Source organism: Lithobates pipiens, unplaced genomic scaffold (genome assembly GCF_037356315.1).
Source record: "Lithobates pipiens isolate NorthernLeopardFrog02 unplaced genomic scaffold, aLitPip1_a1.2 Scaffold_8, whole genome shotgun sequence".
NCBI classification, from domain to species: Eukaryota; Metazoa; Chordata; class Amphibia; order Anura; family Ranidae; genus Lithobates; species Lithobates pipiens.
Window position 1 is genome coordinate 215,395,450 of NW_027507903.1, and position 576,716 is coordinate 215,972,165.

The 576,716-nt window shown below is 43.8% G+C and overlaps 4 protein-coding genes across 6 annotated transcripts in view; 2 read left to right on the forward strand and 2 right to left on the reverse strand.

Annotated features, from left to right (window-relative positions):
* Positions 1-90,600: 90,600 nt before the first annotated feature.
* On the reverse strand, positions 90,601-130,727 carry IFRD1 (interferon related developmental regulator 1). Of its 2 annotated transcripts, none has more exons than XM_077474117.1 (12): positions 130,407-130,727; positions 109,282-109,386; positions 108,663-108,744; positions 107,871-107,995; positions 104,425-104,582; positions 100,555-100,605; positions 100,314-100,477; positions 97,848-97,956; positions 96,546-96,680; positions 96,328-96,456; positions 93,888-93,983; positions 90,601-91,336 (listed from the first exon to the last, which is right to left on the reverse strand). In XM_077474117.1, exons 1-12 carry the CDS (start codon positions 130,441-130,443, stop codon positions 91,247-91,249), a joined length of 1,281 nt encoding a protein of 426 aa, XP_077330243.1. In that variant the 5' UTR covers positions 130,444-130,727; the 3' UTR covers positions 90,601-91,246. The 2 variants fall into 2 exon arrangements, with proteins under 2 accessions (XP_077330243.1, XP_077330244.1); XM_077474118.1 differs by lacking the exon at positions 130,407-130,727 and adding an exon at positions 111,026-111,141.
* Positions 130,728-147,099: 16,372 nt separating this feature from the next.
* LOC143960094 (uncharacterized) lies at positions 147,100-290,665 on the forward strand. Its single transcript, XM_077468373.1, has 14 exons — positions 147,100-147,284; positions 174,544-174,826; positions 179,800-179,934; positions 180,069-180,131; positions 204,295-204,417; positions 213,904-214,017; positions 214,102-214,265; positions 216,146-216,767; positions 233,338-233,480; positions 243,666-243,726; positions 254,579-254,787; positions 277,645-277,831; positions 284,814-284,909; positions 284,991-290,665. The coding sequence occupies exons 2-14, from the start codon at positions 174,608-174,610 to the stop codon at positions 285,129-285,131; spliced, it is 2,277 nt and encodes a 758-aa protein (XP_077324499.1). The 5' UTR covers positions 147,100-147,284; positions 174,544-174,607; the 3' UTR covers positions 285,132-290,665.
* On the reverse strand, positions 286,066-406,749 carry ZNF277 (zinc finger protein 277). Its single transcript, XM_077468374.1, has 12 exons — positions 406,583-406,749; positions 371,418-371,619; positions 360,538-360,626; positions 354,212-354,294; positions 327,230-327,321; positions 321,250-321,360; positions 311,432-311,564; positions 309,509-309,576; positions 309,237-309,333; positions 293,152-293,194; positions 291,662-291,836; positions 286,066-286,558 (listed from the first exon to the last, which is right to left on the reverse strand). The coding sequence occupies exons 1-12, from the start codon at positions 406,608-406,610 to the stop codon at positions 286,378-286,380; spliced, it is 1,302 nt and encodes a 433-aa protein (XP_077324500.1). The 5' UTR covers positions 406,611-406,749; the 3' UTR covers positions 286,066-286,377.
* Positions 406,750-448,250: 41,501 nt separating this feature from the next.
* Positions 448,251-576,716, forward strand: part of DOCK4 (dedicator of cytokinesis 4) — a 490,280-nt gene continuing 361,814 nt past the window's right edge. For both annotated transcript variants that reach the window (XM_077469314.1, XM_077469315.1), the window contains exon 1: positions 448,251-448,744. In XM_077469314.1, the coding sequence (XP_077325440.1) occupies positions 448,708-448,744 (37 nt within the window). In that variant the 5' untranslated portion in view covers positions 448,251-448,707. The remainder of the gene's footprint in view (positions 448,745-576,716) is intronic.

The following is a 576,716-nucleotide window of genomic DNA, read 5'->3' on the forward strand; positions in this document are numbered from 1 at the left end:
CCAGGGTTGTTGGGAAGAGGCCCTTGTCCTCATCAACATGTGGACAAGTTGCTTTGGGGTGGGGGGGTGCGTGGCCTCCCTTCCCCAAGGCACCCCCCATGTTGAGGGCACGCAGCCTGGTACGGCTCAGGAGGGGGGGTGCTCGCTCGTCCCCCCTTTCCTGGTCGGCCGGGTAGCGTGCTCGGATAAGGGTCTGATATGGACCTAGGGGGAACCCCCCACGCCGTTTTTTCGGCGTAGGGATTCCCTTTTAAGTTCATACCAGGTGACGGGGCCAGCGACGCCTCCTTCGCTGGTCCCGGCTACCTGGAGCCGCGCTAAAAATGAGCGGACTTTCCTCCGTGTGTGTGTGGGCGAGACCGTTCATTTCAAAAGTACGGCGGATAGTCCGGTGGACTTAATCCGCCGGACCTAGTCTGCCGAAAAAGTGCCGTGTGTGGGCAGGTAGCTCGTTCGGAAAGTCCGGCTGACAGTCCGGCGGTTTGTCCGCCAGACTAAGTCCGCCGGATAGTCTGATACGTGTGTACGCGGCATTAGAAATCCTGAAGGCAGTGCTTGGTTTTCGGGGTCCTGTATGTGGCTAGGCTCACAAAAAGTCTCACACATGTGGTATCCCCATACTCAGGAGAAGCAGCAGAATGTATTTCGGGGTGTAATTCCAAATATGCCCATGGCATGTGTAAGCAATATATCATTTAGTGACAACTTTTGTGTAATTTTTATTTTTTTGTCATTTTTCAATCACTTGTGACAAAAAAAAAATATTCAATGGGCTCAACAAGCCTCTCAGCAATTTCCTTGGGGTGTCTAGTTTCCAAAATGGGGTCATTTTGGGGGGTTTGTACTGCCCTGCCATTTTAGCACCTCAAGAAATGAGATAGGCAGTCATAAACTAAAAGCTGCATAAATTCCAGAAAATGTACCATAGTTTGTAGACGCTATAACTTTTGTGTAAACCAATAAATATACCTTTTATTGACATTTTTTACCAAAGACATGTGGATGAATACATTTAGGCCTAAATGTATGACTAAAATTTAGTTTATTGGATTTTTCTTATAACAAAAAGTAGACAATATATATTTTTTTCAAAATGTTTGGTCTTTTTCTGTTTAGATCGCAAAAAATAAAAATCGCAGAGGCAATCAAATACCATCAAAAGAAAGCTCTATTTGTGGGAAAAAAAAGGACGCAAATCTTGTTTGGGTACAACATTGCATGACTGCACAATTACCAGTTAAAACAGCACAGTGGCAAATTGGAAAAAGTGCTCTGGTCATTGAGCAGCTTATTCTTCTGGAGCTGAAGTGGCTAAGAGGAGCTATAGTTTTTTTTTTTTTTTTTTAGATGTACACATGAATAGGTCAGCTTAACCACTTCAATACAGGGCACTTTCGCCCTCTTCCTGCCCAGACCATTTTTCAGCTTTCAGCGCTCTCGCAATTTCAATGACAATTGCGCGGTCATGCTATGCTGTACCCAAATGAATTTTTTATCATTTTGCTCGAACAAATAGAGCTTTCTTTTGGTGGTATTTATTCACGACTCCGTTTTTAATTTTTTGCGATATAAGCGAAAGAAGAGCGGAAATTTGAAAAAAAAAACAATATTTTCTTCTTTCTATTTTAAAAGAAATCCAATAAAATCAAATTTTTTCATAAATTTAAGCCAAAATGTATTCTGCTACATGTTTTTGGTAAAATAATTTCAGTTAAGTGTATAATAATTGGTTTGTGTGATCACGGACATATGTACGCAAATGATCATGTACAGATGTGCGCAGGTGATCACGGACATATGTGTGCAGATAATCATTGGGACATGTGATTTTAGTGGGACATATGTGGGGGACAAGTGTTTTTATTATTTCAGGACATGTGTTTTGGGGACATTGTGTGGGAACATGTGTGTTTACACTGTGTGGTGACATGTGTTTTTACACTAGGTTGGTGATCAGTGAGTAAAAAGCTGTAAAAAACAGCACATACTCACTGATCACCAGCCGGCTGCAGCGATCTGCTATCTTCCCCTCAGCGACAACTTCCACGTGAGGAGAGGAGAGTCAATTGCCCAGAAACTGGCTCTGTGTTTATATCACATGACAGCTGTGATTGGACACAGTCGTCATGTGATCAGGAGGGCCAGTCACAGAGCCCTCCTGCTGATCGGAGATGCCCCGTGTCCGGGTGACACGAGCGCATCGGCATCGCGCCCCTGCTCGGGCACGCAAGTGCACGATCCCCCTCCTTCTGAGGAATGTTCCTGAAGGAGAGAGAGCGTCCACCCAGCCATTTATATACATTGGCCGGGTGGGAAGTGGTTAATGTAAAAGACTGTATGTAGTATATTAAACAAAAATCTGCGAGGTGAATGGATCAATCAATTCACCCGTAGAAAAAACAGCGCATAATACTTCATAAAACAAAGAAAAAATTATATGTGATTTGTGCTAATACGAACTATGGAGAAAACATTTATATCTTCCCAAATGCAGTCATACACACTAAGTATTGTCCATGAACACTGTCCATATATCCAAATTAGGCTGAGTAATTGGGATAGTTTCAGCAAAAAAGTTACAGCAAAAAAGTTAAAACGAGATATCTATTTCAGTCCATCAACAGACAATAGAATTAAAGATCAAAACTGAAACAAAGTGTCCTGGTACAAATCACAGGCAGTGTACGCTGCAATCCTTCCTTAACATGATTATACTTCCACTAGTATGATGCAGTAATCCCGAATTTACTGGGGTGCAGTCTCAAGGATGAGGTGACCCCCCTTAGTAATATTCTTACCAGATATGCCTGGTTACATAGGCTCTCAGAAATTACTCCTCATCGGTTCGATCTCATCAGCTTCATAAGCGCAGGTAATACACGATCGGATGTGCTTGTTTACACGGGATCTCAGATGTTACTCATCGGCTGGATCTCATCCACTGCATAAGTGTCGGATAATTCAAGATCTCCGAAAGAAGCAATTACGGGAAAACAAACATAGCGTGATACTGTCTTATAAAACCACGATTTATTTAAGTAAAAAATATTGCACTCACACAAAATTAATTCTTTAAGGCATTGATTCATTCAGCGTGCATAGTTCTTAACCACAGTCTCGGGGGAAGTAATAGCATCAACCGCTAATGGCCGTCACCACTTAGTAGCTCACGGTTAAAGCTGTGCGTCTCTTCCTCCCTCCTGTCAGTTCCTCTATGCTGCAAACATGTGCTACCACCCTGACGCGTTTCGTCGTATTGACATCATCTGAGGGTGTCAATACGACGAAACGCGTCAGGGTGGTAGCACATGTTTGCAGCATAGAGGAACTGACAGGAGGGAGGAAGAGACGCACAGCTTTAACCGTGAGCTACTAAGTGGTGACGGCCATTAGCGGTTGATGCTATTACTTCCCCCGAGACTGTGGTTAAGAACTATGCACGCTGAATGAATCAATGCCTTAAAGAATTAATTTTGTGTGAGTGCAATATTTTTTACTTAAATAAATCGTGGTTTTATAAGACAGTATCACGCTATGTTTGTTTTCCCGTAATTGCTTCTTTCAGAGATCTTGAATTACCCGACACTTATGCAGTGGATGAGATCCAGCCGATGAGTAACATCTGAGATCCCGTGTAAACAAGCACATCCGATCGTGTATTACCTGCGCTTATGAAGCTGATGAGATCGAACCGATGAGGAGTAATTTCTGAGAGCCTATGTAACCAGGCATATCTGGTAAGAATATTACTAAGGGGGGTCACCTCATCCTTGAGACTGCACCCCAGTAAATTCGGGATTACTGCATCATACTAGTGGAAGTATAATCATGTTAAGGAAGGATTGCAGCGTACACTGCCTGTGATTTGTACCAGGACACTTTGTTTCAGTTTTGATCTTTAATTCTATTGTCTGTTGATGGACTGAAATAGATATCTCGTTTTAACTTTTTTGCTGTAACTTTTTTGCTGAAACTATCCCAATTACTCAGCCTAATTTGGATATATGGACAGTGTTCATGGACAATACTTAGTGTGTATGACTGCATTTGGGAAGATATAAATGTTTTCTCCATAGTTCGTATTAGCACAAATCACATATAATTTTTTCTTTGTTTTATGAAGTATTATGCGCTGTTTTTTCTACGGGTGAATTGATTGATCCATTCACCTCGCAGATTTTTGTTTAATATTTTCTAGTGGTTTTATTGATTTAATACCTTTTAGAACAGCTGCTCAAATTCCACAGTTCCCAGGTAGAAAGCATATTCTTTGATGCTAGGCGCCTTTCATTTGCATGGTTAACGGGCGGAGGTTATCCTAAGCAAAGGTGCACAGTTGTATGTAGTATATGTTTAAAATCCTTTTTTTGTACATACATTTCATAATTGTATATAAAAAAAAAGTTCACAACGGATTAACCTGATTTACATTGAACCCTGTGGGAAAATTTGCCTCAGTTCCCAACCAATTCAGTTTGCAACCAGAGTCATTTCACTAATTAAGTTTGTGAACCAAGGTATCACTGTATATCCTTCCACAGCATGCAGAACTGGCAATAAACCTCCAAGCAGTTAGTAAGAAAGACATAAATATTCATAAATCAGACTTATTGTATCATCGCACACTAATGCGAACAGCATTCCAGCAGCACAAAATCTAGGCTAGGGACACTACTGTACTAGTGCTTGATACATAAACGGTTTTGGTTGTTTAACAACATAAAACAAGATGTAGAAGATGAAAGAGCTTACCAATAAGACTGTCCTAGTAAAATTGAAATGGAATCACCCTTTTGTATACATATACTTACTTTGTCACCAATCATGTTAAATATTTAATGCAAAAAACAAAAAACAAACTAAAGACGTTCTTGTCATATACAGAGGTATAAAAAATAAAGTAATGGTAATTTGCACTTTCCTTCTGGAATGCAGCCAGCAGATACAATATGCCAATTATTACTTACAATCAGAAAATCAAAAGAAAAGCCAGCACTTCCCAAACTGCCAGAGTACCAGGGCTTTTTTTTTCTGGTGGAACATGCCAGAACGGCATCCGGCACCTCCAACAGAGAAAGTGGGGGAGGCACTTGGAGCAATGCGCTCTGATTCACTGTGTACACTCTATAGCAAACCAAGGCGGCCGCTGAGTGATAGCACGGCAACACTGCTCAACTCCGACTGCAGCCTGAGAGAGCGGAAAGTGGATTGATCTGCATTCCACTCTGCCTCTCCCTGTAGACCGAAAGCTTGTTTTGGTGGCAGTCAACTCACCTGTGTGTCTGAGGTGCAGATCAATCATGTGGGTAGCTGGCCTGTCATAACTGACTGCCTACTGTGCTTACTATAGTACTAGTGTTCACTGTCGTCTGTGAAACAAGTTTTTAGACATTTTCAGGTAAATGCATTGACAATGCTGCTGATTGGGGCTGTACTGTGCCTGTTACTGTCTTTTTGCTAGATGAAGCTGTCTTTGATAGATGGGTCTGTCTTTTTGCTGCATGGGGATTTCTATTTGCTGGACTGAACTGTCTCTTTGATTGAAGGGGCTGTCTTTTTGCTGGATTGCTCTGTCTCTTTGCTGGATGGGGCTGTTTCTTTGCTCGACAGCACTGTCCCTTTGCTGGACGGAGCAGTCCCTTTGCTGGATGAGGTTGTTTTTTTCTGTATTGTGCTGTCTCTTTGCTGATTGGGATGCCTCTTTGTTGGATTGTGCTTTCTCTTTGCTATATGGGAATGTCTCTTTGCTGGTCTGGACTGTCTCTTGGCTTGATGGGGATGTCTCTTTGCTAGATTTAGTCATCTCTTTGCTGAATATTTGGTGACATGTTATTATTGGATTGGACAGTCTCTTTGCTAAATATATGGGGATGTCTATTTGCTGGATTGGACCATCTCTTTACTGGATTGGGCTATCTCTTTGCTGAATATCTGGGGCTGTCTCTTTGCTGGATTGGGTCATCTCTTTACTGGATTGGACTGTCTCTTTGCTGAATATATGACAATGACTCTTTGCTGAATTGGGTTTTCTCTTTGCTGAATATATGGGGATATCTCTTTGCTGGATTGGGCTGTCTCCTCCCAAATTATGCTTGGTTCCCTGTTCTCTAAAGAGGGCGGTCCTAGGGTTGTAGACAAGCGTGACCTAGGGGAGGGAGGTGAGTTCCTGCACCTTTTCTCTGAGAAAAAAAGCCCTGCAGAGTACTGTGTAATGTAATAATTAAAAACTACCGTATATACTCGAGTATAAGCCGAGATTTTCAGCCTCTTTTTTGAGGCTGAAAGTGCCCCCCTCGGCTTATACTCGAGTCATCGCTGTCTGCCCGCTCGATCAGCGTGTCGAGCAGACAGACAGCGGCCATTCTATAGTTCAAAAGCCACGCCTCCGGCTCCGCCTTCGCCTGTGATAGGCGGAACACTGAATTTCCCAGCAGCCTGTGTTCCGCCTATCACGGACATCGTATCATCCTCGTACTACGGACGAGGATGATACGATGTACGTGATAGGCGGAACACAGGCTGCTGGGAAATTCAGTGTTCCGCCTATCACAGGCGAAGGCGGCGGCGCAGCTTTTGAATTTTACAATGGCCGCCGAGGCGCCGACGAACGAAGAGGGCACGGGACGGAGGCAAGGCAAGGCACGGCACGGGACGGGACGGGACGGAGGCAAGGCACGGCGGCGAGGCACGGAGGCAAGGAGGCTCGGCACGGGACAGAGGCTCGGGACAAAGGCTCGGGACACAGGTAGGCTGGACACACACACACACACACACACACACACACACACACACACACACACACACACGGATGGATACACACACACACAGGGATGGATGGATGGATGGAGACACACACACACAGGGATGGATGGATGGATGGATGGAGACACACACACACAGGGATGGATGGATGGATGGACACACACACACACAGGGATGGATGGACGGACACACAGGGATGGACGGACACACAGGGATGGACGGACACACAGGGATGGACGGACACACACACAGGGATGGACAGGCATGTCTTACCCTCGGCTTATACACGAGTCAATAAGTTTGCCAGTTTTTTTGGGGGTAAATTGGGGGCCTCGGCTTATATTCGGGTCGGCCTATACTCGAGTATATACGGTAATCAGGAGATTAATAAAAGCAATAAAAATGGATAAAATGATAATTAAATTGTAAAGAATATGAAGATATTTAAAACGTAAATGGGTGGGGACCAAAGGCTTGAGCCCAGTCAAGCCCAATGGTAAGTCCGGCTCTGAGTGCAGCCTATCAGTGCCCATCAGTGCCACCGATCAGCGCAGCCTCATCAGTGCCGCCTCATTAGTGCCCATCAATGCCCATCAATGTTGCCTCATTAGTGCAGCCTCATCAGCGCACATCAGTAAAAGAGTAAAATTACCTGTTTACAAAAGTTCATTTGTTTATTTAGCAAAACATAAAAAAAAGTGGGGACCAAATACCTTCAAAAGAAAGTTTAATTTGTGTGAAAAAAATGATAAAAATGTTGTTTGGGTAAAGTATTGCATGACCGCGCAATTGTCATTTAAAGTTTGACAGTGCTGAAAGCTGAAAATTGACCTGGGCAGGAAGGGGGTAAAAGTATCTAGTAGGCAAGTGGTTAAGGGCCGTACACATGCGGGCTGAATATCGGACAGCATCAGCTGGTTCAGGGGCATAACTATAGGGGGCGCAGCACAGTCGCAAGCGTGATTGGGCCCTGTGCTGCAGGGGGCCCCTTCTACATATATCTGGCGGCTAGGAGTACCAGTGCACCGCTTCCCTCGTAGACACAGCCAATCACGTCACTCTTCCCTTAGAGGACGCTGTATCTTTCAAGGACAGGTTCGAAAGGAGGATAGACCAAGACCTCAAGAGAATATACAGGCTAGCCGATATGGCTTGCAAACCTGCCTTGGCGGTCAAGGCTATGGAAGCATAGACAGAGAATGTGGACTCTGTTCTCAGGGGAGCTTCAGAAGAGCTAGTCAGGGACTGGGCAGTCCAGGAATTAAAGCTGGCAGCGGCCTTTCTGGGGCAGCCTTCTATCGACCTTACCTGTTGGGCTGGACTATGCTATCCTCGGTCACAGCTAAGTGGGTCTTATGGTTACGCCCTTGGCTCACCAATCCAGCATCCAAACAAGCCTGGTGTAGGATCCTTTTGAGGGGTCCTCATTGTTCGGCAACAGGTTGGATAGTGCCATAGCCTAGGCCATGCGTGGGAAGTCGGGCTTCGTGCCCCAGGATAGGCATCTGTTCGGTCAGAAGAGGCCCCAGCGTAGAAGATGCAGTACTGACTGTTCAAGGGAAGCACGCTCTTACAGGCCCAGCCAAGATTTCTGAAGGAATTGGAGCAGAGGTCAGACATGTCCAGCGGGTGTGAGCCGGCTAAATCGTTTTGCTATTGGGCCCGCCCAGGTGGGTCGAATAAGGGCACGTATGCTTCTCTTCCGGCATGTCTGGGTGGCCTCAATCTCAGACTACTGGACCATCGGGATGGTCACCACAGGCCACACATGGTCCTTCACCAGTACTCCACCCCCCAGATTTATTTCCACTCTGCTACCACGATCTGAGATCCTCACACCTAAAGGCCTCACAGTGCCTAAGAATTATTGGCACAATAGTCTCTACAACCCCCATGGTCAAATGGTCTCTCTGGAGATTACACCCTTTTCAGATAGGGTTTCTTCAGGAATCAAACTCAGGGGACAACAATCAGTCCATTCACATAACTTCAGTGATGAGGAACAGCCTCTTCTGGTGGCTCCAGCGCAGAAATCTGCAGGTCAGAACTTGCACAAGGCTCAAATGTTCTGGAACTATGGGCAGCCTGGACTATAGTGCCCTTCAATCCTTCACTCATCTCCTGAAAGGAGAATCAATTATATTGAGAATGAACAACAACACAGCGGCCCTCGTCCCTGGAGTCCAGAATGTCAGCTTCAACAGGGCATATACTTTCCACCTGCTTCCAATCATCCTCAGATTTTTATGGAGACTCCAAGTGGAAGCGGTCGAGGTGGTGGTGATAACGCCTTACTGGCCAAATAACCCATGGATTCCCCTCCTGACCTAGCTCAGCTTCCAGGATCCGGTTTCTCTTCCCCTCAGGCCGGACCTCCTTTCTTAGGATGCCTGTGGCCAATCATAGATCAGGCTGTGTAGTACACGCCCCACACTACCTTCAACACAGTATACACCGTTCATTATCGGACGATTTTGCGTTCTTGCTCTTCTGTAATTGAGCTGTTAACAATCTGCAGGAGTTTGTGCCTGTTGTCTGCGTGCCCTGACTGCAGTATACACCATTATATCCACCTATATAGCTAGCTATATTGCTCTTTTGTAATAGAGCTTGCAGTCAGTTGTAGGAGATTGTGCGTGCTGTCTGCGTGCCCTGACCGCAGTATACACTGTTATATCCACCTATATAGCTAGCTATATTGCTCTTTTGTAATAGAGCTTGCAGTCAGTTGTAGGAGATTGTGCGTGCTGTCTGCGTGCCCTGACCGCAGTATACACTGTTATATCCACCTATATAGCTAGCTATATTGCTCTTTTGTAATAGAGCTTGCAGTCAGTGTTAGGAGATTGTGCGTGCTGGCTGCGTCCTCTGATCTCTGAGGACTTCCAGAGTGGTGGAGGAGGAAAGGGAGCTGATGACGTCGGTCAGCCCAGGCCAGGGGCCTGTTTCTCAGCCTAATGAAGGACGTGGAGCCCCTAAGCTCCTGGAGCTCGTCAAGGAGGAGAGGTTGTTCTTGGAGAACCAACTGGATCTTGCAGATTGGTCTCTGAGACAGCCAGGAGAGGATGCGGAGAAATCTGCAGACAGAAGAAAGAAAGCTAAAAGCTTAATTGTGAAGGCTTCCCGCAGCTACTGCGAGAAAATGAAGGTCCTGGCGGAGCTAAGGAACCGGAGAGACAGATCGGGCGTTGTAAAGAGACAGGAGTATAAGACGGTGATAGACGGATTGAAGAAGCAGTGCAGCATGATGGGTGAGCTGTTATCTAACCTGATTGACAGTGCTTCTGGTGAGAAAGACTTTCTATCTAACGTGGACAAAGCGATGAGAATTGCGTGTGACGAGGGGACCCAGGCAGGGAGACGCCGTAGACTGTATCCAGCCCCGAACACAACGCAAGAGGAGGAAATGGCGGGTCCCTCTGAGGTGGCCACCCGTGAAGAGGTGGTGGAGAAAAAGCCAATGGCTTGTAAAGAGACAGCACCGGTGAGAAAGAGTGCAGAGAAGGCTGCAAGTGTGAAGAGTGCTCCCAGTGACAAGACTGCTAACTCCGTTAGTACTGCAGAGGGGTCGGGTAAGCCTAGGGGTTGTCAGCCTATGAGCGAGGCTGTATCCCCAGAAGGCAGGTTAGACTCCGGTGAAGCAGGAAGGAGACAGCAGAAGGACAATAAAGAAAAATGTGTCATGAAAGAAAAGAAGATACCTGTGGTTCAGCTTGCTAGACTAGTAAGCAAAGAAAAATCGGACTTACCTGTACAATCCCCAGTGATCCCGATCGGTGGTTGCAAGCAGGGCATACCGTCAGTTGCGTTGTCGGCTGCCGCTGCCGCAAGCCGGGCTCAGGGTAAGGGGACCGGGAAATGTGAGAGTCAAGCCAGCTTGGCTGCCGCTGTGGGGAGCGGTGCAGCGTTGGCCGGCAGCATGGCGTCTGATAGTTTGGGAATGGCGGCCGTGAATGAGAAAACGCCGTCTTCCCGCGGGAGGAGGGGTGGTGCTTCTGACCGCAAGGCCAATAGTAGCGTGTTGGGTGGTGATGACGCACTTCCGGTGGGCGGGCAGGTTCCTGGCGGGATTGGCCCGCGGCCGGAAGTGACGGTGGCGAGGCCGGAAGTAGACCACGGAGGTTGTTTTCAAGGAACTTCCGGTCTTCGTTCCGGTCAGGAAAGTGTAAACAAAAGTGGTAATGTTGAAACATCTAACAGTATGATACCTGAGCAAGTTGCAGCCTGGGGTGACTGCCCAATGGGAGAGCTTGATGATGAGAACCCTGCAATGGCGTTCATTCGGGACTTGGAGGGTTCTCAATCAATGCAGAGTCAGGTGTCAGTAGATTCCTGCGGCGCCTATATGGAGGTGGAATGGCAGGAATCTTGGAATGCTCTGTTTTACAGTTCTGAGGAGGAAACCCACTCTAAGGTTCAGCCCGGTGTAAAAGTGAATCCTCATGTTGGGGGAGTGGGGGTCTCTTCTCATGTGGTGCCCCCGGTGTCTGTGGCGGAGACTCCTCCTCCGGAGCCCAGGTTGAGGGGTACACCGGAGGTAAGGTTGTTGACAGCCCTTGGTGAGAAACGTTCCTACGCCAATGTGGCTGGGTCCAGTGTGCCTTTGGACCACCTGTACCACCAGTTTGGGGCCAGCAATTTTAGGGCTCCCCCGGCTGGTCAGACCCCAGGGGCCAGTTCTTGGTCTAGGGGGACAGGTGGTCCGGAGCGTAGGCGTAGGAACGTAGTTCAGCTGAGATGGGAGGGTGAGGGTCAGTGTCCCACAAGGGGCAAAGTGGTTGACATGATCTTGGCGTTGGGGTTCAGGGTGGCTGAGCTTTTCGCTGTAATCCATCCAGCAGGCTCCCCGGACTTTGACATCAGTTTCACCAACGCGGTGACCATGGAGCGTTTTATAACCGCTTTTGGGCTGGTCAGGGGTACTGATCCCTGGAAGGGGTTTCGTTTGATCCCCTTGAGTAGGCAGGAGGAGATTAAAAATCTTACGGTATTAGTGAGAAACGAGAGCCTGCCTCCAGAGGACATAGCAACTTGGCTGGGAAGGCATGGCCAGTTGCAGTGTCCTCTGAATAAATGTCTAGACGAGCGGGGGGTATGGACTGGAGCGTGGAACACCAGGATTCGCTTAAAAAGATCTGGCAACGCGGTTGCGCATATCCCAGGGAGTGCTTTCCTGGGAAGGGACAGAATCCTGGTGTTCTACCCAGGTCAGCCTCGTAGGTGTTTCAGGTGCGGGTGTCCAACCCACCTGAGTGCAGATTGCACAATCGTGCGCTTCACTAAGTGCAATAAGTTCGGGCACTCCGGTGACACTTGCGGCTTAATCTGCTGCAACCTATGTGGTCAAATGGGGCATCCCTTTAGCAGATGCCCCAGGGCCTACAGGGGTGAAGCTGCAGCAAGTGATGGATTAGGAGGGGACAATGTACCGCCCCCTGCTGGGCAAAGTTCTGGAGGGGAAAGGCAGGAAAGTTCTCCTGTGGTGGAACCACAAGGTACACCTCAAGTTCAGAAAGCAAACAAGGTCCCTCAAAGAGAGAAAGGGGTGCGACCTGTAGAGGTTGCCCAGGCCCCTGTTACTGAAAGTCAAGTATCTGGTCAGGTGGGGGTGGTCGGGACTCCCCTTCCAGGTGGGGGGGCACAGGGTTCCAACCCCCAGGGTGCTGTTCCCACTCCTCTTCCTCGAAGGTGTAGGCCGGGCAGGCGTCTGGTCGCTGTCTCTTCATCCGACTCTTCGGCTGGAGATGATAGGTCTGGGGAGGAGGAGATGGAGGTCTCTGTAAAAGGAGCTCAGAAGCGTCCAAAAGAGGTGTCAGATGAGGAGGGTGAAGTGGCTTGGGTCACGATAAGGAAAAAGCAGGGGAAGAAGAAGAAAAAGAGGGCTCCACCACCTGAGGTGGATCCTGGGCCTCCGCCAGGGCCTAGCAGTAGAAGTAAAGACATTCTCATAGATTTTTCTTCCGGGGATGAGGAGGGGGAGAATGACATGTAAAAATTGTTCTCTTTGATGGTATAGTTTGTTTATTGTAAAGTGTATGTAAACTGATTTTTGTTTTGTAATGTTATGATTGTAAGATGGTAGCAGTATTCTTGGAATAAGAATATCCACCTACATAGCTAGCTATATTGCTCTTTTGTAATAGAGCTTGCAGTCAGTTGTAGGAGATTGTGCGTGCTGTCTGCGTGCCCTGACCGCAGTATACACCGTTATATCCACCTACATAGCTAGCTATATTGCTCTTTTGTAATAGAGCTTGCAGTCAGTTGTAGGAGATTGTGCGTGCTGTCTGCATGCCCTGACCGCAGTATACACCGTTATATCCACCTACATAGCTAGCTACATTGCTCTTTTGTAATAGAGCTTGCAGTCAGTTGTAGGAGATTGTGCGTGCTGTCTGCATGCCCTGACCGCAGTATACACCGTTATATCCACCTACATAGCTAGCTATATTGCTCTTTTGTAATAGAGCTTGCAGTCAGTTGTAGGAGATTGTGCGTGCTGTCTGCGTGCCCTGACCACAGTATACACCGTTATATCCACCTACATAGCTAGCTACATTGCTCTTTTGTAATAGAGCTTGCAGTCAGTTGTAGGAGATTGTGCGTGCTGTCTGCATGCCCTGACCGCAGTATACACCGTTATATCCACCTACATAGCTAGCTATATTGCTCTTTTGTAATAGAGCTTGCAGTCAGTTGTAGGAGATTGTGCGTGCTGTCTGCATGCCCTGACCGCAGTATACACCGTTATATCCACCTACATAGCTAGCTATATTGCTCTTTTGTAATAGAGCTTGCAGTCAGTTGTAGGAGATTGTGCGTGCTGTCTGCGTGCCCTGACCACAGTATACACCGTTATATCCACCTACATAGCTAGCTATATTGCTCTTTTGTAATAGAGCTTGCAGTCAGTTGTAGGAGATTGTGCGTGCTGTCTGCGTGCCCTGACCACAGTATACACCATTATATCCACCTACATAGCTAGCTATATTGCTCTTTTGTAATAGAGCTTGCAGTCAGTGTTAGGAGCTTGTGCGTGCTGGCTGCGTGCTCTGATCTCTGAGGACTTCCAGAGAGGTGGAGGAGGACAGGGAGCTGATGGCGTCGGTCAGCCCAGGCCAGGAGCCTGTTTCTCGGCCTGAGGAAAAGCGTGGAGCCCTGAAGCTCCTGGAGTTCGTTGAGGAGGAGAGGCTGTACTTAGAAAACCAGCTTGACTTGGTTGACTGGTCCCTGAGACAGCCAGGAGAAGACGTGGAGAAATCTGCGGAGAGGAAAAGAAAAGCCCAGAGCTTAATGGTAAAGGCTTCTCGCTGTTACTGCGAAAAAATGAAAGTTTTGGCCGAGCTGAGGAATAGACGCGACAGATCAGGTATCAAGAAGAGAACAGAATTCAAGCCTGTCATAGATGGACTGAAAGAGCAGTGTAACATGCTTGGTGAGCTTTTATCAAATCTAATTGAAAGTGCCTCAAGCGAAAAGGACTTTCTGTTGAGAATAGAAAAAGTTATGAGAGTGGCGTGCGATGAGGGCTCTCAAGCGGTAAGACGCCGCAACCAGCGTCTATCACAGGCGGCGGAGCCCATGAGAGAGGCGGAGGAACCCACAAGTGAGAGTGCACAGACAGATGGAGGAGAAAAGCAGAAGGTTGTGTCCCCGGAAAAGATAAGGACCAAGGCAAAGACAGAAGGTGACATGAGAGACTCTATCCCAGTGACTAAGGGCTTAGGTAGCGCTACAGTGGGTCCCGGCAAGCCTAGTGGTTCTCAGCCTGTTGCCAGGGCTGCAGACCCGGTGGTAGCTGTGGACGCCAGTGGTGCAGTGCCAAGCCAAGGTCAGAGAGGAAAGCAGAGTTTAGTGGTACAGCTGGAAAGACTGATGGAGACTAAAAAAGCCACGGACTTACCTTGTAAATCCCCAGTGAACCCAGCCGTGTTTGCGGGCAGGGCATGCCGTCAGCTGAGTTGTCGGCTGCCACTGCTGCAACCCGGTCACAGGGTAAGGGGAAGGAGCTCCAGGGTAAAGGTGGACAAAAGACTCAGGTCAGCCTGGCTACCTCTGTAGTAAACACAGCGGTGTCCAGTAGTGAAGCAATGGCGGGACAGCATGGAGGGACGCCGTCTTCCCATGCTGACACTAACAATCGTTTGGCGGGAGAATTTGGCGGGGTTTCTGTAAGGAGGAAAGCTGCGGTCGCGCCGGAAGTGACGCCAGGGCCGGAAGCGGAAGTTGGCCGCGTGAAGAACGTCCGGTCGGCAGCTTCCGGTATAGCATCCGAACGGGAGAACGTTCGTTCGAACGGGAGGAAGTTCGGTAGCATCCGAACGGGAGGAAGTGAAAGTTGGCCGTGTGAAGAACGTTCGGTCGGCAGCTTTTGTAGTATCCGAACGGGAGGAAAATGAGTGTATGGAAATCTCGGACAATCTACCCCCTAGACAAGTGTCAGCATGGGGTGATTGTCCCATGGGGGATGTAGATGAGGCTGACGATCCAGCATTGGTGTTTATTAAAGGCTTGGAAGGGTCACAAAATGTACAAGTGGACTCATGTGGGGCTCATGAGACTGCAGAGGAGTCGGATGGCCTGGATGCCCTTCTCCGTGACCAATCGCTAAGTGGTCTGGTGGAGGGTCTCCCGGAGGTCCAGCAAGGAGGTATGGAGTTGGAGGAAGGTATTCGGGGCTTGGAAGCTGGGGTGGCTCATCCGGATCCTAAAGAAGGGGTTTCTGCCCCAGGATCTGTTTTGAGGGGTTCACCGGAGGCCAGGCTCCTGAATGCCTTGGGAGAAAGGCGTTCTTACGCAAATGTCGCAGGGGCGAATGTGTCTCTGGGCCACCTGTATGACCAGTTTGGGGCTGGTAATTTCCGTGCTCCCCCGGCTGGTCAACCTTCTGGGGCCAATTCGTGGTCTCGGGGTGCGGGTGGCCCGGAGCGCAAGCGCCGTAATGTAGTACAGTTAAGGTGGGAGGGGGAAGGTCAGTGCCCTAGTAGGGGCCAGGTGGTTGACATGATTTTATCACTGGCAATTAAAGTTTGTGAAATTTTTGCGGTCATCCACCCTGCAGGGTCTCATGATTTTGATTTGAGTTTCACAAACCTAGTGGTGATGGAGATTTTTATCACCTCTTTTGGGTTGATCAAGGGGACTGATCCCTGGAAGGGTTTCAGGATCATCCCCTTGAGTCGGCAAGAAGATGTGAAAACCCTCACTATTCTGGTGAGGAATGAAAGCCTGCCCCCGGAGGACATCTCAACTTGGCTGAGTAGGCACGGCCAATTGCAGTGTCCCCTAAATAAGTGCCTGGATGAGCGGGGAGTTTGGACCGGGGCTTGGAACACCCGGATTCGGTTACGGAGAGCCGGTAATACGGTGGCGCATGTTCCCGGTAGTGCATTTATCGGGATGGACCGAATCCTGGTGTTCTATCCAGGACAACCCCGGAGATGTTTTAAGTGTGGGTGTCCAACCCACCTAAGCGCAGATTGCACAGTTGTTAGGTGCATAAAGTGCAACAAATTTGGCCACTCAAGCGATGCATGTGGCCTTATCTGTTGTAATCTGTGTGGCCAAATGGGTCACCCATTTAGCAGGTGCCCTAAGGCCTACAGAGGTGATGTTCCACCTGGTGGTCAACCCAGGGGGGAGGGACCTCCCCCTGGGCCCACAGGGGGAAATGCTCAGGGTAATCAAAATGTGGTGGGGAAAACCAAGGAAGCACCCCCTAGGGGAACTGATGCTGAGGTGACCCCCGATGCTAGCAAAGTACCCAGGGGTCAAGGCCCGTCTGTTAACGAAGCCCCAATGGAAGGTGTAGTCGGTCCCACTAATGAAGGTCCCTTAGGGAAGAGTCTTCCTGCTACTTCTCCTCGTGCTGGGGGTGCTCCATGTAGCAGAGCGTCTCGTCGTGGGCTAAGCCCGGCGGAGGAGAAAAGAGGGAGAGTGGTGAGGAGGAGGTCAGCAAGGAGGAAACCGGCATGGGTAAGCTCCTCGCGGAGTAGGAGTCCTCTCAGATCCCCCAGTCCGGTTCCTTCCTCTCCATGTCGCCTTTCGGGTAAGGGAGTTGAGTCTTCGGCCTCCTCGGTGTCTGGAGACGAACATGGGTACAGTAAAGTAGTGAGTAGGTCTGTTGAAACGGCTCAAGGGGAAGTGGCGCAAGAAGTCCCGGGGGATGATGGTGGTCCTGATCCTAATAGTGGTGGTAAAGTTCTTGTTAGGAAGAAAAAGAAAAAGAAAGAACGTTATGAGTGGGACAAGGTTCTTGACAGGATGTCAGATGACCAAGTACATGATTTGGTTATGTCCCCCCTGTGTAGGCAAAGTGTTGCTAAATAATTAAGTTGTAGTATTGTTTGGTTTGTTTGTAAAGTGATTTGTAAAGTTTGTTTGTAATATGTTATATTGGTAGCAGTCATTATCAATAAAAAATATCCACCTACATAGCTAGCTATGTTGCTCTTTTGTAATAGAGCTTGCAGTCAGTTGTAGGAGATTGTGCGTGCTGTCTGCATGCCCTAACCGCAGTATGCACCATTATATCCACCTACATAGCTAGCTATATTGCTCTTTTGTAATAGAGCTTGCAGTCAGTTGTAGGAGATTGTGTGTGCTGTCTGCGTGCCCTGACCGCAGTATACACCGTTATATCCACCTACATAGCTAGCTATATTGCTCTTTTGTAATAGAGCTTGCAGTCAGTTGTAGGAGATTGTGTGTGCTGTCTGCGTGCCCTGACCGCAGTATACACCTTTATATCCACCTACATAGCTAGCTATATTGCTCTTTTGTAATAGAGCTTGCAGTCAGTTGTAGGAGATCGTGCGTGCTGTCTGCGTGCCCTGACCGCAGTATACACCGTTATATCCACCTACATAGCTAGCTATATTGCTCTTTTGCAATAGAGCTTGCAGTCAATTGTAGGAGATTGAGCGTGTTGTCTGCGTGCCCTGACCGCAGTATACACCATTATATCCACCTATATAGCTCTTCTCTAATTGAGCCATCTGCCATCTGCAGGAGTTAGTTGGTGTTGTGTGCCTCCAGCACAATATACACTACCCAATTGCTGGTTTTTCCATCTCCCTTCAGGCCATTACCATGTCTGGAAGGCCAACAAGGAGAGGCATATAGGCGCAAGCCGATAAAAGAGGGCAAGCAGGCTCTGTGTCTCTGCTCTTTGCAACATATGTGTCAAGCGTATCTCGCGTGGCCAAAACATCAGCCGCAACTATTGGTCGTGACACACATCTCTCCTCCACCCCCTCCTCTTCTTCTTCCTCCATGGCCTCTTCCAGTGATCTGTCCTCAGAACCAGCAGTTTCAGGGGCTACGCAAGTACGCAGGCAAAACTATGCCATGCCGTGCTTGCGCTGGTTTGTTTGGGGGACACTAGCCACACTGCGGCAGATATTTTGTCAGCTCTGCAGGGGCAGGCCGAGAGGTGGTTGACGCCACGCCAGCTTAAGCCAGGAATGGTGGTTTGCGACAATGGCACCAACTTCCTCTCCGTCCTCCGACAGGGACAACTGAGCCATGTGCCCTGTGTGGCTCACGTCCTTAACCTGGTGGTGCAGCGGTTCTTGGGCAGGTACCTGGGCTTACAGGATGTCCTGAAGCAGGCCAGGAAAGTCTGTGTGCATTTCCACCGATCATTTAATGCCTGTGCTCGGCTGACTGAGCTCCAAAAGGAGTTGAACCTGCCCAAGAACTGCCTTATATGTGACATGCCCACCAGGTGGAACTCAACATTGGCCATGCTGCAGCGGCTGCACACGCAGCAGAGGGCCATCAATGAGTACCTGTGCGACTACGGCACCAGGACAGGGTCAGGGGAGCTCGGTTTTTTCTCACCACGCCAGTGGTGCATGATCAAGGATGCATGCACTGTCCTGTCACCATTTGAGGAGGCCACAAGGATGGTGAGCAGTGACAGTGCATGCATCAGTGACACTGTACCTCTTGTCCACCTGTTGGAGCATACGCTGCATGGAATAAGGGACAGGGCACTTGAGGCAGAACAGAGGCAGGAAGAGGAGGACTTCCGTGCCTCTCAAGGCCCCCTTTATCCAGACAGTGTTCCTGCTGTCCCACCCATCACACAGGAAGAGGACAAGGAGGAGGAGGAGGAGGAGGAGGAGGAGGATGATTGTGTCAGCATGGAGGTGGAGGCTGGCACTCAGCATCAGCATCAGCAGCAGTCTTGTAGGGATGATTTACAGTCCCAAGAAACACGTGGACTTGTACGTGGCTGGAAGGAGGTAGCTGCGGATCATGTTGGGCCTTAGTGACCCAGAGGACTCCGGACCAAATGCCTCAGCTAACCTACGCTGCATGGCCTCCCTGATCCTGCAAAGCCTGCGGAAGGATCCTCGTATTCTTCGGATCAAGGAGAGGGACAATTACTGGCTGGCCACTCTCCTTGATCCACGGTACAAGAGTAAGGTTGTCGACCTTATCTTGCCGTCGCAGAGGGAGCAGAGGATGAGACATCTCCGGGAGGCCTTGCAGAAAGGTCTGTGCAACGCGTTCCCAGAGACTGGGGGGTTACAAACTCCTGGTCCTGGACAACGTGTTGCTGAGGCATCAGTCAGAAGGAGCGGTGGAGAAGGTGGCCGTCTGACTGATGCGTTCAGACAATTTTTTAGTCCGCAGCCCCAAGGTATGATCAGTTCCAGCAACCATCGCCAGCGTCTGATTTACATGGTGCAGGAATACCTAGGGGCAAGGTCAGACTTGGACACCTTTCCCACCGAAAATCCTCTGGCTTACTGGGTCTTGAGGATGGATCACTGGCCAGAGCTTGCACAGTATGCAATTGAGCTACTGGCCTGTCCTGCATCCAGCGTTCTTTTGGAACGCACCTTCAGTGCTGCTGGTGGCTTTGTTACCGATCACAGGGTGCGCCTGTCCACCCACTCAGTTGATCGACTGACCTTCATCAAGATGAATCAGTCTTGGATCACCCACATCTACCAAGCACCTGAAGCTGATGTAACCGAATAATTTTTTTTAAAATATCACATCCCTTCAAGACTGCCTATGCCGATGCTGAGTGACTGTCATGTTATGTTGATTGTCTATCCTCTTCCTCCTCCGCTGATATGTTGGAAGAACATTTTTGGTTCTGGGTGATGCCACCAGCCCAATTTTTCAGCTCCTGTTGAACAGGGGCGTTTAATTACAATTTGTGATGCAATGCTTTGCAGCAGGGCTCATTCCTGCACCACAACTAGAGTATATGGGAGAGGTTGCAGTGTCGTGGCACCAGCACCAGTGCCTAAGGCCCAATTTTTCAGCCCCTGTTTAACAGGGGCGTTTAATTACAATTTTTAATGCAATGCTTTGCAGCAAGGCTCATTCCTGCACCACAACTAGAGTATATGGGAGAGGTTGCAGTGTCGTGGCACCAGCACCAGTTCCTAAGGCCCAATTTTTCTGCCCCTGTTTAACAGGGACGTTTAATTACAATTTTTGATGCAAAGCTTTGCAGCAGGGCTCATTCCTGCACCACAACTAAAGAATATGGGAGAGGTTGCAGTGTCGTGGCACCAGCACCAGTGCCTAAGGCCCAATTTTTCAGCCCCTGTTTAACAGGGGCATGTAATTCCAATTCTTGATATAATATTTCATGGCAGGGCCCATTCCTGTGCTCACCCAGAGTAACTGTGAGGACTTATAGTGTTGTGGCACCAGCACCAGCACCACAACCACCAAAGGTAAATTTTTCTACCACTGTTCAACAATGGCATGTAATTACAATTCTTGATATAATCGTTCACAGCAGGGCGCTCCAGCGCCCACCAAGAGTCACTTTGGGGGCTTACAATGTTGTGGCAACACCAACAAATTGTTCCGCCATTTCTGCAGAGCATATAGGGCAGGCCCCTACTTTCAAACATCCAACTTACAAACGTCTCCTACTTGCAAACGGAAGGAGACAACAGCAAGTGAGATGAAAAAAGACGGACATCAAAACAAATTATACAGGGGTGATAACCCTTCCCTATGTTTTCCAAAAAGCTTAAAAATTGTTTTTTTGACTGGAGCTACACTTTAAAAATGTACCAGTTCAAAATTACACATAGATTCTACTTAACACAACAAATCTATACAGTCCCTGTCTTGTTTGCACCGCCTGTATGCTGCTGTTCTGAGTATATAAGGCCTGGGGGCCCCACATCTTTCCTTTTTTTTAATATGGGTACGGGGTTCCCCTTAATATCCGTGCAAGACCCAAAGGGGCTGGTAATGGGCAGGGGGGGCTACCCATGCCATTTTTCTCAATGATTTTCATCCATATTGCCGGAACCAGATATTACATTAAAAACGCAAGCAGTTTTAAATGATGTTATTTCCGTTTAATGTCATTTTGTGCAGGGACTGTTCTAAACACAGGAAACACATGGCACTTCACAGGCATACTATAGACACCCCCAGGCACGATATTTAAAGGAATATTTTATTTTATTTTTTCACTTTAATCGTCATTAAAATCAGTGCTCCCGCCAAAACGGTCATTTTTAAAAACATTTTAGGCATTGACCCATGTCCCCTGGGGCAGGAGCCAGGTCCCCAAACCTTTTTTAGGACAGTATCTTGCATATTAGCCATTAAAATTAGCACTTTTTATTTCGAACGTTCGAGTCCCATAGACTTCAATGAGGTTCTAACGTTCGTACGAATTTGCGGTCCGTTCGAAAGTTCTGGTGCGAACCGAACCGGGGGGTGTTCGGCTCATCCCTACTCATGAGCTTGAGAAAGGCAAGCATGAATAAGGTCTATGGGAGAATATGGGCCAAGTTTGTCAAATTCTCATCCACTACGGACAGATCATTCAGAGTTCCAGGAACCCAGGATATCCTTGGCTTCCTCCAATCCGGTCTAGATCTGTCTCTATCCATTGGCTCTCTCAGGGTCCAAGTCTCAGCCTTGTCAGGCTTCTCCAGAACATCATGAGCTTTTCACCCTCTAATTCAGCAGTTCTTCTGTGGGGCGACAAGACTCAGGCCCCAAAGAAGGCCAAGATTCCCCAAATGGGATCTCCCCTTTGTTCTCGACTCACTGGCTAGTCTCAGTACCACAGGTTCCACTCCATTTTCTAACAAAGACCTTTCCTCAAAAGTGGCCATCCTAGTTGCCATCACTTCGACCAAAAGAGTTTCTGAGATCGGGTCCTTGGGTCACGAAGAACCATTCTTGACTTTCTTCCCAGACCAGGTGGTCTTTATCCCTATGCTCGGCTCAAACCCGAAAGTTACTTCAGTGTTTCATGAGTATAAAAAAATTGTCCTACCTACATTCAGGGCCCCTGGGTCCACTGAAGCTCACCCTCTGAATGTAGGGGGAAATACTGAAGGAATACCTGCAAGTTACTTCCTCCTTTAGACGTTCGGACTATCTATTTATCCTGCACTCCGGGAGTAACAAGGGGAAGTGAGCCTCGACCAGAACGATTGCAGCCTGGATCGTCCAATCCATTCAGCAGGCTTATAGGGCTAAGGGCTTGGCTCCTCCAGAGGCGGTGTCAGCACATTCCGGGTATGGCGCTTCATTGACAGCAGCCCGGCATGCGGCTCCAGCCATCATCTGCAAAGCGGCCTTATGGGCCTCCATTAACCACTTTGCATCCAGGCCAATTCTGACATTTCTCTCCTACATGTAAAATTCATAATTTTTTTGCTAGAAAAATACATAGAACCCCCAAACATTATATATGTTTTTTTAGCAAAGACCCTAGAGAATACAATGGCAGTTGTTGCAACTTTTTATCTTGCACGGTATTTGCGCAGCAATTTTTCTAACAGGTTTTTTCTGAAAAAAAACAGTTTCATGCTTTAAAAAAAACAAAACAGTAAAGTTAATTTTTTTGCATAATGTGAATGAGGAAGATACGCCGAGTAAATAGATACCCAACGTGTCACGCTTCAAAATTGCACGCGCTCGTGGAATGGCGGAAAACGTTGGTATTTAAAAATCCCCATAGGCGACGCTTTAACATTTTTTACTGGTTACATGTTTTGGGTTACAGAGGAGGTCTAGGGCTAGAATTATTGCTCTCGCTCTAACGTTCGCGGCGATACCTCACATGTGTGGTTTGAACACCGTTTTCATATGTGGGCGGGACTTATGTATGCGTTCGCTTCTGTGTACGAGCTCACGGGGACAGGGGCACTTTAAAAAAAAAAATGTTATTGTTAATTTTATTTTTTTAGTTTGATACTTTAAAAAAATAAAATAAATTTTGATTACTTTTATTCCTATTACAAGGAATGTAAACATCCCTTCTAATAGGAATATGGCATGATCGGACCTATTTACAGTGACATATGAGGTCAATAAGACCCCATATCTCACCTCTAGGCTGGGAAGCCTAAAAGAAAAAAAGTAAAAAAAAAAAAACCATCCTGGCTTCCCAGCCAAAAGGCGCCGTTAATTTGAATGCAGAGGCTGGGCGTGACGTCATAACATCGCGCCTGGCCTCTGAACGATAATAGAGACTCCGGGGACCATCTGGTCCGCTGGAAATCTCTATGGTATCATCCGGGGGCCGGCGGATCCTGTGACCAACTCACCGATGGAAGCGATGAGTCGGTACAAGCACCGGAGGGCGGCGGGAGGGGGGGTCCCCTCCCGCCGCCCGTAAGAACGATCAAGTGGCGGAACAGCCGCTATGACCATTCTTATGGTGCAGGGAATCGCCGGCTCAAAATGCCAATATCTGAATGATGTCTGTGGCCTCAGGCATCATTCAGATATACCACCACAAATCCCACAACGTCATATGACGTAGCTTGGGCGCCAAGTGGTTAATACCTTTGTCACACTATTGCATAGAACCTGCTTCTCTATCTTCTGTGAACTTTGGTTTAGGAATCCTGTCAGTTGACGGGTAGACATGTGCAGACTAGAATATTTCGTTTCGTTTTTTCGTTTTCGTCCGTAAATTTTATTTATTTAGTTACTCCCGAAATTCGTTTTTATTTATTTCGTTTTTCGTGCAAAAATTGCATTCGTCCGAAAATCCACATGAATTACGGTCGAATCTGTCTTGGAAGGCTTATGGTATCTGTCGAATGGATAAAGAAGATTCGATGGAGCTGCTAAACTATATAGCCTATAGGCGGAGCATTCGATTGCCGAAATGTACGATTGCAGTGTCGTATAGTTGCGACGATCCCGTCGAATATTATTATAAACGTGCAACGATCCCGTCGAATATTATTATAAACGTGCAACGATCCCGTCTAATATTATTATAAACGTGCAACGATCCCGTCGAATATTATCATTATTTTTTTTTAATTTACTTCCCCCACCCAATTCCAGTATCGTTTCTCTCTGTCGATTCTGTTCTCTCTATGTCGAATATTTACTCTCTGTCGAAGCTTTTCTATATAATAGGACTAATAGAGGTAAACGAAACTTAGGCACATTCGACCACAGGTTCAATAGACATATGGAGTCACGTCGAATCTCCTATTCTATATCGAACGGTCACTTCGAATCTCCTATTCTATATCGAACTGTTGTAACAACGAAAACGAAAAAAAGCATTTATTTATGTCGGATCTTTCGTTTTTCGGAATCTGCACTTTCGTTATCGTTTGTCAAAACGAAAACGAAAATACCTGAAATTCGGACAAAAATGCATTCGGACGAAAACGAATGCACATGTCTATTGACGGGGCAAATTACATTTCTTTTTGATCAGCATACCCACCCGTGTGGTCTGGCTAGTTATTTGCCACATGTAGCCTGCCATGGAGTCTGTCAGGAAAATGGAAAATGTATTATCAAATACTTACCGTAATTTTCCTTTCCTGGTGGACTCCATGGCAGACGGAGTTCCCACCCATCGGTCAAGAGTTGGCTTGTTACGGAATGCAGTCTCTAGTGGTGAGCATTTATGAGAATGGAGTCCTATAGCATTGGAGAGGAGGTGGGGTTAACCCACACGTAGACTGTCATGGAGTCCATCAGGAAAGGAAAATTACAGTATTTGATAATACATTTTCAGTTTTCTTGGAGTACAGGATAGAGGCATATTCTTAGCTGGCTGAATTATACTGTATGTGGCTACCTTCAGGTGATAGAACACAAATATAACCCCTCCCACTGACAGTTATCCTCAGTTTTTAATAAGCAGTAAGGATAAAAACAGAGACAGAAGGGAAGGTGCTATGTCCTGAAATGTACTCCAAAAAGCGGATTTTAAAATTTTCTCTTGAACGTACGGTACAGGACACAGGCATGGGTGGGCAATGCAGCAAACAAACTGCCAACAAGCCTACAAGCAAGACTATAAGAACTTAAAGACAGCTGCTTGTAGCACCTTATGGCCGCAAATGGCACCAGCAGAGGCTTGAACATTAACACTATATTATCATCTACGGAATAGGGCTGAACAATAACCCAACTAATCCACTTAGCAATTGTGGAACAAGAAGCAAGATGTCACCTACAAGAGCCTTCAGAAAGAATAAAAACAGATTCTGAAAGTCTAAGGGAGGCTGTAGCCGACAGATTTACTCGTACAGCACGAACCACAGTGGTGGTGAAGAGAGACCTCTGCAGGGTGCTTAAGGGCGAGACAGAAGGATTGCAGAATGACTGGTTAAGGAGAAAGGAGGAGATCAGCTTGGGAAATAAGAAGAGAACAACCTATACCTCATGCAACAGCAGAAAACATTGCTTTAAAGGCAATGCCACCAACTCCGATACTCTCTTAGTGAAAGTGATGGCAACAAGAAAAAAAAAATATGGATAGGTTTGAAGGGAGAATTTGAAGAGTTGAAGAGAATTTGCGAGAAGTAGACTTCTGGAGAAGTGTCGGGATAACTAAATCTGATAAGCTTCTGTTCCTGGGAACCTGGACTTTAAAAGCCAAAGCCAGTGGATCAACTTCAATACAACCAGCTTGCCCATAGATGGATTACATTTTGGCCAGTCCCTGTAGGACCAGCCAAGATTTGATCCTTCTGTGGCTGGATTTACTCTAGTTTTGCTTACACCTTTTTCATTTCACCACTTTTGTGTAGCCCCAGAAATACACACCTCAGACATGAAATATGAACAAAGCATATCCTCTCTCAATTGTGTACTTGTCTAAATTAAGAGCACTAAGTGTAATTTCTGTCTGCCATCTCCTTCCTCAATCAGCATGAGTTAATTCTGAAAAGCTTTCCTGACTCCAAGAGGAAAAAGGTGACAGTCTATGGATAGTGTAGGACTCACTACCCATGGGGTACTTTGTCGCAGTAAGTGGGCTTAAGCACCATATAGCAATATGGTGTGACCAAATCCCCATATTTTTTGATGTTTTTTGAAAATGTCTATGTGTTTTAAATAGCCTTGCAGGAGATAAATGTCTTTTTTGCATGTGTGTGCTGTAATATTTAGTTCTAGGGAGGGATCTCAGCACACAGCCTGTGATTGATAGCATCAGCTCTGTTCCTGTGTGAAGGGAGGTGTCCCTTCCCTCCAAACAGCTCTCAGAGCTCTCCTCACTGAGCTCTGCAGAGTGTAACTTCATCTCTCCACCCCCTTTTTCTGACAGCACAGACATGCGTTATAACTTGTGGACTTTGAATGGATGTAGAGAAGAGAAGGCTGCAGATAAACAGGTACAATGAGAAGGATTTGTTTCATCTCTGTGAATCACCTGAGGCCAGTCACTTCACTGGGTCTATGTAAGGGTTTACGACCATAATATATATACTAATATATAAAGATTTCTTAAAACACATTGCTGATTATATATTGCAAACTTTTATCTTAAATCACCACAGGATGCTGCATACCCAATTATACAATACATATTAAGCTAATGCATGTTTTAAATGCTGGTTCTCATGGTTACCAAAAGTCATTATTGTTAAAAATATAAAACGAATAAATGTGCCCTTGTTCTTTGAATGGAAACTATTTCCAGTCTTTTACTTCCTGCAAAGATGGATTGAAGAGGAGAGAAAAAAAACACTCTACATAGTGTAGCCAGTAACACTCTTAGCCCTGATACAGCAAAGCCTTCACAAAGAAAACCTCCAGCTGGCTTATCTTGCTGCACATGTTCAATGTTACCCCATTCATTCCTGTTACATGGCTGTACTCATGGTGGCTTCCAGCATTCCTGTGGACTACATACTTAATGTGATTGTAGCCGTATTAGTGCAATTGTGACAGAGAAAATTGAGTACTGTCCGTGATACTTTTTTTATTTGCACTAACATACAATTTTTCAGGACAAGCTTTCGGGTAGGTCCCCTTCTTCAAGGTCCAAGCAGTACTCGAGTACTGCTTGGACCTTGAAGAAGGGGACCTACCCGAAAGCTTGTCCTGAAAAATTGTATGTTAGTGCAAATAAAAAAAGTATCACGGACAGTACTCAATTTTCTCTGTGGACTACAGAAATTCCATAGGAAGAAATACGGCCATGGTTCACATGTGCAGGAAAAAAGAGAAGCTAGCTGGTTATTTTTTATTTTTTTTTATTTTATTTTTTTTGCGAAGGTCCAGGCAGAGCCACACAGTAAATATCACTGGGTCAGTGCTGAAGACTAGCATGTTACCGGGTGGGCTTCACAAACGGGGGTGGAAATAAAGAACTAATTATAAAGAGTTGTTCTATTTTATATATCCAAATCAATAGATGGTGCTGTGCTCTAAGTGATACCAAAACAATGTGAAAAATTAAAGTGATGAGTGCTACAAGAAAAAGAAATAATAAATATGTAACGTGCCACGTGCTTGAAGACAGTGGAAACCTCAATTGATTCATTCATATAAAGATCACAAAATACTAAAAGGAAATACCAAAAGAACAGTAATAAAAAATATTGAATAATAGTCCCAAAAAAGATAAAATGTCCTTATTTGATAATAAAAACAGCAAATACACGAGTGTTGAAATTCCTCTGATATTCTGTGCAAATAGCAATGTAAACAGTGACTTTTCTTCCGTGCAACTATCCCAAACTAAACAGTGAAAAATCTTCAGTGCATATATAGCAATTAAGACGGGGACTTTTCTTCCGTGCAAGTGTAGCAAACTAGACGGTGGATAATCTTCAGTGCAAATATAGCAATGTAAACAGTGACTTTTCTTCCGTGTAATAAAACCTCAATGAGAGATGGCCCCTTACCTTACCACTGTAAGGTAACAGTGTTTATAAGCATCAAATGCAGATCCCCGATCCCACAGTGGCCCCCCTTGGCCGGCTTCCTATCAATGGCGTAACGTGGGGCCCATCTACAAAACATTGTGTCCTGGTCTGTGGTTTAGGATGATGTACATATGTCTCTCAAGGGGTGAGGATATATGACGTGGAAAATTCTCCCAGATATGTACATAAAGGGGGTCCCAGATAGTGTAATATTTACAATATAAGCTTTTTATAGATCCAATTGCAGTTCTCACATTTAAAAACAAGATAAAATGCAAAACGCCATGAGCAGCGAGCTCACACACTGCCGTCACTTCCGGCGCCTGTCTGTTTCCGACACGTAACTGTCACAATCACATGACTTCATTAGGAAATAGAGACAGGCAGTGAAACTGTCTTTAAATAGCCTTAGTAAATGATTCCACCAGTGGCCATTTTCTAGTAGTCCAATGCTAATTCATATGGTGGCCATTTTCCTATAGATATTTACATATCGGACATTTTCTTGTGGTTCAATGTTAAATGGATGGAGACGTATATTGCTTAGTACCAGGTCATATCGCCGAACTTATGCAGTCTACCATTCCTAACATATTATGCCGCGTACACACGATCAAACAATCCAGTGGATAAGCATCCTCTGGGACTGTGACATCATACTGAGCCGGGACATCATCCGGTAATGTCCCTATATAAGCCGCCGCGCACCGCGTCGCCGTCGTTGTGAGCAGAGAGAGCGACGAGGCAACATCTAAAGAGAAGAAGAGAAGAACAGAAGACGTCGACAGTGGCGACGGCGGTGACAGAAGACCGGGCCACTGCCTGTAAAAGAGCTAGAAGAAGGTGCGGTGGCCCGGCAAGAAGAACCGAAGAGGGGGACAAGACCCCTGAAGTCGGAAGAAGAGGGCGGCGGCAAAGAAGAAAGCCGGGCTCCTCCGCTAGCAAAAGAGCTAGAAGAAGATAGTGGAGGAGTCCGGCGAGAAGACCCCCGAAGACGGAAGACCCCCGGAGCTGTGCAATAAACTATTTTAACCCTTGTGTGTTGTTTTTTTTTGCTTTTTTTTTACAGGTGAATGGGTAGGGGTACATTGTACCCCATACTCATTCACATAGGGTGGGGGGCTGGTATCCGGGGGCCCCCTTATTAAAGGGGGCTCCCGGATTCCGATAAGCCCCATGCCCGCAGACCCTGACAACCAACGGCCAGGGTTGTCAGGAAGAGGCCTTTGTCCTCATCAACATGGAGAAAAGGTGCTTTGGGGTGGGGGGCCGCGTGGCCCCCCTTCCCCAAGGCACCCCCCCATGTTGAGGGCACACGGCCTGGTACGGCTCAGGAGGGGGGGGGCGCTCGCTTGTCCCCCCCTTTCCTGGCTGGCCGGGTAGCGTGCTCGGACAAGGGTCTGATGTGCACCTGGGGGGGACCCCCATGCCGATTTTTTCAGTGTTGGGATTCCCCTTTAAGTCCATACCAGGTGACGGGGCCAGCGACGCCTCCTTCGCTGGCCCCGGCTACCTGGAGACGCAGACTTTCCTCCGCGTGTGTGGGCGAGTCCGTTCATTTCAAAGGTACGGCGGATAGTCCGGCGGACTTAGTACGCCGTATTAGTCCGCTGAAAAGGTGCCATGTGTGGGCAAGTAGCCCATTCGGAAAGTCCGGTGGACAGTCCGGCGGGAAGTCCGCCAGACTAAGTCCGCAGGATAGTTGGCTACGTGTGTACGTGGCATTAGTGGACATGAGATAAAAAATCCAAGGTAAAAACTAGCTAAGGGTAAATGATCTTAAAGCTAAATGCATTAAAAATAAATATATATCAGAGCGATCTGGAAAAAGGAAGACCGCTAAAGGTATAAATTCCATAAAGAAATGTATGTAAAACGCTCAAGATCATGTTAAATGCCCAAGACTTGACTTTTTATCTTAACATCATCGTGGGTTATCCCCTAAACAGTTTATGCATGTATATTTGTTTATATACACATTTCTGATCTGGGATAAGCATTGCATATACTGCTGCTATTTACACATTGTCAATGTCTGAGCACATTGACACCTCATTATTATTTTCTTTGCAGTATTCACCATTTTATCATATCACTGTTTGAGTACTTTGATATATTGTTTGCAGTAATTAGCGCTACACTTTTTTTTGCTCTTGAATTTTTTAACTTTGTTTGAGTGTGTGCTGCTTTTTTCTGATATATTTCTTTGGGTTTAGCGCAGTTTTTTCTATTTTTTCCAATATAAAACTTTTATTGAGCAAACGTCACGTTACATCAACAAAAACCACTGTGTATCTGAATACTTAACAGACAGGTTTGTAAAGTAAGCAATAAAGCCACACGTAAGCTCAACCTGAACGTCTTACGTAGTTGCATAGACATTTGAAACAGTACATTGTAATGACAAACCAGACTAAGTCATACAACAATAGAATTGTTTGAATTGTTTGAATTGCACCCAGAGGGACCAAGTTTTATTTAATTTATTTGCCGTTTCATTCGCGATAGCGAGCGTTTCTTCCAGTGCGAAAATATGATTGACTGATTGGACCCATTCCCCAATTGTTGGGGTTGTTTGTAGCTTCCAATATCTAGCGATCAGAGATTTTGTGGCTACAAGCAGGAACTTCGTCAAAGAACATTTATATCTCCCCAGTGGGAAGTCAGAGACATGTATTAAAAAGCAGGGTGGTGAAAGTTTCAGCTTTGTATTTGTAATTTGCTAAATTAACCTAGAGATCTGTCCCCAGAAGCTAGCTATCCGGGGGCAGCTCCACCAGATATGCAGCATGTCTCCCTTAGCTTCACCGCATCTCCAGCACAGGTCCGAGGACTTTGGGTACCACCTCTTCACTTTATCTGGTGTAGCATACCATTGTGAAAGTAGCTTATATTAATTCTCTTGGAGCCTTGTGCTAATAGAGCACTTGTGCGCTAAAATGCATGCATTTTGCCACTGTTTGTCAGTGAAATGAGTATGAAGGGCTGCCTCTCATTGGCCCCTGAACCTGGCTGAATCGGATTTATGAAGCTGTTGGAGACACGCGTACAAAAATGAAATCGTTTTTTCAACGGGTTCTCTTTTAAGACATAGGGATTCAAAGGGGGTAAGGTCCCTTAGCATCTCCTTTTTTCTTACGAGAGCAAGCAGGTAATGGCATGTTTGTCTATTCCTCCAGGACAGCGTCCTTGGTGCGAGGCCACTCAGCACTCCATCATACGAGAGAACCTGTCCGGCTGATGTGAAATGTAAGGCTAAAAGGGGTGAGTTATCGTTCAGCGCAAAGGCCCTCGATCCCACACCCGGGGGGAAGTAAGGATTCTGCATGAGGGGAGTTAAAGGCCCAGGGGAAGTAGCTATCTGACAACTAGTAGCTAGCTTGTGGAAACCCCCCAACGTGGCTTTAATGAGAGGATGCTGTGACCAATCCGATGGGCATTTTGTCCACGGTATCCAGGGAGTGAATTTTAAAGGTGTCTTAGAAAAGCTCTCTTCTAATGAAACCCAATCCTTACTTCCTGCATGGCAGTGCCAATCAATAATTCTTGCCAGATGTGTGGCATGGTAGTAAAATTTGAAGTTTGGGAAACCCAGCCCCCCGTCTATCTTCGGTCGCATCAGAATGCGAAGGCTAATACGTGGTTTCTTATTGGCCCACAGAAACTTCCAGAGAATAGACTGTAATTGCTTAAAGAAAGAGGCCGGGATTTCGATTGGCAATGTATGAAAAAGAAAAAGTAACCTAGGTAAGGTTATCATTTTAATTATAGCGGCTCTTCTGAACCAAGAAAAGGATTTAAGGGACCATTTAGTTAAATCTGCATCTATCTGGCGTAACACGGGTTTAAAGTTTTGTGCGAAAATATTGCTAAGCTGGGGCGTGAGTCGAATTCCTAAGTATTTAAGGGAGCCTGTAACCCATTTAAAAGAGTTGTTTGCTCAAGCTTGTGCCAATATGTCAGTTGGGAGTGTTAGATTCATCACCTCCGATTTGTTTCAAATCCATTCTTTATTATTTTTATAATAAACATTAACCAAACATATCCATTTACAACAACAACATACAACATTATTCCCAAAACACAAGACACTTTATTCATCATTTATCACAAAAAACAACAACAACAAAAAAAAAAAAAAAACAACAAAAAAAAAAAAAAAAAAAAAACAAGAAAACAGTGTTCCTCCCTTTCTCCTTCCTATCCCCCCTCCTCTTCCTCCTTCCCTTTTTCTTTTAATTATAAATATTCTACCATTCCTTTTGAGGACCGAAATTCTTCCCATTTCTTCCACACTATTGGTATCTGGTTTTTTACATAGCCTTCTTCTCTTGTTTGTTTTTCCATAAAACATATCTCGTTCATTTCGCATATCCATTCTGATATTGTTGGACTAGTTGTTTCTTTCCATTTACGTGCTATTATTGTTCTGGCTGCTGTTGTCATATGTTGAATTAATCCATTTTTCATACTATCCAGTGTATCTATCGTAAGAGAAAACAATGCTACCTTTACGTCTGGGATTAATTCTTTTCCCGTCACTTTTTGGTATATCTCAAAAATTTTTAACCAAAAATTTCTCACTTTCTTACATCTATACCAGATGTGTTCCAGTGTTCCTTTTTCTATCCCACACCTCCAGCACTTATCTGTATTTCCTTTATTTACTATTTTTAGTGCAACTGGGCTCCAATACCATCTCAATGGCACTTTATAATTTCTTTCTTGATGTTTTAATGCCGTTGAGGTTTTATGTATTATCCCTAAAAAAAATTTCCATTCTTTTTCTGTAATTGTCTCTCCCAATTCTTCCTCCCATTTTCTAATTTCTATTAGGTCTTTAATGTCCCCCATGGGTAGCAATAGTTCATATATTTTAGATAGTTTGTTCTTATGGTTTTGGTCCTTTAATATTATTTGTTCAAATTTAGTTAATGGTCTAATTATTAAATTTTTATTTAGCTCCATAAATTTTTCTAATTGATAATGTTGCAACCAATCATTTTTAATTTCCAATCCGAGATCAATTAAACTTGGCATTTTTCCATCCACCAGAATCTGTACTAGTCTTACATTCTCCATCTTATTCCAAATTAAATATCTTACCCCTTCCAAAGCTGGCTTAAATTCTGGGTTGGACATCAATGGAGTCAATGGTCCAGTTCTGGAGGATAGCTTTCCCTTCTTTAGCATTGCGTCCCAAATTTTTAGAGTAGCTCTCACGAAAATTGGCATTTCCTTTTTGTTTGTTCTTAATTCAGGTTTTATCCAAGGTAAAAATCTAAGTTGTATTCCCGTAATTGTCTCTTCCAACGTTACCCATTGTTTTTTTTCTTTATCATGTTGCCAATTTATAATTCTAACCAATGATGCAGCTTGCATATATTTTACAAAATCGGGCAGTGCGAGCCCTCCGTTTTCTTTTGTTCTGGTTAGTGTTTCTCTTTTTATTCGGCAGTTTTTTTTTGCCCATACAAAGCTACTTATAGCTTTCCTTAAATCTATCATGATTTTCCTAGCTGGAACAATAGGTAATGTTTGGAATATGTATAATATCTTTGGCAGTATCTCCATTTTTACTATATTTATTCTACCCAACCATGAATATGTTATTTTTTCGTATTTTTGCATTTGTTTTATTATTTTACGTATAATCATATTATGATTTAATTCTTGTATTTGTTTCAAATCCTTCGGAATCATAACTCCTAAATACTTGATTGCCTCTTTTTGCCATCTAAACGGAAAATCCTCCTGTAAGAGTATCTGTAATTCTTCATTTATTGTGATATTCATCATTTCTGATTTCTCATAATTTACCTTAAAATTGCTTAGTTCCCCAAATCGATCTAATTCTTTTATTATATTAGGAATTGTTATGATTGGATTTGTTATATATAATAGCAAATCGTCCGCATATACGGCCAATTTATAATCTTTATCCTTAATTTTAATCCCTTGTATATCTTTGTTTTTCCGAATTGCATTGATTAGATGTTCCATCACTATTATATATAATAAAGGGGATAAGGGGCAACCTTGGCGGGTACCATTCGATATCTTTATGTAATCTGATAGTATTCCGTTTATTCTTACCTTGGCTCTTGAATTGGCATATAATGCCATAATCCAGCCTAACATTTTTGGGCCTAGTCCTAACTGTATTAGTGCCTTCTCTAAGAACCGCCATCCCACCCTATCGAAAGCTTTCTCAGCGTCTATGGTTAATAAGCAGGCCGGGATGGCGGCTCTCTGGGCATATTCCAACAGAGTACAGGTCTTCATTATATTATCCCTAGTTTCCCGCCCCTTTGTAAAACCCGTTTGGTCCAGCTTTATATATTCTGGCAAAATAGGGGTTAATCTATTAGAAATAATTTTTGAGTATAATCTAATATCTATGTTTGTTAATGAAATAGGGCGGTAATTTTTACTTAATGTATGATCTTTTTCTGGTTTGGGGATTAATACAATGTGAGCTTCTGTACTCTGTGGTACAAAGGTCTGTATTTTCGTTATAGAGTTATATGTTTTTTTAAGTATGGGTATAATTAGTTCTTGAAACCGTTTATAGAACCTTGTTGTATAACCGTCTGGTCCTGGGCTCTTTCCCAGGGCCAGTTCGGCAATTGCCTGTTGGATCTCTTCTGTTGTAATTTCTTCTTCCATTTTCTCAGTTATTTCTTTAGGAAATCTTGGTAACGCTGTTTCGTTAATATATTTTCTAATTTTTTCTGCCCTTTCCTCTTTTTTATTTTCCTGTTGTATTTCTATATTATATAGTTTATCATAGTATTCTTGAAATGTTTTTACAATTTCAGTTGGGTCATATGTTATTTCCCCGTTTATCTTTAGGATTTTTACTATAGATGTCGTGGATTGTTGTCCTCTTAATGTTCTTGCAAGTAGTTTTCCCGTTTTATTACCATAATAGTACCATTGTGTTCTATTCTTATCTCTTGAACGAAGGGACTCCTCATCAAGCACGGCCTGTAGTTCAATTCTTTTGTCTTTTAAAAGTATGTTATCTTCTGGTTTTAAACTCTGTTTATGTTTTCCTTCCAATATCCTAATTTCCACCAATAGTTGGTCTTTTTTTTGTTCTTTTTCCCTTTTTATCCTACATCCGTGTTTGATGAACAGTCCCCTCAGTACACATTTTAGAGTTTCCCATTGTATAGGAATTGAGGTGTTATCTCTATCATGGATTAACTGGAATTCCTTTATCGCTCGCTGTATGTCGTCTTCACATTTTCTATCTTTAAGTAAATTATCGTTAAGGCACCATCTCCCCCTTGTTTTTTTATTTTCCATTATTTTTAATTCCATATATATTGGTGCATGATCTGACCATAAAAATCCTCCTATTTCTGTTGTTGGGGACATCAATAATCCAGATTGGCTCAGGAAAAAATAATCTATTCTATGATAGGAATCATGAATATTAGAATGATACGTGAAGTTCTTTTCTTTTAGGTGTTGTACTCTCCATATATCAATCAATTGATATTCATCTAATAATTCTTTAAATTCTTTTAGATGTTTATTTCTCCTCTGGGGATGAGTATTAGTAGTATCTATTTTCATATCCATTATAAAATTTAAGTCTCCGCCAATTATTGTTATTCCTTCTACACTATCCATTACATTTCTTAAGATTCTTATCCCTGACTCAATTTGTTCATAATTTGGTAAATAGAGATTAATGATTGTAAACATCTTGCCAAATATTTTTAACTTTACAACCAAAGATCTTCCATCTTTCCCTTTATGCTCCTGAATTATTTGATATAACGTATCTCTATGAAATGCTATTGATACCCCTCTTGACTTGGAATATGGAAATGTATCATGGATCCAATTAACATAATACTTATTATTTAATTTCGGAATATGCTCTGAACGAAAATGTGTTTCCTGGAAAAGGATTATATTTACTTTTTGTTTATGGAAGAAGTTTAGAATTTGACTTCTAGGGGAGTTAAAGGCCCAGGGGAAGTAGCTATCTGACAACTAGTAGCTAGCTTGTGGAAACCCCCCAACGTGGCTTTAATGAGAGGATGCTGTGACCAATCCGATGGGCATTTTGTCCACGGTATCCAGGGAGTGAATTTTAAAGGTGTCTTAGAAAAGCTCTCTTCTAATGAAACCCAATCCTTACTTCCTGCATGGCAGTGCCAATCAATAATTCTTGCCAGATGTGTGGCATGGTAGTAAAATTTGAAGTTTGGGAAACCCAGCCCCCCGTCTATCTTCGGTCGCATCAGAATGCGAAGGCTAATACGCGGTTTCTTATTGGCCCACAGAAACTTCCAGAGAATAGACTGTAATTGCTTAAAGAAAGAGGCCGGGATTTCGATTGGCAATGTATGAAAAAGAAAAAGTAACCTAGGTAAGGTTATCATTTTAATTATAGCGGCTCTTCTGAACCAAGAAAAGGATTTAAGGGACCATTTAGTTAAATCTGCATCTATCTGGCGTAACACGGGTTTAAAGTTTTGTGCGAAAATATTGCTAAGCTGGGGCGTGAGTCGAATTCCTAAGTATTTAAGGGAGCCTGTAACCCATTTAAAAGAGTTGTTTGCTCAAGCTTGTGCCAATATGTCAGTTGGGAGTGTTAGATTCATCACCTCCGATTTGGTGTAATTAATCTTGAGGTACATAGCTGTAGAGAGAAAAGGCATGTAACAGGTTTGGGATTGAAGTATGAGGATGTACTAAGAAAAATAGCAGGTCATCTGCATAAGCGGCTAATTTATAAACTTTTGGGCCAACTTGAAACCCTTTGATGGATGGGGATCTATTAATAGTGCGAATGAAGGGTTCCAGAGATAATATAAATAAAAGGGGGGATAGAGGGCATCCCTGTCTTGTGCCATTCTTAATAAGCACCGGCTCGGACAGGGTCCCATTAATTTTCCATTGTGCAGTTGGAGATTGATATAGGGATGAGATCCAGGAGAACATATGGGGTCTCAGGTCAATGTGTTTGCAAGTAGCTAATAGGTGGTCCCAGGCGACCCTACCGAAGGCCTTCTTCGTTAAGTTAAGCGTTCTCAAAAGTGGAGCTTCTAACAGATTTGAAAAAACATTAAAAAAAACTGAAGCCCATCTGGGCCGGGGCTTTTCCCGGGTTTGAGACTCTTAATTGTAGCCGACAGTTCCTCTGAAGAGATCGGACTGTCCAGAGACTCTGCGTCTTCCGGAGAGAGTGCTGGCATACCACTTTGTTCTGTGTAATCTCTGATAATTTGGTTCCTATCCCCCTGCAATTCCCCTGGTGTGTGTTGGTGGGGGACGTCATAGAGTTTAGAATAATACCGGTGAAAGCTTTCCGCTATTTTGTCTGTTCGGTTCATTAAGGTGCCTTCTATGGATTTAATCGTAGGATGTTGTTGGTTAAGGAGGCATCTTTTAAAGCTCTGGCCAAAAGTTTACCCCCCTTATCTCCTTGCTCATAATAAATTTTCTTTTTGAGGAAAAGGGTGCGCTTGCTCTTTGCCTCCAGAATACCCTGAAGCTCTTGCCTTGCTTGCAATAATTCCTGCGCTTTTAGAGTGTCCAGAGACATTTTGTGTTGGGCTTCTAGGGACGCTATTTTGTTTGTTAATGCCTTAAGTTGCTGTTCTGCCTCCCGCTTGCGGAATGCCCCTGCTCTAATAAATTCCCCCCTCATTACGCACTATTGTGCTTCCCAAATTGTCAAAGGCGAAAGATCCTCTGAAAAATTTTCATGGAAATAGTTACATAAAGTGTCAGTCAATTTAGGGAGAAGTTCGTTGTCAGTCAACAGGGCAGAATTCAGTTTCCACATGCAGGGTTTGGGTCGTTTGTCCAGACGGTCAATTGAGAGCGAGATGGGCACGTGATCAGAGAGGGTTTGTAAACCTATGTGTGCCTCCCGTACATCCAGTAAATCTCTTTGTGTGACAAATATGTAGTCAATACGCGTGTATTTGTCGTGGGGTGCTGAATAACAAGTGAAATCCCTACCCGTTGGATTCAGTGTTCGCCATGAGTTTATTAAGGTCAAGGAATGCAGGAGATTCTTGACATATTTCAAGGTGCTATAGGCCAAGCTCGATTCACCTGTGGAGGTATCCTGTGATGGGTTGAGAGATATATTAAAATCCCCTCCAAGGAGGATACAATCAGTGACAAAACTTTTTAACTCATCGACAAAGTATTTACAGAAAGATTTGTGCGCATTGTTAGGAAAATAGACGTTGGCTAATGTTAGTGGGGTAGTTCCCCAGGACCATTTCAAAAATAGATATCTGCCTTCGGGATCTAATAGTTGCTGAATGACCTCAAAACCCGCTGCCCTATGGAGTAAAATCTAGACCCCCTGGTTTTGGACAGGGGGTTCATTGCATGAAACACCTGTGGGAAGTTTTTATGCCAAAGTTTTGTGATTTTATTACTTTGGAAATGTGTTTCCTGTAAATAGACAAACATGGGTTTTATCTTACTCAGTTCCCTGAGTATCGAAGTACGCTTCTCCGGGATATTCAGACCTCGTATGTTATGCGAGACCAGGGTCGGTCTGCATCCCAGCGAGTAGTATGCCATAGTAGGTTAGTTTTTACTCCAAACGATCTCCGACTCTGTGGAAGAGAAAAAAGAAAAGAAAAACAAAGAAAAGAGGAGGGAACTAGAAGAAAAGAAAGACCAGATGAAATTAAGGGTGTGGAAGGTATAAGGAACTTCCCAGGTTATAGGGTATGTTGGGGAATATCAGAGATCAGCCTGCAGATGACAAAGCTGCAAGAGATGGGACTATCTGTGGACAGTATGTGGGTTGTGATTTGCAACCCCGCTCTGTCCACTTGTGGGGTAAGTGGGAGGAATTCCACGGAAGGGTTAGGTAATCGAGACGATACCGTGGGTGAGTCTCTGAAAACACTTACGTTGATAAAACAAAGAATAACTGAGCTATCATAAAGGAGACCCATCACCCTATGTTCACTTCTGACAAAGTGTTAGCCCTAATTTTCCCTTGGGTTCCTTTAAAGTGATATTAAAGGAGATTTTTTCTTTTTATTTTACAAAACAGGCTATGTATTAAATAAAAAAAATGAAAAAAAATAAAAACGCCATCCTGACCTGCTCTGTGCATTGGTTTCGCACAGAACAGCCCTGTTCCTCCTCTTTTTGGGTCCCCCACCAATGCTCCTGGTCCCTCCCTCCTGTGGAGTGCTCATAGTCTTGCTATGGGGGCACCTAAGCAGGCTGGCTCCCAAGCTGCTGCTCTGTCTGTCTATTCAGTAATAGGAAAGAATGAAAAAACATGAATAATTGATCCATCAGCCATCAGCAGATTCAAGCAACAGAACCATAATTTCAAGTGGGTAAAATCATTAATAAAAATAATTTTAAAAATTTAAAAATTAATTCTAATGAAGAAAAACAAAAAGTTTTTGCAGTTTGTAGTTTAGCAATCTGATTTCATGCTCCTTCTGGTTGCTGTTAGGGCCCTCTTGTTACCCATAACAGGATATTAGAGTGGCAGCTCTGATGGTATAAAACCAAGCAGTGTATCTGTCCCACAAATCTGCTACAAACCAAACATGCAGCTATCTACAAAACAAATATAAACTGACCAGCTGACATGTCTAGATAAGAGAAAAGAAAATGTAATTTTTAGACTTGTGCATTTCGTTTCGAATCGAAATTCGGATGAATTTTCATTATTCGGACATTCGGATGCATCCGAATTACCGAATTGCAATGTTAACGAATTTAAACGAAAATCGAATCAAATTCGAAAAATGACATTTTGCGACCCGAATTGGGGACCATATATCTCGGGGCCACTTATAGCTAGGAACCCCGAATTTGGGGTATGCAAACACAGTAGAACTAGCACTACAACTTATCCAAATTTTGGGTTGCTAGCTATAAGTGGCCCCTGAGATACGGGGCCCCAAAGTCGGGTCGCAAAATGTCATTCTCTTCTGCAGAAAAGTAATATAAATGAAATAAGATGTGTGTGTTTTTTTGCACTGGTACACTGCAAGTATGAGAAGTTGATGTGACAGATGTATATAAGTAACTAACCATCTTCCAAAATGTATAATTCAAATAGAAAAGATTAGAAAAAAAATATAATTTAATAGAATAAAATAGAAAGAATATGCAACCATCTTCTGAAATTCAAATTTCAAATAGAATAAATTTGAATTTCGAATAGTAGTAGCATCTATATCTAAAGGAAATGGCTGTTCTAATGCAAAAAAAATTAAAAATAAAAATGAAATAGATGCTAATAGTCTGCAGGAGATCTGCAAAAAATGAAATAGATGTTAATATACTGCAGGAGATCTGATGGAAATAAATCGTAATCTGCAAAAAAAAAAAAACAGTCTGCAGGAGATCTGCAAAAAAGAAGTGAAATGGCTGTTAATAGTCTACATGAGATCTGCTAAAAAAGAATAAATGCTAATAGTCTGCAGTAGTTCTGCAAAAAAATGAAATAGATCCTAATAATCTGCAGGAGATCTTATTAAAACAAATGGTAATCTGCAAAAAAATTTAAAATGAAATAGATAGTATCTATATTCTATTCTGTTCTATTGTTCTAGTCCAGTGATGGCGAACCTTGGCACCCCAGATGTTTTGGAACTACATTTCCCATGATGCTCCACTATACTGCAGAGTCCATGAGCATCATGGGAAATGTAGTTCCAAAACATCTGGGGTGCCAAGGTTTGCCATCACTGTTCTAGTCTATTCTCTATTTCTATTCTAATCTTTTCTATTCAAATTCGAATTCATTCTATACGAAATTCAAATGTCGGAAATATATATATAATATATATATATATATATATATATATATATATATATATATATAATTATTTCTAATCTTATTTTTAATAGAATATAAAAGAATAGACTAGAAAAACAATAGAACAGAACAGAATAAAATATAATATATTCTATTCTGTTCTGTCCTGTCCTATCGTTTTTCTAGTCTATTTTCTATTTTATTATAATCTTTTCTATCCAAATTTAAAATTAATTCATTTAAAAATTTGAATTCATACTATTCAAAATTCAAATTTATTCTATTCAAATTTGAATTTCAGAAGATGGTTGTATATTCTTTCTATTTTATTCTATTAAATTATTTTTTTTCTATTCTGTTCTAGACTTTTCGATTTGAATTCGAAATTTTGGAAGATGGTTAGTTACTTATACTTACTTATATACATCTGTCACATCAACTTTTCATACTTGCAGTGTACCAGTGCAAAAAATAAACACACACATCTTATTTCATTTATATTTATGGTATCAATGAAGTTGTCAGCATGGCTGATTGAAGAAGTCACGGATGTCGATCGCAAGGCAAGTGCATATGCTGTATGTCATTGTCCACTTGCCAAAAGTTGTGTATTGTATTTTATCCACTTGCCATGTCACCTGGCACAAGTTGTGTATTGTCCACTTGCCACGTCACCTGCCACAAGTTGTGTATTGTCCACTTGCCACGACACCTGCCATGAGTGCCACATGACCGGCCACGAGTGCCACGTGGCTGGCCACGAGTGCCAAGTGACCTGACACGAGTGCCACGTGACCGGCCACGAGTGCCACGTGGCCTGACACGAGTGCCACGTGACCTGACACGAGTGCCACGTGACCTGACACGAGTGCCATGTGACCGGCCACGAGTGCCATGTGACCAAGTTGTGGATTGTCCACTTGCCACGTTACCTGCCACCAAGCGACCCCAGATATGGGCAATATGAAAGTACTTTTCTGCAGCAGAAAATGACATTTTGCGACCCAAATTTGGGGCCACATATCTCGGGGTCACTTATAACTAGAAACACTAAATTTGGTATGCAAACACAATAGACCTAGCACTACAACATATACAAATTTGGGGTTTCTAGCACCAAGTGACCCCGAGATACGTGGCCCCAAATTCGGGTCACAAAATGTCAAGCACTTTTGTGCAGCAGAGAATTACATTTTGCGACCCGAATTTGGGGCCACATATCTCGGGGACACTTATAGCTAGAAACACCAAATTTGGTATGCAAACACAATATAACTAGCACTACAACAATTTGGGGTTTCTAGCACCAAGTGACCCCGAGATACATGGCCCTAAAGTCGGGTCGCAAAATATTTTCGAATCCAGTTGAAATAGTTTCGAATGCGGTTGAAATAATTTAGAATCATGTTGAAATCATTTCAAATTCGGCAGAAATATTTTCGAATTTGGTTAAAATATTTTCGAATGTGACCGATTTTTCGAATTCGGCAGAAAACTAAATGAAATACGAAAACGAAATGAAAGAATTTAACGAATATAACTAAACAAAATTAATTAATTAACGAATTAAAACGAAACAAAACAATTTTTTTCCTTTTGCACGTGTCTAGTATTTTTATTTGTACAAGCTAAGAAACAGGCAAACTTCCACATGCATTCATAACATACACAGTTTTGAACTTCTATTAATATAGTGAAAGGTCTGCAATGTACATAAAATATACTATGAGAAAATAAATAAAGCATAGACATTGCCTGTTTTTTGCTTTGTGCGCATTCTATAGATGTCCCCAAAATGTATTGTCATAACAGGAAACTACTCCTTTAAGTGAACTTGTTCTTCTCCCATGCAGGACAAACCAACAGATACATTTAGGTGCTGCTTCTCCTAGTTGCACATAATTAAAATGTGAACACTGTCACAGGAGATCAAGATGAGGGTCTTCAATTCTGGTGTGGTTCATGTCACCTCTTGGGGCTTACAGAAAACTTCCTCTTTGCTTCTGGTGGCTGAATAGAGAAGCAGGAAGTCGAATGGATGGTAGGTATGTTCACCTGAGGAAGGTAGCATTACAATGAACTGCTTTGCCCAGTTCTAGCACATGACAGGTTCACTGTAAGAGGTCTACTATAACTTTCCTATCTTCTGGCCAAAATGTAGATAGGAAATGTAATATTTCACATTTATATAATAAAAAAATATATTTTTTTTAATTAATTTTTAGCTCTGAATATTTCAAAGTACAATTCATTCCTTTCATTTATAATTTAAAAATTACTAGATGGGTCAAGAAGAGCCTAAGCCTGAAGGTTTGTACATATTTGAAAGCTATGGCTTCAAAAGACAGATCAGATTGAAAAAGGTTAGCTGGCGCCGCTATGAGTTTTTCCATAACACAATGTACAGTTCTATCCCACATGTGCGTGTGTTATTGGTGTGTTATTTTTCCTTAGTGGCCATAAAAAGCTCTTTATAAAAAAACATGGGTGAAGGTAAAACTTTAAGGTCCTCCCCTCAAAATTTGCAAGACAGCAGCTGATGCATATCTGTTCATATCTAAAATGCCTAAGTATAAATTTTACAAAAGAGCATGCCACTAATGCCGCGTACACATGATCAAACAAGCGGGTGGAAAAGTCCGGCAAACTCAAGTCCGCCGGACAATCCCCCCGTGTGTAGCCTCCGGCATACTTTTTTGACCCGAAAATACGGTGGACTTAGAAAGTAGTTTTGCACTCCAATCTTCCTGCCGGACTCGCATTTCGGCGGACAATCCGGCCGTGTGTGTGCCAGTCCGCTGTACTTTTTGAAATAAGCGGACTTTTCCCGCCCGGAGAAAAGTCCGCTCATTTCGAGCGCGTCTCCAGGTAGGCGGGGCCCGCGAAGGAGACGTCGCTGGCCCCGCCGCCTGGAATGGACTTAAAGGGGAACCCCAACGCCGAAAAAAATCGGTGTGGGGGTGCCCCCCAAGTCCACAACAGACCCTCGTCCGAGCACGCTGCCCGGCCAGCCAGGAAAGGGGGGCGAGCGAGCGCCCCCCCCCCTCCTGAGCCATACCAGGCCGCGTGCCCTCAACATGGGGGGTGCCTTGGGGAAGGGGGGGCCGCGCGGCCCCCCCACCCCAAAGCACCTTGTCCCCATGTTGATGAGGACAAGGGCCTCTTCCCGACAACCCTGGCCGTTGGTTGTCGGGGTCTGTGGGCGGGGGGCTTATCGGAATCCGGGAGCCCCCTTTAATAAGGGGGCCCCCGGATACCGGCCCCCCACCCTATGTGAATGAGTATGGGGTACAATGTACCCCTACCCATTCACCTGTAAAATAAAGTACAAAAAAAAACACAACACACAAGATAAAATAGTTTATTGCACAGCTCCGTGGGTCTTCCGTCTTCGGGGGTCTTCTCGCCGGACTCTTTCGCTATCTTCTTGTAGCTCTTTTGCTAGCGGAGGAGCCCGGCATTCTTCTTCGTCGCCGCGGCCTCTTCTTCCGACTTCGGGGATCTTGTCCCCCTCGTCGGTTCTTCTGCCAGGCCACGCGCCTTCTTATAGCTCTTTTACAGGCTGTGGCCTGGTCTTCTGTCGCCGCCGTCGCCTTCCGTTCTTCTTCTCCTTCTTCTCCTGGAGATGTTGACTCGACGCTCTCTGCGGCCGCAATGCCAGGGACGCGCTGCGTGGCGACTTTTATAGGGACAAGGGGCGGGGTCATCGGTTGATGTCACATGGGTTGATGTCACATGGCGACAGTCCCAGCATCCTCTGGGACTGTGACATCGTAAGGAGCGGGGTCACAATGTGACATCAACCTATGTGACATCAACCGATGACCCCGCCCCTTGTGCCTATATAAGTGGCCGCGCAGCGCATCCCTGGCATTGTGGCCGGAGAGTGCGTCGAATCAACATCTCCAGGAGTAGAAGAAAAAGAAGAACGGAAGGCGGCGGCGACAGAAGACCGGGGCCACCGCCTGTAAAAGAGCTATAAGAAGGCGCGGTGGCCCGGCAGAAGAACCGAAGAGGGGGACAAGACCCCTGAAGTCGGAAGAAGAGGCCGCGGTGACGAAGAAGAATGCCGGGCTCCTCCGCTAGCAAAAGAGCTACAAGAAGATAGCGGAGGAGTCTGGCGAGAAGACCCCCGAAGACGGAAGACCCCCGAGCTGTGCAATAAACTATTTTATCTTGTGTGTTGTGTTTTTTTTTGTACTTTATTTTACAGGTGAATGGGTAGGGGTACATTGTACCCCATACTCATTCACATAGGGTGGGGGGCCGGTATCCGGGGGCCCCCTTATTAAAGGGGGCTCCCGGATTCCGATAAGCCCCCCGCCCGCAGACCCCGACAACCAACGGCCAGGGTTGTCGGGAAGAGGCCCTTGTCCTCATCAACATGGGGACAAGGTGCTTTGGGGTGGGGGGGGCCGTGCGCCCCCCCCCTCCCCAAGGCACCCCCCATGTTGAGGGCACGCGGCCTGGTACGGCTCAGGAGGGGAGGGGCGCTCGCTCGCCCCCTTTCCTGGCCAGCCGGGTAGCATGCTCGGACAAGGGTCTGATGTGGACCTGGGGGTAACCCCCACGCCGCTTTTTTTCGGCGTTGGGGTTCCCCTTTAAGACCATACCAGGTGGCGTGGCCAGCGACGTCTCCTTCGCGGGCCCCGCCTAACTGGAGACGCGCTCAAAATGAGCGAACTTTCCTCCGCGTGTATGGGTGAGTCCGTTCAGTAGGGCGGATAGTACGGCGGACTTAGTACGCCGTATTAGTCCGCTGAAAAAGTGCAGTGTGTGGGCAAGTAGCCCGTTCGGAAAGTCCGGCGGACAGTCTGGCGGGAAGTCCGCCAGACTAAGTCCGTCGGATAGACGGCTACGTGTGTAGACAGACTACTATTTGCACAGTAAAAAATGACACCTACTTCCACTCATTAGTAGACAGCGTTGGTCCATTATAATGCTACAGTGGTAACCCTTGTCACTGGGTAGAAAATATTTCAAACCCACAGATTGGTATGGCTCCATTGAAAGCGTCCCCTTTGGTGATACAAGGGAGAGGAGTTTTCACCAACTTTGATGAAGAAAAAAAAAACTTGGAGATACCCTTCAAAATTATTTAAAAATAAAAAAACATTTTGACTGGAGTTTTATTTGAAATGCATTAAAGCAGAACTCTCCTCCTCTAAATTTTGGCACTGGATACCTTGTTTTGACAGGTACCAGCTCCCACTTCCGTGTGGATTGCTACAGCGACCTGAAGGGAAGTTCCACCCCCCCTTTTCCCCGCAGCCTTCTCGGACACGTCATAGATCCCAGAATTCTGCGAAACCATTTACAAAGCGCAGCGTGGCTCGCACACATGTAGTTGGAAGCCTGCTATGAAGTCACAAGCAGTCACAGCCAGCTTCCAAAAGAAAACATGCTGGTACCTGGACCTGAACACAGCCAAAAAACTGGCTCATGTGAGAGCAGCACTAGATCCCTGGACAGGCAAGTGTCCTAGTATTAAAAGTTAGCAGCTACAGTATTTTTAGCTGTTGATTTAAAAAAAAATTGTTTTCAGGGTGAAGAACCACTTGAAGGACTTGTGTTGATGGGCTTTGATTTGCTTCAAGCGCTTTAAGTTTGCATTCACAGATTTAGCCCTCGCTCACACTGAGGGCAGGTTTGAAATCAGCTGAACTTGCACAATTTCAAACCCACATTTCAGTGTGAGTTTTGAAAGACATTGGTGCGGGTTCATGCACAGATGTCTATTGAAATCGCCCCTAAAGTCACCAAAAGTGCTGCAGGAACTGCAAAAAGTACTATAGTTGGCATCATACCAATTTTGACGGTTCCGTTGCTGGCAATAGGCTCAGATTTGCCATGCGATTTGACATGTCAAATCAGCCCGATGCGAATGGGGGCTAAAAGAAATGCAAGAGTCACTTGGGTCAAATTCAGGTCAGAAGTAGGTCAGCTAAAGGCCTAATGCACCTGTCAATAAATCCTGAATGATCATAGAAGGGTCTCATCGACAAAAGTACAGAGCACTTCAACACAGGCCCTAATATATAGATATTTTGGTTTTGTACACAGAGACATTATTAACATTAAATGACCTTAACGGCTGCCTATTTTGCTAAAAGGCTGTTTGTTTTGCCAAGTAATTATAAAACGTAATGGAAAGTTAAACTTGTATAAGAACTTTTATCTCTGAGACATTTAGACAGCTTGGGCACACAATGCTTTTTCCACCATGACTTGTAGAACTAGAATAGAGCCAGTGGGAGGAGACTGAGTATGTTTGTTGCTCTCACCAGCAAGCTCTACTTTGCTATGTCTTTGCTATCTCTTATCCTTTCCTAGCCATTTAGTGATTATATTTAGCTGAAATATTCATACATGCCACCTTGTGCAGCAGTTTTACTTTGTGCTGTAACCCTTTTTCTATTCAAAATATTCTTATCACAGAAAGTTATTTGGTTGGAGATTTAAATATATGGAATTTGTCCTGCATTTTATTTGGATTTTTAGGGTTGAAAATGTTTTTATTAACCACTTCCATACCGGGCCATAGTAATATGACGCTGGCAGGAACATCTCCTCCCTCCGGGTGTACGTCATATGACGTCCGCCTGTTCTCCGCGCTCCTGCATGCCCTCAGGGGGGGCGCAGCATGGTGATCGGGGATGTGGCATGTCCCTCAGGACACAGCCCATCCCAGATGAGGGTAAAGAGCCAAAAAAATTACTCTTTACCATTTGACCGGATGTGTCCAATCATGTGTTTGCCCATTCTCGCTGCTTGTGCGCACACCCCGGGGGCACGCAGCGTGGCGTTCTGGGATGAGGAGTGTCCCTCGGACACAGCCCACCCCCGATTAGGGCAAATTTACCATGTGACTGGCTGTGTCCTATCACAGCAAGTCACATATGTCAACAAACTGCTGTACTTCTCCAGTTCTCCGACTCAGTGTGTAAGGAGGAGATCTGGATGAAAAATATAAAGTACCCGAGTACCTGTCACCAGCCCATCAGAGTACCTGAGTACCTGTCACCAGCCCATCAGAGTACCTGGGTACCTGTCACCAGCACATCAGAATACCCAAGTACCTGTCACCAGCTCATCAGAGTACCCGAGTACTTGTCCCGAACCCATCAGAGTACCCAAATAGCTATCTCCAGCTCATCAGAGTACCCCAAGTACCTGTCAGCAGCCCATCAAAGTACCCGAGTATCTGTCACCAGCTCATCAGAGTACCCGAGTACTTGTCACCAACCCATCAGAGTACCCAAGTACCTGTCACCAGCCCAGAGTACCTGAGTACCAATCTGCAACCCTTTAGAATTCCCGAATACCTATATGCAGCCCATAGAATATACATTGGGGTGTTTGCTTTTTAAAATTGGGTAATTTTGTGGGTAATTCCACTGTCCTTGTGAAATTATATGTGTAATTTATGCTCCTAGAACACCTGATGGTGCTCCCTGCATGTTGGGCCTCTCTATGTGGCCAGGCTGTGGAAAAGTCTCACACATGTGATATCGCCATACTCAAGAGGAGTAGCAGAAAATGTTTTGGGATGTAAATGGAAGTATGCTTATGCTGTGTGTGAGAAATAACGTGTGTGAGTAGGGATGAGCCGAACACCCCCCGGTTCGGTTCGCACCAGAACTTGCGAACGGCCCCCCACGTTCGTTACGAACGTTAGAACCCCATTAAAGTCTATGGGACTCGAACGTTCGAAATGGAAAGTGCTAATTTTAACGGCTAATATGCAAGATACTGTCCTAAAAAGGGTTTGGGGACCTGACTCCTGCCTCAGGGGACATGGGTCAATGCAAAAAAAAGTTTTAAAAACGGCCGTTTTGGCGGGAGCACTGATTTTAATGACGATTAAAGTGTAAAAAAAAAGTGAAATATTACTTTAAATATGGTGCCTGGGGGGTGTCTGTAGTATGTCTGTGAAGTGCCACGTGTTTCCCGTGTTTAGAACAGTCCCTGCACAAAATGACATTTAACGGAAATAACACCATTTAAAACTGCTTGCGGTTTTAATGTTATATCTGGTTCCTGCAATATGGTTGAAAATCATTCAGAAAAATGGCATGGGTAGCCTTCCCTGCCCATTACCAGCCTATTTGGGTCTTGTACGCATATTAAGGGGAACCCTGTACCCATATTAAAAAAAGGAAATGCGTGTGGCCCCCAGGCCCTATATACTCAGAACAGCAGTATACAGGCGGTGCAAACAAGACAGGGACTGTGTAGGTTTGTTGTGTTAAGTTGAATCTGTTTGTAATTTTCAACTGGTACATTTTTAAAGTGTAGCTCCAGTCAAAAAAACTATTTTTAAGCTTTTTGGAAAACATAGGGAAGGGTTATCACCCCTGTATAATTTGTTTTGCCATCCGTCTTTTTTCATCTCACTTGCTGCTGTCTCCTTGCGTTTGCAAGTAGGAGATGTTTGTAAGTTGGATGTTTGAAAGTAGGGGCCTGCCCTATATTATAGCGGTATGCAGTGGCGAAACTACCAGGGTCGCAACAGACGCACTTGCGACTGGGCCCACGTGTTCTGCCACTGTGGGGGGGCCCCCAGACAAGCATGAAAGACTTCCGGTCTGGCGCCTGATGTACTGACCGCAAGGATGGTGAGCTCTAACACCGCTGGTAATGACTTCTGGTAGTTGCTCCAGTGACTGGCTCCCGGCTTGTGTGAGAAGTTTCAGGTCTCCAATGCTACGATTACCCTGTATAGCAGCATCTCTCCCTCGTCCTGCCTCACATACAGACTAAAACTCCCTTCCCTCTCCGCCTCGGCTTGGCTGTCACAGACAGAAGGAGGGGGGGGAGAAAGGACACAGCACTCAACGGGATGGGACATGCTGATTAAGGTTCGTACTGACTCTGAATGCTCGGCACTTGCAGGGAAGGAGGGGCAGGGAAGGGAGCTAGTTGTCAAAGGAGGATGCTTGCTGGGTGCATTGTGAAGTTTGCACTAGATGGTTACAGTGCAATGTGCAGTATGCAATGGATGGGTACAGTGCAGTATGCAATGGATGGGTACTGCTGTGCAACAAGCAGCATGCACTGGATGTGTGCCGTGTGACAGGCAGTGCACTTTGGATCAGGGCAGTGTGCACAAGAGTGGTATATTGCAGTATGTAGTGAGCACTGAATGTGCGATGTGCACTCGATGGGTGCCATGTAATGTGCAGTGCGCACTGGATTTGTGCAGTGGATATGCCATGTGCACTGAATGGGTGCACTGCGCACTAGTGGGGCAATGTGCAGTGTGCTTGGATTTGTTCAAGTTGTGAGGGAAGCATACTTGCAGTGATTTGGGGGGATAAGAGAATGCTGTATGTGCAAGGGGGCACTTTGGGAGCAGACAGAACTTGTGCTAGAAGGGGGGTTAAATAAAAAATATGACCCCCCCCCCCCCAGCACCAGTTCTCTCTGCTCCTAAAATGCCCCCTTGCACATACAGCATTCTCTTATCCCCCCAAATCACTGCAAGTATCCTTTTCTGACAACTTTCTCCCTCCCCCCTTCAAAGAGAGGCTGTCTGCTATTGAGGAGATGATCATGGTTTCTGGGATTCCGGGCACCTTGCTAGAGATTTGGGGTAATCACTGCAGGACTCAAGGCCAGTTCACACCACGAATCACAAAGGAACGCACTCTGCATTTTTAAGCGATACACATGCCTTCCAGGTGCTGTGCGATTTCAACCCTTTCATTTGAATAGGCTAAAATTGTGTTGGTCTGCACCAAGAGCTGTCCATGTGCTACTTTACAAAACGCACTGCAACTGGATTGCATGGTACTGCTGGCCATACAATATGGTGCAGGCATTTGCAACCGGCATTTGGGGAGTCATTAAGTTGACAACCTCTGCAGATCGCTTTGGCAGTGCATTTTGAATGCAGTGTGGGAAACGCAGGTTTCCCTCAAGGCATTCTGGTGTGAACAGACCCTTAGTCCAGACACACAGGATTTCATTTGTATCTCAGGAAGGTCCCGACAAAACCGGGACAGTTTAGAAGTATGGATTTGTATTAGAAGTAGAGAGGATTTGTGTTTTGGGGGGTTTGTACTGGGAAGGGGGATTTGAGTAGTATGATTTGTGACAGAACTGAGGAGAATACTTATGCTGGCATGGAGGGAAAGAATTTAATGCTGGGGGAGTTTGACCCAGGATGGTGGGAAAGGGTTGTACTGGAAGGGAGGACCTGGGGGACAGGATCTGTGCTAGAAATTTGCGAGAGGATTTTTGCAGAGAGGGTGATTGGTTGGGGGTGGATTTGTACACGTTGCACCCCATCACAAATACAGGCGTAATGTCAAAGAGGTTAGAATGTGAAGTGAGGGTGGGGGGTTGCATTGTGGAGGGAAGAGGGGTGGCAGGGCTTCAAAAATCAAAATTCACCTTCGCCTTTGTAGCCAAAAAGTCTTGCATTGGCTCAGCTGTTACTGATAACCGCTGCCCAACCTGCCCCCCGCCACTCCCCATTGCTGCTAGCCCAATGCTGCCAGTCTGACCTTCCATCCTCCATCAGTGCCCTTAGTGTGAGCCACTTGCTGTCAGAGCTCTCCTCCTGCACCACTGTGGGTCATGTTCCTGGGGTCAGCAATGGATATGCTGGTTCTCCTGTCATGGGTGATCTGCTGAGGGTCCGCTCACTGAGCCTGTCAGTAACATCCTTTTTAAAAGCCTTTCAAATGCTGGCAGTGCAGGTCTTACATACCAGTAAAATCAATAACATTTTATGGCACTACCTAAATACAGGTGGTACACAATGGCAGATCTACCAGGGTCACAAAGGTTGCACTTGCGACCCTGGTGTTCTGCCACGGTGGGGGTGGGCCCAAGATGGCAGAAAGGGGGCAAATGTGGGACCGTAATAAAGGGCCCCGGGACGAGAGGTGGGGGGGCCCTTCACGATTTCTTGCATCGGGGCCCTGAAGGTTGTAGTTACGCCTCTGGCGGTATGTACTGGGTACAGAGCACGCAGACAGCACGCACTATCACCTAACACTACTGACTGCAAGCTCTATTATTAACCACTTGACCACTGGGCACTTAAACACCCTTAATAACCAGACCAATTTTCAGCTTTTGGTGCTCTCACATTTTGAATGACAATTACTCAGTCATGCAACACTGGACCTATATGAAATGTTTGTCCTTTTTTTCACACAAATAGAGCTTTCTTTTGGTGGTATTTAATCACCTCTCAGTTTTTTTTATTTTTTGTGCTATAAAAGAAAAAAGACCGGAAATTCTGCGAAAAAATGAATTTTTCTTTGTTTCTGTTATAAAATGTATTAGTAATTTTTTCTTCATACATTTTTTTTACTGGTTACATGTTTTGAGTTGCAGAGGAGGTCTAGGACTAGAATTATTGCTCTCGCTCTAACGTTCTCGGCGATACCTCACATGTGTGGTTTGAACACCGTTTTCATATGTGGGCGGGGCTTACGCATGCGTTCGCTTCTGCATGCGAGCACATGGGGACATGGGCGCTTTAATTTTTATTTTTTATTTTTATTGTTCATTTTACTTTATTTATTTTAGTTTGACATTTTTTTCCCCAAAAATATATTTTTGATCACTTTTATTCCTATTACAAGGAATGTAAACATCCCTTGTAATAGGAATATGGGGTGACAGGTCCTCTTTACAGTGAAATCTGGGGGTCAATATGACCCCACATCTCACCTCTAGGCTGGGAAGCCTGAAATAAAAAATAAAAAAAAGATTCTGGCTTTGATCGTACTGGCGAGTTGGTAGAAGCATCGGAGGGCGGTGAGGGGTGGGGGGCGTCTATGGCTGGGTATTTCAGGGTATCACCGAGTATGGCTGGGTATCTCAGAGTATGGCTGGGTATGGCAATTTATGGCAGGGTATTGCAGAGTATTGGCGGGGTACTACAGAGTAATAGCAGGGTACTGCAGAGTATTGGGGAGTACTACAGAGTAATGGCAGGGTACTGCAGAGTAAAGGCAGGGTACTGCAGAGTAATGGGGGGTACTGCAGAGTAATGGCAGGGTACTGCAGAGTATGCACTGGTATTGCAGAGTATTGGCGGGGTATTGGCGGGGTACTACAGAGTAATAGCAGGGTACTGCAGAGTATTGGGGAGTACTACAGAGTAATGGCAGGGTACTGCAGAGTAAAGACAGGGTACTGCAGAGTAATGGCAGGGTACTGCAGAGTAATGGCAGGGTACTGCACTGCAGAGTAATGGCGGGGTACTGCACTGCAGAGTAATGGCGGGGTACTGCAGAGTAATGGCAGGGTACTGCACTGCAGAGTAATGGCGGGGTACTGCAGAGTAATGGCGGGTACTGCAGAGTAATGGCGGGTACTGCAGAGTAATGGCAGGGTACTGCAGAGTAATGGCAGGGTACTGCAGAGTATGCACTGGTATTGCAGAGTATTGGCAGGGAATTGAGGGGTTAAATTCGGTGAGCAGCGATGTGGGCACTGCAGATGCAGCCCACATCGCTGCTGACACCGATCTCTTTCCCCTCCGCTGTACCGATCGGTACAGAGAGGGGAGGGAGGAACCGGCGTCATAATATGACGCCGGTTTGTTTACAAGTGATCACTCCGTCATTTGACGGAGCGATCACGTGGTAAACGGCCGCGACGAGCGGCCGTTTACCGTGATCCGTGATGCGCCGGGTCCTGTGGACCCGGCGGTCACGGATGCTCTCGAGTGCGCGCCCCTGGGGGGCGCGCGAGAGCAGAATTCTGGGAGGCCGTTAATTAACGGCCTCTCAGAGTTAAACAACAGCCCTGAAGCCGTTAATCGGCAATGGGCGGTTGTTAAGTGGTTAAAGATCACTAGCTAGCTATATAGGTGAGGTGAATATAGTGTAGTGGTGTATACTGCGGTCAGGGCACAGACAATAACCACTACACAAGAGCAAGATAGGAAATCAGCCAAAAACGATTGGTGTGTAACTGTGTTGAAGGTACACAGAACACCCACTGCTTCAGATGCCAACACACTACACGAGGCCACCTCAAAGGCGGCCTTATATAGTGTGGGGCGTGCACTACACAGCCTGAGCTATGATTGGCCACAGGCAGGATGCCTGTGGCCAATCATGGCTCTCCTCGCTGCTGGCGCTGCGATTGGCCAAGCATGCGGGGTCACAGTGCATGCTTGGCCAATCATGAGCCAGCAATGCACTGCGCCATCGCAGTGCATTGTGGTCCGCGCGCGCCATACGAATTTTGACGCGAACGGACCAAGAGTTCGGATTTCGCCGAACGCCCGAACAGCCAATGTTCGAGTCGAACGTACGTTCGACTCGAACACGAAGCTCATCCCTATGTGTGAGAAATAAATTAATTTCTTCATTTTTCCAAGAACATTTTCAAAAAACTCACCATGCCTCTTACTAAATACCTTGAACTGTCTACTTTCCAAAAAGGGCAATTTGGGGGATATTTGTACTGTGCTGACATTTCTGGGCCTCAATAAATTAGTCAGGCCATCAGTACATCAGGAGTGATCATTTTTTATTGATTTGCACCATAGCTTGTAGACTCTACAACTTTCACATAGACCAAATAATGTACTTATTTGTGTTAATTTTACCAAAGATATGTAGCAATATAAATTGTGGCCCAAATTTATGAACAAGAATTACTTATTTGCTAAATATTTTAATAGAAACAAAAAAAAAAAGTGGTTTTATTTAAAAATGTTCACTTATTTTTTTACATATATCGCAAAAAAATGAAAAAAAAACCATTGGTGATTAAATACCACCAAAAGAAAGCTTTATTTGTGTGAAAAAAATAATAAACATTTTGTTTGGGTACAGTGTTGCATGACTGAGTAATTGGCATTCAAGGTGTGAGAGCAATTGAAAGCTGAAAATTAGTCTGGGCAGGAAGCATAAGTGCCCCATATTGAAGTGGTTAAAGAACAACAGACAAAATACAAAATACAAAAGTATGACACTATCATAACGAGATAAAGCAGTGAGTCTTCTCAATGGCTATTGCCCATAGCATGACTAGTACTAATAAACATTACAGTATAAAAACTGTGATAAGTGTCTCTGTAAAGCATCAGAAAAATGTGCTCCGTTGTTCAAATAAAAATAAAAGAAAAATGGAAAAATTAGGAATAATGGAAAACAAAAGAGAAGGTAAGAAAAGGGAGGGGAGAGGGAAGGAGGAGAATAAGAAGGAAAAAATTGATGGGAAAATATTCTAAAAACAGCGAAGTGTCAGCATGGATAATAGAGGCAGTACCTATATAGAAAAAAGGGAACGATACAGCGAGAAAATAACAGCTCTTGAAGCCCTGCATTTAAGTTAAAGTCGAGGATGGCCTTGTCGGGGGTTGAGAGCATCGTTCCGAGGGTATCAGACAGGGCCAGACTGGGAATAAAAACCAGCCCTGGAAAAAATTTTATACCAGCCCCACAGCATTATTATACCAGCCCAACAGCATAATGTCATTATTTTCTTGTTCATGAAAAGGAAAACCATACATTTTAAAGCACATTTGATGAAGAGTGTATTATTTATAGATATGAAATCACATAGGGGTATATATATATATATATATATATATATATATATATATATATATATATATATATATATATATATATATGCAAATTCAAGTTAAAAGTTGTAAGTGGACAATCATCAAGGGGGACCCCAGGAACTCAGAACGTGAGGGGTGAGACCACCTTCCACAGAAAGAATACATAAGGTAAGGAGGTGGGTGCCCACCAAATGCAGCTTTACTCTGCCCGTGAATGCAGTCTCACTGTGCCCACAAATGCGGCCTCACTGTGCCCACCATTGCAGCCTCACTGTGCCCATCAAATGCAGCTTTACTGTGCCATGAATGCAGTCTCACTGTGCCAATGAATGTAGCCTCACTGTGCCCATGAATACAGCCCCTCCTGTGCCCCATGTCCCAGTCTGCAGTCCCTGTCTGTGGGAAGGTGTGTTGTTGATGCTTGGTACGATACCTTGCATGCCAGCAGGATATCCATGATGGGCAGAAGCAGGCAGGGTCTGTTCTCGTTTTGGATGGGGATGGTGCTCCTTCCAGAGGATCTGTTTGCTGTGAGATGAAGTGGTCCCTGGCCACCTGCACCTTCAGCCGTCCTCATTTTCCGGCCCCAGTCAGCCTGTCCTCTGGTCCTGGGCAAGTGGAGAGCACTGGGTGGGAGCTGGAGAGAAGGGGGAGCAAAGAGTACTTGCGGGGTTGGAGAACACATGGGTGGGGGCAAAGAGCAGGGGGTAGTGGAGATCACAGGGGTGGGCAGCGGAGAGCACTGGGGGGGAAACTTGAGAGTACTGGGGGGGGCAAAAAGAACAGGGGTGGAGAGCATGGTAGGCTGAGAGCACTGAGGGGGCTAAGAGTGTGGGGTGGTGAAGAGCACTGGGGAGCAGAAAAACAGGGGTGGAGAGCACGGGGGACTGGAGAGCATTATGGGAGGTGGAGAGCATTGGCAGAGTTGGAGAGCACATGGGTTGGGGCAAAATGCAGGGGGGAGTGGAGAGTACAGGGGTGGGGAGTGGAGAATGCTGGGGGGAGCCAAAAAGAACAGGAGTGGAGAGCATGGGGGTAGAAAGCACTGGGTGGAGCTATGAGAGCACCAGGGGGCCAGAAAGAACAGGGGTGGGGAGAATGGAGGGCTGGAGAGCACTGGGGTGGGGGCTAGAGAGTGATGGGGAGAGCTGGAGAGCACTGGGGGGGTGAGAAAGAACAGGGGGGAGAGCACTGGGGGGAAAAGAACATGGGGAGAGCACTGGGGGGAGTGTAGAGCACTGGGGGGAGAGCACTGGGGGGGGAGAACAGGGGGGAGAGCAGAGCACTGGGGTGGAGAACAGGGGGGAGAGCACTGGGGGGAGTGGAGAGCACTGGGGGGAACAGGGGGGCAGCACTTGGGGGAGTGGAGAGCACTGGGGGGAGTGAAGAGCACGGGGGGGAGGAGCGCACTGGGGGAGTGGAGAGCACTGGGGGGGACAGGGGGGGAGAACTGGGGGGGAGTGGAGAGCACTAGGGGGAGAGCACTGGGGGAGGAGCGCACTGGGGGGGGGAGAACAGGGGAGAGAGCACTGGGGGAAGTCAAGAGCACTGGGGGGGGGAACAGGGGGAGAGCACTGGGGGGGAAAATGGGGGAGAACACTGGGGGGAGTGGAGAGCACTGGGGGAAGTGAAGAGCACTGGGGGGGAGAACGGGGGGGAGAACGGGGGGAGAACACGGGGGGAACAACAGGGGGGGAGTGCACTGGGGGCGAGTGAAGAGCACTGGGGGGAGTGGAGAACAGGGGGGAGGAGCACACTCGGGGGAAAGAACAGGGGGGAGAGCACTGGGAGGAAGTTTAGAGCACTGCGGGGGGGGGGGGGGAACAGGGAGGAGAGCACTGGGGGAAGTGAAGAGCACTGGGGGGAGTGGAGAGCACTGGGGGGGGGGAAGAAGAGCACTGGGAGAGAGGGAGAGCACTGGGGGGGTGAAGAGCACTGGGGAGGAGAGCACGGGGGGTAGCACTGGGGGGGAGTGGGGGGTGAAGAGCACTGGAGGGGGTGAAGAGCACTGGGGGGGAGGTGAAGAGCACTGGGATGGTGGCTATAGAAGGATGGGGAGAACTGGAGAGCAGGTTGGAGGGGGCAGAAAGAACAGGGGTGGAGAGAACTGTGGGGGGGCTGGAGAGTGTGGTGGGGAGGAGAGCACTGGGGGGGGCAGGGAGCCCAAGGTGAACTGGGGGGGCAGTAAAAGAAGTTGGATAGGAGGATCAGCAGGGGGGCTGCATATAGAGGAAATGATCTTTCTATATTCCTCCATGCAGCCGCTGAATGCTTGATTCTCCTCCTCTCCCTCCTGCAAGCATTCAGCGGCTGCATGGAGGAATATAGAAAGCTCATTTCCTCTATATGCAGCCCCCCTGCTGATCCTCCTATCCATGCACACAGAGCGGGCTGTACGGGCAGCATCTAAACCTCTTGATCACAGCGCTGGCTGGCAGTGGCTCTGTGTTCGGCGACCGCTCTGTAACATGACCCCGCCCCCTCAGACCGGCTCATGTGATAGATGGAAGGTTGATTCTCTCTACCATCACACGAGCTGGTCTGGGGGGCGGGGCCATGTTACAGAGCGGCCGCTGAACACAGAGCCACTGCCAGCCAGCGCTGTGATCAGATGCGCAGTAGAGAGAGGGGGATGTTGCAGCCGCAACTAAAAGCGGCCCCAGGGCAAGCGGCCTACTGGGAAATCTCCCGGTATCCCGGTAGGCCAGTCCGGCCCTGGTCCCATAGCAATGGCAACTGAAGGGAGGGAGACACAACAAAAAAGGTAGGGCATTAAGAGGCTAGAGGGGACTTATACTAAAGCCTGCAAGACATTACGCCCAAAGACATTAACCTCATGACCTTTAACATCGATTTGATAGAATCTGGTAAATGTATGGACTGAAGACCAAGTTTCGGCCTTGCAGATCTGAGCCATAGAGGCCTGGTGATGCACCGCCCAAGAGGCACTAAAAGCCCTGATGGAATGCGCTTTAACATGAAAGGAGGAATTTTCTTCTTTAGACCATAAGCTTGAACAATCACTTGACAAATCCATTTGAAAACAGATTTTGATGCTGCTTGTCCTCTTTTATCACCTTCTGGCAGTACAAACAAAACATCTGTTTTGCGAACCTGAGTGGTCTCCTTTAAATAGACTTTGATCGCTCTTACTACATCAAGGGAATGTAGTGCCTTCTCTTCCCTAAATCGAGGCTCTGGGAAGAAAGAAGGCAGAATAATATCCTGGTTCAAATGAAAACCTACCATCACCTTCGGTAGGAATTCAGGATGAGGCCGCAATACCACCTTATCCTTATGCATGATCAAATATGGCTCTTTACAAGACAGAGCCGCCAATTCCGATACTCTTCTGGCAGAGGATATGGCAACCAAAAAGACAATTTTTATTGCCAAAAGAACCAAGGGGATTTCCCATATAGGCTCAAAAGGCTGATTCTGTATAGCCAACAAGACTAAATTCAAATCCTAAAGAATTAGAGGTTCCCTTACAGGGGGATTAAACCGTGTTACCCCCTGAATAAAACTATGTACCAGAGTGTGAGAAGCAAGAGGCCATTGGAAAAATACTGATAAGGCCAAGACCTGGCCTTTGATAGTACTCAAGGCCAACTTCATTTACAATCCCATTTGCAGGAATTCAAGGATCCTACCTATGACATAATTCCTGGAGTGCCACCCACTGGATCCACAGCAGGAAACTGTCAGGGCTGGCTTAGCCCTTCCTCCTCTGGGCTAGCCGCTCAGCTGTCGGCTAATTGCCAGCTCTCTTCTCTTTCCACAGTTACCAGCTGTTCCCGATGATGCTCGTCTGACCTGCCTATTTAAAGCCTTCCAGCTCACTCTTTCCTTTGCCTTCGTGTTGGTCACATCACAAGGAACCATCTCCTGCTGTTTGTTTCAAGACTGGCTTTCTGACATCCCTCCTGGCTTCTTATCCTGCTTGCAGTTGCTCTCGGTCCCACGGTCTTTTAGAATGTGGGTTTCAGGCGAAACCATTAAATTTAGCGTTTGTAAGGTATGATGGAATATTGAACCTTGAGCAAAAAGGTCTGTCCACAATGGCAGGGTCCAAGGGACTCCTACCGCCATCTTTCTGATCTCGGCAAACCAAGATCTTCTGGGCCACGCTGGGGCCATCAGAATCACCTTCTTCCATTCCTGCTTGATCCTGCGGAGAAGGTGTGGAAGTAGCAGAACCGGAGGAAACGCATAGATCAGTAAAAAGGTGTCTGTTCCGCGCGCTAGCGGATCCCTCGTCCTTGACACAAAGTTGAGGACTTTGTTGTTGAATTTGGACGCGAACAGATCCATGCCTGGAATGCCCCATCTAAGAATTAGGTCTCCAGCTGCTGATCAAGGCTCCCATACATGGGTCAGGACATACTCTGGACCTCATCTTCAAACAAAATATGGACATCATCATATTCGACAAAATCCCGATACCATGGACGGACCACCACACTATCAAATTCAAAATCACCATTAACACCACCCTCCAAAAACGGAAACACTCAACATCAACACACTGGACCAGATTGGAGAAGAAACTACACTCCTAACTCTTCAAAACCACACTATTAAACAAAATAGCAATGCTAAATTTAAACCTCTCATCAGAACAAACACTCAACTCCCTAAACAAGGCATTACTACAAACAGCAGACTCAGTGGCAGAACACTCATCCGGAAAAAAAAACTCGGGATGGTTTACTGTCACGCTCACTCAACCAAGAACGCAGAAGAGTTGAAAGAGTATGGAGAAGAAATCCTACCAAGGAAAACCACACAAACTACAAAGCACTCAAGGAGAAATACCAAAAGCAATCTTCAAAGCAAAAAAAGAACATTTCTTTTCTTACATCAGGGGACACAGAGCCATAGTTATAACTATATGGGTTATATTGGTGTATTAGGTGCTGGACACTGGCACGCCCCTTAAGGCATGTACTTCCCCCATATAACCCCTCCCATTACTGGGAGTCCACAGTTTTTTCGCCAGTGTCTAAGGTGTTGGGCACGAGTAAGGATGTGTGTACTGAGCTCCATGGGCAGTAATCCTTGATGAGAGCCAGCCATCCTGACAGGATCCATTCTGATGTCTCCGTAATGGACAAAATGAATGGTACCCGGGCTGAATCCGAAGACACAAGGTTTTGCTTGCGAATGCTTTGAGAGCCTGCTCCTGGAATCCAGTACTTTATGGTAGTAAGGCCAATAAAAGTTTACTGGCAGGGTCTTGTCGCAGGTCCAGGATTGTGGGTCAACCTGAGTGTTCCCCGGTTCCTGGAGGTTTCCTTTTAAGGTCTCAGAGCCTACTGTGAAGGGCGAAGATTGTTTTTTTTATCTCTGATAAAACCCTGTTGCGAGGATAAGGTAGGGGAGATTTCATGTCTATCTGTCAACGCTGGGGGCTGTATTGAGCATTCTGACGCTGGAAACAGCAGAAGCTCCACTCTCCTCTCCGCCTAAGCCAGCTCAGACCCTCAGGTAAGAGAAAGGGGGGTCTGATTACTTTCTGGGCCCACAGATTGGCGTTTTTTTGTCTGATTTAATGTCAGTCAGCTGCCTTTTTTCTTTTATGGAAAAATAAAAGTTTTTTTTGGCAGATCGCAGCCGCTTACTGGATCAGAGGATTTACCCCCCTCCCCGCCATGATGCCGGCGCTCGCGCGGGAGACTCAGCTTCCTTGTTTGAAAGAGGAAGGGGGGGCGTATTCCATGCGGGGGCGTGGCTTAACAGCGTCAGACACTGGCCACACGTGTAGGAAGTAGTTTAAAGCCCTGTAAGAGAAGCTGCTGCCTGGCTGTGAAGGGACAGAGCAGAGTGGTTGCTGGTCAGGTTGGTGACACAGGCATTTCCCATTTGACAACATTGTACTATAGAGCTAGGATTAATAGCAGTTATTGTACTGTACTATAGCCTAGCAAGTGAAACGTTATTTTGCTGGTACTGCCTCTGCTTTGTACTGCAAGCTATGAGTGAAAAAGGGACCAGGAACTCCTCTAAGGATTCTAAGGGATTAATGGTATACAACAAACTAAAAACCCTGCCAAAAGAATGGCATTCTTCCTAAGAGGTATACGGCCAGTCAGATGAGCTGTCAAGGCTAGAACATTTCTGTCTCTGTGTATTTTATACAAACATGTTTTTTCTTCTACCATTTAAAATATAATTGCTATGATGTCTCTCCATAGTAGGACTAAACATAGTAGATTCCCATCTAGTCCTCTGGGCCCTTTTTTTGTGGTGCAGGAGGCTGGGGATCAGGTAGATCCTAACAGGGAGGGAGTAGCCACACAAGTCAGGTGTTTGTCTATTCCCTTCCTTAACCCTTTTGTTGCCTGCAGCACAGGCTCTTGAGGTAGCTACCTCTAATAAGGTTTGTTTGAACCTCCCCCACCTGGAGATCTTTTTTTCCTATTCATGCATAGCTATGTATTCTGAATGGGAATATTTCTATGAAGAAATGGGGGGTCCCAGCTATTAATGCTGCAATCACCTCAGTGAGCAGAGTCTCACATGTCCAGTGGATAATGCACTGATGTTAAAGGATCCAGCAAGTTAAGGTTGGATTTTCCTTTTAAAGACAGGATGTCTTTTGCAGTTCATTAAACCTTTAATGTTTGCTCCACCATTTTGGTGGAGCACATTTTGAGTCACGCCAATGCATTGGAAAATGTGGACTCCAAGGGGTTAAGGAACAAGTGTGAGATACCTGAAAATCCTGCCTGATCAGCAGGCCCGGCCAGGGGCTGGTGTATTTGATGCACTGTGTCTCACAGTTGCTATGAAGGACTCGATCGTTTAAGCCTTATGGACTATGACTAGTTCATTCTCGCAGGGGTATTTGGCTGAAATATTGATCAGCCGAAGCACCCTGTGAAACCCTTAGCCAGTCAGGCTATTTAGAGTGGATATGTACATCCAAAAGGATAAAGCTCTCTTTACCAGTAAAAGGAGGTTAAACATGTCTCCTTTAATCGTGCAGCCTTTCCTATGCCTGGGGCATTGGCCTTTAGGCAGTCTCGACGGTCTCAATCGTCAGGTTCAGGAGAAAGTTCCCAAGGGCAGCATCAGGATCTTGGGGGCAGCGAGCCCATAAAGCCGAATGCTAAAGCCTTCTCGTGAAGGAGCCCCCCCACTTGTTTGGGTGAAGGGAAAGGTCCTGCGATTCTCAAGGTCTGGCAGGAACAATGTCAAGATCAGAGGGATTTCTGCAATTTTTTTTCTCTAGGTTACAACTAGAGTTCCAAGAGCCCGGATGGCTCAGACGGCTTTCGATCTGGGGGTCCAGGGTTGGGGTCCCTGTTTGGGTGTTGCCTGTGGGGTCCTTGGGGCTGTGGATGCGGCCGTCTTTATGCAAGAGCTGTCTCCTCAGAGAATGTTCCTATGGTTCCAGAGAAGAAAAAAAAAGAGAAAAAGTAAAGAGAAGTTTCTCTTTCTGGCCTCTGGATCAGCTGTTATCCCAGTCGGTGATATCAGAGATTCCCTTAGCAGAAAAGTTTTTTTTTGGCTCAAACCTTTTAGGGTTCCAGAGCCAAACATAGAGGTAAGACCCATTCTAGATCTCGGAGATCTGAATCGGCACTTAAACATCCGATCCTTTCATAATTCAATCGGCTGTGTCCATCCTGCAAGGAGGGGAGTTGCATAGCTCCATGTGCCAAAGTTTCCCACTTACCAGAAATTTCTGCGGTTTGTAATATAAAATAATTTTTCTTACCCCAGACAAGAATCAGTTCCATTGTAGGACTAATTCAACTTATCAGGATAAAAGGAAAATTCCTTCATTCGGCTGCAGGAGATTTTTAGGGGAAATGGTGGCCTCCTTCAAGGCCGTCCCTTACGCGCAGTTTTACTCAAGGATTGCTTCAAGACACTGTCCTGTAGGTCTGGAATAAAGAAGATTCAGGCCTTGTTTGTTTCCAATACGCTTGGCTCCCGACGTAGGTCTGAGGCTAAATTGGTAGTTGTTATCCAGCAAGAGGGAAAATCTTTATCCTGGAAGGTGTTAACAACAGATGCCAGCCTTCTAGGCTGGGGAGCAGCCCTGGAAGAAGATTCTGTCCAGTGGAGATGGTGCAGGTTAGAGGACCTTGCCTTGCAACTTTTTTGGAAGTTTCAGGCAGTACATCTGGCCCTAGAATTTTGGCAGTCAGACTACAGGACTGTCCTGACAGGATTCAGTCTGACAGAGCCACGCGATGGCTTACATCGATCACCAGGGAAAGCATGAGAAGCCGTGCAGCCCAAAAAGAGGTGAATAATGTTCTAGCTTTGGAGGAAAACACAACACTCCTTGCCTATCAGCAATTCAAATTTTTCAGGCGTACTACTTGAGACGCCAAAAATTATTTCCGGGAGAACGATCTCTTCACCCCGACCTTCCTAGCAATATGTCAGATGGGGTACTCCAGACATGGACCTATTCGCATCCAGATTCATTAATAAGGTCGAAAACTTTATGTCGAACAATGGGTCCGCTAGCAGGCGGAACAGACTCATTAGTCTTCCCAGGGGATCAGTTTTCACTGATCTATGCATTTCCTCCAGTTCTGCTACTTCCGCGCCTTCTCCGCAGGATTAAGCAGGAACAAAAGGAGGCGATTCTGGTGGCCCCAGCGGGTCCCAGAAGATCTTAAAGGGGTTGTAAAGGTAAATGTTTTTTCACCTTAATGCATTCTATGCATTAAGGTGAAAAAACATCGGACAGTGTCTGCGCCCCCAGCCCCCCCCCCCCATTTTACTTACCTCACCCCTCGAAAATCCCGCGCTCGTCCTCCGACGTCCTTTCCACCGTTCAGCCTGGCCGCTGATTGGCTGGAGTGGATAGATGAAAAGCAGTGCAGCCATTGGCTCGCGTTGCTGTCAATCACATCCACTGACGCGGATTGCCGGGGGCGGGGCCGTGTGATACAGCGAGCAGCTATAGCCACCGGCTGTATCACGGGAGCGCGCCTGCAGATGCTTCTCATCATGCGAGGGAGCTCGCATGAACGTGAGAAGCACCTGCGGGAGGAAGCCGAGACAGCCGCCGAGGGACCCCAGAAGAGCAGGTTCAGGGCCACTCTGTGCAAAACGAGCTGCACAGTGGAGGTAAGTATAACATGTTTGTTATTTTAAAAAAAAAAAATTCACTTTAAAATCCCTTTAATATAATCGAGATCATAAAGATGGCAGTAGGAGTCCTTTGGACTCTGCCATTATAGCCAGACCTTCTTGCACAAGGTCCGGTATTTCATCCTATCCGGACAAAGAGTTTAACAGGTCTGACTGTTAAATCCCACTCTATAAAATGTGGGTGATCTCCTTTGGCAGTGTCTACTTTGTCTAATGCCAGGAATCTGGCTTCCAGAATCACTTACTTTAGTGTCTGGAAGGCATTGGTTTCTTGGTGTGAATCCGGGGGTTGGCACCCCAGGAAGTATGTCAAATAGGCAGGATGTCCTGCATATGGGATCTGAAATGGCCTTGACTTTTATCAAGAGCCAGATCCAGGCCGTGTCGATGTCTTTTCCTATGGCCTCTTGCTTCTCACTCTTGGTGCGTAGCTTATTCAGGGGGTAACACGGTTTATGCCCCCTATCAAGGCACCTTTAAATCCTTAGGATTTAAGATTGGTCTTATCGGCTTTGTTAAATCAGTTGTTTGAACCTTACGAGAAGTTCCCTTGGTTCTTTTACCATTTCTTCTGCTAGAAGAGTATCGGAACTAGCGGCTCTGTTTTGTAAGAGCCATATTTCATCATGCACAAGGATGAGGTGGTTTTATGTCCTCATCCTGAATTCTTACCAAAAGTGGTAACAGGTTCATTTAAACCAAGATATTATTCTTCCTTCTTTTTCCCCAGAGCCTTAATCTGGGGAAGAGAAAGCACTACATTCTCTTGATGTAGTAAGAGCGATCAGAGTCTATTTAAAGGCAACTGCTCAGGTTCGCAAAACACGGGTTTTGTTTGTACTGCCAGAGGGTCCAGGCAGCATCAAGATCCACTATTTTCCAAATGGATTTGTTAAGTGATTGTTCAAGCTGCAGCTTAAAAAGAAAATTCTTCCTTTTCATATTAAGAGCACACTCATCCAGGGCGATTAGTTCCTCTTGGACGGTGCATCATCGGGCCTCTGTGGCTCGGATCTGTAAGGCCGCGAATTGGGTCTTCGGTTCATACGTTTATCCAATTTTATCAAATCAATATTAAAGGTCATGAGGATATTGCCTTTGGGCACAGCATACACTGCAAGCTGCAGTATGAGTCCTCTGGCCTCCTGTTTTTTGTTCTGTCCCCTCCCTTCAGTTGCCATTGCTAAGGGCCATCCCATATAGTTACAACTGATGTACATCAAAGAAAAGGATTTTACAGGCTGTTATAAAAATCCTATTTTTTCGAACATTGTCTCATCTGCCTTAAACCGCCCTCTGGAATTTTTCAAAATAGTCGCTCAGTCAATGAACCCTACCTGCTTAGGGCCCCCAGCAAACGAAACTCAAGAATTCTTCAATGGGTTATCATACTTTTTCATCAACAAAATCGACAACCTCAGGAAGAAAATTCACCAGAAAAAAAACAACCAACCTCATTCAACCAAAGCAAAAAGAAGATATTGATACGAACATCACAAAATCACCAAATTTTTCTCTGACCCCAATCACCACTAAAAACATCATCAAAAGCCTCCGAGAAAGCACATCACCGATCGACATCATTCCCACAAAACTCCTGAAAGAATGTTCCGAAAGCTTGGCTCCTACCATAACACACCTCATAAATCAGTCATTCAAAGAAGGGATTGTTCCGACCACCCTCAAGCAAGGCATCATCAAACCCCTGCTAAAGAAACCCAACCTCGACCCTCAAGACCCTAACTACCGCAGACCGATAACAAGCCTCAACACCATCTCCAAGATTATGGAGAAAGCAGTAGTACAACAGCTACAACACCACCTGTACACACACAAACTCTTGGACCCTCTGCAATCCGGCTTCCGCCCAGGCCATCAGGCCATGGCACAGAAAGGCACTTCTCAAAATATGGGACGACGCCCTTGAAGCAGCAGATGATGGAGAATCATGTCTCCTAGTACTGTTGGACCTCAGTGCAGCGTTTGATACAGTGGACCACAATACTTTACTCATCCGCCTCACAGAAGTAGCAGGAGTCTCAGATTCAGATCTACAATGGTTTGCATCCTTCTTAGGAAATTGTTCTCAAACAGAGAAACTAGGAGCCCCACTGGAGTCCCTCAAGGTTCACCCCTGTCACCAGTGCTCTTCAACATCTACATCCGTCCACTCCTCAAAATCCTCAGAATGTCTGACTTCTACTTCCACTCATATGCTGATGACATCTACTTTCACATCACCGGACAAAAAGACCATCATCAGCAACTAGAAAAATGCCTCACTTTGATGGACGATTGGATGACCATTAGCTCCCTCAAACTCAATTAATCAAAAACAGAGCTTCTTCTCCTATACGCAAACCAAAATTCCAAAACTAAGACCCCATGGACACCTCCCACCATCTTTGGACAGACCATTTCCCCAAGCACCAAAGCCAAGAGTCTCGGAGTCATCTTTGAATCAGAAATGTCAATGGATGCACAAATAGGATCAGTAGTCAGCGGATCTCACATCTCCTCCGCCTGCTACGTAGACTCATCCCCTTCATTCCAACAGAGGACAAAGCAGCAGTAGTTGGAACAATCATTAATTCCCGACTCGACTGCGCAAACTCCCTCTACATAGGACTACCCCAATATCAACTCATCCAAAACACAGCGGCAAGACTGATAACAGGAAAAAAAACCTGGGAATCCATCTCCCCGCCTTGAGGAGACTACATTGGCTAACCGTATAGAATCGGATTACATTCAAGACCCTCTGTCTCACCCACAAATGCATACAAGGAAACACTCCTCAATACCTACGCGAGAAGTTAACACACTACCCAATCGCAGTCTTCGATCATCTAACCAAAACCTCCTCCTCATTCCCAATCCCGCTACAAATCAAAGGGAGAACGAAGATTCGCAGTCCAAGGACCACGGCTACGGACTCACAGCTACGGACTCACGGCTACGGACTCACATCTGCATGGAAGAAAACCATCAGGCCTTCAGGAAAAAACTCAAGATCTACCTCTTCTAAGAAGCTAGACAACACAGAACATATCCAGCGCCTTGGGGGGATTCAGTTCGCATTTGCAGCGCTATACAAATCATTCATTTATTCACATACCGATAGAAAGATGTCGGGGTGAAGGGACCATTCTCCCGGGGAAACAATTACTGGAAACTCAAGTAGTCCGCCTGCCAATTTTCTATCCCTGGAATGAAAATCGCTGATAAGCAAGGAATGTTGCTTTCTGCCCAAGCTAGGACATGATTCACCTCTTTTTGGGCTGCACGACTTCTCGTGCCCCCCTGCTGATGGATGTAAGCGACAGCCGTGGCATTGTCGGATTGACAGGACAGTTACGTAGCCTGAGCGTCCATGATTCTAGGGCCGGACGTACTGCCCGAATCACTAGAATGTTGAAGGACAAGGTGCTTTCTGACTTTGACCATTTCCCCTGGACAGAAGCTTCTTTCTGGACTGCTCCCCGGCCTAGAAGGCTGGCATCCGTTGTTACCATTTTCAGGTATACTGGTAAAAAGGATTTCCCCTTTTTGGAGTTTGCTGGATAACAACCACCAATTGAGGCACTGATGGACCTCGGGGGGATAAGCGCATTGGAAAGTCCAAAGCCTGAACCTTCTTGTTCCAGGCCACCATGTTCCCTAACAATTTCATGCACAGCCGAATGGAAGGACTTCTCTTTGCTTTGACAAGTTGAATCAGTTCTTTTATGGAGCCGATTATTGCCTGGGGTAGGAATACCTTCTTTTGTATAGTATCTATGACCAGCCCCAAGTACTGTAATCTCCTTGATGTTTTTAAGGAGGATTTTTCTAGGTTGAGTATCCAACCTAGGAATTCCAGGTAGCTGAGATTAAACTTTGGCTTGGACCAGAGACTGATTGATCTACTAAAAACAGATTGTCTAAATAGGCTAGGACAGTTATGCCCTGAGCCCTTAACCTGACTAAAGGAGGCGCCAGAATCTTTGTGAACACACACACGGTGCGGTGGCTAGACCGAATGGCAGACACCAACTGAAAATGATGATCTTCTACCTCGAATCGAAGAAATTTCTGATGAGCGTGAAATATCGGCACGTGGAAATATGCATCCTTGATATCGATCGATGCCAAAAACTCCCCTCTTTGCAAAATGGAAACAACCGATCAGATTGACTCCATGCGAAAGGATCGGATATTTAATTGCCGGTTCAGATCTTTGAGATCTAGAATGGGTTTTACCTCCCTGTTTGGTTTTGGAAAAGGTTTGAATAAAACCCTGATATCACCTCCTGGGATAAGAGGTGATCCAGAGCTAGAAAAAGACTTCCTTTTCTCTGGATCTCTGGGAACATTTGATTTTAGAAAACAAGGAGATGGGAATTCTCGGGACTCTAGTTTGTAACCTAAAGAAACTGAGGAAGCCACCCATCTGTCTTGACATTGTTCCTGGCAGATCTTTGAAAATTTCAGAAGCCTTCCCCCCCACCCGAGCGAGTGGGGGCACCCCTTTATAGAGAGGCTTTAGCATTTTGTTTTGCGGGCTTTCTGCCCCAAGTCCTTTTTTGGCCCTGGGACTGCCCTTGAGGTCTTCCTCTTGAACCTGACGACGGAGGCCGTCGAGACTGCCTAGAGGCAGATGCTCCTGGTACTGCAGAGGAAGCATTCTTAACCAGACCGGACCATTTTGCTGGTCAAAGACCAGACCACTTTTTGCTATTTAGCACTGCGTCGCTTTAACTGACTATTGCGCGGTCGTGCGACGTGGCTCCCAAACAAAATTGACGTCCTTTTTTTCCCACAAATAGAGCTTTCTTTTGGTGGTATTTGATCACCCCTGCGGTTTTTATTTTTTGCGCTATAAACAAAAATAGAGCGACAATTTTGAAAAAAACGCATTATTTTTTACTTTTTGTTATAATAAATATCCCCCAAAAATATATAAAAAAAACATTTTTTTCCCTCAGTTTAGGCCGATACGTATTCTTCTACATATTTTTGGTAAAAAAAAAAAATAAATCGCAATAAGCAATTATTGATTGGTTTGCGCAAAAGTTATAGCGTTTACAAAATAGGGATAGTTTTATGGCATTTTTATTGATAATTTTTTTTTTTTTTTTTTTACTAGTAATGGCGGCGATCAGCGATTTTTATTGTGACTGCGACATTATGGCGGACACATTGGACATTTTTGACACATTTTTGGGACCATTGTCAGTTATACAGCAATCATTGCTATATAAATGCAGTGATTCCTGTGTAAATGACACTGGCAGTGAAGGGGTTAACCAGTGGGTGGCAGTGTAGGGGTTAAGTGTTCCTAGGGGTGTGTTACTAACTGTGGGGGGTTGGGCTTTCATTTAGTGAACACTGATCTCTGCTCCAATCACATGGAGCAGAGATCAGCGTCACTAGTTGCTAGGCAGAATGGAGAAATGCTGTTTACAACGGCACTTCTCCATTCAGCCGTCCCGTGAGACGATCGCGGGTATGCCCGCGGCGATCGGGTCCGCAGGACCTGCGACCGGACTCACAGGGGCCCCGACTGGCACGCGAGTGTGCCGCTGGCGGCGCGCTCGTGATGGCAGGGCGGCATTGAAGATTGGACGTACCTGTACACCAATATGCCTGCCCATTCTGCTGACGTACATCGGCGTGCGCTGGTCGGGAACCGGTTAAAGGAGAAATATTTAAACCCCTTCTTTACTGGTAAAAGAGAACTTTTCCCATTAGAGATCCTTTGGATATATTTATCTAGATCGCCTCCAAATAACCATTCACCATGAAATGGGAAACTGGCCAAGAGCATCTTACATGGTGCTTCTGCTGACCAATTCTTCAACCACGGGACTCTGCGTGTATGCACCAGTCCTAGCATAAGCCATGAGGCTTGAATGATAGAATCTTTCATAGCATCCACCGCACAACATAGTGCATCTGATACGCCAGCCCATTGCTGGGCCTGCTGATCAGGAAGAATCTTAAGTATCTCTACAAACTGATCCTTTATGGACTGAGATACACCAGTTGCCGCAAGAACCGGCTGTGCTACTGAACTTGCCAGAGAGATGTTATTCTTAAAAAGAAATTCCAACTTTTTATCTGTTGGATCCTTTAACATCTTTGCATTGTCTACCGGACAAGAGATTTTTATTCACTGAGGCGATTGCAGCATACATTTCTGGAACCTCCCATTTTTTTCATAGAATTCCTCCTCCATAGGATACAGTGTAGAAAACTTTTTTGGAGGAAAAAAACTGCTTATCCGAGTGTTCCCATTCCGAATATATCAGCTTTTTTTAGCCATGAATGGATAGGAAAAGCATCCACAGATGGGGGAGGCTTTAGTGATCCCAAACCAGAGATGGGCTCATCAATAGACTGCGCTACAGGCAGCAAAAAGGTTGAACAAACCATTTAGTAAGGGAGTGTACAAGAAAACTGTCTTGTGAGACTACCCCCTCTATATTAGGATCCTTAGAAGAGGATATATTAGTATCTTCATAACAAAACAGTGTTGCGCTTCCTAAATAACTCCCAATAAATCATTAAATAAGAATATGTGATTAACTTGCAATATAGCAAGATACTGAGTGCACAATCAAATATTCACATTCCAGATCTTTTGGAAGACCTTCCTGATCCCCTGCCCCTTGTACCTCAGTATGAGGGTCCTGAGCACTGGATGGGGATCTGCTACGTTTGGACCCACTATGAAGAGTGATCATAGCATCAATCTTCTTTTCCAAAGTAGAAATGGTAGAAGAAGAAAAAACCTCCAGTGTGATATATATATAGGGGCTGGAGTGTCTAGTGCTGCTGCAACACCAGTCTCCCCTGACCGGCCGCATCTCAAGCTCTCTCGTCTCCTCCTCCCACACTCGTCTCCAGTATTTCTCCAGAGCCTCTCCAATCCTCTGGAACTTGCTACCTCCACTGGTCTGGCTATCCCCTACTCTTGCTACCTTCAGGCGATCCCTGAGAACTCATCTATTCAGGGAAGCCTATCACGTCTCAAACAAATCTCCTACCACTTCCATCAGCTCATTCCCGACAGTTATAACCTTTTGTACCACCTGCCCCACCCTATTAGATTGTAAGCTCTTCTGAGCAAGGCCCTCTTAATCCTCTTGTATTTTATTGTATTGTAACTGTATTGTCTCCTTTTTATATTGTAAAGCGCTGCGTAAATTGCTGGCGCTATATAAATCCTGAATAATAATAATAATAATAATAATCTCTCTCAAAGGATGACATTCTTTTGGACATGGATTTGGGTTGTTGTAAAACAATCAAACCCCTAGAACCTTTGAGGAGTTCCTGGTCCCTCTTCCACTCATAGCCTGATGCACAAAGCAGAGGCACTACCAGAAGAATGCATACACTGCTAGGCTATAGTCCAACAATATAATGCTGCTATTAATGCCCAGCCGGAAGCAGTAATAATGTGTCAAGGGAAATGCCTGCGTCACCAAACCTGAAGTAATGCCACCTCTTTGCTCTTGTGTCCCTCCACAGCCAGCAGCAGCACACTGATCGGCTCCTGACACATAAACATTATTATACTTAAAGGAGACATTCATAAGAAAATGCAAAGATATTTCTTAGAAAATTCCACTTACTTTCCCGTCGCAGGGTTTTCTCTGGTAAACCAACAGACCCAATCTTCACCCTTCACGGTGGGCTCCGTAAACCTTCAGGGGCAGGGGAACCTAGAGGTAACCCACAATCCTGGACCTGCAACAGCACCCTGCGAGTAAAACTTTATGGCCTTCTACCAAAAAGTACTGGATCCCAGGGTCCAGCTCTCTAAAAAGAGAAGCATTCGCAGGCAAAACCTTGTTTCTTTGGATACGAGGCCCAGGTACCATTCCATTTGGCCCAAACAAGGACACTTTGAATGGATCCGGTCAGCATGGCTACCCCCAGCAAGGATTGTTCCAGTGGAGCTGAGCACATCTTTACTCGTGACCAACACCTTAGACACTGGCGAAAAAACTGACATACTCCCAGTAGTGGGAGGGGTTATATAGGGAGTGCACTTCTTGTCTTAAGGCATGCCAGTATCCATCACCTAAAGGTGGCCTATAACCCACATAGTAACTACTATGGCTCTGTGTCCCCTGATGTATGAAAAGAAAATGCTCATCTGGGTGATCCTCTCAGATATAAAAAAGAATTTCCAGCAATGAATGGATAGGAAAAGGCATGCACAGCTTGAGGAGGCTTTAGTGAACCCACTCAGTTAAGGGTACATAAATGTGGAGTGATTATTCAGCAAGAAATTGCACTATCAATCTTAAGATTGGAACAGCTGGTTCTCCCACATTCCACACCTCAGAAGAGTCATCATCAGCCTCACCACAGCCCCCTGAGAGAATTTTCCTCCTGTCCCTAGTTCCTCACTTTGAGGGTCGTGGGTTATGGAAGAGAACCTGTCGCAATTTGACCCACACTGGGATGCGATTAAAGGCGCTACATTTTTTATTTTATTTTTAATTATCATAAAATAAACAGGGTCTGCAGTGTTGAAAACGGTTGCAGACATTTCATGGCCCTGATGCTCACTCTGACAAGCCACCCCGTCTCAGGGGAGGACGCCATCTGTAGAAATTAGGCTTACCGTTAGGAAGACCGTTTTATCTCTTTTTTGGGGGCATTTCAACCCCCCTTCTGACCATAGTCCAATGCACAAAACAGAGGTAATACCAGAAGAAATCTCATTCACTGCTTGAGCAATAGTCCAGCTACTGCCACTGCTATTAATGCTCAGCCTGATGCAAATAGTAAATGCCTGTATCACCAAAACCCCTTTCATGCTCCTCTTTGCTCTTATGTCTCTGACAATTTTGCAGCCAGCATAAATAGAGTTTGTTGAAAAGAAACACTCCTGCGTTGGAGGACGCCAATGCAGTGTTAAGCCCTGCTCCCACCATTGCATCGCACCCATCAACATCGGCCTGGATCTGGCTCTTGATAAAAGTCAAGGCCAGCTTCATTTCAGACCCCATATGCAGGAATCCTGCCTATTGACCTACCTCCTGGGGTGCCAACCCCTGGATCCATACCAAGAATCCTATGCGTTTTCAGATTCTATAGTAAGTGACTCTGGAAGCTGGCTTCCTGGCATTAGTCAAAGCAGACACTACTGAAGGAGATCACCCACAATCTTTTACAGAGTGGGATTCAACAGTCAAACCTGTTAAACTCCTTGTCCGTAAAGTAGGATGAAATACCAGACCCTGTGCAAGAAGGTCTGGCTATAATGGCAGAGTCCAAGGACTTCAACTGCCCTCCTTATGATGTCAATAAATTCAGATCTTCTAGGACCCGCTGGGGCCACCAGAATCACCTCCTTCTGTTCCTGCTTAATCCGCTTTATTCCAGACCAACAGGATGGTGTTTTGAAGCAGTCTTTGAATAAAACTGCGCGTAAGGGACGGCCTTGAAGGAGGCCACCATTTCCCCTAAAAAATCTCCTGCAGCCAAAATTAGGGAATTTTCCTTTCCTGAGTTCCTAAGTTGAATTAGTCCTACAATGGAACTGATTCACGACTGGGGTAAGAATTCCTTCTTCTGTATGGTATCTATAACCAGCCCCCAAGTAACCTCTTTGATGGTTTTAAGGAGAATCTTCCTAGGCTGAGAATCCAACCTAGAGATTTCAGATTTCATCAACAGCTGAGATCAGACTCTGGTTTTAGACCTGAGACTGAATGATCTATTCAAAGTAGATCTTCTAATAGGCTAGGACCGCTATGCCTTGAGCCTTTAACCTGGCTAAAGGAGCTGTCAGAATCTTTCAGAACACTCTTAGTGCTGTGGCTAAGCCAGATGGCAGTGCCACGATTGAAAAATCATTTTATATTTCAAACCGCAGAGATTTCTGGTAAGCGGGAAACTTCGGCACATGGAGATATGCAACTCCCCTCCTTGCAGGATGGACACAGCCGATCGAATTATGAAAGGATCGGATGTTTAAGTGCCGATTCAGATCTCCAAGATCTAGAGTGGGTCTTACCTCTCTGCTTGGCTCTGGGACCTTAAAAGGTTTGAGCCAAAAAACCCTGTTCCACTAAGGGAATCTCTGATATCACCGACTGGGATAACAGCTGATCCAGAGACCAGAAAGAGGCACTTCTCCTTTCTCTTTTCTTTTTTCTCTGGAACCTTAGGAGCATTCTTTGAGGAGACAGACACTCTTGCATAAGACTGCCGCATCAGCAGCCCCAAGGACCCCACAGGCAGCACCCAAACAGGACCCGAACCCTTGGATCGAAAGCCGACTAGGCCATCCAGGCTCTTGAAACTCTAGCTATAACCTAGAGAAGAAAAATCGCAGAAATCACTCTGCTCTTAACATTGTTCCTGCCAGACCTTGAGAATCACAGGACCTTTCCCCTTACTCAAACAAGTGGGGGTGTGCCTTCATGAGAAGGTCTTAGCATTCTGCTTCATGAGCTTTCTGCCCCCAAGATCCTGGTGCTGCTCCTGGGAACTTTCTCCTGAACCTGACGATTGAGACCGTCGAGACTGCCTAAAGGCAGATACACCAGGCATAGGAGAGGCTGCATGATTAAAGGAGAGCTGTTTGAACCTCCTTTTACTGCCTTCTGGATGTACTTATCCACTCTAAATAGTCATACCCCAGGAAGGGACACAGACTGGCTAAGGGTTTTCACCTGGTGCTTCAGCTGACCAATATCTCAGCCATGGACCTCTGCAAAAAATGCACTAGTCCAAGCTTAACCCATAGGGCTTAAATGATTGAGTCCTTCATAGCATCTGTGAGACACAGTGCGTCAAATACACCAGCCCCCTGCCGGGTCTGATGATCAGGCAGAACTTTCAGGTATCTCACACCTGTTCCTTAACCCCTCGGAGTCCACATTCCAATGCATTGGCTTGACTCAAAATGTGCTCCACCACAATAGTGGAGCAGACGCTAAGGGGTTAATGGACTGAGCTACTTCAATTGCAGCCAGAACTGCAAAAGACATCTTGTCTTTAAAAGGAAAATCCAACCTTAACGTGCTGGATCCTTTAACATCAGTGCATTATCCACTGGACATGTGAGACTCTGCTCACTGAGGTGATTGCAGTATTAACAGCTGGAACTCCCTATTTCTTTCATAAAAATGTTCCCATTCAGAATACATAGCTGTGCACTTTTAGTGCTTTTTGCATCTTGCCCCATAGGACACCATGTTGAATGGACTCCCAGGTGGGGAGGATTCAAATGAACCCTATTAGAGGTAGATACCTCAAGAGCCTGTGGCAGGCAACAAAAGGGTTAAGTAAGGGAGTAGACTAACACCTGACTTGTGCGGCTACTCCCTCCCTGTTAGGATACTCTGAAGAGGAAAATAAGTATCTTCCAATATTAAAGAAGATCTGATCCCTAACCTCCTGCACCTCAACAAAAGGGCCCAGAGGACTAGATGGGAATCTGCTATATTTAGTCCTACTATGGAGAGACATCATAGCAATAATCTTTTAAATGGTAGAAGAAAAACCTGTTTGTATGAAATACAGGGACAGAAGTGTTCTACCCTTGACGGCTTCATCTGACTGACCGTATCTTTCTTTTTACCTCCCAGGGAGGAAGACAGACATTCTTTTGGAAGGGTTTTTAGTTTGTTGTATACCATTAACCCCTTAGAACCCTTAGAGGGGTTCCTGGTCCCTTTGTCTCTGATAGCTTACAGTACAAAGCAGAGGCAGTTCCAGAAAAGAATGTTACACTTGCTAGGCTATAGTACAGTACAATAACTGCTATTAATCCTAGCTATACAGTACAATGTTGTCAACAAAAGAGAGATGCCTGTGTCACCAACCTGACCAGCAACCACTCTGCTCTGTCCCTCCACCGCCAGACTTCAGCTTTTCCTAGCTTAAAATACTTCTTCCATGTGTGGCCGGTGTCTGATGCCATTTAGCCATGCCCCCCGTGCGAAAGCGCGTGCCGCCCCCCCCCCCCTTCCCACTAGGGAAGTGTATGTGTGCTGGCAACATGGCGGCCGGCGGTGAGGGGGTAAAACGGCCGTGAATTGCCCCACAAACAAAACTTTTTTTTCTTTTTTAAGAAAAAAAAAAGAGGCAGCAGGCTGGCATCCAAAGGAACAAAACGCCACTCTGGGGCCCAGGAGGTGATCAGAACCCCCCTTCATACCTGAGGGCCTGAGTTGGCTTGAACGAGGAGGAGAGTGAAAGCTTCTGCTGTTACCAGCGTCAGAATAGTGAGTGCGCAATATAGCCTCCAGTGGTGACACATAGACATGACACGACAACAAAAAATACATGGAAGGAGAGATTCCTTGCAGAAAATCTCCCCTACCTTTCCTCGCTGCAGGGCTTATCAGAGATAAAAAAACAATCTTCGCCCTTCATGGTAGGCTCTGAGACATTGAAAGGAAACCTTCAGGAACAGGGGTACACTCAGGTAATCCCGCAATCCTGGCCCTGCGAGAAGACCCTGCCAGTTAACTTTTATTGGCCTTACTACCAAAAAGTACTGGATCCCAGGGCCCAGCTTAAAAGCATTCGCAAGCAAAACCTTGTGTCTTCGGATGACGAGGCCTAGGTACCGTTCATTTAGTCCATTACGGAGACATCAGAATGGATCCGGTCAGGGTGGCTGGCTCGCATCAAAGGATTACTGCCCGTGGAGCTCAGTACACACATCCTTACATATGCCCAACACCTTAGACACTGGCGAAAAAACTGAGGACTCCCAGTAGTGGGAGGGGTTATATGGGGGAAGTTCACGCCTTAAGGGGCGTGCCAGTGTCTAGCACCTGATAGTCCAATATATAACCATCATAGTTATTACTATGGTGCTGTGTGCCCTGATGTAAGAAAAGAAAACGTTTTCCTGCATGTATCGGTGACACTTTGGACAAAGTGTCATTCATGTGTAAATTAATTTTTTTACCTCAGAACGGTAATGGGGTTTTGAGGGTTAATTATGTAGGTTAACTTTGACATCAGTTTGGCTGGGCTGTGTTAGAGTTCTGCCTAGTCATGTGTACAGTGAGGTGCACATGACAGGCCAGATCCAGGCCTGGTTGGACGTTTTGGGTATCAGCTTCCTCGGAGACAATCAGTGGGTGTGCCGGGCGGGGGAGGGGTACTTAAGATGTTGAGGTCATGTGTTACGGGTGGTTTGTTTGTGATTCTGGACCGGGGTAGCCCCGTGAGGGGTCCTGCTCACGGGAGTGTTCGTCGCTCTGCAACATGCTTCGGTTGGTTAACCCCAATAGACCCACCTGGTCTGGGGTAGGGATCCGTCTGTTCCTGAGTCTCAGAACTGGCTGGTCCGAGGTGAGGTAATTGAGGGAGGATTCAAGGCGTCCGGGTGTGCTCTCGGCTTGGAGGGGCACCGCAGCTCATGCAAGTGACCGGGGGAGGACTCTTCGGAGGAGGGCCAACAAGCTGGCATCCTGAGAAGTGCCTGGTTACTGAATTGTGAAGGACATCATTTTTTCCAGTACTGTCAAGGAGACAGAGAACGTTCCAGGTACCGAGGAAAAAGGTTCCTGCTTACTCTCAGTTACAACTTGTTCAAGGTCAGAGATTTCACAAGTTCCAAGTCAAAGTGCCGATTGCCATAATCTCTAGCTAGAGATTTGTTCAGCTTTGAAGCGCCCAGTTGCGAGTGGCTACTCTCTGGGTGGTACTAGAGACTTTATTATATCTGAAGTTCAAGGTGCCTGAGTTTCTTCACCCTTGCCCTCTGTTCCCATACGAACATGTTGTTGGATGTTACCCCTGCAAATAAAAACCTTTCAAAAGGACTTTATTGGTGTCAGCGTCCAAAGTTGTTAGGTATCAACCCTGGGAACCCCTAGACGTGGAAGAACAAGCCAAGCGGAGGTAACCAGTAAGCCCAAATAGTTAAGGCCGCCCTGCCAAGGGTTATGGCCACTACATGCGCAAGCACGGGCCTCCGATCCAACAAGATCAACTGAGTGAGGGAGGGATGGCGTGGAGGAGACCTGGAAGTCGCCGCCGTGTAGGGGCTGTGAAAGAAAATAGCATTGCTGATCATTTTTAGTCCTCCCTTATACTCAGCCTCTTGAAGAAGGGAAGAGTTCAGCTCAGGTGGGAGTTTCTGGAGGAAGCAAAACCCCCCAAACTTACCTGATGTCTGCCTGCTAGCCGGAGGAAAAAATAGTATTTTTTGTACTCCCCGTAAAATCCTTTTCTCTGACTGACACAGCTCCTCTCTTAGTCATTGGGTTGTTACGCCACCTTTAGGAGACTAGGCATTACATGTTATGTAAAACACAGAACTTTCCCGTTCCGCCCAAGGGGCGGTCCCTTAGGTAACAACCCCCCAGCCTGCCATGGAGCCATCAGTACGTCAACAAGCAGTATAACGTAAAGAAAAACAGGAGGGGCGGGTGCTATGTCAGTCTGTGAATTACAGAGAAAAGGATTTTACAGTGAGTACAAAAAATTCTATTTTCTCTTATATTCACCGACTGACACAGCTCCTCTCTTAGCCATTGGGACGTCCCCAAGCAGTGCCAAAACAAGGGGTGGGAAAACAGCATAAAAACTTCAGCCACCATGGCCAGTAGGAACTAGTATAAACTTTACTCAAAAAAATGACAGTGTGTAGAAAAATCACCACCAAAAATCAAGGTGCACCTCAACAGAGGGACACCACTTTCAGATTGCACCAAAACTGCAGTAACTAAAGCAACGGTGCATTAACATAAAGGAACTGCATTATTACCCCCAAAAAAACTGAAAAAAATGAAAAATTGCATACACAATTGCAACTATACAGCCGCCTGCAAAACTTTGCGGCCAAAACAGGCATCAGCTGATGCACTGACATCTGCCTTGTAGAACTTTGTAAACGTGTGGACAGACGACCAGGTCGCCGCTTTACACACTTGAGCGACAGGCGCTTGATGTCGGAAGGCCCAAGATATTCTGATTGCCCCTGCGGAGTGGGCCGTGACCGGAAAGGGGGGCACCTGTCCCTTCAAGGTGTAGGCCTCTACTACAATCTGTCTGATACACCTAGAAATGGTGGCCGACAAGATCGCCATGCCTTTCTTTGGACCAGCCACTGAAACACACAGCGAGTCTGACTTCCGGAAGGGAGCCATGACGGACAAATACACCTTCAGAGCTCGAACCACGTCCAGAGCATGAAGACCCACTTCCTTAGGATGTGTCGGCTTAGGACAGAGATGGTAACACAATGTCCTCATTGATGTGAAACGCCGAGACCACCTTCAGCATAAAAGACGGTTGCAGGCACAACACCACCTTATCCTTGTGGATAACCAGATAGGGCGACTTGCAGGACAAGGCCGCCAGCTCCGAAACCCTCCTGGCCGATGTGATGGCCACTAGAAAGACCACCTTCAGGGAAAGGGTCAACAGAGGGATCTCGCTGATATTTTCAAATGGAGGCTTTTGCAGCGCAGACAACACCAGATTCAGATCTCACGGAGGTAACGGTGGACGCACTGGAGGAACAACATGCTGGACCCCTTGGACAAAAGTACTCACTAGAGAGTGAGATGCCAGGGGTCGCTGAAAAAAGACAGCCAAAGCTGATATTTGTCCTTTAATGGTGCTTAAGGCCAATTTCTGGTCTACTCCTTGCTGTAGAAACAGCAGGATCCTGGATATAGAAAAGGAGGTCATCCTTTCTCCTCACACATGCAGATGTAGGCCTTCCAGGTACGATGATATATCTTCAGAGAAGAAGTTTTCCATGCTCTCAACATAGTTGGAATCACAGAGTCCGACAGACCCCGGTTCCTCAACACCTGGCTCTCAATAGCCATGCCGTTAAAGCTAGCGATGGTAAAGCAAGATGGAGAATCGGACCTTGAGACAGAAGGTCCTCTCGCAACGGCAGTCGCCAGGGAGAGTCTGCCACTAGGCACACTAGATATGCATACCAGGGGTGCTGGGGCCAATCTGGGGCAATCAGCACTCTGCAAAGCAGAAGTGGTAACAGTTTTAGTGGAGGAAAGGCATAGATCAGCTGCTACTGATCCCACAGAGCCACCAGCGCATCTGACGCGTCTGCCCACGGATCTCTCGTCCTGGACACGAATCTTGGCACCTTCCGATTGAGACGGGAGGCCAGAAGATCCACATCTGGTGTGCCCCACCGCAGGCACAGTAGCCTGAACACTTCCGGATGCAACGCCCATTCTCCTGGGTCCAGCATCTGGCGACTTAGATAGTCCGCCTGCCAGTTCTCCACTCCCGGGATGTAAATGGCCGACAGGGCCAGTACATGTCGCTCTGCCCACCGAAGTATGTGAGCGACCTCCCGTGCAGCGGCTGAGCTTCTTGTTCCTCCTTGGTGATTGACGTATGCCACTGCAGTGGCGTTGTTTGACTGGATCCTGATCGGACGACCCTCGCAGTCTTATCAACCATGTGGAGAGGCATAGCCTGATCGCTCTCAGTTCAAGCAGATTGATTGGCAACTTGGATTCCTCAGTCGACTGAACTCCCATTACTCCACCCCAGCCTGATAGGCTGGCGTCCGTTGTGATCACCATCCATTTTATAGGTAGGGGCGACTTCCCGGACTGAAGCAGGGAATCCCTAACTGGCTCACCTGGATCTGTCGATCCAGGGACAAAGGAGATTTGTCCCACTTTGTCAAAATCTCCTTCTGCAGAACTCTGGTGTGGAACTGGGCATATGGTACTGCCACCATGAGTTTCAGGACTCGCATGCAGAACCGAAGCGACGACCACTTGCGGTTCATCAGCAGTTTTACTGCGGCTCTGAGAGTCTGCAGCTTGTCTGAAGGGAGAAACACTCTCGGTCCCCTGGAGTCCAGCATCAAGCCTAGGTACTCCAAATGCTGAGTCGTACTACCACCGACTTTTAGGTTCAACAGCCACCCAAATTGTCGCAGGGTCTGCATGGTGATCGCCACGTCCTCTTCTAATTCTGAGGAGGAAGAAGCTCTCAGGAGGAGACCGTCTAGGTAACCCATGATCGCGATCCCGCATTGCTGTAGCAACGCCAACACAGGAGTCAATACCTTGGTAAAGACTCGGGGGGCTGATGCCAAACCAAAGGGGAGAGCCACAAACTGATAGTGGGCTTCCTCGACTGCAAATCGCAGAAACGTTTGATGCCAGAGGCATATGGGTATGTGCAGGTACACATCCTGGATGTCTAAGGACGCCAGGGAGTCCCCTTGATGGAGTGCAGCGACTACTGAGCGAACTGATTCCATTCTGAACCTCTGCACTTTCACAAAGTGATTGAGGGCCTTTAGATCCAAAATTGGACGTACCCCTTCTTTCTTGGGAACTACAAACAGGTTTGAGTAGAACCCCTGGAAACATTCCATTTCCGGAAGAGGTACTAACACCCCACGACTCAGCAGGTCCCTTACCTCCCCCAATAGGGCCTCCCGGAGAGCCGGGAGTACAGGTATGCTGGAGGGGAGGAATCTGTTTTGCGGCCAAGAGAGGAACTCTATCTTGTAGCCGTAGGAAATCAGATCGCAGACCCATTGGTCGGACAATCGAGAGGACCACCAGGCTGCAAACTCCCAAAGGTGACCCCCCACCCGAGTCATGGGTGGGGGCAAACCTTCACACGGTAGCACTTTTGTTCGCAGGCTTGCGGTTCCAGGGCCGTTTTTGTCCTTCCGTGGTCGTCCTGTCGGACTGGGGACATTTAGCCGAAGCTCCAGGTAGACAAAAAAGCCATTTGTGAGCGGAAAAAAGAGGGCCCTTGCCTATGGCATGGCTCCTTAGCCTTCCTGGCCTGTGGGAGTAGTGTACTCTTAACACCTGTGGCATTTTTGTCATCCAAAGAGCCGGTCGCCAAGGAAGGGAAGATCTGTCAGGGCTTTTTTGGATGCCTGGTCAGCAGACCAGCATTTCAACCAAATCAGGCGCCTCGGCACCACTGCTGACACTGAAGCCCTGGATAACAGGGGAAGAGTATCCAGGGCCGCGTCACAAACGTACTTAAGGCCTTCCACTAGTTGGTCTGCTAGTTCCATGCTGTTCTCCCAATTCGCGGTGCAACAGTTTTGCCCACTCAGTGTCTGCGACACAAGTGTGGATGCCAGTACTGGACGCATGGTTGACCCCACAACCGTAAACAAGGAATGAGCCACTGCCTCGGCCTTCCTGTCCATGGGATCCTTAAATGCAGGAGTCCCCTCTACCGGGATCGTGGTTACATTGTTTAACCTGGATACTGGGGGGTCCACGACCGGAGGAGCTGACCACTTTTTGAGAAGGCTCTCCTCAAAGGGTTAACGCAACACCATGTATTTGGGGACCGAAAAGGTCAGTTGCGGTCGACCCCATTCCTTGTAAATTAACTTGTCAAAATAAGTCAGATACAGGAACACCTTGGGTGAACGGGCTGGCTTACAGGACCCAAAAGGGACTGCTACATCAGAGGGATCTGCTGGCTCCTGTATCTTCAGGGTATCACGCACAGCTGTGATAAGTGCTCCAACAAGCGCTTTGTCGTGAACGGAGCCGGACGGGGACTTATCCTCACGGTCCTGGTCAGCGTCATCTGAAACCACAGAGCAGGGGTCACCAGCCTCAGCAGGGCCCGAGTCTGCGTCAGTGCTCTCCCCAGAAGACGGGGGGGGGGGGGGGGGGGACAGGTTCTGCTTTTTTTTAGCACCTTTGCGCCCACGCACCACCTCCATCTTCGCAACGAACGAATTGAGGACTGCTTACAAAGTATCCAAAGGCACTGCGCATTCTGCAGGTGAACCGGTTGTAATTGCCTGGATTTCGGGGGAAGAAACCAGTTTCTGAAGCCATGCTGACCCTACCCCGTCTGCCACCTGAAGGGGATTTAGGACAGTGATGGTCCCACCCTCCTTATTGCTGCTGGCTGAGGGGCTCTTTCCCGCACCCCACCCTGAAAGGTACTGCGCTGTCCAGCAAGTAGCGCCTGTGGTCTCTGTTGGCTCCCAGGTGCAGAGGAATCTGCTCTGTCAGTTAAAGCTGCTGCTAATGGTGCTGAAACCGTTCTGCAATTCGCTCAGGCTCAAAAGAAATGGCCACACAGCGTCCAGCATAAGAACACTGGGAAAATGGCCACCAGGTTACAGGGACACATGCTATCTCTAGAGAAACTGAAAAACGTGCTCAGGCTTCTAGAAAATGGATGCCGGCGTCCAGTATAAGGACAAATCACAGGGAAAATGGCCGCCGAGACACAGCAGAGCATGCTTTCCCTTGCTCATACCCAAGATGGCCACTGACACTGACAAACCATGAGGGACAGAGCTAAAAGATGGCGGTGATCAGCGCTGCAAAGACAACAGGCACAGCCTCACAGGCACCCCCAGGGACATGAAAAACCAGCACTCAGGACACAGCCAGCCAGCGCAGCCCCTCAGAGAGCCCCTGCACATGACCCACACACTGCTAGGCAGCCACACGCAGCATCCCCCACGGGGGGTGGGGGAGAGAAGAAAGGGACAAGGAGAAAAGGGAGGCGGGGGACCCCCGAATCAACCTCCCAGGGATTTCCCAGCTGCTCAGCCTCACCGAGGCAGGGAGAGCTGTACTTACCAGTCCTGAAGAGCTGAGAGACATTCCATTACAGACCCACTCTGATCAGTACAGGGTGGCTGCTGGCCTCGGCACACTGACGCAGACATCAGTAGCCCGTTCATATGTGTGCCCCGGAGCATAAAAGGTTACCGACCACCTCTGGAGCCGAGGTATGCCGTGGCCGACCCAGCACGGAGCTCTGATCTGCACACACTCACTGGCCAGGCTGGGGAGACTTCAAGGATAAGAGTATCCAGCCTGTCCCCCAGCCAGCTGTTGGTAGCAGATTACAGATCTTTCATCTTGTGCAAAAAGCAAAGCTTCTGCAGAAAAAAAAAATATATAGATGGACCGATGGGCCCATCAGTGTTCCTAGGTCTTTCTTCACCATGCAAAATAAAACTGATGGCTGCATGGCAGGCTGGGGGGTTGTTAGTTCCACCCAAGGGGCACTGCCCCTTGGGTGGAACTGGAAAGTTCTGTGTTTTACATAACATGTAATGCCTAGTATTCTCCTAAAGGTGGCGTAACAACCCAATGGCTAAGAGGAGCTGTGTCAGTCGGTGAATACAAGAGAAAAGTCTGCTGCTTCTGTGATACAGTGTGACTAAGCAAAACATGAGACGGTACGTTCTCCATACAGCCCCCAGTGGTGACAACATTTACGTTAGAGACATTTCATAAGAAAATATAAAAATTCCTTTAGAAAAAAACTCCTTTTCTGTAGTAAAACCAACAGACCCAATCTGCACCCTTCACGGTAGGTTCTGTTAAACCTTCAGGAACCCACAATCCTGGGCCTGTAAAAAGCATCCCGCCAGTAAAACTTTATGGCCTTAATACCAAAAGTACTGAATCCCAGGGTACAGCTCTCTGAGAAGCGTTACAGGCAAAACCTTGTTTCTTCAAATGCAAGGCCAAGGTACCATTCAATTCGGCCTAAAAGACACTTTGAATGGATACGGCTGCATAGCTAGCCCCAGTAAAGGATCGCTCCAGTGGAGCACAGCACATCTTCACTTGTGACCAGTAGGGATGAGCTCCAGCGTGTTTGCATACTCCACGTGCAGAGCCCGCCAGGAAGACGGCGCTGCGCTAATCACAGGCCGCGAGACATTTCCTGATCTCTGTAGCCACACATCGGGGCAATGTCTCACTGCCTGTGATTAGCGCACTACTGACTTCCTGGCGGGCTCTGCACGCGGAGTATGTGAACACGCCAGAGCTCATCCTTAGTGAACAACACCTTAGACACTGACGAAAAAATTGAGATAATCCCAGTAGAGGGAGGGGTTATATATAGGGAGGCAATTTCCAGTTTAGGGTGTGCCAGTGTCCAGCACCTGAAGGTGGACTATAACCGACATAGTAAGTAAGCAGCAGAAAAGTAAAAGGAAAACTGGGACTTTGAGTGAGGCAGGTCACTTGAATGGATACCTCAAATTTTTTAATAAAGTTTTATATTAACAATCAAACTATAGAGGGTGTCAATCTAAAAAGGACACCATTTAATATAATACACTTGTAAAAATAAATTTATTAAAACACAGAGTAAGGTAAAACATAATCAGCATGACAATTACATGAAAACACTCCTCCATTCATATAAATACAATGAATATAAAGCAATTGCTTATGGTGAGCCAAACTTGTCAAAGCATCACTTCGATGTAACTCATAACTCAACGCATGTTTCATGGCTCATGCCAATCAGGAATAAATGCTCTGAAATCAAAAATATTTATGAATATATAGGATATCCTTTAGATGGAGAAAAATCTCTCAAAATAAAGGTGTGTAACTTACATGTGGCCCAATGGTGGCGCCTAACCTTAAAGCCAAGGGAAGACAGGGGACAATGATGATCATCTCCCCCAAGGTGCAGGTGAGGAGTCCAATCCAAACCATAGACAGAAAAAAGGGAAAGACCAGGTGACCACGTGAATCTATAATTGAGCAGTCCACATTGCTTCTGCAAAAATATGAATAAAATCATATGCAATAAACCATATAGCTGTGAATGAGTGAAGTGATGAGTGGTGGTGATTGATGTGATGGTATGAGATGTGTCGGCTGAAAAACTACAGCCAGGAAAGGTATGTATGTAAATGTACCAACATAAAATAAAGCCAAAAAAACCCCCCGAACCACCAAATAATGGTGGACTGTTATATGTAACTGAAGTGAAGCCAAAGAAATGTTGTGATGAATATAAATAGACCTCAATTACCTGGTGTATGGTTCTATGACAATAGGCATGCCTGTAATCCTACTTGTGTGAATGGTCCAAATGAAATGGCCAGCCTGAACAGCTTCTATCCCCAGCAAAGGGCAGGTCCCCACCAACACCATGAGCTTCAATTAAGTGGAAAGACGGGATCTGCTCAATGCTCAGGCAGATTAACCACTTCCCAACCGGCGCACGACGATGTACGTCGACAGACTGGCACGGGCAGGCATATTGGCGTACAGGTACGTCCAATATTCAATGCTGCCCTGCCATCGGAAGCGTGGCGCCGGCGGCACGCTCCCGCGCTGGTCAGGACCCCCGTGAGTCCGGTCGCGGGACCCGCGGACTCGATCGCCCCGGGCATCCCCGCGATCGTCTCACGGAGCGGCCGAATGGAGGAAATGCCGAGTAAACAGCATTTTTCGATTCTGCCTAGCAACTAGTGACGCTGATCTCTGCTCCATGTGATTGGAGCAGAGATCAGTGTTCACTAAATGAAAGCCCAACCCCCCCACAGTTAGTAACACACCTAGGAACACTTAACCCCTACACTGCCACCCACTGGTTAACCCCTTCACTGCCAGTGTCATTTACACAGGAATCACTGCATTTATATAGCAGTGATTACTGTATAAATGACAATGGTCCCAAAGATGTGTCAAAAATGTCCGATGAGTCCCCCACAATGTCACAGTCACAATAAAAAAAAAGGCTGATCGCCGCCATTACTAGTAAAAATAAAATAAAAAAATTAATAAAAATGCTATAAAACTATCCCTATTTTGTAAACGCTATAACTTTTGCGCAAACCAATCAATAATCGATTATTGCGATTTTTACCAAAAATATGTAGAAGAATACGTATCGGCCTAAACTGAGGGAAAAAAAATGTTTATATATTTTTGGGGGATATTTATTATAACAAAAAGTAAAAATAATGTGTTTTTTTCAAAAATTGTCACTCCATTTTTGTTTATAGCGCAAAAAATAAAAACCGCAGGGGTGATCAAATACCACCAAAAGAAAGCTCTATTTGTGGGAAAAAAAAAGTACGTCAATTTTGTTTGGGAGCCACGTCGCACGACCGCGCAATTGTCAGTTAAAGCGACGCAGTGCCGAATTGCAAAAAGTGGTCTGGTTTTTGACCAGCAAAATGGTCCGGTCTGCAAGTGGTTAATGCACTGAGCAGGACATCCAATCATGCTGATGCATGGGAGGAAAAACCCCATCCCCCAACCTTTATAGTGGAAGGGGAGAGTGCCAGGCATCACAGCCCCATGTCAGAAGGGGGCCCCATCACCCCTACCTCCCCTGAGTAAGGGCACCCATCCATGGCCAAAGAAAGAAGTACACTACTATATCCCATATAATGCATCCATTGTCTATTCCAGCAATAAAAAAAATAAAATAAAAAAAAAACCACAGTATATGGCTATAATTATAAGCAAAGTAGTTTAAAGATTTCAATGACAGATGGCTCAATTAGAAAAAAAGATCTGAATATGGATGAGTGGGTTAAATAATCCAAACCATAGACAGAAAAAAGGGAAAGACCAGGTGACCACGTGAATCTATAATTGAGCAGTCCACATTGCTTCTGCAAAAATATGAATAAAATCATATGCAATAAACCATATAGCTGTGAATGAGTGAAGTGATGAGTGGTGGTGATTGATGTGATGGTATGAGATGTGTCGGCTGAAAAACTACAGCCAGGAAAGGTATGTATGTAAATGTACCAACATAAAATAAAGCCAAAAAAACCCCCCGAACCACCAAATAATGGTGGACTGTTATATGTAACTGAAGTGAAGCCAAAGAAATGTTGTGATGAATATAAATAGACCTCAATTACCTGGTGTATGGTTCTATGACAATAGGCATGCCTGTAATCCTACTTGTGTGAATGGTCCAAATGAAATGGCCAGCCTGAACAGCTTCTATCCCCAGCAAAGGGCAGGTCCCCACCAACACCATGAGCTTCAATTAAGTGGAAAGACGGGATCTGCTCAATGCTCAGGCAGATTAACCACTTCCCAACCGGCGCACGACGATGTACGTCGACAGACTGGCACGGGCAGGCATATTGGCGTACAGGTACGTCCAATATTCAATGCTGCCCTGCCATCGGAAGCGTGGCGCCGGCGGCACGCTCCCGCGCTGGTCAGGACCCCCGTGAGTCCGGTCGCGGGACCCGCGGACTCGATCGCCCCGGGCATCCCCGCGATCGTCTCACGGAGCGGCCGAATGGAGGAAATGCCGAGTAAACAGCATTTTTCGATTCTGCCTAGCAACTAGTGACGCTGATCTCTGCTCCATGTGATTGGAGCAGAGATCAGTGTTCACTAAATGAAAGCCCAACCCCCCCACAGTTAGTAACACACCTAGGAACACTTAACCCCTACACTGCCACCCACTGGTTAACCCCTTCACTGCCAGTGTCATTTACACAGGAATCACTGCATTTATATAGCAGTGATTACTGTATAAATGACAATGGTCCCAAAGATGTGTCAAAAATGTCCGATGAGTCCCCCACAATGTCACAGTCACAATAAAAAAAAAGGCTGATCGCCGCCATTACTAGTAAAAATAAAATAAAAAAATTAATAAAAATGCTATAAAACTATCCCTATTTTGTAAACGCTATAACTTTTGCGCAAACCAATCAATAATCGATTATTGCGATTTTTACCAAAAATATGTAGAAGAATACGTATCGGCCTAAACTGAGGGAAAAAAAATGTTTATATATTTTTGGGGGATATTTATTATAACAAAAAGTAAAAATAATGTGTTTTTTTCAAAAATTGTCACTCCATTTTTGTTTATAGCGCAAAAAATAAAAACCGCAGGGGTGATCAAATACCACCAAAAGAAAGCTCTATTTGTGGGAAAAAAAAAGTACGTCAATTTTGTTTGGGAGCCACGTCGCACGACCGCGCAATTGTCAGTTAAAGCGACGCAGTGCCGAATTGCAAAAAGTGGTCTGGTTTTTGACCAGCAAAATGGTCCGGTCTGCAAGTGGTTAATGCACTGAGCAGGACATCCAATCATGCTGATGCATGGGAGGAAAAACCCCATCCCCCAACCTTTATAGTGGAAGGGGAGAGTGCCAGGCATCACAGCCCCATGTCAGAAGGGGGCCCCATCACCCCTACCTCCCCTGAGTAAGGGCACCCATCCATGGCCAAAGAAAGAAGTACACTACTATATCCCATATAATGCATCCATTGTCTATTCCAGCAATAAAAAAAATAAAATAAAAAAAAAACCACAGTATATGGCTATAATTATAAGCAAAGTAGTTTAAAGATTTCAATGACAGATGGCTCAATTAGAAAAAAAGATCTGAATATGGATGAGTGGGTTAAATATTTGTTGTTAAGGTGCATCAGGTCACTGGGAAAATGGGCATCTTCTACCCCAATTATATTGCCACATAGTAATTACTATGGCTCTGTGTCCCGTGATGTACGATTAAATACTCCCCCCGCCCCCCCCTCACTGTACATGTGACTGTCAGGTGTGTATAAACTGTAGCATTAGTTTCAATGTGTCAAAGGCAGGCATAGTGGTGTTCATTAGAGCAGACATCCACTCTACAACTGCCCAATTACATTAACGTGGCTGGCATTTATAGGGCAAAACAGTCACGCTGACAATCCCATGGTCAGCTGCAGACAAAGCTACTAGCATTTTTTAGACCGATAACTCAAGTTTTCATGATTAGTTTGTAACAAAGGGCATTTTCTTCACCAAAACATGCAACTGCATGTAGCCTCAGCTACAGCAGGCAGTGTGTTCTGGCCCAGACCAAATTCAAGATGAGCTGAGCTCTGCTCAGCTAGTCACATGAAGCTTTGTATTTTCTGAATGTGGAAAAGTGGACTAAAAATGAATGATGCACAACATGTAGTGCAGAAGCAGATTCTCTCTTTACTGCACTTATGTGCAGCCAAGGAAAAAATTGATTGCTACAAGCAGAATGGGATTCTGGTTGGCTGGGACTGAGGGAGAAACTGGAGCATGTCTTACTCCAAAACTGATGGCCATTTGTATGGCAGTGTCTGTTTGGCATTCTGAAATTGTGCAGCACTAAGATCTTTCTCCAAACTTGGGCTATGGCCTAATGTGAATACCAAGACATTGAGGCTGGGTTCACACTGTTGCGAATTGGATGTGGAATTCTTTGCATCCAATTCGCATAGCAGGGGATTGTGAGCAGCTCTCTATGGGGCTGTTTTACACATCTCTGCAGGAGCTCCGGTGTGAACTGCACAGTAGTCCTGCGCATCCAAGGTCTGTTTTAGGTCCAAATTCAGCCAGTCAGGCTAAAACAGAATGGGGGGGGGGGCACTCCTGCTGTGAGCTGGAGTATGCTGCTGTGTGAACCCAGCTTAAACTATTAAGGTATGCAGGATAATAATAAATAATAATACTTTTTTTTCAATAAGTATATGTTTTATTAATGGTAAATTTTTAAAACCATGATACAATTACACAATTGTTTGGAAAGAGGATATTTACACAAATTTCATGTATAACTAAAAATAAAAATGTGCACACGGGCAAACCAATGCAAATTGACCTTAAATCAAGTTATAGCAAATAGAGTAGATCAGTGATCATTTATAAATCTCACTTCTATTTCACAACACCAAAAATATCACAAGGATAATTTAGCAGGAATCATGAAAAATGTATAATACACAAACCCAAAATGGAACTTGCGGCTGATCATGCAGTAACTTGTAATATGCATATAGGAGATGAAGCATGACGCAAAACACAGAAGATAAATCATAAACTGCAGCAGGCAATGTGTGTATACACGACCGATGAAAACTAGTTCAGCAGGAATACTATATAGGGCAAAGTTATACAAGACATAATTATGGAGAAACGCTACATAGCTGGACCTAATACATAATGAATATATATTTCTATGTAATTACAAACCCACATGTACATCTCTTCCCATCCCAACCGAAACACTGCTAAAGCCATTTATCCACTTGTGAGGTCAGCCTTAGCCAACTCTTAAATTGTTCTTTTCATTTGCAGGTTGGATCCCATCCTGAATATTTAGAAGAATTCTCCGACATCTGCTCTCTTGTCACGCAGTTTGCTTCTAGCTTTTGTGCGAGCTTTGAATGCAGCAGAGTTGTTCATGTGCTTTAGTGGTGGAAAAAAAAAAAAATTTTTGTTAATGCATCTTAAATAGCCTAGAATGTACAAGAAATTACAATCACAGATGATTCAGAATTTAAACACCAAGTATTGGTACCTAATGCAAGTCTAGCTTTTAATTTTAAACATAAGGCACATGCACATCAACTTAACATGTCCTATTGAACCACCATATTAAAAAGACATATAATCAGACTGGTAAATTATGGCTGTTGCATATAAAATTGAAGGCAGCATGGTGTATTACACATTGAAGGCAGCAACTGTGCCAAAACAGACTAGTGTAAAATTTGGGTTAGGCTTAGATTGACTTATAATTTAGTGTTATGAATTAAAACTTACCTCTCCAATATACAGTGGGTATAGAAAAGAATCACCCCCTTCAAAATAAATCATTTTTGTTGCTTTGCAGCCTGAAATTAAGAAATTACTTTATCCAGTGGGTGATCTTTTCAATTCAGATTCCGTTTTTGAATAAAAACACTGCTTTCATTTCAAAGCAACAAGCTGCAAAGCAACAAAAAGTGATTTTAACCACTTCCAGCCCAAACCTATTCTGGCACTCAAAAAAAAAAACTCTACACTAAAAGGTAGCACAATTTTGTATGTAAAAGGTTACGCCATGTACTGTATTTATTGGCGTATAACACTCATTTTACCATGAAAATCGGGTGCAAATATCGTGTGCGTATTATACACCAATACTTCCATTTTAGCTGCCTTGGAGGGGACAGGGAGGGGCGGCGGAATGAGTGCTGACAGATTACATACAGTGAGAATCTCCTGTTTACTTGGCAGCCTCTAATAGGAAGTCCCATCTCCTGGGCCGCCATTGGACTACTGTTCTGTCTGTCATAGGAGATTCTCACTGTATGTAATCAGTCGACGCTAATTGATGGCAATGGCGAGGCTGCCGCATTGCTGTGGACTGATGAGGATGCATTGATGGCACTTGTGAGGCTGCAGATGGGCACTGACCATTATTTTGCTTCAAAGTTCCTTATTTAAAATATTTTTTTTCTAAAAGGTTTTCCTTAATCTTCCCTCTTAAAATGAATGCGCGTGTTATGTGCCGATAAATACGGTAAATAGATATGTCGCCATTTAAAATTGCACACTCATGGAATGGAGCCAAACTTTAATACTTAAACTCCATAGGCTACACTTGGAAACATTTTACAGGTTGCCAGTTCATAGTTAGAGGTCTTGTGCTAAAATTCTTGCTCCATCGTTCACTGTGATGCCTTATGTGCGATTTGAGCACAATTTACATATGCAGGTGTGCCTTGGATATGCGTTCAGTTCTGCATGCGAGTATTTTAAACTATTTGTTTATTTTACTTTTTTTGATCACTTTTTTCCCCCATTACAAAGAATAAGCATCCCTTGTAATAGGAATAGGGCCTGACAGGTCCTCTATGAAAAGATCTGGGGTCTATAACTCCCCAGATATCTCCTCTGTGCTGGAAAGCCCAAGCTATGAAAAAAAAAAAAAAAAAAAAAAAAAAAGTGTTAACATCTGCCAGCACCGGAAGTGACGTCAGCCTCCGAGGGTCATAGAGATGGCAGGTAACCATCTGGTCTGCGGTCAGCTTTATGGTAAACTTCCGCTGCAGGCCAATTCAGTCTCAGATTCCCAATTGCACCGTAGGAGAAGGAAAAAATAAAATTAAAAAAATAAAAAAAAAAATTATATTTTTTTATATATATTTTTTGCTGTTTATTTCCCTCTCCTACAGAGCTTCTCCAAGCTGTTTGTCTATTGCATAACAAATACATCAGTTTATTTAAGTGGTTGTAAACTCCAGTCATGGAAACTGAGAAAAGCACATATCTGCAGTGTTTACTTCTCTCTCTCTCCAAAGCTTTAAGGCTCCATGCACACTAGGCATAAAAACTCCAGTTTCCTTGGCAGGAGAAAAAAAAAAAAAAAAAAAAAAAAGCTTATATAGAGCATTTTTTGTACAAAGTTTAGGAGAGTTTTGCGTTTTTTCTGCCAGAAAGCACCAACCAGGAATGTAAAACCAGAAGGGTTTTTTCCTGCCTCTAAATCATCCCAATGTGCATGCACACATAGGGTAACATTGAGCTGCTTCTACAGGCAGAACACATTGGTTGGACTTGATGAACTTGTGTCTTTTCAACTTCACCTACTATGCAACTATATGCAACACAAAACTCCTGTAGAAGCAGCGATTTTTAAGCCAGTGCTCATGGGGTTTAAGTGGGATTCTCCGATGCTTCATTCATCTCTTATCAGCCTAAGTCACTTCTGAAAAGTTTTCCAACAATAAGCTCAGTTACTGCAGACTCTACCACCATTTCCTCTGTGCTCCTGACAGATAAAGAGTAACCCTTTTAAAGGGGTAAAGGGGTGCTGGGAAGACGAGACTGCAGATAAAGTAAAACTCATGGAGGAGATGTTTCATTGGAGGCTGTTCACTTCACTGGGGATATGTGAGGGCTCACAACCACTTTAAGCGCCAACAGCAAAACAGTACTACACAGTTGTTAGATATGCAAGTTCACTGCTCACCCTTTCAACACGGGAGGTTTTCATTGCTGCAATATCAGCTGCACTCAAGCACAAAGGTGGTCCAAGCTCAAATATACTACGCAGAAAGCCATTTGTCTAAAGAAGAAAAAAAAAAAAAAAAAAAGTTTTATATACATACACAGTGGGAAAAAATAAATAAAGCCACCCCCACATTACAGATATATTTCCTTAATGCAGCGTTCACCTCATGTAAAATACAAGCTAGGATAATTAGTGCATGCCTCAAACTAGTTAAACATCTGTAGGGCATCAACTCACTGCTATGCGGTTCTTAAACAAAAATGGAGACCATCACAATTACTAGCCTTGAGCCCTGGTTTACATTGCAATGATCTGACATGTCAAATTGCATGCCAAAATCGTCAGCTATTGCCAGCAAGGACACAGTCGAAATTGTTGCAATGCCACATTTGCAGCACCGCAACGATTCCCAAAAGTCGTTTCTGTACTACTTTTGGTGACTTCAGGGTGCCATTTCATTAGACATCTGCAGAAATCCACAGAGATGTCTCTGAAATCCCCCCCCCCCCCCCCGAAGTCAGGACTGACATACGGGAATGAAATGGGAGTTCAGCTGAACTCGCACCATTTCATTCCTGCGGTCAGTGTGACCCTAGGCTTAAAGGGGTTGTAAAGATTTGTTTTTATTTTCTTAATAGGTTCCTTTAAGCTAGTGCATTGTTGGTTCGCTTAAGTTTTCCTTCGATTTCCCTTCAAAATTTTTTTTTGTCTGAATTTTTCACTTCAGTAAACTTCACACCATCATCCAAGCAATGTTTTGTCTGCCAGAACAGCTTACTTAAAGTGGTTGTAAACCCTTACAAACCACTTTGACCTACAGTTAAGCCTAGATTAAGGCTTACCTGTAGGTCCAAGAAATATCTCCTAAACCTACACGGTTCAGGAGATATTTACAAAAAGACAGCAGCGATATGCCGCGAGTGTCGGCTCCCATGCGCAGGAGTGACGTCATCACTGCTCCGGCGAATCAGTGCCAGAGCAGCCAGACCCGGAAGTCACTCTGGGATCCATGGCAGCGGCAGACAGACATGAAGACGGAGGACCGCTTCGGGGGCTTCGTTCTCAGGTAAGTTATTCATAATGAGCTAGTATGCATAGCATACTAGCTCATTATGCCTGTGCCTTGCAGGTTGCTTTTTTTTCTTTGCAGATGGGTTTGCAACCACTTGAACAGCTTACTGAGGAGGAACAGGAAGTGAGAAATTCAGACAAAGAAAAAAAAACATTTAAAAAAGGGAAATCGAAGGAAAAGGTAAGTGAACCAACAATGCACTAGCTTAAAGGAACCCATTTAGAAAAAAAAAAACGAACCTTTACAACCCCTTTAAAGCTAGGTTCACATTGAAGGGCCATACACACAATCATGGTCACTGTGCTTGGCTTCCAGGGTGTCCCTGTGTTTTTGAGGTGGAAACGAACTCCAAGTATACCTGTCCTTCATTTATCCATTGCCATGTACAGCAGGCTCAGAAAAAAAAGTAGCGATTTAGTTAGATTAGAGTTAGTATTGCGATGTACAGATAAGTCTGACAAGGCAAGTGGGGTTGTTGCATATGTTGTGCGGGTTTAATGCAAATGGTTAAGTGGAGTTCCATCCGTTTATTAAAAGTCAGCAGCTACAAAAAGTGTAGTTGCTGATTTGACACTTACCTCTCCCAAGGTCCAGCGATGTGGGCGCCTGGAGCCTCGCTCCTCTGATGCCACCATAGCAGCTGTGGGCACCTGGCCGTGACAGCTTTCAGCTTCACAGCCGGGCACGCATGAGTCATGCAGTGCTCTGCTAGTGGCCAGGCAATCTTCTGGGACCTGCAACGTGTCCCAGAAGTTCACTGGCAGGGAAGGGCTGTCTAGGTGGCTAAGAGGAGGCGCCCCCCCCCCCCCCAAAAAAAAAAAAAACTACATGCGGCATGTCAGGGGGCGAGGAGTGCTTGAAGCGGAAGTTCCACTTTTGACTGGAACTCCGCTTTATTGTAACTGGTTTTATGGCTAGCTGTAAGGGTGCTGGGAAACACTTTTACATGACCCTGAAACCACTGGGTCATTTTTACTGCTAGCACCAATTGTAAAGTTTGCAAAGAGGCAGTGTTTTTTTAAATGCGCAAGATACCAGAAAGGCAAGTATATTACTTTTCCAGGTGATGCTATACATAAAAGCAATCATGTGGTGACATGTATAAGCATGGCAATCTGGTGTTTAGAAAGGGCTAGTATACAATAGTGCAACAGGCAGCAGCTGTGATGAAGTACCTGCTTTATGTAGCAGTCATTGAAGTTTGAACATGTAGGTGTACATCAAGCTACTTAAATGATAGAAAATTTATACATCCAGAAATAGGACAGCCATCCATTTCCCTTTACAAAGCCAAGATGAAAATTTTTATACAAAATGCCTCCTTACCAGAAGATGAAGCTGCATTCCAGAGCCAAATAGCTCCTTGAACACATCATACGTGAGCCTTTTCACCCAGCAGTCAATGTGCATGCGCTCTCTGCCAAACCGGATCATTTCAGCCTGAAAGTCTCCATCCTGCACAAACAGATTACGATTGTCTTAAGATGGCATCATTTTAATTTGCTTCAATCAGAAGCAAGCAAAACTGAAGACTATTAGTATACCTCAACTGCTCTGAGTACATCCCGGAAAACGGAGCGTTGCTTTCGTCTGTCTACTTTGGCTCTGTATTTATTGCAGTCAGTAGCCAAAGCTTTCAGTGTTTGAGTCAAAGGTTCAAGGTCTTCATAATAAAAATCCTAAGACGGGAAGAAAAAAAATAAATAAAAATTAGTAAGATTACAAACGCTTACTTTTAAGACAGTAAAAAGTGAAGTCAATCTTGTGCATGAAACTAAATGTATTCCCATGCTGTAGGGGTCAAGGCTCTGAGCACAGCCAATGAGATGGGGGGGGGAATCAACCCTAGCCAACAGACTACAACTGTTTGCTTAATGTAAAATTTGACTACCACTGTTGAAACCATTCTAAAAAGGCTTGCTGCATGCCTGTTGTGCGGAAGCACTGTTTTTAATACATGAGTCACTGAGCAACAGGTATGCAGACATAAATAAGCAGAGGTTCTTAACAGCATGCTTGCTAAAACAAGAACGTATGCAACAGCCAAGCAGCTAGCATTTTATGAGGTAGGTTTATTTACATAAAACCTTAATACATAGGCTGCCACTGATGAAACTGCATTTTGAGAAATCTACATAACATCCCAACATTTAAAGTCTGACATGAATCAAGCATGTGATTAGGAGTTATTTCACTAGCTGCATGCTGGTTTCAGGGTCAGGGACTTTAGCTAGACAGCCAGGTATCTAGTCCTTTTAGGATATGATCAGCAGTGGCAACCCCCAGTATTTCCCATAAGTTCAAACTGCTTAATGTCAAGTATAAATATTAAACCCCCCCCCCAATAAATTTAACAAATTATACTTTTTGCCAACCATATTTAAAGAAAAAAAACTACACTGAAGGCCTTTCCCATTGGTTGACACCCATCTAAGCCAATACTGATGCGCTCTGGCATTCCAGGGATGGGACATGGTATTAAGCAAAAAGCTGGTCAGGACCCTATAGTACATTTGCTTGTTCAAAAACGTGAACAAAAAAACCCCCACATACACAAACACACTTTACTTGCAAGCACCAACATGCATTATGAACAGAGAAAAAAATAAAAATAAATAAAAACGCATGACTTATTTTGCCATGGCAGGTTCTTTACAGGTCTACACAATTTACCTAAACAGGTAATGCAAGAGCAATTGGGTTCATAAAACTTTACAGTCACTCAATAAAGCCCATGTGGTTTTTCGATACCAATTTCATGCAATATCCATTTTGTGGGTGTAAACACTCAAACCCTGAAAACCTCTCCATAACTACATTCTATATGTGCATAAAAGTGCACTTACTGCATCCGCTTCTCGTGCAATTTCAAACAGAACAGCCATTGTTTCCCCAGCTGTAATTCTCATGTTGACATCCTCACAGGAAAGCAGTCGTGGAAGTTTGGGTAGATGTCTGTAGGAGCCCCAAACAAAGGTAGAAAGTAACAAATTTGCATTTCAAAACATCATAAGTAAAGATTTTCAGCAAGGCATCTCTAAAAAGTGATTCCAAGCAGCAAAATTAAACCATTTGTTCAAAGTGATAAATCCTTGGTAATTTGTGAAAAGGACAACAGCAATGACCATTAAAGGTTAAATGTCCACATGTAGGAGTCCACAGTCTGGCCTGATGGGCAGGAAGTAGCGTGAAGGCACGATGGCTCCCACTCGACTAGACTATGCCTTGTTGGACTGGAGCGACAAACATCACTTCCGCCCAGCGGCCTTGAAGGGACAATTTATTTTATTGCTTTTAGCGTAAATGTGAGATCTGAAGTCTTTTAGATCCCCCAGATCTCACATTAAAGAGGACCGGTCATGCTTTTTTCTAGAGGTTGACCGATATATCGGCCGGCCGATATTTGCCGTTTTTTAAATAATCGGCATCGGCCGATTGTGCTGATAAAAAGACGATTTAGAACTACAGGGGACTTTGAAATGACTTCCGTAAGAGAAGTCAGTGTAAGTTGCCATAGAAATGTCTTCCTCCTCTCTGGGCAGGCTGCCAAGAAAAGAACAGAAAGATACAATGTTTACACTTGAATGAATGAACTCATCTCTGTGTGTAGAAGTTCTCAGTTTAACCATTTAAAGACTAAATCTTTTCTGACACTTGTTGCTTACAAGTAAAAATCCTGTATTTTCTGCCAGAAAATCACTTAGACCCCCCAAAAATTATATATATTTTTTTAGCAGAGATCCTAGGGAATAAAATAGCAGTTGTTGCAATATTTTATGTCACACGGCATTTGCACAGAGGTCTTTCAAATGCATTTTTTTGGGGAAAAAAATACACTATTTAAAAAATAAAAATAAAATAAAAACAGTAAAGTTAGCCCATTTTTTTTCTTCGTCCAAAAGTTTTGACTACCTGTTTTTATTTAATATATATAGTTTTTTTTTAAATCTAAATCATACATACAAGTAAACTGATTGGAGGTTTGTTTTGTTTAATAAATGTTTAAATGTAAGAAATTTTCTGTATCACTTATGAAGACTGCTTTCACACTGGAGCGGGCAGGCGTTGATGGTAAAACGCAAGTTTTAGCGGCTCTTTATCATTTTAGCGGTGCTATTTGGCTGCTAGTGGGGCACATATAACCCAGCTAGCGGCCAAGGAAGAGGTTAAATGCGCCCATGAAGCACTGCTGCCAAATCGCATTGCATGCGCTTCGGCAGTGGTGCCCATTCATATCAATGGGCAGGAGTGGTGGAGGAGCGGTATACACCACTCCAAACGTGCTGCTTGCAGGACTTTTTTGTAAGATCCTGCCAGCGCATCGCCTCAGTGTGAAAGCACTCTGTCTTTCACACTGACTGCAGGGGAGCCATTTTGCAGGCACTTTACAGGTGCTATTTTTAGCCCAAAAGCGCCTGAAAAACGCCCCAGTGGGAAAGGTGTGTTAGATCAAGGGGGATTAAAAAAAAATAATAATAAATAAAAAAGGAAATAAATAAATAAAATCGGCCCAAAAAAATCTGCATCATATATCGGCTATCGGCCGCCATGATTTCTAAATATCGGCATCGGCCAGAGAAAAACCCATATCGGCCGACCTCTACTTTTTTCTATTACACTGGATGTTTACATTCCTTGTAATAGGAATAAACGTGATCCAAACATTATTAGTTTTTATTTTTTAAAGGGACAGTTTAAAAATACATTTTTTTAACAGGCTCTCAGTTCTCATGCACAGAAGCAAACGCATACGCAATCGTGCCCCCATATATAAACTATTCAAACCACACATGTGAGGCATCGCCATGATCATCAGAGCAATAATTGGAGCAAAAGACCTCCAACTCAAAACTGGTAACCTGTAGAAATTTTTAAAAGTCACCTTAAGGGTCAAAGTTAGCTGCCATTCCAAGCGGGGGCGCAATTTTGAAGCATGACATGTTGGGTATCAATTTACTCAGTGTAACATTACCTTTTACAATATCGAGAAAAAAAAAAAAAAAAAAAAAAGTGGGCCAACTTTACTGAAACTTTTGTTTAATTAAAAATAAGTGTATTTTCCCAAAAATTTGGAAGGCCGCTGCGCAAACACGGCGCGACAAAGTATTGCAACGACCACCATTTTATGCTCTGGAGCAGGCAACCACAGCCCTCCAGCTGTTTGAAACTACAAGTCCCATGAGAAATTGCAAGACCCTGACAATCTCCCAGTAAAAAAAACGATTTTAACTTGTAAACACAAAGCATAAAAAATAGGATTGGTCCTAAAGTGATTAAATTCAAAATTCACATTTCCAACCAGGGTAGCTTACACATCTATTTTCTTCTTTGCTTCACTTGTATGACAAATGGTTAGCAGAAGGGTCCATGATTGGAGAGCTTGGATATGAAGTGCTGAACAGCCATCAGCCCCACCTTCAGATCGATACTGCTTAGAGAAGATGTTTTCCAAACACTCCATTGTTCCATACAAGTCCTAGTCAATAAAAATACTTTAAGCATGGAACATTTTTAAACACACACACACAATTTTTAGTCAGCTTAAAAAATTACCTCAATGTCATCAGCAGCAATAAAGCAGCAGAGGCCCAAGTATGTAGCACACTGTTGAGAAACAAAAAAAATAAAAAAATAACTGAACCAATGGTAACAAAAATAGCAGAATCCTAAAGTGAGGAAGGAGTTAAAGTGATTGTAAAGTATTTTTATAGTCAACATCAAGGTTTTGCACCGATCAGCCTGGATCCTCTCTAGTTGAGTGCCCCCACAGCAAGCAGCTTACAATGGGGGCATAAAAGCCACATCTCCCCATGTCCATTCAGACACTGAGCCGCAGCCCAGCCCCCTTTCACTCATTGACTGACAGTTGTGGGAGCCAAAGGCACAAGCTGCTGTCTCAGCCAATGAGGGGGAGTGCTGGGCAGCTGAGACACTCCTGCAAAGTTGCTGGATTTAGAGGGACCTCAGATAAGTATTGGGGGGGCTGCTGCACACAGAAGGCTTTATCTTGATGCATAGAATGCATTAAGACAAAAAGCCTTCTGCCTTTACAATCACTTTAAAGTCAACTAAGGGGTGATCAAAGGTAAAATAGAAATGCATGTTAAACAATGGATGTCATAGGAAGATCAAAATGTCACACCTTCAGTTTTTTTATTTTTGTGTTTTGCAGTGTACACCCAGAGCTGAGAAGTGATTAAAAATCATGGGCCGTGGCCTTTCTGAAGCAGGGCATGCTTCATGGGAGCTGGAGAGGAGTGTTCTTTCATGATAAAATGTTTGAGTGCACAGTAACCTTCACAAACCCTACATAGGCATTACATTGCACAAATTAGTTAAAGCACTAGTCTGTACAGTGCAAACAAACTGATGCTAAGTAAGGCTACTGAAAAATATGTTGGCTTGTATGCTCATCCTTATCTTTATGGATGAACCACCATTTGAGGTTCAACGAGCGGCACAAAAAAAAAAAAAAAAAAAAAAACAGTACTTGAAAAACACAGAAATCAGGAGAATACATTCTAAAACAGTGGTTTCTCAACTCCTGTCCTCAGGACCCACCAACAGGCCAGATTTTAAGTATTACCTTGGGGAGATGCAGACTAGAATACTGCAATCACTGAACAGAAAATGATATCACCTGTGATGGATTTCTGTTATCTTGCAAACCTGGCCTGTTAGTGGGCTAATGCAGGAGGTGTTACCGGCCAAATCAGTGGAAATAAAAAAAAATAAAAAATGCAGCCACTACATCCGATTAGGAAGGTGCAATATAGGGCTGCAACTAGCGATTTTCATAATCGATTTGATGGCCGATTGTTTCGATTAATAACCTTAAAGTGGTGTATTTTGGGTTAAGGTATCCCCGCGCTGTCGTCAAGGGCCTAAACTATTTAAAAGGATAGGTTGCAGCAAACTACCGACAGGGGTATGAACCCTAACCCCCAGATAATAAAAATGAAAATCAAACAGATGGTGTTGCGCTACCTGAACTAGATATAAATATAAAGAGCCTAATACTGGAAGAAATAAAATCTAGCTATAAATCAACTAGCCTATCTTAAATAGAAATTAAGGTGCCTTGTGCTATAGAGGAACCAGTGTATTATAAAACTTAAATTCCAGGAATCATGTGTTTATATATCAACATAAGTAACTAAGTAAAAGGGAAAAATATTCCATAAAGTGCAAATGTCTTATGTTAAAACGTGCAATTCATAGTGCATGATTACAAAAAATTGGTAAAATACAGTCTTTAGTGAAATTAAATAAAGTGACAGTGATAATTAGTTCCGTAATCTTCTTAATAAAATAATTTTTTTTATTTTTTTTTTTTTTTTTTTATTAAATATGTATATAAGACAGTCTATATATAAGCTGAAATAGGTGCTCAGTGACTTGTTCAGTGCTTCTCAAAAAGAAAAACAGGTGCCAGCAATCGTGTTGTAATTTCTGTGTCTCCAGTATACACGGCACTAGGTAAAATGGCCCCTTACCTTACTGCTGTAAGGTAAACAGCAAATCAAGCAGCAAAAACAAGGGTCCAGGGATTCTATCCCAATTCCTAGCAGGTGGATATTGGTCCCCTCAGGTAGGTATTTTTCCTCTCAGATAGTTTCCATATAGATCTTTGGCTTCAGTATAACTCCCAGAGGTCTCATAGGAAAGATAGAGGTACACTCGGATGGTGAAGTACGTTCGTAAATTTTATTATAACGATATATAAAAAGAGGTACTCACAAACATACGATAAAATACAGCTTTAAAAACGGACGAGCATTCCGCTCGTGTATGCGAACGTCACTTCCGGTATCCTCGTTCCGACGCGTATCGTCACTAGTCACGTGACTTCATCAGGGAAGTCACGTGACTAGTGACGATACGCGTCGGAACGAGGATACCGGAAGTGACGTTCGCATACACGAGCGGAATGCTCGTCCGTTTTTAAAGCTGTATTTTATCGTATGTTTGTGAGTACCTCTTTTTATATATCGTTATAATAAAATTTACGAACGTACTTCACCATCCGAGTGTACCTCTATCTTTCCTATGAGACCTCTGGGAGTTATACTGAAGCCAAAGATCTATATGGAAACTATCTGAGAGGAAAAATACCTACCTGAGGGGACCAATATCCACCTGCTAGGAATTGGGATAGAATCCCTGGACCCTTGTTTTTGCTGCTTGATTTGCTGTTTACCTTACAGCAGTAAGGTAAGGGGCCATTTTACCTAGTGCCGTGTATACTGGAGACACAGAAATTACAACACGATTGCTGGCACCTGTTTTTCTTTTTGAGAAGCACTGAACAAGTCACTGAGCACCTATTTCAGCTTATATATAGACTGTCTTATATACATATTTAATAAAAAAAAAAAAAAAATTATTTTATTAAGAAGATTACAGAACTAATTATCACTGTCACTTTAATTTCACTAAAGACTGTATTTTACCAACTTAAAGTGGTGTATAATTCAGTTAAATAAATATGCAAAGTAAAAAAAAAAAAAAGCCAATTTATTCTTAAATATCTATGCAGTGGTAAATATAAATATCTATATGGTTAGAGCAAAATCTCTAAACCTCTGAGGACAGAAGAGATATACTGTATATACTATTAGAGGTTGAATCTGGTAAATATCAGACTCAGATTAAAAAAGTTAGACTGTTTGCAGGTTTTCAAACAGAACTATAATATATTATATGCTGGCCATACAAAAACAATGTCTTTCAAAAAAAAAAAAAAAAAAGAAAAAAAAAAAAGGAATTAAGAACGTTCGTTAGATTTTCAAATTGTTAGTGGGGTCAAATCGACATTCATTTCCAACCAGTGACAGGAAAAAGAAATTGAAAACCACATACACGGTCTGAAAATTCCTTTTGACCAAGCAGTTCTTTCAGAAATTACATTCATTTTAAAACAGAATGTTAGAAGCAAGTGAAAATTTCAAACATTCTTTCAGAGAATGTACAAAGATTTCATATGAATATTCTCATCTGAAAATTGATCCATGTGGCCAGCATAAGGCTCGGTACACACCTATGCAATTTGCTTTTGATCGGTTTCTACACTGCGTTTTGCTGTGTGTTAAATACAGTATAAAGTGCCCAAATAGCAAGGTAAAGAAAACTTCTACCTTTAGAACCACTCACTTCCTGCCCAGGACTACATGTTCCATAAGACATTGCTCCTCACACATTCACAAGTTCAGGCACTTACTGACATATGGATGATGTACTGAGCTATGTGTGCTGCACTGCATTTCCTGATATGTTAATGCATCTGTATGCAGACCAACTAATCGATTACGAACACAGTAATAGTTTAGTGATCGATTAGTTGTTTCAGCCCCAGTGCAATACATTACATATTTGGTTACTACCAGTTATTACCACTTTAAATGTGTATAAATCTGTACTTACAGCTTGACGTGCCTGGATACTTGCACCTCTGTCACAAATAATAGTCTTTAGAATTGGAGACAAGGTTTTGAACACCTCTTCACTTTCATTGCCAGAGCCAAGCTGGCAGCAAAGAAGGCAGGCTAGAGCTGCTGCTATACGTTGCTCTTCACCTTTTCCTAAAAAAAAAAAAAAAAAAAGTCAGGATCAGCACATCACAATGCAGAGAAAATAAACACCATTCAAATCACACATTGCACTGCATCAGCAAGGTCCAACTCTCCTACAGCCCCCATCCCCATTATCAGAGGGGTGTTTAAAAAAAACCTCTATACTCTGATGGAATCAGTCTGCGCCATAGATTTGGGCTACTCCACATTCCTCAACTTGCTGAAAGGCATAAGCCGGGAAGGGCACTTTAATGTAAGCAAGCACTCTATTTTGGAGCATAGGAGGATGCCCACATCCCCAATACAAGTTACAGGGAAGAAAAAAAATAAAAAATAAAAAATGCAAACACACACACTTTGGACTTTTAAAGGGCACATGAACTCCAAAAAGGTGAGGTACTGGTAATGTAATATATAAAAATCAATTTATTGGAGAAAGTTAAACACCGAAAGTTAAAAAATGGTGACTAATAGTACAGATGTGGTTGCAGTGAATATACACAGATAACATAGCAAATAACCAATGCTCTGTTGGTGGAACACATACAGAGTGATACCAGAGTGGCATATTCTGTTATATTTTGTTACATTTTATTAAATAATTTTAATACACCATTTGGTTCAGAATTTACAGCACTGACAATACAAGTTTTCTTTGCATTTAAAATACATGCACAACTGTCCAGCATTTACTGGTATAAATGGGTGCAGTAGTAAAATACAGTCTCACAAGTGTGTGTACACTAGAGCTGCAACTAACGATTAATTTGGCTGTCGACTAATCTATCGATTATTTCTTTGATTAGTCAACGACTATCCGATTATTTTTTTTATTTTTATTTTTTAATGAATCTAGTGGTTTTTTTTTTGATTAGCTAATTAATCCTTTGGATAACCTTGAGAGTATTGCATGGCAGAGTATTGGCGGGCATGGCAGGGCAGAGTATTGGCGGGCATGGCAGGGCAGAGTATTGGCGGGCATGGCAGGGCAGAGTATTGGCGGGCATGGCAGGGCAGAGTATTGGCGGGCATGGCAGGGCAGAGTATTGGCGGGCATGGCAGGGCAGAGTATTGGCGGGCATGGCAGGGCATTGGCAGGCTTTGCAGGGGAGGGCAGGGCATTGCAGGGCAGAGCAGAGTATAGTATAGTATTGCAGGGCAGAGTATTGCATTGGCAGGGTATGGAGGGATGGCTGCATCCATCCGACCTCTCCCCTCCGCTGCACAGGTCAGTACAGAGAGGGGAGAGAGAAACCGGCGTCATGTCATGACGCCGGTTTACAAGTGATCGCTCCATCGGAGCGATCACATTGTAAACGCCTGGGTGTAGAAAGATGGCCGCCGCTTCGGAGCTAGGCCGAAGCCGCGGCCTCTCCTAAGGCCGAGACCGCGGATCGCAGCATTTGCGCACGGATCGGTGACAATCCGTTGCACCCCTAGGGACGGCGGCACGGAGGGGGAGAAGAGAGGGGGACGGCGGCACGGAGGGGGAGAAGAGAGGGGGACGGCGGCACGGAGGGGAGCAGTAAATGCTAAGCACTGCCCCCACTGACGCATCGACGCCCTGCACGCACGTCGACGTATTTTCTTAGTCGACGTAGTCGATTGCGTCGTGGCAGCTCTAGTGTACACCCCTCACATTTTTGTAAATATTTTGTTATATCTTTACATTTGACAAGTGAAGAAATTGCACTTTGCTACAATGTAATGTAGTGAGTGTACACAGCTTTTATAACAGTAAATCTGCTGTCCCCTCAAAACACAGCCATTAATGTCTAAACCGCTGGCAACAAAAGGGAGTACACCCCTAAGTGAAAATGTCCAAATTGGGCCCAATTAGCCATTTTCCCTCCCTGGTGTCATGTAACTTGTTAGCGTTACAAGCTTTCGGGTGTAAATGGGGAGAAGGTGTTTTAAATGTGGTGTCACTCATATTGGTCACTGGAAGATCATGGTACCTCAAACTGGACAAAAAAAAAAAAAAATTGTTGCTCTACATAAAGATGGCCTAGGCTATAAGATTGCCAAGACCCTGAAACTGAGCTGCATGGTGGCCAAGACCATACGGGAGTTTAACCAGCAGGTGGAGAAGCGCAAGGTCTCCAATGTTCACCAGCTCCGTAATGTCATGGAGGAGTGGAAGAGGACTCCAGTGGCAACCTATGAAGCTCTGGTGAACTCCATGCCCAAGAGGGTTAAGGCAGTGCTGCAAAATGGTGGCCACACAAAATAGACACTTTGGGCCCAATTTGGACATTTTTACTTAGAGGTGTACTCATTGCCAGCAGTTTAGACATTAATGGCTGCAGGTAGAGTTATTTTGAGGGGACAGCAAATTTACAGTTATACAAGCTGTACACTCACTACTTTACATTGCAGCAGTGTCATTTCTTCAGTGTTGTCACATGAAACGATACAATAAAAGATTTACAAAAACGTGAGGGATGTACTCACTTGTGAGATACTGCAAGTGCCGCATTACTAGTACCGCTTATACCAATTAGCAAGAAGTGCTATAACATACAGTGCAAACAAATGCCATGGTGTAACCCAAATACACATGCATATGTGCAATTTACATACACACATTTATTTAATATATATATTATTATATATATATATATATATATATATATATATATATATATATATATATATATATATATATATATATTCCACCAATGTTAACTAAATTCTCCTCAGTGATCGCTGCATACCATTCATGTGCAATATATGCCCTCACATCTGGTAATTTACCCATGTATTACACATCAATTAGCAGCATGTGCCCTTTAAGGGAATGAATTCTCCAGTTTTCCTTCAAATTATTTGTAGTCATCCAATAGTGAGGCAGTGCAGCAAGACCATCACCTCAGTGGTTACCATTTGAAATCGTACACTAAAATAAAAAATACACATTTATAGCTGCACAGCACAAATTTACTTATGACCATCATCCCCTTGGTCCTGCCTGTAATTGGACCTGCTCTGGCTAGTGCATTCAATCACTTCATGGTTAACACATCTAACTGGCTTTGTCCTACACTTGGGGTTACAATTCCACCACTTCCTCAGGGGTGTAGTTATTAGGTTACATCACTGCATTTGCACTGTATAGGCGATTACATGTTCATTATAGCACTCACAAATTTGTGTAAGTAAGCTGTAGAAAGTAAAACTGCAGAATTTACCAATGACCATGTGGAGGATTACTTGTATTATTTATTTATTACTTATATACACCAAAAAACCCCAAGAATTACCACTAAGGCTGCATTTATAAAAAATACTACATACCTTTTTTTAGGCAGCGTTCAATACTATCTGTGATTGTTAACCTTCTTTCCAAGATAAAGTCGCATAATATTTTGGATGCCAAAGCATTCTTTAAGCCTTCCAGAGCAGCTTGCCTTGTTTTTGCACTGAAAAATGCAATATTTTGCAGGTAAAAAAAATGTAATTACATACAAGTGAAATTCCTATACAAGTGTATAACACCCTTTTATAGTGTGAACAGTAATATGCCTTTATGTTGAAAGCCAGTTACTTCCCTTCCTCAAAGATATTAAGGCATAATAATCTCAATAATCAAAAAAAAAAAAACAAAAAAAAAAAAACAAATACATCCAATAAAATGGGGGCAGTCAACCTACAGCCAAATGTCCGGCCTGTCAGTGTACATGATAAATTCACATGCATCCAGGTCCAGACATTTTATCCACGGAAAGGCTTGCTTTGGATAAAAAAAAACAATGCGGCTAAGAAGCCGCTCAGCTGTCATTCCAAGCAGTGGGAGGCGATGTCCCCTCAACCTCTCCCACTGGGAGACCCGAGCGAAGCCGGAATCTGCTTCAATCGGATCTAGTAACCCAAAAGCGATCTTAGGACATCACTTCCATTTTATGGAAGACTTTAAGGTGCCAAATTTAAAATTAAAGCATTCAGAACAGCCAAACTCGGTGTATTGAATGCTTTTAAGTGCAAAGTAGGGATTTGGGGTCTAATCGAGAGATTTTAGAGAAGACCATGCTTTTAAATGCCTAAAATCTATTCACTACCAATCAAAACATTAACAAAAATGGTAGATACCTTTTGTCCATTGTAAGTTCAATAAGACCCTTTAATTTGAACTCAAAGTCTTCCTGAGCTGCCATTTCATCAACTTCCGCACCTGTTTGAGATAAATTGTTAAAGTGAACATTCACAGAAGCTTTACAAGATCAAATATGTATATATTAAATATCCCCAGATTAACGTATTCAGCATTTAGCAAATTAACACATTGGAATGCATTTGCAGATTTGTTTAGAATTAGAAAGCCATGAAAAGAAAACCAAGGTGTGTTTCACTTTAAGTTCTTACAAAAGAAATGCAGAACAGTCCGATGCAGTAAGTTTTAAATACTAGTATAAACTAGTCTCTGCATTTCCTTTCTATGCACCCCCTGGACAGCAATATTCCTAATCAGATGCGGTCAAGTCAACCACACTTAGCACTGAATGTATGTGCAGCACAGAAAATATGCCAGAGCACAAAGTGACACCACTATTGTTCAACTATAACAGTAAGTATGGTCATCCTCTCAGCTTTGTATTACAGCAGGGTATGTGGATCATAGCAAAATATAGCAGGTTTAAACTTTTTAGCTTTATGTAAACGCCAGCCAGAGTTAAACACTGAAGACTTGACAATTATTATTACAACTTACCATCCTCTTGATAGCTGGCAGCATCACTAAAACTACTGCACTGGCTCATGGTTTCGAGGGAGGAATCATCGTCACTAAATGGACAAAGATTTTTCTGCCGACCACCTACAATCAAGAATTTCATAAAATTAACCAGATTACCAATGGAAATTGCTCATCCTAATATTTCAGTGAAATTCAAAGACTATTCCACTTGAGAGTCAGAAACAAAGCAATGATGACCAAGTGTGAATAACTCTGGAAAATTCCACATTTTCAGTTTTCCCCCACAACTTGTTCATACAGTGGTGAAGTGGTTAACACTTCAGCCTAGCAGCACTAGGGTTGCCAGTTTGAATCCCAACCACATTATAAATACAGGATTTATATAGCGCTTTGACCTGCTGAGTTAACATTACACCCTGTGCGGGTTTCCTCCAGGCGCTCCGGTTTTCTCCCACACTCCATAGACATGTTGGTGGGCTTCTGTCTAAATTGGTCCCAGTATGGATGTAGGAATGTACAATATACATGTATAGTGCTGTCAATTTATGCATCACTTTACAAGTACCCATTTGTGCTCCTTCCCTGAACCAAGTTCATGTATAGACTTAATGGTGAAGAGCTATTAAAACTGGGGCAGCTGTGCATATAACCAATCAGCTTCCAGGCGGTCGAAGCTTCATTGAACAAGCTGAATTTAGAAGCCGATTGGTTACTATGCACAGATTCACCAAATTCTGTACACCAGGTTTAGTAAATCTTCCCCAGTGTGCAAAGCCTTGTACACACGATCAGATTGTTGGCCAAACAAGTGATTTTTTGGGGATGTGTGCCAGGAACTTGTCTTTGATACTAATGGTACAATTCTCAGCCAACAACGAACGTAGTGACGTACTACTAGGAATTCCAGCTCTTGAGCACCACCCTTTGGGCCTCTTCTGCTAATTTAGTGTTTGGTGAGCAGTGATTCCGAGCATGCACGTTTATACTTTTGACTTTATGGACTTGTGTACCGACCATCAGAAAATCTGGCAGACCGTTGTCCGCCGAAAATTTACTAGCATGCCATCCAACATTTGTTGGCAGAAAGTTGAATTGTCAAAAGGAGCGTACCAACAGTCAGATTTTAGGCCAACAGTCTGTCAGACAATTCCCTGCAAACAATCTGATCGTGTGTACGAGGCTTTAGTCTTCATGAAAGCCTTAATTCTCCTGCAAGCTGAATTCTGTTGCTCAAAATCCCAACAAGTGGAAGTCTTCCCAAAATGTGCACATTTCCAGCACTTCTAGCGCACAAAGACCACCCCTGAAAAACAAAACAAATTTAAGCTGCCAGTTTCACCATATTAAGCAGTTTCAGGTCTCAAAAACCCCAAGATCATCAAGTATGCACTAGAGCTGCATGATTCGGGCCAAAAAGAAAAATCACATTTTTTTTTGCTTGGTATAAAAAGATCACTATTCCCTCACAAAAAAAATAAAAATAAAATAATAGATATATATAGAATGTTTGGGGGTTATATTTTTTTGCTAAAAAAAGTGATTTTAACTTGAAACCACACAGATGTCAGAAAAAGGTTCAGTGTTTAAACTTTTCACTTACACACAAAAAGTCTATTCCATTGACAAATTGTTAAAAAAAAAAAACACACACACACACACACACACACACACACACACACACACATTTACAACTAAATGTAAATAAAAATTTGGTACAATGCAAGATAACCCACATATTGGAACAAATAAAAAAAATTACCATTGATCTTTCCAACGTTCCATTTCTGCCTTCACTTACAGCTTTCCTCCCAACGTCCCTTTATCTACTGCTGCACACCATCAGCTGATTTCTGCATATATGACATCAGCTGTCTGCATCATATCTTTATCATGACAGCAAAAAGGATGAATAAGCACACAGCGATGATTTGCAGAAATGAGGCTATAGCATACAAGGCTTGACAAAATTGCTTTGAATATAGGAGCCAGCTAAAGTCAGCTTTTTTTGTTTGTTTTTTTAAAACCAAAGATCGGACCTGTGCACACAGTTTGTAAACAGGACTGTGCTCTGATTGGCTACAGCCAATCAGCCGGCCATAAATCAATGTCTGGGACCTGCTAGCAAAATCCTGCTGTAGCCAGTGTCATCGTGGATCAGCAGAGAGCACACATGCGCGCCCCTAACCCAGAACAGGCTGGATGATGTACATGTTCATTATCCAGCCTGTTCATGATACCTGCTTGCAGTAAAATGTACTGTAGGTGGACAGGAAGCAGATTATAGGAGGGAGGTTGCGAGAACATACCCTATAAAAGCAAACCCCCAGGAAGACCATCCCTCCCCACCACTGGCAATGACGAGAGGTCAGTCAACAGGGTGGATTCAATTGAAATCACTAGTAAAAAAGGATTGATTTAAATCAACTCAATTAAAATCATAATTTTAAAGAGCAACTTTCATCTGACCCGCTGTTGACTCACCGGCAGTCCTATTCACTTTAATGGGACAGCTGGTGATGCAGCAGTGACAAGGTGAGGGACGTGGCAGCAGGCACTGCCATGATGGTTCTGAAATAACAGGTGCTCTTTAAATGTAAAGACTTAAAATCGTATTCTTGCTGGTAGTTAGAATCCTTGATATTTTTTATATCTTTAACAAAACATTTTTTACAAATGTAAACATTCACCAAATAGGAATTACCTTCTACTGTCCTTGTCATTTCATTAATCTATACCTCATTTATCTATTTAAATCTAAATCCATATATTTTCATTCCTCCATTCTACCCCATCCATTCCAAAAGGGTGGGAATAGAAAAACTTCCCTTCTTTCTTTCATACTGATTTTCTTAGTCTAGGAGCTGTAGGGTGGTAAATTCTGTCCACATCCACCACGTTGTCTTTTTATTCCTTTCAACCTCTATCCTCTCCTCCAGGGCACACATTTCACCCATCTCTATCTCCCATTCTTTTAAGTTAAGGTTTACCCTACTTTTCCACTTCCTAGCTATAATGGTACGTGCCGCCGTTAGAAAGTATTTTAGGATACCCTTTATCTTTTTAACAGATCCTGGGGTCATTGATAAGACCGATGTTAATATGTCGGGTTGTAGTTGTATAGCCGTCATTGCCGTATAAATTTTATATATTTTTTCCCAAAAATTATGGACCCCGGGACAATAGTACCAAATGTGTGACATTTTACCTCTTGCCCCTCTGCAGCTCCAACATAAGTCTTCATTTTCTGGACATCTACACCATCTAGCTAGTATTTTATAGTTCCTCTTGGCATCTACTAGATATCAATAATTTATGCACTACTTCAAATGCTTTATCCCATTTTTCTTTGGGGATATCAATCCCTAGTTCCTCACATTTTTTTTTTTATATAGGTTATCTGCTGTCTGTTATTCTCAGATTTGCTCTTTTAAAAATTTGTTTGAGATCAGTCAAAACGTCTGTTAATTATGTCTCTCATTAAAGAACATTTTTGAAGCTGCCAATATTGTATCCACTTAACCTTATATTCCACACCTAGAGAATCGAGTGGGACTAGTCTATCACATTCTATTGTCTATCAGCCTAGTATCTCCTCTTTGCCATTTTAGAAAAGTCCCTACCTCCATTACTGGTGGAAATTCTGGGTTACAAAAGAGGGGGGGGGGGGGGTGTCATTGGGCCCACACGTTGATCTTTTTCCCTGTCTCAAACCATCCCATACCTTCAATGTCGATGCCACTAAAAAGGGCATCGCAAAATCCGTGACCTCAAGTTTTACCCACTGTTCACAATCTGCATTTTGAAACCAATCCACAATCCTTGTTACAAACACCACTTTTAGATACACCGATATATCTGGGAGGGCCATGCCCCCATCTTTTTTTGGGCGAGTTAGCGTGGCTCCGCTTATTCTGGCAGGCTTTCCAACCCAAACAAAGCTCCCTATTGCTTTTGTAATTGATTCAAATTATTTGCGGGAAATATTGGTATAGTTTGGAATATGTATAAAATCTTAGGCAATATATCCATTTTTATAATATTTATCCTACCCATCCATGAGAAAATCCCCATCATATCGTTGAAGTGTCTATGTTACACGTTATTGGGAGATGATTAAATTCATAAAGTTTATCCAGCTCTCTAGGGATGGATGTTCCCAGATATTTTATTGCATTAACCTGCCATTTAAAGGGAGCAGTTGTTCACAAGTTCTACCATATCATTAGGTAGTGTAATATTCAGTGCCTCCGATTTATTATAGTTTACTTTGAAATTACTCACTTTAGCGAAACAGTTAAATTCGGTAGCGTTACTAATGGATTTGTAATGTATACCAATAGATCGTCAATATATATGGATAATTTATACTCCTTCTCCCCTGCTTTTATTCCCTGTATATCTTTGTTCCGAATTGTTATTGCTAGATGTTCCATAACAAGCACATAATGGAGACAGGGGACATCCTTGCCGAGCTCCATTGGATATAATTATTGGCTCAGATATTTCACCGTTTTCTCGTATTTTGGCTATAGGCTTTTGATATAAAACCATCATTTTTTCCAGAAGCATTGGGCCCACTCCCCATTGTTCCAATGCCTCTTTAAGAAAAAAACATCCCACCCTGTCAAACGCTTTCTCGGCATCTACAGCCAAGAGACAGGATGGGATGGTGTGATTCTGGACATACTCCATAAGTGTCAACATCTTAAGAGTATTATCTCTAGCCCCTCTTCCCTTTACAAATCCCACTTGATCTAAATGTATACAAGCTGGAATTATCGGAGCAAGCCTATTGGCTATGACCTTTGAATAAATTTGAAGATCAATATTTGGCAAAGAAATTGGTCGATAATTTCCAGTTGGTATGGTCCTTTTCAGGTTTTAGTATAAGAAATATATGCCTGCATTCCTTGTGGAACAAAAGGTTGAGAGGCGGATACTGCATTAAACATTTGTTTCATAAATGGAATAGATCTTTAAATTTTTTTTATAAAACCAAGGAGTAAAGCCGCCCAGGCCCAGACCTTTTCCCTCAACACTAATGATTCAATTATCATTTGTATTTCGGTCCTTTATGTATTGACGTACATTTTGTTGAAATGCTTCAGGATCTCTCTGCTAACCTATTTGGTATGTTATACAACCTAGAATAAAAAAGGAAGAAAGGTTTTCAAAATCCCTTTTGGGTCATGTACAGTTTTTACCTTAGCAATCGGTGTTCGATTTATTCATTGGCGTAATGTTTTGGCCAATAATCTACTGGGTTTATTTCCTTGTTGGTAATATAGGGAAAGGGTTTCATCTCTGATCCGTAAAGTTTGCTCATTTAACAGGGTTCTCAGTTCTGTTTTTTTTTGTTATTTCCACCAGTTTCTACTGAGATGGATTTTTTTGTGTTGCTTTTCCAGTTTACTTATATCATTCAAGAGCTGCGTTATTTTATTCCCCTTTATCTTTTTTAATCTCGCCCCATGTTTTATAAACAAGCCCCGTACAATACATTTCAGGGTTTCCCATTGAATAGGAAGAGAGGTAGTATCCTCCGAATGATCTTTCATAAAATTTGTTATTGCTAACCCAATCTCTGTTGTACATACCTCATCAAATAAGTTATTTAACTTCCAAGAACCTCTTACCCTATTCTCGTTAGTAACGGCCATCGTCAAATATATCGGTGCACGATCGGACCATATCGCACTTCCAATTTCAGGAGGAAGAAACCGTAATCATTCCCAATTGGTTTATCAGAAAAGAATCAATTCTATGATATGTTCCATGAACCTTTGCGTGAACGTATAGTCCCTTTCAAGCGTGTGGGCAACCCTCCATATATCAACTAATTGGTATCTAGTCATTTCCTTAAACTTCCTCTTCTCATTATTTCTACATTTTATTGGGGGTGCTGTAGTGTATTTCCTGATCAGGAACAAAATTAAAGTTGCCACCAATTGTTACCCCTTCTGCTTTTTCCATTAGATCCATTAAGAATTGCGTTCTGACTTTAATCTGCTCCTGATTGGGCAATTTTAAGTATATTTTTTACCATAGATGATTACTTTCAGTAAGAGTGCTCTGCCGTCCCTCTTTCTATAAATTTCCATTACTTGATGGGGTATTGCTATAGAGACTCCCCTGGATTTTAAATAGGCAAAGGAATCATGATACCAGGTTGGATAATATCCATTCTGTATATAGGGTATATGGTATAAATGAAAATGAGTCCTGAAAAAAGGACAATACCAACATTTTGTCTATGAAGAGAATACAGAACCTGTGATCTTTGAGGCTGCATTTAGTCCTAATATTACAAGAACATATTTTTACCATATTGGCAGGACTTCAGAAGAGGGGAAGAAAAAATTTAATAAAATAAAAAAGGGAAGTAATATAAAACTTTGAATCAAATACTAACACCCCAACTCTCACTCACCCACTTTTAATCACATTCAAAACACCCTCCCACATCAACCCCTCTCTACCTACTTGACGTTAAGTCTACCCTTACAAGTAAGGTCCCTCACCTGGGGGATTTGAAGGTAACCTCCCTCAGAGAGAGCATGTCCAGGCATCTTTATTATAACATTTCCCCTTAATAGAGCATATACAGGTAAAGAAAGGAAAACACTATAGGGAGGCGAGAAAAAAAAAAATCCCACACAAACACACACACACACACACACCAGTCATGGGGGGGAGAAAGGGAAAGAGGAAAAAGAAAACAAAAAAAAAAAAAAAGCGGAGTTACCAATTTACCTCCTACTTCCCTCCCAGCCTCTGCCATTTAATTCCCAAAACCAGGATGTTTAAAAATCTCCATGGCATATTATATCAAACCAGCCACCCCAAGTGATTTATTGTGAATTAGTGCATTATCTATCATATTAACCAAACGAGTGTTTCCATTTTAATTTATGTGTAGATTAAAGTTTCTTGCATCTACATTTGTAGACATAACCAACATGTGTAATAATCCATTCTAGGGCTGAAACAACTAATAGATTACCATTTTCATAATCGATCGGCCAGTAACATAATGGGGTAAAAAAAATAAAAATAAACTAAAATTAGCCCAAAAGTACCAAAAGAGCAAATAATCACTACTGTAAATATTACAGAAAAAAAAAAATGAACCCCTTAACCACTTCAATACAGGGCACTTATACACCTTCCTGCCCAGACCAATTTTGAGCTTTCAGCACTCTCGCATTTTTAATGACAATTGCGTGGTCATGCTACACTGTACCCAAACTAAATTTTTATCATTTTGTTCCCACAAATAGAGCTTTCTTTTGGTGGTATTTGATAGCCTCTGGGATTTTTATTTTCTGCTAAACAAAAAAAAAATACAGAAAATCTTGAAAAAAAAAACCTCATGTTTTTTGTTTGGTTCAAAACTTTGTAAATAAGTAAGTTTTCTCCTTCACTGATGGGGCTGCAGTGACGGGCACCAATGAAGTGGCATGGATAGGCAGCATGTATGGGCACTGATAGGTGGCATTGTAATTTAAAGTTTTGTATGGATGGATGCCAGTGCCAAACAATGCCCATTGTGGGCACTGATTGGCATCCCTGGTGGTCTAGGGGGCATAACTGGTGCTGGGCATCTCCTGGTGGTCTAGTGTGGGCATCCTCGGGGGGGGGGGGGGGGGGGCTGTGCTGATAATTGATCAGCACAGACCCCCCGTCAGAGGAGCAGCCAATCGGCTCTCCTCTACTCACGTCTGACAGATGCGAGTGAGGAAAAGCCGATCACCGGCTCTTATTTACACTGATCAGCCGTGATTGGACACGGCTGATCACGTGGTAAAGAGTCTCCGTTGGAGACTCTTTACCGAGATCGTAGTTGCAGGGTGTCAGACTGACACCCAGCAACAACGATCGCCGCGATGCGCGCAGCGGCTTAATATCCTGATCACGTCATATGACATCTGGTCAGGATATTACAACCACTTTGCCACCGTCATTTTGCTATATGGCGGGTGGCAAGTGGTTAAAGTAGTGATTATCTGTTTTTTTACTATAAAGGGCTCATTTTAGTCTTTTTAACCCAATTATGTTACTAAAGGTCTTAGACCTGGTTCACACCTATGTGTTTATTGGTTCTTTTTGCAGAACTGCACTACAGTTCATTTACATGGTTTCCTATGGGACACGTTCATATCTGCTTTTTTTCATGCGCTGCGTATTTGTAAAGGGTCAGGGACTTTATGCCAAACAGTGCTTCTTTGGTTCAATATACTTCAATGGAGAAGCTGCATGAAAGCATGTTATGCGTTTTTGAAGCAATTTGTGTTTTTTAATCTGCCCAAAAAAATGCAAATTGCAGTAAAATCACGTGCAGAAATCAAAAACGCACAGCAAAAAGCACTGCAGAAACAGATCAAAAGCAAACTGCATAGGCGTGTACCGAGCCTTATGCTGGCTACACGGATCAATTTTCAGAGGAGAATATTCAGACAAAAAATCGTTTGTACATTCGCTGAATGAAAGAATTGTTTGTTTAATATAATTTCTGAATGAAAACCACATACATGGTCTGAAAATTCCCTTGACCAAGCATTTTTCAAAAAAATCAAAAAAAAAAAAAATCAATGGAGTACCTTCAAACTCAATTTCTTTGTTGCCATGCGGCTACCATAATACTTTGCTTTACATGGAAAAAGTGTATCCTACAGATCACATCTGTTTCATTGGTCTATCTTTAAATCCCTGTGCTCTATGTGCATCTATTTCGGTTATACCGGGTCGCTTTAATACCATATTAAATATTTCCTTTAATACGCTTTTCAACCCTTCTGGTCCTTTTGCTTCTGGCAAATCTCTAATATATTTGGTCTGCTTCTATTTTCCAAATTGTCAGCGATATTCATCAGGTGGTTTATGTAGCCATCAGATTCTTGATTTTTTTTTTTCCTCCAGCAACGAGAGCTTTTGATTTATGTCCGCCAGCTTAGAATCTATACCATCAACCTTATTTTGCGTATCCGCTTCCGACGTTTTCAATGTCTGAATTTCCACTTTATAAGAGGTTTCCAGTCTATATCTATCCTCTTGTTGGTAATTTTATATACACAATTGCATATCCCAATTAGACCCTCCTTTTGCGCCTTCCATATCGGTTATACTGTTGCATATTGCCCATTGGGCTACCATTTATTCTGGGTTCCATAAATTTAGGTGTCCCAAAATCCAGCTCAATTGTTATAGAATTTTCTGAGTCTGCAGATTTGAGTGCTTAAAAACCCCTATATCCGTTATTTGAGCAGAACTGGGCTTTTGGGGGAGGGGGGGGGGGGGGTTTGCAGGATTTTTCAAAGTGATTTGTTTCAACAAGCCTCCTGTTCACCTGCTTAAAGTATAGCGTTCTCCCTTTATAATTAATCTAGGTCTATATCAGTCAGTGCGTATAGATTAGGGCCACGACTAACGATTATTTTCATAATCGATTAGTTGGCCGATTGTTTCGATTAATAACCTTACAAAAATAAAAATAAAAAAAGTGTGGTGTATAATTAAGAGAATATGTAAAGTTTTAAAAGGCAATTTATTCTTAAATCTCTATTCAGTGGTAAATATAAATAACTAACTATATGGTTAGGGAGCAAAATATCTAATCCACCCTGAGAATAACAAACAGAAGAGAGATACTGTATATACTAGAGGGGAGCTATACTATATATACCGGTACTATTAGAAAAGATATACTATATGTATTATTAGAGGAGATATAGTGTATATACTATTAAAGGGTCAATCTAGTAATCATCATCAGACTCATTAACTTTAACCCCATTTTGTTACTGGCCGATTAATCGATTATGAAAATGGTAATCGATTAATTTCATAATCAATTAGTTGTTTCAGCCCTAGTATAAAGTGAAAAAAAAAAAAACCCAGACCTGTGTCCTTAGAGATGTCCTTCTCCGTTGGGCACCAGTCCCCTGTGACCAATGGGGCAACCTAGGAAAGCCCATGTTCAATACCCCCCTGTCCAGCCAACTGGCTATTGCTCTTGGTAGGTCTTAGCAGAACTCCTGATCTCTGCTGACTTGTCCGCTGTTCCTCTTGGCTTTCTCCGCCAGGATCAGAGTTTTCCGGCGCTACTCACAGCGCTCAGCAGAGGTCGAGTCTGTAGTTAGCTTGTCAGCAAGGTTCAAACAGTTTGAAGGCAGGGCTCGAGAGGCTCCGGCTGAGCTCGGAGAGAGCTTGCACGCACCGCCCTAACCTTCCCAAATCACCGCCCTCGCCTCTCGTTCATCACCGGACCACCAGGGAGCCACAGACACCGCAGGTACAACTTCAACAAATTGTATCTCTAGGGGGGCGTAAGTGATAGATTAAGCTGGAAGTATAGGATCACTGGAGACACCGAGGTACGAGCCTTAAGGATCAGGTATATCCCATCTCATCTGGGGATTACCACAGCTGATTGCCTGGGCCGGGAGGAGCAGCTCTCACCGCACGTCTGTCCTGTCAGCTCCTCCTCCCCATCTCACTTTTTTTTCGAATCCTTAATATTTTTAAACAAAATGAAGGTTTCCCCATTTAGAATAAGCTGTCAAATTAAAATGGCGATAGCAGAACTGATTATACAGTTTGTAGTGCACAGATTTGCAAAACAATGGGATAAATAAAGATGCCTGAACTATGTTTTATCTCATGGTTACTGAGAAATTGTGTGAATGCATCAATGCGTGTTCTCAGCTTGCAGAGCTTGGATTCATTGAAGGGGTTTACCAAAAATGTAACTATTGCAGAACATACAGCCTCATGCTACATAACCAAGCTTCACTTCATGCTGAATAAACTAAATGAATGTATCTCAAATAGAAAACCATCATTCTATCTTTCGATAGATTTTTACGTGAAAAGCCTTTTATTCGAAGAAAATATAAGATTTTTATCCAACCCGTCAATCCCGACAGGGTTCCAAGGTGCCGCCACCACTGCCCAGTTACTGCCTGCCAAGCCAAAAGCAAGGATGCCCATCCACCTGACACCTTTTGCCCGATTGACAGCAGCCAAGGGCAATTGCAGGCTATAAACCCATGGCCCATCCAATCAGTGTTTGTAATATAGGGGCGGGCCGGGTCAAAAGAGGGGGAACTTGATGGGAGATTCCCAGAGAGTGTTGCTATGCTTACATCTGGTTTCTAGTCACATTGGCAACCTGGCAATTTTTCGAGCCCTGGATTACAATTCAAAATAATAAAAGATGACGTACATGTTTTAAGCAGAGCCCATTTGTATCAGGGTAAAGGCAATGCCAATGATGGGACCCATTATGGATCTTAGAGTGAGAACACCAAAGCAGAGGCCAACATGTCAGACAAAGGAAAGGCACTAAATGCATAGCGGAAATATAGGAGTTTTAGCTGCCAAATAACCTGGGGGTCCAAATAACTAAACAAAATAAAATTTTGTTATAAACTATATAATGGCTGCTCCGTTTTAGATAAAACAGAAAACCAGCACACTTCAGGAAGCATATTTAGGCCCCTTGTACCTGGGAGTCAAAACTTACCGATGTTTACACAAGAACTTGTAATGGCCACGTGCAAGGGGCCCAAAAGCTGTATAAAGACCTAAGTAATGTTGAGTAAAGGTTTGCAAGCGTACAGCCAAGTACCACTCTTCACTGTTAGTATTGTTATATACTCATACATTAAAACGAGTAAATTACTGCACTGAAATTTAACATTTTCGATTTTTATTTTACTGCTCTGTACTCAACACTATTATTGATCTTTACTCAGCTGTGTGCAATGTCCCATAAACAATAAATCTCATTTCAGAAAAAAAGGATGCAGCATTTTGTACTCCTGCGTGAAACAGGCCTTATAAATGAGCTTTACTTGCTTGTACACGAGAACTACACTGACCACTGTTTCTATTGGACACAGCAGATAACAGTACAGAGCCAAAGAAAATGGCTTTGTAACACAAGATGACTGACATCAGAGCATGTAAAAAGGCTGTAGTTTGCAGCCTTAAGTTGCCATAGTAATCACAAAAAAAAAAAAAAAAAAAAAGCGCAAGATTACAGCAGGGAGAAACAAAGGGCAGAAGCCCAAAGCGCCATGTCACAGAAGACAGTACTCAATATGGCACAACTTCAGAGGAAAACAAATTACACACTGCACCAAATAAAAAACATCACAAGGGGTCACCAACTGGCCAGAATGTACAAGAAAGCTTGACCATACTGGCTGCATGATAAGGGGGCAGCGATTATTAACGCTTGAAGGGTCTTCTAGGATTTTCAGGCCATCTATGCCTCTTAAACTGTTTTCCTATGCAAGGTTTTATCTTTCACTTTATCTCCAAATTCACTGCTATATGGGAAGCCTGGACAATCTTCAAAATATCCAAACTATACCAAGACCTTATGAATCCTGCAAACCAATTCTCAACTGGGGCAATATTACCCCTGATTTTCAAGGCAGAATCGGGATCACACGCTAATGGTGTGACACTTTAGTGTTCTACCCTCTTTAGCTTGCCATGGTCAGTCGACTCCCTTACCACCCCACCCCCCCCCCCCCTCCTTGTTACGCCTTTGTCCTCTGCCTCCCTCCCATTTTTTTTGTTACATTACCTGCTACTGAGGGACAGTCAGTCAAAGGAAATGGGAAGATTTGGAGCCATATGCTAAACAAGGTTTATTAACATTAGATCTGTGGCCTCATCCATGCAATTCCACTTTAACACATTAAGTTATGGAGAGATTGAGAAAGTTGTTCCTCTATAGACCAGGACTAAACCTCACTCTTCCTTCTCCCCCAATCCCCCCCTTTTCCTCTCCCTCTCCTAGGATATGTACACCTAAACATTGTTACACCATCTAAAAATAAGCTGTTAAGAGAGTCATGTATATGACTATTGAAATGTTTTCAACATCATGGTCTGGCCATTCAATTGGCCAAAGATGGAAGCACCTGGGTGGGATATGTCGGATCAATCACAGCGCAGTGCTGGAGGGCCTCTGACAGGTAAGCAGGCCAAAATGTGCTCATCGTGCTGTGAATTCTAGTATGTTATGGTATAGAGCTGCACGATTCAAGAATCAAAATCGTGATTTTTTTCCCTTCCCGATCTTCAAAACAGTATGTCACGATCTAACAAGTGCAGAGAGTTCTCAGCTTGGAAAACAAATCCGGGCAGCCTGCCAAGTATCTTTTCATTATTTTATCAAAGGAAAGAACTCCTGCGTGTAAATGAGGAAAGGTTAACCATTTAAAAACCAAACCTTTTCTGACATTTGTTGCTTACAAGTAAAAATTATTTTCTGCTAGAAAAATTACTTGGAGCACCCAAACATGATTTTTTTCTTAGCAGAGAGCCTACGGAATAAAATGGTGGTTGTTGCAACATTTTATGTCACGCCATATTAACGCAGCAGTTTTTCAAACACTTTTATTTAAAAAATACACTTAAAAAAGTAACATTAGCCCAATTTTGTATAATGTGAAAGATGCTACACTGCGAGAATCGTGAGAGAATTGTGATCTTTATTCCAAGAAAAAATAAATAATCGTGATGCTTATTTTAGGCAGCTCTATTATGGTATATGCATGGAGGACCCCCCCCCCCGCCCAAAATAAAAAACCACACCAGACTTTACTACCGCTTTAATACCAAAAGCTCCTGTCACACACACGCGTGTGAATGCCACTTGCTCAGCAGGGGAGTGCTCTGTTGATCCCCGCTGAGCATGCGCATGACAGGTCCTGTCCACTCCACTATGAAGAGTGTATACAGAAAAATAAAGAAAACACTGCGCTATCCAAACATAAAAACAGCTGCCAACACACCCAAATGGATATTTTTTGATAAAAAGCGTACAATCTATACAAAAGTGTAGCGCTAAACAAAGTACAAGAGAATAGAGAAAAGTGCAAAAAATAGAAAAAACTTATATGGTGTGCAACCACCTAAGGCTATACTAATGTTCCTTATGATGAGAACATTAATCTAAACACCAAAATTGTGTTAATAAAACAATTTGCCACAAATAAAAAATGTGCATTAGATATGTCTATAGGACATTTGCCACATAATGTTATATTACTTTGTGTTCATAAACCTTAATCAATAACCCAAACAAAACAGTTTGTTGATGTAAATAAAGTCTTTGATCACACACGTGGGATTTGATTATTCTTAACAAAGACTTTATTTTTACATCAACAAACTTTTGTTTGGGTTGATTATTTTGGTTTATGAACACAAAGTAATATAACCTAATGTGGCAAATGTCCTATAGACATATCTAATGCACATTTTTTTCTGGCAAATTGTTTTATTAACACAATTTTGGTGTTTTAGATTAATGTTCTCATAATAAGGAACATTGGTATAGCCTTAGGTGGTTGCGCACGGGGTTACCATACAAGTTTTTGGACTTTTCTTTATTCTCTTGTACTTTGTTTAGTGCTACACTCCACTATGAAGAGTGGACAGTCCCGCTCTTCTCTCTGGGGAAATTGGGCGGAAACAGACCTGTGCATTTTCATCCATTCCGCCAGACTGATGGAAAATAGGACCCCCATCCATCTGAATTTTGCAGGCAGGATCGGATAGCAGTGGACATGTGTGTGCTGACATCCACTGAACCATAAGGGAGACTGGAGGGTCTGATCAGGTCGACCTGAACTACTGACAGGTGGACCTGATCGGAAAACCAGTGTGAAAGGACCCTTAGGGTGTCTACTTTCCAAATACTCACATTGGAGGCATTTGTACTGTTGTCAGAATGAAATAACCTGACAGGAGAGCTCCTGATTATGCCAATCTGCCTTGTTTGTATAGATGGAGGAATTGCTCATTCATGGCTAGTTGGACACTGCCCAAGAGAATACTCTGAATGAAGATGCATGAAAAACCCTGCAAAATATTCCTAAAGTTCCTTCATTCATAGAACGATATCTGGCACAGAGTTAAAAATTGTCATTCCTGAGCCAGCACCATTACATTGCAGGTAGGGGTGCAACGGATCGTCACCGATCTGTGATCCAAACGGGTCAGCCTGTTCGGATCGGCACACCACGCGATCCGCTGATCGCGTGGCTTTGGAAAGGCCGCGGCTTCGGCCTAGCTCTGGAGTGTTGTCCATCTTGGTACACCCGGAGGCCAATGTCTCATCAGGAAGTGATGTTTCACCGCCACGATCTTGCTACATCCCACGCTCCTGCACAGCAATGATAGAGAGATGTTACATTTTAAAAGCAGCAAACCTGCTGACCTTACATGGTTGCTAATGTGACAGAACACCCGATTTTCACATTATTTTTTAGTTAAATGTGAAAATCAGAGGCGTTCTGTCACATTAGCAACCGTGTAAGGTCAGCAGGTTTGCTGCCGCTTTTAAAATTTAGAATCTACACAGTCCGTCGGATTTACAAATACTGTACTTGGCATATAAGCTCCATTTTGTGTTGAAAATAACTCAAATCTAAAACTCTGGTGGGTGAAAGATTTGTATTTTTTGCTGATGCGAAAAATGATCTAATCCGTGACTCTGATCCAAGTAACGATTCGATTGTTTTTTGATCCGTTGCACCCCTAATTGCAGGTCACATCACGCAGCTCCAACAAGAACAATCTCCCGATGAACAGCTTTACATTTTATAAATGATAATTCATGCACAGTCTCAACACGGCATTCCTTTTGTCATTTTTACATTCCTAAAATATAAAGTGCTTATGCCATGAGATAAAATTGTGAATTGACAGTTTTCACAATTCGCACGTGTTTATCACAAAATACCACGCTCAAGCTGAAATTCAAATACAATAACTGGCTTTTAGACTAGCATTTACCATTTTCAGCAAAGTGGTCAAATGACACTAAACGCATGCAATAAAGGTCAGCAATTTGACCCCACAGCTTGAAAATATTTTCAGCCAACTTGTCACTAGACACTTGTCACAGCCAAAAGAAACATCCAGCTCCTAGTTACTGTACAACTCTGATAAGGTGGAATTGCTGCTTGAAACCAGAATCTGTATGACCAGGCAGTGTGATCTATGTGCAAAAAAATTTGATCAGAATTAAATATCCTTTGAGAGGTAAATATTTCAGTTTTAGTTCTTTACCAGAGCAATGATATTTCACAGATCTTGAACCATGTGTATAGCTGTCTTCACTGAATATAAATTTAAAAAATTTGTGAACACAAACCAGAGCAATTCACCAATTTGTTCCAAGCAATATCCTAGTAATGGTTATATACTATGTGCTATGGAGTATGGGATTTAGAGAGTGCATAACTAGAACTGGCCATAGCGTGATCCTTCCTGCAGCCACAGGTTGGAGGAAAGAAATTTGCTTGATTCTCTCCCCCCTCAACACAATCTGTGTTGATGGGGAAACATTCCCACAGAGTTGTGTTCTCCTGTGGGGCTGTCAATCACAGGCTGTCTGGAGATCGTTCCCGCCACCTTTTTCCTCTGTGTCAGAAGAACTTGTCAGAATTTAGTTAGGTTAATGGAGGAACTAAAACAGAGACAAGCAATCGCATGAAAACCAAAACAGGCTAGTTGTACCAAAGTTGATCGACCCATACACAGTTTGAATCTCAGCTGGTCCCCTGCTGAACCGGCAGAGAAGTGAACGGTCCATGGTTGGCTTTACGTATGTAAAGTGTATACTGCTTATTCCAAACAGTAGTGAGGGGAGAAAGGGGGATTCAGGAGATCAGGAAAGGTTACAAGGAGGCAGAAAAAAAAAATTGATTACAGGGCCATAAAATAGTGTGTGCATTAGAGCTGCACGATTCTGGCCAAAATGAGAATCGCAATTTTTTTTTCTTAGAATAAAGGAGCTCACAATTCCCGTGATGTAAAATCTTTCACATTATATAACTTTACTGGTTAGTTTTTTGTTTTATTCATTAAAGTATTTTTTTCCCCAAAAAATGCATTTGAAAGGCCGCTGCTCAAATAGTGTGACATAAAATATTGCAACAACCACGATTTTATTCTCTATTCTTTATATATTATGTTTGGGGGTTCCAAGTAATTTTCTAGTAGTTTTTGAACAAGAACGCTGTACCACACAGCTATTACTTTTTGTATCACTTGAGCCTCCCTCTTAGATTCTAAGCTCCAATGAGGCGGGGCCTCTGATTCCTCCTCCCGTATTGTATCCACTGTCTGCCCACGTGTTGTAAAGCCCTGTGCAAACTGTTGGCGCTCTACAAATCCTGTATAATATAATATTTTTTAGTGTCCGGCTCATGGTACTGCTAGCAAGTAAACATTTTTCTGTTTTTAGGCTTAATGTAAACGGGACATTTAAGGCTGCATTCACACCCGGTTTTATAGTTTTCAGTTGGAAATTTGTGCGTTTTGCCACTTTTTTTTAAGCGACTTAACACAGGTCAAAACGTCACCAATGTAAAAAGCAGAAACACCTAAATCTGCCCGAATCGAGCTACAAAAATGCTCCAAAACAAACTTTTGAGCTTCAGGCGACATGGAGTGATGTGAACCATCTCCATTAGCAAATTGTTTCCTCCAGTGTTAGAGGCTCAGGCTTCTAAACACTGAGCTGTGAATGGGGCCTTACAACCTCCCCTGGACAATTTAACTTGACAGACTGTAAACGACATTTAAAAACGTCCATTTTGCTACATTTGCATTTAGATAGAATTTTTTTTCAGATAGTCAAAAATGAAAAGACACAGCTAAATGAGTTACTGTATTTACAAGCTGTTAGAGGCATTTGGAGTTTCAAATGCCTCTGAACATCCACCCTGCAGGCTTTTTTTGCTTTCCTAAAAATGCTTCTAAACTCAACTGCCTAGAAAACGACCCGGTGTACATGTACACCCAACTACTCCTAAACGTCCATTTACTAACAGCAGTGTACGTGAAGCCTTACTCCTGGCTTTCTAGTAAAAAGATTCAGGCAGCTGTAACCCTGCCCGATCACTTCTACCTGTAGTGTGCCCTCCCCCAATATGTGTCCCAAACTCAACTGTCCTCATGGAGGTCCCAGAACCTCCATTGGGCCAATGTCAATGGGCGAAGCAGGACTAGGGAGCATGCCCGCACGAGTGCCCCATGGAAAGCAGCTGTCCGTAGGGGCACTCGAAGAGGAGGTACCAAGAGCACTGTGGGGGGACCCCAGAAAAGGAGGAGGAGCTGGGCAAATGTGCAAAAAAACAAGTATAAAAAATAAAAACAAACCAAAGCTTTACAATCACTTTAATAACCCTTTTACAGGCGCTTTTGGACATTTAACCATTTGCTGACCACTGCACGCTGATGTACGTCCCTACTTTTGGGATGAATATCGTTACGGCAGCAGCTAGCTGCCATAACCCCAGTATCCCCGTGTTCAGCTGGCTACAAGATAAAAGTGGTCTCTGTGGCAGATTCGCTACAAGATCACTTTCAATGGTGGCAGGAGAGGGGGCCCCCCCCCTGTGCCATCTGCCGCTTACCAGAGGAGTCTGCAGTGGCGGAGGCGATTGAGTTTGTCTCCTTGCTAGGTACAGAGACGAGTGAGGGGAAGATGGCCCCCACCTGTCTCCATACTATAGCAGGACGGAAGAGACATCAAAACGTCACTTCTGCCCATACTTCTTAAAGGCACTTTTTATACGTAATTTTTTCAAAATGACAATTTTTTTTGCATTTAAGTGCAAATATGAGATCTGAGGTCTTTTTGACCCCAGATCTCATATTTAAGAGGTACTGTCATGTTACAAGGGAGGTTTACATTCCTTGTAATAGGAATAAAAGTCCAACGGAGCTCGCTTGCAGAAGCGAAAACACATACGCGAGTAGCACCTGCATATGAAAAGGGTGTTCAAACCACACATGCGGCATCACCAAGATTGGTAGACCGAGAGCAATAATTCTAGCCCTAGACCTCGAACGCAAAACATGCACATTAATTTTTTAAATGTCGCCTATGGAGATTTAAGGATAAAAGTTTGTTGCCATGCCATGAGCAGGCACAATTTTGAAGCGTGACATGTTGGGCATCAATTTAATCGGCGTAACATTATCTTTCACAATCTAAATAAAAAAAAAAAAAAAAAAAAAAAATCGGGCTAACTTTACCGTTGTCTTTTTTAATTCAAAAAGTGTGTATTTTTTTCAAAAAGTACGCTTGTTAGACCGTTGCGCAAATACGGTGGAACAGAAAGTATTGCAACGGCCGCCATTTTATTCTCTAGGGTGTTAGAAAAAAAATTATAATGTTTGGGGGTTCTAAGTAATTTTCTAGCAAAAAGAAACTTGTTTTTAACTTGTAAACACGGAATATGAAAAAAAGGCCTGGTCTTTAAGTGGACAGCGCCTGAAAAATGCTTCCCCTGCACTCAGGCTTTCACACTGGGGCGGTGCACTTGCAGGACGTTAGAAAAAGTCCTGCAAGCAGCATCTTTTGGGCAGTGGACCTGCCCATTGAAATGAATGGGTACCGCAGCCAAAGCGTCTGCAAAGCCCTACACGGGTGCATTTAAACCTTTATTAGGCTGCTGGCGGGGGTTAAAAGCGCCCGAATAGCATGCTAAAACTAGTGACGTTTCAACGTCCACCTGTGAAAGCAGCCTTAGGCTCCATTTACACCTAGGCAGTGCAGAATCACAGCAAAACACGACACGTTTTGGATGCCACTACTTAAAAAGGAAGCAAACCAATGGGTTTACTTCATGTTTGTCTCCCTGCAAAGGTAAAGCATAATGGGCTACTATGCATCACATAGTAGCCCATTATGTGTCACTTACCTGACACAGGAGCCAGCGATGTCACCGCTGTCCCCTGTAGTACAGAGCGTCCATCTTCCAGATATCGCTGCTCCGGCCACTCACAGCGCCGGAGCAGCGATGACGTCACTCCCACGCATGTGCGCGGGAGCTGCCACTAACGGCATATCGCATTAGCAGCGGCATGCTGCCAACAGCGACAGCGCGCCTCCTGTCTTTAGTAAATATGATAACCGTGTAGGTTTAGGAGATATTTCTTAGACCTACAGGTAAGCCTTAATCTAGGCTTGCCTGTAGGTCAAAGTGGTTTGTAAGGGTTTACAGCCACTTTAAAGAGGAAGTAAACTCTGATGAGTTTACTTCCTCTTTCATTCCCTGCAAAGGCAAAGCATAATGGACTACTATGCATCGCATAGTAGTACATTATGTGTCACTTACCTGACACAGGAGCCAGCGATGTCACCGCTGTCCCCTGTAGTCCGACACATCCATCTTCTCGGTGGGGTCTTGCAGCTCCGCCGCTGTCATTCCGCGAAGCCGCAATGACGTCACTCCCACGCATGCGCACGGGAGCCAACGCGCGGCAACTTCTTCATTGACAATGCCGCGCTCAGTGCGTATGCGCCATAGACAGCGGTGCCTGACTTCGGGCAAATAACTCCTAAACCGCTTATTTTGGGCGACAGCTTCGCGATTCATCAGGAGACAAACGCGGCAAAATTGGGGTGCCATTAATAATCACATCCCAAGTATTGCCACAATTCTGGAATCGCAGGCGGGATCGTCCGATTTAGCCAGCGAGCCTGGAATGGAGCCAAACTCTGACCTGTAACGGTGCAAGTACGGTAGCGATCACCATTTTATGGCCATGCAAAAATTTTAAATCTGGACACATTCGGTATCCATTTACTTGGCACATCATCTTTTATATATTTCTACCAAAACATTGCATTTTAGTGGGGTTTTTTTGACCCAAAAATTGCACTTAGCTGCACAAATATCATGGGACACTACAAATTGCAAACATTTTATTCTGCAGAGCCAAAACGCAAAAGGGATATAAAGTGGGGGGATTCCAATTTGTGGCAAAAACAAAAAAAAAAAAAAAGCTGTTTTTGACATGGAAAAGATATCACAACTGTCATTTAATTAGAAGGTATATTTGCATGAATTGTTCAGTAAAGAGGGCCGATATCCAATGCAGAAACCAGCGCGTGTATTCCCGCACACCGCCACCTCACAGCCTGGAAAGCAGACAAATACCGGCTTAATCAGGCCGCTGCTTGTGGGAATTGTAGTTTGGGCCCAACCCGCCTCCCACGTGATCGAATCCTGAGCGAGAGCGGGAGAACTACCATTCCCGGCATTCCATGCGCCACATACAGGCCTGATCTACACCCGATATCCTCAACTCACCCGCGGCTCTGGCGCTCCTTTTCTTAGGCTTAGGCATGTCTACCACCCCACAGTAGCCGCTTCTCTCCGCTCTGGTACCCGGTGTCCGGCGAAGCCGGTGGTTTCCTTGTGTATGGCCGCGGTGTAGTAGGAATCAGCCGATAGATGAGCACTTTTTACTAAAGCGTCTCTCAGGAATACTGCTAAAATGGGCTATCGGTAAAGGTTCGAGGTGTCTGATGGTGGGATCGGCGACTGTAACTCCGGTGAATAACTGTAGATGAAGACGACACATTTTATCTCTCAACACCTCAGGATTAAACACTGGGCGCCGCCGCTCGGCTTTTTATAGGGTGCCACTTGACGTCACCTCGTGAGGATGAATGGATTATCCAATCGGGGTGCGGGAATCGTTCTCATGGCGCACACGGCTGTTGTGTGACGCTGAGGGAACGGCCTGAGCGAGTCCTCTTCTGTGTGACTGAAATAATGTGGAAGGAATGTGTTGTTCCCTCCATAGCTATGTACAGCACGGGCCCCAACCTCTCCAGTATGTGTCTACTAAGCTGTATTAGCAGCACATTAGTGGGAGACATGGCCAGTATTATACATAGGGCCTGCTGGGCGAGGTGTGAGGAGAAATGTGGCTTCATTCAGTCACAGAAAATGGAGACCTTCCTAGTACATTGGTATTATGGTGAATACTGGTTTGTTTTTACACTGGCTTCATACCAGTGCATAGTACTAAAGCACCTGTTACCACTTGCTTACTAGAACAATTCTGACCCTTCTCTCGTATATGTAAAAATAAGAGTTTTTTTGCTGGGAAATTACCTAGATGCCCAAACATTACATATTTTTTTGTTAGCAGAGGCCCCGGAGAATAAAATATCAGTAATGGGAATTTTTAACCACTTAAGCCCTGGACCATTTGGCTGGCAAAAGACCAGAGTGTTTTTTTTTTTGCGATTTGACACTGTGTCGCTTTAACTGACAATTGTGCGGTCGTGCTGTATGGCTCCCAAACAAAATTGACTTCCTTTTTTCCCACAAATAGAGCCTTTTTTGGTGGTATTTGATCACCCCTGCGGTTGTTATTTTTTGCACTATAAACAAAAAAATAGCAACAATTTTGGGGAAAAAAAATCATTATTTTTTACTTTTTGCTATAATATATATCCCCCAAAAATATATATATATTAAAAAAAAAAATGTCCCTCAGTTTACAACTGTGACATTATGGCGGACACTTTTGGCACTATTTTGGGACCATTCACATTTATACAGTGATCAGTGTGATTAAAAATGCATTGATTACTGTGTAAATGTGACTGGCAGTGAAGGGGTTAACCTCTAGGTGGCGCTGTAGGGGTTAAGTGTGTCCTAGGGAGTGATTTCCCCGTTCATCCTCTCTGTGAGACAATCGCGGCGGGCGCACCCAGTATCAGCATCCTGTTTAGGAATTGCTGTCAACTGGGGTGCAGCATTTGTTCCCAAAGTGACATCCGTGTGGATACAGGTGCATGGCCCCGAATGCATCCAGGATGCGTCTGCGCAACAGCACCCGCATGGATGTCCTTTTTGTGGTAAACGCAGCCCCCACACAGGGTACGCCTCGTGTGACTGAGGCTTTAGACTTCTCCATGAAGGACCTCACTGTTGGAAAGAGTTCTCACATAGGGTACAGATTCATACGCCACATGTGACTGAGGCCTTAGACTTCTCCATGAAGGACCTCACTGGCGGGAAGAGTTTTCATTTCCCCAGCAGAGAAAGCCTAAAAGGAATCTGGAAAGACTCCTTCTGCCTCTAAAGCCAAGAAGAGTTCCTTTCTAAATGGAAGGACACATATATGGAAATCAACAATGTTGCACACCCAAAATGGAAGAGTTCCCCCAGGTTTTTTTTTTTTTAGCAGCAGTATATTAATAAAGAGATAATTAGTTAAAGATCTTTTATTAAGTCAAAAAATAAATTCAAATGTACAACGAGTTTAAAATATAGGCTCTTGTTAGCGACACAAACAACAACGTCAACCATCACTCATGGCAAACAATACATCAAGGAGACCTTGGTTTGCAAATTACATTACAACACTGCTATCCACATGAATACTGCAATGCATTTCGACCCTTTCATTTGTGGTCTTCTTCAGGGGGATTTATTATTCTAGGGAAATATATCAAGAAAGATTTCTTATTTAGACATTGACATTTTGCAGTATACAAAGCATTTCTGGACATTTCATATTGTGGAAAAATACATCTCCATATGTGTGGTGATATAGTTACCATTCACATGATGGAAAGGTAAGAATGTATCGCACAACCAGAATTGCTAAAAACGGTTGCGTTAATTGATCCAGAGATTTCCGCATGTCCCCTCCGCAACCTCCAGGTCAGTCCATAGTCCACAGGGCTTACAAGGGGCCACGCTTTTGGACCTTGAGAGGAAAAGGGAAGACGAGGCACCTGCAATTTGCTATTCAAAAATCTCAATGAGTAAACAGCAGATATTCTGTGACGGTTCAGTTTGTGACAGTTCAGTACTGCTTTGTGACACCAGACTAGTAGATAGTCAAGTACCAAAATTATATAGATTGGTATTATTAATTTATTTTATAGTTTGTTCATTTATTTATTGCTGCTTTATTCATAAAATAAATTGTATTGCCATTAGTGTGATGAGGTGAAAAATAAGTGTGCTGTGTGTTGTGACCTAATTAGTGAAATTATTATGGTGAATATGCTATAAAATGAGGTGGTGTGTGTGTGTGAGAATGAAAAAAGTATTAAAATATGGGACTGTAATCTGATGTGATACTTGACACTGAGGAGCTGGTGTGTGAAAATCGATAATACTGAAGGTGCAAAAACATGTACAAAAGCATAACAGTTAAACACTTGTTACCTTTGCTGGTGAAAAGAACCCCATATTGGGTGACCAAAGGTGAGATATGAAGTGCCAGACAAACAAGGATGTATGACACTAAAACGGATGTTCAAAGTGCTGTAGATGAAGCCATATCTATATTAAATTGAAATATCAATACATTAATTGATTTATAAAAAGCCTAATTGATAAAAAATGTAAGTGAATAAAATATTCAGTATAGTACAAATATCGGCCAGTCTGGTAAGTCCAACAGCAGCACTTACTTGTTACTCCAATCCTTCCTGTATATGTTGACAGCATTCCAGTGATCATCTCAAGATCCACTGGAAGCTGCAAGTTTAAATCGTATCCAATTTTTGTGTCGATTAGTTGCAGGTATTCACCTCCTCCCCACCGCTCCCCATGCAGTCCCTGCGACCATGATTGCGGCATCCACGTGGCCCCCTTGGCATTTGCCGTCACCTCTGACGTAATTACTTCAAGGCTTCAACCTCCAGGGCCAGACCTGAGACGGGCCAGGTTCAGTCACAAGCCTTCGACCCTTAAATCTCCCAAACCTTCAAATAGGTACCTCTTTTGCCGCGTAAACACGACCGGACTTTCCGGCAGACCAAGTCTGTGGTCTTCCCAAGGGACTTTTAGTGGAATTCTGATGGACTTTCCGAACGAACGCACTAGGCCACACACGAACAGACTAAGTCCGTTCGTTTTGAACGTGATGATGTAAGATGGGACTAAAAAAGGAAGTTCAATAGCCAGTAGCTTCCCTTGCGTCATTTTTGGTCCGTCGAAACAAGCATACAGACAAACGGTTTTCCCGATAGGAATTGAGTCCATCGTACAGATTTGAAACATGTTCTATTTCTAGGTTTGTCAGATTTTTTTAATGAAACATGATCGGATTAGCCCAGACACGACCGGATTGTCCAACGGACTAATTCCGTCGGACCTAATCTGCCGGAAAGTCTGGACGTGTGTACGCGGCATTAAACATCCTAAAAGGAGTTCCCCATTTTCCAAAGTGGGGAAGACGGCTGTTGGACCAGTCACCTGGTCAGCAGGCATCTCAGAAGTTTGGGTAAGAGACGTGGTGTCCAGGGGCTGTGAGCTAGAGTCCCACTCTCCCCTCCCACCCCCACTATGCTTCATGCTGTCCAACCTTACTGTGTAACTAGCCAGACAACACAAAGCAGGGTGGGGGCAGAGAGCAAGACTCTAGCTTGCAGCCCCAGAGTACTACTTCTCTTCCCTGTGCATCCGAGATGCTTCTAGACCAGGTGTCCCCAATGGCCAACAGACATTTCCTCCACTTAGAAAAGTAGGGGCGTCCCTTCAGGATGTTTATGGGGACTTGTCTGCAGGATTGGGGGCCCAAGGTTTATGACTGAACTAGGCCCCTGGCTTACAGTGCCTTGAAAAATTATTTATACCCCTTGAAATTTCCCACATTTTGTCATGTTACAACCAAAAACGTAAATGTATTTTATTGGGATTTTATGTGATAGACCAACACAAATTAGCACATAATTGTGAAGTGGAAGCAAAATTATAAATGATATAAATAAATATGTGAAAAGTGTGGGGGGCATTTGTATTCAGCCCCTCTGAGGCAATACGTTGTAGAACCGCCTTTCTCTGCAATTACAGCTGCAAGTCTTTTTGGGGATGTCTCTACCAGCTTTGCACATCAAGAGAGTGACATTTTTGCCCATTCTTCTTTGCAAAATAGCTCAAGCTCTGTCTGATTGGATGGAGAGCATCTGTGAACAGTAATTTTCAAGTCTTGCCACAGATTCTTAAAGTGGAGGGCCACCCTAAAAAAAAAATAAAAAATAAAAAAAAAGATCATTAATATTCTTAAAAAAATGTAAAAAAAAAAAACATTTGAAAAAAAAAATGTTTTTTTACCTTGTCAGAAATCCCTGTTGCTAGGCAGTCTTCCTAATCTGCCTTCTTCCTGTTCCTCGGTGATCTTCGTCTTCTCTCCTCATCGCGTTGTCTTCTGGGTAATGGGGTGCGCTGTGGTCTGGGAACTATGTGTTCCTTAACACAGCACGTCCCATTCACAAAGCACCGCGCGACTCGCGCATGCGCAGTAGGGAACGGGCAGTGAAGCCGCAAGGCTCCACTGCCTGTTACCCTTAGTGAGGATGGTGGCGCTGGGACCCGAGAACCGAGGGACATGTCGGCCTCAACGGCCAACATCGCAAGTGCCCTGTAAAGGTAAGTCTCCTTATTAAAAGTCAGTAGCTACTTTTTTTTTTTTAGCTGCTGACTTTAAAAAAAAAAAAATTTCAGCTAAAACACCGCTTTAATTGGATTTAGGTCTGGACTTTGGGCCATTCTAACACATGGATATGCTTTGATCTAAACCAGTTCATTGTAGCTCTGGCTGTATGTTTAGGGTCATTGTCCTGCTGGAAAGTGAATCTCCGCCCCAGTAAGTCTTTTGCAGGCTCTAATGCCCTGTATACATGAACGGTTTTCCCGTTGGAATAAACTCTGAAGGTTTTTCCGACAGAGTTCTGACGGAATTCCGCTGAAACTGTCTTGCGTACACACGATCACACCAAAGTCCGATCGTCAAGAACACGGTGGCGTACAGCAGGTACGACGGGACTAGAAAAAGAAAGTTCAATACCCAGTAGCCAATAGCTTCCGTCTAGTACTTGCTTCAGAGCATGCGTCGTTTTTGGTCCGTCGGAATAGCATACAGACGATCGGTTTTCCCGATAGGAATTGGTCCCGTCGGAAATATTTAGAACATGTTCTATTTCTAGGTCAGTCAGAATTTTCAACGTAAAAAGTCTGATGGGGCATACACATGATTGGAAAATATACGATGAAAAGCTCCCGTCTGACCTTTTCTGTCAGACATTCCACTCCTGTGTACACGGCATAACATGTTTTGTTCTAAGATTGCCCTGTGTTTGGCTCCATCCATCTTCCCATCAACTCTGACCAGTTTCCCTGTCCCTGCTGAAAAAAAGCATCCCCACAACATGATGTTGCCACCATGTTTCGGGGTAATGTGCAGCGACTTATATAGGGACATCGCCGGGTGATGTCCCCGCCCATTATGATGTCACAGTCCCAGCATCCTCTGGGACTGTGACATCATAAGGGGCGGGGACATTACCCGGCGATGTCCCTATATAAGCCGCCACACACTGCGTCCCTGTCATTGCGGCCAGAGAGAGCGACGAGTCAACATCTCGAAGAAGAAGAAGAGAAGGTGGCGGCGGTGATAGAAGACCGGGCCACCACTTGTAAAAGAGCTGGAAGAAGGCGCGGAGGCCTGGCAAGAAGAACCGAAGAGGGGGACAAGACCCCTGAAATCGGAAGAAGACCCCCGGGCGGCGACGAAGAAGAAAGCCGGGCTCCTCCGCTAGTAAAAGAGCTAGCAGAAGATAGCGGAGGAGTCCGGCAGGAAGACCCCCAAGACGGAAGAAGACCCCTGGAGCTGTGCAATAAATTATTTTGAAACCTTGTGTTGTGTTTTATTTACATTTTTTTTTTTCACCAGGTGAATGGGTAGGGGTATATTGTACCCCAATACTCTTTCACATAGGGTGGGGGGGCAGGTATCTGGGGCCCCCTTATTAAAGGGGGCTCCCAGATTCCGATGAGCCCCCCGCCCGCAGACCCCTACAACCAACGGCCAGGGTTGTCGGGAAGAGGCCCTTGTCCTCATCAACATGGGGACAAGGTGCTTTGGGGTGGGGGGGCCACACGGCCCCCCTTCCCCAAAGCACCCCCCCATCATGAGGGCACGTGGCCTGATACGGCTCAGGAGGCGGGGCGCTCACTCGTCCCCACTCCCTTTCCTGACCGCCCGGGTAGCGTGCTCGGATAAGGGTCTGATATGGACCTTGGAGGGGGGGACCCCCACGCCGTTTTTTCGGCATAGGGCTTCCCCTTTGAATCCATACCAGGTGACAGGGCTAGCGACGTGTCAATGTCGCCGCCGAAGGTGACGACATTGACTTCCTTTGCTAGTCCTGGCTACCTGGAGCTGCGTTCAAAATGAACGGACTTTCCTACTTGTGTGGGCAAGTCCGTTCATTCTAAAAGGACCTAGTCCAGTCGTGTGTGGGCAGGTCCGCTCATTCGGAAAGTCCGGCGGACTTTCCAGCGGTTTTTCCACCAGACTAAGTCCGCCGGATAATCTGATCGTGTGTACGCGGCATTACAAACCTCTGAGGGCTTCACAGAACAGCTTTATTTATACTGAGATTAGATTACACACAGGTGGACTCTATTTACTAAGTAGGTGACTAATGAAGGTAATTAGTTCCACTAGATTTTAGTTAGGGGTATCAGAGTAAAGGGAAGTGAATACAAATGCATGCCACATTTTTTCACATATTTATGTGTAAAATTTTTGGAAAACCATTTATCATTTTCCTTTCACTTTACAATTATGTGACAATTTGTGTTGGTCTATCACATAAAATCCCAATAAAATTAATTTATGTTTTTGCTTGCAACATGAGAATATGTGGAAAATTGTATGGGGTATGAATACTTTCAATGCAATGTTTTGAGCTTATGATCTACCAAAACCTCCAGATCCTTCTCCACTATGGATTCCCCCCTCGGCCACATAGTCAGAAAAGGATCACATGGCCCCTATGATAGGTTCATAGAGATCTCTGACCAGGACATAGACAGGAAGGGATCACATGGCCCCTATGATAGGTTCATAGTGATCTCCGACCAGGACATAGCAATGCAGGGATCATAGTGTTCTTTGACCAGAACATAGACAGGAAAGGATCACATGGCCCCTATGGTAGGTTCACAGTGATCTCCAACCAGGACATAGTCATGCAGGGATCAAATCGCCCCTATAGTAGGTTCAAGGTAATCTACAACCAGGACATAGCCGGGAAGGGATCACATGGCCCCTATGATAGGTTCATTGTGATCTCCGACCAGGACATAGCCAGGAAGGGATCACCTGGCCCCTATATTAGGTTCATAGTGATCTCCGACCAGGACATAGACAGGAAGGAATGACCTGGCCCCTATATTAGGTTCATAGTGATCTCTGACCAGGACATAGACAGGAAGGAATAACCTGGCCCCTATATTAGGTTCATAGTGATCTCCGACCAGGACATAGACAGGAAGGAATGACCTGGCCCCTATATTAGGTTCATAGTGATCTTCAACCAGAGCATAGCCAAGAAGGGATTACATGGCCCCATGTATGATAGGTTCATAGTGATCTCCAACCAGTACAAAGACAGGAAGGGATTGCATGGCTCCTATGAGAGGTTCATAGTGAACTTCAACCAGGGCATAGACCGAAAGGGATCACATGCCCCCTATGGTAGGTTCACAGTGATCTCTGATCAAGACATAGCACCAGAAAAGTGCACATAAATGTGTGTGTTTTTTTGGGGGTGGATTTCATTCATCTGACATTAATGCCAAAATTCAGGTTAAGGAATGCAAAATGTAGTACACAGGACTTTTATGCAATGCATGTATTTGAACAGGTCCTGTAACCATGTATTTATCTTGTTCATGCATTTGAAAATGCAGCAAAATTTGAAGCATTGTGTCCAATGTTAACAAACCCTTAGGCCGCGTACACACGCGGGGACTGTTCGCTCAACTTTGTCCGTCAAACAGTTTCGGCAAACAGTCCGCTCAAAATTAGCATGGACGGACATGGCCACACACGACGGACGAACAGTTTGCTGAAACCGTGCGCGATGACGTGAACGGCACGTACGACGGGACGAAAAATACGACGTCCTATACACTGCATTATAACTTTCGGCGTGAAAATCCTTTCTGAGCATGCGCGCAACTTTGTTTGACGAACAAGCCTACACACGCGGGGACTGTCCGCTGAAACAAGGTTTCAGCGGACAGTTTTTCGGAATTTCCGAAAAACCTTGTTCAGCGGACTGTTCGCTGAAACTGTCCGCTGAAAGCCCACACACGAGCGGACTGTCCGCTGAAACTTGGTTTCAGCGGACAGTTTCAGCGAACAGTCCCCGCGTGTGTACGCGGCCTTAGACATTCAGTCCCAAAGGCTAAGCCCTGGTTCACACCAGTGTGGCTTTGAAATCGCGCTACTTTAGCACAGTTTCCAGACTGCAGATCAGTGCAATTTGCATCGGTGGTTTAATTGCAACTTGCTACTTTGTTTAACCACTTCCCACCCGGCCAATGCATATATACGGCCGGGTGGGAGCCGTCTACTCCTGATAGGACGTTCAGGAACGTCCTTCAGGAGTAGCGGGATCGCGCGCGCGCGTGCCCGCGCAGCGGCGCGATCCCGATGTGCTCGTGTCACCCGGACACGGCACATCTCAGATCGGCAGGAGGGCTCTGTGATTGGCCCTCCTGATCACATGACGGCCGTGTCCAATCACGGCTGTCATGTGATGTAAACAAACAGCCGGTTGCTAGGCAATCGGCTCTCCTCTCCTCACACGGAAGTCACCGCTGAGGAGAGGAGAGCAGAACGCTGCAGCCGGCTGATGATCAGTGAGTATGGGCTGCTTTTTACAGCTTTTTACTCACTGATCATCAGTGTAGTGTAAACACACAACACACCACACAGTACAAACACAGTCCCCACATATGTCCCCAAAACACACATGTCCCCAAAACATACATGTCCCCAAATAATAAAAACACATGTCCCTAATAATAAAAACATGTCCCCCACATATGTCCCACTAAAATCACATGTCCCAATGATTATCTGCACACATATGTACGTGATCACCTGCACACATATGTACATGATCATTTGCGTACATATGTCCGTGATCACACAAACCAATTATTATACACTTAACGGAATTTTTTTTACCAAAAACATGTAGCAGAATACATTTTGGCTTAAATTTATGACAAAATTTGATTTTATTGGATTTCTTTTCAAATAGAAAAAAGAAAATATTGTTTTTTTTCCAAATTTCCGCAATTTTTGCGCTTATATCGCAAAAAAAAAAAAACGGAGTCGTGAATAAATAACACCAAAATAAAGCTCTATTTGTGCGAACAAAATGATAACAATTTCATTTGGGTACAGTGTAGCATGACCGCGCAATTGCCACTGAAAGCGCTAGAGCGCTGAAAGCTGAAAATTGGGCTGGGAAGGAAGGGGGTGAAAGTGCCCTGTATTGTAGTGGTTAAAAGAAGTCAATGCAAGTCAAAATGAAATCGTAAAAAGGTAGTACAGGGACCTACTTCAAAGTCGCTGTGACTTGAGTGCCAATGATTTTAATGTTTCAATGGCTGAAAATAAGGTGCAACTCGTTATGCCATTTTGAACTGTCAAATTGCATTGGTGTGAACTAAGGCCAAAAAAATAGTTCTAATATTGTTTTATTTTTTTAAAACAGATTTGGTGTGTTAAAGTTTGTCAGCAAGAAATACATTACTTTTTTTTGGTTACCTTAGGCTTAGGTCAGGGGTGTCCAAACTTTTTTCAAAGAGGGCCAGATTCGATGAAGTGAACATGTGTGAGGGCCGACCATTTTGCCTGACATTCTTTGAACCATTAAAATTCGGTCATTCGAGCACTCATACCTGGCCCAACAAAAATTCTCGTGCCTTTGTCGCGCTCGTTTGCCTGACACACAGACGAATGCTCTGTTCTTTAGGGGTACCGTTAAGTCTTAATGGTACCCCACACATTGGAAACATGGGGTGCTTTTGGTGCAGCGCAATTAAAAAAAAAAAAAAAGCTCTGGGACTTCTTTCCCTGCATTTTTGTGGGTATGGAAGCCCATTGAAATGCATGGGCTGCCCTACACACAGCATGCAGCCATGCAGATGTCAACCAAGGGCTTATTGGAGGGGCAGTAAAACTACATGGTTAAGCTGTTTTTACCACCCCCAACTTCTCCCCCTTTAGCTGCAGAGGGAGCAGCTGGGGGTGTACACATGCTGTGGCTGCAGCTGGAGGTATGCTCAGGGTGAATGGGCCTGCACTGCAACTACCCCGCAACTGTGTAGACTGCACAGTTGCGGTATAGTGATGCTACATTTACGGGCTTAAAACAGGTGGTGAGGAGGCAACATAATGCCTCTTTACCACCTTTCAAATGCCTCTGAAAAGCGATCTGTATATGGATTGCTTTTCAGAGGAGCAGCAGTCCTGGCTGCTATCACACACACAAGCACCACAAAAGCAGTTCTGATGGTACAAGAATGGGGGGGGGGGGTCTGGATTAAAAGTAACACACATGCATACACATACACACAGACATACACACATACAGACACATGCATACACATACAGACACATGCATATACTTACATACGTACAGACACATGCACACACACACATACAGACACATGCACACACATACATACATACATACAGACATACACGCACATACATACACGCACATACAGACATACATACACACACACACACACACACACACATACATGCACACAGATACATACAGACACACATGCTGCACACACATGCTGCACACACATACAAACACACATACAAACACACATACATGCACACACATACAGACAGACATACACGCACATACATACAGACACACATGCACATACGCATACATACAGACATACATGGACACACACACACATGCAATCATACATGCACAGACACACACACACATGCACACACACACATGCACATACAGACACACACACACACACACATACATACAGACAGACATGCACACACACACACATATAGACACACATGCACACACATACATACAGACATGCACACACATGCACAGACACACATACACACACATACACACATCCACACATACATACATACATACAGACACACATGCACACACATGCATACAGACAGACATGCACACACATACATACAGACACACATGCACATACATACAGACACACATGCACATACATACAGACACACATGCACATACATACAGACAGACATGCACACATATACATACAGACACACATGCACACATACAGACACACATGCATACAGACAGACATGCACACACATACATACAGACATGCACACACACACATACAGACACACATGCACATACATACAGACACACATGCACATACATACAGACAGACATGCACATACATACAGACAGACATGCAGACACACATGCACACACACACACATACACATAAATAAAGCCTTTTTAAAACGAATCTAGCTTGTAGTACAGTACCTTTCCATTCCATTTCCTCATTCAGCCGGGTACTGCACTGTAGGGGGAAGCAGAGAGCACAGCACACTCCTCTGCACTTTACTTTCACTTTTGAAGCCGACGGAGCTTCACACAGTGCCGGGGATCGGTTGATCTGACAGCCCTGATCCCGCAGCACACCAGGCGGGCCGTTCAAAACCGGACTGCGGGCCGGACTTTGGACATGCCTGGCTTAGGTGATCTGTGGCTCATCTGTGAAGTGTTTCAGTCTAGCAAACTTGTCAAACAATTGAGCTTGACAAACAACAACAGTTTTGTCTCTGCAACATTGTATCAATTGTTTGTAGAAGTTCATTCTTTGCAGCATTTGATTCATTATACAGTCATTGGTGAGCACAGGACTCTTCATACACTTTGTACACATTGCAGAGGTCTCCCTCATATTATTTCCTCTTCTGGTCAAAGGTTTTTTTTTTTTTCTGTGTTAGGTGAAATGTTCTTAAAGGATAAGTTCACCTTTACAAATAAAAAAAAAAAACACACAACATTAAATGCACATCTTTTTGTGGGGAATAAAATGTGTGTTTATACATTTTTTACACTGGAGCCTGTAAAGCATTGCGCTCAGGATCCTGTAGACTCTCAGTACACTGTCTGCCCACATCTCTGATGCAGACAGGCAGTTACTGAATTGCAGGAAGATTCAATGAACTATGAGAGGAGGAGTTCCCCTGTCTGCTGTCACAGGGAGGGGGGATTGGGGCAGAGGATACAGGAGCTCAAACATGTTATATGTTCTACCCTAACTACAGGTGCAAAATGTAACATGTTCCAAAGGTGAACTAAGCCTTTAGGTTTTTTTTCTCTTGGGCTCATTCACACTAAAATGTGGCATGGGAAACCGGCATTCAGAGCGTGCTTCCCTGTTAAAAATGCATTGGGTGTGTGATCTGCTGCAGGTGTCTTATTCCAATGACGCCCTAAGCGCAGATCATAAATGCAGTGTGTTTGCCTGCACCAGGTCGCATGGTACCACAGTACCATGCAATTTGGTGCAATGTGTTTTTGAAAAGTAGTGCATGCACTAATTTTGTGCAAAGCAGTGTGATGTAGTGCTGAAAAAACTGAAAATTGTGACATACTTACCGTCATTTTCCTTTTCTGGTGCCAATCCATGGCAGCATACATGTGATAGTGCTCCGCCTCTACTCCACCTTCAGGACTAGTGAATAGCATAAATTAGAGGACATTGTCACTCCCCCAACATTCTTTCTTAATATAGAATACTGAGGGTTGGAGCGTATGCTGCCGTATGCTGCCGTGGAAGAAAATCACCTGGCTTTTAGGAAAAAACTCAAGACCTTCCTCTTCTAGCTGATGATCAAAGCTCGCCACAGCACCTTGAGGCGATTCAGTTCGCATTGTGCGCTATACAAGTATTTCATTCTTTCATTCATACAATTTTTCATTTTCCTGGTGCCTCCATAGCAGCATACATGTGATAAATAACTAGCTCACACGGGTGGGTTTAATGCTTTAATGAAAAAATCTTTTAATCAGATACAGACATAGCAGCACAAAGTGCTCTACTCCCGAACTCTACAGTCGTAAGAGCTCCGGGATCAACACGATAATGTTTAAGGAACGTGTGTCGAGAAGACCAAGTGGCGGCCCTGCATATTGTTTCCAAAGAAACGTTGGCCCTCGCTGCCCAAGAAGCTGATACCGCTCTTGTTGAGTGAGCATTCACCTGAGCCGGAGGTTCCAAGTTCTTCACCCTGTATGCCTTCTGAACCCAGGATGCCAAGGTTCTAGTAGAAGCTTCCTTCCCTCTATTTTTGCCCCCTGGGATGATGAGTAATCTTTCAGAATTCCTGAAACTTGCTGTGGCTTCCAAGTAGGCCCTGAGGACTTTGGATGTTCAACTTGGACAGGGGTTTGATTCTGAGTCCATAAAAACTGGCATTGCCCATTGCTCTGACAGGTTTGCCATTGAGGTGACCTTAGGCGTAAACCCTCTGAGAGTTCTACCCTATCTGGAAAAAATTATATATGTTCATCCCCGATGCCCAGGGAGTGGAGCTTCAAAATCCTCCTGCCAGATGCAATGGCCAATAGAAAAGTTGTTTTTAAAATTAAATTCCAAATTGAAACTTCTTCAACCGGCACAAATGGATGAGTAGATAGAACTTCCAGTACTAAAGGAAGATCCCACTTTGGGAAGGAACGCCTGGATGGAGGACGCATCTTCAATACTCCCCTGAGGAATGTAACCACTAGAGGGTCTTCTGCCCACTTGGTATTGGTTGCTGCAGAAATTGTGGACACTTGTACCTTGAGGGAACTCTGGCTGAGCCCCAAATCGAGACCAGTTTGCAGGAAACTATATCATTTAACCTGTGTACAACAAGCATGTTGGAAACATTTCTCCCAATCAGCACTCATAAATGTGCAGATGCATGTATTCTGATGGCAGGGAAATCTCTCCACTATCAGAATACAATAGGCCAGAGTGATCAAATGTGTGGATGGGAAAATCGAGTGATTTTCTTTTGTTAAACCCGCTGGTTGAATGAAAGAAAATGAATCATGTATGGTCTGCCTTACGTCCCTTTCACACGGACGATCCGTTCAGGGCCGCCTGTCATAGAGGTCTATGGAGCGTCGGATGTCAGCGGTGACAAGTCCGCTGACATCCGACCCGCTCCGATCCGAAAAAGTGTGGCGGAGGAAAAAGCTATTTTTCCATCCGTCATCGGATCGGATCGGGTGATGACGGACACTGTGGTCCATCGTCACCCGATCTCCCATAGGGGAGAGCGGCGCTGTGACAGGTCTGTCCCTGCGCAGTGTGCAGAGACGGACCTGTCATCTTCCTGCTCAACGGAGATCGCTCTGGCGATCCCCACTGAGCAAGCGGATATCCACGGGGCGGATCAGCACTGATCCGCCCCGTGTGAAAGGAGCCTTAGTCAACTCACTCTATTATGAGCTAAAACAATACTTGTCATTTTCTTGTGCTTTTCATTGTTCCCTTTGTTTACCTGCAAGTGGCTTACATATAATGCAGTCTGATTTAAATGTCTGGAGCCACCTGTAGCAGAAAAGATCCTTTGACACCCACGGTATTGAAATTTAGAACATTTCTTCTAATCAGTTAAATCAACATTGATTTACTGAAACTGGAGTGGGAAAAATGTGGTGCAGCTCTGCATAGAAAGCAATCACCGTCCAGGTTTTATTTTCAAAGCTTAACCACTTCAGCTCCGGAAGGTTTACCCCCCTTCATGATAGGCCAATTTTTTCCGATACGGCACAATGTTAATTTAACTGACAAATGCGCAATCGTGAGGCACTGTACCCAAATAGATTTTGTCCTTTTTTCCCACAAATCAAGCTTTCTTTTTGGGGTATCTGATCACCTCTGCGTTTTTTTAATGTTTTGTGCTATATAGAAAAAAAGGCCGACAATTTTGAAAAAAACAATATTTTTTACTATGTGCTATAAAACTTTCCCAATAAAAAAAAAATTTAAAAATCGAATTTCCTCATTCATTTAGGCTGATTTGTATTCTGCTACATATATATATATATATATATATATATATATATATATATATATATATATATATATATATATATTTTTTTTTTTTTTTTTTTTTCCCAATACATTTATACTGATGGGTTTGGGCAAAAGTTATGGCGGCTACAAACTATGGGATATTTTTATTTATTTTCTTTTTTCTTTTTTACAAGTAATGGTGGCGATCAGCGACATATAGTGGGACTGTGATATTGCCACAGACAAATCGGATACCTAATTGACACTTTTGACAATTTTTCTGGACCAGTTACACCAATAAAGTGATCAGTGCCAAAAATATGCACTGTTACTGTACTAATGGCACTGGCAGGGAAGGGGTTAACATTAGGGGCGATCAAAGGGTTAAATCTGTTCCCTGGGTGTGCTTACTAACTGTGGGGGAGGTGTTTTGACTGGGAGGATGTAACGATCCGTGTCCCTGCTCAGCAGGAACACAGAATGAGCACATTCTACTCTCACAGAACGGCGGTCTGCCCTGTTTACATCGGACATACAGACTGCCGTTCTGCCTTTCTCCTGAACAATCGGCGGGTCCCGGCGAATATCGATTGGCTCCCATCACAGTGTCCAATGGGGAGCTGCAGACCCAGAAGTGTCAGATCACGTACTTAGTATGTGATCTGGTACAGGGTGGTTGCCCTGCCACAGTAAATGTACGTCGGGCAGCCCCAAAGCACTTAAGAAGCTGATTGGGCTACCATGCACAGCTGCACCAGATTTTGCACTCTCCAGTTTTAGTAAAGTGTTTAGATTTCTGCTTTATAAATTATTAATTCTTTACATTATGTTATGTATTTTCATCATTTATATATAAGCAACTTATGCAATTTATTTTAGTACAACTATTCAGTCACATAGGAACAGTTTTTTTTTTCATATTTTAGTATATAGCTACAATAATAATATTTTAAGATTACATATATTGTCTTCAAAATATAATAACATAGAGCAAACAGTTCAGACCGTGCCTGTGTGTTTTATGTCGCTGTGATGCAGTTTCTGGGTGGAGAAGAAGCTCTACGGTAACCAGAGAGCCCCAGAGACTGTATTCATTTATAGTTGCTAGTCTCAAGAACAACAAGGGAACAACTTGTACATACCTGTGGTTCCAGTGATTTCTTTTACTATGTTCTGGAGTATAATTCCAGTTTTCTTTACCGTCTTGTCAAATATATGTCTTCGTATTCCAAGCCAACAGTTGAAAGACATTTCATGAGATAAGAAGGCAAGGTAAACCTTTTCACAGACATACGTCTATAGCTGCATTCTATTTAGCTTTGTCTACAGTTAGAATGCTAAACTTCTACTTTTTCATTCTGAGTTTTGTTGCTAAGTCTGAAGTATGGCTATGTGTATGTAATGGGGATTCATGCCAGGTTATGAGCTTTTATTTTAGTTATTTTAGTAGGCATCCACAAACAAGGTTCTATTTTGTAATTAGATGATCATTTAGGAAGAGCAGAATGTGTATTGAACTGCAGAATATGTGTAGAAAAAATCCACAGCCAGATATAATTCAGATTTTAGCAGCATGGGTAGCACGGTGGCTCAGTGGTTAGCACTTCTGCCTTGAAGCACCAGGGCTAAATCAGAAAACTACTTGCAATGAGTTTGCATTTTTTTTGAGCTTGTGTAGGTTTCCTCCGGGTACTCTGTTATGCACTCACACTACAAAGACAGGCTGGTAGGGTAATTGGCTTCTTTGTAAATTGGTATTGGTATGTGTATGTATGCTGATGTGATAAGAACCTTGTTCGGCAAGCTCCAGGCTATAGTAAATGACAGCCTCTGTTGGAAGTGGAATACTGAGGTTGTATCTGCAGTAATATGTCATAACCCCAATATGTTTTTTTTTTTCAGACTGCGATTTTCTAACCGCTAAAAGTGATCCAAGCAGCTGATTAGCTGATGGATCACTTTTTTGAAACAGTGGGAGGGGTTGACCCTCTTGCCATTTTCGGGTGGTTCTCAAGCTTACCTGGATGATCGGTAGCCCCAGGAACTGATCTGGTGGTTGCGGTGGCTGACCACAGAGATTAGCTGAGGAAAGATGGCCTCAGCTATAATCTGTGGCCTAGGAGGTTTCGGTCCAATGTAATAATGCAATTTTTTTTTTAAAGCATTAGAACAATTTTTTTTTTTTTTTTAACCAAATGCTTTCTGTTGTAGGGACGAGGGCCTGTCATGCTGTATTTATATTGCAAGGGATGTTCACATTTCTTGCTATAGCAATAAAAGTGCTAAAAAAATATAAAAATATAAAAAAGTCATAAAAAATAATAATTTAAATACTTTTTTTAAAACGTCCCCATCCCCTTGTGCTTGTGCGCAACGGCAAATGCAAATATAGGTCACGCCCACATGTGTAAACTGTGTTTGCACCACACTTGTAAGGTATTGCCGCAAACTTTATAACGAGAGCAATAATTCTAGCACTAGACCTCCTCTGTAACTGTAAAACGGTAACCTGTAAAAAATGTAAAACATCGCTTATGGAAATTTTTAAGTACCGTAGTTTGGCACCATTCCACGAGTATGCACAATTTTAAAGCAAGACATGTTATCTATTTACTCGGCGTAACATCATATCACATCAACAACATATTGGGGGTTATTTAATAAAGGAAAATTCACTGTGGACTTGGAAGTGCAGTCTGAGGGGGACATGCAAGGAAAATAAAAAAACAGCATTTTTGCTTGCACATCATTGGACTATAAAATCAGCTGAGATTCCCCTCAGATCTACTGCAACTGCACTTCCAGTGCGCTTATAGTGCAGAGTGGATTTGCATTTAGTAAATCAACTCCATGTCGGTGCTTGTGTTTTTTTTTTTTATTCATTAACTGCTTCCGGATCAGCCGCCGCAGTTATACTGCTGCAGGTTGGCTCCCATGCGCAAGCCGTCGTAGCTGTATGGCAGCTCTTTAAGACTCCTCCGGCATCTTAAACACACAAATCCCGAGTAGAGACAGATCGCGCGTTCATACTAAGTATGAACACCGATCTCTGTCTTCCCCTAGTCAGTCCCATCCCCCCTACAGTTAGAACACACTTAGGGAACACAGTTAACCCCTTGATCGCTCCCCTAATGTTAACCTCTTCCCTGCCAGTGCCATTTATTCAGTAATCAGTGCATTTTTATAGCACTGATTGCTGTATAAATGTCACTGGTTTCAAAAATGTGTCCGATTTGTCCGCTGCAATATCACAGTTCTGATAAAAATAGCTGATCGCTGCCATTATTAATAAAAAAATAAAAATAAAAATGCCATTAATCTATCCCCTATTTTGTAGACGCTATAACTTTTTGCGCAAACCAATCAATATACACTTATTGCAATTTATTTTATCAAAAATATGTAGAAGAATACATATCGGCCTAAACTGAGGAAATTTTTTTTTATTTTTTTAAATTGGGATATTTATTATAACAAACGATTTGTTCTTATAGTAAAAAATTTGTTTTTATAGTAAAAGATTTGTTTTTTAAAAAAATTGTCGCTCTTCTTTTGTTTATAGCACAAAAAATAAAAACCGCAGAGGTGATCAAATACCACCAAAATAAAGCTTTATTTGTGGTGAAAAAAAGGACGTAAATTTTGTTTGGGTACAGCATTGCACAATCATGAAATTGTCGGTTAAAATGACGCAGTGCCATATCGCAAAAAATGGCCTGGTCATTGAGCAACCAAATCTTCCGGGGCTGAAGTGGTTCTGTTTTGAGATTTTGGTGTTTACATGTTTAAAACTGTTTTTTTTTTGTGCTAGAAAATTACTTAGAACCCCCAAACATTATATATTGTTTTTTTCTAACAGCCTAGAGAATAAAATGGCAGTCATTGCAATACTTTTTTTCACACCGTATTTGCACAGCGGTCTTACAAGAGCACTTTTTTGAATAAAAAAATAAGATAACAGTAAAATTAGCCAACTTTTTTTTTATATTGGGAAAGATAATGTTACCCCGCGTAAATTGATACCCAACATGTCATGCTTCAAAATTGTGCCCGCTCGTGGAATGGCAACAAACGTTTACTCTTAAAAATCTCCATAGGCGACGTTTAAAAAATTCTACAGGTTGCATGCTTTGCATTACAGAGGAGGTCTAGAGCTAGGATTATTGCTCTCTCTCTACCGATCTCGGTGATACCTCACATGTGTGGTTCGAACACCGTTTTCATATGCAGGCCCTACTCATGTATGTAAAAGGGGTAGATAGGTTGCGCTATGGGGCCTATAATCCAAAAGGATACTAAAAATATATATAAGTACAAAGTAGTTATGTGTCAAGATAGGTAAGAGCAGCCTCTATTGATATCCACCTGGTGGGGTGGAGAATGTTAAGGGGGGGTTGCAGTGAATAGATCTGGCGCTATACCTATTTATTGCCAGAAAATGTGTCACTAGGGACTCATTTATCTGAAGTATTCAGCATAATGGCAGGTAGTAATTAAAAATGGGATTGGCTATATCAATGTACCAATAAAATGAAAAGTGTTAAACCAGCTCAATTATATAAGATATACACCATCCTAACAATTAGTGAAATAAAAATTAAAAGTTAGTAAACAGTGAATAATTTCCAGCGTGCTGGCTATTTAAGTGAAAAAACTAAAGATAATAAAAACTAATGGTCCCAAGAGGGTTGTGACAACGAATAAAGTGCTGGTGCTATTACATTTGCTGATAAATTAGTAACAATTAGGTATAAAACTGAGACAGACTGTGCTGTCTTCAAAACTGTTAGTGCACTAACGTGACGGTGAAGTTTATACAAAATTCATGCAACAAGTAAAATGACACAATAAATAGGTGGTAAATATCAATACTTCAAGTGAAAACGTGCACAATAAAAATGGAAAAAAATGAAAAAATGAATAAAAAATGAATAAAAAATATATATGTGAAGAAATATAAATAGATAGTCTCTGATGAATAATAGGATTGATGGGGTTGCCCCGTGAGTGGGGGGAGGGGGTGTGATAAATTCAGATCTTATTCTCCATGCACTGTGGTCACTTCTAGGTTGTACTCTCACCGGAAAAAAGACCCCATCCGGGGTGGATCAGCCTTCACAATATTAGCTATTGTGTCGCTCTCTGGCTTGCTTCTGGTAAGGTGCTGGGGATCCCTCGTTTTTTCACAGGTGGAGTGTGCCACGATATGTATGTTAAAAAAGAGGACCATCCATAGTGTGATAACGTATGAGAAACAGATTTATTGAAAAAGATTAAAACTACTTACAAATGTGAGTAAGAATGGTAGCGGTTTTGTTAAATTACTGCTATAGCTTTAAAGCAGCTTGCGAGCGTCCCGTTCGGCTTCCCCGCCGTCTATGCTAAAGGTGTACGTCATTTGGCCACACCCTACGCGTTTCGTCACTCGGACGTCATCTGGAGCCAGATGACGTCCGAGTGACGAAACGCGTAGGGCGTGGCCAAACGACGTACACCTTTAGCATAGACGGCGGGGAAGCCGAACGGGATGCTCGCAAGCTGCTTTAAAGCTATAGCAGTAATTTAACAAAACCGCTACCATTCTTACTCACATTTGTAAGTAGTTTTAATCTTTTTCAATAAATCTGTTTCTCATACGTTATCACACTATGGATGGTCCTCTTTTTTAACATACATATCGTGGCACACTCCACCTGTGAAAAAACGAGGGATCCCCAGCACCTTACCAGAAGCAAGCCAGAGAGCGACACAATAGCTAATATTGTGAAGGCTGATCCACCCCGGATGGGGTCTTTTTTCCGGTGAGAGTACAACCTAGAAGTGACCACAGTGCATGGAGAATAAGATCTGAATTTATCACACCCCCTCCCCCCACTCACGGGGCAACCCCATCAATCCTATTATTCATCAGAGACTATCTATTTATATTTCTTCACATATATATTTTTTATTCATTTTTTATTCATTTTTTCATTTTTCATTTTTTTCCATTTTTATGGTGCACGTTTTCACTTGAAGTATTGATATTTACCACCTATTTATTGTGTCATTTTACTTGTTGCATGAATTTTGTATAAACTTCACCGTCACGTTAGTGCACTAACAGTTTTGAAGACAGCACAGTCTGTCTCAGTTTTATACCTAATTGTTACTAATTTATCAGCAAATGTAATAGCACCAGCACTTTAGTCAGCACTCAGCAGCTGTAGTATTTATAGCTGCTGGCTTTTAATATTTTTTTTTTTGGTGGAATCCCTCTTTAAGTCTCTCAGTCACCCTTCTGAATGAGAAGCTAGATTTCAAAGCAGGAAATCTAGCTCTTTGACTTGTAAGATTCATCACCTCAGATTTAGCAAAATAAATTTTACAGTTTGATAATTGTGAGTAGTAATCTAATGCCCTGTACACATGGCCGGACTTTCCGATGGAAAATGTGCGATCGGAGCTGGTTGTCGGAATTTCCGACCATGCGTAGGCTCCATCTGACTTTTTCCATCGGAATTTCTGACACACAAAGTTTGAGATCTGGATATAAAATTTTCCGACAACAAAATCCGATCGCGTAAATTCCGATTGTGTGTAGACAATTCCAACGCACAAAGTGCCACACGTGCTCAGAATAAATTCCGAGACGGAAGCTATTGGCTACTGGCTATTGAACTTCCTCTTTATAGTCTTTATAGTCCCGTGGTACGTGTTGGTACGTGTTGTACGTCACCGCGTTCTTGACGATCGGAATTTCTGAAACTTTGTGCAATAGACAGACAGTGGGGATGACCACGTGTCCGTGTCAGCGCAGGGAAAGGTGCTTGTAGGAGCACTTATTGCAACTTGGTGCGGGATACTCTAAAAATGGAGGATACGGCGGGGGCATCTACAGAGGTGTTGGCCCACACGTCTAAGGTGTTTCCTTACCTAACTTATTTTGATAAGTTTATTTACAAGGAGTGGGGAAAAGCCTTTTCAGTCCCAAAACGCATGGCGGTGCATTACTCCTTTAAGGAGAGTCTCCTGAAAAATGTTACATCTCCTCCGATTGTTGAACCCCTATTTCCAGGTTAAATAAGGTACCTGCGATTCCGGTGGAAAGGACTCCTGCTTTCAAGGACCCTGCCGAGACAGTTGCCTGGTCCATGTTTACAGTGGTGGGGTCAGCATTGCGGCCAGTGTTAGCCATGGCCCTGGTGTCACAGACGCTTACTGAATGGGCTAAATTGTTGCACCGTGAATTGGAGAAGCAACAGGCTTCCCCGGTCTGCGTGGAGCTGGCGGACCAGTTGGTACAGGACCTTAAGTATGTCTGTGATGCGGCCTTAGATACGGCCCACTTGCTCTCTAGAGCCTCAGTATCAGCAGTAGTTCTAAGTTGCCTGATTTGGCTGAAATGCTGGTCTGCGGACCAGGCATCTAAGAAAGCACTGGCGGACTTGCCCTTCCAGGGTGAGAGGCTATTTGGAGCCTCGCTGGATGACATTATTAAGAATGGGGGTAAAAGTACGTTACTCCCACAGTCCAGAAAAGGGAAGGAGCCACTCCATAGGCAAGGGCCCCCCTTTTCTGCTCAGAAGAGGATTTTTCGTCCGCCCGGGTCAGCAGGTTCCCAGTCCGACAAGGTGCCTGCTGAGGGACAAAAAGCGTCTCTAGTTTCGCAAGCCAAACAAGCCTGCGAGCAAATCTGTTACCGCATGAAGGTTTTCTTGTCCGCTAAACAGATTTTTTCCCTCCAACCTTCATCTTCTTACGGCTCGTCGGGAGGCCCTGTTTGGGGCAGTACAGGACCTGCTGCAGCACGGGGTGATAGTACCTGTACCGACGCCAGAAAGGTTTCAGGGATTCTACTCCAATCTGTTTGTAATCCCAAAGAAGGAAGAGGTCAAGGCCCTTAACAGCTTTGTGAAAGTACAAAGGTTCAGGATGGAATAAGTTCGCTCAGTGATCGCTGCACTCCATCAGGGGGATTTTCTGGCATCTCTGGACATCAAGGATGAATACTTGCATGTTCCCATATGCATCAAGCATCAGAAGTTTCTGAGATTTGCAGTTGGGAACAAACACTATCAATTTGTAGCTCTCCCTTTTGGCCTGGCGTCGGCGCCGAGGGTCTTCACCAAGGTGCTAGCCCCAATTTTGGCTTTGCTAAGGCAGAGAGGGATCACAATCGTGGGTTACCTGACCTCCTTCAGAGGGCAAATTCTGCCTCAGAATTAATGGAGGATGTAGCAATCACTATGCAAACTCTACAGAAGTCGATGTTGGTGCCGACTCAATGCCTGGAGTACCCGGGCCTGCTTTTGGACTCCTCGGAGGTGAGAGTCTTTCTTCCTTTGGACAAGCTGCAGACTCTTCAAGCTGCGGTGAAGTTATTGGTGTCCCGCAGGTGGTTGTCGCTGCGTTTTTGTATGCGAGTCCTGGGTCTCATGGTAGCCACTTTTGAGGCAGTACCGTATGCTCAATTCCACACTCGAGTCTTGCAAAACGAATAATCCTGTCAAGATGGGAAAAATCTCCATTATCCCTGGATTGTCAAATGAGGACATTGTGCTTCCGTCCTTATGTCCTCGGCCGTCGGACTCCAAAGAGGTGGCTTTGCATTTCTTGGATGTGGTCCGGGCTCTGCGGGTGTATCTGTCTGCTACGGCTCTTTTCCGGAGGTCGGACTCGCGGTTTGTATAGGTGGCTGGTCCGAAGAAGGGACTGGCGGTCTCATCGGCCACCATCTCTCGGTGGATCAGACAGATTGTAGTTCAGGCTTATGCCATAAGGGGACGGGCACCCCCCTTTCGTGTCACGGCACATTCTACCAGGGCAATTAGTGCCTCTTGGGCTTTCCGACATCAAGCGTCCGTTTCTCAGGTGTGTAAGGTGGCGACCTGGTCTTCCATTCACACTTTCACAAAATTTTACAAGGTTGATGTGAGCGCATCTTCGGATGCTTGCTTTAACCGCTAGGTTTTGCAGGCGGCTGTTTAAGGTTGCAACTCCTCCGTTGAGGAGTTGTGATTGTTATGGGTGGAGTTATTGTTTGCTGTTCCCACCCCTTGTTTCTTTGACACTGCTTGGGGATGTCCCTAAGGTCAAGAAGAGCTGCTGTGTCCGTCAATGAACAATATAGAAAATAGGATTTTTGTACTCACCGTAAAATCCCTTTCTCTAAAGTTCATTAACGGACACAGCACCCACCCCTCCTATTTATGTTTGTATTGCTTTTGACGAACTAAGCTGCTGGATGCAGTGTGAAGGGTTATAACCAGTAAGACCGCCACCTGGGCGGTACTGTGCATGTGTTGTTGTTTTTAACACTTTCTGCCTAGTCCTCTCCTAAAGGGGCGATATAACCCTAAGGTCAAGAAGAGCTGCTGTGTCCGTCAAAGAACTTCAGAGAAAATTATTTTACAGTGAGTACAAAAATCCTATTTTTTTTTCTAATTGAGTTCCGCCGAAACAGACTTGCGTACACACGATCACAACAAAGTCCGATCATTTAGAACGCGGTGACGTACAACCCATATGACGGGACTAGAAAAAGAAAGTTAAATTGCCCGTAGCCAATAGCTGCCCCTGCGTCATTTTAGGTCTGTCGGAATAGTATACAGACGAACGGTTTTCCCGATAGGAATTGATTCCATCGGAAAGATTTAAAACATGTCCTATTTCTAGGTCCGTCAGAATTAAAGAAAAAAAGTCAGCTGAAGCCCACATACGATCGGAATATCCGCTGGAATGGTTCCTTCTGACCTTTTCTACCGGAAAGTCCGACCATGTGTACTAGTACTAGTTGTCCTGTGGACAGATTCTCCAACCTGAGCTGTGGATCTCTGCAGCTTCTCCAGAGTTACCACAGGCCTCTTGGGTGCTTCTCTGATTAATGCTCTCCTTGCTAGTTTTATGTGGATGGCCATGTCTTGGTATGTTTGCAGTTGTGCTATACTCTTTCCATTTTCGAACGATGGATTGAACAGTGCTTCGTGAGATGTTCAAAGCTTGGGATATTATTTTATAACCTAACCCTGCTTTAAACTTCTCCACAACTTTATCCTTGACCTATCTAGTGTGTTTCTTGGTCTTCATAAAGCTGTTTGTTCACTAAGGTTCTCTAACAAGCCTCTGAGGATTTCACAGAACAGCTGTATTTATACTGAGAGTAAATTACACACAGGTCGACTCTATTTACTAATAAGTTAGGGGTATCAGAGTAAGCGGGCTGAATACAAATACAAGCCACACTTTTCACATATTTATTTTTAAAAAGCTTGGAAAAACAGTTATCATTTTCCTACCTACCACTTCACAATTATGTGCCACTTTGTGTTGGTCTATCACATAAAATCCCAATAAAATCCATTTATGTTTTTGGTTGTAACATGATAAAATGTGGAAAATGTAAAGGGGTATGAATACTTTTTGAAGGCACTGTATTATGTCACAGCAACGGCTCTAGGGTAAGTATAAAAATAAGTGGTGAAAGAGGGCAGCCCTTTTGCAGTGAAAATGAGTAGACAGCACACCAGTGGCCTTAACCGCTGCCGTTAGGTAGTCCATATAATGCTTCCATCCACTTCATTACTTTTTTCCCCAATCTCTATATGCAGGGCTTTTTCTCCCCCTCAGAGAATAGGTGCAGGAACCCACCCTCCCCAGTCAACTCCTCCCCCTTCTGACCTCAACCCCGCCCCAAACTCCATCCTCTCCTGCCCCCAATCTTGCTATTCCTCGGGGAAGAGAAGTAAAGTCATGCCAAATAAAGGGTGTGGTCAAGGTTCAGAACTGAGTTTCGCACACAATCCAAGGTTCAGGAAGATGTTACACACAGAGTACTGGACTCAGGAGTACATATTGTGCAGTGCTGAGGAGTGTGTATCACACATTGTGCAGAAAAAAATTATCATTCCCATCCACAACTCACCTTCTCTCCTCCCCTTCCATAGCTAGCTCACTGTCAGGGCTGGCTTAGCCCTTCCTCCTCTTGGCTGGCCGCTCAGCTATCAGCTAATTGCCAGCTCTCTTCTCTTTCCACAGTTACCAGCTGTTCCCAATGATGCTCGTCTGACCTGCCTATTTAAAGCCTTCCTGCTAACTTTTTCATTTGCCTTCGCGTTGGTCACATCACAGGGAACCATCTCCTGCTGTTTGTTTCAAGACTGGCTTGCTGACATCCCACCTGGCTTCTTATCCTGCTTGTGGTTGCGCTCCTTGGATCCCTGACTTCCGGCCTGGCTGATTACCTGATCTGGTTAATGATCTTTGGACTGGCTGACTACCCGATCTGGCTACAGGACTCAGGCTATGCTTGACTACGCTTTTTTCTATTTACCTTTTTATTTTTATTAATAAACAAGTGTGATTTGATTGTACATCTGTCTCAGTCTGTTTCATGGTTTCTGTCAGTACACGAAGGCCATGAATTCAGAAGATACAGTCAATCCACTTGTTGGTAATATTTTTTCCAGATTGAATGAGCAAGATCACCGCATGGATCAGTTTGCCTTGGCATTACAAACGCTCCTGAATCGCACGGCTCATCTGGAATCCCCCACGGTGGCTGCTCCGGTACAGTCGTAGGCCGTCCCTGCTGCTACGCCAGTCTCTGTGCAAGCACCCGCCTCAAGTATTACCTCTATGTGTTATGTCTGGTTCTGCTCCACTTCCCCAGCGATTTGGGGGCGATCCAGTTCAATGCAGAGGGTTTCTCAATCAGGTTGAGATATACTTCGAAATGCTGCCCCAGGCGTTTCCCACGGACAGAAGCAAAGTAGGTTTCGTGATATCTTTGCTTTCTGAGAGAGCCTTGGCTTGGGCTAACCCTCTATGGGAGACGCAAAAACCTGTTGTCTTGTGTTACACTCAGTGTGTGGCCTCCTTTAAAATGTTTTTTGACGTTCCCGCACGCTCCGCTTCTGCTGCCAAGTGCCTCATGTCTATCAAACAGAGTACAAGAACTGTTGCCGACTACACCATTGAATTCCGTACTCTGGCAGCAGAGGTTGCTTAGAACAATGAGGCCCTCGTGGCTGCTTTTTCTCATGGTCTCTCAGATTCCTTCAAGGATGAGATAGCAGCCCGAGATATTCCCACTGAGCTGGAGAGCTTGATCTCGTTTGCCATTCTCATTGACTCCAGACTCAGAGAAAGACTTAAGGAGCGCTTGTGGAAGCCTCCTGTATGTTTGCCTCCCACCCATGCCTCCTGGTACCGAGTTGGTCAGTGAAGATGAACCCATGCACCTGGGCTTCACGCGTCTCTCTGCGGATGAGAGAGCCTTTAGGAGGAGGGAGAGATTGTGCCTTTATTGTGGCCAGGCAGGTCACTTTTTGAAGTCTAGTCCTACCCGTCCAGGGAACGCCCGAACCTTGAGGTCCTGTCATGGACAGACCTTAGGTGGTGTCTTTTCGTCCCCGGTTATCCAGAAGGATAAGCCCCTGGTTTTGGTCACCCTTTCTTGCGCTGAGTCGTCCATCAAGATACAGGCTCTAATCGACTCTGGGGCTGCAGGCCTGTTCTTTGATGCAGCATTTGTTTCGCAGCACTCGATTTCACTGCAGCTGCGTGACACTCCACTTGCCATTGAGGCTCTTGACGGGAGACCTTTACAGCCTGCCCATGTGACTCATGAGATGGTTCTGTTGTCCATGGCTGTAGGGGCTCTTCACCATGAGATAATCCAATTCCAAGTTATTTCCTCACCCAGATTTCCGCTGGTTATTGGTTGAATGAATGAATGACTTGTATAGCGCTACCTATGCGAACTGAATCGCCTCAGGGCGCTTTCTTGCCAATGGTGTCCATCTGCAGCTTTTTTATGCGGTCCTTTAACCTGTAGGGTGCCAACACACTTACAACATTGACATACACATACACATATTATGGCCAATTTTTTATTTTTTTTGGACAGGGTCTAATTAACCTACCAGCATGTCTTTGGAGTGTGGGAGTAAACCGGAGTACCCGGAGGAAACCCACGCAAGCACAGGGAGAACATGCAAACTCCAGGCAGATAGTGTCGTGGTTGGGATTTGAACCATCAACCCTATTGCTGCTAGGTGAAAGTGCTAACCACTACATCACTGTGCTGCCCTTGGTTACCCTTGGTTATCCTTGGTTACAGAGGCACAACCCCTCTTTTGATTGGCTCCGTGCTGAGGTTCTCTCCTGGTCACCACAATGCAGTGAGACATGCTTCCGGAAGGTATCCAAGGTCCTGTGCACCGCTTCACTCCCCTCCTTGCCGGAGGAGTACCGTGATTTTGGCGATGTCTTTGATAAAGGTCAAGCTGGTAGTTTGCCGCCACACCAGCCTTATGATTGCGCAATTGACCTTCAACCTGGTGCCATACCTCCTCGTGGCCGGGTTTACCCTTTGTCGGTCCTGGAGGATAAGGCCATGGAGGAGTATGTTGCTGAGGCACTTTCTCGAGGTTTCATCCGCAAGTCCTCGTCTCCTGCTGGTGCTGGTTTCTTCTTTGTGAAAAAGAAGAGCGGTGAACCGAGACCTTGTATAGATTATAGGGGTCTCAATCGTGTCACGATTAAGAATGCCTACCCGATTCCATTGATTACGGAGTAATACGTTTAATACCAGAACAGGCCATTATGAATATCTGGTAATGCCTTTTGGCCTTTGTAACACCCCGGCAGTTTTCCAGGAATTTATTAACGATGTCCTCCGAGATTTGTTGCAATTGTGTGTGGTGGTTTATCTCGATGATATCCTCATATTTTCCAAGTCCCTAGAGAGCCACCACACAGATGTCTGTCATGTACTTAACAAACTAGGAGAGAACAATCTCTATTGTAAACTGAAGAAGTGCGAGTTCCATCGTGAACAGGTTACATTCCTGGGCTATGTCATTTCCACTGCTGGTTTTTCGATGGACCCAGAGAAACTGTCGGCAGTCCTACAGTGGCCTCAACCCGTGGGTTAACATCCTCTGCAGCGTTTCCTGGGCTTTGCCAACTACTATCGGAAGTTTATTCGTAACTTCTCGTCTCTGGTCAAGCCTCTGACTGATATGACCAGAAAGGACGGTAACCCACAGAGTTGGTCTCCGGAGTCCATTAAGGCCTTTGAGACTCTTAAGGCTGCCTTTGTTTCTGCTCCTGTGTTCGCACATCCTGATCCTACGTTGCCTTTTATCCTAGAAGTTGATGCTTCTAAAACGGGAGTTGGCGCCCTTCTGTCTCAACGTCCTAACTCTGAGAGCGCTATGCATCCGTGTGGCTACTTTTCCAAGAAATTGTCACCTGCTGAGTGCAATTATGAGATTGGTGACAGAGAGCTGTTGGACATCATGTTAGCCCTGAAAGAATGGAGATATCTCCTTGAAGGTACAACTGTGCCCGTTCTTATTCTTACTGACCATAAGAATCTTACATTCTTGTCTGAGGCTAAGCGACTCTCTCCCAGAAGGGCGCGATGGGCTCCTTTCTTATCGAGCTTTAATTACATTGTCTCATTCTTACCCGGTACTAAGAATGTAAGGGCTGATGCCTTGTCACGACAATTTTCCTCCACTTCTAAGTCGGAGTCGGTTCCAGTTCCTATGATTCCTCCTGATCGTATCTTGGCTACGGTTCGCACCAGTCTTACTTCTCCTTTGGGTGACAAAATTCTTGCTGCTCAGGTCCATGCGCCTCCTGATAAACCTTGTGACTGCTGCTTTGTCCCAGAGAGTCTCCGTACTGCAGTGCTCCAGACTTACCATTCTCCCAAGGCAGCTGGCCATCCTGGGAAGAATCAACTCATTTGGGCAATCTCCCAACAATTCTGGTGGCCTAGTCTATGGGCTGATGTTACTGCCTTCGTATGCTGCCTGTCCCGTGTGTGCTCAGAGTAAGACTCCACGACACCTTCCAGTGGGCCTCCTACAACCCATACCCAATGGAGAGAGGCCCTGGACTCACCTGTCTATGGATTTCATTGTGGAATTGCCCAACTCCCAAGGCAACACTGTTATCCTTATGGTGGTTGACCGGTTCTCAAAGATGTGTGATTGTATTCCACTTAAGAAGTTGCCCACCTCTAAGGAACTTGCTTCCATTTTTGCTCGGGAGATCTTTCGCTTACATGGGCTACCCAAGGTGATTGTCTCAGATAGGGGCAGCCAGCTTGTCTCCCGGTTCTGGCGAGCCTTTTGTGCACAGTTGGGAATCCAGCTTGCGTTCTCTTCTGCATATCAGAAGTCTAAGTCTAATGGGGCCGCAGAACGAGCCAATCAGTCCTTGGAGCAATTCCTACATTGCTATATTTCTGATCATCATAACAACTGGTCTGACCTATTACCTTGGGCAGAGTTTGCTCACAACAGTGCCTTGAATTCTACCTCCCAATTGTCTCCATTTATGGCGAATTATGGTTTCCAACCTTCCATTTTACCTGACTCATTTGTTCCGCAGAGTATTCCTGCATTAGAGGAGCATCTCCGTGGTCTTCGTTCCACTTGGGTACAAGTCCAGGAGGCTTTGCGTCATGCTAATGATAGTTACAGACTCCATGCTGACCGCAGACGCTTGCCTGCGCCTTCCTACCAGGTTGGGGACAGGGTCTGGCTGTCATCTCACAACCTCCGGCTTCATGTTCCCTCACTGAAGTTTGCACCTCGGTTTATTGGGCCGTTTTTTCCTCAGTTTAGGCTGATATGTATTCTTCTACATATTTTTGGTAATAAAAATCACAAGTGTATATTGATTGGTTTGCGTAAAAAAAATTATAGTGTCTACAAAATAGTATTTTTTACTAGTAATGGCGGCGATTTGCAATTTTGTATGGGGACTTCGACATTATGGCAGACAGATCGGACACTTTTGATAAATTTTGGGGACCTTTGACAATTATACAGCGATCAGTGCTATAAAAATAAACTGATTACTGTGTACTGTATTACTGTGTAATATCACTGGCAGGGAAGGGGTTAACACTATGGGGTGATCAAGGGCTTAACTGTGTTTTGTAGTGTGTGTTCTAACTGTAGGGGGATGGGACTGAGTAGCGGAGATGACAGATCATTGTTCCTAGCTAGTAGGAACTCACGATCTGCCTCTCCTCTCCTCACAGAACAGGGATTTATGTGTTTACACATACACATGTTCCTGTTCTGGCTCTCATGCATCGTGCATCGGCAACCCCCCGCAGTGCGCCTGCTATCCCGCTTAAAGGAGCCAGCAAACAGCTACAAAGGCTCGTGGGATCGTGCCGACCATCAGTAGTATAGTGACGCAGCTTCTGGGCAAGTGGTTAAGGAATAATCGATCCTAGAATAGAACTGTACGTATAGTCATGTGCATTATGGTGTTGGAGATGCCACATACCCACGAATTGGGCCTCATACAGGCATTATTTAAATTTCCTCAAATACCGATATGATAAGTGAGTTCAGCCACGGGATGTATCTGTTAAGGCGTCCCTTGCTATAATAAAATCTCCACCCATGATGATTCTCCCTATAGCATACCAAATTGGGTCCAATTAGCCATTTTCCCTCTCTGGTGTCATGTGACTCATTAGTGTTACAAGGTCTCAGGTGTGAATGGGGAGCAGTTGTGTTAAATTTGGTGTTATCGCTTTCTCACTCTCTCATACTGATTGATCACTGGAAGTTCAACATGACACCTCATGGCAAAGAACTCTCTGAGGATCTGAAAAAAAAATGTTGCTTTACATAATGGCCCAGGCTATAAAAAGATTGCCAAGACCATGAAACTGAGCTGCATCACAGTGGCCAAGACCATACAGCGGTTTAACAGGACAGGTTCAACTCAAAACAGGCCTCGTCATTGTCGACCAAGGAAGTTGCCTGCACATGCTCAGCATCATATGCAGAGTTTGTCTTTGGGAAATAGATGTATGAGTGCTGCCAGCATTGCTGCAGAGGTTGAAGGGGTGGGGGGGTCAGCTTGTCAGTGCTCAGACCATACGCCGCACACTGCATCAAATTGGTTTGCATGGCTGTTGTCCCAGAAGGAAGCCTCTTCTAAAGAGGATGTACAAGAAAGCCTGCAAACAGTTTGATGAAGACAAGCAGACTAATGCTGCGCACACACGATCGGATTATACTCTGGTCCGCTGGATAATCCTCCCGTGTGTGGGCTCCGGCTGACTTTTTCTTCCCAAAAGTCCGGCGGACTTAGAAGTTTTGACTCAAAATTGTCCGCCCGTCTGTGTGCTAGTCTGCCGGACTTTTGAAATGAACAGACTTGCCCACACACGGAGTAAAGTCTGTTCATTTTGAACGTGGCTCCAGGTAGACAAAACTAGCGAAGGAAGAGAGAGCCACCGCTCTAGGCCAATCCACTAGGATAATAGCTTGATTTCCAGGTAAGGAGTCCCCGGTGCTGGCTAATGCACAAGCAGGTAGATAGGAAGGGAAGAAACTCTGGACAGCCGCACTCCGGATGGAATCTGTAGTAACTTGTACCTTTATTTTTCAAGTATAAATTACATCACACGAACCACAGCAAAAGAGAACATAGAACAAAAAATGCTGACGAGTTTCACACTGAAATCAGTGCTTACTCATAGCTGAAACTCGTCAGCATTTTTTGTTCTATCAACTAGCGAAGGAAGTCAATTCCGCCGCCTACATTGGCTAGATTAACACCTCGCGAGCCTCGTCACCTGGTATGGATTTAAAGGGGAACCCCTACGCCAAAAAAACAGTGTGGGGGTCTCCCCAAAGTCCATAGCAGACCCTTATCCAAACGCGCAGCCTGGCCGGTCAGGAAAGATGGTGGGGACAAGCGAGCGCCCCCCCTCCTGAGCTGTACCAGGCCGCGTGCCCTCAACATGGGGGGGTGCCTCCGGGACTGTAACATCATAAGGGGCGGGGTCACCATGTGACATCACCCGGTGACCCCCCCCTTGTCCCTATATAAGTCGCCGCACAATGCGCCCCTGCCATTGCGGCCAGAGAGAGTGTTGTGTCAACATCAGAAGAAGGAAGAAGAAGTGACAGAGACAGAAGACCGAGCCAATGCTAGTTAAAGAGCTGGAAGAAGAAAGCGGAGGCCTGGCAAGAAGAACCGATGAGCGGGACAAGACCCCCGAAGAGCGGGACAAGACCCCAAAGTCAGAAGAAGACCCCCGGACGGCGGCGGCGACGAAGGAGAAAGCCGGGCTCCTCCGCTAGTAAAAGAGCTAGCAAAAGAGCAGAAGATAGGAGTCCGGCGAGAAGACCCCTGGAGCTGTCTATTAAAGTATTTTAAAAACCTGTGTTGTGTTTTTTTTTATGTACACTTTTTTCCCCAGGTGAATGGGTAGGGGTACCATGTACCCCATACTCATTCACATAGGGTGGGGGGCCGAGATCTGGGGGCCCCCTTATTAAAGGGGGCTCCTGGATTCTGATAAGCCCCCTACCCGCAGACCCCGACAACCAACAGCCAGGGTTGTCGGGAAGAGGCCGTTGTCCTCATCAACACAGGGACAAGGTGCTTTGGGGTGGGGGGCCGCAGGCCCCCCTTCCCCAAAGCACCCCCCATGTTGAGGGCATGCGGCCTGGTATGGCTCAGGAGGGGGGCGCTCGCTCGTCCCCACCCCCTTTTCTGACCGGCTGGGCTGCATGCACGGATAAGGGTCTGCTATGGACTTTGGGGGACCCAGTGCCGTTTTTTCGGCGTAGGGCTTCCCCTTTAAATCCATACCAGGTGACGGGGCTAGCGAGGTTTCAATCTCGCCGATGGAGGCAGAGGCATTGACTTTCTTTGCTAGTTCTGTGTACCTGGAGCCACGTTCAAAATGAACTGACTTTTCTCCATGTGTGGGCAAGTCCGTTCATTTCAAAAGTCCGGCGGACTCCCGCCATAGTCCGGCGGATTGTCCACCAGACCTAGTCCACTGGAAAAGTCCCGTCGTGTGTGGGCAGGTCTGCTCGTTCGGAAAGCAGACCTACGCTGCAAAGTCCGGTGGGTTGTGTGTGACGGCAACCAGTTGAGGAGTATAAAGACAATTGTGTCTTGCCTACAGTCAAGCATGGTGATGGGAGTGTCATGGTCTGGGGCTGTATGAGTGCTGCCGACACTGGGGAGCTACAGTTCATTGCGGGAACCATGAATGCCAACATGTACTGTGACATACTGAAGCCGAACATGATCCCCTCCCTTTGGAGACTGGGCCCCAGGCAGTATTCCAACATGATAATGACCCCAAACAAGACGACCACTGCCTTGCTAAAGAAGCTGAGGGTAAAGGTGGCCAAGCATGTCTACAGACCTAAACTCTATTGGGCATCTGTGGGGCATCCTCAAAAGGAAGATAGAGGAGCGCAAGGTCTCTAACATCCACCATCTTTGTGTTGTCGTCATGGAGGAGTGGAAGAGGACTCTAGTGGCAACCTGTGAAGCTCTGGTGAACTCCATGCCCAAGAGAGTTAAGGCAGTGCTGGAAAATAATGGTGGCCACACAAAATATTGACACTTTGGGCCCAATTTGGACATACTCACTTTTGATGCCAGCGGTTTAGACATTAATGGCTGTGTTGAGTTATTTTGAGGGGACAAAAAATGTATATTGTTATACAAGCTGTATACTCACTACTTTAAATTGTAGCAAAGTGTAATTTATTCAGTGTTCTCGCATGAAAAGATATAATAAAATATTTACAAAAATGTGAGGGGTGTACTCACTTTTTTGAGATACTGTATTTGGTAAGTATATGTTAGCTAGTGTTACAGCCTGGTCTCTGATCTTACCACATACAAAAAAAGATACCTGCCCTGAAGGTCAGATAACTGGTCTTCTAGTGACCATGGCTGGGTTCTGCCCAGCACAAACGAACCCCCACAGGATTTAGGATTTATCCGAGCAGCTATAACATTTTTCAGTGAGTGACACTTTATACAGGTAAAATGTGTTTCTTGAAGGAAAACAATGTCTGCCCGCATCTGCTAACTTGCGCCCACTTCTCTGGAACTTTCAATCCTTTAACATTGAAACAAACTTAACCATAATTTTAGTTGAGCAGTACTGGGGAGAGAAAGAGGAGTAGCAAGGAAGAGGAGAAAGAAGAAGAGAGAGAGAGACACTTTTCCTTTGATAATGAAAACCATCAGGATATACCCCTTACCATTTACGATCAAAAGGAAGCCCAATTTGTCCTGGGAAAAAAACAAAACAAGGTATAATCCACCTGGATTCACTAAGTAGTTGTGACAATATGTACAGTTTTACTAGCACATGTGACAGTTTGTAAAATTGTGCTTAGGCATTTAGATTTGTTTTACCCTTAGGCCGTGTACACACGGGCGGACTGTTCGCCCAACTTTGTTCGTCAAACAATCCGACAAACAGTCCGCTCAAAATTTGCATGAACGGACTTGACCACACACGATGAACGAACAGTCCGCTGAAAGCGTGCGCGATGACGTGAACGGCACGTACAACGGGACGAGAAATTCGACGTCCAATACACTGCAATGCAACCTTCGCCGTGTAAATCCTTTCTGAGCATGCGCTTGTCGAACAAGCATACACACGAGCGGACTGTCCGCTGAAACCAAGTTTCAGCGGACTGTCTTACGGAAATTCCGAAAAACTTTGTTCGTCAGACTGTCCGCTGAAACTGTCCGCTGAAGCCCACACACGAGCGGACTGTCCGCTGAAACACTGTTCAGCGGACTAAGTTGGGCGAACAGTCCGCCCGTGTGTACGCGGCCTTAGGCATGAAGGGGTTAAACTGAGCAAAGATACAAGAAGGTGAAGCTATATGCAAAGCCTAGATCTGATCTCTGTCTATTTCAAAACCTATCTATTAGCTAGTAAGATTGTTGATTATATTAAAGAAACAATAGGTACACCAAACCAAAGTTAACATTTGCATATAATTTAGCTACCTTTGTGTCTGGAGTTATTGTTTTGGCATGTGGTTTTCACTAAAAGTAACTGCTGATTGTGTATTCCTAAAGGACAATTTATCAGGATTAGGCACAATTGTTCTATTCTCCAAGACTTTGATAGGGAGGTATGTTCAATGCAGGATCAATTCGTAGAGAGAGGTTATAATAAATCATCCAGAGAGCGTGATTGAAGGTTAAAAACATGTCTAGAAGTCATCTGCTGGTAACCCCCCCCCCCCCCCCATAATAACCATCACCACAAGAGTATATCCCCATCATTGTACCAAGGGAGAGGCCCACCCTGTGGTCTTTTCAGTTCCTTACAACATTGAATTTCAGGAAATTAGATTCATTGTGAAGGATTACTTACCTATTTTCCACAAATATTGAGTTGTGGGACAAGATTTGTGGCTAGGAAGGCTCCCACGTTAGGCCATATGCTTCCGCCTAGTTTATTCACCTTTGTTCCCCATACTGGGACTTGGCTCCAAACCACTGGTGTCTATAAGTGTAATTCCCCCAGATGCGCAATCTACAAGTATACTTGTGTGGTTACTTCATGCACTAATGGAAGTTCTTTTTCTATCAGTTAGTCATTTATCACACTAGGCATGTGGTATATACTGTATTATCACGCTTTGTCAGGTACAATATGTGGTTCAGACAACTAGCTGTCTGTGTGATCGGATGCGGAATCATATTTTATAATATAAACATGCACAAAAATATGAATGTTGCCAATCACTTCATTAATTTCTTCACTTCAGATCTATATTCTGTTAATCAGTGAGAGGGCAGATAAACCCAAAAGGGGAGGGGATCAGTGTTCAGCCCTCAATAAAAGGGAGGTGTACTGTGTGTCCTTAAACAAGATACCAAGCGGTTTGAATCATGAGTGAGCTAGCACTCATTTTTTACAAGTAGCTTTATGTTGCTTTCCTTATTATCTACACTTTTGTCTCTCCCTCCTTCCCCCCTTCCCCTTTAATTTCATTAACCCACATTCATATGTACTGTATCACTCTTATGCCCCTTGTCTTGTGGTTTTACCCGCACCAATAATAGTAACATATGGAACCATTCACATGCTTACAAACATACCCCTAGTTTTGATATGGATATTGCAGTCACTACACTACTGCTTAAAAATCATCTAAAAATGGGATTTTTATATACAGCTTACCTGTAAAATCCTTTTCTTGAGAGTACATCACGGGACACAGGAGCTTCATTACATAGTGGGTTATATAGGCACCTCTGGTGATTGGACACTGGTTGACCCCAATTGAGGAGAATTCCTCCCCTATATAACCCCTCCCATCTGGGAGGCACCTCAGTTTTGTAGCAAAGCAATAAGAAACCACGTAAAACCCAAGAGGGGCGGGAGCCTTGTGTCCCGTGATGTACTCGCAAGAAAAGGATTTTACAGGTAAGCTGTATATAAAAATCCCATTTTCTTGATCATACATCACGGGACACAGGAGCTTCATTACATAGTGGGATGTCCCATAGCAATGCTCAGATTGAGGGGAGGGAGACACAGATCATAATTATAGACCGCCAGGGACCGGAGGACCTAAACTGCAGCCTGCAGTACGCTGCGCCCGAAGGTGATATCCTCTTGCCCTCTGACATCCACCTGATAGAATCTTGTGAATGTGTGGACTGATGACCAAGTTGCAGCCTTACAGATCTGAGCCAGGGAGGCCTGGTGATGCATTGCCCAAGAAGCACTAACAGCTCTAGTAGAGTGCGCTTTCACTTGAAAAGGAGGAATCTTCCCCTTTACACTATAGGCCTGAGAAATAACCTGTTTAATCCATGTTGAGAGAGTGGATTTTGACGCCGCCTGGCACTTCCTAGGGCCTTCCGGCAAAATAAATAAGCAATCAGTTTTCCTTATCTGAGCAGTTGCTTGAAGATAAATACTGATTGCTCTAACCACATCCAAAGTGTGCAAAGATTCTTCTTCTGCGGACTGTGGGTCCGGAAAAAAGGATGGTAGGATTACATCTTGATTCAAATGGAATCCCGAAACCACCTTAGGCAGAAAGGACCTGTTGGGACGCATGACCACCCGGTCCTTATGAATAATTAGATACGGCTCCTTGCTGCTAGCTCTGATACTCTTCTAGCCGAGGATATGGCTACCAAGAAGACCAATTTTTTAGTCAGGAGAACTAATGAAGCCAGATGCAAAGGTTCAAATGGTTGCCCCTGCAAAGCCGAGAGAACCAAATTCAGATCTCAAGGGCATACCGGAGGTTTGACTGGCGGTCTTATCCGCATGGCCCCCCGGATAAAAGCCCGTACCAGGGAATGCGATGCAAGTGGCTTTTGAAAAAACACTGACAGGGCCGAAATCTGCACCTTGATAGTGCTTATGGCCAAATTCATTTCTAGGCCTGACTGGAGAAAGGCCAAGATCCTGCTAATGACATACTTCCTAGGATGCCATTCCCTGAGTTCACACCAGGAAACATATGCCCTCCAGATTTTGTAATAAATAAGCCTGGAGGCCGGCTTTCTGGCATTGACCAGAGTAGAAAGGACTGGCCCCGAAAGGCCACGGTCTCTCAGAATGTGGGTCTCAGCAGCCAAACCGTCAAATTCAGACTGCGTAAAGCAGGATGGCAGATTGGACCCTGTGAGAGCAGGTCTGGCCGGAGAGGGAGGATCCATGGCCTGCCTACTGCCAACTTCATGATCTCTGCGTACCATGGTCGCCTGGGCCAAGCCGGGGCCACCAAAAGGACCGACTTTGTCTCCCTCTTGACTCTTCCCAGGAACCGCGACAGAAGTGGGCTCGGGGGGAAGGCATAGATCAGATTGTACTGATCCCAGGGAACTGTCAGAGCATCTGACCACTGAGCAAGTGTATCTTTTGTCCTTGACACAAAATTGTCCAGTTTCCTGTTGAACCTGGATGCAAACAGATCTACGTCTGGAGTACCCCACCTGTGACATATGTTCCGAAACACGTCGGGGTGCAGAGCCCATTCTCCTGGGCACAACTGCTGGTGGCTCAGAAAATCCGCCTGCCAATTTTCCACTCCTGGAATGAAGACTGCAGAAAGACACGGAACATGCTTTTCTGCCCAGACAAGTATGCGATTCACTTCTTTTTGGGCCACCAGACTCCTGGTACTGCCCTGGTGATTGATATAAGCCACTGCTGTGGCATTGTCGGACTGAACCCGAACCGGGAGACCTCGTAGTCTGTAAGACCACTTTATGAGAGCCATATAAACTGCCCAGATCTCCAAGATATTTATGGGCAATAGCTTCTCGATCGCAGACCATTTCCCCTGTGAGCACGTCTCCTCCAATACTGCTCCCCAGACTGTCAGGCTTGCATCTGTTGTGATAATCTTCCATGGAAGAGGAAGAAAAGTTTTGCCCTTCAGCAAATTCTTTGTTTGTAACCACCAGACGAGACTCTTGCGTGTCACTGGGGATAGACGCATAGGAAGATCCAAGGCTTGGGGCTTCCTGTTCCAAGCCGCAAGCATGCATCTTTGCAGAGGCCTTGAGTGGAACTGGGCGAATGGGACGGCCTCGAAGGAGGCGACCATTTTCCCTAACAGTCTCATACACAACCGAATGGGGGAAGATCTTCTGCCCAGAATTAGGCGAACCAGATCCCCAATGGCCAAGGCCTTTGGCCTTGGAAGAAACAGCTTGCCCTGAGCGGTGTCGATGATCATGCCCAGGTATTCCAAACTGGTGGCAGGCTGTAGGGACGACTTTTCTAGGTTTATGATCCAACCTGGGCGTTCCAGGTGTTCTAGTGTTCTGGTGACGCTGTGGTTCAGGAACGCTGCTGTTTTCTCCATGAGAAGCAAATCGTCTAGATAAGCCATGACGGCTATACCCTGAGCTCTTAGGTTTGCCAAGAGAGGGTCCAGAATCTTTGTGAAGACTTGAGGGGCCGTAGCAAGCCCGAACGGCAAGGCCACAAATTGAAAATGGTGCCGCTCTACCGCGAACCTTAGAAATTTTTGGTGTGCGGGAAAAATTAGCACATGGAGATATGCATCTTTGATATCTATTGATGCCATAAATTCTCCCCCTTGCAGGGAGGAGACCACAGTGCGAATTGACTGCATTCGGAAGGACCGGATGCGTAAAAACCGGTTCAGATCCTTCAGATCTAGGATAGGTCTGACACTTCCATTTGGCTTTGGAACGGTGAAGAGATTTGAGTAAAATCCTGAACCCTGTTCTTTTGTGTCCACTTCTACTATCACCCCCTGGGATAGTAAGTGATCTAAGGCCAGAAATAGCGGTTTTTGCTTTACTGGATCCCTGGGGATCCTTGACCTTAGGAAACGAGAAGGTAGAATCTCCTGAAACTCTAGCCTGTAGCCCAGAGATACCGAAGAGATCACCCACTTGTCCCGGATCTCTTCCCGCCAGGCTCCTGCAAACTGCAGGAGCCTTCCCCCCACTCGGCCGAGCGGGGGCGCCCCTTCACAAGGAAGCTTTTGGGCTCTGCTTGGCAGGCTTTCGCCCCCAAGTCTTTTTCTGACCCTGGGCTCGGCCCTGAGCCTTTCCTGTAGAGAAGGGCTGAGAAGGCCGTCACCACTGCTTAGAGCTTGATGCTCTGGGAGAGAGAGTGCTAGCCATGGAAAAGGAGGTTTTTAATAAGGTTTCCAGCTTTTTATCAGTTGGATCTTTAAATACCTGCGCATTATCCAAGGGACAAGTCAGGTTTTTATTCAAGCAAGAAACAGCCGCATCGACAGATGGGACCCCCCACTTCTTGGTGAAACTTTCCTCCAGAGGATAATGCACAGAAAACCTTTTAGGAGGAGCAAACAGTTTATCGGGATGTCCCCAATCCTCATACATCAATTTATCTATTAAGGGATGAATTGCGAAGGAATAGGCAGTCTGTGGGGCTTTCCTGACTCCCAGGGAAGAAACAGAGGATGTAGCGACTTCAGCAGCAGGCATTCTGAATGTGGTACGCACCAATTCAGTATAATACTGCACCTGCTTTCTGAGCGCCTGGGAGGAGGGGACTCTCTCCTCTTCCTCTGACTCATCCGACTGCTCATGATCCCTATCCTAAGATAGGGATCTCTCCTCATTTTCAGAAGAATCATCTGAGAGAGGGATTTCAGCAGAGGGAGGGGATCTACCCCTTTTCCTGCTATCTTTCAGGGAAGCCGAAATAAAATTCATGATTCTCCCTTCAAAACCCTCCAATGTAGCCTTAAGGGAGTCCTCAGTGACATAAACCGGGGCTGACACATTAGGAGAGGCTGCAAAACCTGACAGGGGCACTGACTCGTCTTGAGAGGCTGGCTCCAGTCTTGCAGGGGGGGATGGTAACTTACAGGCACTTTTAGAACCCCTGGACCTAGGCAGTGATTTACCAGTGTCTTTGCTACCTCCCCCTGAGACCCTCTTACGAGGAGACATAGTCCTAAGCTACAAAGCAGAGGTACTAGTACAAGTGCAATCACTGTTGTGCTTAAAGTCTCACAATAAATATAAATGCTTAAACTGCACAACCTGATGCCGAGTAGGTGTCTAAGGTTTGCCTGGATCCAATCCCCATGGATGCTTACTGCCCACAGCTCCTGTGTCTCCAATTACAGCCCCCTGACGCTCTGGGCTTTTTAAATCTGCCGCCTGGCGCCTGGGCAGTACAGCGCCGTGCACACTAACGTGCACGGCTCACAACCACACTCCTACCTCCTCCATTAGGCCGGGAGCGCGCCCGGCGCGCGCGCACGCGCGTGCGTGCACGAGGACCGTGGGATCCAGGGGGGGAAAGGAGAACTCCACCGGAGCTACGTGGGACCCCCAGACTACGTGGGACTCCTGTGTTTACCTTGATGTGGCAGGGACTGCAATGGAGACGTGAATCAGCTGGAGAACCAGGCTTCACTGAGTGTGTGTACTGAAAGGCATGTAAGTATGCATCAGGCTGCTCTTACTCCCTCTAGTGGTGGAAACCAGGTAAGACATACAACTACTCACAATGAAGAAATCCATCATATAATTGTATATATATATAGGATTAACTTCCCTTACCTGTCCTCGCCGCAGGAATTGCTGAACCAGACAAATTCCAGCCTTCACCCATCACGGCAGGTATTGTTAGCCAACCTTCAGGTTTATCTGGGGCTCTTTCTCGGAAGAGCCTCCTACCTGGACCATGTAAAAAGCTCTGCCAGAAACTTCCCAGTCTTCCAATAGGAGAGGACTTACAGGCCAAACCTCGCTTCTTCGGCTGAGGAGGCCCGGGTACCATACCATCTTGGGAGTCAAATATCGGCCCGAGGTATGGATCCGGTTTTGTTGTAGCCCTTAGGCCCTCGCAGGGACCTGCATAGAGCTAATGTTTTACGTGACCAAACACCATAGACACTGGCGAAAAAACTGAGGTGCCTCCCAGATGGGAGGGGTTATATAGGGGAGGAATTCTACTTAATTGGGGTCAACCAGTGTCCAATCACCAGAGGTGCCTATGTAACCCACTATGTAATGAAGCTCCTGTGTCCCATGATGTATGATCAAGAAAATAGTTTTCTCATATTCATTTTTTATTTTTATTTTTGTTTCAACCATGTTTTTACCATTTAAGTGATAATAAAATGATGTTTATAGGCAGGGCCGGAATAAGGGATGCCGCAAGTTCCTAATTCTATAAGGCCGACAGGAGTAGAGACAGCTGTGCTCTCTCTCCCCTTCTTCCTCATAAGCTTGCACATAAAGAAGAGGGGGGGTGCAATTTGGCATTTTTTCCCTGGGCACTGGATGATGTTGTCTTGGCACTGTTTATAGTTCTTGGTGCATTCGGTTGTGGTTAAAACTCTTTTTCTTTTTGTCATTGTGATTCCGGTCTCAAGCATTGGGTTCCCATGTGGTTTGAATGATTTCTCATCTATTTGGGGTGTATACATTTTTTTCATTAGGGAATGTATCGTGTGTATGGCTGTTTTTGGCTGTATGGCACCATGTACAATAGTTTAGCTTGCCCAGGGTGCACTATCTTGCATATCACAAATTGTTGTCCTGCAGGCTGGTCATCCCATTGCTAGATGGCGCTGCAGTTCTTATCATCCTTCTGGCTGGATAACATTTCTTTATGGCTGATGATGCTATGTAACCACGGGTTACATAGAGTTCTCCCACATACTGCCTCAACGATTAAGCCCACAAGGGTGTCAACTGTGACTGAGGGACCTCTGCTGCAGGTGGAGAGCAGAGCTGAAGCCATCTCACACTACTTGGTTCATTTTTGGTCACAGTGAGTCGGTGTCCTTAGTGTGATCGGCAGACATTTTTATTTGCTGATTGTGTATTGTTTCATTCATTCATATGTGCGAAAAACCTTGCCAAGTTTATTTAATTTCTTATTTACCACAAATTACATTTTTACTTGTATGCATTAGGATAACATTAATCTGATAATATACTATATATATATATATATATATATATATATATATATATATATATTTAGTATACTTTTTTTTTGTGAAGTTTTATATTGTTGATGTTTATAGTGGCAGTGCAATTTTAGGTTTTTCAGAAAACAAGCCAAGAACCTTGTCAATGCTACCCCAGTATTGACACTGCCTAAAAATGAATTCACATATCATCTAATGGGAAGGACAGTATTGGAGTATATAGAAACGAAATATTTAATATCACAAATGTATTTAAGTGTATTTTTTTATTTCAACAGTTATCAGAATATCTCTTCAGATTTTGAATACATTGTCCCTTTTGTTTGAGGAAATAACTCCAAAATGGGGACTGGGGCTTCTAAGAACCACTCAGTAGAGGAACAAAGTATGAGAGACAATATGGATAGATCCACTGGGGTACAAAATGATTCAGTATCCACCTTTGCTGATACTACTGCAATTAGACCACAGATTGAACAGCTGAAAACGGAGGATGAAGAAGTTTCAGAAGACATTGAGCAAATGCTGCAACCTTTTCAAACACAAAATGATGTTGAACAGGTACACATTATAAACTTTTTTACACTGCAGTAACAATGATAAATATTTGAATAAAACAAATAATTTGTAATAAAAAAAATGTAAACACTCATAGAGTAATCACAGTAAAATATTAATTACAATAGTGGCCCTTTAACCACTTCAAAACCTGACACTTTTACCCCTTCCTGCCCAGGCCAATTTTCAGCTTTCAGCACTGTCGCATTTTGAATGACAATTACGCGGTCATGTAACACTGTACCCAAAATAAATTTTTTGTATTTTTGTTCACACAACTAGAGATGTCTTTTGGTGATATTTAATCATCACTAGGTTTTTTTACTTTTTGCTAATTAAACAAAAAAAGACTTAACAATTAAAAAAAAAAAAAATCTTAATCTCTGTTTTTGCAAATAAATAATCGTTCTTCATAAATGTAGGTCAAAGTGTATTCTGCTACATTTCTTTGGTCAAAATAACTAAAATCAGTGTATATTATTAAGTCGGTATTAAAGTTGAAGATTCCACAAACTATGGTATATATCTATAATTTGATCAATCCTGATGTGCTGACGGCCTATCTCATTTCTTGAGACCCACAAATGCCAGGACAGTATAAATATCCCCCAAATGACCTCTTTTTGAAAAATAGACAGTCCAGGGTATTTGATAAGAGCCATGATGAGTTTTTTAAAGTTGTATATTTAAATTTTTTGTCATATTTTTGGGGAAAATAAAGAAATTAAAAAAAATATTTTCACAATTTCCTTTTTTTACATACTGTCACCAGTGCAGTGTGGCGGTGTTCAGGGACACTGACTGGTGACAGCATGAAAACTTTTTTATTAAAAAAAAAATGTTTTTTTTTTATTTATTTTTTATTATTTTTTTTAACACACTGTGACCAGAGCAATATAATGTTACCTTAGTAACATTGTACTACTCTGAGGAAGTGATCAGGATTATTTTTTTTTGCACATTATGTGTAAATATAGTAGTACATTACATTGCTATAAGCAAGCATTTTACAAAATGAAACAGATTTACTCAGTTAGTTTTGTTTTGAGTAGCTGTGATTGATCAAAGTTAATCACATGGTACAGTTGGGATGTGATTGGCTCTGTCTGCACTAGAGCTGCACGATTTTGGATAAAATGAGAATCACAAATTTTATGCTTAGCATATCACGATTCTCTCACTGTTCTTGCGGCATAACATCATCTTTCACATTATACAAAAAAATGGGGCTAACTTTACTGTTTTTTTTTTTTTTATATATAATTAATTGAAGTGTACTTTTTCCCTGAAAATTGCGCTTGAAACACCGCTGCACAAATACAGTGTGACATAAAATATTGCAACGATCGCTATTTTATTCTCTAGGGTCTCTGCTAAAAAATATATATAATGTTTGGAGGTTCTAATTTATTTTTTAGCAAAAAAATACTGATTTTAACTTGTAAGCAACAAGTGTCAAAAAAGTTTAGTCTTTAAAGTATTTTTTTGTCTTTTTGCTTAAAAAAATTATTAAAAGTCAGCTGCTACAAATACTGCAGCTGCTGACTTTTAATAATTGGACACTTACCTATCCAGGGAGTCCACGATGTGGGGAAATGAAGCCCTGCTCGTCTCCCTCACCTCTCTGCGACACCGGTGAGGAAGTGGGAACTGGGACCCTCTAAAAAGAGGACATCCACTCCTCCCCCAAAAAAATGACATGCCAAAATGTGGCATGTCAAGGGGTCACCTCCCTTAAAGCAGAAGTTCAATTTTTGTGTGGAACTCTGCTTTAAGTGGATAAACTGACCTAATTTACAGACCAAAGTTCTTCCCTTTTGATCTGTAAAAGAACTAAAAGATACCTTTTATCTCTTTTCCTATCTATCTTTCAGCACTGTGAAATCTTAATAAACATTTGTCTGCTTTTTTTTTTTGACAGCTCGGGTCTGCACTGTTTACATAAAATCGCGGAAATGCCCGATTAGGATCAGGAGGCGGGTTGAATCGAGATGACGATTTTGTAACGGTTAATCATGCAGCTCTTGTGTAAAAGACAATTAGCGCCACCTCCCTAAAGTGTTATGTGCTATAAATAAACTATAAAGTTTACTAATTAGTACTCCACAGCTGCCTTACACTTCCAGTGAATTCACCTCACCATACAACATATAAAATAACATGAAAAATATAAGTGCAGCGCTATTAATCTATCTTGTGAAATATCCAATTATATAAAATTATATTCAAATAACTAAGTCAATCAATCAATCTATATAATAATGTGTTCAATTAAAGTTTATATGCTGAAACTTTTCTGCATTGAATTATTGTGACTTCTCAATTATTGTGACGTCTTAATTCATATATCATCCACCACTGTACAGGTTCAAATTAATACAATGTTCTGTAGCATAAGATAGTTTGTCTATATAAAACAATCACCAATATATAAATGAAGGTCACATTGTAAGTAGAAGTGGTATTTTTGTGTTATACTGTAATATATTTTTGTTTATATTGTGACCGGGAGGTTACCGTGGCAGTCTGAATTAGGGTGGGAAATACACTGCATAATAACGAATATAAATGATAGTAAGAGCATAGGTAGTAATACCATGGCTCGTTTTGGATAAATGACACTTCCGTGGTCCACAGGAAGTGGGAGTGTCTGCACACACTCCAAACTGCCTGGGTGAAGCTCGGGAGGTTGCTATAGTAACGCTAGGCTATTTAAGGGCTTGGGACAGGCGACCTGTCAGAGGGTGATACACGTGAAGAGGGGAGGAGCTGAAGCCCATGATGTCACACAGCCACAGTGGTGAGCAGGCGGACGCATTTGTATTCTACAGAGCTGGTTTAACTGAATATCTTTTAAGTGTTTTTTAATTGGGGCATTTTAATAAATGTTGCAAACAGGGAGCACTATGTATCCTCTATTTATTGTTGCATGAATGTGGAGCCACATCCTATCAGGAATACCGAATTACAACGCTGGTGTGGAGGAAGGAAGGAAGCAAGCAGTGGGGCAGTATATATGTGAGCTCTTTCTTGTGATCCCCCTGGGAGGATACTGATTGGAAAGTGGATACAGAGTAGCTGGTCGGTTGTGGAAGAGTTGAGACAGTAGCCAAAAGAAAGAAAGGCATTGTTTTGTCTTTCTGACTCATGTATGAGGTGAGCCGGTATAATGGCTGGTGAAGGTTTGCGCATAATCTGCTGAAGACACGATCTGCACAGTGGTGGATGATATATAAATTGAAAAGTCACAATAATTCAATGCAGCAAAGTTTCAGCATATAAACTTTAATTGAACACATTATTATATAGATTGATTTATTGACTTATTTATTTGAATATAATTTGATATCACTGGATATTTCAGAAGATAGATTAATAGCGTGGCACTTATATTTTAACTTTTATTTTATAATCATGCAGCTCTAGTCTGTACCGACCTGGGGGTGTCATTAACTTTTTATTGACACCCCCAGTGGTTTGCATAGGGCAGTGTGAACTGCCTGCGAGTGACATGCAATGCGGGAACCCGCACTGGAATCCTGCTGGTTCCCCTATCGCATATGTATGAGCCCAACCTTACTCAACATAGACAACACAAGATCACAAAAATTAACAGCATAAGACACAATGACGCAACAAAATTATCAATAACAGCAATTAGCACCCATAAAACAAATAAAAAGTATACTCTAATAAGCCATCCATACAATTACAACATAGAATAAATGGTGTAAATAAATGCAACGCTCAAATAATTAAAATTATCCCATATGTTTCAAAAAGTATGAATAAAGAATCCAGTGAATAATAATAATGTAGTCAAAAACTGTAATGAGTGTGAGGTAGTGTTACACCATATACATAGTGCAAGAAAAAAATGTCCTTTAAAAACAACAGATAATAAAGTTCATTGGAAAACAAAGGTGATCAGCAGTGTGGAAACCTCCACCTTGGTGTTCTTGCCTCCACCAAACATAAATAGTGCAAACTCAACAGAACCAATTGCTGTCTAACATATAGAACAGCAAAATGAGTTCATTGCTCTCTGTTCCTCCTCTCTAAGGGGCATATGCAGCATTCTTTGGATATAAATATTCTTCCAACTTTAGACATGGACTTCAGAGGGAAAACACATTGGCATCCATCCAGACAGTGAATCCAATAACAGAGAGAAAAGGCTTATAGTGTAGTATTTATTTTCAACAAGAGATTAAAAGTAATATAAAACCATAAACAACAAGCAGTAGTCCACAAAATTAAAATGCTATGACATATGCTGCTGAGTCACACCAACGTACATCTGATCCTGCCAAAAAAAAAAAAAAAAAGAATGGCGGCTGGACCTCAGGCGTATCACAGTAGTTCATAACATCCACATATGTATAGTCTGACTATATGAGTCAGACTGACAATCTTCATAGCCCAACAGAGAGAAGAGTGGGGACATCAGGGAGCAGCACAGGACCTGCACATAACACAAGTAGCATGGTAGCTCAACAAGCATCGTAATAAAATATTCAATCACTGGCAGCCAATAAAGAGCAGAGGGGAATACACACTTCACAGACTGCCTTGCCAACAATTGCCATAAATACAGTGCAGTGCGTTTGTCAAAGAAAGAAAGAAATATAGTTGTGCACATACAGTATACAGTAAGCAAAGTCAGTGAGGACTGAAATTCTGGAGGAGTAATTCTCATGTAAATGGGTAGCCACACATCTCCCAATTTTTTGTATGGTGTGTTTATTCTTATAGGAGGAGAAAAAAGAAATCACTATATAATGTGTATGCTGGATTTACAAAAAATAAAGAAAATCTTACACTTTATAATCTATAGTTTGTATTACTACTCCCAAATAATGTTGGTTCATGCTATCAAATGTACTCATGTATACATTTATAAACAGTAATACAACTACTGCAAAAAATTGTATATGTTCTGATTATATATTTACATATTTCCCCTCCATAAAAAGGGCAAGTATGGCATACAGGATGCTTTGGAAACAGAAGACGTATCACTGACCTTTGAAAGCTTTCAGCACAACAATGGAACTCTCTATACCTGCTTCATTCAGAATGGCATCAGAATGTACTTTGATGATGAACAGGTGATTATTCTTTAGGCATTGTCAGATTCTTTTATGTGTATAGATTTTATATATATATATATATATATATATACATATATATGTATATGTATGTAGAGTGCAGCAAATGTAACTGTTATAATCTTAAAATTTAGGGGATGGTTCCATTTCCTGAAGAACTTTACAGCCAAGGGAATTTCATTCACGCCCAAAGTGAGGTAATGTTACTAGATTATCATTATTATTATTATTATTATTATTTAAAACAATACCTTAATGCCTTGCATTTTCATAATTTTTTTATATTGCTGTATTTGTTAGGCATGTGTTACTAGTATGTTCAAGCACAACTCCAAAACTTTTGTTTAGTTTTTTGCTCTTGGGGAAGGATTAGACTGTCTTTAAGTTTTTTTTTTTTTTTTTTTGTTACCTGTGACTACACGAGGACAAGAAAATGGAAAATTGTTACCAATACTTACTGTAATTTTCCTTTCCTGGCCTGCCCTCACGTCAGCACACAGTGGGTTAACCCCTTCCTCCAGTCTCTCAGTACCACCTTCTCTTAGCTGATAAAAGGGAGCTCCTCGTCCCCTGTCCTTGTTCCATTACTAGCGGACGACAGGCTTGTAGGGAGGGGAAAAAGATTGTGCTGACGTGAGGGCAGGCCAGGAAAGGAAAATTACAGTAAGTATTGGTAACAATTTTCCATTTTCCTGGCCAGCCTCACGTCAGCACACAATGGGATTTGATTTAGCTGATATAGGGTGGGATAACAAAAAGTTGAAAAACAACTGGCAATACTGCTTTAGTGAATATTTTATTTTGCTTGGAAGGGGGCTGACACCACTGCGTTTCCAAAATTTGATGCACTAGCCACTAGCCATGTCTTCAACCGATATTTTAGCAGAAGCTGCCTATGAGGCTGCCACCCCTCTTGTAGAATGAGCTCTAATAACTTGCGGAGGCGTCAGCCCCTGTTTCTCATATGTGAGGCTTATCCCCTTGGTGATCCAGGTAGCTATGGTTCTAGCTGATGCCGCTTCTCCTCTTTTAGGTCCTGATGGCAGGACGAACAAGGTATCCATTTTGCGCATCTGTAGAGAGCCGTTTAAGTAGGTTGAAAATAGGTTGACCATGTCCAACGGTCTGAGATCTAGTTCCTCTGCTTCTCTCGGCGGTTGGGTGAAGCTGGGTAGGACCGCCTCCCAATTTACATGGCACTTGGAAACCACCTTAGGGGTTAAGGCTGGCAAGGGCCTTACGATCACTCTGTCTGAGAGAATGGTGCCAAAGGAATCTTTGCAAGATAGAGCTGCCAGCTCTGAAACTCCTGTCAGGACCCATGGGCATGTCTCCGCAGGCATGAATGGATGTTGGAGCAAAGCTTTTAGCACTGTGCCCAAGTCCCAAGCTGGGAACAGGGACTTCCTTGGTGGTCTTATTCTTATGGCCGCTCTAAGAAATTGCTTTATTAGTGGCTTGTATGCCCATTTGTGGCCTGTGAAGCAAGACAAGGCTGACACCTGCACCTTTATGGTGTTGTATGCTAAGCCCATACTTAAAGCTGACTGTAAAAACTCCAGCATCTGCACAATGTTTGCAGACAATGGGGAGAAATTTTGTTGTAAAGCGAATTCTGTACATTTTCTCCAAATCCTGGTGTATGTGGCATTAGTTGTGGCCCTTCTTGACTTCAATAGTGTCGAGAGTACCTCCTCTGAGATGCCCTGAGACTGCAGTCTGGCTGATTCAACAGCCATGCTGTCAGTTGCAATCTGCCTGGGTTGGGGTGACACCATTGGTCCTGCTGTAGAAGGTCCCTCTTCAGCAGCAGCCCTATTGGGGGAACTGCCGCCATCTGCAGGAGCAGTGGGAACCATGGCCTTTGTGGCCAGAAGGGTAGGATTGCAATTGCATGGACGTTCTCCCTCACAATTTTTAATAGGCTTTTCATTATCAGTGGTACCGGTGAGAAAACCTAGACTAGGGGAAATTCCCATGGGATTGAGAAGGCATCTTGAGCTAGTGCTTCGTTGCAGTGGAATCTTGACACAAACTGGGGGTACCTGTGCATTCTCTGGGGTCGCCATCAGATCTACCGAGGGTGTACCCCACCTGAAAAAGATTGTTTTCAGATAGTCCTTATTGAGTGCCCACTCGTTTTTGTTGGGAAAATCCCGACTCCCGATGGTCTGCTATGTAAATGTAGGCTGCCGTCAAGGCTTCCATATGTGCCTTGGCCCAGGCGACTATCTCGGTTGCCAACTGCAGCAGCGGCAGGCTCTTGGTTTCTCCCTGATTGGTTATATAAGCGACCGCCGTCCAGTTGTCCAACATAAGCTTGACCCGAGCTCCCTGAATCAAATTCTCGAATGCCAGTGAGGCTAAGTATCTTGCTTGTAATTCCAAAAGGTTGGAGTGTCTGGTCTCCATCCTGCTCCATTTGCCTTGAACCCGTCTGCCAAGGCAGTGAGCACCCCAGCCCGGAGACCGGCATCCAAGGTTATTTGGATCCAATCTCCGGGGCCGAGAGGCATGCCCCACGACAGAGTTCCTGGCACTATCCACCACGACAAGCCCTGACGGATCCGTCTTGATATGAATATTTTTTGGTGGAGTGATACTCCATCCCACTGGTTCAGAAATGACGTTTGGAATGCCCTTGTATGAAATCTTGCCCAGGGAACAGCTGGGGTTGCTCCGGTAAACATTCCAAGAAGCGTCATACAGTCCCTCACCGACAGCGACGAGGACTCCGTCACGTTTTTCACACAGGCTACTAGCTCAGCTATCTTGAAATGTGGTAGCAAGACCTGCCCCTTGCTTGTGTTGAAAACAAGCTCTAGGTACTCCATCACTTGGGAGGGAATCAACTGGCTCTTCTGCTTGTTGATAATCCAGCGAATTCGGATAGAATTTTCAACACCACTTCGCCTTGTGCTGTTAACTCTTCGATTGCACGGGCCACTACCAAGATGTCATCTAAGTAGTGGAAAATTTTTATGCCCCTCAAACGTATAACAGTGAGGGTAGCTAGCAAGATCTTGGAAAAGACTCGAGGTGCTGTGCCGATTCCTAAGGGAAGACATTTGAACTGGAAATGATCTTCCCCTACCATGAAACTCAGGTATCTCTGGTGATGCCTGTTGATTGGGACATGAAGGTAGGCATCTGCTAAATCGACTGATATTAGCCAGTCCCCTGGTTGCAGAATTGATATAATTGTAAATATTGATTCCATCCTAAATGTCTTGGGATCGATGTAGTGGTTTAGAGATCTTAAGTCTAAGACCGGTCTGAGACCTCCGGAGGCTTTGGGCACCAGAAAAATTGGGGAGTAAACCCCTGTTCCCTGCTGCTTTGCAGGAACTGACGAGATTTCCTCTTTCTGAAGTAATTTGGTCACATATTCTTGCAAGCACCTTCGTTTCTTCTGATCTTGTGGCCATTCTGTCTGGACAAAGATGCCCGGGGGTTTTTTCTCTAAACATTATCTTGTACCCTCGCTTGACTTTTTTCTGGACCCATTGGTCCTTGACCTTCTCCGCCCATACCTTCCAAAAGGATGCCAACCTGGCACCCACCTGGGGGTGATGGGCGGTCAACCCGTCAAGGACTTCTCTGGTTTCTTAGCGGCCTTAGCCTTCACATTCCGAAGAAAGGAGCTTTGTGAGCCTCTCCATTGGGGTCTTGTATATTCTCGGTCTGGTCTATATGACCTGGCCTCTTGCGACCTTCTGAACTCTGATTGGCCTGACCAAGCGGTTTGCCGTCTCCTTTTGGGTCTCTGTGGTAGCAGACCCGACTTCCCTCCAGTAGCTCGTTTAATAGCTTCCTCCAGGGTGTCCCCAAAAAGCATCTTGCCCTTGTATGGAATGTTACAAAGTGCCTGTTTCGAGGTACTGTCTGCCACCCAATGGCATAACCATAGGGCCCTTTTTGCCGTTACTGAAAACATCATAATTCTTGCAAGCAGTTTTACTAGGTCTATAGAGGCTTCTGCCAAAAAGGCGGCTGAGAGATAAAGTTCCTCCATTGCTGAAGTGATTCTGGCCATCTCTACGTCAGACTTCAGGGCCGTCTCCACATTTGTGACCTAGCCCTTCAGTGCCCTGGAGATTGAAGTTAGGGCTATGGCCGGGCGACAAGCTGCTCCAGCAGTTAAATAGATCTTCTTTAGATCTGTGTCTGTGCGTCTGTCCATTGGGTCTCTGAAGGTTGTAGAATTCTGCAATGGCAGGGGCACCTGCCTTGCTAGGCGCTGCAAGGCCACATCTACCCCTGGAGGTGACTCCCAAAAGGCAGCATCTGGGGTGTTAAATGGGTATAATCTTAAAAAGCGATTTTGTACGTTCGCCTTCCCTTCTGGCTTTCCCCATTCCTCATCGCATAATTTGCGGATCTCCGTCATGAACGGGAAGGTTGCCCCTTGCCTTTTCAAGTTAGGGAAATATCTTTTAATTTTTTCCAGAGGCTGAGTGTCTTGATCCCAGTCTATGGCCTCCTTCACTGCTACAATGTAAGGGTCTATGAGTTGGAAGTCAAACAAATATTCCAACGGTTCATCAGAGTCTGAAGAATCTCCTGAAGATATTTCAAGCCCTGGTGATGCGTCTTGCTTCTGCTTAGATGCGTTCTTGGCTCTAGGCTTAGTCCCGGAGGCACTGCGACCACCTGCATACTCTCTGTCACTGCCTCCTGAATATAGTCTTTTGTCCTACGTGCCTCTGTTTCTCTATCAATGGCTACATCTCTTATGCATTCTGCGCACGAGAGCTTTTCAGGGGCGGCTGGCGCTGAACAAGCCCAGCAGAGGCCTTCGGTGGGACGGCCTCTTGTCGCACTTGGTTCTGCCGCCCTAGCTGTCTGAGCATTTTTGCGGCTTGGACTGACCATTGCTTGGGGTCTATGTCCTGTGCGTGACCCAGATGCATGCAGAGATGCAACGGTGGCGGGACTTTATCTTCCGCCTTCCGTTTTTTTTTTTAGGACTTCTGCTCCTATAAAGACAAAACACCTTATTAGGCTGGTGTTGCACTCTTTTGTTTTGTGGCCCCCGTAGACCCCTCCTACCTTTCCGACGATCTTCGTGCACTTTGGGGCTGTGGTGAGCTCATACTACAGCAACAAAAGACAGGATATAGAAAAAAGAAAAAAGACGTTTCTATTCTATCGCTTTTTTTTAAAAAAAATTTTAATTTTTTTTACTGGCTCTTTAAAGGAAAAAACGTAATAAACCTTAATACTGGATATGGAGTCACTCAGGGTGGCAGCAGATTTTAGGGTATCTGAAAAGCTGTAAACACATGGTGCAATGCATTTTGTGATCATGGCTCAGTAAACACTGACACAGCCCAGCCACCCCTCCCCCACTGTGAAGGAAAACTCACCAGTATACTTCTCTCACTAGCTGTGGAAAACAGCACTGGAGCTTCTGGCTCTCCAGGCTTTATAGCCCCACAGCCCCGACCCCCTGTGAGGTCATCACCGACTGACAGAAAACACAGGGGAGATGGCCGGCGCAGCTCCTAGAAAGCAGGAAAGGAAAGCACAATACTACAGCAACACCACAGCCTAAAAATTGTAAGCTCTTTAAGCCTTAGTATGCCCGCATGGCTCCTGCATATTGCCTCTATTACAACAGCCTCGGGTGCGGTTACTCAGAACCCAGAGGAAATCTTAGGGGCTTTTCAAGATTATATATATATATATTGCCAGACGGTGCTAACTAAACAAATAGTCTCCTCTCTATACAGTGCGGGGCTGGTCCCCGTCACCCACAAAAACATGCAGAAAAGCAAATCTTATAGTCCAACACCCAGAGCTCCTCTCACTCAGGTTCCTTCCTGAGTCTCAAAACCAGAGCGACCTGCTGTGCTCTCTTCCTGGATATTTAAAGTCCAGCTGACTGTGGACTCCAGTGGACCCGAACATCTGGACCGGAAACCCAGCCTGCCACAGAGGCTGGATAAAACCAGGCTGGTTTCTGGATTCCGGTTCAGTCCCTTACAATGGAACGAATGCGAGGTGAAATGTACCTATTATCGTGTATCTCACCTCGCATACCGTCACAATATATATATATATATATATATATATATATATATATAAAATGGAGTTTGAGGCATGCATATATAGGCAGAGCCAAAACATTGGCAGATATGTCTGGATCATGAAAGACATAGATGTCCAACTTATAACTATTCTGCTTGTAGTAGGCTTGATTTTAGTTTAGGAATGTTTAGTGGCATTGTTTTGGGGGGTACATTTATTTCTTTGCACAATATACCTTGTTCTTAACAGTAAGCTTACTCTGTACTATACAAATGTTGTGTATAGGACTCATACCTGATGAACATAGATATGTATATTAATATGGATCTTGCTGTTCCACTCACCTGAGTATGCATATAGTTCTGTGCAAGTTGTGATAAATGTCATATTATTCTTGGAAATTGTGCCCTTTTGTTTTTACAGTGCCAAATGTTTTGTTTGGTTGTTTGAATGTTTGTAAAAAAAAAAAAAATACAAAACTTTCTAATAAAAATATTTGGAAAAAAACAAAACAAAAGAGGTTCTAACAATTCTACTCTACACAGAACTAAAGTATCTTTTTTAAATGCAAACACTCTGAAACTGCATATTCAAATGTTGCTAGTGTTGTATTCATATGCCCTCTTATAAAGTCTGTTTCTTAGCAATAATGGGTGGTGTTACTACTGTCTGAGTAAAAAAATATATTAATTCCCTCACAGGAAGTTCTCTGTAGAAAATATTTTTATTTGTTATCAGGAAATGAAATAATGTAATAGGCCAGTTTTATCCTCACCCTAATCCTTGCTGTCTTCTGCTCTTTTATCAGCCATCTAATTTGTTGTGATCAATCAAAGAAGGCATCACACATGGGAGAGAACTGTGGGGAGCCACATTGTTCTGCACAGTGGTGTGCTCTGCACCCTATGAACTTGTAAGGGAATAATGACATACTGGGGCTCTTGAACATGGCTGTATATTAGGGAGTATGGATGTACAGGGTAAAATATGGCTGTATTTGTGGTGCCCAGGTGCCAGAGCTGCTGCATAAGTTTGCTCACTGACATGCATTACAGAATAGGCTGCATGTGTCTATACACATATAAACACCAGTACTTGTGTTTCCAATCAAATGTGTCCATGGAAATTCATCCATACATATGTAAGCGCAAGCACTGACATTTACTCACATATAGCCACATACAGAATATTCTGTAGTGCATCTCTATAGGCAAAAGTATAAAAAAGCTGTAATTCCTGGGTGCCACGGGCATATTTTACACTGTACAGCCATAGGTCTTAATCAACAGCCATGAGCAAGAGCACTAAGAGAAACTTTTGACCTCCTGGGCTGTCCAGCCATCAGAGCTCCATCCTAGGGGTCATTGAGGATACTTCTGGGACTGCACAACAGACTTTTGGAAATATATTTTTCACATAGTTTTGCAACTGTGCAAGTATGCACTATTTTTACGTTGCAAGTGTAGTTTTTGCATTTAAAAAATAAATAAATAAAAATGTTTAGCTGGTTTTACCGTCTGGTTATAATAAAGGGCAACTTTATTGTTATGTGATTTATTGTAAGTATGAGTTTCTTAAAATTTCCAACTAAATTTAAAGGATAACCTAACTATCAAAATAAAAAAGTAATATACTGCATTACTTAGATGTGGTCCCTGCATTTATTTTCTTTTTTCAGGCTAAGAATAATTTCAGCACATACAGGAAAATACATTTTTATCTAGGTAGAAATGTGTATTTATGTAGTATATTTGCCACTTCCTGTCTGAACTAAAAACAAAAGCAATATTATCTTTCTTCTGTAAACTACTGAAATGGATATTTTGATGATAGGCAACTCCTATCCTCATATTGATTAGTGGTTCCAAATTAATAACTACTGCAGTAGGGAACAGACACAAAAGATACGCTCAGCATCTTTCCAAATAACCGTTCTCCTTTATTATGACGCATGTGAAGGTTTTTATACACATGATTACGTAGGTATCACATTAATATTACAATTGTACGTTTATGGTAACAAGGGGCGTTACATAGGCAGGCTTATTCTAATCAGAACTCGAAAGAATGCAAAACATGTACTGAAAACATTATTAGTGCCGTGTGCACAGTGAGGGCATTGTGCAATACATATAAAATGGAATACAATTATATACAGAACCTACAAATTTCCATTACAGTCTCCTCTCTTTTGATCAATATTTTGATCACTAACCATACCTGCTCTCACCTTTAACCTGGAACCTCCACACGCTTAGGTGGAGGTAGTCCTGGCCAAAGAAGCAAAAACTCCATTGTGGAGAAAATAATAGCCGAGCAGCTTTTTTCATTACAAAATGACTTTTCACTGTGAAAAACAAATGATTGATAAGACATATTTACAGAGTACTGGCTGTACACTCCTGTGGCCAGAATGGCCTTCTAGCGTAATTGCTGGTATGCTGACTTATCAGCATATGTAAATACAGACGATTCTACATAAAATGGAGGTACAAAAGACAAATATGACTTCAACATGGCTAAACTACTTTTCAAATATATGTATCCCTTACAATTAAAGTAATTGAATCAAAAAGTACCCTAGACTGTTATCGCAAGAGGGAAACAAATCAAACACAGAGATTTCTTTCATTTAGTCATTTTTGCAATGTCTGGTGTGGATCCAGGTGACTTTTCTTTCAAGTTTTGCAAAACTGTACATGAAATAGATGCTGTATTGAGTCTCCAAACATTTCCTTATATATATATATATATATATATATATATATATATATATATATATATATATATATATATATACGTCTCTTAACAATCCACAAGTCAACTGGCTTTAGTTTTAGATCCTTCCAAACTTTTAGGATCTGGAATTGGGGAGAAAACATATAAATGAGTTTGTCAAAAACCTTAAAAAATCAGCAACATTCTCTGTGAGATCCGAAAGGAGGACTTCAGCTGCTGAGACCAAATATAAGCAAGGGAGTAACACACTCCCAAAGCAAATCCCATAGGGAAAGAGTCCAACATCCCCCTACGGGCTTGATAAAATATAATAAAGCATTCAGGCAAAAGTTTTCTAGTTTCTTACTCTACTTTGTCCGCTACATTGTAGACAGTAGGGGGTGTAAAAAATAAAACCTCAAAACTTCTAATAAGGACTCTCCTATAAAAAATGATTTCCTCTGTTACTCTCTGTAGATTCTGCACTCTGTACTTACAAACTACTTCTGATAACACTGTGGCCTTTGCAGTAGCATTTGCCACTGGACATCCAGAAAACATGTCCATACAAACAAAATACATACTCGTAACATCCTGACTTGGGCATCTGGATATATCTTTTTGCTATCTCTGGAAGGGATGTTCAGCTTTTGGTAACACCTTTGGTAACAGGTAAAACAAGAAGTGGTATGTTATAAAAACAACTGTGTTGAACCCTGGCTCTATCCCACGCTCATTTACTAAGGCAGCCATAACTACTTGTGACTGATGACACGGTCCATGTGTCAAGCTGAAGGGAAAAGAGTGTCTGGCAGACATAAATGATCACCTTTTCCAAAGTCTTGTTTCGTAAGAAGTTGCCCTCTGTGGACCACTTGTGCTTCTCGTTCTGGGGTCCTTAAAGTTCAATTATTAATCCCAGCTATACTGGGCCAGAACTAGGGTGGAATCTGTGAGTTGCACAGACCCAGCAAGTGTCCGGGGCTGTAAATGCAGCATCCTTAGAGTCGCCTGGTCTGCTTCCATGTGTGAGTTTTACTGTTAGTATGGCTACCTCAGCAAGAACCTGGAAGGCTGAAAACAGCCGATCAAATTAACTTGGCATGCTTGATTGCTTTACCTGCCGAAGTAAAAACAAACTTCTGGCCCTTCAAATGGAACCAAAAGCTCTCTATCTTGACTATCTATATAAATATATACTCTTTTTATAGCTCACGGGCTTTTCTAAAACATGGAGCTCTGCTTCTTGAGCTGGGGAAAAAGGATCCAATGACTCTGAATACAGGGAATACTTCTGGGTGATAAACTTCATCCTCGGTATAAAACCAGGAATAACACTACAAAAAAGTAAATACTCGGGACTTCAGGGAGTGTGTCCTGCACTGGGCTCACAGCAGCTGATTCCCACGTCATCAATTTAACACATGTGCTTTTTTTTTGTCTCCAGCCTCCTCCAATAGAGGCAATAAGGTGGCTGGATTCAAATGTACACATTTTTCATTGTTAGATTTGTACATAAACACACAAAACAAATTCATATTTTGAACCTTTCATTAGACAAACACTTAGCTATATATTTGCTGTGCAGAATGTCGGACCATTAAAAATTAAATATTCAACCAAAATAATATCTGTAACTTTGTCTAATAGCACCTTTGCATAAAGCTACAGCTCTGACATATCAGAGTGAACCCTTCATTACTGGGTCCAGCTTGCATAAACAATGGCTTGTTTTCTATCATGCTGTTTGTGTAAGAACTCCAGTTTCATGTTTCAAAAAGACAACTTTTTCCTGGCAATATTATAATAAATGATAAGAATACCCTGCAGTCATGCAGAGATGTCCATAAATCCAAAATATTCTTCTACTTATACCCACTGCACTTACAAGGAAAAGGGGCACATCATTTCACAATCCACACATTCTGCTTTGGATTTCAAAAATAAAAATACATAAAAACAAAAGGACCAACAATATGTATGATGGACCAGAAAGCACTTGGCCATCAAAAACTATAAACCAACTGGCTGCAGGCAGCAGCTATCCTAACAGGGTGTGTGGACTTGATGTGATGGGTCTGTTATATTTAAATTTTATTATTACTCTCACATCATGGACCGCACATTAATTTATTATCAGACTTTAAGATTTAATTTCTGTAGAAAAACTTCCTTATGTATCCCATCCATCTTGGCTTTGTTAAACATTATTGCAGCTGTATTCAAATTAACAACCTCATCTTAATTTTTTCTCTTTCCACTCAATAAATATAAAATCTTAATCTTAATCTAAACTAATTCCATTTTTACCAATTTCCCCATTAACCTTGATTTCATTTCCAACCAAAGTTTGTCTAAACCAGTTTCAATATATCTATATTTATTAATAAAATTGTTAAACTCATATTAGAAATTAATACTCATATGATAATTTCAATATCACACACTAAAATATATGCACAGATAAATGTCCTTAAAGGGGGACATATTACTTAATTTTAAATTTCTCTCTCTTTTTTTTTTTTTTTAATGCACTGTTTCCACTATCACAGGATATTACATTTGTGTAAGACACGGTTAATTTGTAACCTTCAATTTACCATGTTTGGAAAACAGATTAAAAAATAATTGTGATCACATTGTTTATCATTAGATTCGTTAACCCGGCACATTTTGTTATAAATGTTTTGTCTAAAAAACTGAAATTGGCATGGTGTCCTCCAGCTTATCACTAAACTCTCATCTCAGCTACATTCTTTCAGGAGAGCACAAAGGAGGGGGCCACATCTGCGTACATGAAACAAGCGATAGAACTAAAAGTTCCAGCATTCACAAACATACACAAGTATCGCTCTAAAATCGCTTACATTATTCCCATTTGTACACAACAAATGCATTTCATTCTCTCTTTATTTTAACGCTTTTTAAATACTTCCTTGCTTAAATTTCTGCTTTCTTTATTTTGTTCTGATATCCTTTGCATCCAATGTATTGTAATTCCATACTTCACATACTGTACCTTCTATGATCAGACGGGCAGCTATAGTGCTCATCCCATCTTCCCTCTCTGACAACATATAAAGCATTCTGTTTTAACTCTCATTTGTTTCTTGACTTTACTAGTTGTAGTGCCTGACCCCAAATTCAGCCCACAACTTAACATCAAAAAGTCCCTTTCTGTCTAGTGTTAATGTCACTCTTGATCCATCCTGCTCACATAAATAGCTGTTTCTCTAGCTGTATAATCTGCATGATTCTTTGTCCCTGCGGACTTTGGTGGTAACCCAGTTACCCATTGTGGATCCCTGTCCACTTTAACCATTAATCTAGGGGCTCAGTATAGGCGGAACCACATCTTCGGTTCATATATAGCGCTCCTCTTGCGCTGGGCATTTTTGAGGGTCTCTTACCCTTCATTCCCTTACTTAATTTAATGCCCATAATGACTGGCCAGTCTCCTCTACGTGTGCCTATACCCTCTTGCCTCTAAACTACTTTATCTAGCAGATGTACTACATATACCTGTGAACAGCACTATTCTTCCCTTTCTCTATAACACTCTGATGGACAGTAGACAGTGACAACATAACATATAACCACCAATCAATACAGTTCGATTAAGGGGAGTAAAATAGGTACCCTTTGTCCCGAAAATGCCTTACCGATCAAGGAAGTCTGATAACTCAAATGTAAGCAAAAGGCTTACCTCAGCCGGCTGATTATCAGAAATTCCCGGATCGTCTCAAGCTCCTCGTTTCGGATACTCAGGGTCACCTGATAACCCCTGCTGGGCTGGCTTCGCCACCTGAAATTGATATTTTGATGATAGGTAACTCCTATCCTCATATTGATTAGTGGTTCCAAATTAATAACTACTGCAGTAGGGAACAGACACAAAAGATACGCTCAGCATCTTTCCAAATAACCGTTCTCCTTTATTATGACGCATGTGAAGGTTTTTATACACATGATTACGTAGGTATCACATTAATATTACAATTGTACGTTTATGGTAACAAGGGGCGTTACATAGGCAGGCTTATTCTAATCAGAACTCGAAAGAATGCAAAACATGTACTGAGGGCATTGTGCAATACATATAAAATAGAATACAATTATATACAGAACCTACAAATTTCCATTACACTACTAATCTCCCCCAGCTAATGGAGATGGACAAAGGCAGACATATCTGTAGTCTAGCTTAGCCTGGATGGCAACTATGTCTCCCACCAGAGATACAGTGGAGGAGTGAGTGTAGGACAAGATGTATGTTATTCTCAGGCAAAGGGGTGCAGCGAACTCATCTATGGACTGATAAGCTGCAATAGCCTATTTTTTGAGCAATAACAGAATAGGGAAAAGCCTGCATACATCCCTTATATATTTTTTCTGTGTTCCACTTTTAACCAGTTATTCATATTTTGTAATGGATCTTTGGGCTTGGTTTACTAAAGAAGTAGACACGGACTGAGTTGGCTTGGTAGTCTGGGAGAAGAAATTTACATATCCAAAGAGGCACTGGGGTGCAGAGGAGAGGTGATTTTCCTGTTGTTTTTCCTAGACTGAGGAGGAGAAATTTGGAGATTGCTGGAATACACATCAAGCTGCTAGCAGACCACTCACCACTGGACCTGAAAGGAAGAGACTAGCACTGAGGCTGGGTTCACACTATCGCAAATTGAATGCGGGTTCCCTCACATCCAATTCCCAATAGCTGGAGATTTTGACTGACGCTCTATGGAGCCGGTTCACATATCTCCACTGAGGCTCTGGTGAGAATTTGCAGAGGAGCCCTGTGTGTCTTTTGGTCCATTTGAAGTCTGAATTCAGCCAAAAATTTGGGCTGAAATCGGACCTGAAACGGTGAACCTGGACGCACCGAACCCCTGCTGTGAGCCCCATGCAAAGATAGTGTAAGATCGGATCAGATATTCTTGGACATCGGAGATTATTACAGATGCTAATAGTGCCCGCTGCTTGATTGAGGTGAAGGACACTGTGGATAATGACCAGCAGTGCTGCCAACAGCAGACAGAGGGAGACCATCTGCTAACACAAAAGTTGGTGAGGGACCACTGGCCAAAACCTTACTACATTTTGACAAGAGGGACAGTGCTGACTGCAAGTATCACAGAGCTAGTGCCATTTTCAGTGCTTAAAGGGATCAGAGCCAGTGCCATTATCAGTACTAGTGCCATTATTTTGAGCACTACACCATAGCAGGTGGGCCACAATGAGCTGGCCAGCAGAAGAAAGCGAGTATATTACTCTTAGGCCGCGTACACACGCGCGGACTGTTCGCCCAACTTTGTCCGTCCAACAGTTTCGGCAAACAGTCCGCTCAAACTTAGCATGGACGGACATGGCCACACACGACGGACGAACAGTTTGCTGAAACCGTGCGCGATGACGTGAACGGCACGTACGACGGGACGAAAAATACGACGTCCTATACACTGCATTATAGCTTTCGGCGTGAAAATCCTTTCTGAGCATGCGCGCAACTTTGTTTGACGAACAAGCCTACACACGAGCGGGCTGTTCGCTGAAACAAGGTTTCAGCGGACAGTTTTTCGGAAATTCCGAAAAACCTTGTCCGTCCAACTGTCCGCTGAAACTGTCCGCTGAAAGCCCACACACGAGCGGACTGTCCGCCCAAACACTGTTCAGCGGACAAAGTTGGGCGAACAGTCCGCCCGTGTGAATGCGGCCTTAGGGTGGCATAACTATCCTTAATTAAGATTACCCCAATATAAGGTTTAGGATGATTGTCTTTCTACACCCATTGATTGTTATTTACAGTATATTTCTTTTTACTGTACACCTATTTGCAATGTATATTTCTTGCATAGTTTAACTGCTCGCTGTGTCTTTGCTGCTGTTTTATATCTCTTTACCATTGGGGCACTGCACATACATCTGCAATAAATATTCCACATACCAGCCAGGTGTCCCAGAGTGTGTGGTGTTGTTTTCGGTATCACAGTCACAGGAACAGGGTACCCAATACGTCCAGTGGCTTCTTTCGGGATAAGGGCTACATAATTAAGATGAGGGTGTGTTTTCTTTGAGTACCCTGTCATGTCTTACACATGATTAGATCCAATGTGAATCATTCTCTATTCCTTTTGTAATTTAAAGTGGTTTTAAAGGCTCAAGGTTTTTTTTACTTTCATACTTGATAACCTTCTGTGTGCAATGGCCCCACCAGTCTTCCTGCCCCCCCCCCCCCCCCAATACTCACTTGAGCTCCCTTTCAATCCAGCATTGTGAACAAGAGCTGGGCTACTCCTGAATCTCCCATTCCTCATTGACTGAGAAAGCAGCAGGAACCATTGGCTTCTGCTACAGTCAATTACCGCCAGTGAGCCAATGAAGAGAGAGCGGAGGTCAGGCTGAGCCATGGCTCTGTGTGTCTTATGGATGCATAGAGTGGGGATTAGCAGCGAGCATGCACCATTGCTATTGGTTTGCTATTGAGGGCACTGGCTGAAGAGGAGGAGCCAGGAGTGCTGTCAGGGCACCCAAAAAAAGGACAATTAGTGCTGCTCCGTGCAAAACCACTGCACAGAGCAGGTACCCTATCTATCAGCGTATAACACACACTTTTTCCCCCCTTAAAATCAGAGGAAAATCGTGAGTGTGTGTTATACGCCGATCCCCCACTGATCTGCGCCGTCTGTGGAGCGCCGACATTTGCCGAGCCAAGTGTACTGTGTACGCAGCTCTGCTCCCAGTCATGCCCAGTCCCGCCTCCTAGCCTTTACGTCCCGCCATTGGACCGGTGTTGTGTTCATCATAGAAGCCGGGCTAAGGGGCGGGACGGGGGCATTACTGCGAGCGGAGCCGTGCACATGTGTACACTCGGCTCAGCTTGGTCTATGCTGGCGGCGGCGCTAAATTTAAAACTGCAATAAAAGGCTGCAGATGGACAGTGTGCAAGGCTGCAGATGGACAGTGTGCAAGGCTGCAGATGGATAGTGTGCAGGGCTGCATTGATGGGCATTTAAAATTTAAGGTTTTTTTTCCTTAAACTTGCCTCCTACAAGTTTTTTTCCTTAAACTTCCCTCCTAAATTTGGGGTGCGTGTTATATGCCGGCGTGTGTTATACTTATATTTTTTTTAACCTTTAAATGTCACTTTAACTCTATAGCCCACTCACCTCCATATGCATAATATTTGAACGGTCTTCTCAAGCTTTCATGTGGAAAAGCAGGTCCAGTGTGGTCTCATTCATACAGGAAGGTGTCTAGGATGATAATATCATTACTGTGATGATACATCCTTAGCCTTCTAGGAAGAAAAAACATTAGCATCAATTCACAAAGCCATTTATTGTTCTAAAATATTGGACACGCTCATTTCTACATACAGAGTTGTACATCTTTTTTCTCCTGCCTTCAAACTTTCTAGCTCATACTTTTTGCCATTTTTACCATTCACTCCATGTTTTGTGTGTGTGTGTTTTTTTATTTTTTTTATTTATATCAATATTTTAATATTTAGCACTTGTTGGGTTTTTTTTCTCAATATTTTGCATTATGTGATTCTCCTCCTTTTAAATATTTATATGGTTGGGTTGCTTTACATATTTATTTAAAATAGTGTAACAAGGTGTTCTACATATTTATTTTACATTCATATTAAACATTGAGGAATTCTTTACTGATATTTTTGACCTGGGTCTAAATTTCTAGGAGTAGCACGGTGCCCTTTGCAAGGGTGGCTGTTTGTTATTACTTTACATTCATATTGTTTTTCATCAAAGTGAATTTTTAACTTGTTGGTGACCGCCGGCTGTCAAATGACGGCCAGGCGGCGCAGCTCTTGTGTTTAAACAGGGTATGCGCGCGATCGTGCGCGCGCATCCCCGTTCCCTCAGTGGCGGCGTGTCACGGAGACACCGCTCACCACCGAGGGTGGTAAACAGCCATTGGTCATGGCTGTTTACCACGTGATCGGCCGTGATGAAGTCACGGCCGATCACAGCTAGAGCTCGTCGCCTGTAAACGGCGCATGCGCGGGATCGGGAGCGCGCTGCTCGTTCACATCGGTGGCGGCGTGTTCCCCGGGAACACTGCTCGTCACCGATGCCGGTAAACAGTCATTGGCTGGCTGTTTACCCATGTGATCGGCTGTGAACCTTTCACAGCTGATCACTAAATGTAAACACAGAGCGATAACTGACTGTTACCAGCTCTTCTCTCCTCACACACAGTTTCCAGTGTGAGGAGAGAAGAGCCTGGAGCAGTGAGCTATCGATCTGTGTTCTGTAGTGTCTACACCAACACCACACTTGTCAGATCGCCCCCCCCCCCACTGTCATCTGTCACCCAACAGTCACTACAGTCACCCAATAAAGTGAACCTGTCACATAGGAGACTGCCATCAGTGACCGTCAGCGGTGCACCTGTCACCCATCACCCGTCACCCATCAGTGACCGCCAGCTGTCGCCCGTCACCCACCAGTGACTGCCAGCTGTCACCCGTCACCCACCAGTGACCGCCAACTGTCACCCGTCACCCATCAGCCACCGCCTGCAGTCAGCCATCAGTGACCGCCAGACATCACCCGTCACCCATCAGTGACCACCAGACATCATCCGTCACCCGTCATCCATCAGTGACCACCAGACGTCACCCGTCACCCATCAGCCACCGCCAGGCGTCACCCATCAGTGACCGCCAGACATCAACCGTCACCCATCAGTGACCGCCAGACTTCACCCGCCATCCATCAGCCACCACCAGCCGTCACACATCAGCCATCGCCTGTCACCCATCAGTGACCGCCATCTATCGCCTGTCACCCATCAGTGACCGCCAGCCATCGCCTTTCACCCATCAGTGACCACCAGCCATTGCCCGTCACCCATCAGTGACCGCCAACCATCACCCTCCACCCATCAGTCACCGCCAGCCATCAGTGACCGCTAGCCGTCACCCATCACCTGTCACCCATCAGTGACCGCCAGCCATCACTCATCACCTGTCACCCATCAGTGACCGCCAGCCATCAACCGCCACCCATCGTGACTGCCAGCCATCAGTGACCATCACCCATCAGTGACCATCACCCATCAGTGACTGCCAGCCATCAGTGACCATCACCCGTCACAATCCGTGGCCTGTCACACCGTCATCACCTGCCACCCATCGCACAGCCCATCAGTGAACGTCACCTGTCACACAGCCATCAGCGCCATGGCCAGAAGAGTATACACCAGCGAGGAGGCGTTCCAGATCCTCTCCATGACCGATGAGAGCAACGGGGAATTCTCATCAGATTCCAATTTCGATTCTGATTCTGATTCCGAATCAAATTCGGCATTTAACCCGAATAGTGAATCGGAAATTGATTCGGAGGAAGAATGGGTCCCTCCTAAAAGGGCAAGGCCCTCTGAAAACCAGGATTATATTCCCAGGCCCGGTATCAGAGCTCCTGCCAGCAATAGGCCCCAAGAACAAATTCCCAGGCCCAGTACCAGCGCTGCTGTCAGCGTTAGGCCCCGGGATCAAATGCCTAGTACCAGCTTTGCCGCCGGCGATGGGCCTCACCAACAATTGCCCAGACCCAGTACCAGTGCTGGCACATCACGCCTGAGTACCAGCATAGGAAATTCCAATCCGACTACTAGAGTGTCACATCCCCCAAGAGCCAGGGCCTCTACATTTATGCCAGATGGTCTTGCCAACCCAACATGGCTGCCTTCCAACTCGGCATCACCAATTATTCCCCCTTTCACAGCACAGCCAGGTGTGCAGACCAACACCCAAAATTTTTCAGAGATCGATTTTGTTCATCTGTTTTTGCCCGACACATTTCTGCAATTAGTTGTGGACCAGACAAATTTATATGCCCAGCAGTATATTGCCAATAACCCCCACTCATCATATGCCCGTCCCTTTGAGTGGCGAGATCTCAATTTGGAGGAGTTCAAAATTTTTATGGGCCTCACCCTGAACATGGGGATAACAAAAAAAAATGAAGGACATGCCTATTGGTCCACCCAACCCATCCACCACATGGCTATTTATTCTGCCGAAATGTCCAGGTCCCGATACAAGAAGATAATGCGCTTTCTTCACTTTAGCGACAACACCGAGTGCCTTCCCCACATTCATCCAAATTATGACAAGTTATGTAAACTTCGCCCACTGATAAATTTCTTTTCCCAACAATTTGCAGAACTCTATGTCCCTGATCAAAATATATGTGTCGATGAGTCCCTGGTACCCTTTTCAGGCCGGCTAGGAATAAAGCAATATATACCTAGCAAAAGGGCCAGATAAGGAATAAAATTATACAAACTGTGTGAGAGAGCCACGGGATATCTGTATGCGTTCCGCATATATGAAGGAAGAGATTCCCAGCTCCAGCCCCCTGAGTGCCCGGCCTACATGGGCACAACTGGAAAGATTGTATGGGACCTGGCATACCCACTTCTGAACAAAGGATATCACATATACCTTGACAACTTTTACACCAGCCTGCCCCTTTTCAGACACTTATACATTGCAAAAACCCTGGCCTGCGGAACCTGCAGAAAAAATCGAAAGGGCTTCCCACAATCACTGGCAAACAAAAAGCTGCGAAGGGGGGAAAGAGCATCACTGAGATGCAACGAAGTGCTGGCCTTGAGGTGGAAGGATAAAAGGGACGTGTACATGATGTCCACCATCCATGAGGACACTACAATTGATGTTCAAAGAAGACGAGGTCCCACTGAAAAGCCAACGTGTGTCCAAGATTATAATCTCTACATGGGGGGAGTGGATTTCAACGATCAAATGATTCAGCCCTATTTGTCAATAAGGAGGTCCCAATTCTGGTACAAGAAAGTAGCAATCTATCTAATCCATTTGGCCATTTATAATTCCTACATAGTCTACACCAAATCCATGGAAAGCCCTGCCCCCTTCCTAAAATTCATTGAAGAAGTTGTCATGTCCCTCATCTATCACCAAAGACCCCCCCTAGTTGACCTTCGCTCTGAGGCTGTTTGCCGACTTCGTGAGTGCCACTTCCCCTTCAGAATTCCAGCATCTGAAACAGGCCGAAGACGGCAAAAAAAATGTCGCGTGTGCACCAAAAAAGGGTTTCGAAAAGATACCAGCTACCATTGTCCCGATTGTCCCTCCCAACCTGGCCTTTGCATTGATGAATGCTTCAAACTTTATCATACATCCCTAAAATATTAGCCCATATTTTTAACCATTTCCCCATTTTCATTATCTGTGCTGACCATTTTTCATGCTCCCCCAAATAACCATGCCACTGCCTTCCACGTGAACTGACCCTGGCCTGTTTTTTGACTATGCCTCTGCCTACTGTTTGGACTGCTTCTACGTGAACTGACCCTGGCCTGTTTTGTGACTATGCCTTTGCCTACCATTTAGATTGCTTCCACGTGAACTGACCCTGGCCTGTTTTACCAACTACGCTTATGCCTACCGCTTGGACTGCTTTTACGTCATCTGACCCTGGCCTGTTTTATGGACTATGTTTTTGCCTACCGCTTGGACTGATCTGTTGCCCTGCTACTCTAGGACACAGGGGTCTCCCATGTGAGGGGCTCCAGAAATGTTTTTCCGGATGGAGGAAACAATTTTTATTGTTTCTTCCGGTTTTCGGAATAGGGTCTGGAGTCCGGAGGCTTCTTAGAGATTTGGGTGGGTCGAAGCCTCTACCCCTGTGCCCCCGTGCACAGGTCTTACGTGATTGCGGCCCTCAGCCTGCCGCTGACTTACTGCCACCATGCCTCTGCCTGCCGCATGAACGGACCACACCGCTACCTGGACTATGCAAATAATTAGCTGTAGCAAGAGGCAGTATGTTTATGAAGGGCTGGAGAGCGGTGCGATAATGAGTGTCTGCAGGTAACGGTGTACCAGGACCAATATTATGGCTGTGCTGGCTGTCTCTGTCTGGACAATTTCTATGGACTGCCATGCTGACAATATCCTTGTGCTGACTATAGACAATATTCCTGCCGGCTGCCTTGATAACTACCATTGCTGTCGCTAAGCACATCCCTGCCTGCTGCCTGGACCAGCGCTCTGGTGGATACTACACAGGTAATGCTTTTTTTTTACCCTTTCCACAATAGAATTTATTTTGGATTGTAATTCTTGGTATGTACATGCTATGTGTTAGAAATATGAAGGTCCTTCAAAAATGATAGGTTGCCAGGAAACTATATGTCATTTATGCTCCTAGAACGTCTGATGGTGCTACTTGAATGTTGGGCCTTTGTATGTGGCCAGGCAGTGTAAAAGTTTCACACATGTGGTATCGCCATACTCAGGAGGAGTAGCAGAATGTATTTTGGGGTGTAATCTTTGCTATGTACATGCTATGTGTTGGAAATATCTGATAAATGGACAACTTTGTGTAAAAAAAAATGCGTTTTCATTTTTTTCCACATTTTCCAAAAACTTCTGCAAAAAAAATGAACCATTCAAAAGACTCATTATGCCTCATAGATTATACGTTGGGGTGTCTTCTTTCCAAAATGGGGTCATTTTGGGGGCAATTCCATTGTCCTGGTGCTCCAGGGCCTTCAAAAGTGTAATAGGTGGTTGAGAAATGAAATGTGTAATTTATGCTCGTAGAATGCCTGAAGATGCTATTTCAGTGTTGGGCCTTTGTATGTGGTCAGGCTGTGTAAAAGTCTCACACATATGGTATCACCATACTCAGGAGGAGTAGCAGAATGTATTTTGGGGTGTCATCTTTGCTATGTACATGCTATGTGTTGGAAATATCTGATAAATGGGCAACTTTGTGTAAAAAAAAATGCGTTTTCATTTTTTCCCACATTTTTCAAAAACTTCTGGAAAAAAATGAACCATTCAAAAGACTCATTATGCCTCATAGATTATACGTTGGGGTGTCTGCTTTCCAAAATGGGGTCATTTTGGGGGCAATTCCATTGTCCTGGTGCTCCAGGGCCTTCAAAAATGTAATATGTGGTTGAGAAATGAGATGTGTCATTTATGCTCGTAAAACGCCTGAAGATGCTTCTTCAATGTTGGACCTTCGTATGTTGCCAGGCTGTGTAAAAGTCCTACACATGTGGTATCGCTGTACTCGGGAAGAGTAGCAGAATGTATTTTGGGATGTAATTTGTTGTATGCATATGCTGTGTGTGAGAAATAACCTGATAATATGACAATTTTGTAAAAAAAAAAAAAAAAATTTTCATTTTGCAAAGAATTGTGGGAAAAAAATTACAACAAAAAAAAAATCATGCTACTTAATACCTTGGAATGTCTACTTTCTAAAAAGGGGTCATTTGGGGGGTATTTGTACTTTCCTGACTTGTTAGTGTCTCAAGAAATGAGATACACCTGATGTACTGAAGGCCTGATCAGATGTGATCAATTTTCAGTGATTGGTACCATAGTTTGTAGACTCTATAACTTTAAAAAAGACCAAATAATTTACACTAATTTAGGTTATTTTTACCAAAGATATGTAGCAGTATAAATTTTGGCCAAAATTTATGAAGAAAAATTACTAATTTGCAAAAAATTTTGATGGAAAAAAGAAAAAGGCATTTTTTTCACAAAATTTACGGCATTTTTTATTTATAGCACAAAAAAAAAAACCCACCCAGTGATTAAATACCACCAAAAGAAAGCTCTATTTGTGTGAAAAAAAGGACGCAAGTTTCATATGGCTACAGTGTTGCATGACTGAGTAATTGTCATTCAAAGTGTGAGAGCGCTGAAAGCTGAAAATTGGTCTGGTCAGGAAGGGGGTGTAAGTGCACTGTACTGAGGTGGTTAAAGATTTAATTTTTTTTTGGTAAACGTTAATGTGGGTTTTACTATACTGCATATTGTAAAAAAGGAGGAGGATTAGCAGTGGAGTTTTTCGTAGTACAGAAAGAGGTTTTATCTTTGTTGGTGCAGTTCACTAAAATTAACATTTAACTGGTGTGGAATTTGTCATTTTGCTATATAAAATGAATACTTAAGAGAGAAGTATGTTTTTTTTTTTTTTTTTTTAGATTCATACTTACCTAGGTGGATGCAGCATCAGACTGATGCTGTAGCTGTCCCCCAGCGTCTCCACATTGAGAACTGAGCCACCGAACATTGCCGATGGCTCAGCTCTCTCACCTCCCTGAGCAGAGAGCTGCTGACTGTCAGTCAGCATCTCTAATCTGTGCTCCTCCACGCTTATTGGAGCGCTGAGCTGTGGAGGGGAGGGGAACAGTCAGCTCAGCGGCTCACTGAGCCGCTGAGACTGCCATCAGTCAAGGTAGCTGGCGCAATCCAGACTTCGGAAGTCGGGATGACACGCTGCCTCGTCTAATGTAGTGACATCAGCGGAGAGCTGACTTCAGACTGCTCACTGAAAATGGGTCACAGGATTGCAAAACAAATTGTACTCCTTTGACCCACAGGAGAAGCCCAGCCTAAAAAGCTCAGGCTGGACTTCTCCTAAACAACAACAACTCCTAAGTTATATCACCAGCTCAAGCAGCTTTTTTATTATGCTTCCCTCTATAAACACCACAAAGAAACTCACTGTTAAAGCTGGACATAGATGGTTCGAATTTTGGCCTGTTCAGCAGGGACCAGCCAAAATTCGAACCATATATGTGCAGGCTGAATGTACCCAAGTTGATCAATCAGTCTACTTCGATACAACCAAACTGCCGGATTTTACATGCGATTATTGCCAAGGGCTATTATAGCTGCTAGCAGTAATCACTGTGTTCTCTCTGCAGGGGTAGCTTCTCCCACTAGCAGAACACCATGATTTCATGGGAGAGATGCCCCCATTAATACTGACTGTGTTGATGGGGGAATCAGGCGATTTCATAGTTGCAAGAAAGAAAATCGCTCTGGCTATGGCCATCTTAAGTCCAGCAACAAGCTAGCAATATTTTAGGAGTAAACATCAATGTGATAATCTGTATTACAAACTTTGCTGATAAGTTAGCAAATATCTGTGTAAGCCATTGTGAATTGATGCTACTCTCATAAGAGGAACAGGTACTACTTACCACCACTTTACAGAGAACATAAATAGGGGTGTATTTATATAAAAACTTTCATAGAAATTCACCAAGTGAAAGTGCATGTGCATTTGTTATGTGGGAATGGGTATTAGGCCAAATTTTTATGCTGTTTGAATGTTGTTAATTGATTTAAGATGAAAATATGCCTGTACATGCACTATCACTGTGAGTGAATTGCTATGCAAATGTTTTTAATAAATACACCCTTAAGGCTTCCCATAACACCATAGTACCAGCTACAGTGCAATTTTGGTGTAGAATGTTCCACTTCAGCATTGCCTGGACAAAAAGCATGAACAAGAGTAGTAAGGTAAGTTTTTCCTCCTAACTCTGGCCATGATGTTGTATAATAAAATTTGCCTATACTGTAAGTGTAAAGCATTAAAATCTGGGACTGCTTTTAAGCAGTGTGTTGCACACAAAATTATACTAAGGGAAATAGTGTTGTATAACATTTAATTGAGTTACCGTGTAAAGACAAACCATATAAATAGATTTACAAGATTTTTGGTATACTTAAAAGGATGAGAAAATGATAATCTTGCATGTATCATCTACGTTTTCCAGCCAAACAAGATGTGCGATAATATTAAAGATGAAAGTAATGGCACTGCAATGCACCAGAAAAATGATCGGACTAGTTCTTTTTATATACCTGGGAAAGGAATGGTCATGACTTATATATTTGAGGTAATATGTTCTCTTGAAATGTATAATCATCAACAATCTTTGGCCTTTTCTTGTGTCGGTTACAATAGAAAATAAAAATAATGTTATTAAACTATTTGGAAATTCCATATCAATTTAGATAATCTTTACAACCCAATTCCCAAAAAAGTTAGGACTCTATGTAAAATCTACATAACAACAGAATGCAATGATTTCTAAATCTCACAAACCCATATTTTATTCACACTTAAAAATAAAGAACATATCAGATGTTTAAAATTTGAAAATGTACCCTTTTAAGGAAAAAAAAAGGTATTTTCAAATTGATGGCTACAACACTTCTCAAAAAAGTTGGGTTGGGGCAACAAAGAGCTGGCAAATTAAGTGATACTAACAAGGAAGAGCTGCAAGAACATTTTGAAACTAGGTTAATTCTCAACAAGTCAGTAACATGATCGGGTATCAAAAGAGCATCTTAGAGAGTTAGAGAGTCTCAGAAGTAAAGATTGGCAGAGGTTCACCAATCTGTGAAAAGCTATGTCAATTATATTGGATATATATATTGGATGCCTGTGATCTTCTGGCTCCCAGACAGCACCAGGCATGTACTGGCCATTGGGACTACAGGGAGTTTCCCGGTGGGCCGATGGCTCAGTGGGCCACTCTGATGCAAGGGGGCTGGTGATGGGACACTCTGATGTAAGGGGGCTGGTGATGGGACACTCTGATGTAAGGGGGCTGCTAATGAGACACTCTGATGTAAGGGGGCTGCTAATGAGACACTCTGATGTAAGGGGGTGCTGATGGGACACTCTGATGTAAGGGGGTGCTGATGGGACACTCTGATGTAAGGGCGCTGATGGGACACTCTGATGTAAGGGCGCTGATGGGACACTCTGATGTAAGGGGGTGCTGATGAGACACTCTGATGTAAGGGGTGCTGATGAGACACTCTGATGTAAGGGGGCTGCTCAGGGGACACTCTGATGTAAGGGGGTGCCGATGAGACACTCTGATGTAAGGGGGCGCCGATGAGACACTCTGATGTAAGGGGGCGCCGATGAGACACTCTGATGTAAGGGGGCGCCGATGAGACACTCTGATGTAAGGGGGCGCCGATGAGACACTCTGATGTAAGGGGGCGCCGATGAGACACTCTGATGTAAGGGGGCGCCGATGAGACACTCTGATGTAAGGGGGCGCCGATGAGACACTCTGATGTAAGGGGGCGCCGATGAGACACTCTGATGTAAGGGGGCGCTGATGAGACACTCTGATGCAAGGGGCTGCTGATGGGACACTCTGATGTAAGGGGTGCTGATGGGACACTCTGATGTAAGGGGGCTGCTCAGGGGACACTCTGATGTAACGGGGTGCTGTTGAGACACTCTGATGTAAGGGGGTGCCGATGAGACACTCTGATGTAAGGGGGTCCTGTTGAGACACTCTGATGTAAGGGGCTGCTGATGGGACACTCTGATGTAAGGGGTGCTGATGGGACACTCTGATGTAAGGGGGTGCCGATGAGACACTCTGATGTAAGGGGGTGCTGTTGAGACACTCTGATGTAAGGGGGTGCTGTTGAGACACTCTGATGTAAGGGGTGCTGATGGGACACTCTGATGTAAGGGGCGCTGATGAGACACTCTGATGTAAGGGGGCGCTGTTGAGACACTCTGATGTAAGGGGGCGCTGTTGAGACACTCTGATGTAAGGGGGTGCTGTTGAGACACTCTGATGTAAGGGGCTACTGATGGGACACTCTGATGTAAGGGGTGCTGATGGGACACTCTGATGTAAGGGGTGCTGATGGGACACTCTGATGTAAGGGGGCGCTGATGAGACACTCTGATGTAAGGGGGCGCTGTTGAGACATTCTGATGTAAGGGGCTGCTGATAGGACACTCAAAATGTAAGTGGGCCGGTCTAAGGATGAAGTCCAGGGCCAAATTTCTTTCCCAGTCCAGCCCTGGACAGCACTGCATTAAAAACAGGCATGATTCAGTGAGAGACATCATTGCATGGGCTCATGAATACTTCTAAAATCCATGTCTGTGAACGCAGTTTGCCGTGCCATCTATAAATGCAAGTTAAAGTTCTATCATACAAAGAAGAAATCATATCTGAACATGATCCAAAAAATTCCGCTTTCTTCTCTTGGCCAAAACTCATTTAAAATGATCTGTTGTAAAGTGGAAAAATGTTCTGTGGTCAGATGAAAGGAAATGTGATATTCTTTTTTCTAACCATGGGTGCCATGTCCTCCAGACTAAAGAAGTGAGGGATCTTCTGACTTGTTATAAGCACTCAGTTCAAAAGCTTGCAACTCTTTTTTTCTTTTTACAAACAGAATTGCTCTTTATTGAAAATGTATGACATATAGGATCAACAGGTATACATGGTTACATATAACAATTAAAAGATAGAGTCATCCCAACAAATAAGACAGCAATATATTGTGTAATAATCAGAAGAACTCATAGGTAGCAACGTTCACCCTGAAGGGAAAACGATGAAAAGCCGTTCCCTAGGGACAAGGTTATGTACAATTCACCCATGACTGCCATATTTATCATATTTTTGGGGACAATTTCTATTAATATATGTCAGTTTGTACATTGGCAGAACCCCATTGATAAGCCTGCATCTCTGTCAGGGAAATAGGCGTTACCTCGGAACATACGATCGTGTTAACGCGCGTCAGCGCTCACGAAGACGCAATGTGATTCCCAGACGAACGCCTGATGTAGCTTCTGTTCAAGTGCGAGTACGCGGGGTAGGACAAACGCATAGCGTTACACGTCGTAGGCGTACGAACGCGATGGCGCGCTCACGACGTAATCCCAGCGCCATGCCTATTTAAACGTTCACCTGACAGTGCCGCATTGCTGGTTTATCGTCAGCTTCTCCTGAGTACCTGTGCCTGTTATCCCTGCTGTCTGATCTCCTGTTTACCGACCCGGCTTGTTTGACCTGCTTCTGCTACTCTCCTGGCTCCGACTTCTGGCTTGTCCCTGATACTCCTTGTCTGTTCCTGGCAACCGACCTCGGCTTGGCTTGGCTCCCACTTCCTGGTCTCCAGCTCAGGATCCATCGCTCTCACCTCCGGATTGATCTCCCGTGTTTGACCTTCGGCTTGACCCTGACCCTGCCTTGGACTTCCTAGCACAGTGGCCTCCAGAGACTGCCTACTCAGCTTTCCACCTGCTGCTACCCGGCAACCTGTGCTACTGTGGGCACTGCATCCCTGTGCCACCTTCAGGGTTGTACTGCACTCGGCCGCAAGGGGAGCCCTCTCAGCATCTCGGCCTCCTTACCTCGATATTGACAGTATAAACCAGCCATATGTCAGAGGCCGACAGAGGTAACTCCCCGATAGAGGCCATCCTACGGGAAGTCATGGCCCTTATCCCAGCGATTCAGGGACTCCAAGAGAAATATCTCCGGCTGGAGGAACGTCTGCAGCACCCTCCTGAGTCACCTATCCTCTCTGGCCAAGATTCTACCACTATAATCTCAACCTCTCCAGAGCCACGAGTCCTTCAGGAACTCATGCTATTTGTACTTCTCCCTGCAGCCTCAGACTTTTTCTTCTGAAGTGACCAAGGTGGGTTTTACCATCTCACTACTAAGGGACGATCCCCAGACATGGGCTCACGGCCTACTGGAGCAACGCAGCTCCTTCATTAGTACTCTGGATCAGTTTTTTCAAGCCATGGCTCGCTTATATGATGATCCCTTTCGGACAGCTACAGCCGAAGCAACCTTGTACTCCCTTCGCCAGGGTGAGCGGCCTGCAGAGGACTATACAGTGGAGTTCCGTACTTGGTCTACAGATGCTGGCTGGAATGAGGCAGCTCTAAAATATCAATACCGGATGGGGCTGTCCAAAGCCCTCAAGGATGAACTAGCCAGATTGGAGGTTCCCTCAACACTTGAGGAACTTATCCAACTTACCATTCAGCTTGATAGGCGCCTACGTGAACGCCAGTCTGAACGCACTTGGACTCTTAATCCTATCCAGGCTCCACCCCCGGTCTGCCCGGTGGCAACCTCTGTTCCGAATGGCCTGTTCCGCTCCCCCTTGACCATTGAGGAAAAGCTTCACCGCCGTCAGGCACACCTCTGCTTCTATTGTGGGGAGTCAGGACATCGTATTAACAACTGTCCCACAAGACCAAGCAAATCGACCCACTGTGCTCCATTTCACCTCCAAGTAACGAAGCCCGCTTCAGCCCACATCACCCTTCCTGTCACACTGATGGTGGCAGGTCAGGAGGTCCACTTACAGGCAATACTTGACTCTGGGGCCTGCAGCTGCTTTTTGGATTTATCCTTGGCTGAAAGTCTTGCTCTCCCGCTTCTCTTAAAGAAACAAAGACTGACTGTCCGTCTGGCCGATGGCTCCCTACCTAGCTCTGGCCATGTCACCAGGGAAACAAGACCCATTCTAACCACCACAGGTTCAGGGCATCGGGAGTTTCTTAAATTTGACGTCCTGTGTTCTCCCATGTTTCCTGTCATCCTAGGAATCCCGTGGCTTCAGGCACACAACCCTCGGATTGATTGGTTCAAGAAAGAAATAACCTTCACTTCTGCCTACTGCCAACAATACTGCCTGGATCCCGAGTCAAGAAACTTGTCCAGCTGTTTGACCGTTCAACCCGTACCCAGTCCTGCTCCCAACATACCAGCAGCTTACCAGGAATTCAGAGATGTGTTCGACAAGAAAAAGGCAGACATCTTACCCCCGCATCGTCCCTATGATTGCCCCATCGAATTATTGCCAGGAGCTCCCATTCCCTTCGGCCGGATTTTCCCTCTTTCTGAGACGGAACTTGGGGCCTTGAGACAGTATATAGACGAGAATCTGGCAAAGGGATTCATCCGTCCTTCCTCAACCCCTGCTGGTGCCGGCATCTTTTTCGTAGAAAAAAAAGACAAGACTTTAAGACCATGTGTGGACTACAGGGAATTAAATAATATCACCCTCAAGAACCGCTACCCACTTCCGCTCATCCCAGAACTTTTCCAAAGGTTCCACACTTCCCGCGTTTTTACCAAACTTGATCTACGTGGAGCCTACAACCTTGTCCGTATTCGGGAGGGGGACGAGTGGAAGACGGCATTCAGAACAAGATTTGGGCATTTCGAATATTTAGTCATGCCCTTCGGATTGTGCAATGCCCCAGCAACTTTCCAGCACTTTATTAATGACATTTTCCGGGAGTACTTGGACCACTTCGTCGTCGCCTACTTGGACGACATTCTTATCTTCTCGACCACTCTGGAACTCCATAGAATACATGTTAAGAAAGTGCTAGGTATTCTCAGAACCCATGGACTATTCGTTAAAGCTGAGAAGTGTGACTTTGAAAAAGAATCCATTCAATTCCTGGGACTCATCATCACAACAGGTGGAATCGCCATGGACCCCCAGAAAGTGAAATCCATCCTAGACTGGCCCGCTCCTTCCGACAAGAAGGGCGTTCAGAGGTTTATCGGGTTTGCAAACTTCTACCGAAGATTCATAAGGAACTTCTCCACCATCGTAGCACCCATCACGCAGACCACTCGTCAGCATACCAAGTTCCTCTGGTCCCCAGCAGCACAGTCCGCCTTTGACCAGCTCAAAACCCTCTTCACTACCGCACCTATCCTGCAGCATCCAGACCCTGCCTTACCCTACGTACTGGAGGTTGACGCCTCAGAGGTGGCCACAGGGGCAATTCTATCCCAGCGTCAAGGTCCCAAGGCATTATTACACCCCGTAGCTTTCTTTTCACGGAAGATGAGCTCCCCAGAAAGGAACTACGATGTAGGTGACTGGGAGCTTCTGGCGATCAAGACCGCCCATTCTGGTTTTCACTGATCATAAAAACTTAGAATATCTCCGCACGGCCAAACGTCTAAGACCCCGACAAGCCCGATGGGCCTTATTCTTCTCGAGGTTCAATTTCCATGTGACCTATCATCCAGGATCGAAAAATGGCAAGGCAGATGCCTTGTCCCGGATGTTCCCAGATTCCTCAGAAAAAATTACACCCAGTACTATCCTGTCTCCTCAGAATTTCCTATTAATCCAACATCTAAGAGCCTCGTTAGTCCAGGCCTCTAGCCAGTGTACAGAAATAGAAGCTTCTTCCCTGAGAAGCCAAGAAGGGCTTCTATGGCATCAGGATAAAATCTTTGTTCCTCAGCAAGCCAGGTTACCCGTATTAAGGACCTTCCACGACCATCAGCTAGCCGGCCACTTCGGAGTTCGGAAGACGATTGACCTTGTGCAGCGGTCCTTATGGTGGCCTACCCTAAGATCTGACTGTAAAAAGTACGTTGATTCCTGTACAACCTGCCAACGAAACAAGGGGTCTAATGCTAGATCCTGGGGCCTGCTAAGGCCGCTACCAGTCCCAGAACAACCTTGGAAGGAAATCTCTTTGGACTTCATCGTGGAGTTGCCCTCTTCTGAAGAGTACACTACCATCTTGGTGGTGGTGGATCGTTTATCTAAGATGGCGCACTTTTTGCCGATGAAAGGGACCCCCTCCGCCTTGGATACTGCAAAAATCTTCATTAGGGAAATTGTCCGACTACATGGTGTACCCGACAGCATTGTATCAGATAGAGGGGTACAATTTACCTCCAGGTTCTGGAAGGAGCTCTGTAGGTTGTTGTCAATTAGAATATGTCTATCCTCGGCCTACCATCCACAGAGTAATGGACAAACGGAAAGGACCAATCAGACGCTTGAACAATATCTACGATGCTTCTGTTCCTTTTCCCAGGATGATTGGGTTTCCTTGCTTCCCTGTGCGGAATTCGCGTACAACAACTCAGTACACGCCTCTACCAACCAATCACCCTTTTGGGCAAATTACGGGTTCCACCCTTCATTTTTACCCAATACCATTCCTGAATCCACGGTCCCAGCAGTTCAGGACAGAGTAAACCTTATCCAAGCTAACTATCAAATGCTCCAGGATACTATGAAGAAGGCTCAGGAGGAATACAAGAAACATTATGATAAGAAGAAGAGAATTAACCCTGCCTTTAGGATAGGGGACAAAGTGTGGCTCTCTGCAGTGAATCTAAAATTGTCATGTCCATCTCGGAAGTTGGGACCCAAGTTCCTGGGCCCTTTTGAGATCAGACGTGAAATTAACCCTGTAGCATTTGAACTTGCTTTACCTAAATCTTTCAGAATTCATCCCGTTTTCCATGTCTCTCTTCTCAAACGTGTCATCTCCAGTCCTTTTTCAGGAAGAGAAGAAGTGCCCCCGCCTCCGGTTCAGGTTGGTGACGAAACCGAATTTGAAGTCGAATCTATCCTTGACTGTCGTCGGAGAGGTAGGACAATCCAATTTCTAATTAAATGGAAGGGGTATTCTGCCGAAGAGAATTCTTGGGAACCTGCAAGTTTTGTACATGCACCTAGGCTCATACACAGGTTTCGTAGTCTTCATCCCGAAAAATGGGCTCGTTTAGGCATCCGGAGGCTGCCCCTTGGGGGGGGCACTGTCAGGGAAATAGGCGTTACCTCGGAACATACGATCGTGTTAACGCGCGTCAGCGCTCACGAAGACGCAATGTGATTCCCAGACGAACGCCTGATGTAGCTTCTGTTCAAGTGCGAGTACGCGGGGTAGGACGAACGCATAGCGTTACACGTCGTAGGCGTACGAACGCGATGGCGCGCTCACGACGTAATCCCAGCGCCGTGCCTATTTAAACGTTCACCTGACAGTGCCGCATTGCTGGTTTATCGTCAGCTTCTCCTGAGTACCTGTGCCTGTTATCCCTGCTGTCTGATCTCCTGTTTACCGACCCGGCTTGTTTGACCTGCTTCTGCTACTCTCCTGGCTCCGACTTCTGGCTTGTCCCTGATACTCCTTGTCTGTTCCTGGCAACCGACCTCGGCTTGGCTTGGCTCCCGTTTCCTGGTCTCCAGCTCAGGATCCATCGCTCTCACCTCCGGATTGATCTCCCGTGTTTGACCTTCGGCTTGACCCTGACCCTGCCTTGGACTTCCTAGCACAGTGGCCTCCAGAGACTGCCTACTCAGCTTTCCACCTGCTGCTACCCGGCAACCTGTGCTACTGTGGGCACTGCATCCCTGTGTCACCTTCAGGGTTGTACTGCACTCGGCCGCAAGGGGAGCCCTCTCAGCATCTCGGCCTCCTTACCTCGATATTGACAATCTCTGATGGGAGGGAAGCACATTAGTGCATATGGAATGGGTAACTTGCACATCTGGAAAGGCACCATGCTAAACATGGTAAACATGGCCTTGTCCCACTTTTTTGAGACGTGTTGCTGCCATCAATTTCAAAGTTACTTTTCTTCTTTGTTTAAACATTTGATTTGTTTTCTATTGTGAATAAAATATGGATTCATGAGATTTGCAGATCATTGCATTCTGTTTCTATGTAGATTTTACAAAGTATCCCAATTTTTTTGGGAATTGGGGTTGTATTTAATATTACATTTTTCTGTATCCCACAACAACCACAGCAAGATTACGAAACAAGTATGACTTCAGTGAACTGAAATCTAAGTGCTTCTTAAGTGACTACACTTTGGATATCATCATTGCTCATTGTTGACCAAGCCTGCAAGAGCTAAACAAACTGACTACACATAATTATATAATTATGCACTTAAGGTATTGTTTAATAAGAGCAAAGTTTAATGACTGTATGAAACATCAATTTTTAGTTTACCATACAGTAAAATATTGGAACTATCTGCACTAGAGTATACATAGAATTATAAATCAGTAGGCAGCATCAAATTTGTTGATTCCAAATTAAAATATATGTTTAGATAACATGCAGCGCTTAATAAAAAATATATAAAACAGTTCATAAAAAAGTCCTTATGCTGCAGATGCCAAAAGAAGAAAATCCATGCACCAGCTTCAGTATGACTAGTAGATCCACACAACACCACTGTGATTAGGTAATTCCCCTTACTAAACGGAGTGGACCCTCAAATTATAGAGTTATTGATCTCCCCTTGTTATCATCAAAGATAAAGCCTCAATCCAAGGGGCTGTACCACATGTCACATGGAATGGTCCCAGTAAGTATTAAGAAGCAGGTGCCTAATGGACAGTCATGTAAACCAGCACCAAGATACACGTCCTTCTCCAATGCTGATATACCAGTACAGCTTGGTTATGTTCCACCACAGCCTGCTAACTACACACTGAAAGAAAAATAGCACACTAATAGGGTATTTTCTTACCTGTCCTGTAGATATGTTGACTGTGTTAGACTGACAGCACTGTGCAATACAATAGCAGTGTGGTTGGCCAGGAGTGCAAACCCACACACTTCTTCCAACTACAAGCACCAAAAATAAATACATAATTTGAGTAGTTATAACAGCTATATTTGTAAATATGTTTAATGATTTTTAGGTGAATTCAGTTGAATAAATTGTATTTTTATATTTCTTGAAGTTTAATTCTGAATGGAATACAAATAATTTGATATACTTTTACAGGAAAGAATGAATGTCTGCAAATATTATGACAGTGATTCTGGTGCTTGGCTTATCTTACCATTACTTTGGGAAATGAACTTGGACTTTGTCCTGCATCGTGTGCAGCAAGTAAAGGTACCTTTCTAAAGAAGTTATGTTGAATTGATGTAGGTATACCATACATATTTCACCTTGGCTGTTCTATTCCTGTTTTATCAGGAAGCCCTTCCTGCCATCACTGACTATAAGGAAATCCTAGCTGCTTTGAGACTGTGTAATTATGATCCAGATGAAGTCATCTCAATGTTTTATGCTATGTTTGGTGATAGCCTTGGAAACACCATAAACGGGCAACAAAACTTTGATCCAATTATTCTTCAAAGGTTGGTTCTACATACTTTAGGTTCACAGTACCTTTTCCTTCAAATAGTAGTTTCTTTCTCTTAAACAACCTGTCTTACACTGGAAACAGTCTCTTTCATATGTTACTTTTCACTTATGTACCTCTGTAGACATGGGGTATCTGTGATTTGGAAGATTTTTTCATGTACATTGTGCATAATGTTTAAATGTGGCAGAATAGTTGATTAGTCTTCTTCCTCAGATATAATGACTTCTGCTCTCTCAAGACTCAGGGCAGACTCCACTTTATATGCGTGGGTACGGGAGCTTGAAGTTGCATTCTCACTTGCTCAGTTACAAATAATATTTCCCCATACCTAGTCTATTATTACAAAAACAGGGACCATGACATAAATGTTTATGGTTCTGATATGAAGCCCCTGCCCATTTATCTAGAATTTTCCCAGGAGTATCCCTAAATTGCTGGAGGGGCTGTGCATCAGAAGGCTCGTTCCTCCATCTGTGGTGGTATTGTCCTAAAATTAAGACATTTTTGAAGGAAATTTTGGCCTGGATACAGGAAACTCCCCTCAAGTCTATTAAACATACCCTACTCCACTGCCTTCTCCACAACATACCTTTTTCTATCATATCATACAGGAATAGTGTCACCCCCTCATCTACTGAATGTAGCCAAGAGTGTTATTCCGAGGGTTTGGAAAAAAGAGAGGTTCTACTATTCTAGACTGGAAGGTAGAATTAGATAATATTGTGGAAGTGGATCGTTGGGTACTTACATCTCAAAATAAGCAAGAAAAATTCTGCAATATTTGATCCAGATACATATGCTATTTTAATGACATCATCAACTGTGATTAAGCCTCTGAAAAAGAATAGAATTAAATTATAGTTAAGATTATAACCATCTCCTGAAACTCGAATAGAATAGTAAAGAATAGAATTTTTAAAAAAAGTGGAATAGAATAGAAATAATATAACCATTTTCCAAAATTCAAATAGAATCAATTAGAATTTAAATAGAATAAAGTAGAATAGAATAGAAAATAAAACAATAGTATAGAAAAAGATAGAATAGAATGAATATAGCCACCTTCCTATTCTAATCGTATCTTTTCTATTCTGTTCGAATTGTAATTGATTCTATTTGAATTTTGGGAAATGGTTACTGTATTTATTGGCATATAACACTCACTTTTTCACCATGAAAATCGGGTGCAAATAGCGCGTGCGTGTTATATGCCAATACTTAAATTTTAGCTGCCTTATTTAAAATGTAAGTTTTTTCCTGAAACTTCCCTTCTAAAATGAATGTGCGTGTTATACGCCGATAAATATGGGTATATTCTTTCTATTCTATTCTATTTTTTAATTGTAATTGTTCTTTTCTATTCTGTTCTATTATTTTATTTTCTATTCTCTTTTATTCAAATTTGTTCCATTTGAAATTCGAATTTTGGAAGATGGTTATATTTTTCCCATTTTATTTTATTCTGTTGTTTTTTTCTATACTATTCTATTATGTTCTATTCTAATCTATTTGTTTCTATTATATTCAAATTGATTCTCTTTGAATTTGGGGAAATGGTTATATTCATTCTATTCTATTCTTTTTTTTATTCTTTTCTATTCTAGTATAGTCTATTCATTTTTTTTCTATTCTTTTCTTATATATTCAAATTTATTCTTTATTTATTTGAATTTCAGAAGATGCTTATGTTCTGTTATTCTATTCTATTTGTTTCCTTTAGATTTACCTTAAACTATGTAGTGCAAGGGCCTGCCTAACTGAATAAAATTGAAAGTTTTATGTGCTGTACCTTGCCAGTTTATTTACTAATTACGGTAAGTATTTTGACGATAATGATGGGTCTTTTTTTTTATTTGCTTTGTCCACCTATAGAGATGTAACTAAAAAGGAAAATCAGCTACAACAGCTATCAAAGACCTTACAAGAAAAAGAAAATGCACTGGAAAATTTGCACTCAAAGTGCCAATATCTAGAAGAAGAAAATCGTCTTCTAGTTCAACGGACAGAAAGCTTGAATGACAAAGTGGCAAAATACCTAAAAGAAATAACTGATATCAAGAGCCAAAATGTTCAAATAACAAATTCCATGAAAAATCATTTACCTTTAAGAAAAGACCTACTGCCAAAAATGTTAAATGAAGTCCGTCAGCTTTATGTGGCAAATGACCAATTAAGAGTCCTTACTACAGGTGGTCTGTTAGAGATAAGCCTACTTATAGAGCGTCTGAAGAACACAGTAGTGAGAATGCCTAGCTCCACCAAAGAAGTTGAAGAGATCCGTGCTCTTTACCAAAGAGAGTCCTTAGAAAGAAAGTTACTGTACAACCAGCTTCAAGAACTTAGAGGAAACATTCGCGTATTCTGCAGATGCAGACTGGATGATGGAAAGGGTGGACACTTAGAATTTCCAACAGAGGAAGAAATTATAGTAAATCAAAATGGAAATAAGAAAAGGTTCAGATTTGATCAGGTCTTTCTGCCACAATGCACTCAGGTACAATATTACCAGTAGCATATAACACAGTAGTCAAAGTTAATAGTATAAAACGGTATCTTCAGATTCCAGATGTTATAGGTTACAAAATGCATCTGCTTATTAATAGCAACATAGATATTTTTCTTTATCTCAATTTACAAAAATCTACTCTGGTGTCTGCATACTGTACATAGGCTTGCCAATAGAAAAAAAAAGGAATCATAGTAAAAAAAATATTATTCTTATCTTCAATTTAGAATCTTTACAGTTCAGAAAGCATACATTTTTACCTACTGACCTTGTCACTGCTTTCAAGTTACAGTTACTAACATGCATTGTAATATTACAAGGTTGGGGAAATTGCAGGAGTGGTAAAGAGAATACTGACATAAGTAGGGGTGAGAGCAATCCTTTCACATTAAGTAGTAAAAGCAGAGCTTTTTTCTCAGAAAATAGGTACTGGAACTCACCCTTCAGGGCCAATGCCCTGCCCCAATCACACCCACATCCCGCCCCCAGCCACACCTTCCTTTATAGGTGAAAATGACATGGTTGCCAAATAGTGGGCTCGAGGAAAAGAGTACAAGACTCAGGAGTATGTACTGTGCAGTTGAGGAGTGCATATCATACAGGGTGCAGCAAAGTTCCCTTGTCCTCTCCAAGCAAAAATCCCCCACCCCTCAAAGTAACCATCAATTACTCGCCTCTGCACACCTCTTTGCTTTCCTCTGTGCCCCATCCCCAGCTCAACTCTGCGCCCAACATTAACAGCTCACCTACACACCTCTCCATCCAAAATCCACCTCTTCTGCCCCCATCCACAGTTCAACTCTGCACTTTTTTCACAGTTCACCTTAGCACCCCCATCCACAACTCACCGATGTACCCCATTAACATCTCACCTCTGCATCCTTCCATTCACAGATTACACCCCCAGTTCACAACTCACCTCAGCACCCCCATCTATAGCTTATCCTCACATCTTTCACTGCCACACAATCCGCACACCCCCTTCCCTGCTATCACTCCTGCACAAATCCCCCCTTTCCCAGCTCTCCCATTTGCACAAATCCTGCCCCCCCAAAGCTCTCACCTTTTCCCAGATCCCCCCTCCCCCAGCTCTTTCACCTTTTCACAGATCCCCCTCCCCCCAGCTCTTTCACCTTTTCACAGATCCCCCCTCCCCCCAGTTCTTTCACCTTATCACAGATCCCCCCTCTCCCCAGCTCTCTCACCTTTTCACAGATTCCCCTCCTCCCCCCAGCTCTTTCACAGATCCTCCCACCCCACACAAAAAGCACTCTCACCTTTTTGCAGATTGTCCTCCTCCCCCACAGCTCTCTGTCACCTCTTACAGAATGCAGCCGTTACAGATCTGTTAGCTGTGCCTGGGTTTTTCTCTCATCACAGTAAAGTTTCCTGCAGCTCTGCCTATTAGCAATGTAGCAAGGAGCAGAGGAGCAGTTTCAGAGCACTTCACTCCGCTCCATGCTACACACAGCTGTAATAGGTGGCAGGTGGAGAAAGAATCTGCCTCCCCAAGCCCATATTTACAAAAAATGTGGGCGATTGCAGTGTCGGGATCCGGGACATCCACCGGGCTGTAAACATCCAGCATCATGTGCTTACCGACACAAGCACACAGAAGCTTTGGAGGGAAAGAGTCCTCTACTATCTTCTGTGTTATTTGACAAGTGGGAGAGGGCAGGTCTGCCAAAGGTGGTGGAACTCTGTACCAGCAAGTTTGGGCAGAAAAAAAGCCCTGAGTAAAAGGATATCTAAACCCATGAACAAAAATGTAATAATCTTATTGAAGCTTAATAGTGTCTTTCATTTCCTCATTTCCTCTCCTCCTTTTGTATTTCATTATCATTCATCCATTGAGGGACACAGGAGTGTAGTAAGTCTGGGACATAGAGATTTTACTGGCGACTTCATGAGGTCCCCATATAACTCTGCCACCAACCATTATGCCACAGTTTTTTGCTAGTGTCCTAGGAAGCTGGACACACTGCTGTGGAAAACGCTAATTATATATATATATTTTTAATTCTTCTCTACTATCAAGAATTATATTACAGTGTGGATATTTCTTTGCTAACTTTAAACAACATCTCACATAAGCTTCAGATGCTGATCTCTTCACAGTTACTATCCAGATAGCCCACCCATGGACTATTCAGAAATGTGACCTTCAGGCACTGGGCTTTGCATTGCGGTGCTTTCCAGAGCTGTGGGTACTGAGACAATAAGCCGCAAAGCATTTTTTTATAAATCCAGAGCTGTGGCACAGGTGTAATGCAGTCTCTGAAGACTCAATTTGGGAATAAACCTATGGACAGGGCAAAAATGTACTTGGTATGTCATCTCTGGTCTTTAAACTATGCCTTTTTTGGTACTTTCCAGACCTTGTATACTGTAACAGTCACCCACAGAGCATTTTTCCTCTGTTTTCAGAGCAGTGGCACAGCCACTGGGGTGAGCTAATCTCTATTGTCCCATTTTGTGACTAAAGTGTATCTTTTATATCTTTTGAAACAATAACCAATTTTTACCTACCTGGTAATTTAGGAGGTAGTCATGACCTGACCCCACTTTCCACCCCTGACTATTCTGAGTACTCCCCATTTTATCACTACCCTCTGAAGTCGTCCTTGTTGTCAGCGTTCAATCCATGTACTCACCCTATGGTCCATGCCAATGGACCTTACTTTGTACAGTAAACGTTTATGGGGAACTGTGTCAAATGCTTTTGCAAAATCCTGGTACACCACATCTACGGGCCTTCCTTTATCTAGATGGCAGTTCGCCTCCTCATAGATTGGTTTGGCATGAATGATTCTTCATGAATCCATGCTGATTACTGCTAATGATACAGTTTTCGTTACTAAAATCTTGTATATAGATATATCATCCCCTCCAGGAGCTTGCATACTATTGATGTTAGGCTAACTGGTCTGTAATTCCCAGGGATGTATTTAGCCCTTTTCTAAATATTGGTGTTACATTGGCTTTTCTCCAATCAGCTGGTACCATTCCCGTTAGTAAACTGTCAGTAAAAATTAGGAACAATGGTCTGACAATTACTTAACTGAGTTCTCTAAGGACCCTCGGGTGCAAGCCATCTGGTCACAGTGACTTATTACTGTTAAATTTTCCAAGTCTATCTCTATATCTCTAATTCTGTCCTCTGTTAGCCATGAGGGTGCTTCCTGTGATGTGTCATGAGGATAAACACTGCAGTTTAGGTTACTGAAACCGGATTCCTTTGTGAAGACTGAGGATAAAAATAAATTCAATACCTATACCTTGGCCATCTCCCTATCCTTTGTAACCAGATTTCTTTCCTCATTCTTTATGGGGCCAATATGGCCTGTCCTCCCTTTTTTACTGTTTATATACTTAAAGAATTTCTAGGAATTTTTTTTTTTTTGCTCTTCTCCATTATGTGTCTTTTGTGTTCTATTTTAGCCCCCCTAATTGCACCCTTACATTTCTTGTTGCATTCTTTGTAAAGTCTGAATGCTGATGATGATTTCTCAGCCTTGTATTTTTTGCAGGCCTTCTCCTTTGCTTTTATATGCATACGCCATCCAGGATTTTTTTCCGCTCTTTTAAATGTATTTCCCAATTGGATGCACTGACTCATGCCCTTATTTAATATGCTCTTAAAGCAAACCCATCTCTCCTCCGTTTTCTTTGTTCCTAAATTTCTATCCCAATTTATATCTTCTAGCAAGGTTTGTAGTTTAGGGAAGTTGGCGCTTTTGAAATTTAGTGTCCTTGTATTCTCCTTATGTTTCCTATTTGTGTGATTTATACTGAAGCTAATTGACCTGTGATCGCTGTTTCCTAAATTGCCCCGTATTTCCACATCTGTGATCAGGTCTGTATTGTTCATAATCATTAGGTCTCTAGTTGGTGCGTCTATCATCTGACCCATGAAATTGTCCTGCAAGACATTTAGGAACTGGCGAGCCTTAGATGAATGTGCGGTTCCTTCCCCCCAGTCTATGTCTGGATAATTAAAATCCCCCATTATGATGACACTTCCCATCCTTGCTGCTAATCCAAATTGTGATAGGATGTCTGCCTCCCCCTCCTCCCTCAGGTTAGGGGGCCTATAGCATACTCCCAGTATTATTTTACCCTTAGTTTCATCCCTTTGGAGCTCTACCCATAAGGATTCCACCTTCTCCCTAGCTCCCTCAGTGATGTCATCTCTCACATTCACTTGTACATTATTCTTGATATACAGGCATTATATACAGGCCCCTTTTTTTACCCTCTCTATACCTGCGATAAAGAGAATACCCTTGAATGGTTGCCAGCCAATCATGAGAGCTGTTGAACCAAGTCTCTGAAATTCCCACAAAATCGAAATCCACCTCGTACAACAGTATGTCTAGTTCTGCCATCTTGTCCGTCAGGCTCCTGGCATTGGTGAACATGCCACGTAGTATATAAATATTATGTGCAGTGCTCAAAAGTGAATATGCAAAATCTATGAAGTAGAATGTGAATGACCACAGAGAAAAGAATTATGTACTTCTACACATTCTGAATAGTGTAAATGACCATAAACAATATATGAAAAAGTGACGTAAAAAGTCAATATGTAAAATATAAATAACTACAAACAGTAAATGTAATTATATAAAATAGTGACGTGAATATCACAGGACATCTGATGTTCAGTAATATATTGTCATACAAAAATTAATATAGCTTGAAAAAAAGTCCATAAAAAAGTTGTGAAGAGAGAATGACATGTAAACCAAGAAAGATATTTCCAAGTGACATCAATATTATGTGAAAAAACAGCAATAAAACCACCACAGGTTGTAAGAAGGCTTACCTGAGTAAGAGGACTCAAATGGGCTTACAGTCAATCAGTCAATAGGGCTTGTGGTATAAAACAACAATGCATGAATTATTTATGCCTGTAGTCAGGATAAGAGTGGAAGGTGGTCCATCCCTCCAGAGATCAATACAAAGAAGCAATCTTTAGAAATGGCCAGCCTGATGCACTAGATCGTCTCATGCAGTCAAACAGTATAGCCAGAAAAGAAAAGACACCACATAGTGTGAACCAGTAAAAAATTTAATACGTTTAATAAAATAGAGAACACTCACATTTAGTTGGTGTATATAAAGCGCTTAAAATGTATAGAATAACCAACGTAATGGCATCAGCGGGGCTCTTACAACGCATTTCATCTAAGGAGACATCATCTGGGGTATGAGCCTGCTGTAGCCACTGTGTTTTTATAGACTATAAGAACCCCAATCTTGTAAATGCCCACCTGTGATGGCAATCTGTGCTTCTGACTTGGTAACATGGCACTTCCTGTTTGGCAAAATGGCACAGGCGCATGCGTTCCAAGCCTCAATCTGAGTTGAGTTGAATATCCCATGGAGTACTATGGGGGCGGGCCAATGCTGTTCAAGCCTCGCTCTGATCACCAGAGTGTGCAAATTAGCTGACACGCGGAACACCCTATACAGACGTCAGCGCTAACCCCACCTAGATCGCTCACACCGAACCATCTGCGGTTCAAGCCTCTCTCTGAAATAAAAAGAGCAGCTGATGTGTCCTCCGCGTCATTAACAGGAAGTTAAAAAGCGGTGACACCGTCATATGTTTTTGAGATAAAGGAAGCAAATAATTCCATTCAAATGTAAATATTTAAAAATTGTAAATAATGAAAAAAAACGAATGAAAAAAGATTTGAAAGTGAAGCATTAACATGACTCTCTATTGTAAAGCAAGTAAATTTTGTTTACAATTGATAGATACAATTAATTATAAAATAAAATACAATCCTAATTATACAAATCAGGAAAAAATTAAAATCAGTATAAAAAAATCAATACAAAAAAAGAATTGTCCTACAAAAATATTCAAAAATGATTCAAGAAGATGGAAAAATAATGCAAAAAAGTGTTATATGCATAATTTCATGACATTAATAAATGCATTAATGTCTCAATGTTTAGACCTAAGGGGGAGGCATTGAAGCTTGTAAATCCAAAAAGTTTTAATTTGTGACATGCCCCTGGTAGTTCCCCCTTCCAAGGGGGAAGATACCTATCGATAACTAAAATTCGGTGCCCTTGGGGTCTCTGTTGTAGAACTGTCGATAATGTCTGGGGACATTATGTTTAGTGTCATTAACCCCTACAGAGAAAGCACAAATTGTTCTCCCCACATATTGCTTATCACAAGGGCAAGTAAGCAGATATATCAAATTTTTTGTGGCACATGTACAAAAGTGTTTGTCATATGAATGGTTATTAGTAGCAAATTTAAACTGTAAAGTCTTATGTCGTCCGTGTGTGAACTAAGCGCAACCAAGATCTGTGGTGGCAACTGTCTATGGGGATAAACCTATTACAGTCGATTGACTTGAAATGTGTTTTGAATTTAAACTGGCGATCAACAATCTCAATATCCAAGTCAAAGAAATGTATTGTCCTGTGACGGGACTCATGAGTCAAAGAGATTGTGCTCTCAGTGAAGTGAAAAACTGGTCAAGAAAATCAGGAATGCCATCCCACAGGAGGAGGATGTCGTCTATATATCTAGCCCAAAGCACCAATTCTGGCCTTTCCTGGGCATAGGCGACAGCCTCCTCCCACTTGGCCACAAATAAATTGGCGAGGCTGGGGGCAAATTTAGCCCCCATTGCCACGCCTCTCTGTTGAAGAAAAAAATGGTTATCGAACCAAAAATAATTGTGCTGGGTAGCGATCTTCAACAACTCAATGATATAAGAGCTCTGAAGCTTGCGTAAATGAAGGATCTTTAAACAAAAAATGCTAGACTGCCTCTATACCCAACTGATGGGGTATGCTGTTATACAGGGAGGCCACGTCAGCTGTAGCGATAATATAATCCATACTACTCCATACTCATACTTTTAGACCTCTTTGCTGCCTTTGACACAGTTGACCACCTGCTCCTCCTCAGCAAATTACTCTCTCTTGGCCTCCGCGATTCTGCTTTATCCTGGTTTTCCTCCTACCTATGTCAGCGCACTTTCAGTGTCACAACTCCATCTCCTCCGCTCCCCTTCCTCTTTCTGTTGGGGTACCCCAAGGTTCTGTCCTTGGGCCCTTCCTATTCTCACTCTATACCTCTTCCCTGGGCCAGTTGATAACCTCCCATGGTTTCCAATACCACCTTTATGCCAACGACACCCAGATCTATCTCTCAACTCACCCCCTCAATCTCCTCACAGATCTCAAACTTGAATGACAAGCCAGGGTCCTAGGTGTAATCCTTGACTCTGACCTTTCTTTCAGCCCCTATATCCAATCACTGGCTAAATCCTGCTAATGACACCACAAAGCAACTTGTTCACTCCTTGATTATTTCCCACCTTGATTTCTGGCCTACCCTTAAGCAGGCTATCCCCCCTTCAGTCTATTATGAATGCTGCTGCTAGACTCGAATAACGAGGTCCTTTCTGTCACAAAGGGATTTGAGTCCTGCATTTAACATGGGCTGATTGTATATTCTTTTGGGGGGTAATTTCTCAAGATCTTTAAGGACCAGATCTCTGAAAATGGAAATGGCCGGAGCCATTTGAACTGGAGGATTAAACAAAGATGAGTTTGACAAGCCAGAATGTACAGTACCTGAAGTGGCTGCTCTGGACAAGTTTCGAAATGGATTGGTAACTAAATACCACTGATATACTTATGTATGTCGATAAATGTGCCAAGTTTGTCCAATTTTTTAGGGGGAGCAAACTTGAGAACTTTATCAAGAATAGTTTGTTCTTCTCTACTTAGTTCTTTAGTACTAAGATTCAACACTCCTTGAACAATTATGTTCTCTTTCTTTTTCCGCTCTATTCCCCACCCTCCTCGAGAACCTCTTTTGGGTCTGGACCCCTTTTTCTTCCCTCTCAAACACCATGAAAAACCTGTCCCCCACAAGTATTGGAATTGGATTGATTATTTATACCATAACAAGGGTGTTCTAAAGAGATATCAAATATCAAATAAAGGGAGGGGGGGTGGAAGACTGAAGAGAACTTGGTTGGCCCTCCCTAAGAGTCCAGGTCAAGAAGGAAGATTAGGCAACTAGGTTAAAAAAAAACTAATTAGATATTAGAAGTCAGAGAGCAGGGACTTTCAATTTACCCACAGAGTTGGTCAAATTTGCCTTGATGTACCACTCCATATATTGGAAAGACTGCATTAAAGATTGAGTTTCAGCTGTCTTTTTTTCTGTTGGATCATTTTTTGTTTGTATCTGAGCAGTTTTGGATGCTTACTTCATAGGCAGGAAACACTTTCCTCTACTCCCTTGACACCAGGATATTCATAACCAGTGTATTCTGGGGACCTTTACTTTACATTCATGGTACAGATCTTGCTTCCTCCTTGGTCCCTCCTATTCTTTGATCCCTTTAGTGGAATGCCTTAGAATTTATTACTAAACAGAGTCAGTGGAAATAATCTGTTGGGGGGTGTGGCCGGATGTTGACGGGAGTGAGTGTGAGTGAGGAGTGAGAGCATGGTGCTGCTCTACCCCTCGGTATCCTGCCTAGTTCGATAACCCCGTCCTGCTCCTCCCCAAGCTACCTGATCCCATCGGATGCTACCTAAAGGCCTCTCGCTATACTTAGTTCGTATGTCTCCCATGCTCGGGCACATATCGTCTATTCGAGCTGCGGGCTGGTGACTCCGGGGTCGGGTGTGTGTGGTTGCTGCGTGGGGATTACCGCTTTCTGTGGGCTGCTGGCTGTCGGTCGGAGCGGGGGGCTGAGAGTCTCGCTGGGGATCTCGCGAGATCTCGAGCAGCCCCAGGGTTCCTGCAGCGCTGCGGTGCTTCTCCCTCCGCTCTGTTAGAGCTTGGCGTACAGACACGTGTGACGCCCTAGGCTCTGAGCGGCAGGCTGGCTGACACGCGTAGCGTAGGTGAGAGGGGACTCCTGTGTAGGGCTCCCTCTCCCCCGCTCTCCCCCCTTCGCTCGTTGCTCTTTGCCTCCCCTCCGTTCGAGTTGTCACTGTGGCTGGTGAGACAGGAGGAAATGAACCGGAGAATACACTGACAGCGCTGCCAGCTTAGTCTTCTGGGGAAGAGAGAGGAAGACCTGGACGATTTGGATGCCTTGCATATCTGCCTCGTATGGACCCATGGAAGGTTATGTGGCCATGATCTGGCAACTAAGATAAGTGTCTCTCTTCCCTTTTTGATTATGATTGAAGTGAACTACTGACTAAAATTGATGGAAAATTGTTCTGAATATATGCAAATATACACCAACACAAAGATCTTGATTCAACGGTAGATCTGTCGCTGCAGGATTACTGCGGGGGTTGAAGGTTGGCCGCCAATTAGTAGTGTCCCCTTTTGATAAGCGAGTAACTCTCATATACATAAGGAGAAAACCATATAACATTTCTGCCCCCCCCCCCCACCCCTCCTTTTTTTTTTTTTTATTTTTTTTTTTTTTTTGAGTGTGCTATATTACCCTTTCCCTGCTGGATCAGCTAAATAAGTGGAAGCTAACCATTTGCGAGGTGGGTTTATAAGTGGCCATTCAAGATTAATTATGTCAAGAAAAAGATCCCCTGAGGAGCAAATACCCGTGGAGGGTCAACAAATCACCCGAGCCGCTAAGGACAAAACCAATCAAATGGCTGCAGCGTCGGCAGCGGCAAAATTGGAGCGCTATGCCCACTCTGGTCCATCATCACCCGGTAATTCAAGTTCTCAGCAGGGAAACCTACACAATAAAGATACCAAAAACTCTTCCGCGGATAGAAGGAGTCAAGGCCAGCCTTTGGCCAACCCTACTTTATCAGTGGCTAAACTGGGGGGAAATAAGGGGGGGGGGGGTAAACCAGCAATAGTTACAACAAATTTGGAAATAACACAAAGTAGCTCTCATCTACCAATGCCGGGCAACCAGGATGAGGAGCCCACATTAAGGGACATTTTGAATGCAATTAAGGAATGCAAAGATTCAATATCCAGGTTTGATGAACAGCTAAGATATATAAAGGAGGAACTATTGTCTATGAGGCAGGATTTGAATAGGACTATATTGAGAACTACCGAGCTCGAGGAAGGCATGGGTGCGATGGAGGATGAGCTGAGGCCTGTGAGGCTGGAAATTGATTCACTTAAAAAAATAGTTACTACACAAACAGATAAACTCGACGAAATGGAGAATAGGAATCGAAGAAATAATATCAGGGTGCTAGGCCTCCCTGAACATTGCGAGGGGACTAATTTGATAGGCTTTTTTGAGGAGTGGTTCAGAGAACTTTTTGGGGCGACAACCTTCACCCCGACATTTGCAATAGAACGGGCACATCGTACCCCGGTAAAAACCCGCCATATGGGGGAGCGCCCTAGGCCTATAATGCTTAAGATCCTTAATTATCAGGACAAAGTGTCCCTACTGCGAGAGGCCAGAATGAGGGGAGACATTAGATTTAAAGGAGCCAGGATCTCTCTGTATCCTGATTTTTCCCCTGACCTTCAGAAAAGAAGAGCTGAATTTATCCCAGTCAAACGAGAAATGGTTAAACATAGGTTAGAGTATGCACTCCTCTATCCAGCTCGCCTAAGGGTGATTGCATCAGGAAAGACGTTTTTTTTCAATACGCCAGAGGAAGCATCCCAATGGCTAGATGAAACCAAAAAGGACCTATAAATACATACTATAGGGCAGTTAGGTGGATTTCAAGGGATTCGGGGGTACACACTTTTGGGGGGGGGAGTGGGCAGGAACAGGGGGTATCCTTGTTGCAATTTTTGTAGCTGGTATAGTGCATAATGTAGGTGGGGGGTAGGGGCTGAGCAATAAGGGTGTGTGGAGTACAAGTAGGTATTTGTAGTGGGGGACAAAGGGTTCCCATGAGTGGGTGTAGATTTTGGGTGAAAGCACCCAGTAGGATTGGTATGGGTGAGAGGTGGGAGTGCTGTGAGAAGGCCACAAATATACCCCTAGGGGGTAGCCCTATGGGGCGAGGGGGGTGGGGGAGGGAGTTTGGTAAGCGGGGAGGAGGGAGAGATGGGATGGCAAGGTGGGGTAAGGGAAGAATAATAAAAATAACACAAGGATACACAAATTTAGAGATGCACTATTTAGAAGGGGATGTGATAAAATATTATATAGTATATAGGATACACGTATGCACAGTCAAGGGGAAAAAGGGAAAAGATTTTTTGGTATTACTATTTTGTATATTTTTTCACTTCTTTTTTTTTTACTTTTTTGGTTAAAACTGCCCAATGTATGGGTCATTAAGTAGTGATGCAGGCGAAAAGGATTAAGATAATATCGTGGAATGTGCGGGGCCTGGGAGATCTGACTAAAAGAAAAGTGGTCTTGTCAGCCCTAGAGGGCAAAGGACCCGGATTATTGTGTCTCCAGGAGACGCATTTAACGGGCGAGACGACACGGTGTTTACAAAGCCGGAAATTCCAGACCCAGTTCCATTCCGTATTCTCAACATATGCAAGAGGGGTTAGCATTCTTGTTGATAAGGCTGTCCGGTTCTCCTGCTATAACAGTCTCATAGATGTAAAGGGTAGATACATTTTCCTATATTGCCAAATTGAAAATAATCCCTATGTGGTGGCCAATATGTATGTCCCCCCTCCATTCAAACTGGAAATTCTATATGAGTTATTATCTTTTGTAATAGATAAACCAGGCATCCCTGTGATAGCAATAGGAGACTTTAATGAAGTCTTGGATAAAGCTTTGGACAGGTTCCCAACTGCAAATATACCAACAGGGAGATATGAAACGAGGCTAGCCCGCTTCTTACAAGAAGTTGGTCTATGCGATGCATGGCGCATTCGGTATCCGGGGGAGCGACAGTATTCCTGCTACTCAGCATCCTTCTCTACACTATCGAGACTTGATATGGCTTTGGTGAATAGTAGTGCGTTGCCACGAGTGGATGAGGTGGAATATGCCCCGAGAGGAGTCTCGGATCACTCCCCCCTAATATTGACACTCTGTGTAGGTAAGACACAATACTCTGGCCAATGGAAAATTGACCCTGTATGGTTGGAATTAATAAAGGATACCGACCGGGTGACAACTGAGTTAAAGGAGTTTATCTACGTTAATACGGGTACAGCATCAGCGGGTGTTGTGTGGGACTCCCTAAAGGCCTTTTTGAGGGGTCTCTTTATCCAACAAATTGCTAGAAATAGGGCCGAGACGAAAAAACAGGAAGAGGAAGCCATTAAGGCGGTGTCACTGTCAGAAAGACAATATATTATCAATCCGAATCCTATTACACAGAAGGCTTGGCTTGATAATCAGCAAGAGTATAGGACAATTACCAGGCGTAAGATGGATAATAGGCGTATATTGCAGAAACAAGTAAATTTTGGGGAGGGAGAGAAAGTGGGACGAATATTGTCCTTGCTGGTTAAAGCAAATACGGCCCCCCCAGCGATATTATCAATTAGGACGCCAGGGGGAGAGACCACTACTGAATCATCTACTATTAATAATACATTTTATCGCTATTATAGTTCATTATATAAATCCCAAGGGGGGAGTGAAGGGGGAGATACGGCTGCTTTTCTGGGGATTTTGGATATGCCAACAGTAACAGAAGAAGATTTGGCAATATTGGAGGCCCCAATTACTATTGAGGAACTCCAAAAAGCGGTGGCAGAGATGCCTAACTTAAAAGCACCAGGGCCTGATGGCCTACCAATCGAGGTCTACAAGAAGTATGGAGAGGTCCTGCTCCCACAATTGTTGGAGACATTGAGACAGGCTTTGGAGTATGGAACCTTGCCGTCCTCGATGCTGGAAGCCACTATAGTGGTTATTCCCAAAGAGGACAAGGACCCTATGGACCCGGCCTCATATCGCCCGATCTCGCTCTTGGGGTCGGACGTAAAAATTTTAGCAAAAGTGCTCGCAACACGTTTAAAAAGAAGTGTCCATAAAATCGTTCACCCTGATCAGTCGGGCTTCATTCCGAATAGATCCACTAGTGTTAATATCCGTAGACTCTTCTTGAACACCCAGATTCCGGTAGATAACGGAGGCGCCAGAGCAGTTTTGACTCTGGACGCAGCCAAAGCATTTGACACCCTTGAATGGGTATATTTATTTAAAGCGCTTACTAGATTTGGGTTTGGCCCAAATTTCATCAAATGGGTAAAACTACTCTACACCGATCCAAGCGCGAAAATTAAAATTAATAATGAGCTCTCCGAGACGTTCCTGTTGGAACGAGGCACGAGACAGGGGTGCCCCCTTTCCCCTTTATTATTTGTTTTGGCAATGGAGCCGCTGGCTATTGCCATTAGGGCCTGCCCTAATATACAGGGATTTAGGAGAGGACAGTCGGAGGAAAAAATCGCATTGTTTGCCGACGACGTCTTGCTGTTCCTAGGGGATGTCCAAAATTCATTGAAAGTGGTAATGAAGATGATTGGAGAATTTGGTCTCATATCAGGATTATCCATTAATTGGGATAAGTCCGCCCTACTGCCACTGGTAAGGGGGTTTACTGGCGCTCCCCAGGATATCGTGAATCTGAAGCAGGTAGAGAAGCTTAAATATCTGGGGGTGTGGATTACTAGAGATGTAAATTCATACCTGGAAGATAACTTATCCCCTCTTTTAGTGAAGCTAAAACAAAAGGCTGATATCTGGAGCCGCCTCCCCCTCTCATTGGCGGGTCGCTGCAACCTGGTTAAGATGGTATGGCTCCCTCAAATTCTGTATTTTCTCCACAATTCACCATTATGGATTGGGGAAGGGTGGTTTAAGAAAATAGAATCCTTATTCAGACTTTTTATATGGAAAAGGGGTCCCCCGAGGATTAGCTTGCGGACCTTGCAGCTACCGCCGGAAGAGGGGGGGTTGGCGGTACCACATCCTAGACTCTATTATTTGGCGGCCCAGCTACAACATCTAGCTGGAGCAATAGCAATAAATGAAACCAATCCCTGCCATAAGTTATTAATGCTAGGATGTCCACATAACACGCTTTTGGAGGCGATAGAGGCAAACTCGTTTAATATATACTGTCCAACGATTATTCAGGTTACTAAACTTTGGAAAACAGCCAAGGACCTATTGGGATATCAGAAGATATCTGTGTTGGCCCCCCTATGGGATAATAGGAATCTGGAGGAGCTATTTAAAGTCGAAAGATGTAAGGAGTGGGTAAATCAAGGGATATATAAATTAGCACAAATGTTCCAGGGTTCAGATATAAGGTCATTTGTCGACTTAAAGTCAGAATTTTCTTTATCAAACCGCTCATTTTATAAATACCTCCAGGTCAGACATGCAATCCAGGCTCAATTTAGATCACAGGAGGTGCAGCTGAATCAGATCCCGGTGCTGTCCCAAATTATGTCTCGGGACACACTTAAGGGCTTGATCTCATTCCTGTATACTAGGCTGGGGGATAAAGTACTAGATCGAAGAGGTACGATTAAAAGTAAAAGGAAATGGGAGAGGGACGTGGGCCCACTGTCTGTACCCGACTGGGATTGGATAATGGAACAGGGAACTAAGGTCTCCATCTCTCCGTCACAGAAAGCCTCCCAACTCTTCTTCTTCCACAGGGTATATTATACACCTAGGAAAATGTTTAGAATAGGGTGGAGAGATAATGATCAGTGTCCTAGATGTGGCCGGGCCGGAGACTTCATTCATATGTTTTGGAGGTGTCCGAAACTCTTTAGATACTGGACACGGGTGATAGAGCATGTGAATGAAGTCTTCGGTTTGACATTGGATGCAACAGTGAGGACTTGCTTGTTGGCTATACCAGAGGGATATAAAATCCCTAAAAATATATTTATACCAGTGACTAGATGCCTTTTCCAGGCAAGGAAGCTGATTGCTCAAAATTGGCAGTCACATTCTAGCCCATTACCTGAAATATGGATAGCCAATATAAAGAAAATAATTAGTAACGAAAGGTTTTTTTTCGTTAAGCAGGGTAATAGAAGGAAGTTTGAAAGTATATGGAGCTTCGGATTGTTGAAATTGGGGATTCCCCTATAAGTAGTTGGGACAGAATGTGTGTTTCTTGGTGATATCTCTTTTAGCGACTTTTGTCAGGTAGTCTCTTATTTAGTGTGTGTTTTCATGCGCTGGGGGGTGGGGGTGGGATTGAGCGGAGGGGGGGAGGGGAGAATACACACACCTAGGTGTAACATAAGATAAATAATTATGGTGGTTGGGCTAAAATGAGTTGTAGGCAGTGGGGTTTTGTTATCTAGATTGTTTACCCATTTTCGGATATATATACATTTTTTTTAAAATAATAAAGAAAAGAGGAAAGAAATGAAAAAAGAGAAGAAATTATTTGAATAAATAACGCCACAATGATGTGCAAACTGGGAGGAGAGAAATATGAGCTCAAAGGTGAATCGAGTCTCCCGAATAAACTCACTGAGGTGGCAAAAAAAAAAAAAAAAAAAAAAAAACAGAGTCAGTGTCCCACACCCTTGACCTTAATAATTATGGGTGCTTCATCTAGCTTGATTGGTTCTCCTTAACATTGTTAGCAGTGGTTCCTTGTTCATTCAGGTACATGTTCCCCCTTTGGGATTATCTGCCCTGATCTGGAATACCAGGCTGACTCTTCCTTTGCAATGTCCTGTAATATTCTTCTCATTAAGCCTTTGTTCAGACATGGATTCTGATAAGATTTCACATCTGTTGGTTTTCTTATTGGTTTTGCCCACCACTCAGTTGGACTGCTCTTGGATTTTCCATGTATCTTAGCCCTTGTACACACGGTCGGAGAATCTGTCGGAATGAGTCTTATCGGACCGTGTCGTCAGATAATCCGACTGTGTGTGGTATGCATCGGACTGATTCCGTCCGACCCAATTTTCCAACATGTTAGGTCGGACCTAATCCGATCATGTGTAGCGAATTTTGATCGGACCAAGTGCCACGCATGCTCAGATCAAATTCCTACATCAAAGCTATTGGCTACTAGCCTGAATGTAGTCCCATCGTAACGAAATTACGTCACCGCGTTCTTGGCAACCGCTAAATCAGACAACTTGGCCCGACCGTGTGTATGCAACAGTTTCGGACACAATCCGTCGGACTAAATGCGACAGACAAAATCCGACGGATTTGGTTGCCAAAATCTCCGACCGTGTGTATGTGGGCTAAGATTTACTAGAGTCCAGTGTCTCTCAATGGACGACAAATAAATATTTGTGTACATTCTAAATAATCAATTTCTTAAAGACGATTGAGGAACACAGGTATCGTCCTTCAGTGTATTGGTTATATGTACTGCCTGCTTAAAGGCTTGATGGTTGAAGGTAGATTTATACATGTAGGCGGCAGTATGCCAACATGTTCATAAACTACTACAATTCTGAATCCCTCAATGGACTTCCAGAAATAATTTTAGGTATGTACAAAATCCTTATTTTTTTTACTTTTTTACCCTTATATGCTTTGCATTATGATGAGCATCAACGTGTATATGTTAAGAGTTGCCTTTGCTGTGTATATATTGTATTTTTTTAATTTCTTTCTTTTTTTCCCCAATACTTATTTTGTTCTGCTTTATGAACCATATACTGCAGGAAGATGTTTTTGAAGGAACTTTACCAATTATTAAGTCATGCGTGGATGGCTTCAATATTTGCATATTGGCTTATGGTCAGACAGGCTCAGGAAAGACCTATACTATGATGGGGAATGAGCAAAAACCAGGTGTCAACATCAGGTGAGTCATCTATTTTCAGGGATGGATTTCAGTTATGTAAGGTGCTGAACTTATCCTAGCTACAGTGTGTTTAATGTTTAATTATCTAGATGTGATTTTAAAAATGTTTACCTGTTTAACCACTGTTTAATTGCTAAACGTAGTTTACAATGAGCCATATGTTATTAGCTTGAGAGCGCTCCCTGCACACTATGTGAATTTCAAACTAGACAGTAACGACTTCATAGGCTGCAGATAAGATGGCATGACTGACAACTCAAACTTGCAGTGAGTTTGTGTTTCATTCTTTGAATATCTGATATTCCATTATGCTTCAACAAGTAGAACACAAACATAACTGTAGACTCTGAATACATCCTAAATAAATCACCTGTGAATAAATTTGATATATAATATGAAGAATTATTAATGGATTTGCTGCACAAGAAAAAAAGACCGCAGGTTCCAGGGTGGCCACTACATTTAAGCAGATTTTTTTTTAATGCAATTGTCTTTTACGGTATATATCAAAATGAAGTGTTTACAATACAGTGCCTCGAAAAAGTATTCCCACCCCTTGAAATTTTTCCATTTTGTCATGTTACAACCAAAAGCGTAAATGTATTTTATTGGGATTTTATGTGATTGACCAACACAAAGTGGCACATATCTGTGAAGTGAAAGGAAAATAATCAATGGTTTTCAAACTTTTGTACAAATAAATATCTGAAAAGTGTGGCGTACATTTCTATTCAGCCCCTTTTACTCTGATACCCCTAACTAAAATCTAGAGGAACCAATTGCCTTCAGAAGTCACCAAATTAGTAAATAGTCCACCTGTGCTTAATTTAATCTCAGTATAAATACAGCTGTTCCGTGAAGCCCTCTGAGGTTTGTTAGAGAACCTTAGTGAACAAACACCATCATGTAAACCAAGGAACACACCAGATAGGTCCGGGATAAAGTGGAGAAGTTTAAAGCAGGGTTAGGTCATAAAAAAAAATCCAAAAGTTTGAACATCTCACAAAGCACTGTTCAATCCATCATCTGAAAATGGAAAGAATATGGCACAACTGCAAACCTACCAAGACATGGCTGTCCACCTAAACTGACAGGCTGGGCAAGGAGAGCATTAAACAGAGAAGCAGCCAAGAGTCCCATTGTAACTCTGAAGGAGCTGCAGAGATCCAAAGCTAAGGTGGGAGAATCTGTCCACAGGACAACTATTAGTCGTGCACTCCACAGAGTGGCAAGAAGAAAGCCATTGTTGAAAGAAAGCCATAACAAATCCTGTTGGCAGTTTTCGAGAAGCCATGTGCGGGACACAGCAAACATATGGAAGAAGGTGCTCTGGTCAAATGAGACCAAAATGTTACTTTTTGGCCTAAAAGCAAATCGCTATGTGTGGCAGAAAACACACTGCACATAACCCCGAACACACCATTCCCCACTATGAAACATGGTGGTGGTAGCAGCATGTTGAGGGGATGCTTTTCTTCAGCAGGGACAGGGATGCTGGTCAGAGTTTATGGGAAGATGGATAGAGCCAAATACAGCAAAATCTTAGAAGAAAAGCTGTTATGCCGAGTACACACAATCAGAATTTTGGTTGAAAAAAGCTCTGATGGTTTTCCCGACGGAATTTCGCTCAAGCTGTCTTGCATACATGCGGTCACACCAAATTTCGACCGTCAAGAACGCAGTGATGTACAACACATACGAAGGGACTAGAAAAAGGAAGTTCAATAGCCAATAGCTTCCATCTCGTAGTTGAATCTGAGCATGCATGAGTTTTTGCGTGTCGGAATTGCATACACGATTGGAATTTCCGATGTTTTTTTTCCATTTTTCCGTCAGGAAAATTGAGAACATGCTATCAATTTTTTGCTGGTGGAAATTCGGACAGCTAAATTCCGATGGAGCCTACACACAGTCACATTTTCCGATGAAAAGCTCTCATCGGTCTTTTGCTGGCCGAAATTCAGATCGTGTGTACACGGCATTAGAGTCTGCAAAAGACTTGAGGCTGGAGCGGAGGTTCACCTTCCAGCTGGACAACGACCCTAAACATATAGCCAGAGCTACAATGGAATGGTTTAGATCAAAGCATATTCCGGTGTTAGAATGGCCCAGTCAAAGTCCAGACCTAAATCCAATTGAGAATCTGTGGCAAGACTTGAAAATTGCTGTTCAGACACTCTCCAATCTGACAGAGCTTGAGCTATTTTGCAAAGAAGAATGGGCAAAAATGTCACTCTCTAGATGTGCGAAGCTGGTAGAGATATACCCAAAAAGACTTGCAGCTGTAATTGTAGTGAAATGGGGTTCTACAAAGTATTGACTCGGGGGCTGAATACAAATGCATGCCACACTTTTCACATATTTATTTGTTAAAAACGTCACAATTATGTGCCACTTTCTGTTGGTCTATCACATAAAATCCCAATAAAATACATTTACGTTTTTGGTTGTAACATGACAAAATGTGGAAAATTTCAAGGGGTATGAATACATTTTCAAAACACTGTAGCTGCAGCAAAACATATATTTTTCACAGCTTTCTTTTTAAGCATTAGTTATTTTTTGATCGGAATCTGAAACCCAAAAATACTAGCTTGGTTGAATCTGTTATTTCCATTCTGTGATGTGATTTAGCTTGGCAATTAAAAAAAAAAATATGTGAAGAATTTTATATCTGCAAGTCTGCAAACTAAACTGTAAAGCTCTCTTGGGAGTCCTAAGGTATCTATCATCTCAGTCTGTTTGCATCATTAGTTGCAGTCAGATTTTCACAAAGTATTTTGCCACAGATGTATGAAAAATATGCACATAATTTATACATATGTAACAGCAGATTGGAATGGAGGAGTTTAATTACCTGCCACACTTTAGAATTACAAACTTTTGTTTGTTAGAGAGATAACAGATGAAAAAAACAAGTGTGCTGGGAGTTTACAGAGCAATTACTTGTTAATAGATAAAGGGTATACAGAATAAAATTTCATCCAGTATAATGAAAGATCTGTCCGATAGTTCTCCTTTAGAAAATGATGTTTTAAAAATGTTTTTCTCATGTCATTTTTTGCAATGGATAAACACATTTTAGGACTATTCAGAAATATTTTTTCCAAGTATCAGCACAAAAAAATTATTGATTGAGGGACCCATTTATACTTGTGTGTTGTGGCAACATGCATTACCACAATACAACACAACACACCTGCTCTATGTGAGGTGCACATCTGCCCCCCCCCCCTCGAAAGGTGCCAAATGTGACACTGGAGGGGGGGAGGGTTCCAAAAAGCAGAAGTTCAATTTTTGTGTGGAGTTCCACTTTAAAGTGGTTGTAAACCTCAGGCATGAAACCTGAACAAAACACGTCTCTATAATGTGTACTAATCTGAAAGCACCGAGTCTGGTTCCTCTATGATCTCTCTTGTCTTTGCTATCTGCATGACTCACACTTAAAAGATTTAGCCGACACCTCAGCCTACTGGGAGATGGCTGCCCTTGCCCCCAGCATACAGCAGATGACTCATACCCCCAACTCTATGTTTCCTCCAATAAATTCTCAGGTTACAATGACCTCTGTGCTCTAGATCGGCAGTGTGTGAAGTCAGATCGCCACCCCCTGCTTTCTGCTGCTGAGAGATGCTATGTAAAAGGTGTGTTTTAGGAGGCTGTAGAAGATAGAGGGCCTTGTTTTATCCCTGTGAATTTCTTGAGATTAGTTATCTCACTGCCTGTATGTAAGGGTTTACAACCACTGTAATCCTAAATATCTAAAAAATAAATAAATATACGTGTGTGTGTATGTGTGTGTATATATATATATATATATATATATTTTTTTTTTTTTCCTTTTAAGAAAGCAGTCTCTAATTGGTGGTCTGGTTGGTTATAGGATGAGTCCTGTAGCACTGATCACCTGATCTCTGTTAGACCTTGTACACATGGTCGGAAATTCCGACGGAAAATGCCCAATTGGACCGTGTTGTCCGATAATCCGACTGTGTGTGGGCTCCATCGGACTTTTTCCGTCGGAATATCCGACCAACAAAGTTTGAGAGCTGGATATAAAATTTTCCGACAACATGATCCGATCGTACTTTGTCCGATCGTTTGTAGAGAATTCCAATCGGACAAAGTGCCACGCATGCTCAGATCAAATTAGGAGACCAAAGCTATTGGCTACTAGTCCGAACGTAGTTTGATCGTAACGAACTAACGTCATCATCGGATTTTCCCAACAATTTTGTCTGACTGTGTGTATGCAACACCAGTTCCGGACAAAATCCGTCATAAAAAATCAGATGGATTTTGTTGTCGGAATGTCTGACCGTGTGTACAAGGACTTACAGGTAAATGCAGCAATAGGCTAGCTCTGAAAAAGTTTAGAGAAAAAATGTGTGTGTGTGTGTGTACATATATATATCTATACATATATATATATATATATATATATATATATATATATACAATATAATATCTTTGGAAAAAGAATGTGTTCCTTGTGACTAAAACATATATGGCATCTCAACAGATTATCTTCTCTAATAAAACAATAGAATTTCTCATTCAGAGCTATTCATATTTTTACAAGATTCATAAATGTGGGTTTATGAGAGCTATCATGGTAAACCTGCTGGTTAGATCATGTGTCATCCTCTGAAGTCAGTGACACACTTCCATTTATCTTACCAGAGACACAGAATCATGCTGATCATCAATGAGCTCAAGCTTTCAAGGCTTAGCCATCTAGGTTCCCTGCTATATGCAAATATTTAAATTACTACCCTTTCTAGCTTTGGAAACACTGAATTCATCACTTTTACCAGACTCTGCAGCTCCGATGTAGTTAAACACATAATTCTAGACACTCAATAACAATCTTAGCTCTTTATAACAGTGCACCAGTATATTAAACGTGCCAGAGGATTCATTAGCTCTAGTGTTGCCAAGAACGCCATCTGCTAATTTATTCCCAGTCGAGTGGTTTAGAAGGGATCACAGGCTTCTGATGCTGCAATTGTTATTCATGAGGAATACTACACACAGACCAGAATAAAAACAAATGCTTTAACATTCTAATGCAAAATTGTGTGGTTAACAGAATGCCATTAATTAGGTAACTGCAATAAAATTCAACAGAGTTTTGGAACAGTAGTCATTTTTATTAAAGGTGGGAATCATTTTATAATAGTAATTCTATTCTCATTACAGTGTATTCTAATAATAGTCCATTCTATATTATTGTAGCTTGAATATCCACGTATTCTAAAGAAATGTTAGGTAATACTCCTATAATGTTTGTAAAAATCTGTACATGTTAATACATTATTGACATATGGAAATATAATTAAAGCTCCCCTTGGAGAGATGTACTTTACCAATGGGGTAATGGATTTAGTAAAGGAGTATAGGTTGCTCACTTAGAAAAGTAAATGTTAACTTTGCAGTGTGAATTTTGGTAAATAAGGTGAACCTGTGCTTTCTTTAAATAACCAATCATGGGAAAAGGAAAGAAAAAAGACTAGATTTTATTTCTTATCTATTCGTGGACTTGATAACAATTATGTAACTTAAGATTTGATGTAGATGGAAAGCTGCAGTTCCCAGAAGGCTGACGACTGTTGTGACAATCTTCAAATGTAAGGGGAGAAACATTCTCTAGAGTGGATCCCCAGAACATTTTTAAGACTATAGATAAGCTGTTTTCATGACACACTCCATGGCACGTGTGGGTTAACCCCGCCTCCACTCCTCCCCTATAGGACCCCACTCCCATAAATCTTTGCTCTGAGCCGGAGGCAGCATTCCTTTTTTTCCCTCCTCTTAAGGATCAGAATGGTTGAAATCTTGGATAGTGTCCACGATTGAGGCCAGGTTGTTCAGCAAGCTGTGCTCCAGAAGACGTGTGGAGCCTCCAGCAGTCCCCAGCTATTAGCGGTTTGGAGAAGGGCGATGGATACTGTGCAATGTGGAGTCTACAGCAGTCCCCAGCTATTACCAGGGTGGAGAATGGCAATGGATGCGGTGCCATGTGGAGTCTTCAGCAGTCCACAGATATTAGCGGGGTGGAGAAGAGCCAATAAGAGCTTAAGCCTGGCCAATGGCAGGAAAAGCATCAGTACGACCTAAGAGCCTAGCTATTAGCAGGTGGGCATAAAAGCCCTGGAACTGTTGTCTGGGTGTCCAGGTGTGGTCGTGGGGGATGCCGTGTGCGGTGATGTATACTTTTATATTACAAATTCCATGGCAGCAGTTTTTGTATGTTTGTCTGTTTTTTTTCCCTGGCTCTAGTGTTTTCCAGCTTATGCTCTCTCCCTCGGCCTAGTCTCCCTGGGTTACTCCTGCCCAGCATGCAAGCTATGGGCAGCAGTGGTGTCATTACAGTGGAGAAATTCAATCAGTAGTCAGTACTGCTGATGTTGGGGTTTCTCTGTGGGCAGCTTGCAGCAGTTTTTTTAAATTTTGTGTGCAATCATCACAGGTATATGCTCTGCATTAACATCCTTGTGTGTTGCCTGGGTGTGATTCTCCTATGATTCTATCACCTGATCAGGTTTTCTGTCTGTGCAATTTCACACTGTGGATGTATCACTCCCCCACCCCTTGTGACCAGCCTTTGTGTAGCAGGTATGTGAGTGTGTTTAACTCGTTCCTTTCCTTGCTAAACTGGGCAATCTTTTTTTCATTTTTTTTAACCCTTTCCTTTCTACTCTATTTTGTTTTTCATGAGTCCTTCTAGGTCGGATTGACAATATAAGGCATGAGATGATAAAGACCTCACTAGGTCACAACTTCTTCCAGACGTATTTGTCATAGGTCACCATCAAGCTCCAGCCTCCATAGCAGAAGTTCTGAATCCTCCTTTACGCACTGCACCCAGCTCTATGTCAGCCGCCCCAAGGAGGGAGCCTGCTGAGGATGTGGGTCTCAGGTTCCAGTTGGCAAGTCTCTGTGTGAGCTATGCTAAGCCCAGGCGGTTGGAAAAGGGGGTTCTGATTTCCAGCACATGGAATCTCTGGTGAGGCGCATGGTGCAAGAATCCTGTAAAGAGTGGGGTACAAGCCACACGCAAAGTCCAACAGTCATTACTGCATGTTCTCCTACTAGAACAACCAGGAAGAAATGGAACTGTCCCAACCAAGTCATCCATCTATGAAGACCTCAGACAGTGAGGCAGGGGGAGATGAGTTACTTTGCCCTTGTAACGCCTATGGTCAAGCCAATGATAGGTGCATTTACATGAATAGACCCTGTAGAGTATCCTGCAAAGCAAGAGGAAGTTCTGTAAGCACCTCTAGAGAGCGTGTTCTAATTTCCCATTCTTAATGGCACTAAGGGGACATCATTTTGGATGAGTGGAGCAAGGTTGCAAGATATACCTCCGTTCTGAGCAAGATGGCCAAGCTCTATCCATTCAGGGATTAGAATGTAATGTATCTAAAGGCTGCCTCTCTAGCAAGCATGTCCCTCTTGCTTGGAAGATGCAGTGAATAGCCTGAAAGTCAGCCTGGGCTCTTGTGACCATTTTTTAAATTATGAAAATGTGAATGGAGAATGTGGACGCAGTGTTCAAGAGCATTTTCAGAAAACTCTGTCACTTAGGAGCCAGTGCTCGTGTTGGTTTCCAGGGTGAGGCTCCAATTGACATCATCCGCATAGTGGTGCAGGTTATGCTCTCGTCAGTTATGGCAAAGTGGGTGCTTTGGCTGGGGCCTGGGCTGGCTGATCCCGCCTCTAACAGGCGTAGTGTAAAATCCCTTTGAGGGAGATTCAACTTTTGGCAAGCTAGATAGCACCATAACCCAGGCCACACTTGGCAAGTCGGGGTCCTGCATCAGGAATGGTGCCTGCTAGGCCGGAAGACGACTGTCAGGGCTGGCTCAGCCCTTCCTTCTCTGAGCTGGCTGATCAACTGTTTCATAATTGCCAGCTCTCATCTCCACAGTTAGAGGGAGAGATTGTGCCTTTATTGTGGCCAGGCAGGTCACTTTTTGAAGTTTTGTCCTACCCGTCCAGGGAACGCCCGAACCTTGAGGTCCTGTCATGGTGTTGTTTCATCCCCAGTTATCCAGAAGGATAAGCCCCTGGTTTCGGTCACCCTTGGGCTGAGTCGTCCATCCAGATACAGGCTCTAATCGACTCGGGGGCTGCAGGTCTGTTCATTGATGCTGCCTTTGTTTCGCAAGCACTTGATTCCGCTGCAGCTACGTGACACTCCACTTGCCATTGAGGCTCTTGATGGGAGACCTCTACAGCCTGCCCATGTGACTCATGAGACGGTTCTGTTGTTCCAAGTTATTTCCTCACCTAGGTTTCCACTGGTTATTAGTTATCCTTGGTTACAGAAACACAACCCCTCTTCTCTCTCCTCCCTGCTGGAGGAGTGCCGCAATTTTAGCGATGTCTTTGACAAAGGTCAAGCCGGTAGTTTGCCTCCACACCGGCCTTATGATTGTGCAATTGACCTTTACCTGGTGCCATACCAGCTCGTGGTCAGGTTTACCCTTTGTCGGTCTTGGAGGATAATGCCATGGAGGAGTATGTTTTCTCGAGGTTTCATCTGCAAATCCTCATCTCCTGCTGGTGCTGGTTTCTTCTTTGTGAAGAAGAGCGGTGAACTGAGACCTTGTATTGATTATAGGGGTCTCAATCGTTTCACGATTAAGAATGCCTACCCGATTCCGTTGATTACAGAGTTATTCGACCGCCTCAAGGGAGCAATGGTTTTCACAAAGCTTGATTTGAGAGGGACATACAATCTCGTGTGGATTAAGGAGGGTGACGAGTGGAAACCTGCATTTAATACCAGAACAAGCCATTGCGAGTGCCTCGTAATGCCTTTTGGCCTTTGTAATGCCCCGGCAGTTTTCCACTATTGGAACTTCAAAGTGGTCTTTTCAGGACATGCATGATCCATCAGAAGTCCTCCTCATCTTGGATTCGTTTCCAAGGATTTTGTCTAACTCTGAGGTAAAAGAAGCAAATACTAGTGTTTTACGAATAGTCACTGGTGTCGCAAAGTGCTGCTGTGCCAGTCTCTGAATGCAAGAGGTTTCAGGGCATGTACTTGCCCCTCTATGTGGTAATGAAGAGGAACAGCTTGCGGAGGCTGGTTTTAGACCTTGCACACCTGAGACAATTTAAAGAAAAAGGAGAAGTTCAAGGTGGAGACATTGTCCCTGGTTCATAGGGGGTCCAGCCAGGTGACTGGCTTGTTTCTAATAGACCTAAAGATGCTTCATTTCATGTGCTTATTGCCACAATAGTCCTAGATGAGGCATGTTTCCCTTTGTCCTTTCCGGCAAGGAGGTACGTCAAGGGTTAAGCTTGAAGTACCTCCTTGCCGGAAAGGACAAAGGGAAAGGAGGTACTTCAAGGGTTAAGCTGTCCTGCAACAGCCTTGGCCGTAGGGGGGCTGGAAGATATGGCTTCTTTTTGACTGACATTGGTACATTCAGTGAGGTATCCTTGAGAGAAGGAAGAGATGACAACATGTATGATTTGCTGTCTAGCTATAAAATAATACTTCACAAGAAAAAAATATTAATTCTTTAGGATATATTGTCATTTGATATAATTAACATAATTACGATAGTCATATGTCCTGTACACAATAGGATTTTCTGACAACAAAACCGTGGATTTTTTTCCGAAGGATGTTGTCTCAAACTTGTCTTGCATACACACGGTCACACAAATGTTGTTGGAAATGCTGAATGTCAAGAATGCGGCAATGTACAACACGTACGACGAGCCGAGAAAAATTAAGTTCAATAGCCAGTGCTTGCTCTTCTGCTTGATTCCGAGCATGTGTGGACTTTTGTGCGTTGGAATTGTGTACACACGCTTGGAATTTCCAACAACAAATTTGAGAACCTGCTCTTAAACATTTGTTGGTGGAAATTCCAACAACAAATGTTCTATGGACAATACACACGGTCGGCCTTTCCGACAACAAGCTCACATCCAACATTCCTTGTCAGAAAATCCTATCGTGTGTACAGGGCATAACTCTTATGACTTAATGAATCAATGCTTAAGTCTATTGGAGCCTCATGCAACAGTAATGCATTGTAACTTCTAATGAAGGTAACATGTTTCTAATCTAAGTTTAGAGCCTGGAACAAAGACAGAGGAAATCCTTCCTATTTATTTTGCCAGTAAAACAACAGTATTTTCCTTTTATGTTTTTAGATCCATTAGAGCGCTTCTGCACATATGTCAAAAAAGAGACAATATTAAATATATTACAAAGGTAAGCATTAAAAATGTAATTATTGTACACAGTTCTAACAATACATGAAAAACATACTGCAACATTGTACTGGGATTCCAAGGGCTACCAATAGTAGTACCAATTTCCATTATAGCATAAAGGGAAAATCAGGGTAAATTTTATTTTCACCTATACCAATCTTTACCTTTTATTTAATGTGTTTTGTATTTTGTATTAATGCTTTGCAGACAGAAATCTAAATGCATGATGCATAACTGGAAGATGAATTTCACTTCACCTCCTCCCTAGAGTATTGGAACATCTTCTCCAAATATTTGGAGGTTATTCTATGGGGTCCAATGAGTCTTTTGCATGCCAAAGGCTGAAGGATGAGTGAGGTTCCCTGGAAATGGTGGAAAAGCCCTTAAAATCAACCCATATTCCCTACTCCTCTTTTTTGCCATAATAGTTTTATTGAATGTTTGCTTGAACAGGCAATTGCAAAATATAGAGGGAACAAGCAAAATAACAATGAGAACCAGATAAGGAAGCATTATTTGTAGGTATAAGGGCATAATTGTAAGCTCTAATGAGCAGGGCCCTCTCATTCCTCCTGTATTGAATTGTATTGTGACTGTATTGTTTGCCCTAACTTTGAAAAGCTCTGTGCTAACTGTTAGGGCTATATAAATCCTGTATAATAATAATTCGAATAGTCCCCCCCCCCCCCCCTTATGGCAAGGGATTCATGGCAGCTATACTACTTCCTCCAAATATTGTCCGACACTTTGTTTGGTTCATAAGTAGGTAGGAATAAAGAAGTATGTCAGCTCCAATTCTTTAATTGAGCAGTAATTGAATAGTATGTTTTCAGGAGGAAGGGTTCTAAACTCAACTCATAGGTTTCAGAACAGAGCTGATGAGGGAACTCATTGGGGGGGATGGGGGGGAGAGGGGGAAGAATGAGTAGGAGATACTGAAGAAAAAGTGGCAAGCAATTTTTCTTAGGATTCCTGTCCCCCATGGACCACCTAAGTCCCTCAGGTTTCACTTAGCAGCATAAGGTGCGGTTTAAAATGTATACATTTCAGCTTTGGATTTTAGTTACTGTGTTCATGACATTACATTTAGGAACTCTGGAGTGTTTTTTTATTGCAGCATGCTCATTTAGTCCATTTATCCTGTGCCAAGTTCTTTCATCTCTGCAGCTCTTTTCAGCCTCACAAAACAGTCTTTTACATTTTTAGGTATTTGAGTTGTTCTCTAATATGTGTAAATGTATATTCTAGCCTCATTGGCCTTATGCATGGCCAGGAACTTCACATAGTGTATCCTAGGTAATGATGTGTGGTGAAAAAGGTATTGAGAGGGAGAGAACTCTAGAGCCTTAATAATTCATTGTACATTTAGTAAGTATGCTTGGAGTAGGAGCAATTCCACCATTGATTAGGAAGTATTCCCTCATCCATTGGTCACTGCAAACAACGCATCAAATCCATTGGGCAAATTTTGTGTAGGAAGGAGGGTGCTCTTTACCATCTTGTATGGAGTTTGTAGCCATTTTTTGCACATAAACATTTATGTACTGTGGTGTTTATGGATTCCCAATCGTCATTAGTAAGGTTGACTCAATTGGTATATCCTCCATGTGTGCAATGCCCCAAGGGAGGTGGGGTCCACTGTGCCCTTACACATTGCACATCAAATGTGGGGAAATGGTGTTCCATTTCCCCTTCTATGTCTCCATTGCAGCTGCACTTGTCACAGGCAACTGCAGCAGAAACACGGTTTATGCTAGGGAGGTGACGGGGGCTAAAGGCTGGCTCAAGGAGTGGGAGGGCTATGTTGGCTGTGATTGGATTACCTCTGTTTTCCTTGACTCTTCACAATACTCAGATAGTGCATCTCTGGCTCTTTTTTCTCCCTTCTTCTGTTCCCTGGTCCAGTAGATAGGGCTATGATTGACTGTCATTTAGCCCCACCTACTGGATCACAGAATAGGAGAAAGGGGAGAAGAGCCGGAGATGCACTACTTGGTGTAGGGGTTAAATTCTTACCGTCGGCCTCCTTCTCATAAGGTGACTGGACTCAGGGCCCTGAAACTCCTGCTTATTGAGACACACACTGAATTGTGAAGAGCAGAGACTTGTTTATTGGGTGTGCCTCATCATGTTAATTATACAAAAAACATCTCTGCCCACCAATCAGATACAAATATAATGCATATGCATATTATGATAAGTGTATGTCAGATGACTTATTTCCTTTACTGCAAGGAGAAAACCTCCTTTATTCCTTGAACCAATCATAACAAGATGCATATTATCACATATCAATTATTCATGATTTATAGAATAGTCTTAAACAAAGTATTTCCATTAGACAGCTTCCTCTGGTTGTCTCACTGCTAGGCTAGTCAGTCACTTACTGCTAACCCCTGAACAGTGTCTAATGTTTGGCCTTGGCTCCTCCAATGTACTGCCACAGATAATGTCCTGTATATTCCCTGTTCAACACTGCCTCATTCTTTACTATGTGAGTCAGCTTACACTCTCTGTCCACACCTCTTTAAGCCACGCCCAATATTTAGCCCTATAAGACACGCGTCCGTTTCTGTGGCATGCTGTATGCATTGCATTTTCTCATCAGCAGTCCAGGGTGCCCAACTCATAGTCTTGCACCAGGCCCACTGCTTTCAGAAAATGCCCCTGGTCGACTCCAAGGTCATTCTCCTAGGTCTTGCATGCCGCACGTGTGGGAAATGTGGGAAAATCTGAAGTAAGGCAAGTTTATACTGTGGAGATAAGGTGCTATTGTGGAGTGTCCAAGGCCTAATAAAATGCCTAATCTGGAGGTAAAGCCCAGTGGGGGTGGTTCAGCTTGGGACTGGTCAGCTATGTCCAGGCGGTTTTGAAAGGTCTTTCTTAAAGACATGCCCACAACCTTTGTGAGTTGAGTTCAATGTGTTTTGAGAAAGGAGGGAGACTTATCCAGGGGAAAATCTGGGTTCTACCTGCTCAAGGTCAGAGTCCTGATACTCTGGTACCTCAATAGTACTCTGTCTTTCAGGGATGCATGTGGATTCCAATCTTCCGCCCATGTAAGGTGACACCCCCGTTAGTATCATCTGATGTCTGAAAGACGTGCCCATGAACTTTGTGGGGTTTGTTCAATGTGTTTTATGAAAGAAGGGGCTCAAAGAAAAACATGAACACTGCACTGGGTAACACAGTGACAGGGAGTGAAGGAGTTAACTGGGGGGGCAATCGGGGGGGTGAAATGTGTGCCTACATGTACTGTGTCAGTATAGTGTTGGTGCCACTCACATTTGGATGTCCTCTCTCCTCTCTCTGGAACGGAAAAGAATTCCAGAGAGGGAGATGACATCACTTCCACTGCCTGTGTTTACACTTACAGGCAGAGGAAGCATTTCATTCGTCAGAACCGATCAGCAGGTCCAGGCCAGAAATCATTGGCCTGGGCCTGGAGACTGATCTGTTCTGAAATGAATCAGATCGCCACCGTCACCGTAAGCCAACGTTGTTTTGCCCATCCGTGCCATTATGCCACAGAAAAACTGCAGCGGCTGGTGAGGAACTGGTTAAGAGTAAGAAACATATACCAGGGATTGCAGGAAATAAAATGGACTTCAATAAAAATCAATATGAAGAGCAGGTCTTTAAAAAAAAGAGAAGTTTTCCCCAGAAATCTTTAAATACATTAAAAGCAGAAAAACGTCTAATTGTGTGTGTCCTCTTAATATTGAAGAATAACCAATTAAAATGTCTTCTTCAGCTCTGTGCATATACTCTACAGTAAAGCAAATGGTGGTGTTAAATTAGAATATAAGGGTGGCATTGATATAATTTCAAATGCAGCACCGTGGCTTAAAGTTAAAATGCTTTAGAAAAATTTGCCATAAAGTGTACTGTATTTATTGGCGTATAACACTCACCTTTTCACAATGAAAATCGGATGCAAATAGCATATACATGTTATACGCCAATACTTCAATTTTAGCTGCCAGGGAGAGGGTTGGGACAAGCGCCATCAGATTACATACAGTGAGAATCTCCTGTTTACTTGGCGACCTCTGTAATAGGAAGTCCCGTATCCTGGGCCGCCATTGGCCACTGTTCTGTCTATAATAGGAGATTCTCACTGTATGTAATCTGTCAGTACTCGTCCCACGCCCTCCCTGTCCCCTCTAGGCTGCAGATGGGCATTGATCAGGCTGCACTGATGGCAATGGTGAGGCTGCTGCATTGAAGGCAATGGTGAGGGTCCTGCATTGAAGGCAATGGTGAGGCTGCTGTATTGGTGGTAAAGATGAGGCTGCTGTATTGATGGTAAAGATGAGGCTACTGTATTGATGGCAAAGGTGAGGTTGCTGCATTGATGGCAATGGTGAGGCTGCTGCAATGATGGCAATGGTGAGGTTGCAGATGGGCCCTAACCTTTATTTTGCTTCAAAAGTTCCTTATTTAAAGTTTTTTTCCTGAAACCTCCCTCTTAAAATGAATGTGCGTATTATACGCCTGTGCCTGTTATACACTGATAAATACGGGCAAATAAAGTGACTAGTCTCAATGTCCTACATCCCTAGGCTTAGAAAAACAAAGCTAAACTATTTAATATTTATTGTCTATTTAATTACTGGCTTGTTAACAATGGACTGTTAAGAGAAGTTTTTTTTTTGAATCTTACTTGCCTAGGTGGATGCAGCATCTGACCCCACCCCCCCCCCCCCGACCCCCCAGCCGGCTCTAAGACGGCTGACTGCTCCGTTCTCAGTGCATGGTGAGCAGAGAGCTGGTTACTGTCCATACAGTCTCCTTTAGACTCCAAGCACACTGGACTTAAAAGTGCTTCTACCAACTCACTGCTACAATCGGTGAGTTGGACAGAGGATCTGCTGGCCCCAGATGTTGATCATAGAGATTTCCGGCAGACCAGATGATTGCCGGAGTATCTATGATCGTCGGAGGCCGGGTGCGATGTTATGACGTCACGCCCGGCCTCTGCATTAAAAAAAAAACAGCGCCGCTTCGGCTGGGAAGCGGTGATTGGTTTATTATTTTTTTCATTTCAGGCTTCCCAGCCTAGTGGTGAGATGTGGGGTCTTATTGACCCTATATCTCACTATAAAGAGGACCTGTCATGTCATATTCTTATTACAAGGGATGTTTACAATAATAATAAAAGTTAAAACATTTTATTTTTTCAAAAAAAGTGTCAAAATAAAAAAAGAAAAGTATAATTAACAATAAAAATAATTTAAAAAAATGTTTTTAAGCGCCCCTGCCCCCATGTGCTCGCACGCAGAAGCGAATGCACATGTAAGTCCCGCCCACATATGAAAACGGTGTTCAAACCACACATGTGAGGTATCGACGCAAATGTTGGCGTGAGAGCAATAATTTTGTCCCTAGACCTCCTCTGTAACTCAAAACTGAAAAATTGGGCTAACTTTACTGTTTTTTTTTTTTGTGTTCAAAAAATTTGCTGTGTAAATACGGTGCGTGATAAAAAGTTGCAACAACCGCCATTGTATTCTCTAGGGTCCTTGCTGAAAAAACATATATAATGTTTGGGGGTTCAATGTAATTTTCTAGGAAAAAAGATGATTTTTATGTCAGAATTGGCCTGGGTGGCAAGTGGTTAAACTTATACGTTCTTTGGCATGTGGAGGGTACAAAACAGGAAATGACAACTTATAGAAAGAGGGGGAATTTATCTCTTCTCAGACTTTCAATATTTCAGTTTATACATCACTTTTTTCAGCAGTTTTAAAAGCAGATTATCTTTAACCACTTACGAATCACCCACCATAGTTATACGTCACTACTGTGAAGAGGGATATCGTTCGTAGGGTAGCAGCTAGCTGCCATAACCCCGGTATCCTCTTCTTCAGTGGGCGGTCCGCTTTTAGCTAAAAATGGTCTCTGCAGCGGATTCGCCTCAAGATCTTTTATTGGCGGTGGGAGGGGGCCCCCCTTCAACCACACTCCGGTGTCCTCCGCCGCTTACCGGAGCCATCTGTAGCGGCGGGGCGATCGGGTTCTTCTCCCTGTTAGATATGGAGACAAGTGAGGGGAAGATGGCCCCCACCCGTCTCCATACCATTGCAGGGCGGAAGCGACGCCAAAATGTCACTTCTGCCCATAGCTCTTAAAGGGACTTTTTTTATTTTGAAATGACATTTCATTATTTTATTTTTTTTATTGCCGAGCTTGCGTGTAGAAGCGAACGCATAGGTGAGTAGTGCCGGCATATGGAAACGGTGTTCAAACCACACATGTGAGGTATCGCCATGATTTTTAGAGCGAGGGCAATAATTCTAGCCCTAGACCTTTTCTGTAACAATCTGTAGTATTTTTTAAACTTCGCCTATGGATATTTAAGGGTAAAAGTTTGTCACCATTCCACGCGCGGTCGCCATTCTGAAGTGTGACATGTTGGGTATCAATTTACTCACATAACATTATCTTTCAAAATAAAAAAAATTGGGCTAACTTTGCTGTTGTCTTATTTTTTTAATTAAAAGAGTGTATTTTTTCCAAAAAAAGTCCGCTCGTAAAACCACTGCGCAAATACGGTGTGACAGAAAGTATTGCAACAACCGCCATTTTATTCTCGAGGGTGTTAGTAAAAAAATATATAATGTTTGGGGGTTCTGAGTAATTTTCAAGCAAAAAAAAATGTTTTGTAAACACCAAATCTCAGAAAGAGGCTTGGTCCTTAAGTGGTTAAACAATATATCACATATTTAAGAACCATTTAGGCTATCATATCATGCTCTAAACATTATTTCCATGTGCAATTCCTATGTTTCTAGCTTGACTAATGATTTGGACAGTCTCTGCTGTCTGTGACCTATAGTCAATTTGATTTTGTGAGCATTTTTCACAGAGCACTATAGTTAAATTCCATTTCCGCACTAATTTATGCGGTTTGGCGATTTCGCAAGTATTTAGTTGCGAATTCACATATTCGTGCTATAGTAAATCAACCCCATAGTGTCCAGATAAAAACAGGTGATTTTTTTTATCATGATCTATCAGACACATCATTTGTTCTCTACTCATTCACAAAAAAAAACATTTAGCAGGTCCTTTATTAAATGTCCCTTGTTGTAAATCCATCATCAATCATGATGCCTGCTGCCCACCAACTCACCCAAAAAAAAAACTTTACAACTCGGGAGTAATCAATTCCAACAGTATTCTAGTCGAATGACTGATCTTAGAACTGTTACCAGCTATATGAAGGGAGAGGTGCAGATAGTGGTGACATCATTGACCAAACAATATCCCTGGTCAATGTTGTTGCCAAGTGATATTTAGGCCGTGATGTCATTGCTATCACTACCCCTTTACCTATGTGGCCAGGGATTCCCAATGATGTTAGTGGTTCCTAGGGATGCTTCTTTAGGAACCAGTGACAGCGGGAAGCTGTCATATACAGAAGTGGTAGAAATACTGCAAAAGTTCATTCCAAACCAAGGTTTGGACTGAAGTGCCGGCTCATCCCTAGTAATCGTAGATTAAACTAGATATACATCTCCACTGATCCAGTATGTGTGAAGAAAAAGACTCACAGAAGAGTGATTTAAGATTGGAGTCAGTGAGGTTTCTCTGTTCACCAGGTTTGGTGTGTTTTTGTCTAGTAGACCTGGGGAGGAAATGGCAATGTGTTATCAAGTGGAGTAGCAAAAAGTTATATGCCCACTTTTGCATGAATCCTATATAGTTAGATGGTAGTCAGTGGAAAAGAATAGGAAAGAGACCTGAAAGTTTTACGAATCAAACTTATGGGGGAAAGGTCGATAGCACTCATTCAGTAGTGTATTTTACGGGTTGATCCACAATTTGAAATGTTTTGAATAAGGTCAAATTCAGTATTTGTGTAAGAACAACAGCTTCTTGAGAACTGCCATGTTGAATCCCCTTCTTGTCCAGGCGATTGTTCAGTTTTCAGCACTGTAATACTTTGACTGTCAATTACTCAGTCATGCAACACTTTACCCAAATACATTTTATATAACTTTTAGAGACATGTAGAGCTTTCTTCTGGTGGTATTTAATCACTACTGGGATTGTTATACTATAAAGAAAAAAAATGAAATTTGCAAAAAAAAAACCTGTCCCTCTTAGTTTCGGTTATAAAACTTTCCAAATAAATCATCTTTCTTCATAAATGTAGGCCAAACTGTATTGTGCTGTAAGCAGGAACTATTAAGTAAAAGGCTGAGGCCATTGGCTGCACAATAGGGAACAAGGACTAGTCATTGTTGGGGCAATGGTACCTCTCAGTGTAGAAATAGCAGAGTTTTAATGGTCTTGTTTACGGTCAGCATCTGTGGTCGATGTTTTCTTCCTCAGCGTGTGTTCTAGGGTGAGCAGCATGCTGGGAATGCTCATTTTTTTTGTTGTCCTTTAACTAGTTTGGCCATCTCAGATCGGTTGTCATTGGCAATGTTCATGATTATCTACGAGTAGCAGAAGGATGCGGACAAATCCTGTATAGGAGAGTGGCACCTCAAGGTTTCAGTCATGCAGTCTTTTGGTGGTGAGGCTTGGTCACAGGGTTCTACCACCACTTCAGTTTCTGTGACCGTTTATTATTTCCAGCAATCTAAGTTTTCACAGTATCCTGGCTTGTGTTTTTTCTTGACCATTTTTGCAGACGTACTTTGTCAACTAGTTGCAGTGTAGGGATTGAACAAACAAGTCAGCTGGACTCCAATGACATTAGCCTTTACAATGCTTTATTATTCTAGGACTAGATAACAGACAAGTCCACTGAAACCAAGTGCCACTCTGACATATTTCATCCAATAAAGGCTTAATCATACAGATGACCTATGTAGAGATGGTTGGTTCTTTGAGCTAGGGCCAAAGCCCATATTTCTTGCCATCGTTTCTGGCCCTATTACTCTTGTTTACTGCCTGCCTCAGCCACCACCTGAACCTTGACCACCATTGCCTGCTGTGTTCCTTTCCCTCTGCCTGTTTACTGACTACATTCATCTATCTCAACCTGCTATAGTGCTGTTACCTGTAGCCATTCTGTTCCTGCATAGGTGAAATTGTGACTGAAGATATGTGGATTCATATTTAGGTTTCTTGTTATAAGATTTAATAAACCAAAAGAAATATACATTCATATTTATGGTTATTATAATATTATTATACAGGATTTATATAGCACCAACGGTTTGCGCAGCACTTTACAATATAAAGGGAGACAATACAGCATCAATACAATTTAATACAAGAGGGTTAGTATTGTGAGCTTACAACCTAAGAAGGAGGGGCTAGTGGAACAAAAGGTAATAACTGTGAAGGACGAACTGATGGGAGAAATAGATGATTTGTTTATTAGCTGAAGGCAGGATAGGCATCCCTGAAGAGATGAGTTTTCAGGGATTGACAGAGTAGGAGATAGCTGGACAGATTGGGGTAGGGACTTCCAGAGGAGACAAGGGAACTAGATTGCAGGAGGTCTTGTAAGGAGCAGAGGACGGTTTGCATGATATTTGTGAGAGAAGATTGATGATGTAGCTCAGGGCAGAGTTGTAAATTGATTTGTATGTTAGACCCCTTTCACACTGACAGCTCCCGCCGTTAGCGCTAAAGCGCAGCTCGTTATAGCAGCACCTTTGCAGCGCTTTTGAGCCACTAGTAGGGCATTTTTAACCACAAAAAAGGGTTAAAAACTCCAGAAATCGCTTTTAAGATGCTTTGGAAGTGCTGCCCATTCATTGCAATGGGCAGGGTGTTTTGGGAGCGCTAAATACAGCACTCCCAACCCGCCCCAAAATGTTACTTGCAGGACTTTTGGTAATATCCTGCAAGCGCACCGCCCCAGTGTGAAAGACCCCAGCACTGACATTCGCAGGTATCATAAGTGGTGATAATGCCCCACTAATGATGCCTATGCATGAAGAGATCATGGTGACAGGGGTGCATGGTGACATGACATGGGGAAAAAGCCCCCCCTCACCCCCATATCTAGCAACTGTGGCACCCTAGGCTTAAAATTGAATCGTATAGTTTGTCATAACAAGCATCAGTAAAAAATACTTGCTTATGCCGCCTGTGTACGACATGCAATGATTTAATTTAGCTGCGCCAAAAACATTAAGCATAGGGTCTGTAGTAAGGGTTGATTGTAGCTGTATTAGAGCCCTTGTTACATAAACAATTGAGTACTGGCCAGGGTAATTTATTTATTTTCACTAACATCCACATTTGCAGGACCTTCAGGGACACCCAGAAAACTTGTCCTAAAAATTTGGATGTTGGTGTAAATAAAAAATAAATAAAAAAGTATCATGGACAGTACTCAATTGTTTTGGGGTCTTTAGTAGCAAGCAAAGTACTTAGAGAAACCATTTTATGCTTCATGTCCATTATTGAGTGTTCATATTTGCATTAGTGTATTTAATATTTTGCCTGCCTGATGATTACATATTCTGTTATTCAATATAATGCACATTTAGTTATGAGTTGTTCAAGTTCAGAAGTTTGTCTTGTATGTCCATAAAAAAGTCCCCGTATAAATATCACAAGCGTTTGCACAGCTGGCATAAATAATGGTTGTATTGTGTCTAATAAGTGTATTGCCTATGATTGGCAGTGCCATCTAGATGCCATAATGTGGTATTTTCCTGATTGAGTTATTTTATGAAAATACCACATTATGGTTATCAGATGGAGCTGACAACATTAGGAATTAGACACAATACGGCAATAATTTGTGCCCATTGTCCAAATGCTTCTGGCATTATTACAGCATTTATTTTTAATTTATTTTTAGAAGTAAACCCCTAAGGTGTTGAACATTTATGCTAGGGCCATGTTAATGTATGCTTTTCTCATACTAGATTTCAATGCTTGAGATCTACAATGAAAACATATGTGATCTCCTTTCACAAAATGGCAACAAACAACTAGAGATCAGATCACAAGGGAAAGCAGTAACTGTCCCAGGTCTTACTGAAATTGAAGTCTTGACAGAAGCTGACATTAAAAATACAATCTTATTTGGAGAGAAGAACAGGACAGTGGCATCAACTAAAATGAATACAGAAAGGTAACATTTTTTGTCACAAAACAAGGAAAAATTATTTGCTTTAAAACAGTTAAGCCGCGTACACATGTGGCGGACTGTCTGGCCAACTTAGTCCGTCAGACAATCCGACGGACAGTCCGTCATACTTTCGAATGAACGGACTTGCCCACACACGGCACTTTTTGAGCAGACTAATACGGCGGACTAAGTCCGCCATACTATCCGCCCTACTTTTGAAATGAACAGACTCGCCCACACACGCGGAGGAAAGTCCGCTCATTTCGAGCGTGTCTCCAGGTAGGCGGGGCCCGCGAAGGAGACGTCGCTGACCCCGCCGCCTGGTATGGACTTAAAGGGGAACCCCAACGCCGAAAGAAATCGGTGTGGGGGTCCCCCCCAAGTCCACAACAGACCCTTGTCCGAGCACGCTACCCGGCCGGCCAGGAAAGGGGGGGCGAGCGAGCGCCCCCCCTTCTGAGCCGTACCAGGCCGCGTGCCCTCAACATGGGGGGGTGCCTTGGGGAAGGGGGGGCCGCGCGGCCCCCCCACCCCAAAGCACCTTGTCCCCATGTTGATGAGGACAAGGGCCTCTTCCCGACAACCCTGGCCGTTGGTTGTCGGGGTCTGCGGGCGGGGGGCTTATCGGAATCCGGGAGCCCCCTTTAATAAGGGGGCCCCCGGATACCGGCCCCCCACCCTATGTGAATGAGTATGGGGTACAATGTACACCTACCCATTCACCTGTGAAAAAAAGTACAAAAAAAACACAACACAGGGTTAAAATATTTTATTGCACAGCTCCGGGGGTCTTCCGTCTTCGGGGGTCTTCTCGCCGGACTCCTCCGCTATCTTCTTGTAGCTCTTTTGCATTGTACCCCATACTCATTCACATAGGGTGGGGGGCCGGTATCAGGGGGCCCCCTTATTAAAGGGGGCTCCCGGATTCCCATAAGCCCCCTGCCCGCAGACCCCGACAACCAACGGCCAGGGTTGTCGGGAAGAGGCCCTTGTCCTCATCAAAATGGGGACAAGGTGCTTTGGGGTGGGGGGGGCGCGCGGCCCCCCCTTCCCCAAGGCACCCCCCATGTTGAGGGCACGCGGCCTGGTACGGCTCAGGAGGGGGGCGCTCGCTCGCCCCCCTTTCCTGGCCGGCCGGGTAGCGTGTTCGGACAAGGGTCTGTTGTGGACTTGGGGGGGGACCCCCACGCTGATTTTTTTCGGCGTTGGGGTTCCCCTTTAAGTCCATACCAGGCGGCGGGGCCAGCGACGTCTCCGTCGAGGGCCCCGCCTACCTGGATACCCGCTCGAAATGAGCGGACTTTTCTCCGGGCGGGAAAAGTCCGCTCATTTCAAAAGTACGGCGGACTGGCACACACACGGGTGGATTGTCCGCCGAAATGCGAGTCCGACGGACTGTATTACGGAAATTCCGAAATACTTAGTCCGCCAGACTGCACGCTGAAAAAAAAAGGACTAAGTAGGCCAGACAGTCCGCCCGTGTGTACGTGGCTTTATGTTTATTTTTTAGGTGACATGCAGATAAACTTGGTGAGTGTATTTGTCTTTGGTGTATGATTCTTTGTATTTGCATATTATAGTTTTCACATAAATACATCATTCATAGTTAAAAATAAGGTTTTGCCTTTGAAATATTACATTTGGATGCTTGGGTGCAAGTGTCATTACATAAGCAAGTTCACACCTCAGTACATTTTGTTTTCCCAGTATGTACATCCTCTGCATATTGCATATACAGTGGGTAAAGAAAAGAACCACCCCTCTTTAAAATAATCACATTTTGTTGCTATACAGCTGAATAAAACAAAAACGGTGTCTTCATTTCAGGCTACATTCACTCAGTGCAACTTATAAGATCCAATTGAAAGATATAACACCAACATGTCAGAAAATTAAAAAATACATTAAAACAGAATTACTGAGTTTGAAAAAGGATCACCCTCTTATGTCAGTATTTTGTTGGACCACTTTTTGCTTTAATTACAGCGTTTAGTCTGTTGGGATATGTCTCTACTAACTTTGCACATCTAGACTTTGCAATATTCACCCACTCAGAACTGCTCAAATTCAGTTAAATTTGATGGTGACTATTTGTGGACTGCAGTCTTCAAGTCATTCCACAGATTTTGAATGGGATTTAAGTCTGACTAATGCCGCGTACACACGTAGCCGTCTATCCGACGGACTTAGTCTGGCGGACTTCCCGCCAGACTGTCCGTCGGACTTTCCGAACAGGCTACTTGCCCACACACGGCACTTTTTCAGCGGACTAATACGGCGTACTAAGTCCGCCGTACTATCCGCCCTACTTTTGAAATGAACGGACTCGCCCACACACGCGGAGGAAAGTCCGCTCATTTCGAGCGCGTCTCCAGGTAGGCGGGGCCCGCGAAGGAGACGTCGCTGACCCCGCCGCCTGGTATGGACTTAAAGGGGAACCCCAACGCCGAAAAAAAATCGGCGTGGGGGTCCCCCCCAGGTCCACATCAGACCCTTGTCCGAGCACGCTACCCGGCTGGCCAGGAAAGGGGGATGAGTGAGCACCCCCCCTCCAGAGCCGTACCAGGCCGCGTGCCCTCAACATGGGGGGTGCCTTGAGGAAGGGGGGCCCCCCACCCCAAAGCACCTTGTCCCCATGTTGATGAGGACAAGGGCCTCTTCCCGACAACCCTCGCCGTTGGTTGTCGGGGTCTGCGGGCGGGGGGCTTATCGGAATCCAGGAGCCCCCTTTAATAAGGGGGCCCCCGGATACCGGCCCCCCACCCTATGTGAATGAGTATGGGGTACAATGTACCCCTACCCATTCACCTGTAAAATAAAGTACAAAAAAAAACACAACACACAAGATAAAATAATTTATTGCACAGCTCCGGGAGTCTTCCGTCTTCGGGGGTCTTCACGCCGGACTCCTCCGCTATCTTCCTGTAGCTCTTTTGCTAGCGGAGGAGCCCAGCTTTCTTCCTTGCCGCCGGCCTCTTCTTCCGACTTCGGGGGTCTTGTCCCCCTCTTCGGTTCTTCTGCTGGGCCACCGCGCCTTCTTATAGCTCTTTTACAGGCGGTGGCCCAGTCTTCTGTCGCCGCTGCCGCTCCTGGATTCCGATAAGCCCCCCGCCCGCAGACCCCGACAACCAACGGCGAGGGTTGTCGGGAAGAGGCCCTTGTCCTCATCAACATGGGGACAAGGTGCTTTGGGGTGGGGGGCCGCGTGGCCCCCCCTTCCTCAAGGCACCCCCCATGTTGAGGGCGCGCGGCCTGGTACGGCTCAGGAGGGGGGGGCGCTCGCTCGCCCCCCTTTCCTGGCCGGCCGGGTAGCGTGCTCGGACAAGGGTCTGATGTGGACCTGGGGGACCCCCACGCCGATTTTTTTCAGCGTTGGGGTTCCCCTTTAAGTCCATACCAGGTGGCAGGGCCAGCGAAGTCTCCTTCGCGGGCCCCGCCTACCTGGAGACCCGCTCGAATGAGCGGACTTTTCTCCGGGCGGGAAAAGTCCATTCATTTCAAAAGTACGGCGGACTGGCACACACACGGCTGGATTGTCCGCCGAAATGCGAGCCTGGCGGGAAGATTGGAGTGCAAAACTACTTTCTAAGTCCGCCGTACTTTCGGGTCAAAAAAGTATGCCGGAGGCTACACACGGGGGGATTGTCCGGCGGACTTCAGTTTGCCGGACTTTTCCACCCGCTTGTTTGATCGTGTGTACGCAGCATAAGTCATGCAAGGACAGTCACCTTTTTCTCCTTCAACCACTGTGCGGTCATTTTTGCTGTGTGCTTTCGGTCATTGTCATGTTGGAAGGTAAACCTTCTTCCCATTGACAACTTTCTGGCAGAGGGCAGCAGATTTTCCTCAGTAATTCGATGGTATTTTGCCCCATCCATTTTTGTTCTATCCTGACAAATGCTCTAATCCCTGCTGCAGAGAAATGCCCCATGACAGGATGTTACCACCTCCATGCTTTGCTGTAGGAATGGTGTTATTTGCATGGTGAGCTGTATTGGGTTTCTGCCAGACATATCATTTGGTGTTGAGGCAAATAATTCGATTTTAGTCTCATTTGACCACCTTAAACACACTTTGAAGATTCTCAGGCCACATGGAAAATGGTGTTATGGTCACATGAGACTTTTGCTAGTTACATGATTGGAAAGTGGAAGTCAGCAGAATTTCACAGCACTCACCAACCTCTGTAAAAAATTACCTTTTCAAGTCCAACTTTCCTTGCAAAGTGGTCTCAAAAGAAATATCATGATGCATCTCTAGCCTGTTTCTTCTTAACCACTTCCCACCCAACCTATTGTGAATTGATGGCTGGGTGGGACATCCGTTGATCCAGATGGACATCATATGGTCACTGTCACCTGATCAGTGTATCGGCTTGCTACCGGTACCATGTGATAGCTGTAACCAATCACAGTAGATCACATTACAACTCTAAACAATGGATCGCTTCCTTTCATGCCATCCATTGTGTACAATTGTATTGCTAGCTGTGATTGGTCAAAGTGATCACATGGTACAGACAGGGCCAATCACAGCCCATCTGCACTATGTGATTAGCTGTGGCCAACAATTTACACTAAATAAATCAGTTTCATTCAGTAAAATTGTTGTTTATAGCAATGAAATTCACTGGTATAAGCAATCATAATGTGTAAAAGATAAAAAAAAAATCCTGATCACTTCCTCAGCATAGTACAGTGTTACTCTGGTCACAGTGCATTTAAAAAAATATATATCATAAAAAAAAAAGAAATAAAAATATAATAAGAAAAAAAATATTAAAATATATATCTTTTTTAATCAAATCCATGTCCCTGATCACTGCCATACCAGTTATTTGATGATGCTGTACTGCACTGGTGACAAAAAATTGTAACAAAAACCTACAACTTCAAAAAACCTGCCATGCCTCTTACTAAATACCTTGGACTGTCTACTTAGCAAAAAAGGGTAATTTAAAGGATATTTGTACTGTCCTGGCATTTTTGGGCTTCAAGAAATGAGATAAGCAGTCAGTACATTGATCAATATTCAGATATACAGTATCTCACAAAAGTGAGTACACCAATACATTTTTTTTTAAATATTTTATTATATCTTTTCATGCAACAACACTGAAGAAATTACACTCTGGTACAATGTAAAGTAGATGCCGTTACCTCAAAATAACTTAACACACAGCCATTAATGTCTAAACCGCTGGCAACAAAAGTGAGTATATCCAAAAGTGAAAATTTCCAAATTGGGCCCAATTAGCCATTTTCCCTCCCAGGTGTCATGTGACTCATTAGTGTTACAAGGTCTCAGGTGTGAATGGGAAGCAGATGTGTTATATTTTGTGTTATCGCTCTCACTCTCTCATACTGGTCATTGGAAGTTCAACATGGCACCTCATGGCAAAGACCTCTCTGAGGATCTGAAATAAAGAATTGTTGCTCTACATAAAGATGGCCTAGGTTATAAGAAGATTGCCAAGACCCTGAAACTGAGCTGCAGCACGGTGGCCAAGACCATACAGCGGTTTAATAGGACAGGTCCCACTCAGAACAGGCCTTACCATGGTCGAAGTTGAGTGCACATGCTCAGCATCATATTCAGGGTTCAGAGGTTGTCTTTGGCAAATAGACATATGAATGCTGCCAGGATTGCTGCAGGGGGGGTCACTCTGTCAGTGCTCAGACCATACGCTGTACACTGCATCAAATTGGTCCACATGGCCTTCGTGCCAGAAGGAAGCCTCTTCTAAGGATGATGCACAAGAAAGCCCGCAGTTTGCTGAAGACAACAATCTGACTAAGGATGGATTACTAGAACCATGTCCTGTGGTCTGATGAGACCAAGATAAACTTATTTGGTTCAGATGGTGTCAAGCGTGTGTGGCAGCAACCAGGTGAGGACTACACAGACAAGTGTGTCTTGCCTACAGTCAAGCATGGTGATGGGAGTGTCATGGTCTGGGGCTGCATTTGTGCTACTGGCACTGGAGAGCTACAGTTCATTGCGGGAACTATGAATGTCAGCATTTACTGCAACATACTGAAGCAGAGTATGATCCCCTCCCCTTGGAGACTGGGCCACAGGGCAGTATTCCAACATAACGACCATAAACACCTCCAAGAAGACCACTGCCTTGTTAAAGAAGCTGAGGATAAAGATGGTGGGCTTAGCCAAGCAGGTTTCCAGACCTAAACCCTACTGTCAAATGGAAGGTGGAGGAGCGCAAGGTCTCTAACATCCACCAGCTCCGTGATGTCATCATGAAGGAGTGGAAGAGGACTCCAGTGGCAACCTGTGAAGCTCTGGTGAACTCCATGCCCAAGAGGGTTAAGGCAGTGCTGGATAATAATGGTGGTCCCACCAAATTGACACTTTTGGCCCAATTTGGACATTTTCACTTAGGGGTATACTCACTTTTGTTGCCAGCAGTTTAGACATTACTGGCTGTGTTAAGTTATTTTAAGGGGGCAGAAAATATACAGTTATACAAGCTGTACACTAACTTCTTTACATTGTAGCAAAGTGTAATTTCTTCAGTGTTGTCACATGAAAAGATATTTATAAAATATTTACAAAAAAGTGAGGGGTGTACTCACTTTTGTGAGATACTGTATATATCATAGTGTGTGGACTCTATAACCTTCCTACAGACTAACAAATATATATTAAATTAGGTTATTTTCAAAGAAATGTAGCAGGATACATTTTGGCCTAAATGTATGAAGCAATATCAAAAGAAGTGGCTGCACATCACAGTTTGTTCCAGATTTTTATTGAAAAATCACAAGGTAGGACCGCAGGACACCAACAAAGTGCAAGGTAGATGCGTTTCAAACAATAAAGATGTGCTTAATCACACACGGATTCCATTAGGCTTATCCATCTCACCTGGAGCAGAGAGTTCCCTTCCCTTTCACCTAAATGTATGAAGAAAGCTTATTTATATGCATCATTGACCACTTAACGACCGCCGCATGCCATTGTACGACATCACAATGGTATGTACAGGCACAAGCACGTACATGTACGTGCTTGCCTTCCAGCGGGTGGGGGGTCCGATCGGACCCCCTCCCACTGGATGCGGCGGTCCGTTTCGCTTCAGGAGCGATCCGGGATGAGGGGATGGCCGTTGGTTTCTGGCCATCCCCTCTCGATCGCTCCTGGCAAATGAGAAGCTTCCTCCCACTGTGTATTGTATACACAGGCAGGGAGAAAGTGATGTCATTCTCCTCGGGGCGGTCTTTTTGACCGGACTACGAGGAGAAGACTAAAAGTAAGTGTGCACCAACACTACACTGACATGTAGGCACACAAACCCCCCCGATCGCCCCCGCCCCCCCTCCCCCCCCAGTCACAGTGTCACTGATTGCAGTGATTATTTATTTCCTGATAACTGCATTCAGTGTCAGTTGTAAAAGTAAAAACGGGCAGTTAGTGTTAGGTCCAGGGTAGCCCCCTACCACCCCCAATAAAGGTTTAACCCCCTGATTGCCCTTAGAGTTAACCCTTTCACCCCCTTTTGCCAGTGTCACTAAGCAATAGTTTTTCTGATCGCTGCATTAGTGTCGCTAGTGTCGCTAGGTAGCTATTTATTTTTTTAGGTTCACGGCCAGGTTTTTATAGCGCTAGGTACCCCGATATACTACCCAATAATGGTTTTAACCCCCTGATTGCCCCTAATTAACCCTTTCACCCCCTTTTGCCAGTGTCACTAAACGATCATTTTTCTGATCGCTGCATTAGACCCCTTTCACACCAGGGCGTTTTGCAGGCGCTATAGCGTTAGAAATAGCGCCTGCAATCCGCCCTAAAGAAGCTGCACCATTGTGTGCAGTGTGAAAGCCCCGAGGGCTTTCACACTACAGCGGTGCGCTAGCAGGACGTCACAAAAAAGTCCTGCCAGCAGCTTCTTTGGAGCGGTGAAGGAGCGGTGTGTTTACCGCTCCTCCACCGCTGCTCCCCATTGAAATCAATGGGGCAGCGCTGTAATGCCGCTATTGTGGTTTTAACCCTTTCGCGGCCGCTAGCGGGGGGTAAAAGCGCCCCGTTAGCATCCGAAATGCGCCACAAATCCAGCGGTAAAACGCCGCTAAAAATACCGACGCTATCAGCGGTGTGGTGTGAAAGGGGTCCTAGACCTAGCTTAACAAATTTAAATGAGCATACCCAAGTAGGATTAAAGCTGCATCAAGTGGCTGCCCTTCTGATGCTGTCTAAGATCATTACCTGGAACAAGTAAGTAGTTCTGACTCTCATTTATAGTGGGTTTGTTCTGGGTCTGCAAGTAAAAGTATACTAAATTGAGACAGAGTAAAGCATCCAGAATTTTCAGAAGGAGGCTTCCAATCGCATTCCCTATACTTCTCATAATGGAGTAACTTTTTAAAAGAAAATGTAAAAAAAAAACAAAAAACAAACTACTTTGTAAAAATAGGGGGGTTTGTACTCGCTTATGCAAGTATCATTGTGCACATATACAGAAATGTACACACCGATAAATATACGGGACTCCATATGCTGCTGCTTGGGATGGAACTTCTAATTATGAATATCTGACCTACAATGTGGTAATGTTTTCCTACATTCGTCTGGCATACAAGTTTCCTGGGTTGCTGCTTTGCTTGGCGTATGAACAGTTCAAAGTAAGCACAGGCCTTAGCACAGTTTATAGGAAGAGAAGGCACAAAAGCAGAATTATTTGGATATTCAATACATATGATAAACCAGCACCACACTGTATGCATTTTACAGTGTATGATTGCCAAGCTAGGCTTAGGGTTCACTTGAAGTTCCCTGAGGGCGTGTATATCAAAATCATTGGCTCTGTGATCTGTACTGTCTAATGGAAAGTGTGCTGCAGTGTAGCTTGGGCACACGTGCCAGAGGGCCCACATTAGCAAGGAACGTTATGCATATAGAAACCTGAAGTCCCCTTGAGGTTACAACTCCTCCCACCTGATCAATTCTGCTTGGTGTCCTTCTTTATTCACATTGTTCAGTGGTGGATGCAAGTTTCTTTAGTGTGTTTCCCATAAACTCATGGGTTCACACAAGCCACTGGGCTCCAGGATATGCCCAGAGAATATAGGCTTTCCTGATCCCCACCCTTGTCAGTCTCAAGAGGCTGCACCTATAAGGGACAAACCGTTTAACCTAGTGTGCAGGCAGCCTCAGGAGAAGACCCAGTAACTGCAGAGGCCGCTGCTTTAACTGTCTCCAGAGTGATGGTCCAGCATTTAATGTCATTCACTCAAGTGTCCAAACCAGAGACTTCATGTCACTTGCCTGTGGAACAGGTGCAGGTAACCCTCCAGCAAGCCACCTGGATAATCAGACACTCTACTTACTTGTGAGAGAATTGTTGCCCTAAGGCAGGGATATGCAATTAGATGACCTCCAGTTGTTGCAGAACTACAAGTCCCATGAGGCATAGCAAGACTCTGGCAGCCATAAGCATGATACCCAGAGGCAGAGGCATGATGGGACTTGTAGTTTTGCAACAGCTGGAGGTTCGCTAATTGCATATCCCTGCCCTAAGGGAATGATAAATAATCATTTGTATGTTATTGGTCTTATAGGGTTTAACTGAGTGTTTCATACACTATACAGTGCTGCTACCTAGTGCCCTCACTGAGAAACTGCTCCTAGGCAGCTCTTCCTATTGTAGTAGTTGCATTGTCCATTATTATAGGTTCTATGTTTATTTCATACCCTGTTACCATTGTGTTTTTATTGTTAGTTTATCCTTTATTCGTTCATTAAACCAGAAGTTTCTCATTGCGGTTTGTATGATTTTTTTGCACGTTACAGCTACGTTACATTTTGTCATCTGTGAACAGTATCAGCCATGTTAGACCGTGGTGATGGGAGTAGCACAATAGCAGTGCCTGTCTTCAATACTCCAGAGAGAAACAAATACAGGACCAGATATGGACTTAGATGATTGGTTAAAAGATTGCGGAGCCTGATCCGGGATCCTGTCTGCTCATTTGGCAGAACTGATCATCAACACCTTAGAAGAGGTAGTGATGAGGTAATTCTGCACCATCCAGGAAAAGATCAGGATCCTCTGCATAAGATAGCCACCTGGAAGCAATGAACGGCAAGATGGTAACATTGGGGTCATGAGGGCTTCCTTCGTCAGCGGGAAGCGGAGCATAGGAGAGTCCATTCTTGCTGGATTTACAAGATAAAGGTTCAGCTTCACAGAGTTATTCTTGACATGCAGACAGGAATGCTCCCTTGTGGGGCAAGGAGGGGATGCCCCTTCTTGAAAAAAAAGCATATACCACCTCGAAGGAGCCCAAGGCGGGCAAGGTTACCATCTCCAAGCTGGGGTTGTCGATAGGGGCCACCTCCAGGACGATCTCCCAAACATACTCAGAATAAGCTATTAAGCTGAAACACTCTGCTCCTGTGAGTCAAGCAGTGGGGCTGCAAAAGGGAGTGACTTCCCATCCCAGATTCAAAGTTGTGGATGAAGAAACTGTAGAGATAGAAGATACTGGCTTGACTGGAGGAAGACATGAGAATAAGCTGCAGGTGAACCTCATCCACATCCTGGAAGGGTAAAACTAGGCGTGAACACGGAAAAAAAGGATTCAGTGGTTGTCCCACTAATAGAGGCAATATGTTTGCAATATGTTTATGGCAGTGGCCCAACTCCAGAGAGAAGTTGACACTCTTCCCATTGACTGCTAAAAGAATGGTCCCACCTCACCCTAAAAAAAAATATACACTGTACCACACAGTAATGTTCCCAACATCATGTCAAGTTAAATTGTCTATGGCTTTAGCCATCCACGTGTAAGATGTTTGCCTCCTTTAAGAGACAAGCCATAGGTGTGGATCTGTTCCAGGTGAACAAGTTTGTTGAGACGGTGTGCTATCTTTAACGTCAAAAGGGAAATGAGGCCCAATTACCATCTCTGACTTGGAACACTTCTACCCCACTAGGAGTAATAACTATCAACTTTTTTCCTCGTGACACACTGAAGATGGTTAGCATCACATACTCATTAAAGTGGACTGATTTACAAAGTTTGCGATAACAGTATCAACCTACAACCAGACCACCAAGACAGCTGCCTAGATGAAGTGAAAGCGCTTCTGCCTTCCCTATGGCTGTCCACATAAGACACATTCAGATCAGGGATCCTGCTTAAAAATCAAGTTCTTCCAGGAATGGTGTCACTCACTGGCCATCATGAAATCACACACTACCCAGTGGGACATGCAAGGGGTTCAATTGTACCCCGAAACAGCTGTTGAAAGGCTTATTTTATAAGACATGATGAAAATGGACCCACTACTTGGCCAAAAAGGTCTGGAAACACAACCAAACAGAGCATTTAGTGACAGGCCACTCAACCTTCCACGTAATGTTTGGCCACACCATCAAGGAACTCACCTTCAGCACACAATTCTTTCAGAAGACCTGGAGCATACTCAGACTTCTTTGAAATTGGAAGTGGAGCCCGCGTCTATTCCAAGCCCACTACAGACCGATCATGGGCAGACGATGAGGAGCCAGACACACTGGACTTCTTAATTCATGAGTCACAGGTGTCTTAACCACTGACGGTCTATTGGTGATTGCCTTCTCTTCTTCCTCAAGCATCACCAGGAGAAGCCATGGGTTTTGAGGAAATAAAACAGTCCAGTTGTCACTCAGCTCAGTGCCTCTCCAGAGGAAAAAGATGTGCCATGTCTTGGCCTAGGGGTTGGACCTGAGACTCAGACTTGCCAGAAAAAGCAAGTTTAAGTAGGGTGAAGTGTAGCAGAGTCCCTCTTTATCCCCTTGTCTGGTAGTAGGTGCAAGCTCCCTTTTTCGTCCCACAATCTCCTCAGTTCCAGGAACATACCCAGGGAATATAAGCTTCCTTGATTCCTTCCCTTGTCAGTCCTAAGAGATCTCAGCTGACAGAGGTGACTGGGCATGAGATCTTAAAGTCCCGTGGGCTGAATGTCGGGAGACATAAGACGGTAAAAAAAAAAAAAAAAAGGCCAACATGTGTCCCGTGTGTTGGTCTGTCCGACAGAAGTCTGCTGTCTCCCGATCAGTGATCTCAGCCAGTGGTAGAGAGTGCTGATTGGAGTGTTCTGGTGTGTGTGTGTGGGGGGGGGGGGGGGGTGTCCCCCTGTCAGAACACAACAGCTCAGTGAGGGAGATCACTGTACCAACGACACATAGTGAGTACAGTGGCTCCGATTGAAAAAACTTGTAGTGTGTGCCAGGCTTTAGGGAAAGTTAAAAGATAGCGCTGAATCTGCAAGGTTATCTTATTGATATTAGTATTCAATCTTATTGCAATGATGTTAAGGCAAGTGATCTTGTTCTCGGGCAGAAAGCTTCCACATCCTGGAGAATATTCACAATTTTCCTGGCTTGTAGTGTAATGTAACAAAAAAGCAAATTGAAGTAGCACACCCCTGGAAAATGGTCCAGCTATCACTTTATTCCAGTAAGGGTCAGAGATCAGAAAATTATCCAACAGCTTTCAGGGATCCAAAAACAGGGAAATACACTGCAGGGATAAATTATTAAAATGGTAATTCACAGTTTTAACCCCTTCATATCCATGTATCCTGTGTATCATTCACTGTAGTCACTATATCTGAAGATAGGTTTTGTACATTTTTACTTCACGAGACTGCCATTTTAGAGTCTGTTTAAATAAACATGAACACATGCTTTGCTTTTTATGATATCTCATGTAGCAATTTTTGATACACACAGCAGTCTCCCCACCACCACAGGCAACAATACCCCCAGATGTACTAGGGTGAGGTTTTGAATAGTCTGTAGCTATGCTATTCTTTGACAGCCTTCTATATACATTATCTTTTAAATACATATGTATCAGGATGTATTTTTATAAGAATTATTACTGTTCACTAACCAAATAAACAAAGTTTATTTTAAATTTATTATTTTATTATTCAGTTATTGTTTGAGGTTCTTGTGTATTAGTTATTCATTCAATGTTATCTGGTTCATACATTTTTGAACATCTAATGGATGATGACATCACAAGGGGATGGGTCACCAACTGATGTCAGTGGGTGGCCGCCCCGCCTTGCCCCCTAGTTTATTTAGTGGCAGCTACGAAGCGGAGCTGTCAGGCCGTGGGAGCCATCATTGGATGCAGAACCCTTTTTTTTTTTTTTTTTTTTAGAGCAGATGCTTGGCTCTAAAGTAAAAGCAGTCTTAAAGTCTAACTAGGAGAAAAGAACAAAGGGAAGGAAGCGCCAGCTAAGTGTATCCCGATTAACATACTTTAATTACAATGGATTAATAACACTCACAAGATAGAAGAGATAAAAACTACTACTTTGGACTACCCCCATCTATGGTCTCAACCATTTCATTGCCAATTGGACTATATAATCTTGGTGCGTCGGATTATCTCTCTTTTTACTAACTAGCCGTTAGATTGCCTTTACAAGCAGCGGCTTTTACCTCCTTCAGCAGCTTTACCAGGATCTTTTGTCCCATTGGGAGTCCTAATCAACCAACCACGATTCCACTAGCTGATTAGAGAGCCAAACAAAGACTATCGGCTTTGTTCATCTCTCGAATATGGTAACCCAGAAGCCCAGATCTCTCCATAAAGGACCACCTGTCACATGTCTATTGCTGTCAAAGCATGTTTACATTCCTTGTGGCAGCAATAAAAAATGTAAGCAAAAGTGTAAAAATAAATAATTTAAAATGTGTTTTTTTTTTTAAAGTGCACCCTGTCCCCTCGTGCGCAAAGGTGAACACACACAGGTCAGTCACACACATACACACACACACACACACAAACAGCAATCATCCCACACATGTGAGGTATCACTACGAATGTCAGATCATTGATAGTAATTCTAGCACCAGAGCGCCTGTGCAAATTTAAAGTCCCAACCTTTAAAGGCTTTTAAAATGTCACCTATGGATAGTAAAATTTACGTTGTTTGTCCCCGTTGCACGGGTGTGTGCAATTTTAAATTGTGACATGTTACATATCTATTCACTTGGCGTTAACCCACTTTTTTTGATAAAACATGAAGTTATGTATTGTGTTTTTTTGCATTAAAAACAAAAAAAAAATAGCATTTAACAAACCTCTGCGCAAATACATAAAATGGTGAGTTTTTCCTTTTTATTTTCTAGGGCCTCTGCTTAAAAAAAATACTTTTAGGTGTCTAATTTTCTGGCAAATAATTCAAAATTTTACAAACAAGTGTCAGAAAAAGGCCTTGAGGTCAAGTGGTTAGTAAAGGACTTGTCAAAAACGGGATCTGCATTTTTACTCACTTTTACGGTGAATGAGTAGGAGTACTATATATCCCTATTCGTTAACATGGGGGTGGCAGGATCTGGGGGTTTCCAAATTCTGATAAGCCCCCTGCCTGCAAACCCTCACAACCACCGGCCAGGGTTGTGGGGAAGAGGCTCTTTCCCCATCAATATGGGAACAAGGTGCTTCTTCCGATGCTAGTACCCACAGTTATGTGAGCTCTGCTCTCTGCAGGTCCTTTTATAGCCATGGAGTGTGGCCATCGTGCCTTGGGAAGTGATGTCGCAAGAGGGCGGGGTCTCCGCATGAAGTCACCTGATGGCTACGCCCCATGGCTATAAAAGACCCTGCAGAGAGCAGAGCTCACATAACTGCAAGAGCTAGCATTGAGAGAAGATCGAAGGACATAGAACTGGAGGCAGCAGAAGAGCGATAGTAAGAAGACAGTGGAAGAAGACAGCGGAGGGAGAGGAACTGGAGAGGGGTTAAGACATCAACGGAGGAGGGAAAAGAAGCAGAGAGGGGAGAAGACATCAACAGAGGAGGGAGAAGAACCGGAGAGGGGAGAAGAAATGCTGGAGCTGCTTTAATAAAGGACGTTATCAAAAACCTGAGTGCTGGATTTATTTCTTTGACACTTTTTTGGTGAATGGGCAGGGGTACAATTTACCCCATACTCATTTACATAGGGTGGGGGGGTCAGGAGGCCCCCTTGTTAAAGGGAGCCTCTAAATTTCAATAAGCAGGCAGACCCTGACAACCACCGCCCAGGGTTATCAGGGGACAAGCACCCACCCCCCTTGGCCTGGTATGGTCCAGGAGGGGGGGGGGGGGGCTCAAGCACAAGTTGTATCCCAAGTCAGATCATCATGATCCATGAATAGAGGCATGGAAACGCTGCTAAAAGCTACCGTGGCTTAACGGCAATGCAAAAAGCTACTAAAAGCACATTTTTACAGCTGCTTTTTCCTGGCATTGGTAGTAGCTTTGCAGCTTGTTTTTCCTAACACCCTGTGTGCATGAAGCCTTAAAATTAATTATGTGTAATGTTTAAATGTTGTAATCAGAAATTTAAAGAACGTGTTGCCTTTTTGAAGAAGGCTATAATGTATGGACGTGAGGAGTGATACAGACATTTATTTTAAGGGGTCAGAGTTGAAACAGCAGATTCTGTGAATGGTTTCAGTTAACAGCTTGCCGACCGTGCCATAGCTGAATGATGGCTACAGTGTGGCTCTACAACTCTGGGAGGGCGTACATTGACGTCCTAGGGCACGCACCTGGGAATACGGTAAATGCTCGCTGACAGGTCCGTCAAATCACGGAATGATCACTTGTAAATAAACCGGCATCATATCTGGTTCCTCTCTCCCCTCTCTGTACCGATCGGTACAGTGTGAGTGGAGAAGGGAGAGATCAGATGCAGCAGCGCTGTGGGCTGGATGTGTAGTGCCCACAGTGCTGATATGTGACAATTCCTGCCTCATCCAGCCATCCATCCATGCTCAGCCACCCCATCTATAATCATCCATCCATCCATGCTCAGCCATCCACATCCATTCATATATGCTCAGCCATCCATCCCTAATCAGCAATACTCATCCATGCTCAGTCATCCCATCCATCCCCATTCATGCTCAGCCATCCCCATTCATGGCTCATCCATCCCCATTCATGCTCATCCATGTCATTAAAATAGATTTGACATTTATACCCCTAGAACACCTCATGGTGCTCCCTGCATGTTGGGCCTTTCTATGTGGCCAGGCTGTGTAAAAGTCTCTCACATGTGGTATCGCCATACTCAGGAGAAGTAGGAGAATCTATTTTGGGGTGTAATTTTTGGCATGTACATGCTATGTGTTAGAAATATTGTATATATGGACAGCTTTGTGTAAAAGAAAAAAAAAACATTTTCAAAAACTTGTAGAAAAAAGACTCAGTTAGACTTACCGGTGACGGTATTTCTAAGAGCCTTTCAGGACAACCCCGGAGAGTGTAGCTCCACCTTGCAATCAGGAAACACATGCCCACTTTAAAAACACCTCCTCCTCCTCCATGGCTTCAGTTATTGTGGCCTTCCGACGCTGGAAAACAAAGCACAGAAAGCACAACACCATGGTAGAACTTAATACATTTACTAAGCATAACCTAGGGAGGGAAGTAACGGTTGTCCTGAAAGGCTCTTAGAAATACCGTCACCGGTAAGTCTAACTGAGTCTTTCTCAAATCGCCTTTCAGGACAACCCCGGAGAGGATAACCGAGAAACTTACCCTAGGGCGGGACTACTGCCTGCAGTACCTTCCTGCCGAAGGCCTGATCTGCTGCAGACAGTAGATCTAACCGGTAATGCCGGAGAAATGTCGAATAACTGGACCAAGTGGCAGCCTTGCAGATTTGTTCAGGCGTGGCACCGGCCCTTTCAGCCCAGGAAACTGCCGTGGATCTAGTAGAGTGGGCAGCAATACCTGAGGGAGGTATTTCTCCTTTTGCTTTATAGGCTTCTGTTATAGCCAACTTAAGCCACCTACCCAGCGTACTTTTAGAAGCTTTCTCCCCCTTGCGTGATCCAGAAAATATCACAAAGAGGGCGTTTGATTTTCTAAATTCTTTAGTAACTTTCAGAAACTGTAAAAGACATCTTCTCACATCCAATGTGTGAAAAACTTCCTCTCCTGCATTTGCTGGGCTTGCAGAGAATGTAGGTAACACTATTTCCTGTGATCGATGGAAAGTTGAGGATACTTTCGGTAGGAATGCTGGATCCGTCCTCAGTACCACCCTGTCCTGATAAATTCTAAGGAAGGGTTCTGTAATAGCTAGAGCTTGGAGCTCGCTGACTCTCCTGGCCGAGGTGATGGCCACCAAAAAGATTGTTTTTAAAACCACCTTCTGCAAAGAAGCTTCCTGTAAGGGTTCAAACGGTGCTCCCGAGAGACCCTGTAAAACTGTAGACAAATCCCAACTGGGAAAGTCTTTAAGGGCTACTGGTCTATTTCGAGCAAGAGCCCTAAAAAATCTAGAAATTAAAGTTTCTTTAGATAAAGTCTTTTCAAAGAAAACTGATAAGGCAGCCACCTGAGTCTTCAGGGTACTGGCTGCGAGACCCTTCTCCATTCCTTCATGGAGAAACTCCAAGACTGACACCGTGCTCTTGACCTTGAGTTCTCTAGAACTGCACCAGGAGTTGAACTTTTTCCAGACCTTCATGTAAATTGCCTGTGTAACTGCCTTCCTACTGGACAGCAGGGTCTTTACTACTTTATCTGAGAGACCTTTAGCCTTTAACAGGTCCTCCTCAGAAACCAGGCGGTTAGCTGCAGGAGTTCCACTTCTGGATGACTTACTGTCCCCTGGGATAACAGATCTTTTCTGAGTGGTAACCTCCATGGGGGCTTCGAGGCTAGGTTTCGAAGACCCGCGAACCAGGGTCTTTTTGGCCAAAAAGGAGTGACTAGTATTAAGTCTGTCCTTTCTTCCCTGAATTTCCTCAGTACTAGTGGAATTAGAGGAAAGGGGGGAAAGGCATAGCACAGCTGGTAATGCCAGGGGTGAGCGAATGCATCCAACCCTATTGCTGCATCTCCTCGGTGAAGAGAAAAGAATCTGTCCACCTTTGAGTTCTGCTGGCTGGCAAAAAGGTCTACCTGAGGAACCCCCCAGGCCTCGGAGATCATCAGGAACACTTCCTGATTCAGACTCCATTCTGCCTCTAGCAATTTGCGCCTGCTTAGGAGGTCCGCAAACAAATTCTGAGAGCCCTTCAGATGCACTGCCGATAGTGAGGCTGTGTTCTGTTCTGCCCAGGCTAACAACAGATTGGCCAGCTCCATCAAGCTCCTGCTTCTGGTTCCCCCTTGCTTCATAATGTAGGTAACCGCTGTTGTGTTGTCTGACAACACCTGAACATGGTGACCTCTCAAACTCTGCTGAAATGCCACTAAACCCAGAAAGATCGCCTTCAACTCCCTCCAGTTGGATGATCTTTGAGCTTCCTGTTTGGACCAGACCCCCTGAGATGTCTGACCATCCAGATGGGCTCCCCAGCCCCAGGCACTTGCGTCTGTAGTAAGGCGCTTGTCCACAGGAAAGGTCCACACCAGGCCCCTTGAGAGGTTTGCCTGGTCTCTCCACCACCAAAGAGCCCTTTTCGTCTTTGACGAAATTTTTAGCTGTTTTTCCAAAGGATCCTGATGGGACCAGCTTGACAGAACCTCCCTCTGAAGGGGTCTGGAATGGAACCTGGCCCACTGAACAGCCGGGATTGCTGCCGTAAGCAGGCCCAGAACTGCCATAGCCATCCTGACAGACTGTCTGGTTGCTCTGTATCCGCTGTACAGCTAGCTGTAACTTTCCTGTTTTTCCAACGGCAGGAAAACTTTCTGGAGAATCGAATTTAATGTATACCCCAGAAATTTCATTTCCTGTGAGGGGGTCAGGATTGACTTCTCTAGGTTTAGAAGCCATCCCAGGCCCTCGAGGTGAGACTGGGCCCTCTGGAGATTGACTAGGGCCTGCTCCCTGGAGTCTGCAAAAAACAAAAGGTCGTCCAGATAAGGAACGACTGGAATCCCCTTCAATTTCAGGGGTTCCAAAGCCTCTGCCATAATCTTCGTAAAGACCCTGGGAGAGGACGAGAGTCCGAACGGCAGAGCCCTGAATTGGAGGTGCCATACCGAACTCCCTACCTTCAATGCCAGGCGCAGGAACTGCTGCGATGCCTGATGAATTGGTATATGAAGGTAGGCATCCCTTAGGTCCAGGGATGCCATGAAGCATTCTGGGGTCAACAGCTTTGTGATGGAGAAAATTGTATCCATCCTGAAATGTTTGTACCGAATGAACCTGTTCAGGAATTTCAGATTCAGGATTAGACGGTACTTCCCTGAGGGTTTTTTCACCAGAAAAATATGTGAATAAAAACCCCCGCCCTGCTGGTTTACTGGGACTTGAATCAGAACCTCTTGCTGTATCAGCTCCTGTAACAACAGCTTCATTGCAGAGGCCTTCTCCTGATCCCTTGGCAATGTTGTCACATAAAACCTGCTCGGGGGTAGTTCTGAAAACTCCAACCTGTACCCCTGATCGACAACGCTCTTCACGAACAGATTTGGAGACAGCCTGTCCCATTGTTCGCGAAAAGCTGACAGTCTCCCCCCCACTGGGGAGATATTGTCACTTGTTCTTAGGGGACTGCTCTGGGGGAGATCTAAAGAGGACTCCACCCCTGCCTTTGCCCTTCTGTGAACCCCATCTGCTCTTGTGCTCCTGGTCTTTTTTATGGGACTGCTGAAAAGCACGAAAATTCTTTTTAGCAATCTGCTTTTTCTTAACTGGAAAAGCCTTCTTTTTAATCGGCTGTTCTATCCAGCACAGACTCTAAATCAGGACCAAAGAGCAAGTCACCCGAGAAGGGAAGACCACACAGCTTGACCTTAGAGGCAGTGTCCCCAGACCATGTTTTCAGCCAAACTGCTCTCCTGGCTGAATTTACAAGAGCCGAAGACCTAGCGGCCAGTTTAACTGATTCTGCTGATGCATCCGCCATGTATTTGACTGCATTCAGGATCAGTGAAAAGGACTCTAAGAGATCCTTGCGGGGTGTCCCCGCCTCAATATGGCTCTTCAGCTTCTCTACCCAACATTCCAGATTCCTGGCCACCACCGTAGCTGCCATTGCTGGTTTTAGACTGACTGACGCAGCATCCCAAGCTTTTTTAAGGATGGAGTCAGCTTTTTTGTCCATTGGGTCTTTAAGGATCCCCATATCTTCAAAGGCTAGATCCGTTCGTCTGGATACCTGCGAGAAAGCTGCATCGACTCTGGGTTTCTTGTTCCAAACCTCTGAGTCCTTATCTTCGAAGGGAAACCTTCTTTTGAGAGCTTTAGAGAAGAAAGGGGCTTTTTCTGGGTCCTTCCACTCCTTTCTCACTGAGTCTGAGAGGACCCTGTGGACAGGAAAAACTCGCCGTTTTGTTTCGTCCAACCCCTGGTACATTTTGTCATGAACTGACAGTTGTACTTTTTCTTCCTGAATTTCTAGAGTAGTGTAGATTGCTTTTAAAATATCATCTACTTCCTCTAGTGATAGCTTGAATTTGGAGCCCCTGCTATCTTCTTCCTCTTCCTCCTCCTCAGAATCCCTGAAGGAGATGAGAGTACTACCCCCTTCGTCTCCAGACTCTTCAGTTTCCACCTGTCTGGATGACGACGCCCTGGGGCTGGGCGGTAAGTTCTGAGGCTCGGTCTGTGCGGGAGGGTTTTGTATCAGGATGGACTTGACTGAACTCAAAGAGTTTGTCAGCTCTTTAACCGAAGAAAACAAATCCTTATATTGTTGAGATGTTTCCTCTTCCATCAATTCTCTGATACAATTTCTGCACATTGCCTTCTGCCATGAATCTCTGAGGGGGGTTTTGCAAGAAGGACATTTTCTCTGACCTGGTCTAGCTTTTCCTAGTGATTTTTCCTGAAACGACATACAGGTTTAATTCACTAAAAGCTCTCAACAACCAGTTGCTTAACACCAAGCCAGTGCAGAGACCCACCACCAAACAGACCTACTAGTGAGACCCCAGAACTAGGCTGCAAAAGGTCAGAGCGAAGTCCACCTCTGACCTGCAGCGACAGGCCCCCAAGAGGGGGGAACAAACAAAGACATACCCACAGTAAAGCAGAGGGTGCCAGTGCACCTTACGTACCTGGGCTGGACCGGTGCTGGGGGCGCCTGTCTCCGCCATAGCTGGCTTGCACTCTTCCATCGTTTGAGTGAGGCAGCTATTTTACAAACAGCTCTCATTTTAAATTTTCCCGGCCGCCGCGTCATCAAGGCCGGCAGCGGAAGCACACGGTCACCTGACCCGCCCCATGACCCCTGCGTTCCAGGCGCTGAACCACGGCGCCACGCCCCCTCAGAGCGCCCGCGCGTCACCGTGAACGACGCCGTCGCCGCCCGGGACCCGGCGCCGAAAACGGAGCCATGCCGCTGACCTGCAGCGGCCTCCGCCAGCAACAGAGCCCTCCCTGCGCTAACAAGCGGACACCGGGCACCCGACGCCGGCACTCCGAGGGTCCTTACTCCCGTGAGATGGCGGGACCAGGAGCTCCAGGAGTCCTCTCCCCGTGGAGATGCTGCTGGGGGTCAAAGAGAAACAACCTGCAACAAAAGGTAAGCCTTACTCCCCTGCAGAGAGTGTAGCTCTCCCTGGTTCAGGCACATGCTTCCTCCAAGGAGGAAACACAATAACTGAAGCCATGGAGGAGGAGGAGGTGTTTTTAAAGTGGGCATGTGTTTCCTGATTGCAAGGTGGAGCTACACTCTCCGGGGTTGTCCTGAAAGGCGATTTGAGAAAAATGACATGTTCAAAAGACTCATTATGCCTCGTAGGTTATATACATTGGGTTGTTTTCTTTGCAAAATTGGGTAATTTTTGGGGTGTTTCCATTTTCCTGGTGCTCCAGGGCCTTCAAAAGTCTAAGAGGTAGTCAAGAAATTATATGTGTAATTTATGCTCCAAGAATGCCTGATGGTGCGCCTCTGTATGTGGCCCCACTGTGTCTCTCACGTGGTATCGCCATACTCAGGAGTAGCAGAATGTGTTTTGGGTGTAATTTGTGCTATGAATATGCTGTGTGTGAGAAATAACTTGCTAATATAACAATTTTGTGGAAAAAAAAATCTTGATTTTGCAAAGAATTGTGGGAAAAAAATTACAACTTCATAAAACTCACCATGCCTCTTGCTAAATACCTTGGAATGTCTACTTTCCAAAAGGGGTAATTTGGGGGGTATTTTAACTTTTTCTGTCTTGAGAAATGAGATAGGCCGTCAGTACTTCAGGTGTGATCAATTTTCAGATATTGGCACCATAGCTTGTGGACTCTATAACTTTCACAAAGACCAAATAATATACACTGACTCGAGTTATTTTAACCAAAGATATGTAGCCGTATAAATTTTGGCCAAAATGTATGAAGTAAAATCACTAAATTGCAATTTTAAACCAAACAAAGATTTTATTTATTATTATTTTTCTTTTTTTTACAGAATTTTCTCTTTTCTTTTATAGCTGAAAAAAAATAAAAAAATCAGCGGTGATTAAATACCACCAAAAGAAAGCTCTATTTGTGCGAAAAAAAACTACACAAATTTCATATAGGTACAGTGTTGCATGGCTGAGTAATTGGCATTCAAAATGTGAGAGCTTTGGTCTGGTTAGAAAGGGGGTTTAAGTGCCCAGTGGTTAAAACACTGGTGGTGGCTACTGTTTGTGTAGAGGGTTAACTGTGGAGTTAACCTGTCCCAGTGATGATCACTCTCAGTCTGCTGGGACTTATATTGTTGGATAATTTCTGCACAGGGGGAGGTTGGGAGTGTAATTGTCACAACCCATGCCTGTTTTCTTTGGTAACCACAGGTTTTAGTTATTGGTATTCATCAGAGTACTGTACATGCCAACAACCGCACACGCAGTATTTAGGGCTTCGTCAGCATTTGGAAAGTTATGAATTAATAGACAACTGAGCTATATCTGCAATAACAACTGTTGTAAATATTGTTTAATGTGTATGTCCTTCCAGCTCACGCTCTCATTTGATGGTCATCTTGAGATTAAATGGTATGGATAGCATCTCAGGGGCTGTCTCTAGCTCTACACTCACACTGTGTGACCTCGCAGGATCAGAACGCATATCAAAAACTGACGCCACTGGTCAGCGCTTGGTGGAAGCTGCTGCAATTAATAAGTCTCTTACAGCATTGGGACAGGTATTGCCATTTTATATATATATATATATATATATATGTATATTACAAAATAAAGTAAAGGTTTATGTGAATGCATTTCGATTTACAGCTGCTTCTTTTCTAAATTGCACCTTGCTTATGACTTCTGATATTTAATAATTATTCTTCAGTATCAAAATCATTGATATGAGGCAAAATGTGTTAAAGCAGTTTACTTCTTTTGGCAAACAGCGCCATCTAGTCTCTCATCCAGCCACCTGCACCTTAACAAGGATATTAACAAGGCAGGAAAGCCAGCAGGGAACAGGCAATATGAATTTGTATTAAAACATTATGAAGCAAAGTTTATTCCAACCGAAGAAAATGTAAAATGTTTCATAAATCATACATTTTGCATAGCTAACAATCAGTTTCCAGTGCGTTATACAATTCTAGGCCCAAACACACTGCTAGTTGTTCTGATGCATTATTTACATGATATATTTTCAAGACAATCTGCTTGATTGGATCACATAGGCATCCAATCTAAGGGCTGTCCCAGTTGTATGCCGCCTTGACGGAAGGTGTTTAACAGCTTTGCTCGTTTTAGCACTTCAGCAGAGATAGAAGAGCTATATAGCAGCAGCATTTATGGCAGGTTATTTCAGTATAACATAGAAAATGATTTCAAGAAATGCTCATATTTTTTTCTAGTACAGAATATTTTAGTAAGCACTTGAAGTATATACATTTAGAGTTGTTATTCAACAGTTTGTTGTTTGCGAAGACAAACCCGGTTTAGATTGGAAATTAATGTAAGTTTTTAGGACCCAATCACACATTTCTGGCACAGTGTTCAAAACGCACTGCACTTGCAATCTGCAGCAGGTGTCAGTGTTAAACACTACCCCATGCACATGTTGCAAGTGCAGTGCTTTTGCCTGCACCGGATCACATGGTACACTAGTACCATGTGATCCAGTTACTGTGTGTTTTTTTTTTTTAACTACTTGCCAAACACAGCATAGCCAAAAGATGGTTTCACCATGTTCGTCAAGTTCTGGGAGGGCATCAACATGAAATGAACAGAATTTTTTGTGAAGAGAGGGAAGTTCCTGTCTAAGCAACGTAAGTAAAGGTGAAAGTTTTTATTGCATCTGTTCCTATTGAGGAGATCTTCTCACTTCCTATCTGGTCACGAGAACAAGAAGTGAGGCAAAATCTTTCCAACTGGGACTAAGAAAAAAAAAAAAAAAAAGACTTTACAAATGATTACCGACTCCCTCATGCCTCTGCTGCCGAACCCGAGTAGAAGAATGCATATTTATAGTGAAAATATTTTTGTGACCTGCCCAGAGCTGATACAGTGTGCTAATCTGGTAGCTCTCCTTAAAACTGGGTGCATGTCCGGAGCAGAAGACAGGGTTCAACAATAGCAAATAGTGGTCAGTCTTCTCAGGCTTTGCCTTCAGCCTAGCATTCATCCAGTTGTAGTGGGAGCTACAATTACCAAACTTGGTAAACTGTGCTGGCACTGGGGATACAAGGAAGCAGCAACTCCTTACTAACGGTGTAACTGTTTGTACTTGCTTTTGGTTGCAGAGTTAAAGTGGTTCTAAAAGGCAGAAGGTTTAATACATTCTATGCATTAAGATAATAAACCTGTGTGCAGCAGGCCCCCTCATACTTACCCAAGCCCCATCTCGATCCAGCGATGCTGCAAAAGAGACTCGGCTGTCCGGGACTCTACCTCCCAATTAGCAGAGGCACAGCAGCAGGCACCATTGGCTTCCAATGCTGTCAATCATATTCAGTTGGCCAATGAGGAGACAGAGGGGCAAGAGGGACAAGGTTGAGCCATGGCTGCGTCTGAATGGACACAAAGAGCTGTGGCCAGGAGTGCGGTTGAGGGACTCAAGGAGAGGAGGATCTGGGCTGATCTGTGCAAAACCACTGCACAGAGCAGGAGGGTTTAACACGTTCGTTATTTTTAACCAAACAAAAAAAGAGACTTTAGTATCACTTTAAAAGGAGGAGGTAGATACATGTTTAATCTATAATATGCTCATCTTGAATTGATTGTATTGGGTTCCTCATTTAGGGCCATATTTATAAAGCGGTCAATCTAACATTCACTGCAAGTGAATCTTCCAGGTGCATGTGTTGTAAATGTCAGTAATTGATTCCCCACTAGTGAATGTTTGCCAAAAGTCAAATTCTCTACTTTATATATATATCCCTTTTGTGTTGAATGTGCTGGTGATAGGCCTATTAAGAATTATCCATTCAAATATACCAGGTGAAACCACCCTCTTTATCAGCATGTTGAAGTCCCTTTAAAACAGTCTTGTTTACACAGACGATTAGCAGAATATTTTATACTGGTTTGTAACCTGTAGAAGCAGTGCATGTGGGAGATTGTTGCATCAAATGGGTTTTGCATTCCTATACACCCTATAGCAGGGGTAGGCAAACTTTGATAGGTGGTGATCTATCTGAGCAACATGGAGGAGATCAAAGATCTCTGGGGTGCACCTTTTTACTTATATATAGAAAAAATTACTAGCAAGCACCCCCACTAATAATACCTATATTTCCTTCCAGGGTCATAAACCAAAGCATTGTGACCACAGTGTGTGTGTGTGTACACTCCCAGGTGCTGCCTCTGCAGTTTAAGGGGTTGTGATAGGAAAGTGGTAAAGCTGAGGCTCAGGCGTTTTACTGCCCCCAACCACTAGTGTAAACAAGCTCTAACGCACAGACCCCCCCCCCCCCCCCCAAGATACAAAACCGCAAAAGAACAAAAGACACCCAGCTCAGAGCGAGAAGTCTAGAGTAGGGGAGGAGACTAGCTCAGGCGCCAAGCTAATTCTCTCACTGAAGCAGCACAGCAGGTGTGAGCTCAGTGGGGCTGCTGCAGACACCTCAGTTTTTTTGTGTTACACAATGCTAAAGGAATTTTTGGCACTGCAGCAGCCTGCTATGCTGCTTTAGTGAGGGAGGAAGCTTAGTGCCAGAGAAAATCACCTTCACTGCTCGCCTTTGCTGCTCCACCCACTCAGTTCTCTCCTTCCTGATTTGCCCACCTGGCTCCTCTCCTTCCTGATCTTCCACCTGCCTCACTCATTCCTTCCATGATCTGTCAGTCACAGCAGCCCCAGTGAGCCCACACCAGCTTCAGTGAGAGAGGTAGCTCAGTGCCTGAGCAAGTCTCCTCCACAGGTCCACCAGCCTGGCTCTCTCCTTCCCTGATCCATCCCCCCGGCTCCCTCCTTCTCTACCCTGGGCTTTTCAACCAGGTCTGCCCAGTATGCCACTGGGGAGTAGCAGTTTAGCCCGACGTTGACAATGCAGAGACCCAATCTTTCCGTCATCTGGCTGCAATTGACGGGTTGCTGACTGCGGCTCTATGGGAATACAAAACCCCCTTAAATCAGCTGCGGTCAGTTACATAAGGATCAACAAAAACTGCACCGTCTCAAAGGCTCTAGTCATTTCCTTCACTAAAGGGCATGCCTGATGCAGACTGAAGGAGCTCATTCATGATCTATGACCATCCCTTTGGGTTAAAGGCATCAGTAAGATGTAGCCTCCAGGTGGGTGTCAGACACAGACTGTTCAGTGCAATGAAGTGACATCAGTGTGTAACCCATTCGTTTGACATGCAGGTCAAATGCACCTGTCAAATTCTGAATCCAAGAAGCGTCTCAAACTAATGCCATGATGATCAACACAGGCCCAAATTGTTTTCACCCAAGTCACAGACATTTTCCTACTTAAAGCCTATGTGAAACAATGTGTAAAAGCTAGTTGAAATAATTGAAAAATAGAACGCTAAAAGTTTTCTAACAGGGTTCTAGAGCACTCTAGCTTCTTGTTTTGGTAGAAAGCCTTCGATCAACCATCAGTCTGTAATCATGGGAAAAGTCACTCCCATTCTCGTTCAGTTAGCACATGGACACAGACAAACAAACCACTATTTAGAACAACAAAAGTTTGACTGCATGAAAAGACCTAGTATATCAAGCTGGCCATTTCTAAGGATTGCTGTTCTGAGGTGTATCTTGGACGGATAGGCGTAGCGGTCCCATGTATTGGTGTTTACACCACAAGCCTTGTTAACTCATTGAGCATATGCCCATTTGAGTCCCTTCACTCCAGTAAGCCTTCACACGTGTGGTGGTTCAATTTTTCCACTCAACACTGACGTCGCGTGGAATACCTTTTCTTGTTTAGAAGCTTATTTTTCTTCACTATTCCTTCATAGACTTTTCTTTCAGATTATATCAACTTCTATATGACTTTATATGGACTTACGGAATATTTTAAGTTTTGTGATATTCACATCACTTATCGCTGCTTTTTATACATATATTTTTTACTTTTGTGGTCATTCACATTACACTTACTGACTTTTTCATACATGTATTTGTAGTAGGATAATATTTTATCTTCTGTGGTCATTCACATTATACTTATTGCCTTTTCACACATGAATTTGTAGTAGTACAAATTGTCAAGCACTGCACATTTTTTATTAATGAATCTTTTTATTGAAAGTATATATAACATCTTTGTTTTGCGCTTGTTTAGTGTTGTGCTGACTGCTATCTGACTTATTTTTTGGGTGTCAGTGCGATATATACTATATTTTTCTATTTTTATGTAACCATGGTGTGGAGATCCTTCAACACAGAGATATAATGCAGGAGCAGTCGAGTACAGAGGCTTGGAACACCCAGCATTCTCTAAAAATACTGCATTATGGAAGTAGCTGGTCTTTAAATAGTTATATGTAAAATAAGATTTTTTTATTTTTTTTTAATTTTTTTTTTTACAAATATGTAGCAAAGAAAAAAAACAAAACAAAATTGACTACCAGGCCAATTCTGACAGGTCTCTCTTACATGAAAAAAAAAAATAATTTTTTTGATAGAAAATTACACAGAACCCCCAAACATTATATATGTTTTTTTATTTTATTTTTTTAGCAGAGACCCTAGAGAAAAAAATGGCGGTCGTTGCAACTTTTTATCTCACATGGTATTTGCGCATCAATTTTTCAAAAACACTTTTTTTTGGAAACAAAAAGTTTCATGCATTAAAAAAAAAAAAAAAAAAAAAAACCCCAGTAAAGTTAGCCCAATTTTGTTGCATAATGTGAAAGATGATATGGTGCATAAATAGATACCCAACATGTCACTCTTCAAAATTGTGCACACTAGTGGAACGGTACCAAACTTTGGTACTTAACCACTTAAGCCCCAGATCAATTTGCAGCCAAAGGACCAGGCCCCTTTTTGCGATTCAGCACTGCGTCGCTTTAACTGACGATTGCGTGGTCGTACGACGTGGCTCCCAAACAAAATTGGCGTCCTTTTTTTCCCACAAATAGAGCTTTCTTTTGGTGGTATTTGATCACCTCTGTGGTTTTTATTTTTTGCGCTATAAACAAAAATAGAGCGTCAATTTTGAAAAAAATTCAATATTTTTTACTTTTTGCTATAATAAATATCCCCCCAAAAAAATATATAAACATTTTTTCCTCAGTTTAGGCCGATACGTATTCTTCTACATATTTTTGGAAAAAAAAAAATCGCACTTAGCGATTGATTGGTTTGCGCAAAAGTTACGTTTACAAAATAGGGGATAGTTTTATAGCATTTTTATATATATATATTTTTTTTTTTTACTAGTAATGGCGGCAATCAGCGATTTTTATTGTGACTGCTACATTATGGCGGACACATTGGACATTTTTGACACCATTGTCATTTATACAGCAATCAGTGCTATTTAAATGCACTGATTCCTGTGTAAATGACACTGGCAGTGAAGGAGTTAACCATTAGGGGGCAGGGAGGGGTTAAGTGTGATGTGTTTTTTTTTTTTTTTTTACTGTTGGGGGGCGTGGCTTGGCATGTGACGTCACTGATAGTCTTTCCCTATAACAGGGAACAGACGATCGGTGACAGCCGCACTAGGAAGCATGGGGAGAGGGTCCCGTGGCCGCGGTCACAGAGCTCAGGACCGGGTCGAATTTGCGCTGTCGACGGCGTGTGTGTGACCCACGGCTGGGCACTTAAAGAGCAACATAAATGTGCAGGAGGCGGTCCTTAAGCGGTTAAAAATCCCCATAAGCAACGCTTTCAATTTTTTTACAGGTTACATATTTAAAGTTACAGAGGAGGTCTTGGAATATAATTATTGCTCTTGCTCTAGCGCTTGCAGCGATACCTCACGTGTGGTTTGAATGCCGTTTACGTATGTAGGCGCGACTTACGTATGAGTTCGCTTCTGCGAGCGAGCACTCGGGGACTGGGGCACATTACTTTTTTTTTATTGTTAATTTTACATATTTTTTTTCTAGTCTTTATTTTTTTATCACTTTAATTCATATTACAAGGATGTAAGCATCCCTTGTAATAGGAATAGTGCGTGACGGTTCTTTTTCTCAGTGAGATCTGGGGTCAATAAGTCTCCAGATCTAACCTCTAAGCGGGGAAGCCTAAAATAATAATAATAATAAAAAAAAATCCTGGCCTCCCAGCTGAGGCAGCGGCATTTTTTTTTCAAATGCAGAGGCCGGGCATGACGTCATAACATCGCACCCGGCATAGAGGCTTCAGGGATCATGTGGCCTGTCGGAAATCTCTATGGTCATCAACCGATGCCAGTCAGTTCCTTCTCCAGCTCACTGATCGCAGCGGCGAGCCGGAAGAAGCATTGGAAGGCGGCGGGAGGGGGAACGTGGCCTCCCACGGCCTGTAAGAATGATCAAGTGGCTGAGCAGCCGATACGATTGTTTTTATGATGAAGGGAATCGCCGGCTGTAAATGAACTGCAGGCATTATTCAGATATCACGATGGCTCAAAGTCCGCAACGTCATAGGACCTTAAGCAGGTGTGTAAATTGTTCACTAAATTTAAGACGTTTTGATAAAATGTTTTCATACATAATCTTGTCTGTAATAAGCGAGGTCAAATACTTTATAGTAATTGTTCATTATCTGCTGTTTGACAGGTCTTTACGGCATTAAAGACAAACTCCATGCATGTTCCCTATAGAAATTCCAAACTTACCCATCTCCTGCAACCATCTCTTAGTGGTCAAGCCAAGGTACATGTATATCTCATATCATTTGACACTGCAAATGTGAAAAACTATTTTGTACTTACTGCAACCTTTTCATTTTTTTAGGCTTGTGTTTTTGTGAACATCAGTCCTGATATAAAAGATATTGGAGAAACAATTAGCTCTCTTCAGTTTGGTTCATCCATCCAGCAGATAGCACTTGGCAAGCCTACTCCACATATTTCGAACGTGAAGACTGGGCAATGATGAAACCTCATCAAGGGATGCTTACTACTTGCTATATTTTATACTTTATTTTTTAAATCAAACCACGAATAATTACGTGTAGCTAAATAAGCTGCATGTGATGACTCCAATAAAATAGACTTTACGCAACATCATAAAATGTATGTTTAGGTTTACCTGTTTGAGTGTTGAGTGATCAGACAAAACCTATAGTGACAAGAACAAATCCTTCAAGTAGAACTATAGGCAAAACTTTTTCTTTTTGGATAAAAGGGGGGATTATAAGCCTTGTCAGTTTATTTTTGCCATTTGCATCCCATTGGGGAGATTTATTTTCACTTCCTGTCCCATAGCCAAAACAGGAAGTGGCGGAAAATCCCTGCAAATTGACAATGCCTTGGGGACCTCCAGGTCACCAGAACTAGTGTCCCCGTTGAAAAATATCCCCTCTGTTACTTTTCTGGGGATAACCAAAAGAAATCTGGAGTCTTTACATTCATTTTCAATGAGAATGGTAAACAGACAGCAATAAAACCTAATAGGTCTTCTAATCCATTTCCATTCTATCCAAAAGAAAAGTTTTGCCTTTAATTATACGTTAACAGTTTTAGTGAATTCAATTTCACTAGATTTGCATGGGAGTATAACTGTTGGAAACTGTGAACCATAGAAAGCTATATAAACTGAATAATGAGCATGGTATGCTGTTTTTAAATAGTCATTTTAATTTTAAAGATGAACACCAACATTTTTTTTCCCTAACCCTTTCTTACTCTATCCAGAAATCTATCTAGACATAAACTTTTGATTGGAATGTACTTTGTGCAGATAGGACATGAATATGCTCCTAATTCTGTCTAAAATCCATATACAATTCTTTTAGGTCAGTGATATGGTCTGAGCAGCATTCTACGAAATAGACTACAGTGCATTAGAAACAATTATACCTCGCTGCTAAAGCTGGAAAAAAATTCCTTTTATTAAGAATTAAAAACTTAATATTTAACAATATATCATAGGGGTATAATAATAGCATGTTATATGTCCTCTTTAATTTAAACAAGAATTATAAAGACATTTAATTAGTACAATTGAACTTTTGCAGTGGAAGATTGAATCCACTTATTTAAATTGTGTGACAGATATTATGACAGCTATGAAAACGGTTCCCTTTGTGGCAGATACACACTCAGCACAGACTCTGCTTCAAAAAAAATATAAAGTACTGAAAGATGAAGCATAAATACAGGTTTATTATATTCCACATTTAACTCCTTAGGACACTGTCCCGTACTAGCTGGTTAAGTACGCTGGTCTTTCTCAGTGCTTCAAGCCTTGAAAGATCTTCTCCAATAACCGGGAACTCATCATTCTGTGTGGTTGTCTCCTCCTCACTGTCAGATAAGGTGCACAAGAGGGAATCATTTTCATATGTGGGAAAGTAATATCTGCCAATAAACCATAAATATGTTACTTGTCACTTCACATGTAGAAGCAATCTAAGTGAGAATTTGCTTTAAAGTGTAGGTTACTCTAAATATTTTTTTGCTTTTTAAAATATGTGTATTTTATAAATCATTGTCTCTATCATTTTCATTTCCTTTTTCCATCTGAAATACTTAGTTGATCCTGCCAGTCACTTTTCTTCCTCGTTTTAAACACACAAAACACAGAAGCGGAATGGTCAATTTGCATCCTTTGGTTATTTAGAGGTACAGGACACTGTGAAGACACAGAGCATGCTTATATTGGGAAGTTTGTTCAGCCACCACTCCCCCCAACCAATCACAGCCTGTCTCTGGCACACACCCCTTCCCACTCACGGCCTACCTCTTGAACACACCCCCTTACTCAAGCATAGTCGGCATCTTCCTTTAAGGCCCGTACATATGATCAGAAAACAGTCAGTAAAATTTCATCCGATGAATGATCTGCCAATTTTCTGATCGTTAGTATGGTGCTTTCCACAGCCAATTCCAAAGTTTCGTATGACAAAAAAACAAACATTTTTGTCTAATGTAAACACAACGTCCAATTTTTGTTTAATCAGTAGTTTTCGTCCGAAAAAAATTGTAAGAGCAAGACTACTTATGCTCAGAAACAAAAGAACCCAGCCAAAACAATGCAACACATTACTTCACTTCCGACGTTGAATTCTGTCATACAAAACTTTTCTTATGGCGAGTATATGAGACCAGCATGCAACAAAAAAACGGATGAAAATTTGTCCGATAATCTGATTGTGTGTATCAGGCTTTAGGCTGAACAGCCAATGGGAATACAGGCACAATGGGGTTGATCTAACTAAAACTGGAGAATGCAAAATTAGGTTCAGCTGTGCAGGGTAGCCAATCAGCTTCTAACGTCAGCTTGTTTAATCAAAACTGGAAGCCAATTGGTTTCTATGCAGTGCTGCAACAGATTTTGTACTCTCCAGTTTTAGTAAATTAACCCCAATGTGTCTGCACATCAGGAAGAAGAGTTGCATGGTCACACTTTGTAACCATGTAAAAAAAAAAAAGGCAATAAAAGATAATTTCTGAAACTAAGCAAAAACAGTTAGAGACGGTTCACACTGCGGGCGATGCGAGGCGACACGACTTGCCTCGCCTCGATCTGACAAGTCGCCCCCGTTCTGTACAATGGAACCGTTCTGAGAGGAGCGACTCGAGTCGCTCCGACTCAGAAAAAAGGTTCCTGTACTACTTTCGGGCGACCTCGGGGCGACTTGGCGAGGCAAGTCGGTGTCGCCTCGCATCGCCTGCAGTGTGAACCGGCCCTTATGGTGCCTGAATAGTTAAACTACTTTAATTTAATAATTTTATTTTTGTTACATTTTTAAGCAGGTGCAAAAAAATAAACACATTTAGTACTATGTGCTATAGAAAGCATTGCCTCTTTCTGCTGGTTTCATGAACTAGCTTTATATCCTATACCTGGTAACAGGTATTCAAATGTGTTTGCATGACAATCTATGCAGTGCTTGTCTGCCATGTTTGTTTATAGAGTGGCTAATGTATAGTAGCAAAGTTGTGGAGAAAGTACAGACTGAAGTTAATTAGCTAGTTGAAGCACTACAACAATTGAAACAAAAAATAAAGCTACTGTTTTCTAAGTTTTGCAACATATTTCTTTTACGAAGAAACTTGAACACATACTTTCAGATTACAAACCGTGGCTTTTCAGTTCCCAACAAGACAGGCTCTCTAAATAGGTCAGTTACTTGGATCCATTTCAAAATTATTCATCATTTAGTTTTTCAGTCAACTGACCACATCATTGAATCAGATAAGGCCTGCATGCAGTTTAACTTGGAACACTACAACATACTTTTCTACACCACTATTTGGGCACTGTTAAGCTTTGGGCAATAATACTTTGATCTGGCCCACAGCTGATGTGCATACTGACCATTTTTGATGGTGAGAACCCAGATGCTTGAGGGACCCTGATGGGGACCCATATGTAAAGGGAGCATTGATTGAGACCCTGATGTAAGGGGCACTCTGATGGGGACCCACATGTAAAGGGATCCTATGGAAGCACAGAGTGCCGTAAGGGGGCCTGAACTGAGATTCCCCTTGAATAAAATGTTCTGACAAGAGAGAGAAGCCTAAGGTTTTTGAAACAGAATCTTGTCCTTCCCGAGGGCCTAAGGCCAAGTTCTAGTCAAGTATTGATTGTTAGAAAGGCCAGAATGCGAGGCACAGAGTAATCTCTGAGATCAAAGTGCCTGGTGTTTTATCTGGCTTCCCCCAGACGTCCACCTTCACTCTCTTTACACATTTCAAAAACCACCCTTTAGGAGACACAGTCCCCTTTCTGTGATTAGTCACACCACTGCATTCCTTGTCACCATCACCTCTGCTAAGAGTGTCTTTGATCTTGTGATTCGGTCTTGTAACCTTTCTGGTCTTACAAAGAGACAAGGTAGTGTTCAGGTCTAGGGAATCTTTCCTTCTTAAGGTGGTTTCAGCCTATAACCTTAACCGGGACATAGTACTTCTATTCCTTTCTCCAACTCCAGTAAATCACAAGAACATTTCTCTTAAAGTGGTTGTTAACCCAATTGCCCCCAATTAATCAGGCACACAATACACGGTTCCCTAAACATTGCAGCATCATTTTATTTTTTGTAAAAATACCTTTTATTAGCATTTTTTAGCTCTAGCTTGTCCTCTTTCATCTCCATATGTGAGCTGAGTAGGAGGGACTCATATTCCTTCTGACGTATGCAAGCAACGTCAGAAGAGGAATCGCTTATCTTCCTCCCTTTGGGCGTCAATGCAGTGTGTACAAGAGGAGAGGGGAGAGGTGGGAGGAGAGGGGAGAGGAGGGAGGAGAGGGGAGCGGGACGTGGTTGGGAGTGTAAGAGATCGTCCTTTCTCACTCGAGACTACATGTTGACAGGCAGAGGGAGGGGGAGGAGGGGTGAGCTGAAAACAGACACAGAGGAGACCTGCAGATGAAGTAGACGCGCATTTAGACCACGATGTCTTGGCTCAGCAGCCATTATAATCGTGGTCTGTTCTAGGGAGGTAGACAGAAACTGGCAGGATCAAACAGGTATTGTAAGAGATAAAGAGAAGGCTAAAAGCACCAAGCTGCAGCTTTCACATTAAAGGGACAGGAACAACTTTTTTTGGGGGTTAACAAACGCTTTAAGTGAACTGTAGTTTGTTCCATATGAGTCCAACTCACAGCCACTGCTACCATTTGCTTTTTTTAAATGAATTATTTTGTATTTCTGTGTGGACGGCCTCTTTGTATACACAAAGAAACAAATAAATGAAAACAAAATACCAATAAAAATACAAGTAGAAATACAACGAGGAACTGATGCCAACAGTACTCCCACCAAAGAAAATGGATATAAACAATATTCGAAACGCATTGTTTTGTAGACCATTGGACATTTCTCTTCACTTGGAAGTGATGACGTCTGTAGCGACATCCATTCCGGTGATGTAATTTCCAGCTTCCAGCCTGTGTACCTCTGTACTGGTGTGGGACGCACCAGCACGGTCCTACAGCTTGTCCCTCTCATCCTACATCTCAGGCTGTCCTCACTATCACCACCCTTTCCCCTCGGCCACAAGTATTGGGGTGCATATATCTTAACACTACAGAACAGTGCCACCAAGCTAGGAGCTAGAGTACACATTTGTGTGAGCATTCATGTGGACCCATGTTGTCCTAAATAAAGCATATACTTTGTTTCTACTTATCTTGCTCAAGAATTACTTCCCCACATGTACACATTGCCTTTTCTTTTTTTCTTTGGATGCACGGATGATTACTTTATTGGCCATATAGATTTCATACACTTTTGGGGTCAATAGAACATTTAAGCCCAGTTTGTTATACCTTGTACTTTGGCACAGGTCTTTCTTCTTTGATGGATTTTTTTCAGATGGTGTAGACTATTTGCATACCTTAAAAGTCTGCTTATTCTCAATAACTCTTGGTTTTGTCTTTTCGCTCCATTAATTCTCTGTGGCTCTGACAGGATACTGTTTAAATATTAAAGAGGGTATGGTGCTGCTCTTCTAAAATATGTAATGGGTGTGTGTCTCCTTTTAATTTAAAGTAAGGTAAACTAATTGCAAAAAGTGCTTAGTGCTCTGTGCTTGATACTGTGATATCCATAAAACAAATAAAAATACTACCATTTATTAAATTAATGAGGTGACAGGTGTTCTATTGAGCCAAGAGGTAAGTAAACATTAAGCTCTGTATTATAACCACTTCATAATATCTGCAAAAAAATTAACAAACAATTAAATTAAGTATACTTTTAAAAGAGCAACTGGTTTTGTAAAGTCGGAGCAAAACTGATTTCAAGCCATATTCTTGCCTTGACAACATATCTGCATTACAGCTATCCAACTTGCATTTTTGAGGCTCGTGCACACTGCACCACAAAAAAAAGCTGCTTTTACAGGCATTTGAGCTTTTATTTTGCTGCCTAAAAAGCTTGAAGAAGCTTGTGCTTTTTTGCATGCTTTTTTTCAAGCTTCTTTGAGCATAAGTGTTTTTTTTCCCCCCCACAAACTCCCCCCCCCCCCTCAGCTCTTTTTTTCTGGTGCAATATCAAGCTTCTTCACATGTTTTTGGGCACTTAGGTGTCTTTTCTGTTTGAAAGCTCCTCTCAAAAACATGAGTTTGGTGGGGGGGAGGGGGTTCTGCCTGTAACAGCATATGCCCGTAAACTCCTGAAAAAGCCATAGTGTGCATAGACACATTGGCACACACGGAGGAGAGTTTCCAGGCAGAAAGAAATGAGAGCTCACAAAAAGCTCAAAAGCCCGTAGAAGCAGCTTCTTTGAGATGCAGTGTGCATGAGCTCTTAGAATACATGAATGAATGCATTCTCAATAACTTTAGAAGTACAGGTTTCCTTTGGCATAGCAGTTCTCAGTCACTGAGATCTTAAAAATAAGACCTGGTTGGAGATTTTCAGAAATGTAATTGAAAAACAATGCATTATAATGCATTTCAACAGTTGCCCTCCAGTAAACAAATACAAATGCTTGGTCTAGGATTCTTACTGTGGCTGATCCCATACAGATCTCTCAGGAAGAACACTTATATGACGGTATTTTTCCATGTGCGTTATTAATTCTATTTTCGACTGAAATTTCTCTGGACAGGCATGACATCGACACTGATGGATTTGCCTTCTAATAAAATTCACCAATTTAACTTGCTGATAGAATTTCAGTCCTGTCAAACAGAAAACATTACAAACCAGTAAGAAAAGTAGTTCTTGCATTGTTAAGCAGATCAAGAGCAGTCACAAATGATATCAATGTAAATTGAGTGCATTTATCAAGTTGCATTTAGTACAACTTGTCAGTTCTTCAGTTCTGCTTGATTTCTCTCATACATTTCTGTTACAGGAACTAGGCCAACTTTATTTGTTTGAGAACTGCTTAGTATCAAATTATAGTACGCTAGGAGCATTATTTAAAAAAAATAAAAAGGGTGAGTGATGCACTAATCCACAAAACCCATAATTATATATATATATAGTGATTTTGTAAGCATTGCTCATTAGGTAACAGGATAAACAAAAATATAAAAGGAACATCTGAAAGAGCAAAACAAATGACAAGATGACAAAATGTTGAATACAATGTCCGCGGCTGCCTTGGTGTAATCAATTTATACAGAACATGGCTATGCCAAATTTAGGAGTGGAGTGGTTAAAACAGTATTACAGGTATTAGTCAACACAGACTTCTCATGAACTGCCCTGGTGACCTTGATCACATTTTTTTCCTAGACCAGACTCACAATGGAAAACATTAATGTGTCAAGAGTAGGTCAACAAAGACAGTATTTGTTGAAAAGAGCGTTGGGAAAAAAACTATGAAAAGAAGAAATCACTGTACGTTTCATGTCCATAAACTTGCCTCTGGAGCTTTATGTTTTTAGGACAGTCATAGGAGACCTTTTTAAGCAAGCCTCTGCAGATGTACATTCTAATTGTAATTTGGAGAATAGGTTTGGCAAGAATCCCTGGTACCTGTGCCCAAAAGAGCAGCAAAGTTCTTGCATATTAATGCTTTGGAAGCATTATAAAAGTAAGCAGTATGTTTTCCAATTCTTTAAAAACATTAAAAAGAAATGTGGGCATACCAGAGGTAAAAGACATGTATTTGAATATTTAATGAGTGAAATTACATAATGCTTACTTGATATGTCAATCCCACAATATACACAGGGGGTGTTTTTCCTATTATTTACATGGAGTGGAGCATTTGTAAAGAGAATTTATGTCCCCCAGTTACTTTCTATAAGACATGAGCTAAGATGTTATCTAAAAACATGCAATATTTTCATTCAATATGAACCAGTAAAACACCCAACCATCTTCCTACAGAATTGAGATGCATTGACGGGACACATGCTTTTATGGATTATTGTCATTTTCCATGCAGCCAAGGCCCATGTGAGGCATGCTTAACTTTTAACATTCTTCTTTACGAAGGAGAGAAATTGTGGAGCAAAATTATTTTGATTTCTTTTAACTTACCTAGGTCTACTTTTATTTTCTGAAGATCAAAATGGTGAATATCCTACATGAAATTGAAAATACATATTTGTTTAGCTGTATTATTTCATTGATTATTGCATACATGTAGACAGTGATTCAAACAATTAATATTTTCATCCCACCAATAAACGTGTTTAAGGCTAGCTTTTAGGCAAACTGATATTTACATTTTATTGATATATTTGCTTTTTTTTTAACATGCAAACAATGTGGTCGACTTACTGAAAACACTAGGCTTAGTAAAGTGGTGAAGCTACACTTTGAAAAGAATACCCAATTAGGTGAAAGGAAAATAAACAGCATTTTACCTTGTACATTACTGGTTGATGGAAATCAACAGAACTTAACCAGTCACTGAGTTCTGGGCAAAATAAGTGCAACTGCATTTACAAAGTGCACAGTCTATCTGAATCACTGAGGTCGATTTACAAAAAAGGTAAATGCATTTTTAACATCCCTTGATCATGTAGAGGAAGCTGGCTGCTCTTGCCTTCATGAAACCGAAAACCCTTCTCTGTGTGATCCTCTGATTTAATTACTAGGGCCTTGACTGACTAAACCCTGCATGTTGTTGCTAAACACATTTAAGTGTTGGCTCCTGTCAATAAGATGTGAGAACACCCATAGCTGCCTATTAGTGCAGTAAAGAGGCAATAGTAAAAATGTTAATGCTACAAATGAATGTCAGGTTTGAAGCCATTAACACACTGCATCCTTACTCAAAATAGAAATTGTGAATGCTGGGGTTTAGTACCCCTTAATTAGATTGTGCATAAAATGCTAACTTTTTCAGGTCTAATCACCTTACAACTTCTAAATATCCTAAAGGGATTGTAAAGTTAGAAGGTTTTTTATCTTAATACATTCTATTCTTCTGTGTGCAGCAGACCCCCTCGGCCCCACTAATACTTACCTGAGCCCCATCTCTGTCCTCGAGTGTCCCGGCCGTCCGGGACTCTCCCTCCTGATTGGCTGAGACACAGCAATGGCGCCATTGGATCCTGCTGCTGTCCATCAAAGTCAGTTAGCCGATCAGGAGAAAGAGGGGGCGGGGTAGAAACTGCAGCTCCGTGTCTAAATGGACACATGGAGCTGCAGCTCCATTTGGGTGCCCCCAAGCTGCTTGCTGTGGGGGCACTCAAAAGGGAGGGAGGGGCTAGGAGCACAGAAGATGCACCTGTGGAGAAAAGGATCCAGGCTGCTCTGCGCAAAATCACTGCAACAGAGCAGGAAAGCATAACACGATTTATTTTTATTTTTTTAAATACCAAAGAGGCTTTACAATCACTTTAACCACTTGACCACTGGGTACTTAAACCCCCTTCCTAACCAGACCAATTTTCAGCTTTCGGTGCTCTCACACTTTGGATGACAATTACTCAGTCATGCAACACTGTACCCATATGAAATTTTTGTCCTTTTTTCACACAAATAGAGCTTTCTTTTGGTGGTATTTAATCACCGCTGTTTTTTTTTGCGCTATTAATCAAAAAAAACTGAAAATTCGGTAAAAAATAATTTTTTTTTTCAAATTTATTGCAGAGTATTGGCGGAGTATTGCACGGTGTTGCAGAGTATTGCACAGTGTTGCAGAGTATGGGCAGAGTACTGCAGATTATTGTCACTGATCAGCGCTGTGGGCACTACACATCCAGCCCACAGCGCTGCTGCAATCTCTGCCATCTCTCCCCCTCTCCCTGTACCAATCGGTACAGAGAGGGGAGGAAGGAACCGGCATCGCGTCATTTGACCGAGTGATCACGTGGTAAACGCCCACTATCAGAGGCCGTTTAGCGGCATTTTACCCGGCGGTCATGGATGTTCCCGGGTGCGCGCCTCAAGGGGCGTGCGGGAGCAAGATTCTGGGAGGACGTCCACCCAGAAAAACACGGCCACGCTTTAATAAAAAATGTTATACGTTTCTGCGCAATAATTGAGCAGCCCCAATCATTCACTTGTAGGGTCCCCCACCAGCGCTCCTGGCTGCTCCTCTCTTCCAAATGCACAGACAGCGAGCCAATTGCTATGAGAGCACTGTGCAGGCTCGATCCAGAGTCTATTGACACACACACAGTGCAGCTCAGCCTGACTCCCTCCTCATAGGACTTGGCTGACAGCAGCAGCAGCAGCAGCCAATGGCTCCTACTACTGCCTCCATGTCCTGCGAGGAGAGGAAGAGTAGCACCTGCTCTCGGGCACAACAATTTGCTAAAAAATTACTTAGAACCCCAAACATTATATATTTTTTCAGACACCCTAGAGAATAAAATAGCAGTCGTTGCAATACTTTGTCACACCGTATTTGCAAGTTGGTAAAAATACACTTTTTTAAATAAAAAAAAATAAGACAACAGTAAAGTTAGCCCAATTTTTTTATATTGTGAAAGATATTGTTACGCCGAGTAAATTAATACCCAACATGTCACGCTTCGAAATTGCGCTCGCTTGTGGAATGGCAAATTTTACCCTTAAAAATCTTCATAGGCGACGTTTAAAAATTTCTACAGATTACCAGTTTTGAGTTACAAAGGAGGTCTCATGCTAGAATTATTGCTCTCACCCTAACAATCGCGGAGATACATTACACGTGTGGTTTGAACATAGTTTTCATATGCTGGCATGACTTACTATGCATTCGCTTCTGCGTGTGAGCTCAGCAGGATGGGGCGCTTGAATTTAATTATTTTTTCTTATCCATTTTATTTTTTATTTTGACACTAGTTTATATATATATATATATATATATATATATATATATATATATATATATATATCGTAGATCGCTGCCATTACTAGTAAAAAAATAATAATAATAAAAATGCTATAACTCTATCCCCTATTTCGTAGACGCTATAACTTTTGCACAAACCAATCAATATGCGCTTATTGGACTAAACTGATGAATAAATTCGTTTTTTTAAATAGTTTTTTTTGGATATTATAGCAGAAAGTAAAAAAACGTTTTTTTCCCCAGAAAACTGTCAATCTTTTGTTTTAAGCGCAAAAATAAGTAAATAAAAAAAAAAACTGCAGCAGTGATCAAATACCTCCAAAAGAAATCTCTATTTGTGGGAAAAAAAGGACATCAATTTTATTTGCAATTGTCGGTTAAATCATCGCCAGGCTAAAGCGGTTAAGGTAAAAACCTTCTGCCTTTACAACCACTTTAAAGACTACTGATGGTTGTACCTCCCCTACATATAAGGCTATTATAAATGTGTTAATCTCACAGGCCCGGGTTCTACAGTTATTTGTTTCTCATAGAATAGGAAACATTCTTCAGTTAAGTGGCGGAAAGGTAAATGTTGTTCATTTTAATTTGCATTTTATATTTATTTCACCTGTTAAAATTATGTTGTTAAGGTTGTTTAATCATTTTGATATGACACGTGCTAAAATGCAATCCCACAGAACTGCATGTCACTAGCAGCCAGGACTAGGACACAGAATCCTAGGCTGTACATCAAGTAAAGATGTTTTTTTCTATTGTAGGAGGAGGTACTGGGTAATGCCATTTCCCCTTGTCTAAACAGGGAGGTAGGCAAGATGCTGGTCACCTTAGATTGAGCAATTGCACACCCCTGCTGCATATGCAAAATGGCAGTGGGTCCTTGGTGAAGAAACAGCATTCCATAACTGACACCATCTATTCCCCAAAGAAACCTGCCTAGTTATGGCAGCGACGTCCACCTGCGAGTAAAGAAGCAGCGTGGTACATGGGGCCTATATATGCTGTAGGTAAAAGAACACGAATTCTCTATAAACATTGCTGGGGCATGTTATTTTCCAATCAAACACCAATGCTGGGAATCATGCTCAGCTTTCATGTAGAAGTGGTCAGGCACCTGTAGTGTCACAATCACTTTTACAGTACAGTGAATGTGCCGCCCCCATTCCCTTCTGGTTCCACAACACAGTCGTTTTCAAGCTCTACCATTCCTCCAGGGAGCCTGTGACCACAGTGAATGGCTTCAGGATGCAGAATGAAGGAGAATGGACCCAGAATTGAAAGGGATTTTATCACTTCCAGGTTCAGAGCTGTCATCCTGCAGCTAAACTGTGCTTGATTTGCTCTGCAGTGGAGGGCAGTTAAGACATTAAGGGGGAGATTTACTAAAACTGGTGCATCTGTACATGGTAGCCAATCAAGTTCTAACTTCAGCTTGTTCAATTAAAAAAAAAAATCTGGAAGCCAATTGGTTTCTATGCAGAGCTGCACTAGATTCTGTACTTTCCAGTTTTTGTAAATCTGCCCCTTAGCGTCTAATAGACTAATATACATCTCCATAAAGAGAGCTTGAAACCTGCTCAATGCTATCACATAGGAAGCTTGTAAATCCATTTTGAATACCGTAGATTTTTGCCATTTTAGGGGCACACACAAATTTTAAGGCTGGACAATGTTTGCCATCCATTTACCCAAAACAACCTTTTATATTCATTCTAGTGTATTTTTTCAGAAAATATGCATTTGATAAACAGTACCCAAATATCAAGCAACATAAAAATATGCAACTGCCACCATTTTTTCTACAGGGTATTTTCTTTCAGAAAATATAATGTTTGGTGGTTTAAAGTAATTTTCTAGAAACAATTCCAGATTTTACTTCTGTTAAATTTATGGACACAGTTTTGCTTTTTTCCATATTAATAACGGATATGGTTTTATAGCGCTACCTAACAGGAGGAGGGCGCTAGACAGGAATGATCTCTGCACCTCTCATGGGTAGTCCTCTGTTCATCAAACCCCCTCTTATTGCATACGCCACCAGTTCTTCTGCCTAGTTTTCAGGAGCATGGACCTAGTTCCCTGCTGGGACTTGTGGTCCTGTTTTTTTTTTCTTCTTTTTTCTGTGGAGGATCATCAATTAACAACTGGTATGGGCGAAGGGCTGGATATTTAAGTGGTCACCTCAATCTGATCATCGAGCGCACGCAGACACTTAATTACGTGCTCAATTGGCTACGATATCCCCATTCTGGACTGGGGCAACCAGCGAGTCCATGTCACAGTGTTACCCTGGCCGAAAGCCCGCCACTTCGGTGGTTAGGTGGATCTGTCATGGGAGCCTTACTCGCATGCGGCAGGGTGCAGGTGCTCCTTGGAGGGGGGCCTCTGAGATCCCCTTCTGGTGGGATGGCTGACCTTCTCCCCCTACTTGCTGATGTGGACTTCTGGGCCTTCTATGGGCATCCTTGCATTAGGGGGGGTTTCCCTTTCCAGTTTGGTGTGGGGGTGATACTGTTGGGTTGAGAGAGCTGTAAAGCCGATATGCATTTATGGGCATGCCTGCCATTTTCCTGAAGCTAGGTGGCCACTTTAACAGGATCTCATTGCCGATTTTCTTGTAGTCTGCAGCGATGGTGGATGCTGCCATTTCTTCGGTGAATAAGAGTCTAACCTGTCCAGTGGATAATGCCCAAGTATTTAAGGATCCGGCTAATAAAAAGCTAGAGTCCTTGTTAAAAGCCTCCTTTGCGGTAGCTGGTTCAGCAGCACAGCTAGAGGTACCGGCTATCAGCATCTGACAGTCTCTAAAGGACCGTTTTAAAAGGTTGGTCAAGAGCCTACCTTGTCAGGAGGAATCTATTGAGAAATTGTTGGAGCTTCCTCGTGCTTTGCAGCAGATGCATTAAAAGACTCAATCCAGCAGATGTCTTGTTGTGCGCTACTGTCGGTACATATGCACAGAGTCTTGTGGTTAATGAACTGGTCTGCAAAAAGCTTCTCGCGGCTTTTCCTTTCATGGAGAACGCCTGTTTGGCAAAGATCTGGATAAGTATATCCAAAAGATCGCAGGAGGAAAGAGAGCCTTACTTCCTGTTAAAAGGAAGAATAAGCAACCTTCTTTTAAGATTCCCAATGCTCCAGGGTCTAGTGCATCTTCTCCCAAGCGGTATCGACGGCCTCAGCAATCTGGGTTTAAAAAACCTCAGGGTCAGAAAAAACCCTGGACCCAAAGGTCAGCCAAGCCCAACTCCAAGTCTACATTGTGAAGGGGTGCTCCCGCTCTTACGGGTGGGGGGGAAGACTTTGGCTGTTTTTGAATGCTTGGAAAGGACTAGTTCAGGACAGGTGGGTCATTTCCGCTATAACACAAGGTTACAGAATAGAGTTTTGGGAGTTTTCTCCAACACGATTTATGAGCTCAAGGGTTTCGTTGGAACCAAAAAAAAGGAAAAGTCTGTTCCTGGCCTTGGAGCATCTGCAAAAGCAGGGGGTAATTGTCAAGGTTCCGCACAAGGAAAGATTCAAGGGATTTTACTCAAACCTTTTCACCGTGCGGAAGCCAAAACGGGGTGTTAAGGCCCATTTTGGACCTCAAGACTCTCAACTGCTTTCTAAACGTCCGGTCCTTCCATATGGAGTCGGCTTGTTCAATAATAACATCCTTGAGAAAAGGGAATTACTAGCGTACATCAAGGATGCATACCTTCATGTACCAATCTTAGCTCTGCATCAAAGGTTTCTGCTTTTCGCAGTAGAGGGGCACCATTTTCAATTTATGGCATTACCATTCGGTCTAGCTACGCCCCCCCCCCCCGAGTCTTCACAAAGATTCTGGCACCAGTGTTGGCATCCCTAAGAATCCCAGGGGATTGCCGTGGTAGAGTATCTGGATGATCTTCTCCTGAAGGATCAATTTTATCCCGTCCTGGTCCAAAGCATTTCAAGAACAGTTCGGGTTTTGCAGCACCTAGGCTGGATTCTGAATGTGGACAAATCGACCCTTCATCTGACTCCGATCTTGGTGTATCTGGGTCTAATCTTGGATACCGTTCAAGAAAAGGTGTTTTTACCCACCTTAAAGATCAACTCCATAGTGGAGCTTGTCCAGAAGGTGAAAAGAGAAAAGAGACTTTCTATTCGGCTGTGCATGAGGTTACTGGGCAAGATGGGGTCGTCTTTCAACGCAATTCCTTATGCTCACTTCCACTCCAGGTTGTTCCAGAACAATATCCTGAAAGCCTGGGGCAAGACTGCTGGAACCTTGGATCATCCTATGGCTCCGTCTCCACAGGTACAAATGGGGCCTATCTTGGTGGTCAAAAGCCAGCAACTTGAAAAGTGGAAAATCCTTTCCACCAGTAACCTGGAAGGTGGTGGCTACAGACGCCAGTCGTCTGGGCTGGGGAGCAGTCCTAGAGGAAGCGTCTGTCCAGGGAGTATGGTCCCAAGCAGAAAAAAAAACGGAGTTACGTACCGGTAACATCCTTTTCCGGGAGTCTTTCAGGACAGCCACCTTAGAGAGACCCTGGCTCCTCCCCTCTCAGGAAACACTGCCTTCAGTTTCAAGATTTAAGCCTCGTCCTCCCTCTGTTCCTCAGTTCTTCCAGAGTACCTCTGGCCAACTGGGGAGACACAAGAACACGTCAAACAAACAAACTTTCAATCTTACCTGACGGTCTCGTGTGACGAGTTCCCGACGATCTCCAAAAACCTGGGTGGGAACCGGGGCTGTCCTGAAAGACTCCCGGAAAAGGATGTTACCGGTACGTAACTCAGTTTTTCCCAAGTTCGTCTTTCAGGACAGCCACCTTAGAGAGGATAAGCGAGCACATTACCTTAGGGTGGGACCACTGCTTGCAGCACTTTACGACCAAAGGCCTGGTCTTTGGCTGACAGGAGATCCAGTCTATAGTGTTTCACGAACGTAGCAAAACTGGACCATGTTGCAGCTCTACAGATCTGTTCAGGAGATGCACCAGCCCACTCTGCCTGAGAAGTTGCCACTGCCCTGGTTGAGTGTGCTCTAATCCCAACTGGGGGTTCTAACCCCCCTGCCACATAAGCCTGCCCAATGGCTAACCTTAACCATCTGGCTATCGTACGTCTAGAGGCTCTGGAACCCTTCCTAGCCCCTGAAAACAACACAAAAAGTGAATCAGACTTCCTGAACTGACTTGTGCAATCTAAATAATGAAGGACACATCTTCTAACATCCAATCTATGAAAGATGTGTTCCTGTTCTCTTACTGGATTTGAACAGAAAGTAGGTAGCACAATCTCCTGGGCTCTATGAAAACTAGAGGCTACCTTAGGCAAAAAGGCCGGATCCGTCTTAAAAACCAAACGGTCCGGAAAAACCTGAAAAAAAGGTGCCCTAACAGAAAGGGCTTCGAGTTCACTCACTCTCCTTGCTGTAGTGATCGCCACCAAAAACACAGTTTTGAGAGTGATCAGTTTTAATGAGCAACATTCCAATGGCTCAAAAGGTTCTCCTGTGAGAAATTGTAAAACTAAAGAAAGATCCCAAACTGGGAAGGGGGAATTTGAAACAGGTCTCTGCCTACTTAGGGCTTTGAAGAATCTCATTATCCAAGGGTCTGAAGCTAGCTGCCTTTCTAGAAACACGCTTAAAGCGGATACCTGACCCTTCAGAGTTCCAAGGGCTAAACCTTTATCTTCCCCAGCCTGTAGGAACTCTAGAACGGCTACAGAGCTGTGCACATTGAAGGAGCTCTCTGAGCACCAGCTATTGAACCGCCTCCATACCTTTAAGTAAATGGTCCTGGTTTCCTTTTTCCTGCAGTTTAGGAGCGTGGCTACTAAGCGATCTGAGAAGCCCTTGCCCTTCAACAGTTCTTCCTCAGAAGCCAAGCTGCAAGGTTCCACCGCTCTACCTGAGGACAGCAGATTGGACCCGGAGAAAGGAGATCCTCCTGGACTGGGAGAATCCAGGGGGGTTCTACAGACAGGCCCTTCAGAATGGAGAACCACGGCCTCCTGGGCCAGTGAGGTGCGATTAGAATAAGGGTAGTGTTCTCCACCTGAAACTTCCTTAACACTGCCAGAATCAGTACGGGAGGGGGGAAAAGCATAGCACCTGGAGAAACCCCAATTCTGTGCTAGTGCGTCCACCGCCAACGCCCCGTCCCCCTTGTTTATAGAAAAGAAGCTGGCTACCTTCGCGTTTTCCCTCGAGGCAAAGAGGTCTATCGAAGGAATCCCCCCACCTCTGGGTGATCATTTCGAAAACCTCCTGTTTGAGAACCCAGTTGCCTTCTCTCAATGTTCTCCTGCTGAGGAAATCTGCCACCTGATTTTGCTCCCCCTTCAAGTGGACTGCTGACAGGGACAGGACATTTGCTTCGGCCAACCCGAGGATGGCTTTTGTTAGGGCCCATAAGGATTCGCTCCTGGTGCCCCCCTGTCTGTTGATGTAGGCTACCACTGAGGAATTGTCCGACCTGACTTTTACGTGATGCCCCCTGAGTTCTCTCTGAAAGGTCCTGAGAGCCAGATCTACTGCCCTCAGCTCCCTCCAATTCGAGGATCTCTTCGACTCCCTCCTCTCCCAGGTACCCTGTATCAGGCGGGAGTCTAGGTGTGCACCCCAACCTGAGCTGCTTGCATCGGTTGTGACCACCCTGGATATTGCTCCCTTTCTCCACCACCAGAGGGACCTCTTTACCTGGTCCGGAACCGACACCAAAGAATCCAGGGACCCCTGGCTGTGATCCCAAACCTTCAGTATAAATAATTGCAGGGGACGGTAATGTAATCCCGCCCACTGGACCGCCGGGAGCGTGGACGTCAGCAAACCCAATGCCGACATGACCCTCCTTACTGAGATCTGGTGGCTGCCCTGGAGAAACAACAGTGCCTTGTCTACCTTTTGAATTTTTTCTGAAGGGAGGAAGACTTTCTGTACTGTTGAGTCCAACACATATCCCAGGAAGGTGACCCTCTGGGAAGGATCTAAGTTGGACTTCTCCAGGTTCAGAAGCCAACCCAAGTTTACTAACAGGTCTCTTGTTGTCTGTAAATCTCGAGTCAACTGTGTCGGAGAAGGGGCAAACAGGAGAAGATCGTCGAGATACGCGATCACTGAGATTCCCCTGAGACGCAGATAAGCCAGAACTTCTGCCATTACTTTGGTGAAGATCCGGGGGGAAGAGGATAGCCCAAAGGGAAGTGCTTTGAACTGTAGGTGTAGCACCCCTACCGAGGTTCTTACTGCCAGTCTGAGGAAACGCTGGTGGGCCTCTGCGATGGGAATATGCAGGTATGCATCTTTTAAATCTATCGATGCCATGAAACAGTTTGGTGGAAGAAGTGCTTTCACCGAGTAAACTGAATCCATCCGAAACCTTTTGTAGGTGACTGAGACATTCAGAGGCTTCAGGTTCAGGATAAGCCTGAACTTTCCCGAAGGCTTGCGAACCACAAACACGTGGGAATAGAAGCCCCTGCCTGTCTCTCCTGCTGGGACCCGTACTACCACTTCTTGTTCCTCTAACTCCTGCAGAGAGGAAAGAAGGGCAGATGATTTTTCTGCACATTTTGGCAGCTCGGTGACAAGGAGTCTCAGAGGGGGGAGTTCTGAAAACTCCAAACGGTAACCTCTTCTGATGACCCCCAACACGAACTGATTGGAGGTGATCATCTCCCACTGTGGGAGGAAGGCCCCCAACCTTCCTCCCACTGTGACCCTGTCACTGAGACTTTTTGGGCTGCTCAGGAGGGCGAAAAATTGCTCCCCCGCGCCCTTTGCCCTTGAGCCCCCAACTTTTCTTCTGCCGATTAGTTCTAGGGGCTTCAAACTTCTTCTGGGGATGAGTCTTTTTCTTTGACTGCTCCCCAAATTTCCTCTTAACGGGAAAGGCCTTTTTCTTATCCGCCGTGCGATCAAGCACTGCTTCAAGACCTGGCCCAAACAGCAAGTCTCCTGTAAAGGGGATCCCACAAAGCTTTGCTTTGGACACATTGTCTCCCTGCCAGGTCTTCAGCCATAAAGCCCTCCTAGCTGAGTTGGTCAGGGCCGAGGACCTTGCAGACATTCGCACGGATTCAGCTGAAGCATCCACAATGTATGCTATCCCTTTAAGCAGCATGGGAAAGGAGGATAGAATGGTCTCCTTTGCCGTCCCCGCTTCAATGTGCGCGTTAATTTGGGTAAGCCAATACTCCATATTACGAGCCACCACTGTGGCTGCCATGGCCGGTTTAAGATTCCCCTGTGATGAGTCCCAGGCTTTCTTTAGGAGTGAATCCATCCTTCGATCCATAGGGTTTGAAAGTACCCCCATGTCCTCGAAGGCCAGATCAGTGTGTCTGGACACCTGGGAAAAAGCAGCATCTAATCTGGGAGATTTATTCCAGACGAGAGTCTCCTCTTCCGAAAAAGGAAACCTTCGTTTTAATGCCCCAGAAAAGAAAGGTTTCCTCTCAGGATCCTGCCATTCCTTCTTGATGGCGTCGATCAAGATGTCATGCACCGGGAACACCCGCTTTTTCTGTTCCCCCATGCCCTTGTACATCTGATCATGGAGTGACAGTGCCCTCTTTTCCTCTTGTATGCCTAAAGTGGTATGAATAGCTCCTAAGAGCTCATCCACTTCCTCCAGGGAAAGCTTATACCGTGAGGTTCTACTGGATTCCCCATCCAACCCCTCATTGTCAGATTCCCCTTGGGAGTCTGAGCCGACACTGTCAACCTCTTCCTCAGCTTCCTCTCTGGGACCCCCTGGATTCTCTCCACCTGCAGGAGGAGCATCCACAGGGCTAGATGGTACACTCTGCTGCGCTGGTATAGGAGTGCTCTGGGGCTGAGGCCACTGTAAACTAGAAAAAAGTGTTTTGAAGGACTGGAAAGTATTAGATAGTTCCTTCACAGAAGCCGCCAGATCTGCCCCCTGTTCTGCTGCCTGCTCTCTAACCAATCCCTCAATACACTCTCTGCAAAGTGCCTTGGACCAGGAATCCCCCATAGAGGCTCTACATGAAGGACACTTCTTCCTAGAACCATGGGGGGACTTGCTTGTGGCTTTCTGAAAGACAGAAATAAAAGAGAGAGCAGCATATAATAAAAAAAAAAAAGAAAAAGAAACACCAGCGCTATATAGAGGACCACCGGGAGTGCCCCCCCCCCCCAGGATCAACCACCACCAGGATCCCGGACGCACTGCCCTTCCCCCCGACCACCAAGGGGGAAAAAAACACCAGTGGAGCTACTGGTTATAATGTAAGGGAACACCTCCCCAGGGTTCCCCTTACCTTTGAGTGGCTGGTGCTGTTATCTCCAGGAGCTCTTGGAGCCTCTGCTTCAGACATTCTCCTGTTGAGGAAGAGTGGTGCGAACGTGCCTCCTACAGCTGCCTGTACAACTTTAGAAAGAGAGGCTGCACCAGCCGAACGCTTGGTCCCCTTTCACGTGCCGCGTCCGGAACCGGAAGACGCGGATACAACGAAGAAGTCCGCCCCCACCGGAACTGACGTCGCCCGTCATCCGGTCCGGCCTCCAGCTCCAAGCCGACTGCTAACACAGGGGGACCTTGGACGTCTCGTTGCAGCGCCCCCCTGGGCGAACGAAGGGATGGACCGCCCCAAACTTCCTGCTTTCCCCAAGCGAAGTTTAGAGTGCGTGTAAAAAAGGTCAGTACGAGGGTCTAGCTCCCCAGCCGACCGGACTGCCTACCCTGTTGCAGCACCCTCCTGGGTGAACGAACAGGAGAACCTCTAAAAACTTCCTGCTTTCCCCAAGCGAAGATTAGAGTACATGTAAAAGACGGTCAGTCAAAAAGAACCAGCTCTCTGGTCGCCCGGACTGCCGAACCCGTCGTGACACCCGCCTGGGTGAACCAACGGATGAACCTCTAAAACTTCCTGCTTTCACCAAGCGAAGATTAGAGTACATGTAAGACGGTCAGTACGACAGATGATCGGACTGCCGAACGGAGTCAGAGCTCCATTAAGCCTCAGTTTCGCCAACTGATATAGCTAAGGTTCCTTAGCGGTGTCTCCCCGCCGGAGGAAACACCATAACTGAGGAACAGAGGGAGGACGAGGCTTAAATCTTGAAATTGAAGGCGGTGTTTCCTGAGAGGGGAGGAGCCAGGGTCTCTCTAAGGTGGCTGTCCTGAAAGACGAACTTGGGAAAACCTTGCCTATCAATCTATTGGCAATTCGGGCAGCCCGGCTAGCTTTTCTGGACATCCAGACTGTGGGGCCTTCCGGTCCGGGTCCAGTCCGACAAATCGGTGGTGGCGTATATCAACCACCAAGGGGGCACCAAGAGCCAGACAGCCCAGAAAGAAGTGGATCACATATTGACTTGGGCAAAGAGGCATGTGCCGTTCCTCTTCGCAGTGTTCATACCGGGCCTGAACAATTGGCAGGCAGACTTTCTAAGTCGCCAAAAGTTGTTTCCAGGGGAAGTTTTTCTCCAGATCTGTCAACACTGGTGGATCCCAGATGTGTATCATCTGGCGTCCAGGTTCAATGCCAAGCTGGACATCGTTTGTGTCCAGAATCAAAGATCCGCTCGCTGTCGGAACAGACGCATTGGTGGTTCCTTGGGACCGGTTTTCTCTGTTGTATGCATGCCCTCCAATTCAAATTCTGCCGCGACACGGGACACAGAGCACAATTCATGAATAGTGCTTTGTGTCCCGTGATGTACTTCAAGAAAATGATTTTACAGGTAAGCTGTATTAAAAATCTATTTTTTACTTCCTAAATGCTTTGCAGTACACTACCCCTTTGAGGAGGGCCCTCTGAAGAAGTGGTCCTTTCCTTCTAGGCTCAACAAGGCTACTAGGATTCTGGCAGAGGAATTCTTCTCCTTTATGGATCCTGTGGATTGTAAGTTGGAGTCAACTCACGTTCCATGTTCATGATCTCTGTGTCTGCGCTGCATCCCATGTTGGCCATAGCCCGGGTATTTCAGACTGACCGAATGGGTCAAGGTTTTGCAACAAGGTATAGCCAAATGCACCAGCTGTATGTGAAACTGGCAGACCAGATGGTCCTGGGGTTAAAATACATGTGTAATGCATCCCTTTTTGTTGCTCTTCTTCTTTTCAACCTTTCCATCTCAGCGGTTAGTGCCTCAGCAAGTCCTTTGGCTCAAGTGTTGGTCTGCAGGACCAGATCTCTAAAAAGGACCTGTCAGAACTACCCTTCCAGAGCGGATATATCTTTGGAGCTACCTTGGACTACATCAAAAATCTGACGTGTAGGAAAAGTACCTTCCTTCCTCAGTCCAAGAATGGGAAGGAGCCATGCATGAAACCCAGGCTCTCTTTCACAGTTCACAACCGGATAATTCATTACCCTGGGTGCTCGGACACAGGCTCGTGGACCTCTCTTGTTTCCTACAGTTGGGTCCAGGATCTGGTGACACCCGGTTATAAGATCGAATTTCATTCCTTTCCACTAGAATTTTTTTTCCCCCTTCCAATCTTCACCTGTTGCCCCAGCACCTTCAGGCCTCATAGGAAGCAACACAGACCCTGCTGCTCTAGGGCATAATAGTTCTGGTACCAGAGCCAGAACAGTTCCAAGGTTTCTACTCTAATCTGTCCATGGTTCCCAAGGGTGGGGTTTATCCAATCCAGAACTTCAAGGACCTAGGACTTTTGTGCATGTTGAAAAGTTCAAGATCAGTCCATTCCCTCAGTGGTGGCCTCTCTACATCAGGGGGCTTTCTGGCCTCCATTAGGTATCAAGGAGGCTAACCTGCACATCCCCTCATCAGTGTTTGCTGTGCTTCCCTTTGCAGCGCATCCCTTTGGTCTAGCCTCTGCTCCTCAAGTATTTACCAAAGTTCTGGCCACAGTCCTTGCCTTGCTGAGACAACAGGGGATTGCCATGATCTGGACAGCATCCAGATCACTTTGCATTCCTTGCAAGATTTCAAAAGCATCTTTAACCTCAAGAAGTCCATCTGGACCCTGACCAGACATCTTGAGTATCTGGGCCTGATTCTCGATTCAGGGCATGCCAAAGTGTTTCTCCCACTGGACAAACTCTGGATGCTTCAGACCGCTATCAAACTGCTCTTGTCCCAGAGATCGTCTACCCTGCGATCTTGCATACAAGGCTATTGGTCTACAAAAGGCCTCTCTCCTCTGGTAGCTCCAGTCCCTGGTACTAGGAGCCAGGAAGTCCTTTCTCCCCCTCTGTTTGTCGGCGGTCACAACAGATGCCAGCCAGTATGGGGGGGGGGGGGTATGACTCAGAGTTGCTGGACTCTGGTGGTCGGAAGCTCAACTGTCTATCAATGTTCTATCAAGTTCTCTGGAGCACTGGGTGGAGTGTCTCCGGGGACTGCCTGTCAGGATACAAACAATGGTGGCCTATGTCAATCACCACAAGGAGTGCTACAGCAGTTCTGGAGGTATCCGACACTCTTCAGTGGGTAGAACAGTCTGTTTTCCAGGTGTCTCCGTAGTGCATGTTCCCAGTGTCAAAAACTAGAGGGCCGACTATCTCATATGTCGGCTGCTGGACTAGGGAGAATGGTTCCTGCATGCAGATGTGTTACAGATTAGCCTATGCTAATGCTGGACGTGGCGCTACTGGTGTTTTGCATCAACTGGAAGGTTCCAAGGTTTGTGAAAAGAGTGAGAGATCCCATGGCAGATGGGCCATGGGATCAGTATCACCTCATTTATGCCTTCCCTTCAGAAGCTCCTCTGGATAGAGGCTGAGGGTAATTCTGGTGGCTCCTGACTAGTCTCATAGTCCGTGGTACACCGGCATGGTGAAGTCGGTCAGGGACGCTCCCTGGTGACTGCCCATTCAGGAAAATGTTCTGTCCTAGGGTTTTCCATTCTACTTTACCATTTCTGGCTATTATAACCAGTTTCTGAAGGACAGGGGGTTGTCGGATTCTATGATCCCAAGAATGTTGAAGGCACGCAAGTCTACCCTTAGGAAGATATATCAGCGCTCTGAGTTCATTGACGGACACAACACCCACCCCTCTGTAGAAGTCTGCTTCTGACACTGCTTTATACAAACTGGTGCCCTATGCAGTGAAAGGGGGTTTTACGCACAGAGGACTGCCAATAGGAGGTACCAAGCTCTTCCCTGCCTAGTGTCCTACTCCTGGTACGTGGCATTAGAAAACCTTATTAGTCGTGAATGGAGATAGGCGGAGCTGTGTTCCTCAATGAACCCAGAGAAACTGATTTTATAGTGAGTAACAATAAAAAAAACTTATTTTTAACGTGTGTAAAAAGCAAAAACATTGCCCTGTTAAAAAAATGGGTTCGACACCTAATAAAATCATTCTGACATTACAGCACACACGAGCCACTCCTGAGATACATACCTTCATGTGGCTAAGTAACTCTTCATTTGTAGCTGCTTGCTTGTCACAAAACAGACATACAGCAAAAACAGGAAGCTCCTCCCAGTCAGACCAGTCCCTGGTAAAAATTAACAATTTTTAAAACACTTTTATAATCTTGCATGGACTCAAAAAACAAAACAAAAAAAAACAAACACACAAGGTCCTAACCCCTGCTCCCCTCTTTCCAAACCAAAAACACCACAGCCGAGTTGGGCTTTAAATTAATTTAAAATAAATAAATGCCCCCATACTCTTCATTGTTGTCTCCAAACGCCCGATCATCTTCTGACTGAACGTCTTCCCAGTTCTTCCCTAGTTCCTAAAATAAATAAATAAATAAATGTTTGGAAAGAAATCTTTCTTGTGCAATTTCATGGCAGCTATACAATAATCATGAATAACCAACAACTTAAAGTAATCTGACCACAAATGTTAAAGACATCACCATCCGGTTTAGAATAAGACTGATAATTCAGTGCCGATAACTTAAATCTGGCAAATTAGCAAATTGCTACCTGCTTCCTTCACTTCGTGGAAAGATATTCTACCTCTACTGGGAAAGAAGCCTCAGTTTTCCTCTGGGTGTAATCTGTACATGCCAACTATAAGGACCTGGAACCAGGGTGTACCTGCCTGGCTCATGTTTATGACCACTGATTAACAGAGTCGCCCTGGTTTGGATCTGTGGGTGATCTGCCTAATACTTACCAAGAATCCATTGTGTGCTAACTCAACAATTCCTGGATAAAGGCCCTGGCTGGGTTGATAGCCGCAAGCACGGTTAAGCTTGGCTCTGGTAAGCACGCACTTTATGTGGTTGAGGTTCACAAGTCTGTGGTGGTGTTTGGAAGCTGGTTAATCAGTCTGAATATTCAAGATATACACATTCACTTCCAGTTGATGGACTTTATTATGTATTTTTTACAATCAAGTTCACATTGAATTGTGGTTATTCACTGAATGTTTAGTTATATATGTTTGCCGCGTGGCTTTTTTTATATTTTCATTTTTTGCTTTGGTGTGTATCTCACTTTGAGCCGCAGCTTTTTCTTTTCTTTCACTTCTAAATAATTTTTCTATTAGTGCGGTAATCTCCATATATCAACAATTTTAAAGAATGCAAGAAGGAGCCATGCTTATCCAAAACGTACCAAATCACACTCAACTTTTAGAAGAAAATCTAACCATTGCAGCAGACCCTGTGCTATTGACCATGGAAAGCGTGTAAGATGTTGCAGTCTGGTTTCTAAACAAAAATTCCCTAATAGCAAAAGGTTATATTATTCCGCTTAATATAATGATTAAAAGGCAAAATCAATGAGGGTGCCTGCCATTACACATAAAATACAACCTAAAGCAAATAAATCTTTAAACTGTGACAGGTTGGATTAATGCCTTCTCCTTTGCACTTTAGTAGCTTTGTGACAGAATACTCTTTGTTGCTGAATTAATTTTCAATATAAAACAGTGTCCTTAACTAGCTCTTAGGCAGCCTTACCAGTGAAAGGCAGAAATCAATGAGACATGCTGACAATGTTTCTTGTACAACTCTTAAAAGAATGGTTATTTCCAGACTCAGGCCCAGAAGAGTAACATTAGAGTAGAGTAACATGAAGCCACAGTTGACATAATTGGCTAGAGGTTTGAACTCGCCATCTATGCTATGTGACCACAATTGGAATACACGTAAACTTGCTAATGATCAGAAGCCTCCAGAGACTTTACACCACAATTTCTTTGAACTGTATTTGCAGACCTTGTAAGACTGTGTAGTTCAAAGAGAAAAAGGATTTCAAAATAGACAGTTCGTACAATGCAATGTTCTAGGTTTGCTTATGCTACTTTGATTTTGATGTCAGTTGAAACTTTCTATACTACATACATTGAATAATGATTGTGAGGCTGCCTTGTAACTGTCTCTTAGGAAACTATCATATTGCCAATACAATTTGAGTCTTCTTAGCCAAAGAGCATGCAATCCCATAACCTACAGCATTGCTTTATTTCAAATTGCATTAAAGTCCCAGGGGGTCTGCAAAACCTTTTCATTATTACTTAGAATGCAGATTATAGGGCTAACCTTCATATGCTTTTAGTTTTCTTTAAGAGGAATAAATATTTATTGAATAAGACTTCATGTTTGAATATTATTTGTACAACATTTACAGTCTTACCAAATAGTTGATTATATAAAAACGATCATACTCCTGGTTTTGTGCCTTGATTTTGCGATGTTGTTTTTTTCTCATATGGTCCTTTAGAGTACTTTTGTTTCTAAATGTTCTCTCACAATATAAACACTGTAAACTAAGAAAATAAAATAAGCAAAATATTAACATTAATATTCTAATGGATATGTATTTAGTAAATTAAGAGGTTGCAAACCTCCATGAAGTATTTGTACCTATAGGTAAGCCTGTAGGTACTGTAAATAACTCCTAAACATGCGCATTTAGGAGATATCTACTGTATACTGCACAGATGATGTCATCGGCACATGCGCTCTGAGGGAACGGCCACCCATGCCGTTTCTTCAGGAGCAAGTGCCATGACTGGCAGCTCCCACGCGCATGCACGGGAGTGACGTCACGCGGCCCCAGCCAGTCACACAGCTGGAGTCCACAGCCCCGGAAGGAAGACCAGGGGAAGAAGGCTGCGTCCTGCATCAGGGACAGCGCGGGCTACGTTTTCAGGTAACTTCTCGGTCAAAGCATATTATCACATTGCCTTTACTTTGTAGGGAAAGGGGGAGCTTAATTTTTTTGGAAGAGCTTACTTCCTCTTTAATAGCTGTGATTGAAGGCCATACTAGTACCAATCATCCCAGAATCTGTCTAATAAAAAAAAAAAAAAAAAGTGTATCGAGGGCGTATAACCACTTCCCGCCCAGTCAATAGCAGATGTCCGGGTAAGTGGTTCTGTTGTCCTGACTGGGCATCAAATGACGTCCTTCAGGATAACAGATAGAAAAAAAATATGGCTCCTGCGCTATTAAGGAAAACAGGCAAATAAATCACGTCTCAAAAGTGCTGCACACACCGTATGAGCCAAACAAATCTCATGAGTAAGTGAACAACATCTCTAAAATTCGCTTCTTTTTAAGAAATGAAACCACCAAGCTCCTCATTCACTCCCTTGTAATATCTCGCCTTGACTATTGCAACTCCCTTCTCATTGGCCTGCCTCTCCATAGGCTCCTCTTCAGTCTATCATGAATGCTGCTGCCAGACTTGTCCACCTTACCACCCGCTCAGTGTCTGCCAACCCTCTCCTCCAATCCCTACACTGGCTCCCAATCACCCAGCGAATTAAATTCAAAATACTAACCACAACATACAAAGCCATTCACAACTGGTCTCCAAATATCACCCAAATTGTCCCCTCCGTTCTTCTCAAGACCTCCTACTCTCAAGCTCTCTAGTCTCCTCCTCCCATACTCGTCTCCAGGATTTCCAATCCTCTGGACCTCGCTACCTCCACTGGTCTGGCTATCCCCTACTCTTTCTACCTTCAGGCGGTCCCTGAAAACTCATCTATTCAGGGAAGCCTATCACGTCTCAAACTAATCTCCTACCACTTCCATCAGCTAATTCCCGACAGTTATAACCTTTTGTACCACCTGCCCCACCCTATTAGATTGTAAGCTCTTCTGAGCAGGGTCCTCTTAATCCTCTTGTATTTGATTGTATTGTAACTGTACTGTCTCCTTTTTATATTGTAAAGTGCTGTGTAAATTGCTGGCGCTATATAAATCCTGAATAATAATAATAATAATAATAACAGAATTAATAAAATGGTGTTGCGCTCCCAGCGTGAAAGTACTCAAATAATAAATAATCAATAATTGCCAAAATTCGTAAGGTGGTAAAAATCCAAAAATTAAATAACTAAAATCATAAATCATCAGTGTACAAAATTATTAGGCAGGTGATAGCCACAATAAGTATCACAGTGATCAAAAATATAAATCGTGAAATCAATCAGATAAAGTGAAGTAAATAAATAGATAAAATTATATAAATTAAGATAATCAATCAAACTTAAAAATACATGAATAAGTGTATATCCCAATACATGGTGAATGGTGTCACTCAAGTGAAAATTTCATACAAAATAGTGAATTAAAAGTCCTCCAAACAATACTAAAAAAGCATCAACACTCATATGTGCCACAAAGCGTCCAGTGCATAGTATCCAGGTGTCCACCGACCCGTGAGTGTGCTAAATAATTACCTTACAGCTGTAAGGTCAACAGCATAAACACAGACTCCTGGGAGGTAAGGAGGGGGAGAGGGGGGGGGGGGGGGGGAAGAGATCCAATATCACACTGCTCCTCTTATCCTGGCACTTGGTATCGGAGGTAGCTTTGAGGGAGTACATGCCTCTTACTAAATACCATGGAATGTCTTCTTCTTGGAAGACATTCCATGGTATTTAGTAAGAGGCATGTACTCCCTGTGTTTATGCTGTTGACCTTACAGCTGTAAGGTAATTATTTAGCACACTCACGGGTCGGTGAACACCTGGATACTATGCACTGGATGCTTTGTGGCACATATGAGTGTTGATGCCTTTTTAGTATTTTTTGAAGGACTTTTAATTCACTATTTTGTATGAACTTTTCACTTGAGTGACACGATTCACCATGTATTGGGATATACACTTATTCATGTATTTTTAAGTTTGATTGATTATCTTAATTTATATAATTTTATCTATTTATTCACTTCACTTTATCTGATTGATTTTCACGATTTATATTTTTGATCACTGTGATACTTATTGTGGCTATCACCTGCCTAATAATTTTGTACACTGATGATTTATGATTTTAGTCATTTAATTTTTGGATTTTTACCACCTTATGAATTTTGGAAATTATTGATTATTATTTGAGTACTTTCACGCTGGGAGCGCAACACCATTTTATTAATTCTCTTCAGGATAACATGCCGCCGCGCGCCCGTGGCGGCGCACATCGTGGTGGTCGGTGGTGCGGTCCGTCAGCCTGACACACCGCTACACCGATCTCAGTAGAGCCTCCGGCGGAGGCTCTTTACCATGTAATCAGCCATGTCCAATCATGGCTGATCACGATGTAAACAGGAAAAGCCGTTGAGCGGCTTTTCCTCACTCGTGTCGGACCAAAATTCAGTAGCTGCAGTGTGTGCAGCTGCTGGCTTTTAATTTTTGCAGCGGTGGGCGTTTCTCTGCTTTAATACTACTTTAAGCAGCAGTTGTAAAGCAAGACTACCTAGGAGTAATTTTTGTGTTAAAGCCCTTCTGGAGTTTAATCTTTAAAAAAAAGTGCACAGAAAAATACCAAATGAATAGACAAAATACACAACTAGATTCATAGCAAAAAATGTACTGGATTAAAAATCTAGTCTGCCAAGCATAAGGGTTTTTTTTTTTTTTGGCAGATGCTTACTTAAAGTGGTTGTAAACCCTTACAACACACTTTGACCTACATTAAGCCTAGATTAAGGCTTACATGTAGGTCCAAGAAATATCTCCTAAACCTACACGGTTTAGGAGATATTTGCCAAAAGACAGGCACCGAGCGCGCCGCCGTCAACGGCGATATGCCGCGCGTGGCGGCTCCCGTGTGCATGTGCGGGAGTGACGTCATCGCGGCTTCGCCGAATGACAGCGGTGGAGCAGCAAGACCCACAGAGAAGATGGATACACCGGACTACAGGGGACAGCGGTGACTTCACTGGCTCCTGTGTCAGGTAAGTGACACACAATGGACTACTATGCGATGCATAGTAGTCCATTATGCTTTGCCTTTGCAGGGAATGAAAGAGGAAGTATACTCATCAGGGTTTACTTCCTCTTTAAGTTCACCTTTTTAACACGTTGCAGCTCGTTTACACTTGTGGTGACCTCTGAAGAAAAAATGGAATTACGTACCGGTAATGTCCTTTTCCAGGAGTCTTTCAGGACAGCCACCTTGGAGAGACACCGGCTCCTCCCCTCTGAGGAAACACCGCCTTCATTTTCATGATTTAAGCCTCCTCCTCCCTTCGTTCCTCAGTTCTTCCAGAGTACCTGCGGCCAAACTGGGGAGACACAAGAACACGTCAAACAAATAAACTTTTTAAGTCTTACCTGACGGCCTCATGTAATGAGTTCCCGATGATCTGCAAACAATTTGGGTGGGAACCGGTGCTGTCCTGAAAGACTCCTGGAAAAGGACATTACCGGTACGTAATTCCATTTTTCCCCAATCGTCTTTCAGGACAGCCACCTTAGAGAGGATAAGCGAGTACATTACCTTAGGGTGGGACCACTGCCTGCAGTACTATACGGCCAACAGCTTGTTCTTTGGCTGACAGAAGATCCAGTCTATAATGTTTCACAACCGTAGAAACACTGGACTACGTTGCAGCACTACAGATCTGTGCAGGAGATGCCCCAGCCCACTCTGCCTGAGAAGTTGCCACTGCCCCGGCTGAGTGTGCTCTAACCCCAACTGGAGGACCTAACCTCCCTGTCACGTACGCCTGTCCAATGGCTAACTTAACCATCTAGCTATCGTACGTTTAGAGGCTTTGGAACCCTTCCTAGCCCCAGAAAACAACACAAAAAATGAATCAGATTTCTTGAACTGACCTTGTGCAATCCAAATAATGAAGAACACATCTTTTTAGCATCTTAATCTGTGAAACATGTGTTCCTGTTCTCCTACTGGATTCGAACAGAAAGTAGGTAGCACAATCTCCTGTATTCTTATGGAAACTAGAGGCTACCTTAGGTAAAAAAGGTGCCCTAATAGAAAGGGCTTCGAGTCACTTACTCTCCCTGCTGTAGTGATTGCCACCAAAAATACAGTTTTGGGAGTGATCAATCTTAACGAGCAAGGTTCTAACGGCTCAAAAGGTTCCCTTGTGAGAACCTGTAAAACTAAAGCAAGATCCCGACTGGGAAGGGGGCGACCAAAGGCTTGGTCTTCACCTACTTAAGGCTCTGAAGAACCTTACTATCCCAAGGTCTGACATTAGAAGTCTATTCAGAAACACGCTTGAAACGGATACCTGACTCTCCAATGTTTCGGGGCTAACCTTTTATCTGCCCCTGACTGCCGGACCTCTAGAACGGCCCCTGAGCTGTGCTCCTTGAAGGAGTTCTCTGAGCACCAGCTATTGAACCGCCTCTATACCCTCAAAAAAATGGTCTGAGCTTCCATTTACCTGCCAAAAAGAGTGGCTACTAACAGTCTGAGACCCCTTTGCCAATCGGAACTTCCTCAGTAGCCAAGCTGCAAGGTTCCACCTGGGGGCAGCAGATTGGACACTGGGAAAAAACCCAGGGGAGTTCCACCGACAGGCCCTTAAGAATGTAGACCCACGGCCTCCTGGGCCAATGAGGTGCGATTAGAAAGAGTCACCAGAACTTCCTCAACTCTGCAGGAATCAAGACGGGAATCAGGACGGGAAGGGGGAAAGCATAGCACCTAGAGAAATCCTAAGTCTGTGCTTAGTGCGTCTGCTTCCGACATCCCATCTCCCTTGCTCATAGAACAGGAGATGGCTTCTTTCGCGTTTTCCCTTGGGGCAAAAGAAGTCTATCGAGGGCATCCCCCTCCCCCGGGTGATCATTTCGAAAACGTCCTGTTTGAGAACCTGGTTGCTCTCTCCCCGCGTTCTCCTGCTGAGGCATCTAATACCTGAATTTGCTCTCCTTTCCACCGGATCACTGGAAGGACAGGAATTTAACATTTGGCCCATCTGAGGGTGGCTTTTCGCTAAGGCCCTTAAGGCTCTGCTCCAGAAGCCCCCGTTTTATTGACGTAAGCCACTGCCAAGGGATTGTCTCCATGACTGCTACCTAATGTCCCCAGAGCACTCTCTACGGGGTCCTGAGAACCAGATCTACTGCTCTCAACTCCCTCCAATTTTGAGGGTCTCTTTGACTCCCTCCTTCTTGGATATTGGCCAAATCCACTCTAGGCCTTGTGACAAACATGCTCCCCTATCCCACCAAAGGGACTTTAAAATACAGGCTATGTAGTATTATCTCAATGCTCTAAGTCGGTTACTCACTGCTACCTTGCCAGCACGGGACTGTCAGCTGTGACCTTTGCCATTCGGTGATCAGTCATGAGCTACCGTGCTAAAGCTAGCAACAGAGACCCTCGTGATTTGACACAGGGTGGACTAGAACTCAGACATACGCAATCCAACCGCAGACTGCGCCTTTGGGAGACGGCGCGCATTGTCACACGCCACCGCTCCTGGCTTCTTTACCTGAGTTAGAACCGAAAACAAAGAGTCCTAAGGCCCTCTACTGTGGCCCCAAACCTTCAAGATGAATAGCTTGCAGACGACAGTAACGTAACCCCGTCCACTGAACAGCTAGGAGCGTGGATGTCAGTAAGCTCAACCTGACCCTCTTTACTCAGGAAGGTGACCCCCTTGGGAAGAAGTTTAAGATGAGTTTCCGTAGGTTCAGAGGCCAACCCAGGCTCCCTAATAGGTCCCTTATAAGCTGTGGATCCCCGTTCAACTGCGCCAGAGAAGGGACAAACAGGAGAAGATCGTTAAGATACACGATCACAGAGACTACCCTGAGACGCAGGAAGGACAGGACCTCTACCATCGCAGGAAGGTGACCCCCTTTGGTGAAGATACTAGGGAGAAGGGGATAGCCCAAAGGGGAGTGCTTTAAACTGAAGGTGTAGCACCCCTACCGAGGTTATCCCTGCCAGCATGAGGAAACGCTGGTGGCTTTCTGCGTTGGAAATATGCAGGTATGCATCCTTTACTATCGATGCCCTGAAACAGTTTTGGTGGAAGAGGTGCCCTCACCCCGTGATTAAAACCAACCAAAAACTTCTGTAGGTGACCAAGACACCCAGACGATTCAGGCTCAGGATGAGCCTGAACTTTTCCACAGGCTTGCGAACCCCAAATGAGAGAATAGAAGCCTTGCCTATTTAATCTGCTGGGACCTTTATTACCACTTCCTATTCCTCTAACTCCTGCAGAGGAAAGAAAGGCACCTTTTGTCAGCTCAGTGACAAGGAGTCTCAAAGGGGGAAGCTCTGAAAATTCCACACGGTAACCTCTTTTGATGATCCCCAACACAAACTGATTGGAGGTGATCATCTCCCACTGGGGGAAGAAGGACCCTTTTTAACTGCTCCCCCTATTTTTTTCTTAAGGGGAAAGGCCTCTTTCTTATAAGCCATGCGATAGCACTGCTTCAAGACCTGGCCCAAACAGCAGGTCTCCTCTAAAGAGGGATTCCACCGAGCTTTGATTTGGACGCCCTGTCCCTCTGCCATGTCTACAGCCTTAAGGCCCTCCAGGCTGAGTTGGTCAGAGCCGAGGACCTTGCATACCATCGAATGAATTAAGCCGAAGCATCCGCAGAGTATGCCAATGCCTAAAGCAGCACGGGAAAAGGAGGATAGAAAAGACTCCTCTGTCGTCATTGCTTCATCTGGATAAGCCAATACTTTGTACTACGAGCCACCACTGTGGCTGCTATGGTAGGCTTAGAGATTTCCTTATGGTAAAACCCAGGCATCTTCAAACCATAGGGTCTAAAAGTGCCCCCATGTCCCCAAGGACAGGTCAGTATGCCTGGACATCTGAGAAAAGGCCGCATCTAACCCGGGGGATTTTATTCCAGATGAGAGCCTCCTCTTCCGCCCAAGGAAACCTTTGCTTTAATGCACCAGAAAAGAAAAGTTTTCCTTCGGGATCCTGCCATCCTTGATGGCATCAATCAAGATGTCATGACCCGGGAACACCCGCTCCCCCTAGGCCCTAGTACATCTGATCGTGGGGTGACAGTGCCTCCTAAGTGATTTGGACAGCTCTCAAGAGCCTTTCCATCTCATCCAGGGGAAGTTTATACCGTGAGGTTCTTTTGGGTTCCCCATCCAAGTCCTCACCCTCAGTCTCCCTTTGAGAGTCTGAGACGGCACTGTCCACTTCTTCCTCAACTTCCCTCTGGAACCCTCTGGATTCTCCCTAACCTGTGGGAGGAACAACCATTGGGTTAGGTGGAACACTCTGCTGTGCTGGTGAAAAGAGTGCTCTGGAGCTGAGGGCATTGAAACCTTTACAGAAGCCGCCAGATCTGCACCCTGTTCTGCTGCCTGCTCTCTAATGGCACCCAAACAGAGCTACGGACTGAGCTATCCAGGCCTTTAAAACACTCCTTACAAAGTGCCTTGAACCAGGAATTCCCCAAAGATGCTCTACATGAAGGACACTTCCTCCAAGAGCCAAGGGGGGACCTGCTTAAGTCTTTCTGAGATACCTGAAGCAAAAGAGAGAGAGCAGTATAAACTTTAAAAAGAAAAGAAAAGAAACACCAGCACTACTTAAGAGAACCACCGGGAGTGCCCCCTCCTAGGATCAATCTCCACCTGGATCCCAGATGCACTGCCCTTCCCCCCCGACCACCTAGGGGGAAAACACACCAGTGGAGCTACTGGTTATAAGGTAAGGAAACCCCTCTCCAGGGCTATTACCTTTGAGTGGCTGGTGCTGTTATCTCCAGGAGTTCTTGAAGCCTCTGCTTCGGACATTCTCCCGTTGAGGAAGCGTGGTACGAACGTGCCTCCAACAGCTACCTGTGCAGACTGTAGAAAGAGAGGCTGCACCAGCCGAACGCTAGGTTCCCCTTCACGTGCCGCGTCCGGAACCGGAAGACGCGGATTGAACGAAGGGGTCCGCCCCCACCGGAACTGACGTCGCCCGCCTACCGGTCCGGCTTCCAGCTCCCAGCCGGCTGCATACACAGGGGGGCCCTGGACGCCCTCGTTCCGTACCCCACTGGGCGAAACGCAGGGATGAACCTCTCCAAAGACTTCCTGCTTTCCCTAAGCGAAGATTGGAGTGCGTGTAAAGGTCAGTCGAGTATTCAGCTTCCCCAGCCGACTGGACTGTTTGTTCCGTTGAAACACCCACGGGTGAACGAACAGACGACCCCATAAACTTCCTGCTTCCCCAAGCGAAGTTTAGGGTATATGGACAGTACGAACACTTCAGCTCCCCGCTGATAGGACTGTCCCGGACCGACCGATAAATGGTCGGATAGCCGAACGAGGCCGGGGCTCCGCTCGGATAGCTTTCAGATTCACCAACCGAATTCAGCCTTCAGGTTCCTTGGCGATGTCTCCCCGCCGGAGGAAACACCATAACTGAGGAACGAAGGGAGGAGGAGGCTTAAATCATGAAAATGAAGGCGGTGTTTCCTCAGAGGGGAGGAGCCGGTGTCTCTCTAAGGTGGCTGTCCTGAAAGACGATTGGGGAAAATCTGAAGTGGATAATCCTTTAGAGGTGGTTTGACAGGTGGTATTATGTTGAGACCTCACTGTCTACACCATCACACATTACCGTATTGCCTGTGAAGCATTATGCATTAGCATTATCCACTGCTATATATTCTCCAACTTGTAGAGTTAGGTCTGCAGTATATGGAGGAACAGTGATCTGGGCACCTTACTACAAAGGCTAGTTATAAATTTGGGTGGTTACCATCTTTTTGTATAGAATGTTTACTTTTCTCTAATTTTCTGTCTCTGTTTTTTTTTCCGTCTGTTAGAACTGCCTTTTTCTCTACTTTACTTAATTTGTTTTGCTTTTTAAAATTTTGATGCTTGCGGTCGGTAATCTACTGGGACATGTAGCCCCTATAGTGACAAAAAAGGAAGCTGAAATTACCCTAACGCAACTATATTAAATTAATGAGCATAAATAAACATGACCAAATCAAAGAAAAGTGGGGACACAAGGGAATATCCCCGTTTTAGAAGGAACACTGAAACACCTATCTAACAGTTGGAATCTAACAGTTACCAAATAGCTTAGTCCACTAAGCTGTACCTGTAGCCCAATAGTGAAATACTATTTTCTGATGGAAGGACCTTTTTTTTTAGAAGCCAAAGTTATGATATAGAGGGACTGAAGTATTATAACAAACAAACACAAACGCAGATTATAGTGATTCATTCAACTATGGCACTTACTTGTCCAATTTCTTCTGTAACACATCTAGAAACTCATTGCAATATACAAGATTATCTGGCAGTCCAACATTGAATGAGTGCTCTTCTTTCATATGTTTAAACAGAATAGATCTGCAAGAAAACAAATTCATCACTTTAGTGATAAATATGGATATTTGACTTGCCTGTAAAAACCTTTTCCTGGAGTACAGTACAGGACACATGTCCTTTTAAATCTTGACCATGGGATGGCCCTACACAATACAAGGGGTGGGCAACACACATTGCCGGTGCCAGCATACGCAGCTGCCCTGGGGTGGTGGGCTGGGGGCATAAAATCCTTATACCCAGCCACTTGCTGTAGATTTGTGTCTTCTGTGCCCTCCAGCAGGCAAAATAAAACTTCTATGCTGCTCCAGGTAAGAGAGAGTACAGAATGGACGTGTTAGTTTACCTGCAGTTTACTGGGTTACTAGCAGAGCAAGGAGAGAGCAGTAGGAAGGCATGGCAGTCTGTATGTCCCATCAGAGCAAGTAGCTTGCTATGGGGGCACCTGAGCAGTGTCACAGCTCCGTGTGTGCATCCCTTCTCTCTCCTGATTGGCTGACTGACTTAAACAGCAGTGGGAGCCAATGGTGCCGCTGCTGTGTCTTACTCTTAGCCAATCAGGAGGGAGAGTCTCGTACGGCCGAGACACTCGTTGATATCACAGGACAGAGATGGGGCTCAGTATTAGGGAATGCTGGGGCAGTTACTGCACACAGAAGGCTTTTGATCTTAATGCATAGAATGCATTAGGATCCAAAAAAACGTAAAACCTTCTGACTTTACAACTCCTTTAACCAAAACGCACCCACGCTATAGCCAAAAGACGGCTACAGCGCAGACGCCAACTGCCGGGAGGACATCCTCCTGCTTACTTCCCCTCTGTGCGCCACCACAGGCGCGCATCGGGGAAGTTCTGTGTCTGCCATGTCCCTCAGACACAGCCAATCACAGATTGTGCTAAATGGCCAATCACGGTGGCCATTTAGAACTTGATCAGCGTGTCCAATGAGAGGTGATCTCATATGTAAACATATGAGATCATCTCACATCGCCGGCTCTCCCTCCTCACACAGAGACAGCATGTGAGGAGGGAGAGCTTCCGTGCTGCAGCGTCAGTGAAAAGTGAGTGAACACTAACACAGTGCAACACACGACCACCTGTCCCCAGTACCACCTATCAGTGCCAGCTGTCCCCAGTGCCACTTGTCCCAGGCGCCACCTGTCCCCAGTGCCACCTGTTATCAGTGACACCTATCAGTGCCACCTGTCAGTGTCACGTGCCATCTGTTATCAGTGTCATCAGTGCCACGTATTAGTGCCATTTGTCAGTGTCATGTGCCATGTATTAGTGTCATCTGCCATCAGTGCCACGTCAGTGTCACGTGTCATTGTCCTGGTGCTCCAGGGCCTTCAAAAGTGTAATAGGTAGTCAACAAGTTAGATGTGTAATTTTTTTCATTTTTAGCGAAAAAAATTAAAAACCCAGGAGGTGATCAAATACCACCAAAATAAATCTCCATTTGTATTAAAAAAAGGACAAAAAATGTATTTGGGTACAGTGTTACATGACTGAGTGATTGCCATTCAAAGTGTGAGAGCACTGAAAGCTGAAAATTGGTCTGGGCAGGAGGGGGGTTTAAGTGCCCAGTAGGCGAGTGGTTAAGAACTAATGTTAAAAAAGGAAAATTAATGCAACTACACAGTCCATTTGTCTTTAGTAAATCAACACCAATATTTCTTCTGCAATCAAGTACATTTACAACCCCATTCACAATCCTTTGCAGAATGTACACTGAGCTGTGCATATCATCCGGTATCAGCCAATCAAAATGGCTAAAGACCTGCACCTAAACAAACTGGGAGAAGACAGTGATGGCGAGGGACTCCACGAGCATCACACTGTTGGAACAAAGGTCAGTGCCTTTAGTTCTACTTTGAAGTAATAATGAGTGAGCAACTAGCCAGACTTGTACAGAGACCGCCACAGTGCACATGACGACATTCAAAATATATTCTGTTAGCATTAACACCAGCATCCACCTTAGACATTTACGCTTTGATACAAGTATAAGCACAGTAAACAGTGAAGTGTTAGGCTGCATTCACACCTGAGCGTAGCGTTTTCAAGCGTTTTTTGCGGCGTTTTTTACCGCGATTTGCGGCGTTTTTACCGCGTTTTGCCGCAAATTTGTGCAGGGCAAAAGGTCACCAATGTTAAAAGAAGAAAAACGCCCAAATCAGCCCGATTCGCGCGACAAAAAAGGGTCCGGAACTTGTTTGAGCTTCAGGCGTAGGGCTTCAGGCGACTTGGAGTGGAGATGTGAACCATCTCCATTGAGAATAATGGATTTTTTCCCCTCCAGCGTTTTGTAGCTTCAGGCGTCAAGCTACAAAACGCTCAGGTGTGAATGGGGTCTTAAAGTCAATCTGTTCGGACAGAAATATGGCATATGACATGGCTTCCTTTCCTCCAAGAATGTTTGTTCCCCTGTCATGCTGATGTGTTGTCTTTAGTGTCTTCCTAATAACCAACCTCAAAAAAAGCATAAAGATAAAGGGATACTGGCAATTCTCTAATACTCATCTACATCATGCATGTTTTAGGTCTTTGACTCATAGTATTAAATTAAGATACAGCCAGGCAACTAGCAAAAAAGGAGACCAATATTGGTAGCTTCCATAGTTCTCTTATGATAGATTTTCTTTAAGGGCCACAAGGTTCACCCCACAGAAATGCAGTCTTGATATGTTTCAGATGCTTTTCTGCATGTGCGTTTATGATGCATTCCAGTGCATTATTCGCCCTTTTTTTTCTTAACCTTAACCACTTCCCAACCGGCGCACGACCATTTACGTCGGCAGAATGGCATGGGCAGGCAAATTGACGTACAGGTACGTCCATTTGAAATTTCCGCCCTGCCATCGCGTGCCGGTTGGGACCCCCGGGTGTCGGGTCATGGATCCCGTGGACTCTATCACCACGGGGATACCTGCGATCGTCTCACGGTGAGGCTGAACAGGGAGATGCGGAAGTAAACAGCATCTCTCCATTCTGCCTAGCAACAAGTGACACTGATCTCTGCTCACTAACACACAGAAATTGTAATATGAAGGAGAAGGCATCTCACCGCTCCAGGAACACATGCAGGCTGTAAACTGTCTCTACGGCTGGGAAGCCACAGGTGCTGGCTATTACCACTAGCAACAGACGAAAAACAAGCTCTGGACTGCTGCACTCTTCAGAAGACCACTTTCTTTTATTGGAAAATCACATCAAAGCTCAACAAACACAGCGAAAAAGGAAAAATTGTTGACGTTTCGCACTAGCTGTATTCTTGGTATAAGCACTACAGCTTGTGCGAAACGTCAGCAAGTTTTCCTTGTTCGCTGTGTTTGTTGAGCTTTGATGTGATTTTCCAATAAAAGAAAGTGGTCTTCTGAAGAGTGCAGCAGTCCAGAGCTTGTTTTTCATCTGTTCACTAATACACAGCTACGCCCCCCACAGTTAGTAACATGCCCCTAGGACACAATTAACCCCTACACTGCCACCCCCTGGTTAACCCCTTCACTGGCAGTGTCATTTACACAGGAATCTGTGCATTTGTATAGCACCGATTGCTGTATAAATGACAATGGTCCCAAAAATGTGTCAAAAAATGTCCGATGTGTCCGCCATAATGTCGCAGTCACAATAAAAAAATAAAAAATAAATAAATTTAAAAAAAAATCGCTGATCGCTGCCATTACTAGTAAAAAAAATAAAAAATGAATAAAAATTCAATAAAACTATCTCCTATTTTGTAAACGCTATAAATTTTGTGCAAACCAATCAATAATCGCTTATTGCGATTTTTTTACCAAAAATATGTAGAATAATACGCATCATCCTAAACTGAGGGAAAAAAATGTTTTTTTATATATTTTTGGGGGATATTTATTATAGCAAAAAGTAAAAAATAATGTGTTTTTTTCAAAATTGTCGCTCTTTTGTTTATAGCGCAAAAAATAAAAACCACAGGGGTGATCAAATACCATCTATTTGTGGGAAAAAAGGATCTAAATTTTGTTTGGGAGCCACGTCGCACGACCGCGCAATTGTCAGTTAAAGTGACGCAGTGCCGAATCGCAAAAAGTGGTCTGGTCTTAAGCCAACAAAATGCTCTGGTCTGAAAGTGGTTAAGAACAAGTATGTTCCAGTGTGATTTTGTGCGTTCCAGTGCATTTTGGATGCTTTTCACAGCGTTCCAGTACAGTCCAGTGCAGGAAAAATGCATTTTCTACTTTTGTTTCTGGAACTGTAACAAACTAGAACTGCAAGCACCAGTGTGAACTATGCCATTGAAAAATCTACTTTCTGTGTGTTTTTGATGCAGAATAAAAAAAAAACTGCATTGGACTGCATGTGGTGTGAACTGACCCTAACTGTAGGAAAACACCCTTTGGTACAGTAAATAAAAAAAAATATACTGCAATCCTGTTAAAAATAATAATCATACAACTGATTCTAATAAGGTCATTCCCTGGTATTGCCGCTTTACTATACTGTACAAAAATCTAGACAAATTGTGCTTGCAGCAGGAAAGTCAGCAACATATCTTCTAAACTTTCAGAGAACTCAAAATTACAGTAAAATAGTTGAGAAGAAAGACCCTTATCTTTGTTTATAGCTTTGTGATTTTAGCCTAAAGTCATTTTCAAAAGATTCCATATGCTGAAGTCTCGAGGGGTAAACAAAGTAATTGATTGTAAAGAATTTTCACTATTTAGTTTTTTCAGTTTTTTTTAGTTTGAGCCTGCTAGCTCTAACGCAGTTTTACGTATTAAAAAGTGTCGATAGTGAAAATCTATTCCTCAGGCGGAGAACATAAATCCTTATATATATATATATATATATATATATATATATATATATATATATATATATATATATATATATATATATATATATATATATATATATATATATATATTTCTCATAAAAACAGTGCTTAATATTAAAAAAAATAACAACAAAAAACACAAAACAAAACAATTCTGAATGCAAATGTGTGCAGATGGCAGTTGTGTTGTGGCCCCATTTTTGTTTTGTTTTCCTGTGGAAAGTGTAAGGCTACAGGTTTTTCTTTCGGCCCCTTTCACAGGGGCGGATAGAATTGTGCTTTTAGCTGCGGACAGATGACGTTATCCACCTCAGCTAAATGCACACAATGCTTTCCTATGGCCCCATTCACACACTGCGTTTAGTGATGGTTTTGTTACATGTGGTTTTGTGCAAATAGAAAAAATAAAGTTGACTGCGTCCAGGAACGATTTACTGCAGCTATCTGCACATAACTGCAGGTAATCGCAGTGTGCTATTTCTCCTGTAGATAGCAGCGGCAACAAGGAAAGAAAAACAATAGGAAGCACATCAGAAATGGCAAGAATTTTCCAAATGCAGCTAAACGCAGCCGCATGCAAACGCAGCTAAACGCAATGTACAACTGCAAGTGAACGCTGTGCCAGGATTCTCTGAATTTCAAAATAACAAAACATGCTTTTAACAGCGGCAGAACAGCCGCCCGTGTAAAAGGGGCCTTAGTTGGGCTGACGGGAGTGGTGAACAGATGTTTAAATGCATGTTTTTACTGTCCCTTGGCATCCATGGGAATAGAGCCTTACAGTGCAGTAAAGTCACTGCCAGGCTATGTTTAGGAGCCATGGTAATAGTACAGTCTGGTTAAAGGTCCAGTAAAGTGAAAGTCAAAGCATTTATGACTTCTGCAATTTTCTTCCTCCTACTTTTATTTTTGGTGGTGGTACAGGTTCTTTAAAAATGGTATAGCCTTTCCAAATTTTGGATGCAATGCATAATTCTTTGAGGTTTATGAATTTCCAGATCCTGAAGTAAACAACACACTTATATTAGTTAGCAATGCAAAAAAAAATCATAACAAAAGGAATAAAAACGAACCTGTTTACTTTAAACTCCTCATCACAAAACATGCACAGCCTCTGAAAACTTGTATCGGATCTCTCACTCTGCTGCTGTTCCAAAATGATTCTCTGTTAAATTATACAAACATAAATGTATTATGGCATATGACAATATAAGGTATGAAATGAAAAAAAAAACCCACATCCAAAAATCTCAACCAAATTTTTTCGATAAAAGTACACTAATCATTATTAGTGAATACAAATACAACATTTCTGCTAAAGCTCAGCCGACTGGAGCCGTGTGCAGGCAGCCTATGTTACCTTACGGGAATGCAGCAGCTGCACAAACACAGCCACAGAAACTCATCTGACAGGCGTGTGGTGCAGGTGTATGGCCCCAAACAAAAACAGTGTGCATTCAGTGCCACTTACCTACACCTGTTAAATTAGGACCTGTGGTTGTGCTTGTACAGCTGCTTATTGCCCTTACAGCAGAGGTCGGCAACCTGTCTATCGCGAGCAGGTGATGGGTAGATCACCTCCCTTGGTTGCCAAACCCAGAACCTATAGACATCCATACTGCCCTCCTATTCCTGCACAATCATTGTCAGAGCACATCACTAGTATATATTATATATATATATATATGAGCTTATCAACCTTTAGTCTATAATATAAATGGGGGGAGGGTTCTACAGGGGTCACCCCGATATACAGAGATGACAACCCAGGCTGCGATCTCTGATAAATATATCCTCCATCTACAAACTGTGGATCCCACCACCCCCCTCCTCCACTTTGACCCTCCCTTCCCCCCTTGCTGTCAAAATGGAGAACGGGGAAGGGGACGGTAAATGTGTCACTTACGAGCCCCTTCCTTTTCTGAATGAACACAATAAGTGAAAGGTACAGATCACTGGCTGTATTTACTATAGTTCAGTTTGTGAATGAACATGAACCTGCTCAGCATAGAGCACTTCCCATTGTTCACTGTCCAGTGCAGCTGAGGCTGCAGAGAAGGGGACAGAGGAATCTCTGTCCTCTGTCCTTTTCTCAGTCTCAAATGTGAGACATCAAGGGATCTATTTAGGCCTCTGATATTTCACAAAGCAGGGCTCCTAAAAAAAAAAAAAAAAAAAAAAAAAAAAAAAAGGAATAAATAGTAAAATAAATAAAAACTAAAATAAAAAGCTACTGACACCGTCCACAAACCATCCAGTGCCTTACCGACACAGTAAACGGCTCTACTGACTGACATGTCCACTTTTAAGGTAGGCCAAGTTTATATTTTACAATGACATTTGTTTTATTATATTTTTTCCTTACTATTTAGGTAGGTTTTTTTATTTTATTTTTATTTTTTTAAAGGCGATATCCAGTTTGCAAAGGTTGCCTATCCCTAGGTTAGAGGATAGAAGCAGTTAGGGGACATTTGTTTAACTGCAATGCCAAAAGTCCCACACCAAGAAATATTGTTCTGGGAAAACCCAACGTATAATAGAAAAATATCTCTATAATAAATATATAATTATTTATGAGGGAGGAAGAAGGAGGAAGGAGGAGGAAGAAGGAGGAAGAAGAGGGAAGAGGGGGAAGAGTAGGAAGAGGAGGAGGAATAACAGATATGGTTTAAAAAAGGTCAGTGGGAACTACCCCTTGGCTTCAAACCAGCATCAATCCTTACACTTGCACAAGTCAGGGATTTTGTAGAATTAGAGTCAGGTGTACGATTACTAATTATACCAAGCATGATCGTCAATTTCATATGTGGGTTAAAAAACAGTCATTAACTGAAACAGCTATGCAAGAGGCCTACAACTGGGTGAGGAACAGCCACACTCTGCTACTAAGGTGAGGTTGTGGATTCAGATCACCATGGCAAGACTAAGAACAGCAAAACGACACAAGGTAGGCAATACCTTATCAGCAAGGTCTCTAGTAAAGATTTCAAAGCAGGCTGGAGTTTTAAGATGTGCTGTTCAAGCTCTTTTGAAGCAGCACAAAGAAACGGGTCTGGCTGAGGACCGTAGACTCATTGGTTGGCCAAGAAAACTTAATGCAGCAGATGAAAGGCACTTCATGCTTACCTTCCTTCAACAACAGAAGATGTCCAGCAGTGCCATCAGAACAGAACTGGCGGAAACCCATGGGACCCAGGTGCATCAATTTACTGTCCAGAGAAGTCTGACAAGAAGTGGTCTTCATGGAAGAATTGAGGCCAAAAAGCCACACCTCAGACATGCAAACAATTTTGTACAAAAACAAAAAGGAACTGGGGTGCAGTAAAATGGCAGTAGGTGCTCTGGACTAATGAGTCAAAATGTAAAATATTTGGCTGTAGCGGGAGACAGTTTGCTTGCTGAAAGGATGGAGCGTGGTACAATAATGAATGATCCCAAACATATAGCCAATGTAAATAGATGAAAAATATATAAAACAGCGCTAGCAGCCTATATCAAGCAATATACAGCCTAATAAGCAGTGCCTAATGTATCAATGTTAAGAGAAAACAAAAACATAAAATCTATAAATGCTCAGGTGCTTCAGTGAAAAGTGCAACGGTGCTCCAAAACTTTTGAGCCGGTGATGCGGCTCCCCCTTTGGTGTCCCCACTCACCAAAATAATTGGATCCTCAGCTTCGCAGTCTGAGATCAAAAAGGCATTCATCAAATGATCTGAGGATATGCTGGATGGTTCCTCAGTAAAATCTTGCAGGAAGACATTTTAAGACAGGAAGGATATACCACACTCCATAGATGGGGAAAGAGAGAGAACTCCTAGTGAAATAACGTTTTGGCATCAATTATCACGCGCAATCAACTTACAGGATTTTTGCCAAAAACAGGCATCAGTAAAAAAAAATCATCCGAATTCACCGTTGAATGGCGTGCGTTCCACAGAGATGGAAATTTACATCAATGGTTTACGTGGATGCTTTTCACCCCTCCTCCAGGGTGTCATCAAGGACATCACTTTTGGTTCCATTACGATCTATATATACCCTAGGGAAGATAGAACCTCCCTCTATGCAGTAAAAAAAAAGGACCAATTACCATCTGTGCATGGAAGACAGACACTTCCTCCTTTTACATAATTTCCTGTTGCCAAGTATAAAACTTTAATAACAAACACTTTAAAAGAACAATTTATCTGTTGAGCTATATGACAACAATGAAAACAAATAACGCGATAGACATATGCAAAAGATTTCCAATATATAAATAACAAATGAATAAACAATTGAAAAAAACAAAAAAAAAAAAAAAAAAACAACATTAAAAACAAAATTCTCTCAAATCAGAATAGCAATTGAACAAAAAATAAATAAAAAATTGAGCTCTAATTCAATGTTAAGGCCATGGGGACTGAAAGTCCGGAGTTTATGGATCCATTGGGTCTCATTCTGTGAGATGGCTCTCCTGAGATTGGAACCTCTCCAAAGTTCCTCCACCCCATCTATCCCACAGAATGGGAGGCCCCCTGGATCTCTATTGTGGAACAATCTAAAAATGATTGGACAGGCCATGGTGTTAATACCATTAAATCCAAATGAGGTCCCTCAATAGCATCAGGTGAGCATAAAGATAAATTGAAACAACTCCAGGACTTTGTAGATAAATTAGATAAAGACATTCAAAAGAAAAAATATTATTTTAGGGATACCAATGATTATACATCTAAGTGTATAGATGGCAGGAAACCAATGAAGATCAAAATACTGTTCCTAGAGCTTCAACTGAGCAAAGGGAATCCATTCCAGATAATCCCAAAACCCCAACCAAATATGATGGACCTCGGAGAGACTAAGAGGGGAGTACCAGGGTGGAGAAAGTTCCAAACCAAGAACTCCCCCAATACGGAGTTCCAACTTATAACTGATTTGAACCCTTGAGATATGATCATCCTCCTAATAGAGGGTTTTATAATCAAAGAGGTTATGATCATAGGGCAGGTTATGGTGGTCCTTCTTGGACCCCAACCATTCCAGTTACTACCCTCCACCCAATAGGGGTCGAGGATGGTATCCTAATAATTATCGGGGGGATTTTCAGAGAAGGGGTTCTGGGGGACCGCTCTTGAGGGGAAGAGGAGGGCTGGCCCCCAGGGGACGTGGGAAGGATTACAATCCACCAGACACGAGGGAGGAGGAATGGAGACCATGGTATCCCATGTCACCCCAAACGCATCTGGATGGAGAAAGAAGAGAAGGGCAAGAGGATTCTGGGAGGTAAAGGCAAAAGAAAGAGAAATATAATGGAAGGAATTTTTAATTTGAGGGAGGTTATCTTTTCAGAAGATAAGCTCAACGTTTTAGAATTGGGTCTTAAATATGCGTTACAGGAATTTTAATGTTTTTATTGTTTTCCAAAAATGTATAAGAAAACTGAACATTAAAAAGTTTTATGCTAATAGTAGTTCATCAGCGGATCAATCTAGTGAGAAGTATCAGCATACTTCCTTAAAAAAAAAAAAAAAAAAAAAAAAAAAAAATCAATTTTCAATCCTAAAATCACCAATAACCACTTGGTGGGAGAATTTAAGTCTTTGGTTAAGCAAGATTTGGACAAAATGAATATTCGTTCGAGTAGACAAAAAAGATTTGGAAAGAGGTTTAGAGCTGTTAGAAAATAAAAAGGGATCAGTGGACAAAGGGGGAGGGGGGTCTCATTCTAAATAAAGCTGACTATTTGGAAGAGTTGGATAGTTAGTTGGAAAGAGTGAGATATATGAAAAATGAAAGGGGAATCCTACTAACAAATTTAGAGCCAAATTGAAAGGCTAATTAAAAAGGAGCTAAAAGAGGACGGCATTAAAAAAAATAAAAAATAAGCAAGATATCCTATTCCAGATGCACCTAAAGTTCTGGTCATTTACCCAGTTATCCAAAATGCATAAGAATTCACTTCTACCAGGCAGACCTATAGTTAGTGGAGTTGACTGTTTTCTAGTCTAGGGGGATATTCGGATTGTTTTTTGCAACTGCTTACTCAAAAATGTCCCGCATATTTAAAAAGATAGTAAAGATTTAATTGAACTGATCAAACCCATGACTATAAATATATACATTTTAGCTAGTGTTGATGTAAACTCCCTTTATACCAATATACAGCAGCACCATGCATTAACAGCTATTGAGTGGGTACTGGGAAGTACGAATATTAAAAAGAAGTCTTTTTCTTTTAGAGGCTCTGGATGTGGCAATGAGCCACAATTTCTTTTGGCACGAAAAAAACTACTATAGACAGAAGAGGGGTGTGGCCAGAGCTTAGATTCTACAAGCGATACATAGATGACATAATAGTATGGGCAGGATCGCAGGAATCGTTCTGTAGTTTTCTGGAGAAGATGGGGAATAACCCCTATGGCATCTCTTTCTCAGAAACCTATAGTCATCATAAAATGTAAATTTTTTAGATCTTACCATATACAAAAGACAAGGGAAAACTATTTACCAAGACCTTCAAGTATGTATATAGAAATGGTTACATCCCTTTATGTAGTTGCCACCATCCTATATGGCTGGGTGGCATCCCTAAAAGCCAGATGTTGAGAGTAAGAAGGAATTTCAATAAAAAAGAAGATTATGATACACAAGCGGAATTGGTTTTGGAACGATTTCATGAAAAGGGGTACAATCTAAAAAAATCTAAAGAGAACTAAAGAAACCATTGTCGAGTTAGATAGGGAAAATTTGTTTCAAAAGAAAGCTAAAAGGCAGAAAGATTATGGTGTGGCTTTCTTAACTGGATATAACCAACAATATAAACAGTTTGAAAAAACAATTAGGGAACACTGGCCTCTGTTATTGGAAGACAGAGCTTAAAAAAGCCCAGGTTTATTTATCAGAAACCTCCAACACTCAGGCTAAAATTGTCACACAAGGTTATTAATCCTCCCAAGAAGTTATTTACATTTTGGATCAAACTTTTTTTTGTTTTTTGTTTTTTTTGTTGTGGTAGATGTGTGATGTGTAAAACCTCCAAAACATAGGAAAAGCAAAACTACCCACTTCAGTTCCTTTTCTGAAGGTAGGTCTTTTGAAATAAAAAAAAAAAAAAATCATCATCACTTGTGGGACCACACGTTACCTACCTCATCTTGTCCATGTGGTCTACAATACGTGGGCAGGACCACGAGAAAATTAGGGGCAAGGCTTAGGGAGCATGTCAATAGAATCAAAAAAGGCTATAAACACCATGGCCTGTCTAATCATTTCAATTGTTCCACAATAGAGATCCAGGGGGCCTCACATTCTAAGGGATAGAACATTGGAAAGGTTCCAATCTCAGGAGAGCCATCTCACAGAATGAGACCCAATGGATCCATAGGCTCCTAAGTCCCTTTGGCCTTAACATTGAATTAGATCAATTGTTTTTTGTCCAATTGGTAATATGATTTGAGAGAATTCCCCCCCCCCTTTTTAATTTTATTTAAAATGTATTTCCATTTTATTTTTATTTCTATTTTTTTTTTTTCTCTTTCAATTAATTTTTATTAATTGTTCTTCATATATTGGAAATCTTTTGCATATGTATATTGCATTAGTTGCTTTCATTGTTGTCAAATAGCTAAACAGATAAATTGTTCTTTTAAAGGGTTTGTTATTAAAGTTTTATACTTGGCAACGGGACATTATGTAAAAGGAGGAAGTGAGTGGCTGTCTTCCATACACAGATTATATTTGGTTATTTTTTACTGCATAGAGGGAGGTTCCATCTTCCATACACAGATGGTAATTGGTCATTTTTTACTGCATAAAGAGAGGTTCTATCTTCCCTAGGGTATAAATAGATTGCAATGGAACCCGGAAGTGATGTCCTTGACAATGCCCTGACATACTTTCGGTTTGTGTTAACCATTGATGCAAATTTCCATCTCCGTGGAACGCACGCCATTCATCTGCGAACTCGGATGATTTTTTTTTACCGATGCCTGTTTTTGGAAAAAATCCTGTAAGTTGCACACTGAATGCACTTCATAATTGATGTCAAACATTATTTTACTAAGAGTTCTCTCTCCGTTTCGCCATCTATGGAGTGTGGTATAACCTTCATGTCTTAGTAAAATCTTGCAGGGAGATTTTTTGAGGAACCATCCAGCATATCCGCCGATCATTTGATCAATGCCTTTTTGATCCCAGACTGCGAAGCTGAGGATCCAATTATTTTGGTGAGTGGGAACACCAAAGGGGAACCGATTTACCGACTCAAAGGTTTTGGCACTTTTCACTGAAGCACTTATAGATTTGATGTTTTTGTTTTCTCTTAACATTGATACATTAGGCACTGTTTATTAGGATGTATATTGCTTGATATAGGCTGCTAGCGCTGTTTTATATATTTTTCATTGCTTTAAGGTTGTAGCACCTTTGTGCAGCAGCTGCGGTCTTCCTATTAATTTTTCATTTATTCATATTTCACGATCTGAGTTTACTCTCCAGAGCGAGTTTTTGAATTAGATATAATGTAAATACGAGCCAACTTCAGTGTAAAGAAGGAGTCCTGGAAGTGAAGACTTGGATCTTTCCAACATTTCAACATCAAGTCTGCCTGGGATTAAACGAGGAGACAGAAAAGGATCAAAGATCTGGGGTTGGTTCTCCAAGATGTTTGGAACAACATACCTACCTACATACCTAGTTCCAGTTAAAAAACCAGTGTGCAAGTGTACCTAGAAAAATTGATGCAGTTTTGCAGGCAATGGGTGGTCACACCAAATGTTGATTTAATTTGGATTCCTCTTCATCTACTTTTGTACAATACTGTATACAGTATATGTACACACTAATATTGAACTCATTTTCTCTTGGGTGCAAGCATATTGCATGTGGCAGTTTTACCACATCTGCTTAACATCTGTTGCATTTTGCTAACACATGGCTCAGGGATTTTAGGTATTAACATTCACTTCAAAGCCGCAGAGTTGAAATATAAAACAATAGTACTAAATATTATGTTTTCAAAGCAACTATGTGGCAATCAATTAAAATGAATCTATTTAAACCATATATATCATATATCATATTATATCAGAAATACAGGCAATGTAGTAATACTACAGGTGGACAGTAGATGGGAGTTCTCTCAACTCCTGATATATAACCCGTGGTTAAGACATTCCTTTATAAGTAGTAATGCATAATGCAAGAGAAAAGGAGAGAAATGGCAGCTACCGGATGCATGGAGGCCAAACATCACAGAGGCATAGGAGCACTAAGGGGGGGGGGGGGGGGGGGGTTGTCTCTTAAGAATTTTTTTATAATATATATATCTGTGGCTGGCCCGTACGGAAATCAGCGGGAGGGGGAGGGGAGATGGGAGAGCCTGTTAGCATCTGCAGGGCATGCAGCACCTGGACATTAGGGCAGTGAGGCAGGGCACTGATCAGAGCTATCAGTTTGTTCAGCAGTGTCTTGCAGAACAATTATGCTATAAATTCATGGGCACTGAAGTGAGATTAGAGCAGAAGGAGAAATAAGGGGGGGGAGCAAGAGGAGGAGACTGTTAGCAGTGATACAGTGCATCAGTGCATCCGAAAAGTATTCATACAATTCACATGTTACAGCCTTATTGCAAAATTGATTAACCACTTGGGATCCGCGCTATTGCAAAATGACGGCAACAGCGCGGACCCACATTTCCGGGACTACGTCTATTGACGTGGTCCCGGTTACGAGCGGCCTGCGCGCCCCCTGAGGGGCGCGCGCGGCGCGCTCTGTGATCGGCGAGTCCGTGAGACTCGCCTGATCACCGATCCGTGTAAGGGGTCGATCCCGACCCCTTATCACGTGATCAGCTGTCAGCCAATGACAGCTGATCATGTGATAAAACGGAGCCGGTAATCGGCTAGTATTCCTCCTCGCGCTGACAGCGCGAGGAGAAAAAAAAAGCCGATCGCCGGCGGCCGTGTTCGGGACATCAGTCCCGATCACGGCCAGCAATTTAAAACGGACACCTGCCCCCTGCCAGTGCCCACCTGCCACCCGCAGTGCCATCCTGAAATAAAGTAAGTGCCCCCCTGTCAGTGCCACCCAGCAGTGCCCATAGTGCCCACAGTGCCACCCAGCAGTGCCCACAGTGCCACCCAGCAGTGCCCACAGTGCCACCCAGCAGTGCCATCCACAGTGCCACCCAAAATCTGCCTCAAAGGTGCTGCACCCCAGTGCCGCCCATCAGTGCCCAGCAGTGCCGCCCATCAGTGCCCAGCAGTGCCGCCCATCAGTGCCCAGCAGTGCCACCTATCAGAGCCACCTATCAGTGCCACCTATCAGTGCCCATCAGTCCCATCTATCTGTGGTACCTATCAGTGCCCATCCGTGCCACCCATCCGTGCCACTTATCCGTGCCACCCATCCGTGCCATCTTATCTGTGCCCATCTTTGCCCATCAGTGCCGCCTTATCTGTGCCCATCGGTGCCGCCTTATCTGTGCCTATTAGTGCTGCCTTAACTATGCCTATCAGTGCCCACCAGTGCAGCCTATCAGTGCCCACCAATGCAGCCCATCAGTGCCCACCAATGCAGCCCATCAGTGCCCACCAATGCAGCCCATCAGTGCCCACCAATGCAGCCTATCAGTGCCGCCTAATCAGCGCACTTCAATGAAGGAGAAAAATGACCCGTTTGCAAAATTTTATAACAAACTATTAAAACATGATTTTTTTTTTTTTGCATCTTTTTTTGTTTGTTTAGCAAAAAATAAAACTCCGAGCTGTAACTAAATACCACCAAAAGAAAGCTCTATTTGTGGGAAAAAAATGATAAAAATTTCATTTGGGTACAGTGTTGTATGACCGCGTAATTGTCACTCAAAGTGCATCAGCGCTGAAAGCTGAAAATTGGTCTGGGACTGAGGGGGGTTTAAGTGCCCAGTAAGCAAGTGGTTAAAGTCATTCTTTTCCTAAAAATTCTGCAAACAATATCCCAGAATGACAATGTGAAAAGTTTGTTTGAAATCTTTACAAATTTATTAAAAATAAAAAACCAACTTTGGCACAAATTGCAGCCTCAAGTCTGAGTATGATTCTACAAGCTTTTTTCAGATCTCTCGAGATGTTCAATTGGGTCCAAGCCTGGTCTCTGGCTGGGCCACTCAAGGACATTCACAGAGTTGTCCTGTAGCCACTCATTTGTTATCTTGTCTGTGTGCTTAGGGTCGTTGTCCTGTTGAACCTTTGCTCCAGTCTGAGGACCAGAGCACTCTGGAGAACGTTTTCATCAAGGATGCCTCTGCACATTACTGCATTCATCTTTCCCTTGATACTGACTAGTCTCCCAGTTCCTGCCGCTTAAAAACATCCCCACAGCATGATGCTGCCACCACCATACTTCACTGTAGGGATGTTACTGCCCAGGAGATGAGCAGTGCCTGGTTTCCTCCAGACATGACGCATGCCATTTAGGCCAAAGAGTTCAATCTTTGTTTCAATAGACCAGAGAATTTTGTTTCTCATGGTCTGAGAGACCTTCAGGTGCCTTTTGGCAAACTTCAGGCAGGCTATCATGTGCCTTTTACTGAGAAGTGGTTTCCATCTAGCCATTCTACCATACAGGCCTGATTGGAGAAAGGTGAACCTTCCAGAAGAACAACCATCTCTGCAGTCAAAGAAACGCTGGAGCTCTGTCAGAGTGACTATTGGCTTCTTGGTCACCTCCCTGACTAAGGCCCCTTCATTGCTCAGTTTGGCTGGGCAGCCCACTCTAAGAAGAGTCCTGGTGGTTCCAAACTTCTTCAGTTTACGAATGATGGAGGCCACTGTGCTCATTGGGACCTTCAATGCTGCAGCCATTTTTCTTCCCCAGATCTGTGCCTCGATACAAGCCTGTCTCAGAGGTCTACAGACAATTGTGTGCACACTTATGCAACCATATTATTTTTTTTTTATTATTTTTACTTCCCTCCCCCTAAAAGATTTCAGTTTGTTTTTCAATGGAGTTGTACAGTTTATAGGTCACAATAAAAGGTGGTTAAAGTTCTGAAAGGATTCATCTTTGTCTCATTTTTACATCACAGAAATCTGACATTTTAACAGGGTGTATAGACTTTTTATATCCACTGTAGAGAGGTGTGTGCTCTTTCAAATCATGTCTAATAAACTGAATTTACCAAAGGTGGACTCCAATCAAGTTGTAGAACTATCTCAAGTATGATCAGTGGAAACAGGATCCACCCACGCTCAATTTTTGAGTGCCATTGCAAAGGCTGTGAATACTTATGTACATGTGATTTTTTTCCATTTTTATTTTTAATAAATTTGCAAAGATTTCAAAAACAAACTTCTTTCATGTTGGCATTATGGGGTATTGTTTGTAGAATTTGAGGAAACGAATGAATTGAATCAATTTTGGAATAAGGCTGTAACATAACAAAATATAATTGCTTATTTTGGAATTACACTTTGAATATAATAATTTTGTTTGTGTCACACTGCACATGCGAATAGGTTTTGTATATGATTAAATAAAAGTATATATGGTTTTGAGGATTAAAAAAAATAAAAATAAACGTACTATGTATGATAGTGGCCTGTATGTATGTATGTATGTATGTATGTATGCGCCTAGATGAATGTCTGTTTTTGATATAAAAAAAAAAACAAAAAAAAAAAACAAACATACAAAGTAATGTATATTAAGTTTAAATTTTTTTTTTTTTTTTTTTTTTTTTTTAATACAGCACAAGGGACGGTACTTTTATTGAATAAGAAAGGTCCCATAAGGCTGGTGGCTGCCCTCTTAAGGCCCGTACACACAATACGAAAATCAGAAGTAAAATTTCCTTCCAACAAACAATCTGCTGATTTTCAGATCGTTAGCATGGTGCTTTTGATTCAGTTTTTTCGGAAGATGAAGCTGGATGTGCAGACTATAAAATGTTTGTCATACGCAAACTCAACGTCCGATTTTATCCTGTAATTAGTACGGTTTTCGTACAAAAAAAAAAAATTCTAAAAAGAGCAAGACTACGCATGCTCAGAAACGAAAGAACACATACAAAACAATTCAACACATTATGTCACTTCTAAAGATGTATCCTGTCATACGAAAATTTTTATATGGCGAGTTACCTCTTCACTTTCGACATGAGACTAGCATGCAACAAAAAACGCATGAACGGTCATCCGAAAATCTAACCGTGTGTACTAGGCTTTAGTTGATATCACTTTGCACAATGAGAAATGCTCCATTAACCACTTAACAACCGGCCCATAGCCCAATGACGGCTACAGGGCGGTTGCTTAACTCGGTGAGGCAGTCATATGACGTCCTACCAGAATTTCGCTCTCACGCGCCCCCTGGGGCACGCACTCGAGAGCATCCGTGACCGTCACGGTAAATGGCCGCTCATCGTGGCCGTTTACCACGTAATCGCTCCGTCAAATGACGGAGCGATCACTTGTAAACAAACCGGCGTCATGTTATGACACCGGTTCCTCCCTCCCCTCTCTGTACCGATCGGTACAGTGGAGGGGGAGAGATCGGTGTCAGCAGCGCTGTGGGCTTGATCTGCAGTGCCCACCGACAATTAACCCCTCAATTCCCTGCCAATACTATGCAATACCCAGCAATGTCCTGCCGATACTCTGCAATACCCGGACAATACTCTGCAATGCCCAGCAATGCCCTGCCAATACTCTGCAATACCCAGCAATACTCTGCAATAGCCTGCAATACCCTGCCAATACTCTGCAATAAATTGCCATACCCAGTCATAGTCGGTGATACCCTGCAATACCCAGCCATAGTCGGTGATACCCTGCAATATCCAGCCATAGTCGGTGATACCCTGCAATACCCAGCCATACCCGGTGATACCCTGCAATAGCCAGCCATACCCGGTGATACTCTGCAATAGCCAGCCATACCCGGTGATACTCTGCAATAGCCAGCCATACCCGGTGATACTCTGCAATAGCCAGCCATACCCGGTGATACTCTGCAATAGCCAGCCATACCCGGTGATACTCTGCAATAGCCAGCCATATTCAGCCACTCTGATACCCTGCAATACTCGGCCATGCTCAGTCATACTCTGATACCCTGCAATACCCAGCCATACTCGGTCATACTCAGCCATACTCGGGGATACCCTGCAATACTCGGTGATGCGCAGCCATGCTTGGCTGTACTCAACCTCTGTATGTGGCCAGGCTTTGGAAGTTTCACACATGTGAGATCGCTGTACTCGGGAGGAGTAGGAGAATCAATTTTGGGGTGTCATTTTTGGTATGTACATGCTATGTGTTAGAAATATTGTATAAATGGACAACTTTGTGTTAAAAAAAATGCATTTTAACCACTTCCCGCACGCCGGCCATCATATGACGTTCTGGACTTTGTGCGGGGATATTTGAATGATGCCTGCAGCTACAGGCATCATTCAGATATCAGCTTTTTCAGCCAGTGATTCCCTACACCATTAGAACAATCATAGCAGCTGTTCCACTGCTTGATCATTCTTACAGGAGGCGAGAGGGGATGCCCCCCCTCCCTCCGGTGCGTCTACCGACTCGCCAATACGATCAAAGCCAGAATCTTTTTTTTCTGTTTTTTTTTTTCAGGCTTTCCAGCCTTAGAGGTGAGATGTGGGGTCTTATTGACCCTATATCCCACGGTAAAGAGGACCTGTCATGTCATATTCCTATTACAAGAGATGTTTACATTCCTTGTAATAGGAATAAAAGTGATCAAAAAATGTATTTTTGGGGAAAAAAAAAGTCAAACTAAAAAAGCAATAATTTTGGCTCTAGACCTCCTCTGTAACTCAAAACATGTAACCAGTAAAAAAAATGAAAGCGTTGCCTATGGGGATTTTTAAGTAGCGACGTTTGGCGCCATTCCACAAGCGTGTGCAATTTGAAGGGTGACATGTTAGGTATCTGTTTACTCTGCGTAACTTCATCTTTCACATTATGCAAAAACATTGGGCTAACTTTACTGTTTTGTTTTTTTTAAAGCACAAAACTTTTCCCCTAAAAAAACACGTTCGAAAAATTGCTGCACAAATACCGTGCGAGATAAAAAGTTGCAACGACCACCATTGTATTCTCTAGGGTCTTTGCTAAAAAAACAAATATATAATGTTTTGGGGTTCTATGTAATTTTCTAGCAAATAAACTATGATTTTTACATGTAGGAGAGAAATGTCAGAATTGGCCTGGGTGCTCCAGAACGTCTGAAGGTGCTCCCTGCATGTTGGGCCTCTGTATGTGGCCAGGCTGTGTAAAAGTCTCACACATGTGCTATCGCCATACTCGAGAGTAATAGCAGAATGTGTTTTGGGGTGTAATTTGTGGTATGCATATGCTGTGTGTGAGAAATAACCTGCTAATATGACAATTTTGTGAAAAAAAAAAAAAAGAAAAAAAAAAATCTTGATTTTTCAAAGAATTGTGGGGAAAAAAATTACAACTTCAAAAAACTCATCATGTCTTCTTTCCAAAAAGGGGTCATTTTGGGGGTATTTATACTTTTCTGGCATGTTAGGGTCTCAAGAAATGAGATAGGCCGTCAGTACTTCATGTGTGATCAATTTTCAGATATTGGCACCATAGCGTGTGGACTCTATAACTTTCACAAAGACCAAATAATATCCACCAATTTGTACTTATTTTTACCAAAGATATGTAGTGGTATAAATTTTTGCCAAAATTTATGAAGAAAAATTACTAATCTGCTAAATTTTATAACAGAAACAAAGAAAATAAATTCACCAAATTTTCGGTCTTTTTGCTTTTATAGCACAAAAAAAAAAAAAACCAGCGGTGATTAAATACCACCAAAAGAAAGCTCTATTTGTGTGAAAAAAAGGACAAATATTTCATAGGGGTACAGTGTTGCATGACTGAGTAATTGTCATTCAAAATGTGAGAGCACCGAAAGCTGAAAATTGGTCTGGTTATTAAGGGTGTTTAAGTGCCCAGTGGTCAAGTGGTTAATGGAAAACTGGCAAATGAATTTAAGGTCCAACTCCTCCATTCATACAGCACTTTTCATTGCAGGAAGCGATAGAACTTTTATGACACACAGAACACTTTTTTATTATACAATTTTATAATTATAAAATGGTTACATTTATAAAGCACCAACAGTTTGTGCAGTGCTTTACAATGTGAGGGCAGACAGTACAAGTACAATACAATGGTTAGGTGGATGCAGAATAGACTTCTCGGAAGGAAAAACATTTTCAGGGATCGCCTAAAAGTGGACAAAGTAGGGGGTAGTCGGACAGATTGGGGTAGGGAATTCCAAAGGATGGGAGAGGCTCTGGAGAGGTCCGGGAGGCAAGCATGAGAGGAGGGGACGACAGAAGAACTAAAGAGCAGGAGGTCTTAGAAGGAATGAAGAAAATGATCTGTTTGGTATTTTGAGATTAGGCTAGTGATGTAGCTGGGGATTGAGTTGTGAATTGCTTTGCAAGTTGTTAGTATTTTTAAACGTAATTCATTGGGTGAGTGGCAGCCAATAGAGGGATTGGTAGCAATAGAGGGGTAGCAGACGCTGAGTGGTTTGTAAGGTGGAGGAGTCTGGCAGCAGCACTCACGTCGGACTGAATAGGGTATAGCCTATGTAATGGTAAGCCAATAAGGAAAGAGTTACAGTAGTTGAGGCGCTTTGTGATGCCATTGGTTAGGAAAGGGCATACAGTATTTTGGAGATGTGGTGGTTGAGGCGACAAGCTTTTTTAAAGTGATTGGATGTGGGGACCGAAATCAGCGCTCAGAGTCCAGGATTACACCTAGCAACCAGGCATGTGGGGATGGGTTGACTGTTGTGCCATTGATCTTGACAGAGAAGTCAGGGGAAAAGGCACATGGAGAAGGAAATATTATGAGCTTGGTTTTGGACAGGTTGATCCTTATGGTCCTGGGAAGAAATGAAGTGAAACATGGGATATGATGGCATTTCTAGTTATCATCCCTTATGGGAGAAAGGTAGGCTGGTTGAATTGAGGAAACTGCAGGGCTTTTCAGAATGGTATTCCCAAGGCATACAGTTTCTTCATTATGGCCCCTTTCACATTGAGACGGTTTTCAGGCGCTACAGCGCTAAAAATAGCGCCTGTATAGGGCCTGAAAAAAAAACATCTTTCACTCCAGTGTGAAAGCCAGAGGGCTGTATTCATCGCTCCTAAACTGCTCCTACCCATTAAAATCAATGGGGCAGTGAGGCTACACCGTCGGCAAAGCGCCGCTTTGGTATGGATTTAAAGGGGAACACCTACTCTCAAAAACACGATGTGGGGGTCCTCCCAAAGTCCATACCAGACCCTTATATGAGCACACAGCCTGGCCGGTCAGGAAAGGGGGTGGGGACGAGTGAGCACCCCCCCCTCCTGAGCCGTACCAGGCCGCGTGCCCTCAACATGGGGGGGTGGGTGCTTTGGGAAAGGGGGGCCCTTGTCCCCATGTTGATGAGGACAAGGGTCTGTTCCCGACAACCCTGGCTGTTGGTTGTCGGGGTCTGCAGGTAGGGGGCTTATCGGAATCCGGGAGCCCCCTTTAATAAGGGTGCCCCCAGATCCTGGCCCCCCACCCTATGTGAATGATATGGGGTACATGGTACCCCTACCCATTCACCTGAGGGAAAAATGTGTTAATAAAAAAAACACAACATAGGTTTTTAAAAGTAGTTTATTAGACAGCGTGACCCCGCCCCTTATGCCTATATAAGTCGCCACGCAACGCGTCCCTGGCATTGCAGCCGGAGAGAGCGTCGTGTCAACATCGGAAGAAGAAGGCCGGCAACAGTGACAGAAGACCGGGCCAACGCAAGTAAAAGAGCTGGAAGAAGATAGCGGAGGCCCGGCAGAAAAACCGAAGAGCGGGACAAAACCCCCGAAGTCGGAAGAAGACCCACGGAGCGGTCTAATAAACTACTTTAAAAACCTGTGTTGTGTTTTTTTTATAAACACTTTTTCCCTCAGGTTAATGGGTAGGGGTACCATGGCTGGGATCTGGGGGCCACCTTATTAAAAGGGGGATCCCATATTCAGATAAAGCCCCCTGTCCGCAGACCTGGACAACAAATGGCCAGGGTTGTCGGGAAGCGGCCCTTGTCCTCATCAACATGGGGACAAGGTGCTTTGGGGTGGGGCCCCCCTTCCCCAAAGCTACCACCCCCCCATGTTGAGGGCACGCATCCTGGTTACGGCTCAAGGGGGGGGTGCTCGCTCGTCCCCACCCCCCTTTCCTGACCAACCGGGCTGCATGCTCGAATAAGGGTCTGGTATGGACTTTTGGTGGGCCCCCACGTCGTTTTTTCGGCGTAGGGGTTCCCCTTTAAATCCATACCAGGCAACGGGGCTCGCGAGGTGTCAATCTCGCCGATGGAGACGGCGACATTGGACTTCCTTTGCTAGTCCTGTCTACCTGCAGTCACATTCAAAATTAACAGACTTTACTCCGTATGTGGGCAAGTCCGTTCATTTGAACAGTCCGGCGGACCTCCGCCAAAAGTCCGGCGGATTGTCCACCGGACCTAGTCTGCCGGAAAAGTCCGCTCGTTCGGAAAGTCGAGCGGACCTCCACTGCAAAGTCCGACGGACTAAGTCTGCCAGATAGTCTGATCGTGTGTACGCAGCATTAGTCTTATGCCACAGACGCTCAAGAGTGCAGCTACGTTTTTTGAGAATTCTGGTGTCATCTGTTTGCCAGGGTTGTAGGGGTTGGTGGCCTGATTCTGTGTGTAGTAAGAGGGGAGGTGAGCTTGTCCAGGGCGGAAGACAGGGATCTATTGTAGATATCGTATTGTAGACATATATTCAATATAAGTACTGTTCCTGGTGCTGATTGGAAAAAAAAAAAAAAAAAAAAGGAGGAGGAGGAGGAAGTAGTCCACTGTGAGTCAAATGCATTTTGAATGATCTCAGAAGCACCCTATACCGATATTAAATTAATGCCATAGACACAAGTCCAAAGCCTGTTCACAGGCCATTTAGAGGGTGGTCAGATGTAAAAGTATCAGGCCTCAGGCAGGACAAAGTGTGGCACAAAAGTGTAATCTCAGGAGGAGCAGAAGCTGAAGTTGGACTATAAGCTTTGGAACACAGTATCAGACACTATTTCTTACTCACTCCATGTCTCCTGACACCAGCTGGCTCAAAGGCCATCACTGAAAAACGTCAGATCTATGGATAATCTCAGATTTATGGATTATCTTGTAATTTTCTGGGTATTCTTAGAATCACACAAACCATAATTACATAACATATATGAGATACAAAAAATTGCAAAAGATGCATTACTAGATCAAAAGATTTCTTAAACAGTTTGCTTTAATTATCAGCAAAGAAATAAACCACCATTAATTAACTACGCTGTGATTGTAGAGTGTATGCTTATATTTAATAAAAAATATTCAGAGAAGAAAAAGAAAAATTATATTACAAGCTAGTATTGTGAGATGGAAAGTAGCAATGCTTTGCTGTATAAAGTCTGATTTTTGTCTGGGAAATCAAAAAACTACCCCGACTGTCATTTTGTTGCCCACCTTTTCCTGGATGGGCCACTATCACAGGAAGGCAACAACTATTTGGTCCCTAAAAGCCTTAGCAAAAAATCCAAAAGGAACAGACATCTCAGATTCACCACTGTCCACATTCTTCCCACTGTCATCAATACCCAAAAAATCTACAGAAGCTTTTCAGGATTTATGAACAGACTCTGCCTCCTTATAAACATTGAAAGGCCTTCTTAACCACTTTCAGACCAGACCACTTTTTGAGATTTGGCACTGCGTCGCTTTAACTGACAATCGCACGGTCGTGCGACGTGGCTCCCAAACAAAATGGACGTCCTTTTTTTTCCTACAAATAGAGCTTTCTATTGGTAGTATTTGATCACCCCTGCAATTTTTATTTTTTGCGCTATAAACAAAAATAGAGCGTCAATTTTGAAAAAAACCACATTTTTTACTTTTTGTTATAATAAAAATCCCCCAAAAATATATAAAAAACATTTTTTCCCCCAATTTAGGCCGATACATATTATTCTACACATTTTTGGTAAAAAAATAAATTGGTTTGCGCAAAAGTTATAGCGTTTACAAAATAGGGAATAGTTTTATGGCATTTTTAGTAATATTTTTTTTTTAATAGTAATGGCGGCAATTTTTATTGTGACTGCAACATTATGGCGGACACATCGGACATTTTTGACACATTTTTGGGACCACTGTCATTTATACAGCAATCAGTGCTATACAAATGCAGTGATTCCTGTGTAAATGACACTGGCAGTGAAGGGGTTAACCAGGGGTTGGCAGTGTAGGGGTTAAGTGTTCCTAGGGACGTGTTACTAACTGTGGGGGTCTGGGCTTTTTGTTAGTGAACACTGATCTCTGCTCCAATCACATGGAGCAGAGATCAGTGTCACTTGTTGTTAGGCAGAACGGGGAGATGCTGTTTACAACGGCATCTCCCCGTTCAGCCGCCCCGTGAGATGATCGCGGGTATCCCTGCGGCGATCGAGTCCGCGGGACCCGCGACCGGACTCATGGGGATCCCGTCTGGCATGCGAGTGCGCTGGCGGCGGGCGCGCATGCGATGGCAGGGTGGCATATAAAAAGGGACGTACCTGTACGCCATTCTACCGACGTACATCGACGTGCAGCGGTCGGGAACTGGTTAATGCCCCTTAAAGAGGAAGTAAACCCTGATGGGTTTACTTCCTCTTTTTTTCCCTGCAAAGGTAAAGCATAATGGACTATTATGCATCGCATAGTAGCTCATTATGTGTCACTTACCTGACACAGGAGCCAGCGAAGTCGCCGCTGTCCCCTGTAGTCCGCCGCATCCATCTTACTGGTGGCGTCTCGCAGCTCTGACGAATGACAGCGGCGAAGCCGCGATGACGTTACTCCCGCGCATGCGCACGGGAGTCGCGTCTCGCAGCTCCGCCGCTGCCATTCGGCGAAGCCGCGATGACGTCACTCCCGCGCATGCGCACGGGAGTCGACAAATTAGGCAAATCCATTCTTGGACTTGCCGCATTTAGTGCGCCTGCGCGCCGCTGTTCGGGCAAATATCTCCTAAACCATATAGGTTTAGGAGATATTGCTTGGACCTACAGGTAAGCCTTAATCTAGGCTTACCTGTAGGTCAAAGTGGTTTGAAAGGGTTTACTTCCTCTTTAAAGCGGAGGTCCACCCTAAAAAAAAATTACATAGACTCCTAAAATTGTGAAAAATAAAATAAAAAATTTTACTTGCCAGAAATGGCTGTTGCTAGGCAGATCATCTTAATCTGCCACTTCCTATTCCGTGGTAGTCTTCATTCTTCTCCTCACGTTGTCCTCTGGGGAATAGGGCGCTGTCTTCTGGGACCTGTGTGTTTCCCAGAACACAGCCGGCCATTCACAAAGTGCTGTGCGACTTGCACATGCGCAGTAGGAAATGGACAATGAAGCCACAAGGCTCCACTGCCTGTTTCCCTTCAAATGATGGCGCCGGGACCCAATCCGATGGACATATCGGCCTCGGGCAGCCGACATTGCGGGCACCCTGGGCAGGTAAGTGTGCTTATTAAAAGTCAGCAGCTACAGTGTTTGTAGCTGCTGACTTTAGAAAACAACATTTAAAGCTGGAACACCACTTTAAAAAAAGAGACGTCATATATCTAAAATTTGTCAACTGGTTAAACATCTGCATTAACTAGCCTACGGTTAAATTGAAATACATTCATTTGTTGTATTTTTATGGTTCTGGAGTATACTGGTCTTTTAAGATATAAAATATACTGTTGAAAAAGGCATTGCAAACATAAAATGAAATTTTTAAACATATTTGGTTTTTTCCTACAGATAAACGTTCCTGCTGACTGCTAAAAAAATATGAGCTGTCTGTCGCTACAGGCAACCAAACTTGTCTAGACAGATTCTGCTCGCCTGACATGGTAAGCAGCTGGCTGCAGTTTAATGAGGAACTTGAATATATTTGAGCAAAGGCTCTGTGGAAGAGGCATGAAATGTAAATAAAATGTGTGCGCTTTCTAGCTGCTTACACTATATAGTCTTACGCATTGTTAAGTTAAGCAGCAGGAAATCTACTGAACAGTTTACTATGCACTTATTTAAACCATGAATAGGAAATCCCCAATCACTGCATTAGAAAAAAAAAAAAAAAACGTGTTTTTCTTTGTAATTTCCAATCGATCACACTTTGATTTTCAATATGAGGCATGAGTTCAACTATACATATTCTAAACAGCTTAGGCTTCATGCACACGGCCGGCCGTACGGCGTGCAGAGCTTGCATAATCACTCCCCTGGGACCTACAACTGCTGTGTGTAGACGCCCACTGAGATGAATTAGAATCTGAGGCTCTGCGTGGTTATGTAGCGGGGGTTGTATAAAGCACAAGCATGGATGTATGGTCAGAATGCACACAATCTGTGTCTGGAGTATAAGTCAGTGCGCATTCTTTAAAAAAAACACATACAGTACAACACAAAGTTTATCTCAATTGCCATTTGTACACAGCAGCTGCAGGTCCCAAGAGTGTGATTGTGCAGGCTCTGCACACTGTGTGTGCCTGAAGCCCGATAAGGTTACATTCACACCGGTAATTAGGGCCATTGTGAATAGTAGCTGCAGGAATCAGATTCCTGCTATGGCTCCAAGTGGCTAGGTGCAGACGCCGGCCATGCGCACTATAATGAAAGATCGCCAGAGGTTACAGTTATTCCTGGCTATGCAGAGAGCCACGAATTAGTGCAGCCACTAGCGACCTGTCATAACAGTGAACAGGGTTGCCAAGCGCACCTAGCCTCTCCGATTCCTGCCACCACTATTTGCACCAGTCCTCATCACCGGTGTGAATGTAGCCTTGGTTGATTAGAAAGAGTACAGTAGAACTCAGATAGAAAACCATTAGAACACAGCTTGATGGGATGTTCTTTATTTTATAGAACATTAAAATAATTAGAAAATTACAAAAGGAAAAAAAACATCATTGCCATTCTAGTACATCTAAGATAGGAGCTCTCAACCTTTTGCCGTGTCCCTAAGGAGCTGATGTTTGTGCCCGGCAGCTGCAATCTCCATCGAGCACCAGCGATCGCTCCTAACAGAGCGAGGACAGGGATTTGTGTGCGTAAACACACAAATCCACATCCTGTCAGTGGAGAGGAGACAGATTGTGTGTTCCTAGTATACAGGAACAACGATCGGTCTCCTCCCCAAGTTAGTCCCATCCCCCCCAGTTAGAGCACATGGTGAGGGAACACATTTAACCCTTTGATCGCCCCCTAGTGTTAACCCCTTCCCTGCCAGTAATATTTATACAGTAATCAGTTCATTTTTATAGCACTGATCACCATCACGCAACCACGTCAATGGTCCCAAACATGTGTCAAAAGCGTGAGATCGGTCTTAAGCAATGTCACAGTCCCCAAAAAAATTGCAGATCGCTGCCATTATTGCTTATTGCAATTTATTTTTTAAACTGATGAAGAAATTTGTTTTTGTTTTGTTTTTTTAATTGGGATATTTATTATAGCAAAAAGTAAAAAATATTGTGTTTTTTTTCCAAATTGTCGCTCTTTTGTTTATAGCAGAAAAAAAATAAAAAAAAATAAAATAATAATCGTGGGAGTTGATCAAATACCACCAAAAGAAAGATCTATTTGTGGGGGGGGGGGGGGGGGGGACATACATTTTGTTTGAGTACAACGTCACACGACGCAATTCTCAGTTAAAGCTACGCAGTCCTGCATGGCAAAAAAATGGCTTGGTCAGGAAGGGGGTAAATCCTTCCGGGGCTGAAGTGGTTAATACACTGACCTTTTTTTGTCTTCTGGCTTCTGACGGCATTGCTCTCCAGGCTGCTAGAAAGATCCCCGGAAAAGGGCACTTGGTACGCTGCCTGGGACAGGAGCTACAGAGGAAGTATCGGCTTATGCAGTTCCTGCTCCCTCTGCGGCCGCTTGCTTCCTCCATTGCAGATGCTGGCTCCCTGCACTCTAATGCTCTGGGATGGTGGGTCTGAAACCCATTGATCATGATCTGGGCTTGTTGACCCGCCATCTCTGAGCATGAGGTTGCAGACCATGGGTTGAGCATCCCTGATGAGATAAGACCGCTTGCTTGTATTTTTTACATAACATTAAAATGATAAATGAAGAAGACGATAGATTATAAAGGTTTTTCAGGTCTGTATTCTTAGATACATAACATTTTAGTGAACAAAATATGTATGCAGTGAAAGAAAAGTAGGAAATAGGATGTAATGTTAAATGTAATCTAGCCAAATTGTAAAGTATAGTAACCAATACAACCTGTAAAAATTCCCCTCTTAACTGCACACTATTGTTGCTTTTTATAATTCTTTCCAGAACAGAAGATGCTAGATTGCGATAGCAATCCTCATAGTTTTAACAGCTGCTCCCACATTTGACACCAGCTAAATGGCATGGAAGACAAAATATCCAGTTGGCTACTATAACTTTTAAAGCATAGCTTAATGCAAAAAAACAAAAATCCAATATTTTGTAGCTTAGCAGTTTTTAGATGTAGGGACTACATTCATTTATTTTTTCAGTTAAGATTTTCCGCAAGTTGACAGTCTACTGACTGAAATGGTACCAGCTGATTGGAGAAAAGCCAAATGTAGCACCAATATTTAAAAAAAAAGGCCAAAATACATCCCTTGGAATTACAGACCAGTTAGCCTAACAATAGTATGCAAGCTCTTGAAAAGGGTATCCTTAGCAGTAATCAGCATAGATTCATGAAGATTTGTTCTTGCCAAATCAATCTATTAACCTTCTTTTATCCGTAGACGTGGTTTATCTGGATTTTACAAAAGCATTTGATACAGTTTCCCATAAAACGTTTACTGTACAAAGTAGGGTCCGTTGGCATGGACCATAGGGTGAGTACATGGATTGAAAACTGGCTACAAGGGCAAGTTCAGAGGGTATTGATAAATGGGGAGTACTCGGTCAAGGGTGGAAAGTGGGGTCCCCCCAGTGTCCTGTGCTGGGACCAATCCTATTAAATTCATTCATAAACAACCTGGAGGATGGGATAAACAGTTCAATCTCTGAATTTGAAATAAGCTAAGCAGGGCAATAACTTCTCCGCAGGATGTGGAAATTTTGCAAGAAAATCTGAACAAATTAATGGGGTGGGCAACTACATGGCAAATGAGATTTATTGTTGAAAAATGTAAAATAATGGATTTGGGTGGCAAAAATATGAATGCAATCTACTCACTGGGGGGAATCAAGGCTGGAAAAGGAGCTAGGGGTCCTAGTAAATGACAGGCTCAGCAATGGCATGCAATGCCAAGCTGCTGCCAACAAAGCAAACAAAAATTGGCATGCATTAAAAAGGGGATTAACTTCAGAGATAAAGCGATAATTCTCCCACTGTACAAGACTCTGGTCCGGCCTCACCTAGAGTATGCTGTCCAGTTTGGGGCACTAGTCCTCAGGAAGGATGTGCTGGAAATGGGGCGAGTACAGAGAAGGGCAAAAAAACTAATAAATGGACTGGAGGATATTAATTGTAAAGAAAGGTTACAAGCACTGAACTTATTATCTCTGGAGAAGAGACGCTTAAGAGGGGATATGATTTAAATTTACAAATACCGTACTGGTGACCCCACAATAGGGATAAAACGTTTCCGTAAAAGGGATCTTCATAAGACACGTGGCCACTCAATAAAATTAGAAGAAAAGACGTTTAACCTAAAACTGCGTAGAGTTCTTTACTGTAAGGGCGGTAAGGATATGGAATTCCCTTCCACAGGCATTGGTTTCAGTGGGGAGCATCGATCGTGTCAAAAAAACAATTAAATAAACACCTGAACGGCCACAACATACAGGGATATACAAGGTAATACTGACATACAGTATCGCACAAAAGTGAGTACACCCCTCACATTTTTGTAAATATTTTATTATATCTTTTCAAGTGACACTGAAGAAATGACACTTTGCTACAATGTAAAGTAGTGAGTGTACAGCTTGTATGACAGTGTACATTTTCTGTCCCCTCAAAATAACTCAACACACAGCCATTAATGTCTAAACCGCTGGCAACAAAAGTGAGTACACCCCTAAGTGAAAATGTTCAAATAGGGCCCAATTAGCCACTTTCCCTCTCCAGTGTCATGTGACTCTTAGTGTTACAAGGTCTCAGGTGTCAAATTTGGTGTTATTGCTCTCAATCTCTCATACTGGTCACTGGAAGTTCAACATGGAACCTCATGGCAAAGAACTCTCTGAAGTTCTGAAAAAAAAAAATTGCTCTACATAAGACGATTGCTGCAGAGCTGCAGCACTGTGGCCAAGACCATACAGCGGTTTAACAGGACTGGTTCCACTCAGAACAGGCCTCCCCATGGTCGACCAAATAAGTTGATTGCACATGCTCAGTGTCATATCCAGAGGTTGTCTTTGGGAAATAGATGTATGAGTGCTCCCAGCATTGCTGCAGAGGTTGAAGGGATGGGGAGTCAGCCTGTCAGTGCTCAGACCATACTCCACACACTACATTAAATTGGTCTGCATGGCTGTTGTCCCAGAAGGAAGCCTATTCTAAAGATGATGCACAAGAAAGCCCGCAAACAGCTTGCTGAAGACAAGCAGACTAAGGACATGGATTACTGGAACCATGTCTTGCAGTCTGATGAGACAAAGAGAAACTTACTTGGCTCGGATGGTGTCAAGCGTGTGTGGCAGCAACCAGATGAGGAGTACAAAGACAAATGTGTCTTGCCTACAGTTGAGCATGGTGGTGGGAGTGTCATGGTCTGGCGCTGCATGAGTGCTGCCAGCACTGGGGAGCTACAGTTCATTGAGGGAACCATAAATGCCAACATGTACTGTGACATACTGAAGCAGAGTTATGATCCAATCCCTTTGGAGACTGGGCCGCAGGGAATGTCATGCTTCAAAATTGCGGCAACTCATGGAATGGCAACAAACATTTATCCTTAAAAATCTCCATAAGCGACATTTAAAAAAGTCTACCGGTTGCATGTTTTCCATTACAGAGAAAGTCTAGGGCTAGAATTATTGCTCTCCCAAAAAAAAAAAATATATATATACACGTTTTTCTTATTTATGTTACCTTTTAATTTTTACACGGTTTTAAAAAAAATTCAAAATGGTGCCACTTTTATCCCTAATACAAGGAATATAAACATCCCTCATCTCCATACCTAGTGAATCGGCGAATCCGCTGCAGAGACTACTTTTATCTTGTAGCCAACCGCCGACTGTACACGGGGATACCTGGGTTATGGCATCTAGCTGCTGCCATAACAACGATATTCGTCCCCAAAGTAGGGACGTATATCAGTGTGCGGCAGTCGGCCAGTGGTTAATGGCTGTCTGTTGAGTTATTTTGAGGGGACAGCAAATTTACACTGCTATACAAGCTGTACACTCATTACTTTACATTGTAACAAAGTGTAATTTCTTCAGCATTGTCACATGAAAAGAAATAAAATATTTACAAAAATGTGAGGGGTGTACTCACTTCTGTGAGATACTGCATAATCACACACATAGGTTGGAATTGATGGACTGGTGTATTTTTTGAACCTCACCTACTATGTAACTATAACAGAAAATACCTGTTGATTTGCCAGAATCGCAGTCTTCTTGTCTCTTCCTGTGCGCTTAAAAGAAAACCCAAGGAAGCTTATTCTTATTATATAAACTACTAGTCCTATCAATCCCCAATGTAATGGAGATGAACAAAGGCAGACACATTTGAAGTCCAGCCTGTGTGACAACCATGGCTCCCTTTATAAATAAAATGAAGGTGGAATAAAAACATAGATAAGAAAAAATAAAAAAAAGAGCAGGAAGGTGGCTGTTTGTTGGATCACCAAATGAAAATAGGGAAAACAGCCTGAAAACAGAAAACTAATGAGGCCGCTACATCGGTAAATTGAAATATTACATTTATGTTTTTTTGGTTTACATACATTTTAAAGTCTTTTCAATAAATGTTAAGAGTTAAAAATTAAAAGTTAAGAGGTTCTGCTATTCATAGCTTACCAATCTCTCCTGCTGGAGCTCTTCCCGTAGGACACGGTCTTCGGGTAAGACATCACAGAGGAGAAAAAAATTCTCTTGTTGTTCTATGGATTGATGACAAAATGCAATAACTGTACAGTACAGTGAAACCTTAATACCATACATAGGCTAGAATAATGGCAGAAATTTTTAAGAAAAGCATATTTACTGTTCTACTTAAAACAGTGCAGATTCCAATTTATGTTAACTAGCCTGGAAAATGGCATGGAAGACCCCTTTCACACTGAGCCAGGGGCAGCACTAGCGGTAAAGCACCACTAGTTTTAATAAAAACCTTGCAGTGGTGATCGTCCTTAAAGAGAAGTTAAAAAAATAAATAAACACGTATACTCACCTAAGTGGATGCAGCATCTTCCCCACCCCCCCCCCCCCGCTTCTAAGACTGAGAACTTAGCGATAAAAGACCGCTGATCTCTCAGCTTTCAGTCTTCATTGAGCAGCGAGCCAGTGACTGTCAGTCTCCAGCTCTCTGCTCTGTGGTGGGGGTGAGAGCTGTGGTGGGGGTGGGAGCAGCTGGCTCAAGCTCTCAGCAGCTCTGCCATTCCAGGTGTCTGGGTGGATCCTGACTATAAAGTGTGGAGGGCTCCAGCGTCTGGACCCCGGGCCTTTAGCCCGCTGAAAATGGGTCACAGGAGTGCATAACGAAGTGCACTCCTGTGGGCCATAGGAGAAGTAGGTGTGGTTTTGGTGTGACTTTTCCTTTAAAAATGGATGAAAATATGTAATGTTGCTTGGTTTGCCAAGTGCCATTGGTCCTGGAAATAAGAAGGCACCATCCAATGGGAGGACAATCAGCTACAGCAAGCATGGCGACATTGCTTTTCTATCCTTTGACGGGTTCGAAAATAAGGACATAATCACCGATTCCTAAGCCTTGACTTGGGGTGAACTACTTTAAGAACTATTGAGGCCTGAAAAAAAAAAAAACCCACACAGTAGCATTCCATGATAGCTAAATCATGACTTCCACTGCAACTCCTGATGTGCTCTACTTGAAGCATAGTCTAAAAAATAATACCCTTGCCCATCAGTGTACAACGGAGTGAAAAAATTAGCTATATATAGAAAAATATTCAGAAATTGCTAGATTGCCCATCAGTCACTAACCTATATGTTGGTAGTTGGGGGGGGGGGTGTAGGACTGTGCGCTGGTATATGAAATCATTGTAAACTGGTAGTATCCTGAGGAGTCTTGCACTATCTGCGCAGCAGTTCTTTGAATATAAACAGCTGTAAGGATAAGCTAACTCCAGCCCCCCCCCCCCCCCCCCAAAATGAACCCTTGGATCAGAATTTTATTCCTAGCAGGTAGGTTAATATCTGGCAGCAACAACAGAACATAGAGCTATTTACAGCTCTGATTTACCAATACAAAGTTAAAAAGAAACTGTATAAGATAGATATGGAAGTATAATCAGATTGTATATGCCTATCCATACACAAGATCTCTATCCCCACATCTGAATGCCAATACGGCAGCCATATGAGCATTCAGTATATCAAAGCTCCTCATACAGCCGCAACTGAATGCACTACGATACAGAAATTAGGTCAATAATAGACTATTTTACAAATGTTAACCACTTCAGCCCCGGAAGAATTTACCCCCTCCCTGATCAGAGCACTTTTTGCGATTCGGCACTGCGTTGCTTTAACTGACAATTGCACGGTCATGCGACGTGGCTCCCAAACAAACATTGATGTCCTTTTCCACACAAATAGAGCTTTCTTTTGGTTGTATTTGATCACCCCTGCGGTTTTTATTTTTTGCACTATAAAACAAAAAAAACAAAAAACAATGCATTTTTCTACTTTTGCTATAATAAATATCCCCCAAAAAAATAAAATTATATATTATATATATATATAAACATTTTTTACACCCTCAGTTTAGGAAGATACGTATTCTTTGACAAAATAAATAAATAAAACAAAAAAAAAAAACTGATTCGCAATAAGCGTATATTGATTAGTTTGCACAAAAGTTATAGCGTCTACAAAATAGGGGATCGATTTATGACATTTTTATTAATACTTTTTTTATTACTAGTAAGGGCAGTGATCAGCGATTTTTATCGTGACTGGCGGACACATTGGACAAATTTGACACATTTTTTGGGACCACTGGCATTAAAGTGGAAGTAAACCCATCGATTTAAACAGTTAAAAAAAAAAAAAAAAAAAAAAAGGCATGCCGGGAATGCTAACTGCACATTGGCTGTGCTCTCAGCCAAACTATCAAACCATCCAATGGCTGGTGTCATAACAAATCACATGTGCAGCACCATAGCAGTTGAAGATTAAACAGAGGCAAAGATGGCAGCTTTCTTGGCTGAAAACGATAGGGGAGTTTACTTCCACTTTACACCGATCAATGCTATAAAATTGCATTGATTACTGTAAAAATGTCACTGGCAGTGAAGGGGTTAAGTGTGTCTTGGGGAGTGATTCTAACTGTCTGGGGAATGGGCTAGCAGTGACACGACACTGATCTCTGCTCCAGATGACAGGGAGCAGATGACCAATGTCCTGTCACTAGGCAGAATGGGGAGATGCTGTGTTTACATCAGCATCTCCCCATTCTTCAGCTCTGTGACACGATCGCGGGTATCCCCGTGGACATAGAGTCCGCAGGTCCCGCGGTCATGGAGCTTGCGGCAGGCAGAAAATTCACGGATACGGGTACGTTACTTTGCCAACGTAAAAGTACAGGAGCCGGTCGGCAAGCAGTTATTAAGAAAATAGATAACATTTCTCCAATGGTAGATATCGGCTTATAACACGCACATTCATTTTAAAAGGGAAGTGTCAGGGGAAAAAAAAAAAAATTACATTTTAAATTAGGAACTTTGAAGCAAAATAAGGGTCAGTGCCCAACTGAAGCCTCACCAGTCTACTTCAGTGCAGCAGCCTGGCCATTGCCTTCAGTGCTGCAGCCTGGCCATTGCCTTCAGTGCAGGCGCTCATCCCAACCCCCTCCCTATCCCCCCCGAGGCAGCTAAAATAGAAGTATTGGCATATAACACGCACACGCTATTTGCACCCGATTTTCAGGGTGAAACAGTGCATGTTATATGCCAATAAATACAGTAACTGGAACCATGTCCTATAACTCTACCAGTTTCAGGCTCAGGGAGTGCATCTAGTAATTGCCTGAAGGTAAGGGATTTGATATGCTGCTGGATGAAGCTTTAGCAGCCAGTGTGGGCCATTACGTTATACATATAAAATACATGAAAAGGCATTCTGTAATGTGCAAACCATGCAGAACCTTCCACAACAAAGCCAATTTCCCAAAGAAGACTGTACTGTCTGCCCTCATGTTGTAAAGCACTGCACAAACTGTTAGAGCTATATAAATCCTGTATTATAAAAATAATAATATGTAACAGAAGGTTATATTACTGGCTACAGAACTTTTACTTCCACAAGATAGCAGTAGCAAGTATGATTTAATAAGCTTGTGACTGGCCTTAGGCTGGGGTACTCTGGAAAATGTAGCCAGGATAAGTATCTGAGCCAGAGCTATCACTGGGAAACAGACTACAACACCCAGCAATACCTGAGAGCAGGAGGAGTCTGATAAAAAGGAAAAGCCCAGGAAGGAGCAGGACAGTTGTGTATTGCGCCAACCTGAGAGAATATGAGAGGACAAGTGCTGTGCCGAGCCATGTTGTGCTGGGTTTTGCTGAATGCTGCTGTATTCTGAACCAGGTGGCTGGACAGAGCTTTGCCATCGGCTGCTCTGATGCCCACTTTGAAACGCCGGTTCTTGACCAAGGCAGCCACTACCCAGGCCCACGGGGAGAACCCGCAGGAGTGAAACACCAAGGTACCCGCCATCCATCTGTGACAGTGATCATCAAAAAAAAAAGTGCCTCCCTTCAACTGCCACAAGAGAACTTCAGAAGGAGAAGGAGGGGGAGTGGTGGGCAGGTCACAGACCCACAGTTAAAGTGGAACTAAACCCTCCTATCCTTTTCACCCATGGAAGCTGCCATCTTAGCTTCTGTTTGATATGCAACTGCCATGGTGCTGCATGTCAGTTGACACTGATGGTTTGATAGTTTGGTTGAGGACGTAAGCAAATGTGACAGCATTCCCTGTGAAATTAACTTTTTTTTTTTTTTTTAAACCATTAAAATCGATGGGTTTAAATCCACTTTAAGCTGAACCCTTGTTAATTTGTCAGTCCTCATTTGCAAGGAAAGATAGACATTGGTAAACAATAATAGGTACAGCTTCCATCTCTAGACGTGAACATAACCAAATGTTTAGTTTTATTGGATTGGAAGCAAATAGGAGACACCTTAATACTACATATTTGAACATACATATTGCACTTGGATTCCCCCCCCCCCCCCCAATACATTGTTATATAGTTACATAGTTAGCTGGGTTGGGGGGATCTACCCAATTCAAACAATATAAAAAAAAGAAGTAAAATCTGAGAAACTTTATATAGTCCACTCGGGGGGTTGCCAGCCAAAGCCTCTTAGCTCCTGAGGTCTTGGTCCTGATCGCACAGACAGCATTGGAAGGTCCATGCATTCCTATGGACAGGCAGTTCTAAACGGACTTGTGGCATGTTACATCTGCCTACTTTCCTCCGGGTCCAATTCAGGCCACACAAAAAACAAAAATAAAACAAAAAAACACAACACGAGGGGACCAATCCTTTTCTGTTTAGGCAGATCAAATCAGATGGTAGTTGGGTGTAAACAGACTTTGGCAGCCCATAGAGAAGAGCAGGCCTGTCCGGGTCCAGAAACTGAGTGGACACAGGTGTGTCACCTGCCCGCTCTGCTTAGATCTGATTGGAAATAAATCTGGTCTGTGTGAAAGGGGTCTTTCAAGAGTTCAGACCTAGTGGTAAATTAAAGCTGCTGCAACCCTGAGACTGGAAGTGTAATCAGATGTTCAAAAACCTGCATGTGTTAATGAGCAATCATTAAAACGCAAGTTTCTATATACAGTCCTTGCAAAAGGGGTTTAGCCCAGGAGCATTTCAATTAAAGGTTGCAGAATCTACAATGTATGTTTCTAGGTTAGCCTGGGGATGGGCTATTGCCCAAGATCAATCATAGAAAGCTCAAATTAAACCACAGGAGACCCTCGAACCCACCCCCAGATCTCGCCTTGCTGCAAAAGAGTAGTGTCTAACTGATGGTTAAAATGGAGTAAGCAGACCCCAACATCCTTGTACCCACACAAGTGTAACTTAAGGGTAGCAAGGAGTGAATAGTTTGGAGCTTCTGCTCTACTCATCTCCTTTGCAGCTTGAGAGTTGTAATGGCTGCAGCCTCTCGCCTCCAACTTGTCACACGAATGGTGAACAAGAGCACAAATCACATTCACCCTGTGCTTGTAAGAGGAAAGCAAACCCCCATAGCAACTAACACCCAAAAGAGAGTACTTCCTCTCAAGGGTAGCCCACACTGTATGGATGTGCTGAAGGGGACAGCTATAAAGAAAATACTCCATTAAACCTACCTTTGAGCCCTGGGTACACCACCCACCTATCATATTGCATTCCAATCAGTGGGATCAGCAGCAAAGCAGGCTGCATTCCACCTGAGCTAACACAGGGGAGGGACTTCGAGCCTGACCAAATGTTAGTAAGGGAGGGCTACACTAGAGCCTCTGTGCCCACGGTAATAGTTGGAGAAGGACCTTTGATCAACACCAAAATAGTGATAGGGAATGAAGGTCCCACAACTAGGATTGTAACAAAAGTTGCATAGACAAAACCCAGATATGCAACTCCTCCAAGTCCACTGTCCCTGGAATCACACGGAAGCATATACTAGGAAGTCCCTGCATAGATAAAATAAACTAGTGATTCTCTGGTGTGGCTGGAGGAAACACAAATAACGGAGGCACAAGGGTGAATTGTTCTTTTTTTAGAATGGAGGATGATGCATTTCCTGTTTGCAAGTAGGCAGAGCAATTTCTCATATACTGTCCTGGAAGGTCACTTAAGAAAACGTGCTTTAATCAATAAGTGATTAGCCAGCATTCTGGGAAATGTCTGCACCCAAATGTTAAATAGGGAGTGTGTTGACATATACACTGTCTATTCTACTATTCTAAACAGAATTCTTCAAGTAGTTTTATGTCCAACAATGCCGGGAATATAAAAAGAAAATGGGTAGCAAATTATTCCAAGGCTATGTATTGAAAATAACATACGATAAATGTTGACCTTGTTTATGAACAGTGCCATAGCTATTTGGATGAAAGGAGTATCAACGTATGCATTCATTTTTACCAGATTCTTCACTCACCCTCTGGAGCTTCTGAGTTGGTCTTGATTACTGTGCAGAAGTCAGTTATCGGCTGCTCTGAAAATCTTTTCTTCCAGTACAAAACATAGCTAGAGTAAAAAGTAGAGAGACGATAAAGTATAAAAATCAAGAAGACATTCTTGAAATATACTGTGTAGGTTGGGAAGATTCTATGATGATTCATTCAGTATCCAGCAATTATACCGTATGTCCAAAGTGAAACAATAAAATCATAGAGAGGTACAAAATATATTAACAAATGTACTTGACAGTAGATCCTCTACTGTAGAATAGCTTAGAACAGGAATAGTAACAATAGCTGCTTAACTCATAGGAAGGGTTTCAACAAGCACACAAAGCTTTCTTGTGACCACTTAGTATAATTGAAAATATCCTATTGTAGTATCCCTCTTAATGCTACAGTCCACCTGATTGTTTAGTACTGCTCTTGCATGTGATTGGCAATTCTGCCACAAGGAATCCAACAACTCACTGCTTGACAAAAGTATAAAAACGTAGCTTAACAGCCTAAAACATCCTGCTGCTATCCCAGTCCTACAACCAGCTGAAGCCACAACATCTACAAAGACCTACCATAGCAATATCCCTTGATAACGGGGGCACTTTTAAGGTTGGACCATGTTAACTATTGTGGCAGTTTGTTGACACAGCCTTGTGCGTGTACACTATTTGCATAGTTAAAGTGTCCTATTTTTCTGCCTGGATAAGGATACTGCATTTTGTAAGCCAACCAAGTGTCAGGAATCAGCGGCAGGGATGCCCAAATCTGGCCAAATCTGTGTAGCAACACTTCAGAGACTGAGACCAGACTGATTGTTCTTTAAATGAAGTTTAAAGTGAACCATACCCCATTGGCATCTAACTAGCAACTTAGCAGTAACTGAAAGCCTAACAAACTGACCATATACAATATATACACAAAATGGGGAACACAGATAAACCAGGTAAACTGGAGATGCAGGGAACAGATGAGAATGGGGAACCAGTGGACCAGATAAGAGGAAGTGGGGCACAGGATGCAAGGCAGTAGCAAAATCAGGGTCAGCATCAGAATAAAAAAGGCATGCAGAGCATAACACTGGAGCAAGAGGCACTAGTAAGGGTGGGCCTAAAAACTCTCCCATTAGCCAGCATCAGTCAAGAACTGATTACCAAGATCTGCTGGTGGACACCAGAAATACAACCTTCTACTTTGTAGAGCACAGTGCCACCAGCATGTAATCCAGGTCCTGACACCAAAACTATTGCAGGTCTGTGAGCACGATGTTAGCATAAGTCAAACCTGTGGCATTGCCTTACCTGTCTCCTGCCCCAAATCACCCTCATTAAAAAGTGAAACATCTTTGAAAACCTCTCTTTTACATTAGGAAGTGTAACTTATGTAGATATGCAGATACATAAGGGCTGAACAATCACCTAAACAGGTAAGCAGCTAGTCACAAGAAGAAGGAAAGCACTTGGTAAACAGTTTTCCCAATTTCTCAGAGAAAAGAAATAAGTACAATTATTGCACGATATACAAATTACCGTATATACTCGAGTATAGGTCGATCCGAATATAAGCCGAGGCCCCTAATTTACCACAAAAAAAACTGGGAAAACTTATTGACTCGTGTATAAGCCGAGGGTGAGACATCCCTGTGTCCCATCCATCCCTGTGTCCATCCCTGTGTCCATCCCTGAGTCCCGTCCATCCCTGTGTCCATCCCTGCCTACCTGTGCCAATCTGCAGCCTCTGTGTGCCATGCCGCACCTCTGCTCCTCGTCTGACAGACGGCGGCCATTCCACTGTTCAAAAGCCGCGCCTCTCTGTCTGTGATAGGCGGAACACTCAATTTCCCTGCAGTCAGTGTTCCGCCTATCACGGACATCCTCTCATCCTCGTCCGTAGTATGAGAATGAGCGGATGTCCGTGATAGGCGGAACACTGACTGCTGGGAAATTGAGTGTTCCGCCTATCACAGACAGGGAGGCGCGGCTTTTGAATAGTGGAATGGCCGCCGTCTGTCTACCTGATCTCCGTGACTCGAGTATAAGCTGAGGGGGGCACTTTCAGCCTAAAAAAAGGGGCTGAAAATCTCGGCTTATACTCGAGTATATAAGCATTTGATAAACATTTGTCGCAGTTTATAAATCACTACAACACATTTACTAAGGGCCAGCTCACACCACAGAAACACAGTCCGGATGCACTCCAGATGCTTTTCTGCATTTGTGTTTTTGATGCAGTCCAGTACATTTCCACCCCTCCCCCCCTTTTTTTCCTCAACCTTAAGGACATGTGCATTTTTAATGCGTTTTACAACGTTCCTGTACAGTCCAGTGCAGGGAAAAATAAATGCAGCATTTTCTACTATTTTTTCTGAAACTGCAAGCACCAGTGTGAACTATGACACTGAAAAAAAACATATAACCTACTTTCTGGCCGGGTTCACACCGCTGCGATGCGGGAACGCCGCGAATCCGCGGCGTTTTCCCGCATCGCATTACTCCCGCCGGCAGTTCACACTGCCCTATGCGCACGGCTGGGAGTGTCAATGATATGTTAATGACACCCCCAGATCCGTCCGCATATCGCAGTGCGATCTGCCGACTCGCACAGGAATCGGATCGCATGGTGTGAACCCCCATGCGATCCGATTCTGTTGCGGACCAAAAAAAGTGTCCCGTGCGAGTTTGCTGCGGGAGTGATGCGAATTCAGCCATACTATCTGTATGGCTGAACTCGCATCGCTACGGAGATCGGATGTGATTTGCGGTGGGAATCACATCCGGATCTCCCCCCGCAGCAGTGTGAACCCAGCCTCCAAGTCTTTTTGATGCAGCAATCAAACGCACTGGACTGCATGTGGCATGAACTGGCCGTTAAGATGTTTGTTCAGTCTTCTATCTACAACGGAACATCAAAGAGTAATACTAGGGAAAAAAAAAAAAAAAACACACCACACATCCCTTGGTGTCTTGCAGGTTTTAAATCTATATCCCACTAGTGGTTTAAATCGCTCCCCTGACATCTAGATGAGGGTTTACTATGATAAAGTGCTCTAGCACTACTTGCTGTTGCAAACTGAACCAAGGTTCCAGGACTGCAAAGCCATTATACTAACCAATGAGCCATTTTAAAGTCCTACATTTCTGCTGCTGATGGAATTGAGTACACTTGCTTGCTAGTAAATCTAAATCAGCACTTGGAGAGAAGCATCATTCTGCGATCAGTAATCATACTGGCTTCTTAAAGTAGCTGTAAAATTGCAGCTTCTCCATGGCAACTGCAGGACTTTCAAAAAAGCTTTATAAAATGTACTTTTCCCTAATGCTTTCGAATCTGGAGATGAGGTTAAAACTGTATTTCTCTCACAGTTAAACATATTTAGTATGACCAATTAAATCTTGGTAACAGAGATAATTCCTTAAATGGCATTCTCTAAACCCAAAAACAAAAAATATATTGCAGCTTACAATTCTGCAACTGTGGTGATTGCATTTGTTTTCCCATCTTCATGCCTTTTTTTCCCACCTGATAATCCTTGGAATAACACTATTCCTCACCCTGGTATCTGTGCTCACCTAATTCAATGTATATATGGAGGGAGCCATGTGTGTCACCAAATCTGAGCATCAAACATGTTTATACATAATGGTCACGAGTCATTTACAGAAGGAAGAAAACACCAGTTGATATTTTTCTAGTTTAGCTCACATACAAGGGACAGACACTGCATATGTAGCGAGATAAAACAGGTATTTTATGTAGAGAAAAGGTGCTGCTGTTGTCATTCCCTGCAGATAACTATAATCCTGCAACCACAGAATGCTTTGTTTTTCCTTTCTTTGGCCTCCTGTACTTACTGGCCAGAGAACATGGCATTCATGGGAGAAGCCATATACCAGCAGTCTAGGCTTGTTGAACTCAGACTGCTATAGGCCATGTATATTCCCAGGCCACTTGCACAGAGGTGACCATTACAATACACTGGTTTTGATACAATTGGTTGATTTTTATGATACACCAGATATAATATCCAGTAAATAATCGGCTCAAACATTGAAAAAGTCTCCCACCGGTTTCATTGGAATACCTGTAATTATTCAGATGATGGAAAGGCTTTATTTGAAAGCAGTTGCTGAATTATCACAATTCTCATTCAATCGGCATTCTGGATGCTTGCTACCTACCTCCCTCCCGTCTTTTATTGTAACCATGCTTCAGCTATACGGTAATTTTGGTTCGGGAAATTCCACTGCTATATACACAACATCATTCTTTCATTTTTCCTGACCATTTATTCATTGTTCTCTTACTAGAATTATTATTTTTTCCCTACTACAGTGAATATTGATATTATCTGAATATTTTAATGTAAAATGAAAAAACAATAAATACATTTCTATTAAACACTTCAGCCCCGGAAGAATTTACCCCCTTCCTGACCAGAGCACTTTTTGCAATTCGGCACTGCTTCGCTTTAACCGACAATTGCACGATTATGCGCCGAGGCTACCAAACAAAATTGACGTCCTTTTTTTCCCTCACAAATAGAGCTTTCTTTTGGTGGCATTTGATCAACCCTGTGGTTTTTATTTTTTGCGCTATAAGCAAAAAAAGCAACAATTTTGAAAAAAAAAGAAATTTTTTACTTTTTGCTATAATAAATATCCCCCAAAAATATATATTTAAAAAAAAAAATTCTCAGCAGTTTAGGCCGGTACGTATTCTTGGTAAAAAAAAATTGCAATAAGCGATTGATTGGTTTGTGCAAAAGTTATAGCGTTTACAAAATAGGGGATAGTTTTATGACATTTTTATTAATTTTTTTCATTTTTTTTAAATGGCAGCAATCAGCAATTTTTATCATGACTGTGACATTACGGCGAACGCATCAGACAATTTTGGGACCAATGTCATTTATACAGCAATCAGTGCTATACAAATGCACAGATTCCTGTGTAAATGACACTGGCAGTGAATGGGTTAACCACTAGGTGGGAGTGTAGGGGTTAAGTGTGTCCTAGGGGCGTGTTGCTAACTGAGGGGGGCGTGGCTGTGTTTTACAGATCACCGATCTCTGCTCCAATCACAGGGAGGAGAGAGCAATATCACTGTTGCTAAGCAGAGCTGCTTGTTTACTTTAGCATCTCTCTGTTCTTCTCTCCGTGAGGCGACTGCAGGTATCCCCGCGTCCATCGAGTTCATGGGACCCGTGACCGGAATCACGGAGCTTCCCACGAGCGCACCCCCACCACCTCTTAAAAGGATAACGTGCAGGTACAGGATTCTGCCTATACGTGCCCTTCTGCAGACGTATATTGGCATAAGGCAGTCCAGAAGCCCTTAAAGAATAAAAAATAAATAACTAATAGTAAAATCTACAATCTCCCCTCTCAGAACCTGAATGAGCAAGACATCTCGCAATTAGCTAGGGGCCTCAACTTTGCCCCAACCACTTTTCCTAACGCCTTTACTATGTTTAAAGATCTAAATAAATTTATTCGGAATTTAACTCTCAAAAGACATTATAATATGAAGGCTAGTAAAACCAGTAGTCAAGATACCACTTTCTTTCATGACCAATATTGCTCCTTAGATACTCCTGCTGACCAACAAGCTATTCAAGACCTCTGTGAATTAGGGATCGCAGATGAGCACGATGACTTAATTGCTTGGTCCCAATATACGCAAGTCTTCCCCATCTACTGTACATACTTCTTTTAGACCAAAATCTTTTTTTAATCCTACTCAGTCCAAAAGACCTTATTTAGACACTTTTTATCAAGTAGTTTTTAAAGACCTTACTGACCTTGGTCTATCCGAAACCTCTAGGCCTCATTATTCTGTAAATAATTTAAGTTACCAAGAACACACAGCTCTAAAATCACTGGCACTAACCCAGATATTATAATCAAACCAGTTGACAAAGGAGGAGGAATAGTGCTGCAAAACAAATAGATTTATTTCTTGGAGGCTAAACGCCTCCTTTCAGACATGGTTACACATGCACAGGCTCAAGGTATACTCAGCAAAACAGAGGCTGCATTTTTCGTAAGCCATTCTTCCAAGTACCGTATATGTATCATGTAGCAAAAATCCACAAAGATCTCAATAATCCACCGCGACATCCTATAGTTGCTTCTATGACCAGTATTGCCACTAGTTACTCGCAACATAGACAACTTCATTCAACCGTTGGCACAGGCTCTTCCCTCTTTTATTCGCGATGGTACACACCTAATAGAATTACTACGCCCCTACACTTGGGATTACTCTTATTTATGGGTATCTCTAGATGAATGCTCATTATACACTTCTATACCCCCTAAAGTTGGCCTACAGGTTGTGGCCCATTATTTTGATACTAATCCTATCCTTAACACACAACAAGTTGGCTTCATTCTCTTGTCTACCAAGTTTTGCTTGGAGCATAATTATTTTCTGTTTGATGGCGATTTTTATTTATTTACAAAAACAAGGCACAGCTATGGGAGCAAATTTTTCCCCCAGCTATGCAAATTTGACAATGGAACTGTGGGAGACCAGGTATATTTGGGCTGATAACCATTTTTCTGCAAACCTGTTCTTCTACGGTCGATATATCGATTATATTTGGGATGGCCCATCTAGTTCTGTAAACAAAATTGTTACCTATTGTAATAATAAATTATTTTGGTTCATCATTCACTTCTGTAATGGACCCAGAGTCCATTTGTTTTCTAATAATGCAATCACTGCCAAAAACTATACAAAACCCAAGACTGGAAATTTATTTCTACATTATTCTAGCTGTCACCACCCTAGGTGGGTCAATAATGTACCTAAAAGTCACTTTCATCGTCTCAGACATAATTGTACCAGATTAGATGATTACAAATCACAATGTACCGTTCTTAAGAAAAAGTTTGACAAGGGTTATCCCACCAACCTCATTGACAATTAAAGTCTATGGTATTAGAAGGGATTGAGAGAAATAGGGGGGGGGGGGGGGGTGTTGTGAACTTGCCCTTAAAGGGAGGTACACTGGAGAAATGCAGATTTGGATCTTTCATAATTTATATTATATATATATATATATATATATATATACACACACATACACACACACACATTTGAGGTATTAATTATTTCAGGATTATTACTTAGATTTTTCTTTTTGTATATATGTAGGGAAATTTCTTTATGTGTACACATATTAAGATCTACGAAACCTCTAGGCCTCATTATTCTGTAAATAATTTAAGTTCCCAAGAACACACAGCTCTAAAATCATTGGCACTAACCCAGATATTATAATCAAACCAGCTGACAAAGGAGGAGGAATAGTGCTGCAAAAAAAAAAAAAAAAATTCTCTTTATATATTTAGTATATATATATATATATATATATATATATATATATATATATATATATATATATATATATATATATATATATGTTTTTCAGATTGACAATGGGGTGATCAATACGGGAACAATGGAATTGTGAGCAGTTTGATTAATCATTTTTGTTTCTATGGTGTAAAACTATTATTTGGAGTAAGGATTTGCAGTGCCTTGGGAAAGTATTTGGCCCCCTTGAACTTTTCAACTTTTTGCCACATTTCAGGCTTCAAACATAAAGATATAAAAATTTTATTTTTTGTGAAGAATCACCAACAAGTGGGACACAATTGTGAAGTGGAACGAAATCTATTGGATAATTTAAACTTTTTTAGCAAATAAACTAAAAAGTGGTGCGTGCAAAATTATTCGGCCCCTTTACTTTCAGTGCAGCAAACTCACTCCAGAAGTTCAGTGAGGATCTCTGAATGATCCAATGTTGTCCTAAATGACTGATGGTGATAAATAGAATCCACCTGTGTGTAATCAAGTCTCTGTATAAATGCACCTGCTCTGTGATAGTCTCAGGGTTCTGTTGAAAGCGCAGAGAGCATCATGAAGACCAAGGAACACACCAGGCCGGTCCGTAATACTGTTGTGGAGAAGTTTAAAGCCGGATTTGGATACAAAAAGATTTCCCAAGCTTTAAACATCCCAAGGAGCACTGTGCAAGCGATAATTATGAAATGGAAGGAGTATCAGACCACTGCAAATCTACCAAGACCTGGCCGTCTCTCTAAAAACTTTCAGCTCCGACAAGGAGAAGACTGATCAGAGATGCAGCCAAGAGGCCCATGATCACTCTGGATGAACTGCAGAGAACTACAGCTGAGGTGGGAGAGTCTGTTCATAGGACAACAATCAGTCGTACACTGCACAAATCTGGCCATTTCTCAAAGATATCCATAAAAAGTCTTGTCTAAAGTTTGCCACAAGCCACCTGGGAGACACACCAAACATGTGGAAGATGGTGCTCCGGTCGGATTAAACCAAAATCAAACTTTTTGCCCACAATGCAAAACTATATGTTTGGCGTAAAAGCAACACAGCTCATCACCCTCAACACACCATCCCCACTGTCAAACATGGTGGTGGCAGCATCATGGTTTGGGCCTGCTTTTCTTCAGCAGGGACAGGGAAGATGGTTAAAATTGAGGGGAAGATGGATGCAGCCAAATACAGGACCATTCTGGATGAAAACCTGTTGGAGTCTGCAAAAGACCTGAAACTGGGATGGAGATTTATCTTCCAACAAGACAATGATCCCAAACATACAGCAAAATCTACAAAGGAATGGTTCACAAATAAACGTATCCAGGTGTTAGAATGGCCAAGTCAAAGTCCAGACCTGAATCCAATCGAGAATCTGTGGAAAGAGCTGAAAACTGCTGTTCACAAATGCTCTCCATCCAACCTCACTGAGCTCCAGCTGTTTTGCAAGGAAGAATGGGCAAGAATTTCAGTCTCTTGATGTGCAAAACTGATAGAGACATACCCCAAGCGACTTGCAGCTGTAATCGCAGCAAAAGGTGGCTCTACAAAGTATTAACGCAAGGGGGCCGAATAATTTTACACGCCCCACTTTTCATTTTTTTATTAGTTAAAAAAGTTTCAAAAATCCAATAGATTTCGTTCCCCTTTGTGTCCCACTTGTTGGTGATTCTTCACAAAAAATAAAAAATGTATATCTTTTTTGTTTGAAGCCTGAAATGTGGCAAAAGGGTGAAAAGTTCAAGGGGGGCGAATACTTTCGCAAGGCACTGTAATTGAAGTGAGAAGTAATCAAACCATGTAATTGATTCCACATGTGATGACATTTGTAAACATATATAAAACACATGATTGTGGTGAAATCATTAGATACATCCCGACTGATCTGAGGAAGGGTGTGAACAAACCAACCCAAAAAGGAAATCTTTTTTTTTTTTCTGAACTATGCATGAAATATTTTTGTCCTGAATTACTTTGTTTGCCATATAATCTTTTCTATAGAATTTGACAAAATAAAGCAATGATTTTTAAGTGCAGCAACCTCTGATTATATAATATATATATATATATATATATATATATATATATATATATATATATATATATATATATATATATTATATTAAAGTGGGGTACCCCCTTAAAAAAAAAAAAATTAAAAGTCAGCAGCTACAAATACTGCAGCTGCTGGCTTTTAATAATCGGACACTTACCTGTCCCAGGGTCCAGCGATGCGGGGGAACGAAGCCCCCCCCCCTCGCTCCCCGCTCCGCTCGCGGCGCCGTAATGCATACTGTGGGCACCCGGCTGTGGCTTCACAGCCGGGCACCCACTGGGCATGCGCGAGCGGTGCAGGGCGCCGTGATACGCCGTACAGTCACCTGGGACACATGACAGGTCCCAGGTGAATGTGCGGCGCGAGGGGAAGTGATGTCACCAGCCCGGGCAATGAAGAAGGCAGACTACGAGGGACCCCCTAGCAACCGGTATTTAGAGGTGAGTAAAAAAATTTTTTTTTGCCAATTATTTTTTTTTTATTTTTTTTTACGAATTTTAAGAAGTTTTATTTTTTTGGTGGCAACACCACTTTAAATCACACACACACACACACACACACACACACACACACACACACACACACACACACACACAGAAATAAATAATACTCATTTAAATTGACAAAATATATCTGTATTGCTGTGTTTTTTGTCTATTTTTATATCTACTTCCTGGTAATTCTTGATATATGTGAAACTTCCGGTTTAAAGTTTCTTTACACATTTTTGGACATCGTCACATGTTGTCAACGTCAGCCCATAAATTATGGACATCTTGAACTACCAATTAGATCTGAGGAAAAAGAGAAAGCTTTGAAACGCATTATCTGACACGTCACTTCTGGGTTCACGGACCTCATCGTGTTTGCGTTCCACGCTGGTACGCTCTTCCGGTTCCGGCCAGCTCTGAGAACATACACCGTCCAGCTGAGTGATCAGGCTGGTCATCTAGGCCGCTCTGCAGTTCTATCCTTTGCAGTCTACCAGGGCGCCTTTAATCGATGTTATCCCAGACTGTACAGTGACCATGGACTCTACTATCACCGTCACTTTATTTTCCTGATTCTCACTAACATTATGCAAGTAGCCATTTGGCTCTTTTTATATCTAAATACATTTTTCACTACATGCTGCACTTAGTTTGGCGCGCCTTATTCTTCCTTCATTTTCCAGAGTTTGCTTTAACTCCCAAGGGAGCTGCAGCTGGTGCAAAGAATTGACCCCCCTCATCAATTGCTGGCACCATTATTTGTTATTTTAGTAGTAGTATTATTACTATTCATTTTATTTTTGACGGGCTGTACAGTGTTAATTCACCTTTTCTTTTTTCTAAAAAAAGGTGGTGAACTAACTCTTTCATTTAACAAAATGATGCTATAAAATTTTTTGGGGGATCAGTAAAACATTTTCAGTGTGTCAGTAAACAACATGTTCCTTACCTCCTAAAATTTGCTATTAACTTTACATCGCCAATGACAAGCTTATGCTCAATAACCATATGTTTGAGGAGTCCGTCCTTTTCCACCTCCTTGTACAGCTGTTCACAGAACATACATGGCAAATACACAGCATGGCTTGGAACGGTAATAGGTCCTGGACTTTCTGGAAATGACAGAGGCTCCAGGATACAGTCCTTGATATCTGCAACGAAATTCAAACTAAGCTTAATGTAAAATTCATTAAAGCATCACATGCACCATCCATCAAAAAAAAGAAATAAAATGAAAATAAAATAAAACTTAATATTACCACGTGCATTACATTACTAAGTCAGCAAACAGACATTTTGCAGTATGAATATCTGCAAAGTCATTAAAAAATAATAATAAAAAAAAAATAAGTTTAGGCTGATGTATTACACAGTCATTCATGGCTGCTTTACAATAAATCCCTGGAACACTTTTCATGAGCAGAAAGGATGTTTCAAACAAGTTATTTCCTGCAATATGTACACTGGATTAACCATCCCCCTCCACAACTTTAAAAACTATTAACAAGCTTGGATCTATGGATGCTTAGCATGCACAGATTCTACAGATGGATACCAGAGCACCTCTAGAACATATGGCCCCATTTTGCTGCAGATATTTCATGCAAAACAACTACTGAGAGTCCAACATTTGGCTAAAAACTAAAATATAGTCTAGTGGGGCACAAAAATGTATTAAAAGTTTAAGCTGTAGTATCACCTATTTTTGCTTTTATTTCCACCACAGCTTGAGCTATTTACTACAATGAAGGAAGATCAGCACACAGCTCCAATTATGTGTAAAACCACTTCAATACAGGGCACTTATACACCTTCCTGCCCAGAACAATTTTCAGCGCTGTTGCATTTTTAAATGACAATTGCGCGGTCATGCTACACTGCACCAAAACTACATTTTTATCATTTTGTTCCCACAAATAGAGCTTTCTTTTGGTGGTATTTGATCACCTCTGGGATTTTTATTTTCTGCTAAACAAATAAAAAAAAAAAAAACACAACTCTTTGTAAATAAGTATTTTTTCTCCTTCACTGATGGGGCTACAATGGACGGACACTGATGGGTACCAATGAGGTGGCATTGATGGGCACTGATAAGCGGCACGGATGGGCACAGATGTATGGATGCATAATGTATGTCACTGATGGATGTCAATCAGTGCCAAATAATGCCTGCCAATCAGTGATGTCCATTGTGGGCACTGATTGCCATCCATTGTGGGCACCAATTGGCATCCCTGGTGGTCTAGGGTGGCATACCTGGTGGTGACATCCCTGGTGGTCCTAGCGGCGTCCCTGGTGGTCATCCCGGGGGGGGGGGTGGTGCTGCGCTGATAATCGATCAGCACAGATCCCCCCTCAGAGGAGGAGCAGACGATCGGCTCTACTCTACTCGCGTCTGACAGTGAGTGAGGAAAAGCAAATCATGGGCTCTTCCTGCTTACATCGTAATCAGCCATGATTATACATGGCTGATCACTTGGTAAAGAGTCTCCATCAGACTGACACCCTGCAACAACGATACACCCTGCAGCAACTCAATATCCTGAAGACGTCATATGGTCAGTGTATTGAAACCACTTTGCTATATGGCGGGCGGCAAGTGGATAATAATATAATAATATCCGATACATGTGTCACTTTTATGAGATTACTCAGCGTTTCTTGGACATTGGTTCCATGGATCACTTTGGCTCCTCAAGCGGTTGTTAGGGGTTCCTTGAGCTGTGAGCAGATACATCTCTCTAAACACCAAAGTTGGGGGGGCATCGCACTTTGATGATCCTGTTTGTTTCTGTTTACAAATTTTAACTGAAATTAACTTCTAAATTTGTTGTAATGGTGAATGTTAAATGATCCAACTTGGGACTCTCTCAATTTACCCATTGCTACTAAGCTATGAACACTTTTTCTTGTTTTAATATATCCTATCCAAACTGCATTGTAATATGTCTATTGCACGCAAGAATCTGGACCTGGGTGCTCCTCTATGTACTTGTGAATTAACCACTTAACCCCCGGACCAATTTGCAGCCAAACGACCAGGCCCCTTTTTGCGATTCGGCACTCGCTTTAAATGACAATTGTGCGGTCGTGCGACATGGCTCCCAAACAAAATTGGCGTTCTTTTTTTCCCACAAATAGAGCTTTCTTTCGGTGGCATTTGATCACCTCTGCGGTTTTTATTTTTTGCACTATAAAACCCCAAAAAAAAGCAACAATTTTGAAAACCCCTCAAAAAAAAAAAAAAAAAAAAAAAACGCATTTTTTACTTTTGCTATAATGAATATCCCCCCCAAAAAAAAAAAAAAACATTTTTTTCCACCCTCAGTTTAGGATGATACGTATTCGACAAAATTTTATTTGTTGCACTATAAACAAAAATAGAGCGACAATTTTGAAAAAATAGATTTTACTATAATAAATATCCTCAAAAAATATATAAAAAAACTTTTCCTCAGTTTAGGCCCACACATATTCTACATATTTTTGGTAAAAAAAATAAAAATAAAAGTTTGCAATTAAAAGACTGATTGCTTTGCGCAAAAGTTACAGCGTTTACAAAAATAGGGGATAGTTTTACAGCATTTTTATTAATATTTTTTTTTTACTAGTAATGGCGGCGATCAGCGATTTTTATTGTGACTGCAACATTATGGTGGACACATCATTTTTGGGGCCATTGTCATTTATACAGCAATCAGTGCTATTTAAATGCACTGATTCCTGTGTAAATGACACTGGCAGTTGAGTCCCGCGGACACGGTCACGGAGCTCAGGACCGGGTCAGGAGCGCTCCATTGGCGGCACGCTCCCGCGCCACGGCTGGGCACTTAAAGAATCACGTACCGGTATGTGATTGTGCCCAGCCATGCCATTCTGCCGACGTATATCGGCATGAGGCAATCCTTAAGTGGTTAATTATTGTTTAAGTCAACTTCAAAATTACATGATAAAATAGGGAAAATATCAACACTGAAAGTATTCATATTACCGACTCAACTTAGTAGGTTGGGGACCCCAAAGCCAAATAGAAAATGCAAATAAAATAAAACAAGCCAAGCAGGTTTGTAAAGAGGCTTCAATATGGAACTCACAGCAGCATAGATACAAAGTTTATTAACAGGAAAGAGAGAAAAATTCCAATAATGTATGGCTATTAGCCATAATAACAGTAAAACCTTCACCAAAATTAAAAAATCATGGCAACGTTGTCACAATAAAAAGTGAAAAACATAGCATCCCGGGCTCACTTGCGCACACACACACACACAGACACTCAGCACACTAGCGGCGGAGGGGTGGGTATTAGACTCAAAGTTCAAAGTCACTGACTAGGGCTGCAACTAACGATTATTTTCATAATTGATTAATAACCTTAAAAAAAAAAAAAAAGTGGGTCAAATTTACGTTCATTTTCAACCACAGTGACGGGAAAATTTGGAAATAGAAAACTTCTTGGTCAAAGGAATTTTCAGACAGTGTATGTGGTTTTTGTTCAGAAATTAAGTGAAAAGTTCAAACAAAATTCTTTCATTCAGCGAATGTACAAAGATTTTTCATCTGAATATTCTCACCTGAAAAATGATCTGTGAGGCCAGCATAAGGCTCGGTACACACCTATGCAGTTTTTGCTGTTGATCTGTTTCTGCAGTGCTTTTTGCTGTGCGATTTGATTCAAAAACACAAATTGCTGCAAAAATGCATTACATTCTTTTCTGCAGCTACTCCATTGAAGTATATTGAACCGAAAAAAAGCACAGTTTTGCGTTAAAAGTCCCTGACTCTTTCCAAATATGCGGTGGCTGAAAAAAGCATAGATATGAACGTGTCCCATAGGAAACCATGTAAATGAACTGTAATGCGTTTCTGCTTAAAGCATCATTAAACATATAGATGTGAACCAGGCTTAAGACATTTAGTAACATAATGGGCTTAAAAAGACTAAAATTAGCCCTTTATAGTACAAAAAAAAGCAGATAAATACTGGAAGGGGTTCATTTTTTTTTTACTGTAGAACAGTAAAAGTAATATTTATAGTAGTGATTATATTTTTGTACTATAAAGGGCTCATTTTAGTTTTTTTTTTAAACCCCATTATATTACTGGCCAAATAATCAATTATGAAAATGGTAATCGATTAATTTTATAATCGATTAATCGATAGTTGTTTCAGCCCTATCACTGACATATGTATGGATGAGCTTCAAAATATGATAGGCATCTAGACTTGGCTATAACGGAGCATATAATAATATAGATCTTTGGTCCCTGGTGTAAGAAGCAGCCACAGCCAGATGGCACGGGATTTAGACCCCTCCCACTTGACAAAAATTGGTGAGGTTTCAGCGAAATAGTGGGCGTGGAGAGAGAGAGAGAGAGATCCTACACAACAATAGAAATGTGTTTATTCCAGAAAGTTTAACAATCAGCAGATAAAGATGCTCCAAATAACTGGTGTTAGAGCTTCAATCATCCCGGTACCATGGTTGTTATGGTGTCAGCAGAGTCCTCCTTACATCTGTGTACCCATCAGCAGAGCAGAGTCCTCCTCACGTGTCCCCAGCAGCACAGCCCTCCCTCATGCCGCATCTGTCTCTGTCCCCTCCAGCGGCAGCTAGTTCCCAGCTGTCGCCATGTGTTCAGTGGGGTGGGGCAGCCCCTTCACAAGGGGATTATTCCTCAAGGTCATCTTATTGCAGCCCGCGAGAAGGGACGTTCTCACACTGAGAACAAAGCACTTGGCCGTAGCGATACACTACGGGCGCAAGCTGTTCAGCGCGATGGACTGCGCCACAAAGCAGCTCCAAGCCCCACCAATGAAGCACCCCATCTGCAATCTCGTGATTGCATAGACATGACGATTCCCATAGTGCACTGTGTCCAGCGCCCAAACACAGTGCACTTATGAGTGGATGTAGATGTACACCAATTCTCAGTGGCCCCGCTTCGTGTGGTGATGAGTGGAGCGAATATACGCTACATGTGTGTGGCTCCAAGACTGGGCTGCTAAACACTGCAAGTGTGCCGAGTGTCTGTAGGCCCAGGCTGCTATGTTTTTCACTTTTATTGCCACAACCTTGTCATGATTTTTTAATATTGGTGAAGGTTTGACTGTTATTGTGGCTACTAGCCATACATTATTGGAATTATGTTGACTTCAACAAACACTTGGACATAAATAAAAATATGTATAATAGCTTGCACATACCCATAGTTATTAGATTATAAAACCCCACACATATATATATATATTTTTTTTTTTTTGCAAAACCCACACTATAAAATTGAAGTTTTGCTTGTTACATTCTGTGCAAGATGATCGCATAAACCTAAATTTTTGCCATTTCTATATTGGCAAAATACGTAGGATATTACCAAAAATATAATGCCTCTCAAAAAGGATTTTTTATTTATAGAATTGCCTTGACTTGTCACAGGAGAAAACTAATGAGCGCAAGAGTTGTGTGTACGGCTATAGGTTCCACACTTTAAAATGAAAAAATAAAAATAAAAAATCAATCACATAGTAACAGATAATGTAGAGAGTGATCTTCACCAGCTATATATAAACATTATTTACAGTGTGGGTGCGCTGGCTAATGTGGTTTGTTAGTAATAGGTAGGGTTGTCATGGAGAGGTAAAGAAACCGACAAACAAGAGACATACAGAAAGTGAAACAATCTGCATAAAATGTTTAAAATGTCCATACTTGTTATAATTATGATGATGAACTGCATGCACTTTGATTGAGAGAACAGCAATACTAAACAAAACTATGCTAAAATATGGACCCCATGCATGAAACCTTCTCTGCCACCAAATTTTATCCAACAGCTTTATGTATAAAGGAATTGAATTGGGTGCATCTATTGGACTACACAGATCCAGGCCCTGCCTGCCTTATCCCACTTTTCCCTCCCTATCCTCTACACCACATCTTTCTTTTCCTTTCCATATGCATAACCACCATTGTAACACCCCTGTTTACACTATACAGGTACTTTTTTGGTCACACCCATAAGGCATGCTTAATCCCACAACTAATTAAAAACACATTTAGGATACAGTGACACAATTGTGTAAAAAGTATTTATATTCTGGGGGGGGAGAGGGAGAGAGAGAGAGAGGGGGGAAGAGGGAGAGGGGAGGGAGAGAGAGGGAGAGAGGGAGAATACAGAACACAGATGGACTGTTGAGGTACAATACATTTTATTAAAAATTTGCACATTAAAAAAAGTAAGCTATCAGCTATCCATCACATAGTGATCCCCATCCAGCACCTATTAGCATTCTGCATATCAATCATTCCCAAAGTTTCCAAAAATCCAACGTCCCTGCAAAAATGCAGCTTTGCCTAAATAGACAAAAATCCTTGCACCAGCCCTGGTCACGCACCTCCTAATCCTCCACCAACGCGACAAGTTACACCACTGCATTAACACGCACCCTTTGGCACTTACTTCCTGCCACTGCACCAACACACAATTCCTACCTGTCTGCCACTGCACTGATGTACACCTACTCGCTCTCCACCACAGCACCAACATACACTACTTTACTCTCCACCAGTGAGCAGCTATGTTTTCCCCTCCAACTCCACCAATAATCACTTCCTTATTCATCTTATCCACAAATAGACACATTTGCTTGCATTGCTTTAAAAGAGATTTCTCATCTTTACACCAGAGACTTCTGGCCATATGTGCTGTAATAAGGAGCTAACATTAATACAAAAAATATTTGCTGTTGTTTATTTCAAGTTCTAGAAGCAGAACCAGTCTCACTAGAATTTGAAGATATTCTCCTCGAGAAGCGGTTGCCTTGGAGCTTTCTGCCTTGTTACACATAAAAGAAAGGATTCAGGGGAAAATGTGAAAATGATAAAAACAGACAACGTACTTCATAGCTTGTGCAGTAGATCACCTCCCACTCGCAAAACTTACAATCCAGATTGCTGGTAAGCATGGGTATGATGTAGTTAGTGCCTCCAATACTGCCTATCATACTGAAAATACAGTTCCATATCTTCATTAAATACTTCTATTGAGTCTTGCTGGGATTATTTGTTTCCTGTATTTATATAATAGCACTTTCAGAGATCCTGTGATTTATTCACATCAGTCTCTCTCCTCACAATCTAGTGTCCCTACAACATTCACACCTTTTTTTTCTTCTAGAATCCAAAAATATAAACACTCACGTAGACACAGGGAGAACATGCAAATTCCTACCAATGGTGTCCCTGCAAAGTATAAACTGCGGGTTTCTACTTTTACCAAAAAAGTTCAAATTTAAAAAGGAGTATCTAAACTAGAGCTGCACAATTCTGGCCAAAATGAGAATCACGTTTTTTTGTTTGCTTAGAATAAAAAGATCACAATTCCCGTGCCGTAAAATCGTTCACATTATACAAAAAAAAAAAAAGGGGGTTAACTTTTTCCAAAAAAATTGCATTTGAAATACCGCTGCGCAAATACAGTGTGACATAAAATATTACAACCACCATTTTATTCTCTAGGGTGTCTACTAAAAAATATTTTATATATATATATTATATATATATATATATATATATATATATATATTATATTTGGGGGTTCTAAGTAATTTTCTAGCAAAAAAAAAAAATGATTTCAACTTGAAACTAACAAATGTCAGAAAAAGGTTTAGCGTTTAAGAGGTTACATTTTTTCACTTAGGCTCGGTTCACACAGGGGCGACTTGTCCAGGCGACTTCGCCGCCTGACAAGTCGCGCCCCGTTCTGTACTACGGAACCATTCTAATAGGAGCAACTCAAGTCGCTCCGACTTAGAAAAAAGGTTCCTGTACTACTTTTGCGGCGACTTCGGGTGACTTGCATTGACTTCTATACAGAAGTCGCTTTGCAAGTCGCCGCTGAGGTCGCGGCAGGTCGCGGCGCTGCAAGTCGTGCCGCCTACTGTGTGAACCGAGCCTAAGGCCTCATGCACACGAGACGCAGATGAAACCTCTGTTAAAAAAAATTAGAAACGCGCGTTTTGCCGCGTTTGCATGCCGCGTTTAGACGCGTTTGCGTTTAAACGCGTTTATAAAGATAACATCATGTAGACCCTCCCCAAGCTCTCAAAGCATTTTTTTTAACTATTTCTGCTATTTTGATCAGAGTGAGCAGCAGCAGCATAGAGAGCAGTTGTACACTTGCATTTGCCGTGTCACTTGCCACGGCACCTGCCACAAGTTGTGGATTGTCCACTTGCCACGTCACTTGCCACAAGTTGGGGATTGTCCACTTGCCACATCACCTGCCACGTCACCTGCCACAAATTGTGGATTGTCCACTTGCCACGTGACTTGCCACATCACCTGCCACGTCACTTGCCACATCACCTGCCACAAGTTGTGGATTGTCTACTTGCCGCGTCACTTGCCACATCACCTGCCACGTCACTTGCCACGTCACCTGCCACAAGTTGTGGATTGTTCACTTGCCACGTCACCTGCCACGTCACCTGCCACAAGTTGTGGATTGTCCACTTGCCACGTCACTTGCCACAAGCTGTGGATTGTCCACTTGCCACATCACTTGCCACGTCACCTGCCACGTCACCTGCCACAAGTTTTGGATTGTCCACTTGCCATGTCACTTGCCACGTCAGCTGCCACGTCACTTGCCACATCACCTGCCACGTCACCTGCCACAAGTTGTGGATTGTCCACTTGCCACGTCACTTGCCACATCACCTGCCACGTCACTTGCCACGAGATGTGGATTGTCCACTTGCCATGTCACTTGCCACGTCACCTGCCACGTCACCTGCCACATCACTTGCCACATCACCTGCCACGTCACCTGCCTCAAGTTGTGGATTGTCCACTTGCCACGTCACTTGCCACATCACCTGCCACGTCACTTGCCACAAGATGTGGATTGTCCACTTTCCACGTCACCTGCCATGCCATCTGCCACAAGTTGTGGATTGTCCACTTACCACGTCACCAGCCACATCACCTGCCACAAGTTGTGGATTGTCCACTTGCCACACCACTTTCCACGTCACCTGCCACAAGATGTGGATTGTCCACTTGCCACGTCACCAGCCACATGACCTGCCACAAGTTGTGGATTGTCCACTTGCCACGTCCCTTGCCACGTCCCCTGCCACGTCACCTGCCACAAGTGGATTGTCCACTTGCCACATCACTTGCCACATCACCTGCCACAAGTTGTGGATTGTCCACTCGCCACGTCACTTGCCACATCACCTGCCACAAGTGGATTGTCCACTTGCCACGTCACTTGCCACGTCCCCTGCCACAAGTGGATTGTCCACTTGCCACGTCACTTGCCACGTCACCTGCCACAAGTTATGGATTGTCCACTTGCCACGTCACATGCCAGTCACCTGCCACAAGTTGTTGATTTTCCACTTGCCACGTCACCTGCCAAGTCACTTGCCACGTCACCTGCCAGGTCACTTGCCACATCACCTGCCACAAGTTGTGGATTGTCCACTTTCCACGTCACTTGCCACTTCACCTGCCACGTCACTTGCCACAAGTTGTGGATTGTCCACTTGCCACATCACTTGCCACCTGCCATGTCACTTGCCACAAGTTGTGGATTGTCCACTTGCCACGTCACTTGCCACAAGTTGTGGATTGTCCACTTGCAATTGCAATTGTTTAAAATATTTTTCTAATGGTTTTTCATCATTTGCAATCATTTTTGAGATTTTTAATGTAAAAAAAAAGGTCACCTTTAAAAACGCATATAAACGCAAACGCGGCTAAACGCGGGTGCCGCGTTTAGCCGCGTTTTGCGTCTGAAACGCAGAAATTTTTGTTTCTGAACGCATTTTTTTGCTTCTGGAAAAACGAGATTAAACGCAACTGCATATAAACGGAAAAAAACGAGACTGTGTGCATGGACACATAGGATAACATTGAATGAGTTCAGGTGCAGTTGAAAAAACTGTCCAACTGCATCTGAACGCGCGTTTAACTGCGTCTCGTGTGCATGAGGCCTAACACACAAAGTCTATTCCATTGACAAATTGTTACAATGTTTATACTTAAGTTCAGCAGATAAAGAATGTTGTGATTCTTGACAGACTGCCCAGTTTTTCTCTTCCTTTCTTTTGATGGCTATGGCTTCAGCAGAGCAGAGAGAATTCTTTGCATAGAAAGCATTGTGAAACACTTTAGTCAAGATCACGATAATGATTCTTGACGATTAATTGTGCAGCTCTAATCTAAACCAGTTCTTAGATGTGGTGGCTGCATTTTTTTTTTAAATAAGAGGCACTGTACAATATATCACAATAAAAAATAATTTTTTCACCTTTATTTTCACTGGTACAACCTGCCACTAACCCATTTCCGGTCTTAAGATGACTACACTCACTCAATCTATCTTAGATATGACCTATATGTACTATCTATGGAGGAGCAGCAGTGTCACCCTAGGCCGCTTGTTCCCAGTTTGGTATACAGAACACTTCCCCATCTCCATATGAGAAGAGGGAGGCGTTTTGTAGTCTACAAAGAAAAACTGAGACAGACAATAAGAACGCTAGGGATTTCAGTGCAGTAAAGAAAATAGGAGCTCAATGAACGTTTGCCAGGAACAACAGGTATTCTTTTTGCAATATTTACAAGCAGGGGTGCCCAACCTTTTGAAGAGCAAGGGCCACTTGAGCAACTTGGTAATCGGTCATGCGCCATAGTGAGCTGGAGCCGGCAGATGACAGGTCAATGTCAACTCTGCATATGCATTAAGGTAATACTAAAGTCTCTTTTTTCATCTTCTCTGGTCCTTCTTCAGCACTCCTGGCCCCTCCCTCCTGTTGCTGTGGGGGCACCCAAGCTGAGCCGCAGCTCCATGTGTCCATTCAGACACGGAGCTGCGGCCAGCCCCACTCCCTCTCTCTCCTCAATGGGTCACTGACTTCAACTGACCTCAGTGGGAGCCAGTGGCACTTCACTGCTGTCTCGGCTCTCCAGGACTCTCCCTCCTCGTTGGCTGAGTCTCTTGTGCAACATATGGGCTCAGGTAAGTATTAGAGAGGCTGCTGCACATAAAATGCTTTTTATCTTAATGCACAGAATGCATTAAGATAAAAGAGAAATTCTAAAAACGGTCAGAACCATTTGGAGAGCTCCCTCCTTAGACTGCACCCAGTGGGAGAAGACTTTCCAGACCTTGGCATAGATCTGTATGGTGACCTTCTTCCTACTAAATGAGGAGTATATCAATTACCTTCTCCGAACATCCACTATTCCTGAGGATCTGCCTCTCAAAAGCCAGGCCGTCAGAGATAGAAACCCCCAGATTGGGATGAACGACTGGGCCCTGGCAAAGGAGATCCCGCCGGACCGGGAGATGCAACGGAGGAGCCATTGACCATCTCCACATGGTGGAGAACCAGGCTCACTTTGGCCACCAGGGCACAATCAGAATGAAATCTCCGTTTGACTGGAATAGTTTCTGTAACACCCGGGGAATGAGTACTATGGGGGGGGGGGGCATACCCCAAACCGAAATCCCAATTCTGAGCGAGGGCGTCCACCCCCCCCCCCGACCCTTGTTCTCTGGTGAGAGAGAAGAATCTCTGAAGCTTTGTGTTCTTCTGACAGGCAAACAAATCTATCTCTGGTTTGCCAAAAATTTCCTTGTCCAGCTCCCACTCTCCCTGACGAATGGGTTGCCTGCTGAGGAAGTCAGCCTGTAAAATTGAGTGAGCCCTTTATATGAATTGCCAAGAGATTGAGAATATTCTTCTCTGCCTCCCCTAGGATCTCTAGAGCTAGCGCCCTCAATCTCTGAGACTTTGTTCCTCCTTGATGGTTCAAGTAGGACACCGCTACCTGATTGTCTGAGAATATCTGTACCTCTCTCCCTTGGACCTGTTCCACGAAAAAACTCAACACCTCCCCGACCACCAGAAGCACTCTGAAATTGGAGGAAACTCTGCTCTGACTCCGGTTCCAGTGACCCTGGGCATAGCACTCTCCCAAATGAGCACCCCAGTCCCATGAGCTTGCGTCCGTCGTTATGTTTATCAGATCTAGCTGTGTTCAAGTCTGACCTCCCGATAGCTCGACCTGTTCAACCTACCACTCTAGGGAGTTTTTTTTTACTCCTCAGAGGAGCTCTCACCTCCAGGGATTCTCTCCTCCCATCCCAAAAGGAAAGAAGGAAGCCCTGGAGGCCCCGGGAGTGAAGTTAAGCCTAAGGAACAGCTGGAATGCAGGAGGCCATGAACCCCAGCACTCTCATAACCCTCCTCCATGAGACCTCTCCGGCCTCAAGGAGGTCTGTCACTGCCCCCTGAATTTTCCAAACCTTTTCCAGGGAAAGAAAAATTTTCTGGGCCACCGAGTCCAGCTGGTACCCTAGGTACACCTTGGACTGCGATGGGACCAGAGAGGACTTCTTGTGACTGACCATCCAACCCAGCGAATCCAGAGTGGCCAAGACTAAATCCCGATCTCTCTGGAGCGGTTCTCTGGACGGACTGTAAATCAACAGATCGTCTAGGTATGGTATCAGTGCTACCCTCTGAAGGTATAGAAAAGATACCACCTCCGAGAGAACCTTAGTGAAGATTCTTGGACTGGCTGTAAGGCCAATAGGGAGTGCCCTGAACTGCCAATGCTCTACCCCCTGCTCCATGTGTACAGTCAATCGCAGGTAATTTTGATGTTCTGGGGCAATAAGTACATGCAAATAAGCATCTTTCAGATCTAACACAATCATGAAAACTCCTTTCTGAAGGTGTTTTCTGACCATGTAGATGCTTTCCATCCTGAATCTTTTGTACATGAAGTACCGGTTTAATTTCCGCACATTGATAATCAGCCGAAAACCGCCCTGATGGCTTTGGAACCACAAAAACATGGGAGTAGAATCCTAGAGTCATCTGACCCACTGGAACAGGGGTAATCACCTCCTGTTCTGCGAGTTTGCAGACACTTCCTAAAAGGCCTCCTGCTTTTAGTGAGTCCCTGGGAGGACGAGTAACGAGAAACTTTTGAGGGGGGGAGAGACTGAAACTCCAACTTGTATCCTTCTCTTATGAGATTTAGGATGTAAGGACTCTCTGAGATCTTTTCCCACTGGGGAAGAAACTGAGAGCCTTGCGCCAAATTTTATGTTGGCGTCAATTTGTATCCTTACTGGAATGTCCTGTCCCACTTTTTTCCTTGCCTCTTCCAATCCCCCACTTCTTCCTCTGGTCGAAAAAACGTCTTCCCTTTCTCCTTCTTGGGCATTGTAGGGAACATTTTACTCTTTTCCGTGGATTGGGAAAAGAACCTGTTCCAATCCCTACCCAAAAGAGGAGGGAGCCCTAAAAGGGGATACCACACAGAAGTAAAGTCTCCATCCAACGTTTTGACCCAAAGGGCCCTCCTGGCTGAGTTCAGTAATGCCACTGACTTAGCAGTCGTTCTTACTGTCTCTACCACCACGTCTGCTAGGTAAGCCATCGCCCTCCCAATGACCTCCAGGGAGTCTAGCACCTCCTTGGACTCCTTTTTACACAAGACATGGTCCATCAACTTGAGCAATGCGTCCGCGTTTCTGGCCACACATGCAGAGGCTAACGCTGGGCCCATCGCCGCAGCATTGGCCTCCCAGGCCCTACGTAACGTCTCGGATTTCTTATCCATTTGACCATGGATGTTGCCCGAGTCCTCAAAGCACAGGTCCGACCTCTTAGACACCTGCACCAAGGACGCACCTAAACGTGGGACCTTAAAGAATTTATCCTCCTCCTCCTTAAAAGGGCACCTACGCTTCCAGGTTTTAAGCTTTAAGAGTTTCCACTCAGGCTCCTTCCATTCCCTTAAAATTATATCTTTAAAGGGATTGGTGCACTGGGAAGGATCTAGATCAGGGGTGCTAGTTTAACCAGACCTCTGTTAACCCTGTCCTGAGCTGACACCTGGGCTGAGGGCAACTGAATGTCCTCCGAGGCATAAATGGCCCTGAGGAGTCGCTCCATATCCTCCACTGAGAAAGGATGTCCCCCAGGCTTAGCCTCTATCTGGCTGTCCTGATCAGAATCTTCACCCGCCTCATGGGAGCTCAGCTCTGAGTCACAAACCTCCTCCTCATCAGAATAGTAGGGGGCAGGCTCCTGAGATCCACCCGTATAGGTGGATCTGTCTTCTTGTGAGGGAGTACTCTCCTTTCCTGAAGGGACCTCTCCCTGACATTTTTGAAATGTAGCCTTAAAGGATGGTCAGCATCTCTGTCTGCAGTGCCCGGCATTCTTTTGTCACTTGTGCAGTCTCCTTGCCTGCCAGCTTGTAGATGCATTTGTAACAGAAAGGCTTGTTTTGGTCCTGTGTAAGCTTATCATTAAAGTACCCACAGCGCCTAGATTTAGACGTGGCTTTAGCTTTTGACCTGCTGAACGTCCCCTGGGCATGGCATTCTGTCACTGAAAATAAAGGTTACCATTAGCCAAGTCAAATTTTTCAGGGGGAAGGGGGAAAAAAAGGGGCCACTCCAATTGTCACCCCCCACCTTAGCTCAAGGAGAGTTACTCACCCCCTGTGGCAACCTCTGGTGCTGTGAGCTCTGATCCACCCTCTCTTTCTCCATCTTTACAGCGGCATAGATGAAGCATGTGCTGTCGCTCAGACCTCCGAGAGATTGTGGATCTCTAGCCGCCCTCGCTCTGTCCTGCTTGCTGCCAACGCTCTGCTAAGCCAGCGTCAGCATTTAGTGTTCAGCGACATATTTTTTTTTTTTAAGTCCACAGCCGCCAGAAATGATCTCACGCAAGACTCAGTGGCTACTGGACATGCGCAGTAACGGCTTCCGCACGCGCCGACTGGTCACGGAATGGCACCGTCCTCCCAGGCAGACTGAACCCAGCCTCCCCCGGCCCTATGGAAACCAGAGGCATCAGGAGATAAACAGCGGCCCTCCCGACCATCAGCCACCTTCAGGTAATGGAGGGAAGAGCGAGCAGACGTGGCCCCTGGGGTTATGGTCACCTCACCTGTCCTAGTGCCCCAGCAACATTCAGGGGAGTCATCCACCTGAGAGCTTTAAGGGAACCCCCCAAGGGAAAGAGGTTTAAACCACACTGTCTGGCCTTATGGATGGCTTATAAATTCTTATTCCCTCATTTGTATGCATCTTGTATGCAGATATACCCCATGGGCTGGAAAAATACTGTATACTCTTTCAGCCAATTTACAAACATTGGATGTACCCTTGCTGTGCGGCAACACCTCTGATACGTTTTCCCCATAGGTATGTTTTACAACTCCATCAATTGTGTTCATATCATATCAGTTTATACCCCGTTATACTAGATCATGCTTCATTTCAGATCATTCCATCTGATTCATCTCTGGGGGATTTGCCGACCTTCGCTGGGGGATATGCGTGGAGCAATTTGGGGTCACGCTAAAATAGCCTTTTTTCTATTGTTTTATCTCCTGGAACCTTCACTGCCTCCTGGATATTGGGGGAAACTCATAACTGGTATGTTACCTGTGCTATTCACCATGTGTGCTTCTACATAATTTTGAAATAAAAAGAAAAGATATATTGTTTATACAAACTAATAAATGATGTGTATATATACACTTTTTAACCACTTCAGCCCCAGATCAATAAACACCTTAAGGACCAGAGGTCTTTTTCCAATTTCGCACTGCGCTGCTTTAACTGGTAATTGTGCGGTCATGCAATATTGCACCCAAACAAAATTCGCGTCCTTTTCTTCCCACAAATAGAGCTTTCTTTTGATGGTATTTGATTGCCTCTGCAATTTTTTTTTTTGCGATATAAATGGAAAAAGAGCGAAAAGTTTGAAAAAAAAATATATTTTCTTCTTTTTGTTATAAGAAAAATCGAATAAACTAAATTTTAGTCATACATTGAGGGCAAAATTTATTCAGCCACATGTCTTTAGTAAAAAAAATGTCAATAAGCGTATATTTTTTGGTTTGCGCAAAAGTTATAGCGTCTACAAACTAGAGTACATTTTCTGGAATTTACACAGCTTTTAATTTATGACTGCCTATCTCATTTCTTGAGGTGCTAAAATGGCAGGGCAGTACAAACCCCCCCCCCCCCCAAATGACCCCATTTTGGAAAGTAGACACCCCAAGGAAATTGCTGATGGGTATGTTGAGCCCATTGAATTTTTTTTTTTTTGTCCTAAGGGATTGAATAATGACAAAAAAAATATAAAATTTTTTTACAAAAAGTTGTCACTAAATGATATATTGCTCACACATGCTATGGGCATATGTGAAATGACACCCCAAAATACATTCTACTGCTTCTCCTAAGTACGGGGATACCACATGTGTGGGACTTTTTGGGAGCCTAGCCGCGTACGGGACCCCGAAATCCAAGCACCGCCTTCAGGATTTCTAAGGGCATAAATTTTTTATTTTACTCCTCACTACCTATCACAGTTTTGAAGGCCATAAAATGCCAAGATGGCACAAAACCCCCCCAAATGACCCATTTTGGAAAGTAGACACCCCAAGCTATTTGCTGAGGGCCATGTTGAGACCATTGAATATTTTTTTTTTGTCCCAAGGGATTGAATAATGACAAAAAATAAAAATAAAAATTTTTTTTACAAAACGTTGTCACTAAATGATATATTGCTCACACATGCCATGGTTATATGTGGAATTGTACCCCAAAATATATTCCGCTACTTCTCCCGAGTATGGGGATACCACATGTGTGGGACTTTTTGGGAGTCTAGTCGCGCACGGCACCCCGAAAACCAATCACCACCTTCAGGATTTCTAAGGGTGCAAATTTTTGATTTAACTCCTCACTACCTATCACAGTTTCGAAGGCCATAAAATGCCAAAATAGCACAAAACCCCCCAAAATGACCCCATTTTGGAAAGTAGACACCCCAAGCTATTTACTGAGAGGCATGTTGAGTCCATGGAATATTTTATATTTTGCCAAAAGTTGCGGGAATATTACAAACTTTTTTTTATTTGCACAAAGTTGTCACTAAATGATATATTGCTCACACATGCTATCGGCAGAAGTCAAATTACACCCCAAAATAAATTCTGCTGCTTCTCCCGAGTACGGGGATACCACATGTGGGGGACTTTTTGGGAGCCTAGCCACGTACGGGACCCCGAAAACCAAGCACTGCCTTCCGGATTTAAATATAAAATGCTACCAAAAAAACTGTTAGCGATCGCAGGGATCAGGCCTGACTCTGCGATCGCTGCAGTTATGTGTTTAGTGTTTTGTAAGTGACAGTGATCAATCGATACTGCACTTGGGTGGGCTGGGCAGAGGGGCAAAACGCAGGTGCTAGCAGGTATCTGGGCTGATCCCGCTAACAATGCGTTTTTTGGAACCCTGAACTGCTGGGGACGCTAGTATAGATCTGATCAGATCAGATATTGATCTGTTCAGATTCTATACCACTATGGGAGGTGTATGCTTTGCGCGTGGGTGTTAGCGGTACTGGCACTAACCTAGCGCTGCCTGGGGCGACGCAGACCCTGACCCTAAAACCTAATTGATATCACCCGCCGGGTGATCAGGGGGTTAAACCTTTATTGGGTAATAAATGGTGGGTGCCCTGATGCTATAAAAAGCAAACTAACCAGAGTCACCCGTAACACTTATACGGTGATCACTGGTGAAAGGGTTAACTAGGGGCAATCAGGGGGTTCAAGTTTTTATTAGGTAGTATATGGGGGTCCCTGGCGCTATATAAAAACCTGACGGGGAACCTGAATAACTAACTGGCTAACCAGCGTCACCAGTGACACTTATACTGTGATCGCTGGTGAAAGGGTTAACTAGGGGCAATCAGGGGGTTAAAACCATTATTGGGTAGTATATCGGGGTACCTAGCGATATAAAAACCTGGCGGTGAACCTAAAAAAATAACTAGCTACCTAGCGACAGTAGGTACCTATGTGTCAGTGTAGTGTTTTGGTGCACTTACTTTTAGTCTTCTCCTCGTAGTCCGGTCAAAAAGACGGCCCCGAGGAGAATGACATCACTTCCTCCTTCCTGTGTTAAACAATACACAGTGGGAGGAAGTTCGTCATTGGCCACGAGCGATCGAGAGGGGGTGGCCAGAAACCAACGGCCATCCCCTCATCACGGATCGCTGCTGGAGGGAAACGGACCGCCGTATCCAGCGGGAGGGGGTCCGATCGGACCCCCCACCCGCTGGAAGGCAGGCACGTACATGTACGTGCTTGTGCCTGCCTGTGCCATTGTAATGACGTACATTGGCAATACGGCGGTCCTTAAGTGGTTAATAGACACTGGGCAGTGGATGTTAAAAAAACCCTGAAGAAGGATATCAAGCCGGAAACATTGGGTTCATCCAAAAAAGCCTGTGTCTGCACGTACTATGCAAATTCAATCAAATGTATCGATATCAATGTACTTTTTTGTCTTTGATGACTCAAGTCTTTTATTCAATATATGCTTTTTGTAATAAAATTTACTATTTTATTTTGATACAATATATTGTTCTTGGTCACTTTTAAAGTCCCACCGATCAATGGGGGGTCTATGTTCTTTCCACAGTGTATTCTAAGATGTGACTGGCTGCAGCAATGAAGGCTTTGCCCAATCAGGGCACAGAGCACTGTCTGCTATGAATGGAGAAAGCAATGATGACTGTGCCCAATCATGGCTCATTGCTTATAGAACCACCCCACAATATAAATGGTTCCTTCCCATAGGAGTCATTTGCAGTGTGCTGTTGGAGTGGAGATAGATAGAACATTGCTGTTCATTGCTACAAGCGAGTTAGTGTGCTATAGTGATTCTATTGTGAGTGTAGTGTGAATACAGTGATAGCACAGCATGACCTTCCTTATTTTTTAGTGTCAGTGGAGTGCATCAGTACACTTTTACTGCAGTACATTGAAGTGCGTCTGTGGAGTGCAGTGTTTTACATCACATTACATTTAGTACTGTATACCACCTCCCCATTTTTTTGGTTGCTGTGTGTTATCTGTTGGCGGTAGTCCTCAAGTTAAAGTGCACTAAACGCCACTTTTCCATTGAATAAAGTGCATCCAAATTACACATTTCTCTGACTCTATTATATTTTGGTAATAAGTCACCCCCCCCCCCCCCCCCCCGCATCATGTCTGGGAGGCCAACATAGAGAGAAAGACATTTCAGTGCGACTGTGAAGAGGGCCAGCAGTGTATGTGCAACAGGCAGAGGTTGACGTGGTCTATCCTCAGGCAGGGCACCATTTTCTCTGCTTAGTGATGTTGTCCATGCTATCCAGCCAGAGCATGCAGAGGTGGTGGTGTCCTGGCCTACTCAGCCCTCCTTATCCTCCATTACCCAAACAGAGGCAAATTGTGCAGTCCACCACAGCTGCCAGAGCAGCTTATTCTGCCTCCTTGTCCACAGCTACTCCTGCCATAGCCCCAGCATCATGCATGGCAGAGTTATTTGAATACAGCATTAGCTACTTGCTCCTTAACGATGCTCAGGTATTAATTGATTCTGATGTTGGTTCTGACTCTGAGATTGAGGAAAGTAGGAACATGAGCCTACAGAGAGGGGAGAAAACTGCTAAATAACACTGCTCAGACCTGTTCGCATGGTCCACGTGCAGAGCCCACCAGGAAGGCGGCGCATCGCTAATCACAGGCAGTGAGACATTGCCCAATCTCTGCAGCCGCACATCTGGGTGTCTCACTGCCTGTCATTAGCGCAGCGCTGCGCCGATTTCCTGTCGGGCTCTGCACATGGACTATGTGAACACGCCTGAGCTCATCCCTACTGATGAAAAACAAATTGGCAGTCACGTTCTCCAGCCGCAGTGTATTGCCAAGTTGGCTCCAGTGATGAGGATGGAGGGGATGGTAAGGTCACTGACTTAACTTGGGTGCAGGACAGAGCAGAGGAGGAAGGTGAGGGTGAGGCACAACCCCAACGAGGCAGGGCGTCCTCCAGAGGGAGCCATCATGGAAGGAGTAGAGAACATCCACCCTATTCCATCTGAATGTGGAGCCGTTATCTCCCTGCCCACTTCCCCCAGCTCAACAGTCTGGGCCTTTTTAGCACCGATAGCTCTGCTGCAATTTGAAAACTTTGCCTCAAGCTGATCAAGAGCACCTGGAAGCCACACAAAAGGGATGCAATTCTTCTCCTCCTCACCTTTCAGGTCTACCCCAACTATATTGCATGACATCTCAGCAGCCGCCACTGACTAGGATAATAGAATATCGGAGGCAATGTTGCGGCATTGTTGGGCAAGGCAGTCAGCCACAAAGTCCACCTTACTGCTGACTCCTGCTCTAGCACAGTGTTTCTCAACTCCAGTCCTCAAGGCGCCCCAACAGGTCATGTTTTCAGGCTTTCCATTATTCTGCACAGGTGATTCCATCAGTTTCACTGCCTTAGTAATTACCACAGCCAATTCATCTGAGGGAAATCCTCAAAACATGACCTGTTAGGGTGCCTTGAGGACTGGAGTTGAGAAACACTGCTCTAGCAAGCATGGTCAAGGACACTATATTTTGCTCACAGCACACTAGGCAACTCTGCTTCAACTAGGAAGGATGCAGGACAGGGCTCAGTTGTGGAGCATGTTTTGCCGCCATGTCCCAATACAGCTGGTGGTGATGATGCAAGATTTGTCAGTTCCATCCATTCCTCCTCCATGCCTTGAATTGTCCTATGAACCACCAGTACCCCCTAAGCATTCAAGGGGCTATTCAACGAGTCAAGCCAAGATGCCATGGATACAAAACAAAAAGGGTGACAGGTCCACTAATGGCACCTCTACCATTTAAGTGGATTAATTCAATGCTTCAGCTGGTCTGTCTAGGGGACAGGAGACACACCAGAGTAGAGATTCTTTCAGCTCTGCAATGGCAGGCCCAGAGGTGGTTCATGCTATGCCAGCTTGAGCCACGAATGGGGGTGTGTGATAATGGCACTGACGCTCTCTACAGTGGTCGGTCACATTACTCCTCACTCCTTGTCAGCATGTCTTACCATGCTATCACGGTGGAGGACTTCTTGGATTTCTCTCCATGCATGCCATTGCAGCATGTCCTGTTTGCACTGCTGGGGCCCTTCAAATCTTATAGCCACAGTTCCTGGGCCAGACATTTCTAGGCGACTACCATTAGGTCATGAGCAAGTGATGTCTTGCAGATTTACAACTGTGTGTGTATCAACCACTGAGGAAGTGACGCTATGTCAAGAAACACGTTGGGTTACATAGAGGCAATTCCACACCTATTATGGATTGATCTTTGAAACACTGTACCTGGCTATGGAATTCATATGTATATACTGACTTATCTACTTAATTACATGGCAATTATGTCATTGTTGTATGGCTGAAACAACAAATCGATTATGAAATTAATCGATTAATCGGCCAGTAACATAATAGGGTTAAAAAAAAACTAAACTAAAATGAGACCTTTATAGTTCAAAAAAGGGCAAATAATCGCTACTGTAAATATTACTTTCACAGTTATACAGTAAAAAAAAATACCCCTTTACAGTAGTAATTTTCGTACTATAAAAGGGCCAATTTTAGTTTTTTTAACTCCATTACTAAACGTCTTAGGCCTGGCTAACATCTATGTGTTTTTTGGTACTTTTTGCAGAAATGCACTACAGTTCAATTACATGGTTTCCTATGGGACACGTTCACATCTGTACTTTTTTCAGCCGCTACGTATTTAGAAAAGATTTGATCTCTGAGTCTGATATTTACCAGATTCACTCTTTAATAGTATATATCTTCTAATAGTATATACAATATATCTCCTCCAATAGTGGTATATACAGTATATATCTGCTAATAGGATATACAGTATATCTCCTCTAATAGTATATACAGTATACTTCCATATAGTTGGTTATTTTTTTACAACTGCATACAGAGATATTTAAGAATAAATTGCCTTTTTTTTTTTTAACTTTACATATTAGCTAAATTATACACCACACTTTTTCTTAAGATTATTAACCAATTAATCGAAACAATAAATCGGCCAACTAATCGATTGTGAAAATAATAGTTAGTTGCAGCCCTACATTGTTGATCATCATATTTACCAATAAATCTTTAATTTATTGTTTTTATTATTAACCACATGCTGACCGGGCCATAGCCAAAAGACGGCTACAGCGCGGTCAGCTTATTCTGGAAGGCCATGGACGTCCTCACAGAATCTTGCTCCCGCTCGCCCCATGGGGCGCGTACCCGGGAATATCCATGACTGCATCATGGTAAACGGCCGATGATCGCAGCCATTTACCAAATGACGGAGCTATCACTTGTAAATAAACCGGCGTCACATCATGACGCCGGTTCCTCCCTCCCCTCTCTGTACCGATTGGTACAGTGAGAGGGGAGAGGCGGAAAGGGGGAGAGATTGCAGCAGCGCTGTGGGCTGGAAGTGAAGTGCCCACAGCGCTGTTCAGTGACAATCCTCTGCCCATACTCTGCAACACTGTGCAATACTCTGCCCATACGTTTTAAAAGAAACAAAGAATTTTTTTTATTATTTTTCATTTTTTACTGAATTTTCACTCTTTTTTGATTATTAGCGCAAAAAATAAAAAACCCAGCAGTGAGTAACTACCACCAAAAGAAAGTACTATTTGTGTGAAAAAAGGACAAAAATGTCATTTGGGTACAGTGTTACATGACTGAGTAATTGTCATTCAAAGTGTGAGAGCACCAAAAGCTGAAAATTGGTCTGGTTAGGAAGGGGGCCCAGTGGTCAAGTGGTTAAGCATGTTGCTCCTCATCTAAAGTCCCATGGGAAATTCATGTTTCTGTGGGAAAATGGCACTAACTCCCTGTCCGCCTTCCGACAGAGAAAGCTTACACATGTGCCATGCCTGGCACATGTCCTCAATTTGTTGGTGCAGCGTTTCTTAAACAGGTACCCAGGGTTGCACGATCTTCTTAAGCAGGTCAGAGGAGTCTGTAACCATTTCAGGCGGTCATACACAGCCAGTGTTTGGTTGGCTGAAATTCAGCCAGAATTCCACCTGCCTGTAAACAGCCTGATTTGTGACATGCCCACCAGGGGGAACTCGACTTTGGATATGCTGCAGCGGCAGCACATGCAGCAGATGGCTGTCAACGATTACCTGTGTGAGTATGGCACAACGACAAGCTCAGGGCGGCTTGGCTTTTTTTCCGCCCTCGACAATGGCTGCCGATAAAGGATGCACGCAAAACACAATCTGCTGTGGGAAATTTTTTTTTTTTTAAAATGTCCCTGACCCTAAAAACACAGCAACTGAAAAACGCAGAGATGTGAACGTTGACCATAGGAAACCATGTTAAATGGACTATAGTGTGCTCCTGTTCCTGCAAAAAAAATATAATATATATATATATATATATATATATATATATATATATATATATATATATATATATATATATATATATATATATATATATATATATATAGGCGTGAACCTAAGGTCAATCCCCAATATTGGGTGCTTGTAGTATGAAGGCTGAATAAAAAAGTGACTTTTGGCAGGCGCATGCGCGGCCGCTCGCTGGATGGCTGCCTAGTCTGCGAGCTCCGCACCGTCCCGGCCTAACATCTCCCACGGCGCCGCTCTAAGCTCCGAGCCCCGACCGCGAACAGCACGAGCGGACGGAGGATACACCCGGGCATCCCGGGATGGCAGGAGGGACAGCAAGGAGAGACCTATCCCGTGCTTTGAACACGGGACCGAAACCCGCGGCCTACTCCAAAATGGCGCCGGACGCCGCCGCACGAGGAGACATGCTGGAGGAGGGAGGACTCCATAGCCGACCCACCGCTGCGCTCGACAGGGCCCCCAGGCCCCGATGTGAGTACAAACTCCACAGCCTGCTTATCCCCCTCCTCCACAGAATCCCTTATAAGCAGGGTCCTGGATGAAATGCCGCTCTCCCCCATGGAGGACATTGCAGCCAGCCCAGGAGGCACTTTGGCCTATATGCCAGGCTCTCATCCCTCTCCTCAGGACTTTTCGTCCATGGTCACACTATTTGGCACCATGCTAGCCAGGGGTCTCTCACAAAACGCTACACAAATCACCTCAGCCATTCAAGCTGAACTACAGCACTTAGGTAACAGAATAGAAACGATTGAACAAAAAGCAGACCAAACAATCTCCAGAGTAAATCAAAACACTGCGCGAGTACAGGACTTGCAGGACCAACTTGAAACAGCGTTCTCCAAAATTGACGACCTCGAGAACCGCTCGAGGAGGTATAATTTCCGCATCAGAGGAGTTCCCGAATCATTCCAGGACTCGGCCCTAGTCGTCCAAACATTCATTAAGGAACTTATCCCGGACATCCCTGACCATCGCCTTGAAATGGATCGAGCTCACAGGGCTTTACAAGCCCCGCGCCAAGATGGACTCCCAAGAGACATCATTGTTAAACCTCACTTTTACAAAGTTAAGGAGGAGGTTATGCAACGGTCAAGGGGTGGGGGTCCCCTTATGTTCCAGGGGCACCCCATACAAATCTTTGCAGATCTATCGCCCTTCACAATCCAAAAGAGGAGATCACTGAAACCGCTCCTTCTAGCACTTTCCCAAAAATCGATCGCTTACAGGTGGGCCTTCCCATTTCGTCTCTCATTCTCCTACAATTCTAAATCCTACGGCTTCTCCTCGTTTCAAGAGGGTGAAAAACTTTTACTCCAACTTGGTCTAGTCTCTAGGGACCCCGACCCATCTCCGACAAGCACAACCCCAGTGGCTTCCTCCAAAAGACCACCACCATCAAGTCCTATCGCACCTGCATGGCAGAAGCGCTTGTCCAAGAAGTCTAAGGATTCCAAGCCACCGTCATGACTCCATCTAACCTGGGGTCGATCCGGGCCCGCAGCACTTCTTTTGATCCTGTCGGATCCTCTGATGAACATTGGGTCTTTCTGACTCATTTGATTCTTTCCTCATTTTATTGACACGCAGAACTTACAACAACTGCCAATTGTCTCTGACTCTTTTTTTTGTTTTTTTTTTTGTTTTTTTTTTTTTTTGTTTTTAGTGTCCTGTTATCCACTAAGCTATACTGGTTATTGTTGCTGCAAGCTCTATCGCTAGAGGTGTTCCCCCGATCCCCCGGACTCCTAAACCCTCCTGACCCTATCTAGGGGCGGGGGGGCGGGGGGATGGGGGGTGGGGGAGCACATATTCTCTGTTCTTTGAAAAATCTAGTTGGGGGCTACACCCCTTAGCAACTGTTTTAGGCCGTGGGAGTGGGCCGGGACGGCTGTCCTGCGCCTCCACACCTTCCAGCCCGAGGGGGGAATCTTTGTGGTTCCTCCTACGGTGGGGAGGCCTTGTGCCCCTTCCTTTTTTTTGAAGGAGCACTCATTCGTGTTTGTTTGGGTATGGGTGGGATGAGGTGTGGGAATGGGTTCTCACACCTCTTCTTGGGATTTTTGCATATCTGTATAATGTTACTGTTAACGGATATTTCTTTTCCTTTTCTATTTCTCCTAGCAGGTCCATCTTTCTTCTTCCTCACCTCTGACCCTCCCTTCCTATCTCCCATCCGAAGGTCATCTTATCATATATTCCTTCAAGATTTGGCGGCTTCAGTCCTTATAATATCAGGTAGGTCCCACTCTCTCCCAGTAGATACCTCCCATCTGATCCATGCCAGTGCATAACATCATAACTTCGCCCCTTTCCATAGTGTCTCATAATGTCCAGGGTTTTAACTCCCCTGTTAAAAGAAGGAAACTTTTCAAACTGTACCACTCACAAAACTTTTCAGTCCTCTTGCTTCAGGAGACCCACTTCCCCAAATCCTTTCAGCCTTCATTCCTACACCAACAATTTCCCCAGTTTTACCTCTCTAATGCCGAAAACAAGACAAAGGGGGTTGCTATCTGCTTCTCTAAAAACCTAAATTTTTCTATGTCCCAAAGTCTCACTGACCCCTTAGGTAGATTTCTCCTTGTAAAAGGCACCATAGATGGGTCACTTTACACTTTTGTCTCGTACTACGCGCCCAATAAAGGCCAAGACAAATTTTTCATTTCTCTCTTGACTACAATCTCCCCACACCTGGAGGGGGTTGTCGTCCTGGGTGGGGATTCCAACATTACCTTTGACGTTTCCCTAAATAAATCTGGTTCTGGTCCCTCGAGACCAAAGCAACCGTCCAAACAGAGTACTAGAATAGCTAAGCTCCTCTTTGACTCAGGTTTTGTGGATATTTGGAGAGAACTCAACCCCCGGACCAAGGACCACACCCACTACTCGGCCCCACAAAAATCCTACGCCAGGATAGATCATATTTTTCTTCGCGGTACTAATGTGTCGTTAGCTACAAAGTCCAAAATCAGAGATTCCCCTATTTCAGACCATTCCATGGTTACACTTTATCTCCGCAATTCTTCTACAGCAAACAAGGAATTTAAGTGGCGTCTCAATGAGTCTCTGCTTAGTCACCCGGCACACTGCTCCATGCTTGAAAGGGATTTGAATGAATACTTTATAGCTAACGATACTGAAGAAATTTCCCCTGCAACGTTGTGGGCTGCCCATAAGGCGGTAATGAGGGGCAAAATTATGCAATTTTCATCCCAATTGAAGAAGGCACATAGAGCTGAAATAACCAAACTCTCCAATGACTTTCAAGCGGCCTGTAAACGTAACAAGCGAGAACGTACACAATCTTCCCGGGAAGACTTGGAATCTTCCAGGATCAGGCTTAACTTGGCCCTCACCACCGAGGCTGAAAAACATCTTCGCTGGTCTGGAGCCAGGTTTTATATGCATAAGGATAAAATAGGCTCCAAATTAGCCACCAAATTGTCTCCCAAATCACGACTTATGGCCTTCCCCAAAATAAAGCTACCAACCGGCACCCTGACACAAAATCCACAGAGCATTCTGGAATGCTTCCAAGATTTCTACGCCTCTCTATATAAAGATGACAAACCCAGATCTCCCCCAACTATTGAGGAGTTCCTAGATTCCATTCCCCTGCCTAAACTCTCCGGAGCTCATGCGGAGCTACTAGATTTACCTATTACGGAGTCTGAGGTCCTGGAGACTATACGCAAGCTCAAATTAGGTTCTGCCCCTGGCCCTGATGGCTTCTCAGCTGGCTACTACAAAAAATTTTCCAATATCTTAGCGCCTTACTTAGCTAGATTTTTCAATTCTCTTAGTCATGGTACTCCCCTGGATAAAGCCTCCAACCTGGCATACATTTCGGTCATTCCGAAACCCGGAAAGGACCCGTCCTTAGTAAGCAATTATCGCCCGATCTCTTTGATCAATAATGATCTCAAGCTTTTAACAAAAATAATGGCTAACCGTTTATCATCTTTTATTGCTCAATATGTTCACAGGGACCAGGCAGGCTTTATCCCGGGGAGACAAGGCCCGGACCAAATCAGACGAGCTATTGATATAGTGTCTCTCCTTAACTCTCAATGGGATGGAGGACCCAAGCAAGAGGGGTTCCTCCTTTCCGTTGACTTACAAAAAGCATTTGACACGGTCACCTGGCCCTATATCTTTGCGGTCCTTGGGAGGTGGGGCATGGGTCCCAATTTTATAGGCACTATGAAGTCACTCTACTCTACTCCCAATGCCCAAGTACGTCTGCAGGGCAGGTACTCGGACACGTTCACTATTGAGAAAGGCACTAGACAGGGGTGTCCGTTATCCCCCCTGATTTTTGCTATAGCCATTGAGTCCCTTGCCATAGCCATACGCACAAACCCAGACATAAGAGGAGTTTCCTGTGGTGCTCAGGAACATAAATGTGCCCTCTTTGCTGACGACCTTCTCCTCTTCATCACATCACCCCTTATCTCTACTCCCAACATCCTTAAACTCTTGGAGCAATTTAGTAGAGCCTCTGGTCTTAAAGTCAACGTAGCTAAATCTGCAGCTCTAAACATATCTGTATCTCCAAACCTTCTCATAAACCTCCAAAATCACTTCCCGTTCACCTGGAACTCATCAGCTATTCCCTACCTAGGAATAAACCTGACTTCTAGTTATGATAAACTATTTTCCAGTAACTTCCCCCCCATGTTCAAAAAACTAGAAGCCGACATGGCGACATGGTCAAAATATGATCTATCCTGGTTGGGCCGTGTAAATTCTATTAAAATGACTCTATTGCCCCGCTTACTTTATCTTTTCCGCTCTCTGCCAATTCCTATCAGGAAAGCCCAAATCATGCGCTTCCAATCCTCCATCCTGAAATTCATTTGGGGTTCCAAGGGTAGGAGATGTTCCAAAGACATTCTCTATAGACTCAAGTCCCAAGGAGGCCTAGCTTTGCCCAATATCTGGTGGTACTACCAAGCTGCGCAGATAGCCCAAATATCAACAGTACACTCTCAAAACCCCAAACCTGATTGGCTTCTCTTGGAAAGGATGGCGACACCCAAACACACAATTGACTACCTACTCTGGTCTGAACCGCGTTTGCGGCCAGCGATATTGGCCCCCACCCTCTCTCACTCTATGTCATTGTGGGATAGGCTCCGAATGCACTCAGCCCTAGTCTCCCCCATGCGGCCACTTGCCCATCTCTTTAATAACCCAGACTTTCCGCCCGGACAAAATATTACAGCATTCAGGTGGTGGGTAGACAAAGGCTTGTATAGGATCGGACATTTCCTGCATACTACAGGACCTCTCACACTGGCGTACTGTGTGAGCAAATTAGAAATGCCCCCCACTGAGCGTTATAGACTGTTACAAATTTCTCACTTCCTTCGATCCAAATGGCCTCTAAACTCTACACCCCCTCTACCGACCCCTTATGAAATATGGTGTGGCAACATGCTGGATCAGAGGGGGGGTATCTCCATCATTTACAACTCACTTGCCAAGAATACCACCAAGCCATTATATGCCCGACTTTGGGAACAAGATCTGGCAGTAGAGTGGGACCTACCCAAATGGTATTCTCAATTTCACAGATCATTCAAAAATATTATGAATATTTCTCTAATGGAAGCTAGTATTAAACTCATGGTACGCTGGTACCTCGTACCGACCACACTGGCTAAGATTTTCTCGGACGCTTCCCCTTTATGTTTTAGGGGTTGCGGGCTTACTGGCTCCCTATTTCATATATGGTGGACCTGCCCCAGGATACGGAAATTCTGGAACAATTTTTTCCATCTGTTGAGGAAAATTACGGGTACACCTATTCCACAGCTACCCGAGATAGCACTTCTTAATGCCAGTGTGGTAGGTACTCCCAAACACACCCAAGCCTTAATTTTCTATATGCTATTAGGTGCTAGAATTACTATAGCTAAACACTGGAAAAGACCCACGGTACCCATGCACGACATGAAAAGGAAAATTTCTTGGATCATGGCCCAGGAAAAAATTGTTGCTACACTACTGGATACAACTCACAAATTCCAATTTATATGGGAACCATGGGCGAATTATGTCGGAATCTCCATAATTCCTGGGACATAGACTTCTTAAGCCGCAACTATCTGATTGGATGACCTTCTATCCCTATCCTTCCCTCTTCTCCTACTTCTTATGGACCTGCTATTCCTCTCTTACTTCCCTACCTCCTCTCTCTTTCTGATCCTGTTCCTTTTCCCTCTCTCTCTGGTTCCGATGGTTTGTTCCAGTGTTTTGATTTTTTATATCCAGATGCGACAGCAGGCAGAAGCCCCCTGGCACGGCCAGGTTTCCGCGCGCTCGCACCAAGTTCGCCTAGGACTTTCAGTTCAGCATTCCTGCTACAGGTGTAGGTTCCTCTCTGTCTCCTACACACAGCGATTAATTAGTCGACTGTCCTTGGGTTCAATTACATGCTTGATTTAAGAGATAGACAGCCCAATGAGGCACTGGCTCTTGCGAGCCTTTCGGGGATGGGGTTGGAGAGTGAGGCCGTCCCCACAGTGTGCTCCCCTTGGGGTGGGGTACGGCCTCCCCCCAACATGCCATCTTCCTGTCAGAAACAGGTTTAGCCTGAGTCTTCTTTAATGCATATTCCTCATAGATGCCTTTCTGGATTGTCACTACCATTACAATGTTAATGTAATTGTGATTGTTTTCTATTCTATGTAACACCTGTTAAACACTGGTATGTTAATATGCACTCCCTGATTTTTTTAAAAAAGGGGGGGGTGCTTTCTTTAGCTTGTTTTGTATTCTTCTTTTGAAAAACCTTAAAAAAATTATTGAAAGAAAAAAGTGACTTTTACTGAACCCGGCTGATGCCACACTTCAGCCACAGTAATTTATTTTTACACTGCAAATGTCTAAAAGCATGTCTTTGCCTGGAGTTCAGCATACTATGGGCTAATGTCAGGAGGATCTGTTAAGTATGGGTGTCCCCTGTCCTAAAGAAGAGCACTGTCACAATCACCCATACACACAACTTCCTGGGTGACGCAGACACCTCCCTCCAAAAATGAAATACAACAAGTCTCCGAGTTACATATATGCAAATCAGAACTTACAAAGGGAGACAACAGGAAGTAAGAGGAAATCTACCCCTAGGAAGGGAAAGTCATGCCTGTAAGAGTTATCATGGGAAAAAGGCATCTCCACTGAAGCTTTATTAGTCCTTGTTTCCACGACAACTCAACATTTTCAAAATCCAATTGTCATGGGGACAGAATGTGAGGTGAAATCTTCTGAAACAAGGTTACAAGGGTGTTAATTCTTCCCTACGCTATCCAAAAACTTTACCTTCTCCAACTTGCATACAAAATTCAACTTCAAAATGATATTAAACCTTAGTTTAAAAGAAAAAAAAACTAAACAGACATATCAAGTCTCCTGAATTTCGCGGGCAGCTCCCAGACACCCGCAAGTGCTGCCCAATATCCCGGCTGCGGGGCTGTACTCTCCTCCTCCTCCAGCCCCCCCTCCATGTCCTTCTCCCCCATTCTTCAGCTCCCCTTCATGTCCTTTACCCCCTTTTTCTCCAGTTCCCAATCCTCCTCCGCCCCCCCGCCTCATCCCCCCCACAGCCGGCTTCCCTCCCCTCCTCTCCCGCCAGCTGTGGGGATCTGTCAGGATGGCGAGCGGAGGAAGGAATTGGTAATTTACCGGCCCCTTTGTTTTCTGAATTGGACACAGTGAGCGAGATCGCTCCTTTGCCCTGTGAAAACTGAGCAGAGTAACAGAGTGAATGGACAGGAGCTGCTGCCTTCTGTCCATTCATATTCAATGCTGAGAACGGGACTGAGGAATCAATGTTCTCAGTCCCTTTCCCTGTCTCATAGAGGAGATGTCAGGGGTCTGTTTAAACCCCTGATATCTCACCAAAGCCCCCCACCCCAACAGGGTTGATAAAAAAAGGGATTGTAAACAAAAATTAAATTATAAAATAAAAAACTGACACCACCCCCTTGCCATACCAACACCACCCACTGCCCCAACCCCCCTCCCCCCCAAAAAGCATTGTGAAAAAAATAAAATTAAAATCCAAAAAAAAAACTACTGACACCATCACCGCCACATACTCTCCGCCCCTTCCCAAGAAACACTCTGAAAAAATATTTAAAAAAATAATTTAGAGAAAAACCAACAAGATTGTAACTGTAGCCGTGCTGTTGCAGCTAATAACAAACATACATCACTTCCAGAGACAATGAACAGTCTTTTGTAAGCTTTGTTTTTATTGGGTGGTACAACTTGGACAGGGATTAGGAATACTGGATATCCATAGGATAAGTTATTATCATCATATTTAAGGATTTAGTACATTCTGAATAAAGTTAGAGCCAGAAGATTGAATGTGCAAATTGAATTAAAGTGGAAGTAAACCCTTCTATCATTTTCAGTCAAGGAAGCTGCCACCTTGGCCTCTAATGATTCTTCAACTGCCATAATGCTGCACATGTGATCCGTTATGAAACCAGCCATTGGATGGTTTGAAAGTTTTGTTGAGAGTGCAACCAATGTGAAAGTTACATTCCCGGCATGCCGGAAATGCTAAGTGTTTTTTGAAACTGGGTTTACTCCCGCTTTAAATATGAATCTCCTCCTGCATCTCCACGCAGACTGTTGCTCCTCCTGGGGCTCAACCTCCGCAGACTATTCCATCTAAGAGTTCTCTTACCATCTGACCATGTGGTGGCAGAGACATCACTAATGATCGTGTAAAAGCAATGTTCTTAGATTTCCTTTCACCTCCTGCCCATAACTTGTTTCCTCCTGTTCACTTGGTTCCCCCTGCACAAACTTGAAGTTACTGTATTGAAATCTGACACATCCTCTTCTATTGAATAGTAGGGGCCCACTCTGAATAAGCCTCTCTACTGTGGCTCTGGTTGCTCGCTGCCACTAGGCCTGAAGCCTGCAGAACCTCTCCCCAGAGGTCCAGGGGGTTAAAAGCATATCTTCTAGGAAATATGTACTACTGTTCCCAGCCAGCCCAACTTGCAAATCATGTGCCCGGCAGCATCAACTTGACACAGATCCCCACAGTCTCTTTTTTCTGCTTCAGGACTCCCCATCATCCACTGTGTGTATTGATGAAGACTCCACTAGTGACCGTGTACTAGAAGAGTTCCCTCACAGACTCCTTGGCACTTCCAGCCATTCACTGTGGTAACACGCACTGGCCTTCCAATAGCCCTGAGTCCTTGATGAGGAACTTTGACTGGACCATGCGTACCGACAGTTTCACCTGCCTCTCGAGTTCCCTGCCATCCGACCGTGTGGTGGCAGAGACATTGCCAATGACCGTGTAGAGGTAATGTTTCCTCACAGCTCTCACCGGGCCTTCTCCTGCGATTGGCGCACCCCCCTGCCCCCAAGTGGTGACTGTCTAACATGCCATTGCGCACTTCACCCAGCCAACTCTGCCTCGGTGGAAAATCACCTCAGCTTATCTGAGGCTCGCCCCCTGCCAATACCAATTGGGGACTGGTCAGGGCTCACACACAAGCTGTCTGCCACGCCAGTTCCAGGTCCAGCCCTTTTTCTAGAACATTCTCTTCAGAAACAGGAGAGGCGCTCTCAGAACTGATGTGCAGGTGGTCATATCCACTGCTTCTCTGACCACTCCCAGCCCCCAGATCAAAACAGACAGGCCTAGCATGCAGCATAGACCTGCCTAAATTTGCCTGTGCTGGCTAACCTAGTAAAATACCTCCCTGAAATGAGTTTTTGCAGGTTGGGATGTCTGAAATAAACAACAAACAAGGTATACTTGCCTGCTCTGTGCAAACGTTTTGAAGAACAGACCAGATTCTCCTTTTCTAGGGTTCCCCTGCTGGCGCTCCTGGCCCCTCCTCTTCTGCGAGCGCCCTCACAGAAACTCACTTTCCATGGGGGAACCCATGTGTGCTCGCTCCCGAGCCAACCTGTCTGTGTCTAACAACACAGACTGGGCAACCCGGCTCCGCCCACCACAATATTTGATTGAGTGACAGCAGCGGGTGCCAATGGCTGCCCAATGACAAATGAGAAAGCAGCGTGAGCTGTTTCTCTCACGTACATCGCTGGCTCAAATAGGAGTAAGGCTGCATTCACACCACAGCGTTTTAAATCACGGGCATATTTGCCATGATTCTGCCCGCAATTTCAAAGCGCCAAGGTGTGACAAATCGCAGAACACACATTTGAGATGTCATTTATCTGAAAAGCACCTAAAATTGCAGTGCGGTTCTGGTGCGATAAATCACGCTGCAATAGCGGCAACCCACATTGCGTGAAGCTTGTCGCACAAAAAATGTTCAGTTGCTACTTTTGGCCGACATGCTTCATGCAATGCGGGTTGCCGTGATTGCAGCATGACAATCACAGCAGAACCGCACTGCGATTTTAGGTGCCATTCAAATAAATGGCATCTCAAATGTACGTGCTGCGATTTATCATTCACACCTCGGTGCTTTGAAAATCGAGGGACAGAATTGTGGCAATTTTGCCCACAATTTGAAACACCAAGTTGTAAATGCAGCCTGAGAGGGGGGGGCATACAGCACAGAAAGTTTTTTTTACTGTAATACATAGAATGCATGAAGGTAAAAAACCTTCAGCCTTTATAGCCACTTCAAAGCGGAGCTCCACCCAAAAGCGCAACTTCTGCTTATTTGTCTCCTCCACATTTGACATCTTTCATGGGGGGTGGACCTTTTTTGACAGATACACTGTCCCACTTCTGGAGACATTGCCATGGCAAAACTCCGCCCCCCTCCTCCTTCCCCCGTCGTACCATTTAGAAAGCGCAGTGTGCTTCGTGCATGTGCAGTAGGGATCCAGCTGTGAAGCCGAAAAGGCTTCACTGCCAGGTTCCCTTACCGACAATTGCGGCAGCTGCACTGAACAGCCGATCCAATAATCGGCTGGGGTGGTGACATCGCAAGATCCCAGGACAGGTAAGTGTCCATTAAGTTTGAGCTCAGGCATGTTCACAAGTCAATGTGCCCGCCAGGAAGCTGACAGTGCGCAGCGCTCATCACAGGCAGGGAGACATTTCCTGATCCGTAGCTGCACAGACCAGGAAATGTCTCACTACCTGTGATTAAGGATGAGCCCGGCGTGTTCGCACAGCCCACGTGCAGCGCCCGCCAGGAAGTGGGCACTGCGCTGATCACAGGAGTGAGACATTATCCCGATGTGCGGCTGCAGAGTTCGGGAAATGTCTCATTGCCTGTGATTAGCGCAACGCAGTTCCAATTTCCTGACGGGTGCTGCACGGGGGCTGTGCGAACACACCGGAGATCCTCCTTTCCTTTGATTAGCGCTGCGCAGTGTCAGCTTCCTGGCGGGCACGTTGACTTGCGAGCACACCTGAGCTCATCCTTTGTCTGCTTATATTTTTAAAAAAAAGTCAGCAGCTGTAGTATTTGAGAACTCCTGTTTAAGGTAAAATAAAAACCTCAAGGCTTTAGCCGAATCCTCCTGGTTTGTAACCCTGGGAGTGGCTTCACTGGGAATGTAGAGTGGCCCCCATGTACCCTGCTAAACGTACAACTACACCGGACAGTGGAATGACCCCTCTACCGTTTACTTCTCTTATCTGCCCCATGAGAGCACACAGCTCCTCGCGTGTCATAGCTGCCTTCCTCTGCCCCGGGTACGAATAGAAGACGAGAGTCCTCCTATCCTGGCGGAACTCACAATATCTATAAATACACGTCATACCTTGCTTTGCTGTGCCAGTCTCGGCCATGCTGCCACCACTTCCGGGAGTGGGCGGGTCTAGCGATGGCACAAGACGACAGCAGAGGCAGCACCGCCTCTCTACAACACGTGGGCGGGGTCACCTACTCACAGCACCGCCCTTCTATGTCCACCCCTTCATCGCTGGAATCTCTTATTCTATGAAACCTTTCATTGCCGACGGCTCCCCTACTACTATCTATTGTGTAGATGTCCTTGTAGTGACATCCTTTTGTTGCCGACAGACGTCCTTATCACCTCCTTTATTGCCAGCAAATGTCCTTGTAACACTTCATTCCCAGCAGCTGCCCTCGTATTAACCCTTTCATTGCTTGCCGATGTCCTTGTATTAACCCTTTCATTGCTGGCCAATGTCCTGGTAGTAACTCTTCAGTCCCAGCAGGCGCCCTTTAATTAACCCTTTCATTGCTGGCCGGTGTCCTTGTATTAACCCTTTCATTGCTGGCCGATGTCCTTGTATTAACCCTTTCGTTGCTGGCCGGTGTCCTTGTATTAACCCTTTCATTGCTGGCCGGTGTCCTTGTAATAACCCTTTCATTGCTGGCCGATGTCCTTATATTAATTCCTTCCTTGCTGGCCAATGTCCTTGTAGTAACTCTTCATTCCCAGCAGGCGCCCTTTAATTAACCCTTTTATTGCTGGCCGGTGTCCTTGATTAACCCTTTCATTGCTGTCCGATGTCCTTGTATTAACCCTTTCGTTGCTGGCCGGTGTCCTTGTATTAACCCTTTCATTGCTGGCCGGTGTCCTTGTAATAACCCTTTCATTGCTGGCCGATGTCCTTGTATTAATCCCTTCCTTGCTGGCCGATGTCCTTGTAGTAACTCTTGATTCCCAGCAGGCGCCCTTGTATTAACCATACCTCCCAACTTTTTGAGATGGAAATGAAGGACACCTATCAACAAAAGTATGCAGGCAGAGGACACACCCCCTTAAAGGAGAATTGTACAAAAAAATAAGATTGGTTAAACCCACAAGTGTTTTTCTTTTACCACTACTATTTCTATTGGCTTTTGGCATTTACAAATGCAGCAATTTAGAAATCAGATGAAAGGTTTAGTGCTGGAAAACACTTTTTGATAGATAAAACATGCATTTTATATATAGCTATATAGATCAGACCAAAATGAGGGACAAAGGAGGAGGAATGAGGGGCAGAGGGACATTGCTCCAAATCAGGGACAGCTGGGAAGCTATGTATTAACCCCTACATTGCTGACTGATATGCTTGTAGTAACACATCCTACCCAGCAGGCGTTCTTGTATTAACCCCTATGTTGCTGGCTGATGTCCTTGTAGAAACCCCTTTGTTACCAGCATAAGTTCTTTTCTTTTCTTAACCCCTTGATTGCTTGCAAATGCTGTTGCAGCAGCCCCTCATTGCCAGTGGGCATACTTCTTTTAACCCTCTCATTTCCAACTGCCCTGTTCCATTCCTAAGACCCCTTTCACACTGAGATGGTTTTCAGGCGTTTTAGCGCTAGAAATAGCTTCTAAATAGCGCCTGAAAAGCGCCTCCCATTCATTTCAGTGTGTCTTTCCACACTGGGGCGGAGCGCTTGCGGGAATGTTAGGAAAAGTCCTGAAAGCAGCATCTTTGGGAAGGTTTGGGAGCGTTGTATTTAGCACTCCCAAAATGCCCTGCTCATTGAAATGAATGGGCAGTGCCGCCAAAGCACCTGAAAAGCGGTTCTTAAGCGCCACAACACGGATACTTTTAACTCCTTCTTTGGGGTTAAAAGGTCCCCTCTAGCAGCTGAAAAGCACTGCTTAAACAGTGGTAAAGCGCCACTAAAACAAGCAGCACTTTAGTACCGCTTTAGTATCGAGGCCGCGGCCCCAGTGTGAAGGGGTCTTAATGAATGAACAAATGTTGCCAGTTTTGTTAACACTTTCATTGCTAGCAGCTCGCCTATTATTACCCAATTGAGCACAGGGTACTTCCCCAGTCTATGATTTCCAGACTTTTTATCGGCAAGAGTAATTCAGGCGGCTTCCCATTCAATTAACCCTTTGATTGTCAGTGGGTCTTCTTATTAACTGCTCCTTATTATTAACCTCTTCATTCCTGTCAAGTATCCTTCTATTAACATCTTCATTGCTACCAGCTCCCATTTGACAAATCATTTCATAAGTAAAAAATCTCCCCATCTTGTTTACTGTTACTTCAATACGCAGCTTTACTTCCATTAGCCCTTTGGTCATGGCTCCATTCTATTTTCATCACCAGCAACTCCCCAGATAACTGAATAATATTAAACCCCTTCACGCAAGAAGCTACTGGTACATTTCCCACCATGTCCCAAGTTCCTTTGTGTATTATTCAATTCACTGATAACTCCCTTCTGTCATATTTAAAGTGGAACTCTAGGTATGTCCTTTAGTACATACTTACACTGAGCCTGCTTGGCTTGATGTAGGTGTTCATATCTGATATTCAGAGGGCCACTGGAGAAGCTGAAAATCACCATAGTGGTCGGCGCTACATACAGTGATAGCCACTATCAGCTGGGCTTCCCCTCTGCAGACTGAACACAGGAGGTCACTCAGTCAGCATCGCAACAGACCACATTGGATTAAAAAACCCTTCAGCACACAGTAATGTGGTATGCTGGAGTGCATTGCACTGTACTGTATATTGCACTGTTTGCAATGAATGGCACTTCAATGCACATACAGTGGAGCAGTTGTTTAGCAGTAAATGGGCCCTTAGGCTGGATTCACACCTATGCATTTTTAGTGCTTTTGGCATTTTGCATATTTGCACAACAGAAAGTGTTCCATAGGAAACCATGGTAGATGGACTGTAGTGCAAATCTGCAAAATGCAGAAAGCTAGCTGGGCATAATGTCAGAGCTTGTCAGTATAATACCAGCTTGCGAAAATAGTGGCAAGAAGTATATATCTGCTCCTGGTTGTGGTGGCCTCCACAGTTCTAATAGATGATGAGTGGGAGGATTTCAGATTTTCAGTGCACCCAAATGACTGAGTTAAAATGGTTCTAAAGTCATTTTTTTTTTTACCTTAATAAATTCCATGCGTTAAGGAAAGTAACCTTTTCACATGTTGTTCATTCCCCCTCTACCTAAACACTTACCCACACAGTGCAGCGCTCTCCGAGAGCAGTTGGAGGTTTTGGCTCCTGCTGCTGTCAGTCAAATCCTGTGAAGAGGGATCAGGGGCGGGGCCAAGCCATGCGGTGTGTGTCTATAAACCCACACAGCCCAGCTCTGCAGCGTGTGCCCCCATAGCACACCGCTTGCTATGGGGGCATATGCAGGAGAGTTGGAGTTAACAGCGCATGCGGGGGACTCCAGCAGAGCATGTAAGTGACCACTTTGTGCAATACCTTGCACAGAGCAGGTGAGAATAAACTTCATATTTATTTTACGGAAAAAATAGGAGCCTTTAGTATCACTTTACGAGTCACTGACAGAAACAAATGCAGCCTCTAAGCACTGCTAATTCTTCACCAATCTTCAGTTAAAGTGGTGGGCCAGCTGAAATATTTTTTTTTTAAAGTCAGCAGCTACAAACACTGAAGCTTCTGACTTTTAATAAGCACACTTACCTGTCCAGGGTGCCCACGATGTCGGCCGACCCGTCCCTCGGCTCTCGGATCCTGGCGCCGCCATTCTATCTAAGGGAAACAGGGAGTGGCAGCAGTCTTGCAGCTTCCACTACCCGTTTCCTACTGCGCATGCTCGAGTTGGGCAGCGCTTTGTGAATGGGGCACGCGGTGTTCTGGGACACACACAGTTCCCAGAACACCCCACGCCCCATTCCCCAGAAGACAACGCGAGGAGGAGAAGACTGAAGATCACCGCGGTGTAGGAAGTGGCAGGTTAGGACGATCTGCCTAGCAACAGCCATTTCTGGTAAATATAAAAAAATTAATTCAGATTTTATGGAACATTTTAATGTAATTTTGTTTTTTAGGGTGACCCTCCACTTTAAAATGAGAAGCTGATGTTATTACATGAACCCTGCAAAAAAGCTAAAGCAGTTGTAAAGGTATATATATATATATATATATATATATATATATATATATATATAAAATAATAAACATGTTATACTTATCTTACAGGGCAGCCTGAGATTTCCTTTTCTGGAGTCCCCCCGCTGGCACTCTTCGCTCCTCCTGTCCTGCATGTGCCTACATAGAAAGCTGTGTGCTATGGTCAAAGATGTGTGGTCCCACTCCCGTGCAGGGCTGTATGTGTCTATAGACACACATAGCGTGGCTCAGCCCAAAATGCCCTCCTCACAGAATTTAACTGTGTGGTGTAGGCTGACAATAAAGTGATACTAAAGTCTTGGGGTTTCTTTAGTTCAAAATAACAAACATGTTCTACTTCCCGCCTTTGTTGCAGTTGATTTGCACGGAGCAGCCCAGATCCTTCTCTTCTTGGGTTCCTTAAGAATTAGGGGGGCTGGGAGGGGCTGCTGCACACAGAAGGCTTTTTATCCTGCTAAAATGCATTAAGATAAAAAAAAAAACCTTCAGCATTTGCAATCACTTTTAATCCAATTTAACCGTTCACATCTGTGAGCTGCATTTTTGAAAAGTCCTGCTTGCAGCATCTTTTCGTGTTTGAAAAATGCATCTTCCATTATAGTATATTGGAAACGCACAAAAAACACACTTTGCTTTTTTTAAAGGGCTTTTTTTTTTTAGTTAATTTTTTCACAGGTGACCAGGGATGAAAAACGCATTCAACATGTGGTGTTGGGCGAACGTTTCGGCCCGAGCATGAGTTGGGGCAAAACATTGGCTGTACGCCCCATTCGTTCAACCCCTGAATTTGCTGTCTGGTGGATATATACCCCGCCGAATGCCCTGCAATGCACTGTGCATTTTGCACTCTAAATGGACAAAGCTTTGTCCAGACAGGGCGCAGTATAAGCTGGTTGATAAGGCGCAGGGCGGGAAGCTGGCTGCGGCATCCTCAACTGATGAGTCATCAGCTGTCAATGGGTTCTCCCTCAAAATCCATACCAGACCCTTATCCGGGGCATACAGCCTGGCAGCTGGCAGGTCAAGAAAGGGGGGGGGCGATCGAGCACTCCCCCCGAACCATATTAGGCCACATGCTCTCAACATGGGGGTGCTTTTGGGCAGGGGGTTTCTGTGATTTTACCTTGCTTATGATGTGTTTTTCATAGGTATGGGACTCAATTACGCAGCAAAGGTGTATTTTTGAGGCTGAATTCACACCTCAGAACTTTGAATCACAGGCAGATTTGCCGCGATTCTGCCTGTCATTTCAAAAACCCAGGTGTGAATGACAAATTGCAGAACACACATTTGAGATACCATTCATTTGAATGGCTCCTAGAATCATGGTGTGGTTTTGCTGCAATTGTTGCACAATAGATCACGCTGCAATTACGGCACACCACATCACATGAAGCTTGTCATCCAAAAAAACTTCAAAGAAAGAATATGGAGGATAGGGCACTCGGGATGACAGAGAGACTTTTCAAACAGTACATGAATGGCACTGATGAAATGGAATAAATGCACCTCAACAGCTAGAGGGAAGCACACGCTAAAAAAGAGACAAGGCAGAGAAGAAGGCGCTACTGAGTTCAATAATAAAAAACTTTTAATAACAAGAGCGGTTAAAAACACTTAAAAGATTGGTGTGATAAGAAAGAAGCAGTGACTGGGCATGTGTCAGGTCACCTGAGACCAGGAGACAGATTCCGTAGGAGTCGGAAGTGCACCGCTAGGTAGTGGACCTTAGGACTGACTGCTGCAGATTGTACCCAGGGAGATTCAGGACACAGGTCTACAGGATCACTAACACAGATCCCAATGGGAGCTGGAGCATAGATTCCCCAGGGCGCGGAGTCTAAGAGCCAGCGGGTGTTCGCCAGAGCCTCCAGTGGTGAGGATGGACTTCGCTGCAGTCTGGCTTCAGGTCGTGGCCCCTAGGGTCTCACAGCTCACGCTCACAGTAGACTACAGGAGAAGGAAGCAGCAGGCTGGAACAACAAGAATAGTAAGGGGATACGGTAGAGGTTAGGCAACTAGCAGACAGGAACAACAGAGTACACGCCAAAGGTTCAGGGTCACAGGCAGACAGGGATGCTCAGGGAGATGCAAAAGGTCAAGGTCACAAGCAGACAGGAATCGCTGAGAACACGCCAAGGTCGGTAACAGAGTCAAACATAGAGCACACGGCAAGCAGGAACCAGGAAGCCAAACACACAATGAATACACAATGGTTGATCAGGGCTGTTGGCTTGCAGTGCACAGGTTAATATAGGGTTCCCTGATAGGGCCTGGGGTGGAGCCATGCTTAGAGGAGAGGTTATAAAAACCACCAGGTGGAAGTAGTGGCTGGCCTCTTAGTCAGAACACATGAGGGGAGATAAGCAACCAGAGGAAGATCACTGCATAACCATGACAGTACCCGCCCTCTTACGAGGCCTCCCCCTCCCCCGCCTGGGTCCAGGCTTAACCACATACCGACCAGCGCACGACGATGTACGTCCTATTTTTGAAGAGGGATATCTCGGTAACGGCAGCAGGGCGGAAGCAATGTCAAAACGTCACTTCCGCCCATACCTCTTAAAGGTATATTTTTTTGAAAAGTCTTTTTTTTCTTTTTTTTTTTTTTGCATTTTAGTCCAAATATGAGATCTGAGGACTTTTTGACCCCAGATCTCATATTTAAGAGGACCTGTCATGCTTTTTTCTATTACAAGGGATGTTTACATTCCTTGTAATAGGAATAAAAGTGATCAATTTTTTTTTTTTTAAAACAGTGTAAAAATAAATAAAATCAATTAAAATAAATAAGAAAAAAAAAAGGTTTTTAAAAACACCCCGTCACGACGAGCTTCCGCACAGAAGCGAGCGCATACATGAGTAGCGCCCGCATATGAAAACGGTAGTCAAACCACACATTTGAGGTAGAGCGAGAGCAATAATTCTAGCCCTAGACCTCCTCTGTAATGCAAAAAATGCAACCTGTAGAATTTTTTAAATGTCGCTTCTGGAGATTTTTGAGGCTAAAAATTTGACGCCATTCCACGAGTGAGCGCAATTTTAAAGCGTGACATGTTGGGTATCAATTTACTCGGCGTACCATTATATTTCACAATATAAAAAAAATTGGGCTAATTTTACTGTTGTCTTATTTTTTTATTCAAAAAAGTGAATTTTTTCCAAAAAAAGTGCGCTTGTAAGACCGCTGCGCAAATACGGTGTGAAAAAAAGTATTTCAATGACCGCCATTTCATTCTCTAGGGTGTTAGAAAAAAAACAATATAAAATGTTTGGGGGTTCTAAGTAATTTTCTAGCAAAAAAAACAGTTTTAAACATGTAAACACCAAATCTGAAAAAGAGGCCTGGTCCTTAAGTGGTTAAAGGGAAACTCCAGATGGAACCTCTTCAACAGACGAGGAGCAAATACCTCAGATGCAGCGATCCAAGACCTCTCCTCAGGGCCAAACCCTTTCCAATGTACGAGGTACTGAAGAATGCCTTTACGGAGCTGGGAATCCAAAACTTGATTAACCTCATATTTTAGATTATCCTCAGAGACCAGAACCGAGGTAGGGAGAGGACAAGAGGACTTGAGGACTAAAGGCTTTTAGGAATGGGTAAGGGCATGAGAAGATCAGGAGTCTGAGCAGGGTCCCCCAGACCCTTAAAGATGAGCTGGACATCCAGCACAGGACCACCAGACTGGGCAGGGGTCAGTGGATCCCTAAGGTCAGGTTGGTTAGAAGGTGACATGTCACAAGAGTCAAGCTGGATAGCTGAAACACAAACAGAATGCAGAGAGCCCTGAGAAAAAGATTGAAAACCCCACCTGGCCGAATGAGGCAGTCTATCCAAAGGATGGATTGAGCCTCTTAAACGGATTTGAACGGACATAGTAGCAGTAGGGTGATGCCAGGTTACAGAAGGTCCTGAACAAGAAGCAGGAAGCACATTGGGCATGGGCTGGACTGGCATAACTGGTGCAGAGGCCGACTGAATAGTATTGTCAGGTGTAGCGACCATCTCAATCGCATCACAGGGCATAGCGACTCTGGAACTTGCAGACAAGTTAGCCTGGCTGTGCGTCCAAGGGAGATTAGGGACAGGCAAAGGTAAATGGCCATGCAAACTGGAGTGAAAGATCGACTCAGGTTCATAGGTGGGCCCCTCATCCAGAGTACCACATGACCCAGAGAGTGCACCAGTCCGACTATTGCAGGACACATCCCAGAGATCGCTATATACAGCAGCAAGAGCAGAAGATACTGGGATGGTGGCAACCGGAAGTTTCTCTTTTGGGGTACCCTTGAGTAGGCAGGAAGAGGAACACGAGGAACCCCAAGCCAGTATCTGTTCAGCAGACCAGTCAACGTGTGGAGAATGGAGCCGTAACCAAGGAAGACCTAATATGATAGGAGATGAAGCCTTAGGTAAGACAAATAAGGATATCCACTCCTGGTGGAGTGTCCCTACTGACATCTTAACAGGAAGGGTCTGGAAGCAGATAGGGCCCCCTGGGAGAACAGTGCCATCAATCGCCAAGACCACCAATGGCATTGTAAGGGGCAAAAGGGTAAGTCTCATGGAGGATGCAGTTTCCCAATCCATGAAACTGGCAGCGGCTCCGGAATCCAGATGTGCTGAGACCGAACGAGAGGAAGCACCGACATTAAGCAACACAGAAAGGAGAAGACGAGACGTTGAAGGTGATATTTCAGGGTCTAATACTCCACCTTCCAGATGTATTAGCCCTGAGTGTTTTTCCGGACGAAGAGAACAAGTGTCACAGAAATGACCTTTGGCTCCACAATAGAGGCATAGGCCCAGAGTTCTGCGCCTAGCGCGTACTTCGGGAGATAACTTTGTCCGGTCCAACTGCATAGGTTCCTCAGCTGGCAGGGGGTGCGACTTGGATCGAAGAGAAGGGACTGGGAGCTCAGGCTGGCTAAAGAACGGGGAGTGTTCTCCTGAAAGCGAATATCGATCTAGTTACACAAAGTGATGACACTGTCCAGATCAGCAGGAAGGGATCTTCCTCCTAATTCATCCTTCACTCTATCAGAGAGGCCATGTAAAAAGGTTGCAACTAGGGCCTCATTATTCCAGCTCAATTCAGCTGTGAGGATACAGAACTGAAGAGCATACTGTCCCACAGAAGCGGACTCTTGACAGAGACGTAAAAGAGCGCTAGCCGCTGAGGAGACACAACCCGGTTCCTCGAAGATATTCCGAAAAAGTTTCAAGAAATCAGACAGGCTAGGAACCATTGGATCATTCAGTTCCCACAGAGGGGCAGCCCAAGCTAGCGCCTCGCCGGACAGGAGGGATATAACATATGCTACTTTTGCCCGATCGGACAGGAAGTTTTGGGACTGAAGTTCAAAATGAATTGTGCACTAGCTAAGGAACCCCCTGTTAGTTGTAATGAATGTGTGGCTGCAACTGATGCGATAGGTGCAGCGGCAGATAGCGGTTGAGGTTGTTGAACCGGGGGTCCTAAGGAGGCCTGAACCTGTTCAACACGGGATGCCAAATCCTAAAGGAATCGCATCAACTGGGTCTGATGCGATTCTTGGGTCTCAAGTCTGCGAACTAAGCCCTGCAATGGATCATCTGCGGGTAGCGGCCCATCAGCTGGGTCCATGGCTGATCAAACTGTCAGGTCACCTGAGACCAGGTGACAGATGCACTCCATAGGAGTCGGAAGTGCACCGCTAGGTAGTGGACCTTAGGACTGACTGCTGCGGATTGTACCCAGGGAGATTCAGGACACAGATCTACAGGATCACTAACACAGATCCCAATGGGAGCTGGAGCATAGATTCCCCAGGGCGCGGAGTCTAAGAGCCAGCAGGTGTTCGCCAGAGCCTCCATTGGTGAGGATGGACTTCGCTGCAGTCTGGCTCCAGGTCGCGGCCCCTAGGGTCTCACAGCTCATGCTCACAGTAGACTACAGGAGAAGGAAGCAGCAGGCTGTAACGACAAGGATAGTAAGGGGATACGGTAGAGGTCAGGCAACTAGCAGACAGGAACAAATGAGTACACGCCAAAGGTTCAGGGTCACAGGCAGACAGGGATGCTCAGGGAGATGCAAAAGGTCAAGGTCACAAGCAGACAGGAATCGTTGAGAACACGCCAAGGTCGGTAACATAGTCAAACATAGAGCACACGGCAAGCAGGAACCAGGAAGCCAAACCCACAATGAATACACAATGGTTGATCAGCGCTGTTGGCTTGCAGTGCATAGGTTAATATAGGGTTCCCTGATAGGGCCTGGGGTGGAGCCATGCTTAGAGGAGAGGTTATAAAAACCACCAGGTGGAAGTGGCTGGCCTCTTAGTCAGAACACATGAGGGGAGGTAAGCAACCAGAGGAAGATTACTGCATAACCATGACAGCATGCTTCGAAGCGTGTCACCGCCCACTTTGACATCACTTCCGGGTGCCTTTCTGGCCCTGACAGTTGCGGCTCTCCTTCCTGGATCAGAGACACAGTGCTTCTCATCGCTGGTTGGCTAGACTTTCACCTACAGCTGTCATTACACCCAGGAGGCATCCCGCTGAACGCTATGGACTAATTGATGAGCTTTAATATCACATATATCTTGTAAGTGATTTTAACTGCTCTTGTCATTAAAAGTTTTTTATTACTGCACTTAGAAGCGCCTTCGTCTCGGCCTTGCCAAAAAAAAAGTTCAGGAGCTTCTATTAGACGACATGCTGCATGTGATGCGGTTTTCCACTTGATTTAAAGCAGTTGCACAAAAACAAAACCTGTAAGACAAAGGCATAATGAGCTAGTATGCACAGCATACTAGCTCATTATGAAATACTTAGCTTCAATCGAGGCATTGGCATTGGATCCTGGTCACTGCCAAGGGAGCTGACATTTTCTCCTCAGCATGTCTTCCAAGTTCGTGGCTCCGGTGCTGTGAGTGGCCAGAGCTGCGATCATGCCACTCCGGGGCATGGGCGTGGGAGTCTTCTTTCTGGCAAGGTCCGGCAGCATCTACCAGACCTTCAGAGCACATGGCCACCTGACGACAGCGGCTGCATGCAAGGTGAATATCTCCTAAACCGTATATGTTTAGGAGATATTCATTTTACCTACAGGTAAACCTTATTATAGGCTTTCACAGTTTCACCTTGCTGAGAAAGATCCTACCTTCATCACTTGATAATCAGGGTCAGTTGTGTTGTTTGGCCCTGTTATTCAGGAGTTTAAGTGCACCAACGAAAGTGGCTAGCTGAAGACACAAAGTCTTATCTTTTCTTCAAAAGGACTGAAACTACTAGTGCCAAATGGACCTGCACACACATATTCAGGGCTCTGTATATGCAATGGGTGTGTGGGACTGTTTATCTAGGAAGTTAAAATGACACTAAAGGTAAATTTTTTTAAAATAACAAGCATATCATACTTACCGCCTCTGTGCAGCTTGTTTTGCACAGAGTGGCCCTGAACCTGCTTTTCTGGGGTCTCTCAGCGGGTCTCTCGGCTCCTTCCTGCATCAGATAACCCCTGGGAGAAGCGCTCTTCAGGGGGCTTACCTTGTGGGCATGCACCCGAGTCCAGCATTCGAAGTCCGTAGATGCCAAATGCAGGACTTGGCCCCACCCCCCCCAGCGGCTGTGTCATTGGATTCGATTGACAGCAGTAGTGGGAGCCAATGGCTGCACTGCTATCAATCTATCCAATCAACAGCAGAGAACCCCCTAGCAGAGAGACAGCGTGTCCCTGTGGGACAAGTTTGAAGGTTCAGGTAAGTAAAATGGGGGGGGGGGGGCTGGGGGCCGGTCACTGATAGGTGTTTTTTTACCTTAATACATAGGATGCATTAAGGTGAAAAAACACGAACCTTTACAACCCCTTTAAGCCATTACATGTTGATTTGAATCAAGTGTTTAAAGTTGGGCCTGTGGTGTCAGGGGACAGAAGAGAGAGTCCTGACATAAGAGAGTCATTCCTCTGCTCTCTCCTCCTGCCTGGACTCATAGAGCCGACCTGAGTAAAGGTAACCAATCTGGTTGATTGCCATATTGTGATTTATTGTTATTGAAGTGTTTTCCTCTGTTCTTGGGGTTATTCTCGGGTTTTGAATCCCCTGAAAGCAGCCTGAATATGGTATTGAACTATATTGCTCTTAATCTCAGTTATTGCTCTCCAATTGCATTACTTGAATATATATGGTTACTGTTTGTTACTCTTTTTCACAGAAATATTGCAGTAAAGACAATTTCTGTGTTTTACCATAATGTGTGTTTCTCATTGGTCCTTGCACTTGCATTACTGCCAGGTGTGCCAGAGGGGCTGAGACTGTTCTTAGGGTTAAGAGGCAGAGTATGGAAGCAAACATACTTAAGCGGCTCCTACGGTGGTAGCGCTACACGTGAGGGCTCCGGGATAATACCACCACTCTGCAATCAACTCCTCTAGACAGCACCCCTACAAGTGGCAAGATGGACCCCGCTGCTGTGGCCCTGTGGTGTGATGAAGAAGGCACTCACCCAGAGTTGAGTGTAGTGATTGAGCTTCCTGAGGATGCCTGGACTGAAGAACAGATCAGTCAGGAGGTGAAGACATTGATTCCAGACCAGAAAGCATGGTTGATTGCTGTCAGAACAGACCAAGATGCCTCTTGCACTCATGCACTGCTAGAATGGAAGCAGGGGATCCCTGACCATTTTCGAGGGTCTAGTGTACAGTCTGATTGACCAAACTGAGTTTCGTCTAATTCAGTCATGCACACCCGAGAGGTGCCCGACAAGTACTAGCCAAGCTCAGGCTACAAAGGAAGAGGTCTTTTCCATACCGTCCTTGGCCATGATCAGGCCAGAGTTTTTCTCTGATTTGGGAGACTTTGTGTCAAAATTGCCAGGGGATGCTCCAACGTGCTCTGGAAATGAGTAGCAGAAATTCAGACTCAGTCCACTTTTCTTTTCATTGTGGGAAATAGCCTTAGCAACTGTTCCTGCTCCCCCCCTTATTGAAGAAGGGTTAGGACCCTCATGAAGTGGACGTGGTCCATGCACAACAAGTCTTGTGAGGTGCCCAGCCATTGGACACCATCACCACCTCCAGATCATGCAAAGAAGCAGAGTTGTCAGATCTCAGGTCTGAGATAGCCGCACTGAAGATGCAGGTATCCCAGATGTTGGAGGTGATGAACCGGCTGACTGGGACACATACAGAGCTGTCCAATGAGGGTGCTATGGGGTGGAATGTACCCCCAGTCTCAGGCCGCTGCCCCTGGCCAAAGGGAAATAATCCAGATGTCTGTTTAAATTGTGGAGGTATAGGTCACTGCCAGCGAGAATGTCCCAGTCCGCCAAGCGGACAGAAGACTGGCATGGACCACAGAGAAGTGACCCAAGGATGGAGAGGCAGTACCATCTTAATAGCATCATGAGCCTCTGGGCAAAGTAATGCACTAGGGCCCCTACCAGCCTTCATCAGGTGTCCCCATCACCGTGCCCATATACATCAGGTTCCCCCATTACAGTGTCCATATACTATACATTGACATGACATTCCCATGACAGTGTCCCCTTATACATCAGATGTGCCCATGAAGGTGCCCTCTTACATCAGGTTCCCCCATCACAGTGTCCCCTTAAATCAGGTCCCCCCATTACAGTGTCCCCTACATCAGGTTCCACAATCAGTGTCCCCATACATCAGGGGTCCCCATCAGTGTCCCCATACATAAGGTGTCCCCATTACAGTGTCCCCATACATCAGGTATCCCCATCACAGTCTCCCATACATCAGGTGTCCCCATCCATCAGAGTTGTGTCCCTCCCCTCCTCCCTTGTACTTACAAATCACAAATGCTATTCCCAATTTCAATGAAAGCAGCATCCCCTTCCTCTCTTGCTCTGAGACTGAGGTGAGTTCTCAGTCTCGGTGCTGGCTCTATTCGGTCCCCTGCAGGAGGGAGATAAAAGCTAAATACTCACTCCAGCCGCTGCTCCTTCTTTTAGGATTGACATTGCAGTGGCATGAGCTGTTAAATTGCCAGTGCACCCCCCAATACAGCACCTGACCCCCCTTTTCCTGGCCCTGATCATGGGCCCCCCATGCACTTGAGGCCCCTGGGCAGTGGCCAGGTGTGCTCATTCATTAAGATGGCCCTGTGGAGAGGAGGCCTGGGCCTTCAAGAAGAGCCTTCACTGATTCTGCAAAAGCACAATGGAGGACACCTGCAGTTTATTCTATTTCAGTGAGGGAGGCCTAACGCCCTCCAAAACGGAATCAGAAACATAATTCTCAATGTAGGCAGCTGAAGGAAGCACAAATCCAATCATGCAGACCTGCTGCACCCACCAAGCCTCCTGCCCAGTTGATAGGCCCTTTGCCTGTATTGCCTGTTTTGGTGTAAGGAATCTATATGAGGGCCATTCTTGATTCAGGTGCTCAGGTAATTTGCTGACCAGAGACTTTTGCAAGAGGTATTTGTTTTATATGCCCCTGTAAAATTTGGAAGATATAGAGATCCAGGGTATTCAGATGGAGAATTACCATTGTGATAGCTACCTGCTGATCAAGTTATCATGTGATCCATTGAGGGTTGGAAAGCCTCATAATTTTAAGATACTGCCCGTTGTGTGTCCTTGGCTGCCAGGGCCTACAGGAAGTTTGTTGATCTTAGGGACAAACGCAGATCTGGTGAAGTGGTTGCAAGTCCCTGTTGTCCCCAGATGTGATCTTTTACCCTCAATGTCTGCAGAAGGGCCAGGAGTGTCTCCCTCTCCCACAGTGGATGAAGAAGGATCCATTGTAGAACCTAAAGAGCTCTGCAGAGGCCAGAAGCAGTCAAACAGGAGGAAGAGTCTAGTGAGCCTACTGTGCCAGAGCCAGTGTTCCTCTGCCAGGTTCCTGTGAAAATGTAAATTGTTGTTTCATGTGTACATTAATCTGTTTCCTTCCGCATGTATTTTAAAGCATATACCAAGTCGAGGACTTCCTTTGGGGGACCAAAGGTTTGTTAGTGGGGAAAGGATGTAGCAGGGAGCTGGCTATCTTACCTGCAGTATCAGAAGACAATCTGCAACATTGTTTCCCTTTGGTGCCAGCTAAGACTGTGTCATCACATCCTGTCAGCAGAGTGATTACCTGTCAGAGGTCCTGAGACTATTCTTAGGGTTGAGAAGCAGAGTACAGAACCAAACATACTTAAGCGGCTCTTCCAGGTGTAGCGCTATCTATATATATATATATATATATATATATATACAGGGCTCGACAAACCCCAGGCGCCAGGTCGCCAATGCGACCAGAAATCGCGACCTGGCGCCTAAGCTGCCACCAGCCGACTCACTATCGATGCCCCAGACATGCAGCAGCATTAACACTGACTGCCGTCCTCCTCCCTCCTCCACACTCTGCAGCACCGCGCTGTGTGTGAAACTGACAGGCAATGGAGAGAGGAAGATCTGTCAGCCTGATGTCGGGGTGGGTGGGACCCGGCCGGGGTGGGCGGGACCCGGACGGGGTGGGGGCGGGACCCAGCAAGCTATCAAACACCAGCCAATGGGATCTGGGCGGGCCACTACGTGTATGTGGCCCGCCCCTTTTCTTAAGCAGCCCAATCGTTGGCTGGTGTTTGATAGCTGCTGAGTCCCGCCCACCCCGGCCGGGTCCCGCCCACCCCGACATCAGGCTGAAATCTGACATATCCACCTCTCTGTTACTTGTCATTTTCACACCCCGGCAGGGTCCCGCCAGCTCCTCTGTTACATTTCAGTAACAGAGTGCTCCGTGTGAAACCTGCCAGTGCCAATCAGTGCCACCTGCCACCAATTGGTGCCAACCAGTGCCACCTCCAATCAATGCCACCTGCAACCAACCAGTGCCACCTGCCAGCGCCAACCAGTGCCAGCACCAACCAGTGCCACCTGCCAGCACCAACCAGTGCCACCTGCCAGCGCCAACCAATACCACCTGCCACCACCAACCAGTGCCACCTGCCACCAACCAGTGCCACCGCCAATCAGTGCCACCTGCCACCGCCAATCAGTGCCAGTGCCAACCAGTGGCACCTGCCAGTGCCACCACCAATCAGTGCCACCTGCCAGCGGCAACCAGTGCCACCTGCCACCGCCAATCAGTGCCACCTGCCACCGCCAATCAGTGCCACCTGCCACCACAAATCAGTGCCACCTGCTAGTGCCAACCCGTGCCACCGCCAATCAATACCACCTGCAACCACCACCCAGTGCCACCTGCCACCACCCAGTGCCAGTGCCAATCAGTGCCACCTACCAGTGCCACCTGTCAGTGCCACCTGCCAGTGCCGAGTGCCACCGCCAGTCAGTGCCACCAGACACCGCCAATCAGTGCCACCTACTAGTGCCACCTGCCACCACCTACCAATGAAACCACCAACCAGTGCCACCTGCCACCGCCAATCAGTGCCACCTGCCAATCAGTGCCACCTGCCAACACCAGCCAGTGCCACCGCCAATCAGTGCCATCTGCCAGTGACAACTAGTGCCATCGCCAACCAGGGCCACCTGCCATCGCCAACCAGGGCCACCTGCCATCACCAACCAGGGCCACCTGCCAGTGCCAATAGTGCCACTTGCCAGTTTCAAACCAGTGTCACCTGCCAGTTCCAAACCAGTGTCACCTGCCAATGCCAACTAGTGTCACCTGTCGGTGCCATCTGGCAGTTCCACATGCCTTCCAGTGCCAGCCAGTTCCATCTGTTGCCAGCCTTACTCTTTCTGGTCAGCCCATACCCCTGATGAAACAGCGTTTCAATGGAGTTATTGACTGGGTGCTCCATTGTGAGTTAGGGATAGGGGGTGAAAATGAGTGGCCTTACCCCGGGAGCTGAAAAAAAACTGGCTTTTTTAACTTTTTTAACTGGCTCCTAAATTCAAAGCAAACTTGTCAACCCCTGTATATATATATATATATATATATATATATATATATATATATATATATATATATATATATATATATATATATATATATATATATATATATATATATATATATATATATATATACACACACATACATATATATATATATATATATATATATATATACATACATACTTACATACATACATACACAGAGCATCTCACAAAAGTGAGTAAACCCTTCAGATTTTTGTAAATATTAATTTTAATATCTTTCGATGTGACAACACTGAAGAAATGACACTTTGCTATAATGTAAAGTAGTGAGTCTACAGCTTGTATAACAATGTAAATTTGCTGTCCCTTCAAAATAACTCAACGCCATTTATGTTGAAACCACTGACAACAAAAGTGAGTAAACCCTTAAGTGAAAATGTCAAAATTGGGCCCAATTAACCGTTTTCCCTCCCCGGTGTCATGTGACTTGTTAGCGTTACAAGGTGTCAGGTGTGAATGGGGAGCAGGTGTGTTAAATTGGGTGTTATCGGTCTCACTCTCATACTGGTCACTGTAAAGGTCGAGGCGAGGCCAAGACCATACAGCAAATTAACAGGAGAGGTTCCACTAAGAATAGGCCTCGCCACGGTTGACCAAAGAAGTTGCTGCTTCATGTAGAGACATTGTCTCATCTCTCAGGTCCTAAAGCTATGTCTAAATGTAGTATTTATGTGTAGGAGGGTTCCACCACCATTGTAAATCTTGCCAGATATGCTATCTAGCCAAAAGTATTAGGAAACCTGCCTTTACACATATGAAATTTAATGGCAGCCCAGTCTTAGTCCGTAGGGTTAAAATTTGATTTGGCCCACCCTTTGTAGCTAGAACAGCTTCTAGGAAGGCTGTCTACAAGGATTTGTGTGTCTATGGGAATGTTTGACCATTCTTCCAGAAGTGCATTTGTATGGCCAGGCACTGATGTTGGATGAGAAGGCCTGGCTCGCAGTCTAATTAAGCCAAAAGGTGTTCTATCGAGTTGGGGGTGCAGGCCAGTCAAGTTCCTCCACCCCAAACTCGCTTATCCATGTCTTTATGGACATTGCTTTCTGCATTGGTGTGCAGTCATGTTGGAACAGGAAGGGGCCATCCCCAAACTGTTCCCACAAAGTTGGGAGCATGAAATTGTCCAAAATGTCTTGGTATGCTGATGCCTTAAGAGTTTCCTTCACTGGAACTAAGAGGCCAAGCCCAACCCCTGAAAGACAAATGGTCTCCACCAAATGATTTGGACCAGTGCACAAAGCAAAGTCCATAAAGACATGGATGAGTGAGTTTGGGGTGTAGGAAATTGACTAGTCCTGACCTCAACACAACAGAACACCTTGGGGATGAAATAGAGCGGAGACTGTAAGCCAGGCCTTCTCGTCCAACATCAGTGCCTAACCTCACAAATGCACTTATGGAAGAATTGTCAAACATTCCCATAGACACACTCCTAAGCCTTGTGGACAGCATTCACAGAAGGGTTGAAGTTGTAATAGCTGCAAATGGTAGGCCAAATTAATTTTGAACCCTATGGACTAAGACTGGGATGCCATTACAGTTCATATATAAAGGCAGGCATCCCAATACTTAGGACAATATATTGTATATGGCTTTTGACACTGAGCATGGCTATGGTCTTAGGACTGGTTCACAAAACAGAGATCCAAACAACATGTGTGAGGCTGCCCGCTAGCTAAATGGGTAGCAATTCCATCTAGCAGCAGTGGGGTTGCTGGTTCAATTCCCCAACATTTTAATGCCTATGTAGAAGTTTATATGTTCTCCCTTTGTGGGTTTCTCACCACAATCCAAAGACATGCTGGTACTTTATTTGTCTCCTGTTGAAATAGTCTCTAATGTAAGAAAGTTAGGCCAGTTTTTTTTGCTGTGATTTGTAGGGCAGAAGGAATGATATTGAGCATATTTACAAATGCCCAACTACGGCTGTTTGTTCGATGAAATTCTTAAGCATTTTTTCCAATAAAAAATTAATTTTTTGTGGCTATGCTGTCAATGTTGTGTGTGTATTGTTCCTGTCTGACCATGCAAACATGGTTTGGGAGCATGTGCTGATCTTCTACTCTTTGATCTCATTGATCATGTACACAGAAATGCAGCTTCCAGCAGAACATGGTCACCTTTGTATGTGTGTGGATTGTGGGCTGCTGGTGGGTGTTATATTTTGAATGTATGCCTTTTTTATTATTATGTTGGAATGCTTTGTAAGAATAATGACTGTTAAGTATGTTTCTATAATCTTGTAGATACAAAAGATGTGGGCTAGTGGGTGAGTTGTAGTATGAAATGTTACCCGTTATATACTGAAAGTAAAGCTGTGTCCACTCTAAGGTTTAGCCAAATTTTAGATGGTAAGTGCCTATGAGCAGGACCGTTAAAACCCAATTGCTAACTGTTTTGCTCAATGTAGCACTATGTATCCTGTAGAATTTTAGCTAGTAAATGAATGTACATAATTTTGTTTCTGCTGGCAAAATAAAGGCACATTATTGAGCTTGTTTGTTATTTTTTTTTTTTCTCTTTTCTTTCTCCCTTTTAATTAGTTTTGGGGGTGGTGATTTTGGGGAAGTGCAATATCTTTCTTTTATTTGTGCACCAAAAAAATGAATCTCTTTAGCACACCTATGTCAGGGCTGGGCTTAGCTCTTCCTTCTCTGAGCTAGCCACTCAGCTGTTGGCTAATTGCCAGCTCCCCTCTCTCCACAGTGACTCACCTGTTGATGATATCCTGCTCATCAGTCATGCCTACTTAAGCCGTCCTGTCATGTACCTTACAGCGGAGCCTGAATACTGGTGGTGGCCTCTTGCACAGTTCCGGTCTCAACACCCCTGGTAGTGAGGACAGCGAAAGAGTGCAGGTGCCTGCAGGTTGAACATTGAGGCTCGAACACACTGGATCCTCACGGAGGAAGAAGTGTAGACTGGTCACCAGAAGTGTTCAGTGGGAGCCAAGCAGGTACGTAGAAATACTGCATGTCAAGTACAGGCAAGGTTGACAACTGGCTGGCAATGAGGTACAGGAATGGAAGGCAGGTTCGTAGTCAAAGACAGGCAAAGGTTGGCAACATGCTGGCAGCCAGGTACAAAGTCAGGAAGCAAGCCGAAGTAGAGAGTCCAAGCCGAGGTCAGTATAGTAAATCCAGGTAAGTAGTAAGCAGGGGGGATCCAGAAGAATAGTCAAACCGGGTAATCAGGAACAAGGTAACAGGTTCAACAGCGGTCAGGTATCTCAGGAACAAGCTGAAGACGATCCAGCACTGGTATAAGGTCAGGACCCTGTTTATATATGATGTCATGTACGAGGATTGGTGGACGTGTGCGGGAGTCCGTACACACGCTCGGATTGGTGCGCGAGTGCGCCCACGTTTTCGTATTGGCGTGTGTGTGCGTCCGTTCATTCCAGAAATCGTTTGCCTCTGATGGGGACACCGCGCATGGCCCTTAGCATTAACGGAACGAAAATAAGCTGCTGCTACACGGGGACAGGCATTCACACGGTGAGTTCCCTGACACGTCCAGTCCAGATGATCTCTGCCTTCGCCTTGGTCACATCTCTAGAGATGCTCTCCTGTGTCTGCACTTGTGACACATGAGATGGTTCTACTGTCCATGGCCATAGGGTCTCTTCACCAAGAGATAATCCCATTCCAATTATTTCCTCACCTAAGTTTCACCTAAGTTTCCGCTGGTTATTGGTTATCCTTAGTTACAGAAGCACAACCCCTCTTTTGATTGGCTCCGTGCTGAGGGTCTCTCCTGGTCACCACAATGCAGTAAGACATGCTTCCAGAAGGTAGCCAAGGTCCTGTGCACCTCTTCACTCTCTTCCCTGCCGGAGGAGTTATGTGATTTTAATGATGTCTTTGACAAAGATCAAGCCCTTAGTTTGAGTCCACACCGGTTGTATGATTGCGCAATTGACCTTCAACCTGGTGCCATACCCCCTCGTTGCTGGGTTTACCCTTTGTCAGTCTTGGAGGATAAGGCCATGGAGGAGTATGTTGCAGTCGCACTTTCTTAAAGTTTCATCCACAAATCCTCATCTCCTGCTGGTGCTGGTTTCTTCTTTGTGAAGAAGAGTGGTAAACTGAGACCTTGTAATGATTATAGGGGTCTCAATCCTTTCACGATTAAGAATGCCTATCCGATTACATTGATTACGGAGTTATTTGACTGCTTCAATGGAGCAACAGTTTTCTCTAAGCTTGATTTGAGAGGGGGATATAATCTCATGAGGATTAAGGAGGGCGATGAGTGGAAAACTGCGTTTAATACCAGGATAGGCCATTATGAGTACCTAGTAATGCCTTTTGTCCTTTGTAACGTCCCGGCAGTTTTCCAGGAATTTTATAACAATGTCTTCCGAGATTTGTTGCAGTTATATGTGGTGGTTTATCTTAACAATATCCTCATATTTTCAAAGTCCCTGGGAAGCCATCACACAGATGTCTGCCATGTGCTTCAGAAACTAAGAGAGAACAATCTCTGTTGTAAATTGGACAAGTGCGAATTCCATCGTGAACAGGTTAAATTCCTGGGTTATGTAATTTCCACTGCTGGTTTTTCGATGGACCCAGAGAAACTTTCAGCAGTCCTACAGCGTCCTACAGTGGCCCAGACCTGTGGTTTTAGGTCCTCTGCAGCGTTTTCTTGGCTTTGCCAACTATTATCGGAAGTTTATTTGTAACTTCTCATCTCTGGTCAACTCCCTGACTGAATTGACCAGAAAGGACGGTAACCCACAGAGTTGGTCTCCGGAGTCCATTAACCACTTAACAACCGGCCCATAGCCGAATGATGGCTACAGGGCGGTTGTTTAACTCTGGGAGGCCGTCATAAGACATCCTCCCAGAATTCCGCTCTCGCGTGCCCCCTGGGGCGCGCACTCGAGAGCATCCATGACCTGTGGACCCGGCGCATCACGGATCACGGTAAAGGGCTGCTCATTGTGGCCGTTTACCACGTGATCGCTCCGTCAAATGACGGAGTGATCACTTGTAAACAAACCGGTGTCTTGTTATGACGCCGGTTCCTCACTCCCCCTCTCTGTACCGATCGGTACAGCGGAGGGGGGAAGAGATCGCTGTCAGCAGCGCTGTGGGCTGCATCTGCAGTGCCCACATCGCTGCTCAGCGAAATTTAACCCCTCAAGTCCCTGCCAATACTCTGCATTACTCTGCAATGCCAGCTAATACTCTGCAATACCCACCAATACTCTGCAATGCCAGCTAATACTCTGCAATACCCGCCGATACTCTGCAATACACGCCGATACTCTGCAATACCCGCTGATACTCTGCAATACCCGCTGATACTCTGCAATACCCGCTGATACTCTGCAATACCCGCTGATACTCTGCAATACCCGCTGATACTCTGCAATACCCGCTGATACTCTGCAATACCCGCTGATACTCTGCAATACTCTGCAATATCAGCTAATACTCTGCACTACCCGCTAATACTCTGCAATACCCGCTAATACTCTGCAATACCCGCTAATACTCTGCAATACCCGCTAATACTCTGCAATACTCTGCAATACCAGCTAATACTCTGCAATACCAGCTAATACTCTGCAATACCAGCTAATAATCTGCAATACCAGCTAATAATCTGCAATACCCGCCAATACTCTGCAATACCCGCCAATACTCTGCAATACCCGCCAATACTCTGCAATACCAGCCAATACTCTGCAATACCAGGCAATACTCTGCAATACCCGCCAATACTCTGCAATACCCGCCAATACTTTGCAATACCCGCCAATACTTTGCAATACCCGCCAATACTCTGCAATACCAGCTAATACTCTGCAATACCAGCTAATGCTCTGCAATACCCGCCAAACCTCTGCAATACCAGCTAATACTCTGCAATACCAGCCAATACTCTGCAATACCCGCCAATACTCTGCAATACCCGCCAATACTCTGCAATACCCGCCAATACTCTGCAATACCAGCTAATACTCTGCAATACCAGCTAATGCTCTGCAATACCCGCCAAACCTCTGCAATACCAGCTAATACTCTGCAATACCAGCCAATACTCTGCAATACCCGCCAATACTCTGCAATACCCGTCAATACTCTGCAATACCCACCAATACTCTGCAATACCAGCTAATACTCTGCAATACCAGCTAATGCTCTGCAATACCCGCCAAACCTCTGCAATACCAGCTAATACTCTGCAATACCCGCCAATACTCTGCAATACTCACCAATTCTCTGCAATACTAGCCAATACTCTGCAATACCCGCCAAACCTCTGCAATACCAGCTAATACTCTGCAATACCAGCTAATGCTCTGCAATACCAGCTAATACTCTGCAATACCCACCAATACTCTGCAATACCAGCCAATACTCTGCAATACCAGCCAATACTCTGCAATACCAGCCAATACTCTGCAATACCAGCCAATACTTTGCAATACCCGCCAATACTTTGCAATACCCGCCAAACCTCTGCAATACCAGCTAATACTCTGCAATACCAGCTAATGCTCTGCAATACCCGCCAAACCTCTGCAATACCAGCTAATACTCTGCAATACCCGCCAATACTCTGCAATACCCACCAATGCTCTGCAATACCCACCAATGCTCTGCAATACCAGCCAAACCTCTGCAATACCCGCCAAACCTCTGCAATACCCGCCAAACCTCTGCAATACCCGCCAAACCTCTGCAATACCAGCTAATACTCTGCAATACCAGCTAATGCTCTGCAATACCCGCCAAACCTCTGCAATACCAGCTAATACTCTGCAATACCAGCCAATACTCTGCAATACCAGCCAATACTCTGCAATACCAGCCAATACTCTGCAATACCAGCCAATGCTCTGCAATACCAGCTAATGCTCTGCAATACCCGCCAAACCTCTGCAATACCAGCTAATACTCTGCAATACCAGCCAATACTCTGCAATACCAGCCAATACTCTGCAATACCCGCCAATACTCTGCAATACCCGCCAATACTCTGCAATACCCGCCAATACTCTGCAATACCCGCCAATACTCTGCAATACCAGCCAACGCTCTGCAATACCAGCTAATGCTCTGCAATACCCGCCAAACCTCTGCAATACCAGCTAATACTCTGCAATACCAGCCAATACTCTGCAATACCCGCCAATACTCTGCAATACCCGCCAATACTCTGCAATACCCGCCAATACTCTGCAATACATGCCAATACTCTGCAATACCCACCAGTACTCTGCAATACCCACCAGTACTCTGCAATACCCACCAATACTCTGCAATACCCGCCAATACTCTGCAATACCCGCCAATACTCTGCAATACCCGCCAATACTCTGCAATACCCGCCAATACTCTGCAATACCAGCCAATACTCTGCAATACCAGCCAATACTCTGCAATACCAGCCAATACTCTGCAATACCCGCCAATACTCTGCAATACCCGCCAATACTCTGCAATACCCGCCAATACTCTGCAATACCCGCCAATACTCTGCAATACCCACCAATACTCTGCAATACCCGCCAATACTCTGCAATACCCGCCAATACTCTGCAATACCAGCCAATACTCTGCAATACCCGCCAATACTCTGCAATACCCGCCAATACTCTGCAGTACCTGCCAATACTCTGCAGTACCCGCCAATACTCTGCAGAACAATTCCAGGCAATACTCTGCAATACCCTGCCATTACTCTGCAATACCCTGCCATAAATTGCCATACCCGTAGATACCCAGCCATACTCGGTGATACCCTGCAATACCCAGCCATAGACATTCCCCCCTCCCACCGCCCTCCGCTGCTTCTACCGACTCGCCAATACGATCAAAGCCAGAATCTTTTTTTTATTTATTTTTTTTTTTTATTTCAGGCTTCCCAGCTTAGAGGTGAGATGTGGGGTCTTTTTATTTCAGGCTTCCCAGCTTAGAGGTGAGATGTGGGGTCTTATTTACCCCATATCTCACTGTAAACAGGACCTGTCATGCCATATTCCTATTACAAGGGATGTTTACATTCCTTGTAATAGGAATAAAAGTGATCAAAAATGTATTTTTGGGGAAAAAAATTTCAAACTAAAATAAATAAAGTAAAATGAACAATAAGAAAAATATATATATTTTTTAAAGCGCCCCTGTCCCCATGTGCTCGCATGCAGAAGCAAACGCATACGTAAGTCCCGCCCACATATGAAAACGGTATTCAAACCACACATGTGAGGTATCGCTGCGAACGTTAGAGCGAGAGCAATAATTCTAGCCCTAGACCTCCTCTGTAAATCAAAACATGTAACCAGTAAAAAAAACGTATAGCGTCGCCTATGGGGATTTTTAAGTAGCGACGTTTGGCGCCATTCCACGAGCATGTGCAATTTTGAAGAGTGACAAGTTAGGTATCTATTTACTCGGCGTAACTTCATCTTTCACATTATGCAAAATTTGGGCTAACTTTACAGTGTTTTTTTTTTAAGCACAAAATAGACACAATACACATCAACATGGGGACAAGATGTTTTGGGGGGAACCTAAAGCACCCTCCTCAAGTTGAGGCCATGTGGCCTGGTATGGTTCAGGAGGGGGGGTGCTCACTCGCCCCCCCCTTTCCTGACCTGCCAGGTTGCGTGCTCAAATAAGGGTCTGGTATGGATTTTGGGGGGCACTACGCCTTTTTTTTTACATTTTGGCATGGAGTTCCCCTTAATATCCATACAAGACTCGAAGGACCTGATATGGACTGGTGGGGGAAACCTACACTATTTTTTTCTATGAATTTTACTCTATATTGCCAGGAAACGGCAATCATTACAGCCGCAAGCAATTTTGAATGACATTTTTTCTTTAGAAATGTGATTTTGCTGCGGTACAGTAATAAACATTGGAAAAATGTGCTATTTTACAGGCATACTAAGGACCCCCTCCCCCCCCGGTATGATATTTAAAGGAATTTTATTTTTTATTATTTCACTTTAAGCTTTTTTAACCCTTTCTTGACTAAGCCTATTTTTGGCATTTGGTGTTTACAAGTTAAAATCCATATTTTTTGCTAGAAAATTACTTGAAACCCCCAAACATTATATATATTTTTTAGCAGAGACTCTAGAGAATAAAATGGCGATTGTTGCAATATTTTATGTCACACGGTATTTGCGCAGCGGCATTTTAGACGCAACTTTTTGGGAAAATGGACACTTTCATGAATTAAAAAAAAACGAAACAGTAAAATTAGCCCAATTTTTTTGCATAATGTGAAAGATAATGTTACGCCCAGTAAATAGATACCAAACATGTCACACTTTATAATTGCACGCACTCGTGGAATGACGACAAACTACGATACCTAAAAAACTCAATAGGCGACGCTTTAAAAAAAATTCCGGTTACCAGGTTAGAGATACAGAGGAGGTTTAGTGATAGAATTATTGCTCTCGCTGTGGCAATCGCGGCGATACCTCACATGTGTGATTTGAACACTGTTTACATATGCGGGCGCAACTTCCGTATGCGTTTTCTTTGCTTCGCGAGCTCGCGGGGACGGCGGGCGCTTTAAAACAATATGTTTTTTTATTTATTCTAAAATTAATGAATTGTTTTACAAAAAAAATAAACATTTTTGATCACTTTTATTGCTGTCACAAGGAATGTAAACATCCCTTGTGACAGTAATAGGTGGTGACAGGTAGTCTTTATGGAGGGATCGGGGGTCTAAAAGACCCCCGATCCCTCCTTTACACTTCAAACTATTCAGATCGCCGTTTTTGGAGATTCTGTATAGTGTATTTTTTTAAAATCCGGCGCCACTGGCAGCCGAGTAAATGGGACGTGATGTCATGACGTCGCTTCCCTGTTTACCATTAGGAGACTGGAATGAAGACGCTTACGGCTTCATTCCAGTCCCTGCCCAGCCGCCGGAGCAATCAGATGTGTGATCGGTGCTCCCAATTGAACGGGAGCACCGGTAAGAGCGGCGGGAGGCGGCGGGAGGCGGCGGGAGGGGAGACGTCCCCTCCCACTCCTCTGGCATAACAGCCGAGCGGCTTTTACCCGCATCGGTTGTTATGGCTGGAAAGCCAATCGCCTGCTCGTAAAAATGGTACCGGGATGATGCCTGCAGGTGTGGGCATCATCCCGGTATAACCCCCGGAAGCTGAGTACGCACATCTGCGTACGCTCGGTGGCAAGGGGTTAAAATCAGTTCTGAAAAAATGTCTGTATTAAAAACATTTTTTCCAATTGATACATGTCCCCTGGAGCAGAACCCAGGTCCCCATACACTTTTTATGGCAAAGAACTTCCATATAAGCCTTAAATTTGAACTTTGAATTTAGCAGGTTTGAGATTGACTGATCCACTATTCCTGCAATTGTGATCTGATAGGCATGTTTGCCGGCAATAGCGCAACTTTTCATTTGCATTAGGGAACAGTTTCTGAGAGTTGAAGTCATAATTGGCCTTAATTGGGCGCTATTTTCCGGGACTGCGGGATCATTTATTGGCACAAATTACCCTCATTGAGCATCTGTGGGGCATCCTCAAACAAAAAGTGGAGGAGCGCAAGGTCTCAAACATCCACCAATTCTGTGATGCCATCATGGAGGAGTGGAAGAGGACTCCAGTGGCAACCTGTGAATCTCTGGTGAACTCCATGCCCAAGAGGGTTAAGGCAGTGCTGGAAAATAATGGGGGCCACACAAAATATTTACACTTTGAGCCCAATTTGGACATTTTCACTTAGGGGTGTACTCACTTTTGTTGCCAGCTGTTTAGACATTAAAGAGGGGTTTCCCTTAAAAAAATAAAATAAAATTAAAATTCAGCAGCTACAAATACTGCAGCTGCTGACTTTTAATAATCAGACACTTACCTGTCCCAGGGTCCAGCGATGCGGGGGAATGAAGCCCCGTTCGTCCCCCCTGCTCTCGGCGGCGCCGGCATTGCAACTGTGGGCACCCGGCTGTGGCTTCACAGCCAGGCACCCACTGCTCATGCGCGAGTGGTGGCACATGCTGTGATTGGCTACGCAGTCATCTGGGACCTGTCACATGTCCCAGATGACTGACAGGAGGGAGGGGGCGGAGCTGAGCCCTTCCTGCTCCGAGGGGAAGTGACGTCTGAAGCCCAGGCACTAAAGGAGGCAGACTACAAGAGACCCCCTAGCAACAGGCATTTAGAGGTGAATTAATGTTTTATTTTTAATTTTTTTAGGAATTTTAAGCATTTGTTTTTGTGTGTGGAACACCACTTTAATGGCTGTGTGTTGTCATTTTAGGGGACAGCAAATTTACACTGTTATACAAGCTGGACACTCACTACTTTACATTGTAGCAAAGTGTAATATCTTCAGTGTTGAAAAGATATAATAAAATATTTACAATTTTATTATTATTTATTTTATTTTTAATATTTAAATGTGAGGGATGTACTCACTTCTGTGAGATACTGTATATATACCTCCCAACATTTTGAGATGGGAATGAGGGACAACTACTAACAAATGCATGTAGGCATAGGACACATCCCCTGCCACACCCCTTTAAAGGAAAATTAACCAAAAAAAAGGTTAAATCCACAAGGACTTTTTTTTACCACTACTATTCCTTTATATTGGCTTTTAAAATTTATAAATGCAGCAATTTAGAAGTTGGATGAAAGGTTTAGCACTGGGAAACACTATTTGAAAGTTAAAAAGTGCATTTTATATACAACTATATAGATCAGACCAAAATGGGGGACAAGTGAGGAGGAAAGAGGGACGGAGGGACATTGGTCCAAATCAGGGACAGTCCTTCGAAATCAGGGACAGTTGGAAGCTATGTGTATGTATATATATATATATATATATATATATATATATATATATATATATATTTATGTAGCACTGACCCCCGAAGGATCTGTTGGTTTTATTGGGCTTACCGTTACCTTCTTGAGTGCTTCTCCGTCTAGGGTTTCCCGTGGTAGATGGCCCAAAGAAATGTGGAAACTGACACTGAATCCTCATTTGGGTTATTTATTTGAAGCAGAAACAGAGTCTCTCAATTTAAGGTAGAGGGTCAGGAATAAGTTCAGGTATTTTGGACTGCAAAAATGGAAAGTCTCTTATAGAAAAAATCCATAGAATAACAACCGTTTCACAGCTGAATTTTACAACCCCCAGATAGACCTCCTCTCACTAAGCCTAGCAGCCGGTAGGGTGTTAAGTAAAGTCTCTGCCATAGACTTGAGCGTAGAATACTTGAGAAAGTCTCTGCCACAGACTTGAGCGTAGAATTCTTGAGAAACTGAGGGACATGGACAAATTTAAAGAGCTATCATATGGTACCAGTATCTCTCAGCTGATCCGGCAATACCGTATGATTGTAGATCCATGAAGTGTCTTTCAACTGAGCCTCCAGAGAAGCCAGTCTAGTGCACGGCCTTTTCCTGAAGAGTCCTCCCCTGGGGTTTCTCCAGTTGCTGGGCCTCTCCCTTAGATGAGACGGCACCACCTTTGAATCAATAGGCCCTGAGATCCATTCAGGCCTGTCCCTGCAGTTGCGCTGCCTTGGGCTAGCCAGCCCCGAGACTTGAAAAATGCATGGTTCCGCACCCCAGGCCAGGAGGGCCATGGGGCTGGTCAGTAGGACCAGAACCAAAGAGACCAAAAAAGAATCTCGGGAACCCCTGGCATCGTGATCTCAGTACCTTAAATACCAACTCCCAGAATGCAAAGCAGGAGAACACTCCCACTGGGCTGGTTCCGAAAGAAATGTGGCATTCAATACACCCAGCTAGACTGCGTTCTTACTCTTGCCGGCGGTGACAGCGACACCTGCGGCCAAAGAGAACCCAGTGCAACCCAACTGGACTAATACTGAAACCATATGTAGCAATAACCCCCGAAGAAGCTGCTGAATTTTTCTGGGCTTATTGATTACCTCCTCCAGCTCGTACTTGTTGTCCTTGTCTAGGGGTTCCCAGGGTTGATAACCCAGTAACTGTAGAGACTGACACTTGAATTCCTTGTTAGGATTTTTATTTTGCATAAAACAGTTGAACAAACTCAGTCTCTAAGTTGGGAATAGGGGGTATCAGGGTAAAGTTTAGCTCAGGTGCTTGGAACTGCTGACTTCAATAAAAGTCTCTCTCTCTGTACACAATCCAGGGAACAGCCGCTCGCAACTGGATTCTTTAACTGTTGGATAAATCCTTAAGTTTGGGTTTAACAACAGGTAATTCTGGCTGTCTCTCACACAGACTTAATTGGAAACTTATTTACAACTGGAAGGGTAGAAGTAGGGACCTTTCTTACTGTACCAGAATCTTTCAGCCGATCCGGCGATACTGTAAGAATTGTGGATTCAATCAATGTCCATGGAAGCTCAGCTTCCAGGCTCTTACCGAGCAGCCAGCCGTGTGTGTGGCTCTCTTACTGAAGAGTCCTCCCCTGGTCGCGTGTAGAGTTGCTGGGCCTCTCCAAAACCCGATACGGCAGCAGAACACCTTAGAATCCTCCTTCCAGTTACTGCGCCTCGAACTAGCCAGTTCTGAGGTTCGGAAATGGATGGATCCGCACCCTAGGCCATGAGGGCCCCTGGGGGCTGGTCAGAAGGACCATGGAGTCAGCAACCCCAGGAAGAAGTCACCTTTGACAAAACAACGTAGGGTTGAGCGGCGTGCTGACGTCACCGCCATTCCCCGTTGGTCTAGGAAGGACGGGCAGTGTAAGCGAGAGAGAGCCGGCCGGCTCGTTACTATATACACGCTTGTATGCGGCTGAAATTGTGAGTTTGCAATCTTTGTTTTATTGTGTTTAAATAAAAGTTTTATATGGAGTTACGCTATGGGAGCCTTTCTGTTTTATCTCATTAAATGATTGCGGTGAAACGGGAGACGCTCCGAGGAGGGGATACACGAGTTGGAGATATCAGGAGTGTCTTTTAAAGCAGGGCTCGACAAAACCCGGGCGCCAGGTCGCATTGGCGACTAGAAATAGCGACCTCGCGCCTGGGGCAGCACAGCTGGGGGTATCCTGTGTCTGTGGACCCCCCCAGCGTGATCGTGTCGGGCCGTTCCGCCGGCGGCCGAAAATTTAGGCCGCGGCTTTGAGGTCTCTGCGGTCCTATGATTCCTTATGGAATCTGGCGCCCTCTTGTGGTCGCCGTTGGTATGACAAACCAGCAATGTTAATGAAGATTCCTCTGCCTGTATTATATTATATTATATTATTATATTACCTGCCTCTTCTTCCCTTTATTTAGAACCCCCTAAACATTATATATATTTTTTATTCTAACACCCTAGAGAATAAAATGGTGGTTGTTGCAATACTGTCTGTCACACCGTATTTGTGCAGCGGACTTACAAGCGCACTTTTGTTGGGAAAAATAATTTAGTTAATAAAAAAATAAGACAACAGTAAAGTTAGCCCAATTATTTTTTATATTGTGAAAGATAATGTTACACCGAGTAAATTGATACCCAACATGTCACGCTTCAAAATTGCACCCGCTCATGGAATGGCGACAAACTTTTACCCTTTAAAATCTGCATAGGCGACGTTTAAAAAAATTCTACAGGTTGCACGTTTTGAGTTACAGAGGAGGTCTGGGGCTAGAATTATTGCTCTCACTCTACCGATCACGGCAATACCTCACATGTGTGGTTCGAACACCGATTTTATATGCGGGCAGGACAGGGCACGTTTAAAAAATGGAAAATTCCTATCAAAATACTTACCGTAATTTTCCTTTCCTGATGGACTCCATGGCAGCAACGTGTGGGTTAAGTCCCGCCTCCACTACCCATAGGACACTACTCCCATAAATCTTTGCTCCCTGCCCCTGGCCGTGTTCGGTAACTAGCCTACTCCAGCCATTTGGGAGGGAACTCCTGCTGCCATGGAGTCCATCAGGAAAGGAAAATTACGGTAAGTATTTTGATAGGAATTTTCCATTTTCCTGACAGACTCCATGGCAGCAACGTGTGGGAAATAACTCGCCAAACACACCCGGGTGGGCAAAAATGCTGAACAAAAGATTTATTTAACACTGTCGGCCGACAGGACTTTCAAACCAAAATCAACAGAGGATAAAGAAGCTGGCTCAACACAATAGTGAGACATGAAAGTATGAATAGAAGACCAGGAGGCCGCTCTGCAGATTACATCAGGGGCAACGTGGCGCGAAGCCGCCCATGAGGTTGAGAGACTTCTGGTAGAGTGAGCTGTAACCGCCTCAGGAGGAGCCAAGCCCTTCTCTCTCTAAGCCCATTGAAATGCCTGAACTACCCAAGCAGCAATGGATCTAACGGAGGCCTTGGCGCCTCTACTTTTCCCGTTAAAAAGTACGAAGAGGAAGTCAGATTGACGAAAAGAAGCTGTAATATCCAGATATTGTTTTAGAGTAACTCCCAAATCGAGTGGATGTGGATCTTGACTTCCAGCAGAATTGAAGGTAGGAAGAGTGATTTCCTGGATTTCATGGAAAACAGAGGTCACCTTGGGATTTGTCCCCAACATCGGAATTAGGACCACCCTATCTGGAAAGAAGGTGAGAAAAGGCTCCTTTGTACCTAGAGACTGAATTTCGGAGATTCTCTTCGCCGAAGTTATGGCTACCAGAAAAGAGGTTTTAAGGGTTAATTCTCTGATTGAGAGCGTTCTGTCAAGTTGAGAGAAGAAATCTAGAACCAATGGAAGGTCCCATTTGGGGAATCTAGTTTTCCTTTGTGGCCTAAGCCTGACTGCTCCTTTGAAGAATTGTTGGACCAAGGGATGATTGGCCCATGCGACTCCAGAAAAAGCTGAAATTGCTGAAACCTGGACCCGGAGAGAACTAACCGAAAGGGAGATATCCAATCCTGATTGCAAGAAGCTTAAAACGTCCCGGACTGTCAGGGTATTACAGGAACTGGACCTGGAAGACAAGTGATCTGCAAACTTCGCCCAAATTCTCTCATATACCCGGTTAGTACTGCTTCTTCAAGCACTAAGAAGAGTGGGAATGACTTCTTCAGGACAGCCTAAAGCCTTCAACCGTCCCCTTTCAAAAACCAAGCCTTTAGGCGCAGGTGATCCGGGCAAGGATGTAATCTCGACCCTTGGGACAGAAGGTCTGGCCTGGATGGTAAAGGAATTGGATCCCTGACACTGAGGAGCATCAGAAGCGGAAACCAGGGTCTGTTGGGCCAATAGGGAATTATGGCTATCACTTCTGCTGTCTCTGACCTGAGTCTCCTCAGGAACTGATGAATAATAGGAGTTGGGGGAAAGGCATAGGCCTTGTGGAACCACCATTTCTCTGTCAAGGCATCCACCCCGTAGGCTTGGGGATCCCTGTACCTTGAGTAATACTTCTCCAGTTTTTTGTTGCAAGGGGAGGCAAACAGGTCGACTTCTGGGGAAAGCCCCATTGTCAGGATCCAGTTGAACACTTCCTCGTGGAGAGACCACTCGTTGTTGTCCAGAAGTATCCGGGAAAGAAAGTCTGCCTGAACGTTCTGAATCCCTGGGACATAAGATGCTGTCAGATCCTTCAGGTTCCTCTGAGCCCAGGTCATGATCGGTTCCACCTCCTGGAGAAGGGATAGACTTCGGGTACCCCCTTGCCTTCTTATGTACGCCACTGCTGTGGTATTGTCTAGCCTGAGTGAGACCGAGGCTCCTGAAATCAGATGCCGAAAGGCTAGCAGAGCTTGAAAGGCTGCCCTTAACTCCAGGATGTTCGACACCGTCCCTCTGGAGGGGAGAATCCAGGTGCCCTGAGCCACTTCCGCCAGACAGTGGGCGCCCCAACCCCTGTTGCTGGCATCTGTTGTTATGGTGACCCATGAGATGGGGAGAATGGAATGGCAGTTGCAGAGATTTTCCCGTTGGAGCCACCACAGAAGGGAATTCCTCATGGATAAGGTGATCCGAATCAGCTGGGTTTTGCTGCCTGACCATTGATGAAGGAAACCCTTCTGAAAGGGCCTCATCCTCCACTGTGACCACCTCACCATCGGGATTGTCGCTACCATAGTGCCTATAATTTTCAGGCACTGGAGAGCCTGGAGATGAGAGGCAGAGAGGGCTGGACGGATTCTGTCCCTGACCACTGACAACTTCTCTTCTGGTAATGAGATGGTGCCTCTGACAGTGTTGAATAGGGCCCCTAAGAACACCAGCCGCTGAGATGGGACAAGCTGGCTCTTCTCCAAGTTCAAGATCCACCCGAATTCCTGTAGGGTGGAGATGACCTGCTTTCTGTGTACCAGAAGTTGATCCTTGTCTTGAGCCAACAGCAGAAGGTCGTCTAGGTAGTGATGTAGACGAATCCCTTTGGTTCTCAGAAGAGCTACCACTGCCAACAATACTTTTGAAAATACACGAGGAGAAGTTGATAGCCCGAAGGGAAGGCAAGTAAATTGAAAATGGCTTTCGCCCACGGAGAAGCGGAGATACTGCTGGTAATTTTCTGCAACTGGGACATGAAAATAGGCGTCCTTGAGGTCTATGGAGACCATCCAGTCCCTTGCTTGGACAGATTGTTGAATTGTGGATAAAGACTCCATCTTGAATTTTTCTTTTTGATAAAACTGTTCAAGTGGGTTCCCTCTCTCCCTTCAAATCACTTTTTGTAGATTTTTTAAAAGAGGATTGTCTTGATTTCCAGGACCTGGAAAATTCACGGCCTGGTCTGAACTGCGAGCTTCCCTGGCTCGTTCCTGGTACTGTCTCTTTGGAAAAGACCTTCTCTGGGCTTGCAAACGCCGGTCCTGGGGGAGGAACCCCGACTTCCCACCAGTGGCTCGGGTAATAGCCTCATCCAACTTTTTGCCGAAAAGAGAGGACCCTTCAAAGGGGATGCGGCACCATACTTGTTTTGAGGCTGGGTCTGCCAGCCAGGGGCGGAGCCAAAGAGCCCGTTTAGCCGTAACAGAAGAAGGCATCACCCGAGCCACCAGGCGTATGATGTCGATAGAGGCCTCCCCAAGAAAGGCGGAGGCCAGCCTAAGCTCTTGGATAGGCGAGCTCTTAGCTGTATCTTCAGAGATATTTCTAAGTGTCTCTTCTACACTATCTGTCCATATCTCCATTGCTTTGGACATAGCGGCCAGAGCTAGCGCTGGCTTACAGGCCATTCCTGCTGTGAGATACACTCTCTTCAAATCAGCATCAATTCGTCTGTCCAGAACGTCCTTAAAAGACACGGTATCCTCTAAGGGAAGAGTGACATGTTTCACCAGCCGCATGACTGCTGCGTCTACCAGTGGTGCTGACTCCAAATGCTTCACCTCTTCTTCATTGAAAGGATAGAGTTTCGAAACCTTTGATAGCATGGAATTTTTCTTCTCCACCTTGCCCCATTCATCTGTGATAATCTCACCTAGCTCAGAGATAAAAGGAAAATTAATCCGTTCCTTCTTTAATTGCTTAAAGAATTTTCTTTGTTTGGAAGGAGTAGCCACAGAATCTTCCCAGTTCAGTGTCTCTCTAACAGCTCTGACCAGAGGAGGCAGTAGAGCGAAATCAAAGCCCACACAGGGATCACTTTCATCAGAGTCACTGTCAGATATGGCAGCTGAGGGGTGGCTATGCGCAGAGGATTCCCAAGTATCCTGCAGCTGAGTCTCCCTTCCTGGAGAAAGTGGCGGCTCTGCCGGGGGAACATAGGACTGGCCCTCAATATTTCTGAGGGACTCCTTAACAACTTTTTCCACCAGGGTTTTAAGTTGTTGATCTGCGTCACCCCTTTCATTGGAAGCCTTGGCATAGCAAGGGTCGCATAAAGATTTTCCTGCCGGTACAAGAGCTCTGCACCCCCAACAGGCACTAGCTGAGTGACTAGATTGAGTCCTCGAGGAGTGCGATCTTTCTTCACTACGGTGTCCTGATCTTGAGGAGGAACCATAATGTTTAGATTTGGAAGAGGAGTGCCGGTGATGCGACTTGGAGGAGTCGCTCCCTCTATGAGAGCTGCGATGCTGTTCTGACCTGGAAGGGCTGAAAAAGGAACAAGACAAGAAACCACAAGAGACAAGACATCAGGACAGAGCTAACAGATAAATACCCCTCCCCCACCAGACCTTCAGGTGATCATTAGAAATACCTTTTATGAGAGGGCTGGCCACAAGCAGGCGGTAAGGAATCCATGTCCTCAGCGATATCCATACGCGCTGAAAAGATGACAAGGGATCAGTGCAAGGGACAGGGAAGGGATAGCCTCCCTATCCCAGAATGCCACTTACCAGTGGATGCAACACAGAGGCAGGGGGAAGTCACCGCAACAGCCCGCAAGCATTCCCAAAGCTTGCAGACAAATTCCACATTTAAATAGCCCGCCCCTGTGATGTCACCGTCGTGCCCGTGCGCATGCGCGAAACAGCGGCAATTTGCCGCTATCGCGCATGCGCAAAACCAAGCCTCGATCTCAACCGCGTTCGCGCATGCGCAGTAGGGCCGAAAACGCAAACCCGGAAATAGAACGGCGGCTGGAACGCGGAAGAACCAGCCGCCATGCCTGCACATACAAACAAACAGAAACAAACGAAGACAGATAATAAAATACAAAAACTGCTGCCATAAAGAACTTTTAGAACCTCTCACCACTCCCACCACGATCGATCACTCGGCCGAAGATAAGGTAAGATGACACCGGACTTTCCAGGGGGCAAAAAGGGTCACCTGCTAATAGCTGGCTATCCGACCAATGCGCAGCCTGCCTGCCAGTGGCCAGGACATGGGCTTCTTCACAGCGCCTCTTCCACTGCCCACTCCATACCCTGCTAATAGCTAGGGCTTAGCGGAGTAATGCGACTTTCCAGATCCAGAGTCGCAGACTGGCCGACCTCGATCGTGGGGATGATAGATCTTCAGGTAGGAAGACCACTTCTGGGTCCTTCGGAGGAGGACAAAAAAAGAACACGGCCAGGGGCAGGGAGCAAAGATTTATGGGAGTAGTGTCCTATGGGTAGTGGAGGCGGGACTTAACCCACACGTGGCTGCCATGGAGTCTGTCAGGAAATTATTATTTTTTCTGCTTTATTTTAACTTTTTTTTTTTTCCACTGTTCTTTTAAAAAAAAATGTTGTGTCAGTTTTATTCTTATTACAAGGAATAAGAAAAAGCATGACAGGTCCTCTTAAATATGAGATCTGGGGTCAGAGAGACCTCGGATCTCATATTTACACTAAAATGCAATTGAAAAAAAAATTGTCATTTGAAAAAAATAAATAAAATGTCCCTCTAAGAGCTATGGGCAATGACTTGGAGACGGGGGGGGGGGCGACGGCGGCACTGCTATCTTCCCCTCACTCGTCTCCATGTCAGGCCATGGACAGGTCCGGATCGTCGTCACGGACCTGGCTCCTAACTTTTTAAGCTGGCTCCTAGATTCCAAGCAAATTTGTCAACCCCTGTTTTAAAGGGACCGGATTGATGGTTTTGTTTGCGAGCACATATGATCTCCCTAAAAAGAGATCTTGTCAGCTGGTAAGCCTCACTGAATCTAGTGATGGAGGAATTCCTTTCTTTGGGTGCACTTGCTGCATACTTGGAGGGTGTTTTGTACGGAGTCACCTAAATGGACTGAAGCCTCATTTTCTTATCTCTCGCCCCTTTTTTTGGACTGTTCACGCTTTTAATTAGTTTATGTTTTATTTGTATTACTTGTGGTATATCAAATTTCTTTGCATGCAGCGTGGAAAAATTTAGCTATGGCGTTAATGATATCATTTTGCATTATATGATTTCTAGCGCAGCTTCCTTTTTTAATTTTTTTTATTATGGAGTCAGCAACAACTTCTGGACCGGAACCCAGAACCACGTGACTTTGGCAACTTAAGTACCCTTTCCCGGATTACGCAGTGAGATAAACACGCCCACTGATTGGCTCCGAGATAGAGATTAGTACCCAATGCGTCCCAACCAGACTGCGTTCTAAAGCCTCCCACAGGTGTAAAACCCCACCTATGACCAGGCAGAACTTCTATACAGCCCAGCCAAACTGATGCCAAAGTACAATTTAGCACAATTAACCCCAAAACTTACTACAGTTTTGGAAAAAAATCTATTTTAATACATAGCGTGCAATCATTAGGAGTACCGGCACTACACATAAATTTAGCAAATTAGCCCCAAAACCAAACTGCGGTCTCAGGAAGTTTAACTTTGAAAAACATATAGCGTATGCTCGCCAGGAGCCAGAGCTACGTATATATATATATATATATATATATATATATATATATATATATATATATATATATATATATATATGTAGCACTAACCCCCGAAGGAGCTGCTGGTTTGATTGGGCTTACCGTTACCTTCTTCTCCTGGATTTGTGTCCAGGGGTTTCCTGTGGTAAATACCCAGTAATTCTAGAGACTGACGACAGATCTGCATGAAGGGATTTTTATTGCAAAAACTTAGACATCGAACAGTCTCTTTAACCACTTAACAACCGGTCCATAGCCAAATGACGGCTACAGGGCGGTTGTGTAACTCTGAGAGGCCGTCATATGACGTCCTCCAAGAATTCCGCTCTCGCGCGCACTCGGGAGCATCCATGACCGCCGGAGTGATCACTTGTAAACAAACCAGCGTAATGTTATGACGCCGGTTCCTCCCTCCCCTCTCTGTACTGATCGGTACAGCGGAGGGGGAAGAGATCAGTGTCAGCAGCGCCGTAGGCTGCATCTGCAGTGCCCACATCGCTGCTCACCGAATTTAACCCCTCAATACCCTGCCAATACTCTGCAATACCCGCCAATACTCTGCAATACCAGCCAATACTCTGCCAAAACCCCTTAGGACCTGTCATGCCATATTCCTATTACAAGGGATGTTTACATGTGTTCAAACCACACATGTGAGGTATCGCTGCAAACATTAGAGCGAGAGCAATAATTCTAGCCCTAGACCTCCTCTGTAACTCAAAACATGTAACCAGTAAAAAAATTTAAAGCGTCGCCTATGGGGATTTTTAAGTAGCGATGTTTGGCGCCATTCCACAAGCGTGTGCAATTTTGAAGAGTGACATGTTAGGTATGTATTTACTCGGCGCAACTTCAGCTTTCACATTATGCAAAAATTGGGCTAACTTTACTGTTTTTTTAAGCACAAAACTGTTTTTTTCCCCAAAAAAAGCGTTCGAAAAATTGCTGCGCAAATGCCGTGCGAGATAAAAAGTTGCAACAACCACCATTGTATTTTCCAGGGTGTTTGCTAAAAAGAAATATATAATGTTTTGGGGTTCTATGTAATTTTCTAGCAAATAAATGATGATTTTTACATGTAGGAGAGAAATGTCAGAATTGTCCTGGGTGCTCCAGAACGCCTGATGGTGCTCCCTGCATGTTGGGCCTCTGTATGTGGCCACGCTGTGTAAAAGTCTCACACATGTGGTATTGCCATACTCGGGAGTAATAGCAGAATGTGTTTTGGGGTATAATTTGTGGTATGCATATGCTGTGTGTGAGAAATAAACTGATAATATGACAATTTTGTGAAAAAAAAAAGAAAAAAGTAAAAAAAAAAAATCTTGATTTTGCAAAGAATTGTGGAAAAAAATGACAACTTCAAAAACTCATCACGCCTCTTACTAAATACCTTGGAATGTGTTCTTTCCAAAAAGGGGTCATTTGGGGGGTATTTGTACTTTTCTGGCATGTTAGGGTCTCAAGAAATGAGATAGGCCGTCAGTACTTCAGGTGTGATCAATTTTCAGATATTGGCACCATAGCTTGTGGACTCTATAACTTTCACAAAGACCAAATAATATCCACCAATTTGTACTTATTTTTACCAAAGATATGTAGTGGTATAAATTTTGGCCAAAATGTATGAAGAAAAATTACTAATCTGCTAAATTTTATAACAGAAACGAAGAAAAATTCATTTTTTTACAGAATTTTCTGTCTTTTTTCTTTTATAGCACAAAAAATAAAAAACCCAGCGGTGATTAAATACCACCAAAAGAAAGCTCTATTTATGTGAAAAAAAGGACAAAAATTTCATATAGGTCCAGTGTTGCATGACTGAGTAATTGTCATTCAAAATGTGAGAGCACCGAAAGCTGAAAATCTGGTTATTAAGGGCGTTTAAGTGCCCAGTGGTCAAGTGGTTAAAATAGGATCAGAGGGTTAGGAAGGAAGTTCAGGTACTCTAAGGCCCCTTTCACACCACACCGCCCATAGCGTCGGCGGTAAAACGCTGCTATTTTTAGCTGCATTTTACCGCCGGATTTGCCGCGCATTTTGGCCACTAGCGGGGCGCTTTTACCCCCGCTAGCGGCCGAGAAAGGGTTAAAACCGCCAGCAATATGCTGCAATAGCGGCGTTTTGCAGGCGGTATGACAGCGCTGCCCCATTGATTTCAATGGGGAGCAGCGGTGGAGGAGCGGTAAACACACCGCTCCTTCACCGCTCCAAAGAAGCTGCTGGCAGGACTTTTCCCTGACGTCCTGCCAGCGCACCGCTGCAGTGTGAAAGCCCTCGGGCTTTCACACAACAGACAATGGTGCAGCTTTTTTAGGGTGGATTGCAGGCACTATTTCTAACGCTATAGCGCCTGCAAAATGCCCTGTTGTGAAAGGGGGTCTTAGTTTCAAAGTCAATAATGAAAGACTTGCGTACTTTGACTAGATCCAGAGAATAGCCATTCACAACTGGATGTTCACTCAGGTTGGATACTCCCTCTCTCAAAGGCCTAGCAGCCAACAAGGTGCCTTACTCAGGAACAAGTATCTGCCACAGACGTTATAGAACTTACAGGAATACGTCTCTGCCACAGACAGTGTTGTAGAACTTCAGGAATACTAAAACTTGTGTAACACTCATGTGATACCTTTCAGTCAGCTTGGTGATACCCACGAGACAGGATTCACTTCACTTCAGCCCCTCCAGGCTATTGCTAAGAAGCCAACCCGTACGTGCACCTTCTTCTGAAGAGTCCTCCCCTGGATAGCTGCGAAGTTACTGGGCCTCTCCATCTAGACGGCACCGGACCACCTTGGAATCCTTCTTTAGTTTCCTTGCCTCGGGCTAGCCAGCCCAGAGACAACAAGAGACAACAAGTCGGGTGGATATGCACCCCAGGCCTTAGCCTTCCTGGGGGCTTGTCAGGACGTACTTCTGGACCGGAACCCCGAACCACGTGACATCCGCAACTTAAGTACCCTCTCCCAGAAAGCACAGCAAGAGTGACACTCCCACTGGGCGGGCTCCGAGAGAGAGTAACCTTAAAGCACCCAACTGTGGTTCCATGCCTGCCAGAAAAGACAGTGCCCCTTGTGGCCAGGCTGAACATTTTGTAGTCCAGTCAGACTGATGCTGAGGTCCAAATTTGGAACAATTGTACCCAAACCAAACTACAGTTCATGTGTAACATTAACTTTCAAAAACACAGCTTGTGCTCTTCAGGAGCCGGCGCTATCTATATATATATATATATATATGTATGTATACATATACATATACATATACATATACATACATGAAGGGAGCAGCCTAGGAGGACTGAGATAATAATGCTTTATAGAAGGCGTGCTGCCAACCATGTAAAGGTTTATATACCATGACAAGCCGCTGTTAAATGAAAGGGTTAACAACAGTTGAACGGCTGGCGCTGAAGGGGTTAATAACAAAAAGGGGGGCGTTGCTGAAACGTGACGTGTCTCGCCTAGGTTGTCTCCTGCATCTACCTTGCAGCAAGAGCAGGAGGTCGGGAGCGCGCAGAGTGGAGAGGCGCGCCTGCGCAGTACGGGAAGCAGGGGGTCCTATACAGCGGCGTGCCCTGCAGCCCGTTCTTGTAGCGTTGCATTTCTCCTGGTTACCAGAACAATGAGCCCAGTGCCTGCGAGCCAGCCGGAGTCCTAGCTGCGTGCCTATGGCGCATGCTCGTGTTTGGGGCTACACGGGGCAAGCGGCACACTGACATACAGGGTGACGGGGCACACAAGTTGCACAGCATTGGTACACTCAGGGCACCGTGCCCGCGCCTGGCACCGCTCAGGACTGGAGGGAAGAGCCCGGCTCCGCTGACAGCAGCACACAGAGGGGGCTTGTACACAAAGACAGCACGGAGGAGGAGGAGGGAGGCAGTCCACACAGGAGCTCTGTCACCAGGAGGGATGTGTGTCTTCCCCTGATCCACAAACACGGCCATCACAACACTGGAGACATGTGGGTACCCACGGAGCACGAGAAGTACGGCGTGGGTGAGTGATCCCCATTCTACCTCCATCCATAAACTATCCTCCTCTATAGGGGGGGAATCCATCACATCACATCCCATAGACAGCCCAGTGCTGGAATCTGATGATGAGGGATCACCAGCATCAGCCATCCTTATGGCAACTTTCTTCTACAGATCAACAAAGAGCGATCCCCCTTTCTCCATAGACACCTTCATTTGGGGGACCCCTCCACTCACTATATAATATACTGCATCTGGGGGGCCCCTTCACTCACTAGCTATAATATACTGCATATAGGGGGACCCCTCCACTCGCTATAATATACTGCATATAGGGGGACCCCTCCACTCGCTATAATATACTGCATCTGGGGGACCCCTCCATTCACTATATAATATACTGCATCTGGGGGGCCCCTTCACTCACTAGCTATAATATACTGCATATAGGGGGATCCCTCCACTCACTATATAGTATACTGTATCTGGAGGACCCCTCCACTCACTATATAATATACTGCATCTGGGGGGCCCCTTCAACCACTCACTATAATATACTGCATATGGCGGGCCCCCCACTCACTATAATATACTGCATCTGGGGCACCCCTCCGCTCACTATAATATACTGTATCTGGGGGACCCCTCCACTCTCTATCTATAATATACTGCATATGGGGGGACCCCTCCACTCACTATAATATACTGCATCTGGGGGACCCCTTCACTCACTATTTATAATATACTGCATATGGGGGGACCCCTCCACTCAGTATAATATACTGCATCTGGGGGGCCCCTCCACTCACTATAATATACTGCATCTGGGGGTCCCCTCCACTCACATAACCCACTATCTATAATATACTGAATCTGGGGGGACCCCTCTGCTCACATACACCCACCATCTATAATATACTGCATCTGGGGGGACCCCTCCATTAACAATATACTGCATCTGGGGGGACCCCTCCACTCACTATAATATACTGCATCTGGGGGGACCCCTCCACTCACTATAATATACTGCATCTGGGGGGACCCCTCCGCTCACATACACCCACCATCTATAATATACTGCATCTGGGGGGACCCCTCCTCTCACATACACCCACCATCTATAATATACTCACTGTTCAGGCCAATGGCATTCTTTCTAGCCAGCTGCTGTCTAAAATGTAAACACATCCACTCCAACTTGTATCTGCTACATTGTTGGCTGCTGCTATTCTCATGATCTCATGGTGGCCATACACGGCGCTATAAACCGATCAGCCACCTCAATCGATCAAACCTAATTTGATTACTGTTTCATACTCCTGTACCTTGAGCCTCAATTAATTCGATTGATTTCATGCATAAGTCGATCGCACGGAAGCACAGGTCACCTTTTGTGCCCATGAGCAATCAGAAGTGGTGAACCACAGGAATTGCTTAGGGTGCAAAAAAAACACTATTGATCCTCCCCATTTTTTTTTTTTTTTTTTTGCCACAACCAATCATCATGGGTTAATCAAAGCTGTCACTATGGGGTTGATTTACTAAAACTGGAGAGTGAAAAATCTGCTGCATAGAAACCAACCAGCTCCCAGGTTTTATCCTTGAAGCTTAACTGAACAAGCTGAAGTTAGAAGCTGATTGGCTACCATGCACAGCTGTACCAGATTCTGCGCTCCCCAATCTTAGTAAATCAATCCCTATCTGTCACTCTTGTCTTGCTTGATTGATGTCTTATTCAATCGATTAGTCACACTGTGTATGGCCACCATAACACCCATCAAATCTGAAATGGGATTACTGATCTACTATTAATATTATTATACAGGATTTGTATAGCGCCAACAGTTTAGGCATCGCTTTACATATAAAGGGGGGCAGTACAATTCCAATACTGTTCAATACAGAAGGAATAGGAGGGCCCTGCTTGTATAACTGGTGTCTGTTCCAGTGTTGGCTAACAGTAAACACTTTATAGTATTAACCACAATTGAATTCTTTTATCCAGCTGCTGCCTACAAATTAAGGATACAATTTAAATGAACTTGTATTTATTATAGTGTTGGCTGACAGTACTAGATAAATAAATACTTTGTTACATTAAGTGCTATTGAAATCCAGCTGTTGTAAAAAAAAAACAATACAATGTAGTTGCTGATGTATTTGTATCTGTTGCAGCATACATAGCAGTAAATACAAAGGGGGTATTTCCAAAAAACTGGGGCAGCTGTGCATAGTAACCAACCAGCTTCTAGCTTTAGCTTGCTCAGTTAAGCTTTAAAAATGAACGCTAGGAGCTGATTGGCTGCTCCAGTCTTGGTAAATCCCTCCTTTTAGAAATAAGTGCAGTTGAGTTATTTTTATTCAGCTGCAACATTGCCATCAGATCAAATAAAGATATTGATTTTTTTTTTTTCTTGACACTTACAATCTGATTGGATGATCTAACCTCATTGTATAGCTGTTCTCACAATTATTATTATGATATTTTATTTTTTTATTTTTGCTTGCAACCGTTTTTTACTTTTTTTTTCTGCATGTGATTTATGAAAATTGTGCACATTTTATGAGCTTTGTTGTTTATATGCAGATTTTGATCATTTTATTAAGGAGTGCTTACTGTTAATGGATATTTGTTTTTGTTTCTCACCAACCCGATTGCTGGAGATCAAAATCACATTCTTACTGTTTTGTCTTTAAAATGTGGAAGACGCATATTTCTAGACCTCGTTTTGTGTTGATCCTCTGATGTATGGTTGGTGTTGGGAGATTTAGGTGACCAAGATCTGTCATGAATGCCCTGTCAGATTTTTTTTTTTATTTTTTCCTTCTCTGAGGCCTCCTAAGGCCGGTTTGTTTTCATCTTTGAAATGGTGTTGTGATAAAAACCCAGTTGATCCCGGGCGTTTTGAGCTGTTTACAATGGCCGGCCGGTGAATGGTCACAGTCTGGGAGTTTCTTTGCATTGTTTCAGTGTTTCTCTTTTGTTACTGCTTTTGTTTGTTTGTGCTGAGGGAAGTGTTGTGATTGTTGACATGATGTGAGGTCTGTTCTGTGGGATGTTATTTACCAAGTCCCGCCTATCTCTCCCAGTAAATGGACCCCTCGGAGAAACCATCACAAGCATCCTTTGTACTTGGTGGCACATATGATGGCAATATATTGCTGCTTTGCTTTAGCAGGGGGAAACAATGGCTGGAGATCATTCTGCCAGTCCATGGCCCATTAATTATTGCGGCACCAAAGAGGTTAACCTCGTCACCAGATAATATACCAAAAATCTTCAATATCCAGCGCTCATTTCCTATAGAGTCACTGCCATCTGCCCCGGTTTCTTTCCGTTTTACAGTCTTTTAGATCATTGACAGACCATTTGCTTAACAATGACCCATAAATAACATTATCCCTTTTATTTGGAGCTCTTGATGTGGGAGCAAGTTCCTTTTTTTTCCTGTTTGCAAGCTCTCTCTCTATCTAATAAAAAAAAAAAAAAAAAAAAAAAATAAAAAAAAAAAAATATATATATATATATATATATATATATATATATATATATATATATATATATAATTACACATACACCTCCCTTTTTTATTTATTTTTTACAAGAACATTTTTTTTATTTTTATTTTTTGTATAAAAATATTCATTAAAAACGTAATGGTATTTACACAATTTGTGGTTAAGCTTGCTTTAGTGAAAGTAAGCACGCAATGCATACAGTATGGGCCAACCCGCTGTTCTATCTAATCGTCTGTATAACAAGGTAGGATACTTTTTGGCATTTTTGTGTTAAAAAAAACAAAACAATAAGGTCTGATATATTTGTTGGTTGTGGTTTTGGTACTGAAGTATAATATTGCTCACATATGGCGTTATGGAACCTATTCTCTGATACAATTTCTGTAAACATTAGTTTGGTCTGTATGTCATTTCATGTTTTTAGGTATTTAACAGCTTGTATGTGTTCTTTAATTCTGTAAAAGTTTTAGATATGAGTATCGAGGCAGCCAATTGGTTTTATGTAAGTTCCCCTGTACATGGAATGAGAGAACTTGTGAAAGCTGTAGCTGGCCAGAATGTTGCAATTTTGCCTCCCGAGCACTGACCATGTCACAAAAGGTTGGCAGCCCTGAAATGATTGTGTATTTTGAGGCTAGAGGTTGTCGTATCCATGGAAGAGTCATCTGTGTAGTTTTTTTCTTGTAGGAAGTGGTGGCAGTGGGCTGACTCGGCAGGCTAACCTAAAAAAAAAAAATACTAAAGAGCTCAGGGGGACCCCCCCCCCTCCCCCACCAGAACACACCGGTCAGCGTTCTCGGCAATTGGCTGAAAGTGTAGGTGAAGACGCCGATCATCCTCTTTGGTCCTGCCCCTTTGACAGAAGCTGGCTCGGCTGCCATTCACATGGGCCAAATGTCGGCCGGTTTCTGTTGAACCAGCTGATGCCACCTGATATACTTGGTTTGTCCAATATTTCTAAAATTAACCACCTTCCACCTGGCTTATAGCAGACTGACGGCCGGGAAGTGGTTCAGTTATCCTGACTGGGTGTCATATGACGTCCAGCAGGATAAGCCGTGATTGTGCGCCCAGTTTGACACACAGCATCTCCGATCTAGGTAAAGAGCCTCTGCTGTGTATTGGCTTTTTCTCTGCATGAGCTGACAGACGGACAGACACGAGTAGAGGAGAGACGATCGGCTGCTCACCTGATGGGGGGGGGGGGGCTGCACTGATTATACCCCCCCGATCATGTCCACCCATGGCCACCAGGAGAGTCCACCAGGGATGGCACTCTGTGCTCATTAGTGATGCCTGCCAGTGCCTCTGATCAGTGCTGCCTCATCAGTTCCCATCACTGCAGCCTCATCAGTGCCCATCAATGAAGGAGAAAACATACTTATTTACAAGGTTTTGTAACGAAAATAATGAAGAAAACATTTTTTTTTTTACACTTTTTTTTTTTCATTTTATTTGTAGCACAAAAAAAAACCCCATAGGTGCTCAAATGGCACCAAAAGAAAGCTCTATTTGTGGGAAAAGAATGATAAAAATTTAGTTTGGTTGCAGCATCACATGACCGTGAAATTGTCATTCAAAATGTGAGAGTGCTGAAAATTGGCCTGTATTGTTTTTTTTTTTTTTTTTTTCTAAAAAGAAACGTCTTAAAAAGGCTGTTATTGCTGCCCTATTGCCTGGCTGTCTCTCGCTTCAGTACTTTGAGTTACTGACCTGGAACAAGCATGCAAATTAGAGAAGTCTAAAAATCCTGATCTGCATGCTGCTTCTACTTCAATACCTCAGAAAATATTAAAGCCCCTGAATCGCATCTCAGGGAGCTCAATATACAGGGATATGGGAAGTACTGTTGACATAAACACACACTCACCCACACAGGTTGTACTAGATGGACTAATGTTTTTATTCTGCCTTACCAACTATGTAACAAAGTATGTAATTGGTACACTGGCCTGGCTATTGGTATTTTTTTTTAGGGTGCTTTATGCTCAGTAACGACCCGTGCATTGTGGGCACATGGGTGCTGCACCCCCATTCATGTGCCCAGCCCCTTTCAGGACACCGGACGCATGGATTCCTATGGTGGGAATGGGAGGGGGGTGGTACATTTTGAAGCTCCTGATTAGAGTCAGAGGCTCTAATAGGCTTCAAAATAGGGTGGGCTCGGGGCGCAGAGAGTGTGCCCTAATCCCATCCAATTGTGTGACGATAGCGAATACATTTTCTCTATTTTCACACTAACCTTCCTCACCGCCAATTAGGAGGGCACCACCCTATGGGATGCCTGGCTCTTAGGAAATGAAGTGAAGGACACACACTGCAGTGGAGGTTTCTGCTGTTATCGTCCACTGTCTTTTAGAGGAGCTGCTGCTTGCCTACGGTAAGTGCCAGGGCCGACGGGGGACAGGACTGCTGCCAGAGCCACAAGCCCTGCCAGTGGCTGCACATGATGGGCACAAGTGGCTGCACATGATGGGCACAGTGGCTTTATTTGCTGGACACAGTGGCTGCAATTGATGTGGTTTTTATTTTTTAAAGTATTTTTCAGAATTTTTCGGTTTGTTTGCTCCTCTCCAAAAATTTTGAGCACCAGCCTCCACTGCTTATGCTTTTCTTCCGGCTTCAAGACTTTCACTGTTGACCTAGAACAGAAGCTGGCCACGGACTATTGAATTGGAAGAATTGGGAGAATGCAGTGGCTTTGTGGAAGTGATTCCCCCATCAACACTGACTGTCCCGTGCTTGCAGGAAAGAAAATCACATCTACATCTGGCTATAGAGTACATGTAGCAGTAAGGGTCAAGCCACACCTTTTATGTGCATTCATTGGTTGAGACAGGCCATTTATTCCTTAAGGGCACGTTTTTGCAGCGCTTTTCGCCCGCTAGTGGGACGATTTTAACCCTGCTAACGGCTGAAAATGGGTTAAAAATGTGGCTGCAGCGGCGCTGTGCCAGTGCTTTGGCAGTGCTGTCCATTGATTTCAGTGGGCATGGGCGCTTTAGGAGCAGTGTATTTACCGATCCTTCTGCTCTTCAAAGATGCATGCAGGACTTTTTTCAGTGTCCTGCCAGCGCACCGCTCCAGTGTGAAAGGCTTTCACCGTGGAGTGAAAGGACAGGCACTTTACAAGGGCTATTTTTAGCCATATAGTGCCTCAGTGTGAAAGGGGTCTAAACATAATACTGCTGATGTGCAAACTTGATTCAGGTCACAGAAATGACCGATGCTATTGGATCAGTTTGACAAAATCCAGCTGAACAGGCCTCTAAAAGCTAGGCTTTATTTTTTGTTTTTCTCTTTTAAAGCGGGAGTCCGCCGGAAGTTCCGCGTTTTTTTTTTTTTTTTTTTTTTTTAAAAGCCAGCAGCTACAAATACAGCAGCTGCTGACTTTTAAAATAAGGACACTTACCTGCCCAGCGCGCCCGCGATGTCGGCACCCGAAGCCGATCTCTCGATTGTCTCTCGGGTGCTGCTGCCGCCATCTTGGGTATGGGAATCGGGAAGTGGAGCCTTTCGACTTAATTTCCCGGTTCCCTATTGTGCATGCGCGAGTCGCGCTGCGGAATAAGGATGGACCCGCTGCCTCTGGGATCTGTGTGTTTCCCAGCAGGCAGCGGGGGACTTTCGGATCTACGCCCCTTTCCGCAGAGAGCTATCCCAGAAGTGGGTGCAGATACCTGTACTGTACAGGTACCTGCACCCCCCTCCCCCCTGAAAGGTGCCAATTGTGGCGCCGGAGAGGGGGAGGATTCCAATGAGCGGAAGGTCCACTTTAGGGTGGACCTCCGCTTTAACTCTTTATTCTTACCCACTCATGTTGAGGCACATCCTTCATGGTTATGAAGCCCCCTCAGGGTCATGTTATTAGCCCTCTTATAGTTTGGTTTATCATGTGCATGACTTTCTATTTGATACAGATCACTGAAGATAGTAATTAGACTCCTTTCACACTAAGGGCGTTTTGAAGCATTTTAGCTCTAAAAATAGCACCTGAAAACTGCCTCTCATTCCTCCCCAGTGTGAAAGCCAAGTGCTTTCACACTGGGGCGGCGCGCTTGCGGGACAGTAAAAGAGTCCTGCAAGCAGCATCTTTGGGACAGTTTTGGAGCACTGTATACAGCACTCCTACACTGCCCCTGTCCTTTTGGAATGAATGGGCAGCACTTCCGAAGTGCTAGAAAAGCAATTTGGAAGCGTCGCAACATGTGCGGTTTTTAACCCTTTGTTTGGTAAAGTGGTCTTAAAACGAGCAATGCTTTACTGCCAACATGACCGTGACTGCAGTGCGAAAGCCTTGGCTTTATAGCTTAGCTTTGGGAAAACAAAGTCTTCGTTACAGTGGGGCAGAACCTGTCCTGCATGGATTAACTGCTTGGTCATGCCAAGGATACTGGGTAGATCAGTTTTAATCTAGCCATACATGGATATAAATTTGACCAGTTCTGCCGGGACTCTGCTGAATTTTTGATCCATGTATCGGCACTGTGGTTCTACAGAAGTTGATTTACTAATGTACAACCACTCTACCAGATTTTGCACACTTAATCATCGCTGCAGGCCATAGACCACACTGCTTATCAGTGTATTTTGATAGTGTGGGGGGTCTCCCAGCTATCAGAATACAATGCCTCCTCAAGGAGGATTCTCCCATCCACATGGAATGTGCAGATGGGAGAATCCGGTCAGGATTTTTTATTTATTTTTTTGTTTAACCCACTGGTTGAATGAAAAAATAAATAAATAAATAAACGGATTCCCCTATGGACTGCCTTGTTTGTTTACTCCTCTTCTCTCTGTTCTGGTAGACCAGTCCCCATAATCTCTTCTTCTCCATGCTCCAGTGGTCTAAGGTCCTGTGACGTCATTAACGATGACCATAGCCTGGCATTGGATAGGAGGATGCTGAGGGACAGACTACTGCCAGAATGGAGGGGAGCACCATGTTCCAGTGTGGCAGAAGATCTGGCAAGTAAGTGCTTTTAATGTGTCCTAGAGAAAAAGATTTAACCTTTTTGAAGTGGGAGTTCAGTCCCACCACAAGGGAAGACTTTGTTTTCCTAGAGTTCAGCTGGTGCGCATGTGAAACATTATGAATTCACAGCTTTAGGGGTCCGCATGAGATGCTACAGAAATCTCTTTACTTTGGTTTTTTTTTTTATTTGATTCGGACACTGTTGTATTTGGCAATAATGTGACTGTCTGATTATTTAATTGCTATTTTATGCAAGTATTGTCTTGAAAGCAACAGATTCTATAGCTTCAGTGTTTGAATCTGAAGTCATCACCGGGAGCTGTCTTTGGTGCTGCTTTCTGCATACAACAACATTTTGATGCTGCTTTCAATATACAGCTATATTTTTTCTGCACCGTTTTTTACTCCTAATCTGAGCTGTTGTAAATAAGTGTTGGTTTTATACATGTTATTTAAAGGCATTCAACTTTTACTGAGCGCCTGATATCGACAATGCTGTTCAGATGTATCCACTTAGGACCCTGCAGGCATCTTTTAGATGCCAGGGTGATGTGCTTCAGTAATGCCATAAAACTGTTATAGAAGTATGGGCCCAGCTGCAGTTTTTTAGCTCGAAAAGATTACTTTTATCTGTGTATACTTTCCTGTTTTGTCTACAGCAGTGGTGTCCTCAAATACCCCCAACAGGCCATGTTTAGGAAATTTCTCTTAGATAAAATAGCTCTCCGAAATACAGAGCCATGGATTCTGATTTAAAGCACCTATGCATGATAAAGGAAAACTTGCAAACATGGCCTGTTGGGGGTACTTGAGGACCACTGGTCTACAGTACATAGGTTTAAAATCAATGTAAACATCCATGCCAAGAAGAAGGTAGATAGGTGCAGCAGGTGTAAACGAAACAGAGCGGAGTTCCACCCTGTAATTTTAAGTTTGGCCCCCAGTGTTGCTGATCTCAGTGCCATACGTTTTTGAAGTGTGTGTGTGTGTGTGTTTTTGTTTGTGTGTTTTTTTTTTTTTTTTTTAAGCATCTCGCCCTTTCCAAGTCACTTAAAGCTCCGTGGCAAAGTACATAATTTCTGGCTGCCCATTGGCCTCTAGGATATGTGTCATCAATCCTAGGAGTCAGTGGGCAAGCTGCAGTACACCGAGCATGCCGCGCTTTGTTCACACTGCGCAAGCGCTAGAGATCATGAGGCTCATGCTGTGTAGTCAGCTGCACCATTTCCCAGAAGAAACTCTGAGCGGGCTTCAGATGCCCCCTAAGGATGTAAGCTTACTGGATCCAGGGGGTACAGTGAGTACAAATTAAAAAAGAAACTTGTGTTCATATGCAACATATACTGATTTAGGTTGCATAAGCTGCAACTGTCACAGGGGTGAAAAAAAAAGGCTGGAGCTCCACTTTAAGTGCCATCAAATTAAAACAGAATAAACAGTGTTTGCAATAATTTAAATCCAACTAGTGATAATATAAAACCAACATAAGTACAAATAAATTCCCATCAAAGTGTTAAATGAGTCTTATTACCAAAGGAATTAAGAGTTTGCTTGCCTGTCTGGACGACCATATGCACAAAGGTATAAGGTCTTGTTCTCCTGGTCTCCAAGGAGATAAAAAGAGAAAAAGGAGACTAGGAGGACAAGACCAATGGAAGGCTCTTCGTTAAGAGTTAAATCCAAGGTGAAGTAGACCCATATGTGCCACAAAAAATAAAATAAAAAAATCTAAACGGAGGAGATGAGAAATCTCAGGTTAAAGTGTTACTAAACCCACAACAGTAAATATGTCTGTATTTGTAACATGCTTGTTATACTCACTGTGGAACTTAAGTGGTTAATCCTCTGCATTGTTTAAAAAGGCTGTTTTATCCTCTATGCACAGATCCTTCCCTTCTTGCATTGTCTATTTTGGGAAGGCCAGCTAACACACAGGCAGTAGCCAACCTGCACATTCTCAGTTTTTGTTTTATGCTGGAGAGAACATTTATTTGTTCTCAGAGCTAGCCAGGTCACATGATATTGACTAAACAAATGTGGGTGTGTATAAAGGCTGCAGTGGAAAGCTCCTCCTACCTGAACTCTCAGCACTGGAGAAACTTCAGTTTATCACTGACTGTGGTATACAGATCAGCCAAAAAGGTATATAGCGGCAATATTTTAATGTAAAAAGTTATAAACTGTGGGCACTGTGGAAGGAAGATTAACTATTTTCATATTACTGGGTTTAGTAACACTTTAAATACTTAATCCTGAGTGAGAGAGATAAAATGGCACTTGTACATAACTAGAGCCAGTTATGTCACCACACTGGGCCCTAAGGCTAGACTCCATCCACGATACTGTGAGATATGATGCATACCGAAAGAGAGAGAGCCAGTGTCCAGTCTTTCCCATTGATATGGAGGTGGTACAGGAGTGATCCTTATACTAATTTTGTAAAAAAAAAAAAAAAAAAAAAGTCAGTTTATACTTTTTTTTTTTTTTTTTTTTTATGTCATAACTATCAACCATAGCAGGCCACACACCCAATTTGTGCTTCAGATAATCTGCCATACCTACTCCAAGTTACCAATGGCTCTAAAGCATGGAGACTTACCTAAGCAATCCATTACAATTGTATCCAGTTTTGATGACCATCAAACTGCATAGTTATTAGTAACAATGATTGTTTTTACAGAAGAAAATCTGCAGCAAATCAAACCTGGCTTTGGGGATTCTTTATTGTGTTAAAAAAAATAAAGGTACAAAATATACAAAATCTAATTATGCACCAAGGAAATTAGTTCTTAAAGTTAGATAAGCGTTATTGTCTTTGCAGTAAAAATTTCCAATGACATTTCCAAAGTTACTCCTTAAACACAGGAGAAACACAGGAGAAACTTCATCTGCATGCGTCCATGCACCTAGTTCTTACATATTTCTCTTTTTTGTTAATGATATTTTGTACCTCTACATACAGCTGCAAGTCCAGGACTCTTATGCATAATGGTGTGTCTTTTTATGACTTTTTCTGATTTACTTATTGTTTAGCATCCTTAAATTGTTCATGTGACTATGACACATAGTGTTAAAAAAAATAATAATAATACGTACATTCTTGTTTTTTGAATGCCGATCTGCTCAATCAAGAAATTCCAAATTATTTTGTTGACATTAACAAACCCAGAGAGTGCCAAAATATTATTTTTATCCACGCCTACAGCAGAACCTTAAGCTCTTCTGTGGTCCTGACGTCAACATCCATCCCACATTTCAATCCACAAATTGTTGTTTTCCAGCAATCATCAAGCTTGTTACTAATGGCTCTATTTTCATGGTAGCATTTCCATCACATACCAGTATACTTTCTGATTTGTGTCTGTTTAGTTCCTTATTTTTTTCAATGGACTTTGAATGTGTGTGAAGTTATTTATCATGGACAACTTCTTGCTTGTGGAGATTAGTGAAATGCTATATAAAGTGCAGACTGTTATTGGCAGTCTTAGTAAATGTGTTTTATACTTTTAGATAATTAACATCTTTCAATGTCCTTTTTATCTGATTTTATAAGGCATAATAAATAAAGTCTACCTAGGCTTTGATTTATTTGTTTTCAAAATAGCTGCTCTACCTGTGTACTTTTCCCATGCATTGTCATAAATGCAGAATAATGTTTGTGTATAAAAAAATAAATAATAAATATATTTTTAATAAGCATTAGTTTAGACAATATTGGGCCCGATGCAAGAAACCATGAAAACTGCATGACAAAATGCGAGCATGACTAAGGTTATAAAAGACCTGGGGCACCCTCGGAAACGTGTGCCACAGTGGGCATGGCCAGTGGGAGGTTCTTAAAGGGGGTTTCAATAAAATCTGCACCTGCAGTTTGCATGTATGTTTATCATGTGACCACAAAAATAAATCATGTGACCACAAAAATAAAGCTTTGGACCCTTTCAAGGAGTCCTTGGTGTTCTGATGACATTTATTCACAGTTTCCAGCCTACGGTCATCCCAGCACTACCTTTAAAGCCAGTTTTTTGTGTGCGTGGGGAATATTGCTCTTGCAGTATACACTGCACACATATACCGCAGTCCTTGTACCCATATTACTAAGGAGCACTTTGCAGGATGTATGGAGGCACTCTGGAGAATGTAAGCTAAATTATTAACTCCAGAGTGTCTCCAGTGTGCCCCCTTACAGCCTCTAGCGTGTCCCCTTAGTAATACTGCACTGCGGAGGCACTAAGAGGGAACTCTGGAGGTACTAAGTACCTCCCAGAATGCCCCCTTATGACCCCCCACCCTCTCCTCCAGAGTGTACTCTAGTGCGTCCCCTTAAGTCTTCCTTTTTCTCCAGAGTGCCCCCAAAGTTGGTGTTTTTTTTTTTCACATACCTTCTTGCTCGGTCGCAATCTGCTGGCACTAGTGGTGTCACTCCATAGCCAGTGAGCATGGGGATGAGCATTGCGGAGCTAGGTTGGGTGGGGCAGGGCCAAGCAGTATGTGTATGATGGGAGGATGGGAGTGGGCTGCTTGCACAGACACCAACAAGGATACCAGGAAGTGCCTATGAGCAGCCACATTTGGCTGCAAAGGCAAACCATTATCAGTGATAGACAGGAGGATTGCTGAATGAGTTGTTTAGATAGTTGTCTAAATTTATATATTTTTTTTTTAACTTGAAATTGCACTTTAAGGTAGAATTTGGGGAAACGGCTATGAGACGGTCCTTTCGTGTATTCACATCCAACTATTTGCCATGTCTGTGTCCAGCCTTCATTTCTCAGGTTCATAGACTGTGTTTGCTCTGAGATAATTGTAGTACCAGGGTTATACAGTATGTGTTTATGTATGCTTGTTCATAGGAAAGGCATGTGCATATCTGATTTATATTACAGATATTTATATAGCACCGACAATATACAAAGTACTTTACATATACAGTATCTCACAAAAGTGGGCACACCCCTCACATTTTTGCAAATATTTGACCTTTTTCATGTGACAACACTGAAGAAATTACACTTTGTTACAATGTAAAGTAGTGAGTGTACAGCTTGTATAACAGTGTAAATTTGCTGTCCTCTCTCAATAACGCAATACAAAGCAATTAATGTCTAAACCGCTATCAACAAAAGGTGAGTACACCCTTAAGGCTACTTTCAGACTGGGGTGTTGGTAGCTTCGGTGTTAAAGCGCTGCTATTTTTAGCGGCACTTTACCAATGTTTTTGTGGCCCTTTTTGGCCTCTAGCGGGGTGCTTTTAACCTCCGTATCGGACGAAAAATAGTTAAATGCACCCGCAAAACGCAGCTGAAGTGCCAGCAAAGCGGTGTGCAGCGGCGTTTTGCGGGTGCATTTAACTATTTTTCGGCCATTACCAGAGGGGTTAAAAGCACCCCGCTAGAGGCTGAAAAGGGCCGCTGCCTGCTGATTTCAATGAGCAGGAGCACTGTAGGAGCAGTGTATACAGCACTCCAACAGCGCCTCAAAGATATGGCTTGCAGGACTTTTTTTTTTTTTTTTTTTTTTTTGGTGTCCTGCCAGCGCACAGCTCCAGTGTGAAAGCACTCGAGGCTCTTTACAGGTGCTTTATATCTGCATTCTAGGGCCTATTTAGATAGGAGCCAATTAACCTACCACCATGTCTTTGGAGTGTGAGTGGAAATTGGAGTACCCAGAGGGAACCCACACAGGCATAGGGAAAACATGCAAACACCAGGCAGGTTGTGGGATTGTCAGTGCACCTGATAGATCTGAGTTGCTTTACAATAATTTTTACTTTACCACTACTTGATCTTTACTTTTCTAGTTGGATCCAATAAAACCTCAGACTGTCAGTTGTGTCCTATAAAGCATACAATGATAAAGGACAGCTGGGCACAATTCCACCTTTATGTCCCTATGTCAATGAACTGTATATGGTAGGCTTTGTTTTCCATAGAAGTGAAAGGAGATTCTCCTTCACCCACAAATTGATATTAGAGCAAATCTGTTACTGAGTGTCTTTATAAAGATATTAAAGGTTGTTTAAAAAAAATGTATGGGCCAACCTGGGCACTGCCTATATGGGTGAGATCTGTAGTGTTCCAATCACAGGGCTTGGAGAGGAGAGCCAGCAGGCATTGGAACAGTGCTCCAGTATCATGCCCTGATCTAGGGGGTATTGTGGAGGGATGGGCCCCCCCCCCTTCCAAGCCCTCCACCATCCCTGACTCTTGCAGAACAGTTTCCCATCCCTGCATGGCACTAAGAACTCCTCCCATTCCCTTACAGCTACATGTGCATAGTGCATAGCTAGCTACTGCAACTTGGTTCCTTCCATGGAACGTTACACGTTGAAACTGCAACCAGTAGCTGGCTATACACTATGCACATTGTACCTGTAAGGGAATAAGCTTTTAGCTCCAGTGTGTGCTGTGTGGGGAGCAAGAGCTCTGCCTGTGTTCAGGCTGTGTACAATGCAGGAAAGGGAAAAAGAGTTTGGCCAGCAGTGACCCCTGTACTGTGCCCTCCTAAAATGTTATTGGTGCATTCATATTAAATGTGTTCTAATAAAAAAGATATTGGAAGAAAGTAATCCGTGTTACTCCAGAGCTGGTATTGGTCTTCACCCTCTGAAGAAGTCCCGTAGAGGACGTAACCCATAAGGTGGCGCCACGGAGATGATGTCATTAAGCTGCTAGGACATTGTGTATCTGCCAGCACTGTTTTTTTTATTTTTTTATTTGTGGATTGAAGTTTTATTGTTCTATGCTTTTATATAAATACCTTTTTATTTGCTGGGAGGCTTTCAGTAAATATTACAGTGAGCACTATAGCATTATTTCTTTGAGCTCTTTGGCATCAAGACAACTTGCTGTGTTTGAAGGAGGAATGCTGCCTATGACCCCAAGAACAACATCCCCACTGTCAAACATGGAGGTGGAAACATTTATGCTTTGGGGGGGTGTTTTTCTGATAAGGGAAAAGGACAACTTCACCGTATCAAAGGGACGATGGACAGGACCATGTACTTTGAAATCTTGGGCGATAACCTCCTTCCCTTAGCCAGAGCATTGAAAATGGGTCATGTGACTATTCCAGCATGACCATGTCCCAAAACACACGGCCAAGGCAACAAAGTGTCTCAAGAAGAAGCACATTAAAGTCCTGGAGTAAACACAATCTATCAAATAGCTAGACTGTCCAGGGCTCAAAAGATGCCACATCCCAGTAATGAATTAGGAAAGACAGAGTTGGGAAGGAACTTTAAAGGCACCAATATAGACACATAGTGGGAGATTTACTAAAGCTGCTACACTCAGAATCTGGTATAGCCGTGCATGTTTGTCAATTAGTTTCTAAATTCAGATTGTTCAATTAAGATTTGATTATAAAACCTTGACGCTGATTGGTTTCTATGCTGAGTTGAACCAGATTTAGCAATCTCCAGTTTTAGTAAATGTTTATGTAGAAAAGTGTGTGTTTATAGAGATCGATATAGATCTATAGATAGATATACCATTATAGATATAGATATCCTTGCAAAAGTATTCAACCCTTTGGCTTTTTACCTATTTTGTTATATTACAGCCTTTAGTTCAATGTTTTTTATCCTGAATACTATGTGATGGATCAGAACACAATAGTAACCTAATTGCCTTCAGAAGTCACATAATTCGTGAAATGATGTCTACCTGTGTGCAATCTAAGTGTCACGGGATCTGTCATTACATATATACACACCTTTTTGAAAGGCCACAGAGGCTGCAACACCTAAGCAAGAGGCACCACTAACCAAACACTGAGCTGAAGACCAAGGAACTCTCCAAACATGTAAGGGAGAAGTCAAGGTCAGGTTCTAAAAACAAAAATCAAAATCTTTGATCTCTTGGCGCACCATCAAATCTATCATAACCAAATGGAAAGAACATGGCACAACAGCAAACTTGCCAAGAGACGGCCGCACACCAAAACTCACGGACCGGGCAAGGAGGTCATTAATCGGAGAGGTAGCACAGAGTCCTAAGGTAACCCTGGAGGAGCTGCAGAGTTCCACAGCAGAGACTGGAGTATCTGTACGTAGGATGACAATAAGCCGTACGCTCCATAGAGTTGGGCTTTATGGCAGAGTGGCCAGAAGAAAGCCATTACTTTCAGCAAAAATATAAAATGGCACGTTTTGAGTTTGCGAAAAGGCATGTGGGAGACTCCCAAAATATATGGAGGAAGGTGCCCTGGTCTGATGAGACTAAAATGGAACATTTAGCCATCAAAGAAAATGCTATGTCTGGTGCAAACCCAACACATCACCTCACCCAAATAACATGGTGGTGGCAGCATCATGCTGTGGGGATGTTTTTCAGCAGTCAGGACTGGGAAACTGGTCAGAGTTGAGGGAAAGATGGATGGTTCTAAATACAGGGATATTCTGGAGCAAAACCTGAAAAACTGCTCTGTGTGTGTGTGTGATGTGAGGCTAGGATAGAGGTTCACCTTCCAGCAGGACAATGACAGCAAACACACTGCTAAAGCAACACTTGAGTGGTTTAACCACTTGCTTACTGGGCACTTAAACCCCCCTCCTGCCCAGACCAATTTTCAGCTTTCAGCGATTATGCAGTTTGAATGACATTTCCCCACAAATAGAGCTTTCTTTCGGTGGTATTTAATTACAGCTGGGAGTTTTATTTTTTGCTGAACAAACAAAAAAAGATGCAAAATAAAAATCATGTTTAATAGTTTGTTATAAAATTTTGCAAACAGGTCATTTTTCTCATTCACTGAAATGTGCTGATGAGGCGGCACTGATAGGCACAGATAAGATGGCACTGATGGGTGGCACGGAGGGGCACTGATAGGTACCACTGATAGATGGGACTGATAGGTGGCACTGATGGGCAGCACTGATGGGCACTGGTAGATGACACTGGGCACGGATATGTGGCACTCAGGTGGCAGATTGTGGGCACTGATAGCTGGCACTGTAGGCACTGATAGGTGGCACTGGGGGGGGGGGCAGGTGGGCACTGATGAGCTGACTCCAGCTCGCCGTGATTGGGACTGAAGTCACTCTTACAGCCGCCGGTGATCGGCTTTTTTTTTTTCTCCTCGCGCTAAAGGCGCAAGGAGGAAAAATAGCCGGTTACTGGCTTTGTTGTGATCACATGATCAGCTGTCATTAGCTGACAGCTGATCATGTGGTAAGGGGTCGGGATCTCATAGACTCGCTGATCAGAGCGTGCCGCGTGGGCCCCTCAGGGGGCGCGCAGGCCGCTCGTGCACGGGACGACGTCAATAGATGTAGTCCCGTCATTCAGCTATAGCGCGGATCTCTAGTGGTTAAGGGGTAACGTGTAAATGTGTCAAGATTCCAATAGAAAATCTGTGGTCAGACTTAAAGATTGCTGTTCACAAGCACAAACCATCCAACTTGAAGGTGCTGGAGCAGTTTTACAAGGAGAAATGGGCAAAATTCCAGGGGTAAGATGTGGCAAGCTCATAGAGACTTATCCAAAGCGACTTGGAGCTGTTATAGCTGCAAAAGATGGCTCTACAAAATATTGACTTTGGGGGGGGGGGGGGGGGGGTGAATAATCTTTTTCTGTTATTTTGTCCTATTTGTTGTTTGCTTCACAATTAAATTAAATAAATAAATCTTCAAAGTTGTGGGAATGTTCTGTTCTGTAAATTAAATGATGCAAATCCTCAATCAATCCATGTTAATTCCAGGTTGTGAGGCAACAAAACACGAAAAATGCCAAGGAGGGGTGAATACTTTTACAAGGCACTGTGTGTGTATAAAAAAATATATATATAAATACATTTTAAAATCAATGTAAAGATAAAAAAAACATGCAAAAACGAAATATACATGTGATGAACAGGAAATTACAAAGAAATCCATTCCTCAAGGGGCCATTGCAACCCAAAGGGACCCCTACGTGTTTCGACTTGCTCAGTCTTCTTCAGGGGGTTCTTTACAGTGAATGGACTCTACAAAATAAATGACAGTCAATGACATGCAATAGAAATTGCTGTATACATATATGAATCACATATCAACTATGCAAATATACCTCACAATTTATGAATTAAAAGATAAACTTATGCAGACACTGAGATGGTTCCAAAAAGTCCAGGAGCCAGGAAACCATTTAAGGGAAGGTGTCCTAGTATATAATAAAGATTTAATGAGTATCTCATCCATTGCATGACCAGAAAAGCCCCCACCCCCATAGAAGGTTCAAGGAGCATAGTCAGTATGGAGTTCAGGTAAAAATCTTGACATGTATAAACATGTGCATGTCTTCTGACCATCTAATGTTGTGCTTTATAGGGAGTTATGATACGCAGCATGATTTCATCCTTTCATGTGGTACGGGGGCCAAACAGTAATTGCGATCGTGATTGCTGGATTATTCGATTGTAGGCTTTGCAGAGGCAGGATTTAGAGTAGCCTCGTTCAAGGAGACAGTTTGAGTTTCAAATATTGTGAATAGGGAATGGACTGTATGAGAGATTTGGGATGGAAACTTTGTGCTTGCAGGGTCGTATTCCCAGCAGTGGATTTCCTATATAGATTACTACTCAAAACTCCATCAACAACCTCAACCAGAAAATCTAAAAAGGTGACTCTATGATGATCAGATGATATTGTGAATGTGAGATTGTACAAATTGGAGTTTTAGATTGCAAGGCATTCAAGTAACAATTTCGGGGGGCCATCCCAGACCCTAATCCCATAGAATATATGTGGAGGGAGCTTAAGGTTCGAGTTAACAAATGTCAGCCTCCAAACCTTAAAGTGGATGTAAAATCTCACATATACCCAGTGAAGTAAACAGCCTCAGATGATACACAGGGTGAAACAAATCTCCCTACATAAGTTTTACATGTATATCTGCTGCATAAGGGCACATGGTGTTAGACATTTTCTTTTCCAGTTCAGCACTGGGAGTGAATTCTTGGCATACAGCCAAGGTAGCTGATTGAAGGAATGGCACATACCCTCACTCCACATAGGCAAAGGAAGAAAGTAATGTGTAGAGCTGTGCTGTGACAAGACAAGCTCTCTGCTTACGCACTATTCCTCTGACAAGAGATGTCTACATTCCTTGTAATAGGAATAAAAGTGATAAAAAATAAAAATGTAAAGATAGTATAAAAGTAAAATAAAGAATAATAACCTTTTTGTTAAAGCGCCCCCGCTTGCTCGCGCACAGAAGCGAATGCATACATACATTGTGCCCACATATGTAAACGGTGTTCAAATCGCATATGTGGAATATCGCCGCATGCAATAGAGCAAGAGCAACAATTCTAGCCCAAGACCTCCTCTTTAATTTTAAACGGACAACCTGTAAACATTTTTAAAGCTTTGCCTATGGAGATTTTTAAGTACCAAAGTTTGGTGCCATTTTACGAGTGTGCGCAATTTTAAAGTGTTATATGTTGGGTATCTATTTACTTGGCGTAACATCATCTTTCACTTTATACAAAAATATTGGGCTAACTTTTTACTATTTTTTTTTTATTTTTTTATTTTTTATTCGTGAAACTTTTTCCAAAAACAAAAAGCGTTTGTAAAATTGCTGCACAAATACCGAGTGACTTAAAAACTTGTAAGGACTACCATTTTTCTCCATAGGGTCTCTTTTAAAAACAAAAAACATATAATGTTTCGGGGTTCTGAGTAATTTTTCTAGAAAAAAAATGATTATTTACATGTAACATGTTAGGAGGGAAGTACCAGAATTAGCCCGGATGGGAAGTGGTTAAGGGAGTGTGTTTTAATATCTATAACCATTAAAATATGGAAAATAATAAGCAGTTATATTGATGCTTTCATTTGCCATTATGATACATTTCTATGGAATTGACCGCTTGCATCTTGATCTTCTTCTTTTTTTTTTTTTTCATTTTCATGTGCGTTTGAGGAATTCGTCTGATGTGAAGCGGGCCGTATACACAGGCAGACGGTCTGCTTTTTTCTGTTAAATGCCAGAAAAGAAAAGTTGATGCTGGGCAATGGTTCTTTTTGTTGGCATTGTGTCTGTACTATTACTTTCACATCTTAGCTTTATTTTCGTGATTTCCCCTTTTTAACCTTGGCATACCAATATTGCCGAGAATAGTCAGTATCAAGGCAGTTTGAAGAAGCTCTCCCAAACATGTATTCTCCCTTTTTTAGCCAGAGCAGGATTTCTTTTCCGTGTCACATTGAAAATACTTGAGCAGCTTGTTTATAATCTTTTCACAATTCTCTGTTGTTCTGCAGTCGGGCTCCTTTTGGGGAAACAGGTTACATTAGTAAAGCAGCAGCACTTCAATTAACGAGCAAGCGTTTGAAAAGCGGGTAACGTGTTCAGTATATTAATTGCCATGTCAAAGTCAACATTTTTTCTTTTCTTACCTGTCAAGTCGTTGTTACAGCTTCCTGTTTCTACTTCCTCTATATTTATAAGTCAACACAGCAAGCTAGCATGCTATCTTACCAGTGCAATTTTTTGTTAACAGTATTTGTCATAGGTAAAGCAGTCTATACCTATTGGATTACATGATCCGATTTTTGTTTATTCCCAAGCATTTTACCTGCCATTTCTTTGCCAGATTTTAATGATTGTCTTTCCAATTTTTAATGCTGGGGTATAAAAAGTTTTCTACAAAAAGGACAATTTCAGAAATTAAACATCGTTTTTATTTCTTTTCATTCTTATTTGAAACATTAGCTTATAGATTTCAATTCAAAAAAATAAACCTGTGTTTTTTTTTTTTGTTTTTTTTTTTGTGTGTGTGTGTGTGTGTATATATAATATCCCATGCTCGTCTCCAGGATTTCTCCAGAGCCTCTCCAATCCTCTGGAACTTGCTACCTCCACTGGTCCGGCTATCCCCTACTCTTGCTACCTTCAGGCGATCCCTGAAAACTCATCTATTCAGGGAAGCCTATCACGTCTCAAACTAATCTCCTACCACTTCCATCAGCTCATTCCCGACAGTTAGAACCTTTTGTACCACCTGCCCCACCCTATTAGATTGTAAGCTCTTCTGAGCAGGGCCCTCTTAATCCTCTTGTATTTTATTGTATTGTAACTGTATTGTCTCCTTTTTATAGTGTAAAGCGCTGTGTAAATTGCTGGCACTATATAAATCCTGAATGATAATAATAATAATAAAAAAATATATATATATATACAGATGCGAGTAGAGGAGAGCCGATCGGCAGCTCTCTTGACAGGGGGGATCTGTGCTGATTATCAGCGCAGCACCCCCTCGGATGCCCACACTAGACCACCAGGGAAGTCACTAAGACCACCAGGAAGAGGGGCAACATGTGGATAGCCAGGTATGTACCCCATGGCCATCCACATGTACAAATGACACTGATGATACTGATGCGTGGCATTGCTGGGCATCGCCGATTTCTTTTTTTTCCATGATGGTGCCAGTCAGTGCAATCTTGCCAATCAGTGCCCACAAATGGGCACTGACTGGCACCATCATGGAAAAAAAAGAAATCGGCGATGCCCAGCAATGCCACGCATCAGTATCATCAGTGCCACCTATCGGTGCCCACCCGTCCTCACCTATCAGTGCCACCCAGAAGTACCCAAGTAATCAGTGCCGCATACCAGTGCCACCTCATCGGTGCCTATCAGTGCCCATCATTGAAGAAGAAAACATACTTATTTACAAAAAATTAACAGAAACAAAGAAAAACTTGTTTTCTTTTTCCAAATTTTCGTTCTTTTTTTTATTTGTTGCATAAAAAATAAAAATCAGAGGTGATCTAATACCACCAAAAGAAAGCTCTGTTTGTGGGAACAAAATGATAAAAAAAATTAGTTTGGGTACAGTGTTGTATGACCAAGCAATTGTCATTTAAATTGCTACAGCGCTGAAAGCTGTAAATTGGCTTGGGCAGGAAGGTGTCTAAATGCCTGGTATTGAAGTGGTTAATCACTGCTGGGTTTAAAAATTTTTTCAAAAAATTTTTTTTTTTTTAAAAAACGTTTTTTACTTTTTTCTGTCAGTAAATTTTTCGCCCTTCACTGATGGCCACTGATAGGCTGAACTGGTATTGATGAGGTGCCACTGATGAGGAGGCACTAATATGCCACACTGATAGGCGGCATGGATAGGTGGTATTGATGGGTACCACTGATGGGCGACAATGGACATTGATCGACAACAGTGATGGGCATTGATGAGCAGCACTGATAGGTGGCACTGATTGCCAGCACTGACTGGCATCAATAATGGGCACTGATTGGTGGCACTGGGGGGCACTGATTTCTGGCATTGGTGGGCACAGTATGGTGACACTGTTTTACTATACTGTAATCAGGGCACTGTCCCCTTGCGTGTAGATGTCACTGACCGGCTCTCCTTACCACACACTCTGTTAGTGTGATGCGAGGAGCGACTATTACCGGCACTTCCTTGTGACCTGCTATGATTGGACACAGCCGTTCACATGGTTAAAGAGCTAAAGATGTGGCTCTTTACAGAGATGGGGTTGCGCTGTGTCCTAGCAACACCGCCGCAATCGGCGAGTGAGATCAGTCGTCCTGAGACGCAGTCATTTGACAGCATCCCAGAAAAAGAGCCACACCGCCCCGCTGTCATTTGATGGTGGGTGGGTAGCAACCAGTTAATGACCTGCCACCAACTTAGGTGATAGAGGAAAAACCTATACAACAAGTCCGTATTGGTTGCATTCCAAAGCCATTTTTTTATGGTCTAAGTGGCGGCATTTCTACTGTTCAAGTGCCTGTTATTTATATATGCATTTATTATTATTAGTATCCTATTGCAAAATCTTTGAACTTTATTTTTTTTATTTTTTTTTTTTATCTATAATCACTAAGATCCTAACATTTTGTGGTGGAATTTCCTGATGAACCTAGATTTCGCTGGCCCTTGAATGATGGTGGTGGAACAAAATGATGGCTTCACAGCATTTTACTTCCTCTACTATGAGATAGAGTTTTTGTGTTGGCATCTAGATTTTTGAGTAACCATAACCTATCAACATTAAAGATGTTGTAAACCCTTACAACACACTTTGACCTACAGGTAAGCCTAGATTAAGGCTTACCTGTAGGTCTAAGAAATATCTCCTAAACCTACATGGTTTAGAAGATATTTGCCGAAAGACAGGCACCGCTGTCTACGGCGCATGCGTCGTAGACAGCGGCGCACTGAGCATGCCGCCGTCAACATGCCGCGCGTGGCAGCTCCCGTGCACATGCGCGGGAGTGACGTTATCGCGGCTTCGCCGAATGACAGCGGCGGAGCAGCGAGACCCACCGAGAAGATGGATGCGCCAGACTACAGGGGACAGTGGTGACTTTGCTGGCTCCTGTGTCAGGTAAGTGACACATAATGGACTACTATGCGATGCATAGTAGTCCATTATGCTTTACCTTTGCAGGGAATGAAAGAGGAAATAAACTCATCAGGGTTTACTTCCGCTTTAAAGTGTTACTAAATCCAGTAATATGAAAAAAGTAATCTCTCACCGCCCGCCCTGCATCCCTGCAGTTCCCCCCTTACTGTGCAGGCAGCTGCGGGCAGCATCTCTCTGCTGCCTGACTGGTAATCTGCTGCCTGACTCTGGGACACAGCAAGAGACCACCTTAGCAGGAAGGTGACACAGCATGTGGCAATTGTAGCAGGCAAGTGACAATCGGCAACGTGTGGCAAGTGACAATCAGCAATTTGTGGCAGGTGACAATTCGCATCTGGTGGCAGACGATGTGGAAAGTGACAATCTGCAACGTGTGGCAGGTGACAAGACTGTCCGCAACGTGTGGCAAGTGACGCGCTCAGGGCTCCCACTGATTGTGCATTGTGGTGAGTTGAACTATTTCATTTTATATAATGATGTAATAATAGAAATAATGAGATTCATTGACACCATAACAACCATGGTGCCATGATGATTGAAGCACCAACACCAGCCATTTCCTCAATAAATTGCCCCCAAAAAAACATATTTTCTGGCAGCGACCCTCCCGAGACTAGACTCTGGATCCGCCTCTGTGTATGCTACAGTTACCTCATAAACTGCACAGTTTCTTCAGTGCTGAGAGTTCAGGAGGTGGAGATTTTCTCACTGCAGCCTGCATACATGCCCACATGTGTGATGACAATATCATGTGATCTGGCTATGTCTGAGAACAAGTTTTGTCCAGCATGAAAGACACACCTGAGCATGTGCAGGTTGAGGTTGGCTACCTTGCCTGTTCTTTCCAAGGTAGACGATGCATAAGGGGGGAGGATCTATGCATACAGGATAAAACGGCCTTTTTACACAATGCATAGGATTAACCTCTAAAGTTCCATAGTGAGTATAAAAAGCATGCTATGCTGCTTTTACCAACGGATTTTTACTGTTGTGGGTTTAGTAACACTTTAACCACTTGACCACTGGGCACTTAAACACCCTTAATAACCAGACCAATTTTCAGCTTTCGGTGCTCTCACATTTTGAATGACAATTACTCAGTCATGCAACACTGTACCCTTATGAAATTTTTGTCCTTTTTTTTCACACAAATGGAGCTTTCTTTTGGTGGTATTTAATCACCGCTGGGTTTTTTATTTTTTGTGCTATAAAAGAAAAAATACAGAAAATTCTGTAAAAAAAATGAATTTTTCTTCGTTTCTGTTATAAAATTTAGCAGATTAGTAATTTTTTCTTCATAAATTTTGGCCAAAATTTATACCACTACATATCTTTGGTAAAAATAAGTACAAATTGGTGGATATTATTTGGTCTTTGTGAAAGTTAGAGAGTCCACAAGCTATGGTGCCAATATCTGAAAATTGATCACACCTGAAGTACTGACGGCCTATTTCAATTCTTGAGACCCTAACATGCCAGAAAAGTACAAATACCCCCCAAATGACCCCTTTTTGGAAAGAAGACATTCCAAGGTATTTAGTAAGAGGCATGATGAGTTTTTTGAAGTTGGCATTTTTTCCCACAATTCTTTGCAAAATCAAGATTTTTTTTACTTTTTTTTTTTTCACAAAATTGTCATATTATCAGTTTATTTCTCACACAGCATATGCATACCACAAATTACACCCCAAAACACATTCTGCTATTACTCCTGAGTACGGTGATACCACATGTGTGAGACTTTTACACAGTGTGGCCACATACAGAGGCCCAACATGCAGGGAGCGCCATCAGGCGTTCTGGAGCACCCAGGACAATTCTGACATTTCTCTCCTACATGTAAAAATCATCATTTATTTGCTAGAAAATTACATCGAATGCCAAAGCATTATATATGTTTTTTTAGCAAACACCCTGGAGAATACAATGGTGGTCGTTGTAACTTTTTATCTCGCACGCTATTTGCGCAGCAATTTTTCGAATACTTTTTTTTGGAAAAAAAACTGTTTTGTGCTTAAAAAAAAAAGAAAAAAACACAGTAAAGTTAGCCTAATTTTTGCATAATGTGAAAGATGAAGTTACACCGAGTAAATCGATACCTAACATGTCACTCTTCAAAATTGCACAGGCTCGTGGAATGGCGCCAAACGTCGCTACTTAAAAATCCCCATAGGTGACGATTTCATTTTTTTTTTTTTACTGGTTATATGCTTTGAGTTACAGAGAAGGTCTAGGGCTAGAATTATTGCTCTCGCTCTAACGTTCGCAGCGATACCTCACATGTGTGGTTTGAACACCGTTTTCATATGTGGGCGGGACTTACGTATGCGTTCGCTTCTGCATGCGAGCACATGGGGACAGGGGCGCTTTAAAAAAAAATAAAAATTTATTGTTCATTTTACTTTATTTATTTTAGTTTGACATTTTGTTCCCCAAAAATAAATTTTTTGATCACTTTTATTCCTATTACAAGGAATGTAAACATCCCTTGTAATAGGAATATGGCATGACAGGTCCTCTTTACAGTGAGATATGGGGTCAATAAGACCCCGCATCTCATCTCTAAGCTGAGAAGCCTGAAAAAAAAAAATTCTGGATTTGATCGTATTGGCGAGTCGGTAGAAGCACCGGAGGGCGGCGGGAGGGGGGGTGTCTATGGCTGGGTATTGCAGGGTATCACCGACTATGGCTGGGTATCTCAGAGTATGGCTGGCTGGGTATCTCAGAGTATGGCGTTGCAGAGCATTGCAGGATATTGGAGGGTGTTGCAGAGCATTGCAGAGTGTTGCACGGTATTGGCGGGTGTTGCAGAGCATTGCAGAGTGTTGCAGGGTATTGGTGGGTGTTGCAGAGCATTGCAGAGTGTTGCAGAGCATTGCAGGGTGTTGCAGGGTGTTGCAGGGTGTTGCAGGGTGTTGCAGGGTGTTGCAGGGTGTTGCAGGGTAATGCAGGGTAATGCAGGGTAATGCAGGGTATTGCAGGGTATTGCAGGGTATTGCAGGGTAATGCAGGGTAATGCAGGGTAATGCAGGGTATTGCAGGGTATTGCAGAGTATTGCACAGTAATGGCAGGGTATTGCACAGTAATGCAGAGTAATGGCAGGGTATTGCACAGTAATGCAGAGTAATGGCAGGGTATTTGCAGGGAATTGAGGGGTTAATTTTTGGTGAGCAGCGATGTGGGCACTGCAGATGCAGCCCACATCGCTGCTGACACCGGTCTCTTCCCCCTCCGCTGTTCCGATCGGTACAGAGAGGGGGAGGGAGGAACCGGCGTCATAACATGACGCCGGTTTGTTTACAAGTGATCACTCCGTCATTTGACGGAGCGATCACGTGGTAAACGGGCCGCTATGAGCCGCCGTTTACCGTGAAACGTGATGCTATCGAGTGCGCGCCCCAGGGGGGGCGCGAGAGCGGAATTCTGGGAGGACGTCATATGACGGCCTCCCAGAGTTAAGAAACCGCCCTGTAGCCGTCATTCGGCTATAGGGCGGTTGTTAAGTGGTTAAACAAATGAGCCTTGACAAAGCTCTTGGAATTCAACAACTTTACTTTTACATATTGTGAAATTCATGTTTAATTGGGTTATTAATCACTATTAATTCACTCCTTTATTACAACTAGTAACTACTAATTACTACTAAAGTAATTTTGACAGACCTGGGAATAAATATGATTTCAATATAAATATGAGCTCCCCCTACTTTTATAGCTATGCGTGAGATCTCACTTAAAGTACTCAGTCTTTATCTTCTCATCTTCGCCAGCAATGATAACTCCTTTATAAATTTGTAATCCAAGGTTAAAGCACTTAAAGTTGAATTAAGGATGATCCTAGTGTTGCTTCCGTAAATATAGTACAATGCTTGAGGTTTGATAGTAAGTAGGCCTTATGCCTGCCTAGTGTCAGTTGCTATACCCATCCTCCATGGGCCTAAGTATCCCAGCGAGGCCTCTATATAAGTCTGACTAGGTGCAAGGTTTAAAAAATGGTGGGTAGCAAGCCGCTCACCAACTGGAACGGAAACTCGGTATGGTAACTTTGGTCCGGTGTTTGCAGCTTGCTTCTGCGTCAGCCGACTCCGTCCCGTTCTGACAGGTGGACCTGGTCTTCCGATGCTCAAGCGAGTGTCTCTGGATCCTCTCAATCCAATCACTGTGTCTCTGCCACTTCAGGTCACTCACACAACTGAGCAGGGTTGCGTTCTGCAAGCACAATAGGCCGCTTCCTCTGGGAGGCCTCCGCACAAGTCCCTCACAGGCAGGCCATGCATTCCCAAGAGGCCTAAGATGGCCGCTCGGGGTCCTTTTATCTCCTACCCAGCATGCAATGCAAGAGAGGGTGTCCATGGGTACGTCAACTGGCATCCTGGGTAAAAGGGTCCACTCCCCAATGTAAATAAGTCACTTCCTGTAAAAAGTTAAATGCTTGAAAGAAAAAAAATCATTTAATTTCACTTTCTGTATTTGACCGCTTGATGGTGCCAAACACTAAGCTATAGAACCATCCATAGACTTTCATTATAATTGCTAATACACATTAGCAGACAAGGATTCCAGCGCTACATAGATAATTATATATATATATATATATATATATATATATATATATATATATATATATATAAATTTTTATTAGCTATTATTATTTTTATTTTTTTAAGTGATCAAATTCTCTGTTCTCAGTTGCATAAAATCTAGGGAAGGAGCAACAGCAGCACACTGAATTTCCCAGTGAAATGCTGTGTGTGTGTGTGTGTGTGTGTGTGTGTGTGTGTGTGTGGGGGGGGGGGGGGGGTGGGTTTAAAGACAAGTCTGATCATTGGAGGAGAGTAGGTTATGAGTATGATCATTGAAGGAGAGCAGGTTGAGTTCTTAGCACAGCCAGAAAACTGACCATGGCGTGTTCTCTCGCTTAGTGTGGTTAGTTTTTAATAGGAAAGCAGAGGGACTGATAGGACTACCAGGGATTTCACACAAAGGAAGAGAATGGGATACTTTTTCATACAAGTACATTGTACAGCAGTCACATATCAGGAAGATGCAAGTTTACATACTCTCTAATACAGTGGTGCCCAACCTTTTGAAGAGCAAGGGCCACTTAAGCGACTTAGTAACCAGTCGCAGGCCACAATGAGCAGATGACAGGTCCGCATCCACTCTGCGTATGCAAAGCAGACACAGACATAGCCCACTCTACTCTATGGGCCCTCTCATCTGATCAAATGGAAGGGGACTGATCCACTTGTTTTTTTTTTTTAGCAGATCGGATTGGAAATAGGCAGGTGTAAATGGACACAAGTCTGTTTTACGTCTGCCGCTCCATAAAGGAGAATGGAGGGTCCGATTGGGTCAGACAGATCATGTTAAAGGGGCCTAAGGCTAATTTTACACTGATGGTCTACGGTCTACCCACACCATAGACGCAGCCCAATGCACCTGTGGCTTTCCTGCAGGTTAGCTGTACTTTGCCTTAGAATTCTATTATACCCTGCAGGTGTGATGAACGTTCTGAAAGTTCACCAAACCCACAGGTAAAGCCAGAAGTCTATGGCTCAGTGCAGGTAGCCGCTGGTGCTCTGCACTACACCTGCAGATCAGTTTGAAAGCAGCCCAGTAACCACTGCAGAACAGATACCCTGTTTCCCCTAAAATAAGACCTAGCGTGATTGTCGGTGTTGGCTGCAATATAAGCCCAACCACCCAAATAAGCCCTACTCTGTTTCCTCAAAAATAAGCCCTACCCTGAAAAGAAGACCTACAAGGACTTTAACTAGGGCTTATTTGGGGGGTAGGGCTTTTATTGCAGCTATCACCGACAATCACACTAGGTCTTATTTTAGGGGAAACAGGGTATGTCCATATATACACTGATTTTAGTAATAAACTTGCTGTCCCAGGCAGAGTGCATTTGTTATCACTCCACCTATGACAGGATGTGGTGCTATAAAGAAAGCATCGGCTTATGTGGCTCTGCTCCGCAGCTGCTTGCTTTCTCTACCGCTGGCTTCATTCACAACATGGATGCTCTGGCATGGTGGGTGGACAACCTGCAATCTAGGCTTGGCAACCCACCATCCTAGAGCAGGACTTTGCGGGCCACATCAGAGGGCTCCGCGGCCACTGGTTGGGCACCCTTGCTTTAATACAATAAGGTAGGTAGGTATACAAATTAACACTCCTAGCTAGTGCAGCTTGCTCAAATATCACCCAGCGATTGAGAAATGACCATTTAAACACAAAAACCCTGCTTGGCCTTGAACAGCTAGTTGGATATCTGTTGCTAGCCCTTGTTCAGAAAAGCTCTAAATAAGACTTGTAGCGCTGCATCAGCTTCTACGCTCAACTTACAGTCACCTGAAGCAGCCAAAAAATCTGAGCTGCTAAAAGTGACAGAGCTTTAGCGTGTTTGTGCTTCCAAATGACTAGAAAGGCCACAAGGTATTGTAAAAATTTTTTTATGGTGTGTGTTTTTTTTTTTTTTTTTTTTTTTTTTTTTTTACACATGCTCCAATTTATTATTCTGTTGAAAAACTGCACAAACTTTTGTTAATACAGTTTTTTTTTCTGATAAACAATATGCATATCTTATGTGGTGTAAGATTTCAACAATGTTATAAAGCCTGAAATAGCAAGGAAACTACACCCCAGGAGGAGGATGTCTATTCATCCTGTCTTATTTTGACAAGCTTTTACAGGAATTGGGATTAATAGATGTATGGTGCTTAATACAGCCTACAGAGAAAAAAATATTCTTTCTCTAAATGTCATACTACTTTGCCTATAAGATTTAGCAGTTGGTTGCCCTAATATTATAGCATTTAGTCATGAGATTGAATATATGGTTAGGGTCATTTCTGAGCAAATTTCAGTTGTTAAAACAAATGCGAAGAAATGGGAGATAAATTTGATGGTACACGAGCAGAAAAGAAACATTATTTAAGGATTTGATTAAAAAATAAAATAAAAAAAAGGGCTCTAGTGAAAGATTGTGTTAGTGTTTTTTTTTTTTTTTTTTTCCTCTCTAAGCAGTATTCCTTTTAAGCTGTCAGTTTAGTAAAACAGCAATAACCAATTCAATCATACAGTTTGCAGTGTACATAGATTTGCAAAACAATGGGATAAAGGAATATTACTGAACTTCTCATGGTTACTGTTGACAATGTGTAAATTCATCAATGCAGTGCATGTTATCTCAGCTTGCAGAGCTTGGATTCTTGAATGAATTTACTAACAATGTAAACATTGCAGAATATACAGCCTACATGCTACATAACTAAGCTCCATTTCATGTTGAATAAACTAAATTATTAATGTATCTTAAAGTGGTTGTAAACTCACAAAAAATAAAAAAAAAACCTGCAAGACAAAGGCATAATGAGCTAGTTTGCATAGCATACAAGCTCATTTATGAAATACTCGCCTTAGAAGCCCCCCCACAGTGGTCCCGACACACTGCTCTGCCTGGTGACATGTCTTCCATGGTTATTTGCGGCTATCGAAAGCTTCTGCGCTGTGATGCGCATGGGAGCTGCCGGTAACTGTACGTCAGCTGAAGCAATGGCATGAACGAGCCATTGCTTCAGTGCGCACGTGCTGATGACGTCAGCACATTCTGATATAGGAGATGCCCATGGTAGCTACAGGTTAGCCTTATCATAGTAGTAAAAAGTGGTTTGTAAGGGTTTACAACCACTTTAAATAGGAAACTATCTTTAGATTTTTACTTCAAAAGCAATTAATTAAAATAAATTTGATAAAAATCAAGAAACTCGATTTTTTTAATTATAAAATCAGATAAAAAAAAAAAAAAAAAAATTGGTTTATATCAACCGTGATTCACATATTATTATGTTGGCACTCATATAGGCACAGGAGAATTGTTACACTAAGTGGTTGGATACATTTATCACTGGCGCAGCATTATTTGTTTTGAATTTATTTGCACATTTATATTGGGATTGTGTCACTTGCTGCTTGCATATATTACTCAGATTGTATTCTAGTTGCTCGCAAGACTACCTATTATATTAGATGTGGGCAAGCCCTTGGACGTTTTATTCATCTTAGCCGAAAATGTCTCAAGTCCAGTAAAATATTGGAAATAAGTTGTCCAAAGAATTTTTTAGCTATCTAGCTATTTTTAAAAGAAGTGTATGTAATCCTATGTACATGTATTTTGGGATGTATAGAGGTTCCAGGAAATCAAGTTACCCTGATAGAGGAGTTTAGTGGACCATTGGTTCTTGCTAGGAAATTGATCATACAAAAGTTGGTTTTGCCACAACACTGTTTTGGTGGAATGACTTTAGGTGTTTTTTTGGTTTTGGATGTTTTGTGTTGAGTTGTTTTTTATATGGTATATATGTATGTCCATTTAAAAAAAAAAAAAAAAAAAAAAGCCTTTTCAATAAAATATGGATTAGTAAATGCGCTGTGCTGTCATATCAGAAGAAGTTAGGCGCACGTTATATTTCAGGCACATAAACCATTATTATTATTCTGTACTTGCAGTGTAGTTTAAAGGCATAAAACATAGGAGATAGGAATGTATTGTAAGAGATGGGCACAATTATTTAGATTTTTTGCCTTGACGTGCTTTAAAAATATTGAAGCAAAAGCATTTCCTTATGTTTCTGAAACCTAAAAAGTCTTAGTTGCTTGCAATGCACATATTTCCTTCTTATTCTTGCTATATGTCTGTTGTAGGAAAGCAAAAAATAATAATTCGACCTATAAAACTTCCATTTCCATTTGATGGCAATTTAAAATCATTAACATTTTATACATTTTAATCTTTCCCCTTTCAACAGTGTGGAGAATGAAAGTGCGCTGTTATAATTTCCATATTTGCTAGACGCTCTTAGTTGTGCTATTATTAAGCTTGGAATGTGTAATACAAAAATATGTAAAAAGACACCTTCACAATGGAAGATCATAGAGAAAGAAGCGATCCGTATACTGTAGGTTTCCATTTGACTCAAAATGGTTATCTTGGTCACGCATTAAAACTTGTATATTTCCTCTCTAGCACAGAATGTTGAAGATGCTTAAAGTGGAAGTAAACCCTCCTATCGTTTTCTGCCATCTTGGCTTCTCTTTAATCTTCAACTGCCATGATGCTGCACATGTGATCAGTTATGACACCAGCCATTGGGTGATTTGACAGTTTGGTTGAGAGCACAACCAATGTGGCAGTTACATTTTTGGCATATGCCGGGAATTTAAAGTTTTTTTTAAACTGTTAAATTGATGTGTTTACTTCCACTTTAAGTTTGACTTGTTAACACTATAGGTTACCTTTTTGTCTATGTTCTTATTGGCGCTTATAAGCTTAGTGAAATGAGCCTAATAGGTTTAAAGCCTGTATTGTTTCCTTTAATGTGCTGTTGGACATAAAAATGCTGTATTTCAACAGCCTAACTAACTAGTAAGAATATCTGATTTTCATCCTCACATTCATGCTGTGCACCTGTCCCCCTGCTAACTACATTTCTGTAATTGCCAGTGGCTACTAAAAGACCCAGGACTTCAGATGTTCAGCCAGGCATTACTACACTGAAACAGGCCACCTCTTCTCTTTTGCCAGTAATCTAATTTATAAAGTGACTGGTGAAGCACTGTTACATTTCTCATACTGAAATTTTGTTGCAGACAGAGGATGTTATACAACACAGGCTCCAGAGCTTACACTTCTACTGACCTTCTCTCTACCCTGTTAGCTGGTCTGTGAACATATGGCTACAGGGGATTTTCAGAGAACTCAGTTGGTTGTAAAATGAGTTAACTCTTATTTGGTGGCTTAGTCATTGCCTAAAATATGGTTTTATGTATTTTGTATGTTAAAATATTTTAACTGTATGGCATATGAATAGGATGTAAACTTTTTTTTTTTTTAGGTGCGGTTTTAGGCTCTGTTTTCTGATGCTCTTGATGTTTTTCTCCCTAGCCCCTTGTAAAAATGCCCGCTGTTTACAGAGCCCTATAGCTCAAGATGGGGCTGCACACAAATGACTCATCCCTTATCGGGGGGCGCTTTTTCAAAGGTTTAGTAAGGTAGAGCAGCCTTTTTCAAGCAGGGTGCCTTTAGATTTATTCAGGAGTGCCTTGGCAAAATACCTAGGCATTGCCCAAAAATGTTATACAAGTCAGTGGCTGGATCAAGCCTGCCTATTAGTTACACAAAGCCACAGGTTTTCATTGTGCACCATTGCAACCTTCTAGCCACCAGTGTCTTAACAAGTAATGATGTCTTGGTTGATCAGGAGGAGGTTAGGCACCTGCACAGCATCCTTGTTTGTCCCTCCCCTGCCCCTCTCCTTTATCATCAGGGTGATATTATCTAAGTGAGGAAGAGAAGCTGAGGTAGAAGAGAAACATTTGAATATTGATTAGTACCAGTGTGCAAAGGTGTATTTACTTATGAATAATAATTTTCTGCTCATGTTGGGTGTCCTATGCATGTGGATGTTGCACCATTATGCAAAACTATTAAGTTTTAGAATAGGGTGCCTGGGATTTTGTGGAATTTTAAAGGGTTCATTGACTGAGAAAAGACTGAAAAACACTGAAGTAGAGCAAGCTTGAAGGTAGCAGCATCTGTTATGCTGCCTCATTAGCTAAATTGTAGTGCTCTGGGAATCCTTTGACCTGTTTTTAAATATTAATTTGAAATAAAGAAGGTGCATACATGTGGGTATTTATAGCTTTTTTTTTTTTTTTTAGGACCAGGGCAGCATGGTAGATGGTGTTTACTCCACCTGGAATGTGGCCTTTTTATGAGATAAAGGTAGTAGAGGGGCTGTGTAGCAGTATGCAGGGGAAAAGTACTAGCCATCTCTTTTCGTTTAAAGCGGGGGTCCACCCACTCCTGCAAAAATACTGCAGCTGCTGACTTTTAATAATAGGACATTTACTGTCCTAGAGTCCAGTGATTTCAGCACCGCAGCCGATGTTTCCATCAGCTGTCGAATGCTGCTGCCACCATTGCTGGTAAGGGTACCCGGTAGTGAAGCATTAAGGCTTCACGCTGGGTCCCTACTGCGCATGCGTGAGTCACCGCTGCGCTCTCCTATTGGCCTGGCGGCGGAGGGAGCAGAGTTGCTGACGCAATTCGCTGCGTCCTGGTCTCCTGGGAAGTGAGGACAGGTACCTGTCAAAGATGGGTATCCCCCCCCCCCCCCCTCAGGAAAGGTGCCAAATGTGGCACAGGAGGTGGGGAGGGGACAAATGAGCAGAAGTTCTCTTTTGGGTTAAACTCCGCTTTAAGTCTTCCCTGGGATCAATGGTGTGATTGGGTGGGAAAGAGAGCGTGTGAGAGACTGCAAGCAGGCTATGCTGGAATATCCTGTAAATCCAAGCCGACCCACATTGTCTTATAGCTTGCCAGAAAAATAAATATTGTATTGTGTACTGTACCATGCTGATACAGACCCTGTGTGAGGGAAAATTTTTATTTTTGTTGTGTTTGATGCAATGGTGTTGAAATCATCATGGGCTTTAGCCATATATACACTTTTATTGAACCAGGACTATTCGTTTCAGTTTAAGCCAACTGCAGACTTGCCTGCCAACCTTGGAGAATCTGTGCTATAGAAGTACCTGTTTTAAATAACAAATATACAGAAAATAATTATGTGACAAAGGACTGAAGTCTCACCATGAAGTTGCCTTCAAGAAATTCTATTGCATTGCTATTCCATTGAAATGTATGCTTCAAGGAGTGGATGTTATGATCTTGGCATAGCTGTAGTGGTTCTTTAACAATATCCGTAGTTCACTGACTTCTCACCTCTTTTACCTGGAATTATTTTCTTTTTTATTCTTTTTCTATGAACAATGAAAATGTCTTTTATTTGCCTGGGCAGTGTTGCTTGGTGCATTCTTGAATAGAATTACAGATTTTTTTTTCTTTCTTTAAGTTTAGATTTGCTGGAAGTATTTGTGTTGTAGACCTTTTGTGCAGAAAAAAAAGTCATACATTAGGAAGTTGCAGGCCATCCAGGAAAAGCTAAAAACAATATATGCTGAGCTAGCATTAGATATGACGTTTGGTACTGTGTTCATGTCACCAGTGTAGCACACACAACTTTTCTCAAGTATTACCAAAGACCAAACGGTGTTAAATTAGGTTTATTTGTCCTTTTGCTTGAGAAACATCACATTTAGAGCCTATTTACAATGTATGCCGTTACCTGCGTTTTTTTCCTCATGGAAAAACAGAGATAACTGCAGTTGCATATTAAACTATAGCCGTCAAATTCCAACGAGAACTCTAGTGTTGCACTTTGTTCCTGAGCAGTGCAATATTATGCAGCGTGTTTGCATAATTTTGCACCGGTCTGCATGGTTCCGCATATCAAAATGCAGCTGAGCAGTGACATGAATAAAGTCTCACTTCGTACACTTCTAATAAAGTTAGCTTATTGAAAATAAAAGGGAGCTGTGTGATGCGATAAAAGGTGCATCACACGGCTCCTCAGCCCAAAACACTGTAAATGGGCCAAAGTACTCTGAGTGGGCTCACTGGTACCTACAGAAATAAGATGGACAAGTGAAGTATACCGAAACTCTACATTCACTCAGTCGGGCATCATGCATCCATTAAATCTGTTGTCATCATTGGATAATAACCTTCATTTCAAGAAGGCAATATTTTTTTTTTTTTTTTTTTCATTTCCTTAATTTTTCTAAATATAGTTTATATTTTTTGACTGGAGTCGTATTAACACTTCTTTCTGATTGGTATTAACTGTTGTAAGTATAACATGTTTTGGGCCTCATTCACACAGGCATACAATCCATATGCTTGTGTGAACAGGGGAGTTGGAAATATACACACCGGCGGAGGGGGTTGGGAATGTACACACCGGAGGGGGGAGTTGGGAATGCACACACCAGGTGCGCTTGGGGGGGTTGAAAATGCACACACCGGGGAGTTTAATTTCTCATAGTGCTACATGAGAAGGGAGTAGATGCCACCTTCACCTTTGCCATCTAACAGGCAAGCACTTCTATGCTAAGCTGCATTACCTTGGCAGACTTAGTACAGAGATGCCTGCAAGCTACTCCATGATGTACTGCTAGCGGAGCTTGGCTCCTTTTGCTCAGCTCTCCTCCTTCCATCCTCCTCTAGGTGGGTGCGGTCTCAGTGTTTGGGCACATCCCCATGCTGCCCACTCAAACAGAAATAGCCAGTAGGCTTCAGCTCAGGGATGTCCCTTTATTCCAGCAGGGAAGTGCCTGACAAATTGACTGGGGCGAGGTAGAGAGTGGAGGTTCAAGTCGCGATGTGCAGACAGTGGGCAGCAATGAGAGAAATGTATGTATGCTGTCCCAATCGCTGCTCTGATTTCCAGGATGCAGCCCGGGACAAGAGCATGGCAGAACAGGCAGTTTACAAGTATGGGCAGCGTGGGCTCAAAGGGCAGCTGGCTTGGGCCCTACAACAATGTCTGGGCCCTGGGCAGCTACCCCGCATTAAAGACTGCCCTGCATTCAACCCACAGAGATGTACACCCCGGGATGCTTTAGGAGATCTGTGCAAGTCCTTGCAGCTGGCTGCCTTGTATGGACTTTGAACAGGCATCCTACACGGAGATGACCCTTTACATGGGGGTACTGACTGGTACGTAAATGGTATGTAAATGAGGCTTTGAAGATCTTTACTCAAACAGCAAAGCTTTATTTAACACCTAGAAAAAACATATAAACCTTTTTATGAAAGGGTTGAAATACTTAGCTGTTGCTGCGCTGGTTGCCATCCATATTCCTGTTAGTCAGACATGACGCTGCCAAAAAGGAGGCAGAGCTGCTTTCTGTGCCTACATAGCTTGCACCTTGAGACCTTTTGGCAGACACACATGGCCACTGCCTTATTGTTTGGCCCATTGATCCTGGTACAAACGGTAATGGGTACATAGTTTCAACACTTTTAGATTCAGACAGTCTAATGGCCGATCAGAAAATTGTAAGAAGAATACATCATTCCAATCGCTCGCACGATAATCTGATCATTAGTTCACAGAGAACCGATCAGGACAGTTCATCCGATTATTATTATCCAATGGGACATGTACAAAGCATTTTTCTCATATGATACCAGATAGCACAAATTTATTTTTTAATCAGTACAGTTGTCTTTCGAAATTACAATACAAGTACACTACAACACATTACATCACTTTTTTATTTTTTTTATCGAATTTTTATTTTGTTGTACGAAATCTTTTGTAACTTTAGTAAAATCTTTATTTTTTTATATGATACTAACATGCAAAGATAAAAAAAAACAAAAAAAAAAACATGATCATTGTCCGATAATCTAATCGTGTGTACCAGGCACAGTTTAGTGCTGAGCTGATACAGTAGTCCCTATTCAATCCATATGATTTGCACAAATCAGCATGTTTTCCATAAACCAAGAGAATACCCATGGTTTCCATGCTTGCTAATCCTGAGCTTTATATGGTACTTTGGCTGCTAGGTTTACTGTAAGTTATTTTCTTCATTAGAGATTACAGAGAATCTATTGCTTTAGACCCAACTAGACCCAACTGACCCCTATGGTCGTAGTCTTTGCAGTAAGAGGATAAACAGGAAATGGAGCCTATTCAAATATGACTGTCCACATGTACATGCAAAATTAAGCTCTCAAGCTATCCATAGAAACAGAGCCTATAAAGTATTAAAGCCGAGCTCCCGGGGAAAAAAAATTGGCCCATTTTTCTGCAAAAATAAATTGTAATCTTGTAGTCAAGTGTTGCTGCTGCTACAGTTAGAACCTGTGCCAGGGGGCACACAATTGTAATGTCAAGCCTATACTCCTGAAAACCGCAGGAAGGACAGGGATTGAGGGGTCAGAGGCTCTGTGTCTAGGGACATGTACTAAAAATTGACAATCTTAGCTCCAAAAAAACTATTAACATTATAGGAGCTTGTTAGGACTTTTTTGGCGGGGGGTATAATTTTCATACTTTTTTTTGTCTTGCCCCATAATCCTTTTATATTAGATTTTTGTTAGATTATCTGTGGTATCTCATAAAGGCAGAAGAGAAATCGCTCCTCCCTCTGGCAACCTCACCCCCTTACAAATGTGCATGCAATGCATTGATAGACCTTCTCCAATCTAACTCCATTTTGAGGTTACATGGGGAAACATATTTTGAGCAGTGGTAACGTTCAAAGAACAGTAAAACTAGTAACTATTTTTTGTGTAATTTCCATTAAGAAGAATGCAGATTATCTGTCAGATTTCTTCACTGTGTTTTAGCAAAATGTCACACGAGTATGGGGGGCTAAGGATGTAAACCGTCTTGTGTTAAATGTAATGTAATGTAATGTACATGAAACACTTAACAGTATGGAATATGTCAAACAGTATTTATGACATGCACTTTTCATTTCGTCTTTTTTTTTTTTATCAAACTAAATCCGTGCATTAGTAAAACAACCTCTATATTGATCCTGGATTATCCAAGGAGTATATAACAAATCTTATCCACATTCTTTAACCTGGGAGTGTCCAAATCTGCAAAGGAGATTTGTCTAGGTCAGGCTGCATGCACTGTTTTCATTATAAACCAATGTTTTGCTCCTGAACTAAGCTCTCCATTGTTTTCTTGTTTCCTTTGTCCCATCACTTATTTCCTTTTGGCATGACATCTATTAATTGTTCTTCTCAGTGCTTACCGCTGAAGACGCCAAACTAAGGTTGGTGTATTGCACTGAATTTTCTTTGCTGTTAGGACAGTATTTTTGTTTCATTTAGACCTGAGGGTAGGTAGTATAAGTATGGCTAATTCTGTTAAAAAAAAATCAAAAGTCAGTATCATGGCCTGCATTCTTTAACCACTTCAGCCCCGGACGAATTTTCAGCCTAAGGACCAGAGGTCTTTTTACAATTTTTAGCACTGCACTGCTTTAACTGGTAATTGCGCCGTCATGCAATGTTGTACCCAAACTAAATTTGCGTCCTTTTCTTCCCACAAATAGAGCTATCTTTTGATGGTATTTGATTGCCTCTGCAATTTTTATTTTTTGCGATATAAATGGAAAAAGACCGAAAATTTTGAGAAAAAAAGATATTTCTTATAAGAAAAATTGAATAAACTCAATTTTAGTCATACATTTAGGGCACAATTTATTCAGCCACATGTCTTTAGTAAAAAAATGTCAATAAGCGTATATTTATTGGTCTGCGCAAAAGTTATAGCGTCTACAAACTAGAGTACATTTTCTGGAATTTACACAGCTTTTAATTTATGACCACCTATCTCATTTCTTGAGGTGCTAAAATGGCAGGGCAGTACAAACCCCCCCCCCAAATGACCCCATTTTGGAAAGTAGACACCCCAAGGAAATTGCTGAGGGCAGGGCAGGACTTAGGGTGCTGGGGGCCCCTGGGCTTGAGTCACTTTCGGGCCCTACCTTCTATATTAATTTGTCGCCATCTGGTGCCGTAACAATATAATCGATCCAATCGTTATTTGAAGTGCCAAGCTACTTTTAAAAGGTGACTGGTACCGTAGACAGTGTTAAATGCTAAACAAAGTAATAATCTATTACTGATTGAAGCTTGAAAAGTTTTTTTCCAATAAATAAATAATGATTAAAAAAGTTCAAAGTGATCAAGTGTTTATTGCAATGCACAAATATCTTGGTCAGAATGAGAATATAAAACACTTATTTACCTGGAAAGCATATTGAAAAACAATCAACTACCTTGTAAGGTTGCAATCATAAGAAATCAATTGCAAGAATATAACAAAATAACTCATTGAACAAAGTAGTGCAAGATAAATTGTACATTCTACTCCTCCTGAGTATTACGATACCACATGTGTGGGACTTTTCCACAGCCTGGCCACTTAGAGAGGCCCAACATGCAGGGAGCGCCGTCACGTGTTCTAGGAGCATAAATTACACATCTAACTTCTTGACTACCTATTACACTTTTGAAGGCCCAGGAGCACCAGGACTATGACACGTGACACTGATGTGGCACTGATGACACGTGGCACTGATGTGGCACGGATGACAGATGGCACTAATATGTGGCACTGCTGACAGATGGCACTAATACGTGGCACTGATGACACGTGACACTGATAACAGATGGCACATGGCACTAGGGACAGGTGGCACTGAGGACAGATGGCACTGGGGACAGGTGGCACTGATGACACGTGACACTGATGACAGATGGCACTTATACGTGGCACTGGGGACAGGTGGCACTGGGGACAGATGGCACTGATGACAGATGGCACTTATATGTGGCACTGGGGACAGGTGGCATTGGGGACAGATAGCACTGATGACAGATGGCACTTATACGTGGCACTGGGGACAGATGGCACTGGGGACAGGTGGCACTTATACATGGCAGTGGCACTGGGGACAGGTGGCACTGGGGACAGGTGGCACTGATGACAGATGGAACTTATACGTGGCACTGATGACAGATGGCACTTATACGTGGCACTGGGGACAGAGGGCACTGGGGACAGGTGGCACTTATACATGGCAGTGGCACTGGGGACAGGTGGCACTGGGGACAGGTGGCACTTATACGTGGCACTGGGGACAGGTGGTACTTATACATGGCAGTGGCACTGAGTACAGATGGCACTTATACGTGGCACTGGGGACAGGTGGCACTTATACATGGCAGTGGCACTGGGGACAGGTGGCACTGGGGACAGATGGCACTTATACGTGGCACTGGGGACAGGTGGCACGTATACATGGCAGTGGCACTGGGGACAGGTGGCACTGATGACAGATGGCACTTATACGTGGCACTGGGGACAGGTGGCACTGATGACATATGGCACTTATACGTGGCACTGGGGACAGATGGCACTGGGGACAGGTGGCACTTACTTATACATGGCAGTGGCACTGGGGACAGGTGGCACTGGGGACAGATGGCACTTATACGTGGCACTGGGGACAGATGGCACTGGGGAGAGGTGGCACTTATACATGGCAGTGGCACTGGGGACAGGTGGCACTGATGACAGATGGTACTGAGTACAGATGGCACTTATACGTGGCACTGGGGACAGGTGGTAGTGATGGACGAACTTCCGACGGGACGTTTCGCGAACGCGAAACGCGAACGGGCACAAACGTTCGCGAAAACGACCGTTCGCCGCGGGCTCCATTGACTTCAATGGGAGGCGAATTTCGCAAACCTTTAGGTCGAATTTGCGGCCACGGGGTAATTATTAGGGGGTAGCACGTAGTCCCACCACCTGGACAATAGCATAATACATGTATGAGGTGAATTTGGGATCGATAACTACAAGCATTTTTTTTTTATTTGGGAAATTGTTCTGACAATTCAGGACTATGGAGCTAATGAAGGCAATGGAGGAGAGGGAAGGTCAGGGACCAGGGTAGGCAAACAAGAGGGTGCAGGAGATACAGAGCACTGACAGCAGCACCGTAATACAGAGCACTGACATCAGCACCGTGACATACAGCGCTGACAGCAGCTCCGTGACATACAGCGCTGACAGCAGCTCCGTGACATACAGCGCTGACAGCAGCTCCGTGACATACAGCGCTGACAGCAGCTCCGTGACATACAGCGCTGACAGCAGCACCGTGACATACAGCGCTGACAGCAGCTCCGTGACATACAGCGCTGACAGCAGCTCCGTGACATACAGCGCTGACAGCAGCTCCGTGACATACAGCGCTGACAGCAGCTCCGTGACATACAGCGCTGACAGCAGCTCCGTGACATACAGCGCTGACAGCAGCACCGTGACATACAGCGCTGACAGCAGCTCCGTGACATACAGCGCTGACAGCAGCTCCGTGACATACAGCGCTGACAGCAGCTCCGTGACATACAGCGCTGACAGCAGCTCCGTGACATACAGCGCTGACAGCAGCTCCGTGACATACAGCGCTGACAGCAGCTCCGTGACATACAGCGCTGACAGCAGCTCCGTGACATACAGCGCTGACAGCAGCTCCGTGACATACAGCGCTGACAGCAGCTCCGTGACATACAGCGCTGACAGCAGCTCCGTGACATACAGCGCTGACAGCAGCTCCGTGACATACAGCGCTGACAGCAGCACCGTAAGCAGCCCCAGGAGGAAGTCAGCACAGCACAGGGATGGTGTGATCCCCTCATAATAAGAACCCCCAGGAGGAAGTCAGCACAGCACAGGGATGGTGGGAGCCCCTCATAATAAGAACACCCAGGAGGAAGTCAGCACAGCACAGGGATGGTGGGAACCCCTCATAATAAGCAGCCCCAGTAGAAATATGACACCGCTCAACCTCTTCAAAGAGGAGGGTAGGGGCATATAGTACGGTGTGCTTTTTTGGGTCAGGGAAGTGAGCCAAATGAATTAAGAAGGTCTGTGTGCTTGATTCCAAAAATTGTTTATAGACATATACATGGTCTACTGATCACATGTGTTGAATTCCTCCGAGATCCATGCCTCATTCATTTTTAGAAATGTGAGGTAGTTAACACTGTGGTGAGCTAGGCGAGTACGCTTATCGGTCACAATCCCCCCTGCTGCGCTGAACGTCCTTTCGGACAGGACACTGGATGAGGGGCAAGCCAACAGTTCGATTGCAAATTGGGCAAGCTCTGGCCAGAGGTCAAGCCTGCCCACCCAGTAGTCTAGGGGTTCATCACTCCTCAGAGCGTCCACATCGGCCGTTAACCCAATGTAGTCGGACACCTGACGGTCTAGGCGTTCCCTGATGCTGGATCCGGATGACACCTGTCGATGGGTCGGCTGAAAGAATGACCTCATATCCGAAGTCACCAACACATCTTCAAACCGGCCTCTTCTTGCAGGCGCTGTTGGATTGGTACCCGCAAATCCTTCTCTGGGAGTGGGAATTGCTCCTCTGCCAGCGCACGCAAAAGCAGAATGCAGCATTTCTCGAAGCAAGGCCTGGAAGTGCTGCATTCTGACAGCCCTCTGCGACGGCGGTAACATTTCCGCCATTTTGTGTTTGTACCGGGGGTCTAAGTACATTGCCACCCAGTACTGGTCCTTGACCCTCATGCTTTTTATACGGGGGTCCCTATTAAAACACTGGAGCATGAAGGCCCCCATTTGCACTAAAGTGGAAGCGGTGTGGTGGCCTGGCTCCTGCTCATCATCCAGGATAATGTCGTCCTCTTCATTCTCCTCTCCCCATCCTCGCACAACAGGGATCCCAGAAAGGTTTAAAGCATGCTCTTCTTGCTCCTGCTCATCCGCCCCGGCACCATCCTCCTCTGACTCCTCATCAGACTCCTGTTGTTGACTTGTCTCAGATAGAGTAGCCCCCCCTGGGAATTCATCCAGCATTGCGACTTCCTCATCTTCCCGCTCCTGCTCCTCCACAGCCTGATCAATGACACGACGCAATGCACGCTCCAGAAAGAAGGCATAAGGTACCATGTCACTGATGGCGCCATGGCTGCGACTGACCAGTTTGGTGATCTCCTCAAATGGCCGCAGAAGTCTGCATGTGTCGCGCATGAGCAGCCACTGGCGCGGTGAAAAAAAACCCAGCTCCCCAGAACCGTTTCTTTCGCAGAGTTCATACAGGTAGACGTTAACTGCACGTTTCTGCTGGAGCAGCCTATCAAGCATATAGAAGGTTGAGTTCCATCGCGTCGGGCAATCGCAAATAAGACGTCTGACCGGCAGATGGTGTCGCCGCTGAATGTCAGCAAGGCGAGCCATGGCCGTGTAAGATCTTCTGAAATGGGCCGAGATTTTCCTTGCCTGCCGCAAGATGTCCTGGACCCCAGGGTATTTGACAAGGAATCGCTGCACGACCAAGTTTAAGACGTGTGCCATGCACAGCACGTGCGTGATTTTGCCCTGTTTCAATGCGCTAAGCAGATTGGCACCGTTGTCACACACCACTTTACCAACTGTCAAATTGAGCGGTGTTAGCCACTCATCTGCCTGTGAACGCAAAGCTGAAAGGAGTGCCGGGCCAGTGTGGCTCTTTGCTTCCAGGCACAACAGACGCAGCACGGCATGGCAACGTCTCACCTGGCATGTGGAATAGGTTCTGGGGAGCTTGGGCGGTGCAGTGGAAGAGACGCTAGCAGCGGAAAAGGAGGAGGCAGCTGAGGAGGAGAGGGAGGAGGATGGAGTAGGAGGAGGAGAAGAAGAGTCAGGCCTGCATGCAATCCGTGGCGGTAAAACCAAATCTACACGGGTGCCACGGGTTACATGCTTGACGGCCGTCAGAAGGTTCACCCAGTGGGCAGTAAAACTGATATACCTTCCCTGCCCGTGTTTGCTAGACCACGTGTCTGTGGTCAGATGTATCTTGGCACCGACACTGTGTGCCAGAGATACATTCACTTGCCGCTGAACATGGCCATATAGCTCTGGGATGCCCTTCTCTGAGAAATACTTCCTTCCTGGGACCTTCCATTGTGGTGTTCCAATGGCCACAAATTTGCGAAAGGCCTCCGAGTCCACCAGTTTATATGGCAGTAGTTGGCGGGCTATGAGTTCTGACAAGCCAGCCGCCAACCGTTGGGCAAGAGGGTTATCCGGCGTCATCATTTTTTTACGCTCAAACATTAGGCCCACGGAAGCCTGCCTTTTTGCAGAAAAATGTGAGCTTGGCGTGATGGAAGGTGGAGTGGAGGACAATTGTGAGGAGAGAGGAGAAGGAGAAGTAGAAGACGAGGCTGGACGGTGAGAGCCTGCAGTGTGGCTTTGTGTGTTCCGTTGCTCCCACTGGGCTCGGTGATGGCTGCTCATGTGCCTTCTTAAGGCGGTCGTCCCTAGGTGAGTATTGGGCTTACCGCGACTAACGCGTTGACTGCAAAGATTGCAGATGGCAACGCTATTGTCAGCAGCGGACACGTTAAAAAAAGCCCACACTGCGGAGCCATGTGCCGGTGTCCTGGGAGCGCCAGATGTGACCGTACATGGTCGATGACTCGCTCCTGATACATTTGCAGTCTGCTTTGTCCCTGCTGTGCAATGTAAGTCATTGCTGCTTCTCCTCCCTATCTGCTGGTCCATATCTCCCTCTGAACTCCCCTCCTCTTCCTCTCTTGTGGGCACCCACGTGACATCACTAGACACGTCATCATCAACGTCACCTTCCCCACCGCTATAAGTAGAGTAGGCAGCAACACCGGGGACCAACCTCCTCCTTGGGCTGATCTGGGTACTGGCGTCAGACTGCTGAGTAGCGCTTGTTGCTACCTCCTCTTCCTGATCCAATACCAAGAGTGGCTGCGCATCAGAAATGTCCTCTTGATATGGATCGGAAAATAATTCCAGTGACTCAAGCGGAAGGTATGTGGTGGTGGTGGTGGTGGTCGTGTTGTTGGTGGTAGTGTCTTTGGGGGTGCACATAGCAGAGAGTGAAGAAGAGGGTGCAGATCGAGAGGATGAGGAGGGTGCAGAAGAGTAAGGCTGAGCGAGCCACTCAACCAAGTCTGGTGCATCCTTTAAAGTAATTGAACGCACCTTCTGCAACTTCCCACTTTGGCTCAAGCCTGTTGCTCCTGCCCTACCCCTACCACCCCTGCGGAAGGGCCTGCCTCTTCCTCTGCATGTCATTTTTTAAATGACCCTGTGACAAAACTCTTAGTCCCTATACCGCTGAAGGACTGCTGCAGTATAGGTGAGCGGTCAGCAGTGGTGCACGTCAACCCTATCTATTGTGGACCTATAGCGGTCCTTACAGAACAGCAGACTGTACCGCACTCAAGCCTATGTACCGTAGCACCCTATACCAAGTTACCAGTCCTTATAAGAACTTTTGTGGACCAAGCAGGTTGTGTATTAGTGTTTAGCAGACTGTACGTCAGTCCCTATACCGCTGAAGGACTGCTGCAGTATAGGGCAGCGGTCAGCAGTGGTGCACGTCAACCCTATCTATTGTGGACCTATAGCGGTCCTTACAGAACAGCAGACTGTACCGCACTCAAGCCTATGTACCGTAGCACCCTATACCAAGTTACCAGTCCTTATAAGAACTTTTGTGGACCAAGCAGGTTGTGTATTAGTGTTTAGCAGACTGTACGTCAGTCCCTATACCGCTGAAGGACTGCTGCAGTATAGGGCAGCGGTCAGCAGTGGTGCACGTCAACCCTATCTATTGTGGACCGATAGCGGTCCTTACAGAACAGCAGACTGTACCGCACTCAAGCCTATGTACCGTAGCACCCTATACCAAGTTACCAGTCCTTATAAGAACTTTTGTGGAACAAGCAGGTTGTGTGTTAGTGATTAGCAGACTGTACGTCAGTCCCTATACCAATGAAGGACTGCTGCAGTATAGGGCAGCGGTCAGCAGTAGTGCACGGCAACCCTATGTATTGTGGACCGATAGCGGTCCTTACAGAACAGCAGACTGTAACGCACTCAGGCCTATGTACCGTAGCACCCTATACCAAGTTACCAGTCCTTATAAGAACTTTTGTGGACCAAGCAGGTTGTGTGTTAGTGATTAGCAGACTGTACGTCAGTCCCTATACCAATGAAGGACTGCTGCAGTATAGGGCAGCGGTCAGCAGTAGTGCACGGCAACCCTATGTATTGTGGACCGATAGCGGTCCTTACAGAACAGCAGACTGTAACGCACTCAGGCCTATGTACCGTAGCACCCTATACCAAGTTACCAGTCCTTATAAGAACTTTTGTGGACCAAGCAGGTTGTGTGTTAGTGATTAGCAGACTGTACGTCAGTCCCTATACCAATGAAGGACTGCTGCAGTATAGGGCAGCGGTCAGCAGTAGTGCACGGCAACCCTATGTATTGTGGACCGATAGCGGTCCTTACAGAACAGCAGACTGTACTGCACTCAGGCCTATGTACCGTAGCACCCTATACCAAGTTACCAGTCCTTATAAAAACTTTTGTGGACCAAGCAGGTTGTGTGTTAGTGTTTAGCAGACTGTGCGTCAGTCCCTATACCGCTGAAGGACTGCTGCAGTATAGGGCAGCGGTCAGCAGTAGTGCACGGCAACCCTATGTATTGTGGACCGATAGCGGTCCTTACAGAACAGCAGACTGTAACGCACTCAGGCCTATGTACCGTAGCACCCTATACCAAGTTACCAGTCCTTATAAGAACTTTTGTGGACCAAGCAGGTTGTGTGTTAGTGATTAGCAGACTGTACGTCAGTCCCTATACCAATGAAGGACTGCTGCAGTATAGGGCAGCGGTCAGCAGTAGTGCACGGCAACCCTATGTATTGTGGACCGATAGCGGTCCTTACAGAACAGCAGACTGTAACGCACTCAGGCCTATGTACCGTAGCACCCTATACCAAGTTACCAGTCCTTATAAGAACTTTTGTGGACCAAGCAGGTTGTGTGTTAGTGATTAGCAGACTGTACGTCAGTCCCTATACCAATGAAGGACTGCTGCAGTATAGGGCAGCGGTCAGCAGTAGTGCACGGCAACCCTATGTATTGTGGACCGATAGCGGTCCTTACAGAACAGCAGACTGTACTGCACTCAGGCCTATGTACCGTAGCACCCTATACCAAGTTACCAGTCCTTATAAAAACTTTTGTGGACCAAGCAGGTTGTGTGTTAGTGTTTAGCAGACTGTGCGTCAGTCCCTATACCGCTGAAGGACTGCTGCAGTATAGGGCAGCGGTCAGCAGTAGTGCACGGCAACCCTATGTATTGTGGACCGATAGCGGTCCTTACAGAACAGCAGACTGTAACGCACTCAGGCCTATGTACCGTAGCACCCTATACCAAGTTACCAGTCCTTATAAGAACTTTTGTGGACCAAGCAGGTTGTGTGTTAGTGATTAGCAGACTGTACGTCAGTCCCTATACCAATGAAGGACTGCTGCAGTATAGGGCAGCGGTCAGCAGTAGTGCACGGCAACCCTATGTATTGTGGACCGATAGCGGTCCTTACAGAACAGCAGACTGTAACGCACTCAGGCCTATGTACCGTAGCACCCTATACCAAGTTACCAGTCCTTATAAGAACTTTTGTGGACCAAGCAGGTTGTGTGTTAGTGATTAGCAGACTGTACGTCAGTCCCTATACCAATGAAGGACTGCTGCAGTATAGGGCAGCGGTCAGCAGTAGTGCACGGCAACCCTATGTATTGTGGACCGATAGCGGTCCTTACAGAACAGCAGACTGTAACGCACTCAGGCCTATGTACCGTAGCACCCTATACCAAGTTACCAGTCCTTATAAGAACTTTTGTGGACCAAGCAGGTTGTGTGTTAGTGATTAGCAGACTGTACGTCAGTCCCTATACCAATGAAGGACTGCTGCAGTATAGGGCAGCGGTCAGCAGTAGTGCACGGCAACCCTATGTATTGTGGACCGATAGCGGTCCTTACAGAACAGCAGACTGTACTGCACTCAGGCCTATGTACCGTAGCACCCTATACCAAGTTACCAGTCCTTATAAAAACTTTTGTGGACCAAGCAGGTTGTGTGTTAGTGTTTAGCAGACTGTGCGTCAGTCCCTATACCGCTGAAGGACTGCTGCAGTATAGGGCAGCGGTCAGCAGTAGTGCACGGCAACCCTATGTATTGTGGACCGATAGCGGTCCTTACAGAACAGCAGACTGTAACGCACTCAGGCCTATGTACCGTAGCACCCTATACCAAGTTACCAGTCCTTATAAGAACTTTTGTGGACCAAGCAGGTTGTGTGTTAGTGATTAGCAGACTGTACGTCAGTCCCTATACCAATGAAGGACTGCTGCAGTATAGGGCAGCGGTCAGCAGTAGTGCACGGCAACCCTATGTATTGTGGACCGATAGCGGTCCTTACAGAACAGCAGACTGTACTGCACTCAGGCCTATGTACCGTAGCACCCTATACCAAGTTACCAGTCCTTATAAGAACTTTTGTGGACCAAGCAGGTTGTGTATTAGTGTTTAGCAGACTGTGCGTCAGTCCCTATACCGCTGAAGGACTGCTGCAGTATAGGGCAGCGGTCAGCAGTAGTGCACGGCAACCCTATGTATTGTGGACCGATAGCGGTCCTTACAGAACAGCAGACTGTACCGCACCCAAGCCTATGTACCGTAGCACCCTAGACAGACCAAGTTACCAGTCCTGATAAAGAGCTTTGTGGAACAAGTGAGTTGTGAATGATTAGCAGACTGCAGCAGAAGGGCAGCAGTCAAGTATAATATTCTTTCTATATTTGGAAGAAAGAATATTATACGTGTACAAGCCTATTACCGTACCACTGATACCAGTCCTGAAAAGAACCTTTGTGGAACTAATAGTAACAGCAAGTCTTTAAAATTATCCTCACTGCCTGACACACTGCTTCCTGCCTGTCCCTATACAAATTGGCAAAAAAGAGTAGGCTGGAACGATTAGCTGGAACAGCTCTTTTGTGGACCTGATAGTAACAGCTAATGATGATGATGATGATGATGATGAAGAAAGACTAATCTGGCTGAGCTGTCCCTAAAATAGCAGCATACAGCGCTCTGTCCCTTTATCTAAACTGACAAAAGAAACTCAGGCTGCTGACCTAACACCTATACCAGTCCTGAAAAGAACTTTTGTGTACCAAATAGCTAGCGTTTTCTCTGTCCCTACTCCACACAGGATCCTTTCCCTACAGTGACAGAAGAAAGAATGTAAAATGGCCACCGGATCGGGTGTATTTATAGGTTAGGGGGAATGTCCAAGTGTCCATGAGCTGTCATGTCTCAATTGGTTGTCCTGTAACACATGATAAACGTGTCACGAAAGGTTAAAGTTCTTGTATACATTAAACACGTAAGTCCGCCGGGGCGAACGACGGAAAAAGGCGTTCGAACCCGCGGACGGCGAAAGTCGGAAATTCGCCGCGAAACGACCGCCGGGCGAACCGTTCGGCCATCACTAACAGGTGGCACTGGGGACAGGTGGCACTGGGGACAGGTGGCACTGGGGACAGGTGGCACTGGGGACAGGTGGCACTGGGGACAGAGAGATGGCACTGGGGAGTGGGGACAGATGGCACTGGGGACAGGTGTCACTGGGGACAGAGAGATGGCACTGGGGACAGATGGCACTGGGTACAGGTGTCACTGGGGACAGAGAGATGGCACTGGGGACAGATGGCACTGGGGACAGCACTTTACATTGTTTTTTTTATTTTTTTACTCACAGTGACAGGCTGCACGTCGCTCTCCCTCCTCACAGGCTGTCTCTGTGAGGGGGAGAGCCGGCGATGAGAGATGATCTCATGATATCATCTCTCATTGGACAGATCAGTGCTAAATGGCCGCTGTGATTGGCCATTTAGCATGATCTGTGATTGGCTGTGTCCAAGGGACACTGCCGACACTGCCGACACAGAACTTCCCCGATGCGCGCCCGCAGCACGCATCAGGGGAAGTAAACAAAGACGTCCTCCCAGCAACTGCCGTCCGCGCTGTAGCCTGCTATAGCGCGGACGCCTAGTGCAAAGTATGGGCTTGCGGGGCTCGCGGGGCCCCCTATTGGACGGGGCCCATGGGCTTAAGCCCCGTCAAGCCCTATTGAAAGTCCGGCCCTGGCTGAGGGGCATGTTGAGCCCATTGAATATTTATATATTTATAATGTATAATAAATATATATATTTATAATATATGTGGAATTGCACCCCAAAATATATTCTGCTGCTTCTGAGTACGGGGATACCACATATGTGGGACTTTTTGGGAGTCTAGCCGCGTACGGCACCCCGAAAACCAATCGCTGCCTTCAGGATTTCTAAGGGTTCAAATTTTTGATTTCACTCCTCACTACCTATCACAGTTTCGAAGGCCATAAAATGCCAAAATAGCACAAAACCCCCCCAAATGACCCCATTTTGGAAAGTAGACACCCCAAGCTATTTACTGAGAGGCATGTTGAGTCCATGAAATATTTTATATTTTGCCGAAAGTTGCAGGAATATTACAATTTGTTTTTTTTGGGGTTTTTTTGCACAAAGTTGTAACTAAATGATATGTTGCTCACACATGCTATGGGCATAAGTCCAATTACACCCCAAAATAAATTCTGCTGCTTCTCCTGAGTACGGGGATACCACATGTGGGGGACTTTTTGGGAGCCTAGCCATGTACAGGACCCTGAAAACCAAGCACTGCCTTCCGGATTTAAATATAAAACGCTACCAAAAAAAACTGTTAGCAATCGCAGGGATCAGGCCTGACTCTGCGATCGCTGCAGTTATGTGTTTAATGTTTTGTAAGTGACAGTGATCGATCGATACTGCACTTGGGTGGGCTGGGCGGAGGGGCAAAACGCAGGTGCTAGTAGGTATCTGGGCTGATCCCGCTAACAATGCGTTTTTTTGGAACCCTAAACTGCTGGGGACGCTAGTATATATCTGATCAGATATTGATCTGTTCAGATTCTATACCACTACGGGAGGTTTATGCTTTGCGCGTGGGTGTTAGCGGTACTGGCACTAACCTAGCGCTGCCTGGGGCGACGCAGACCCTGACCCTAAAACCCGATTGATATCACCCGCCGGGTGATCAGTGGGTTAAACCTTTATTGGGTAATAAATGGTGGGTGCCCTGATGCTATAAAAAGCAAACTAACCAGAGTCACCCGTAACACTTATACGGTGATCGCTGGTGAAAGGGTTAACTAGGGGCAATCAGGGGGTTAAAATCATTATTGGGTAGTATATGGGGGTACCTAGTGCTATAAAAACCTGGCAGTGAACCTAAAAAAATAACTAGCTACCTAGCGACACTAGTGACACTAATGCAGCGATCAGAAAAATGATCGCTTAGAAAACAATTATTGGGTAGTATATCGGAGTACCTAGCGCTATAAAAACTAAAACTCTAATGCAGCGATCAGAAAAATGATTGCTTAGTGACACTGGCAAAAAGGGGTGAAAGGGTTAACTCCAGGGGCAATCAGGGGGTTAAACCTTTATTGGGGGGTGGTAGCGGGCTACCCTGGACCTAACACTAACTGCCCTGACACTTTTTACTGTCACAACTGACACTGAATGCAGTGATCAGTAAATAAATGATCACTGCAATCAGTGACACTGTGACTGGGAGGGGGGGGGGGCGTGGGGCGATCGGGGGGGATTTGTGTGCCTATGTGTGCCTACATGTTAGTGTAGTGTTTGGTGCACACTTACTTTCAGTGTTCTCCTCGTAGTCCGGTCAAAAAGACCGCCCCGAGGAGAATGACATCACTTCCTCCCTGCCTGTGTTTACTATACACAGCGGGAGGAAGCTTCTCATTCGCCAAGAGCGATCGAGAGGGGGTGTCCAGAAACCAACGGCCGCCCCCTCATCCCGGATCGCTCCTGAAGCGAAACGGACCGCCGCATCCAGCGGGAGGGGGTCCGATCGGACCCCCCACCCGCTGGAAGGCAAGCACGTACATGTACGTGCTTGTGCCTGTACATGCCATTCTGATGACGTACATTGGCATGCGGCAGTTCTTAAGTGGTTAATGAATATCCTTAAGTCAGATAAAAGGTAACATTTTAATGGAAGCCTGTCAAGAAAAAATAAAAATATGGTGGTTTCTATGGCTGCAACTAATGATTATTTTCATAATCGATTACTTGGCCGATTTTATTGTTTCGATTAATCGGTTAATAACCTTAAAAAAAAAAAAAAAGTGTGGTGTATAATTTAGTTAATATGTAAGGTTTAAAAAAAAAGGAAATTCTCAAATATCTCTATGCAGTGGTAAATGTAAACCAACTATAAGGTTAGAAAGCAAAATATCTAATCCAGAAAAACAGACAGAAGCGTTATACTCATGGGCGTCTGCAGAACTTTTTTTGGGGGGGGGGGCAAGCGGGGGGGGAGGGGTGATATGAAGGGTGCTTCAAAAACACCCCCTGCCACTGTAATTCAGGCACCCTGCACCTGAAAATGGTCCGGGTGCAATGCATGAATCTATCTATAGGTGATGGAGATATGGCAGGAGAAAGGGGGCGGCATCCGTGCACCCTTAATGCATGGGCCGCCATTGTGTTCTGGACATATTTTGATCTTGATGAAAACAGCTATATAGTCCTGTATAGCTGTTTTCATCAAGATCAAAATATGGCCACAACAGATGTATTGCAATACAAAAAGATCTACGTTGCATTCTCTAGGCTATATGTTATATGGGTATGGACTGGTCTGGTTCTGCTGGCCTAAGTCGTAACTTATAATACAAAGTGAAGAAGACATGAATTATCTCTGTATTTTAGTCTTGATAATAACAACATACACTAAAGCGACACATCTTTCCAGCAAATGAGCAATGAATAAATCAAAATGCTCTTCCTCCTGGGAGTCCTGGCTGCTGCTAACTGCTGTTACCTGTGGTTCCTGTTTTTTTCCCACAAATAGAGCTTTCTTTTGGTGGTATTTGATCACCCCTGCGGTTTTTATTTTTTGCGCTATAAACAAAAATAGAGCGACAATTTTGAAAAAAATGCATTATTTTTTACTTTTTGCTATAATAAATATCGCACAAAAATGTATAAAAAAAAACAATTTTTTCCCCTCAGTTCAGGCCTATAGGTGTTCTTCTACATATTTTTGGTAAGAAAAATGGCAATAAGCAATTATTGATTGGTTTGCATAAAATTTATATATACAAATGCTCTAATTCCTGTGTAAATGACACTGGCAGTGAAGGGGTTAACCATTTGGTGGCAGTGTAGGGGTTAAGTGTGTCCTAGGGCTGTGTTACTAACTGTGGGGGGCTGGGCTGTGTGTTACTGAACACTGATCTCCGCTCCAATCACAGGGAGCAGAGATCAGTGTCAGTTCTTGCTAGGCAGAACGGGGAGATGCTATTTACATCGGCATCTCCCCGTTCAGCCTCCCTGTGAGACTATCGTGGGTATCCCCGCAGAGATCGAGTCCACGAGACCCGCAACCGGACTCACGGGGGTCCCGACCGGCAGCGCACACACGATGGCAGAGCGGTAAATACAAGTGGACGTACCTGTACGCCAGTTTGCCTGCCCGTGACATTCTGCCGACGTACATCGTTGTGCGCCAGTCGGGAAGTGGCTATGTTGCCTAGGCACCGGTAGCATAGCTGGGCGGCTCGCACTTGAATGTGGCGGTGGCAGTGTCGGCCCGGATCCGGATCTACATAGTGGCAGATTGCCAGCATATGACTCGGCGGCTCGCAGTTGAATGGGCGGATCCATCTACAACAACACACCTACACACTACACAGGAAACCAATCAGAGCGGAGAAACGCGTAAAGGCTGAGCTACCCAGCGGAGGACACAGGACAGTGTCAGCACAAAGCAGAGAGCAGCATTGAAGTAACTACAGACCTAGAAAAAAAAAGTCGGTGGTGGACATTTCAACACAACACACAGACACAGTGCAACTGCAAGCCAACACCTGATGATTGGGGGGGGAAGGGCAATTGCCCCTATTTGTGGACGCCCATGGTTATACTGTATATACTATTAGAAGAGGTATACTGATACAGGAGATATACTGTATATACTATTAAAGGGTGAATTTGGTAGATATCATCAGACTCGGATCAAATTTTTTTATTTAAAAAAACAAAACTTCAAAAGAAATGCAATTTTAAGAACGTTCGTTTGATTTTCTAGTTGTTAGTGGGGTCAAATCGACGTTCATTTTCAACCACCGTGACAGAAAAATTTGGAAATAGAAAACTTCTTGGTCAGAGGAATTTGCAGACAATGTATGTGGTTTTCGTTCAGAAATGACATTCATTTCAAAAACAGAATGTTAAAAACAAGTGAAAATTTCAAACAATATTCTTTCATTCAGCGAACGTACAAAGATTTTTCGTCTGAATATTCTCACCTGAATATTGATCCGTGTGGCCAGCATAAGGCTTGGTACACATGCCGTTTGCTTTTGATCTCTTTCTGCAGTGCTTTTTGCTGTGCATTTTGATTTTTGCACACATGATTTTGCTGCAATTTGCAAAATTTGTTGGCCAATTTGTTGGGCAGATTAAAATACGCAAATTGCTGCAAAAACGCATTACATGCTTTTCTGCAGCTTCTCCATTGAAGTATATTGAACCAAAAAAAGCACAGTTTTGCGTTAAAAAAAAAAAAAAAGAGAGAAAAAAAGTCCTTGGCCCTTTCCAAATACGCAGTGGCTGAAAAAAGTATAGATGTGAGCGTGTCCCATAGGAAACCATGTAAATGAACTGTAGTGTGTTCCTACAAAAAACACCAAAAACACATAGATGTCAACCAGGTCTAAGACATTTAGTAACATAATGGGGTTAAAAAAAACTAAAATTAGCCCTTTATAGTACAAAAAAATCAGATAATCACTACTGTAAGCGATACTTTTTTTTTTACTGTAGAACTATGAAAGTAATATTTACAGTAGTGATTATATGTTCTTTTTGTACTGTAAAGGGCTATTTTTTAGGTTTTTTTTTTTTTTAAACCCCCTTATGTTCCTGGCTGATTAATTGATTATGAAAATGGTAATCGACTAATTTCATAATTGATTAGTTGTCGACTAATTGATTAGTTGTTTCAGCCCTAGTGGTTTCTATTGCTAAACTCCTGAAAATCTTTAGTTGATGGGCTGCCATGCTGATCCTTTATCTTCAGTACTTTGGGTTACGGATCTGTAACATATGCTGCCAGCAGGGCAGGACTTAGGGTGCTGGGGGGCCCTGGGCTTGAGTCACTTTCGGGCCCTACCTTCTATATTAATTTGTCGCCATCTGGTGCCGTAACAATATAATCGATCCAATCGTTATTTGAAGTGCCAAGCTACTTTTAAAAGGTGACTGGTACCGTAGACAGTGTTAAATGCTAAACAAAGTAATAATCTATTACTGATTGAAGCTTGAAAAGTTTTTTTCCAATAAATAAATAATGATTAAAAAAGTTCAAAGTGATCAAGTGTTTATTGCAATGCACAAATATCTTGGTCAGAATGAGAATATAAAACACTTATTTACCTGGAAAGCATATTGAAAAACAATCAACTACCTTGTAAGGTTGCAATCATAAGAAATCAATTGCAAGAATATACCGTATATACTCGAGTATAGGCCGACCCGAGTATAAGCCGAGGCCCCCAATTTACCCCCAAAAAACTGGAAAACTTATTGACTCGTGTATAAGCCGAGGGTGAGACATGGCTGTCCATCCCTGTGTGTCCGTCCATCCCTGTGTGTGTGTCCGTCCATCCATCCCTGTGTGTGTGTCCATCCATCCATCCATCCCTGTGTGTGTATCCATCCATCCATCCATCCCTGTGTGTGTGTGTGTGTGTGTGTGTGTGTGTGTGTATCCATCCATCCATCCATCCATCCCTGTGTGTGTGTGTGTGTGTGTGTGTATCCATCCATCCATCCATCCATCCCTGTGTGTGTGTGTGTGTGTGTGTGTATCCATCCATCCATCCATCCATCCGTGTGTGTGTGTGTGTGTGTGTGTGTGTGTGTGTGTGTGTGTGTGTGTGTGTGTGTGTCCGTGCAGCCTTGTGTGTGTGTCCAGCCTACCTGTGTCCCAAGCCTCCGTCCCGAGCCGCCGTCGTCCCGAGCCTCCTCCGTCCCGTGCCGTGCCTCCCCCGTGCCGTGCCTCCCCCGTGCCGTGCCTCCTCCGTCCCGTGTCTCCTCCGTCCCGTGCCGTGCCGTGCCTCCTCCGTCCCGTGCCGATGGATCGCCGCTCTTCTCGGCGGCCATTCTACAATTCAAAATTCCGCCTCCGCCTGTGATAGGCGGAACACTCAATTTCCCAGCAGCCTGTGTTCCGCCTATCACAGACATCCTCTCATACTCGTCCGTAGTATGAGAATGAGCGGATGTCCGTGATAGGCGGAACACTGACTGCTGGGAAATTCAGTGTTCCGCCTATCACAGGCGGAGGCGGAGAAGGAGGCGCGGCTTTTGAAAATTAATGTCCGCCGTCTGTCTGCTCGATACGCTGATCGAGCAGTCAGACAGCGGCGACTCGAGTATAAGCCGAGGGGGCACTTTCAGCCTCAAAAAAGAGGCTGAAAATCTCGGCTTATACTCGAGTATATACGGTAACAAAATAACTCATTGAACAAAGTAGTGCAAGATAAATTGTACATTCTACTCCTCCTGAGTATTACGATACCACATGTGTGGGACTTTTCCACAGCCTGGCCACTTAGAGAGGCCCAACATGCAGGGAGCGCCGTCACGTGTTCTAGGAGCATACATTACACATCTAACTTCTTGACTACCTATTACACTTTTGAAGGCCCAGGAGCACCAGGACTATGACACGTGACACTGATGTGGCACTGATGACACGTGGCACTGATGTGGCACGGATGACAGATGGCACTAATATGTGGCACTGCTGACAGATGGCACTAATACGTGGCACTGATGACACGTGACACTGATAACAGATGGCACATGGCACTAGGGACAGGTGGCACTGAGGACAGATGGCACTGGGGACAGGTGGCACTGATGACACGTGACACTGATGACAGATGGCACTTATACGTGGCACTGGGGACAGGTGGCACTGGGGACAGATGGCACTGATGACAGATGGCACTTATATGTGGCACTGGGGACAGGTGGCATTGGGGACAGATAGCACTGATGACAGATGGCACTTATACGTGGCACTGGGGACAGATGGCACTGGGGACAGGTGGCACTTATACATGGCAGTGGCACTGGGGACAGGTGGCACTGGGGACAGGTGGCACTGATGACAGATGGAACTTATACGTGGCACTGATGACAGATGGCACTTATACGTGGCACTGGGGACAGAGGGCACTGGGGACAGGTGGCACTTATACATGGCAGTGGCACTGGGGACAGGTGGCACTGGGGACAGGTGGCACTTATACGTGGCACTGGGGACAGGTGGTACTTACTTATACATGGCAGTGGCACTGATGACAGATGGCACTGAGTACAGATGGCACTTATACGTGGCACTGGGGACAGGTGGCACTTATACATGGCAGTGGCACTGGGGACAGGTGGCACTGGGGACAGATGGCACTTATACGTGGCACTGGGGACAGGTGGCACGTATACATGGCAGTGGCACTGGGGACAGGTGGCACTGATGACAGATGGCACTTATACGTGGCACTGGGGACAGGTGGCACTGATGACATATGGCACTTATACGTGGCACTGGGGACAGATGGCACTGGGGACAGGTGGCACTTACTTATACATGGCAGTGGCACTGGGGACAGGTGGCACTGGGGACAGATGGCACTTATACGTGGCACTGGGGACAGATGGCACTGGGGAGAGGTGGCACTTATACATGGCAGTGGCACTGGGGACAGGTGGCACTGATGACAGATGGTACTGAGTACAGATGGCACTTATACGTGGCACTGGGGACAGGTGGCACTGGGGACAGATGGCACTGGGGACAGGTGTCACTGGGGACAGAGAGATGGCACTGGGGACAGGTGTCACTGGGGACAGAGAGATGGCACTGGGGACAGATGGCACTGGGGACAGCACTTTACATTGTTTTTTTTATTTTTTTACTCACAGTGACAGGCTGCACGTCGCTCTCCCTCCTCACAGGCTGTCTCTGTGAGGGGGAGAGCCGGCGATGAGAGATGATCTCATGATATCATCTCTCATTGGACAGATCAGTGCTAAATGGCCGCTGTGATTGGCCATTTAGCATGATCTGTGATTGGCTGTGTCCAAGGGACACTGCCGACACAGAACTTCCCCGATGCGCGCCCGCAGCACGCATCAGGGGAAGTAAACAAAGACGTCCTCCCAGCAACTGCCGTCCGCGCTGTAGCCTGCTATAGCGCGGACGCCTAGTGCAAAGTATGGGCTTGCGGGGCTCGCGGGGCCCCCTATTGGACGGGGCCCATGGGCTTAAGCCCCGTCAAGCCCTATTGAAAGTCCGGCCCTGGCTGCCAGTAAAGTATGCATTTTGAATTACTGAAACCTGGGGGCAGCATGACAGCAAAGCTAGCCTATTCAAAGTTAGGTCATTTTTCCCCATGATTTCATGGTTTCCTATAATATTATGCCTTCAAAGTTCAGTTTGAGTAAAAATGATGTGCGAGGCAAACCTGTGATATTCTTGTGAATGGGAGACTTCTACATTTGCTGGAATACATTTGTGATAATAGAAAGTTGTATGGGGGAAAACACTTGTATGTGGCCACTGTAACGTCTTTAGATAGGCAGGGTACAATGCATTAGTATTGGACCATGAACTTGCTTCTATGGGCTACTGCACACAGTAGTGAAATGTATATGTAACCAACTGAATACAAAATGAAATGCTGGGAGCTAGACTGGAAAAAAGGCAAAAAATTGAATGCAATGTGTTTTTCTCTCCCATAACATGTAGAATTTTTTCATAATATATCAATTATCAGATACTCATGCTTGGTTACCTTTCCTAAGCTTTTCTCATGTATTCCCCACCTCAGTTATTTTCCTGAAAATCGCCTGGAATCCTGCATTTAGATTTGGTTCTTTGCAGGATGCCCATTCAAAAACCTGCCTGTCATTAGTTGTGCAGTTTAACCTTCTTTCTCTCAGTGCATGTGTTCTCATGCTTACAAATGTCTGCCAAGTTGCAGTTCTAAAGAGACCAAAAGCTTATTGTGACATTGCTTTACACAAAAGGCAATAAATCCTACCAACAAGGGTATGCACTAGCAATGGCTTTCCACATGTTTAAGGCTAGCTGCATATGAATCCTTTTTTTCCCCCGTTCAAACAGTGTATTGAACGAAAGAAACCGACTCGATTTCCTCATTCACACACACAATGTAAATGGGGCATCCCTCCCACTGCGCTATTGTATTCTGTTAGCAGGGAGACCTCTCTACCTTCAAAATACAGTGCTCAGCACTGTCAGCTCGTGCTGGTGGCATTGATCGAGAAAATATATTTTCCAACAGGCTGGATTACTTGTACACAAGTCGTTTGATCAACTTCTGTGCAATCCCCCCCCCCCCCCCTCCAGTGCTCCTGGCTCCCCCCATAGCAATGGAGCACTCATGCATTCTCTCTTTTGAGTCCTGCTCAGGGCTCTACCATGCTCCCTGCTCTCTCCTCATTGATTCTGATTGTCAACATTGGGAGCCATTGTCTCTCGTGCCCATCTTTGGATTGAGATCAGGCTCCGGTACATAAGTATTTAGGGGGGCTGGGGGGGTCAGCTACATGCAGAAGATTTTTTACCTTGCTGCAAAGAATGTAGTAAGGCAGGGATGTCAAACCCTCCTTTACATTACAATGCACCCCCTTACTTTGTGCTGCTGCGGGAAAGAAGCTGAGGGTGAAACTGGAAAGCAGAAAGTGCAGGGTCTGGAGGAGGGCTGGAGTCAGCTGCTTGAGTCTGTTGAATGCAAAGACCAGGGAAGCGGAGATGAGAGGGTGCTGGGGCTGCAAAGAGAGGTGCGGGATCTGTCGGAGGAGTTCTGTACTCCTTTCTGCTGCCAACTGCTAAGACAAGGTGGGGGCAAAGATGAGGAGGGTGCCGCAGCTGCAGTAGAGGTGCGCGGGCCACATTAAATAGTACAGCAGGTCGCATTCCGCCTGCGGGCCTTGTGTGGTAAGGTAATAAACCTTATATTACACAGTAGGGTTGGGCGAACGATTTGGTCCGAACATCACCTGTTCGGCAAACACCCAAATCTGCAGGGTGTTCGGTTGGTGTGCACTGCACAGCACATTCTAATGTAAATAAGGAAAAAATGTGTGAAAGCGTGAAAGTGTGAAAGCAGCCATCACAGTAATAGACAATAATGCGTGGTAAATGAAAAAATAAGTGCAACTGTCACGTACCTAGTGGTGAGCCCGGAATGCAGAAGGAGACCTCTCTTGCGTCCCTGACTCACGGCCCCTGATGGTGGTGACAGGAGGCACGGGAGTCAAAGGTAGTACGAGTGTCTGGCAGGATCAACAGCCGGAGGATGGATCAGGCTGACTTCAGGAACTGTAGCTGGACAAGCAGGCCTCAGTGACAGCGGACAGGAACCAGTAGACAGCAGGAGACCAACAGGAACAGGTAAATCGCTCAGAGGCAGGCACACAGAAGAGTCGGGCAAGCTGGGTCAAACCAGATAGTACAGGAACCGATGCAGCAGGCAGAGGCAGGAACGTGGAACAGGCCGGGTCGGTAACGGATGAGCACAGATGGACCAGAGGATGAGACAGGTGCAGAGTCGTAGACAAGCCAGAGGTCAGAGGCAGGCAGAAAGCAGGGAAGGTCACAGGTCAGGCCGGGTCAATACACAAACAGATCAGATTTAGGCAATAGTCTCAGGAACGCTGTAGATCAAGCAGCAAGATCTGAAGGAAGAACTGGGCTTAAATAGCCCGCCTGGCGCTGGTAACCGTGCGTGCGCATGCGCACTGACACGCCCAGGCACCCGAAGGCGCGCACAGACAGGCGACGGACGGACCAGCCAGCCTTTCCGGACAGCAGCGCTAAAAAAGTGAAAAAAACGTTTGAGGTTAATCAGATACTGATGAATATATTGTAAGTGCAACTGAACGTTCACTGTGCTATGTGTAATTAGAAGCTCCAAAATAAATTGACATGAATATATTATCACAATAAATAAATGTACTTATAAAATTGTGAGGCAATATAGTGAATAAACCTAGTGATAAAGATGCATTGACAATCAGAATGTATATATCGCCTAAATATATATATATATATATATATATGTGTGTGTGTACACACACACACACACACACACACACACATAAATTATATCCAAAGTAAAGGAAAAATATCAAGTAGCTTAAGAGTGCAAAAGTGCAAGAAGAAATAACCAGTAGATATATCACATATGTGCATGAATGTGAACGTAAGTGTAAGGGTTATTTACAGTGCTAAGAAAAAATGTCCAATAAATCTGTAATAGAAAAGTGCAAAGGAGAAAATGTCCAATAGATTCATGACTGAAAAGCCAAAGACCAAAACAATGTTCCTGTGAATGGTCCAAGGAAGGAGAATGGAGTCCCAATGCCAGCAACAATGATCACATGTGTGGAAAAAGATCCGTCATCAATATGGAACATGTGGCCTCAATAAGGCATATGCCCAATGAGTCAACCAGACAGGAGGTGTAACCACACCAATAAGGGAAACTTCCATGCCACACTTTCCTGACCACAATGGAAGGTGATCCCTTGCTCTTTGTTGCGGATCAGTCTTGTGATAACTCGCTTGATTCAACAATGATACACCAGAGAGACGAGCTGTGTTTCTCGGTGAGAAGCACAATGTATTCAAAAGAGACGGAGAAATTCCACATAGTATAAATCAGTTAAATGTGAAATTTATTTAAAAGTTCAAGAACACTCACATGTCCAAGGATAACAAAGCTCTTGTTTCAAATAACAGCTTAACTCAATGGCACCAACATTGCTCGACCCGATGCGTTTCATCCAAGGAGACCTCATCTTGGGGTGTCAGCCTGTCCAGGTCATGGCGTTTATATAGAAAATATAGCTAATCAAATGGGGTACCAACCTGTGACAGAATTCGTACTAATTGTTTGTTTGTAATCAGGCAATTACCTCCTGGAAAGAAAGCTGATGCATTCAAAGCATTGCATTCTAAGCCCTGATTGGGTAAAGATTTGTCCAATCGGGGTGCAGTAAATAGCTGGTTGTTAAAAAAACAGGCCCAGGAAGTCGGCTGCAGCATCCTTAACAATCGATGAGCCCCCCCCCACAATCCATACCAGACCCTTACCTGATCATGCAGCCTGGCAGGCCAGGAAAAGGGGGGGATGAGCAAGCGCCCCACCCCGCCTCCTGAACCATACCAGGCCACATGCCCCCAACATGGAGGGGTGGGTGCTTTGGGTCAGGGGGGCTCTGCCCCCACCTCAAAGCACATTGTCCCCTTATTGATGGGTACAAAGGCCTCATCCCCACAACCCTGGGCAGTGGTTGTGGGAGTCTGCTGGCAGGGTTTTTTTTTACATAGTACCCCTACCCATTCACCAAAAAAGTGTAAAAATAAATAAAAATGGGAGACAGTTTTTGACAATTCCTTTATTGAAAATAAAAAAACGGTGTCCCCTGATTTAAATCCATTGTCCATCACGACGCTTTCGCCACTGATGGAACCCAAAGAAGGAGAAAAAAAAAAAGCTCTGCTGTCAACTAAGGCAAACTGCCTAATGTCTAGCTTATCGTTTCACAGTTCTTATATAGGTAAGGGGCAGAGCCACCAGGTGACGTCACCCGGTGGCACCACACCCCTTGTAACTTCACCGACCGGTGCATGCTGGATCCTGTAAAAACTATCTTTTTAAGATTTTTTTTTTTATATTGATACATGTCCCCCAGTGCAGTACCCAGACATATATATATATATCTTTTTTTTTTTTTTTTATGGCCAATTACTTGCATATAAGACTTCAAAATAGGGACTTTTGGTTTTTTAAGTTTCTTTATCATAGACTTTACTAGGGTTGGGCGTTCAGGTCAGAACTTTTTCTCTGTTTGGGAATTCTGTTGCAAACCGAATAGGGGGCTGTTTGGCCCATCTCTTTTATATGGTTATTGCTAGGAAAAGTACACATTTTTATTAGTGCTGTCCCTGCGCTATGGTACATCTATATGCGATGGTGGCCAAGTTGGGCAGATTTTAATCAATCATTGACTATGTATAGTAGCAGATGTCAAGGACCAGAAGTGCACGAGAGCTCACTAACAAAACGCACATGATTTGTTACTTTGCACAGCCTGTTTTTGTGATTTACACATTTCTGCCCTGCCCAAAAGCTAGCTTTGGCCTTGGTAGCCCCCCTTCTTGTGTGCAAATACAGTATGTATAATACTTTTTCTTACCATTGCTATATTTAAAATGCTCTATGTAAAATGAGAACATACAATGTTGGAATTCCCAAGATATTTTAGGGGGGTGTACCTTTTTGTAATAAGGTTGCGTTCTCACATGTGTCCTAGTCCTTTTTGGCTGTAGGTGGTGGAGCTGGCATACCTTTTTATAAAGTGCGCAGGAAGCCACATAAACGTAGTGCTCTTCATTTGGCTGCTTTTATTACAGTAGCAATACATTTAAGTGCTCTGTTAATGCAATAGAGAGTCAGTTGCATGAAGACGGGCGAAATGATGCTGATCAGCCTAATAAAACCATGGGAAGTATTCAGGTATTGGAAAACTTGGGTAACGTATAATTAAGAAATGGACCCCTGGGTATTTTCAGCCATTTAATGAATCGTGACAACAAAAAATCTTTAAGAACTGCTCTGTTTTTTTTCTCCTGTGGCAAAAGCTGTTGGAAACTACTCAAAAAATATATAAAGCTGATCATCAGGCAAATATAACAGACACAAATGAATGCAGCGCTACATTCTTTCTTAGGTCAACCAAAGCCTTTCTTTAAAAGCAAGCACGGTATAAGTACCTGAATCTGCCTCTCGCAGTTTTTGTACAGCGGATTGCAGACTAACAGGTAGAGGTAAAAGAAAAAGATGTGCTGTGGGGCTTTTGTGCTAACCAGGGGCATATTGCTAGGACCGTGTACTGTGACAGAGGGATGAGCCTATCTGTTTGTTGCATCTCCTTTTCATTGTCCAGTCACAGGTTGGGTGAGGCAGCAAAATCTGCAAGTTATTACCTACCTGAAGTAGAGAGAAATCGGTTAAGCCGACCTTCAAGACAGAGCAGGGCTATGTGGCTTCGCTTCTTAGGACAGGATTGACGGAAATTAAAATCCTTTGGTAGATAAAGCCACTTCAATTTATGTATATGTGTCTTTTTTTGCCTGGCGTTCAGCTTTAAAATGGTTCTGGACTTGGTTTATTCATTCAAGTATTTTGTCATACCTTGTCATAGGGTGTCATCAGGACAGGAGGTGTTGGTTATCAATTTGGTTACAGAGCAACAATAGCACATTTATTTAGCGGGTGGGGTTAGAAAGTCTTGCATGCTTTTTTGCATTTTCTGAACTCTACTTGTTTTGGGGGCCCCTACACTTTGTAATTTCTTATCCTGGTGCCACCAAAACAGGATGTGAGGTGAAATCTCCACAATGAGGTGTAATTCCGGAGCGGGGCCTGGAGTTTCACAGTTCCAAAGTGTCTTGTGTGGGACAACTTTTAATCCTGTGGACCAGGCTTTGCTAAATGTCTGCAGGGTTGTTATAAGCCAGGTCTGAGCGTAGCTCAGGACCTTTGCAGCTGTTTGGGGACAGAATTTGTGTGAGTATAGAAGTGTGCTCCAGGCAGGATAGGTAGGTTACCTACAGGGGAGACAAGACTCCATGTTGGAGTGATTCCCAGTGCTTTGTGCACTGATGTGCAGTCATGTTGGAACAGAAAGAGGCCATTCCCAAACTGTTCCCACAAAGTTGGGAGCATTATATTGCCCCGAATGTCTTGGTATGCTGACGCCTTAAGAGTTCCCTTCATTGGAACTTAGGGGCCAAGCCCATCCCTTAAATACAACCACCATACCATAATCCCCCTCCATTAAGTGATTTGGACCAGTGCACAAAGCAAGGTCCATAAGGCCTTCTTGTCCAACATCAGTGCCTGACCTCACAAATGTGCTTCTGGAAGAATGGTCAAACATTCTCATAGACGCACTCCTGAACCTTGTGGACAGCCTTCTCAGAAGAGTTGAAACTTATAGCTACAAAGGGTGGACCAACTCAATATTGAAGCCTACTGTCTAAGCCCCTGTACACACGGTCGGACATTCTGCCAACCAAATCCGTCGGATTTTGTCCGACGGATTGTGTCCGAAACTGTTGCATACACACAATCGGACCAAGTTGTCGGAAAATCCAATCATTCAGAACGTGATGGCGTTATTTCGTTACGATGGGACTACGTTCAGGCTAGTAGCCAATAGCTTTGGTCTAGGAATTTGATCTGAGCATGCGTGGCACTTGGTCCGATCAAAATTTTCTACACATGATCGGAGTATGTCCGATCGAACCAGTTGGTCTGAAAATATTTCCAACATGTTGGAAAATCGGGTCCGACGGATATTTCGACGGAATCAGTCCGATGCATACCACACACAGTCGGATTATCCAACAACACGGTCCGATAGGACACATTCCGACGGATTCTCCGACCGTGTGTACAAGGGCTTAGACTGGGATGCCATTAAAGCTCATATGTGTGTAAAGGCAGGTGTCCCAATACTTTTGGTAATATAGTGTATGTGAACGCAGACTAAGTCTCAAGAGTGGGAGAGTCTGGGGTGCAGGGAGAACCCTATTCAGAGACCAATAGTGGGCCCAGGCAGTCAGGTTCTGCAAGTATAGGCTGAGTGAGCCCTTGGGGGGCCCATGGTCTTGGAGACCAGAGAGCAGCGGTGCTGTTGACGGGGAACCCAGGTGGCTCTGCAAATTTTGTTAACACTGTTTTGGAGTGAAGCTGAAAACCCTGTGTCACTAAAACTTTACATTTTGCTTCAAGCGCTAAAAGTGGGCTGCTGTCCACTTAAATACAGTTCTGACTGAAGTGAAATCACTTTAAAAAAGCTCACCGTCTCTGAGCTAACCAACTCTCATGTCGATAAAAAAATAAAAATAAAATAATATAATATAATATTGTGTGTGTGTGTGTGTGTGTGTGTGTGTGTGTATACAATATATTTACCTGTTTTGTTGCATTACAGCCTTTAGTTCGATGTTTTTTTAAACTGAATTATATGTGATGGATCAGAACACCATAGTCTAAGTTGGTGAAGTAAAATTAGAAAAATATATACATAAACCTATTTTTCATAAATTAAAAACTGATAATTGGCATGTGCGTATGTATATTGTTATGAAGCTCATAAAAATCTCTGGTGTAACCAGTTACCTTCAGAAGTCACATAATTAGTGAAATGATGTCTACCTGGGTGCAATCTAAGTGTCACATGATCTGTCATTACATATACACACCTTTTTGAAAGGCCCCAGAGGCAGCAACACCTAAACAAGAGGCACCACTAACCAAACACTGCCATGAAGACCAAGGAACTCTCCAAACAAGTAAGGGACAATGTTGTTGAGAAGTACAAGTCAGGGTTAGGTTATAAAAAAAAAAATACAAATCTTTGATGATCCATAGGGGCACCATCAAATCCATCATAAACAAATGGAAAGAACATTGCATAACAGCAAATCTGCCAAGAGACGGAGCACACCAAAACTTACAGACCGGGCAAGGTGGGCTTTAATCAGAGAGGCAGCACAGAGTCCTAAGGTAACCCTGGATGAGCTGCAGAGTTCCACAGCAGAGACTGTACATAGGACGACAATAAGCCGTACTCTCCATAGAGTTGGACTTTATGGCAGAGTGGCCAGAAGAAAGCCATTACTTTCAGCAAAAAATAAAATGGCACGTTTCGAGTTTGCGAAAGAACACCATCACCATAATGAAACATGGTGGTGGCAGCATCATGCTGTGGGTATGTTTTTCAGCAGTTGGGATTGGGAAACTGGTCAGAATTGGGGGAAAGATCGATGGTGATAAATACAGGGATATTCTTGAGCAAAACCTGTACCGCTCTGCATGTGATTTGAGGCTAGGACGGAGGTTCACCTTCCAGCAAGACAATGACCCAAAACACACTGCTAAACAACATTTCAGTGGTTTAAGGCCGCGTACACACGGGTGGATTGTCTGTCCAACTTAGTCCGCTGAACCGTGTTTCAGCGGACAATCCGCTCGTGTGTGGGCTTCAGCTGACTTTTTCAGCGGACTGTCTGACGAACAAAGTCTTACGGAATTTCCGTAATTTTGTCCGTCCAAACTTGGTTTCAGCGGACAGTCCGCTCGTGTGTTGGCAAGTTGGACGGACTAAGTATGGCGCATGCTCAGAAAGGATTTACGCGGCCGAAGGTTGCATTGCAGTGTATAGGACGTCTTTTTTCTAGTCCCGTTGTACGTGCTGTACACGTCATCGCGCACGCTTTCAGCAGACTGTCTGCTCATCGTGTGTGGTCAAGTCCGTTCATTCAAATTTTGAACGGACTGTCTGTCGGATTGTCTGACGAACTTAGTTGGGCAGACAATCCGCCCGTGTGTACGCGGCCTAAGGGGAAACATGTAAATGTGTTGGAATGGCCTAGTCAAAGCCCAAGCCTCATTCCAATAGAAAATCTGTGGTTAGACTTAAGGATTGCTGTTCATAAGCGCAAACCATCCAACTTGAAGGAGCTGGAGCAGTTTTGTAAGGAGGAATGGGCAAAAGTCCCAGTGGTAAGACGTGGCAAGCTCATAGAGACTTATCCAAAGTGACTTGGAGCTGTGATGGCCACAAAAGGTGGCTCTACAAAGTATTTACTTTAGGGGGGTGAATAGTTATGCACATTGACTTTTTGTCCTATTTGTTGTTTGCTTCACAATAATAAAAAAAAGTTGTGGACATGTTCTGTAAATGAAATGATGCAAATCCTCAAACAATCCATGTTAATTCCAGGTTGTGAGGCAACAAAACACAAAAAATGCCAAGCGGTTAAATACTTTTGCAAGACACTGTATGTGCATGTGCCTGGGGCAGGGCAATAACATGGTGTTCTCCTGGATATCTACAGGTCCATATATAGTTGAACACAGACACAATTTTAGTTTTTGTTCAGGTATTTACAAAAACATATTCAAGCTATAGGTATAGTTATATAATGAATATGGGCTGAAAGTGCACACTCTCAGGTTTAATTTCGAGGGTATGTACATCCAAATCGGAGGAAAGGTTTAGGAATTGCAGCTCCTCAGATTAGCCACCCCCTCTTTTTAAGGGACCAAAAGTAATTGGACAGTTGAATCAAAAGCTGTTTAATGGCCAAGTGTGGGCTACTACTTCTTGATTTATTCATCAATTAAGCAGGTAAAGCCTAGCTTTACATTGATGCGATTTGGCATTTCAAATCGCATGCCAAATTGGCAGCTATTGCCAGCAATAACCCCATCCGAATCGGTGTGACACTGCACCAATTCCCAAAAGTAGTTTGTGTACTACTTTTGGTGACTTCAGGGTGTGATTTTGTATAGACATCTGTGCAGGAACCCACACAGATGTCTCTGAAATCGACCCTGAAGTCAGACCGACATGCGGGTATGAAATCGTGCACGTTTAGCTGAACTTGCATGATTTCAATCCCGCTGTCTGTTTGAACCTAGCCAAAAGGCCTGGAGTTGATTCTAAGTGTGGTATTTGGAATCTATTGCTGTGAACCTACATCATACATTCAAAGGAGCTGTCCATGTAAGGCTTCAAAAGAGAGATAGCAGCAACATTAGGAGTGGCCAAATTAACAGTTTGGTACATTCTGAGGAAAGAAGAACACACTGGTGAGCTCAGCAGCATAAGAGGCATGGACGTCTACGGAAGATTAAAGCGGTGGATGATTGCAGGATCATCTCTATGGTAAAGAAAAACCCATTCAAAACATCCAGACGAGTGAAGGACACTCTCCAGGAGGTGGGCGTATCATTATCAAAGTCTACAATTAAGAGAAGACTTCACGAAAGCAAATACAGAGGGTTCACCACAAGGTGCAAAACATTCATAAGCCTGAAGAATAGAAAAGCCAGATTAGACTTTGCCAAAAAAGCCAGACCAGTTCTGGAAAAGCATTCTTTGGATGGATGAAACTAACCTTAATCTTTACCAGAATGACAGGAAAAAAGGATGTGGGGAAAGCTTGGAACAGCTCATGATCCAAAACATACAATGTCAATTGTAAATATGGCAGAGGCAGTGTGATGGCATTGGGCATGCGTGGCTTCCCAGTGACTCTGGGTCATTGGTGTTTATTGATGATGTGACAGAAGCAACTGGATGAATTCTGCTGCCCAGCCCAGATTCAGCAAAATACAGCAAAGTTGATTGGACAAGGATCCAAAACGCACTGCAAAAGCAACCCAGGAGCTTTTGAAGGAAAATAAATGGAATATTATGCAATGGCCAAGTCAATCACCTGATCTGAACCCAATTAAGCATGTGTTTCACTTGCGTAAGGCAAAACCAAAAGCAGAATAACCCACAAAGTACAACTGAAGACAGCTGCATTTAGAGCCTGGCAAAACATCAGAAAGGAGGAAACCCAGTCTTTGGTAATGTCCATGGGTTCCAGACTTCAGGCAGTCATTGGTAGAAAAGGATTCTCAACAAAATATAAAAAATTTACATTTTACTTATTATTTTCATTTGTCCAATTACATTTTGAGCCCCTGATAGTTTTTGTTTTAATTTTATTCTGGTGGCATACAAAGCCAAAAGTGTGAACATTGTGCTTGTGTCCAAATATATATGGACCTAACTGTACATACTGTATGCTGTAGTATGTTTTTTGCACTGAAAGTAGCTGCAGAGCAAGACCACAGTAATAGTCCTATTTGTAATTTAATGTCACTTCCACAAATGGAGATAGGGAGGTGTCCTTTGTGTTGGGTACTCATAGGGTCCAACTTGACACAAAATGTTTGTATGTTCACAGTGCAGGTGCTGAAGTGGGAATGTGTAATTAATGCCATTTTTTTTTGAGAAAAAAAGGTAATTTATTCAATGCTTAAAATAAGAGTTTGCAAGGTTGTAAACTATAAATTACATTTCTAATTTACACATCCTATATAAGTTGCACGTGATCTTCCTTCTGCAGCAGGCTCAGATGTTTGGCTTGTTTTCAATATTGGCATTTAATAGGTTATTGATCATTTCATTCAGACTGACCGAGCACTACATTTTCTGCTCTCTAATTGTCTTAGAGCATGTTTCAATTTCATTTCACTCTTTGTTGTATTCTGCATATTCAGTCTGAACAGCAATCATCATTCACTTTATGAATAAATCCAAACATAATTTCATACGTTTCTTCATGAGGACTTTTGACAAATAAATGATATGCCTGTAACAAAAGGGTAAAGCAGGCAAAAATTGTATGTTTTATAAAAATATTAGCTGTATGACTAATTGTAAATAACTTTTTCTAAATAAGTGTAATAAGTCATATTTTCCGTAAATCATAAAAGCTAGAGCATAATATTTTGACCTCTCTCTTGGTTTGGTGCTGAAAACAAACTACTATTTGGTTACCATAGGTAAACCTCTTCCTGTACTTGTTGTAAAATAAAAAGTAAAGCAAGTCTGTTTTGACTTGTATGTGAGTGTGATTTGTACATAAATAAGATCATAAAATAAATACTTGCATTGCGCTTTTCTATTCTTCTATTGTTTTCTTATTTATTGGAGTGAGCAATATTATGCTTGATATCCTCTTATTGGATGATTATTCATCTAGGTTCTATTTTAAGTTTGCATAGCTGTGTGCGTTTCGGTTGTATGCTTTAGGTGTAACTAATTTAGTAACTTCTGTTAATGCATATGTCACCATTATTGTGCCTTACTGTCAACTTTAATTCCCAGATCGTAGGGCAGTCATCAGCTGTAGGTAATTAGCTGAATCATTCATCTGTTTTATCAAGTGCATACGTTTATTAAATAACCATACAAAAAGAGGTATTGTATATAATAAGCCATAGAAACTTATTGCAGATCAGCTTTTCATTAGGACAATTAATATTGAATTTAGTTTAATTGGTTGACGTATGTTACTGGACGTTATGTTGTATACCCTGTTATTAAAAACACTGTGTTGCGCAAGAATAATACTATAAACACGATAAATGTCAATTACAGATGAAAAATAATTCTTAAATTATAGGGTAGTTATTAGATGTAGGGATGGATACATAACAAGAATTATAATAAATCGTGTGTCCTTGTAAATGTGATTAAAAAATATAGCTTAGTTATGATTGTCTAGCGAGAAAAGGGTTGAATCCCTAGGAATCTTCTAGATATCTGCTTCAATGGCTCCTAAGAGGCAGTATAATCTTCCTTCTAATACATGTATGGTCTTATTTAACAAACACACACTGCCATATATCCTGGCATATATAAAAGACTTAAGTCAATGCACCTACGTAATAATAATACATCAATCAATTTAATTTTTTTAAATGCAAGCTGTGTGAGTGCCTGAATTGCACCTGGTATCTGCTTCTTGCAAAGCTAGAATGTAAGAGTAAGTACTGTAGCAGTACAAGATGCCTGTAAGTTCATGATAGGAGGAAGCAGTAAAGGAGAAATAAGCTCATTTGCTTGCTGCTTGTCTTTTCACTCTCTAGTAACAGGTTGGGGCAGGTCCATAATGACCTGTGATAAGAGGAAATAGGTTAAAGTGGAGTTCCACGCAAAAGTAGAAGCTCAGATTATACCCGCCTCCCCTCCAGTGCCACATTTGGCACCTTTCAGGGGGGAGCGGGTACCTCAGAAGTTCAGCCCCCTCCTCCTTCCCTTGCCGCCTGGCCATTCAGAAAGCGCAGCACGCTTCGCACGGGCGGAGTAGAGAACAGGCTGAAAAAAAAGGCTTCACTGCTGGATTCCCTTACAATGAATGAACGCATCAGCACGCGTGAGCCGATAGAAACATTGGCTGGGGTGCGGACATTGCTGGATTCCAGGACAGGTAAGTGTCCTAATATTAAAAGTCAGCAGCTACAGTATGTGTAGCTGCTGACTTTAATTTTTTTGCTTGTGGGGGGGACTCCGCTTTTAAGTTTACAGCCTTCAAGCTGGGTACATCCAGCAGCAGAAAGAAAAATACCACAAGGATGGATTCTGGATTAAAGTTAAAAAGTAAACATTTTAAAGTGTCATTAACCACTTGAGACCCGCGCTATAGCCGAATGACGGCTACAGCGCGGATCTCCTTTGCTGGGACTATGTCTATTGACGTCGTCCCGTGCACGAGCGGCCTGCGCGCCCCCTGAGGGGCGCACGCGGCACGCTCTTTGATCGGCGAGTCTATGAGACTCGCCTGATCACTGATCCGAGCAAGGGGTCGATCCCGACCCCTTATCACATGATCAGCTGTCAGCCAATGACAGCTGATCATGTGATACAACGGAGCCGGTAATCGGCTATTATTCCTCCTCGCACTGACAGCGCGAGGAGAGAAAAAAGAGCCGATCACCGGCGGCCGTGATCGGGACATCAGTCCCGATCACGGCCAGCCCTGCCAGTGCCCACCTTCCCCCTGCCAGTGCCACATCAATAAAAAATGTGTGCCACCCAGCAGTGCCCATAGTGCCACCCAGCAGTGCCCACAATCTGCCTCAACAAAGGTGCTGCACCCCAGTGGTGCCACATATCTGTGCCCATTAGTGTCATCTACCAGTGCCCATCAGTGCCCAGCATGGCTGCCCATCAGTGCCCAGCAGTGCCACCTATCAGTGCCCAGCAGTCCCATCTATCAGTGGTACCTATCAGTGCCCCTTAGTGCCACCCATCCGTGCCACGCATCTATGCCTATCAGTGCCCACCAATGCAGCCTATCAGTGCCGCCTCATCAGCGCACTTTAATGAAGGAGAAAAATTATTAAACATGATTTTTTTTTTTTTTTTGCATCTTTTTTTGTTTGTTTAGCAAAAAATAAAACTCCCAGCTGTAATTAAATACCACCAAAAGAAAGCAATATTTGTGGGAAAAAAATTATAAAAATTTCATTTGGGTACAGTGTTGTATGCCCGCGCAATTGTCATTCAAAGTGCATCAGCGCTGAAAGCTGAAAATTGGTCTGGGCATGAGGGGGGTTTAAGTGCCCAGTAAGCAAGTGGTTAAGGCTTGATTCACACTAGCGTGTTTTTTGATGCATTTTGCAGAAATGCAAGGACATTTTTTACATGTTTACGTTTATGTTTTGGAACATGTTTACATCAATGCATTTTTGTGCCTCTGCGTTTTTGGAAAGGGTCCGGGACTTTTTTTCATGCAAAATGCAGCGTTTTGCATGTAATAGAAGTCAATGGACCTGCATCAAAAACGCATTTTTTTTCACTGTATATATCTGGTTGCTAAGCAACCACAGTGTTAAAAAAAAAAAAAACGCTAATCGCGGTAAAAACGCGTGTCCAAAAACACGGCAAGCACCGCAAAAAGCACTGCAAAAACACTCAAAAGCAACATGCATAGATGTGAATCGAGCCTAACGCCAACTTCATTAAAAATTGTCAGTACATGCTGTTCATACTCATTGTGATTAGTTTTCTGTATTCTGCAGAGAACCTGGTTGATCCGGCCGTTCTGTCCCTCCCTCCTTGTCTGTAATGCTGCTGCAGACTGTGTGCAGAGACTGTGTAGACCAGCGGTTGGTTACCTTGTTGTTTTTGGTAGGAGTGCTGCATTATGTTATACTTTCTCAGTGTCACTGGGGGATTTTGCCTCGAGTCTTAAAGTTAGCCAAAAGTTTTTTTTTTTTTCTGATTTAGCCACTTTCAGCTTTCACACCTCAAACCAAACCCCAAAGATCTTTTTTTTTTTTTTTTTTTTCAATTCTGCTATGAGCCTTGTCATCTAGCAATAACTTTTTCATTACTTAAAAGAAAAGTAAAGGAATCTTTTTTTGCACATTGATGCTTGCCTAGATGAGCCCAATTCTGCATCTGTCCCCTGGTGCCTCTACACTGAGGACCGAGCGATCAAACTTTGCCGATCGCTCGGTTTTCAGAGCTTCCCGAGCAGAGAGCTGCAGACTATCAGTCACAGCTCTCTTCTCTTCTCCCTCCTTGCTCATTGGAGCGCTGGGCTGTGGAGGGGGCGGCCAGCTCAGTCTCTCAGCAGCTCGCTGAGAGGCTGAGGCGGGTGTGGGTCCAGACTCTGTGGTCAGGATGACGCAGTGCCTGGACTGACATTGGTAACATCAGCAGAGAGCTAACATCAGTCCACTTTCTGCTGAAAAGAGGTCACAGGAGTGCAAAACGAATTGCACTCCTGTGATCCAGAGGAAAAGTACAGCCAAACAAGCTTTGGCTATACTTCTCCTTTAAGATAAAGTAATACATATATAACTTTGAGATCAAGCAAGGTTTCTTTGAGCTCTCCTCATTGGCTCACTGGCTTTGATTTCTGCTGTGTGAGCCAATGAGGAGAGAAAGACCCTGAAAAGCTGCTGCTATCGTGCACATTGCTGGATGGAGATGGGGCTCAAGTAAGTATAACAGCTAGGGGAGAGTCCAAAGTGCTAGCTAAGTGGCAGCTGCTGTAATGGAGCTAGAATTAACTCTGCAAGGAAGACAAAAGAAGCAGAACCATCTAAGTGTAGCAGTGTGAGACTTTAATAGCCACATTAAGTAAGCAACTCACAGGATCGTGGCAGATAACTCGTCAGTCATTCGCCACTGTGGGTCTTATTACCACTACACTTAGATGGCTTCTTTTCTTGTCTTTTTATCAACGCTGTGCCAGCTGGTCTGCTGTTTGACATCAGCAGCTGTTTTTACACAATTTCCATCCCTCAGCAAAAGTAGAGAAAAGCAAGCAAAGCGGATAGGGCATGCTCTGCTCTTTGCTTATTTCAAGAAGGTTAAAGCAAGGTTTCAAGAAAGTTAAAGCAAGCCTTTTACACTGATGCATTTTTCCTGCAAGAAAAATGCTTTAAATCCAATGGAGCATTTTGAAAAGTTCTGCATGTTACATCCTTGGTGCAGTTTTCAAAATTGTGCCAAAAATGTAGCTCCTCTTTGAAATAAATGGAAAAACTGCAAAAACTTGCCAAGTTTGCATTTTTTGTGCACTTTTGGAGTCACATGTCCATTTTTCACAGGTGCAGGCGACCAAAAAATGCACCAGAACGCATCTAAAACTAGGCAAAACGTTTTTTTACCACGGTTTTGCTACAGAACAGTGTTAAAGCTGGCTTAATCTTTTCTGAAGGAGGGGAAAGCATTGTATAATGAAAAGTATGGCATCAGTGGCGGCTCAATATTTTAGGGGGGGACAGGCTTAACGCCACAACCCCTCACCTCCCTACGGGGGGACGGATGGGAAGGTGGCGATTAACCCCCCCCCCCCGTGGGAGATGGACCTTAGGAGGCAGATGACAGGGATCTCGCTCCTCACTTCGGGGCCATTTCTTCTCCTCCCAACCAAACAGTAAGTGGGTCTTGAGACCCGATTGTCTTGCTTAATAAAGTAGTGGCCAGTCCCTTTTTTTAAATTTATTTATTAATTATTCTCAATGCATATGTACCTAGAATTGAAAACTGTCATCTGATTCATTTTCCAGATCATACAATATGTATGTGCTCTGCGCCCTGAGCCTACCTTGTTTTCTTAAGCCAATTGGAGCCTCAGGCTCTAATCACGTGCTTAAAAAACCAAAATAAAAACCCATTTGAATCCAATGCGACTGGCGCCCTGCACGTAGATTAGGGGCTGGGCCGCCAATGTATGGCATCATGAAACGCACTGCCTTCCAGCTTCTCAAGGATCTGAAATAGCGTTTCTTGATCAACACTACATGCCAAAGTCGAGCACCAAATGTGTTATACAGGACACTAACATACAGTTTACGAAGTAGGGCCGGGGAAAAAATCTATTTAAATCTTGAATCGAGTTGAGAGGTCAAATCGATTAAAAATTTCAGCAAATCGATTTTCTTTGATTCTTTTTTCTTATTTTTTATTTTTTTCACCAGGACCAGCGCAGTGTCAGTGAGGTGCTGTGGGCAGGAGTTTTTAGGCGAGGCCATGGTTTCGGCCTAGTCCGCGAGGCTGGACACCGCAGACTAGGCCGAAGCCACGCCCTCGCCTAAAAACTCCTGCCCGCAGCTCCTCAGGACCAGCGCGGTGTCCGTCAAAAAACAAACAAACAACAATTCGAATCATGAATCGAGGGTGTTTTTTTTTTTTTTTTTTTTTTTTTTTTTTTTAAATCGCAGTTTTTTTTTTTTTTTCGTGAAAATCACCCAGCTCTATTACGAAGTCAGCAGAAATAGTTAATGGCAAACTAATCTGCTACAGTATATACAATACATAGCATTGGTGAACTAAATGAATACATATTTTATGTAAAAGGTGAAGACTTTAGTTTCGAGCTTTGCAACCATGTAGCATTTATGTCGGCTCACCTACAGTATATTAGGTCAAGCTGTTCTGCCTGCATAATATAGTAGTGCCCTGAGCTGCCTCCCAGCACAGTCCTCTTCTTTTTTTTTTTTTTTTTCTCATTGTAATGCATGTGTACCTAGAATTGAAAACCGTTAAATTTCAGATGGAGAACTGTCAGACGATTAATTTTCCAGATCATACATAATGTGTAATGGTAACAGCTGGAAAATGAGTAGGAAAATATTTATATCTTGGTATTTGTGTAATGAAGTACGGAGGAGCCAGACCACCAACTGCAGCTCAGCTGAGAATTGTGGCAAGTTTTTATTCCACTTACATGTTGTTAATATCGATTTTCCTGTTTCTGGAAATCCACACTTTGTGTAAGGGGACAGAACAACTTGTGTCCAGGGATAATACTGTAGCTGACTTTGTTCTGCTGCATTAGCCAAGATGTGTAAATGTTACAAGTGAGCTATCAATATTGTTTAAGTAGTCTGCAGAAAAAAGGTCTTTGCTCTCAAGCTGTTATACCCTAAGGGACTGCTTATGGCTTTCGCTTCCTTTTACTATGAATAAATCATTAGTAAACACAATCAATTTTTATTCTCTCAATGGACACTTATTGCATTGTCTGACTACAATCACATGTGATACGAAGACAAACGTTTCTACTCCTAAGCTAGTGATGCCATGCGTTTGCCACTTTCACGTGTTCTGTGCCATTTGCTAGTGTGTATGTGTTTTTTTTTTTTTTTTTTTAATATACAACATTTTAATATCATTAGCATTATAACTATAATTAATAAAATTATTTGTTATTAATGCTGGATGATTGAGTAACTGAAGCATTTTACAATAAACAATGTTTTGTTTTTGTTTTTTGTCTTGTTTTTGATTTTTCTTTAAAAAAAAATTCTAATTTTTTTTTTTTTGCATTACAATATAAATGCTATATTGTGATGCAAAAAAAAAAAAAAAAAAGAATAATTAGAAAACTCTATGGTTAATAGATATAGTTAGTATATATCCTTTTTTAGTGTCACATGCCTTTTTGTTTTATATTATTCTGCATGTTTCTCTTCAGTTCAGGCTTTTTATAAACAGTGACAGGGGTTGAATAAACTACAACACTGCTGGAAAAGCTTGAGTGTATATAGAAGCAGTTTATCTTATATATAACAAAAAAAAAAAAAAAAAGTAAAGCATGTGTGTAAAACATGACTGTGCCCCTGGCAGTGTTAAAAGTCTATCGTTCAAAAAAAAAAAAAAAAAAGAATAAATGGCATAACTATAATGAAACAAACGATCAGCCCATACAGTTATCAGAATAAAAAGATGAGAGAAAAGGGATGAAAAGAAACAAATATTTAAAATCCTTTTCTGCATCCCCTTTGCCACTTTCTACAGTATCTACCTGCCCTTGATCCAGTGTTTGCATATAATTGCTAATGACTGGCTTCCCAAAGGTAAAAATGGTGGGCCATGATGTGTGTCAGCCCACGGTTGCTTGTAGACTCCACCATGGGTGATTAATGTAGGAGCACAATTGGAAGATGGTTGCTACTAGGGGTACAACGGATCAAAAAACGTAGGGATCAGATCGTTCCTCGGATCAGAGTCACAGATCGGATCATTTTTCGGATCAGCAAAAAACAAAAAGGACAAGACAAATCTTGTTGCACCCACCGGAGTGTTAGATTTCAGTTATTTTCAACACAAAACGGAGCTTATATGCTTAAGTATTTGTAAATCCGACAGACTGTGTAGATGTTAAATTTTAAACGCAGCTGCAAACCTGCTGACCTTACATGGTTGCTAAATTGACAGAACAGAACACCCCTGATTTTCACATTTAACTAAATGGGTGTAAACTCCGGTGTGTGTAACAAGATGTCCTCTTGCCCCTTCTCACTCTATCAATACTGTGCAGGAGTGTGGGGTGTAGCAAGATGGCAACAAAATGTCACTTCCTGACGAGACAGCGGCTGCCGCTGGGTACACAGATGGCCACCACTCCGGAGCTAGGCCGAAGCTGCGGCGTTTCCAAAGCCACGAAATCAGTGAAGCGCTCTGCGGAACGCGTGATGTTCAAATCCGAACAGGTTGACCCGTTCGGATCACGGATCGGTGGCGATCCGTTGCACCCCTAGTTGGCACCTTCATAAGTGTCTAAACAAGGACCTTTATTAAAGGATCATAGGGTATTGTAATAATGAATGCTGAATGTTTAAAGTGGTTGTAAAACCAAGAAAAAAAAAAACCTGCAAGACAAAGGCATAATGAGCTAGCATGCATAGCGTACTAGCTCATTATGAATTACTTGCCTGAGATCGAAGCCCCCGCAGCCATCCTCGTAAACCGCTCCGGCGGCCAACATTGCTCTCAGGGTTACTTCCTGGTATAGTGGGCTCCGGCGCTGTGATTGGCTGGAACAATTACTCAGTCATGCAACACTGTACCCAAATGATTTTTTTGTCCTTTTCTTTATACAAATAGAGCTTTCGTTTGGTGGTATTTGATCACCTCTGGGTTTTTTATTTTCTGCTCTATGAAAGAAAAAATGTTTTTCTTTGTTTCTGTGATAAAATTTTGCAAATTAGCAATTTTTCTTCATAAATTTTGGCCCCAATTTATACTGCTACACATCTTTGGTAAAAATAACCCAAATTAGTGCATATTCTGTGATCTGTGTGAAATTTATAGAGTACAAGCTATGGTGCAAATCATAAAAAAATGATCACATCTGATGTACTGAGACCCTAACAAGCCAAGTACAAATGCTCCCTAAATGACCCCTTTTTGGAAAGTAGACATTCCAATGTATTTAGTAAGAGGCATGGTGAGTTATTTGAAGTTGTAATTTTTCCCCACAATTCTTTGCAAAATTAAGATTTTATTAACTTTTTTATTTTTTTCACAAAATTGTCATTGTAATAGCTTTATTTCTCTCACACGGAATGTGCCTACCACAAATAACACCCCAAAATACTTTCTGCTACTCCTCCTGAGTATAACAATACCACATGTGTGAGACTGTTACACAGCCTGACCACATACAGAGGCCTAACATTGAAGTAGCACCTTCAGGCGTTCTCGGAGCATAAATTACACATTTCATTTCTCAACCACCTATTAAAGTTTTGAAGGCCCTGGAACACCAGGACAATGGAAACGCCCAGACAATGACCCCTTTTGGAAAGATAACACCCCAACATATAATCTATGAGGCATAATGAGTCTTTTGAATGGTTCATTTTTTTCCAGACGTTTTTGGAAAATGTGGAAAAAAATGAAAACGCATTTTTTTTTTTTTTTTACACAAAGTTATCAGTTTATAAGCTATTTCCAACACATAGCATTTACATAACAAAAAAAACACCCCAAAATACATTCTCCTACTCCTCCTGAGTATAATGATACCACGTGTGAGAAGTTTACACAGTCTGGCCACATACAGAGGCGCAACATGCAAGGAACACCGTCAGGCGTTCCAGGGACACATAGCATGCACATGCCAAGAATTACGCCCCCAAATACATTATGCTGAGCAAAGGGTAAACAAAAGATTACCTGTGGTTTTAGAAGCGCAGTTGTCCACAGTTGTCCACAGGCACTGGTCCAGGCAGCAGGCAGGGACTTGGTCAGCAAGAGCGAACACAATTTTTCAGGCAGCAGGCAGGGATACTGTCCATATACAGTCCATGGTCAGTGCATAGATATTGTCAGCAGTGCCAAAAATATTGGTCCTGGTAGTAGGCAGGTCCATGTGGTGTGGTCAGTGCGGCATGAGAGCCTCGTTCAGGACAGAATGGGGATAGGGGTAGAGGCTTCTCCCACCCAAATCTCTTTGAAGCCTCTGAGTCTCCAGACCCTAATCTAGGAATGAGAAAACAAAGAAAATTGTTTTCTTCATCCAGAAAAACTATTCTGGAGCCCCTCATGTATGTGAGACCCCTGTGTTGAATCCCACTAGTCCAGTTGCAGAATACAAGATCAGTCCAAGAGGCAGGCAAATATCATGGTCAAACAGTCCAAGGTGAGTTCCAGATCAGGCAGAGGTATGTACAGAATCGTTAGGCAAAAGCATGGCCTAATAACAGTCCAGAGTCAGTTCCAGATCAGGCAGCAGTATGTACAGAATCGACAGGCATAAGAGTGGTCGAATAACAAGCCAGGGTCAGTTACAGAGCAGGCAGTGGCATAAGGGGTGTGAAGGTGTATGAAGGCAGGAACTGAGGATTATGTTTACCATACTTCACTAATAATTTATTGAAGTATGGTAATGGCGAAAACAGTCACCTATGCAGAGGCCTGGTTGGGAAGGACATTGTGCACAGTAATAAGATGTCTCTTCTGACTCCTGCTCTGGTACACACCTTACATCTTTTTTCACGTCTTTGGCCTGTTGGTTTGGGAGGGATTTTATCTGGAAAGTGGCGCTCAGAGAGTCGTATAACAACATCTGATCGGATATTTTCTGGTGGGCCATTTGGGAAAACGAGGACAGTGAAAACTTCCTCCTGGTAGCCAAAGAAGCGTTTGGGGTTTTGGGTGGAGTTGCGGTAAATGACATAGGAATTGTATATGGCCAATTGAAAAAAAAAAATTGCTACTTTTTTTATACCAGTGGTATGTCCGTCTTGTGGCAAGGTATGGTTCCATCATTTGGTCATTGAAGTCGACTCCTCCCATGAACAAATTATATTCATAAATGCATTTTGTTTTTTTTATGGGGCCATTCCTTCTGGGGATTTCCACAAACGTATCATTGTGGATAGAAGACAACATGTATACATCCCTTCTGTCCCTCCACTTCACTGCCAGCATCTCCTTGTTTCGCAGACTTGCCGTTTCTCCTTTTCTCAACTTCTTATTCACAAGACTTTGAGGAAAGCCCTTCTGATTCCTTTTTACAGTGCCACATGCTGGCGTTTTCTTCCGTTGAAGGTTGTGGAACAGGGGCAGAGATGTGTAGAGGTTGTCTACATAGGTGGTAGCCTTTATCCAGTAGGGGTATGAGGTCCCAAACAACTTTCCCGCTGGATCCCAAGTAGTCCAGACAATTAGGGGGCTGCAGCCGGGTGTCCTTCCCTTCGTACACTATGAAGGAATATGTGTACCCTGTGGCTCGGTCGCATTATTTGTAGATCTTCACCCCATAGCGGGCCCTTTTTCTGGGGATAAATTGCTTAATTTTAAGCCTGCCGCTAAATTTAATAAGGGACTCATCCACACATGTGTTGGTCCGGGGTAAACAATTTGGGGAATGTTTCTGAAAAATAAAAAAATAAGTATTGGACGAATTTTGTAAAGCCTGTCGTAATTTGGGCAGAGGGCACTGGGTATTGTCACTGAAATGTAGGAACCTCATGATCTTCAGATACCTGGTTCTGGGCATTACCGCGGAGAAGAGTGGCATGTGGTGGAGGGGGTGGGTTGACCAATAGGTACGCAATTGATTTTTTTTGTTGAGTCTCATATTAAATGTGAGGCCTTAAAAAACCTTGAACTCCTCCACTGTTAGGTCTCTCCATTCATAGGGACGGGCATAATAAGATGTTGGATTTTGCAAAACAAATTGTGCTGTAGCCTCTGATCGGTGTGTTCATTGTCTTAGGAGGGAGGATTCCTCTATCCAACTATCTACCATCATCTATGGCCATCTTTATACGCTGTTTTGTGTGTAATTTTCAATAGGCCTACCAATATTGGCTAAGCTTTACAAAGCACATATAACCAAGGACATCAGCCCCTGCCCTATATGGTCTTCCAATCCAATGCTAAAAAAAAACTCAATTGCATTTTGTACAAAGCTAAATGGCTTCTTAAAATCATAGGATGAACCTAGAAAAAGCTGCTAGTGTAAATGACGCTCGAACCCCAGGTCAAAAGGAGAAGTGTGCAAATCCACTTGATCAGTTTGTTTTTTCAATTTAGTATTTGTTTTAAAAAGTATACATTTTATTACAAAGTGGGTGCTCCAGTTCCACATTCCCTCTCTCTATATCTCTCTCTACCTCTATCTACCCCTCTCTCTCTCTCTCTCTCTCTCTCTCGCTATCTCTCTCTCTCTCTCTCTCTCTCTCTCTCTCTCTCTCTCTCTCTCTCTCTCTCGCTATCTCTCTCTCTCTCGCTATCTCTCTCTCTCTCGCTATCTTTCTCTCTCTCGCTATCTTTCTCTCTCTCTCTCTCGCTATCTCTCGCTCTCTCGCTCTCTCGCTCTCTCTTGCGCTCTCTCGCGCGCTCCTCTCTCTCTCTATCTCCCTATTATAGTACCTCCCAAAAGTGAGTACACCCCTTTTGTAAATATTTTATTTTATCTTTTCATGTGACAACACTGAAGAAATTACACTTTGCTGCAATGTAACATAGTGAGTGTACAGATTGTGTAACAGTGTAAATTTGCTGTCCTCTCAAAATAACTCAACACACAGCCATTAATATCTAAACCAGTGCCAACAAAAGTGAGTACACCCCTAAGTGAAAATGTCCAAATTGGGCCCAATTAGGCATTTTCCCTCCCCGCTGTCATGTGACTCATTAGTGTTACAAGCTCTTAGGTGTGAATGGGGAGCAGGTGTGTTAAATTTGGTGTTATCGCTCTCGCTCTGGTCATTGGAAGTTCAACATGGCACCTCATGGTAAAGAAGAGGTGCTATGTTGAGTTATTTTGAGGGGACAGCTAATTTACACTGCTATACAAGCTGTACACTCACTACTTTACATTGTAGCAAAGTGTTATTTCTTCAGTGTTGTCACGTGAAAAGATATAATAAAATATTTTCAAAAATGTGAGGGGTGTACTAAATTTTGTGAGATACTATGTATGTATGTGTGTGTGTATTTTTTTTTCACAGCTGAGATGATTTTTGAACTAGATTAGATACAGCATAGATGGGTGCTTATTTGTTTGACTTGTGTTATTTGCTACTGCTTTCATCTAGAAGCAACATAAACGTATATATTGTATGCCAACAAAGTGCATTTTCTGTGTGCCCCATGGTAGCAGTAGTGATAGGAATGCTGATGAGTGCACCCCTCCTCCAACTGATGTGAAAACGCAATCTACTGGCATTGATATAAAGAAGCATTCACTTCAGAACCAATGTGTTTGGAAACCTATGTTCCGCTTACCTTTTATATTTGGAGACCTGTTATTTTCTGGCTTATGCTATTTTATGTACATCAGAAGACAGAACAGAAAAATGAATACAGTCCAAATTAGTTGCCATTTCTTTTTGTTCATATTACATGTTAATTTTTTACAGTAATTTCTCAATATGTCGTACTGTGTTTTAACAAAATACATTCTGGGGAAATTATTAGGGGGGGTTATAGACACCCTTTAGAATTCTGTGAGGGCACAGCACCAAAAATGACAGTGTTTGCATCTGTTTTGTGTACCTTTTTTAGAGACAAGTACATGAAACTGTCAATACACATAGCTTGGACACTCGTTCCTCACTGCATCCCCTCCCTCCTCCGGGTCTCTGCGCCATCACACTGACAGGCACATGGATGAGGAATTTTAAATTAGAGGTGGCGGGAGCCTGATGGGGGATTGAGAGACTAATTCCCCATCAGGTCTGCTTTACTTTTGACAGCAGAGGGCATTGGAATAGATCAATCGCCACTATTCAGTCCAACAGCAGCTATGGAATCTGCCCACTGCTGTGCGCCTTCAATCAAAGACGAGAAGGCAAATCTGATGGGGAAAGTCTCAGAGTTTCTCATCTGAGACTAGTTCCTCCATCAGGTCCTCCTTGTCTGTGATGACCGTGGATGGCAGTGGGCAGATTTCAAAGCCACTATTGGACTGAAAAGCATCTATGGATCTGCCCACTGCTAGTCTTTGTTTTTCACCCACTGTCAGTTCAGTGTGACTTGCCCCATTGGTTGTTAGGACATAGACGGCCTAAAGCCCCATATACACTATGAGATTTTCTGCTGATTTTTGTCTTCAGATTTACCAAAACCATGTAGTGCAAGGGCCTGCCTGATTGCATACACATTGAAACTCCTAAGGTTTGACCTCTTATTATATCTTTCTGGTAAATCTGAAGGAAAAACTCAACAGAAAATCTGATAGTGTGTATGGGGCTTTAGTCCTTAGCAACCATTCCTCTAAATGTAAAACACAAACAATAAAGTAATGACCACACCACACCCCACCCCCTGCTCCTGTATGCCAACTTTAAAGCTGGCGGTAGTGAAAATTACCTCAATATGGTGCATGTTTCGGTACTTGTACCAAAACTAGTGCAAGGCTTCCGTAATTGGACATAGACCATATTAAAGCGGGCATTCTGCCACAAAATACAATTACTGCTTTATTGAATTCTCTTGATTCTTTTTAACAAGGTTTATGAGTGGGGTTCTAAATAATGTTCAAGGGGGTTATACAAATACTGGGACATTTTTTAGCTTAATGCAGGAAATGCAGTAAGATAGAACAGGCTTTGCAACATGGGGGGGGGGGGGGGTAGAGGAACCAGATAAGGTAAAATCAAAGCAAATTATGTGAACAAAGATTTTGTTCAGAGCCTGTGCTAAGGGTCAGCTACCCCTGGCTCCCTCGGGTAATGATGTCGGTGCATGTGTCTCTTAAAATGGCTGCAGCTCTTGTGACTGTTGACCGCTTTTACCAAGAAAAAGAATAATGTAAAAATACATTAGAACAACTGACATTTGTAGGAAGCTCATGTAAGCTACTTGTGCAACCTCTGTGTAACTTCTGCTTAAGTGGTCTGGACAGTGTAGTTAAATATAGTGGTCTAATCCTGTGGACAGCTTATCTGCGTGTGTGTTGAGTGCAATTAATAGGCAAAAGATGGAGTCTAATGGAAATTCACAACACGACAGCTATATGTAGATGATCAAAAATGTTATTCCCCAGAAATCTGAGAAATGGTTTCCTTGGGTTTTGTAAGGATCCAAATAAGTTCTGTTTGTTTGTGCTTTGAAATATGGAGACCTCCGTTGCAGATTTGCTTTTATGGCCAAACGCTGAGCGGTTTTAACAGGTAAAAAGCTTTGCACTTCTTGAATGTGTCAAAGCTTGTCATCCCCTTCTTGGCTCCTGCATGTTCTGCTTGGTCAGTGAAGAAGCTCATAATAGTGATAAGCTAATTGGAATAGAAGTGTCAGAGCTTTACCTGTCAGAACGTTTAGGGCTCCAGCTGTTAATGCGTTGGCAGAGGGTAATATATGTGCTTATAAATACCTGCAGCAGATTCCAAGTACTTGCACTTTCTACCTGTCGTGGTTTTGTATTTTTTTTTACATGTTCATATAATTGCATATATCTTCCAACCTCTAATGCGACATGCATGAAGTATACTTTTGTACACTTCAAATAAAGTTTATACAAAAAAATGGAAGCTGTTTGTGATATGCAGAATCGAGCACCACGCTCCACCTACTGCAGAGGTAAAGTGCTCCGACAGCTGTCCATTCCTAAATACAGCCTAAAATGTGCTAAAAAAACAAACTGCTGCTCCAGCACGGAATAATGCTTGGTACACACAATTGAGAATGAGATTATTGGACAAATGATCATCCGTTTTTTGTTTCTGCATGCTAGTCTCCATATCGAAAATGAATAGGTTACTAAAGTACAAAAATTTGTAATTGATTTACTTTTGTATTGTACTGAATAAAACGAAAATTGTACCATCTGGTACCATATGAAAAAATTTTTTGTGTTTGTCCCTTCGGATAATTTCAGACAAAAGCCATGTTCCAACGATCAGATTATAGTACAATCGCTTAGAAAACAGTATTTTTGTACTATATTCTGATCATGTGTATGGGCCTTAAAGTGGTTGTTAAGCCACTGTATTACAAACATACCATCCCCTCTGTTGGCTAACCTTTATCTGTCCTAGGGTTACAAACACTTTAACTGTCCTGGGGTGATGATGCAGTACAGCAGGGTGGATTTGATTTAAATCGCTAGTAAAAAGGCTCGATTTTAAATCATAATTTTTATAAACTTTCAGACCGGACCATTTTGCTGGCTTACCAGACCACTTTTTGCGATTCAGCACTGCGTCGCTTTATCTGACAATTGCGCAGTCATGCGACGTGGCTCCCAAACAAAATTGATGTCCTTTTTTCCCCACAAATAGGTTTTTATTTTTTGCCCTATAAACAAAAATAGAGCGACAATTTTGAAAAAAACACATTACTTTTTGTTATAATAAATATCCCCCAAAAATATATATAAAATGTTTTTTTTCCGATACGTATTCTTCTACATATTTTTGGTAAAAAAAAATTGCAATAAGCGATTATTGATTGATTTGCGCAAAACTTATAGCGTTTACAAAATAGGGGATAGTTTTATGGCATTTTTATTATTATTTTTTTTTTACTAGTAATGGCGGCGATCAGCGATTTTTTTTTTTTTTTTTTTTTATTGGGACTGCGACATTATGGCGGACACATCAGACATTTTTGACACATTTTTGGGACCATTGTCATTTATACAGCAATCGGTGCTATTCAAATGCACTGATTCCTGTGTAAATGACACTGGCAGTGAATGGGTTAACCAGGTGGTGGCAGTGTAGGGGTTAAGTGTTCCTAGGGGCGTGCTACTAACTGTGGGGGTCTGGGCTTTGTGTTAGTGAACACTGATCTCTGCTCCAATCACATGGAGCAGAGATCAGTGTCACTTGTTGCTAGGCAGAACGGGGAGATGCTGTTTACAACGGCATCTCCCCGTTCAGCCTCCCCGTGAGGCGATCACGGGTATCCCCTCGGCGTTCGAGTCGCGGGAACCGCGACCGGACTCACAGGGGTCCCGACCGGCATGCGCTCTGCTGGTGGCGCACACGCGATGGCAGGGTGGCATATAGATATGGATGTACCTGTACACCAATATGCCTGCCCATGCCATTCTACCAACGTACATCGGCGTGCGCCGGTCGGGAAGTGGTTAAAGAGCAACTGCCCTCTCTGTCCCGCAGCTGCTCCTCTTCTGACCCGCTGTTGACTTGCCGACTTTCCCATTCACTTTTAATGGGATGTCTAGTGATGCGGCATTGACACAACAAGGTGAGGGACGTGGCGACAGCAAGTGAGTGGATGCCCGCTAATGGGCGTTGCCATGATGGATCTGAAATGACAGGTGCTCTTTAAATGTAAGGACTTATTCTTGCTGGTAGTTAGAATTTTTTATATTTGAAAACAAAATTAAGGTTTCCTAAGAATAATAAGCTTGTCAGGTTAGTAAAACAGTGATATCCAAACCCATTCAATCATACAGTTTGTGGTGTACATAGATTTGCAAAACAATGGGATAAAGGAATACTCCTGAACTTTGGTTTACTCATGGTTACTGTGAAATTGTGTGAATGCATCAATGCAGTGCATGTTATCTCAGCTTGCAGAGCTTGGATTCAATGAATAAGTTTACCAAAAATGTAAATATTGCAGAATATACAGCCTCGTACTACATAACCAAGCTCCATTTCATGCTGAATAAACTAAAATATTAATGTATCTAAAATAGAAAACGATCAGATTTTCTGCTCATTTATTTTTTTCCTTCAGATTTACCAAAACCATATAATATGAGGTCAAACCTTAGGAGTTTCAATGTGTATACAATCAGGCAGGCCCTTACACTACATGGTTTTGGCAAATCTGAAGACAAAAATCAGCAGAAAATCTGATTGTGTCTATAGGGCTTTACTCTAAAAGCATTTTCTTAGAATAAATTTGATAAAAATAAAAAAAAAACTTTTTTTTTTTTTTTAAATCATTGATTTATATCCACCCTGCATTACAGGGAAGTGACCATTGTCACCCTAGGACGAAATGTGTTACTGGCCGGATTGATGGGTAAAAATAATATAGTTTGAAAGAAAACAAATGCAGCAAGCGCATTTAACAAATAGACGGCTGCAATCTTATTTTTATTTTTATTTTATTTTGGTTTAGATACACTTTAAGCCCTCACTTAGCCCAGTAGTCAAAGTTTATGGTCAGCCTTGCTCATTAAACTGTTAGTAACAAAGCCCAATTTACACTTTTTCTGAAACCTTTCAAAGCAACAAGCCAGTGCATTTGTGTGTAAATAAAGCTTTGATTGTCTAGTGTGAGCGAAAGCTGGAGGTGCTCTTTGAGAAGTTTTGTGGTGCAACAATTGTGTTCTTCACTGATTCCCAGCCAGTCAGCTGTTTCCCTTCCCTTTTCTATGGCTGTGACTCTCCTTCCTTCCTCTCCCTGTCATCGCATCTTTTTCTTCAGTTTTACAGCAAGCAGCTGCTTTCACTTCCTTGATTTAATATGTAGTTCACTGAACCTACTTCACATCACATAATTGTATATATGATAAGAAGTGAACCGCTGCTTTAATGATGCGGGTAGCTTGTCTAAAAATGATTCTAAGCTGTCATAGACTGCAAAGGGGTCAGGGTGGATAAAAAAAAAAATCAATGATTTTTTTTTTAAATTTAAATCAGATTTTTATCAAATTTATTTGAATAAGCTTATTAAATAAAGCTTGAAAAACGATTCTCGGGATATTGCTAAGGTAACAGGAGTATGGGTATGTGCTCTGTAGATGGGTGCTTTTTTAATTATATATATATATATGTATATATGTGTATATATGTGTATATATATATATATATATATATATATATATATATGTATATAAAATATACTGTGTGTGTGTATATATATATATATGTATGTATGTTTTAGATAGATAGAGATTATATATATATATATATATATATATATATATATATATATATATATATATATATATCTATCTATCTATCTCTGTTTTATTTATATATATATATATATATATATATATATATATATATATATATATATATATATATATATATAACATTTGTGCCTTTTTCACACCTGTCATCTGCTGCACTTGCATCCTGTTAGCCTTATCTCCAGCAGTAAAGTATTGATCTCCAACCATATGGAAGACAAGCTATAGTCAGGACAGACAACAGAATTATACATGAATAAAAGTTACACAGGGCAGCCACGCGTTTTACTATGATCAGATACAATGCACTTTGTTTTGAGTTCTGCTTTTTCTGGTTCAGTTTAGCAGCGACCGGTATTTAGGTCAGTACCGCAGTCTTCATTTGTGGTTTAGCTCATACATAAATTCTTCATTTACTGATGACACTCTTTTTTTTTTTTTTTTTGTCCAATAAAATCACCAGTTCAAACTTATTATTATTTTTTTTTTTTTTTGCCTGTCATTTCCACCACAAACCTCAGAAATCTCATATTTATGGGTTTTCCTGAGCATCAATATTTGTAAATCCAGAGCCATAGGTGGCCGAAGCTATATTCAAACATTGAATTTTACATTGAAAGCTAAACTTGGTTTTGCTCAACCTTTTTCTGGTTACCAATAGCCTGTAAATGCACTATGAGTGCTAAACCAATGTTGGAAATGTCCAAAATGCTTTAATTGTTCATAAAATGTACAACAGCCAATGTATTTTGGGGACCAAATGCCCTTCCCCTTCATCGGGGCTCAGAAATTTGACTGTGCTTATATCAGGGGTGTCAAACCAGTGTGGCAGCACGCAGGTAAAATCACCTGGTTGTATCCAGGATGGGAAATATGTGTGCCCTAGATTCAGGCTTTATGCAGACCTTTACAATTAGAGGGGAAGAGTTAATGAGCCCAGCTGTAGTAAGTGGGCTCATTAAGACCTCTACAAAAAACCCCAGCATGCATAGGGAGATGCTCCATCCTGGAACCAGTTTTGTGTTGTATAGACTGGGGAGTGTGTCACCTGTACTGTGCGGTGAGTTAACGCCTGTGTGGCAAAACCTTTACAACAAAGGCAGGGACTGGTACAGCACAAGGCTGCACCCAGTTGTTAGACAGGGAGTCTACGTGTGTAGTTAGAGGTCAAGCTGACCAGGATTTATTTTCTTGTTTTATTTTGTTTGGTTGTTATATGTATCACTGCATGTAGCATAAATAAACCGGATCTTTTGTTTTTTTAACCTACACCGCTGTCTGCTGTGCCTGACTTTGTGTTGTGAACCCATCCAGGGGGTCACACACACCCGCTGCCGAGCTAACCCCTCACACCAGGGTGGATAAAAATCAAAGATTTATTTTTATTTAAATCGGATTGTTTTGATTTTTATCAAATTTATTTAAATAATGTTTTTGGAGTAAAAATCTAAAAGATAGTTTTCCATTTAACCACTTCAATGCAGTGCACCCCCCCCCCCCCCTCTTGCCCAGGCTAATTTTCAGCTTTTAGCGCTGTCGCATTTAGAATAACAATTGCGCGGTCATGCAACACTATCCAAACAAAATTTTTATTTTTATTTTGTTTCTACAAATAGAGCTTTCTTTTGGTGGTATTTGATCATCACTGGGTTTTTTCATTTTTTGTGCTACAAAACGAAAACAAAAAAAAACAAGTCTTTCTTTGTTTCTCTTATAAAACTTTGTAAATAAGTACGTTTTCTCCTTCACTGATTGGCACCGATGAGGCAAATATATGGCGCACTGGTGGGCACTGATAGGTGGCACAGGTGGGCATTGATGGGGGTCACTGATGGCGTAATAGGCAGAACTGATTAGGAGGCACTGAAAGGCATCACTGAGCACAGATTAGCATCCTTGGTGGTCTCTAGTGGGCACCCACAATGGGTCTGCACTGATAATCAATGCACTGATGATTATCAGCGCAGACCCCTCATCAGGGGTGCAGTCGACCAGCTCTCCTCTCTACTGATGCCTTGTCAGTTCCAGTAGAGGAAAAGCCAATCAATGGCACTTCCTAGTTACCATGTGATCAGCTGTGATTGGACACAGCTGATCACATGGTAAAGAGCCTACGTCAGGCTCTTTACAGGGATAGGACATGCAGTGTGTCAGACTGACCAAATGCTGTGCGCCTCTGCGGCTTATCCTGCTGAACGTCATATGACGTACAATCAGGATAATGCAACCACTTTCTGGCTGTCGTTCTGCTATATGGCGGGCAGGAAAGTGGTTAAGATACATTAATAATTTAGTTTATTCAGCATGAAATGGAGCTTAGTTATGTAGCATGAGGCTGTATATTCTGCAATATTTAAATTTTTCGAAAAACGAAATGAATCCAAGCTCTGCAAGCTGAGATAACATGCACTGCATTGATGCATTGTTGTGTCACTGCCGCATTACCAGCTGTCCCATTAAAGTGAATGGGACTGTCGGTGAGTCAACAGTGAGACAGAGGAGGAGCCTCTGCGGGACAGAGGTGACAGGCGCTCTTTAAAAATGTAAAGCTACTTGATTTAAATCAAATCCACCCTGTGTCAAACTCAATTTCATTGCACACCACATCAGTATTATCGTTTCCCTCAAAGGGCCAGGTGTATCTGTAAGACTAGTGCACCCCAGCCCCCTTATATTAGACGTCAAGAGCCCCCACCATCAGAAGTTGAGTCTCCACCCTCCCCTACATCACAGTGCACCCCCCTTATTTTGTGCTGCTGCCAGGAAGAAGCCAGGGCGAAGCAGGGAGGCAGAAAGTGCAGGGTCTGGAGAAGGACTAAAGGAGGGCTGGAGTCAGCTTTTTATTTTTTGCATACCTTATTAATAGTTTCCTTCACATTCTCACTGTGACCATTTTTACTAAGGTCAGGTGAATCCATCTCTATTCTCTGGAGCTCTGTCTGAAGTTCTGGGGCTACCTCATGGAACTTGTGACAAGAAGTTCCCAGGATTGCATCACCAGCGCCTCACTCAACCAGGAAGTGGAAAAACAGTAATTCTAAGTGTAGCGGCCATAACCCTTGCAGGGCGGGCTTGACTTATTGGGCTTACCAGTTACCTTCTCTTGGCCTGCTCTTCCAAGTCTAGGGGTTCCCAGGGTTGATACCCAACAACTTGAACACCGACACAGATAGTCTTTTAACAAAGGTTTTATTTTGCAGTAGTAACATCCAATAACAGTCTCTTGTGGGAACAGAGGGCACGGGTGAAGAACTCAGGCACCTTGAACTGCAAGTCTAGCAAAGTCTCTAATTCCACCCAGAGAGTAGCCACTCGCAGCTGGGTACTTCAAGGCTGAACAGATCTCTAGCCAGAGATCATGGCAGTCAGCACTTTGACTCAAAACTTGAACAATCCCATGAACATGTTGTAACTAAGGGTGAACAGGAACCTTTTCCTCAGTACCTGGAACGCTTCCTGTCTCCTCAATGGTACTAGAAAATGTGAATTCGTCAATGTCCTTCCCAACTCAGTAACCAGGCACTTCCCAGGATGCCACTTGCCGGCCCTCCTCCGAAGAGTCCTCCCCCAGTTACCTACACTGTGGTCCTTCTCCAAGCCGAGAGCACACCCGGACACCTTGAATCCTCCCTCAGTTACTGCGCCACGGACCAGCAGGTTCCGAGACTTGGGAACAGATGGATCCCTACCCCAGACCAGGCAGGTCTATCAGGGGCCTGTAACAGGAACATTTTGCGGGATGTCGAACACCCCGTGACCGGGACCCCTCACGGGGCTACCCCAGTCCTGGAACCAGAACAGACCACACGGGTCTCACGAACAACTCTCCTCCAAACACGTGACCCACACCTCTTAAGTACCCCTTCCTAGACTCCACAGCGGGGCCCGGCACTCCCACTGATTGGTTCCGAGAAGGCTGATACCTAAACATCCAACCAGGCCTGGTTCTGGTTCTGGCCTGTCATGTGCACCTCACTGTTGACATGACCAGGCAGAACTTCCAAACACAGCCTGGCCAGACCGGTGTTAAGGCCTACCTACACAATTAACCCTCAGAACCCCTACTGTTCTGAGGCAAAAACTAAATTTACATGCGTATGACACTTTGTCCAAAATGTAATCCGCTACACAAGTAAAAGCACATAAATGTTTAATCAATGAATGTAAGATGGTTTCATATCAGCATGCAGAGCTGTATATTGCTTACATTGTTAGTGAAAGGGGTAAGGTCCAATTTAAATGTTACAATCCTTTTTTTTAATAGAGTAGGAGGGAATTAAACCCCCTGCCCGCTTTTTTGTTTTGCTGTCTGTGTCCAATTTGGGAGATTTTTTCTTTACCTCCTATCTGAAAAATGAGAGGGAATCTCTACAAAGTGGGGAAAATACCCTTTGTAGACAATTTTTACAGGAACAGGTGTCTACTTTGAAAGATTTACCCTTTTAGATTTTCTTTACTTTCTGCGGCAGCGATAATGGCTTCTAGCACAACAAAATAGTTTGGGCTTTACGTACACTTTAACTACTTGCCAATCAGCCGCCGCAGTTGTACTGCGGCAGAGTGGCGTGGCTGTGGGAAACCACGTTGTGTAATGTTGCTTTGCCCTGTGGCCATTAGGGGCGCGTGCACCCCCTTCTCACCCACAGAGCCGATGCGATCACCGCGGGGCTCCTGCAGTCGCTCAGAGCACATGGAGAACCGGGATCTGTGTGTGTAAACACACAGTTTCCAGTTCTCTGAGGGGAGAACAGATAGACCGTCTGTTCATACAGAGTATGAACAGCGATCTATCTCTTCCCCTGCACAGTCTCCTCTCCCCTTCGGTTAGAACACACACTAGGGAACACATTAACCCCTTGATCGCTACCTAGTGGTAACCCCTTCCCTGCCAGTGAAATTTTTACAGTAATTAATGCATGTTTATAGCACTGATTGCTGTAAAAATGCCAATGGTCCCAAAAATGTGTCAAACTTGTCCGACGTGTCCGCCATAATGTCGCAGTCCCGATTAAAAACCACAGATTGCCGCCATTACTAGTAAAAAAATAAATTAATAATAAAAATGCCATAAAACTATCACTTATTTTGTAGAGGCTATAACTTCTATGCAACCCAATCAATATTCCTAAACTGAGGGAAAAAAACATTTTTTTTATATATTTTTAGGCCTCATGCACACGAGACGCAGATGAAACCTCTGTCAAAAAAAAGCTGAAACGCGCGTTTAGAAACGCGCGTTTTGCCGCGTTTGCATGTCGCGTTTAGACGCGTTTAGACGCGTTTAGACGCGTTTGCGTTTAGACGCGTTTATAAAGATAACATCATGTAGACCCTCCCCAAGCTCTCAAAGCATTTTTTTTAACTATTTCTGCTATTTTGATCAGAGTGAGCAGCAGCAGCATAGAGAGCAGTTGTACACTTGCATTTGCCGTGTCACTTGCCACGGCACCTGCCACAAGTTGTGGATTGTCCACTTGCCACGTCACTTGCCACAAGTTGGGGATTGTCCACTTGCCACATCACCTGCCACGTCACCTGCCACAAATTGTGGATTGTCCACTTGCCACGTCACTTGCCACATCACCTGCCACGAGATGTGGATTGTCCACTTTCCACGTCATCTGCCATGCCACCTGCCACAAGCTGTGGATTGTCCACTTGCCACGTCACCAGCCACATCACCTGCCACAAGTTGTGGATTGTCTACTTGCCGCGTCACTTGCCACATCACCTGCCACGTCACTTGCCACATCACCTGCCACAAGTTGTGGATTGTTCACTTGCCACGTCACCTGCCACGTCACCTGCCACAAGTTGTGGATTGTCCACTTGCCACGTCACTTGCCACGTCACCTGCCACGTCACTTGCCACGTCACCTGCCACGTCACCTGCCACAAGTTTTGGATTGTCCACTTGCCATGTCACTTGCCACGTCAGCTGCCACGTCACTTGCCACGAGATGTGGATTGTCCACTTTCCACGTCATCTGCCATGCCACCTGCCACAAGCTGTGGATTGTCCACTTGACACGTCACCAGCCACATCACCTGCCACAAGTTGTGGATTGTCCACTTGCCACGTGACTTGCCACATCACCTGCCACGTCACTTGCCACATCACCTGCCACAAGTTGTGGATTGTCTACTTGCCGCGTCACTTGCCACTTCACCTGTCACGTCACTTGCCACGTCACCTGCCACAAGTTGTGGATTGTTCACTTGCCACGTCACCTGCCACATCACCTGCCACAAGTTGTGGATTGTCCACTTGCCACGTCACTTGCCACAAGCTGTGGATTGTCCACTTGCCACATCACTTGCCACGTCACCTGCCACGTCACTTGCCACGTCACCTGCCACAAGTTTTGGATTGTCCACTTGCCACGTCAGCTGCCACGTCACTTGCCACATCACCTGCCACGTCACCTGCCACAAGTTGTGGATTGTCCACTTGCCACATCACCTGCCACGTCACTTGCCACAAGATGTGGATTGTCCACTTGTCACATCACCTGCCACATCACTTGCCACATAACCTGCCACAAGTTGTGGATTGTCCACTTGCCACGTCACTTGCCACAAGATGTGGATTGTCCACTTTCCACGTCACCTGCCATGCCATCTGCCACAACTTGTGGATTGTCCACTTACCACGTCACCAGCCACATCACCTGCCACAAGTTGTGGATTGTCCACTTGCCACACCACTTTCCACGTCACCTGCCACGTCACCTGACACAAGATGTGGATTGTCCACTTGCCACGTCACCAGCCACATCACCTGCCACAAGTTGTGGATCGTCCACTTGCCACGTCCCCTGCCACGTCACCTGCCACAAGTGGATTGTCCACTTGCCACGTCACTTGCCACGTCACCTGCCACAAGTTATGGATTGTCCACTTGCCACGTCACATGCCAGTCACCTGCCACAAGTTGTTGATTTTCCACTTGCCACGTCACCTGCCAAGTCACTTGCCGCGTCACCTGCCACAAGTTGTGGATTGTCTACTTGCCGCGTCACTTGCCACTTCACCTGTCACGTCACTTGCCACGTCACCTGCCACAAGTTGTGGATTGTTCACTTGCCACGTCACCTGCCACATCACCTGCCACAAGTTGTGGATTGTCCACTTGCCACGTCACTTGCCACAAGCTGTGGATTGTCCACTTGCCACATCACTTGCCACGTCACCTGCCACGTCACTTGCCACGTCACCTGCCACAAGTTTTGGATTGTCCACTTGCCACGTCAGCTGCCACGTCACTTGCCACATCACCTGCCACGTCACCTGCCACAAGTTGTGGATTGTCCACTTGCCACATCACCTGCCACGTCACTTGCCACAAGATGTGGATTGTCCACTTGTCACATCACCTGCCACATCACTTGCCACATAACCTGCCACAAGTTGTGGATTGTCCACTTGCCACGTCACTTGCCACAAGATGTGGATTGTCCACTTTCCACGTCACCTGCCATGCCATCTGCCACAAGTTGTGGATTGTCCACTTACCACGTCACCAGCCACATCACCTGCCACAAGTTGTGGATTGTCCACTTGCCACACCACTTTCCACGTCACCTGCCACGTCACCTGACACAAGATGTGGATTGTCCACTTGCCACGTCACCAGCCACATCACCTGCCACAAGTTGTGGATCGTCCACTTGCCACGTCCCTTGCCACGTCCCCTGCCACGTCACCTGCCACAAGTGGATTGTCCACTTGCCACGTCACTTGCCACGTCACCTGCCACAAGTTATGGATTGTCCACTTGCCACGTCACATGCCAGTCACCTGCCACAAGTTGTTGATTTTCCACTTGCCACGTCACCTGCCAAGTCACTTGCCGCGTCACCTGCCAGGTCACTTGCCACGTCACCTGCCACAAGTTGTCTATTGTCCACTTTCCACGTCACTTGCCACTTCACCTGCCACGTCACTTGCCACAAGTTGTGGATTGTCCACTTGCCACATCACTTGCCACCTGCCATGTCACTTGCCACAAGTTGTGGATTGTCCACTTGCCACGTCACTTGCCACAAGTTGTGGATTGTCCACTTGCAATTGCAATTGTTTAAAATATTTTTCTAATGGTTTTTCATCATTTGCAATAATTTTTTAGATTTTTAATGAAAAAAAAAAGGTCACCTTTAAAAACGCATATAAACGCAAACGCGGCTAAACGCGGTTGCCGCGTTCAGCCGCGTTTAGCCGCGTTTAGCCCCGTTTTGCGTCTGAAACGCAGAAATTTTTGTCTCTGAACGCATTTTTTTGCTTCTGGAAAAACGTGATTAAACGCAACTGCATATAAACGCAAAAAAACGAGACTGTGTGCATGGACACATAGGATAACATTGAATGAGTTCAGGTGCAGTTGAAAAAACTGTCCAACTGCATCTGAACGCGCGTTTAACTGCGTCTCGTGTGCATGAGGCCTTAGTTAGGGGATATTTATTATAGCAAAAAGTAAAAAATATTGAATTTCTTTTCAAAATTGTCGCTCTTTTTTTTTTTCTTTTTTTTTTTTTTTATAGCGCAAAAAATAAAAACTGCAGAGCTGATCAAATACCACCAAAAGAAAGCTCTATTTGTGGGGGAAAAAAGCCTGTCAATTTTGTTTGGATGCAACGTCGCACGTGCAATTGTCAGTTAAAACGCAGTGAATCGCAAAAAAGTGCTTCGGTCAGGAAGGGGGTAAATATTTCTGGGGCTGAAGCTTTTAAAGAAAATCCAGCGGGTGGAACGTGGCACATTTTTGGTGGTTGTGCTTAAGGTTAGAGCCGGCATCTCTGAGCGAGTTTATTTTGCGTGGGAATATCGGGGGGGGGGGGGGGGGGAAGCATAGTTGTTCAACTCTCACATCTAGCACGTCTGAATTGTTTTCATTAACTAAAACTGGCCTAATAACGTGAGATGTATTTATGTATCTTCAGATGAAAGCTGATATCTTCGGTTAGTGGAATCCTCCCGGGATAATGGAGAAATGTAAACTTCGTCTTCCAATGCAGGAATCTTGAACGGTCATTAAGTAGAGTTTCTGTTCAGGGTTGTATCATCTTTGATAATGAGAAGAGATTGCACATTTATCTGCCAGGGTCCTATTTTAGCTGTAGGAAAAACTCTGTATTTAAGGGGAATCTGTCACCATTGAAAGAGCGTGGTTACATCTTGTTGTAACACTTTCATGTGTGCTGTGAAGTGTAGCGGCTTTGGGGTTGCCATGGTGATAGCATACTGATATGCAGTTTTTGCTGTACTGAATTGACCTCTGATGTGCTTTATCCTTTTCAGTTGGTTGACATTACCATGAATAGGTAAAGAAATGGGCATTGTGGAAATATAATTCTTGGCAACATAGCTGAAGATAATTTTTTATTTTATTTTTTTCAACCATGGCTCAAGGGGCAGAGTAGAATACCAATAAGATCTCTAGTATAAAACCTTTTGTTTGTATTGGATTTTTACCGTATTTCCTCTAATCGATGTATTCTTTTAGTTACCATGTGCTATTTATCCAGGTTTTATCGAGTGCTACAAGATTTGAGGGCTCTCCATTTCTAAAATAATTTGATTCATTCAGTATCCTTAACCACTTCAATACAGGACATTTATACACCCTTCCTGCCCAGACCAATTTTTAGCTTTCAGCACTTTGAATGCCAATTAGTCATGCAACACTGTACCCAAAAATTTTTAGCATTTTTTTCATAGAAATAGAGCTTTCTTTTGGTGGTATTTAATCACCACTGGGTTTTTTATTTTTTGCGACATACCGTATATACTCGAGTATAGGCCGACCCGAGTATAAGCCGAGGCCCCCAATTTACCCCCAAAAAACTGGAAAACTTATTGACTCGTGTATAAGCCGAGGGTGAGACATGGCTGTCCATCCCTGTGTGTCCGTCCATCCCTGTGTGTGTGTCCGTCCATCCATCCCTGTGTGTGTGTCCATCCATCCATCCATCCCTGTGTGTGTATCCATCCATCCATCCATCCCTGTGTGTGTGTGTGTGTGTGTGTGTGTGTATCCATCCATCCATCCATCCATCCCTGTGTGTGTGTGTGTGTGTGTATCCATCCATCCATCCATCCATCCATCCCTGTGTGTGTGTGTGTGTGTGTGTGTGTGTATCCATCCATCCATCCATCCATCCATCCATCCCTGTGTGTGTGTGTGTGTGTGTGTGTGTGTGTGTGTGTGTGTGTCCGTGCAGCCTTGTGTGTGTGTCCAGCCTACCTGTGTCCCAAGCCTCCGTCCCGAGCCGCCGTCGTCCCGAGCCTCCTCCGTCCCGTGCCGTGCCTCCTCCGTCCCGTGCCGTGCCTCCTCCGTCCCGTGCCGTGCCTCCTCCGTCCCGTGTCTCCTCCGTCCCGTGCCGTGCCGTGCCTCCTCCGTCCCGTGCCGATGGATCGCCGCTCTTCTCGGCGGCCATTCTACAATTCAAAATTCCGCCTCCGCCTGTGATAGGCGGAACACTCAATTTCCCAGCAGCCTGTGTTCCGCCTATCACAGACATCCTCTCATACTCGTCCGTAGTATGAGAATGAGCGGATGTCCGTGATAGGCGGAACACTGACTGCTGGGAAATTCAGTGTTCCGCCTATCACAGGCGGAGGCGGAGAAGGAGGCGCGGCTTTTGAAAATTAATGTCCGCCGTCTGTCTGCTCGATACGCTGATTGAGCAGTCAGACAGCGGCGACTCGAGTATAAGCCGAGGGGGCACTTTCAGCCTCAAAAAAGAGGCTGAAAATCTCGGCTTATACTCGAGTATATACGGTAAGTGAAAAAAATCACTTTTTTTTTTTTCGTTTCTATGGTAAAATTTTGCAAATAAGTAATTTTTGTTCATACATTTGGGCCAAAATGTATACTGCTACATCTCTTTAGTAAAAAAAATAATCCAAATTAGTGGATATTATTTGGTCTCTGTGAAAGTTGGAGTCCACAAGCTATGGTGCAAATCATTGAAAATTGATCACACCTGATGCACTGACGGCCTATCTCATTTCTTGAGGCCCTGAAATGTCAGGAAAGTACAAATACCCCACAATTGACCCCTTTTTGAAAAGTAGACAGTCCAAGGTATTTAGTAAGAGGCATGGGGTGAGTTTTTTGAAGTTGTAATTTTTTCCCACAATTCTTTTTTTCCCACAAAATTGTCATTACAAGTTTTCTCACACATAGTGTATGCATACTTCCAATTACACCCCGCAATACATTCTGCTACTCCTTCCGAGTATGGCTATACCACATTTGTGAGACTTTTACACAGCCTGGCCACAGAGAGAGGTCCAACATGCAGGGAGCACCATCAGTAGTTCTAGGAGCATTACACCTCTAATCTCCTAACGACCTATTCCATTTGTGAAGGCCCTGAAGCACTAGGACAATGGAATTACCCACAAAATGACCCTTTTGGAAAGCAAACACCCCAACGTCTATTCTATGAGGCATAATGAATCTTTTGAAGGGTTAATTTTTTTACACAAGTCTTCAGAAAACATGGAAAGAAAATGAAAACATATATATATTTTTTATTATTATTATTTTTTTTTTACACAAAGTTGTGAATTTATAAGATATTTCTAACACATGGCATGTATATAGCAAAAATTACACCCCAAAACACATTCTGCTACTCATTCTGTGTATGGAGATACCACACGGGTACTCAGATGGGCTGTGACAGGTACTCGGGTACTCAGATGGGCGGTGACAGGTACTTTGATGGGCAGTGACAGGTACTGATGGGCGGTGGCAGGTCCTCTTTATTAGGTGGGGGGAAATGAGTGGGATTGGTACATACTGTGAGTGGTAATGAGCTGTTATCGCAATCTCCTAATCACGCACGATCAGTGTGTGAGAAGGAGAACCCAGTAACATCTCGTTACCTTGGTTTGTTGACATTCTGTGACAAGCTGTGATTGAACACAGCCGGTCATGTGGTAAAGAGCCAATTTAATTGGCTCTTTACTGAGATGGGGGTTGAGCTGTGTCAGGGTGACCAGCCTCGACCCCAATTGTCGTTTTATGTGTGCCCCAGGGGCGCAGACGATGCACTGTGCACATGGGCATTACAGGTGACCGGCTGTGATTGGACACAGCCGGTCACATGGTAAAGAGACATTTTTTATTGGCTCTTTACACAGATCTGGGATGGGTTGTGTCCGAGGGACACACCTCATCCCCGATCGCCGCGCTGGAGGCCCGCAGGAGTGGCGAGAAACTGAGGACATCATATGACGCCCACCCAGGATGGGAGATCCCACCTGCGGACGGCATATGACTATAGCCCAGTATTGAAGTTTTCATGTTATACTTACCTGCTCTGTGCAATGGTATTGCACAGGGCAGCCCCGAACCGCTCTGGAGTCCTCCATCTGTGCTTTTGGCTCCTCCTCTCGATTTGCCATCATAGGAAGCCGCTTACCATGGTGGTGCACCAGCGGGTTCCCTTCCAAGTCAGACTGTATGTATACATTGACACACGGAATAGCTTGGCCTCATCCTCCTGTTCCTCCTCACAGGCTTTGATTGCCAATGGCTCCCGTTGCTGCATCTGTGTCCTGTGAATGCAAGAAGAGAATAATTGCTGCCAGGCACAGCCCTGGATCAATACAGGAGTCGGTTAAGCATTTGAGGGGGGTGGTGGAGGAGAGAGAGGAATTCTTTATTTAGAGAGAGACATGGGTGTTACAATTTTTATGCACAACTGTAGTAACAATAACTGCTTAATCGCAGCCAAGTAGTCAGAGAGAGGACAATTTTTACATCAAAACAAAGTAGGCTCTTGAGGTCCACTAGTAATAGCAGAACAAAGGTCCACAATGGCATCTGGAAGGACACTGCCTGCCAGAAACCAAAACCCCATGCCTATCCGAAAAAAAAAATTGTATTGTAAAAAGGTTTTAATTTTAGAACCCCTTTAAAGTGGTATTAAGGCCAAAAACTAAAATATAATTTATTGCACCTTTTACTAGTCCCTAAATATGGTGGTGGTGTGGTCAGTACCACACTTCTTGTCTTGCGGTGTCTCCACTCAACTGAAAGAGCAAGAGTATACCCTTGCACCCTTGTGTAGGATGTACTAGCAGAATCAAATGGACCTGACTAACAAGTTGTAAGTTACAGCAAACTTTGTTTTCTTTACTTTTGGGATAAAGGGTTCACATAAATGAATAAAATCGTATAATTTTAAGCACCATTGTCAGTGTTAAATGGTTTGTCTCAACCCCTTAACTCCAGTTAACGTACCCCTGGAACATTTTGTAAATACTTATCTTGCCAGTGGAACCATTGGGTAGCAACGCATTTGATAGGATGATAATTCTCTTCCTTCTGCAGTAAAGTCACTGCAGTCTTGGTAACCTGCTGATGTATTCTGATGTGTACATTTTTGAAGAAATAGAACATGACAACTTTGCCTTGAAAATGCCAGGATAACACTTTGAAAGGAAAGGTGCTTAGACAGGTGATTCCATGACTTGCTTTGTGTCTGCATATGCTGCAACTAAAGAATACTGTTTTTGGATGATTGCATAGTAGAGTTGGAGGACTTGATCACCCTAGTGGGTTTTCAGATGTGTCTTGAGTCGCACAGAATCGTATAACAATGAAAATTGCATTGTTTTCAATTTTGCCCATTCACATCAATGCAGCACAGTAGGGCACGACTTTGAAAAAGGTTCCTGTACTATGGTGGAATTCCAGCATGGTTTTGGCCCCATAGAATATGCACACCAAATCCAATATGTAACTAGGTTGCACTACATAATCACACTGAAAATCGGATCAAGCCTCAGCAGTGTGAACCTAGCCTTAAAGCGGAGGTCCACCCTAAAGTGGAGCTTCCGCTCATTGGAACCCTCCCCCCCTCCGGCGCCACAATTGGCACCTTTCAGGGGTTAGGGGGGTGCAGATACCTGTACAGTACAGGTATCTGCACCCACTTCTGGCATAGATATCTGCAGAATCTACGCCCCTTTCCGAAAGTCCCCCACTGTCTGCTGGGAAACACATGGATCCCAGAGACAGAGGGGACCATCCTTATTGCGCAGCGTGACTCGTGCATGCGCAGTAGGGAACCGAAAAAAAATGAAGCCGCAACGGGTATTCCCATACCCAAGATGGCGGCGGCAGCACCCGAGAGACGATTGAGAGATCGGCTTCGGGTGCCGACATCGCGGGCGCGCTGGGCGGGTAAGTGTCATTATTTTAAAAGTCAGCAGCTGCAGTATTTGTAGCTGCTGGCTTTAAAAAAAAAAAAAACGGCGGACTCCCGCTTTAAGATACTGGTACCTAATCTTGTACCAAATTGGCTACTGTATGTAAATAAATAGCTTTTTAATTGTAAATTGTAAAGTAAAACATACAAGTGAATACAAGGTATTTAATGAATACGTATTTAATGAATGGTAAATTGCAAGCATTTTATGACTTAAATGTGTGCAAATCAATTCCCTCAACTCTCTCCTTAATGGCCTATTCTTACGCAGGCTACTCCCCCCTTCAGTCTACTATGAAGGATGCTGCTAGACTAATACACCTCACTAACCAGTTCGCGACTGCTGCTCCTCTCTGCCAATCCCTTCGCTGGCTTCCCCTACCCCATTGTATAAAATTCAAAATGCTAATCACCACATACAAGGCCATCCACAAAATCGCCCCCAGCTATGTCACCAACCTCATCTGCAGATATTGCCCTAATCATCCTCTCCACTCCTCCCAGGACCTTCTGCTCTCTAGCTCCCTTGTTGCCTCCTCTCATGCTCGCCTTCAGGACTTCTCCAGAGCCTCTTCCATCCTCTGGAACTCCCTTCCCCGGTATATCCGATCAGCCCCTAACCTGTCCACCTTTAGGAGATCCCTGAAAACTCACTTATTCAGGGAAGCCTGTCCCTGAGCCGCCCCCATCAAATCATTCCCCGCATCACTTACCTTTTGTACCACCACCCCCCTGTAGAATGTAAGCTCTATGAGCGGGGCCCTCCTGTCCTTTCTGTATTGTACTGTACTGTAATTGTGCTGCCCCCCTCTACAATGTAAAGCACTGCATAAACTGTTGGCGATATATAAATCGTGTATAATAATAAATAATTCCCGATGTCGGTTTCTATCACCCCTGGTACAATATGTATGAATCTCTGATAAAAGATAGGATATAATTTGTATTTGATTGCTTGAGGATTTAATGCTTATCAGAGTAGTGAGTGTCTGGGGACTGGCTCCTGCAGCTACTACAACATACGCACTGAAAAAAGTAATCTTTTAAGCTTCTCTCCCAAATATTAGGTTCAGCCATAAATGTGGCAGTATAGCCTAGTGTGCATATGCTTTTGGGCACCTAATGATCAAAGTGAATTAAGGTGATTATAACTATGGTTATTCTGCTGCTCAGCTTGGTCAGAATTCTCTAGCAAAGCAATCTCATTTTACTCCCTGCTGTGGCATAGAAATAGTTGCAACATCCTGGCTGCATGGCAGATGTCCTTATCTTGCCCTTCTCTCCCCCTCTAGGCCACATTTCCCATGAACAAAACTCTTCCATATTGGATCTAGCTATTGTTTTTGCTACGTTTGTACTAGTATATTAATATATTTGTAAAATAGTCGTGTTTATGTATGATAACAAGACTAAAGGCATTTTTGATCTGTATAGTTCTGAATGTGATTTTATATTCTAGTATACCATGGTACAGTGCCTATAGAGGAAAAGAAAGTTTAAAGTATATACAAACCATATATGGATGGCAGCCGCATTTTGTCTACATGCACTCTAGTGGTAGTTTCATGTCATTGCTCAGAACCAAGCTTTCCAATTGCACCTTGGGTATCGACACTGCTGCTTGTAGTCTCCACCAAAAACATATGTGACATGGTGGAGCAGCAAAGGGGGAGACGGGGACAGACTGTTGACACCTCATGATGGGAAGTGGCTGAAAAGGACATTTGTTACAGAATAACCAGATATTAAAAGGGAAGTAAACCCTTCCAAACAACTTGGACCTATAGGTAAGCCTAGATTAAGGCTTACCTGTAGGTCCAAGCAATATCTCCTAAACCTATATGGTTTAGGAGATATTTGCCCGAAAATGGGCACCGCTGTCTACGGCGCATGCGCCGTAGACAGCGGCGCGCAGGCGCACTAAATGCGGCAAATCCAAGAATGGATTTGCCAAATTTGTCGACTCCCGTGCGCATGCGCGGGAGTGACGTCATCGCGGCTTCGCCGTATGACAGCAACGGAGCTGCGAGGCGCGACTCCCGTGCGCATGCGCGGGAGTGACGTCATCGCGGTTGCGCCGCTGTCATTGGTCGGAGCTGCGAGACGCCACCAGCAAGATGGACGCGGCGGACTACAGGGATCAGCGGCGACTTCGCTGGCTCCTGTGTCAGGTAAGTGACACATAATGAGCTACTATGCGATGCATAGTAGTCCATTATGCTTTACCTTTGCAGGGAAAAAAAGAGGAAGTAAACCCATCAGGGTTTACTTCCTCTTTAATGTGTATCCAAATCCTAAATCTATTTTTGGTATGTGTGACATCATGTCTCACAGTATACAGATATCTTAAGCAAATTGTTTTGTTTAAGCCCTTTACAAACTTTCCAAGCTTGAGGTCCTGCCAATAGCGGCCTTTCCCCTTGCAGGCTGACAACACTGCATAGATTTCTAAAATCTGATAAATTCCATTTACACTTAAAGGGGTTGTAAAGGCAGAAGGTTTTTTCTCTTCATGTAAACTTCTGTGTGCAGCAGCATCCCTCTCTGTCCAGCGATGTCAACGAGTGTCTTAGTTGTCTGAGATTCTAGCTCCTGATTGGCTGAGACACAGCCGTGGTGGCCTTCTAAATTAAAGTCAGCTAGCCAATCAAGGGAATGAGGGGGAAGGGCGGGTTGAGCTCCGTGTCTGAATGGACACAGGGAGCTGTGACTTGGCTCGGGTGACCCCATAGAAAGCTGCTTGCTGTGGGGGCACTGAACAGGAGGGAGGGGGCAGGATCACAGAAGAGGGACCCGAGAAGAGGAGGGTCCGGGCTGCTCTGTCCAAATCCACTCCAACAGAGCAGGTAAGCATGATATGTTTGTTATTTTTATAGGAAAAAAACGAGACATTATTATTATTTTTATTATTATTCAGGATTTATGTAGCGCCAGCAGTTTATGCAGCACTTTACAATATAAAAAGGAGACGATACAGTTACAATACAATAAAATACAAGAGGATTAAGAGGGCCCTGCTCAGAATAGCTTACAATCTAATAGGGTGGGGCAGGTGGTAAAAAAGGTTATAACTGTGGGGAATGAGCTGATGGAAGTGGTAGGAGATTAGTTGGAGACATGATAGGCTTCCCTGAAGAGATGAGTTTTCAGGGATCGCCTGAAGGTAGCAAGAGTAGGGGATAGCCGGACCAGTGGAGGTAGTGAGTTCCAGACGATGGGAGAGACTCTGGAGAAATCCTGGAGATGAGCATGGGAGGAGGAGACAAAAGAGCTTGAGAGTTGGAGGTCGTGAGAAGAACGGAGAGGGTGATTTGGGTGATATTTGGAGACAAGATTGGTGATGTAGCTCGGGGCAGAGTTGTGAATGGCTTTGTATGTTGTGGTTAGTATTTTGAATTTAATTCGCTGGGTGATTGGGAGCCATTGTAGGGATTGGAGGAGAGGGTTGGCAGACACTGAGCGGTTGGTAAGGTGGATAAGTCTGGCAGCAGCATTCATGATGGACTGAAGAGGGGATAGCCTATGGAGAGGCAGGCCAATGAGAAGGGAGTTGCAATAGTCATGGCGAGAGATAACAAGGGAGTGAATGAGGAGCTTGGTGGTTTCATTTGTTAAAAAGGGGCAAATTTTAGAGATGTTTTACGGAGTTGAATTCTACAAACTTTAACCAGTGAGGAATTTAAGTTTCCAGCTATTGTATTCTTACAGCCAATGCCTGTAGCTGTCAGGATACCCAAACAGTGACAGCAAGTGATTGGATGCAGTCACTGTTTGACTGACCATTTCCCACCTGGTTCAAAAGATGATTGAAAAATGTTGAGCCATGTGGTTCCAACAGGTCCACGCTTGACTCAAATTTCACAAATTTAGCAGGAATTGTCCAAAATTGGAGCCGTTAATGGCAGCCTTAAAGTGGATGTAAACCCGATTCATGAAATTTGAGCTGGGCACATATATCTGTATTATTTGTCATTCTCTTCAAAGCACTATGTAGCTTTGTCCTCCTCCGTTCCCCTGTTATCAGCATGATAACTTTTGACAAGCTCTCCGAGATGGGAGATAGAAGTGTCGGGGGGGGGGGGGGGTCCTATAAATAGATTAGCAGACTGCTAAACTATTCCCAGGCAACCTCTGCAAGTGTGGGGAGGGGGTGTGTACCTTTCCTTTAATCGGCTGTCTCACAGTATCTAGCAATAATCCCCTCCTACTGGTGAACCAGGAGGAGCAAATTCTAACAGGACATGTACTTTATAATCGGTGTATAGAAGTGAAGATCGCAGGTACAAATGTAAACCGTATGTAGGGAGATTTGTTTCCTCTCTGTGTATCATCTGAGGCTGTTCACTTCACTGAGTATATGTGAGGGTTTACATCCACATTAATGTGATACCAAGTCATTGTTTTTTTTTTAATTTAAAGAGAAGGTCCATACTTGCTTTTATATACGGTAAGTGATCCTGTTCCTTAACACATGGGTGCTCAACTTGTGGCCCGCAACCTCAAACCAGGGAAGTGCATACCCATGCGCTGGGATTACGGGTCAACAAGTTCATATCTCGATCAACAGCTTGTGCGCTCGCCATCTTAGAGCATCAGAATGCATGAAGCCGGTGCTGGCAGCGGAGGAAGCAGGAGCTGCATAAGCTGATGCTTCCTCTGTAGCGCTTGTTCCTGTCCCAGGCAGAGTGATACCTAGCCTGGGACCTTACTAGTAGCCTGGAGAGCGATGACGGCAGAAGCTGGAAGAGGAAAAGGTCAGTGTATTAAACATCACATACACTTTTACAATGGGCATATTAGCGCTTATAAAAAAAAGGGTTAAGAGGCTGCTCTCACACTGATCTGCAGGTGCAGTGAACCTGTGACTTTCCTGTGGATTAGGTGCACTGAGCCATACATTTCTAATATATCCTGCGAGTTTGATGTGCTTCCTGAAAGTGCACCAAAACTGCTGAATGGAGGAGTTTTGGTGCGCTTTCAAAAAGTGCAACACACCTACAAGATGTAATAGAACTCTATGGCAAAGGTGCACTGTGCTGCCCCATTGGTGCTGGTAAACTGCAGTGTATAATGTGAAAGCTACGTTATCGCTTGGGACAGTAAGGGCTTGGTTACCTTTGCAGTTTAGGGAGTGGTAAAACCTCATGGTTCATTGTGGCCCGCGATCAGTTATCAGATCACTTAAGTGGCCCTTGCTCTTCAAAAAGGTTGATCACACCTGCCCTAAAATGCTTCTTTTCTTGTCTTCCAGCTCGTCACCAGACCCATGTTCCCAACTCCCAGTTTGCAGGTGGCCCTTTAGCAAGCCAGCTGCTAAGGAAACACCCAGGTTTTTGTGCTTTCAGCCGGGAACTGATCCAAGCTTTGTGCATCCATGCACATACACGATGCCTGGCAAGCCAAGCCCCTGCTCCCTCCCTCCCTCTCCATCCTCCCCAGCAAATTGACAGCTGCAGCAGTCTGTGACTCCCCTACCCTCAGTGGAATTCTACAAATCAGAAGCTGGGGGGGGGGGGAAGTGATGTGGTAGGACCTAGAGCTGGAGGTAGTGAAGAGTGGGGGACAAGGGGGATTATATTTCTAGTGTGGAGTTTTTTTTACCTTAATGTTGTGAATGCATTAGGATAAAAAAATGCCTGGTATTTTAGTAGCTGGACAGGAGCAGCGCTGATGCTGGTGGATGTCCGAGTATGTCCTCCTGCATTAGCCACTCATGCACATTGTCTGGAGCATGCAGCAGTGCAATCAGTTATGGAGCACCAGTCAATGTACCGGGCCACTGTAAGTGACACTGATACCATGTGATAGCTGTGACCAGTCTAAGCATTACAGTGGTAAGCAAGGCTTTCATTAATGTCCCCATTGTTTACTATTGTGTGGATCTTTTGTGATAGGTCACAGCAACACATGGTACCAGGGCCAATCACTGCAGCCCTGTACCATGTGATAGTTGTCACCAATCACAGCATCACAGTCCTAAGGTTTATTGAATGAAACCTTTTGAAGAATTTTACCGATTGCTTATACAGTGATCATCATGACTGATGCTACACTAAGCTATATTTCCTGACCACATGTATAGAGGCGATCATTACAGTACATTGCTTTTAATACAATTGGTTGATTTGTGTGAGACACAAGATACCATCGCCGCTATATAATCCGTCCAAAAAGTGAAAAAGGCTCATATGTGGTATTCTAAGTATGCTTATGATGTGTGTTAGAAATATCTTAATAATTTACAAATTTGTATTAAAAAAATTTTTCATTTTCTTTCCTGCATTTTCCAAAAACTTGTGGCAAAAAATTACAGACTTACTATGCATTTCAGAAAACACCTTGGAGTGTTTCTTTGCAAAATGGGGTAATTTTGTGGGTGTTTCCACTGTACTGTCCCGGTGCTTCAGGGCCTCCCACAAATGTGATAGGTAGTCAGGAAATAAAATGCTTAATTTATGCTCCTTGAAAGCCCAAAGTTGCTTCTTGAAATGCCCTATGCATCTAGGCTGTGAAAAAGTTTCACACTCATGGTATCGTTCTACTTAGGATGCATAGCAGAATGTGTTTTGGGGTGTAATTGTAAGTATGCCTATGCCGTGTGTGAGAAAAAATTAGTTAAAATTAAAACTTAAAAAAATAAATGTATTTAATTTCTTAATTTTACAAAAAATTGTGGCAAAAAATTACAACTTCAAAGAACACACCATGCCTCCTACTAAAAACAAAAATATCCTGCGCTGGTAGGAGACCAATTCGGGTATAGAGTAAAAAGTCCAAAAGACATAAAATATATTATTCTATAGTATGGCTCCTTTATAGGACAGCCAGACAAGTCCATAGATTCAGGACTAGCCTTCTAGGGGGAGTGGAAGCTGCCTCCAATACATGCAAAGAGAATATAAAAACGCAGGGGCATCTGAGTATAGAATGTAAGATAATTTAATAAGAGGTTAAAGTATAAAACTCACATGAGGTTGGTTAAAAATAGATATGTCACAGGAAAGATTAAATCTGAGGGACGTCGGTGGGCGTAGGGGCTTCATAAGCTAAAGCAGTCAGCCGCTTGCAGAGGCTGTTTTCGGCCGGCTGGATGGTAGGAGGGAAGAGCTCAAAACGAGGGCTGGAGTGCAGCATCGACCCAGATGACGTCACTAAGCCGCGCTGAGTTTTGGAGCATGCGTAGTAGGAGGAACACCAGAGAGACTGCATGTTCCTTTCTCAAGCTCGGCTACAGAGCAGGCTTATGAAGCCCCTACTCTCACTGACATCCCTCGGATTTTTCTTTCCTGTGACATGCCTGTTTTTAACCATTTATCTCATGTGAGTTTTTATGCTTTAACCACTTCAGCCCCGGACCAATAAACACCCTAAGGACCAGAGGTCTTTTTCCAATTTCGCACTGCGCTGCTTTAACTGGTAATTGCGTGGTCATGCAATATTGCACCCAAACGAAATTTGCGTCCTTTTCTTCCCACAAATAGAGCTTTCTTTTGATGGTATTTGATTGCCTCTGCGATTTTTTTTTTTTGCGATATAAATGGAAAAAGAGCGAAAATTTTGAAAAAAAAAGATATTTTTGTTATAAGAAAAATCGAATAAACTAAATTTAAGTCATACATTGAGGGCAAAATGTATTCAGCCACATGTGCGCAAAAGTTATAGCATCTACAAACTAGAGTACATTTTCTGGAATTTACACAGCTTTTAATTTATGACTGCCTATCTCATTTCTTGAGGTGCTAAAATGGCAGGGCAGTACAACCCCCCCCCCCCAAATGACCCCATTTTGGAAAGTAGACACCCCAAGGAAATTGCTGATGGGTATGTTGAGCCCATTGAATATTTTTTTTTTTTGTCCTAAGGGATTGAATAATAACAAAAAAAAAATGATATATTGCTCACACATGGCATGGTTATATGTGGAATTGCACCCCAAAATATATTCCACTACTTCTCCCGAGTATGGGGATACCACATGTGTGGGACTTTTTGGGAGTCTAGTCGCGCACGGCACCCCGAAAACCAATCACCACCTTCAGGATTTCTAAGGGTGCAAATTTTTGATTTAACTCCTCACTACCTATCACAGTTTCGAAGGCCATAAAATGCCAAAATAGCACAAAACCCCCCAAAATGACCCCATTTTGGAAAGAAGACACCCCAAGCTATTTACTGAGAGGCACGTTGAGTCCATGGAATATTTTATATTTTGCCACAAGTTGCGGGAATATTACAAACTTTTTTTATTTGCACAAAGTTGTCACTAAATGATATATTGCTCACACATGCTATGGGCATATGTAAAATGACACCCCAAAATACATTCTGCTGCTTCTCCTGAGTACGGGGATACCACATGTGTGGGACTTTTTGGGAGCCTAGCCACGTACGGGACCCCGAAATCCAAGCACCGCCTTCAGGATTTCTAAGGGCATACATTTTTTATTTTACTCCTCACTACCTATCACTACCTATCACAGTTTTGAAGGCCATAAAATGCCAAGATGGCACAAAACCCCCCCAAATGACCCCATTTTGGAAAGTATACACCCCAAGCTATTTGCTGAGGGCCATGTTGAGACCATTGAATATTTATTTTTTTTTTTTGTCCCAAGGGATTGAATAATGACAAAAAATTAAAAAAAAAATTTTTTTTTACAAAAAGTTGTCACTAAATTATATATTGCTCACACATGCCATGGTTATATGTGGAATTGCACCCCAAAATATATTCCGCTACTTCTCCCGATTATGGGGATACCACATGTGTGGGACTTTTTGGGAGTCTAGTCGCGCACGGCACCCCGAAAACCAATCACCACCTTCAGGATTTCTAAGGGTGCAAATTTTTGATTTAACTCCTCACTACCTATCACAGTTTCGAAGGCCATAAAATGCCAAAATAGCACAAAACCCCCCAAAATGACCCCATTTTGGAAAGTAGACACCCCAAGCTATTTACTGAGAGGCATGTTGAGTCCATGGAATATTTTATATTTTGCCAAAAGTTGCGGGAATATTACAAACTTTTTTTTTTTTGCACAAAGTTGTCACTAAATGATATATTGCTCACACATGCTATGGGCAGAAGTCAAATTACACCCCAAAATAAATTCTGCTGCTTCTCCCGAGTACGGGGATACCACATGTGGGGGACTTTTTGGGAGCCTAGCCACGTACGGGACCCCGAAAACCAAGCACTGCCTTCCGGATTTAAATATAAAATGCTACCAAAAAAACTGTTAGCGATCGCAGGGATCAGGCCTGACTCTGCGATCGCTGCAGTTATGTGTTTAGTGTTTTGTAAGTGACAGTGATCGATCGATACTGCACTTGGGTGGGCTGGGCAGAGGGCCAAAAGCAGGTGCTAGCAGGTATCTGGGCTGATCCCGCTAACAATGCGTTTTTTTGGAACCCTGAACTGCTGGGGACGCTAGTATAGATCTGATCAGATCAGATATTGATCTGTTCAGATTCTATACCACTACGGGAGGTGTATGCTTTGCGCGTGGGTGTTAGCGGTACTGGCACTAACCTAGCGCTGCCTGGGGCGACGCAGACCCTGACCCTAAAACCTAATTGATATCACCCGCCGGGTGATCAGGGGGTTAAACCTTTATTGGGTAATAAATGGTGGGTGCCCTGATGCTATAAAAAGCAAACTAACAAGAGTCACCCGTAACACTTATACGGTGATCAGTGGTGAAAGGGTTAACTAGGGGCAATCAGGGGGTTCAAATTTTTATTAGGTAGTATATGGGGGTCCCTGGCGCTATATAAAAACCTGACGGGTCACCTAAATAACTAACTGGCTAACCAGCGACACCAGTGACACTTATACTGTGATCGCTGGTGAAAGGGTTAACTAGGGGCAATCAGGGGGTTAAAACCATTATTGGGTAGTATATCGGGGTACCTAGCGCTATAAAAACCTGGCGGAGAACCTAAAAAAATAACTAGCTACCTAGCGTCAGTAGCGACACTGATGCAGCGATCAGAAAAATTATCGCTTAGTGACACTGGCAAAAGGGGGTGAAAGGGTTAACTAGGGGCAATCAGGATGTTAAAACCATTATTGGGTAGTATATCGGGGTACCTAGCGCTATAAAAACCTGGCGGTGAACCTAAAAAAATAACTAGCTATCTAGCGACAGTAGCGACACTGATGCAGCGATCAGAAAAATGATCGCTTAGTGACACTGGCAAAAGGGGGTGAAAGGGTTAACTAGGGGCAATCAGGATGTTAAAACCATTATTGGGTAGTATATCGGGGTACCTAGCGATATAAAAACCTGGCGGTGAACCTAAAAAAATAACTAGCTACAGAGCGACAGTAGCGACACTGATGCAGCGATCAGAAAAATTATCGCTTAGTGACACTGGCAAAAGGGGGTGAAAGGGTTAACTCTAGGGGCAATCAGGGGGTTAAATCTTTATTGGGGGGTGATAGGGGGCTACCCTGGACCTAACACTAACTGCCCTGACAATTTTTACTTTTACAACTGACACTGAATGCATTGATCAGTAAGGAAATGATCAATGCAATCAGTGACACTGTGACTGGGGGGGGGGGGGATCGGGGGGGGGGGGTTTGTGTACCTATGTGTCAGTGTAGTGTTTTGGTGCACTTACTTTTAGTCTTCTCCTCGTAGTCCGGTCAAAAAGACCGCCCCGAGGAGAATGACATCACTTCCTCCTTCCTGTGTAAACAATACACAGTGGGAGGAAGTTCGTCATTGGCCAGGAGCGATCGAGAGGGGGTGGCCAGAAACCAACGGCCATCCCCTCATCACGGATCGCTCCCGGAGGGAATCGGACTGCCGTATCCAGCGGGAGGGGGTCCGATCGGACCCCCCACCCGCTGGAAGGCAGGCACGTACATGTACGTGCTTGTGCCTGCCTGTGCCATTGTGATGACGTACAATGGCAATACGTCGGTCCTTAAGTGGTTAAGCACTTATTAAATTATCTTACAGTCTACACTCAGAGGCCCCTGTGTTTTTCTCTTCTCTATGCCTCTTGCTAAATACCTTGGACTGTCTACTCTCTCCAAAAAGGTGCAATTTGGGGAGTATTTGTCCTGGCATTGTTGGTCCTAAGAAAACAGGTAGCCAGGATTGATCAGTTATTAAATATACAATATTCCGTGTATACCATTGATTGTAGGCATGATAACATTCACACAGACTAAATAATATATACTGATATGGGTTATTTTTACCAAAGCAATATAGCAGAATACATTTTGGCTTAAATTTTATGAAGAAAGAGTAATTTTGTAAAATTTTATAACCAAAACAAAGACTTTTTATATATATATATATATATATATATATATATATATATATATATATATATATATAATCCTAGCGGTGAGTATGTACCACCAAAAGAAAATTCTATCTGTCTGCCCAAAAAATAAACATTTCATTGACTGAGTTATTGTAATTCAAAATGTGGCAGTGTTGGAAAATGGCCTGGACTGGAAGGGGGGTGAAAGTGTCCAGGCCTGAGTTGGGTAAATTGATTGTAAAAGATCCTGTTTGTTTTTTAATAACATTTTTTATATTTACCTGCTTTGTGCAATGGTTATGTACAGAGTGGCTCCAAACTTCCTCTTCTGGGGTCCCCTGCCAGTTTTCTATGCTCTACCTCCGCTCCGAGTTTAGCCATAGATGCTTGCTATGGGGGCACTCATGCAGGCTCTATTGGCCCTTTTCCTCCTTACTTGGTCCTTGTCACCATATAATATATAAAATACACAGTATCTCACAAAAGTGAGTACACCCTTCACATTTTTGTAAATATTTTATTATATCTTTTCATGCGACTCCCTTCTCACATGATTTGACTAACAGCAGCAGAAGCCAATGGCTTCCTCTGCACTTAGCCAAGCTTGTGAGAGTACAGTGAATGTTGAGAAGAACTGATTCTGGGCACAATGCAGGATTGATACAGGACTCGGGTAAGCAGCACCCCCTAGTCAGGCGTCCGGCCCCTTTTCAGATGCTGAGTGCCTGAATTAAAGCAGCGGGGGGGGGGGGGGGGGAGTTTGAAGTAAATTCATAGAGCCATAGGCTCTAATAGGCTTCAAAAAAGCGATTGCGCTCGCAGTCCACACAGGCATATTCGCTTTCCTAACACTGAGCTGCCTGTCCGCCAATCAGGAGCGCTGGTCTGTTACCCTTCACTTGATTAGCTGAAAGGACAGGCGCTATGATTGGACACATTTAGGAGGAGGGGAGGAGAGGCACGGAGGACACATGAGCCGCTATCTGACCCGCTGCAAGGTCCCTCCGCTTGCCGCCGAAACCCTCATGCCTGGTCCGCCACCGAGGCAGGTTAAGTGTTCAGTGGCAACTCTTTATGGGCACAGTGCCACTATTTGATGGGGCACAGTGGCAGCGTTTTATGGGAGAGTACAGTGAATGTTGAGAAGAACTGAAGCCGGGCACAGTGCAGGATTGATACAGGATTCAGGTAAGCAGCGGTGGTGCATTCATTGAGGGAGCACGGGCGCCGTCCCCTCTCTCCAGCCACCCCCTCTGTGTATGATGGATAGATTCATGCATTGCATGAATCTATCCATGGCCACCACTGCCACCCCCTATTCAGGCGTCCAGCCCCTTTTCGGAGGCTGGGCGCCTGCATTACAAACGCTGCCACTGTGCCCCATCAAACGCTGCCACTGTGCCCCATCAAACACTGCCACTGTGCCCCATCAAACACTGCCACTGTGCCCCACCAAATGGTGCCACTGTGCCAAAATAATGGCACCACAGTGAGGCTGCAATTGATTTTTTTTTTCAGAATTTTTCAGTTTGTTTGTGCCCCCCCAAAAATGTTGAGCACCAGCCACCACTGCAGGTAAGTATTGGAGAGAGCTGGGGGGGAACTGCTATTGTGTGTTTGTTTTTTGTCTTTTTTTACTTTAATGCAGAGAATGTATGAAGGTAGAAAAAACTTTTAGGCTACTTTCACACTGAGGCGCTTTACAGGTGCTACAGTGCTAAAAATAGTGCCTGTAAAGAGCCTCTCCTGTCTCTCCAGTGTGAAAGCCTGAGTGCTTTCACACTGGAGTGGTGCACTTGCAGGGCGGTAAAAAAAAAGTTCTGCAAGCCGCATCTTTGCAGTGCTGTAGGAGCGGTGTATACACTGCTCCTAATATGCCCCTGCCCTTTGAAAACAATGGGGCAGCGCTGGCAAACCGCCTCTGCAGCATCGCTTTGCGGGCGGTTTTAAGCCTTTTTCGGCCGCTAGCGGGGGTTAAAACTGCCCAGCTAGCGGCCGAATAGCGCCGCTCGCCGCTAAAACAGCTGTATAAATAGCGCCGCTTTACCGCTGACGCACGCCTGCCCCAGTCTGAAAGTAGCCTTACACGATGTGAAAATCGTACGGAAAATACCGCTTTCGAAGCGATCGTACGATAATCGGATCGTTAGTACAGAGCTTTCGAGAGCCGATTAGGACAGTTCATCCGATATTATTCTATCGGACATGCACGGAATTTTTTTTCATACGATGCCAGATCGTACGATTTTCGTTTAATCAGTACAGCTATCGTTCGAAAATGCAATACAAATACATTACAACACATGACATCACTTCCAAATTTTTTTTCTGTCGTGCGGGAATTTTTGTGACTTTAGTAAACTCATCAGATTCGATCTGAGATTAGCATGCAATAAAAAATGGACGATCATTCGTCCGATAATCTCATCGTGTGTATGGGGCATTAGCCTTTACATCCAATTTAAGCCACTATCTCACCATTAGCAGCTGCATAATCAGACTGCTGTGCAAGTGAAAGGAAGGCAAGTATACAGGGCTGCTGGTGTCACCTAAGCACACTTTAAGTTTACACCAAGTTCATTGTAAAAAAAAAAAATATATATATATATATATATATATATATATATATATATACATAATTTCTGACTAAATAAGCACATAGCTTAAATGTGAAAATAACTCTGGTCCATATATAGAACAGGTGCAAGAATTGAAGTGGTTAATGATGTTTTTAGTAAGTTGTCCTTTAACCGTTAGCAAGCAGGAAGCCTAGGAAGAAAAACAAAAAACAAATATGTATGTCAACTAGCTATATACCATCTGGAAACTCGATTCACACCTTGAATTACCAGCTGCACTAGTTGGCAAAAAAAAAAGACTCTAAATAACTTGTGGTAAGCTTTTGTGGAAATGTTCAGTAACAGGCCTAGTAAAAAGAGCATTTTCCTTCTGTCCTGCTTTTATAGTTTGTGGTCATGATTTCATTGTGAAAATAGTTGTTCCTTCATTTTCACATAAATTTGATAATGTCTTACAAGGATGCCCAAAGATGAATTGCTGAGTTCATCAAAGTGGAAATAGACCAAAAGTTGGGTGTTACCTGCTGGGTACATACAGCTTGTGTTATACTTGATGGCCTCCCAGTTACAGCCTTGTTGAGCAGTGTGTTGTGGTGCATTGCCATTCAAAGTTGTTTGTACCCTAACACACATATACAGTGTATATAAAAAGTCTACACACCCCTGTTTAAATGTCAGATGTCTGTAATGTAAAAAAATTAGACAAAGATAAATCATTTCAGAACTTTTTCCACCTTTAATGTGACCTATAAACTATACAACACAGATGAACAAACTGAAATCTTTTAGGTGGAGGGAAGTAAAAAAAAATAAAAACCATAAATAAATACTTTGTTGAAGCACCTTTTGATTTTATGACAGCACTCTTTATTACTATTACAGTCTTCTTGGGTACGAGTCTATTAGCATGGCACATCTTGACTTGCCAATATTTGCCCACTCTTCTTTGCAAAACCATTCCAAATCTGTCAGATTGCAAGGGTATCTCTTGTGCACAGCCCTCTTTAGATCAACCCACAGATTTTCAATTGTATTCGGGTCTGGGGTCTAGCTGCGCCATTCCAAAATGTGAATCTTCTGGTGAAGCCATTCCTTTGTTGATTTGGATGTATGCTTTGGGTCGTTGTCATGCAGAAAGATGAAGTTCCTCTTCATGTTCAGCTTTCTAGAAGAACCCTGAAGATTTTATGCCAATATTGACTGGTATTTGGAACTGTTCATAATTCCCTCTACCTTGACTAAGGCCCCTGTTCCAGCTGAAGAAAAACGGCCCCAAAGCATGATGCTGCCATCACCATGCTTCCCTGTGGGTATAGTGTTCTTTTGGTGATGTGCAGTGTTGTTGTTTGAGCCAAACATATCTTTTGGAATTATAACCAAAAAGCTCAACCTTGGTTTTATCAGACCATAAAACCTTTTCCCCACATGTTTTTGGGAGACTTTAGATGTGCTTTTGCAAAATTTAGCTGGGCTTGGTTTTTCTTCAAAAGAAAAGGCTTCTGTCTTGCCACTCTACCCCCCCGTAGCCCAGACGTATAAAGAATACAGGAGATTGTTGTCACATGTACCACACAGCCAGTACTTGCCAGATATTCCGGCAGCCTCCCTGACCAGTTTTCTTCTCATCCAGTTCTTGGTAATGTCACTGTTGTGCCATATTTTTTCCACTTGATGACTGTCTTCACTGTGTTCCATGGTGTATCTAATGCCTTGGAAATTATTTTGTATCCTTCTCCTGACTGGCTTTTGCTGTAGGATGCAACTAAGAAAATGTCATGAAAGACCTACTAGAACAGCTGAACTTTATGTGGGGTTAATCAGAGGCAATTTAAATAATGGCAGGTGTGTACTGACACCTATTTAACATGAGTTTGAATGTGATTACTTAATTCTAAACACAGCTACATCCCCAGTTATAAGAGGGTGTGCACACTTCTGCACCCACATTATTTCAGTTTATAGGTCAAATTAAAGGTGGAAAAATGTGTGAAATGATTTATCTTTGTGTAATTTTTTTTTTTTTTACATCAGACACCTCACATTTTAACAGTGTGTAGACTTTTTATATCCACTGTACAAAGCTGAAAGTATGTCAACAGCATACCAAGATTTCTCCAAATGGGTTCACACCTTTATTCAGCGGTCATAGTATAATAACAAAGGCAATGTTTCAGCGCTACGCAGGGCCCCTTTATCATCATTTGCCTGATGAAGGGGCCCTGTGTATCGCTGAAACGTTGCTTTCTAAATCTCGCAGGGGCCTTGCGAGACTTAGAAAGATCGCTTGTGCTGTGTATTCAATTCTACACATTTTAAAAGTCCACCAATCTGATATTATTTCATTTTTGGCAGTTGTAAGAGTGCTAAACTAACTGACATAAATCACGGACCCAGTAGTAGTATTTGAGCTTCTGAATCTCTTCTATAACCACTTGTCCTGTTGTATTTTAATTTAGTTTAAAGAGCCAACTCAGTAATTTTTTTTACTTTTCATCTATTAATTCTTCTGCCCTTGTTGTTTTAACTTCGAATAGTAAAATATTTTTTTCTGCCAGTAAATACCTTATATAGTCCACTTCCTGTTTCTTGTTTGGTAAAAAGCCTGGGCTTATGACATCATGCACATCTCTTTCTCTCACTCTCCTGAGAGTTTTCCAGGAAGGTAGGGGGATGAGTCATAAGGGGGCCAATGAAAGCTGTAGAGCTGGAGGTGTGCTTATGTGTGTCTGTGTAAATACAGGAAGTGAACAGGCATCAGCTTCAGCTGCCCACAGTTAAAATGGATGCAGCCAGACTTAGTAGAGGGGGATTTCTGCAGCATATTTGGCAAGTACAGAATCGCAGTATATATAAAATATGCAAAGTGGTTGGAGGGAAGCTTCAGAATGGCAAAGATGTTTTTATTACAAATGATGTGCGCAGACTGCAGTTCCTCTGTAAGCTATGGATAATGTAACGGGAAGTGTTGGATAAACAAAGATAAGTAGGACTATTCAAAATCCACCGATAGGAACAGAATTTGGAAATGCTCTGTTAATTTAATTTAAGATATGTATTCAGCTAGTTGCTCACTCAGCACAGTTGGCCCTACCTGTAACTAAAATATCTCTTCAGGGTTGAATGATACTTTAATTAAGCTCCTGTTGGGGTTTTGTAATCTGTGTTAATAAAACTGAAACAATTACTCCCGCATATACTTTCTTTACCTCTTCATCCAATAATTCTAAACATATAAATTATTACCCCACTGGTTTGGTGAAACAGAGAAAAACAGTATTGACTTTTAAGTTCACATCTGCCACTGCTTGTCACTATAAATTGTGCATGCTCAAGTAGTGCGATTGTTTTACGAATCTTCTAGTTTCAGTGACACCGTGTGGTAACCTGAACACTGCAGGAGGTGTAATTGCAGCAATACACATTCTTCAACATGAAAAGAAAATAGCAAAATTGGGAACATTTACAAAAATAATTACTAAGGAAAACTGGGATGTTGTCTATAACAATTAATATGAATGCAGCTGACATGCAAGGAAAATAAAAAAAAACAGCATTTTAGCTTGCACATGATTGGATGATAAAATCAGCAGAGCTTCCCCTCATTTCAGATCTACACCTTAGATTTAGAGCGGCTGCACTTCCAAGTGCATGCAGTGCAAAGTGGATTTTCCTTTCGTAAATAACCCCCTTTGTGTTCCTGCTGTTACCGGAGGGAGGGTCGGTTGTGTTTTTCAGCTTAGATATTACACAAATAATGATTTTATGATTTTACAAATATCAATGCCCTTATTTTGTAACTGAACACGCATAAATAAATATTTTAATATACAAAAATATTTCTGCAGAATTCGAAGTGCTGAGGTGCTTTTAAACCTAGTTTTAGTTTCGGAAACCAATAATTATATTAAAATCTATATAAGTAGCCAGTAAACATTTCATGATATTGTAGGGGAATCTAGTTGGGTCAGGATGCTGTTGCTGGCTGAAGCAATCCTGCCAGACTTTTGTGGTAAAGTATAGGGAAAATGCTACCCATTGACTAGCCTTGAGCATATGATCTGATAACAAAGGGATTATTTCCTATCTCCATAGGGACTGACATTTGTCCAGCCCCATCTAACACCATCTACGGCAGAGTCTTCCAAGCTAGTTTCTGTGTAAAATGTCCTGACTCATCTTGCGCCCCCAATTGCTTTTTTCATGTATACCTGCTGGCCTGTGGGCAGATCATACAGTACACTACAGGCTGTAGCTGATGGCATGAAGTTTTTAAGCAGAATAAGTAGTCCTGAAAGCTTTCTGACAAGTAGGCCTATGTCTGGAAAGGCAGCTTGCCAGCATATGCTCACAGTGTAACTAACTTTGCGCACAGCAACCTTCTTTCTCTCTCAACAGCACAGCTCCAGGCACCGTGAGAATGCTTCTGCAGATGGGCCTGTGTCACCACTACTGTGCTTGTCAAAATAATTGGACCATGCAACAACAACACCTTGCTTAGTGCATGGGGGTAAGCACAACACAGCAGATGAGTTTCCAGCTTCTGCCAAAGCTTCACTTAAATCGCCAACTCGTTGTGTTTACTGATGGCATGACTGGGTCCCGTTCTGATCACGTCCCTTTTTTAATGCACCCGCAGTATCTTGTCTACCCATTGGCCCAACCCTGTGACCCCTTGTTGGCTGCAGGTTTCAGACTGTCCCCCAGAGTTCAAATGATTGCCTGAAGCTGGGCTTAAGTAATGCCACAGTTGCAATTCATCTCTGTCCCACTGCCAGTAAAAGTAAGGCTGGCCACATGAACTTTGCTAAGTTGGATGTTAGGGTTTTGGGTAGGACATCCTAGTTGCCAGGTGACTTCTTCCATACTTTGACGAATTCAAACTGTAAGGTAAACTGTTAAGCTTCAAAAATGGAACAAGTTCCCCCACAAGCGGAGTTTTTAGGCAGCAAAAACACTAATAGTATGACAGAGTATTGTAAAAAAGTATTTTAATATATTAATTACCATGAAGAAACAACATGGCACAAAGGTAAAAACATGAGCTCCACCTGAACAATTGAACAGCTCCAAGCAAAAAAAATAATATAACATAAGAGCTATACACAAAGTACAATAATAATGATGGATGTGGAAAACAGACACAACTATTACTAATGTTGTGCTTTTTAAGGACATTTTCCCGCACAATATTTACTAAGTAATTTTTAACGAAGATATTTTTAAGATACAGAATCAATCTATATGACACAGTCTATACATGTGAAACATATTCACGGAGACGAGTGATCATACGAAATAGTTAAATTTATTGATTGACAGAAAACAAATATTTACATGAAATATTAAAATACAGATTGCATTACTTGATCATTTTGACAATTTATGGAAACACCCTCAAACTGGGCGTAGTGGTACCTTGGACACAATTATCACCATTTATCACTTCTCGGTAGAATCAATAACCTTTTGATACTTGACAATTAAACAGAATGTCTGTATTTCACACGTCCAACCATTACTATACTGCAGGTAAGTAAGTGGTTAACAATGTGAAATAAATTAGACATTTGATTGTCAATAAAATTGGCATCTATGCAAAAAAAGAAATTTATAATGAAAAATTAAATTTAGAGAAAAATCTAACAGGCGGTTATTGATTCGGGAGAAATATTTTCAATAATAGAATATTCAAAAAAATCTATATTTAAGAGAACATAGAATAGATGATAAACGTATATTTACCCATTTCCAATATGGCTATTCGTGTGGATTGTTGGTTACCAGGAATTTTAAGATGGTTGCCGTGGCTTTCAACATGGATTCTCTTACAGAGGAATTACTTTGTGTGACCTCCGAGTTCCAAGGAGCAGGGATCTTCATTTATGTAAAAATGTGTATTCATGCATGTCTTCCAGTGTCCCTTCTCAGGGAGGTCCCTAAGCTTCCCCCTGACTCTCTCCTCCGAGCTTTTTCTTTTTTTCCTCCTCCGACCATCTTTTTAGTTTCTTAAATATCCTCTTAAACAAAAAGATCATAAAATTATACTAAGTTCTGCCCAGAGGGTATGTGTCCCTTTCCTATTGGCAGGCAGACTTAATGATCACCTTTCCCAGTAGTCTTGTGATTTTAAGGTAATAGCACCTTCAACCACCAGGTGTCTCACATGTGTTTGGTGTTTTATTTCTTTAAGTTAATATTTTTATTTCTATAATATGCATTCGTTGTTTATATATGTTCTAACGAATATATCTCGAGTGTTCAGCAATGATGGCATAATATAAAATACGCTTAACATAATTTTGAATAATCACTTGCATAAAATGGTGATATATATGTATATCAATGTATATCTGTTAATCTTTAGTCCATTTAGAAAGGACCCAGGTTAGATATATATCAAACAATATCACATACAATTATTATCTATATGGATACATGTATAATTCGGGTATCCAATCAATATTTGTTTATCTTAACATAGGTTCAATTCTTATACAGTTATAATCCTGATTATATGTTTTTCATAATACTAATTTGTTGCTAAAACACTTCTATTTATGATCACACTTTCATATATAATCTCTCCATGACAAAGTTCCCCAGATCACTAGATACCAAACCACAATATCTCCTTGTTGACCCACAAATATCACATACAATCACATTTAATCACTTGAAGTATTTTTGAAATATGTCTGATTTGTATCTTCCTCTCACATCTCTCTAACACCATGCGTAGAGATGGACTTTGATCAGTCCCATGGATGTTTAAAGATGACTTAGTTTGTCCAAACAGTTTTTAACAATTCACACAATGAGTTGTGTTAGCTACTCTAACACGATAGTTTAACCTTTTGTCTTCATGGCTGTTATTTGTCGCTTCTGTTTATCCATTAACACCAGGTAAATATCTCCTTGTTTTGTGACGAGATACACCATTGTTCCAGCGAGTTTCTGTCTCAATGCATGCTTGTAAAAGTTTTCAATAGTTGATGTAGTAAACATGAGATCATGTATTTTGCGTTAACGTTCTCCAAGAGGGTAACAGTTCAATGATAGCAAAATCGTGGTTCATCTGTTCTTGAGGCCTAAACAAATCTCACCTCTCTGACAGTAAATATTAAATGTATTATTTTTTTTTTTTCTTAATGAATTTACAACACTTACACTGTACAATATAACAACAGTGGAGATATAGTTCTAACGAGTTTCAACCCATTCAAGGGGTCTTCTTCAGAGAAAAGGTCTGTTATAAAACAAAAATGAAATAAATAAATATATCAAAATATTAATTGTTTATATTGGGAATACCTGATATTTTAGTATAATTTACCCAATAGTGCACGTCCAGTTAGATAAAATGAAGTACTTTCAGTGGAGTTTCCCCTCCGAATGAATGCCTCAATTTCCTCTCGCCTAACAAGAATGTCACCAGATCCAAAAGTGTCACCAAGTGCCAAAAGGAAAGAGAATAGGGGTCGAACATCGTGGCTTGCGAGAGGTCACACGCATATCTCATCCCCCATAAACATGGCGAGTGGGTGCGGACATTGGTGGTCCCGACAGTATGGCAGGTCGCACCTGTGATAGAATTCCATATATATATATATATAATCGAGTTAGGGACATATATTTTGAACATAGTCATTAGGTGTGTATGGGGCATGAAACTATTGTCATACCTCAGATCTATATATATATAGAAAATAACCACACCTAGGTGTTTAAATATGTCTGTGTATTAATTTAAAGGGAAGAAAAAAGGAGGAAGGAGAGGAAGAAGGAAAAACTCATGGACTCAGGTTCTTAGTTGGTGTCAGGGAAAAAAAAAAAAAAGGGGACACATGAAACCCACACTGTGCACATAAAAAAGGGAAAAAGTGAAAAACATAAGAACAAATAGGAAGGAAAACATGGAAAAAAAATAAAAAAATATGGATGTTAAAATATGTGTAATTTCTTTTATTGTGAAGTGTGTATGAACTATGTGCGAGAATGTGTGAGTGATATGGTGCGTGTTGTGTGTAGGGACAAGGAAATTGTGTGTGTGTATTAGGGTAAAGACTGTGAACAAAGTACAAGTGATGTGAGGGACATAATAATAATAAGGGTGCATGAATGAAATCAAATCAAATGTGTGTGGATGAACAGGTGCAAACTGATGGATGTGTGAAGAAAGAAAAAAAACAAAAAACACAAAAACCACCTCACAGCAACGAAAACCATAATGAACATGCACGCCTAGCAAGATAAACGAAAACGTAAAAGGTCAAAGGCTGCTGCCTGTATTACCTGAATAGATGATATTAATAAGAGGGTTCCCCTATACGAAAAGGGGGGACTGTGAACAGCAACCTAGCCCGGGATAGGTAGTGGACGCAGTCACTGACTCAAAAATAAAGCCACCCAATCTATAAATTAATAAATAAATAGATAATTAAACTTAGTGTTGTTATACCAAATGGTAATAGATAGTACATAAGTATAAAAAAAGTAGATAGGCACAAGTAGGGGGAAGTTAACCACACATACCGTCCGAGAGTTGAAAAGTTCCTAGATCCTTCCTCATGTAGAGATAGGCAGTGAATACGCCTTTCCTATTTAGGGGAACATTTATATTGAACCCAGGAGTCCCTCACAGGTGTCCTCCACAAGCCTAACGGCCGATAACCGCCCAGTTCCATATGGCCACCTGAATAGGTGGACCACGTGTGGCTGCCCCGGCGTCCCGGAAGGCCGCAAGCGGCCCCGAAATGACGTCACTTCCGTCGCAACTGCGTGACGTCAATACGTCGTGCGCACCCGCTATGACGCGGGTGCGCATGAGGCATGAGTCCGGAAGTGTCCAAGGATGCGCCGGCAAGGGAGTGAATGTTCCCCGTGAATGGGCGGTAAAGGCCCTGCCCATATCATAAGAGGAGACACATGGAGGGGCTCATATTGCTAAACAGAACCCCTCCTACCCTTGCCGGAAGTCACGGTAGGATGCCCCTTTCTTTCAAGGCAAGTGGCGACGGGATCATGATAGTGAGGAAATGGCATCCCCCTAGAGGGGAAAGGAGGCATGTGGTACCGTGACCACGGCCCACCGTATCGGTCTATGCCCCCCCAAAAAGCCCAGAAAAAGGTTGAATGGGACGGGGAGTGTAGGAGTGAGGGAAAGAAGAGGAACAGGAAGAAGAAGGGAGGAAAAAAAATATATATAAATATAAAATTTAAATAAAATAAATTAAAAAAAAGGAAGAAAGGGGAGAGAGGGCATTGGGGGGAGGGGGCACAAGCAGTGCGCCTAGACACAACACCACATAATACCACATTGACACAAATTTACTTAACCAATCCTTTCGTGTTATTTTATATTGATCACATTAATGCACATAAATATATCATACATATTATTAGCATACA

Bases quoted from the DNA above. Each gene is read 5' to 3' on its own strand.
- ZNF277 (XM_077468374.1), bottom strand. From the start codon at position 406,610: ATGGCCGAGACTGGCACAGCAAAGCAAG. The intron at 327,322-354,211 runs GTAAGCTATGAA...ATAATTTAACAG, and splicing joins AGCTCCAGCAGGAGAGATTG to AGAATCATTTTGGAACAGCA. The intron at 309,577-311,431 runs GTAAGACTGTAA...TATTTATTTTAG, and splicing joins TTTATATAATCAACTATTTG to GAACTAGGGAAGAACTGGGA.
- IFRD1 (XM_077474117.1), bottom strand. From the start codon at position 130,443: ATGCCTAAGCCTAAGAAAAGGAGCGCCAGAGCCGCGG. The intron at 108,745-109,281 runs GTAAGTTGTAAT...TATCTCAAACAG, and splicing joins TGCCAGCTATCAAGAGGATG to GTGCGGAAGTTGATGAAATG. The intron at 97,957-100,313 runs GTAAGCTACCCT...GGGCTCCTACAG, and splicing joins GCAAAGAAGAAAATAGATGT to ACATCTACCCAAACTTCCAC.
- LOC143960094 (XM_077468373.1), top strand. From the start codon at position 174,608: ATGGGGACTGGGGCTTCTAAGAACCACTCAGTAGAGGAACAAAGTATG. The intron at 204,418-213,903 runs GTAATATGTTCT...ATACTTTTACAG, and splicing joins TCATGACTTATATATTTGAG to GAAAGAATGAATGTCTGCAA. The intron at 243,727-254,578 runs GTAAGCATTAAA...TTCTCATACTAG, and splicing joins ATATTAAATATATTACAAAG to ATTTCAATGCTTGAGATCTA.